General features: G+C 45.9%; 1 protein-coding gene, 1 long non-coding RNA gene and 1 pseudogene across 2 annotated transcripts; 1 reads left to right on the top strand and 2 right to left on the bottom strand.

Annotated features, from left to right (window-relative positions):
• Window positions 1-197,557: 197,557 nt before the first annotated feature.
• Window positions 197,558-556,857, bottom strand: LOC147692322 (sperm microtubule associated protein 1-like). The gene is made up of 3 exons (XM_086936775.1): window positions 556,621-556,857; window positions 388,615-388,714; window positions 197,558-197,866 (listed from the first exon to the last, which is right to left on the bottom strand). Exons 1-3 carry the CDS (start codon window positions 556,855-556,857, stop codon window positions 197,709-197,711), a joined length of 495 nt encoding a protein of 164 aa, XP_086792901.1. The 3' UTR covers window positions 197,558-197,708.
• Window positions 324,899-328,307, bottom strand: LOC147692324 (heterogeneous nuclear ribonucleoprotein A0-like; annotated as a pseudogene).
• On the top strand, window positions 487,352-492,828 carry LOC147692323 (uncharacterized). The gene is made up of 2 exons (XR_015300021.1): window positions 487,352-487,703; window positions 490,542-492,828. It is a non-coding gene; the product is annotated as an uncharacterized LOC147692323 (long non-coding RNA).
• Window positions 556,858-576,716: the final 19,859 nt, after the last annotated feature.

Below are 576,716 nucleotides of genomic sequence, written 5' to 3'. Positions count from 1 at the left end.
GCATCAGATTCTGCTTCCCTTTCAGCTTTCGCTTTTGCATGGAATACTACTATTTCTTTACGAATTTTTCTGTACATGCTCTCTATACAATTTTGTTTATCATGTTTTCCGTCTGAAATATTCTGGCTCCATGCAGTTAGTACCTTCATCTCTTCCTCATTTACACCAGGCCGGTCTCGTTCTCTTACAAAACAGTTTATGAGGAATCTTAATAGTAGGCTCTGAATGTCTACTTTCTGATACGCCATAGCCTCCTGAATACATTCCGGTCCCTCCCCTGTCTGAACAAAATGATATATCCTGTCTAGATGAACCTTCATTCCTGGAAGCAGAACTAAAAAGTCTGCAGCACGTCTTATACGTATTGAGGCTAATAACATGTAACCATCTTTGCCTGGTATGGGGTCATATCTACAATATGTGATAAGTTCTTTCGCTTTTTCACTGCTCATTGGTCTCGGAGTACGTTGCATGGCTATTTCTTTAGTATTTATTCGATGCGTTGGTGGCGGGGTCAGGAAACCTCCTGACGCACCTCCTGAAGCGACGCTTGAGCAGAATCTGTCGGTAGGGCCGTGTCAGGCCCAGAAGGAGTAGGCTGATTAATAGGGTTAATGGGGGGTGCAGGATGTGGTGGAGGACTCTGCCGTTGGGGATGACGGTCAGGGGGTGGAATGCGTGCCGGCGGAACATTGATATATTCGGGAGCTACATCATCTAAATAAGAGGAAAGGAAAATGTCTTCTGCGGTCTTGTGACGTAATTTAGTCGGGAGCAATGGAGGGGGCAGATCTTTCGGTACTTCCGGGGTCGCCTTGGGCAGGCCCTCGGCCAGGACTGGATACAATCCTGTCATAATAGCATTGCGACGTCTATCGTGTTGTTCTATTCTAACTCGTTCTCCTTCTTCTAGTAATTCATTTTCTTTGGCCTTTTCGGAATCCTCTTTACTTCTCTCTGCTTTTCTGAGTGCTTTCTCTGTGCGTCTATGCGATTCTTTACGCCATAATTCAATGGCATCTTTCTGTGACTGTCTGGCTTTCTTTTTCCATAATGCTTCTTCTACTCTTATGATGCACTCGGCATCCCATGTCCCTGTAACGGGCCATCTCTGATTCTCTGCTAAATCTTTGGTGTAGTCCACCCACAAGTCGAGAAATAATACAGCATCTAAGCCGTGTTTGTGGTACATAAAATATCCGGGAGTGTCCCTGGGTGGGATGGGAACAGCTTTCTCGAGTATCCCTTTTCTAGTTCCTATCTGTTTCAGTTTCGAAAACAGCGGCATGTTGAGCCGTGATGCTTGATACTTAATACTTACTCGTATTTGGACACAACTAATACAATAAACACAATAATGAAGATCGAACAATCACTCATACCACGACATTAAAACACATTTAAACATTTTGAAAACGAACAACAATAACTAGAAGAAAACTAGCTAACTGCATACTGGATATACTGCTAAACAGTACAGATACACCGCTAAACAGTGCAGACCGGGTCTGTGTACCCAAACCCGTCTTGACCAGGCACAAATTAATGCACCCGTCTAGATGCGTCCCCAGCAACGGTACTCACCGGGAAGCACGGAACGGAAGGCCTCGGAAACTCGACACTGGACTGGACCGGACTGGACTCGACTCGTGACGTAGGTACTTCGGAACTTCGGAACTGGTGGGCCTCTGAATACCTCGGACCTTGCTCTCTCAGCTAGGCTCTGGTCGGGATCCTCCGCACTCCTCACCGCCTCGTCTGGGTGTCGATCGCAGCCTCAGTCACCTCCGTTGGCCTGAGGGAGATACAGGAAATCCTGCGGGTACGCGTAGTTGTCCGTCCGGCTGTGGCAGGGGACCGGGCCTGCAACGCACCGCCGGCGCGTAAGGTGGGGGAGGGGTCCCTGTTCGGGCGCCAATTATGTGGTAAATTTAAATTACCTATACTTAATTTATGCGGTAAAGTTCAATAAGAATAACTCAGTCAAAAATTAAGAGGCAGAGTCCGTGGCATCTGAGTTTTGTAAGGGTTTTATTCTTTAAAAAGGAATTGGTTCGAACCAGGTATCATGTTCCATCACCACAAGGGTTCAGGAAGGGAATCACAATGCTTTATTGACAGAACATCATATATATAGTCAATGCATTACAGTAGTGATAGATGCAGAAGGCGTAACAGCTCAGAGAAGAGAGATAAGAACACATGTACGTAATAAAAAGGCGTAACAGAAGGCGTGCACAAGGGCGTACACGAAGGTGTGTGCTAGAAACGTCATAGAGAAGAGTCACAGGTGGGTGGATCCATAGGAGAATCCTGCAGAGTCAGCAGAAATACATGGCAGAGATGCGCGCGCAGCAGCATGACGTGTGATTGACGTGGAACTGGAGGGTGAAGGGGACTTGACATTTAGCCCTACATGAGGAGACCGAAGTCTGGGGTGTCAGAACAACCTAATCCCAAATCATATCTAATATCTTGTGTTTGAGGAACTGTATTATCTGGAAGGAAAGGTCTCTCGGGCAGAGGCTATTCTATACTGACTGCTAGTGCGTGTATAAGCGCCTATGTGTCTGCATGTAGTGCGGGACCATGGCCTACCACAGTAACAGGAGCTATGAATTACTTGCATGGAGACGGTGAAGCCGGGCCCTTTGCTCTGCAGCTGGGAGGATGTTTACCTAAACTACTAGACAGGAATGTATTTTCGAGGAGTGGAGCAGATAACTTGAAGGCTGAATACAGTCTTGGCAGGCAAGCAGGCCGAGCCAGGCACCGCCCGCCGCGCAGGGAGTAAGGCAGAGGTCATGGATACAGCAGGCCGCAGCTTTCATAGACAGAAGGCAGAGAAGGGCTCGATGGCAGAAATCAGGGCCTAACTCGCCAGAGCCAGGGAAACGTGAAAAGTGCACCATGTAAAGACGGTGGCAAGGCATACTTAGGAACGGAATATTCGACCCATTCATGGTGGATCTGAAAGATGACATGTTAACGTTGGACGCAAATGTATTTGCGTCTTCATAGCTGGTTGTGGAGGGAACATACATGTACTTGAAGCACGTACATGGAGCCGTTGGGGTCTACGATAGGGGACACAATTGACCATAAAAATTCATATTACCTCAACATATGAAAACATTATATCAAGGAGAAAGCTTACTAGGGAGTGTAAGTAGCGTCATATTATCAGCACACAATAACTTTTCAAAAAGAAGGTATATCAGGCCAGAATAACGACAAGCATCCGGACAGGGTGCTACAGAACTGAGACCCATAAAAAACATTTACATGACCAAAAGGATATCATGTCTTCCTCTTATTTGAGGCTGCTGCTGAAAGGTCCATTTCTTGGACCGGCGATGCTTCCAAGTGCTTTGCCAGGTCTTTCGGATTTGTGAAGAAATGTGCCTTGCCATTTCCAAAGATCCTGAACCTGCAAAGGAAAATTGAATGGCTCTCAATATGTCCCTTAGTAAAAGGAATCCCTTCCTCATATCCAGAGTGGTTTTTGAGTAGTCCTGCGCAAAAGTCTGCAAAATTATTGGCCTAGCAGTCGAGACTGACAACACCAATTTCTGTCTTGGTGGTTTAGCCATCTGTCTACCGAGAGGGAGGTCTGTCCATTGGGCTGGCAGAGTAATTCCCTTCTGATTTATATACCGCATAGAAAGGGATCAATCACCTGCCGCGTTTACCTCTCCTTTGGTGGTGGCGTGGTGGTATGCCGTCCGCCAAATTTATACATGTCCATCATTGGGGCAGGCTTGCAGCGGTGTTCTGTCGGAGTAAATATTTTGCAGATCCGTTTAGCGGTGGTATAGCCTTGCATCTAAAAGACGGACAGGTATGTCACACATCTGATAGTGATGTACTAATTTATCATACTTGCAGAGCACACTATAAAATACACCACATTCCATACCATGATCCTTTGCATTTCTCAGAAGGAAGCAACAGCAGCGAGGCTATTTTTGTGTGCTCTACTTTGCTTTCCCTGTGTAATTTTCGAAACTTACCCCATAGTTTGTTTCCTACTCTCACTTGATTTAATCTTTAAAACTATGTCTGGGAAAAGAAAGCCCAGGTTCACTAACACACAGAATTGACAATCATGGTGGATGATATAACTAGCTTAGAGCCACACTTGTTCGGTGTGCTTCATCAAAGTACAACTATTACTCAGAAAAAGTAAATGTGGGATAGAATTGTCTCAAGAGTGAATGCTGTATCTAACAGTAGGTGTTCACAGGAGGAAATCAGGAAGTTCTGTATTGATCTACAATGGAGGGTAAGATTCCTGGCTTTCAAATCCCACAGAGCAGCCCAGCAGACTGGTGGTGGTTCCCCCAGGCCTATGAAACTCTTGCCCTGGGAGAAAAAGGTATATGGGATCCTACACGCAGAAGGCTTCGCAGGAATCTCAGGTGGAGTGGAGACGGGTAAGTAGCACAGTATATTGGACAGCAAATATTTGTTTATGGAACTGTGCTATTTAATTTCCTAAAGTGTTTTTACCTATATATTTTATAGAAATGTAGACCAAGGTTTCTGATAGGTGTTTGTGGAGCCCACCTTTTTTTTTTACAAATATCTCAACATTCCTTAACCTCATTTACATTTTAGAAGGTTTTCAAAACAGCCATATATGTGTACTACATTCACACATTTATTGTACTGAGTTAACAAGTAACTATTGTGTGATAGTGGGTAAGTGTTATTTCCCTGCACATACATATCACTTGAAAAAATACACATTATTTTATTGGTATGCCCCTTGTACACATCATTAGTGGTCAAAACACTAATAGTTACTATTTATGTGTTAGAAAGTTGCTAGGTCATTGCATTACTGTAGGACTTTGCTGTCTCTGCAGGGTCATCCCCAAACCTGTTTGCCTTTACCCTCCCATTTTCTGAACCCGTTCTTTTTTGGCTCTTAGGACACTGTGCACTTTACCACTTCTAATCACTTCTAAAGTGCTTGTGCTCTCTCCTTAAAATGTGGGGAAATTTGTTTTCACCCAACTGGCAGATTCAATTTACTTGTAAGTCACTAGTAAAGTGGTAATACATGTAACCGGGCATGTAAAATATATTATACCAGTGGGACTGCAGCATTTATTGTGCCACCGACTTGAGAAGCCCTTTAAACATGTCTTAGGCCTGCCATTATAACATGAGATGCATTTGTAAACTGCCATTTTCATCTCACGATAACCTATATGGAGTCATTCTTCGGTGCAGTGCACAACAGCAGCTACCCGATCAGTGAGCAATGTCTACAGCTGCCATAATGCTTTCAAATAGATAAAATATATTTTTGTGATGTGTCACTCTCATAAAACTATATCTTGGTCTCATAAGACATCTCTTCATGTGTCACATTCTTCAAACAATCCATGTTCACACCCTTCCAAACATACATAGTTTAAGGAGAGTTACTTGTGTCTGTGGTGCCACACTCACAATGTGAATCCTTTGTACTTTGATGTGTACAATGGCACCTATTGTGTATTTAACAATCTGAAGTGTTTACATGTGGTAACTTTCCTGTACAATTTATGTCTCATGTCATATAAATGTCAAACGAATATGATGTCGTTTTCAAATATAAAATAACAAAGACAATATCTTGTAGAGTAAGGGAGCTCAACATGATAAAGGATTGGATCTCACTCTAGGCAGATAACTTACACATGTGATGTGCTAGATATACTGACCGTATTTCTTCATCATACTTATGATAAGTGGGCGATTCTGAGTCCAACTGAAGATGTGTAAATTGATCCTATAATCAAAGGTAAATTAAACACTCCTCTCACTTAGGATCCAATAAATGAGAATGCTTATCAATTCTGTGTTCAACATTCTGATTTAATAAATATGCATTCTGAATTTAAAAAGACTAATTCTTACCATTACACTTATACTGTTACACACAGATGCACAGATGTACTAACAATCATTATGTCATATCATATTGGAAGACCAGCTCCCGGAGCAGAAGGTCCTGGAACCACACCTCTGACAACCATACATACTCCTGCAGAAGCCTTCAGTGAGGAGACAGCTCCTGCTGGTCCTAATCTGAATGAGTAGTAGCTCAGTCAATGAGGTCTGTTTGGAGAGGCTGCTAGGGTGAGCCTCAATGTGCATACGACCCTTGTTGGGTCTGGCCCTCCGCAACAGCCAGTAGTCGTCACTGCTCCCTGTGGCCCAACATCACAATTGACATTTGCAGAGGGCACCCCAGTCCTGGCTCCTGTTTTGACAGCTACAACTCCATCATCTGCAGGTGAGCTAGGACCCAACTGGATGGTGCCAACTCTGATAAGGTCATAGGGCAGTGTGGCTAGGAAGAATCCACCATTTGGAGACCAGAGTGAGGCCACTGGTACCCATAGGTTTATGGAAACTGTGGGGCAAAATATTATTGGAGCAGCCATCTGGCATTAAGAACAAATGGGTCAGGTCATAGAGTTTCTAAGAGCAAATAAAGAGCTTACGGGTGACATTAAACAGTTGTAGAGGGAACATAATGACCTTGTACAGAGGGAAACAGCTGTCTTGTACTCCTTGTCTAGGGTGGTGCAGGATGAGATTAAGGACATGTGCAGGGTTATTCATGAGTTATCTACCCCTTTCTGTGCACTCATATCATCGGAAAAACATGCGCAGACCTCTTCGACAGAGAGGGAGACACTGCAACCCGAGGAGCAAGCTGCCATCACCTCTAACCCTGCAACTGTTGAGCCAACAGTAACACTGAGAAGGGCCCTATCATCCGGACCAGTGGGAGTATCACAGCAAACTCCCGCCAAGAGGTGCAGGTAGTTTTCTCCAGTGAAACTGCAACAGTGACTCTTGGGATAATTCTGTGAAAACGTTTGCATTTTGTCAATTATTTTTATTATTGACCTGTTCTCCAAATAACTGTGGCTGGACCCAAAAATATCTCTCACCCATTATTATATTAAATTCAGTGATAGATATGTAAAATCGTGTTTTTTTGGGAAAAAAGGGAAAACATGCTGCAGAAGAAAGCATCTGTTTTTTACTCTGCAAATAGTATCAATGACGGGTTGGTGGTACTACACTCACCATCTTCCCAGCTTTCATGACTAGACAAACTTTTGTCAGAAAACCAAACGTTTACACACAGTTTTGGCTTTTAGTGGGACATAGCCTATTTTTTCCTATTTTTTATGCTTTTAACCTCCTTCCGGTTAGTGGTAGAAATTGGTGTGAAACCAATTATAGATCCTGGAATACTATACATTTCTATAAGGTAGACCGAATTCTGAATTCAGCAAGCTGCCATTTGTGTTGATCCTTTAGGGTTTTCCTATTGAAACTAAGAGTTGAAATAAAAAGGCCATATGTGCCTACATTTTCAACTTTAACTTCTTCGAAGTATAGCAGATTTTTAAAAGCAATAATCGTTACATCTGCTGGACCCTTCTGTTTGTGGGGATATATAAGACTTGTAGGTTCACACAGAACCCGAGATACCCAGATCCAATACCTGAGCTGCACCTTCCAATGGTTTTTCATTGTGTATTGGGCATACCACAATTCATTTGGTAAAATATAAAGAGTGAAAAATAGGTATCAAGGAAACCTATCTATTATTATAATGGGAACAGCATATGAATTACAGAAGCAGTGGTTATTTTCACATCTCTGAAATTGAGCGGACCCATATTAGCATGTGAATTAGAGGGCATTTTTCAAAATGACTTCTTTTTTACACACTGTCTTTCATTTGGAAAGCTTAATTGCATAGAAAGTCAATTGGTAATAACACGTGTTTTACTATTCTGTATTTACCCAAGTCTCCCAATAAAAATGGCAGCTCACTTGGGTGGGTAGACCTCGTGCCCGCAACAGGAAACGGCCCAAAACGCAATATGGTCACATCACATTTTCCCAGTGAAATCTCACCTGTTTTTTGCAATGTGCCTAACTGTGGATTTTGGACCCTAGCTCAGCCGTCACCTAGGGAAAGCTAGCAAACCTTTACATTTTTTAAAACTAGACACCCAGAGGAAGCCTGGATGGTGTGATTTGTGTGGCTCTCCCCAGGTCTGTTACCTAGAATCCCTTGGAAACCTAAAATTTTAAAGACAAAAACATTTTTCTTACATTTCTGTGATAGAAAGTTCTGAAATCTGTGGGGAGCCACACATTTCCACTCACCCAGCATTCCCCCAAGATCTGTTTGTAGCCTACATATCAAGCGCCTTAACTATGCATGTTCGGTGAGCAATGGAGGTTTGTACTAGTCTTACCTGCTGGATCCGTCCTGCAGGGCATGGAAGATACACCGATCACCTTCTGTGAGAGTGGAAAGCTTGCTTGGCTAATGCCACACTGTACCTATTCTGAGAGGAGGCGAAGCTGTACGGCTGCTATCTATTTTATATGATTTCTGTGATTTGGAAAACTAGCAATGTTGCTACCCTAGCTTTAACTGTACTCTGGAAGAGGGAAGCGTCCACTGTTTCATAAAGTTTCATGTTCACTTCGTAAGGTTCACCTTGTAAGGTTCTTTACGAGATGCAGTTATACAAATGTTTTTCTACAGATTAACGGGATGGTATTGTACAGAGATGTAATTCTACAGCTGTTATTACAGCTGTAATATGGTGTTGTATGATGAAACTCCACATGCATTTAACCCACATGCCTTTAAAACACAGTCACTACCCCGAATGCAACATTACCATGCATTACTTTACCACCCAAGTCATTAAAATGAATTTCTTTAGGGAGTGCTATACTTTAGAATAGTGTTAATTAATATTTCAACTCCAATCTGTGCAACGGGAGGGAAGGTGTTGCACTTAAAAATCCAAATCCAGTCCAACAACCTATCCCCTACAGCAATTCGTTGAAATGACTTGCAAGTTAAGGTAACTCATGGTAATGTGGCAGCCAGGGTAGTGACTGCAATGGAAAGGCTGGTCATTGCTGAGACTGACGGGTAAAGGATGTTTCATGTAATATGGATGTAGATATTATTCAGTCAAACAACAAGAGAGTGTCAAAAAAGTAAATAAGCACAAAAACAGAGTAGAAATTCTTCCTATAGGATTCAAATTGGAAATCACTAGGAATTTTCTTAGAAGCCCTCACTCACCACCCTGGGTGATGACATGCTTCATCATCGGGCCCACCAGGAGAAGCCGAGTGCCTCCCTGGTGTGCTACAACGCTGGATTTTTTGTGACAGTGATGTGAAAAAATACGTGATGTTAAAATTGTCAAAGGACTGTACCATAAAGAAAAAATTTGTATTCAATGGTCAGCCTGACATGGTTAAAATATGTGTAGGGAAATGCGCCAGTTAATGTATTGGTTATTTCCAATTAAAGTGGGGTCGACATGTTTCAGCCCTTTATGTGTAGAATTACTGGGCTTTCTTCAGGACCATAGGTAGTGTACCTCGGCGGTGTGGGCGCGCTAAGGTCCACCCTACCAGAGGACGTGAAAGTTAAAAATGCAGTGTAAAAATTAGTGCAAGCAACAAACCATCAAGTTGTGGGATTTACCTTCGCTTTAGAGGAACCTGTATAGTCTGGAGATAAAAAAGAGACATACAAACCATGAAGACAAACATGGAGTTAGAGAGATCTGTCAGTGATGTTGTCTGGAAGACCACTCTCTGATTATAAGTGCTTTGGCTAGTCAAAAAAGACGTGACCGTTGTGCCATACATGCTACGTTTATGTCAGCAATTGATGCTTCAAGCATGCAATATGGCAAGAAGGAATGTCCGATTAAGTATCGGACTGTGGTAACTACACTTGTGGTTAGCGATCAATAGGCCAGACGGTGGGGGCCAGTGGGAGTGTGTGTACCACTCGAATACGAATTACTGTTGTTAGACCTGTCTGGCCTTTTGCGTAGCCCCTCCTATCCATTATTTATTTTGTCCCCTTTTTGCCCCTCATACCCCTTATATCTTTTTGGGTCCACTAGATTGTTATGGTGTTGGCCTGGGGGATAGATGTTCTTTTGCCCTCATGATTTTTCACCTCAGGCCTAGGTGCCTTTCATGACAGGAATTCACTTAGCTCAAAAAAATGGTGGCTACTAACTGCCACAACTGTCAGATCCCTATAATGCCCCATAGGTTAATAAGAGGCCTTCCAGAACCTTCCGGACCCTACTGGACCCTGTGTGGACAGGCTATATAAGGCCAGGGGTCAGGAAGCCATTTTGTGCAGTACAGGGAGTTGGAGGAGAGAGGCAGGGGTGTGAGGAGGAGGACGCACTGGAAGCAGTTAGTTTGTCTGAGTGATAGACAACCACTTCAGGAAGACGTTCCCCCTCTGGCCCCTGACCAAACCCTCCCATTAGACTTCACCTTCTGTGGGAATCGGCCAGGTTGTGGCGGTTGGCCCCCTGAGCCCTTTGACCCCCCTCCCCCATTGTCCTAGCTATTATCTAGGAGCTTGCTCCCTTCATTTCCCCTCGTGGACTTAACCTACCGGCATTTCCGTAGAGCCAACCGGAGCGAGGTACGACGCCCTGCGCCTCTGAGAAGTCGCTGAAGCGATGGGAGTGACGGCGTAGATATTGCTGAATTGGGCGCAGGAGTAAGTAAGCGCTGGACTCTGCGCAGGTCTCGCAGCGCGGCAGTGTGAGGAGAGAGCCGGCGAAAGGGCGTACTCCGCGCAGGCTCAGTAGCAGTGAAAGTGCAATCGAGCAAGTGAGGCGGCGCCTAGCGGGGACACTATTCACCCGCGCCTGCGCTGCCTCACGATCCAGCAGAGAGTAGCGCGTCCTGCACGGGTGACTGAAACCCCGGTCGCCTCAGTCCAGACTCAGCCCCTTGCTGGCACAGGCGCGGAGGGCCGTGTATTGAGTGAGGAACAGCTGCGAAGGTGGAGAGCTGGGGGATCTGTGTCAGCGTCACCCTCGGCCCCGATCCCAAGTAAGGTGGAGAAATAAGTGAGGAGTAAAGAGTGACTGGGGGAGTCAACCAAGAAGCTGGGAAGGAGTTCTTTTATGCCCCTAAATCGGGACTAACTGTTGGGACCCCCTCTCATTCTCTTGATATCTGGAGATCTCTGTGTTGGGCTCAGATAGGGCGAGGGAGAGCCGTGGATAAGCCTACTGGGTAACAGGCTCAGAGGGACAAGTGAATTAGTGATTCTCCAGGGTGCTGGTGAAGTGATATGCGCTAGTGGGGATACTAAACTTGAATGCTGGAGTAAGCTGTGGGATTCTTGTGCAGAGGAGGTGGGGAAGAAGAATCCGTGACTCCAACCAGGGTTTACCTTTGAATAAATGTTAACAGAGCTGTTTATGTAGTAGTTGAGAACTGAAATTCTGGGGGTTATTCACTGAATGTGAGGAAGGGGTCACACAGTGGGTGGAAAGGAAATCTCCCAGAGTCCTATGACCTTGATACTTCCAAAGCAATAGGCTGAATTTGGTAAAATATAAAAGTGTAAATGTTCTTTTGGTGTATCCAGGAAACCTCAGCTTGGGTGGACCATCTATCACTGTATAAAGTGCTATTAGTGTCTGTTAAGAAAGTGTTTCCTAAGGATAACTCAATATTGAAGGGTTAAACACTGCTGAACTGGGTTCTCCTAATACTGTTGGATTTATGGAAAGAACGGATCAAAATTGTACTGTGTATCTAATTGTAAACTACTGAGGGAGAGAAGTCAACAAAGAATATTTTTATAAAACAGCTCGTATTTTTACACAAAGATTGGTGTAGCGTCGTTTTTGAGTGGAATTGCTTGAAGTTACTGCTGGGTGGTATGCAACCTTTACACATGTGCCTCTATTAGTGACTGTCTTACCCTAGGCCAGGCTACCCTAGGTGACCTGACAACTTTAGGTCCAACAACTGTATATCACAAAACATACAAATTAAAAGAACATTCTCACTTGTAAATAAAAAGATCCACGCCCCATAAGTCTCGGGAGGGGGGTGGGGCGACAATGGCACACCCTGCGGAGGGACAGAGATATAGCAAAATGGTAAATATAGTAAACAAACACAGGGTACTTAGCTCTGTAGTAGTAGACAAGGATCGTTCTTACGCCCGCAACGCCCAGCACCCGCTCAGCACCTAGCGTCTCCTGCTACCGAACCTCGTGGATGGTCTCCGGCAGGTAGGAAAACTCTAAAGAAAGGAGCCGGTAGGCGTGGGGGCGTCGTCGAGAGAGCTTGGTCCAATCCCGGTTGGTGCCCAGAAAGAGGCTTGGAATGCAAGCCTCTTCCTTCAATTCAGTCATTGCGGTGTCAACCAATCACACCACTGCTTATCAGAACAAGGCTTGAGAAGCAATCGGGAGAGAAGTCCGATTGAAGCTTGGGCAGTAAGCGAGGCTTGGATTGCAAGCCAAGTGGAATTCACGAACTGGACACTTTATTTATCCCAGTTTAAGGACAAAATAAAGAAGGGTGTTGGAGGGGCACTAAATAGAATGCTCAGTACTTAGTGAAAACAACCCGCTAGATATTGTGTACATCAGACATTATGCAGAGTTGATCTGGGATAGAAAATAAATATAAAAGAGATAGAATGGCAAGAGGACCGAATAGGGACTTAATAAGTTGGTAATTTCATTAAATTTGCATTTTTAAGGACTTAGTGAAGACAAAAAGCACAATGATAGTAAAAAGGTTATAACCTTACTGTGCTTATGGCAAAGGGTTTTAACCAGTAGATGCCAGAGCACTGAAAAATCACAAAAAATGACAGTGATGTGAAAAAATACGTGATGTTAAAATTAGTCAAAGGACTGTACCATAAAGAAAAAATGTGTATTGAATGGTCAGCCTGACATGGTTAAAATATGTGTAGGGAAATGTGCCAATTAATGTATTGGTTATTTCCACTTAAGTGGGGTCGACATGTTTCAGTCCTTTATGTGTAGAATTACTGGGCTTTCTTCAGGACCATAGGTAGTGTATCTCGGCGGTGTGGGCGCGCTAAGGTCCACCCTACCAGAGGACGTGAAAGTTAAAAATGCAGTGTAAAAATTAGTGCAAGCAACAAACCATCAAGTTGTGGGATTTACCTTCGCTTTAGAGGAACATGTATAGTCTGGAGGTAAAAAAGAGACATACAAACAATGAAGACAAACATGGAGTTGGAGAGATCTATCAGTGATGTTGTCTAGAAGACCATTCTCTGATTATAAGTGCTTTGACTAGTCAAAAAAGACGTGACTGTTGTGCCATACATGCTACGTTTATGTCAGCAATTGATGCTTCAAGCATGCAATATGGCAAGAAGGAATGTCCGATTAAGTATCGGACTGTGGTAACTACACTCGTGGTTAGCGATCAATAGGCCAGACGGTGGGGGCCAGTGGGAGTGTGTGTACCACTTGAATACGAATTACTGTATATCACAAAACACACAAATTAAAAGAACATTCTCACTTGTAAATAAAAAGATCCACGCCCCATAGGTCTCGGGAGGGGGGTGGGGCGACAATGGCACACCCTGCGGAGGGACAGAGATATAGCTAAATGGTAAATATAGTAAACGAGCACAGGGTACTTAGCTCTGTAGTAGTAGACAAGGATCGTTCTTACGCCCGCAATGCCCAGCACCCGCTCAGCATCTAGCGTCTCCTGCTACCGGACCTCATGGATGGTCTCCGGCAGGTAGGAAAACGCGAAAGAAAGGAGCCGGTAGGCATGGGGGCGTCATCGAGAGAGCGTGGTCCAATCCCGGTTGGTGCCCAGAAAGAGGCTTGGAATGCAAGCCTCTTCCTCCATTTCAGTCATTGCGGTATCAACCAATCACACCACTGCTTATCAGTACGAGGCTTGAAAAGCAATCGGGAGAGAAGTCAGATTGAAGCCTGGGCAGTAAGCGAGGCTTGGATTGCAAGCCAAGTGGAATTCACGAACTGTAAACTTTATTTATCCCAGTTTGAGGACAAAATAAAGAAGGGGATAGAAAAAAAATATAAAAGAGATAGAATGGCAGAAGTCCCTATTCGGTCCTTCTGCCATTCTATCTCTTTTATATTTATTTTCTATCCCAGATCAACTCTGCATAACGTCTGATGTACACAACGTCTAGCGGGTTGTTTTCACTAAGTACTGAGCATTCTATTTAGAGCCCCTCCAACACCCTTTTTTATTTTGTCCTCAAACTGGGATAAATAAAGTTTCCAGTTCGTGAATTCCAGTTGGCTTGCAATCCAAGCCTCGCTTACTGCCCAAGCTTCAATCGGACTTCTCTCCTGATTGCGTCTCAAGCCTCGTTCTGATAAGCAGTGGTGTGGTTGGTTGACACCGCAATGACTGAACTGAAGGAAGAGGCTTGCATTCCAAGCCTCTTTCTGGGCACCAACCCAGATTGGACCGCGCTCTCTCGACGACGCCCCCACGCCTACCGGCTCCTTTCTTTAGCGTTTTCCTACCTGCCGGAGACCATCCACGAGGTCCGGTAGCAGGAGACGCTAGGTGCTGAGCGGGTGCTGGGCGTTGCGGGCGTAAGAACGATCCTTGTCTACTACTACAAAGCTAAGTACCCTGTGTTCGTTTACTATATTTACCATTTTGCTATATCTCTGTCCCTCCGCAGGGTGTGCCATTGTCGTCCCACCACCCTCCCGAGACCTATGGGGCGTGGATCTTTTTATTTACAAGTGAGAATGTTCTTTTAATTTGTGTGTTTTGTGATATACAGTAATTCGTATTCGAGTGGTACACACACTCCCACTGGCCCCCACCGTCTGGCCTATTGATCGCTAACCACGAGTGTAGTTACCACAGTCCGATACTTAATCGGACATTCCTTCTTGCCATATTGCATGCTTGAAGCATCAATTGCTGACATCAACGTAGCATGTATGGCACAACGGTCACGTCTTTTTTGACTAGCCAAAGCACTTATAATCAGAGAGTGGTCTTCCAGACAACATCACTGATAGATCTCTCTAACTCCATGTTTGTCTTCATTGTTTGTATGTCTCTTTTTTATCTCCAGACTATACAGGTTCCTCTAAAGCGAAGGTAAATCCCACAACTTGATGGTTTGTTGCTTGCACTAATTTTTACACTGCATTTTTAACTTTCACGTCCTCTGGTAGGGTGGACCTTAGCGCGCCCACACCGCCGAGGTACACTACCTATGGTCCTGAAGAAAGCCCAGTAATTCTACACATAAAGGGCTGAAACATGTCGACCCCACTTTAAGTGGAAATAACCAATACATTAAGTGGCACATTTCCCTACACATATTTTAACCTTGTCAGGCTGACCATTGAATAAAACATTTTTCTTTATGGTACAGTCCTTTGACAATTTTAACATCACGTATTTTTTCACATCACTGTCACAAAAAATCCAGCTCCGCAGTATTCTGGCGCTGTAGCACACCAGGGAAGCACTCGGCTTCTCCTGTTGGGCCCGATGAAGAAGCATGTCACCACCCAGGGTGGTGAGTGAGGGCTTCTAAGAAAATTCCTAGTGATTTCCAATTTGAATCCTATAGGAAGAATTTCTTCTCTGTTTTTGTGCTTATTTACTTTTTTGACACTCTCTTGTTGTGTGACTGAGATTGCCCGGGGGATTGAGGGTGTCCCTTTACCTCACTCTCATATTGTTACTACTGTAGATATTATTCTACAGAAGTTTGGTTGACATTGACTGTTCCTCTGTTTCTTAACACAGTTCACCCATAATTTATGTTCCTATTCACTGATTTGATCTTCAAATACAGTGATACTTGTTGACTCTTAACTTAATTGTTATAAGTACAAAATAAGTACAAATACACTTTTATGTGCACCTCTTAGGGCTTCATTCAACCTAATTGTAATTAGGTCACTCTTATGAGTTTACCTAATGACTACCCTGCCTCACTATATGTCCTCTACAGTTGTGTTCCTGCACCTCGAGGCTCCCACTGCTTCGCAGCTCTTCTCTGGTATTGGATGGGCAGGGAATGGGGCTTTATCTTATATTTTAGATTTTTTTGCTCTTCTATTTATATTCTTTACGTTCTCATCGTTTACCCTCAGGACATCGTTTCCTCTACCAAACAAGTGTATACCAAAAATATCTATCGAAAATGTTATTGCCAAAGCGCAGACATACACACTAACACAACAATTCAATACATTACCCCCATAACACTTTGGGCCAGATGTACGACCCTAATTTGCAAGCACGAATGGTTTGTGACCCGTTTGCGCATGCAAAATGGCCCAGGGCCATGCACAATTCGTAAATAGCAAGTCGCAATTTATTTGGGACTCGCTATTTAGGAATTGTGAGTCGTAATTAGGGAGGGGCGTTCCCTTCCTAATTGTGTCCGCAAATCAATGTATAAATGTTTTGTGCCCGCAATTGCGGTCGCAAAACACTCGCAAATTACCACCCTCTTCAAGAGGATGGTAATGCAGTCGCAATTTGGAAGGGATCCCCAGGGGGCCCCTTCCACTTTGTGACTGTCTCTAAAATAATTTTTTAAGGGAAGGCAGTGGTCCCAGGGACCACTACCTGCCCTTAAAAAATGGAACAAAAACGTTTCATTTTTTCTTTTTTAAATGCATCTCATTTTCCTTTTAGGCAAATGGGCTGCATTTAAAAAAAATAACTCCTTTATTTAAAAACAGTCCCAGACATGGTGGTCTGCTGAGCCCAGCAGGCCACCATACCTGGGAGGGCTTGTCATTCCCAATGCGCTCGCAAATTGCAAGAGGCTTATTAATATTAATGAGACTCGTAATTTCTGACCCCATTGGGCATGGCAAACAGTGTTAAACACACTGTTGTACATGACAAATTGCACCTCACAAATAACAACTCGCAAATGAGTCGCAATCTGCGAGGCGCAAGTTTGCTGGTCACTTTAATCCGGCAAAAATAAAAAAAATAGGTCTCCCTGAACCCACTCTGACCCCTAAAATCCCTGATAGAAACATCCATAAAGGAACAATAAAAATTAAGTCCCTAAACCTTAAGGGTCTTAACCATCCTGTAGAGAAGAACAAGCTTTGAAAATGCAATAGGTCTCGCATTTGTTTGAGTTAAAGCTATTTGGTATTATAAATGGCAATTTTTTTCCCTATGTGTTATGGAGTGTATGTATGTGGTGGGCAGTGGTATTATGTGGGTTGTATTGTATTAGTTGTGGTATTGTGTTGTGTGGATTTGTGTAGTAGAAATATGTGGCATTGTGTGCTGTGGAATTATGTGATAGTAATTGAATGTTGATATTAATTAAATAGTATTAAGTGCACTGGAATCATGTAGAGTGAGATTGTGTGTTGTGGAGTTTATTATGTGGAATGATATTGTGTGTTGCGGAGTGGCATGTTGTGAATTTGAATTATGTGGTGTGCTGTTAAATTTTGTGGCATGATGTGGCATGACATAGCATGATGTGGAAATCTGTGGTGTGGATTGGGGGTATGAGGCGTGGTGCAGAATTGTGCTGTGTATTCAAAATATGTTGTTTGGTGTGAAAATATGTGGTGTGTATTGAAAAAACGTGGAGTTGAATTGTGTCGCCTGGAACTGTGCGGCGTTGACTGAAATTATGCTTATTGGAATTACGTGTTATTGTGTGGATTACTGGTATGTGGCATAGATTGCATTTATGAGGGTTGTATTTATGTCGTATTGAGTAGAGTGTAAATATGTGGAGCGTAATTATGCAGTGATGAGTGGTATTAGGTAGAGTGTAATTATGTTGTGTGGTGTAGAATTGTTTAGCATTGAATTGTGTGTTGTGTGGGACAAAGTGGGATAGGTTTGGAGTGGAATTATGTGACATGTTGTAGGGTAGTATTATATGGTGTGGGATTATTTGCCATGTTGCAAAGTTTAATTTATTTTGTGCAATGCTAATAGGTCTCGTATTTGCGAGAGTTGGAACTATTGCCGTTGTAAATAACAATGTCTTTTACCCATGTGCTATGGAGTGAAGTGAATGTATGTGGTGTGGAGTGGAGTGGAATTATGTGTGCTATGTGGGTAGGATTGGAATTGTTGGTTGTGGAATTGCGTAGCGCGGAAATGTGTGGTGTGGATGTGAGTAGTGGAATTATGAGACAGGTGTGCAGTGGAATTATGTGGATAGTATGTATGTTGTTTTGAGTGTACTGGAAATATGTGGCATGGGATTGTATGTTGGAAAGACTGAAAGGGCTGGGACAGTGTTAGTGGAAAGGCAAACCCTGCTTGACGTGCAGCTAACTGCCACTGAGAAAGATGGAAAATTATTTCCCAAATATGCTTTTATCCGCCGTGAGGGTAACGGCCATCGGAGCCTTGCTGCTGGTCTCGCTTCACCATCGCGAAGGGCAAAGGACTGCCATTCCCAAAAGGCCCTCCCCCGGCGCAGGTGAACCACGTCACCCGAGGGCGCCGGAGGCCCTCATAATCATCAATGCTCTCCCGCAGCGCGGGACGCGCCATCTCTCTGCATCTTGCCGTGAGGGAAACGGCTTATAACTCACTCTCCTGCTCACTCCTCGCTGCCATGAGGATAACAGCCATCGGAGCCTTGCTGCTGGTCTCGTTTCACCATTGCGAAGGGCAAAGGACTGCAATTCCCAGAAGGCCCCCGCCCGGCGCAGGTGAACCCCGTCACCCAAGGGCGCCGGAGGCCCTCATAATCATTAAGGCTCTCCCGCAGCGCGTCATCGACCAGATTAGGCTGGGCTGGGCCACATCTCTTTCATCCACTATAACAGAAGGTACCTGTTCTTATTTATCATTTTGACTGTTAAGAAAGATGGCAAGAAGAAGTGGCCTTAAGGACAAGGTTTCGGGGGGGGCTGTCACAACCCTGGATCCCTATCTTACCAGAGCAGCATGTGTGGTATCTCACGAATCGAAATGACTGAAAGGCGTTTATCGCTGTGAACGAGGGAATTGCCAGTGCCCCCGAGATTATCATCTGGCTCCATTATTTTACCGTCCCCGCTTTGCAATTCGTCATCACCTGGCATTCCTTGTGATTTGATTCAACTCACTAGTGCTTCCCCTGTACCCAGCTTGGAAACAAGTGCCATGCCAGATGGAAGTATAGTGGCAATCTTGCAAGACGAATCCGAGGAGTTACTATCACCACCTCGGATTCAGAAATGCACTAGAGCCGGAGGCCTATCCGAGCTTGGGAAAGCTAAGCCTCAGAAACCATGAGTTGTTAGGCTCAAGACCCCAACAAAAAAATTAATACCAGTAGCTGTCAGTAATTCTATCTCTGCAAAGCCCCCTGCTCTTTCGGCTCAGAATTTGACATCTATATGGGCGGACATTACATTAAAAATTGATTTTGCTATGGCACCTTTACTGGAAAAACGTTGCCTTATTGAGAAGCGGATTACAAACTTGGAGACAAGTCAACACGATCCCACGGTTACCCCATCTACGGCTGTACTTTCTAGGCCACTGGTCTGTGATTCCCATACATGTCCCCAGAGTACAGATGTGCCGGGAGTAGTTGGGGCAGCTCTCACTAGCCCCCTGCCTCTAGTCATACAGCCGGGACATGATCAACCTAACATGCCTATGGCATTAGGTACTAATGTATCTACCACCAATCCTAACCCTTACCTACCCATAGACGTTGACAATTCCAGCCGCAAAGGGTCTAGTCCAGCAAAATCGAATGTCCCTCATAATCAATCCTAACAACCACTCTCTGTGACTCTTAACCCTCCACCAGCAGCTGCCCCACTGGCCTTAGTTCTGGCAAATGTACCTCCCCTCAGAAGAGAGCAGACTGAGACTACTACAAATTTAATGAACAAATGCCTCCACTGGTTTTCAAATAATACGAATATAACTGAAAAGGGGATACGTATGTTGGCCAACGAAATAATTATGGCAAGGAGATTGAACTGGGTTGGAAATCAAAAAAATTGTTTTATGGGGATTGTATTATTATAAACTTTGCTCATTTTGATGTATTGCCCATTTTGTTACTCAATCTCTATCCCCCCAGCATAGGAATTCTCGGATAATCCCCCTAATACTAGAGATTTTCTATGATAATTCCATGCCCCAAAGGCCTAGATTGAACTGGGACATCAACCCACAGCTTGGGCATGGAGGGAGGGGGTGCGTAACCCCAGTAATACCAGGGGGCATTCCTCTGGGCAACAGATTCGAGCCCTTATCATCTCTTGAAGAATGTGATTGACTACTAGCGGGTAATAGTTGTAGACCCTTATGGTACACAGTCGGTTTGCTCCCCAATAAAACAAAGTACTCATAAACTACCATGCTCAAGTAATATTGAGACCAGCATCCCATCTGAGTTAAATACAGAACCAACATCTGAAGTGCCGGTCCATGAGCAGGTGCCTAAATTGCAGTCAAAATGTTCGTTGAGTTCAACCAATAGAATTTTCACTGAGGCTGTTCCACTAGGGAGTGATAAAAATATACATAACCTTATAAAACTCTCACTATTATCATGGAACATTGCTGGTCTGAGTGCTAGGGCAAGTTTCCCCAATTGGCAACAATTTATAGAACTATATGATATATGTGGGGGCGCTAGAGGGCGCACAAACAGAATGGCCGCTTTACGGTGAGGCTCCTGTTCCCTGGATTAATTATCGTATAACTATCCTTCTAAACTTGATCGGAATCGGGCTGGAATGATTCGGACTTGAAGATAAAGTATATCCCCAGATTCTGTCCGATTTTGGAGGTGATTCAACAATCGGTGACACCCTGAGCGAGTGGAGAACTTTCCTCAAGGCCAGCGCTGGAACTGAAGGAGCTGGGGTGAGCGGCACATGCGCTGGGAAAGACCGGGGATCGCCACGAGGGAGTTAGGCCCCGAACGCTGCCCAAGTCGGGTGGCGGAGTTGTGCCTGCTACCTCTGGCGCGGAGGGAGAGCTGGCCCCCCTCGATATAGACATCGGACAGCAATACCTCGGGCAGGGGTAGAGCACTGTAATCAGGGATAGGCATAGAGAAACTGCGGACTGCTACAATTTACTACACCTGTGGCTGCACTGCAACGGTCCGGGCTGGAACGCAGGGACCGTATGTCAGCAGGACATGGGGTCGGATATCCTCATAAGTGTGGCACAGATAATAGCGCACTGAAAGCGACTGAAGCGGCGATGAGGTGCCCCTAACAGCCCTGGACTGCTTTGCGGGTGAAGAAGTGGCGCCAGTTTGGCGCAAGCTGTGGCTGTGAAACTTGAACTGTGCTGGGCCCAAGACATATCCTAGGACCTGGTACTGAGGCGACTAACAACCAACACATCACGGAGGTATGTTGCAGTGCGAAACAAGAGTTGGTGCTGGCTGGTGGAAATATGGACTGTGATCGGCCCCTTCAATATAAACTGCTCCTGTGCTGATATCTGGTTGCAGCACTGGACTGAGCAATTTGTTTGCATAGACGTTTGCCTGCACTGCATCTGGTGCTGCGTGTCATGCTGGTAGAATTTGTGGCATAGAGTCTGACCACTGTGGCGCAGAGCAAACGGCAGACCGAGATCCAGGGGGCCCCCCTGCTGTGGTGAGCTGCAGCGACATAGGATTGTGCGAACAGGCTCCTGAGAGCACTAGCTTACCCTGTGGCGGTGGATGGAGGCGAGATACACAGATCCCTGGAACACAACGGCGCCTGTACCACCCAGCTAACTCTGAACAATACCTTATTTGTGGACGGGCACGACGGGCACACGAGGAAGCCGGCGAGTGGATCTGCGGACCGACCGGAGTACTGTTGGGCACTAGTGGACTGGTGGAGAGTGGCGCAGGGCATTGCCGATGCCCTAGACTGGACCCCGTTGTATACCCAGCCCTGTGGGGACACTAGAAGGCGCTTTTGTGCAACCGCGTAAATAGGCGCCATCTGCTAGATCGCGGAACTGAAACGTGCCACAATACAACAGTAGGCCTACCAACAAGCAGATACTGGGGGACGAATAGCGTGCTGGATTAGGGAGTTCCGCAGTGCCCACTAGATGCTGGCACAATGGGGAAATTGGATCAACGCCAGCCGAAACTTACTTTTGACGCTGCCAAGAAAGGCCCAAAACCAAACTCGGAGGAACCTAATGCGAAGGGGGCAGACGCAGCGGGAAGTAGCTCGCCGCCCGTAGGTTCGGATATGCAGCAAATATTACAAGAAATGAGACAGGGGTTTGCCACAATAGTGGATAAAGTCGACCGAATGTCCTCCAGAATGGATGCGATGGTACACAAAATGGACCAACATGAGGAGTGGATTACAGAAGCCGAACGGCGCATATCGGAGAATGATGATACTACCGCCAGCCATACAACTCAGCTGGCCTGGATGGATAACTTGCTAAGGGTAATTGCTGCAAAGAATGAGGATTTGGAAGCCCGTAGTCGGCGCAATAACATCCGCGTTACGGGCATTCCGGAGTCCACAGACACGGGGCGAATGGAGGATTACATAGAAAAGCTACTCCTGACATCCATTGGAACTGAGGCTTTTTCTGCGCACCTCATCGTTGAACGCGCACATCGTACGCTGGGCCCAGTGCCAAAACCTGGGACTCCACCACGGCCCATTATTGCGCGTTTACTGAACTATCGCGATCGGGTTGTGGCCTTGAGAGCAGCCCGAACCAAACAAACTCTGACGTATAATGGGATATCTTTCTCCATCTTCCCGGACTTCACTCCGCTTGTCCAAGAGGAAAGGCACAAGTTCTTAGAGGTCAAGAAGAAACTAAGAGCCTGCCAAATCGATTACGCACTACTGTACCCTGCAAGGCTCTGTGTAACGCATCAAGGAAAACAAAGGTTCTTTACAAACCCGCAACAGGTGGAGGACTACCTAAAAGCCGTAAAAAGGGCGCAGAGAGGAGGAAATGATGGTGAAGCCACGCACCGGAGAAATGCACAAGAAGCAGGAGACGAATAGTGTGATGTGCAAACACCGTATGGATTGTTCGCCTGATACAGCTGCAAATTGTATGGACTCAAGTGGACTATAGAGACTGGGGACACTGTGCGCTCGATATGCTGTGTGGCCCACACCTGATCCAGTGGTAATGTATTCCAGGGACCACTGCCCCTCCACGGCCGACCCCGATGGTGGCACAGGTCCTACGGTTTGAGGAGGGAACAGTGGCTATGTGCTCCCTATGTGATTCCCCCCTATGGGTATACCCCAATGCTGCTAAATCTTCTTTGGGGGAGGGCAGGTGGAGTTGATTTGAAATGTGTTCATTGTGATGGAACTAAGTTTATAATGGGGGGAGGGATAGAGGGCGGGCAGATTGGTCTGGCAAGCTGGGGTTGCTTCAGTGGGTGGAGGGTGGGTTTAGGGGTGGATCTGGGATGGAGGGGGGACTAGTTGGGTTAGTTCATGACAGCGTAGTTGCACGTGCTGACATTGTACAAGATTCTTCTGGATGGGCAGAGGATGAGGTTCTGCAGTCTGGTTGGTATTATTTGCTTTTAGTGGTACCTCTTTGGCATGGGCGAGCCATCTTACAAATCTCCAGTGGTTTTGTCCTGAAATGTCAGGGGTCTTAATGACGCTCGTAGATGTAGGCAAGTGTTGGCGTATTTGGATCGGCATAGGGCACAGCTGGTGTTACTGCAAGAAACACACATTTCTCAGCAGACTAATCCCTCCTTTGCCAGCAGGTGGGCTGGTAGTAGATGTTTTTCTTCCTACTCCTCCTATGCTAGGGGTGTTGCAATATTGATCAAAAAAGCTGCCCCATTCACATCCTTTGGTCACCTGGCCGATGCAGACGGACATTATGTGATGCTGTGGGGAGGCTGGGGGATGGTATGGTAACCATTGTAAACTGCTATGCTCCCAACACTGACACCCCAGACTTCTTTACGCTGCTATGGTGTAAGATCCTTGACATAGGCTCCACACACGTAATTTGGGGTGGGGACTTCAATGTGGCACTCACACCTACACTGGACAGGGCGGATGGGCTGGCACACTATCACCCGAAACCTAGGGAAGCCCTCCAGGGTATAATCTAGGAAGGTTCCCTGGTAGATAGCTGGAGGCATAAGCATCCGACACAGCTGGAGGGCACACACTTTACATCGTACACAGGTACATGGGCACGTCTGAATTATTGCCTCTTAACGAGGGGACTAGCGGCCGGGGTGAAGGCTGCGAAGCACCTTGCTTGCACTTACTCTGATCACTGTCCTGTGTTGGTCAAATTGACGGTGTCTGGATTTGACTGCCCCAGGTCGCCCTGGCGGCTGCAGCCTACTGCTCTACTTGACACAGCATTTAGAGAAGAGCTGCGTACGGACATACAGGATTTCTTCCAATGCAACAAAGACACAGTTGATAGCGTAGAGATAGTTTGGGAGGCCTTTACGGTCACGGTGCATGGATGGTGCATAGCAAAGGGGTTCGGAGTGCTCCGCGATATTCAACGCACTATTAAAAGATTGGAGACGGACCTAAAAGACCTAGAGCACAGAATGTGGAGAGGGGAGGGGGCAGAGGTGCAAGCTGAGTTCCGGACTAAACTGTCGGAATATGAGGAGGAAGCACACCGGGAATCGAAACTCCGGAGTAAATATTGGACTGCTCGTAAATATGGGGAAGGTGAACTACCGGGAAAGACTTTATCTGGCATTATAAGGAATATACGGGGCGCAAACACTATAATTGTACTTTCTGATACTACTGGGGAAACTGCACGTATCATGGAAATACTCACTGAGCACTATAAGAGTTTGTACACTACACGAGGAAATGGTAGTATGGATCTTGATGGCTTCTTAGGTGATTTGGCCCTGTACTGGTTACGTGACGTGCACAGGCAGTTTCTGAGTGCTCCACTGGAGGTAGACGAGATTAGGGAAGCAATTATGTCCTTAAGCAATGGGAAAGCACCGGGACTAGACGGCCTACCGGCTGAATTCTACAAATGTTACATCAACATTATGGCTCCGGTGTTGCGCGAAGTATTTGAAGAATCCTTGGAAGTGGGCATTTTACCACGCTCCATGAGGGAAGTGGTGATCACTTCTCTTCTAAAACCGGGTAAAGATCCCAGGGACTGTGACTCTTACCACCCCCTGTCTCTGATAAACTGCGACTCTAAGTCCTGGCCAAGGTATTAGCTACAAGGTTGTCGTTGTTGATGACTCAAATAGTGTTACCGGATCAGTCGGGATTCGTCCCATCCAGACCAACTAGTCATAACCTCCGCACCCTGTTATCACTTACACAGACTGTATCACCGGAATTCCCGCTAGCTGCCGTTTTTCTGGACACCTCTAAGGGATTTGATTCTGTGGAGTGGCATTACCTCTTTACTGTGTTGCACAAAATGGGATTCCCGCCAGTATTTATTGCATGGGTCCAACTATTATATAATGAACCCACTGCGAAAATCCTTGTAAATGGCGGACTCTCGACCGCAGTATCTATAACCAGAGGCACACGTCAGGGGTGCCCACTCTCCCCCCTTCTCTTTGCCATTGCAATAGAACCTTTGGCTTTCAGGATACGGCAATTGCATGGTGACAGTGAATTCCGATGCCTCAAAGACAGATATCGATCTCGCTTTATGTGGATGACGTGACGTTGTACGTCACTGATCCGCAGAACAAATTAAACTCTTTTGAGGGAATTTGTGGTTTTTGGCGTATTGTCGGGCATCACAGTGAACTGGCGCAAATCGCAGATTTTTCCACTCACGTCGGCAGTGTCTGAGTTCCCACTAGATTACCCTATTGAATGGTGCCACTCCGATCTAAAATACCTGGGGATTCGAGTATCGAGAGACAAGGATGAGATGTTACGTAATAACTATGGCACAGCTGTGATTAAACTCAAGGACACCGTTACCCGCTGGCTTGCATTGCCGCTTTCCATGGCAGGTAGGGCTTCGCTAATCAAAATGGTTGTGTTGCATAGATTCTTATATCTCTTCTTTAATATACCATTTTATCCCGGAGCTTTCTTTTTCAAAACGATAAACTCTGAACTGATCAGTCTAGTCTGGGGTGGGAAGCAACCGAGGCTGCGGTGGGCGGTTATGGCACAACCGTATAGCAAAGGGGGCTTCGATATCCCTGATTTCGAAACATATTATCTCACTGCCCAGGCGCACTACCTCTACCATTGTGTTCAACCGACAAATTATATGCCACAAATAGCGGTGGAGGATTGGATTGTGCAGCCCCTACGGCAAACATTTGGTGTCGGGAATGTATAACAGCCTCCGTAATCACGCCCCAGCCGCACTGAGCTCATCCAGACAACACTGGAGTGAGGACCTAGGACAGGAAATAACGGATGACCAATGGGAGTATTGCTGTGAGATAACAGGACGCATTACATCCAGCTGTAGATTTAAGATCATACATTATACATTTCTACATAGAACATACTATACACCTTTTAGGAAATTTAGATTTAAGCTCTCTGACACAGATCGCTGTGAACGCTGCAAATGTCCGGGTGCCGGGTTTTATCATCTGGCGTGGGATTGCCCACAGATAGAGCAATACTGGGAACAGGTGCATACCGCCTTGGAGACTATGTTGGGTACGAGATTTGAGAGGAGCCCACTCACTATGCTTCTAGGTTACGCGGGAGATATACCTAAGGGTACCAGGAAATTCATTGATACTGTGTTGCAAACAAGCAATAACTTTATTCCGTTAAAGTTAATAACCATAAAAGCATACAGCATAAAAATTTCATTTACAATATAATATTTACACATAATTCCCTATCCAAATCAGGTTTCCTTGTGGACAAACAATAAAAATCAATCCATCAAAAGAGATTTAACAATTTAAAAACAATAAAAAGTGTAGAAGGTATGTAAAGCTAAAATTGATCTATAAAAAGAATACTCGACAACATCCGTTAGAATTCAAATTCATTAGATTTGGCAGCGTCAAGGAGTACTTCATACGGGAAAAAGTGACTGTGCTTTATGGACTATAATTAGGACGATATCCTGATCCTATCAGTTCAGCATGGGTAAGCCATAGAGTAAGTCATAACAGTTGAAGGTAGGAATCCTGTAACTACTCCGTAAGGGACCTCTCCCACCCTTCAAGTAGTTTTTCTCTACACTCCATCTTGGGGGTGGCAGATAAGCGATTCTGGGATAAAAATCGCACAGTTCCCTTGTCGCTATTGGCCCATCTCCTGTTTGTGGCTGCCGCCTACGAAGAAATGCGACGAGATCCTACCCACCCCACCCTTCTGACATTTAGGATACTACCATCAATATGTGGTGGAAGGGGTCTATTTTTGGTGAACCAAAATGATACCTTATTTTTAAGGTCCTGGTAGCCCTCAACTTTCCCGATTGTAAGCTCGGGCACTCCCGAAAGGACACACACAAAAGGAGCTGCCTCTGGAGGTAAATTTATACAATTAGTTTTTCTTTGCATATTGCTCTGATTGGCAGAAGACCCCTCAGAAGACGTGGCTACGTTAATCAGTCCTGCTCTAGGAGCAGAACTCGGTACATTTGGAGATTCTTTGATTACTTCCTTGGCTTTTAAAGCCAATAAACTAGTAGCGGCTGGTCGGTATTGGGCCGTTTTACTGGGCATATTGGGGGCAGCAAAGTTCTGAGTTTGGGTTTGCTGGTGCCCAGACATTCTATTTGTGGGCATGTTTGCCTTGAAGGATTTTTCTATCATTGTGACCTTTTCCCCTATTCTATTCGTCAGCGGGGATATTAAGGTTTTAACTAGTTCTTCATTCTGGGCTAGCAGTTCGTATAGTAAAATAGATACAGGAGTCTCCAATGTTGGACATGCCTTAAATAATTCTGGGGTGGTGACAATAACCCGTGGGGGACTTGCGTTTATTTTCTGCTGTTTCGCTAGCCTTCCCGTATCTTCCACTTCTTTTTCGCTTTCTGTTGGTAAGAGGGGCCTTGGGGGTTGCTATCGGATGATTGTTAACTTTGTCTATTATTGGGAGGTGGAGTTCCAGAGGACTTTTATTTAGTTGGTGTAATACTCTAAACTGGGGGCTTCTATTCTCCATGGGGCTTGCCAGAAAACCAGGTCGCTCCTTTTCCTATTCTATTGAGATGTACCTGGTGTTACAGATTTCATTTAGTTCCCTCATTAGGGAGGAGTTGGCTAAGTCTATTGGCATCATGGGGGATCGTATACTGGGTGAAATTTCTGTGGCAAGACTATGTTCTACTCTCACTATTGCCGATGATACCCTGGTTAGATAGTGGTCCAGAGTCCACTTGAGTGACTCGTTCTGAGACAAAATTTGTTTTACACCCCCTTTAGAAGACATGATGCTACGGACTATTGAGCAATACACAGTAAAAAAAAAATCAGGTGAGTATCTTAGTAACCAGTATTTTTGACCCTTTAAGGAAACCAAGTGAGTTCGAAGGTAGTCTCTAGGGGTGTATACATTGGGTCATGTCCTTTGATCCACAGAACCAAGAGAGGTTGCCCGACCCATCCTCCTCTGGCCTCGGATGGCCGCAGATGGCCCGCCCTTTGCCCGGGCTTAGCCCGGCGCCGTCCCGCGTGTGTCCTGCGTTGCGGGACACCGGATGTGGCTAAATAGTCCCGGTGGGGAGGGGCTGCCGCTCCTGCTCGCGGCTCCGTTTGCTGCTGGGACACCGAGTCCCGATGCCTGCTCCCACTGCAGGTATCCCCAGAGCCTCCTGGTGCGTTCTCCCAATGCAGGTATCCCCAGATCTGTTCACAGATACCCACGAAGCGTCTCCCGCGAAGCGTCTCCCGCGAAGCGTCTCCCGCGAAGCGGGAGGCGCGAGAAGCAAATGAAATCCCGGTGGGGAGGGTGGAGGGGCTGCCGCTCCTGCTCGCGGCTCCTTTTGCTGCTGGGACACCGAGTCCCGATGCCTGCTCTCACTGCAGGTATCCCCAGAGCCTCCTGGTGCGTTCTCCCAATGCAGGTATCCCCAGAGCTGTTCACAGATACCCACCAAGCGTCTCCCGCGAAGCGGGAGGAGCGAGAAGCAAATGAAGTCCCGGTGGGGAGGGGGGAGGGGCTGCCTCTCCTGCTCGCGGCTCCATTTGCTGCTGGGACACCGAGTCCTGATGCCTGCTTCCACTGCAGGTATCCCCAGAGCCTCCTGGTGCGTTCTCCCAATGCAGGTATCCCCAGAGCTGTTCACAGATACCCACGAAGTGTCTCCCGCGAAGCGGGAGGCACGAGAAGCAAATGAAGTCCCGGTGGGGAGGGGGGAGGGGCTGCCGCTCCTGCTCGCGGCTCCGTTTGCTGCTGGGACACCGAGTCCCGATGCCTGCTCCCACTGCAGGTATCCCCAGAGCCTCCTGGTGCGTTCTACCAATGCAGGTATCCCCAGAGCTGTTCACAGATACCCACGAAGCGTCTCCAAGATACTGTGTTATTGTTGGCTAAACGAGGAATTGCATGCAGATGGGGGAGGGGAAGGGCTCCAAAATTCAAGGAATGGTTGATTGATATGACGTACTGTCAGGAGCAGGTTGGCATATACGCTGAAACACAACCAATAGCCTCTAGGCCCAAAGACATATGGGGACCCCTACAGACATATCTGCTTTCACAGGAGCACACTGATACAGAAGATGCGGGTGGGGAGGAAGAGGATGGGACGATTCATGATTAACACTGAGATGTGCACGTTTAGCACTCCCTGCGTTTCAAACTGTAGACAGCTGCATGACTGTAACCTGTGGGGGTCTGTTGTTGGAGTGTGATGGACAAATCACCTATGTAATCTGTACCACTGCATGCTTTGATGTCAGGCTCCAGGTCACTGCCCAGACTGCTGCTGATAATGATATGCTATCGCCATGCTTATGTGCTCACACCTCTGCTCACAAGATGAGAATGTAACAGATGTTGTAATGAGATGTCTACGTGCTAATAATGCTGTCCTTTTGTAATGTTATTGCGCAAAAACTGAAAAAAATAAAGTTAAAAATATATATATATATGATATATGTCTCTTTCAGGAGACGTGGCAACTTACCCCAATGTATCACTTAGGCTACCTTAACTTTCATATAGTGGCTACAAAGCGAAGTAAGGGTCGCCTGGCAGGAGGACTCACTATTTGGGTACGGCAAGATCTTGGTTTCGAAATTCATCCCTTAGTAACCCAGAGTAATGATATTCTTGCGATACGCCTTATTGTGAGTCTTGCAATCAACATAGATATTTACAATGTATATGCTAGGGGTATGGTCAGGGGAAAAAGCTCAAATGTTTTAATGACTTTGGATGAACTACTTGATGGATATTCCCAGGACCCAATGGTCGTGGTTGCCGGAGATTTTAATACAACCTTCGAACCACTGGGTACCGGCGAATCTGATCTTGCAGGCGATGAGGATGAAAGGTGGGGTATTCCTAAGTTGAATTTACCTCCGGTGAACAAATAGACGGATGCAGCCATACAATTAAAGAAGCTCTGTTTAGAGAAAAGGCTAAGGGCAGCAAATGGGCTTACACCTTCGGACCTCCATGGAGCTCATACCTTCAATAATGGCTGCTTTAACAGCAGAATAGATTATTTGTTTGTCAATCTTAAATTTTGGCACTTCTTAAAGGATATGTTCATAGAGGAGTGTATGGAAAGTGATCACAACCCTCTATGCTCTACCTTTGAACTCCGGGGCCAGTTTAATGTAAGTAACCACGGAGAGAGAATCACCACTCTTGATTTGGTTTGCTCGAATGACATATGCCATTTGAAATGGGCAAAACTTGTCGAGAGTCCAGAAACATTGACTGCTATTCATGAAGATATGATTGGCACCCTAGCCAGTTTTGAGGATGGATTTCAAAACAATCCTGACTTCCGAGAGGAAATCACTGGAATTCATAACTTTTTTTTCTCTAGGCTACGCACCCATTTTGTTAGGCGCACGTCAAGAGCAAAAACTATTGCTCAGACGCAGACCTCTTGGTTCAATGAGGCTTGTAGAGCTTAAATTAAGGAATCCTGAGAGAGTCCGAGAGGCACAAAATAATCATAGGAGGATTCAGTTTTAGGCTAAAAAAGAGTATGGTGAGAATACTTGGCAGGACTTAGGAGTGGCATGTACAAATAGAGATACCAAACAGTTTTGGAAGCTCGTGAAATGGGGCAATGGGGGCCATCTGGAACGCCCACAGAACCATATTGACAAACATCAGTGGGTGGATTTCTCTAAACCTCAGTATGCCATTAAGGATGATAATGCGAGGGCATCTGAGGAATGTGAGTACATATTTTTTAGAGATGCACCCTTTTTACCGGTAGACACAGAGAGAGCGTTGGGAGCCGTAATGGAGGGCAGAGCTCCAGGTATTGACGGAATTCCCACTGATCTTTTTTTAAATGATGAATCTAACTGGGTCCAGTATATTACCATTCTGGTTAATGCCATTGTTCAAGGTGCTCCAGTCCCAATATCATGGAAAGGGGCTGAAATTGTACCCATTTTTAAAAAAGGGGACAAGTCGAGACTAGAAAATTACAGGCCTATAAGCTTGATAGATTGCTTACAAAAAGTTGTGGGCTGGATGGTTTTGAACATTGTCCAGGTGTGGATTGATGAGCACTCAATTTTGTCACCCTTCCAGGCGGGTTTTCGGTCAAAAATAAGTACAGTGGATCAGATTTTTCATTTTATAACGCTATATTGGCATACTGTGGTCCTGGGGAAAGGGTCACTTTACGTTGCTTTTGTTGACCTTAGGTCAGCTTTCAATCTAGTTCCTCGCAGTAAATTATGGCCATTTTTAAATGGCCATATTACCGATAAATATCGCTGACCTGCAAAGCTGGCCCCAAGATGATCGCTATCTCCTACTAGCTGTCGCTAACTGGTGTTAGCGACAGCTAGGTAATAGGGCGATAAAATTATCGCCGCTTTAGCGGGAAAAATTCATATTAGGTTGGAGGCCAGCTTGCTCCGAGTGCTCCACGCCTCTTGTTCCCTCCCCTAGGAGTTCCTTGGGCTAGTGTGTTACATATTTTGAGAAGAGACACAGTTCTATCTATCAGTGCTTTGTGAGATTGTAAAGGGGTAGGCAGCCAGAAGAAGTGCAGGGCTGTTTCAAAATCTGTTCTCAATGTCGGCACAATTTAAAAGTGACTGGCAGGTTAGCAACACGAGCGGCAAAAGTAATATGCCAGTGTCTTGTTATAACAAGAAGTGGCGTGCATTCGCTGCATTGATTTCTTAAGGATGTTGCAATGTATGCGTCCTCTGGGAGTACTAAATTTTAGTTTCACAATATTCCTTCACAGACAACTTTTTAATTCAACCAATAACCATTACACATTCAATCAAGAGGATCACTGTTAACACCAACGGTCCATGTATTGACACAGAAACCTACAACTGATGCATTGATATGCTGAGTTTATTACAAATGTAATACAAAATTAAAAACACATCATATAGGGAAAAGGGCAAAAAGCAATAAAATCGACAATTGATTGAATGTGTAATGGTTGTTGGTTGAATGAAAAAGTTGTCTGTGAAGGAATATTGTGAAACTAAAATTTAGTACTTCCAGAGGACGCTTATTTTAGAATTTCTTTTTGAATCCTACAGCCTGATTCATCAATCATATTTGCGCTCGCAAAGGGACAGATTCTGAGAATCTGGCCCTTTGCGAGTGCAATTTTGCATTTGGGATTCATCATCCCAAATGCAAAATTCGCTATTTAGAAAATCGCAATTTTGCGAGGAATAGCATTTAAGGAATCTCTATTAGAGATTCTTTAAATGCTATTCTTGAAACATTTTAAAATTGCGAATTTGCGATTTTCGGCCGCTATTTACCGCGAGGTCAAACCTCGTGGTAAATAGCGAAAACTTAGAAAAATGCTTTTAAAAGCATTTTTCTAAGTTGCATGTTACACACACACATGTCCTTTGGACATGTGTGTGCGCAACACCTGTTGACCTTTGGACACCCCTGGCACCCTTCAAATTGCTATCTTATTTGCGATTAGCAAATTGCTAATCGCAAATAAGGAATACTCCTCATTCATTCCTATGGGCCTTTTGGCCCGTAGGAATGAATGGGGAGTTATTCCTTATTTGCGATTAGCAATTTGCTAATCGCAAATAAGGAATCTGTAGGAATCGCATTTAATTTTGCGATTCCTACATGAATCCCGTTTTGCGAGTCTGTAGTAGCGATTCCTTATGAATCGCTATTTCAGACTCGCAAAACGGGTCTTTCATGAATCTGGCCGCTAGTCCTTTGGGTTCCAAAGGGTTCCTCTCTTTTTTAAAGAAATGTTGCAATGTATGGACATTAAAATAATCCACAAACCAATTTGGCAACACACTCTGTGTTTCGATAAACAGTAACCATGCATATTTTAAGCACACAAGCACAACATAAACAAGCATTTGCAATGCAATAGGTCTCGCATTTGCGAGAGTTTAGTTATTGGCATTATAAATGACAATGGCTTTTATTTATATGTTTTGAAAACCTGCAAGAGGTGCTTAAACATGCACTTTATACTTATAGTTGTTGCTCACGAGAAGCGAGGCTGGCAGTAACAATACCTTTTTACTGCCAGCCTTGCGTCTCTTAAGTATTTATGCACCCTTGCAGGTTTTCAAAACACACAAATAAAAGGCATTGTCATTTACAATGTCAATAGTTTAAACTCTCGTAAATGCTAGACCTATTTAAAAGAGAGTATTCTAGGTTTGTCAGTGAGCAGAGATTGGAGATGATGATCACAACATAGTTGGTAAGCTATCTATTGTACAACATGAGGCAAACTTTAGAACATCCAGAGCTATGATTCATAAAGTCCTTGTTCCTGCAGCCCTTTTATGCTGATTGCCATGTTTGTACTATCTGTAAACCAAATAAGTTTTATGTAGCTGGTCGTAAGTACAGGCTTTGTCCTTGCAAAACTTAACATTGTTGAAACCCAGAAGTCATTCTGTCTCAAAAGACTCCTTAAGGGTTACCCTGTACTTTTGATGTGTGTGGAAACAGGAGTTCTATCTGCATTGGAACGGACGTTTTGCAATAAAACAGACCTGACGTTTTCCTCTCCTCAAAAACTTCTCTGTTCGAAAAACGTGGCAAAGTGTATCTAGGGAAAACAGGCCAAAATGCCAAATAAAAAGCTGGGCAAACTCGTGTAGGAACACTGATTCCCAGGTTTATTCCCGTGACAAACTATCTCCTTAGGGACAATACGTTTTAATTACTCCGTCTCTAAGCAATGGTTCGCATCAGACACATCACATCAATGGCAGTGGGTTAATTAAAACATGCTGTGGTGAAAAAAAAACAGTTAACAAGCAAAATTAATAACAGCCCGTCCTTCACATACTGTAGGACATTCATATCCCTTATATTTTTATGGAGCGTCCCGCAGTGGTTACTGCCGATGCTGTTTACTTTTATTTTATCTCCTAAGGCCATTTTTCACATCTGTCAACATTATCGTATTGGAACCATTAATGAATATGATAAAGGAATGCATTACACTATACACGTTGACCTTCCGTTATTAAATGCACCCTCTTCTGCCATGAAAATATTATTTTTGCCGTCCTTTATCTCTGTAATTATCCTGTGTGCTTGTGTCTGTAGTTTCTTTTGTTCACGGACAAAACCCCAGTGGCATCTTAGTTGTTTTATTAAGCAGCGTACGCGTAGGCGTGTGCCTCCAATTCGCTTTATTCAGTGGCATTGTTCTGTTTATCATAAAAAAAAGTGAAAGAACGAAAAGAGAAAAAAAGGAAAGTTATACAACGTTTTCAATGCTAGAAGAGAAATGAAAGAGCACCGCACTAACCTAAATTATGATAAAGTGTCCTTAAAGTTGATGAAAATAGAGGTGGGTGACTGAGCCACCTCATTCATATCAAAATAAAGGCGGGGCTGCGGTACATGCACGTGGTCTCTGTTGGACTTGGCCCTTCTGGCAGGTTCACCCCTAATCTTTTTGCTTTTAATCTGTGATCTGTGTTGATGATTTTCTGGTCTCTGCGCACTTTTTCCCTGTGTCCCAGAGTAAAGTGCGTGCATGTAGTTAGGCTGGCCTGCTCTCCCATAGGGATACATGGGGAATGTCTGTGTCCCTGGTAGTTCCTGATGCGTGGGGAGTGCAGACTCGAATTTGGTATGTGCGAGCTCGTGAGAATGAATGCTTCGCAATGATGTATGTGGCATGAGTGTGTCTTGTGTAGAAATGCCACTTCTAGGACTTGGCATATTAATGTAAAATATGCCTGCGGTGTGATTGGCTGGAGCTGGCTGGTGAGCCTGGCTCCAGGAAGGCTGGATGGGTCTGCCCGGTGGTGAGTGTGAGATTAGCATGTTGATGGCTGGGGAGGAGTGCACTTGGTCCCTGATGGGGCTGGACTTTCCCCACACAATGCTGGCTCCACCCCCTGTGGTGCGACTAATGACCCTAGCCCTGCCAGTGAATGAAATGGGTGGTTGAGCTATCAAGGGTACTTCAAAACCAGCTGCGACTGGTTTCTCCCCCACCCTGCACCTACAGACAAAGGAATTTACAGTATAAGAAGGGGCTGTGTCCCCATACAATTTGTTGTGCTGTTGGATCCTAGCTGAGGGGGCTGCTGCTGTTGCTGGGGTCAGGAGGACCGCCACTTGGATTGTCTCCCTGCCTGGAGACCCAGTGTGCTGGCTCTGGGCCCAGCCTTGCCCCCCTGCCTGCCTAAGGACTTAGCTGGACTTTCTGGATGCCCTTAGCGCTAGGAGCGCTTTACTTCTGGCCCATAGCGTTGTGAGCGCTTTATTTGTTCCCGTTAGCGCTAAGAGCTCTTTATTGTCCCTGCTAAGCGCTGGGAGCGCTTTTCATTTTCATCTAGCGCTGGGAAGCGCTTTGGGTGCCAAGCCGGTGCCACCCGGCATTTGCCAGAAATTGCGGCGCATAGCGAGTGCCTACCTCGCTTTATAATTTAATTGGAAGCCAGTGCCCACCCGGCATTGCCCCGTTTTATTTAATTATTGGAAGCCGGTGCCCACCCGGCATTGCCCCTCAAGAGTCACCGCCGCAGCCTAGGAGTGTTGAAGCCGCTGCCTAGAGCGACCCGGAAGGAGCTGCCGCGTCATCGTCAGGCCGCGCTGGGATTGGCCCAGCCGGCCGAGCCTCCCGCCGCGTCATCAGGGAGGACCGAAGGAGCAGGAAGCAGCCTACCGTGCCCCAGAGGCTCCCAAGCGAAGGAAGAGCCCCGGGCAAGGAAGCCGAGCCACCGCCAGAACCCGGTGAGTGTGGCAGAAGGGAAGGGAGGGGCGCCAGGACACATTGTCGGTGTCCGACCCCCCGGGTAGCGCGATCTCGCACTCATTGCTAATTAGAAGCCGCGAGGGCTTCAAGGGGCATTACCATTATCTCGAGTCCCCCAGAGGGGGGGACTCCAAACAACGGCACCCCCAGTGTTCGCGGGTCCCCCATGAGGGGCCCCACCGCCCCAGACAGCCGCACCTTTGGCCTTGAGAGCCCGAGAGGCTCAGGGGGCATATCGTATGTTCTAGCCGCCCGAGCGGGGCTCCTACGTTGTTCAGGGCAATCCCGTTTTCGAGCCCGAGAGGCTCCACGCCCACAGTTAATTTACGAGCCTGCGAGGCTCGAGGAGGGCATTTCTTTATTTAGAGCCCAGAGAGGCTTTTGGGACACAGGCAGTTGGTCAGAGCCCCGTGGCTCCCACGCTGTGTTTCGCCCCACCGGTGTTCTTGAGCCCACGAGGCTCCAACGTTGGCATCACCTGATTTACAACTGTCCAGCACTTAGTGGACAGTTGCTAAGTTTAGGCTTTGTGTTCTTGGCTGCCTGCGCAGCCTTCCCTGACATTTGGACTCAGGGCATTCCAGCCCTTGCGAGGCCAGTTGGCCTGGGGCACAATTCTAGTGTTGTGCTATATGCACCCTGCGCATTGTAATTTACTTGTTTATGTGATTCCTGCACAAATGTTCTACCTGCACCTCTGAATGTGTTTTAATGCCTCATGTGCAATGTGTTTATGTTTTATCCCCTTTGCTAAAAGTGGCCTGCTTAGAGGATTGTTGATGTTATTACCTTTGCTAAAAGTGACCTGCTTAGGTGATTGTTAATGTTTTATCCCCTTTGCTAAATGTGACCTGCTTAGAGGATTGTTTATGTTTTATCCCCTTTGCTAAAAGGGACCTGCTTAGAGGATTGTTTATGTTATTACCTTTGCTAAATGTGACCTGCTTAGGTGATTGTTTAGGTTTCCTTCCCTTTGCTAAAAGTGACCTGCTTAGGTGATGGTTGTCCTTCTATAGGTCCTGATGATAAGGTCCTAGTTCCCTGCGTGATTTTCCTACAGTGTTTAGGGTTGCGTAGGAGGTATTTACTCTTTACCAGTGATTACTGGTTGTGTGCTACATTTACTATTTTAGTGCTACAGTCATTATATGTTGATGTGCTAAGTGTTATACCTACAAGTATTATTTCTAACAAGTGCCTACCCCTGACAGTGGTCCATGTGGCCCTGTCCTTATTCAGTGGCATTTTGTTTTGCATATAAAAAAAAATTGAAAGAAGGAAAGGAGAAAAAAAGGAAAGTTAAACAAATTTTTTAATGTCAGAAGAGAAATGAAAGAGCATCGCACTAAGCTAAATTATGATAAAGTGTTTTCAAAGTTAATAAAAAAAGAGGTGGGCAAGTCCCCTCATGCAGATCAAAATAAAGGCGGGGCCGCCGTTCTTACAGATTACGTGCAACATCATGATGTACTGAGCCAGAAGTGCGTTAGATGAGCAGCAGCAAGCCACCGAACTAGGCAAGACTTATTGAAACAAGCATTGGCATAGCCAATAGGTCTCGCCTTTGGGACCTAATAAGTATTTAGCCATGCAGCACATTATCCTGGGTGCTACAGCATCTACTTACTTCATCAGCTTTGCCCTGTGATGCAGCCAGTGTTCATTGCTGCTTTGTGGTGTAGGGGCAATTCAGATGGGCTTGTCTTCTAAACATGGTGGCGCTTCGGAGAGCTGCAATATGATGCTAGCCTCAGTGTTCGCTGGCTCAGTTGCCTGTGGGAGTGGTGCATGGCGCTGTGGATACGACGCCACGAAGCCAGCTGTCTGACCGAATACAACATGTTGGACTTATAAAAATCCAGCGCATCAGAGACTATTCATCATCGAAAGATTACGAGATACATATCAGGAAAGACGCTAATTGAAAAATCACAAGAACAATAATGATACAGAAATTGCAACAAATATATTAAGGAAGTGACTCATGTATATAATCATCGCGGGAAGAAACAGTAAAACCTTAATTCATTCCAGACAGCGATTTATCTGCCCTGAAGAAGTCCTTGTTGGACGAAACACGTAGGCACCGGCTACAGCTTTGTTTATATGAAGAAAGAACTCAGATTTTTGAAATAAATAAAGAATTTATTACTCGTCCACTGAAGACTCATGATTTACCGGGACTGGCTGAATGGAATATTGTGATACAACATTGTTTATCAAATATTGTTATGACTACATTGCATGGTAATAGATCATTCTTATTTTGCTAAAGAGTGCTGGACATTTTGGAGAATTGTGTTTGTTTGAGACTTTTTAGTCTTAGGGAGATCGAGGGGTTTTGTATCTCCAGTCCCTAGCACCTAAAATTTGCAGATATAAATTTGATACTAGTGGATAAGTGCAATCTTGTATAGCCTCAAACCCCTGTGCTCAGTGTGTATAAAACACCTTCTGTAAGTCTAATATCAGAGCCCTGGTCTGTTCTAGGGGACTGGGGCCATCGTACAGCTATCTAGTGAGGCTCTTGGTTACAGAGGTACAGTGTAGGCAGGTGCAGTTGGCATTGCACACCACGTGTCTGCAGCTGACAACCAGTTACTAACCCAATAATTTAAATCATTGCTTCAGGGCCCAGGATGGCCTTGCCATGCTACTAATAAGGAGCTCACCCTGACATTGAGGTATGTGTGAATGGATGTGCTGTCCTTGTTGTGTGCTCTCTAACTACTCAGTATTCACGCGTGTCTCAAAACAGTAAGGTCCCAGTGTTTTTTTACAAGACATAACAGTGGTAGTGTCAAACTGCACCCAAGTGCAGGTGCCCAAACAATCAAGTAATCACACAGAACAGTCAGTAGAGGTACCTTTAAAAGTGAAAGTGCTGTTTCATATGGCAGTGTGTCTATAAGAGGAACAACCATATGTTAACCACAAAACAACAGAGTCAACAACGTAAAAAACAACTCCATGTAGGGTTAAAATCTTACAGATATCGGACATGAACGGATTTCGAAATCTGAAAAAACAAGATACCAATTTGTGCGTTAAAATTATTGTGAACCTTGAATACCGAACACCTAGTGAGCAATCAGAACTTCGAGATCTTACCAGAAAACTGTTACTACGCTATCAAGCTCTGAAAGGAATTTAACGCTTGATTAATCTCTGATGTGCACTACAAAAGGCCTTTGTGTCTAAGTGAGAAGCAGCGAAGCTACCAAAACTCACCGGCGTGTGACATGCAAGTCGTCCAACATCATGTGACCTGGTGCTGACGTTGGTTTGTAACCGCGTCTTTTGCTATTTAAATATGCTACACGATCTGCGCAGGTGTGTCTAATTTAAACGAGGAGAAACTTTATTGATGTATTGTAATGTAACATCCTATAGGTGATCATGATAACAAGGCTGAGTAATACAACAGTGCCAAGAAGGTTGGTGCTGAATGCTCCAAATAACTTAATAACAAACCCTCTCAATGTGGAAAAAAAAGTGAAGTAAAATAGAGTCAAGAGAAACAAAGTGGGGCTAGTAATTTCTGGTCGATCAATGTAATCAGCACATCTAGGGAATGCTGTGAAACAACTTAAAAGTGACCAATAAGTGTGTCATAACTTCTAAATGCCCAGGATAGTCAAAATGAAGACTGGAGAGTGTCTCTAGAAAAAATATTACAGCGCGACAGAGCCAAAGTTCAAGGAGGCCGGCGTGTTTAAAGTTAGGAAAAAAAAGCTCCTAATCTAATATGGCGCTAAAGGCCAAAGTTGCCACACGCAGCTGTTTTCAAGCACACTCATGCTTGTGCTGGCCTCGGCCTTGCGGGAGCGAGCAGCAGTGGTGCGAGATCCATATGTTTCAAATTAGCATGCGTGCCGCAGCTTGCTCCTACAAGGTGGATGCCGCCACAAGCAAGAGTGTGTGCTTGAAAATGAGCAGAGCAACGGCTAAAGGCCCTCCTATGCAGCGAATGTGCCCTGCGTAGGTGAGACCTAAAAATCAACACAGTAGTCCCCAAAGGACAAAATACACACCTACATGGTAATGAAACTGTATTTGTCCGGTGCTCCAGAGCAGAAAACGGAAGTGACGTCTCGGGAGCGCCAACAAATGAGGATGCAGGAAAGAGGAGTGTCGCAAGAGTGAGCCTATGCGCGTGTTTTCTTACTTTATTCTGCAGTGGGCATGTGATGTTTATGAATTGTGTTTGGTATGGTGCCTTTTTAATCGTGTCAATATGAACTTTTATGGTGTTTTTTAAATACCGAATAAAGGATTATTGATTGATTGATTGATTGAGTGAGCCTATGCAAAGCAGCATGCAGGATTGAGGCGGGATTGCACTCAGTATAGTAAATACAATAGGTGCACTGATGCTCAACCTAAAAAAACAACCTATTACAATATAACATGCATAAAAGCAATTAGGGAGGAGAAGGCAACAGCAACTCATGACAGGGAGCAAAGAGAAGCTATTCAGAATACAAACAAGCTGCGAGGGTGGGAAGGTGTTGTTCTGAGAAGGCCAGGGAGATTAAGTGAACTGGGAGCAGCAGCGAGGACAGAGTGAAAGGCAAAGTAGTGCACTGAAGCAAAACATAAGGCCATAGTGAAAATAAAATGTCAACAAAGAGAGGGGGGGCAGGAGCTAGGTAATCGTCTAGTGCCCTTGCTCCAAACTAACCATGAATTCAACAAAAGGGGGGCACTGTTCCAGAGTGAGTGGTGCGAGAGGTCACGCACTCACTAAGGGGGAAAGAGAAGCGAGAGAGAGAGAGAAAGCGAGGGGATAGGGTGCTAGGTGAAAAAGTAGAGGGGTAACATTAGCCTTCAAAACGATCAGAGGGGGCTATACCCTTGAGTACTATAGGTACTACAGGCAGTCGTCAGGACGGGGCAGGTTTACTGGAGCCGACAACCGAGCATAGACCCCAGTAAGGTGCGGGCACCCTATGTCTCGAGCCTAGGGAGCACTGCTAGCTCCACTTTGGGTCACGATCAAGAGGGCATATGTGGACTATTTAGCCTCAGCCATTACCTATAGTACTCAAGGGTATTGGCCCTCTCGGATCGTTTTGAGGGCTAATGTTACCCCTCTACTTTTTCACCTTCGTGCACTACACCACTTTCACAGTTCTTTATGGTCCTGATGAAATGCCAGGGATCTTTCTGGCATGAAACATGTCAACCTTATAGTTACCTGGGCACATTACGCTTTTGTTGGTAACTCTGAACCTAAGGGTTTTTTACTCTGCCAAGGGTACCTCTCCATTAAAATTTCTCATGGTAACCCTTAGGCAGTTTTAACTCACTGCACTCACATTATCACCCTTCACGTAGGACTCTATCCACACACCCACATGCACCCAACAGCAGTTCTCTTAAAAGATCTCCGCTAAAGTGACCCTTCGGGGGATCTGTAGGGCATTGCATCGCCGGCCCGACGAGGAGCAACTGCCCAATGATGAAGCATGACATCCTTCGGGGTGTGTGAGGGCAACAAGAGACAAGATTTGTCTTTCCACTGGTTCCCAGACCTAGCACCCTATCCCTTCCCTTTCTCTCTCTCGCTTCTCTTTCCCCCTTAGTGAGTGCGTGACCTCTGGCACCACTCACTCTGGAACAGTGCCCCCCGCTTTTGTTGACTCCATAGTGAAAATATTCATGTAGCAGGGCCGGTCTCCAGGGCAGAGCAAGAGGAAGGACTACTACGTGTATTTACCAATGATAATCAAGCATTTCTAAAGGACAGTAAGAGGAACCAATGAAAAAGTGGAGGGTTTTTTGAAGCCCATATCCTAGATACCAAGTGTCTCTTCGCTTAGGTGAGACCTAAAAAAATACTTGATTTCTGCTAAAAACGTAATGAAAATAGGTAATACTGTAACTAAAACAATGCTAATTTAATGGGTTCAACATGCTCTTTGCTCACCAGCAACAAAGAAATAGAATAAGGGATTAATACTAATTGAGAAGAAAGCTGCAAACTCCAGAATGATGCCAATATAGTAGTCAGAGCGACTTAAACTTAATCTGGAATATTACTTTAGATAGGAGCTCCTCCAGTAAATACAAACCGAGTAAAACCCTTACCCAAATGAAATCTTTGTGTAAACTAAATCATCTAATTGATATGTGGTGCCTATTCTATCCTACAGGTAGGGAATTTGCATTCTATTCTCATCCTCAAAATTCTCTATCAAGAATCAACTACATATTAACAAACATTGCTCAAACCCCCAAAGGCTGTAACCCCACAATAGAGCCCATTATAATTTCAGACCATGACTGCACTCCATATACTTTAATATGACCAAATATGAGCTGAAAGCAAGATTTTGGAGACTGAACAAGAAGATAATATCTGACAAAACTATATTAGAGCTAATAAAATCTGTGATCAAAAATTTCTTCTACAAAAATAGCACAAATGATTGTCCCCCAGAAACACTTTGGCCACAAATAAAGGAGACAAAATCTATATAATGGCTAAAAGAAACAGACTCTCCAACCAAAAACTTGAAGAACTAAAAACAAATTCCATACCTCGAACATACATTCTTTACTTCTAGAGGTGGGACCTTCCTTCATGAACTAAAATGCAAGAAACATAAATATAATAAGATACTGAGCTCCCAAGCCCACACAGGTGACAAAAAAATCAAAGAGTAAAAATATATAGAACAAAATAATGGGGGTAGATCACTAGTGGACTATCTAAAATTTAAACGCAACTCCGACCCCTTCTGAGTAAAAAAGGACATTTTGGGCAAGATTCATTCAAGCACAGAAGATAAAGTTAAATGCTTCCCAGACCTCTACTTAAAATTATGCAACCCTGAGAATATATCTTCGATAGAAATGTGCCAGGAGTATCTGAAGGGAATATAATTAATCACCCATGATAATATGGAAAAACAAGACCGGATCAAAAAAATAGACTTTTCAGAAATGAGCCTAGCAATAAAATCACTAAGAGCATGAAAAGCATCAGGCTGTCATAGCTTAGCAGCCAGCTTCTATAAGACTTTTCAAAGCTTCTTACTAACTCATGTGGGAAATCTATTTAAGCACTTTGAAGAATCAGGTAAAACCGCCACATTAGCAGTCATACATAAAGAAGAGAAAGGCCCCCTTGAATCAAAAATGTATCACCACATATCCCTACTAAATGTGGAAAGTAGGATACCCACACCATCTGTGAGAGCAGACTGTGCTGAAGCTTTTTGGCCGCACCCCACTAACGGAAGCACAGGTGTGGCAGAGTGGCGGACGAGCGAGCGGGTTAGCGGGTTAGCGTGTGTGCGAGCCGTTCGGGAGTAGGAGAACAGAGAGCCGTGGAGCCGTGGGGTCTGCGGAGGCTGTGAAGGTCCCGCCGGGGTGATCCGCCTCGTTATTGGCTTCGGGGCTCTTCGGGGATCTGAGTGCTGAGGTCGGAGGCAGAGACGGAACGGTGCGGGCATTCACCGGTAAGTCGGTCCAGACAGTTATCAAGCGCAGACAGTTATCAAGCAATTGTGTCGAGTTTGAGACCGTGCCGGGGGTGTGGGTTGAGAGGTGCTGCCTGTCGCTTCTTTTGTTGCTGCGGGACGCTCCCTCTCTATCCCCCCACCATACTGTTCTCCGCTGTTGCCTGGTGCCGCGCGTTGTGAGCCCCTCCACCGCGAGTTCCCTGACCTCTCCTGGCCTCGCCCGTTAACCCTGTGTTGCTCCTGCTCTCTTTGGCACGCACCAGCTCGCTCCCTTCGTTCTTCCCGCAGTTCTTGCTCGCCTGCCAGGTGGCCAGCCCCGCTGCCCCCTCTGCCCATTGGTGAGTGAGCCTGGACCACAATTGTGCGGCCACGGGTTGACCCCCGGACAGGGCGTGAGGGGTTCAGTGTGTGAGGGCTGCGGCAGCAGGTGATCTGGGTGGGTGAGTACAGCTGAGTGGGGGGGTGTCTTTTGGCCTTTTGACCCAGCACCTGCACTCATTGTGGCGTGGGGCAAAAGCCAGGACACACCACAGAAATTTTTAATCTCTTTCTTCTTAAAGACAAGAGGAAGCCAGTTCCTCAACCACTCTGCTAACCAGCTTGCCAGCCAGCCAGCCATCTTGACAACCAGTCAGTTAGCCAGTCAGCCAGCCAACTAACCACCCTGCCACTGATCGTCGGACAACCTCTTGTTCTTTTGTGGGGACAGGACAATCTAAAACCATATCACCCTTGGCAGTGCTCCGTATTCGGAGCTTCGTATAGCACTAGTCTCACTTTTAGCAGCTGGAACCATGAGATCAGGAAAAGTAAGGAAGTTTGCAGTGGCCTCCAAACGGAGGAGATCTAAACAGCCCGTCTTGGAAGAGGAGCCCCTCCTAGGCAGTCAAAAACTGCCTAGAACTCCGCAAGATCCAGCAAAAGTGGCAAAATCACCATTGACCGATGGTAGGGACCTGCACAAAGACAGTATTACGGACAGGTCAAAAGCTTTAAAACCCTCAAGTTTGCTGAATTATTTTAAAAAAGATCCAACAAGGAGCAATTTGTCATTCCAGCGGCAGCCCCAGCCTTCTGAGGCAATGAGGCTTAGAGCCTCGGTTGAACCAGCTGAGCTAACTGCTTCCTCTCGGCATCTGACATCTTCCCAACCTTGGTCATTTGAAATTAAAAAGTCGGCCCAACTCTCAGGAGTCTACTTCTTTGGATCATCACTCAGTGATCAGCCCAGGGACCATGCGGGCGATGCAACTCTTAATCAAACTCTTAATGTCAACCACCAAGCTCAGCCGCCACTGGGTCAGTTGTCCACATTTCCAACAGTGGATACAGAAGTATCAGGCTATTTGCAACCCCAGTTGGTGGGCTCACAGTTTGAATTAAGCCCCCTCTCCGATTCAACACAGCAGCCAGAATTCCAACAAACACTCATAAAACAAAATTTGGTGGCGCCAATGGACCCCTTAAAGGTCATTCCGTACCAACTAACCCATGCGCAAATCCATGGGCATAGCACCAACGTATGCACAAATAATAGTCAACTGCCTGACTCACCTCAAACCTAACTTCTCTAAAGGAGCAGTCAGCTGCGCAAAGCTTCGAGCATATCTCATTTTCATCACCAGGAGCTATGTTGATATCGGGAAACAGCCTTAATAACGAAGCCTTAACAACTACTGACCTGAGCTACGAATCCAAAACAACGACCTTTCTGTGAACCACGACATCATTATCCACGAATAACACGAACAACGACTTTCCTAAACCACAAATAAAATGACCTTCTAACTGGCCAATAGATGGCACTATTGTTACGTGTTTTTTTGTTATTATTATTCATAACCATGGGAATCCCAAAAAGGAAAGATGGAGCCTGGTGCATTCGTCAAGCCTAACATAAAATAAAGCAAAATTAAGGAAAAGCCTTTCCCCAAGGGGTGACACTGATAGAGGAAAATACATTGAAATAAAAGCAGTACGTTGTACAAATTCGGCACCATCCCCACTGGACATAGAAATCTGGGGAACATAAGGAAAAAGCAAACAAACAAGAATTTTGTAAAATAATCTCCTTTAAGAAACGATTTAAATTTGTATACCCTGATGCACTGCCTGTAATCTCTCACAAGTGTTCATTAGTTATATATATGTATATAGAGTCCCTACAGAGAAAAAAAAAATCTCTGGCCCATGTCTCCTCAAAAAGAAATATATGCAACATATGTGTATTTTTTAAAAAACATGGGGCCTTTTTTATGAAGGCCTTGCGCCACCAGTGCGTCACTTTTTTCCATGTTAAAAGTGACGCACCGGCGGCGCAAGGCCTTCTTAAATAAGGCCCATGGTGTTGAAAGTCTCTGCTTTGCGCTTTTATAAAGACGATGGGGTATGTTAAAAGTTTCTCCTTGCATCGTGGTTGACAAAGGCTGTCAGCAAAATAAGACAACACCGGGGAGAGATAGGCTACAAAAAAAAAATAGGTGCGGGCATTTGAATTTCTGTCCTTTCTGTTTGCGAGCAAAAGGCTGCATTTGAGCTAGGATTTTAAATCACTTTAAAATAAAACAGATGTGAATTCTTTGCACAGCGTTCCTCTGTTCAAAGTGAAGTATCTGGTGTAATTGGATGGTTTCGTTTTTACATGAAATGTGAAAGGTATTTTAAGGAAATGAGCAAATAGAATAATTCTCGTTGTTTAGGAATTCGTTGTTAAGAATGTAGTGGTTGGGAAATGGTCGTGGTTTATCATTCGTGGTTTAGGAATTCGTGGTTAAAGTAGTAGTTGTTAAATCATACATCCGTTGATATCACCTCAAAAACAGCCAAAATCTCCTGACCCAAGCGAGCAGCTTTTAGCGGACCTATCCATCTTTTTCAAAAACACCAAAAACTCTCCTAATTTAACGCCTAATTCAACGCTTAATAATAAACCTTATAAAGAAGAGCACACCGTTAGTAGCGTTTGGCCACAACTCCTCCAGACTTTTGAACATACAGTCACTGCTTTAAATTACCACTCGGAAAAGCTGGAGGTTCAGGTTGATCTTTTAAACACTTTAGCGCTATTTACGTCAGGGATTGATAGCAAACTTGATAAATTAAATAATTTAATATTGGGGGCACAAGCGTCCACAAAGTTCATACAATCGGTTTGCTGTTGCTCCCCAATTATTGACTCTCTTTCTTCGCTCCCGGAGCTTCTATCTGGCATCATAAAGGAAGTTAAGTGTATGAAGGGAGGCAATCCACCAACAAAATCCAGCTTGCAATATCAAAATCAATCTGCCCTGTCCCAACACCCCGCCAACTCCTGGCCAATCATAAATGAAGAAACGGAGTCACCCGATGGAACAGCTCCCTGCACAACCCAACACAATGGGCAGGTGAATAGCGGGCAATCACAAATCTTGTCGATAAGCGCTGTTCAAACTGAACCGACGATTAAAAACAGTGGGGCTACGCGCGGGCGCATAGGCAGCCCGGATCATTCAGTCACAGGGCTGAAGGTCAGCTCAGTGTCTCTGAATGGGTCCATACTGGATGAACCATCTGTCCCCCCTCCACCGAGCAGTTAGAGAGAACGTAAACACCAGCGAAAAAACAGAAATAAAACAAAGGCACCCGTCTACACGGCACACCGGAAGCTCTTTCCCCTCTTTGAAAAAACTGCAATCAACAGGTCCTTAACTGAGACGTGTGCCCCGTCACCTGCGACGAATCCGCAAGAGGGAACGACAGGGTCCGCCATTCAACAGGGCGTGACGAGTGTCCCTGACTTAAGCGAACCAATTATGGAAATAGCAACAGATGAGCCCAGCACATCTATAGAAATTCCAAGGTTGAAAACCAACGAAACCAAGGAGGCTAAGCTAATGAGGCCGATGATGAACCAAGGAAAAATTAATCTAGCGTCGGCCCTAACACCGCCTGGAGCAGTCAGTGCTACACCAAGAATAATTTATAAAAAAACAATGTACAATAAACATGTAAACTTGCCTAGTCTCATACAAAAATCGTTGAAGACCTCTTATTGGGATACCCATCAGAAGCACGAATCAGATGCAGGCCAGCTACCCAATGAAATAAACATGTCTGAGCATGTGAATAAAAACGATACGCAACACCATCAGCTTCTACTGGTCCCGGAATACATATCAAAGGGCCGCCAAGACACCCTGAATAGATCAAACATACTAAAATTAGTGGTTGGTATTCCGGGGCTCGAAGGGTTGGTCTCAGAGGATATTGAATCTATAGAGTTCCTCCCTCCCAGAGGCACCCAGCCGTCTAAGGTAACCTTGGTGTCATTTAAGTCGGCCAGTTGGGTGGGAGCTTTCCTGGACCACAAGACCACTTTGCGAAATTGTGGTATTAGAGTTTATCCATACTCCATCCCTGGCTACCCTATTTCCTTGTTAACCCAATCGCCACTACTCCAACAAGCCACGAGTACAAGACCGGCTGCAAATGTCAGACCATATTCGATCTTAAAAAATGCATCAGGGCCATTGGATCACTTTAAAACTCTACAAACAGAGGTTCCTGATGCTGACCTTAGCCAAGGCTGGGGGTGGCTCCCAGCGATTCAGTCAACTAAATGTACAAAATGAATTCCAGTGGCAGGGCCTTTGTGCACGATAAACAATTCTTTGGGCGTGCCAACCCGGTCAGAAGCTTTTCCCATTACCGATGAACATCAAGGGCATGCTACATTCCCAATGTGCTCCTGGAACATCAGTGGGCTTCACCAAAAAATCGAGAACCAAGAAACTTTTTCTTTTCTATGTGAGCACACAGCAATAGCTCTGCAGGAAACCTGGGCAACTGACGGCCACCCTATTATTGGGTCTATTGAATTTTGGAATCCAGCCCTTAAGGATAGTCCCCATGGACATGCTAAAGGTGGCCTGTCAACCTACATATCCACCAATTTAAAAGGCACAATTAAACAACTACCCATCAAAGAAGACTGGATTTTAGGGGTTGAAATCAATCGGTGGCAAAATCTGCATTCACTACTTCTTTTAAATGTGTATATTAACCCAAACTCTCGCACCAAAAAAGTGCATCTGGCCCGCCTAATTGAAATCATGAGCAACATAGCCGCTGAGCACCCAAATTCAGATTGTATTGCTACGGGGGACTTCAACATCAATCTATTTCAGGGAAAAATAGCGGATACTGATGAGCTTTTTCTGTTTAACATCATTGAGGCCGTAACCCAAACTAGACCGCTTAATCAAGTCCGTAGCCAACTGGGAGAACTCTGCGTGTCGAGACTCCATAGTGCGGGCTACCTGGTAGTGAATGGAAGGTCTGTAGGTGACACTCCGCCAAATTGGTCCTGGTCAAATGGTAGCAAATATTCCCATCTGGACTACACCATCTGCAATGCTGATCTGCTTTACTACCTAGACACCTTAAGTATTCTTCCACGTACCGAGAGTGACCACAGGCCCCAGGTTATCTCTCTTAACACAAGGCCAGGGACTCATAAATCTGCACCTCCAACCTGTCAGGGAATATACACCAAAAATCTAAAGCGCCTGAAGTGGAGCGACGACCCCGCCCCAAAATTCTACAAGTGTGCATGGATTTCATAAAAGGTGGCAACAATCTAGGCGTCTCACCGTTTGCTACATAGACGATGCTTTGTTCCCACCTGACCAGCAGTTTTCCAGCTAAAACGCAGGTTCACATCCGATCCCAGTCTCGCAAGTTTGCAGCATCATTAAAAACAAAAACGCTTAAAAAGGCAAGAAACAATGCGCTACGGCAACTCGTCAAATTCCCCGGGAACAGTGAAATCCTAACTACATATCACAGAACCCAAAAGGCTTTTAGGTTGGCGATTAGCAAGGATAAGCGGTCATACAAAAACCAATTTTGGTGCAAACTGGTGTGGGAAAGTAATAGTAAAAACTCAAGGAAATTCTGGGCCCTAATTAATCATGCAAACTCGAGTTTTTCAAGCTTTGGAACTGCAAATATTCAAGAAGCAGAATGGGTAAAATACCTTACGGACCATTTTAAGTCACAAGCCCACTCAGACTCTGCAGGACATGGATCGCCAGGAGAAACGGGCACCAGCCTCGGAATTAATGGGTGTACCCCCATTGAGCCAACAAACTTGTCTGACGAGGCTTATCAGGTGCTCGAAGACAGGGTCATCATTGCAGTGACAAAGGTTAGACAAGATGGAGCACCCGGTCCCAACGGCCTCCCACAAAATCTGTTTAAATCGGATATAACCTTCTGGTCTGGATTGTTAACAAATCTTTTTAACTATGCACTGAGAACTGCAACAATCCCAGACTCGTGGCGGGGCGCAATAATTCACCCAATTTTTAAATCAGGTTCGCGTGCTGTCCCAAATAATTACAGACTTATAGCCCTTCTGGATATTGAGGCGAAACACTATGCAGGGCTCCTCTTGGAGGACTTGAGGCACTAGGCAAACAATCACAATCGGGTGCCAATGAACCAAACCGGGTTCAATGCCTACTCGGGACCATGCCTAACTTATTAGTGGTGTCATCCATTGTCAACAAAGCCCTTTTTACATCTAGGTTTGTGTTTTGTTGCTTTGTCGACTTCAAAGCCGCTTTCGATAGGGGCCCTAGGGAGGCCCTATGGGAAAAGCTGAGGAAGTGGGGGCTCCCTGATAAATTATTGAATGCAATTATCCAACTGCACTCACGCACCTGGGTTCGAGTGAAGTTAGGGTACGGCGCGCATCTCTCGCGAAAAATTTTGACAACGAGGGGCGTCAAGCAGGGATGCGTGCTGGCCCCTCTTCTTTTTAACTTGTTCATAGCTGATTTATCTAGCACCCTGGACAATGTAAATAGCCATCCGCCAAAGGTAGGAGGTATGGCATTAAGTAATCTTCTATATGCTGACGATTTGGTTCTGTTAAGCCTCACCAGGGTGGGGTTGCAAAGGCTTCTTGACACACTGCTGCAATATACGATGAAGAACCAATTAGAAGTCAACATGAAGAAAACCCAGGTTGTCCCGTTTGGGAAGAAGTGAGTTGCCGGCGGGAGATGGTCATTTACCAACATTGGCCTCGCCACAGGCATGTCGTATAAATATCTGGGGGTCCACCTTGACTCCAGGGGCAAACTCATAAAGCAGCGGGATGAGATTGCGGTCAAAGCAACAACGCTTGCGTTGTCATTGACTAAGCTTTCTAAAAACCTTTCAGGTCCCACTTTGTCACCCCTTCTGGAAGTACTGAAAGCGAAAACTGTCCCTACCCTGTTGTATGGTATAGGGATATTTAAGGGCAAATTGAACACTGCTCAAATCGGCACACAATTAAAATTTACAAAAGGGTTCTTCAGTTGCCATATTCTGCATCCGCTCCACAGATTAGATTAGAGATGGGGTTACTGAATTATGATGTTTCCAGTATTGGGGTTTTTCTTAATCTTTGCCACAAATTAAGACAATCTAACCCAGGCACACTGGAGTCCCTAGTCTGGCAAGAAATAACTGAGAAAAACCCAGGAGGAACATTTGGTCGTCTTTTTAAGGATTATATCCAACAAATGTCAGCAGATCCTCAATCCCAGCCAGCCTGCATTTAAGCTTGCAATCAATAAATGTGTAAGAACGCGATCACTCATTATTGACAAAGCACTGTTTTCAAAACGAAGTCACTCATGGGCAGTAATAAACTCCTACAATCGGCTAATCCCTGCCTCTTACCTCTCCAGCCCTTATTCACTGTACTTAAAACGCAGTTTTATAACTATTAGAATGGGTGACTGGCGATTTTTGCAAAATGTACCCCCCTGGCGTTGTACGGAGGAGGACATAATTTACAGAGGGTGTGGTGAAGCAGCAGAAACGCTACTGCATGTGGTTTGCATTTGCCCCGCCTTCGACCTCCAACGTAGGCTTAAGCTGAGGGGGGAATGGAATCGGCTGGGTGTTCGGACTGTAGGCAAGCCATTATTGCGGCACTGAACCCAGATAATACAGATTTAAATATAAGACTGACAAACTTGATTCAGTATGCATATCGCAATTTTAAACAAAAGTGGTCTACCACAGCCTTCTCCCTACCTATTTTAAATGAATTAACACATTTTAAAAATCTCAAACCACTAGGCAATTAGTGATAAGAATAGTTTAAATAGTATCTTGTGATCATGGTTTGTTTTATGTATGTAATCACAGCTCAGGGGAGCAGTTTTAATAATTCTTGTAACTAGGAAATCGAGGAGATGATTATTTATATTCTGGCTATGTATTTGACTGTTGTATTGTTTATAGTATTTGCAACAATATGAATCGGAAATTCCCTTTTAAAGATATTTTTTTTATATCTAAATAAAGACTTTTGATTTGATTTGATTTGATTTGGAATGTAGGATATACGCCAAAATCCTTGCAACAAGACTAGAAACAAATCCACCAAAATTGATACACCAATCACAAACTGGCTTTGTCAAGGACAGATTGGCATCAGATAACATAAGATTACTTTGTCATGTTTTTGAAAGAGCTAAAACATAAAACGACTACAGCTCTGGCAATGCCAAAAAAACCTTTGACAAAATATCAAGGACTTTCCTAAAATCTGTTCTAAGGAGATTTAATTTAGGGGATATTTACGAATGCATGGTGTTTGCCTGGTACTCTCAACGATCAGCTTGCATTAAGATTAATGGCTTTTTATCAGATAAAATACTATTATCTCAAGGCACTAGGCACGGTTTCCCACTGTTGTCTCTACTCTTTCTGCTTGAGATGGAAGATCTTAACCTCTCTGAAGGTGAAAAGTGTGACAGAGTACATCTAAATCGCACCCAAAAAATCTAATCTCACCACATACATGGATGATATCCTTTTTTTTGCAGGAAAATCAGATTCTGCAATAACCGCTATCCTAGCAGACATTGGAAGTTGTGAGAAAGTCTCAGACTGTTCCCTAATTCTTCTTAAGTGCAACATTTTACCATTTAATAATATACGTACCCTATCAATAATTTACAATACTAAATTACACTGGCAATCTAAACAACTAAAATAATTAGGCAATCAATGTACAATAAGTATTTTAGACATCAAACATAATCTCCAACAAACAACAACCTCTAAAGCAAAAAATCTCATAAACGCCTGGTCTCCCAAACTTATGACTTGGTGGGGCACAATCAAAGCCATTAAAATGATGTTAGCTCCACAAATAAATGTTGTGAGAAGTTGACCTGGTATATGATGATCACTAATTCTAGTGAGCACCTTGCACCAGTCCAAACGACCCTTATGGTGAATGGTTGTAAGTCAACCTTATAGACCAGCTATCCTAATGGTAGCATGGACAAAAGCAGTCTTAGGCTAAACTCAAGAGGGCATGTGAAGCCAGCTGTTTTACCATATGCAATCCTTTTAACATCAAATGAAAGGACACCACACAAGTTATATATTATAAAATATATGTATTTATTACTAGAATAATCCCCTATACTCTTTATGAGCACAAAAGCACACGTTAAGCAAAGAACTTCATATAACATACAAAAGTTGCACAGCTATGGATAGGCGGGATGGCCCGTCAAACCATATATTAAAAAAGTGGTATAAGTACCACGTCATGAACAATGGTAAGGCCTAGGGCCTTGGGAATCGCTGGGACTACACTGGACTAATGAAGGTTAGGACATAGGAGGCCCACAGGATGCGGGTGCAGTGTCTATAGGCAACCGCGTTTACCATACAAGTCAATGGTGCGTAAAAATTAGAAAGTTATAGGTTTGGGAGTCTTCCGACTGGACTAGAACTTAGCCACTTGAAACTAGGACACCAGGGATGTAAATCACTACAGGGGCACTGGAGTACCCTCATTACCTCACCCACAGGAAGCGGGTGCATAGGTGTCAAAGTGCGTCGGGTTTCTTTGTGGAGTTCTGTGGAGCCTGGAGGAAAAGATGCTATAGGCGACCAGGAGAGAAGAGTCCGGTTGGATCCAAGGGTGGATCGAAGATGTAGAGTACCTGAAAGCAGAGGGGACAGAGTCTAGGTCACCAGTCAGTGACCAGGATGGAACCAGGAAGGAACCAGGCGATGTTGGGTTGCAATCAGGTGATATTGAGTAGTTTGTCTCCGCTGCCATGTAGACCAGGAAGTATCAATGACAACCAGGAGTCAAACACGGGTTGTCCCACAAAGGCTCTCGCTGTCAGAAGGTGTCGGTTCTTGAATCAGAGTCAACAAGCCTTGGCAAATGCAACCCACGCAGAACTCAAAGATGGCTTCTGGATCGGACCAGCAAGGTTAGATCCGTGGCTCCTTTTCAGGGGAGCTAGGGCCAGTCTGGAGCAACCAGACCAGCAGTGTAAAGTTGAAGGTTTGTCATCACAGAGTCCACCAGCCAATGAGCAAGTGACCGGATAACGCATCAAGCAGGAAAAGTGCAAAAGGGCCCCACGCAGCACTCGGTGAGTGTGGAGAGGTGATCTTCGGGGCACCGGCTGCTCTGGGATGAGGCTTCTCAATCCCCAAAGCACAGCTTTGAGGGTGCCTCGGGAGCTGCACAGGAAGCACTTTGCTGGCTTTCCAAAATGGCCGGTCCCACGTTTCACGTCACCTCCACGGGTCTCAGCTTTGCTAGGACTGTGGATCGGGCTGTTGGAAGTCTGGGAGTCTAGGTCTTGTTGGTCTTTGTCGTTCGAGCTCTGGCGGGAGCAATGGCAAAGAAAACCTTTGAGCGCTGATGGTGCCTGCTTGCACAGGGTGGCCACTCCTTGACGACAAGGGAGATTCTTCAGTCTTCTACGTCGAGTAGGATGTCGAAGGGTCCAGACTTTTGTATCAAAGTTTCAGTCAGGATGATCTAATGTCTATGGGCACAGCTCCTACCTTTATTCCAAATCAAGGGGCTGGATCTCCTGCTAGGTCCCTCCTATGGGTGGGACCCAGGAAGGGGGTGGTTACACCTCTTTCCCTTTGTCCAGTTTCGGGCCAGAGCTGGGGCTGGAGTGCCCCAGCACCGGTTTGAACTGGGCTTTTCCTGGGACACCTTGTGCGCCCCAGGCAGTGTCTAGTTTCATTCAGCCCTCCCTGTCCTAATCCACTATCTCCTGTCTGGGGTGGTGTAACACCTCCCTGTGACAGGAAACCTTTTGTCCAGGCCTCCCCTGCCGGAGTTTCGGTCAGCAGCAGGAGGTCAGACTTGTGTCTGTGGCAGCAGCATCCATTTTGTGATGCTGAGTCTCTGGTTAGATTTAACTGCGTTTAAGGAAAGTAGCATATCTTCTCCCTCTAGAAGGGTGGAATGCTACCTCCGTCGCCAGGACTGGCGAGGGGGTAGTATTCCAAAGCATATGACACCTTACACAACATGTTTTGATAAAGCCAAAGCATGGATAGCATTTAACCGCGAGGTTCATAATGCACTTAAGAGTATATGGTATGGCAATATCCCAGAACAGCTATAAGGACATGGTTCCGAAAGCTGCAGACAGGCTCAGCTCCTGCTAGAGCACCATCTCACATAAAACCAAGCACTCTGCCTCCAGGATTGTTAAGGCCTGCCATAGGAGTGACTTATAGGTGTATATGTGTCCAGATATAGGTTTAGACATAGGTATACTATATCTAAGCAAGGGGTGATTACACCACCTTGCTCCAGCTGAGTGATCAGCCAGTTGTGTCATTTTGGATGGCCAGCCAGGAGTGGCAAAAGATATGCTGCAGCCCCTGGTAGGCCTTGGATGCACCTATGCCCTTGGCACCTATGGTACACTGTATAGGGGCTGACAAGGTGTCCAGTACCAATTTGGTTATGTACCTATAGTACATGTCTGTGAATTTAGAGAGAGAACAGCAGGCTGTGGGTCTGATTAGCAGGCCCACAGCCACATTAAGTCGAAAACCAGTGAAGCAAAAAGCAAGAAGTGGGGTGACCATAGGAAAGCAGACCCTACTCTCCTATAAATGTTATCACATTCAGGTTTCAACTACAACTTTCTACTCACTTTTATAAAAACATTTATTCTCAATTAACTAATCTTTGATTTTCTTAGGAGAAATAAAAAGCGAGAATATCACTTCACAATTTAAGAACAATCAAGTTCCAGGGAGGAACCAGTCTTCCAAATTTCTATAATTATCAACAAGCCTTTCTATGTAGACAGACATTATGGCAGGTTCAAAGATCAAGGCTTGACAAGCCACTATGGGTCTCAACTGAAGAATACCTCTTCAACTATACCCTTTGAAAGCTGTACCTACAATGAAAAACCTTAAAATAAAACACTCCAACAGTATCATAATGGACTCCATTTTAGCTCTGAGAATGCTTTGCAGTAAAATTAAGAAAATAATTCAAGTCTCTAAATATGCCTCCCTATGGGATAAACGAAAAAAATCTAAAATAATGGCACACCATCGATCTGGCTTACTAGGGCAAAGAAAGGTATCTAGGTGAAATAACACACCCTATGTTTTTTGCAGAACTACAAAATCTCAATAAACTTACAAACATAGACTTTTATAGTTTCCTAAAACTTAAAGCTGCAATAAACTAAGTAAACCTCACAGCTTGTATCTAATCCAATTACAAACAAAACTCCAACCAACCACATGCCATATTGAAATTCTCTAAACTACTCAATTCCAGAAAACATAGCACTATACATATCATAAAAATATTAAATACATAGAATGACCTTCGATCCCTCCATACTTCTGAACTACCAACTGAAATCATTTGGTTAGAAATCTGGGAATCTGCTACCAAAAACAGGATATCTCCTGTGCCTTCACATCGTAAACTGTGAACCTTACAGAGATTGCTTTGGACACCAAAATCATATTTAATATATTAATGTATTGTTTGGTTACCTAAAACGATTACAATCTATAGCAACATAGAAACAATTTAAATTTCATATTCAAAAACTTCACAACATTTAAAATTGATCAGTAACACAAATGCAACCAAACTAATCCAATAGAAGACAAGCATTGGCAATACCAATAGGTCTCGCCATATAGTGGAGCTTAGTGTGTAAATAGTAGTAAAGAGCAGTGTTAGTATAGAATGGTGTTGCATAGAGTATAGAGGTGTGTAGTATAGACAAGATTAGGGGGCATATTACCAAGGGCAAGTATCGCCGCTTTTTCGGCGAATTGTGCCGAGAAAGCGGCGATACGGCTAGAGCCCTATTAACAAGGGCATTTTAAAGCCTGGCCCACGCCCACTTTGCATGTCGGCGATAAACATCGCTAATGACATGCAAAGTGGCCGTTCCCACGTCCAACCACATGAAAAATGTGGTTGGAGATGGGAACACCCTATTACCAAGGCAAGCGTTGGGAGGAAAAGACCTGCGATAAACTTGTTTATCGCAGGTCTCCCAACGCCTGCTCTGACCAGGCGTTAGGCATTGATAACATGGGGTTGTGGATCATAAAGCTGAATCCACCCCCCCCATATTATCAATGCACACATTAGCGCATGAAAACAACGTTTGTTTTCATGCGCTAATGTGCCATATCGCCGACTATCGCCGGATTTCAATTCGCCTACCTGATGCGCATTAATAATTGCGCACTAAAACGGCGATGAAATCCGGCGATAGCCAGCAATACGGGAATGTGCGTTGTGCGTTTTCCAACGCACTCCTTGGTAATATGCCCCTATATTTTTATGTTTTTATCTGTTTTACACGCATAAAAATGAGCAAGAGAGTTAGGCGAATTGGGAAAAAGAGTGGAGAGAAAGTATGTAGAGTGGGTGGAGCAGGCAAAGGGAGAGAAATTGGAATAGTGAAGAGAAAGGAGAAGGTCAGAGAGAAGTAGTATGTGAGGTGAACAGCAAAAGGCAGGGAAGAGATGAAACAATGGTGCAAAGGGGTAGTGGTGAAAGAAGTTGAAGAGAGGAGGACTGAAAAGAAATAGAAGAGGTAGGCGAAATTAACATATGCGATTAGGGGCATGCACTGGAGGGTGCAGGGGGAGAATAGAGGTACAAAAAAAGGGGGGCCCTCACTGTAAATATGAAAAGTGACTGCTCAAAGAGGTTATTTAAGTGAAGTAGTGGGGCCTTTGGATGTATAAAGTTATTAGTCTATCCTGCAATATGCTTAATTTCAGTTTTACAGCTTCTGCTGAAGCGGACTATCCTCTTCCTCAAAACCGTGGCTATCGAGAGCAGCAGAAAGCCTTCGACGCACCTGTGCGCCTGCTGCTCAGTACCTGCTCCTCTCGGCCGAGTGCTCTACAAAAAATACATTCCAAATCATAATGAGTTTCAAAATATATTATTTGAGTGAAATACATTACAATCACAGCACCAGGAAAGTAGAGGCTATTTGACAGAGACCGACGCTAGCGTGCACAAATACAGATATGGCGACAGAAGAGCGTGTGCACAGACACTGCGACTAATGCAAGTGTGCACACTAACACAGACAAGACGGCAGCTGTAAGCACACAACCATGCAGATGCAAGCACACAGACACATTGACAGTTGCAAACCTACACTAAATGCACACAGCCGCTCTAATTCAGCACAAAGGAATGTAGAGAGCAGCACACACATGGAGACAAGTACACACCTACAGAGAAAGAAGGACAAACTAATTCATATGTAGACGCTGACAGTCACAGAGGAACATTTTTCATTAACCATCACACAAACAAAGTAAAGGAAAACACATCTCAGTTTTAAGAACAGACCCCAATTCTACCGTTGTATTTCTTATTAAATTCGAGCAACTGCAGTGCGCGACATCCCTCAACAGAAAACTGTAGGCATTGAAGGCAGCAGAAAAGTCTTGCTCCCATAGTGGAGGGCTATGCGGAATGGGGTGCAAATGGAACACTGCTAAATGGTGCACCCATTATGAACATGTTTTATGGAGGACCCCCGCCCCCCAATTGCAGTAATCTATTGAAACGCAGCCATAATGTGAAATACTCTCAATTTGGTGTATACACTTTCTCTCCTTGTGACCAGTAAGCAATTCACCAACTGTATTCCTGTAACTGTGTTTATAGCGCTCGCCAATTAAAGAGAAGTCGAAAGTCTGTTTAAAAACAAAAATGTATGCCATCTGAGAATGTTAAATATAACAATATAGGTGGGAAAGAGAGGCCGAAGCTTCTTGATATGTGTGCACGTGGGTCCTTTTCCCCACTTCGAAGGTGAAAGAACTTATAATAACGGACAGCCAGGGGTGAAAGAGCCTGTGGTGTTATAAGTGACCGCCCGGCATCACAATCCTTCGGTCCGAATTTAAAGTGACCCGCAACATGTGCTGTAAAGCATGTGCGGGGCATCGGAATACAGTGCTTTTAGGTCTCGCTGAAGCAATCCCGTAAGGGATGCTTTGGCGAGATTAAAGTAAGGCTTTTAAAAGTGCACCTAAAGGCGGATTGCCTACAGTGCATGTGAGCCGGGCGCATGTCATCGCACACCGTTTGTTATCAGCTTGTGAGCCTTGGCATCAGACTTCAAAGTAATCCGCTCCCCCGCCCCCCCCCCCCCCATCAGACTTCAAAGAAATCCGCTCCCCCGCCCCCTCGCCTCGCAATGCCGAGAGCTTCTTTCTTTGTGTTTTTACATGTTCCTCTCACTCGGGCTTTATTTCAAACTCTGTATACATTGTTAAACCACACACTGCAAAACAACGAAATTGCAACCTGGTGTTAAGTTCTTTTAGTTTTTGCAGTGCTATACTGAGCGACCTCTACCCAAAGATATTAGAGCATTTACATGAGCACCAGTAACCTCTTCCCAAGAGCTGCTGGTCATTTAGGTATTTGTGTTAAATGCAGCTTGAGATGACACAGGGGGCATCGTGATTTCCAGGGCGGGGAACGTCCCAGGCAGCTGTGCTCGACACTGTGCCCTGCTGTGCCTCTGATTACCCGACACCAGAATGTGTACAGCTGTGTGCAGCCTCTCGTCTGCAATGTACGCAGGACCACTTAACTGTAGTCTGATGCATAGAACATTATCCTCATGTGTTAAGAGCTCGCTGCATTCTAGGACTTGTAGTCCATAGTTCTCGTCTCTGACTATACATCTACAAATGTGAAGAATACAAAACAAAATACTGGCAGTGGATGACCTACTCACATGCACTCCTAGTTTCTAAGGTTACCACATGGTGCACGGTTACAGAGACAGCAAAAACTCAGCCCCAATCTTCCCTTTATCAATTCATTTCTCTGAGGTCAATGTAGTTTAGTTGACGAGACTTGAAATTTATTTTACCAAAACTCAGTACTGAAAATGTAGTGTCAAGAGCGTTCAAGTGTCCATGGTCAATGCTGTGTAGGTAATTCTATTCCATTATTTTTCTTTGCCCTCTGCAGCTGGGTGAGGTTTAGGCGGTAATTTCCCAGTGACATGCAGTAATTAAGTAACCCTCATTAAATCTGTCTTAGAAGGTTGCATATAGCGTTTTATAAGACAAGCGTACAACAAAGGTCAGTTTGGCTCAAATGACATGATCGAGCACCAAGACTACAAGTCACAGTGCATTAGGTAGTAAAATACAAAACATGGTCTGGAAACATCTTGTATCCCGGTGGCATAAAACCACCTGGTAATTCTACTAAAATAAGCATATTCCACTTTAATAGACAGCAACGCTGAGGCTTTGTTGCAAGTAGGTGTGTCTTTGCGCTAAACTTTTTTCTAAATGCCCTGTTCCTGCTGAAACGGAGCCCTGTTTGTGATTCGTGCCACAAACAGAGTTTTCTCGCTGTTTTTATAATATTACGATGGAGCTTAGCTCCTATATTGCTACTGAAATGTTCTACTGTACAGTGGGGTTTGCTTTTCGTGATAGAAAGCAGGGAGTGGGATTGTAGCAAGGAGCACAGAGGACCAGGCGAAGCGTCACCACCAGACCCACCTCCACCACCACCATCACGTCCACCACCACCACCACCACGTCTACCACCACCATGTCCACCACCACCATGTCCACCACCAACACCACCACATCCCCACCACCAGGTCCACCAACACCACGTACATCACCACCACGTCCACCACCACCACTACCACCACCACCACGTCCACCACCACCATGTCCACCACCACCACCACCACCACCATGTCCACCACCACATTCACCACCACCACCACCACATCCACCACCACCACCACGTCCACCACCACCACGTCCACCACCACCATGTCCACCACCACCACCATGTCCACCACCACCAAGGCCACCACCACCACCATGTCCACCACAAACACCACCACATTCACCACCACCACATCCACCACCACCACGTCCACCACCACCACTTCCATCTCCACCACGTCCACAACCACCATGTCCACAACCACTACCACATCCACCACCCCTATGTCCACCAAGACTATGTCCACCAACACCATGTCCACCACCACCATGTCCACCACCACCACCGCCACGTCCACAACCACCACCACTACCACGTCCACCACGAGGCCACTACCATGTCCACCACCACATTGTCCACAACCACCACCACATCCACCACCACTATGTTCACCACGACTACGTCCACCAACACCATGTCCACCACCACCACATCCACCACCACACCAACCTCCACCACCACCACGTCCACCACCACCATGTCCACCACATCCACCACCATGTCCACCACCACCATGTCCACCACCAAGGCCACCACCACGTCCACCACGAGGCCACTACCACGTCCACCACCACCACCTCTACCTCCACCACCACCACATCCACGACCACCACCACGTCCACCATCTCATTCACCACCAAGTACACCACTACATCCACCACCACCACCTCCACCACCACCACATCCACCACCGCCATGTCCATCACCACATCCACCTCCACCACCACCATGTCCACCACCACCACCACCACATTCACCACCACTACCACCACCACCACGTCCACCACCACCATGTCCACCACCACCACCACCATTTTCACCACCAACACCGCCACATCCACCACCACCACGAACACCACAACCATCCCACCACCACCACCACGTCCACCACCACCATGTCTATAACCACCACATCCACCACTACCACATCCACCACCACCACGTCTACCACCACCGCGTCCACCACCACCACATCCACCACCACCATGTCCACCACCACCAAATCCACCACCACCACGTCCACCACCACCACATCCACCACCACCGGGTCCACTACCACCGCGTCCACCATCACCGTGTCCACCACGTCCACCACCACCATGTCCACCACCAACACCACCACATCCACCACCACACCCATCACCACCACCACGTCCACAACCACCACTCCACCACCACCTCAAATACCACTCAGTGCCACATAATTACACGCTACATAATTACAGTGCACTCAATGCAACATACACTCCAAATATCACTCAGTGCCACATTACACGCCACATAATTACACTGCACTCAATACAACATACACTCCAAATACCACTCATTGTCACATATTTACAAGCCACATAATTACACTGCACTCAATGCAACATACACTCCTAATACCACTCAGTGCCACATAAGTACACACCACATAATTACACTGCACTCAATGCAACATACACTCCAAATACCACTCAGTGCCACATAATTACACGCAGCATGATTACACTGCAACCAATGCAACATACACTCCAAATACCACTCAGTGCCACATAATTACACGTCACATAATTACACTGCACTCAATGCAACATACACTCCAAATACCACTCAGTGCCACATAAGTGTACTGGGGATGCCCAGACGTGGGTCCCAGGCACTCCACACCACTGGAGTCAAGCTAGCCGGGCTGATGAGAGGTGTTACCTCGAAACCGGTCCGGTCCTCGGATGCTTGATTCCGTTCTGGGAAGGACATGGCTTTTGTAGTGAGGACTGGACTGTTCCCATGGGGCACAGGGTCAGAGCTGATTTGCATATCGCCATTGTCTAACCCAGGGTGGTGTGGAGTGCAAAAAAACGATGGATTAGGACCCAGATCTTTTGACTGGGTTGAATGTGTGACATTGATCCTCATTCGGTCCATCACCTGTTGTTTTTGCAAACTCGCTATAAGTGTACTGGGGATGCCCAGACGTGGGTCCCAGGCACTCCACACCACTGGAGTCAAGCTAGCCGGGCTGATGAGAGGTGTTACCTCGAAACCGGTCCGGTCCTCGGATGCTTGATTCCGTTCTGGGAAGGACATGGCTTTTGTAGTTCGGACTGGACTGTTCCCATGGGGCACAGGGTCAGAGCTGATTTGCATATCGCCATTGTCTAACCCAGGGTGGTGTGGAGTGCAAAAAAACGATGGATTAGGACCCAGATCTTTTGACTGGGTTGAATGTGTGACATTGATCCTCATTCGGTCCATCACCTGTTGTTTTTGCAAACTCGCTATAAGTGTACTGGGGATGCCCAGACGTGGGTCCCAGGCACTCCACACCACTGGAGTCAAGCTAGCCGGGCTGATGAGAGGTGTTACCTCGAAACCGGTCCGGTCCTCGGATGCTTGATTCCGTTCTGGGAAGGACATGGCTTTTGTAGTTCGGACTGGACTGTTCCCATGGGGCACAGGGTCAGAGCTGATTTGCATATCGCCATTGTCTAACCCAGGGTGGTGTGGAGTGCAAAAAAACGATGGATTAGGACCCAGATCTTTTGACTGGGTTGAATGTGTGACATTGATCCTCATTCGGTCCATCACCTGTTGTTTTTGCAAACTCGCTATAAGTGTACTGGGGATGCCCAGACGTGGGTCCCAGGCACTCCACACCACTGGAGTCAAGCTAGCCGGGCTGATGAGAGGTGTTACCTCGAAACCGGTCCGGTCCTCGGATGCTTGATTCCGTTCTGGGAAGGACATGGCTTTTGTAGTTCGGACTGGACTGTTCCCATGGGGCACAGGGTCAGAGCTGATTTGCATATCACCATTGTCTAACCCAGGGTGGTGTGGAGTGCAAAAAAACGATGGATTAGGACCCAGATCTTTTGACTGGGTTGAATGTGTGACATTGATCCTCATTCGGTCCATCACCTGTTGTTTTTGCAAACTCGCTATAAGTGTACTGGGGATGCCCAGACGTGGGTCCCAGGCACTCCACACCACTGGAGTCAAGCTAGCCGGGCTGATGAGAGGTGTTACCTCGAAACCGGTCCGGTCCTCGGATGCTTGATTCCGTTCTGGGAAGGACATGGCTTTTGTAGTGAGGACTGGACTGTTCCCATGGGGCACAGGGTCAGAGCTGATTTGCATATCGCCATTGTCTAACCCAGGGTGGTGTGGAGTGCAAAAAAACGATGGATTAGGACCCAGATCTTTTGACTGGGTTGAATGTGTGACATTGATCCTCATTCGGTCCATCACCTGTTGTTTTTGCAAACATGGTTATATACAACATAATTACACTGAACTCAATGCAGCATACACTAAAAATACCACTCAGTGCCACATAATTACACACAACATAATTACACTCTACTGAATGCAACACACTCCACAGAATACCACTCAGTGCCACATAATTATATGCTACATAATTACACTGCACTCAATGCAACATACACTCCAAACAATACCACTCAGTGCCACATAATTACACGCCACACAATTAATCAATCAATCAATCAATCATAACACTTGTATAGCGCACTACTCACCCGGAAGGGTCTCAAGGCGCTTGGGGGAGGGGGTAGAAGGTCAGGCGGTCGTTGAGGTACTTGGGGCCCAGGTCGTGGAGAGACTTGTGTGCGTGGGTGTGGAGCCTGAACGTGATCCTCTTGTTGACGGGGAGCCAGTGCAGGTCCCTCAGGTGGCCGGAGATGTGGCTGCGTCGGGGGATGTCCAGGATGAGTCGTGCGGAGGCGTTGTGGATGCGTTGGAGATTTTTCTGTAGCTTGGCTGTGGTTCCGGCGTAGAGGGTGTTTCCGTAGTCCAGTCGGATGGTGACGAGGGCCTGGGTGACCGTCTTCCTGGTTTCGGTTGGGTTCCATCAGAAGATCTTGCGAAGCATTCGTAGGGTGTGAAAGCATGATGAGGAGACAGCGTTGACTTGTCTGGTCATCGAGAGGGAGGAGTCCAGGATGAAGCCCAGGTTGCGTGCGTGGTCTGTTGGCTTGGGAGCAGTGCCCAGGGCTGGGGGGCACCAGGAGTCGTCCCAGGCGGAGGGCGCTGGTCCCAGGATGAGGACTTCCGTCTTGTCTGAGTTAAGTTTCAGGCGGCTGTCCTTCATCCACTCGGCGACGTCTTTCATCCCTTCGTGTAGGCTGGTTCTGGCGGTGTCGGGGTCTCTGGTGAGGGAGAGGATCAGCTGGGTGTCGTCGGCGTAGGAGATGATGTTGAGGATGTGTTGGCGTGCGATGGCGGCAAGAGGTCTCATGTAGATGTTGAAGAGGGTGGGGCTCAGTGATGAACCTTGCGGAACGCCGCAGATGACTTCGGTGGCCTCGGATCGAAACGGGGGGAGACGGACTCTCTGTGTTCTTCCGGCGAGGAAGGAGACGATCCACTACAGTGCCTTCTCTTGGATGCGGATGTTGCTGAGGCGCTGGATTAGGGTGCGGTGGCAGACAGTGTCGAACGCTGCGGAGAGGTCCGGGAGGATGAGTGCCGCTGTTTCTCCGTTGTCGAGCAGGGCTCGGATGTCGTCGGTGGCTGCGATGAGGGCGGTCTCGGTGCTGTGGTTGGCTCTGAAACCGGACTGCGAGGGGTCGAGGGATCCGTTTGTCTCGAGGAAGGCGGCAAGCTGTCTGTTGACGATCTTCTGGATGACTTTGGCAGGAAAAGGAAGGAGCGAGATGGGGCGGAAGTTTTTGAGGTCGGTGGGGTCCGCTTTGGGTTTCTTCAGTAGGACACTGAGCTCGGCGTGCTTCCAGCTCTCCGGGAAGGTGGCGGTGTTGAAGGAGGTGTTGATGATGTCTCAGAGTTGGGGTGCGATAGTGGAGTCGGCCTTGTTGTAAACGTGGTGGGGGCAGGGGTCAGTCGGAGATCCGGAGTGGATGGTGTTCATCGTGCGGGCTGTGTCTTTGGTGAATGTGTCTACTGAATACAACATACACTCCTCATAATACCACTCAGTGCCACATAATTACATGCAACATAATTACACTCTACTCAATGCAACATACACTCCAAATACCACTCAGTGTCACATAGTTACACGCCACATAATTACACTGCACTCAATGCAACATACACTCCAAATACCACTCAGTGCCACATAATTACACGCCACATAATTACACTGCACTCAATGCAACATACACTCCAAATACCACTCAGTGCCACATAATTACAAGCCACATAATTACACTCTACTGAATGTAAGTCACACTCCACACAATACCACTCAGTGCCACATAATTATATGCGACATATTTACACTGTGCTCAATGAAACATACACTCCAAATACCATTCAGTGCCACATAATTACACTCTACTGAATACAACACATACTCCACACAATACCACTCAGTGCCACATAATTATATGCTACATAATTATAATGCAACATACACTCCAAACAATACCACTCAGTGCCACATAATTACACGCCACACAATAACACTCTACTGAATACAACATACACTCCTCATAATACCACTCAGTGCCACATAATTATATGCTACATAATTACACTGCGCTCAACGCAACATTCACTCCAAAGACCACTCAGTGCCACATAATTACATGACACATAATTACACAGCACTCAATGCAACATACACTCCAAACAATGCCACTCAGTGCCACGTAATTACACGCCACACAATTACACTCTACTGAATACAACATACACTCCACACAATACCACTCAGTGCCACATAATTATATGCGACATATTTACACTGTGCTCAATGAAACATACACTCCAAATACCATTCAGTGCCACATAATTACACTCTACTGAATACAACACATACTCCACACAATACCACTCAGTGCCACATAATTATATGCTACATAATTATAATGCAACATACACTCCAAACAATACCACTCAGTGCCACATAATTACACGCCACACAATAACACTCTACTGAATACAACATACACTCCTCATAATACCACTCAGTGCCACATAATTCTATGCTACATAATTACACTGCGCTCAACGCAACATTCACTCCAAAGACCACTCAGTGCCACATAATTACATGACACATAATTACACAGCACTCAATGCAACATACACTCCAAACAATGCCACTCAGTGCCACGTAATTACACGCCACACAATTACACTCTACTGAATACAACATACACTCCTCATAATACCACTCAGTGCCACATAATTATATGCTACATAATTACACTGCGCTCAATGCAACATACACTCCAAATACCACTCAGTGCCACATAATTACACAACACATAATTACACTGCACTCAATGCAATATACACTCCAAACAATACCACTCAGTGCCACATAATTGCACGCCACACAATTACACTCTACTAAATACAACATACACTCCTCATAATACCACTCAGTGTCACGTAATTACACGCAACATAATTACACTGCACTCAATGCAACATACACTCCAAATACCAATCAGTGCCACATAATTATACATGATTTGCATATGGCCATGTCTGAACTGGGGTGGCAGAGTGGGCTAAAGAACGGTGATGGATAAAACCCAGATCAGTTGACTGGGGGTGAGGGCTTGTATTGTCAACGCTCCGTCCATCATTTCCTTTAGTTTTTCTTTGTTCGCCATAAGTTGGCAGGGTATGCTCAGACGTGAGTCCCTTGCTGATTTTGCCACTGGATTCAAGCAAGCCGGGCTGAAGACGGCTGAAATGCCAGAAACCGGTCCTCGGTAGCTTGTTCCCGGTCCAGGGAAGGCATGGCTTGGCAGTTTGGGCTGGACTGTTCCCATGAGGCACAGGGTCAGACTGATTTGCATATGGTCATGTCTGAACTGGGGTGGCAGAGTGGGCTAAAGAACGGTGATTGATTAAACCCAGATCAGTTGACTGTGGGTGAGTGCTTGTATTCTCAACGCTCCGTCCATCATTTCCTTTGGTTTTTCTTTGTTCGCCATAAGTTGGCAGGGTATGCTTAGACGTGAGTCCCTTGCTCATTTTGCCACTGGATTCAAGCAAGCCGTGCTGAAGACGACTGAAATGCCAGAAACCGGTCCTCGGTAGCTTGTTTCCGGTCCAGGGAAGGCATGGCTTGGCAGTTTGGGCTGGACTGTTCCCATGAGGCACAGGGTCAGACTGATTTGCATATGGCCATGTCGGAACTGGGGTGGCAGAGTGGGCTAAAGAACGGTGATGGATTAAAACCAGATCAGTTGACTGGGGGTGAGTATTTGTATTGTCAATGCTCCGTCCATCATTTCCTTTGGTTTTTCCTTTTTACATAATTATACGCCACATAATTACACTGCACTCAATGTAACATACACTCCAAATACAACTCAGTGCCACATAATTACACTCTACTGAATGGAAGACACACGCCCAAAAATAACACTCAGTGACACAGAATTATATGGTACATAATCACACTGCAGTCAATGCAACATACACTCCAAACAATACCACTCAGTCCAACATAATTACACACCACACAATTACACTCTATTGAATACAACATACACTCCACACAATCCCACTCGGTGCCACATAATTATATGCTACATAATTACACTGCGCTCAACGAAACATACACTCCAAATACCACTCAGTGCCACATAATTACACACCACATATTTACACTCTACTGAATACAACACACACTCCACACAATACCACTCAGTGCCACATAATTATATGCTAAATAATTACAATGCAACATTCACTCCAAACAATACCACTCAGTGCCAAATAATTACACGCCACACTATTACACTCTACTGAATACAACATAAAATCCTCATAATACCACTCAGTGCCAAATAATTATATGCTACATAATTACACTGCGCTCAACGCAACATACACTCCAAATACCACTCAGTGCCACATAATTATATGCTACATCTTTACACTGCGCTCAAGGCAACATACACTCCAAACACCACTCAGTGCCACATAATTACAGAACACATAATTTATCTATCTATCTATCTATCTATCTATCTATCTATCTATCTATCTATCTATCTATCTATCTATCTGTCTGTCTGTCTGTCTGTCTGTCTGTCTGTCTGTCTGTCTATCTATCTATCTATCTATCTATCTATCTATCGCCCTCACTCTACCTATCTATCACCCCTCACTCTATCAATCTATCTATCTATCGCTCTCACTCTATCTATTGCCCTCTATCTATCTGATAGATAGATAGATAGATAGAGGGCCATAGATAGAGTGAGAGCGATAGATAGATAGATTGATAGAGTGAGGGGTGATAGATAGGTAGAGTGAGGGCGATAGATAGAGTGAGGGCGATAGATAGATAGAGTGAGGGTGATAGATAGAGTGAGGGCGATAGATAGATAGATAGATTGATAGAGTGAGGGGCGATAAATAGAGTGAGGGGCGATAAATAGAGTGAGGGCGATAGACAGATAGAGTGAGGGCGATAGATAGATAGATAGATAGACAGACAGACAGACAGACAGACAGACAGACAGACAGACAGACAGACAGACAGACAGACAGATAGATAGATAGATAGATAGATAGATAGATAGATAGATAGATAGATAGATAGATAGATAGATAGATAGATAGATAGATAGATAGATAGAGTGAGGGCGATAGATAGATAGATTGAGGGTGATAGATAGAGTGAGGGCGATAGATAGATAGATAGATAGATAGATAGATAGATAGATAGATAGATAGATAGATTGATAGATAATCTATCTATCTATCTATCTATCTATCTATCTATCTATCTATCTTTCGCCCTCACTCTATCTATCGCCCTCACTCTATCTATCGCCCTCACTCTATCTATCTATCGCCCTCACTCGATCTATCTATCAACCTCACTCTATCTATCGCCTTCAATCTTTCTATCGCCATCTATCTATCTATCTATCTATCTGTCTGTCTGTCTGTCTGTCTGTCTGTCTGTCTGTCTGTCTGTCTGTCTGTCTGTCTGTCTATCTATCTATCTATCTATCTATCTATCTCCCTCACTCTATCTATCTATCGCCCTCACTCTATCTATCTGTCTATCTGTCTATCGCCCTCACTCTATCTGTCTATCTATCGCACTCACTCTATCTATCGCTGTCACTCTATCTATCTATCTATCTATCTATCTATCTATCTATCTATCTATCTATCTATCTATCTATCTATCTATCTATCTATCTATCTATCTATCTATCTATCTATCTATCTATCTCCCTCACTCTATCTATCTCCCTCACTCTATCTATCTATCAGTAGTGATTTAATGTGACTAGGTAACTATGTTGGGACACACACTGCGTCTTCCAAATGCAGTTATTTTACAGACCAAGAAATATCAACCTGAGGCAACCCAGTGCATTCTGGTATGGGTAGTTTATGCGCAGAGGGGAAAGCAGTTGTTGTTTAGACTTGCCTCCCTTTCTTACACAATTTATGAGCGTCGTCGCTTTGACTTTTAGACAGGAGCAATGGGAATTATAAAGTGGTCTATATATGGTGATCAGAAAGTGACTGCAGCTGAGCGTGATCGGCAAAGTAAAAAAAAACAAGCCACATTCTCAAGTACCTGTAGATTCACTGTGAGGTGTCATGAAGCGCCTGCAGTTACCAATGTGTCTTGTTCTCCGGCCCTTGTCGCATGTCATCCAAGTGCTCTGGAGGTGCGCAAGGGGAAAAAAAGGCTGCACACCTCACCTGCTGCGCTTGTAAGCCTTGATGGAGGAGAGGGGGCGGGAGGGACAATGACGCCTGCAGATTTATTTAGTTAACACAGCGCCTGCTTCGCACATTGCCCGTGCAGTGGGGGAAGGAGCGCATATTTGAGTGAAAGCGGGGGCCGCCTAAATACATTACAATCCATTCAGCCCAGCCAGCGCATTTCGTGCCCTTGGGACTTCATCAGGGCTAAAAAATGTAAATAAACAAATCACCAATGGTGTTTTGTATATACATAATTAAAAAATGACCCCTAGATCATTAACAGAAAAGCAACCATCCACACATACCCCACCGAGACTCCTTGCCTATGTACATACTAATATATTCTATTTGCTGAGTGACTTTACAATGACAATGTGACACATAATCTATTTGCAATGATAATCAAACATTAAAGTGAATTACATTTCCAGTTTAATTAAACAGTGACTGTGGTGTCCTGACCTCCCACCTAGTTCCATTATTCACTGGTGTTTGCCATCTATATAAAGATCAGGTATAGATATACTCCCTTAATATAAATCTCCAATTCAGGATCCATAGTAATGACACGAATTTGCTGGCTAAAAACACTGAGTGAGAGCTGGGTAACAACACTGTGAGGGGTGAGGTGACGGGTGTCTGAGTGAGGTTTGGATGGTGGCGCGGGCGGGGCGGGTCTGTTTGTTGCCAAGTGCAGCAGGCCAGGCAGGCTGGCTATGGTTCTCTTGAAGAAATGTTTTGGAGAACCTGTTGCGAGTGTTGATTTTTAAGTACGAGACTGTCTCACTGGTCAAAATGATCCCTATTAGATATAACGTTCTGTTTACAGAGGGTTCTGTTTGTGAGATTAGGGAACGTGAATGGCAAATGTACTTTGTAAAAGTTTCACAAAGTTACATTAGTCAACATTTGGGAGAAGAGTGACAGAACAATTAAATACCTAACCTGATTTCACGGTGCGCGCTTTTGTTTTTGTGTGTTTTTTCCCAGAACAAGGGCCATTCAGCTATGATTTTAGAAATGTTGCCTGAACTGTTGAGCTATGAAACATGCTGCACGCATATCAATGGACCCCAAATTTCAAACTTGGGGTTTCCCAATATTTAAATTCTGTTGTCCAAGGGAGGCAGGGGGAGATGTGGCTAAAGATCATAAGATGGCGGTGGCAGCCCCATGTTGTCCAGGCCTCCCTCCAGCCTGTGACTGAGGTGAGGTGATGGAATCTCCCTGCATGTGAGGAATAGCTGCCAAGGTTTCAGATTGGATGCTATGTGTGACATTTTCTTGAATTCATTGTAATTATGAGTGACATTTCAACGAATATGAGTGACACTTTTTCATGAGCAAAGTCTAGCAATGAAAACAAGAAAAATATATAAATTACAGAAATGAGACCCATTTGAGCAACAAGGACCTCTAAAACGAGTCACATCATAATTCACCATCTGTATTACTGAGCAGTGCGCCATGGTCCTGCATGCCACCCACTACCTGCGCTAAACCCTGCTTGTGTCACCATCACCCCACTCACAGTTTGTCACACAGAGCTACACTACAACTAGCTCTGCTGACTCTGATACTTGGCGCACTGAGAAGTTACGTTGGCAAGCACCACAGTGGCTCTCACAATCAATCACCTAACCCAGGTGTGAGCGGCTACTAACACTGCTTACAGTCAGTGAGAAGAAGACAGACTGCTATGTGATGTACAGTCAGTTCTCAGCGGTAACAGGGCAGACAGGTGGCAACTGAGAAGAAAATAATGCCTGTGGCACAAGAATGAACTGTCAAGGGTATTGCCAGCAGGGTAGGCAGATTATAACATTGTAGCACTGACTCCAGAGCTGAGCAGTCAGATCTCTTTAACTATTAACTTAAGGAGCCAGAGTGCTGCTGGCAACGCAAGTCTGTGGGAAGCAGCAAAGACCCGAGGCACATAATATGCTATAGGCACCGGTGGCGTGCGCTGGCATCACCGCGCAACCAGTTTCAGACTGGCATGAATAATAATGCGTGACAATGGATTTCAGTGCGGTGATGCCGATCACTACACTGAAATGCGTTAGTGTCACACCCCATGCGTGATACTTGGCAGGCATGATGTGGAGGAGTAGTAGGACACGGGAGAGAGGGTCAAGGAAGCGCGAAGAGAGTGTGCCTTAAAGAAGAGCAAAGGACCCCTTACCTTGAGCTGCGTGGTGCAGTACTGCAGTGCGTGGAAGGTGGACCTGTGCCTGGTGTCAAGAGCGCCACAGCATTTCACCACAACCAGCCCTCGTATATATCTAATGCATTTATTCTTCTAGCTTGGATGACGGGGGAGAGAGTGCTGGTAGAAAAAGGGAGGGGGCGGCATTTTTCAATTCTCGCCTAGGGCGGCAAAACACCTAGAAACGCCCTGCTCCTTCCTCCCTGATGTAATTATCTAGCCCAATAGTGACTCCACTCACCTGATCAATATCTCAGCATTGTATTACACCCGTTGTAGAGTCCGTTATTGTTCCATAATTCCTCAAGGATACAGCCTCGTACCATTAGACGACGTATCGGGTTACCATACCTATAGCAAAGGGATTAGGTTCAGTGTCCTCTTTTGAACCCAAAAAGAAACTTTAGTCTAATATTATCAAAGACCAACCCCACCTTTGTAGCTGACCCATAGCCAGAATACCATATCAAAGGCAAAAAGAACAACCATCACATCCCCTATTCTAATAATATATGGTTATTAATCTTTCAAGAAAAAAGAGTAGAATATAATCCACTGTGCACCAGAGCCCCAAGCAAAATAATACTTTCCATTCCCAAAAACCTTAAATACAAACACCTCTACAATATCCAGCCCAGGAGCTCAAACAATACACTCCCTTCCCCATGCTCACCTTCCTGAATTCTGTTCTGTGGTCCAATGTCCATTGAATCCACGCCTAACCTTGAAGGCCTCTATGTTTCATTCTTTATACCGGATTGTCACCCAATCACAGCCTTCTTTATAAATTTCAGTTTCTTCTCTGTTCCATTCATCAATTAACCAATCAGATTGCTAGTCTCCTCTAAGCCGCAATCCATGCATAAATTAGCGAGCGTCAACAGCCTGCTCCTCCATTCACCAAAAGGTAACAGTCAGTAACGCAAAGAGACAGGAAGAAACATAAAGTAATCTACCCTGGATCTCTAGAAGGAATAACTTATGGAAAAATACTTCAATCCCTTTAATCAAGCCTAAATCTCAAATCTAAGCTTGTTTATCTCACCCTTGAACACAGTCCACCTTCCCGCGGACCGGTCGGACCAGAGACGAAACCCCATCTTACAGTTGAGGCACACCTTCCTCAACCCTAGAAAAAGAATAAATAACCCTCGGACTGGCCAATCACTGACACGCCTGACCAGAGAGGAAACCCTGTGCTCCTGTAGGGCCCGGTATGCTCCAATCAGATGCAGTTATCCGTAACTACAACATTCTGTAATGGTGTCCTCCACCAGACATCCGGTCATCGGACCGTACATACTTACTCTGCCAATTCTGGCTCTCGTATTGCGCTTGCTCCCCCGACCAATCATCACACTGTCAAATCCCAGGTTTCCCTTCATCTATACACTTCCTAAAATCCATAAATCCCGAGAAAATCTCCCAGGGAGACCCATTGTTTCCAGCAAAGGCCATTTGACTGAACATCTTTTGGAATTTGTGGACATATTTTTAAAATCACTTGTGGTGAATTTACCTTCTTAAATCCGATACACCATGGATGTGTTAAGCAAATTGCAAGATGTAGTGTGGGATGAGATCGTGAGTTTTGTCACACTAGATGTAGCAGGAATGATCGAGGACAAAGAGCACTGAAACACTTTTTGAGAAATAAGACTGCTAATATACTGGAACACTCCCACATAATTTTGGAAATGAATGACTTGATCCTGAATATTTTCTTTTTGAGGTAGAGTGGTATCACCAGATTAGAGGAACAGCCATGGGGATCAAGATTTGCCTGATGCTCCAGAGCTCCGCCAATCATGGGATTCAACAAGAATATTTGTTGCTGTCTTGACATTTGTTACATCATTGTTTAAAATCAGCAAAGCCAAACTGTTAGAAACTAAAGTTCTTGAGTTTGGAGCAGAAGCCGACAACATTGAGGATGGCTTTGAAGATATAAGCAAAAAAGTTGGAGACAGTCTCATTAACCGGCGGGCTTATGCTGTGCAAATGTAGTGTCTTTTCAAAATCATGTTTTCTGTATCACATCACAGCAAAAAGAAAACTCTGTTACACATGATGACTGCTCAAGCAATCTATGACAAGTGCAAAAGTAGAGAGCTAATCACTTCAATGAATAGGTTTTGTCTATCAACAAGTTATATTGACATAGTACAGAGCAGGAACTTGTTAGCAGCTCATGCTGTAAAATCTTGTAAATCCGACAGCACACCACTTACAAGTCACTTTAACACGAAAGGATTTGCAATTGCTGCTCTTGATTTTGATTTTGAGACAGCTCTTCTATGTCTGGTACATCCAGCACACATGATACTGCCATGGTGCTTTTTAGAGACTGTACCAATGAAGTAGCTGCTGGAAAACAAACTTTGTCAGCTGTAGGCATAAACAAAAAAAGCTGCAAACTAATAGCCCAAATTCCTTGCTCACGTGTGCAAAATCACTAGAAGACATCAACACATCCCAGTCTACCAGAAAGTTTCAAAGTGGCTGAGGACATGAATCTTCTGCTTGATGCTGCGGTCTACACAGCTGAATTAACTTAATTTTTCATATCACTTATTCAGTGTGGACTGAAGGATGAAGTAAAGCTAGCTCCTCCATGGGCTAGAATTCATGCTCTGATCTCCAAGAATACTGTCCCACTGAAGAAGCTTGGGTGTTTATCAGTAATACCATCTCCAGTCAGAAACTACGCAACAGTATACACCGCTCTGAAAAAATTCCAAAATGTGTGTGCTCAGCTTGAAAAGCAGCCTATACTGCCAATTTTCTGCGATGAAGGTGTATTTCATATCATAGCTGACATATTTAAGAGCAATCCAGTAACATTTGATGATCTGTATTCAATGATGGGAGTTGTCGATATGGTAAAATTTGCTTTGCAGTGTGCAGGAAGTTCTCAGTGGATGTGGAATAGATGGTGCACTTATTGAGGCTGAAATCTTTGAAAGCAAAACTGTCCAGTCAGTATTGAGCAGAACTCATTATGTTAGTTCACTCATCATATCTGAGGCTATAAAAACATTGCGTTGGAATGCTTTCTGGAACAAGAAAGACAAATTATTTTTTGCATATCTTATCTCAGAAGTGAACAAGGCACCAGGTAAACCCATTGTATCAGGAATAGGGGTCCTGACTGAGTGACTATCACAGTTTGTGGATACATGCTTACAACCGTTTGTTTCCATCCTACCATCTCACATTAAGGACACAAAGCATGTACTGAATCTTATGAGCGATATGGTTTGGGATAAAAGCATGATACCAGCCACATTATATGTGGTATCATTGTATACCAATATCGGGACTGAGTTTGCGGTGTTGGCAATAACACACTATCTGAACAAAAGACCAGCTGGTCTACTCTGACACACAGAGAAGTTGCCTCAGATCACCAGACTAATACTGAACAATAACACCCTCTTATTCAAAGGGAAATGGTACTATCAGACAAGCGGGACTGCCATGGGATCCAAGTTCACTCCTTCTTATGCCAACCTTTTTAACAGTTGGGTTGAGGAGAAGCGGGTATGGGGACGTACAGGCGCACACTGGATAGAGCACATCCATTACCGGGGAAGGTTTATAGATAACATTCTAATGATATGGACAGCGACTGTGGATGAATTGCAGATGTCCAAAGAGTATCTGAATACCAACTCTTACAATATGCCTTTCACCATGAATTTTGATCATCAGACTATCCAGTTTCTAGATATTGAACTGTACACATGTGGCACCAAACTTATGAGTAAAATGTACAGAAAAGAGACTTCCTGTAACGCAATCTTACATGCTAGCAGCGCTCCCCCTAAACACCAGAAGGAAGCTATACCATTTGGAGGAATGGTAAGAGCTAGGAGGAACTGTAGCTCTGACAATGAGTATACAGATTGCCTAGTTGACATGAAAAAGAGATTTAAAATCAGGGGCTATGACAAAGATACCATCGACAAAGTATATAAAAGGGCAAAAACACTTTACAGAGAGAAGAGACTTACTCACAAACAGCATAGAAAGGATACAAAGATCTTATCAAACCAATATTCCCTTATGGCAGTAAAATTAGTAGCATTAACAAGGTCTTAAACTGTCACTGGCACCTTCTGAGAGGTGATAACCACATTGCACCATTTATCACCAAGAAAGTGGGGATGATATTCCGGAGAGACAAAAGAAACACTGAAAGGGATAGTCAGCCTGAACTACCCAGGCTGCAAAACCAGACTTAATTGATTGACACCACGAACATTAGGCTTCCACAAGTGTGGACATTCCTCAATATGTAGATTAAGCAAAGAGGTCACATCGTTTAAATATAACAACAGCATGACCTACCACATCTCCCACAAAATTACTTGCACTGAACGATTTGTGATTTATGTATTAATATGAAAGTGTGAGAAGATCTATGTAGGAAGTGCTATTTGAATGACCAAAGAGAGAATAATTGCACACCTTAGAGCAGTCAAACAAGGTGACCCGAGATACCCATTTGCCCTACACAAGTTAACATGCAACAAGCAAGACCAACTCAGAATGTTCCAATTTCATGGCGTAGAAGTTACACCACAAAATGAGAGGGGTAGAAATCGGTAACTCCAGTTGAGGCAGAAGGAGGCAATATGGATTGTGCGCCTAAGGGCGGTCGGCCTGGGACTTAACATTGACAGTGAGTTACACTACTTCCTGGGAGATTAGGAACACACCTGTTGTGGATGAATGAACAATACTGGAACATGCGGAACAGGCATGCAGCGGCAGGATTACTGCTGCGTCTTCTGGTATGCAGCCCTCAATTATGGAAATGTATGCCATCCGCATAACAGAATGGTTGGCCCGTGCAGCATGGCCCTTGTGAATTGGAACATACTGTATATGACGATCAGCAACAAATGTACTATGATGATGCCTTCTTGTATTTATTGAGATGTTACTTCTTGTATTGACTGGGATGTTACTTAACTTATGTAAGGCAGGACTTACTTGTAATAAGAACCTTTACCAATTGTAAAATGTAGTAATGTCAACAACCCAAGCATTCATGGACGACCCTCAAACCGTATGAAAATGATCCTGTACAATGCATTCTTTTACTGAACAGGATGTGCGCAATGTAAGGGGATGGCATGACATACCTGTAATAGGAGCCTCCAACAACTGTGAGACGAAATATGTGTATAACCCATTACTCTATGACCTACTCTCCACACTGCATGAATTAATGGTGATACTCTATTTTATAATACAATATAATACAAAATGTACCACCCGATTGATTGAATTTGATAACCAGGTCCAACCCGACACTGGGGAGGTAATACATTTAGAAACCAAACACTGAGCAGGAATACGTTTTATTCGAAGCTTTACCCACTAGATGGTCAATAGAATTTCAATGGATATAGCCTGTGACAATATGGACACCACCATTGACCTGGTAGAGTGATGTGACGCATTAATTTACTCGAGTATGGCGATTGTGATTGCCAATGTAAGGAAACTGTGCACATTACGCATCTTCACCCAAGCACTAATGCTGATTAGATTTGCAGGGAATTTTACCTTTTTCTTAAATAGGTTGCGCGGGGATGCCCTCGGGTCACCATGCGCTGTACAAATCGTTAAAATAAATACTGTATCATGTGTCACTGTTAAATTTAGCCAGTCTAATATGACCGCCATCCATGATGCCTATATGTGAAATTTAGCTGAGTTAATATGGGCACCAACCACAATACGGATTAGTGGCGACTGGAACTTGAATGACATTTACGTCACTCATATTGCGCTCTTAACTGTGTGTCACGATTCCCCCGACCGCTGGTAAATCACTGCCTGCTCTTTTCTATGGAATGGGTTGGGAAACTACATATCCCATGATCCCTTGCGCGGCGCGCTGCTATGACGCGGTGCGACTAAAGGAATTAATATGGCGTCTTACGGTGGACGCGCTGCCGATTATTCCTGCTTGCGAGGAGAGTGTCTTAGCGTGTATCCTGTTATCGAACTGAAGGTTTCTTGGTGATCGGCGGCGGTAAGCGTTGGTACGTTTGGTCTGGATCGTGGTTTACCGAGGTGGGGCTCAGGAAGCGCCCACTACGAGCGCTGTGCTTTAGCGCTATTGGCTGGTGGTTCTTGGATTACCCTGGTGGGGCTTAGGAAGCGCCTACATCTGAACGGTCCACATGTTTCTTGGCACCTGCTTTCTGGATTACCCTGGTGGGGCTTAGGAAACGCCCATATCGTGAACTGTCAACAAAGTCTCAGGTTTTCCGTTACGGAGTGGGGTGCTTGAGTGTGTGAATTACTTGGTTGGAAACTGGTGTTTGTGTATTAGCTTTACTAATACCTTCAGGGAGCGTCTTGCTCCGGTTCGTGCAGGACACCTGGGCTTAGGTGCCGCCAAACCAAACATTGCACAGTACTGACCCATTAGCGCTTACAGAGATGGATCTGTAAAGACGCTTTGTTTTTGCTTTATGCTGGGCTTATGATTTAGTACCTTTTGCTCATTTGATCAACAACCTGTTTAGGGAATGTATGCAACAACTTGGGGTTGACTCTTCCTGCAATTTCCCGGGAACATTCGTTTCATACATTTCCTCGGAGGAGGAACCTTGGGTTGTGATCTTCTGTCAATGAGAATTCTCATCCTTCCTTTTGTTCTGGGCAGTGTTGGGTTATCTTCATCCTACATCTGGGTAGGTGTCCTTCCAGTTTCTTTATCCATAAGGTTCAGCCCAAAGGAAGGGAGGGAACATGGGGGTTTTCTAATGTTCTCTTTATTCTATCTTCTAGCAGCAGAACCAGGGGATTTAGAAGCCGCCCTTTAAATTGTTCTTTTGTTCATACAGACCTGTAGGATTACAGGTGAGATAGCATGTGGTATAGTGATTAGCCTGTTTTCCAGCTTAGGGTTATAGGTGCACTTATCCCTTTCTTCTGTAATTACAGGTTGCGGTTCCAGTTGCCCAGCTGTTCCCCTCCGGACCTATCTTTTTCCCCCGCTTGATCTCCTTAACAGTCTGTGACGTTTTACTGTCAGACTTGGGATGATCTAGAGGTGGGCCCCCCTATAGCATCGATCCAATCCTGAGGAGCAACCACGACAGACCTGACACTGTGTATGAAATATAACAACCTAGGCAATAAATTCTTAACAATTGTGAAGTAAGAGACACAGAGAAAGAAAAAGAATTTATAATACCAAAAAATTCCAAGACAAGAAATGTATTTATACATTAAAAAAGGGGGAGAAAAAAATTCTATTGCAATCAAATAAAAAAGTACATTTCAATCAACACTGTAAAATACAATGAACAGAAAACAAATACAATTAAAAAAGAGACATAGATAAGTTCTCGACGCGCGTTTCGGCGACCAGCGCCTTCTTCTGGAGTAGCCACGTAATACCTATAAGATATAATGATATAAAATATATACTATTTTTATAAAATTGACAACGTTCTAGATAGTCTACAACACATAGAAGCAAAAAAATCTAGAAACTAATATTATATAAACTTTTCTTTGTGTCTCGAACAGGCCTACAACACATAGTATACAGGACAGATTTTCATAGTCAGCGAACATTCGAATTGATTTTAGGTCATTGCTCGTTAACTTATAAAAAGTTCATGAATATGGGACCTTTGGATAGGACAAGGGGAAGGGGGAGGAGAAAAGGATGGTGGCCAACTTTAACTAAGCAATAAAAGGTAAAGGGCACTCTATTACTTTGAGTATTGACAAACTCATTTCAAAAAAAGTATTGTCTTATTAATATATAGGTAGAGTTATTGTTAGACTCTATGATGGAATGTTGTCAAACAACCCCACAAATTTATATAAGTCGTAATAATAAATAATTTCTTGTTAGCTTAATACATGCAAAAATGAATATAATAAGTGCAGAACTTACATTTTTAAAAAAAATTAAAAAAGTGTCTTGATTTCGGTTAAATCCATATAGGATGTTTTGGTCATGAACTCCTGTGTAGTCAGGTCGGTAATATTCACTTTAGGTAACACATTTTCTGCAAAATATATATAAAAGAGGGTGAACCAAACCAACCTCAATATCGAATAATTCCATTCTTATTATTTCTACCCTATATGCTATTTATTATGGTTAATAAAGAAAGAGGGAAGAAAAAATTAATTATATGAGGGTGATTGTCTTCGTACTTTCACTAATTATAGTGTTATGGCATTGGAATAGCTATGTAACAGGTCTATCTATGGCATTGAGCTGGCTATATATTGGGTCTATTTTATACAGCTGCATTTTATATAGTGCTGCTTAACGCCTATTCAATAATACATTCTTTATGGGGACCAATGTCTACAGGCAGGTCAAAAATTGAGTAAATTTGATTTTAAATTAGGTCTAGTAATCACCTAGAGGGACCTATCTAAGAATGACATCGGGAAATTAAAAGAGATGCGCGATAAATCAGCTAGAAGGACCTATCTAGGAATTGCATAGAGAGGTCAAAGAATAAAATAGATTTGCATAATTACCTTTAGGATAATATACAAAATATTTCAATATCAAGAAGCAGTGACGATAATAATAGCGTAAACGTTACAGTCTGCAAGCTGCAAGTAAAATAATTGCATTCACTATATGTAATCAAGATGGGGTACAACAAATAAGAGTTCGTTATTCACAAGCAATTACCTGAAATACAATACAATGTGCTTTGCCTCCTGGTTGCCAAACTAGGTAAGTGGTAAACTGATAAGAAAAAGCAAAATGAATATTTAAAAAACGAAATACGATACGTTTTTCATTATCAGGAGATTTGAAAAATCTCCAAAAACAAGGTGTTTAGTTATAAGGTGTCTAAAATTTACCTTAGTTTTAAATTTGATGGCAGGATACCTCTAATAAGATATCCCAAGGTATGGGGCTCGGGTTCGATGCTCCCACTAAAAGATAAGTAAAAAATGCGGCATAATAAGGTATTGCGTTTAAAGATATGCTAATCGCAACTTTGTTGTATACAACATTCTCCCTAAATCAGCCCACACTCACCCTATTTTTTGTTAATGTGTAGCAAACCAGGGGCGGCACACAAGCAACTTAGTTTCGGGATACAAGCGGAGCAAACAAATGTTTCCTGCGCAAGCTATTTGAGCATTCAGGTAACGGTCAAAAGCATCTATTTCCAGAAACAACGATGTCAATAGGTATACAAAACCGGATTTGTGAAGGAGACAATACGTAAACAGTATTTGGATGTTATGGAATTAATTTGATATTTTCTTGTATTTAGAGGATATACCCGTTATTGCGATTTATTAATGTAGAACTTATTTACGTGTCCGACTGATTACTGAACAGGACCCGACCGAACAAACAATAATCGGTTCTGTTTCCACGTCATAACAAAAGAAACTGACAACAGACTGGATATCATATAGGCAATGGTCAAATAAATTCCAATTGTTCTATAGTTTCGATTCTATTCTATATAGCGAAGATATAACGTTACATACGAAGATTTATCAACCAGGGATCAAAAACGAAGTTATTTAGAATATTTATTAATTAGAAGGGGATCTTTTTACGAAAAATAAATCGACTTTGATATTTAAGATATTTTTCTGATCTCGATCTTATATAGTGCAACATTATTATTTAGGTTCAGCAAGTAAATATATATCTAAAATTGTATATATTTGTTATTTTTTGAAGATTACCAAAACTAATATTGAAGAGAAACTGAAAATTCTCAATTAACAAAAATGAAAACACAATGACTAAATAAATAGTCACTCATACTTCTCTGTTTGCTATGAAGGAATATCCTATTTTATGAAGTTACCTAAATGATAGTATTTATATTAAAAGATTAACAAATCGCGTTTTCCAATGGGATTTCACAGTTTAACCCGTTTTTAAATGTGTCAAAGATAAACATTCAAAAGACTTTGCGCTTTTTTCTAGTCTGCGTAACGCCTTTAGTCTCCGGTATGTGTATTTTTTCAAGTATTCTCCACTTGAAATCTTCAGGGCCATGATTATGTTCGACAAAATGTTTCACCAAAGCTGCCAACATTTTCTTTGTTTTTATTGCCTAACGATGCTCTGTTAGGCGTACTTGGATGGATCTAGAAGTTTCTCCTATATATCCAAGCGAGCATGGGCATTGGATAAAATAGATTACATTGGAGGTCTTACAGTTCCATAATTCTCTGGCTTTGGTCATATGTCCATTGTGACTAAACTGCTCACCTGGGATGATGTTATTGCAGGATTTGCTCATGGAAAATGTTATTGTACCTCTAATCGGTTGATTTGTGAGAATTGATTGTTGTACTAGATTCTGCTGATGCGAAGGATCTTCGAACCGCGAATGGACGATATGATCCTTAATGTTTTTATTGCGTCGGTGCGCAAAAAGAGGTTTAACTAATTTTTGGTCGGCAGAACAGTTGCTATTAAGGATGTGTTAGCTTGAATTAATAATCTGTTTGACTTTGGCATTAACTGTTGAATGTTTAGTAATGCAAACTATCTGCTGATTTTCTTTCACAGGTTTGACTTTAAGTAGGCAGCCTCAATCGTAATAGCGAGCCCTTTTATAGGAATCCCTCACCAGCCTTAACTGTGCTCATACCTGACACACATCGTCCATATACTAGTTGTCGACACTCGAGGCAGTCCGGATAATTAAAGGAACGAACACATTGACTTAAAGTAAGTGAGATTGTTTGGCTGATGTGGTTGGGCGGAATGTTATGTGAACGGTGGATATTTTCTGCCTAAACTTTGAGTTGCGCTGTCACCCGGTACACTAACGCTGTATGGTGCAGTTGGAAATGTACTAGCCATAGTATGATGTTTATGAGTAAAGTACATTGGACTAAGCTGTCAAGTTGTAAGGCTGACATTAACAGAGGTTCATGCCACAGATAATACCATATGAGGTGTACATTCATAGCCAGATTATGAGGTCACCTCCAGTTGAAACGAGGGGAAATTGCATAACTTGTTTATAACTTGTTCTTTAACGTGATAATACATGCCATTGATTAATTTTGCATAGAGGACAAGAATGTTAAGTTCGCACTGGCTCATGTTGGTAGGGGAGCAGAGTGGCATAACCAGTAATCACATATATGGTAATTACTGAGTGTTAGTTGCTTTACTGGGAATTTAATGTCAGATCATGCAGCATGAACAGACCTCTCTTCTGTTCACTCAATCTGTTAATTGGTATTGGCTTACGTGTGAAGGTTACCACATCAGAGCAGGGGATTTCCTGTTAGATGGAATTATATCATATATGAAGATTTCAGTTGGGTTAGATTATCTGTAATTAGGCATTTTATCTACAGATACTTCCACTTCTTATATATTATGAATTCAAGCACAGCGATTAAGAGCTGCAGGTAAGACTGTGCACTTTGGAACCACAGAACTTTGTATTACGTTTGGTAAATTCATATGGCAAAACATTGATAGCATTCACTCTGGGTTTAGTCTGACATGACAACCGCTGATAGAACATGACAACAACCAAAATATTGAGTTTGTTTGGAGAGACCGAGCGAGTATTGATTCACCTCACCTGACACAAAATACTCCAGTACTCTAGTACACCTAAAAACACAACACAATGGGATATAAGCTTGAGGTTTGATACAGAGTGTCTTTGAGTTAAAGATGCACCAAACACCAAATAAAACATCTTCTGTATTCTGAGAGCATGCAATCTAGGTTGTGGGCCTGTCACAACTCCTTGACTTTGTGAAATATGATTTCAATACTAGTTTTTAAATCTTAGAATATGATTTATCATAGAATCTTGCCCTGAGGAGGCCTGCTGTGACACCAACAGCTTGAGCGAAACACGTGTTGGCATAAGGGCTCTTAACACCAAAATCAAGGAATAAAAAGACTTTTGAAACCACGACCACAACTCATTTCTGTGTGCCTGGAGATTAGTAACAGCAAGGTACAGGGTGCGCTTCATTCAAAAGACATAATTCAAAGCCAGTCAATGCCCAATACACTCAGTTCAAAATCAGAAAACTGAGTTTGTCAAAGAATGTTAAGAAAAAGTATACTTTGCGAAGTACTGGGGAATTTTTTTTTACATGATAGCTCTAGTAAAATCTTGGTAAATGGTGATTGGAAGCTGCACAAGAAGACTGTGGAGTCACTGATGACAGTGTTTCGTGAATTTGATTGCATAAACTACCCAAGATATCGGTCTAGTATTTGGAAAGAGTGAAGAAGCTCAAGGTGAAAAAAACATACCTCTAATACGTCAACCCAGAGTTCGCCAGCCCCCAGAACCACAAGGGGATATAGGAAAGCACAATGTAAACGAGGCACAACCAACCAAGGTAAGGGTGCCAAAAAGTCTTCTGGGATTGTAACAGGAACAGACGACCATATAGGCAACACTAGTGTAGTAACACTAAATAATGTACAGCTTGAGAGCCTAGTGAACCTGTTTGTCGCTAAATTAGAAGGATCCATTAAACCACTATCAGATAGATTGGATAACCTTTGTAGAGAGGTTAAACGAATAGGGGGGTAATTTCAGCTCAAATGGAACTGTTAAAAAGCTGCATGGACACCCCGGGCAATCTGGTTGGTAACACAGTAACAGGTGAAGTGACCAAACCTATTGCCCAAAGTAGCGATGGGAGGCCTCAAATACAGAGTGCTGAACCACCAAGGCAAACTTCCAATGTAGAAAAAAGCAAGGCAGTTCCTGAATCAAGGGGGGAAACAGGACGCCGTAATATTCAGTGCAGTAGGGCTATTAACCTACCGCCTGACTGTGCGCCGTATGTGGCAGTCTTAACTAACGTCCTACCTGTAAACGAAAATATGCCCTCAAGTCAGTTAGAGACCCATAAATCGCTTAAAAATAAAACCATCTCATGGTTAAATCGGGAATGTGGGTTCCCAGTAGCACTTTCTGACCAGATCCTCACCACCAGAAGAGTTAACTGGATAGGTAAAACTATCAATGGGGATTGTGTCATCATATACTTTAAAAACCCACATTTCGCCACCACCTCCCTGATAAGAGCTACATCGTTACCCTATAAAGACCAGGGAATTATATTACGCCCTCTTGGCTATTTTTATAGCCATCTAATGTACCAAACCAATGATGAACCTAATAGAGATAGAGGCAGTAGTACTGACATATCTAGTAAATATGAGGTCCCAACTTTTAATAGGTTCCGATCCCTGAGCGGCCTAGATACAAATGATTGACTCGAACAGGATCACCTTGATATAGGTGAGGAGGCCATTCTCAGGAAGGTTGGGTCGGAGAAGGATAATTCTGGAAAGCCAGAGACCGAGTATGCATTTGAAAATAGTAACTATGATGGCAAGATTGGGGATAATTTAGGAGATTTGGCGGTGACGCATGTACTCGACTATAGCCTTGATGAGGAGGATGTTTTTGGGCCCACTAAAACTCAAAGAACTGAGGGGGGCGAACCAGGGGGGAGAGTTTATGGTCAGACGACTACCATGTCAAACAAAGGTAATCACTACCCGCTATGTTCCATCGCCAGCTGGAACATTGCAGGGTTAGCTGCTAAAGGAGATACCCTGGGATGGACAGAGTTTATTAAGTCGTACGACATTATCTGCCTCCAGGAAACCTGGTGTAAGGAAAGGGTTAGTTATACTGGCCATGTTTCTTTTAATTTGCCAGCGCTGGCATCGCTATCTGGAAGAGCTAAGGGAGGCCTTCTGACACTGGTTTCTGTAAACCTCCCTATAACTGTGGAAAGATACTTTACGGTTGGGGCCCATTCTCAGATCTTGTGGCTATACCAGAAACAGGCACGCAATATTATTTTAATACACTTTTATAATAATGTTTTTGATAGCACGAGGCACCAAGTTGTGAATGACTTGGAGGCCGCTTTAGATGAGTTAATTGTAGGGGCAAAAGTTGTTTTTGATTTTATTTGAGTGGGCGATTTTAACACTTCCATCTGCACTTTGTATACCCTGGGGGTATGTGGGGTTAAAAACAATTTTGAGGGGGGCGTGGCCAAGATGGCGTCGGAGTAAGACGTGCTTTTGAGTCGCTCCGGCGCCCGACCTGCTAAGCATTGTACAGCATCGCCTACGGGGCCTCGATCCGCTCCCGAACGACAACAGCAGTCCGTGGTGCTGGGCGGAGTGGTCTGGTGCTATCGGCGCCCTCCGGAGTGGTCGTCCGGCGCCATTCAGAGCTTTACAGCAACGGGCCTACTGAGCACCGCCCTTGCGTACAGACGAGCCCGCCTTGGAGCGCAGTGGGCCGGCGGCGGCTGGGCGGGGCTTCACGGAGCAGCGGACGCCCTCTGCCTTCTCAGCTTTCAGGCCCCCTTCGTTGCAACAGAACGTTGGTTTGGAGGTTCACCTCTTGCTTTGGTCGGCTGGGAAGCTCAACGGCCGACTACTTGGTGCAACTTGGCTGTCGCACGGCCCATCCACCGGGCCCGAGCGACCGGGAGACGGAGGGCTCAGTTGTGCACTGTGCCGAGTGACTGATTACGGCCTGGCTCTGCGAGTCCGGTCCGTCGACTTTGCTGCCACTCCCTGGCTCCTCGGCTGGGGAACCTTTCTCGAGCGTCCATTGCTGTGTGCAGGTGCTCTTCCCTGCAGCTCGGACGGCCTTGTGCCGCTACCCCGCCGCCATGTCGACCTTGCCCCGCAAAGGAAGGACAGTGAAGGAGGGGACCTCCAAGGCATCGCAACCGCCCAACTCCCCAGGGGCGAGTGGCTCGGCGAGACAATCGGATGAAGAGGCGCCGGCCACTAAGGCCTTCATGTCGGAGCTCTTTGCCTCGATCAAGGAGGACATCTCCGACCTGCGAGCCCAACTAGCTTCGGACCTCCGTGAAGTCCGGAGGGACGTGGACGGCATTGGTGAGCGAGTGGCCGTACTGGAAGACCATGACCTGAGTATGGCGAATGACGTCCGCCAGCTACAGCAAGATGTTCTTCGCCTTACGGACCAGAACTTGAATTTGCAAGCCTACGCCGAGGACCTGGAGAACCGCTCCAGGAGAAACAACATCCGGATCAGAGCGGTCCCCTGGGACGGTGAGGCTGGTGATTTGAGGGGCTACGTGCAGGCCCTCTTCCTCCAGGTGCTTGATGAGGAGGACGTTCTAGAGATTAAACTGGACAGGGTGCATCGAGTGGGCCTGCCCAGGCGAGGGGGCCCTCCTCCAGATATCCTGGCTTGTGTTCATGACTTTCAGATCAAGGAACGCATCCTCCGGAATGCCAGGGCCCCCTCCTCCTTGACCTTTCGAGACCATCGGCCACAGTTGTTCCAGGACTTGGCGGCGTCTACCCTTCAGAAACGGAGGGAGTTCCGGCCGGTGACTGCCTATCTGAGGGAACAGGGCATCTCTTACTCTTGGGGTCACCCTTTCCGAATCATCTTCCGGTGGCAGAACCGGCTGGTGCAAATCCGCTCCTTGAAGTCCGCGAGGGAGCTGTTGGGACTGGAGGAAGAGCCACCCTCACAGGCAGCACGATCCTCGCCTTCACGGCGCCGCCATCGCTCCTCGTCATGGCACAGAGTTGGGGCCTCCCCGGAGCGGCTGCGACCGGACCACTCCGCTCGCCTGCAGGAGAGAGGATCAGCAGTGGCGTCGGTGGCCTCGGCCACTCTTGCAGACTCTCAGCACTCCTCTGGAGCGGCTTGACCCCTGACTTCTTTCAAGGTTGGGCGCCGGAGCGCCTCTACTTCGACGGCCCTGGGGTACTATGGTACTTTTGGAGAAGACACCCCGGGCCTTGGCCCTGGGGGCCCCTGATCTGGTGCCCCCGTCCCGATACCAGTCTGATGCGGACCGTGTGACCTGTGGCCCATTGGAACTGCTGACTGTAATCTTCAGGTTGCGGGCCTTGTGCTCTGTTTTTTTGGTTTTTGGGCTGTTTGGGGGGGGTGGGCCAGTGGGTGCTTGGCAAGCGCTTGTAGTGGCAGTACAGTTTTGGTTGGGGCTGGGGTTTGGGGGGGTGGTGGTGGCGACCTGGTGTGTTAGCGGTATGGTGTATGTGATTACAACCCTGTTTATTCCCACGCTTCCTGAAATGCTCTGTTTGAGGGGTCCTTGGGCCCTGGTGCCTCTTTGGGCCTTTGACCGCGAGGTTCTGACTGGGCTGTGTGGCTGTTCGGACGTATGCATGGCGGGGCTTTCTAGTTTCCCGTTATGACTATTAGCATAGGTACATGGAATGTGAAGGGCCTCAACTCCCCGCAGAAGAGGCAGAAGTTATGGAAGTATATTGTGGACCACCACTTAGACGTGGTTGCCCTTCAGGAGACCCATCTGGCTAGGAAAGACGAACTGCGGCTCCGCCACAGACAGTTTCCTCTTATCTACAGGGCGTCTGCGGCCACGAAACATAGGGGAGTGGCCCTTCTATTCCGAGCTTCCCTGCATTTTCAGCCCCTGGGAATGAATGTTGATAAGGAGGGTCGCTGGCTGATGGTGAAGGGGGGGTTGCATGGCCGCCTCTGTACCTTTGTTGTAATGTATGCCCCGAATACGGGTCAAAATGGCTTTTTGCAAGGCTTGCTTGATAAGGTGGGGAATTTTGTGGAGGGACACTTGATCTTGCTGGGTGACTTTAATATGGTGTGGGACAGTGACATGGACGCTTCTGGAGCACGAAGGGCGGTCACTGGAGTCTTTTCGGAGGAAACTAAGCGTCAGTTGGGTGATATGGGATTGGTGGATGGTTGGCGCTTTGTCCATGCACAGGCTAGGGACTACACTTTTTTCTCTAATGTTCACCGCTCGTACTCTCGCATTGATTATGTCTTGGTGGGCCAAGCTCTCCGGGGTGATGTACAACTATCTAATATCTTTCCACTTTCTTTATCCGACCATAGCCTGGTGGTTCTGGGACTACACTGGGCCCCTGGGGGGGACGGTTGGCGCAAATGGTACTTCCCAGCAGCCCTGGCGAGGGATGACCTGTCCTGTAAGGCTTTACGTAAGGCAATCGGCGATTTCTTTCTTCTCAATCCCCCTTCGGACACCTCGGTGTACAACACCTGGGATGCGTGCAAGGCCTCCTTAAGGGGCACTTGTCTCGCTCTCAATGCGCGCCTGAACAAACTGCGACGCGAGGAGAGGGAGGCTCTTGAATCGGAACTTGCCACTCTGGAGCAGGCCCACAAAGCGAACCCCTCCAGGGTGACTTTACGGCCCCTAACGGCGGTGCGCGGGAAGCTGAGGGCCCATTATAATAACAGGGCGGAGTTCACTCTTCTGCGCCTGCGGCGTACCTCTTACTCCCAGGGCAACAAGATTGGGCGCCATCTTGCCCGGCAACTCCGTGACAAGCGCGAGCGGGAATACATTGGAGGGGTGCGTGATCGCACGGGCTTGTTTCAGCATAAGGATGCGGACAAGGCGGCCATCTTTGGGCGCTTCTACGCAGCACTCTACTCGAGTGATGCTCTCGACCCGGAGGCTCAGTCCAGATTCCTGGAGGGGCTCCCTCTCCCGAAGGTCTCCAATGAATGGAACAATTTGTTGTCCTCCCCCATCACTCAGGAGGAAGTCCTGGACGCTATCAAGGCCCTGAAGCTGCATAAGGCGCCTGGGCCTGACGGCTACACGGCCCTCTTCTATAAGACGTTCGCCTCGGAGATTTGTGACTACCTGGTCTCCCTCTTCAATGCTATGGCGACTGACGGTAGGACTACGGACTCCATGGCCGAAGCGCTGATCACCATAATCCCCAAACCGGGGAAGGACCCTTCCTCTTGTACGTCTTATCGCCCGATAGCGCTCCTCAACCTGGACGCTAAACTGTATTCCTCCATCTTGGCGGGCAGACTGCAGGACCTCATGCCGGCCTTGATCCATCCTGACCAATCTGGTTTCATCAAAGGTCGGCAGACTCATGACAATCTGCGCCGCGTGGTACATCTCATAGAAAAGGCGGAACGATTCCGCATACCTGCGGTGCTGGTAGGGCTGGATGCGGAGAAGGCCTTCGACCGCGTGGATTGGGGGTTCCTGCACCGGACGCTGGAGGCCTTCGGATTCTCGCCCGGTTTCATTCGCATGATTGAGGCCAATTATCGAGGTCCTACCTCCCGGGTTCTGGTCAACGGCCACAGATCCGAGAGTTTTAGCCATTCCAGGGGGACGCGCCAGGGATGTCCCCTCTCACCCCTCCTTTTCGCCCTCAGCATCGAACCCTTGGCATTGGCGGTACGGGAAAATGAGCGGATCTTGGGGCTTCCCTTTACAGGTGAACAACATAAGATCTCGCTCTTTGCCGACGACGTCCTCCTGTCCATACGCGACCCTGCTCAGTCCCTACCCCATGTCCTCTCAGTCCTCTCCGCCTACGAGGCTGTGGCAGGCTTTAAGGTTAACTTTGATAAGTCCTATATCTTGAATCTGACCCTGTCCCCAGGAGACGTGCAACAGACCCGGATGCTTACTACGCTTGCTTGGGCGTCCACGTCCCTGCTTTATTTGGGGGTGCGACTGACTTCCACCGTGGGAGCCCTGTTTCAGGCTAATTTTCCGCCGATATTGTCCTCAATCCGGGCTGAACTGGAACGGTGGAAGCCCAAATTCATCTCCTGGCTTGGCAGGATTCCCGCCCTCAAAATGGTTCTTCTTCCCAAACTCTTGTACCTCTTTCAGGCTTTGCCGATTCCGGTGGGGCTGGACTATTTCCGCCGATTGAAGACCGTGATGCTGAAATATGTGTGGCAGGGTGGCCGGGCCCGGCTTCCATTTGCGGTTCTTCGGCGCCCACGCTTAGATGGGGGGGTGGGTTTCCCGGACATGCAATTGTACTACAGAGCTGCGCAACTGAGAGTTCTGGTGGAGTGGTCCCAACAACGCTCGGAAAAACATTGGCTCCATATGGATCGGAGTGTGGCGGGCCGCTCCATATGGGATCTGGCATGGAAACCTAAGATGGACCGGCCCAGGAACGCATACATTAGCACCCCCACGAGCACGGTATTGAAGGTGTGGGACGTGGTGAGTGGCGATGACCGCTGGACCACATTTCCGTCCCCGTTCACCCCGATTCATTTTAACCCGGCCTTCCCCCCGGCCTTGACAGAGGGTCCTTTTGAGGCTTGGAGGGAGGGCGGCTGTAGAGCCCTCACCCATTTATTTCATGGCACTGAGCCCCTCACTTTCCACGACTGTATGAGGGATTACGGGGTGCTGCCAACGGAGCGATTTAGACATCTCCAGCTCCTCCACTGGGCGACGTCGCCCTCAGTGGTGGATGCCGCCACCAGGCCCTTGACGACTTTCGAATCTTTCCTTCTTCGCACCTCCACCATGAAGGGGGCGATCTCTTTCATATATAAGCTGCTATTGGACACTACTATATCTCCGAGACCGCGGTACCAGGACCATTGGGAGTCTACGTTGGGAAGGGACATATCAGCTTGTGAATGGCGGGGCCTGTGGCGGGACGTGTCGGCGCATAACCACTCCACTGATCTCAGGGAGGCCCATATGAAACTCATCTTTGATTGGTACCTGTATCCCTCTAAATTGCGACGCATATTTCCGACTGCTTCAGATAGGTGCTGGAGGGGCTGTGGAATGTTAGGGGATTTTAGCCATATCTGGTGGGACTGCCCCTCCATCAAGCCATTCTGGGCCGAGATTCTCTCGCACATGAGGGATATCTTGGGTTACCCAATCCCAGACTCCATGGCTTTTGTCCTTTTAGGCCTTAGGGACCCTCTGCTCGAGCATCAAACTAGGGCGGATAAGCGTATCATGTGGTTGTGTTTGGGTGCGGCTAAAATGACCTTGGCAGCCGCCTGGAAGGCTCCGTCTGCCCCTGCTGTCTCCTTGTGGCACGCCCGTTTGTGGCGCTTGCTGAGCATGGAACGTCTCTCTGACATTTTTCTGGGTAACTTTAAGAACTTTATGCACAACTGGGGCCCACTTGTACGATTTCTGTCCCGGGGCCTTCCTTCGGCAGTGTGTCCGTCAGCACTGCGATCCCTTCATCTTTTCCAGATCTGATTGTGGGAGTGACTGTGATGGATTGTGTGTTTGGTGTCGCCACCACTGGGGGGAGGTGAATGTTGGGGTGGGATGAGGGTGGGAGGGTAGTTGGGGACGTTCTCCTTTTTTGCGACTTACTTTACTCTTGGGATGAACATTACATCTTGCTTAGGGCTGGAGTTGCTCCCCCTCTCCAGGGACACTACCTCTATTGTTGGTACGCCTGGCTTAATGTGGACGCTATGATGGGTAGGCCTCCTACCCGTGCCTCTGTTGCTTGCCCGGTCCCTGGCGTCATGGTGTGGACTTTGGAGTTCAGCTGGCCTTGCTTAGCGGACGTTTCCTCTCCCCAATCATTGCTCCCCCTGTGTGGGGTTTGTGGCGGCATGTCGCCTGTTCTTCTTTCCTTCTCCTTTGCTCCTCTTGCTCTATACCCTTCCCCCCTTTCCGTTTCACCTTGCATACTACAAAATAAAAATTTTACAAAAAAAAAAAACAATTTTGAGGAAGAGGACCTGCACTTGCCGCAAAACCATTATGGGGAGTCATTGAATAACTTACTGGCGATCCATGACCTGGAAATCCTGGCCTATGCCAAGGATGAACGAGGTGATACAATCCCCACATTTACGGGAATAAATGCTAACACAGTGATTGATAATATATGTGTGTCATCTAATATTATCTCACTGTGTAAGGCTCCTAAGGTTGTTGATACCATTTTAAGCGACCACAATTGCATCATCATTGAAGCTACTATTTGGAAAGATAGGTCTCTACCAATTGTATGTTCTATAACGATTATTGAACCCCACAGACCCAATGGTGTAAGAATAAGATGGAAGGGTGTAGTGACCGGGTTTTTGGTTCTATTTCTGAGTGATGGTGACTTTAGCTTGCTGCCATCCTAGATCCCTATTCTTAGCTTGTTTTGTTCCTTTCCAGGCCTCCTTTCAGACCTAGAAGCATAAACTAGAGGATAGCCGCTTTATATGGTGATAGATCCCTTATTCCTGACTCTAATCCATCTATTGCCTATTGGCTTTGACATAATTATGTGTCCTTTCATCATTCTCAGACCTGAAGACCTATAGTAGAGGGTGGATCCTGTAGTTCTGACTTTATATTACCTATTGGTAGGGTTTGTGTATAGAGCTAAGTGTCTATTTCATCCTTTTCGGGCCTACAAGGCCCAGAACCAGAGAGACTCCATTTTGCTTTCTGCCTCTGCAGACTGAGATGCATGTAGGTCAAGTGTGATGTTTTAGTTATGAGGTGTTGTTCGCTCTTTGCAAACTAGAGAGAACCGTCTAGAGCTGAATCTTATCAAGAAATGTCCCTGGGCTCAAGTCTCTAGACGAAACAAGCAGTTGATCACTGTGAGGGTGTCTGGAGCAGGGAGCCTGGTACATCAATTTGGTGGGAGGAGGCTACTGGCTGGAACTTTCCACTAGGGGAGAGCATTCCATATTAGCGAAGTGCTGAGACTAGAGGCAGAGTGGTCAGATGGTTTTTGGAGTTGAAGAGAGCGGTCAGATGGATCTTGGAGCAGTCAGATGAATCTTGGAATGGTAGAAGGCAGATGGCTTTTGGAGCTGAAGAAAGCAGTCAGAAGCAGTTATTTGTCAGAAGGAGTTGTGATCAGTAGGAGTTGTGATCAGTTGGAGCAGGCAGTTAACAGCTGGAGTTTGGAGTGATACCTTTTGGAAGAGACTGAAGGTATATCGTGGATTAGTCTCTGGGAGCAGCTGGAGTGAGTTGGACATTGGAGCTGGAACAATCAGACAGAGTGAAGAAGCTAGTGGAGCGAACGGTTATCAGAGCGGCAGAAACTATATCATTAGACTGAAGTTGGAAGGTTAAGACAGTTCGTGGGAGAGAGGAATCCAGTGCAGAGTGATCGGCGCAGATGTGTGTCCAAGAGTGCAGGGGAGAATCTGAGATGAGCCAAGGCACAGACGAGAGAGGGACCCAGATGACAGCTAGAACAAAGACTTCATAATAATCAGGTGATATCTGTCCTGTTATATTAGTGCCCATATATATATATATATATATACATTAATCTTTTCCTTTATTTCCTAAGCTATATTCCCTACTGTATTGTTACGCTGATTAATCCCTTTTCTTTCAGCGGTGTGCAGTCCTGTTATAATTCATTATTCAGCTATATGTGGATGTGTTAGTAATAAAGCTTTATGTATTCTTTAGATGTGTCTATTCCCCTTTACTTTTCAGGCTATGCCTAGTTTGCTAGTTATTGTGATGCTATATTTTGCTATTGTGTAATAAAGGGACCCCAGTCCTTAGTGAACCATTGTGTAACTGTTATTTGTTTGGCAAAGTTAACCTTTCTTCTAGTCAGATGCTGTTATGTGGACAGATGCGTTTCCCGTCCGGGTAAGTGGTAACTGAGCAAGGGAGCAGGGAGCACTTATATCAGAGAATAACCTTTGCATATTGTAATTTGGCCATTCTTGTGTGAGAGGATTGAACTGTCTATCTACCACATAAAATATAATATTACATTCCCAGTAGATATTAGATATATATAGAGAAACTTGCCAACAGAGAGAGAGAGAGCTGAAGGTATTCATAGGACAGAGATTGAGTGGCATTAGTGAGAGCATTAATTGTGATCAATGTGTATACCCGCAGGATTGCGGCTTGTGAGAGATTGCAGCTAGAGAGAGTGGCAATAGTGAGAGCATTGATTGTGGTCAGTGTGTATCCGCACCAGATTGTGAAGGAAGTGAGAGCACCAGGAGGATACGGTGTGTAGTGAGATTGCTGCTAGAGAGAGTGGCATTAATGAGAGCATTGATTGTGGTCAATGTGTATACCTACAGGATTGTGGCTTGCGTGAGCACTGATTGAGGTCAGTGTGTAATGGTAAGTAATCAGAACTGCCCCCTTCACTATGAGTAGGAGGGTAGCATAGTCTGGGCCTTAGTTGCCGCGAGACTATAAGGTATGAGTGTGGTGTGGAATATGGAATTCCTTAGTAAATAGTGAGTATTCCTAGTAATCCAATAGATTTAGTGGTGTTTTTGATGATATGAGCTTGTATATTGCTAATTCCCCATCCCCAGGAAGTTACCTAGGTACCGTGGTAAGTAGGCTCTGGGGAGGGAGATGGTTACGTTTCGGCTGGATTGGTGGTGTCTTGGTGAGCTGGTGATATCTGGTCTGAAAATCCGGTTGTTACAAAGGGTCAAAAAGCTGATGCGGTACTAAAATCTATTGTCAAAGGATGTCTTGGAGAAATTAACGCTATCCTTGAGAGTGATCATGACGCCGCTGATACTGTAAGGGATTTTATAACTATTAATAATATTATTGACACTAAGTTTACTAAAACCGTCCCGGGAAAAGCAGTTTATAATAAAGGGTGGTTTGATCACGCATGTACCGCGTTGTTAACTGAACTAAAGCAGGCCTTGGCAGCCAGGCCGAGAGACAAGAACGTGGTAATCCAACTTAGGCATGACTATAAGCTAGCCGTTAAACAGAGGAAGGCTGAGTTACAGCAAGAGGCATGGGAAAAGTTGGCACAGGCTGCGGAAACCTCTAACTGTGCATTATTTTGGGCAAAAGTCAACTGCCCCTTCCTTAAAGACGATATTGCCCGAGAACTAACATCTAATGTCAATATGCCAACCTGGGTAACTCATTTCTCCACTATTTTTAACTCTGATAAACCGCATGGGGATAACGACGGATCTTGGCCCATAGTACCGCTGGATATCACCATTGCTGATGTCTTACAAGGTATTAGTGCAAGCAAAGGGGGAATGTATATAAAACCATTCCCGCGATGTGGGGGCCCGTGTTAGCTAAAGTATATAACGCTGCAGTGTGCAATGGAGTTCCACCGACTTGGGAGGAATCAATTATAATTCCGATCTATAAGAAAGGGATAAGGGGAGACCTTAAGAACTATCGCCCCATATCCCTATTAGATTCCGAAGTCAAAATTATGGGCAGGGTGTTACTGGTAAGGCTGGAAGAATGGGCAGAAGACAACGGTATCATGGCTAGCACCCAGTACGGTTTTACTAAAGGGCGTGGAACCCTGGACCAGTGTTTAAACCTAAAACTTCTCATCGGGAAGTATACACAGGCCAAAAAGGGCTCTCTCCACCTCTGCTTTGCAGACTTAAGTAGTTCCTTTGACCTGGTCGACCACTCGATTCTTTGGATGAAGTTGTTAGAAATGGGGGCACCAGAAAGTATTGTCTTTTTCCTAGCCCGGTTATATGATAACCTTCGCACTAGTGTACGATACAGTACAAATGGGGAGTGCACCCCAAAGTTTAAGGTTAGGCGTGGGATAAGACAAGGCTGTGTACTTGCCCCCCTGCTTTTCACCTTTTTATTAACGAGGTAGATTCAGTTTTAAAAGCAATTAGTGCTGATGCCCCAAAGGTTAATGGCCTAGATGTACCGGTATTGTTATATGCGGACGATGCCGTGTTACTGTCAAGGACCCCAATAGGGCTTCAACGTCTGATGAATAGGTTCTCAATTTTTATTAAGGATAGGAAATTACTTTTAAACAAAACTAAAATCTATACCATGACCTGTGGGATTGGTCGCAGGAGACCCCATACTTATTTTATTGATGGGCACAAGGTTCACTAGTTTGACAAATTTTGTTACTTGGGAATTACATTTGCAAAGGATTGTACATGGACACATAAAATTATCAATGTGCGGGCTAAGATGGCTAAAAGTGCCCATGGGGTATTCAAAATTGCGACTAAAATAGGGGATAGACGCATTAGGGACATGCTACAGATTTATCAATTGCGATGCCTGTCTATCGCCCTTTATGCTATGGGTACTCGTCTCCAACAGTAGCCTACAAGCTGAGGAAAATCTTTTTCTCAAAAAACTTTTGTGTCTACCCAACTCTGCCCCAAATGACTTAACCCACAGAGAGCTAGGGATCAATTATCACATGCATCCGGACCAGCCCCGCACCAGCACCCGCCAAGTCGAACACCAGCAGCACCCACCTCAAGTGCATCCTGCTCAACACCCGCTCCGTCCACAGACACGCCATCGAACTCTGGAACCTCCTAGACGCCACAGCCCCTGACGTTGCCTTCCTCACGGAGACCTGGATGAACGCCTCTTCAGCTCCCGACATCGCCATCGCCATCCCAGAGGGCTACAAGATCGTCCGGAGGGACCGAAACGCCAACCAGATGGGAGGAGGCATCGCCATCATCCACAGGAGCACCATCCGTCTCACGACCAGCACCGACAACACCCTGACCAGCGCCGAACACCTGCATTTCCAGATCCACACCAACCCGAACACCACCCTCAGAGGCACCCTGATCTACCGACCCCCTGGACCACGCACGCAATTCAGCGAGGACATCGCCGACTTCGTCAGCCCGCATGCCCTCCCCTCCGCTGACTACATCCTCCTGGGAGACCTCAACTTCCATCTGGAGAACAACAACGACCGCAACACCAGCACCCTGCTCGACAACCTCGCCAACCTGGGACTCAAGCAACTGGTGTCCACCCCCACCCACCTCGCCGGACACACACTCGACGCAGTCTTCTCATCCAGCACAGACATCGACTTCAGCCACGCCACAGAGCTTCAATGGACGGACCACAGCTGCGTCCACTTCACCTTCAAGAGAACGACGACCCACCATCACCAGCAACAGGCCGCCCGCAGAAGCTGGAACAAGATCACAGCAGACCAGCTCGCCACCTCCCTGAGCCAGCACCCTCCTGCCAGCTCAGCGAACCCCACCCAGGCCGCCAACAACCTCCGCCTGGGACGATTCCTGGTGGCCTCCCGCCCTGGGCACCGCACCCAAACCGACAGACCATGCACGAAACCTGGGCTTCATCCTGGACTCCTCCCTCTCCATGACCAGGCAAGTCAACAACGTCTCCTCGGCGTGCTTCAACATCCTACGCATGCTACGGAAGATCTTCCGGTGGATCCCCACAGAGACCAGGAAGACCGTCACCCAGGCCCTCGTCACCAGCCGACTGGACTACGGCAACGCCCTCTACGCCGGTACCACCGCCAAGCTCCAGAAGAGACTCCAGCGGATCCAAAACGCCTCAGCCAGACTCATCCTCGACATCCCACGAACCAGCCACATCTCCGGACATCTGAGAGACCTTCACTGGCTCCCCGTCAACAAGAGAATCACCTTCCGCCTCCTCACCCACGCACACAAAGCCCTACACGACCAAGGCCCGAGCTACCTCAACAGCCGAGTCAACTTCTACGCTCCCAAACGCCACCTCCGATCAGCCAACCACGCCCTCGCCGCCGTCCCCCGCATCCGAAGAGCGACTACAGGAGGAAGGTCCTTCTCCTACCTGGCCGCCAAGACCTGGAACTCCCTCCCGACCGACCTGCGCCTGACCCAAGACCACCTCTCCTTCAGGAAGAAGCTGAAGACCTGGCTGTTCGAGCAGTAGCGGCACCCCCCCCCCCCCCCCCCCCCCCCCCCAGCGCCTTGAGACCCTACGGGTATGTAGCGCGCTCTATAAGTGTCAATGATTGATTGATTGAATTATCTGTCAGATTTGATATCTTTAAGGCCGCTAATGTTATGGCGTTCGATTTGGCAGAAGGATGAGACAGCCCTGAATAGAACAGTTATCAATGACTGTCTCTCTGTTGATAATCACCTTAAGATCCCTTGGTTAGAATATACTATCTGTAGTTTCCAGGAAATTTTTGGTATTAACATTGTTGCTGACCGCTATTCTGCTACAGTATTGTCAAAACAGGAAATGAAGAATACATTCATGAATTACAGGGTAGAGAGACGGAAGAGTAGTACTGGCCAACTATCGACCTGTATGTTTTACAATAAATTCAGGGGTAACGAAGGCTATCAAATTTATCTAAGTCAAGTGACCAGAGCCTCAAATCGGTTTATCCTAACCAGGTTGAGGCTTGGGATTGTACACCAGTTGGTGGCCTTTCCGTCTCCTAAAAAACATCCAGTTGGCCCTTGCCCGTATGATGACACTTCAGAACAATGCACATTGCACTTTCTTTTGATATGCAACTTGTACAGAAATTTACGCATAGCCTTTCTAAAACCAATTTTTGTAAAATATGGAGTTCGCACTGTGCATGATTCTATGAAACTGCTTTTTAATATGCATCACCCCGATGTTTGCTTTTTTACTGCTACCTATGTATACATATCAATTCATGCAAGGAAAAGTATGATGTTTTTAATATATGTTCAAATGTAAATATTACCCTTGCAACTTTGCTATCTGTAAATATTAGTATGCTATTATCATGTGCTTTTATGGTCATTGTTTGATATGCACCGAATAAAGCTTTATGAAATGAAAATGAAAAAATTAAATGAAATGACTGACCTTGTGCAGCTTCACAACTTCGTGACCAAACAATATGTGGATAACGAACATACAGACACGTCTACTAGATGTCCTGGGACATGGATCAAAATTCTACGCAGAACTAAGGCAGGAGAGATATGCATTGAAAGAGAAAAAGCTGTTTGACATAATTACTAAAGTTTCTGCACTTTAATTGTCATAGAAAAGTTTGTCCAACCAGCCACTACAAAAACAATGTATAAAAACCACCTTCTGCAACCACATAGAGAGATGGATGTAGCAAAAGAAAGGGGTACATTTATAAAGGAGATTTTATTGCATGATCTTCTTCCAACAAACTCATTATTTGATGGATATGCTGCAATCAAACCAGTGAAGCACAAACTCATACAAGAGCTAAAAAAAAAAAACATTCACCTGAACACTTTAAATTCGAAAAGGTGTCCTCATTGAAAACTGTTGTTGTTGTGGACTATATGTCACAATTGCAAATGGTCAAGATTTCATCCATGTAAAACTTTGGAGAGGTTATTCAGACTGTTCTATAGATATCAAAGTTAGTGTGCACCTTGCGAGAACTGCATAATGTCTTAGACAGTTATCTTGAACTATCTGTCAAAGAATGTGAGATAATCAGACACATTTCTAACAAGTGGAACAATTGACCTGCCTGTATCCAAAATTTGACACCTATACCTGTGCAACTTGATAAATTCTGGTCGTCAACATCGAACAAGCTGATCTTGGAGATGTTAACTAATCAGATCATTGCTGATGCTTCAGTGAACATTGAATCCCCAAATATTTCAAGTGGAATGATTGTCAAGAGGAGTTGGTGCCTGCAGAGATATATTCAAAAGGTACAAACCATAATATTCAAGGCCTTAACAGCAGATTAGAGGAAGCTCACCGTCATGTACAATATGTTGAGTTGGCTGTTCGAAATGGTTACAATAGAGTCATTGTATTGTCAACGACACAGATGTCATTATTATGCTACTTAGATTTGTTGCAATGTTCATAAGTCAAGGATTGTCAGAGTTATGGATAGGTTATGGAACAGGCAAGAAAAGACACATCATCAACATAAATACTTTATTCGGTAGAACATGCCATCAAAGTATACATTAATACAACACACATGATTTACAGATAAAAGTTGAACAAACACAATTTGAAAAAGCAATGAAAAGCAGTAATCACATATCAAAGTGCATCGTAGATCCGTTTAAAATCCAGGCAAAATATTAAAATTAAGCTAAAAAATAAAACTAACTGTATCCCCTCTCCTCCCCAAGGCATGGCTATTTGTTACTGCTTGAAACTCCAGTCACCTGTAGATGCCTCATTTAAAAATGTCTCACACTGATACTAGACATTGAGAAGGAATCGGCTCACCGAGAACACAACAGGTTCTGGTGTATCTTTTCCCAGTAATTGCTGAGCCTTCCATTATTGTGTGACCCCCAATTTCAATCAAATTATTTAAGCCACTTATAATGGAGGTCCTGGTAACCGGGACATAAGATTACAATGTGATCTAGTGACCACAAATGCAATTCACAGACTGAACACGCTATAGAAGAGTGATTTTTATTCCAGCTGCTGATGAACACTCTCAAAGGCGAGCAGCCGTACCTGAATCCTCGGTAAAAGCATTTGGCACGAAGAGGGGGTTACAGAATCCAGGTGCTGCTCAAATTACGGTGTTCAGGAACCTCTCAGTCATATGACAGAAACTGTTCGACTTAAATTGTATCTGATATACAAGATACCAGTATGAAGCTTTCAGGGCCTTACCACTCACCTTTCAGATTTGTTCGGGGGTTTCCCAAAAAGTTAATAGCTTTAGATTCTTACCCCAGCTATAAATAAACATTAACCAGGAAACTTTTGAAGCATGATACTGCCTTATTAGATCACTTAAGCAGCCTCTATAATTGTGCAATTCTTGAGTCGGCCATATGCGTACCCAGAATAATAGTGGTTTCAGCTGCACAATATCAAAAACACACTTAATGCCTAAATCATTGCCAAATGGAAAGAGAGGTGTCCTAGTTGATACTGCCACCAAACCCTTAATAAAATTATTTTCTGCTACTGCAAGCTTCTGTATATCATTGTTTCCCCACACTTCTGCACAAAATAGTGCCACACTCAAGGCCTTAGCACAATAGGCCTCTAGGACTGGAGAAAATGATCAAGTGTATGTGGCTTTGTAAAATCATAAAATTGCTTTTGATCTATGTGAGAGAATAGGTGAGACTTTTTTCTATCTGTTGGCCCCACTTGAAATTATCAGACAGTGTAACCCCCAGATAATCAAAGCTAAAAACCCTACCAAGTTTTTTATTACCAGCTTTGATACTGCTTTGTGTTCCAATGTACCCCAATCTAGGCCTAGGTAGCTACACAACCTTTTACTTACATTTTTCCCACCTTGCTCTGCATAACGGTTCTAGCACTGACCTTTTACCCAGTTATGTGCTGAATAAATGTTGATCAATTTCTTGGTAATTAGCCTCACTTACTATGCATGAGGATTCTTAGAAAAGTCCCTGCACAGGACTTACATACTAGCATGAACATATACTGTGTAAAATGTCATGGTCATCTTCATCCTAGGGCGAAAGAATTACTTTGCATAAATGCAAAGGTATTGTCCTATGCTCATTTGTATACTAACAACACACCGATTATGTTAGAAACCTCAAGGCTATCTTTATGATATAAAACACCCATACCAACAGTAGGTAGGCAGAGCAGAAGCTTAAAGCTGACACAATATGCTAAGGTCCCGGCCTGCAGAAGCTCCAGCACGCTCTGGTCTGACATCCCTTGCGGATTTCCAACTCAAGACCATGAGGGGGTCCTTCGTTCTCTCCCATCAGGTAATAGGGTTGACTCTTTCCTAGGTGGTTCTTGGTTTTACACCCACATACATGTTAGGTACACTTAGGTAGGGTTTACATCTTAGGAGTATGCTTGATTACTGTCATGCATCTTTTTCTGTCTAATGATTGTCGCAGAAAACATGTTTTATACTAGAATGACGCTTGTTCAATAAATGCTTTTTGAAAACGTCCCCATTGTTTATTCTATTTATCTCTCTGAGACTAAGTAAGCACATTTGACTGAGACGTACATACGTTTTATAATGAGATAGTAAAGCTAAACAGTAATCTTACACAGTTTGTAATGCGAACACTTGCGATTCAACTTTAAAGTGTCACTCAAGCTGGTCAACTACAGAGAACAGTGACAAAAAATCACCCCACAAACTCTGAATGGGAAGAATGTTCACTAGACGTGGGCAAATGCTGTTTTGGATAGCACAGAAAATTGCACAGCTTGAGGCAATATTTCCACATACGAGCCCGCAAGAAAAACACAGAAAACTGACAATTTGTTTGCTAATGGGGATAGCTCCACCGATACAAGATTGCATCATTTGGGGGACAGTTTTCTATGCATTTTATACCTGAACTTATGGTATCCCCTCAATAGCAGTGATACTAGAAGTATTGAAATAAATACAAGATTAGTACAAGCCAGAGCCTGCCCTTGACTCGGGGATGAAATTGATTGGTAATTTTGCCCAGGTATCAACAATTATGTTAGCTAAAAAAAAAGGGGAGGCATCAGCGGTGGCTATACTTCAGCGCCTGAGGGAATGCACTCCTGCAGAACAGAAGCGAGAACTACTTAAGATTTTGGAAGATAACTATGCTTCTCTGGGTAGGGATAACTTGGGAGCTAGACCTGTGAAACCACAATTAACAGGTAATCCTGAAAAGGCTAACTCAAAGCAGGCACCCAATTCTTCTAAAAAGAAATGGGATAACAAACAATGAAATACTAATAAGCAGAATTAATCAAGATCACCGGGTGGATATCCTCAATAGGAGCCCTGTGATCGAAAATACAACCTTAAAAACCGTGAAATATATATATGGTGCATACCCAGAGAAGTTTAAAGTCCCTTTTGGGTGAACCTAACATATGGATATGATATTCTTTTGGCTGAAAAAGATTGGCCGGATAAGTTCTTCATCGAGTGCCCAAAGGGGGAAAATGTAATTTTACCAGCTTTCTCTGATCTTGTTCCAGAGTCATTTAAACATACATATGCACAGAAGTGTGCATTAGTGCTAGCTACCACACTTAATTTGAAAAGTTTTATATAGCCTTGGCTAGACCCGGAGGTATCAGAGTGCTTTACATGAGGATCAGCGAATTACAAGTTACAAAAGTTACATTAGCAAGTATAACATAGGAGAAAAACAGTGATTAAACAATAACATGAGTTTGTTAGCGCACAACAAACCACGAAAATGGGGCATGAAAGGCTAAGAGGGAAAGGCCAAAGGGAGACTTAAGGGGGGGCGCTGGGGGACCAGGAGAAGGAGAGCAAAGGAGTAGTCCAGTCAGGCAAGTCTGGGAGAGGGAGGCAGCCACGGGAACAAGGATGGAGAAGAGGGGGGAAAGAAACACAGCGGGGAGGCAGGAATGTCCAATGTCCAGCTGGGTAGGTGACGGCCATGGGGGTGAAACCAAAGCCAATCTCCTCTTTAGCTGCCTAAACAGCTCCACCGGACATCGACCATGTAGGTCGAACTCAGCATTTTGTACACTGTATGTGGATTCCGCCCAGGGGCGTCGTCACTTCCCCAGCCACTCCCCTCCTACAGTGGTAGTTTTTTTAATAGTATCATTCCCTGTCTTTCCAATGCTTAAGTCCATGGTGGCCATTTTGAAGTCAGGCTGCTCACAAGTAACATTTATTGAGTCATAAAAAGCAAGAAAACATGCCCCCAATTTTGAGGCATTTCTCTCCTCCTTCCAGCCTTTCAGAAGTGGAGGCACAGTGACCAGCCACAGCCTCCCTCTAGTGTCCATCCTGCAGATCTCGATATACGTCTCCAAGCACCACATGCTCTCAGAAGTGCTCTCAGTTCCACTGAGCCATGTCGCCAACACTGTGAGTGTCTCCCCCACTTTGCTATCTGCTTTTGGGAGGACACTAACCCTGCAAAACCACATCCGCACTTTCTTCACATACACTCCACACAGCCCGTCGTAAGCAGGGCTCGACTCAGCAATGGCTCTGAAGGATCATATAGGGCTCGGGGGCTCAGACAGTAGCCCCAGACAAGGAGAGGCAGCCACTGGGTGTTAGAAATGGGGTAGCCAATTCTACGGGGGTAGCATGGAGCAGAGCGGGCAGGCCAAACTCCTGAGGACATGTGTGAAGCATCCACGCAGTACGCCCAGTCGACACACCAGGCACACCACAAAAAGAGACACAACACCGGTTCTGGTTGGAAAAAGAATAACTCTTGTATTGGGTCCAACCTGCGAAAAGAAAACCACAGTAATCATAATGTTGCGCCAACTGGCGCCAGGGCAATATGTACCCGGGGATTTTTTACAGGGTAACTGAAAAGAACAAAAAGTAAGTAAGTCCATTAGCTCCAAGGCTGAAATAAAAGCAAGCGAATCAATTGACATGAAACATCAGCAATATAAACATGAGGGAAAGAAACACTAGGCATCAGCCTTTGGGCAGGTCAGCACGAAATAAAACATTAGGCGTGAAAACACATCATGCATGGCATCGGCCTAGAATTAATCATTAGGGGTAAGAACTCAGTATGACCTGCATTGGCGTCTCTGGCAAAAAGGAACAATAGGCGCATAACACATTAGGTAGAAACTATGCGTAGGCATATAACTCACTATACCTCATCAGCCCAAAGCATAAGAACAGAGAGGCATAACTTTAGAAGTAGCCCCATTACCCATAAAGGCAAGATAAACATAAGCAGAGGGACGTCTGGGCATCTTCCTCAGCACGGGTGCATCATTTAATAAATCAACCCTAGGCATGTGTTCCCTGCCGGTACACGGAATCAAACATCTATGGAGGGCAGGTCATTAGGCTCACTTGGACAGGTAAATCAGATAACTAAACACCTGTGGTTATACCTGCGATGGGGCTGACATGCCCATAGGCTAACTGGCAGGAACCCCGCTAGGTTATCAATCTGGGACATAAAACACCCTTGGCACGTGTCCGCCTAAGGATCCCCACTCAGAGGCATGTCGCGCACCAATCCCTCAGCCCAAGACCATCCACGTCTGGGACTCGGAAGTCCAAAATGCCTCCTGTTGCAGCTGCCCACTGTCCAGCGGGGCAGCTGTGTTCAATAAATCAGGCCGGGCAGCTCACCCCATGTCAGAGCCCCTCCTCTTGGGTGCAGCTGTGCGGGCAGATTCCCACGCTGGCTCCCACTGCGGGTCCTAGGAGCCTCAACAGTTGATTTACCCAGCCCCACTCACCGGCTCCTCATCTTGGTCTTGGGCAGGCCGAGGAGGCCCTTGCTCTCCTAGAGCTCCCCCCCCGCGATGTCCAGGCGGTCCCGTGTCTTTCGCGGCTTCTTCCTGCTTCTCAGCCGTCTCATTCTGCCCTCCTGCAGCCAGGGCCCACACAAGGGCTAGCGGTGGTCGCTGGGGAGGGGACCCACAACGTGGCCTCCTCCGGTCTTCACCCGGGCCCCCCCTCTTGGGACCCGGGGTTTCTGTTGACTGGCGCGACGCTCCGGACGGTTCCTGGGACTCAGTGCCAATCAAGCACAGAGGTGCGGCGCCAGCCACCAATCAGGGCGCGCCCTCCAATGGGTGTGGCGGCAACAACCAATCAGTGTGCGGTGGGCTGGGGGCGTGGACGGAGACATAGCCGGCGCCCCAGCCACATGATGCCACCCTTCTCGGCTTCACCAGGCCCAGCGCGGCAGTCCCAATAGCAAGCCCCAGGGTAATGTTTCCCACCTTCTGGGGGCGGGGTCCAGTCCAGCCCCACTATGGTGCTCTCCTCTGCTTCAGGGGTTTTTAGACGCAGCGCTTGCGTGGCGCATGGTCCCAGCAGCCTCCGGGACCTGGGATGGCACTCCTTCTTCAGGGGCCAGGGACCAGAGCAGCAGGCACTACTGGGCCAGGTCAGCAGTTTGTGGGAACTCATCAAAACAGGGCGGTAGGCTATCATCATCCTCCACTGTAGTGTGGCCCTCCTCCTACACAGCATCCTGAACTCCTGCAGTGGGGCTTCCACTTGCCCTGGGGACAGTGAGGGGTTCTAGATGGGTGCAGGGTCCAGCACACAGGCCCAAGTGGCGGTATCCCCTGGCAGCAGGTCCCCTCACGTTCCTGTCTCTGCTCTGTCTCGGCACATGGTGGCACATCCCCCTTATTTATATGCCCCTCTCCCCACCTTCCAGGCAGTGCCAGAGCCTTCTAGAATTCTCAGGGGAACTAGCTCTAACTGGCTCAGTGGGAGGACTAGAGCACCCTGGTTGCCAGGCTTTCCCTCCAAATGCTGGGATTGCTGGGTACCAAACATCTAGACCTCTAACCTACTGCAGTCAGGTGGCACAACACATAGCCATGGCATCCATTTTAAAAATTAGCAGGTCACCAGGGTACATTTTCTTGATGGGGGATTGACAAGTGCTCACACCATTGCATTACATTGTCATCGTAAACAGGGCATCTCATACCACATATGGCCTATACAGTTTATTTTCCATGGGGAAGACATCCTATCATAGGGGTGAAAAGAAAACATTTCGGGGGAAATTGGGCCAAGTCCAAAACGCGGTCTGAAAGGGTGCCCTCTTTCAGGTTGGCCATGCAGGACAAGCTCGGGGCCAGGATGGTGCACCCATTCAGACTTCGCAGTGGAAAAAAAATCTACGGGGCAAAGTACGGAAGCGTCCCTGCACTCACACTGCAGCTTTGTCGGTGGTACAACACTCGTGTGTTTCAGCGGTAGAAACTGGAAGGCACCGCGGGATGTTCGGGGGGAGGACCGGGGGACATCAAGCACAAAGGTCTGGTCCAGGGAGATAGATGGCGGCCGGCGGGGAGATTCGGCAAATCATCTCCTCTCTGCAGCGAGGCAGCTCGACCAAGGTAGCAGCCATGATGGCACCGTTCCACAGGCGCTCCATCGGGAGACTCAGAAGGTGAGTAGCAGACCCCAAAAATCGCTCGGGAGGGGAAGGACAATGCCGGAACACAGTCAGTTGATCCCCACAGGAGTGGGTGGCAGAAGGGGAGAGAAAATCCCGGGACAAGTGCCACAGGCAGCTCCCGTCCAGAGCTCCTCACCATCAAATCCCAGTTAAAACGACTCCTACACCACAGAGGCAGTACCCAATAACACATGACACAAAGAAGCAAGTCAGGAAGATCTTAGATCAACTTGAATACCAAGGTATGATTGAGAATTGCACCTTCCCCAATGAATAATCCTTTCTTTCATGCAATGAAACCCAACAATTCATACCTTCTAGTTTTAGACAACAGGCATTTAAACACATGCACAAAGACATTTGCAGTACAAAATGCACACTGTGCTGCATTAATGAATAACATTGTGTGTAAGAAATACAAAAAAACACTAGATATCTCAAATGGATTCTTCCGCTAAAATATAGAGCCTGAAAGCAGATATTTGATAGTATTTTCAGCACTCAGCTCTTAGCGCTAATTCTGTAGACTGCCCAAGGGTATAAGAATAGCCCTGGGTTGTTCTCAGCAAGGGTAACAGAGTTACTTCAAAATTGTGATGAGGAGGCATTGTCCTATTTAGATGATATTTATCTGACAGACAATGAGTTATTGGATCACCTGCACAAGGTGAACAACATGATTTTAGTTTAGTGCTGTGTGCTACAAATGTAACTTGAAAAAAATCAAAAATTGCTCACTTACTTAGCCTCTCAATCTGCAGTATCCATCTGATAATTTTTTCCCCAGAGCGCCAGGATACCCGTAGGGTGGCAGCCGCGCCATACAAGAGCAAAATACAATACAATACAATACAATACCTCAATGTCATATTTTTGGGATATCACTTATCAAGTGAAGGAAAAAGCCAGGCAGCTAATTTTTTGTAGAAAAATGTGTGTTTCTCCAGCCTCCAAATACTCTGAAAGGTTTACAATCCACTTTAGGATTCCTAAATTTTGGCAGAACATACATTCTGGATTACGCAGACAAGGTAGAAACTTTCTACAACTTAATTAAACCTGATTTTGCAGTTCAAAATTGGACACAAGAACATACAGAAATTCTTTGTTCCGTACAAGTTGACATGGTAGCTTCTAAACTCTTACAATCTTGTGTAAACACAATGAATTTGGTGATCTATGTAGTCGCGGGTCAGTCATGGTACACTAACCTTACCTTCAATGAAGGTGAAACGGTACCCATTGCATACAAATCTCATTTGTACACAAATGCTGAAATGCATTTTGCATCCACTGAAAAAATACTGACAGCAGGAGAAACTGCTGTAGTGAGAGAACAAGAACTAGCTCAGGGGAAACGCAATTTGTACGACTCCAGTACCAACCATAGTGGCTGGTACCGAAGCAACTGTTCCAAACGCAAAAGCTCTGCTTCCTCTATGGATACAATGGGCTAATTCTCTCAATGCAAGAGATGTAGACTACAAATTTGACTCTACATAAAAAACGCAAGCAGTCCTGCAGTAAGAAGAAGCATATCCTCTCCTGAATGAAATAATGCCTCTAGATCAGTATGGATACATAATGTACACTGATGGATGTGCCCAGCCTGCTGTAGGAAGTAAACAGGGCAGCATGTGCGCTTTTGAAAGGACATAAGAGGGACAGCAAGTTCCATCCTAGCAATACACAGATGCATTCTCTAGGAGACTGCACAGCACTGCTGACAGAACTAAAAGCCCTGATACTGGCACAAAAAATACGGATCGGAAATTACCCACACTCCTTGTGTGCGATTCATTTTACTGTGTCCAGTCATACAATGGATATCTTCACTACTGGGGACAGAATGGGTTTAACAATTTCAAAATGTGCACAATAAAGCACAAGCTGCTTTGGGAACAAGTGGCAGAGCTGAAAAAAGGCTTGCCATGGCTGATGTAATTCACACACTGAGTCATTAGCATGTTTGTGTGCTATTTAAGGGGATTCACTGGCTGATTAAGCCACCAAGGCAGCAGTGAGAACTGCTGCCATTTCTGCAATTACTCGTTCTTTTAGGAGAATAGACGCAATAACAGCTCAGCCGTGCCAAAACATTTTCCACTCAAGTACTCTTACTAGTTAGATGCACAAAATATTCGGTATGCTCAAATTCCGGGAGTCGGGGATAGAGTAATACCAAACATGGATCCCAGATTAGGTTTAATTCTAGCTGCACATGAGGTTCAGCACATGCAGGTATCGCTGCAACTGTTTCATTACTAAAGCAGCGGTATTGGTGGCCAGGTCGCACTAAACAGACCAAGGGTTATGTCCTTAAGTGTGACATCTGTGAGCAGATGAAGGTTTCCACTTTAGCACGTCCGCCGCAAACACCATTACTGATATCAGACAGACCTCTCGCATGTGTCTATTTGAAACAATGCGGCCTTCACAATCTGACGGGGCTTACAGGTACATCCTGGTGGCAGCGGATTCATGCTCTAGAGTCCTGTGAGTTTTGCCCCAGCGCTCGTCTGATGCCTGAACTGTGATAAAGGATTTGAGGGTCTTGTAGGGACATTAGCAATTAGCACATTACATTCTGACAGTGACCCTCCGTTTAGCTCACAGGCTTACAAAAGAGCCATGGGAACTTTGGGGGTTGCATTGCTGTACTTCTCTCCATGTCATCCCGAGGGAAATTCAATAGTAGAGAAGAAAAATGAGGACTTAAAGCAGTCCTTGATAGCTAGAGTATCAGGTTTGGGGAACAGTTGGGTCAATATGGGGTCCAGAGGGCACTAAACAACATGCCATGAAATTCTCTTGGCGGTCTTACTCCATATGAAGTCCTGTTCTGGACTTGAATGTGGACACCTGACCTTGACTGTGGCAGCACAGTGCAGATGAAAAACCATTTGACATCAATGATCGTTTGTCAGTTTTACAGGAACTCAATGAATGTCAGGCTTTACAAAGCAACGTCAAAGTAAAAAGTACCGCCACTGAAGAAGTGAAAGTTGTTTCCTGCAAGACCAGGCTGGGTCTTGAAGATTGGAGACCTGGTCAGAGAAAAGATTGTGGACAAAAATGAATTTGGGCTGTCTTACAGAGCGCCTTTACCTGTCCTGGCTGTTGTAGGAACAAAAACAGTATTTCTTCTGCCTCTTGCCGTCAAGAAAGAAAAATGATTAGTCTCAATTGATCTGATCAAACCGCACTATGTGGCCGATACTCAATAGTAGGCTGTGTGGGCTCCTGGGTAGCACCAGATCTCCTCTTGCTACCATACAGAAAGTTCAGACAGAAGGATTAATAACCTTTAAGGATTCTACTATACGAAGTGAAGGAGTTACCAACAATGGAATGGAACTTGTACCTGTTGAAATTAAACAGCAACAAACTACAATTGAAACATAGATTTCAATTTGGCCTAATACTGACACCTATGTGAATATGTCTCGACAGAAGACTTATGCCAGTTCCTCAAAACCTGCTGAGCTGCTAAAGATAGATCAAACTGCGTCTATCTATTTTATTGGTTATGATACTTTCTCTTTGGATCTAAGTGAACCTGAATTACTGCCACCACCTCTTTCAAACATACAGCAAATTTGCGATTTCTACCTTTGGCTGAAAAAGACTCACCTTATTTCTCTCCTGGCTACAGCTCTGGATTGCAACTAACCTATTGTTCCAAGTCCTTTGGATTGGTATAGTGAAGGTATTTTTCTTGCTCCTGAATGGACATTACCTCTCAGAACACTCTGCAGTACCACATGTGAACTTGGTCCTGAACCACATGCATCATCACATGCGAACAGAGAGACCTGCCCTTAGTGAACATTACAGCAGTTCTTGTTCCTGAAGGATTAGTTTGGGGCAGAGATTCATTTGATGTATTTGGCCTTAATTAACTTTTTAAAATACCACACTTATTTAATATGCCTTTAAGTGATATCATCACCTCCAGTACTTTCTCTGATGATTGGGATTTTGAAACTGTAAATACTATGCTATCTGATTTAGAACAATCTGCTGCATTTTCAATCAATGAATTGTATGAAGATACAGCTAATTTTGACACCATGTTTTGTTACCAACACGATGGTCATCATTTCTTGCACAAAGCAAGTATCCCACGTAAAATGTTCTCTTACCATCAATGAGAACATTGCCCAACACCACCAAAAGGTAGTTCAGCTACATTTGCACAAACGTATGCTTATTTTTCTGGTTTTGTAAATTGATACTTGTATAGCGCACTACTCACCCGCAAGGGTCTCAAGGCGCTTGTACGAATACCGCTGTGGAACCCATCTTGGCTTTCCCTGTGAGGCGTCCACTCCTGGGCACCCCCAAGGTGGAGGCCAGACATCCTTAGCGTTGTGGGGGCCGTTGTGGAGATTAAGCAAGCTATTGTCCAGATTTGCAGAGTGGGACTCCATAATTGGAATAGGCACCAAGGTGAGAATTATCAGGTCCTTGGAATTTTTGAGCCCAAGACCCGCCGAGGCGGGGAATTGAACGCTGGTCCCGGGCTAGACCTCTGCATCAGGGTCTGCTGCTCTAACCATTGAGCCACACTTCTCCACTTATAACAAATCAGACCCAACATCTTATTATTATAAGCTTGCAACTACAACTGCAAAGAAAAATATGCTCACTAACACGAAACAGAAATACTCTGCTTTCTTTATTACCCAGCTGACTCTACAGGGTTTCGACTTTTGAAGGACACTGTAGACACAAAATCTGTCTAGGGACTAAAGATTGGCAGGTTCAGGGAACTGAGGCCTTATTTAGAGCATGCCTCATACCACATCAAATGATCTTCCTGAACAGCACTGTGCAACAGACTTCATGGACTTGAACACACCTCGGATTCCCTCACACACTTTGAGGGATGGCAAAACTTTACACAACATAGTGAGGATACATTCGATGACATTCTACATGATGGTTTGTACAATTCAGCTGACCCCAATTGGAAGGGATTGTTGATTTGGCCTATCAACACAAATAGGTGTGAGTCACGATTCAGGGGTACTACCGAACGGTTTAGCAGCCACAAGCCTCACCAACGCTATGTACAATCTGAATACACAGGGATGGTGACATCTTACAGTGTTCGGAAGTTATGCCTAGGGTGGCTAGAACTTCAACACTGTCCCAGGTGAAACAAATACTTGTCCTTACTCTCAGATGACATGGATTTTAGGGATTTTTTGTTAGGGCCCCAGAAGCCATGTCAAAAGTGCTTCTTATACACTATTCACGAAGAGGTTTGGAAAATCTCGCAACAGGAGGCTGCTGAGAGATTGCATGAGATTGACAGGGTTAACCTAGAAAATGTTTGACAGTGGTCGACAATGTCATGACCACACTATAAGCTAGAATTTTTTCACAGGGTAACATTGTGTCTTCTGCTATAAATATAATGGAACAGGATTTGTCCATTCTACAACATGGACAATCGCAATTGTGATCTATTCTATTATTGAGGTGGACGCTGCAACCATTGCTTTCTGGTCATGTGCTCTGGCGCTACATCAACAGCATGACTCTGTTTTTGGTATACAATCTAATGTAAAGACAGATGCCAATGGCACGAAGAGATGCAAAATATGCAATGCTTCACTTTGAGAAATTGGACAAATAACCTTTCACCTTCCATAGAATGGTTAATCTATGGCTATATTACACTGCCAGTCATGACATTCCAATTCCAATGTGGTCTACAGTACCTGCAGGTAGGCAGGTATGAAGCATTGGGAGTGTATTATATACATAAGTACTGGGAATTACCATACAGATTGAGATGCAGGAATGGAGACACTGACGTTTTTCTCAGCGGTTCACACTGGGAACCTGCTTTAAGTGACTCTCTAGTTTGCAATGATATTTTGCTTCATGGAGCCTGTAATGCTTTGGTTGCGAATTTATCATGTCACTTGAAGGGTTCCCCAGCTGCTGTGATTCATCCAGTGATCGATCTGCTTTCAAATGGAAGCTATTTGATGCTGAATGATCAAGGTTGTTGTGTGATGGAACCAGGCATTGCATATCTAATCAAAGTAAGTTCCAGGGTTACTTGTTGTATGCAAGTATTTTTTCCACCGACCCACACAGTTAGGGAGGCGACACTATGGCCCTCATTGAATGTTTCCTTTATGCGGTTTTATTCTCTGAGCAGACTGAAAGCTATGCTTTTGCAGACGGATATGGCCTTAACCTCAGCCCGAGAGACTTTTGATCTCCAGGTTGCAAGGTCTTCATCTGAGATACAGGTGCTAGTCCGTACAAACTTCCCGCTCCATTTTGGGGAAATCGTACATAGTATCATAAACATGTCTGATAGAGAAGTATTGTGCACCTATTTAGAAGCATAGGTGCTGGTCTATTAACACCTTGGCTGCTAGGGGGTTTTCCCCTCCTGTGCTGCAGATCCTTATTTCCCATTGTTCATGACAAGGTCAGCTCGTCATAAGCACAGCGCAGGTAACACCCATGACGAGCTGACCTTGTCATTAGCATGGAAGGGGTTAAGTATGTTTCAGACAATCTTCTGAGTCATTGAAGCATTTATACACTCTATATTGGGAAGCATTTTTGGAGGGCTTCCGCTGGTCCTAATACTTGCAGTGGGTATCCTAGTTTTAAATTTCCTGCTTCGCAGTTCCTAAAGAGATGGAAAAGGCACTCCTGGTGCGACATTGCCGGGAACGCATAGTATTCAATCTGGGCACTCTTCGGCTTTGGGGGCTAAGCGAGCATTGGTTCCTATTGTTCAGACCAGTCTGGGTTGACTGCATCTTGCCTGTGCTCCGCTGCCTATTCAACAATACGAAAGTGTGTTGGAAATATGTTCCATAGGTTGCGCCACCGGATGTAGACATATTACTGGTCCCCTTAAAGGCCCACATACTACAGTGTCCTGAGCCACGTCAAGAAGACGGAAGCAGCAACAGGAGAGGTCTCTCGACAGACATGGAGAGGAGTAAGGAGGAAAGACCGCAAACCGAAGAGACAAGCAACGTAGGGACCGGATGAGCCCCCGACCCAGGAGGAGAAGTTGCAGAATGCCCAGAGGTGACAACAGGAGCCTACGAGGACCAGAGAGCCAGAGCACCAGGAGATGTGACGCAGAGATGCACTGCTGTCTAGTCAAGCCATCACAGTGGAGAGAAGGGCGGTGCAACTCTCTCTGCCAACGACCCTAGAGGTCCATGGCTCAAGGCAAGTACCCTTCTGGAACTTCCTCACACTGGGTAGGTGGAGGTCGGGGCATGAATAGAAGTTGACATTGTGGCATGGAGAGCATGCAACAGAGAAAAGCATGGTGAAGGTGAAGGGTTAGTGTGTGCACAGGAGCCATCCATAGACGCCTGACCATTTTTTTACTATTTATATTTTGAGGAACATATGCCAACCACCACCCTTCTTCTGACGGGACAAGACAAAAGCAAGAAAACACTGATCAGACCCAGGAACCCTGTAGAAAAGGAGCCACACTGGTGTACGGTGAAGAAACTGACACCACTAAGACTGTTTCTGCCCCATGTGAGGTGCAAAGGCACTGCTCCCCGGACTGTGTCCTACCATACTGTTATCTTTGAGCCATTAAATCCATGGTAATATCACTCCCCGTCTGAGCATCATACCCAACAGAGTGATCACAGCAAGCGACAGTGATGTTTCTTCTCCCACACAGAACAAATAAACGATTGGTTCTCCGTGTGATGAGAACAGTTCTGCCTTTTTCCAAAACAATTTCGAAAACATTGTGTTTTTTTGGTTTTTTTACTCCTGCACTCACTGAGCACCATGGCTTTTGATGTGCTCAGCTGGTCTAACAGTAAATTGACTATTTAGAGGACTTTTAGAGCTTCTTAAACTTTTAGCATAGTGTTTACAGATACCATGTTTTAGGTGTTTTACACTGGTTTTTATAATAATGTTTTTATGCTTTTTAGACAGGCATAGTATAGCATTTGTTGACCTTATCGTCCTTGGGATGAGGAGTGGGTGTTCTGTGCCCCAATGTATCCCAATCTAGGCCTAGGTAGCAACACAACCTTTTACCTACATTTGTCCTACCTTGCTCTGCATAATGGTTTTAGCAATGACCTTTTACTCAGGTATGTGCTGAATAAATGTCGATCCGTTTCTTGGAAACAAGCCTCATTCATTATGCATGAGGATTCTTAGAAAAGCCCCTGTAAGTAACAGCATGAACATATTTATGTAAAATGCCATGGTCATCTTCATCCTAGGGCGAAAGAACTACTTTGCATAAATGCAGGTATTGTTCTAGGCTTATTTGCATAATCATACTTACAACACATTGATTATGTAAGGAACCCTGAAACTATCTTTATATTGTAAAAGACCCATTCTAACACTAGGTAGGCAGAGAAGAAGTTTCAACCTGACAAGAAATGCTGAGTGTGAGAAGTTGGCCCGATATGCAGCGTTCGCTATTCTAGCGACCGCTATGTATCGTTCCAAACGACCCTTATGATGATTGGTTGTAAGTCAACCTAAAGACCAGCTATCCTAGTAGCGTGGATACGAGCAGTCTAAGGCTAAAGACTCGAGAGGGCGTGTTAAGCCAGCTGTTTACCACACATGTACCCCTTGAACACCAAGTGAAAGGACACCACACAAGTGTTATGAAAATAAACAGGATATTTATTAAGAATCACAACAGCCCTGTACTCGTTATGAGGACAGGGTACTAAGCACAAACCAAATCTCTTAGGAAAATACTTCAAGTGCACAATTAAAACAAGTGTCCGAGGACACGGAAAGTTTAAGGTCTCGGGCGGACCCGATAAGGCAAGTCGGAAGCGAGGGACTCGGGACCCTAGAGTAAAGAGGCTATGCAGGCACCGAAATGCCGAGTTACCTAGCCACGAGGGCTGCGGCTGCACAAGTCTTACAGGCGTCGGGGTCTTCGCTGACGAGCCAGGAGCCGGAAGAAAAGGAGTTGCTGGCCGGCGACCAGTGATGAATAGTTCGTAGAGATCCAAGCCTGGATCAGAGATTGATGATACCTGAAAGCAGAGGGGACCAAGTTCGTACTACTAGCCAGTAGTCAGAGGGTACCAGGAAGGCACCGGTTGGCCGTCACCTCGACCAGGTGAGTGGGCGACGCTAGGCTCTGCAGTCTCACGGACCAGGAGGCGTTGTCGGCGACCACGGTGGAGGTGCGAGCTGTCCCACGAAGGATGATGCTGTCGGCGTCGCTGGGCCCAGGATGGGGCAACAAGCCTTGGCAGATCTCAGGGCCACGTGGTGGGCCTAAGATGGCGTCTTGAGTGGACCAGGAGGGCCCGGGGTGCTTCTCGCAAAGATGGAAGCAAGGGCCAGTCTGGAGCAACCAGACCAGCAGTGTTGATTGTCGGATGTCGTCACAGAAGGGCACAAGCCAGCGGCTAGTGACCAGACAACGTGCTGAGCAGCGAGCAGGAGGGCCCCACGCAGATCGTGGAGATGCTGGGAGACTGCACTTCGGTGCTGGAGCGGCTCAGGGTCGGGGCTTCTCAGACCCCAGAGCACTCACCAGAGAATTGCTTCGATGGTCGTGCTGGTTAAGAAAGCGTGCAGGTTTTGATGATGGCCGGTCCCTCGAGGTCTCGTCGCACCCACAGATCACAGCTGAGCTGATGACGTGGGTAGAGGTCAGAGGTGCCAGGGAAGCCGGTTCTCGTCGAGCTGGGCCGTCGGATTCCTTGAGGAAGGACTTACAGCAAACCGCAGAGTTCTTAGATGGTGCCCGCTGATGCAGGGTGACTACTCCTTAGTCACAAGGGAGAAATCTTGAGAAGAGTCTCGAATGTCCTTTCATAGAAAGTAGTTCTTGATTCACAGATGATCTGATTTGGAAGGGTCCCCGCTCCGGCCTTTATTCTAAAGAAAGGGGTGGGTACATGACTAGGTCCTGCCCTAAGGGTGGGACCAGGAAGGGGGGTAGTTACACCCCTCTCCCCTGCCGGACTTTCCCCAGGCCAGGGCTGGCGCACCTGGAACTGGTTCTGACCGGCAGATGCGTAGTGAGCACCGGGGTGCCACTCCGCAGTCACCTTCTCGCAAAAGCCCTACCTACCCAGAATACACAAACCCTGTCTGGGACGGTGCGAACACCGCCCTCGACAGGAAACCCTTTGTCCAAGTGCTCCTCGCTGGAAGGACTCCCAGCAGCAGGAGGTCAGACTCGTGTCTGTGGTGGCAGCATCCATTTTGTGGAGCTGAGGCTTTAGTTAACTTTAACCGGGGTTCACAGTTACGTACATGTCGTGTCCCTCTAAAAGGGCGGAATGCTAACCTCGTCGCCAGAGTTGGTGAGAGGGCAGCATCCCGATTCGTATGACACCTTACTCGACATGTTTTGATAACGCGACACCGAAGTTACCGATGTGGTACGCGTTACCATGGAACAGCCATTGGGTCTTGGTTCCGCAAGCTGCAACCGGGCTCGGCTCGGGCCAGAGCCTAGTTCACACGAGCCCATGCACTCTGCCTTCAGGATTGTCAAGGCCTGCCATAGGAGTGACTGATAGGAACTCGGGTGTCCATTGTATGGTTAGATATAGGGCTACTATATCTAAAGCAAAGTGTGATTACACGACTTCGCCCCAGCTGTCATGCAGCCAGTTGTGTCAAATTTAGGAGGCCAGCCAGGGGTGGCATAATACATGCTGCAGCCCCTGGCGGCCCTGGGTACACCTATGCCCTGAGTTACAGGGTCTGATAAGGTGGCCCAGTACCAATTGGTAAATGCACCTAGGGTACATGTCGTAATTTAGAAAGAGGACAGCCAGGCTGTGGGTCTGATTAGCAGGCCCACAGCCAGAGAAAGTCGTAAACCAGTGAAACAAAAGCAAAAAATCTGGGTGATCATAGTATTGCAGACCCTACTCTCCTACATGACCCCCCCCCAAACGTCGGAACAATAAGCTAACCTTGACCAGGTGAGTCTTCTTGTTCTAAGTGGAAATATCTGGAGAGCCCATCGGCATTGCCATGATCAGTACCAGGTCTATGTTCCACTGTAAAGTCCATCCCCTGTAGGGAAATGGACCACCTTAGCAGTTTGGGGTTTTCACCCTTCATCTGATTTAGCCACAAGAGGGGCTTATGGTCGGTCTGAATCTTGAAGTGAGTGCCAAACAAGTATGGCCTCAGCTTCTTCAGGGCCCAAACCACAGCAAAGGCCTCCCTCTCAATAGCTGACCAATTCTTCTCTCTAGGGGTCAGCCTTCTGCTTATAAAAGCAATGGGCTGGTCTTGACCATCAAAATTCAGTTGAGAAAGAACAGCTCCCACACCCAACTCAGAAGCATCTGTTTGGACAATGAATGGTTTGGAGTAGTCCGGACTCTTGAGGATAGGCGCCGTGCACATGGCCTGCTTTAGGTCATCGAATGCTTTTTGACAGCTCGCTGTCCACTGAACCTTTTTTGGCATTTTCTTGCTTGTCAGTTCGTTTAATGGTGTCACGATGGAACCATAGTTCCTGACAAACTTCCGGTAGTATCCAGTCAGGCCCAAGAAAGCTCGAACCTGAGTCTGGGTGGTTGGAGGAGCCCAGTCCCTGATTGACTGTATCTTGCTCTCCAGTGGCTGAACCTGGCCTCCACCTACAAGGTGGCCCAGGTATACAACCTGTGTCTGCCCTATCTGGCACTTGGTGGCCTTGATAGTGAGGCCTGCCGCTTGCAGAGCCTCTAACACTTTCCGCAGGTGGACCAGGTGATCCTCCCAGGTGGAGCTAAAGACAGCGATATCGTCAAGATACGCCGCACAGAAGTCATCCAGCCCAGTAAGGACTTGATTCACCAACCTTTGGAAGGTGGCAGGTGCATTTTTCAGACCAAAGGGCATCACCACGAACTGATAATGCCCACCAGGGGTTGAAAATGCGGTCTTAGGCTTGGCGTCCTCAGCTAACCTGATTTGCCAATACCCAGCTGTCAGGTCGAACGTACTTAAGTAGTTGGCCGAAGCCAATCTATCGATAAGCTCGTCTGCCCTTGGTATTGGGTGGGCGTCAGTCTTAGTGACTGCATTGAGACCCCTGTAGTCTACGCAGAACCTCATCTCTTTCTTACCGCCCTGGGTGTGAGGTTTCGGCACTAGAACTACGGGACTAGCCCAAGGGCTGTCCGAGGGTTCAATGACTCCCAGCTCCAACATTTTCTGCACTTCACTCTTGATGCAGTCTCTAACGTGATCAGGCTGCCGGTAGATTTTACTCTTAACGGGCAAGCTGTCACCAGTGTCGACCTCATGGGTGCACCAATTGGTCTGACTGGGGGTTAGAGAAAACATATGTCTGAACGACTGAAGAACCTGTTTACAGTCGCTCTGTTGATGTTCGGAGAGGCTGCCACAAAAGACAACACCATCTACCGATCCATCGTCAGGATTCTGAGTGAGCAGGTCGGGGAGAGGGTCACTCTCCTCTTCCTGTCCCTCATCTAGGGCCATGAGCAAACTCATGTCCTTCCTGTCGACATACGCCTTGAGCCTGTTGACATGAAGCACCCTGTGGGGGCTCCGGGGAGTTCCCAGGTCGACCAGGTAGGTGACCTCTCCCTTTTTCTCCAGGATGGTGTAGGGCCCGGACCATTTGTCCTTGAGTGCTGCTGGGGCCACTGGCTCCAGCACCCACACCTTCTGTCCGGGCTGATAAACAGTCAAGACAGCCTTTTGGTCATGCCAAGCTTTTTGGAGTTCTTGGCTGGCCTTAAGGTTTTCAGATGCCTTCTTCATGTATTCAGCCATCCGCGAGCGGAGGCCAAGCACATAGTCCACTATGTTGGCTGCAGGCTTTTTGAGAGGTCTCTCCCATCCTTCCTTCACCAAACACAGGGGTCCTCTTACAGGATGTCCGTACAAAAGTTCAAAAGGGCTGTAGCCAACCCCCTTCTGTGGGACTTCTCTGTAGGCGAACAAGAGGCAGGGGATCAGGACGTCCCATCTACGCCGAAGCTTTTCCGGTAGTCCATGAATCATCCCTTTCAGGGTCCTGTTGAATCTCTCAACAAGCCCATTGCATTGTGGATGATAGGGTGTAGTGAACTTGTAGTTAACACCACATTCCTTCCACATAGCAGTCAAGTAGCTCGACATAAAGTTTGCACCTCTGTCGGAGACGACCTCCTTAGGGAAGCCCACTCTGGAGAATACTTCAACTAGGGCTCTTGCCACAACAGGTGCTGTAGTGGTCCTAAGGGGAATAGCTTCAGGATACCTGGTGGCATGTTCCACTACCACCAGTATAAACTTGTGCCCTGATGCTGTTGGTGGTTCCATGGGACCGACGATGTCGATCCCCACACGTTCAAAGGGCACCCCCACCACAGGCATTGGTATAAGGGGGGCCTTTGTCGTGCCACCTGACTTACCACTGGCTTGGCAAGTGACACAGGAGCGGCAAAACTCCTTAGTATCTTCGTTCATGTGAGGCCAGTGAAAGTGCGAGACAAGCCTGTCCCACGTTTTCGTCTGGCCTAAGTGACCTGCTAAGGGAATCTCGTGGGCCAAGGTAAGTAGGAAACCTCGCTGAGACAAGGGTACAACCAGCCTCCTGGTCATGCCAGGCTTGGGGTCTCTTGACTCAGTGTACAGGAGTCCGTCTTCCCAGTATACCTTGTGGGTACCTGTGGCGTTCCCAGCAGCCTCAGCAGCAGACTGCTGTCTGAGGGGTTCAAGAGAAGGGCAGTCTAACTGGTCCTTCCCCAGGTCTTCCCTTGAGGGTCCCCCTGAACCCAAGAATTCAACTTGATCAAGTTCGAACTCCCTAGGCTCAGTTTCCCTCAATTCTTGTAGGTCAGCCTCCTCTGAGACTTGATCCACGACCTGGGGCAAGGGGGAAGGCGCAGCCTTAACCCTACTGCTCTTTTTCTTGGGAGGTGTCTGGTCCGTTGTTCCAGGATCCAGCACCTGTTCAGTGGGGCATTTCCTGACCTGTGACCTGGTCACAGCGAACACATGTGCTGGCAAACCTAACATTTCCATGTGAGTCCGGTGCTCCACTTCTGACCATTGTGATGACTCCAAATCATTGCCCAACAAACAATCCACTGGGAGGACTGGACTAACTACAACCTTCTTTTGGCCAGTTACCCCTCCCCAGGAGAAAGCTACAATTGCCATACTGTGATTGGTAGTGACATTGCTTGCATTGGTCACCAGGAATTCTGTACCTGGCATGATCTGTCCAGGGTCCACAAAGTTAGGCGTCACCATGGTGACGCTGGCACAAGTGTCCCTATAGGCCTGAGCCATTTTTCCATTTATGAAAGGCGTCTGTCTGTATTTGCCCAAAGTATTGGGACTTATGTCAGGGGACACGTCCGCGTCCCCTGTACTGACAAGGACAGCCTGAGTGAGTGTGCCAACTAAGTTGTCACGCCCCTCAGAACCCAGGGTTAACCCTACTAAACCCTTGGGAGGCGCACTACCACTGCTGACTGTACTAGGGGGCACAGGTGCCTTAGGGGCTGCAGTGGCAGGAGTCTGCCCTCCTCCTTTCTTGGTGCACTCACTAAACCAGTGAGATTTACTTTTGCAGTACTGGCACCATCTTTTGGATTGGCCTTCTTTCTTCTTTTGGGGAGCCTGACCCCCACCCTCTTTGGGTTGTTGGGGACCTGTCGAAGACTTCTGGTCATTTTGTTCCCCCTTTGAATCTTTACCCTTCTGGTCTGCTTTCTTCTGACCACCTTGATTCTGGCCCTGGTTCTGTTTAACTCTCGTGCGAACCCATCTGTCTGCCTTCTTTCCCAATTCTTGGGGAGAGGTCAGATCCGAGTCGACAAGATGCTGATGCAACAACTGGTTCTGACAATTGTTTAAAATTTGCTCTCTCATCATCAAATTATACAATCCTTTGTAATCAGTAACCTTACTGCCCAGCAACCAGCCCTCAAAAGCCTTAGTGGCACAATCGACAAAGTCAGACCAATCTTGAGACTGCGTTTTCTGGGTATCCCTGAACAGCACCCTGTACTGCTCAGTGGTTAGGCCAAACCCTTCAACGAGTGTATTCTTCAAGACGTGGTAATTATTGGCATCCTCTACCCTTGTGGTGAGGAGCTTGTCTCTTCCTTTACCCTCAAAGGAGAGCCACAAGATAGCTGCCCACTGACTCTGGGGAACACCTTGCACAGTGCAGGCCCTCTCCAAAGCAGTAATCCATTTGTGGATGTCGTCTCCTTGTTTAAAGGGGGGCACTATCTTACCAAGGTGTTTCGTATCAAAACTCCTTTCCCTATTACTAGGTACAATGCTGCCACCAGTGGGGACTACCCCACTTAACTGTTGCTCTCTAGCAAAGGCAAGCCTCTCTTTGGCCAGGGCAAGTTCTTCCCTTTCAATCCTCAGATTAGCTGCCCTTTCCTTAGCTTCGTACACTCTCCTCTGAGGGGACGTCATCCCTCTTTGAGAAGAGTTGTGAGAGCCATTGGTTTGAAGGGATCTGCCAGAGTCTCTTGACAGAGATCGGGCTCGTCCATTCCCAATGTTAAGCGGACCTGACAGTAGCGCTGGGGGTCCCCCAGTACCACTATCATGTTTGCTTAAGTTGGACCTGCTTAGTCTAACGACTTCTACCTGTCCCTGATCTGCCTCATCCCCAGAGAGATCCTCATCCTCATCCTCCTCCACATTCTCATTCTCGGCTGCGAGGAGGATTAGGTCAGGGTCATCTCTGGTTCCCTCGAGGGGAGGCATGTCTCCTTCTGGATTAGAAGAGCTGGGACGGGTCTCAGCTTTTCTGGCATCATAAGTCTCCAAGAGACCAATCAGAAAGGACGTTGTGGGGTTAGACCCCTGCTTGATCTTCCTGGAGTGACACACTTGTCGTAACTCCTTGAAGCTCAGCACAGTATATCTCGAAGGGATGACCTGTGGAGGGTCAACTGACACAAGGGGAGACTCGGAGTTTCCTCCTTTGTCCGACATACTGTTTCTAGTGTGGTGTAAGTGATGCACCTACCTACACTATGTGTTTACCTACTGTTCCCTTGCTAAGAGTTGCAGCCAAGGTGTGCTAAGCCTTGAGGAGCTGCAACGGCTGGTTCAGTAGAACTCAGAGTATTCTAAGCTTTAGTTATATGTACTAACAGTACTTGTGTGATCTTTCAACAAGATATTCTTAGGATACGTGTGGTAAAACAACAGCAAGCTCAAATCCCAACCGCTGCTCACCAATGTGAGAAGTTGGCCCGATATGCAGCGTTCGCTATTCTAGCGACCGCTATGTATCGTTCCAAACGACCCTTATGATGATTGGTTGTAAGTCAACCTAAAGACCAGCTATCCTAGTAGCGTGGATACGAGCAGTCTAAGGCTAAAGACTCAAGAGGGCGTGTTAAGCCAGCTGTTTACCACACATGTACCCCTTGAACACCAAGTGAAAGGACACCACACAAGTGTTATGAAAATAAACAGGATATTTATTAAGAATCACAACAGCCCTGTACTCGTTATGAGGACAGGGTACTAAGCACAAACCAAATCTCTTAGGAAAATACTTCAATTGCACAATTAAAACAAGTGTCCGAGGACACGGAAAGTTTAAGGTCTCGGGCGGACCCGATAAGGCAAGTCGGAAGCGAGGGACTCGGGACCCTAGAGTAAAGAGGCTATGCAGGCACCGAAATGCCGAGTTACCTAGCCACGAGGGCTGCGGCTGCACAAGTCTTACAGGCGTCGGGGTCTTCGCTGACGAGCCAGGAGCCGGAAGAAAAGGAGTTGCTGGCCGGCGACCAGTGATGAATAGTTCGTAGAGATCCAAGCCTGGATCAGAGATTGATGATACCTGAAAGCAGAGGGGACCAAGTTCGTACTACTAGCCAGTAGTCAGAGGGTACCAGGAAGGCACCGGTTGGCCGTCACCTCGACCAGGTGAGTGGGCGACGCTAGGCTCTGCAGTCTCACGGACCAGGAGGCGTTGTCGGCGACCACGGTGGAGGTGCGAGCTGTCCCACGAAGGATGATGCTGTCGGCGTCGCTGGGCCCAGGATGGGGCAACAAGCCTTGGCAGATCTCAGGGCCACGTGGTGGGCCTAAGATGGCGTCTTGAGTGGACCAGGAGGGCCCGGGGTGCTTCTCGCAAAGATGGAAGCAAGGGCCAGTCTGGAGCAACCAGACCAGCAGTGTTGATTGTCGGATGTCGTCACAGAAGGGCACAAGCCAGCGGCTAGTGACCAGACAACGTGCTGAGCAGCGAGCAGAAGGGCCCCACGCAGATCGTGGAGATGCTGGGAGACTGCACTTCGGTGCTGGAGTGGCTCAGGGTCGGGGCTTCTCAGACCCCAGAGCACTCACCAGAGAATTGCTTCGATGGTCGTGCTGGTTAAGAAAGCGTGCAGGTTTTGATGATGGCCGGTCCCTCGAGGTCTCGTCGCACCCACAGATCACAGCTGAGCTGATGACGTGGGTAGAGGTCAGAGGTGCCAGGGAAGCCGGTTCTCGTCGAGCTGGGCCGTCGGATTCCTTGAGGAAGGACTTACAGCAAACCGCAGAGTTCTTAGATGGTGCCCGCTGATGCAGGGTGACTACTCCTTAGTCACAAGGGAGAAATCTTGAGAAGAGTCTCGAATGTCCTTTCGTAGAAAGTAGTTCTTGATTCAAAGATGATCTGATTTGGAAGGGTCCCCGCTCCGGCCTTTATTCTAAAGAAAGGGGTGGGTACATGACTAGGTCCTGCCCTAAGGGTGGGACCAGGAAGGGGGTAGTTACACCCCTCTCCCCTGCCGGACTTTCCCCAGGCCAGGGCTGGCGCCCCTGGAACTGGTTCTGACCGGCAGATGCGTAGTGAGCACCGGGGTGCCACTCCGCAGTCACCTTCTCGCAAAAGCCCTACCTACCCAGAATACACAAACCCTGTCTGGGACGGTGCGAACACCGCCCTCGACAGGAAACCCTTTGTCCAAGTGCTCCTCGCTGGAAGGACTCCCAGCAGCAGGAGGTCAGACTCGTGTCTGTGGTGGCAGCATCCATTTTGTGGAGCTGAGGCTTTAGTTAACTTTAACCGGGGTTCACAGTTACGTACATGTCGTGTCCCTCTAAAAGGGCGGAATGCTAACCTCGTCGCCAGAGTTGGTGAGAGGGCAGCATCCCGATTCGTATGACACCTTACTCGACATGTTTTGATAACGCGACACCGAAGTTACCGATGTGGTACGCGTTACCATGGAACAGCCATTGGGTCTTGGTTCCGCAAGCTGCAACCGGGCTCGGCTCGGGCCAGAGCCTAGTTCACACGAGCCCATGCACTCTGCCTTTAGGATTGTCAAGGCCTGCCATAGGAGTGACTGATAGGAACTCGGATGTCCATTGTATGGTTAGATATAGGGCTACTATATCTAAAGCAAAGTGTGATTACACGACTTCGCCCCAGCTGTCATGCAGCCAGTTGTGTCAAATTTAGGAGGCCAGCCAGGGGTGGCATAATACATGCTGCAGCCCCTGGCGGCCCTGGGTACACCTATGCCCTGAGTTACAGGGTCTGATAAGGTGGCCCAGTACCAATTGGTAAATGCACCTAGGGTACATGTCGTAATTTAGAAAGAGGACAGCCAGGCTGTGGGTCTGATTAGCAGGCCCACAGCCAGAGAAAGTCGTAAACCAGTGAAACAAAAGCAAAAAATCTGGGTGATCATAGGATTGCAGACCCTACTCTCCTACACTGAGGTCCTGGCCCGCTGAAGATCCAGCATGCAGTGGTCTGACATCCCTTGTGGGGTGTCCAACTCAAAACCAAGACGTGGTCCTTCGTTCTCTCCATCAAGTAATTGAGTTGGCTCTTTCCTAGAGGGTTCTTGGCTTTACACCACATACTTGCTAGGTACACTTAGTTAGGGTTTGTATCTTAGGAGTATGCTCAATTACTGCCATGTATTGATACGCCTGCATATATTTACTGTTTTAGCACTGTGGTAGAATTCTACTTTTTATTTACTCTGTCAGTATTTGTAATCTTATATATCTGTTTCTGTCTTATGATTTTTGCACCAAACATGTTTCCATACTAAAATGATCCTGGTTCAATAGATGCTTATTGAGACGTCTCCATCATTTATTCTGTATATCTCTCTGTGGCTAAGTAAGCACAATTGACTGTACTGTACGGAACAGTCTGAAGGCCAATTCAAGTAAGTCTGAGGTGCTATTCTTTGGTTGCGTCGCCGATCCGGAGTGGCAGCAATGGTGGCCGTCCGATATGAGTCCTCCTGCACAGTCTTCCTTGGTGGCTAAAAATCTGGGTGTCAAGCTGGACAACCAGCTGTCGCTGAGAATACATATTCTTGGTCTGGCTGGCACCTGCTATGGAATTTTGAAAATGCTCCGGAAATTCCTGCCCCTATTGTCTGAGGAGCACAGGCGGATTACTGTGCAGGCTCTTATTGGATCAAGGCTAGATTACGCCAATGCCCTCTTTCTCGGCCTCCCTGACTATCTGGTTCAGCGCCTACAGGTGGTGCAGAACTCCGCCGCCCGGGCTATTTTCGGCCTGCGAAGACGAGCTCGAGCTTCCGGGCTGCTACAGACGCTACATTGGCTGCCCATCCGGAAGCGGATTCAGTTCAAATCCCTGACGTTGATGCACAAAGCTTTGTTTGGATCAGGGGCCGGATATTTACGGCGGAGACTGACCTTCTATCGTCCAGTCCGCTCCTTGTGCTCGGAATCCCTTTTTACAGCGGTGGTTCCGCGGGTGAGGAAGGCCCGTGCGGGAGGGCGCTCTTTCAGCTGTAAAGCTCCCCAGCTGTGGAACTCGCTTCCTCTCTCGCTCCGCAGCACTGCCAATCTGCTCCAGTTCAGGAAGAGCCTGAAGACCTGGCTTTTTAATCTTTAGGCTGTTTTTACTGTTTTCTTTTCTGTTTCTGATTCTATTCCTGCTGTGTTGTGGTATTTTTACTCTGAGTTGCAGGTGGAAAGCGCCGGGACACTTCATTCGAGTAGCTGTGCGCTATACAAAAGCACCATAACATAACATAACTGTTTCCGCAATCCCTGAAGGATCAAGGGTTGTCATGTGCTAGTTGGTCTGAAGGCTAACATATCCTTTGGGGTGTCCGGAATCAGTCTGGACACCAATCCCTTACTTTATGTTGTTTAAAATGTGCAGATCCTATGTATTTTTAGCCACTACACAGCAATACTACTGCATCTAGAGGTTCCTGCATCAAAGAACATATGTTTAGTTTGAGAGCAAATCAGCTCTAGACCACTTGACTCACAAAAAGCCATGAATTTGTCCAGCAAAATTTGGAGGCCGTAGGTGTTTTTGAACCAAGCAGTGAGTCATCAGCAAAAAAGAAAATCTGTATTTTGTCTCCTTTCAAAGAACGGGAATCATTAACACATTGCCGTAGGACCGAAACTACATAATTTGTATATAGGGTGAACAGAGTGGCAGCAAGTACACACCCTTGCTGCACTGTATGCAGTATTGGGGTGTGATTGGTTATTACCCCCTTCTCTCCCTATCTGACGTGGGCATAATTTCTTTCATGTAGCTTGTGAGGTGGAACAGGATATGACCCCACTATTTCCCACCTTGCCATCCCCTAACCTAACAAGGCTACCTTGTTCGGGCAGGGAACAGCCTGGGAAGGGTTAAATTCATCCAGCCCTTTTCGCCCACAGGAAAGGGAACACCTCCCTTAAGACGCTCACCAATTCCGAGGGACCAGATGGCTTCGAGAGGCGGCAACTTTCACTGAAAAGGCGGAAGACGCCAACGAGAGTCCGTCCGTAACAGGAAGAGTCGAGGAGTGTAGCAGGGATTCTGCCCCTACACAGAACTGTGCATAGAGACTTGGAACGTCAGTGAATTAGGGTGTGCCAAAACTCACCTTAGTAGCCAAAATCCCCTACCAGACTAGCAATCAGTGTCTCATTGGTTCTTCCATAACCCCAATGATTAGACAACCCAGAACATGGAACTTAGAATACCTCAGGCAATGTGGAACACATGAACACTCTTTCGTTATACTCTCATTCCAGTCCAAAACATGGAGTAAAAGGAGACACGTGCAAGTTTGAAATATTTATTTCTAATGCCGTGTTCTCATGAGCAGTATCTTTGCTAATACAAGCAGACATATTATAAGCAACAAGATTATCAGCATAGTTACTATTCCAAAAACATCAAAGGGAGAAAGCATGTTACAATGCTAAATGAAACAGGTTTAGAATATACCTATATTTCACCCTCCCTTGCTAGTAGGTTATTTTATATCTACAGAAGGTCTCTTGGGATTACAAGGATGGCCCCATACCTCTTGTCCTAGCAGAAATGGATCACATCCGTTTCTGCACCAGCTCTCTGCATGCGAATGTTCTCCAAGTTTGTGTGATCATGCCTACGCAGTGCATTATTAAAAGCGCTAAAATCAGAGGTGGCCACAGCTGCATATATGTTATGTCTAGAACGTGCGCTGATCAGTTCGAACAACAACCACTGTGTTGAAATAACCTTGAAGGCCTCTGCACTCACTGTTCAGACAAAGCTTACCAAGTAAGGCTGCTAATATAGAAAAACATATTATTCTCGTGTGAAGCAAAACACTCTGCTAACTCTAAACATTTATAATAATATGTGCCGCGTGCAAAAAGGCGACAGAAAGGAAAAATGGCGTTTAAACTTCTAATAAGCTCCTGTCAACTTAACACAGTGTAAAGGCAAGGCTCATCCCCATGACACCCTCCCTTGGTTAAGAAAAAGGGGCAATTTTGGAAAGCAGAGTTCAAGAACGACAGTCAGAACCAAGTTCAAATTGCCACAGTGAAAAAACGGGAGCAAACTCCATAAATTGAAAGTACTTCAAATCATGCAATTTGTGCCACGGAAATATGGAAGCCAATAGGGCTGGGTGGAAAAAAATGAAATCGAGAAAAAAATTGTCCAAAAAAAATCTGATGTCCAACATGTGACCTCGGCCATGTAAGAGAGAGAGAAGCAATAACATATCTCACTCCAACAATGTATATGCAAAATATGTAGCCTCCAATATGAAGTCACTATCTTAATCTGAAAACAGTTCAGCCATCCAATTCAGCAAAGGAAAAGAACATACATGTTCCTCAATTACCGGAGCCTCTAGCACCATCAGAGGGCAACTCAGTGTTTCTTCAATGAAGCAGCGTGCGATGAAATCTTGCTTTGCTGCGAAAACATTCCAACGTCCCAGGACTCCATGCATCGCTGCAAAGGCCATAATCCCTCCACCAGAACAAAGCAATTCATGAGCAACTAAGGGGCTCATAAACTGATCATAATCGGCATTGGGAGACACCGTAATGCAGAGACACAAATCCAGGGCCCAGTCGAAATCGCAACTCAGGCAATGAAAGACAGGCTGGATGCATGTGAAAAAGGAAAATCGAAATGATAATCCATAAACTGCACTCAATGTAGCAAGAGGCAGCGCTCCATAATATTCAAGCATTCGGTTGCGGAGCAGCAACAGTCGTGATAGATCTTCTTGCAACAAAGGACGTGCATCCATAAAAATAAGCAAAACAACAGAAGTACGCCTGCAACTAAAGAGAGTATTAAGGGAAATCCACCATACAGTTCGAAAAAATTGAATGAAAAAATGCAGGGAATACACCAAATATAGTTTGAAAAGAAGTCACAAGGCCACTGCTAGCAACTTTAAAAAAGTGAGCCAGCCCTGAGGTGGAGGATGCATTAAAGATAGTGTGAATTAACTCACTGAAATGCAAGGGCAAATCCGTATTTAATAAAGCATGCACTTCTGTGCGGGTGTTTGCCACGTGAAGGACAAATGTTTCACAAGCAGATGTGAGGGTAACTTCTTTCTGAGACAATAGAGCTCTTATACGACTCATCTTGTTGAACTTTGCTTTCAAGGTCTGAATCGTCGGCCAGATGGAAACATCAAGCTTCCCATGCGGAGGAGGAAACATTAAATTTTTACAACAAACTACACGCTCACTGACCGTAACCACATAAGGAATTCCGGCTACCATCCCACAACAATCTTCATTATTTAAAAGTGAATAACTCCCTTTTGCCAGCAATGTGAATGTGGATTTGGCTCGTTCTGGTTACAAGAGCCATGTAATTGGATATTCCTACACATTAATGAGTGATCTGGGGCCAGATGTAGGTGGCCATTTACCGGCTGGTAACGGCCGATTGCGGCTGTTACCGACCGGTAAATGGGTTTTTGGGATGTAGGGGGGCAATTTTACCGAATCTGTAAATTTACCGAATCGGTAAATTTACCGATTCGGTAAAATACCGAATCGGTATTTTTACCGATTCGGTAACTTCTAGATGTAGGTGGGACTCTTCTGAGTCCCAAAGGCCTTCCAGAATCAGTATTTTACCACCCAATCCAATTGGGTGGTAAAATACCGAATCCAGGTGTGCATGCACATGTGTTATTGTTATTGTTATCTGAGGCTTGTATAGCGCCAAATCACCGTCAGGTCTCTAGGCGCTTCTGACAGAAGCAGTAACAGCAACTGAACCAGTGAACAGAAGTACAGATATGGCAAACTTTGATCAAATGGAAAAGAAGGCTTCCCTAAATAAAAGCGTTTTCAATGACTTCCTGAAGTGGAGAAGATTAATTTCTTTACAGAGGTACTCGGGTAATTTGTTCCATAACTGTGGGACTTGGGCAGAAAAGGTTCTCCCACCCTTGGTTGCCATTTTAAAACGCGGACAAACCAACAAATTGGGAGTCAGAGGACCTCAACACTCGGTTGGGTTTGTAAACCTCAAGCCGTTCCTTTATGTAGGCCGGCGCATGCCCATAGATTGCCTTATGGGCGATGCATAAGCTTTTGAATTCCACCCTTTGCTTTATGGGAAGCCAATGTAGCCTATGCAGTAGTGGGGAGGCGTGGGTCTGTCTAGGTAATCTAAATGTTAGTCGTGCTGCGTCGTTCAGAAGAACCTGCAGGCGGTTGATCAAATTTTTGGGCAGGCCAAAATAAAGTGCGTTCCCATAATCAATCCTTGGGATTATAGTAGCCGAAGCAATGGTTCGAAGCGTATTTAGGGAGAGTAGGGGAGCTAGCTTGCGCAACTGCCTAATTAAATTGGTGCAAGTTCTGACAACAGAAGATACTTGGCTAACCATTGTCAGCTCATGGTCGATCTTAATACCAAGACTTTTGACGTTAGGACATGGTTTCGGGGTGGGGCCAAGCTCTTGGGGCCAGAACAAATCACCCCAAGGCGAGGCAGCAAATGAGACTACTAGGACCTCCGTTTTTTCAGGATTTATTTTCAACAGATTTGCCGTCATCCAGCTCACCGTAAACCTGAGTATGTTCTGGGCCTGAGTCTGGGCAGATGAAGTGTTGTCGATACTCAGCAACAGCTGAGTATTATCTGCATAGTTAAAAATTCTGCAGCCCATGCTTGCCAGGGATTCTATCAGTGGTTGTAGATAAAGATTAAACAAGAGTGGTGACAATGCAGAGCCCTGCGGGACTCCACACTCTAGAACACCCACCTCAGATATACAATCCGCTAATTGAATCCTCTGGGTCCTCCCTCATAGAAAGGATTTTAGCCATTGGAATGCCAAGTCCTTTATCCCAAACGCAGCTAGTCTGTCCAGGAGCAGGGCATGGCTGACAGTATCAAATGCAGCTGAAAGATCTAAAAGTATCAGGGCACTTTTTTTACTGTCAGCCATGCCTCTAAGCTCATCTAGCACCGAGAGCATTTTTAACTCGGTGCTATGATGTGCACGGAATCCCGCTTGACGCTCCTGGAGTAGATGGTGTGACTCCATGAAGGAAGACAGCGATTTTAGCACATCCTGTTCTAGTATCTTGGACAGAAAAGGCAGCTGGGATATTGGCCTATAGTTTTTCAGAATAGCCGGGTCCACCCCCGGCTTTTTTATCAGCGGCTTGACACGTGCCTCTTTAAAGCTAGCTGGTAGAAGACCAGTATCTAGTGAGTTGTTTAAGAGTCAGGTGATATGGTCCTCTAAAACAGGAAATGCCAGACGAAAGATTTCAGGGGTACAGGGGTCTGCAGGAGAACCTGACTTGGTTGTATTCATAAGCTGCCCAAGAATTATAGAATCTATACCTGGAAACCTAGTGATGGTGGATCTTGGAGGGGCTTGAGGGACCTGTAATGCAAAAGAAATGTTACGAGTGTCCTTCCTAATGTCTGATAAAATAATAGCTTCTTTCTCAAGGAAGTAACATTGAAAGGTATTACAATCTATCGTTGTTTCAGCCTTTTCATCTTTCTTACTCAATTCTTTTAAAATTTTGAATGTTTCTTTCTGTACATTAGCAGCATTATTTATACGAGTTTCGTAGTACTCCCCTTTAGCTGACACAATACGTTTTTTATATGCATTCAGAGCGATTTTATACTGTTCTCGGTCTGTACTATCTTTTGTCTTCCTCCAACATCTCTCCAGATGATGAAGCTTTCTTTTATGATCTCTCAAAGGTGGGGTAAACCAAGGGGCCCCTTTGTCGGCACCCTTTATTTTCTGTACCTTTTCAGGGGCTATCTGATCGATAGCCTGTCTAAGGTTCGCCACTATGGTGTTATAGTCCTGGTCTAGATCGCCGTGGGGGACCATTAATTGTGTATATTTAGGAAAGGCGTCAATTAAAGCTTCTGAGTCCACTTTTTTCCATTGACGTACTTTTTTGGTTTTTAGAACTGGTTTGACCGGAACACTATTCATCGGAATATCACACTGAATTAGGTAGTGGTCGGACCAGATACAGGGTACAATGCTCGTTAGGACCACCTCTGAATCGGAAGTCCAAATTAGGTCATGGGTGTGACCTTTAATATGCGTTGGAACTTCCACAAGCTGTTCTAGACCTAGCGAGGTCATAGAGGTCTCTAGCTGATGGGTTGGCAGAGTGGTGTGGCTCACTGGTTAGAGGCAGCAGACCCGGAAGTAGAGGACGGCCCGGGAGAGGAGTTCAATTCCCGACACGGCAGGGTCATGAACCAGGGTCAGCGGACTCGATAATTCTAGCCTCAGTGCCTACTCTAACCAGGGATCAGACTCGGCAACTCTGGGCATTAGCTTGCCTCATCTCCACAACGGCCCCCCACAAACGCCGGGGATGCCTGGTTTCTCCTTGGAGATACCCAGGAGGGAAATCTCACAGGGAAAGCCAGGACGGGTTCCCCAGCGGTCTATAGCGCCAGGACGCCTCCGGGTAGCAGTGCGCTTTACAAGACACACACATTTACATTTACATCTTTCTCTGCGCTATCCCAATGGACATTAAAATCTCCTGTCACCAGGACTTTTTTATATCTAGTACAAATGTCAGAGATGATAGGGAAAAATAGTTCATTAAACACTGATGTGCATTGTGGTGGACGATAGATGGTAAGAACAATGAAGCATGTGGTGTTCAGGGTAATTTTTACTCCAAGTATGTCCGCTAAATTTATTGTTTCTGCTAATACTTTAACCACTGTTAGATGTTTTTTAAAAATAATTGCTACACCCCCAACTCGAGCATTATCCGAACGGGTATGCCAGGTAAGGGTGGGCGTAAAATCCGTTTCGCGGGCGAATTTGCGGATTTTCCGCGATTTCGCGATCCGCGAATCTCGCGAAATTGCGGTAAAATCCGCGAATCAGCGGGGACACATTTTCAGCCAAGCAAGGGTTACAGCAGCAGGTGCAAAAGTTGAACCTAATATCTTTGTAACCTTTTGCAAAAGGGTTACAAACAAATTAACTTCAACTTGGACACCTGCTGCTCATTGCTTCCTGGCGCCTCGTTGCCTACTTGCAACTATTCTCTGACCCTGCTCTGACCCTTGAAGCAGGGTCAGAGAATAGTTACAAGTAGGCAACGAGGCACCTGTCCAAGGAATTAAACCTCATCAGGAAGCACTTACAGATATAAAAAACAGGAAGAAGGGAGAGGATGGCAAATACACCCATTTTTAGTTGTCAGGAGGGGTTAAACTAAAAGAGACCTTTACAGCACAATTTTCATATGCATTTTGCTAAAAATAAAAAGCTGTATGTTCTGTAGGGGCAACTCAGGAATCTGGCCCTTCAGAGATCCGGCTTCTCTTTCTTTCTCTCGTTCTCTCTCTCCCTCTCTCTTTCTCTCTCTATCTATCTATCTATCTATCTATCTATCTATCTATCTATCTATCTATCTATCTCTCTCTCCCATAAACGACTGCATGGGTAACTTCGCTATGCAAGCGGCTCGCGTAGACGCAAAAATCCCCGCAAACACGCAAAAAACCCCGCGAACACGCAAAAAACCCGCGAACACGCAAAAAACCCAAAAATCCGCAAATTCGCACAAATTCGCGAATTTTGCGGATCGCGAATTCGCAAATCCGCAAATTCGCGGATCGCGAATTCGCAAAATTCGCCCATGCTTAATGCCAGGCAATGCCATATGCATTTGGGAGGGCGGCTATAATGTCAGGGGAGGAGTTATCGCCTAGCCACGTTTCAGTGAGAGTTAATATATCTATGGTCTCATCCTGAAGAAGAGTAAAAATTTCAAGGTGGTGTTTCTGAAGTGACCTTGTTTTCAGGCTGGCGAGCTTTAGTGAAGGCAAGTGAATAGAGGCCCTACCACTAGGGGATCGTAAAATGTTAATCTCCGTTAGTGTGGTCAGCGTCGTAGGATTTAAAGTCTGCCCACCTAGGTCTAATAAGAGTAAATCACTTGCAGAGTATGACAATCGCCTACCAGGGATCCTGGTCCCTGGGCCCGGTCGAGCGCAGACAGGCGCAGACGGGAGGACTCTGGCACGACTCCGGCGCAGGTCCGGTGCGTCCGCTGTACACGTCCGCTGCGCGGAGACATACCCGTCCTTTTTAAGCGCTGCTAGAGCGTGTCACCCGCCCGGCCCACACCCAATATGGCCGCCAGACCCGAGAACCAGCCCTCGGCGTCGATACTCGTCCGAGAGCGGTCCGGAGGCAAAGGGAGGGGCAAAGGGACACAAAGCGCAAGGGAGCACAAGGAAGTCTCTCAAAGCTTATTAAATCAAGAGTTAAAACACACAAAGTTTAAAAATGCACTAAAATGCTAAATAGGCACAGGATGCTAAATAGGCACAAAGTAAAGGGAAGAAACCTCCCGGCTTCCGCCTCAGGAGGGGAAAGTTGCTTCTGTCAGTAATTACTCACACGGGCTCACTAATCTCTGCACACCTATGCCATGTGACAGACAGACATGCCCTTAGGGCATGTCTGTGTGCCACATGGCACACATGCCTGTATTTGGGGTGCTAGAGGGTGTCAAAGTGACACCCCCTGCACCCTTGCTGGAATCGGTATTTACCGAATCGGTAAATACCGGTTCGGTAATGCCCATTGATTCCTATGGGCTTCAATGCCCATAGGAATCAATGGGCATTACCGAATCGGTATTAACAGAATCGGTAAATACCAAATCTCAACAATTCCGTATTTACCGATTCTGTAATACCTACATCCCCCACCCCTCTATTTTACAACTTCTTAAATACTGAATCTGTAAAATTCGGTATTTAAGAAGGGGTAAAATAAAATTACCTACATCTAGGCCCTGGTGTTGTAGTGCAATCCTCTCCATTCAAATAAACCTCTTTTACCTCCCTAAGGCACCTATAGGTAAATGGTAACGACCAAGCTTCATGAAGATAACCGGTGCCCAGAGGTTCATATCTGCCTATTGCGTAGTACTTCATACAGGCCTCGAACTTTGAAAGGGGAAAAGGTAAAGTTATTAATCCGTGGATAAGCCACATTGCAGAATTTGTTTCAGCCACTGAAAAAGGTAACGGTTCTAACTTTTCAATGTGTAACATAGAAAAAGTTGCATCTTTCATTGACATAAAACGTTGCTTTTCAGTCAAATTAAATGGGGCAAACAATGAGGAAGTATTCATGTAGTGCCAAGGCACTTTCCCTGATTTCAGTGTCTGCAAGGTCCAGGCAAATTGCATAATAGAACGCAATTGATTTTGACCATGGTACAAAACAGACACATCTTCTTGCACAATATCAACAACAGATGAAACAATATTATCCAATGTGTAAATGCGGGAAGAAAGCGTGTTAATGCGGTTATCTACAACGGCTAGCACTTTTTCTAAATTTGCTTGATCTATAGCTCTAATGCGGGAAGCAGCCTCAATTTGGGACAGTTTCCAAACTTTGTTGTAAATAGCATATGTCCATCTTTTAGGTCTGCCGGAAGCCGGGCCCTTGACAAAATCTTTTAGATCAACCTCATCAGTCAATTTAGATAAATGCCACTTAACTGATGCCAAAGTGGAATGTTTGAGACAACTCTGACACAATTTGCCTATAGAATAGGTAGTCACAGAATGGCCACTTTCAAAACGGGGATCCACTCTGACCTGTGTGTAGTCTTGAGCCAAACCCAGAAAACGACGCTGGCAAGAATCTGCACTTTTGTGCCACAGAAACCAACCCTTAGGATCCAAACTGGATATGTTAAAGGTAGAATTCAGTAACAGCTTCTGTAATTCTCCAATGGAAAAATCTGTATTATTATTCCAACCGGAGTATTCTTCTAATTCAGGAAAAGAAGGAGCATTTAATTTTTTAGTAGTAGCCAATCCAAAGCAAGTTGTTTGTGAAATTTTAGAATTCAAAAACAACATATGGTTTGAGATGAAGCATGCACGATGCAAAGCCTCTTTGCCTCGCACTTGCCAGCTTCTAGAACCCCAAACAGATTTAAGATCAATAGTATCTTTCCACAGCTCGTAGCCCCCAACAGCCAATTGGTCTAAAAAAGGACTTTGAGTACAATAATTTTGTGTGGGTAAGTCTAACCTTGGAAGTGGACTTTTCGGTCATTTTAAAATAAAATGCATTGGGATTTGACTGATTAAAATCAGTAAAATAAGTGAACCTCTTCAAAAGAGAAGTGGAACTGCCTTGTACAGGAGCTGGACAATGTTCCCATTGTGTAATAATTAACCATATTCCTCCTGGTGTTTGCCTTATGCAGGTAATGATAGCCAAAGTGTTGGTAACAAAACAAATCACCATAATATGTGGAATCTAAATACAAATCTTCAGCATCAAAGGCAGCATAATATTTCAAATCAGAAAACAAAGCTTCTACGGCCTGAACATCCCACTCATCAGAATGTATATTTTGTTTAATCACATCCCAATAGAAACCCTTAGGACATTTGGGACATTAATAACCTCTGTGGGTCCGTGAATTTGAAATCTAATAGCATCCCACTCAATCCCATCTAAGACGGGCCAAGCTGTGATGTTAACAAAAGCCAGGTCCCTCTTCAATCTGTGTGACGAGGAATGGGGAGCCAATGTTCCATTAATATGTCGAATGCATGTTCTCTCTTCAACATAATGTCCGTTGACAAGGCGGAAAAAATACACCACAAATCCAATAGACATGAACAAGTAAATTGAAAAAAGTACCAACCAAATGTAGGTCCAAGGAGGAATCAAAAAATGTTTGTTAAACCATGATGCAAAAACAGAAATCTTTGAAGGGGTCTTCGATGTGTGAGAGTCAGTGTCAAATGAAAATCTGGACTCCGTAGCCAACCAAGTTTGCAAATCAGGCCTCGATAAGTCAGTGGGGTAAGTATAGTCAGTCTCATCAAGGTGAGTATCAGGTGAAGAACTTAACAAAAGACTGGAAACTGCAGGCATATCAAGGGCAAGGTCAGGCCCGCGATTAGGAGCTGGGGCCAAAACAGAATTTCTCAAAATTGATGGACATGAGACCGCAGGTGTCATACTAAGAAGAATCGGCCACTCGGTGTAGTTTGACATTGTCAATGGAGATGTACCTTTTTTCTTTATGACCTGGAAGTTGTGGTAAAATGACTGTTTTTGTGCCCTTCATGCCAAGCACTGGAAATGGAGCTCGATATGAGGGACCAAATTCTTTCTTGTTTTCGATCTTTTCTCGAACTAGTTCTCCAACTTGGGGTAGCCAGCCAACTACCAGAATCTGCAACGCAGAATCAGATGTGGAGGGCCAGTGTTCCTTTGCAAGACTGTCTCTCGTCTCTTGTAGATTCTGTAAAACATGATAATGTTCATCTACGTCAAAGAAGGCATCAACCACCGCCTGGTCTAGACCGCCAAGGTCCGGGACGAACATTTTGATACCAAAAATCATTTTGTATGGGGTCCGCCCACCCAGAGACCTTCAAGGGAGATTATTAAGTGCATGTTGCACGCTATTGAGGTGGGCTAGCCAGTGCTTATAACTCTAGTTGTCAAAGACTGCTTTAAATCTTGGTTCATTCATTCCACAACACTATTACCCTCAGGTCTGTATGGAGACGAAAACTTGACTTGGACCCCCAACAAAGTCATGGCATCCTTATATGCCTTAGAGGTGAAAGCAGGACCCTGATCCGAATGGAAGGTGCCACAGGCAAAATCCCTACAAAGATACTCAAGTCTCCTATGACAGTTCGCGAATCAGCGCTGTGGTGCGGCCACACCCACGCAGAGCTTGTGCAAGAATCAACTGCAACTAAGATGTACTTATAAACAGTATCAGAGGAAAAAGGACCGCAGTGAACTAAATAAACACAACCAAGTGGTCTATTAGAAATGTACAACTGTGTCTGGGGCGGATGCATAGCAGTTGAAGGCTTAATCTGCTGGCAAATGTCACATTGAAGGACATAATCATGCGTCTGTTTGTACAGTTCCCGCCACCATAAACTTTGTTGTAACTGAGATACAGTAGCCGAATCGCCCGCAAGTGCAGACGCAACACCTTTGTGGGCAGCTGTAATCAGAGTGGACCTGCGGTCCGCGTTGGGAATCAATATTTCACCTACGTCCGGTATTTTCACATAGGGAACTTTATCAGGATTTAAGTGAGAAGAATACTTTGAAGGGAACCCTTTAGGATATTCACTTCCCTTCACAGTAGCGGCAACAGCCGCCAAGATGTCATCATCAATCTTACTTTTGGAACGTGTAACTGGTGCAACCAAATATGTAGATACGGCTGTTTTTGAGGCCTCATCGGCCAAACTATTGCCAACAGTGTGAACTCCTACGCGCTGATGGCCGAGAGTGTGAATTACATACACGAGTGGCAACTGCTCTTTAAGCTCAGCCACTCAAACCCAGATCATTTTATGTTTTATTGTGCTACCCTTGGAATCACGAAAATCATTCTGAACCCAAAAGAACAGGTTTTCATTGTAAGACTGGACACAGTAGTAAGAATCACTCACAATAAGAGTTGTCACACCAGGATCAGCGTACTCCAATGCAAGCATCAGAGCATGGAGCTCTGTCAATTGTGCGGTACAGTCCCCTAATGTCTGTGTATGCACGACATCGGACTTGAACTCATCATTCACTATGGTACCTACCACAATGGCGCAAGCCAAGACGTATGCGTGCTTAGACCCATGCGCAACTTTCGCTGAACCATCAGTGTAAATGATACAATGGAAATCCTCCGAAGGCCGCTAGTCAATGGCGCAGGATGAACAAACTCATACTGCAAAAACTCTTGTGACTGTAAGGAGGCATCAAAAATAAACGTGACATCCGGAGGAGACGTCAATGATGCTGCCCATTGTATCCACCGCAGGTGCAAAGCTTTAGAATTTGGTACACTGGCTTTCGTCACTGCCTCTAGGGCAGGATACGGGGTAACAACCGTTTTCTCTGCAACAGTGCACGTTCCTTAAAAATCGCCATTTGCACTGCTGTCAAAACTTTTTCCACAGTGGAAAACCGCATTTCAGCCGAAGTATACAAGTGTGAATTGTAAGCGATAGGTACTGTGTCACCTTCGTTAAAAGTAAGGTAAGTGAAACCCACCGCCCCAGGGATTATTCTTATCACCAGGTTGGTGTGGTTATCATGAGTCAATAAGAATTTAGATTCTAGAATATCAGCCTGCAAAGATTGCAAAATGACTGAATGTTCAGGCAGCCAGCATGATTTGGTAAAAGTAGGTTGTATCAAAGCATACAAAGGCTTGATACACTGGGCATATTCGGGAATGTAAGTACGCCCGAAATTCAAAAATCCCAGCAAGGACTGTAATTTTTTCAGAGTTGTAGGAGCGGGCAACTGTGCGCATTTCTCCAAGAAGTGAGGAGCCAATCCTCTACCTTCATTGTTGAGCTCGTAGCCCAGGAACAACTGTGTGTACTCTGCATTGTGAGACTTTGCAAAGTTGAATTTGTAACCGAAGTCCGCAAAGTAATCCAATACCAAACTGTACGAACCGTCAGGCTTGGTCACTGTAAAAAGTGGGTTATTCATCGGTGACACACAAGTTTCAATTACTCCTTGATATTCTAATTGTTCAAGGACTTCCGCAACTGAAGCCTTAGCTTCACGCCGGATGGGATACTGAGGTTGAGGCTGTGGCATAGACCGTAAGGGAATCTCGTGGTGTGGGGAAAATGTATCCCAACTACAATGCATACGGTACAGAGCCAGCACAAGGGCTTTAGCCCACTCTTCTGCAAAATTCTGTGCATGCTCCTTTGAGACCCTTTTTAGCGAACCTAGGGAGGATTACCTCCTCCCCTCTATGAGCTGCGAGAACAAAAGGTGGGGGCCAGTCTGCCTCCGCTAACAAAATGTCATAGGTAGTTGTAAGATTCTCCCAAAATATCCCTTTTATGGTACGTTGTATGTCATCTTCAATTAAAAGTACTATTTCATAAAGCCTATCAGGGGGAGCCACTCTGGTATCAGCTGTCTCTACAACAACATATCGGTCAGTCGCTGTCACCTTCAGTAGTCGGTGCAGGGCCTCTCGCACTATGGTTGATCAGGAACCTGAAATCTATCAGGCGACTTAATCATAGTGCTGTCGCGCAGATCATAAACGCGCTCAGTAGACACAGTTACTGGTGACGGGGGACAGGACTCCTGTTTCTGTTGCTGTTTCCCCTGTTTTTTATTTCTGTTCCAATTTTTCTTTGGAGCAGTGGGTTGAACGTCCGTTTCAGACTTCTCACCCTGAGTTTGTTTTTTATCTTTAGCAGAAATGGGCTTGACACCTAAACTATTGCGACCAATGGTTTTATAAGCCGCCGTAATAATTCTCAGTAACTGTCGGTGTTTGTCGGCATTGGGGACATCGCGTAAGGCATTAGCCACTTGAAACTTCAACACATCTCCCTTTTTATTAGAAAAGACGAGATCGGAAACTACGTCAAATGTGCCAACGAGTCTCTTTCCCGATTCAACCGCAGCCTCAGGTCCGTGTTCGTCCTGAACACACTTAATGACCGTTGGAAAAACAGCCATTGACGGAGTGCCGAAGCACCTCGTGTACACTGCCGCAAAAATCCTACCCCATGACTCGCAGTCACCGGCTTCTAGTACCAAGTTCTTGGGTAAACTAATCGTAAGAATCCTGTGTTTTTCTACGGGAGTCGTATTAGGAAAAACTGCTTCCAGCTAGTCAAATTTCTTGGCAAGCCAAAAAGGCATATCATCCTTATCTTGGGGACGCTTGCCCATTACTGCATTGACCATCACGGGACTAAGCTTCATTCCACTCGGTCCAGCTGGAAGGGCCGCAATACCAGGCGCACGCCCTGGAAATTGTGGGTAATATATTGAACTAGGGCCCGAATAACACTAATAGAAGAGTCATACAGGGTCCGTAATTCAGCAACGGGGACTTGCCCCGCACGAGGATGCGGGGTGAATCTAGCCAAAACAGGCCAAGAAGCGCCTGGAATGGACAAAGGACCCAATCTAATCGCTGTTACACTGTGGGGAAGGGCGCCATTAAACCAAACACAGTGCTGCCATGCAGAAATCGGAATCTCCTGTGTCCTATAAGGGACATATTCCCCAGGCACGGCAGTCTGAGTGTAAGTGTTAAACACCTGAGTAGCCGCATCTGCTGCTGGAAACGTCACCCATGAGCAGAAAATCTCAAACCGATAAGCAACCTCAGCACTCACCCCCAAAATAACTGCCATGCCTTCCCAACCAACGTTATAAGCTTGCAAATGATTGCGGACCGCAATGCGACTATGTTGCGGTATATCAGCCTTAGCCATAGTGACAAGGAGAAAAAAAGATACAATGTAAAACAAAGTAGCACAACTTGGTAGTAATTCAAAAGGAAACCATTTTAAAAGATTCAAGCTTGAAAAGACCTATGTAACTATAGGTAGGTTTGTCCAACACTACTGTTATCCGGAAACCATAGTGAAGGGGCTAAGGACTGATAGAAGGACTACTCAGATGCCATGTAATAAGACCACCAACGTTGGGCGCCATGTAGCAGGGATTCTGCTCCTACACAGAACTTTGCATAGAGACTTGGAACCTCAGTGAATTAAGGTGTGCCAAAACTCACCTTAGTAGCCAAAATCCCCTACCAGACTAGCAATCAGTGTCTCATTGGTTCTTCCATAACCCCAATGATTAGACAACCCAGAACATGGAACTTAGAATACCTCTGGAGTGTGGAGTGTGGAGAAGCGTGGCTCAGTGGTTAGAGGCGGCAGACCCGGAAGCTGAGATCGGCCGTGGACCAGGGTTCGATTCCCCGCCTCGGCGGGTCTCGGGCTCACAATTCCACGGAGTCGACAATTCTCGCTTCGGTGCCTACTCGACTCACGGGGTCACACTCTGCGACTCTGGGCAATAGCTTGCTTAATCTCCACTACGGCCCCTCGCGGCGGGATGCCTGGCTTTCACCTTGTGGATACCTGGCCGGGGTATCTCACAGGGGAATACCAGGACGGGTTCCCTAAGCAAGCGCCTTGAGACCCCTGGGTTAAAGTGTTGCGCTATATAAATCGAAACACATTTACATTTACATTTACACTCTGACAATGTGGAACACATGAACACTCTTTCGTTATACTCTCATACCAGTCCAAAACATGGAGTAAAAGGAGACACGTGCAAGTTTGAAATATTGATTTCTAATGCCGTGTTCTCATACGCAGTATCTTTGCTAATACAAGCAGACATATTATAAGCAACAAGATTATCAGCATAGTTACTATTCCATAAAATATAAAGGGAGAAAGCATGTTACAATGCTAAATGAAACAGGTTTAGAATATACCTATATTTCACCCTCCCTTGCTAGTAGGTTATTTTATATCTACAGAAGGTCTCTTTTAAGCATGGGCGGAAAATCCGTTTCGCTCGCGGATTTTGCGGATTTTCGGTAAATGCGCAATCCGCGAACGCTCGCGAATTTACCGAAAATCCGCAAATTCGCACACAGCGGATTTTTTTTCTTGGTGATACAATTTTGCGGTGCGCGGCGTTTACTTACCGTCATTCAGCGTTTGCCGAGTTGTTTTTCTCGATATTTTGCGAGTGCTGCGCCATTTTGGATCTTGCTGCGGGATCCCGCGGGAATTTGGCGAGCGCGATTACGTAATCGCGGCTTGCCAACTTGCACAGCGAGAGTTTGTCAACGCGAGTACGCCGTGATCACGTATCGCGGGACTTCGCAATTGCGACCTTGTAGATGCGGCGAGCAGCAACAATCTAGCACTCGCGAAAATACAAAATTTGCAATTCTGCACAAGAAATCCACCAGCAAGCAGCATAAACCTTCTGGAAATGATGATTTTTATCTGAATAACTCCTCAGGTTGACATTTGCCTGCACTTTTTTTGCGAGGAGTCCATTTTGGGGGGGGGGAGGAAGGAAGTGCCCCACAGTCTTCAACTTCCTGTTCCTGTCCAGCAGGCTCCTCCCAGTGCTTTGTCCATCTCCTGGTCACTTTTCCTTTGGATCTGGAGCTGGAAGGATTACTTTTTGTGGATGCTGCTGGATATTTGGATTTGAGGCCTTTTTGACTTTCTTTGGATCACTTTTGGATTAGAAATTTCACAAGTAAGTTTGTTTGGGGCATTACAGTTGCTGCAACTACAATTTTGGAATTTTCGATTTTTGGGCTGTTTTGGGGCCTTTTGCCCAGGGGTACTCAGTGGTGGGTGGTCTTTCTGTGGGGTGTCTTGAATTTAAACATCATGGAGGGGCTGGATGGCTTGGGATTGTGCTGATTTTTCAGTGATTTTCGTTTTTTTGGGCTGTACTTGTGGCCTTTTTACCAGGGGTAGTGAGTGTTGCATGGGCCTAGTCTTTCTGTGGGGTGTCTTGAATTTAAACATCATGGAGGGCATGGATGGAATGGGATTGTGCTGATTTTTCAGTGATTTTCGTTTTTTTGGGCTGTACTTGTGGCCTTTTCACCAGGGGTAGTGAGTGTTGCATGGGCCAAGTCTTTCTGTGGGGTGTCTTGAATTTAAACATCATGGAGGGCATGGATGGAATGGGATTGTGCTGATTTTTCTGTGTTTTTCGATTTTTTGGGGTGTTAGTGGGGACAGGCCATGTGGGTGGGGGTCATTTTGAGTGCTGCTACAGGCCCTGGCCATGTGCTGGGAGGGAGGGGGGCATTTTGAATGCTGGCAGTGTTCTCAGGTCTGCAACCATTTTGCCTAGCTTTCAATCTTTATGCCCAGGGGTACTCAGTGGTGGGTGGACTGAGTCTTTCTGTGGGGTGTCTTGAATTTAAACATCATGGAGGGGCTGGATGGCTTGGGATTGTGCTGATTTTTCAGTGATTTTCGTTTTTTGGGCTGTACTTGTGGCCTTTTCACCAGGGGTAGTGAGTGTTGCATGAGCCTAGTCTTTCCATGTGCTGGGAGGGAGGGGGCCATTTTGAATGCTGGCAGTGTTCTCAGGTCTGCAACCATTTTGCCTAGCTTTCAACCTTTATGCCCAGGGGTACTCAGTGGTGGGTTGGACTGAGTCTTTCTGTGGGGTGTCTTGAATTTAAACATCATGGAGGGGCTGGATGGCTTGGGATTGTGCTGATTTTTCAGTGATTTTCGTTTTTTTGGGCTGTACTTGTGGCCTTTTCACCGGGGGTAGTGAGTGTTGCATGGGCCTAGTCTTTCTGTGGGGTGTCTTGAATTTAAACATCATGGATGGCATGGATGGAATGGGATTGTGCTGATTTTTCAGTGATTTTCGTTTTTTTGGGCTGTACTTGTGGCCTTTTCACCAGGGGTAGTGAGTGTTGCATGGGCCTAGTCTTTCTGTGGGGTGTCTTGAATTTAAACATCATGGAGGGCATGGATGGAATGGGATTGTGCTGATTTTTCTGTGTTTTGTGTCTGTGGTCTGTGTACAGGCCCTGGCCATGTGCTGGGAGGGAGGGGGCCATTTTGAATGCAGGCAGTGCTCTTAGGTCTGCAACCATTTTGCCTAGCTTTCAACCTTTATGCCCAGGGGTACTGAGTGGTGCATAGGCCTAGTCTTTCTGTGGGGTGTCTTGAATTTAAACATCATGGAGGGCTTGGGATTGTGCTGATTTTTCTGTGATTTTCGTTTTTTGGGCTGTTGTTGTGGCCCTTTTCACCAGGGGTAGTGAGTGGTGCATGTGCCTAGTCTTTCTGTGGGGTGTCTTGAATTTAAACATCATGGAGGGCATGGGATTGTGCTGATTTTTCTGTGTTTTTTTGATTTTTTTGGGGTGTATAACTGAACTGATGTTCCTCTGTCTTCCATTGCTTTTAGGTGCACAAGACTCAAGAGAACCACCAGTGCCAGGAAGAAGTCCTGCAGCGGTACTGTGCGCAGCATAACGTCACGCGACGTCACGTCTGGCCACAGGCAACTCTGCAACTCGTGCAACTGCGGCCTGCTGTTCTGACCTGCTCTGAAGAAGATGGCCCCCAAAAAAGTTCCCCGTAGCTCCTCTAGCAAGAAAGTTGCCAGTAAGGAGCAGAAGAAGCAAGTTACCAAGGAGACTGGTGTACCGCCCGCCACGTTTTTTGGGAGTAAAAAAAAAAGTATGCCTGCAGCAGCAGCGGAATCTGCTGGGGACCAAGCTGGGAGCAGCACCCCCGCTCCATTGTAGTATGTGTAGAGAGGGGTCCCCGCAAGGAGGAAGTGTTATGTATACCATACACTAGAACTTATTACTTTATCAGTTCTATGGACAAAAAGTCAAAATTACTCAGTAGAGGTATTGTAGTTTATTTACCAATACCCAGTATCATACATTTAACAATACATTCATAATTCATTTTTAGGAAAGCCCCAAAAGTCGGGGGAGAGGAGGGAAGGGAAGTGAGGGAAGGGGTGTGCTCAAGGCAGGGTAAAGTCAAAAAGAATAAGCGTGATTACAATGGATATAATCGTGAATGATAAACATATGAATCAAAACAAATTTGACACAATCGCCTGAAAAATCAAGGCATTCAGTAAAGAGTTAATGCAAAAAAGACCTTCAGCGGTCACACATAAGCATTAGTATAATTTAGAGGACTAATGCCGGAGGTCTTTGTTGGTAGAAAAGAGCCGTCGACGTTTCGACCCCTGGCCGTAGGCTAAGTTAGGTCCTTTAACGGGGTCTTCATCAGGACAGAAGGGACGAGGGGGGGAAGGGGCAGTAGTATCTGTGAAGTTAAAAAACTAGATCAGAGCACTATTAATGAAGCCATCATTCATGTACACAGAGTTAACGCGATTTACCATGGGCTTAGGGCCAAAACAGCCTCTAAGTGTGGAAGAAATTATAGTCAGAACAGCCAAAATCTTGTTCATACTCATGTGATATAAATTCACTAGAACACAGAGGGAGGAAAAATTAATAACTACCAGATTGTCAAAAGGACTTGTCAGAGATAATAAAACACACTCACTTAATTGGTCTACCAATCAGCCGATTGGTGAGAATTCCTAGTGTCAACCCAAACTGTAGTCGACTATTGGGTGAGATTTTGGGAACACGTGGTTTCAGTGAACTGCAAGTGGAACGTTGCAATTAGTGATAAATCTACAAAATTGGCCATTACCCCTGGAGGCTTGTAGACTTACTTAAAGGAAGAGGATAAGTGACCCTATTCGTCACCACGGATCTGTATCTTGGGCGCTTTCTTCTTCTTCAAGCTCTCATTACTATAGAAGAGAAATGCAAAGATTGCAACGGGCCACATGAATGTAAACCCCGCCATGATGCCACGAGGGTGAAAAAACGCCTATTTACATACCATGAATGATCGTCTGTGACACGCCTTATGTTGTCATCGGGATGTACAAGAGAGTCAGGATTAATCAAGATTCCGAACGGTTTCAGAAATAGGGACGTCTATCGCCTGTGCATGGGAAATTTCAAAGGTGTCCATTTAAAAACCAGTCAATGATTTAAAACGGCGTTAATGGTAAAAGATAAAGCCACACTTACACGCCGTAGCACTAATCCGTGCAGCAGCACCTTACTCCGGGTAATTTAGCAGGGTAGATGCTGAGGTCGTGTTTGTAAGATTATAGCGGGAAAACTCCGTCCTACGGAAAATTAAAGGAGACGGGTTTTAGAGTCAGACATGACCCTGCATAGATCGGTGCATATCCAGTTGTGGAACGCACAGTGGTTCACGTAGGGCGTAGATTACCTGTGGGAGCTGGAGCTTGCCACCGCCGTCTGTGTACATCCCGCGGAACTCCGCAAGCCTGCTTCGCGGAGTTTGGGGGAGGAGTCTACAGGTAAGCGACTTCAGGGACATAGAAGAGTTACTTCTAAAAGTTGCGCAATCGGAAAATTTGTTGTTTAAAGAAAGACAGGCTCATAAGGTTTGCGCAATCAAGAATTGCTTGTTTACCAACAGAATTTGCTTGTTTTTAAAAAAAAGAGATAATATCATAATCACTCGCGCACCTCTGCAACACGAGGGCGTAGGCGAGCAAGACCAAAACTTTCTTCAAAACATTCAGCAAAACCTTGTGTTATTACATTCGGATAGATCTGTGACTTGGGGGTAATTGGCAAATCGTCTTATGCATATGCATACATCGTCAGTCTGTTAATGGAAAAAAATAGTTAAACAGGTGACATTCAATGTTTTTAACTACTGATTCATGCACTTCTCAGACATGAGAGTGTAGATGAGTCAGTTACTACATTTTAGAAACACATGTCTCCCACAAAATTGCAAAACATTCTGGGAGGGCTAAATGTGAGACATGGAGAGCATGTGACTATATGTATCCATGAGTGGTTTAACTAATGGAGAACATGTGACTATATGTGTTCATGAGTGGTTTAACCAAGTGCAGCTAACTGTGCCAAACTGCTATCTTGTTCGTTTAGGCCATTTTTTATGGAGTCCAGAAGGGACATCCATTTGGATTCCCGTGTGTTGAGGGCTACCTGAAGGTTGCCACCTCTGGTGCCCAAAGATACTTTTTCAACCACCCACCATTTAAGGTCAGGCACCACATGACCAGCCTTCAACCAATGATCTACTAGAGGGGCACCTAATACCTTGCAACGCAGCCTACTGCAGTGTGACGAAATGCGGGCTTTGAACTTCTGTTGTGTTTGTCCCACGTATATATAATCACATGGGCATTTGATGATGTAGATCACACTACAGGAGTTACAGTTCGTGTGATGTCTCAATGTATATGTCCGTCCGCCATGAGTAAATGCCTTGGTTTGAACAGTAGTGTCACAAGCAGTACAGTTACCGCATCGGAAATGACCCAACAAGGGAGGTATATTCCATAATGTTGTTATAGTAGGATGACTATCTGGTTCCAGATAGGAATGGACCACCATGTCACGTATGCTTTTCGCTTTCTTGAATGAATGAAGCGGAAGATTTGTTTGTCTTATCTCATCTGCCACCAGATGCCAATTTTTATTAATGACCTGTTTCACCTCATTACCTCTAGTAGATCATTGGTTGAAGGCTGGTCATGTGGTGCCTGACCTTAAATGGTGGGTGGTTGAAAAAGTATCTTTGGGCACCAGAGGTGGCAACCTTCAGGTAGCCCTCAACACACGGGAATCCAAATGGATGTCCCTTCTGGACTCCATAAAAAATGGCCTAAACGAACAAGATAGCAGTTTGGCACAGTTAGCTGCACTTGGTTAAACCACTCATGAACACATATAGTCACATGTTCTCCATTAGTTAAACCACTCATGGATACATATAGTCACATGCTCTCCATGTCTCACATTTAGCCCTCCCAGAATGTTTTGCAATTTTGTGGGAGACATGTGTTTCTAAAATGTAGTAACTGACTCATCTACACTCTCATGTCTGAGAAGTGCATGAATCAGTAGTTAAAAACATTGAATGTCACCTGTTTAACTATTTTTTTCCATTAACAGACTGACGATGTATGCATATGCATAAGACGATTTGCCAATTACCCCCAAGTCACAGATCTATCCGAATGTAATAACACAAGGTTTTGCTGAATGTTTTGAAGAAAGTTTTGGTCTTGCTCGCCTACGCCCTCGTGTTGCAGAGGTGCGCGAGTGATTATGATATTATCTCTTTTTTTTAAAAACAAGCAATTTCTGTTGGTAAACAAGCAATTCTTGATTGCGCAAACCTTATGAGCCTGTCTTTCTTTAAACAACAAATTTTCCGATTGCGCAACTTTTAGAAGTAACTCTTCTATGTCCCTGAAGTCGCTTACCTGTAGACTCCTCCCCCAAACTCCGCGAAGCAGGCTTGCGGAGTTCCGCGGGATGTACACAGACGGCGGTGGCAAGCTCCAGCTCCCACAGGTAATCTACGCCCTACGTGAACCACTGTGCGTTCCACAACTGGATATGCACCGATCTATGCAGGGTCATGTCTGACTCTAAAACCCGTCTCCTTTAATTTTCCGTAGGACGGAGTTTTCCCGCTATAATCTTACAAACACGACCTCAGCATCTACCCTGCTAAATTACCCGGAGTAAGGTGCTGCTGCACGGATTAGTGCTACGGCGTGTAAGTGTGGCTTTATCTTTTACCATTAACGCCGTTTTAAATCATTGACTGGTTTTTAAATGGACACCTTTGAAATTTCCCATGCACAGGCGATAGACGTCCCTATTTCTGAAACCGTTCGGAATCTTGATTAATCCTGACCCTCTTGTACATCCCGATGACAACATAAGGCGTGTCACAGACGATCATTCATGGTATGTAAATAGGCGTTTTTTCACCCTCGTGGCATCATGGCGGGGTTTACATTCATGTGGCCCGTTGCAATCTTTGCATTTCTCTTCTATAGTAATGAGAGCTTGAAGAAGAAGAAAGCGCCCAAGATACAGATCCGTGGTGACGAATAGGGTCACTTATCCTCTTCCTTTAAGTAAGTCTACAAGCCTCCAGGGGTAATTATCAACGCCAATTTTGTAGATTTATCACTAATTGCAACGTTCCACTTGCAGTTCACTGAAACCACGTGTTCCCAAAATCTCACCCAATAGTCGACTACAGTTTGGGTTGACACTAGGAATTCTCACCAATCGGCTGATTGGTAGACCAATTAAGTGAGTGTGTTTTATTATCTCTGACAAGTCCTTTTGACAATCTGGTAGTTATTAATTTTTCCTCCCTCTGTGTTCTAGTGAATTTATATCACATGAGTATGAACAAGATTTTGGCTGTTCTGACTATAATTTCTTCCACACTTAGAGGCTGTTTTGGCCCTAAGCCCATGGTAAATCGCGTTAACTCTGTGTACATGAATGATGGCTTCATTAATAGTGCTCTGATCTAGTTTTTTAACTTCACAGATACTACTGCCCCTTCCCCCCCCTCGTCCCTTCTGTCCTGATGAAGACCCCGTTAAAGGACCTAACTTAGCCTACGGCCAGGGGTCGAAACGTCGACGGCTCTTTTCTACCAACAAAGACCTCCGGCATTAGTCCTCTAAATTATACTAATGCTTATGTGTGACCGCTGAAGGTCTTTTTTGCATTAACTCTTTACTGAATGCCTTGATTTTTCAGGCGATTGTGTCAAATTTGTTTTGATTCATATGTTTATCATTCACGATTATATCCATTGTAATCATGCTTATTCTTTTTGACTTTACCCTGCCTTGAGCACACCCCTTCCCTCACTTCCCTTCCCTCCTCTCCCCCGACTTTTGGGGCTTTCCTAAAAATGAATTATGAATGTATTGTTAAATGTATGATACTGGGTATTGGTAAATAAACTACAATACCTCTACTGAGTAATTTTGACTTTTTGTCCATAGAACTGATAAAGTAATAAGTTCTAGTGTATGGTATACATAACACTTCCTCCTTGCGGGGACCCCTCTCTACACATACTACATAGCGCCCAGGTCCCCGCGACTGCATGGGTTCAACCCCCCTTTTGTGTAACGCCCCCGCTCCATTGGGCTCAGTGCCACCACCACCACCATGCCAACTTAAGTCCAAGCCCTTGAGTGCTGCAGAGGCACTTAGTCTAGTTGTTCAATCACCATCGACCAGTGATGTTGGCTCATCGCAAGAAAGTAGCAGCAATGTCCCTGAATCAACACAGGTTGTTGTAACTAATCTGACGAGTGTTGAACAACCACAGCCGCAACAACAACCACATGTGCAAGTACAAGCCCAAGTACATGTGGAAGGAGAGGCAGCGCAAGGAGATGCGCAAGCAGAGGTGCATGGAGGGTCACAAGTGCCCACAATAGTTGTTCCTCCCGAAGTAGGGGCACATCAGGAAATCGACAATCAAGGCGAGGTATCATTTGAGGAAGCCACTCCTCCTGATGATCATTCATTGTCTTCCACACCCCTAGCAAGGAAGAGATCAAGGGTGAGGTCTACATCTTTTTCAAGCCCACCTCCTTCTGATGATACGGATCACAAATGGGAATCAGCACCACTGCCGTCTGAGAGTGAGGCACACCATGATCTGACAAAGGTACTTAAGCGTAAAAGGAAGGTCGTCGAAAAACTCATAGTTATGGAGCGTGATGAGGCTCTACAAGAAGTGGCGGATACTGCTGCTGATGAAGGCTCTCACGATGACGAACCAGTCATCATAAAGGTCACTGCAGCCCCAGCGGGCATGCAGCAAAAAGACATTTTGACCCTAGCCCGAGAAGCTGCTGAGCGTGATGATGTTGTCGACGAGGAGGCAATGGAAGAAACACCACAATCATAGGAGTTAACTAGTACACCAACACCTACCGCTTCCATATTTCTTACTCGCCGGAAGGGACCTCCATCCATCTCGACCTTAATTAGTGGTGGTGAAAGTGCAAAACGTACTGAAGTTCGGTAATCCACATCCTCCACTTCATCTGCCATTAGCAGCAGGACTACCACCACCAGTATCGCCGCCTCCTCCGGCCCCCAAATACATTTCAAGTCCGCAGTTTGGGACTTCTTTAGTGTTTGCCCAAAAAAGGAAAACTTCGCCATTTGTAGCATTTGTAAGGTTGCAGTTAGTCGTGGTAAGTTTGGTACCAACTATGGTACCGGAGGCCTGAGAGGTCATCTTAAGAGACAGCACACTGTCCAATGGTTTGCGCACCTACAGGCGATCAAGGAAGCCCGAATTGCACGAAATGAAAACGTTGATGTTTCATCTGATGATGACGAGGAGGAAGAAGATGTGTCAAACACTTCACTTACACCCAGTACCCCTGTCAGCAGCACATCCCATGTGAGCCACACTAAGAGTGTAAGGGTGGGCGTAAAATCCGTTTCACGGGTGAATTTGCGGATTTTCCGCGATTTCGCGATCCGCGAATCTCGCGAAATCGCGGTAAAATCCACGAATCAGCGGGGACGAATTTTCAGCCAAGCAAGGGTTACAGCAGCAGGTGCAAAAGTTGAACCTAATATCTTTGTAACCTTTTACAAAAGGGTTACAAACAAATTAACTTCAACTTGGACACCTGCTGCTAATTGCTTCCTGGCGCCTCGTTGCCTACTTGCAACTATTCTCTGACCCTGCTCTGACCCTTGAAGCAGGGTCAGAAAATAGTTACAAGAAGGCAACGAGGCACCTGTCCAAGGAATTAAACCTCATCAGGAAGCACTTACAGATATAAAAAACAGGAAGAAGGGAGAGGATGGCAAATACACCCATTTTGAGTTGTCAGGAGGGGTTAAACTAAAAGAGACCTTTACAGCACAATTTTCATATGCATTTTGCTAAAAATAAAAAGCTGTATGTTCTGTAGGGGCAACTCAGGAATCTGGCCCTTCAGAGATCCGGCCTCTCTTTCTTTCTCTCGTTCTCTCTCTCCCTCTCTCTCTCTTTCTATCTATCTATCTATCTATCTATCTCTCTCTCCCTCTCCCATAAACGACTGCATGGGTAACTTCGCTATGCAAGCGGCTCGCGAAGACGCAAAAATCCCCGCGAAGACGCAAAAAACCCAGCGAACACGCAAAAAACCCCGCAAACACGCAAAAAAACAAAAATCCGCACAAATTCGCGAATTTTGCGGATCGCGAATTCGCAAATCCGCAAATTCGCGAATCGCGAATTCGCAAAATTCGCCCATGCTTATAAGAGTGTGGGAGAGAGTGAGACACCAATGCGAAAAAGTTCATCAGCGAGCGTAACTGGGTCGAAGAAATCATCATCATCATCCCGTAAATGCTTGGTCCAGGGCAACATTAAAAAGATGTTGTTTACAGAAGCGCAATATGAACGCAACCACCCACTGACGCGTCTGTATAACACTAAGCTGGCTAAATTGCTAGCTCTGGACCTTCTCCCTTTTTCTTTTGTAGAAGGGGTTGGTTTTCTAGAATTAGTGGCAGCGTCCTGCCCTAAATGGAAGGTTCCTAGCCGGTTCTATTTTGCCAGAGTTGTGGTTCCAGCACTACATGAAGATGTGCTGGAGGTGATTGGGGCAGCTTTGCAGAAGAGTGCTGTTCACACTATACATCTGACAACAGACATGTGGACCAGTGGCGCAGGCGCTGATTACATGTGCATCACTGCACACTGGGTCTCTTTTTCAGGGGTTAAAGCAAAGCTAAACGCAGGTGTTTACCCGGACCAAGTTTTTAAAGCTGCTCGGAAACATGCAACACTAGCCATGTTTGGCTTAAAGAAACGTCACACAGCACAAAACATTTTGGATGAGTTTAACACAAGGTCCTTCACTGGCTGTCCCCAAAAAAACGCCAGGTTGGTTATGTTTCCACGGATAATGGCGCCAATGTAGTTAAGGCCATGGAGAAGGGTCACTATTTCAGAGTGCCGTGTTTGGCGCACTGTATAAACCTGGTTGTTAAAAAATTCTTGAGTGATAAAGACAGTCAAGCGTAGGAGGTAGTGGAGACCTGCCGAAAAATGTGCAACCATTTCAGCCATTCTTTTAAGGCCCGGAAGCATCTGAGGAGCCTGCTACATGAACGTCGAATGCCAGTGAAAGCACTCATCCAGGAGGTGGCAACACGTTGGAACTCAACCTTCTACATGCTTGAGCGTCTGTATGAGCAGTATACGGTCCTCGATCACTATTTCTTCACAGTGGGTACAGCTCACAAGGACCTGAGGATGAATGCGGCGCAATGGGAAATAGTTAAAAGCCTGACACACATGCTTCGTCCTTTTGAGGTCTTCACGCGTGCAGTCAGCAAGGAGGACTGTCATTTGGGAAAAGCTATCCCATTGTTGTACATGCTGGAGCACCAACTGAAGGCGGTGTCTTCTGTGTTTCAAAAAAATGAAAAAAACCAAGACCCTTTTGTTTTGGCGGAGAAATTATTAGAGCGCCTACAAGGTGATGAACGTCTTAAAAAGATCCACTCAGAACAGCATTACATTTGTACTACTATTCTGGATCCACGCTACAAAAAGGCGCTGGCAGGCCGAGCATTCTTTCCTTTTGCTGATGAAGATGTTACAAAGTACAAACGTTGGCTAGCCTTGTCAGCCAAGAGGTTTGAAAGAGAACGGCAGCTCATTGAAGAAAAAGGCAGTACATCAGCATCAGCATCAGCAGGCCATCCCCAGTCAAAACAATCCACTTCTGCACCTGTGGCTGTGGCACAAGTGACCTCTCAGCCGTTAAAGACACCGGCAACCGGATCATCTGCACCAGACACAACAGTAACATTGGATGCTGAAGAGGATTGGCTAACTTGGCTTGGGTATGGTTCTCAAAAGGTCACAGCAAAAGCTAAGCAAAGTGGAGGAACCTTGGAGGAGGACCTTGAGTCGATGGTGCAGGACTATCTGAATGACTCAACAGAGGTCTATGTTGATGCTGACCCATTGGCGTATTGGCATGTGAAAAAAGAATTGTGGCGACAGCTCTCCAACCTGGCTTTAAACTACTTGTCTTGCCCACTCGCAAGCGTGTCTTCTGAACGTGTTTTCAGTGCTGCTGGTGGCATTGTAACTCCCAAACTGAGCCGCCTCTCGCCCAAAAATGTGGAGAGGTTAACAATGATCAAGATGAATCAGCACCTCATACCACCAGATTACAGAGTACGAGAAAGCACGCCGGATGAAGACGAGGTGAACAGCAACATAGATGAGGGAATTTCTTCTCTGTTAGGTGACACTGAGCGCACCCTGCCTGAATTCGCAGAGTATGATGAGGAAGCCTTATTCTTATTCATGGACCCTGACACCGAGCCCTGAAAATGAGACAATGAATCAATAACTTTCTTTTTCGTCCTTATTCACTTCTATTCCTGTGTGTCTGTCTTTCTTTGTTGTGCACAGTTAATATAATTCAAACTTTAATCACCTAATCACAAAAACAAGCCCATCAGCAGAACTGTCTTTACTTGTTTGCTTATTGATTTGAAGGTGCCGCAGTCTGCATTCCTCAGGTTCACAAGTTCAGAAGAACATGCTCCTCTATCCTCCTCCTCCAGACTCCTATTTCCATAAAAGCAGAGGGCTGGATTACGCCCAATGAAGAAAGACTCAGCACTTGTGGGGGTGTTCTACTTCTTTGCGGGTGAGTTGACGGCTCTGGGGCCATTGCTGGGAAGCTCTAATACCGGATAAAAGTGGTTTGGACCAAATCGGAGGCGGAATTTTTTTTGTGTTTTTGCTGACTTGCTTGCCTTTGAGGTGCTCTTTGGGGGGGTTCCGGGTGTTTGTGGGTGAGTTTTGGGGTCTGGGAGCACTGCTGGGACAGTCTAATCTTGATTGCATTTGCTTTTCAGGAAATCTGTGCTGGAAAACGGGAGTTATGGCCTAGCTGCACAGTGCGTTTGGACCAAAGGCCGAGAAATATTGTAAGTATGAGATTTTCCTTTTGGGCTGTTTGGGGGTGTTGTGCTTTTTGGCGGGTGGGTTGGCGGGTCTTGGAGCATTCCTGGGAAGGTCTAATACCGGATAGAAGTGGTTGGGACAAAATCCACGCTGATTTTTTTTTGCTATTTCTGACTTTTTGCTCAATGTAGCATTTTCGGGGGCCTGTTTGGGGGGCTTCCTGGTGTTTGTGGGTGGGTTTCGGGGTCTGGGAGCACTGCTGGCTATGGATACTTTAGTTTGCAAGAGGTTTGAAGGAAATCCATGGTGGCAGAGGGGAGTTAGGGCCTAGCTGCAGAGCGCGCGCGGAGTGATTTGGGAAATTGGCAAAAAAATTACTGTCCCCATTTTTGTACTTTTGCTTTTTGGCTATTTGGGGGTCTTCTACTCATTTTCTCCTGGGTTGACGGCTATGGGGCCATTGCTGGGAAGCTCTAAGACCGGATAAAAGTGGTTTGGACCAAATCGGAGGCGGAAATTATTTTGTGTTTTTGCTGACTTGCTTGCCTTTGAGGTGCTCTTTGAGGGGGGTTCCGGGTGTTTGTGGGTGAGTTTTGGGGTCTGGGAGCACTGCTGGGACAGTCTAATCTTGATTGCATTTGCTTTTCAGGAAATCCGTGCTGGAAAACTGGAGTTATGGCCTAGCTGCACAGCGCGTTTGGACCGAAGGCAGAGAAATATTGTAAGTATGAGATTTTCCTTTTGGGCTGTTTGGGGGTGTTGTGCTTTTTGGCGGGTGGGTTGGCAGGTCTTGGGGCATTCCTGGGAAGGTCTAATACTGGATAGAAGTGGTTGGGACAAAATCCATAAGGAAAAGCCTTTTGGCACTTTTTGTAGCTTAGGGTTTGTTAGGGTTAGCCCTAGCAGCAGGATTGCATGTGTTTCGGGGTGTTCTAGACTTTTTGCAACTGAGTTCTGGGGCCTTAGAGCACTCGTGAGAATGTGTCATTTTGGTTGCAAGTCATTTGAAGAAAATCCATGGTGGGAAAGGGGGGATTTGGCATAGTTAAAGAAAGCCTCTGCCACTATTCTTAACTTAGGGCTCGTTAGGGTTAGCAGTATTTCTATTGCATGTGTTTGGGTGGGGGGGTTTTCGAGTCTTGGAGCGATGCTGGCTATGGATACTTTTGCTTGCTTGCAAGTGGTTTGAATACAATCCACGGTGGGTAAGGGGGTATTTGGGCCTACTTTTACTTTCGAAGTACGTTTTGTCACCAGTTTTCTGCTAGGCCTCGTTTTTTGAGATCTGATTGGGGGTCTTCTACATTTTTGCGACTGGCTTTAGTAAGGGTCTGGGTGGGAGCACCGCTGGGAAGGTCTAATTTTGTTCTAAAACACAGTTTACAGTACACCTAGCTTGAGGGGAAAGATCCGCTAAATTAATTTGCCCATACTTATTTTTCCTTCAAAAGGTGACTCAGACAGAGTACGCACTTTCAAAAATGTTGTACTGTTTATTAGGAAAATCAAAGTGTGACTTTTTGCACTACACAGCGTACATACCTTATATTTTTTTTATCAGTGCTGTTTTTCATTCAATAATTACAGGCCGGGTTTTAGTCTGTGCAATGGGGAAAAAAGGATGGAGTCAGGCTTCACATTAGCGAGCCGCTATTCAGCATCCGCCAGGCAGGCGGTGGACAGGGTGTCTTCTGGTCACCAACATTGATGGACGAAGCGTCAGCTGGAATGGAGGGGTGCCGCTAATAAGAGGAATTGTTTGCTGCATGCAACTTACTTACCAAATTCAACAGGAGGACAACTACAACAACATACAGACAGATACAGTATCCATTCTTTTCTTCTATGAGTGTGACTGCATTTCTTGGATCTCTCTCTGCTTCTAAATTGATCCCTACAGCCATTCTTTAAGTTCTACTTTGGCTATTTTTCAAACCTAATTTAATGTAGCCCTGTACTGTCGCATTCTGTCATTCACGGTTGTCGAAAGTACTACTTACTTTTCAGTAACAATGCATTCAGTAGTGCATGCACTTCCTTTATGTCACGTAAAAGATTTATGGTTAGCTTTGTACCCAAAAATTTCTTTATGTTCAATTATTGTTTGTCCATGCTGTGCTTTTTTTTTCTCTCAACAAAACCTACCCAAAAAGAAACCCCCATTCCCATCCATTTTACAAACCCTAACCCTCTTCCCCCGGGCTGTGTGGTTTTGCTTGATGTGTGACTAAATGACATCAATAATTCCACACACTTGCTGGGGAGGATAAGGTCATAGCAACAGGCTGGTTAAGGAATCCGAGGATATATTCTAGACTTAATCAGCTTCAGTACTATTTCTTGTAGTAGTAGCCAATTTCAAAGAAATCCTACACAAGTACAAGGTATACTATCAATAGTTTACCATTTGTTAGGCTACATTGTGGCACTGTTCTAGTCTAGTGTACTGTCACCTGCTATATTCTCTATCATACCGTTGTAATGCTACAGTAAGGACAAACCAGGTTTCATTTTCTTTTTTTCCATAGCCATGCAACTGCCACTGTGTCACACCACTAGTACCACCGCAATGAGGAGGAAATTTCATCCGCCCTGGATTGCCAACCTTAATCGCCATTTCACGTGGAGCCAACCCTGGGCCTAGCCCTACTTTCAAACACAAATTACAGGTAAGATAAGCGTTTGGTTGGAGGTAGTATAATGGAGTATTAGGAGAGACGAGAGATTGACGGTAGTACTACTAAAGTCCTAGGACTATTCAGGAAAACAAACTTACTGTTAAACCCCCACCCACCAGACTCAAAAGCAGTAAAAAACAGGTATGGTCAGATAAAGTTTCAAAAAGTATATTTTTATAGCCCTAACAAAATAATCTCCCGCAAGACCCTCCCTAACCCCAACGATTGTCCTTCAAAAGTCCCCCAAAAACCCAACTCCCAATACCCACCCCCCAAAAGTCTCTAAAAAAGGGGCAAGGGACACTACGGCAGGGTGCTGTTGACTTTAGCAGCCAGGGCATCATGCTCCTTGCGGAGGGTGGCATGTTCGAAGCGGAGGCCCTCCACCAAGTTCTTATAGCTTAGGACCTCCTGCTCCAGGTAGGACAGTCTGAGGCATAAGCGGCGCCGGCGTGCCTTGCAAATCCTGTGGGGGGCAGCTGCTGTCTTTGCTGCTCGGCGGTGGCGTTTGGCTTTGGTAGCCCGGCTCCGTACCGCTGGAGCACTGCGCTGGCTGGCAGCCCGCACGGAGGAGTATGCAGCTGTCCCAGTGGATGTTGTTGTAGTACCAGACTGCGTCTCCTCCTCCTCCAGGGCCACCAGCCGCCGATATTCAGCGACAGTGGCATCCAGCCTCCGTTGCCGGGCCATTCGAGCCAGCTCCCTCCTCCTTGATGGTCTCTTGGATTTGGAAGGAGCAACTATATGAAGAAAGAAAGACATAGTCTGTAACCAATGCTCCTTAAGATTAACACAAAATGATTGAGCAGAAAGTTGTGTCACAGTACAAGTAGCAAATTGAAAGCACAGTACATAACTATTGAGGTTAGTATCTATGTAACCTCCGACTTCTTCATCCTTGCTCTAACATTAGTGGGAGTTTAAGGAACAAATTCTACGAGCACTATGGACTTCCATTACAGTCGTCTATGACAGTACACCAGTCTTATTCTTATTCTTCTCTCTTGTTTAGGAAAATTGGTACGTTATCTTATGCAAGCCGGCATAATGCCAGCGCAGTGAACTTGCACCCGAGAAAAACAGACGCACACCATGGTGAGTGAGACAGACTTGCGTTACTGTACCGGTCCAGTACATGCAGGTGGTGAAGCTCTTACTTTTCTATTACGGGTGCCACTGAGAATACTCTGTTAAAAGGGCTACTGCTTAATAAATTTAGCTTTCACCCTATAGTGCAAATGAGTATTAGAAAAGGAAAATGAAGAAGCTAAATAATCTGATTATCTATCACTTCAAATGGGATGTATTTGATGACATATGGGATGACTTTAGGTGCTTTGCTTATTATTGAGTGAACAGTGATACACCCACACATGAATGATGTACTACTGCTAAACTAAAGTTATTAAGAGAGGTAGGGAGTGTCCACCGTAATAACCGGATATATGCTGTGCTTGCAGTTGCAATACAAACTACTGCTACTATTCATGGTAGTATTTGGACAAAATTACAACTTCTTTTCCTTGCCTTTCCTACACTGGAACAGATGTGCGGGTGCGGTGTTACATGCTCTTCAAAGTAACACTTAGTTCATCCAGTGACCGTCTACTCTCTCTAGATACACATATGCTATCTAAGAGTCAGATAGTACCATGAATGATCCAGGCATCCATCCATTCAAAGTATATGCACACATACAGTTTCTGTTTCACCCACCCAGGCTGTTCTCCTTCCACCCATCCTTGCTTCATCATTCACCCAGCCATGCACCATACCATATTCTTTCCTTCCCAGCCACCTCGGGGACCAAGCAAACACATATCATTCTTCTTTGCCAGTCAACATTACATTTCTCGTCCTTCCACACTTACTTACACCCTTCTTTCGCTTTTCGTTCATCCCATCCATCAAGTTCATCTCAGATCTGATTGGGATTCTTCTCGCCAAAAACTTCACAGCTAAGTCGAAGTACATTTAGAGGAGGCTACTACCTGGTTTATTTATAATACACCCGTGCAGAAAGCACACTCTGCAGTCTTCAATCTCAATAAGTAAGGAATATATAGCTTACCTCTGCCCGCCACCACCGTGTTATCCCTCACAGAATTGTCCGGCACTTCCACCGCCTCCTCCCCAGAGTTGTCCTCGTCCAATGCCGCCACCACCTCCGGCTGGCCCCGCCTCCAGATGTTCCACCTACAAAGTACATTTAATAATGTTAGAATGCACCACTCACTACTATATAATATTTGGTCTAGGAGGAAGAAAGAAATGTAAAAAAAACAGTATACAATTTAATAATTTGTGACTGTCTACTCTAAAGTAAAAATTTCCCTTTTTCCAGGGAAGGCTGTTGTCTTGCTGCACTTTTTGGCACAACTGATGAATGCTTGCTTTTTATTTTTAACACGCACCACTTTTTCTCCTAACAGACAGAAGCTTGACTTCTAAGAACACGAACAGGATCAAGTTCAAACCAGGTGAGAGCTAGGCTCGACCACAAGAAATGTGTCCAATTAATCATCAGCACTAAGCACTTTTCCATTTTCAGTTAAACGTTTACTTTTATGACAAACTTGATTTTAATAAATGTGTTTACTTTTAATAAAGCTTTTAAACTTAAATAGACTCTGTGGTTTTTGGTCCTCCAGACTAGAGTGGATGAGCTAAAGGTTTTGCAATTTTTGCAAGCATGAGTCCGTGCCTCTGACATCATTGGGGATCAATCATCGGTGACTTTGGGAGCTAAATGACTCTGCCACACTATCTAGTCAGTAAGGAGATTGGGGGTTCAACTACAAAGTCTGTTATCACTGAGGTATATGGAAAGTCTAACAGCACCTATTATAATTGATAAGCTAAGCAATGCATTATTTAGTGTCCATAGTTCTGTTTGTGTAGATTTGTCCCTGCAACAGTAGTAGAATGGATTGTCCTCCTATCCAAACCAAAAGTAAAGTAGTATCTTATTCTTTCTTGGTGGTCATTCATCTTTTTATTGTTGGCAATTGTCAAAGCATAAACATTTAGAAGACTTGAAAAGACATTATGGACAATCCCAGAGGACTGCACTCAGTGCATAGAGCTATTGCTGACTAGAATGGGAGTCCAATGGAATTGCCAAATGTGCAATCTTAGTTAGCTACACAGACAGACTAATAAGAATAATCTAGTAATACCACACGTAGTCGAGGCAGGATAAGAATTTAGATCCAGTCTACAAGAAGATCAAAGACGATTTAGAAAAAATCGAATGAGGAACGCTCGGAAAAAATAAGTACTCTATATTAAAATTAAAACTTACTGGGGCCAGCAAAGGAGCCCTCGCCTGCCCGATCCTGGCCTGCATCCTGAACAGCACCCTCCTCCTCCTCCTGTGTCCTCCTCTTGTCCCTGGGGGGAGCTGATGTACAACATGAAAGAAAGAAAAACAGAAAACATGGATGATATTTGTCAACCAAATCAAACATTTCAAAAGAACTAACAAAATATTTTGGCGAAATAGCAAATAGACAACTATTCCACGGGATATATTATTGACCAATCTCATGTGGTCTACTACGTTATTAGTATTTCTTGATTGGCGGACCGTCGAATTGGAAACTTCTTATGTAACTCACTAAACAAAGTACTAAAAGGTTTGCCTAGGATTGGCAGGCAGCAGTCCGCAGCACGCGAAGTGACAGACAAAGTCCATTGTGATTGCAGATCAGCGACAACACTAAAGTTTCCTACTACATTAACCAGTCATTAAAATACTCAAACTATCAATCCACCACCACTATTTCTTCTTATCGCCATGTGTACAAAGGAAGGACTGGACTTGAGTCTGTAGGGGCTGATTTAGAAGCCCCTTGCGGCTCTTTTGCTCCATTGTTGCGTGACTTTTGTGACGCAGCGGCAGCACAAAAGAGGCGCAATGGTGCGGCGTATATTAACAACGTGACGCATATGGGAGATGCATCACGTTGTAAAGCCCTGCGCCATCAGGGGGCGTTCCGGCGCAAGGGAGGGCGTTCCTGCGCAGGAACGCATCCTAAAAGTGGCTGAGGGGAATCTACAAGATTTCAATAACTCACTTTAACGACAATGATGCGTGACTCAAACCCTGCGCCTGCTTGAAGCAGACGTACGGCTTGACGCAGCATTGGGGAGATAGGGCACCCCAGAGCATTGATGGAGCTGCGCCATCGTTGCGACGCAACTCCAGCAATGCGCCGCCTTTACGGCACAGATGCGTAACGCTTTGGTGACGTTTTGGGCCGATGGTGCGCTGCATTGTAAATACGGCGCACCATGGGTGATGGTGGCGTGGCGCACAATTACTGGCGCATCCCTGCTACTTTGCAGGGATGCGCCGGTAATTAAAAATCTGAACCTTAGTGTGTAGCATTACGCAGTTCTTTAAACTACACTCATACATAATTTCACAGGCCAATGAAATGAACACAAAATCGAAAACAAATAAGCATAGTAGCAACACTACTGAGAAGGAGAGCAGTGCACCTGAAATGCACAGAAGATTTTGAAATATAATTTACCTACAATATAATGAGCAGCATTATTGCTCTTGGTAAAAAACAAAAATTTGCAATATAATAACACACAGCAGGAGAAAACAGAGTAGTAAAGAAATAGATACTACTACTCATCAAGCCCGGGGATCTCAAGGCCAAGCAGGTCGAGCAGATCTCGTTCACGGTCCAGGACATCCGTCCAGCGGTGGGTGGCCTGGTTGTAGGTGCGCCAGACCCGAGAGTGGTGGTACATGGCCCGGCACACCTTCTCCCACTGCTTCCGGCGCTCCCGGATCCCGTACCCGACACCGATCCTGCCGCCTGCCATGATGGTCCTGGGGAGGCGGCGCTGAACATTAAAAATGAGTGCGGCCACCTCCTCCGGGCTAAAGATCTCCCAGGGTACGACCTGCTCCCCCCTCAAACGCCCGCACGGGAGCCGGGCACGGGGTGCGGGACCCTTCCCCTTCTCTGGATGCTTCCCGGCTCCCTTCACCATGGTCTGGGCGGAAAGGAATAAAGAAAATAGAATAGGGAAAAGAAGAAAAGAAAAGAGTTTAAAAAAGTAGTTTAAAATTAACCAAAAGTAGCAGTAAACACAAAAATATAGGGCTAGAAAAATAGAGGGATAGATAATAAGTGAAATAGATTAAAAAAAACTTCAAACAAGCAAAGGATGGCAGAGATTTAGAGAGGATACAAAAAGCATGCCCAGAACCATTGCAATGAATGAGAAACAAGATGGCCGCGCCCGTTCACGACCGCGCGGGTAAGTTCGCGCGAGATTTTCCTCGCGAACACTCGTGAAATTGTACTGGCGAGCCGCACACTTTGCGAGATTACACTTCGCGCCCGGAAACGGAAATACGTCATGCAAACAAGATGACCGCGCCCTTGAATGACCGCGAGGGTAACTTCGCGCCTTGCGCTACAAGCGGCTCGCGAAAATGCACAAAACCTTGCGAGCTAACATGCCGCAAAAAAACAAATCGCATATTCGCACGAATTTGCGGCTTCCGAATCCGAACTCGCGCGTGTTCGCGCCCCGCGAATCCCGCAAAATTGCAGAAAAACGAGTTTTGCAAAACTGAAAGCACTCGGCAGGTGCAAGAGTTCAAACTCATCATTAGTAACCATTCCCTGTAGTGCTTCCTGACTGGGGCCCCTCCAGAGTTCAGTTGCTAGTTGCAACAATTGTATGACCCTGCTCTGACCCTCACAGCAGGCTCATAGAATAGCTACAAGTAGGCCACAAAGGTCCTGGAAAAAAAAATTGCACTGCAACAGAAAGCAAATTACTGATAAGGAAGCAGGGCCCAGACCTTGAATTTTAAAGCAGTGACACATTAATAAACTTACCCCAAATTAATTCATGTCAGTTGAAGCAGGGCAGGTGTGCTTGCTTTTCCCCCCCATAATCTCCAGTGATGATGAACCAGAGGGTGGCATTGATGTAACAGAGGGTGGCATGGGTGAAACAGAGGGTGGCAGTGGTGAAACAGAGAGTGCTGGGAACCTGTGATGATGAACCAGACGTAGAAACAACATAGTCGCGACCGTTGCGAGCCAACAAGTAAGTTCGCGATTGCGAACTGGTACCAAACCCTTGCGAACTGGCAAAAAACCTTGCGAGCACAAAAAAAAAGTCCACAAATTTGCGAGAATTCGCGGATTTTGCGGATTGCGAGTTCGCAAATTCGCGAATGCCAAATTCGCAAAATTCGCCCATGCTTAGTCTCTTTGGATTACAAGGATGGCCCCATACCTCTGGTCCTAGCAGAAATGGATCATATTAGTGTCTGTACCAGCTCTCTGCATGCAAATGTTCTCCAAGTGTGTGTGATTATGCCTACGCAGTGCATTATTAAACGCACCAAAATCAGAGGTTGCCACAGCTACACATATGTTATGTCTAGAACTTGCGCTGATCAGTCCGAACAACAACCACTGTGTTGAAATAACCTTGAAGGCCTCGGCACGCACTGTTCAGACAAAGCTTACCAAGCAAGGCTGCTACTATAGAAAAACATATTATTCTTGTGTGAAGCAAAACACTCTGCTAACTCTAAACATTTATAATAATGTGTGCTGTGTGCAAAAAGGCGACAGAAAGGAAAAATGGTGTTTAAACTTCTAATAATCTCCTGTCAATTTAACACAGTGTAAAGGCAAGGCTCATCCCCATGACAGTGAAGACCAGCGAAGCAGACGAGGAGGACCACCGGAGACCGGGAAGAGAAGCAGACGTGGAGAGAAGCAGCGCTGAATGGGAGGAGTGGTCCGAAGAGTGGTGGACAGCCCCGGAGGACACGTTCACACCACCGTAGCTCAGGAGCGCTGGAGCCACCACGATGCGTGGAACTGGGCAGGGGAAAGCACAGGGAAGGGAGGCAGGAGGTGGGAGGCGGGAGGCGAGTCGAAGGGACTCCGGGGGCACGGGTAACGTAAAAGAGCACGTCATTTTCCCCGATCCCTCACTAGCCACATTTCATCAATCTATGGCCTGCCTAACAAAAGCCTCACAAATCTTCTGTCACATCCCACGCCCCTCTTTTACTTATACTTCACTTGATAGCTTATTTCATTGGGGGTTGTGTGCTTACAAGTATTTACTAATCTCCTGAAAAGAAGGAGACCGAGGACATATAGACCAGGAGGCTGGCCACGAGACGGGCTTTCGTATTTTTTTTTCCGTCTTCCCTTTCCGTTCACTCCCCCCCTTTATCCTCCCTACGGTGGTGGAACGTGAGACTCTCATGTTAGAGATCAGTGAGAGACATTTACACTGACCGCCCTCTCTTCTTTCTTTCATACTCGGGGATTGTACCACCTCATCGCCCATGAGGAGAGGAAGAACCACCAACAACATCAAAGAAGCTGAAGACACTCTTATCCTCGCCCTCACCCTCACCCTCCTGAACTTGTGGACCATTGTTTTTTTTGTGGTTATTTACAATAAATGACGCCACCATTCACCCTCACGTAAGACCTCCTAGCTTTATTTTCTGCCCTTCCCTCTCACACCGCTTTAGGATAATATTAATAAGGTCACTGGGGGCACACATATTGAATAAAACGCTCCAAATATCGCCGGGGATCAAGTCAAATGCTGCTCGGAGATCAACAAAAGCTACATAAAGCTTCTGTTTAAACAGCAAAACATACTTTCAGTAAAGAATAGCAAACCTGAACACCTGCTCTAAAGTACCTGTTTTAGCCCGGAACCCCACATGTGGGTGTGACAGAATCTGCTCTTTTAATAATCCAGTCTTGTCAAATCACTAGGACTTGTTTTGAAAAAGCTGATAGGCCTATAGTTAACTGAGCAGCATGTGTCCCCCTTTTTAAACACAGGAATTATTTCCGCTCCTCTCCAGGTGTCTAGGATCCCCCCCCCTGCAATTTCAATTGCATTTGACAAAAGATTCACATAGCCCGGAGCTGGGGTTTTGAATTGTAAAGATCCCCAGGATTGCAATCAGGACGTGGTGCTTTTGGGACTTAGGCTACTGATAGTGGAAAGGGTGGGTCTCCTCCAGGCTAAAGAAGGTTTCGGTACATAGCCTGGGAACCTGTTCTGCACAATCAGTACTAAAGACCCACTTGCCATCAGACAAGCATACAACTCAAGACTATCTTCAGAATTTAACACAGAAAAATTATCCTCCCATTTGTCAGGGGGATGTGATAATGCCTTGGGGTATGGTCGCCTACTGTTCCTATGTGTAATGATTGACCAAAATGTGTTATTGTCGCCTACTTTGGGGGATCTTGCCAGCTATTGTCCTCCCATACAAGCTTGACTTTATCTAGTGTTGCCTTATACCTTTTCCCACAGTTGCATCCCCTGACCGCACTTTTCACCAACTGCTTGGCCTGCTTGCATTCTTTTGAGAACTACTTAGGGTCCTTCCTATGGTTTTCAGACTTTCTCTTTAATTCCATATAAAAATAGCCTCCAATTTGCCAAAAAAACTTCTGGTGGATACTTAGAATGGTAAGGAGATCCATGATACTATTTTCAATCACAGACATAAAATGTACAAACCGTTGGTAGATCTGTGTGTGTGTTTTATGGTCTGTGGTGACACTAGGCCGAGAGACTCTGTGGCAGTTATTGGCTATGATGGTTTCAGGAGCCACAACAAGACTAAATGAGGATGATCTGTTGAACTCTTCTCCTGATAGAATAGTGATCAAAGGAGTATGGTCACTATCAATGGAGTTTTTAACCTTCATGCCCCTAAGAAGTGACAATAACTTAATATCAAGAACATAATCAATATTACTGCTCTGACCGCCTCTCTTGAATATAGCTGTTCGATTAGTGTCAAAATGAGTTCTCCCATTGCTGCCCTCAGATTCCACCCTACCAATATATAAGCAACTTGCATAGCTGTATTGGGAAAAAGATGCTGTGAGCTACCTATCAGACTAGAGAACCCCCAATACTCATCCTCTTCCCCTGTTACCAGTCTAGTAGAAGGCAAAGGCTCAAAGAAGTGTTAAAATCAACTGCTACAATAATTTTAACTCTCTGCTGAGGATGGAGCCTTACGGCTTGAGTGGTCAACCTCAAAGCTGGGGAACCGGGTTCGAGTCTCGGCAACGACGCTAAAACATCCTGTGATTCTGGGCAAATCACTTAATCACCCCGTGCCCAACAAAAATGAATGTGTTCTTATGTAACAAAACTAATGCTCTTGTAAAGCGCTTCGATACCCGATTTCTTGGGCCTAGATCGTACTATATAAAACTCTAAAAAGAAAAAAAAGCTTATGAGAGCAAGCAATATCATTTTTACTAAAATAAGACTGCCCATTAACCGCCCTGAATTTAGAGGAGAAATTGCTAACACTGCTGCAAGTGACAAAACCATCCGGGGAAACATTAAGTTGAGGCCCAGGTTTCCTGAAGCAGGCATACATAGTGCATTCCTACAAAAGAAGCATCACTCCGGCTGTCGCTTTTGTTAGAGGCAGGGCACAAGTCCTAAAAAAAGAAGTGGGGGTACTAACCTAGTTAATCAGTATGCAAGTGGCAATGTGGCGCATTGCATCGCGGCGCGTGACATCACAGGAACTGGCCCCACAAGAAATGACATCAGATCTTAAGCCCTCACATATATGTTTAGCAGGTGTATCTTGACTACTTTTGAGCAAATTTCAAGTATACTTTCAAACCCTCCTGATTTAGGCTGAAGATTCACACTTTTGTACGCTATACATAAAACAATGTTACCTTTTGTCAGCATTAAGCTTTCTCTAGCCATAGTGCTTTAAATGAAATAGTGATATTTAAATTATTACAACTCCTTCTCAGCGGTAGTAAGCGCTATATGAATGCTACTTATTTTGTGCAAATACTGGGAAAGATCAACACATCTGATGTTCTTACAGTGAATGCATATCTCCTAAACAGAACCTGAACAAAGTGAAAAGATGCCTTAAGTTTGTGTGAGCCTTTATTTCCCCTCTGCTGCATTTGCATCAGGTGTGTGGCTCTTGACTGCTGCCAGCCAGGAGACTCCTACAAAAGGAGGCCTGATGACCATAGAGATTGGGCCTTTGTTATGGGCCCAGCAGGAGTCAGAAATAAGAGAGCCCCGTCCCTGCCTGCACATTGTTGTGCATTGAAAGGAGATAACAATGTGCAGGCGCTGCTGAAAGTGTCAAGTGTTTGGAAATTACACCTGGACGTATTCAGCATCTTTTTCAGTGGGGCCCAACTTCTTAGCAGGTTGAACGGCGTCCACCCTGTCAAAAAAGAGCGGGGACGCTGTCCAAAACTGGCCCCCAGGGGTCCAAAACCGCCCCCCACCCTTCCGGTCCCCTGGGAAAATGACAGGTTCCCGCTACAGCCAGTTCGGCCCTGCTGCTACCTTGTTCACGACCCAGTAAATCTAATTACTAAAGGTTTGAGGCCTCTTTATTGACACAATCAACTTGGGTATCATGAGTTGACACACCATGAGGATAAGAAGAATCAGGTTGCCGCTTTAAGTTGGTGTGTGCAGCTCTTGGATGCACAGAGGGAGTTAATTTTACTCAAGACAGGTTGGCAGCTGATGTTTGACAAGTACGGAGTTCAGATTACATTAGTTCTTCTGCCAGAGACTCGTCAGCGAGTTTCACTTTGATAAAGTCCAATGAAGATGAAGATTTCTGACCGAATCTCTCTGCATACTCAATATCCAACCTAAGAACAGATAAACAACCCTTCTTTGAGTCTAAACCAGTGCACATCCTTATTAAATAATGAATCAGTATCCTCATAGGCCTTTCGATCTAGCTTCGGAACAAATTTCAGAAAAACAGACCTTCTTTGACTAGAGGAAACGTTTGTCTGGTGATGCCGGGCCTGGCAAAAAATGCTGTTGGAATCCCTCTGCACAAGGGGAAACAAATTCATCAGGATTCTCTCAGCGTGTTGTTAGGATGGCATCGGCATCAGGAATTGCATACATTCTGTGTTTGCATTAACAAAGGCATGTGTTAGAATCATTCTAAACTGCCTAGATGAGCTGTCAAGTGTCCACACGACAGTATTCCATATGGGCGCTGTAATGTTGCAAAGCTGGTGGAAGCCACCAGGCCTTCCACTGTGTAAGGGGTGGTCCCGGTGGAACCCCCTTTAACCGTACTACATGATGGGCCAACCCGGCGTACGCAGGGAGAAGGTAACATGAATAAATATATAGCCCAGGGCTCTGGGCGTGGCTCAGTTAAGATCTTGCCACCACCTCTAACATGTCTCCAGGTCTCAGTTTGTTAGTGGCCGCCGTCGCCCTTTCTAGGAGTACCCCTGCAGCGCATCCATAGTGCCAATATCGGCCCAGACCCCATCCCGCTCACAAAAACTTCCCAAATAACAGACACAACACAATGTTTTTGTTGGAGAAAGTTGTTGCAGTTTTATTTGCATAAACATTATGCCAACATGTTGGGTTATCTTATGGGCAATCCAGGGTCAGGCTGCCCCTCGCGACCTGCCCACCCGATGAGCCATCAACCCCCCTGTGGTGTTAGCCGCGGGGGCATTTGTCAATATTGGGGGGGAAGGTCTAACCCCCTCCCCCGGCGGACCACCAGTCCAACCCTTACTCATACCCCTTCCCCAACGGGGGGCTGAGCGTTGCAGGCAACCCCCGGTTGCTCATGTCCACAACTGCCCGAAGGACTAACGGGGCGCAGTCACTCCTCCAGGATCCCACCGAGGATCTCCCAGGGGATAATTTGCTCTCGCACACTTACTGTGCTCCTGTAGAGGGTACCCTTCTGTACCTTCCTGGTTGGATCTCCCTGTAACTCCGCCTGCAACACAAAGAAAATTGGTATTAGGTAACTACCCCACCCCCACGGCTGCCCGATAGCCGGGTTAGCGGTAGGGAGGGAAAACAGGAAAACAGCGACCGGGCAGCAACACTCGCCAGAGGACCGGGGGGGGGGGGAGGGGGAGAGGACCGTCTATAGGCCGATCCGGGGTCAAAGAGGGCGCCAGGCCCGCGACCCCGGGTCATATAGCCTCAGCCCCTGACCCCTCTCCGGCCGGACGTGACATCACTGGGGGGGGGGGCGCTCCCAGTCCCCGACACTAGACCGCTCTTTGGGTCTGTGCCATCCTGTGGCACTAAGGGTGGCCGCCCTCTTAGGTGGCCCACTTCGGGGGCCCGGGGCAGCCTGGCATAGTGCCAATATCGGCCCAGACCCCATCCCGCTCACAACAACTTCCCAAATAATAGACACAACACAATGTTTTTGTTGGAGAAAGTTGTTGCAGTTTTATTTGCATAAACATTATGCCAACATGTTGGGTTATCTTACAGGCCATCCAGGGTCAGGCCGCCCCTCGCGACCTGCCCACCTGATGAGCCATCAACCCCCCTGTGGTGTTAGCCGCGGGGGCGTTTGTCAATTTTTTTTTTTTTTTTTTCTTTGTCCTCATATATGCCACCAGAATTCGTATGCTCTAGATGGGTCTCACTGTTGCCTCTTATACTGTTGTTTTTGAGTACACCCTGGAAACAGTATCATAGCAGACAGAGATGTCCCAGAGGTAGGCTGCTTTCCTTATCCTACTCCTCCAGGCCTATTTTAGGCACCCTAGGCCTGGTGGAGGACAGGACCGACACAACCTCTGGCATAATCACAGGACCGCTCACCTATTTATCCAGACCACCAATTTAGACCAGACATTCTCAGTATTCTCACTACGGCCAGCCAGATCCATTTTACATACTTCCATAATATATTTCAGACATACCGCAAATCTAGGAGGAGACGCTGACTTCCACTCCATGCAAATTTGTCTCCTTGCAATGGCCACTATATAAAAGATGAACTGAGTATCCAAACTATTGATTTTATAATCTTTCAATAGACCAAAGAAGACAAGTCTGCGAGAGCAAATAATAGTTATTGAAAGTACATCACCCAAAAAATCCATTATCGCTTTCCAATAGTCTTGAATAACTGGACATTCCAAAAAGATATGAATATCATCTGCTGCGTTATGGTTACATCGGGGGCAATAATAGTTATTTCGTGTAATCTTGTACAGTTTGGCCGGAGTCCAATAGACTCTATAAGCCGTAAACAGGTGGTTGCGTCTTAAATTGGCTGGTTTAATTAGCCTCTGTAAAAGAGAAAAATAATCTAACCATGCTTTACTGACTTCTTCAGGGGGATCAGATATACAACTTCCCCATAACTTTATTACCTCCAAGTGCAATTTGCTCTCCTCTGCTTTAATCATCAAGTTGTACCAAAATGAAAGTTCTTTTACCCATTTCCCCCCTCTGCCAATTGCATCAAGAATGTCTGTATCTTTCTCCCTTTGCATATTTTGACTAGACCACCAGGCAGATAATTGATAGTATTTGAACCTAGTCAACTGGCCGTCGGTAAGTTGTACTAAAGAGTTCCAATTCACTAGGCCCGAATCTGCCCAGAGATCTCCCCATTTTTTTAACCCAGCTGTTTTCAGAGGTTGTGACAGTTGATCCTGTAGGCATTGAGGTGTACCAGGAGAATCCCATATTGGGGTGTGTGTGTGATAGTAAGGGATATCAAATGTCTTCCTGATAAACCCCCAATTTTTTAATGCAGTCTGTAAGATTTTGAGGCGGATTTAAAAAAAAAAATTCTGGTCTCCAAACTTAAATATAAAGTAATCGTGGTCATAAGGTAAATCAATTAATAGAGCTTGAAACAGGCGGCCCTGTGATGATGCATCTAACTTATTTGCAAGAAGCCTAAAAATTTTAAAATGAAATGCATGACAGTATGACAATAGATCAGGGAGGGCTAGCCCTCCTATTTTTAAGCCCCTCCTCAATTTCTTCCATGCAATTCTTGTTGACTTACAGGCCCATATAAAAGATCCGATTTTACCCTGTAAGGTATTAATGTCTTTCAGTGAGAATGATAAAGGGATACAGTTGAATAGAAAGGTCAATTTTGGAAGGATTGTCATTTTAATGAGGTTGACCCGACCATATATATTCAAAGGCAAATTCCCCCATCTTATTAAAGTTTTATTAATATCTTTAACCGCCATTTGTCAGCTGAGTGATGTAATATCTTTTAATGATTGGGTTAAGTAAATTCCCAGGTACCTCATTTTCAGTTTTGCGCCCAATATGTGAGTGTTGTTATTCCATTCCATGATCTCCGTTTTCTCCTTATTAATCTGGTACCCTGACAGTTTTCCAAATTCTTCCGATAAAAGGAATAGCCTCGGTATTGCTACTGAGTGATCAGAAGTATATAAAAGAAGGTCATCTGCGTACAACGCCACTTTCAGGGACAAATTGCCGAGCTGGAATGGTTGAATTATATTGTCCTCTCTAATTCCACAAACAAAAGGCTCCATATAAACGTCAAACAAAAGGGGAGATAAAGGGCAGCCCTGCCTAGTACCTCGGGATATGTCAAACCACTCAGATAAAATTCCATTAACTAAAACCTTTGCCTTTGGATTGTTATATAATGATCTAACCGCCTCTATAAAGATTAGAGGGAACCCAAATGCCGTCATTGTGGCCCATAGTAACTTCCAATTGACCTGATCGAAGGCCTTAGCTGCATCTATGGCGACCAGGGCCAGCAGGAGATTTTTAGCGTTAGCATAGTCAATGGCCCCTATTACTTGAAATGTTAATTCATTTAACTGTTTCCCTGGGATAAAGCCTCTCTGGTCAGGGTGAATTATAGATTTTATGACCTTCGATAGTCTAGTGGCTAAGATACCGGAGTAGATCTTCATATCTGTGTTTACCAGTGAGATGGGTCTGTAAGATTCTATTCTTTTTAAATCTTTATTTGGTTTTGGTATTAGCGTTATAGTGGCTTCTGCCCATGAGGGAGGTGTAGAATAGCCATGGATTAATAAAAGGTTGAAGAGTTCCCTTAATGGAGATATTAATTGATCTTTGTTGTCCAAATAAATCTCCGCTGGCAACCCATCTGAACCTGCAGCTTTCCCTCGTTTCATTTTCTTCAATTGACCCAGAATTTCCCCTTCTGTGATCTCACTTTCCAAGTATACTTTATCCGTTTCGGACATTTGCGGCAAATGTTTTGTTATCAGCCAGGATTCTAAATCCTCCCCCTTAGGATCTTTATCTTCCGTGTAGAGACTTCTCATAAAGGACCTTGCTTCTTCTCTAATCTCTGCGTCTGTTTCCATCAATTCTCCTGTCTGCCTTTGTAATAGGGCTTTGATGTTATTTCTCGTTCTCTCTTCTCTAGCTTTCCAGGCTAGGAGGGCTCCACATTTTCCTCCATACTCAAAATTTTTTAGTCTACTAGACTCGCATTTTTCTTTAAGAATTGTCTCATCTGAAATTTTTAACTGAAGCTGTAAATCAATAAGTTCCTTCTCTAGCAAATGGGCTCTACTGGAGTTCGTTAGAATTGCATTTTGTAATTCAAGATCCTTTCTTGTTATTGCTGCCAAATCTTCCCTTCTTTTTATTTTTATACTCTTTCGCTTATGATTCATTAAAGAGCTCAAGACTCCCCTCAAGTAGGCCTTATAGGTTTCCCATACTACCTGGGGGGAGGAAGATCCTGAATTTGTTATGAAGAATTCTAATGTTTTATCTTTAACTTCTACATTTATTTGATTATCTAGTAAAAGTGATCTCTCCAGTGTCCACCTTGGTTTTAGAGGAGTTATATTCAATTCAATTACCATTTCCAGAACAACGTGGTCCGATAAACCTGTAGGCGTAAAGGAAAGGTAGTTGATATCCTTGAGAAGATGTTGATCGACTAAAAAATGATCTATTCTAGAATAGTTCTTATATTTTTTATTATAAAAAGTGAAGCCTAATTGAGTTCTATACTTTTTTCTCCAGACATCTACTAGTATAAAGTCTTTCATTAAAGCATCCAAAGTGGCAAGTGATTTTAAGGGAGCATGGTATTTAGCCTTAGAGGTTCGATCTAATTTTTGGTCAAAGACCAAATTAAAATCACCACCTAAGATTAAAGGGCCAGTTGTCGCAAGTAATGCTAATTCAAGTTTGGACAGCGGAACCGGATTGTCCTCATTTGGACCGTAGTACACTGCGATTGTATAGGGGATGTTTTGAATATGTACTTTTGCCGCTAACCATCTTCCCGATTGATCTGTCTCAAAACTTCTCAAACTTATCCCTCTGTTTGCTCGAATTATGATAGAAACTCCCCTTGTGACTCCTGATTGCCTAGAGCTAATTATGTCTTGAACCCACCTTGACTTCTTAAAGAGAGAATTACATAATGCTGCCTCTAAATGTGTTTCTTGTAACATTATGATTTGAGCGTCTGAATTTTTTAAAAATTCACAAATTCTATTCTGTTTTGTTTTTTCCCCTATACCATTAATATTCCATGACAGGACCTTAAGCTTATATGGATTAATCATGAGTCTAGTGTCCGCTCGTACCCATCCATATCTTTATACAACAAGCGTTTGTTTATATATGAGGATTTTTTATTTTTCCCCCTAGCTCCCCCCACCCAGTGAACCCCTCCCCCCTGAGGAACCCCCCCCAACATACCTGGCGATGACTTCGCCTTTCGGAGCAACCAGGTGGTGCCCGTGACCAGTTAACTGTATTCTAGCGAGACAAAATAAATCACAAATAAATCCTCGTGTCCCCCTGTTTTATCATACAGTATATTTATACAATGATTTACCTTCTCAAATTCCCCCCAACCATTCCCCTCTTTTTTTTTTTTTTTTTTGTTTTTATTATTTTCTTCCTTCCTTAAAGTAATCACCAGATCTGCCCGGTACTATTCCTCCTGCTCGCTTCTCATTCGGTCTAAAAGATTATCAACCTCTTCTGGCTGTGTGAAGCTATAGGTCTTATTCTTCCACATAATCCTGAGCATAGCCGGGAATCTCATCTGAACATGTGCTCCCAGTGACCTCAGATCCGGCATTCTAGTGCCCAGCTCCCATTGTCTTTGTGCGGTTCTTGCACCAATATCAGACCTGATAAGATAAGGGCTGGACTTGTAGCGGAAATCTGTTTTTGAAAGGGATCTCCCTAGGATAAGCTCCTTGACACTGTATGTTTGGAAGTTTACTAGTATTTTCCTAGGTACTTTCCTATCTGTACATCTCTTGTAAGGGTCTCTATGTACCCTTTGGATTTCTGCCTCCTACTCTATATCCGGGCGGTCTTTTAAAACACCATCTCTCAGGAGTTTACAGACAAATCCCTTCAAGTCCTCCAACTCTTCCCCTTCTAGTTTTTTTAAGATCTTTAAGTTATTTCTCCGTGCTTGAGTCTCCAGCCGCTCAATGTCCATAACCAATGATCTATTCTGGGCTTTAAGATGTTCTATGTCCTTTTGATTTCCATGTACCGTTTTGTTCAGGGCAGCTGCTTCTGTTTCAAGGTTCCCTGTACGTAGAGTGACCTCCTCTAACTTGGATTCTAACACATCAAATCTGTCCTGTATTGTTTTTTGGTTAGTTTCCGATATCTCAAATTTCGACATCATATGACCTCTCAAGGATCGAAAAAGTTCCCCTAACCGGTCACTCTCACGCTCGCTTGAGTCCTCAGACCTTCTCCTTATTCCAGAAATTATTTGAGCAGAATCTGAATGATTATCTTTACTTGCATCCTTTCTCCTTGTCCCCTCTTCTAACTCCTTAGAACTACTTTGTGCAGGTTTGGCCGTTCCAGACTGACTCTTGGGTCTAGTGTCTTGCTTTCCTCGCACTTTATGTACTGGGGGTGCTTTATTTAGATTAGCTGAAGCCCCTAATGCAGGAGGTGCCTTTGCACTTTCAGTCTCAGGAAGATTTAGCTGAACCTTGCTCTGCCCGGAGCTCTCTGAACTCAGCGTTTCTGTTCCCTCATCAGCATTTTCCATGTTTCCCAAATTTTCTAAAGCCCCGTAATGGTTTTTAAGGGTATAGTACCAATGTTGTCCTCCAACTGCACAGAGGAACGCCTAGCCTGATCTAGGACCTTAAAAAAAGATTTAAGGGATGGGGTACTTTTCACCACTTGGCTCTCGTGGGATACTCCTTTAAGTTTTTTTAACTAAAGTAGTCTTTTTCTTTTTACTTTTGCAGGGGGTTAATGGCATAGGTCACTCCCTCTCTTCAAATTCTAGAGCCCCTTTCTCTTTTAATTCTACCCTAGATCTCAGTTGGTACCTGTTTCTTCTTATTGGGAGGATATTTCCTTGTTTTACAGGGTTTGAACTTATCTCGACATTAACAGACTCGATTGTCTCAGGTATAACAGCTTCCGTAAACTTTTGCCCTACCGGCTCAATACATTTCAACAAAGCCGGCTCTTGTACTGGAACTTCACTGTTCTTGTAAGCTGGAAGGCCAAACTGCGTTTGATTCATGCAACCCCACCTCCCAGTGGTAAATCCGTGAGTCGCTACCACTTAACTCCCCTTCTCTCCACACCTTACCACAAGAGAGTAAAGCTCCTTTCTCTCAGACACCGTTTTGTTGGGCTGTTGCTTAAATGCATGTGTCGCCAGACCTCCAAGTTTAAGTTTAAATAATACGGAGCGAAATCTGCTCCATAAGCACCGTCGGCGTTCTTCCAGCGTGAATACTGGATACTGGTGAGCGCAGGTCCGTGAAGGTCCTAGCGCCGTCTTTTATAAGTGATCAAGCCAGCCGAAGCTTCGAGGGAAAGGGAAAGCAGAGCGGGTTGTAAATATCTGACTCTGAAGGAAACTCTAGTTTTTTGGTGTCTTAATAATACGTTTTTTAGCTGGAGCCTCTGCTAGTATTTTTCTCCAAATAACCCTGCCTTGCAGAGATAAACAGGGGACTTGCTATTATTCCCCCTTTGCTCTCCACCTTACCGTAGATGTGTTGCATTCCAAGTAAAGCATTCTTAATTTCATTGCACGCTGATCTCTGAAGCAGAGTTGAGATACGTGCAGAAAAGCGTGCAAAAAGCGTGACCTAGCCCGCAGGCTCCGCCGGCGTTCTCCCGGTGAAAGTGTTACCCCTCACATCGAGCATCGAGCGGGTCTGAGTCCGGGTCCGGGTGTGCGCTGGTCCTAACGCCGCCTGCTGCAAACCTCGCTCAGGCGGCCATTAACCTCGGGAAGGAGAAAACAGAGGAGCCGACTTAGTCTGGCGTTGGCAACTACGGGGGATAATGCATCTACCACTCACCTAAACATGGGGAAGCTCGCGTCCTCTCGCTACTACATCGCATTCGTTTCAGTCATCGGAGAACACCTCGGTGCTGCCACGACCGGCTCTCAGCCCGCCGCCATGTTCCTCGTGGGCGTGGTCTCCCCTCCCCGGCGTTTGTCAATTTTGGGGGGGAAGATCTAACCCCCTTCCCCCGGCAGACCTCCAGTCCTTGCCTTACTTATGCCCCTCCCCCTATGGGGGTGGGGGGCTGAGCGTCGCAGGCAACCCTCGGTTGCTCAGGTCCACAACCGCCCGAAGGACTAACGGGGCGCCGTCACTCCTCCAGGATCCCACCGAGGATTAATTTGCTCTCGCACCCTTACTGTGCTCCTGTAGAGGGTACCCTTCTGTACCTTCCTGCGTTGGATCACCCTGTAACTCCACCCCAGCGCCCCCCCACCTTCTGGTGTTCTTTCCTTACAACCTGCTGCTACTAGTGATTCCGCTAAATCTAGCAAGTAGAGGGCATCCCCACTTCTGATAGGTGTATACTATCAGTGTCAAAGCACCCTGTGCATTCTGCATGTAGCAACCATTGTCTTATAATACCAAATCCACGTTGCTTGGTGCATTTGCGCATAGCGCTGTTGACCCGCCTGAGAGAGGTCTCTATCGCCTCCCCTGATCTTGCACCCCGCCACTAACGCCTCGGGGTAGTTTCGGTCCACCATAACTCACCAGTCCCCAGCAAGAGCTCAATTTGCACAAAAGTGCTCCTCATCATGTGCAGCAGGCCCCTGCGCCCCAGGCAGATGTATACACATTGTTCAATATGTACACCAACCAAATTCTTCAAACACTGCAACCATGATTACAACGACTCCAGGTCGCACAAACCTGGCACATCAGAATTGAGGCCTGTGCCTAAGCCTGCCTCTTAAGGACGTATGTCATTCTTGTAGCAACTTGACTCTCAACGCCCCACTTGTTTTATGTGTTTCACTGGCAAGCCTGCTTGGAAAGCTGTGGTTGATGCCCCTATTCTAAAGGCGTGGCTGCAAAAGCACTTGCCCTGGACCTCGTTGCTTGCGAATTCCAAACACACCTCCATTATGCGCTGTACTTGGTATTTGGTCACAGGGTCCCATCAGCATGTATCAGGAGGCCCCTCGCCTGGGGGTGCGCAGCGCCAGGTGTCTCACCACTAAGCGCACTGGGCAGTACTTGGCCATCCAACCAGTTTAAAATATAACTCTTCTTGCCCCTTCCTGGTCCGTTATAGATCTCCTCAACCTTGGAGTCCGGACCTCGCCTGTCAGGACAGCATCCCGTCTGCACACGGCTACTCCTGATGTGTCCTGTTTGGGACTCGCCACTAGCTCCCCCATTCTAAGCACACCATGGAAAGTCAGCGCAAAAGTTGCTGAAAGGAAAGCTGCTTCAAAAGCGGAGTGAGTGGCCCTCTAGACCCGGTGACCTTCAGCCTGTTCCTCCGGAGGCCTCCCTCTGCCCAAACAAGGACATGTCCTTTCCCCCTCTGGACAGCTGTGCTGTCCAGCAACCAAATTACCCTATCAGTTCTGCCGCTGCACAGGACTGTGAACTGTATCAGAAAAGCCTCTGACCCTCTCAACTATTCCTGCAAACTATGCTTAGGAGGTGTCCCTATTAGTGCTCCATCCCCTCCATTTCAGCACTGTCAAGGCCAATCGCACCCTCCTGTGAATGGCTCACAAGCGCACCCTGCACAAAGCACTGCCTATCTCTGTGTAGCCCATAACCTATGCATTTATTCCAGACAGCGTATCAGTGTTCTGTAGAAACGTAGTTTGCTTGACTCCCGAGTGCGCATTGTTCTGTCCCGATATGAGTATTCTCTACTCCGTCTCCGGCTGCCAAGCTGCCGACCTTGCCCGCCCCAACCCTGGGCGAACTAAAGGACCCTATACTGCTATCCATAAGAGCAGCTGCTGTTGCTAATGATGGACCCCTACAGAACTGTCTAACTAGATGCTGTCCCGTATCATTTACATATGGTGCAGCACCCCTGGGCCCATCACATCAACTTATGGGGCAAGCCTGAGCTGGCTACCCCAGGTCCATGCTGCACACGCCTTACTCTAAGGAGCTCTACCCAATGGAGCATACGTCCACCAGAACTGACCCATTTGTATCCCCACAGCAGAGTGTCAAAGAAGCGAACAAGGCCCTCTCACTGTTAAAAGCATGCCCTGGGCCACAGCAAATGTCCCTCATGATCCTGGCAGGCCCTAGCTGTGCTGACGGAAGTCCAGGATTGACAAACCATAGCCCCTGACCCCTGGACAGGCCCTCTACCCTGCTGTGCGCAAACCCTATAGTGTGACAGAAGTGCTGGCTTTCAGATAATTCTGGAGAAGACCCCTGTGCCCCCCCTACTGAAAACCATACCAGTCTTCTTCCCATCTACCCTTGTGGTTACCCCTCCTGTCACCTATGAGCTGAGGCCGGCAGTTGCATGAGGTACTTGAGCACAACTGGGGCTGATGTGGAATGGGGGCATGGTAATTGCTCGACTGCTACACTTAACACTGCTTTTACTCGTCCCTGCAAGAAGTCAGAACCGGGTTGTCACCTTGCCCCCCAAAAGCACTTAACCAGGAAAAGCATACAGGCTCCAAGCCCGGATCTCCTGTGGCCATTTCTGCTTCCGTTCCCACCTGACCTTCTCAGAGTGGTGCCTGTGTACTTGCTCTGATTGTCCTGAAATTAAAAAACAGGTTACACTCCAATCCTGGACGTGCTGACCCAGAAACCCGCATTCCCCTCTTGCACATGGGATGCATGATATACCTAGGTACAACAGTCGTTTCAAAGAAAACGCCTTTTTTTTTTTTGGTTTGCTTTTTTGTCACCGGGAATGCATAATTTACCCACACTTTGCCACTGCTTACAAAGAGAACACCCCAATTATTGCCCAGTAAAACAACAAATTGCCCAGCCACATCAGTTGTTATTCCGAGAGATAGCATCAAGTATTGCACAGGGGCTACCTACTATGCCCAGACTCACCAGTTCATTACCCATGCATACTACCATGGGGTGTAACCTACGCGCCCCACAACAGGGACAGTAATGACACCTAGGGAAAACCAGGGAATCCAATACCCTAGCACCCTGCCCACAGTGTGCTATGGCCCTTCTACTTGTTGATAGTTCGGGTGGGCCACAGTATTAGTCGGGCGGTTCTCCAGCACTGATCCTACATTTGAGACATAAACATCCATTAGAAGCCACACCCCCCCCCCATCTACCAAATGGGTTCTCTGCAATGCGACAAGGGCCATAAATACCCCCACGCTACCAAGGCTAAGCCTGTATGTCAGTTACGAGAACTGGTTTGCTAACTCGATCGCCAGGATCAGAGGCCCTTTCTTGTACACCAGTTGCTGTACAAGGAACACATTTCATTATTGCACCTGGGATGCATGATATACCCACCCCTCAGTTGTGTAAAAGAAAAGTATTTCCATTTCTCACCGATCTTGCATGATTTGGCAACAGCCTCCCCTGCTTCGTACAGAACACCCCAATTATTTCCAGTAAGTCAACTAATAGCCCAGGCTCCTCCGATGTTTTACAAGAGAAAACACCCAATTATTGCACAGCAGCTACCTGCAAAGCTCCAAATCACCCGTTGACTACGAATGTCATACTTCCATGGGGTGTAACCTGTGTGCCCCACAACCAGGTTAGTCCTGACACCTGTGGAGAACCTGGGTGTCCTGGACCCTAGCACACTGCCCCCAGTGTGCTATGACCCTTATATCTGTTGACAGTTCAGGTGGCACCCCATGTTTGTAGGGCGTTTCTCCAGCGTGGTTCCTGCATTTGAGAGACATAAAACATCCATTAGAAGCCCTGTCCCCCCTCCATATAGCAATATGGATACTCTGCAATAAGACAGGGCCATCAAAGCCCTCCCACGCCACCGAGGCCAAGCCTGTTTGTCAGTTTCGCAAACTATTTAGCCCACAATCCATTCACGAAAGGAGTTAGGTAGGGACAAACTTGCGTCCCTCCAGCGCCTGCTGCAGAGGTGTAGTGTCTTGAAACTAAGTCAAATATCCACATGCTAAGTCTGCTAATGACCCATGCACTTGGTGGTGTGTGATTTAGAGTCACCTCTTAACTCGTCTCCTTACTATTCTCCTCAGAAACACCTCCACCTCCCAGGCCTTCAAAAGCAACCTCAAAGTTCTCCTCCTTCAAAGACACTTCCAACTTTAATATATGGCCATACTATTACCTGAAGGACTACCTTTTATTAAAGAGAAAATATTCCCCTTGACTATGGAAGTGTCTTTCCAGTGTGTACTAGTGGTTTGTGAGTCTGCCCTATAATGCAGTATTATCCTTCAGCCTGAACTTTGTACTCTATTGTAGCATGCACACGTCACTTTCTTCTAGCCACACACTGTTTGCTAACTCCTACATTGTGTTTGCTTCAGATACTTGCACGAGTGCCACCATTGTCCACGTGACGTTCGTTCTTGTGTTTGAGTGTCTGCCATGTATTGCAGTATTTCAACTCTACTTGTACTTTGTACACTTGCGTGACATGGACACATATTACTTTTACCTGTTACTTTTACCTCCTATAATGTTTGCTTTTTTGTCACCGGGAATGCATGATTTACCCACACTTTGCCACTGCTTACAAAGAGAACACCCCAATTATTGCCGAGTACAACAACAAATTGCCCAGCCGCATCAGTTCTTATTCCAAGAGATAGCATCAAGTATTGCACAGGGGCTACCTACTATGCCCAGACTCACCAGTTCATTACCCATGCATACTACCATGGGGTGTAACCTACGCGCCCCACAACAGGGACAGTGATGACACTGAGGGAAAACCAGGGAATCCAATACCCTAGCACCCTGCCCACAGTCTGCTATGGCCCTTCTACTTGTTGATAGTTCGGGTGGACCACAGTATTAGTCGGGCGGTTCTCCAGCGCTGATCCTGCATTTGAGACATAAACATCCATTAGAAGCCACACCCCCCCATCTACCAAATGGGTTCTCTGCAATGCGACAGGGGCCATAAATACCCCCATGCTACCAAGGCTAAGCCTGCATGTCAGTTACGAGAACTGGTTTGCTAACTCGATCGCCAGGATCAGAGGCCCTTTCTTGTACACCAGTTGCTGTACAAGGAACACATTTCATTATTGCACCTGGGATGCATGATATACCCACCCCTCAGTTGTGTAAAAGAAAAGCATTTCCATTTCTCACCGGTCTTGCATGATTTGGCCACAGTCTCCCCTGCTTCGTACAGAACACCCCAATTATTCCCAGTAAGTCAACTAATAGCCCAGGCTCCTCCGATGTTTTACAAGAGAAAGCACCCAATTATTGCACAGCAGCTACCTGCAAAGCGCCGATTCACCCGTTGACTACGAATGTCATACTTCCATGGGGTGTAATCTGTGTGCCCCACAACCAGGCCAGTCCTGACACCTATGGAGAACCTGGGTGTCCTGGACCCTAGCACACTGCCCCCAGTGTGCTATGACCCTTATACCTGTTAACAGTTCAGGTGGCACCCCATGTGCGTAGGGCGTATCTCCAGCGTGCTTCCTGCATTTGAGAGACATAACACATCTATTAGAAGCCCTGTCCCCCCCTCCATATAGCAATATGGATACTCTGCAATAAGACAGGGCCATCAAAGCCCTCCCACGCCACCGAGGCCAAGCCTGTTTGTCAGTTACACGAACTATTTAGCCCACAATACATTCACGAAAGGAGTTAGGTAGGCACAAACTGGCGTCCCTCAAGCGCCTGCTGCAGAGGTGTAGTGTCTTGAAACTAAGTCAAATATCCACATGCTAAGTCTGCTAATGACCCATGCACTTGGTGGTGTGTGATTTAGAGTCACCTCTTAACTCGTCTCCTTACTATTCTCCTCAGAAACACCTCCACCTCCCAGGCCTTCAAAACCGACCTCAAAGTTCTCCCCCTTCAAAGACACTTCCAACTTTAATATATGGCCATACTATTACCTGAAGGACTACCTTTTATTAAAGAGAAAATATTCCCCTTGACTATGGAAGTGTCTCTCCAGTGTGTACTTGTGGTTTGTGAGTCTGCTCTATAATGCAGTATTATCCTTCAGCCTGAGCTTTGTACTCTATTGTAGCATGCACACATCACTTTCTTCTAGCCACACACTGTTTGCTAACTCCTACATTGTGTTTGCTTCAGATACTTGCACAAGTGCCACCATTGTCCACGTGACGTTCGTTCTTGTGTTTGAGTGTCTGCCATGTATTGGAGTATTTCGACTCTACTTGTACTTTGTACACTTCCGTGACATGGACACATATTACTTTTACCTGTTACTTTTACCTCCTGTAATGCACCGATTGCTACCTCTTGTATTGTTTTGCTCAAGATAGTCACGTTGCATCACGTAACTTAGTGTTTGCTAGTGTACTGTGTTCACTTATAGTGCTCCCATGTATCAGTTCTGTTCTTATTGTGAAGCGCTATGGCACTGTAAAATACGTCCAGGAAATTAAACGTGCGCGAAAAGGCAGTCCCATGATTACCTATTGGAGTGCTCTTTCCGGCCTTAACAACGTTCCATCCACAAACACTGCATTGCCCTGATCAGGGCTAAATAGCCCGCAAACCTGAAATCTGCAATGTCCTTTTAGCAGTCCTACTTCGCCCTATCGCTAACAGTGTGCTCAAACGGCCTCGTGTATAAAGCAAAAGAAAATCATATCTTTAAATCTAAACGTAATGTAATGTAATGTATAGGCATTTATATAGCGCACTACTTACCCGGAGGGTCCCAAGGCGCTTCGACTGCTGCGAAACCCTTCCTGGCTTCCCTGAGAGATGGTCCCTTAATGGGTATCTCCAGGGTGAGACCAGGCATCCCCGGCGGTCTGGTGGGGCCGTTAGTGAAGATGAGGCAAGCTAATGCCCAGAGTTGCCGAGTGTGATCGCTGAACAGAGTGGGCACCGAGGCGAGAGAATTATCGAGTCCGCTGACCCTGGTCCAGAAACCTGCCGCGCCGGGAATCAAACCCTGGTCCCGAGCCGTCCTCTGCTCTCGGGTCTGCCGCCTCTAACCAGTGAGCCACACTACTTCACTAATTAAACATGTTATTCGAACTGCGCGCTGCGTCTAAGCTCACACACGTGCCCAGCTAGACTCGAGCTCGCAACCAAAACAATGCCAAACGGTATAAATGGCGGCAGCGGCGGTAAATAAGTTGACTGTGTGACAACTGATACATGCGTGCACCCTCAAGTTCTCATGCTGGAAAATTCAATCCGATGTGCATGGCACCCTGCTTATCCGTAGTGGCCGAAGAGCATACACCACCCGCCAGGAAATAACCGCAACTCCTCTCATCAGCGGTCGTCCCATGCGTGCCTGGCCTGAGAACCCCTAAATGCCCTCTCGATCCCAACTCTACTTTCCTGCCTTTAGTTCCATGTGGAGCATGTGGTGCCTGGCAAAACAAGGCCTAGACTACGGGCAAAGGGGACTAAAACACCAACCAGGAGCCCCACGGTGGTCATAGTCCGAGTTCTAGACCGAGCCACGGAGACACTGACTGACTGGCAGCACTGACCTCTTCGCCTAGTTGTAAGGCACTGCTTTAAAATTCCACATTTGTAAAGCGCAAAATTATCACACTCAAGGGCATTTGGTCTCCTCTCCTGCTGAAACTGGCGAAGGGTCAGTTTGTCCGGCTTCCTTTGTGTCCATCTCCTCTTCAGTTTCCACTCCTGTCTCTGCCTTGTCTTCGTCGTTTGCAGCTGACGGCTTGGCTCTTGAGCGGTTGACTTTGGAGTCTTTGGGTTGTTCATCGGTGGTGGCTCGTGACATCTAGTTGTCTCGCCGCCCTTCGACCCTTAAGTGCTATGGCCGCCATTGGGGTTCTTTTGTTTCTTGGTGTTCTTCTCATGGGGTGGATCCTGTACTGGGGGTTCCTACTTCTGTGTTGGAGTTTCTCCGGGATGGTTTTTCGAAAGGCCTTTCCCCTTCCACGTTTTCTGCTCAGTGAGCGGCGGTTCGTGCTTGTCGGGGTCCTGGGGCCTCCTTGGAGGGTGTTGCTCCTTTGGTTAGTCGGCTTCTTCGGAGCTTTCAGCTTCGTCGCCGGTTTCTCCTGTTCTCATTCCTTCTTGGGATTTGCCTACTGTTTTGCAAGGTCTACAGTTGCCCCCTTTTGTGCCTATGATGGAGGCAGATTTGTTGTGGCTGTCCGCTAAGGTGGCTTTCCTGTTGGCCATTACCTCCGCTCGCAGGTTGGGTGAGTTGGGTGCCTTGCTCGTTTCGTTTCCCTATTTTCAGTTCCTCCCGGATCGGGTCATTTTGCGGCTTGATCCGGCTTTTCTGCCTAAGGTTTCTTCGAGTTTTCATTTGCAGCAGGAGGTGATTCTTCCTGATTTGCCTGCTGAGGGGGATTCCCTTGTCCCCCCTTCTTTGGATGTTCGCAGGGATCTCCAGATTTACGTCCAACGTTCCCTAGGGTTCCGGAGTTCTCCTGCCCTGTTTGTCTCCTGTGGGGGTGTGGCTAAAGGGAAGAAGGGTTCCACTTCCACGATCAGTCGGTGGGTCCGTTTGGCGGTCTGTCAATCTTACAAGTCTTTGGATTTGCCTCCTCCGTCTCACGTACAGGGTCGGTCGACGCGTTCTGTGTCTGCTTCCTGGGCTGAGGCGGCGGGGGTCTCTATCCAGGAGATTTGTAGGGCGGCCACCTGGCAGTCTCATCACACATTTGTGCGACATTATCGGCTTGATGTTTTACATGCCTCTGCTGACAGTTTTTCTGTTGGCGTCTTGAACGCTGTTGTTCATTGATCTTTTATTGATTAAAGTTTTGTACTCTGCATGGATCCCTGGTCTCCTACGTGTTTTCTTTATTGGTTCTCTGCTTGTGAGTTCCTCACGTTGTTAGGACTGGGACGGGGAGGACCCATGAGGGGGTAATGTCTTATTACTTACCGGTAATCTTCATTACCCCGATTAGGGTCCTCCCCGTCCCAGTCCTCTTCCCTCCCACCCTCCCGCTGTGTTTGTGTCGGAGTCTTGTTGATAACAGGCATGGCGGTAGGTGGGCGGGGCTTATGTAGTATAGAAATACTAGCGTTGTGATTGGCTGGGTGGAGGCAGGACTGCCTCACGTTGTTAGGACTGGGACGGGGAGGACCCTAATCGGGGTAATGAAGATTACCGGTAAGTAATAAGACATTCCTGATTGGACATTGCAGCGTCAGATACCCAATATTTTCTATCACTAATTACACATTTCAGGCACCGTGCAGCGCCAATGTGGGAACGCAGACCCAGAATAAAAGTCTCTCATGGCTCACAAACAGAGATGGGTAAAGCTACTGTGAAAAGACTAATTGAGCTTAACATAGTGCACAAATAAAATACACAAATCAACGCATGAAGAACCCCCATCGCAACACTGAAAGGCTAAACCCTGCACTATAACAAGCAAACACATGTGGCTTTGTCCTTTAGTCTTTGAAATATGGACCCGATCCCGAGCCCCCGAGCGTGGGCACTGGCGTCCTTGGTGCTGACATGTTCACATGAATGCCACTTTTGTTGGAGCACTCTTTTTACTCTACCCGCCCCAGCCCTCCTGTCAAAGATAGGTGCCAGAAACCCATTGTCATGAAATGGTGAGGCTGCTGCGTGTTTGCTTCTGGCGGCGGCTAAATCCAAAGGCACATAACGCATGTGTCAGAAGCAGGCCAGATGTGCCACCTTCATCTGTTCAAACTCTCCTAAGATCTCCGTGTCCTCTTAAAAACATGTGCAGCTTAAACCCTTTAATTAGAAAGTAAAAAACAGAAAACAAACTCTATGTTCCAGATTACAGGCCTTGCTCTGCTTCATTCAGACTTGACAAAGTTTCAACAACAGCGTTAAGACCCTGCATAAATAAACACAAAAACCCGACCACGTAGTACCAGCATTCATTGCGACTGGTACCAAGACCTGGGGATACACAAAAGTAGGTTGCTTGGAGGTGTAGAGGGAACCTCGTGCACATGAGATGAGAGACACGTGGAAAGTGTTGTGTGGAGCGACCAGTCATTACATCTAGGCGCCTGACCTTTGTTGTTGCAATTTGCCATGCAATCAATCAAGAAATTTATATAGCGTGCTACTCACCCAGAGGGTCTCAAGGTGCTTGGGGGAGGGGGGTCTGCTACTGCTCGAACAGCCAGGTCTCGAGTTGCTTCCTGAAGGAGAGGTGGTCTTGGGTCTGACGGAGGTGGATGGGGAGGGAGTTCCATGTCTTGGCTGCCAGGTAGGAGAAGGATCTTCCTCCCATGGTGGCTCTTCGGATGCGTGGAACGGCGGCGAGAGCGTGGCTGGCCGATCGAAGCTGGCGGGTGGGAGTGTAGAAGGTCAGGCGGTTGTTGAGGTACCTGGGGCCCAGGTCGTGGAGAGCCTTGTGTGCGTGGGTGAGGAGTCGGAACGTGATTCTCTTGTTGACGGGGAGCCAGTGCAGGTCTCTCAGGTGTCCGGAGATGTGGCGTGACGGGGGATGTCCAGGATGAGTCGTGCGGAGGCGTTCTGGATGCGTTGGAGTCTCTTCTGTAGTTTGGCTGTGATTCCTATGTAGAGGGTGTTTCCGTAGTCCAGTCGGCTGGTGACGAGTGCCTGGGTGACCGTCTTCCTGGTTTCGGTGGTGATCCATCGGAAGATCTTATGGAGCATGCGTAGGATGTTGAAGCATGAAGATGAGACGGCGTTGACTTGTCTGGTCATCGAGAGGGAGGAGTCCAGGATGAAGCCCAGGTTGCGTGCGTGGTCCGTTGGTTTGGGTGCACTGCCCAGGGCGGGGGGCCACCAGGAGTCATCCCAGGCGGAGGAAGATGGTCCCAGGATGAGGACTTCCGTTTTGTCTGAGTTCAGTTTCAGGCAGCTGTTCTTCATCCACTCGGCTACGTCTTTCATCCCTTCATGAAGGTTGGTTCTGGCGGTGGCTGGGCCGTTGGTGAGGGAGAGGATCAGCTGAGTGTCGTCGGCATAGGAGATGATGTTGAGGTTGTGTTGGCGTGTGATGGCCGCGAGGGGACTCATGTAGATGTTGAAGAGGGCGGGGCTGAGCGACAATCCTTGTGGTACGCCACAGATGACTTCGGTGGCCTTGGATCTGAACGGGGGGAGGCGGACTCTCTGAGTTCTTCCGGCGAGGAACGAGTTGATCCATTCCAGAGCCTTCTCTTGGATTCCGATGTTGCTGAGGCATTGTACTAGGGTGCGGTGGCAGACAGTGTCGAACGCTGCGGAGAGGTCCAGGAGGATGAGGGCAGCTGTTTCCCCATTGTCGAGCAGGGCTCGGATGTCATCAGTGGCTGCGATGAGGGCGGTCTCGGTGCTGTGGTTGGCTCGGAAGCCGGACTGCGAGGGGTCGAGGGATCCAGTCGTCTCGAGAAAGGCGGCAAGCTGTCGGTTGACGGTCTTCTCAGTGACTTTGGCAGGACAAGGGAGGAGCGAGATGGGGCGGTAGTTCTTGAGGTCGGTGGGGTCTGCCGATGGTTTCTTCAGGAGGGCGCTGAGTTCAGCATGCTTCCAGCTCTCCGGGAAGGTGGCGGTGTTGAAGGAGCAGGTGATGACGTCTCGGACTTGGGGTGCGATGACAGAGGCGGCCTTGTTGAAGACGTGGTGGGGGCATGGGTCGGTTGGTGATCCGGAGTGGATGGTGTTCATTGTGTGGATGGTCTCTTCGGTGCTGATCGGGGTCCAGGCACGGAGGGTGGTGGTGGGGGGCACCGGTTCGGTGGTTGGGTGCGTGGGCTGAGTGCCAAAGCTGTTGTGTATGTCGGCGATCTTGCTGTGGAAGAACGAGGCGAGTGAGTCGCAGAGTTCTTGCGAGGGGGAGATGTCGTAGGTTCCGGTGCTGGGGTTGGAGAGCTCTTTGACGATGCTGAAGAGTTCCTTGCTGTTGTGTGAGTTGTTGTCTAGTCGTTCCTTGAATGCTGTCTTCTTGGTGGTGTGGATCAGCTGGTGGTGTTTGCGGGTGGCGTGCTTGAGGGCAGTCATGTTGTCCGTAGTCGGGTCTTTGCGCCAGGCTTTCTCGAGGGTGCGGCAGTTCTTCTTGGAGTTCTTGAGATCGTCGTTGAACCAGGAAGCCTTCTTGCTGCCGGGCCTGCTAGGATGGTTTTTCTGGGGTGCGAGGTCGTCAGCGCAGTTGGTGATCCACTGGTTGAGGCTGTCGGCTGCTTGGTTGGGGTCCGTTGATCTGGCGGGAGGATTCAGGTTCAGGGATGTGGAGAGCTGGTCGGAGGTGATCTTGTTCCAGCTTCTATGGGGAACCTGTTGCAGGTGGCGGCGTGTCGTGGTCCTTCTGAAGCTGAAGTGGACGCAGCTGTGGTCTATCCAGTGGAGTCCGGTGGAGTGGCTGAAGGCGATGTCCTTGCTGGAGGAGAAGACGGGGTCAAGCGTGTGTCCGGCGCAGTGGGTGGGGAAAGAGACGGCCAATCACGCACAACCACGACGGTCACTGATACTATGACGGGGGAGAGGGGAAGAACAGGGGTCTACTGGGGGGAGTGAAGCAAGGAGGAACCGGGCACAGCGAGCCGCTCGGGGCTCATCAGTAAAGTCCCATCCTTGGGGGAGGTGCCGAAAGTGGAGGGTGGAGAGCTGCATCCCAAAACCCCACTTAGGAGGTAATTGTCCCTGAATTCCGTGCAGCACATCGACAGACACAGAAGCAACACCCCGCAAACTTTCCTCCTCCACCACCAACTGGACCGAAGCTGGGGCAGCCCACTACCCTCCCTCCTCGATGGAAAGATCCAGAATAGACCGAGCTCTGCTCCCAGCTCATGAAGACGACTCATCCCACCTCCCCCACCCCCACCACGAGTATCCTACACACCGCCCACCAAGGCTGCCCACACAGCCCCGACGCACGCAGACGGGCTCAGTAAACAAACAGCACTCACCATGTGACCCGACGAGAAAGCCCAACGCGACACTGGACGAGCCCAACAACAGCAACCGGGCAGCAACACTCGCCCGAGGACCAGGGGGGGGTAGAGGACCGTCCATGTGCTGATCCGGGGTCAAAGAGGGCACCGGGTCCGCGACCCCGGGTCATATAGCCTCGGCCCCCGACCCCTCCCCGGCCGAACGTGACATCACTGTGGGGACCCTCCTAGTCCACGACACTAGACCCCTTTTTGGGTCTGTGCCATCCTGAGGCACTAAGGGTGGCCGCTCTCTTAGGTGGCCCCCTTCGGTGGCCCAGGGCAGCCTGGCAGTGTCCTTGGCCCGGTGCGCTCCAGCCGCGTGTCTGGTGACCCCTGCACCAGCAACCAGTGCCAGCCCTCCTGTCCGCAGCGCATGACCGTTTGCCTTTCTCCTGGCCTGGGCTCTCCACTCCGTTCTGACCATCGTGCGCGTTCACATGCGGTCTCTGCCTCTGACCCCACATGGCGCTGCGGCGCTCTACAGGGCGAGTGCACTGGCGAACATCGTGCACCGCCATTAACACCCGGTAAGAGTGTCTACGTGGCCCCACTGCCTCGCCAATGCCCTGCCGGCCTACGCCAGTCCTGCGCTGTGAGCGACGCAAGTCACGCTGCGTGGCCCACCAGCCGCCGCCTCTGTTCATGTGGTGCCCTGGCCCCCTGTGCCTCTGCCTTACCAGCACCTGCATCAAGGGCCGAAGCCTGACCACAGCTGCCTACACCCCTACAGATGTAGCTTCTATTACCTGCAGTGCGCTCCCATCCGCCAAGCTTCTGGGGTGTCCACTCCTCGCCTGGCGCACCTCCTGACCCCGCCACCACATCTGTCCACTGGCAGTTTGCGAGGGTGTCACCTTGTTTGCAGCTACCTACCTTCTTGCCTGCATGGCGCCTGTTCCACCGCTGGAGCCATTTGCCGTCACGGGGCCTCCGCCCTCCCAGGCAGCGCGCTGGAAAGCGTGGGTAGAGAGCCTGGAAATGAACATTGATGCCGCAGACATCCCGGCCCAACGGAGGAGGCCTATGCTCCATCACCTGGGTGGGGCGAACATTCATAAAATCACCAAGGCAGGGCGCGAAGCAGGGCCCGCGAGGAACTGCGCCACGATGCACAACGCCATTACAGCCCACTTTGAGCCCTATGCCAACCCAGACTATGGACGTTTCCTCCTCCACCAAGAGCGGCAACAGCTGGAGGAGTCTGTAGACGTCTTCTACGGAAGACTGAAGGAGCTGGAGAGCACCTGCACCCTCCCTGATGTGGATGATGAACTTTGGGCACAATTCATTCAAGGCTGCACCTCTTCCAAGCTGCGGTAACGTAATCTGCAGTAGCACAACATGCCAATGAGGGACATCCTGACATTAGGGCGCTCTAAAGAACTGTCCAAAGCCCGAAAGCCCTCATGGAGCTCAAGCCCACCGTTGCAGTCAAGGAAGAACCAGTCTACACCATTCGCACCAACGCCCGAGAAACCAAGCCTAAGTCCAGCAAGTCATCCCCATACGCCTCCAAACAAGGCCCAAGGAATCACCTGTGTGGGTGGTGTGGCGGCCCGTAACCCCATGACGGTGCCTGCCCGGCCCAAGGAAAGTCCTGCAGTGCGCGCGGGAAAATTAAATCACTTTGCCAAAGTGTGCCACTCAACGCCAAGAAGGAAATCGAAAGGCCTGCAACGCCATGTTAGAGCCCTCGAGCCTCTCCCGGACAGCTCTGCGAGCAGCGACATGGACGAAGACGAAGCGACAACAGTCCACGTAATAGGAATACTGGATGCACTCTCAGCCACCCTGCATGCGGCACCCATGTGCACGATAGGGGTGCAGGAACACTCAGTAGTAGCGGTAATTGACACAGGCGACACCATCAACCTCATGACTGCCATCATCTATCGGAGCCTTCCCAACCCGCCAGCCCCCTGCAACACCAAAGTCAAGTGTACGCGTTTGGCACCCACTCTCCACTCAAACTATGTGGTGTGTTCCAGGCGAATCTCTCTCATGACCACACACACCAGCGGTCCAAAGACTATGTATCGCAAGGGTCAGGGTTCTTACTCAGCTGTCGCACTGCGCAAGATCTTAACCTCATCCAGGTCGCCTTCACTGTGCATGCTCACAACTTCGACCGCCTGCTGAGCGAGTTTACACCTCTCTCGAGGGAATTGGATGCCTGAAAGGCCTGGCTGTCCAGCTGCATATCGACAAGTCTGTAGCCCCTATAGCCCTCAGACACAGGATTGGCTTTCACCTCCATCCAAAGGTGGAAGTGGAGCTCCGTCTCTTAGACAATGCTGGGATTATTGAACGAGTGCAAGGTCCCACTCTGTGGGTGTCCCCATAGTTGTTGCGAAGAAACCGAAACAGCCAGATGCAGTCCACATCTGCGTGTACATGAGGGTCCCAAACCTCGCCATAAAATGAGAACACCACCTGACGCCCATGGTAGACGACATTATCGATAAGCTCGCGGGGGCCCAAATGGTTCTCAAAGATGGACCTTCGCTCAGGGTCCCACCAGGTCCCCTTGTACCCTGACTCTCGTCCGATCACCACGTTCTCCACCCACACCGGACTCTGGTGCCCACCCGCCTCAACATTGGAATCTCGAGCGCAGCTGAGCTGTTCCAGAACATCACACTGCCTACCTCACTGCTGGGGGTGTTTTCTACTGCAACCTAGGTCCCCCCCTTTCTTTTCATCCGGTCCTGAGGAAGACCCATAGCTGAGGTGTTGATCCTCCCTCTACTGCACCAGGGTTGAAACGTCAACGATCCCCCCCCCCCATCTGGGGCCTGCACCCTTGTTGCCCCCTCCCATTGACTATCTGCACAGATGCTGTGACACTGTGATAGATGACTACAGTATATTATGCGAAAAGATTTCTTTTGGGGCAGGCCCTCAATTTTGGTAAGAGAATTGTACCTTAGCTTAATACAAATTATTGGATTCTCTTTTCCCTTTTTCTCACTTGAGCACTTACATTTGCACTTCTTCTTACTGCACCTGGCAGTAACTCCCATCTTTTACTGTCTCTATTTATGTATATATAATGAAAATAAATTGCAAACTATGTTGCCCCAGATAACTCAGTTTTCAGAATTACTTTGGGTACTGTAATTATACATGCATTTGGCTTTTTGTGTGTTTTTCTCCTTTTCATTTACAGGATTGAATCCCGTACAAAAACGAAAAGTATTTCATTTAATGTTTTTGATTAAGTTATGTCTAGGACCACTTTGTTTTCTATATCGCTTGATACCCAGGTCCTTTGACTTTCACTGGGTTTGACTCCATTTTTTCAATGTTTGGGAGTAGAATCACATTAGGGGTTAATGAATGTTCACGTTCGGGCAACTGGGTCATGTTGGGAGGTAGGCTCGCCTTGGGCAAAACACGTTCTAACGGCTGGATCTCAATTTCAGCTGGTAACATTTTCTTTGTAGTGGAATTGTCAATTCCATGTGTGATTCTCCGAGTACCTCTTTTAAACATAGCAGGCAACCTCGGCACAATATCAACAGTTTGAGATGTGGTTGTGCTTAGTATAGTCTCAACTTCTTTAATTAGATTATGAATATCAATAAAAGTGCAGCTATTTCCGGCTGCAAGGCTGCAAGGCTAGCGGGGAAGGACTCATTAGCTGGTATTTTCTTTATTTCTTCAAGTTGGCCTAAGTCAGTTCTTATCCCTTGCGCTTTCCCGTGATTCTGCCCTCCAACACTAGGAGAGTCAACAGCAATCCAGCATCAATTATCCCCTCAGCAATAACACAATGATGTCCCTTTCACCTACACTTGGTAGCAGTATGGAGTATGCTGGCTCAGATGACTGGGATGTGGCCAAGCCAAGCCTCTTCCAGGCTCACATTCTGCAATTGTGCCTCCTAGTGCTTAAAATGCTGTATCCTGAGTCCCCACGAGCGCTTTGGCTTACTAGGGGAAGGAGACCCAGAAAGGCGTTTCTGGAATGCAGGAAAGCACTCCAGCGTGGCTTTTCAGTAATACAGCATAGAGCTCCAGCGCGGACTCGGGAAACACCTGTAAGGAGATCCAGCGGGGAAGCAGGCAGGAACAGCAAAGTGTTGGCATCAATCTGAAGCGCTGAACCGGCGGGAACCGCTGTGGTTTATGCAGTTTCCCCCGGAAGCGCTGGGGACACATTGGCGGTTTCAGGTCGTAAGCTAGACCGTAACTCGCCAGCCAACCGGAAGAGGAGCACTAATTCCCGCATGCGCGCAAGAGGTAAACACTCTGTGGATATTTGGAAGGTCAGACCCCGGGAACCATGACACAGGAGACCTCAAAACGTCTCCTCCTGGTGGCCACACTACAGGATTGCAAAGGCACTTTTCAGCATGCTACGGGAGGCACCGCCCTCAGGGCTCAGTCTGCAATTATGCCTCCTAGCACTTGGAATGTTGAATTCTGGAGTACTCATGGATGCAGTGGCTCACTAGGGGTAGGTACCCAAAACGCCTCATCTTGGTGTCCCATACTTAATCCTGCTTCATATCATATTCTGTACAAGAAACTTTACCCAGAGATGCCCCGAGTTCATATCATATTCTGTACAAGAAACGTGACCCAGAGATGCCCAGAGTTCTTACCAAGGCACATATTCTTACGCGTGATGACACTATGACCAAAATTGGAACAAAGCTTGGAGCTTTAACTGCTGAACCTGTAAAGTTTCTAAATGGACTTGCTGAGACAGAAGAATGTGATTTTAAAGACGTAGAAAAAAACCTTGTGTGTCTGTGGAAAATTAGTTCTGACTGTCACACATTCAATGGTCTTCGGTACAGTGAGTTTAAGAGATCAGCCCTGTTAAGTGACCTTCCACTGACGTCATATTCTGTGCGTGGACACATTAAAGGAGTGTTCTACTTGATTAAAAGTTGTGAATATATTTTGGATCAGGCATATGAAGAAAAAAATCCACTTGAATTTGGTTTGGAAGATATTTATTGCCTGCTAAAATCGACGAAATTTCTTTAAAGCTTCTACCCACAGAACTTGCACATACATGTACTTGCAAAACCTGTCCTACAAAATGATGTCCCTGTCGATATGCTCTTCTCAAATGCTGAACATTCGGCAAATTTACTATTCAAATCATAAACTATGTTTGGTGTGTACATAAAAGGATTACAAACCATTATTATTTGTTTCATTTCTATATATGTCTCTTTTTCCTCTGTTATAGACGGTATATTGGAAATTGGTGGATGGGCTGCTCTGAGGAGTTTTTTTCTCGCTCTATAAGACTACTTGATCCCCAAAACCTATGTTTTTACACCAAAATGAAGTATATAGGTCTTATGGTTCCTGAAATATTACATCATCACTGCAACACATCAGTCATTTTAAAAAATGTAATCCCGAAAAATTTGACCTGGATCAGCAATGTCTTCCCAAGCTAAATTACTTCTCTAGTGATCCAAAAACACAAATCAAAAATTACAATCTCTGGACAACAATTTTTTTACGAAGATATATCAGGGGGCCGGGATTACGAGATCTAAAAAGAAATTAATTAGTACATTTAAGCATAAACGCCAGAGCATTCCAGACATCTGATTAAAATGGAAAAACAGCTTTATTGCATATCTTGTCTAAATGTTGTAATCCACCAGCAGGATTATTATAAACAAGAATGAAAATGCCTGCGGGCTGTGAAGGTCTATGTTCAGCTACTGGGCTGAGCTGAAGATAGATCGGTTGGCACGCCTTAGTACAGTGGGAAAGGCGTCCCTATACCAAATGGTGAAGGCTTCTTACGTAGTGGTGTGGTGTTCCTCCGGTAGCCATATCGCCCGTTGTATCCAGTGATAGGACGAACTTCTGACAGGAAATAGCTGTGGCCAGACATCTGCTCAAGTGAATGCCCTGTTGAGACATGATTGTGCAGAGATAGTTATGTACAGGCCTTTTCACACTAGGCATAGTCGTGTATTCATCAAAATGCCTGGTGTAGCAGAAATAACATCCCACACCCTTTGACGTTAATGACATCACAGGATGCGACATTATAAAATCTATGACCCTGAATCTCAGAGGAATTGATGTTACATTACTTTAACCCTGAGGCCTTCATGATAATTGACATAGTTAAACTTCCATAACAACGGCATGATCAAAATAACAGAAGAACACAGACAAACATCTATTTTAGATACCACATCATCTAAGTATTGGTGTGATCTTTGAAATTTGGTGGGGCGTATTTCTTGCCAGAAATTCTAGCGAACAAGTGAAGCAAATGAAGCAGCCCTCTTCTAGTGGTGTCCATATGGGTCTTCTCCCGTCAAGAAAAGTTGGGGTCAAATATTGCATTTTAAAGCACAACTTTTACATAACTTTGCTAATAATCCATAGGCTCTGAAAGGGCAATCCTTAAATGGTGAAGTCCCTTTATGGTTTGCCAAGCCTATAAACCCTGACCCTCCCCAATAGTTGATCCCACTTTTTTCAAAATGTGCTATGTGTGCCCGCAGATGTCAAAGAAAAATACCCCCAATATTCTAGGGTAAGCATTTTGTAACTGATGTTGCTTATGACAAAAATGACATTCAATATGCCCATGCCAGAATGTTACTAATAATGTCATGTGTATACTATGAGTAATCTTTTTCCTCAAAACTACCACCAGTACATCAGTGCCAATATATTGTCAATTTCTCACAGATGCCTGTCATAAGAAGAATTGCCTCCAGTATTTACAGTTCCAGTATTTTGCTATGGAAGCCTCTATAAGCCAAAAAATGCCTTCAATATATCAGTGCCAATGGCAGACTCGCAAGCATGGAACCACACTCACTTATATTTGTTCACACTCATTCATTCTCACTCTTTAGCACTCACACATTCTCACTTACTCATTTCTGCTTCTCATTCACACTCTTACTCATTCTTACTCTGAATCAGACTACACTTACTCATTCACACTCACTTGCACTCACTCTTACTCTCCCTCACACAATCTCACTGACTTTCATTCATTCGTAGTCACTCTCACTTGCATTCACTCACATTCACTCTTACTCTCACTCATACCTTCCCAGTCACACAAACTTACATTCACTTTCACTCTTACTCAATCTACAGTATTCTCACTGACCATGACTCATTCTTTCTTACTTAGTTACACTCATTCACTTGTCACTCAGTTCAGTTCAGTAAATCTTTATTTCGAAGAATAAAAATTCCTCATAAAAGCACATTACATAAAATTTGAAAAGATTTCATTACATTTCATTCCTGAACTTTTCATGTTAAAAACAATAATAGAGAAGAGAGGATATGATTCACGGGGCAGGTATGATTTTACAACACTAATTCATTTCTTGTATTCCTCAATGTTACTGCTACTTTTAAAAAGCTTAAAATGGCACATAGGGTGTGGGGATCAGTGGCTTTCTGTAAAAACAACAATGCAGTTCTTGCTTGGCGGAATTTCTGTTTCTTTAAAATGTCTACCAAAAACAATCGTCTGGGGTTACTATAAAATGAACATAAAAGTACAAAATGAAGGGTGTCCTGCGGAGACCTATTGTCGCAGCCGCAGGCACCCTTCTACTCAATTGATACGGTAAAACCAGCAGGGTAAGCTAAAATATTTGGTAACCAATTGAGCCTAAAACAGCACATTAAAAACCGATCATTTTGGCTATACATAAGAAACAGATATGATTTCATTCCCCCTCCATTTCTTACAAGGTCATAGGCTGCTAGTGATTTCTTTGCCAGGCCACAACTTCTTCTGTCAGCGACAAATTTTTCTAAAAGCAATTTTTTTACCTTCATTTTACAACTATTTACAATCAAGGAGGGATCATTAAAAAGCTGGCCCTGGTCAATACTTGTTAAAGAGTTTTTCACATATTTCAGCCAGGGGATTTGTAGGGCCTTGTCTCTTTGTAAGCAGTCTGTAATTATTTCCCTGGTCAGAGCTGCCTCCGGGTTAGTCCAAGTTCTCATCCATGCCATAATTGGCCTTAGTTTAACAATATCAGAAATATATGGCATCCCCAATTCATCATGGGCAATTTCAGCAGGGATGGTTTGCGGGACTTTTAAGATTCTCCGAAAGAATTTATCTTCATGCTGTTGAAGTTGCTTACAGTCCCTAAAGCCCCATATCTCAGCACCATACAGGGCCTTAGTTGTACTGATTGAGGCATATAATGCCATTATCTGTTCTGGGCACCAGCGTCCCAATCTACCGGCAAAGCTCAAAATAGCCCCAATTGAGGACACAAGCTTGGTGCAATGGGCCTCAAGCAGGTGATTAAATAGCATGTCCCCGTCCATTAGCAGCCGTAAGTAGGGGAAGGTCTTTACTTTGCCCAGAGTCTGTGACCCAATTTTGAACACGCTCTTGTTGGTAGGTTTTTTACCGGCCACCATGACAAAGGATTTTGTTAGGTTGACAGACAAGTCCAAGTCCCCCATGAACTTAACGAATCCGTCCACCAGAAGTTGCAAAGCCCTTGGGGTCCTGGCCAGCATTATCTCGTCATCCGCGTACAATAGTACTGGGACATGGCGCGGTCCTACTTTGGGGGAATCAACTTCTAGGGCGATGAGGGCACTCTCTAGGGCATTAATGTAAAGGGAGAAAAGAAAAGGGGCTAATATGCACCCTTGTCTTACTCCCCCTGAACATAAAAATTGATCAGTTCGCCCGCCCTCTGGACTGAAACGAACCTTGGCCGTGGTGTTCCAGTGCAGCTCTTTCAGGATATTGATCAGCCCCTCTTCTATCCCTAGGTTATGCATCATGGTCCATAGTTTAGACCTATTGACATTGTCAAAGGCTGCGGCTAGGTCCATGAATGCCATATAGACCGTGCCCCTGCCTGCTTTCGTGTACTTGGTTGTCAAAAGATACAAATTTAGGCACTGGTCACTTGTCGATCTACCCTCCCTAAACCCGTATTGTATTTCTGCCAAGATATGATGTTCCGCCGTCCACTCCATAAGCCTGTTCAAAATCACTCGCACCATAATTTTAGCTGAAACATCAATGAGCGAGATCGGCCTATAGCACTTAGGGTCATCCCTGGACCCTTTTTTAAATATGGGTACAATCAGTGCCATGGACCAAGAGCCTGGTAGGCCAGATTTGATGGCTGCATTTAGCACCCTTGTTAAAATTGGTGCCCATAGATCTATATTATTTCTTTATAGATCCGGTGGGGTACCATCCGGACCAGGGGCCTTGTTTGGGGTCAACCCACTAATTGCATTTGTTATCTCCCCTAGCGAGAAAGTTATTTTATCACTCCGCGTACCCTGCCATTCGCCCTCCTGAATTGCTAGGTGTGATTTGTTGTATAACCCTTGGAAGTGGTTGACCCATTCCTCTGGGAGGATGTTATTACTAATCACCGGGGCAGAATTCTCGTTAAAACAGGGCCGATTTACAATTTTCCAGAATTCTGCAAAATCCCTGTTTTCTCCCGCCTCTCTAAGGTCTGCCCACACTTCTGCTTGAAGCAGCTTCTTCCGCTCTTTTACTTTGGTTCTGTATTTTAATCTACAAGTGGCCATGTCTGTCTTATTCCTTGGTTTAACTTTAAGACAGGCTTTTAGATCCCTTAATGCTTTGGAGCAGCTCTCATCGAACCAGCGTGGGTTCTTCTGCTCTTTCCTCAGGCCTTTGACTTCCAGCATTTTATCCACTATGCTTGTAAGGGTTATGAAGGATTCCGTTAATTCTGGACCTTCTTTTAGGGGGTCCAGACAGTCTCCTATCTCTTTTCTTCCATTTTGGACAAGAGATTTATAAAACTCTTGAGAGTCTACCCTTGCCCACTTAAGTCGCCTTCCCTGATCTGTTGTTTGGAGGCTAATTTCCCCCCCCCCCCCTCTTTGGGTTTGCCCGCCCCACAGGTGTGTCTTATTTCCAGAACGAGAGGGTTATGGTCACTAAAGGGGCTCCATTTAGTTTTAGCCATCACAATTCTATTTTTAGCAAAGGAGGATATTAGTATGTAGTCTATTATGGTAGAACTCCCTCTGCCTTTGAAGGTTGGCATGTCCCCTCTACCTCTGGGGTTATTAGGTCCATCGTATGTGCTAATGAGTGGGCTTCTATCATTGCATTTAATTGTGTGCCCTCCTGATTATGTTCCCAATGAGGCTCCTCATTAAAGGGGCAAGCGTCCCAAAATGGATGGTCCTGAAGCAGAACTGGGCAGAGGTGACAATTAAAGTCGCCCAGTACTATTGTCATTGGAACCCGCCCCCCCCTTCTTTAGCTCAGCCTCATGTGTAAGTTTTTCATCTAATTCACTGAGAGCGCCATTTTTTCCATCTATGGGTCCAGGATTATAAAAGTTGAAAAACTGCACCCTCAACTCTCTACTCTGGAATATAGCGGATTGCAGGGTGAATGATGTCCAGGATGGCACAGTCCATTTACCTTCTAATGTTAGATCGACATAGAGCGCCAACCCTCCTCTCGCTCTACCCGGCCTGTCTTTTTGTGCGGGCACAAAAAAGCACTTATAGCCCTCTATTTGGTATGAAGCCGCACTGACTGCCCATGTCTCCTGAAATGCCAGGATATGAAATCCCTGGATCTCATTCCTCCATTCAGGGTTATAAAATTTACCTGCTAAACCCGCTACATTCCATGTCAGAATATTCACTTTTCGTGTCTGTGCTTCCCCACTATTCGCAATCCCTATGACATGATTTGGATCAATTATTGTTTCGTTGCCAGCCCTCCCTATTTCTATTGCTTCATTGTTTGGGGTTTCTGCCATGTTTAGGGTGGCTTCATTTTCCTCCACCCCCTCCCCTCTTACCAGTGTTACAATCTTTTCTCCCTTAACCTTCTCTACTTCCCTCAGTCATTCATTTTCATCCATGTATTGTAAGGGGCTGTATCTATTTGTCCATTGGGGACCTCCCTGGTATGCTACATTTTGCATGCCGTACTCCATGGGCCTAGGATCGTATCCCTCTATGAATCTATTTCTCCCCATGAAGTGAAAGTTTGGTTGGCGTGTCATCAATTTCCTCGGGTAAAAATATGCTAAAGGCATGGTCCTTATAGTGCTAGTGGTGTTTCTGTTGTCATTGGTTAGTATATACTCCACAAGATTCGGATCCCTGAAGTTGGCGATGAGACAATTCCCCTCTATTTCTTTCTTTCTGGTTCCCACCCACTGTGCTCTCCTTAAGTTTAAAATCTCCCCCCCTCTTCCTCCCTTTAAGGGTCTATGAATATTTAACCAGGTTGAAATCTTTTGTTTTAATTCTGTGAAAGTTTCTCTCTGCCCTCGTCCTAGCCCTGGGACCCCTGTGAAGATAACGACAAAAGGGCTTGCTTCCGGGGGTAGGTTTACACATGGGAGTGGGCCTTGTGCTCTAGTATTTTGCTCGGTAAAATGATGTTGATTTTTTGCCTGATATGAGGTGCCGATGTTGTCTGTCTGCCTTGGCCCTCCCACGCCCTGTCTTTGAATGATATTTCTGTCCGAGTTTCCATGTGTATTAGCACTCCCACCCCGTTCTGCTATTGCCCCATCAGTCGCAGCATGCACCTGAGCAATGGTGCATTGATCATAGCTAACACAGTTATTGGATGGTGCTGGTCGTTGGGCTGGAATGTTATTTGTTGAAGTCCCTTTACCATTTTGTGTTGTTGTTGGGGCTTCCCTTGCCTTGCCCTGTCTTTGCAATTCACTAGCTATTTTGTCTATCTTACTCACTAGTGGTTTGATTAAACTAGTTATAAATGTCTCCAGATGCTTTTGTAGCTCTAGAATTATAGGGTCAAGCCACCTCGGAGGAAGTGGGGCGGCTTTAGATTCTATTATTAGGACTTCCTCCTCTATATCTTTCGACTTGTTGCATTTGTTGTTCTTTTTCTTAGCCCTTGTTTGTCTGATTTTGTGTTGACGTTTTTTGGAGGGTGGTTTAGGTGTTATGCTTGTATCTATATTTATAGGTGCTTGGTCCTCCGCTACTAGTTGTGCACATGGGATAGTGTCTAGTGAGTTTTCACGGGTCCCTTCAGGTGATCTATCACCTTGGATTGCATCCTCAGTTTGATTTGGTGTCAATGGCAGGGAAGTTAAAGTCATTGATATACGTCTCTCCGCGCGCTCAATATCCCCTGCGACCTTTCGTAGCATTAGGTCAATGACCGTTGGAGTGGCTTTATGGGTGGGTGCTTCACCAAGCCCTACGTCAGGATTTTTTGGTTTAAGAGGTGATCCAGCTTTACTCTTCGCCGAGCGAGTTTTGGGTTTAGTCGCCATAGTTTTACAAATAGCTATATTAGTAATTTAAGCCCTCTTGCTATTTTGTGTTGCACAGTTCGCACAGTTCGAAGCAGGGTAATTAGAACAAATGCAATGTTCTGTCCGTTTTCCCAGAATGCAATTATTACAATTCCATATCCAGTCTGTTACAGTACCATTCAGCAAAGCCACGGGGGTGGCCCGTCCCGTCCCTGGACCACAGACGGCCCGCCCTCTGCCCGGGCTCAGCCCGGTGACGCCCGCGCGCGTCACTCACTCTTAGTTATTCCACTCACACTCATTATCACACACACTCTCTAACACTCTCTCATGTTCATTCTTATTCTTTCTTAACCACCCCCTCTTATTCATTTGCAGTTAGTCTTAATTTAGCTCACTCATTGCTAATAAACTCTGACTCATATTCACTTACTGACCTACAACCTCACTCACTCTCCCTCACTATTTGTCATTGACTCTCTCTAAATTTCACTCCTAAATGTTCACTCAGATATACACATATGCACACTTTCACACTCACACAAACACACTCTGACCTGCAAGTACACAAACAACAGGCATTTAACCCCTTCGATGCTCATAACGGAATGGTTCCGTCATGAGCATCGGTGACCCTGTGCTCATGACGGAACCATTCTGTCATGATGCCAGGGGCATGAAATCCCTCTGCTGCACACAGCAGAGGGATTTCCTTTTCTCCCCTGTGACCTTGGAAGCTGTGAAGAGCTTCCCCAGCTCCCGAGGCCCGCTCCCTGTTTCTGTTCAATGACGATCAGTGCGCACGTCGCGCTGTCGTCATTGAACACATACAGAAACTGAAATGAGCCTTAAGGCTCATTTCAGTTTCACTTTCTACTTGCTCAGGGGGCTATCTCAGCCCCCTGAGCACGTATCATTGGAAAGGGGAAAATCTTCCCTTTCCAATGGTACCCCTACCCAGTGGATCCCTGCTTGTGGGTCACCCCAGTAGGGCGGTCCCCAAGCAGGGATCCGCCCACTAGACACCAGGGAGGGGGGCGCGGCCCCTTGGGCAAGGGTCTTCACTCCCCCCATAAAGAAACTACTATTATTGAGTCTTTCTGCCCCCCTGGGGGGCAGATGGGGCAGTAGCCCCCAATCTGCACCCTCAAAAGGCAGAAAGCCCACTATACGCCAGGGATTTTTTTGGGGCACTTTTTTTAGGGTGGGGCTGCCCGAAACGGGTGCACCAAAGCCCCCACCCCACCAGCACCATTACAGCCTTTCTGCACCCCCCGGGGGGGCAGATGGGGGCAGTAGCCCCCAATTTGCCCCCCGGGGGGGCAGAAAGCCCACTATACACCAGGGATTTTTTGTGTGCACATTTTGTAGGGTGGGGGCTGCCCGAAACGGGCAAGCCAATGCCCCCACCACCATTTCAGCTTTTGCCCCCCCTGGGGGGCAGATGGAGGTAGTAGTCCCCAATCTTCACCCCCGGAGGGGCAAAAAGCCCACTTGACGCCAGGGATATTTTGGGGCATATCTGAATTAGGGCGGGGGCTGCCCAAAATGAGCATGCCAATGCCCCTACCCCTCCCCCACAAAAATGACAGCCTTTCTGCCCCACCTGGGGGGGGGGGCATTAACCGCCAATCTGCCCCCCCCCCCCCGGGAGGGCAAAAAGCCCAGTAGAAGCCAGGGATTTATTGGGCAAATTTTAATTAGGCTGGGGGCATTATCATGCCCGTTGTGGGCAGCCCCCATCCTAATTAAAATTTGCCCAAAAACTCCCTGGCGTCTAGTGGACTTTCTGCCCCCCGGGGGGCACATGGGGGCATGAAGCCCCAATCTGGCCCGCCAGGGGGGGGGGGCAAAAAGCCCACTAGACGCCAGGGATTTTTGGGGGGCAAATTTGAAATAGGGTGGGGCTGCCCAAAATGGGCATGCCCGTGCCCCACCCCATCCCCCGCAACAATAACAGCCTTCCTGTCCCCCCTAAGGCCACTAGACACCAGGGATTTATTTTGGCAAATTTTTATTAGGGTGGGGGCATTGGCATGCCCGTTTTGGGCAGACCCCACCCTATTTAAAATTTGACCAAAAAACTCCCCGGTGTCTAGTGGACTTTCTGACTCCCCTGGGGGGAAGATGGGGCCATTACCCCCCAATCTGCCCCGCCGGGGGGGGAGGGGGCAAATAGCCCACTAGACACCAGGGATTTTTTTTGGGCAAATTTGAATTTGGAAGGGCTGCCCAAAATGGACATGCCCATGCCCCCACCCCATCCCCCGCAACAATTACAGCCTTTCTGCCCCCCCCCTGGGGGCAGATGGGGCAGTAGCCCCCAATATGCCCCCTCAGGGGGAGGCAAAAAGCCCACTAGACACCAGGGATTTTTTAGGCACATTTTGATTTGGGTGTGGCATAGGCATGCACGTTTTGGGCAGACCCCACCCTAATTAAAATTTGCACCAAAAACTCCCTGGCATCTAGTGGACCTTCTGCCCCACCAGGGGGGCAGATGGGGGCATTACCCCCAATCTGCTCTGCCGGGGGGGGGGGGCAAAAAGCCCACTAGATGCCAGGGATTTTTTGGGGGAAATTTGAAATGGGGTAGGGCTGCCCAAAACGGGCATGCCCATGCCCCCACCCCGTCCCCAGCAACAATTACAGCCTTCCTGCCCCCTTGGGGGGCAGATGGGGCAGTAGCCCTCAATCTGCCACCACGGGGGGGGGCAAAAAGCCCACTAGATGCCAGGGATTTTTTGGGGGGCATATTTGAATTTGGATGGGCCGCCCAAAATGGGCATGCCCATGCCCCCACCCCCTCACCCACAAAAATTACATCCTTCCTGCCCCTCCGGGGGACAGATGGGGCAGCATCCCCCAATCTGCCCTGCACGGGGGGGCAAAAAGTCCACTAGGCACCAGGGATTTTTTTGGGAATTTTTTTATTATGGTGTAGCATTTGCATGCCTGTTTTGGGCAGACCTCACCCTAATTAAAATTTGCACTAAAAAAACTCCCTGGCATCTAGTGGACTTTCTGCCCCACCTGGGGTGCGGATGGGGGCATTACACCCCAATCTACCCTGCCGGGAGGGGGAAAAATGCCCATTAGACCCCAGGGATTTTTTAGGTCAAATTTGAATTTGGGTGTGGCTGCCCAAAACGGGCTTGCCCATGCCCCCACCCCCTTCCCTGCAAAAATGTCAGTTTTCCTGCCCCCCCTGGGGGCAAATGGGGCAGTAGCCCCCAATCTGCCCTCCCCTGGGGGGGGGGGGGGGGCAAAAAGCCCACTAGACACAACAGATTTTTTTGGGCACATTTTTATTAGGGTGGGGTTTGCCCAAAACGGGTATGCCAATGCCCCCACTCTGATAAAAATTAAAATGTGCTCAAAAAAATCCCTGGCATCTAGACGGCTTTCTGCCCCCTGGGGGGGCAGATGGGGGCATTAGCCCCCAATCTGCCTTCCTGTGGGGGAAAAAACCCACTAGACACCAGGGATTTTTTTGGGCAAATTTTTATTAGGGTGGGGGCTGCCCAAAACGGGCATGCCAATGCCCCCACACCCCACCCGCAACAATTACAGCCTTTCTGCCCCCCTGGAGGGAATATGGGGGCAGTAGCCCCCAATCTGCCTCCTCTGGGGGGGGCAAAAAGCCCACTTGACACAAATAATTACGCTGGCTTTTTTATGTGCGGAGGTGGGGACTGCCGAGAATGGGCATACCAATGCCCCCACCCCTAAGAAAAATAGCCACAGTGTTTCTGCCCCCCTTGGGGGCATATCGGGGCAACCCTACCCCCGAAACCCCCCCCCCCCCCCCAGTCTGGCAGAAAGCTGACTAGGCACGGATTTGTTTTTAGCAATATGCCTACCTGTGGATTTTGGGCCCTAGCTCAGCTGGCACATAGGGAAACCTAGCAAACCTGTACAATTTTGAAAACTGTGCACAAAGGCAAATCCAGAATGGAGTGACTTGACTGGCTCTCACCAGGTTCTGTTACCCAGAATCCCTTGCAAACCTAAAAATGTGTCCAAAAAAATAACATTTCCTCACATTTCTGTGTTAGAAAGTTCTGGAATCTGCGTGGATCCACAAAATTCCACCCACCCCATGTTCCCCAAAGCCTTCCAAGAAAAATGGTACCCCACTTGTGTGGACAGGCCTAGTGCCCGCGACAGGCAAGGGCCAAAAACCTATTGAGGCGACATCAAAATTACCTAACACAAAACAACCTGGTTTTGCAAAGGGGGAGTTCCATGAGTTTTTGGCCCCGTGCTCGACAGCCATCTAGGGAAACCTACCAAGCTCACACATTTCTGAAAAGTAGACACCCAGGGGCTTCCAAGGAGGTATGGCTTGGGTGGATCCCAGAATCCCTTTCAAACCTCAATTTAACTGAAAAAATCAGCTTTTTCACACATTTTTGTGTGGGAAAGTGTGGCATCACCGGGCACACACAAATTTCCTACCACCCAGCGTTCCCCCAGGTCTCCCAATAAAAATGGTGCCTCACTTGTGTGGGAGGCGCAAGTACCCGCGACAGGCAAGGGCCCAAAACGTAGTGAGGCGACATCAAAATTGCCTATCTCAAAACCACCTACTTTTGCAAGGGGGGACACCTGGGTTTTTGGCCCCGTGCTCGACGGCCATGTAGGAAAACCTACCAACCCACACATTTCTAAAAAGTAGACACCCGGGGGCTTCCAAGGAGGTATGGCTTGCATGGATCCCCTAACGTCTGGGGGCGTGGCTTGGAAGCCGATGGAGCTGGACGTGTGAGCGCCGAACTCCGCTTCCATACCCGTGTGATCCTGTAATTACTTGGCTCCCTGGATGGCCCGCGATCGCTGTGTGGCTGTGGGGGGGCGCAGACCTGCCCGGGTTCCTGATTCTAGACTGCCGTCCCGAGTGCTGCAGGATTTTGGCAGGACTCGCCTCAGGACGGTCCAAAATGGCTGTGGAATGGCCGGAGAACAAAGGACATTGCCTGCGGAGTATTCCTAACAGTGGGCCTGGCCGGGGCTGCCAGCCGGGGATGAGGGGAGAGAGCCAGCAGCACTGAGAAGCGGAGGCCTGATGGAGGGGGGGCCTGCTGCGGAGCGCGGGGACCCTGGCGGCCCGAGAGCCTGACCGGCGGGTTGGATGGGGATTGCCCCTATGCAGGAAGGGGAACCCACCATTTCTCCTGGCTACTCTGGAGCTGATAGAGCAGAGTGAAGGGAGACCCAGCCCGGGCGCACCATGGACAGGGAAGCTACACAAGGGCTGGATTAGGTGATTCGGCCCAATTAAGACGCCCAGATGTTGCAGGAGCAGGGGAGCGAGCATGGACATCCCATTAGCTGTGGCGACATGAGACAGTAGGAGTAATGGTCTGCTGACCGACAGTGGCGGAATAAGTTGCGTGGTGTACTGAGACCGTGAATAGAGACCCTACGGTGTGGGAATTTTTGGCTTGTTGTTGTATCATTTCTGCCGACGTGAAGAGCCCGGCCTGGCTTGGGGGCTTGAGGAACGCTGGTATTACATTGGGGAATATGGACAGTGCGTGATCCCCCACTCATCGGCCCACGCTTCAGTCCTTCCACCATGGGGAAGCCAAGTGGGAAACCAGGGGCAGGTCAACAACCACCGGACGAGTAGCCCAGATTGCACACTGATACGGAAGAAGCGGGTCCGTCTCAAGACCCTGGGATGCAAAAACAGTTCGATAGATACTAGCAGCGATTGCGGACTCACGCACGGCCCTGCAGCAGGACATTGCGCAGGTGGCAACGGGGCTGGGACTTCTGCGAACTGACCACTCCAAGTTGGTTGATAGAGTGAAACAAATGCGCTGCTGGAGGTGATGCCGGTCCATAAGGAATTAAACAGCAAAATGGCGGACCCACTAGGGCGCATAAAAGTCTTGGAAAAGAGATCAAAAGGCATTCAATATGCGTTATTGTTCCCAGCAAGGTTAAAGATAATGCTGGATGTAGCTACGAAGTTTTATGACACTCCGGAAGACGCTTGGACGTGGCTTGAGACTTACAGAGCTGGAAAGGACCGTAATGAAAGGCGCAGCGATGAGTCGGGTGGAGGCCTCCCAGGGCGGCAATCGCGATGCCTCCAACATAGGCGACAAGACCGATGGAGGCCTTCCCACACAGAATGCACTGGAAAGGCAGGAGGCACTTGATGCGGTGCTGGCTCTGTCGGGCGCACCAGTGCTGCAGTCTCCGGAGGGCACAGACATGGACAATGGCGGGGCTCAATCGGAGGCCGAGGTATCGGAGGCGGAGAGCATTAAATTGCCACAGGTCACTCCGGCGACGGCGGACGGACTCTTGGATGAGTAATGGTCCAATCCACAATGTTGGGTGGGCAAATCTGGGGCCAGGGATGGAGACTCATTTGCAAGCATTGTGTTAAAGTAGAGTGGATGCTGGGCGGAGACCTGGGGGTTGTTGTCTGGGTGGTTGGGCTGGGGTGGGCCGTAGACTCCGCAAACTGCACCTGAATTCTCCTGGCACAGTGCGGGGGTTCCTGGGGGGCTAGCTGTTATTGTTGGAGGGGTGAGAGCGGTGATAGCTCAGTTTGCAGGGGTCACCCATTGGCTAAAATTCCCCCCCATAGCCCATAAGGCATGCCTACAGTGACTACTGATAGGCTTAGATGTGATCCACGAGTTGAAAAGGTTTGGATGGGGGCTAGCAATGTTGTTCTAGGTCCTGTTCTTGGGGGGAGGGGGGTAGTTGGGGTATGGGGGAGGATGGGAAATGTTAATGGTCGGTGTGTTCTTATCTTTGCGAGGGGAGGAGGGCCGATTGTGGTATGACAATGGGGGCAGCACCTGATTTGCGTTGCATCACATGGAATGTACGGGGTCTCCACACCATGTCACGCCGACACAAGATACATGCATATTTAGTTAGGAGAGGGGTACACGTAGCGTTGCTTCAGGAAACGCACCTGACTAAGGCAGAGGGACTGGCACTGCAGCGCAGGTGGAGAGGGCAGGTATTCAGCACCTCATATTCGGCATTTGCAAGGGGGGCACTGATCTGGATCAGGGTGGACGTCCCATTTCAGGTGCTCAGGCAAACAATTGACTCTGAGGGAAGATTCGTAGCAGTCGAAGGGCATCTGTATGGTAGAGAGGTAGCGTTTTGCAGTATTTATGCGCCGAATGTGGACCAGGCACGTTTCCTAGACAGGATTTCAGGAGTGTTAGCGCAATATTTGGCAGGCCCGATAGTGCTAGGCGGGGACTTTAACTCGATATCAGATCCCTTGCGGGATAGATTGCACCCCCCCCTTGCTAGACTCCCCGGTTAATAAAAATATAGGCGAGACTGGCAGACTAGATGGAGCATGGTGGATGTATGGAGGGTACAGCACCCGCAGGATAGGGATTATTCTTATTTCTCGTCGCTGCACGAGCTCCTTGTCCGGATGGATGCGGTATTGTGTTCACCGCAGGTTGCGGCTACTGTAACTAATTCAGAGTACCTTACTAGGACACTATCCGACCATAACCCTTTGATGGTTACCATGCACTGGACAAGGGAGAGGTCGGACGTTCCGACTTGGAGATTACGCCCAGAAACATTAGAGGATCCGGTGTTCCGAAGAGAAGTGGGTGAAGGGATTCTGCATTAATTTGCTGAAAATTCGGGCACGGCTTCCTCCAGAGCAGTAGAGTGGGACTCCTTTAAGGTGGTGTTAAGAGGAATTTGTATAAGCAAATATGCGGGGATACTGAAAACATTGCTACAGGATGTGGAAAGGGCAGAGCTAATATTGAGACTGGCAGAGCAAAGGCGACCAGAGAGACCGGAAATGCAGGCTGAAGTGACAGAAGCTAAGGAAGCTGTGGCAGTGGAGGTAGAGAGGCTGCGCTGCTTTGACTATAGGAGTTACCTTGCAAAGACCCATGCAGAGGGAGACAAGGCGGGCACCTTGCTGGCATGGCTGGCCAACCCGACGCCGCGGGGGTCACCAATATTGGCATTGGCAGCAGAGACTGGGGGAGTAGTATACCCGCAGAAAGAGATACTGACTAAGTTCCAGAATTACTGTGAGACATTATATGGGAGTAAACTGGAGGCAGGAGAGGAGGAAATGGATTCCTTATTGGGGACTCTGCAGCTCCCGCAGTTGGAGGAGGAGCAGGGAACTTATCTGGGCAGAGCTATAACAATTGGGGAGATCCCGAGCGTGGTTAAGGGCATGGCCCGTAATAAGACACCAGGGGTTGATGGGTTGCCAATAGAGTTTTATTTACATTATATAGATTTATTGGCACCCAAATTACTGGAAGTTTATGGAGATGCCCGAGACATAGGGCACTTGCCGCTGTCCATGAGGCAGGCCCTGCTTGTTCCACTGCTGAAGCCGGGGCGGGAGGGCACGGATACGGCTGCATACCGGCCATTATTGATGCTGTCCACGGATTACAAGATTATCAGTAGGATCCTGGCTATGGGCTTGATGCAGCATATGACCAGTTTAATACATGAGGACCAAGCAGGCTTTATTCCAACTAGAAATACCACCACGAATATATGGAGGTTGGTAAGAGTTATGGGGGCAGCCCGCATCACAACACCTATGGCGGCAATATTGTCGGTAGACGTGGAAAGTGCTTTTGATAGCATGGAATGCCCGTTCTTTTACTGGACAATGAGGTGTTTTGGACTGGGAAACGCCTTTTTGGGCTGGACAACAGTGCTATATACATCTGCGCTGGCCTGAGTGAAAGTGGGAAAGATGATATCGCCCGGGTATGCAGTGGCGAGCGGGACTCGGCAGGGTTGCCCATTGTCCCCGCTGCTGCTTGCAAGGCGATAGAACCACTAGCGATATGCGCCCGGCTGGGACAGTGGTATAATGGCTTACTATATAGGGTGGAGCTACAATACATCTCGCTATATGCGGATGACTTGTTAATGATCCTGGCGGATGACGGGAGAGCGCTAGTGGGAGCAACGAGATTGTTGGTAGATTTTTGTCGTATGTCCGGGTTAAAGGTGAATTGGTCCAAGACTTGCCTGGTCCCAGTAATGGCAGGGAGAGCAGCACCGGAGATACCACGGGCCATACGATGGGAACCATCCTGCCTAAACTATCTAGGGGTACAGGTCTACCACGAAGCAGATGATAATCTGGATGGCAACGTAGGGAGGTGTATACGTGCACTGAAAGGGAGCATAGCGTTCTGGAGTACTCTGTCGGCTCTGTTGAAGATGGTAGCCCTCCCTAGGCTGTTGTATTTATTTAGAACATTACCAGTGTGGGTTCCTGGCTCATTATTCAAGGTAATGCAGTCCATTGAGGTGGGGTTCCTATGGGGAACCGGAAGACGCAGAGTAGCGCTGAAGACAATGATGAGGCCGAGGGCAGAAAGAGGGCTGGTGGTTCCGGATCTGGAGCTCTATTACCTAGCGGCGCAGCTTCAGCTCCTTACACAAGCGGTGGCAAAGGAATTTAGGGGCATATAGCGGCACATCCTATCCTTCATAGGTCTACAGCAATGGTTAGATCTCAAGGATCTCTCCATAGAGGAAAAGACATTAAGACTGTGCTGGAATCGGAGTCACCGGTGTGTAGGTGTCTCCCACACTTATGCCACTGAAATCCCTTTGGGGATGATTACGGCATTGCCTCACGGGGAGACTGGTCATTATTGCAGGATTGGGGGCAAGCTGGGATTTAGGTGCTCGGTGATCTCTATGAAGACGGTGTAATGCTTTCGCATCAGGCATGACCTCCCCAGGGGTGGATTTCTGATGCATGCAGTGCTGTGATTTTCAGAGCGGGCGCTTAGAAGTGGTGGTGCCTTGCTACTACGGAGTACGGCTGCGCCCCCCCCCCCCCCCCCGGAGCTGCTACCATTGGCAGCCTCTGCCCACTACAATGGGTTGTGTGTCCAGAAAGAAGGGCTTTGAGGTGCTGTGCCTAGATGAGCCGAAACGACACGGAGGACGAAGATGCAGATACTGAGAGACGGGGAACGGGTCAGCCTAGGGACCCTACCCTGGGCGAAATTATGCAGGCCATTATCACCTTGCGGGAAGCGCTTGAGAAAAGGATGGACGCCATCGGAACGGACATCACCCTACTGAAAGATGATCATCGGAAGCTCAAGGAGAGGGTGGCGACCCATGAGTCCAATATGAAGGGCATCCCTGATGATGTAACAACCTTGCGACGCTCTTTAAATGAGGTAACGCACAGAGTCAAAGCCCTCGAAGCACGAGTGGACAGTGAAGGGCGCTCGCGGCGCAACAATCTCCGTATAGTGGGGGTTCTGGAGCACGAGGAGGGTCCTGATGCGGTCCGGTTTTTGTAGGACTGGTTACGGACAGACGTGGCACCGGAGGGCCTTTCCCATTTTATGCATTGGAGCGGGCACATAGGGTCCCAGCTCGCCCTCCTAAACCTGGCGCTCCACCCCGACCAATGGTGGCGAGACTGCTACATTACCGCGACTGGGACTTTATCTTGCAGAGGGCTCAGGAACAACAGAACCTGCAAATAGGAAACAGTAGGGTGTTGATATTAAGCATTACACCAGAGAGGTTCAACGTCAACGGTCCTCCTTTCTATCCATCAAGAGGAAGCTGCCTCAACTCAATTTCACCAACGCCATGCCCTTCCCGGCACATCTGCGGGTGACAGCGGACGAGGAGACCCACTTTTTTCTTACCCCACAGGCGGCGTGGGACTGGTTGGAGTGGAGCAGTGGTGCAGCAGCGAGCAACCCACGGGCGATCTCGCCTCGGGAGCGACAGGCGACTAATCCTCCTCCGAGGAGCCCCACTTCCCCGGTGGCTCAGTGACATGAGCGAGACAATGCGGTGCGTGCTGTGGCGGCCATCAGTCAAGGAGCGGCCAGCCCGACGAGTATTGATACCGGCACGACGAAGAGCGGAACAGGGAGCCCGGGATCTGGCAGCTCCCAGGGTCTCTCAGACATGGAGATGTTGAATGTCACCCCACAGACAGCTGATGGAATATTTGGGTGATGGGGCTGTAGATGTTATGCGGGATGTACGCTGCAGGGGTTGTTACGTTACCTGATCCTGGGGGTCACTCAGAAGTGGGGCAGCGCGACTGATGATGACTTCTCAGGAATGCCGGGATTTCAACTGGCTATACGGGTTCTTCTCAAGGGGAGGTGGCTGGGGGGGGGGGGGGGGGAGTTCTGGGGGCTTTGTGAGTGAGCCATGAGTTACCTCCTAGTTGCAGTTATGGCTTTGAGCAGTTTTGTTTTGTGTTCTTGTGTGCCTGTCCTGGGGAGTGGGAGTTGGGGGACGTTTATGAGTTGGGTGGGATGGGAGAGGGTCAGACATGTTGCTAGGGGGGGTTTAGGCAAGTGTGTGCATGCATCAGATCCATGGGCACCTCCATAGGCCTTAAAGTTATGACTTGGAATGTACGGGGGATGCATACTATGTGTCGGCAACACAAAATACATGCCTACTTAGGGGGAGTGCAAATCTCATTACTTCAGCAAACTCACTTGACGAAAGCGGAGGGGGTGGCGCTACAACGCCGCTGGAGAGGGCAGGTCTTTCACACCACTTACTCTGCTTATGCCAGGGGAACATTGGTTTGGGTGAGAGCAGGCGTACCATTTCAATGTGTGAGGCAGATGATTGACCCCGAGGGCAGGTTTACTGTGGTCAGGGTGCAACTAGATGGGCGGGACATTACCCTGGGAAGCATATATATGCCCCCAATGTCGATCAGCCCACCTTTTCCACGCAGCTCTCGCAGAAATTGGCAGGGGTACTAACGGGCCCTGTGCTACTAGGGGGGGGATTTTAATTGTGTGACGGACGTGGACCTGGACCGCTCCCATCCACCACTCCTTGACGCCCTACCCGTAAAATAGCAGAAGTCTGGCGGGACTGGCAGCAGAGTTGGGGGCTTACAGATATCTGGAGGACCCATCATCCCAGAGAGCGGGACTACTCTTACTTTTCCGCAGTCCATGAACTGCATGTCAGGCAGGATGCGGTTTTGTGCTCCCCTGACGTTCATATACTGATTACGATGAGTGAATATCTGACTAGGACGACCTCTTATCACAACCCCCTATTGGTGGCCTTGAACTAGGTTCGGGTTAGGACGGTGATTCCTTATCGGCGTCTCGGGCCAGAGGCCTTTGAAGATCAGGTCTTCCGAATCACCATAGGAACTGCTTAGAGGATTATTTCCAACACAACATGGGCACCTCTTCCAGTCTGCACAATGAGTGGGATGCGTTCAAAGCGGTGATACCCGGGTAGTGCATTGGACAGGCAGTGGGAATTTGCAGAACTCTACTGAGTGAGGTACAGCGGGCAGAGCAACGGCTTCAGGAGAAGGAAAGGGATAGACTGGGACGGGAGGACATACAAGAGGGGATTCTGAGGGCGAAGGAAGAGCTGGCTACACAAGTGAAGAAGCTGAGGTGCTTCGATTACAGGGCCTATATGTTGCGGGCGCACGCAGATTCCATAAGTCAGGGGCGCTCCTAGACTGGCTAGTGAATTCTGCCCGCAGGGGTAAGCCGATCCTCGAAATACAAGACGAGAGGGGGACGACCCACTTTGGACAGCAGGCCATTAACACACAGTTCCCACATTACTATTCCACCCTTTATTGTAGCGCGCTGGACCCCAGGGAACTGGAAGAAGGGGATTTTCTAGTTATAGAATTGCCTCAGATTGAAGAGGAAGAGGCAGAAAGCCTGGGCCGACCGGTAGAATTGGGTGAGGTCCGGGGAGCCCTCAAAAGCATGGCTAAGAACAAAACCCCAGGCACTGACGGACTGCCATCAGAGTTTTACGTCACTTATATCGACATGCTGGCCCCGTAGCTGGTGTCTTTCTATAACCGATCGAAACAGATGGGATATCTGCCCACCTCGACAAGGGAGGCAGTGATTGTGCCGCTCCTCAAGCTGGGGAAACCGGAGTGGGACCACGAACAGCGTATCGCCCCATGGCGATGTTAAATATTGATTATAAGGTCCTGAGTGCTATTTTGGCCAATCGCCTGATGGTGCACATGACGACTCTGGTGCACGGAGACCAGTCTGTCCGGAACACGGCAATGAATATTTGGAGGCTATGTCAGCTGCTGCATGCGGGATTGCAAACAAAACAGGTGATGGACCGAATGTGGATCAATGTCACACATTCACCCCAGTCCAAAGATCTGGGCCCAAATCCATCGTTTTTTTACACTCCACACCACCCTGGGTTAGACAATGGCGATATGCAAATCAGCTCTGACCCTGTGCCCCATGGGAACAGTCCAGTCCGAACTTCAAAAGCCATGTCCACTCCACACCACTGGAGTCAAGCTAGCCGGGCTGATGAGAGGTGTTACCTCGAAACCGGTCCGGTCCTCGGATGCTTGATTCCGTTCTGGGAAGGACATGGCTTTTGTAGTTCGGACTGGACTGTTCCCATGGGGCACAGGGTCAGAGCTGATTTGCATATCGCCATTGTCTAACCCAGGGTGGTGTGGAGTGCAAAAAAACGATGGATTTGGGCCCAGATCTTTGGACTGGGTTGAATGTGTGACATTGATCCACATTCGGTCCATCACCTGTTTTGTTTGCAATACCGCTATAAGTGCGCTGGGGATGCTCAGACGTGGGTCCCAGGCACTCCACACCACTGGTGTCAAGCTAGCCGGGCTGATGAGAGGTGTTACCTCGAAACCGGTCCGGTCCTCGGATGCTTGATTCCGTTCTGGGAAGGACATGGCTTTTGTAGTTCGGACTGGACTGTTCCCATGGGGCACAGGGTCAGAGCTGATTTGCATATCGCCATTGTCTAACCCAGGGTGGTGTGGAGTGCAAAAAACCCATGGATTTGGGCCCAGATCTTTGGACTGGGTTGAATGTGTGACATTGATCCACATTCGGTCCATCACCTGTTTTGTTTGCGGGACGAGTGGCACTACTAAAAATGATAACCCTCCCTCGGTTACTTTATTATTTTGTTACTCTGCCGCTTTGGATACCGGGGAAGTGCTTCGTTCAACTCAACTCCATGGTCTCGACTTTTCTATGGGGTTCAGGGAGGCGTAGAGTGGCACTGCCTACCATGATGCGCACGAGGCAGGAAGGGGGCTTTGCAGTGCCTGATTTTGAGGCTTACTACCATGCGGCCCAGTTCCAGTGGTTCACTCAACGGATGGCAGGGAAACTAGGTCTGGAGATAGATCAGAGAGGCCGGTACATAGAGTTACGCCACCTGATTCGGATTCTCCTATGCCTTCGGTGCAAGAGAGGGCGGTGACCAGAGAGTCCTGGGTCCTGAGGCTATGTTGGAATAGGGCCCTACGACGCAATAAAGGGAGTCCGGCATATTCGCCCGAGATTCCGATATGGTTCTGCATGGAACTCCCTCACAGAGGGGATTTTCAGCGGCTACATGAATGGGGGAGTTCGGGATCTCCACCGTTGGGGATCTATACGAAGATGGTACACTTCTACCATTTCAAGATCTCATGGACAGGCACGAACTGCCTGCTCAGGACTTTCTTATACACGCGGCCGTGACGGCTGCTTTGCGCAAACATTGAAAGAAAGGATTAGAGGAACCACGGGTCTTCTTTCCTTGCCAATATGTGGTCACCTCCGCGGGTAGGGTCAAGGCGGTCACGTGCTTGTATCGAAGACTGACGCAGGCATTGAGGACTCCACTAGAGGGATTGCGCGCTAAGTGGGAGGTTGACCTGGGAAAACCTATAGAGCCTAAACCTTGGGAAATGCTGATGGAACGGGCATGGAAGTGCTCCCGAAACGCAAGATTCCAGCTCTTCCAATTCTACGTGTTTCATCTGGCGTACCTCACTCCTTCCAAACTTATTGAGTTATTCAGATCCCACGCTGCCTGCCCGCGAAGCAGACTGGAGGACGCAGCGTTCATGCACATGTTCTGGGATTGTCCACTGCTCCAAGGATACTGGGGAGAGATAATGGCCAAATTGACAGAGGTAACGGAGAGGGACCTGCAAAGTACTCCACATTGTGTGCCTGTTGCACTGGTTTCCCCACACTGCCTGCAACAAAACCACCAGCAGGTTCCTGGATTTGGGGTTGGCCCTGGCCAAGCGCAAAATCACTAGCCATTGGAAGGCGGCCACAGCCCCCAGTGAGGCGCGCTGGCTCAGAGACTTTATTAAGTGGGCAGACTGCGAGGGGACCCTCCGGCTCCAACTAGCATGGAGAACTGACAATGACAAATTATGGGAAACAGCGAGAGCCTGGGTGGCGCTGAAAGATCTGCTTAAGGACCCGACTGACGATGAGGACTGATCCTTCCAGCCTTACACACCCCCTTGGCTACATGGGACCTTAGCCACAGATAGTGGGGTGAGCAAGTGGGTGGAGAGGTCACTTAAGTGGACGCATCCTCCCGGTTAGGACATGGGCTACTGCCATGGGAATCAATTGGAGTGTGCGGAATACATTCTGAGTAATATGCATGATGTTAGGGAAGTTGCATGTCTGAGGGGAGGAGGGAGGTGGGGCCGGGAGAAGAGGAGGGGCCCAGGGAGGAGGGGATTGAGTTGAGGGGGGGTTGATTTGCCTGTTGCCTGATCCGATGAATGGATGTCAACAGTGCTTGTATGAGTGTGTAGCAATCCAATTGAACCCCACGGGGGTATGCCGCATGGCAACTAAGTTCTGATTCTCGACCCCTGTAAAGGCCGTACTCCGCACGCTGAAAGTGCAGATGGGGTAGAATAACCAATATGAGGCGAGGCAATGTTATGTTGTGTCCACAATTGTCGATTGGGCTTTGTAGTTTTGCTGTATATTACACGATCACATGTATGAGACGTATGATCTCAGTATGGCAAAATTAATAAAATCTGTTTAAAAAAAAATGGTGGCAGGCAGTCAAATCACCCCACCCTGAATTCCCCTGGGTGTCTAGTTTTAAAAAAAAATGTATGATTTGCTAAGTTTCCCTGGGTGCCGGCAGAGCTAGGGTTCAAAAACGACACCTACACACTTCCAAAAAAAGGGTAAATTTTCATTGTGAAAATGTGGTGTGTTCACGTTGGGTTTTGAGCCATTTCCGGTTGTGGGCATTATGCCTACCCACACAAGTGAGGTACCATTTTTATTGGGAGACTTGGGTAATTCATATTTGTAAAGCAACTGTTATTACCTGTTGAGTTTTGATGCATTTCTGCCTTCCAAGTGAAAAACATTGTGTAAAAAAGAAGTCATTTTGAAAAATAACCAATAGGTCTCATGCTAGTATGGGTATTCACAATTTTGAAAATGTGCAAATATGTACTGTTTCTAAACTCTATAATTTGTACCCATTTCAGAAATACATAAGTGTCTTTCATACCGATTTTTACATGTATACATTTTCGCACAATAATTGCTATATACCCGGTATATAATAAAAAGCCATTGCAAATTGCTACTCGTTTTTTGACTCTGGGTTCGTCTGCTTCTTGGTGAACCTACAAGTCCTATATATCCCCACAACTAGGAAGGTCCAGTGGATGTAACAGTATATTGCTTTCAAAGAGCTGTCATAATTACAAGAAGTTAAAGGTGAAAACGTTGACAGAAAAGGCTGTTTTTTCCAACTAATTTTCAATTTTTCCATTATTTAACTGTTAGTTTCTATGAAGAAACGTTGATGGATCTTCACAAATGACCCCTTTCTAAATTCAAAATGTTGTCTACTTTTCTAAAATGTATAGCTTTCCAGGATCCATTATTGCTTTTATACTCATTTTTACCATTAACTGGAAGGAGGTTAAAAGCACTAAAAATAGCAAAAATAGGCTATGTCCCAGAAAAATGCCAAAACTGTGTAAACATTTTTAGTTCTCTGACAAAAGACTGTCATTCCCTAAAAGCAGGGAAAATGGTGAGTTCAGCCCCACAAACCTTTTTTTGATAACATTTGCAGGGAAAACCCCAGAGGTTTTCATTTGTAGCCCGTTTTTCCCATTTTTCTGAAAAAAACAAAGATTTTACTGTATTTTGGCTAATTTCTGGGACCCGTCCAAGGGAATCCACAAACCCTGGGTACCTTTAGAATCCCCATGATGTTGGAAGAAAAAGACGCAAAATTGGCGTGATACCTTATGTGGTCAAAATGTTACAGGGACCTAAGCGCACACTACCCCAAATAGCCAAAAAAAGGCTTAGCATAGGAGGGGAAAAGGCCTAGCAGTGAAGGGGTAAAAATCATTGTTTAACCTACCTCAGTTGCCAGTGCAGGTATTATTCCAGATCCTGGTGCTCCTTTTTAGGTCAAAACCTACCTCACAGCACAGCTGTCTGGTTCTCTAATACCCTTTTGGGGACATTCTGAAAGCTTCCCTGGGAATGCATTCCGCCCATTGCTTACCATTAGCTTTGTGTTTTGTAACTTGCTTTCTACTTGCTGGTTTTAATTGTTTTAGGTTGTCCAGCTTGAGTTCACCAGTCCTGTGGAGCATAGCCTATTTACTGTATTCTACTACAAGAGCTCACTATCTTAAACAGGCTTTTAAATATTTTTATTATCTTGTCATATTTGCTGTACATTCAAAGACTGAGGTCATATGTGAGCCTCTGTTTTGTTAGGGAGCTTGATTCTTAAGTTTCTGTCCCTGACTTCAAAGGGATAGGATTTATGTTACAATTTTGATTTGAAAGCTAAGGCTTATTTCTAGCACACAACAACATTTAAATATATGTCAATAAACTGTGCAGATATTTCAGAATATATCAGAATTGGGAAAGCATAAATGAAGAACATTGTTTTGCAATTCTGAAGTGTGATAAGAACAAATATTATAATATGATCAAAACAAATCAATACACAAGGTGATGACATTTCCACACATTATCGTTTGTGCGCTGTATACTTTTATCAGTGAAATGTATGTCTCTGCAAACGTAATGGTCATTTTGATTGAAAATGTGTTGTCTGTAATGACAGCGCTCTACCACACCATGCATACTCCACACTAAGCCACTCCACTTTACACCACTCCAATCTACAATACTCCACTCCACTTTATGACGCTCCACTCGATGCCACTCTACAACATGCCATTCTACCACACTCCGCAACACACCACTCCACTCTAAGACACTCAACAATACTCCACACCATGCCACTCCACTACGCCACACTACACCACTCTACTCTCTGCAACTGCACTCTACGCCTCTTCACTCTATGACATGCAACTCCACTCTACTCTATGGCGTGCCACTAGACGCCCCTCCACTCGAACGAACCCTAAAACATGCTACTTCACCCTACTCCATGACACTCCACTCCACTCTGCAGCACGCCACTCCACTACGCCACTCTACGACATGCCCTTCCACCAGTAGTGGCTCCTGGAGGGAGTGCTGTGGGGCGGGGGTAGTAAACTCCGGCTAACGGCCAACTGGAGTAATGTAAATAAATAAATAAATAAAACAAATTTCATTGCACACGCTGAAACGCCAAATTGCGATGCAGCGCACGCAATGAAATTAGTTTTATTTATTTATTTATTTACATTACTCCGGTTGGCTGTGAGCTGGAGTTTACTACCAACCCACCCTGCCCCTCCACCCCCCGCCTCACCGCCCCACAGCACTCCCTCCAGGAGCTGCTACTGCCTTCCACTCTAAGCCACAACACTCTACACCACAATACCCTACGCCACAACACTCTATGCAACAACTCTCTACACCACTCTATTTCAATTTACACCACTCTACGCCACTCTACTTCACCCTATGCCACTCTACTCCACTCTATGCCACTCCTCTATGACATTTACTCCACTCTATATGACTCCCCTCCACTCTACTCCAGCACACTGCACTCCACTCTATGGCACTTTGCTCCACTCTACGCCACTCTATTGTCATGTAGTTCCTGCAAATCTATATAGTATCTGGATGTATAGCAAAATAACCTAAGTGATTGCTGTCCAGACTGATTCCAGATACCCTCAAAGGATATGTTAGTCTGTAAACCAGCTAGCTTACAGTGCCACTACAAGCCCCACAACCTTGCCAAGAACCAAAAAGTTTCTGGCAACTATCGAACATGACAACCCTGACCCCTCAAGAATCGTGGAAACAATGTAGTACTTTTCGCTCTGTCACTCATGCTCACTCATTCTCAGAGAGATCTACAGAATAAACAGTGGGGAAAAGCATTTATTCAGCCAGCATCATTCAAGTATAAAATACGTATGCTGCAACAATAATTAGACAGAAACAAATATATACGATTACGAACACCAACAGAGTAAACAAGAGATATAATTCTACCATGGTGCTAAAACAATGAGTATATGCAGACAGATAGATACATGGTAGTAATCTTGAGTACTCCTAAGATGCAAACCCTAACTAAATGTACCTAACATGTATGTAGGTGTATAACCAAGAATTACACAATGAAAGAGCCAACCCCATTACCTTATGTGAGAGAAAGAAGAACCCCGTCTTGGGTCATGAGTTGGACACCCTGCAAGGGATGTCAGACCACTGTGTGCTGTACTTTCTGACTGAAGGTACTTCAGCGTCTTGTGTTAGCATGGAAGCTTCTCCTCTGGTTTGCCCAGCGAAGATGTGGTACTTCTATTCCGAAAGGTACCCTCAGGGGTTCTACCTAGATGAGTCATGTTACTGTGGGCATGTTGGCCAAGGATGACGATAGCGGTGATCTTCATACAGAGTTATTATGTGTAATATGGTAATCCTGCTGTGATACTAAGAATCCTCATGTATAATAAATTAGGCTTGCTTTAGGAGAAAACCACAAAACATTTATTCGGCACCTAACTAGGTAAAATGTAGGCGCCTGAACCGTTATGTAAGGCAAGGTAGAACAAATGTAAGTAAAAGGTTGTGCAACTACCTAGGCCTATTTTGGGGTACATTGGGGTTCATGACACTATGACACTTTACTCTATGGCACTCCGCTCTTTGCCCCTCCACTGCACCCACTCTACGCCCCTCCATGTTACGACACTCTACTCCACTCTCTACCACTTCATTCTACAACCCTCTACTCCATTCTATGCCACTCTATGCTACTCCTTCTGTGCCACTTTACTTAACTTCACTCTATGACATACAACGCTACTCTACTTGATTCTACTCTATGACAATGTACTCCACTTTATGGCACTCCACAATACTCTACTCCACTCTATGCCACTCCATGTCCTCACTCTATGATACTCTGCTCAATAACACTGTACTCAACAGCACTGTACTCGACGGCACCGTATGCCACTCCACTCTATGACAATCTACTCCACTCAAAGATTTACTCAACAACCCCCTACTCAACTCTACACAACTCCCTCTTTACTAATCCTTGACACTTTACTCTTCTCTACGCCACTCCACTCTATTCCACTCTATTCTACTCTATTCTACTCCATTCTACAACACTGTACTCCTTCTAAGCCATTCGATTCTATGACTCCACTCTATGCCCCTTCCCTCTGCAACACTCTGCTCCCTCCACAACACTCAATGCCACTCCACTCTATGCCACTTCATAACACTATGCCCTTCCACTCTACGTCTTTTCACTCTACTCCTCTCTTCTCCCTCCACTCCATGCCACTCTCTGATACTCAACTCTATGCCTTACTATGCTACTCCACACCACTCCACTTCATGCAAAACCATGACACTCTATGGAACTTGATTCAACTCTACTTTACACAACACTCTAATCCACTCCACCCAACTCCGTCTATGCCACTTTACTTCACTCTGCCTCTTCACTCCGCTCCACTTTCTCTACTCCACTACATTCTACTCTACTAAACTGTACTCCACTCTATGCCACTCCACTGTATGACACTCTGAGACCCTCCACAATACTCTACTCCACCCTATTCCCCTTCATTTTATGAAACTCTACTCCACTTTCTCCATGACACACTACAACACTCTATGCCACGCCACTCTACTTGACTCTATGCCATCAACTTTACAACACTTCTTCACTCTATGCCCTTCCCTCTTTGCAATCTACTCTACTCCCTTCACAACACCTTATACCACTCCACTCCATTTTAAAACACCCCACTTTTACTCTACACCACTCCATGGCACTCCACTCTACTCCACTGTGCACCACTATGACGCTCTACACCACTCCACAACACTCTATGCCACTTTATTCCCCTCTACTTTACAACACTCTACGCAACTCCTTCTATGCCATGCCACTTTATTCCACTCTATGTCTCTTCATGCCACTCTTCTCTACTTCACTTCATTACACTTGACGGCACTGTACTCCACTGTATGCACTCCACTGTATCCCATTCTGACACTTCATAATACTGTACTCCTTCAATGACACTCCATTCACACACTACACCACTCTGCTCTATTCTACTCTACTCCAGTCTATGCCACTCCATGCCATGCCACTCTGACAATCTACTACACGCTATGCCACAACACTCTACTCCACTGTATGCAGCTCCCTCTACACCACTCCATATCACTATACTCTACACAACTCCAATTGACTCCACTCTATGCCAAACTACTCTACAACACTACTTCACTCTACCACACTCTATCAACTTTACAGCAATCTACACCACTCTATGCCCTCCACTCTACACCCTTCATGATACTGCACAACACTTTATACCTCTCCATTCTATGCCACAACACTCCACTCTACGCCACTCCATGATACTCTATGCCACTCCATGAAATTACACTCTACTCTACGCCACTCCGACACTATAGGCCACTCCACAACACTATGCCACTCCATGCCACTCCACTCTATGGCACTCTACTCCATGCCACCCTCATCTATGCGACTAACATTTAGCCATGCTAAACAGCAGCCATGCTGGTGTACAACATGGCAAAAACACATTGGAAAAGCCAAAAGCTCTTGCATACGTGAGACCCATTGGCTTTGCCAATGCTTGTTTTAAAACATTGTTAGGAATGGGGGTCTCTAGTTGACAGGTTTGTACCCTGTCCAAGTAAGGGCCCTTCCTTCTAGTCGGGTAAGGGGATAACAGTTCTAAAACAACCCTTGCTCACTATCTTGGTAGCTTGGCACGAGCAGTCAGGCTTATCTGAGAGGTAATGTGTAAAGCATTTGAACATAACACACAGTAAGACAGTGAGAACACTACAAAAGGACACCACACCAGTTTTAGAAAAATAGCCAATATTTATCTGTGTAAAACAAGACTAAAACGATAGAAATCCAACAAACAGTAATAAAGATAAGAATACTGCAAGAATAGACTCAAAATGCAGTTTCTTGAAGTCAATAGCTCTGTCCAGGGCTATCACGGCGTTGCGAACAAACAAATCCAACAGTTCAGGCTGACCGCAAGGTTGAGGGCCAGGTTAAGTTGTAGGGAAGTCCTGCAAACAGTACCTTGGAAATGCAGGGCATCGTGGACCTGGCGATTAGCTCTCAAGAGGCATCGGCGGCGACTGTAGGCATTGGTCCTGGAGGTTGAGGCGGGAGTCATTCAACCCTTAAATTCACACGTGTTGTGGATTGAACTGAATGAGGTTGAACTCAGGAGCACTGGCGCCAATGCCATCAGGGATGAGATGCGAAGCAGGATGGTGCGAAGTGCTGTGCCCACAGGTCACAGTGCAGGCAGTGGCTTGGTGATGGCTTTTGGCCACATCAGTGAGACCAGGGCTGCAGTGTGAAGAAAGGCAATGCGATGTGCTGTGCTGTGACCATAGGTCACAGGGCAGGCAGCAGCATTGTAGTTGGTGAACAGGGAACAAGCTCTAATTCAAGCCCTTGGAGAAACTCAGGAAATAAGCTGAAGAAAGTTCGGTCCAGTCCTTTTACTGCCCAAGGCAGCAGCAGCAACTGTAGGCCAACTCAACAAAGCAAAACACAGCAAAGGGGCAGAACTCCTCCTGGCAGCTCTTCCAGCTCTCCTTGGCAAGTCCAGTCATCCAAAGGAGTTCAAACGTTCTGGGGGTTTAGGTCTAAAATGTATTTCGCTTTTCCTCTTTGAAGTCTTTGTTTAGAACTTCTCTCTGGCTCAGCACAACCAGTTCTGTACTCCTTGGAGCAACCACAGTACAAGGGGTGAAGAGAGCATTGTGCAGAGCGGCCACATCCTATTTAGGTGTCAGTGACAACTACTCCCACCACTCTAGCCTAAAATGGCCCATTAGCATACGCATGGCACACCTCTGCTCCCTTTGTGTGAGTGTATTGAGTGAATGCACAATCCAGACCCTGTCAATCTTAAACCAGACGTGGATTCCACAGGTAGGCAGAGGCAACCAGGATGGTTAAGTGAGAACATGCCTACTTTCTAAAAAAGTGGTCTTTTGAAACACACAATTTTAAAACCAGCTTTACTAAAAGATATGTTATTAAATTCTGAGCTGAGGGAACCTAAGCTCCAGTTCTCTATCTTTTCCCAAATTGAAAGTTACACTTGTAAAATGTTACAAGGCAGCTCCAATGATCACCTATGGGAAAGACAGCATTTCAATAGTGGTAAACAAAATACATAGTATTTCACCATCAGGGCATGTAAAATACACCTGCACATGCCAAACCTTTCACACACACTGCACCCTGCCCATGGGGCTACCTAGGACCTACCTTAGGATTGACTTATATGTAATAAAAGGGAAGGGTTAGGCCTGGCAAGTGGGCGCACTTGTCAGGTTGACGTGGCTGTTAAAGCAGCATGTGTAGAAACTGCAGTGGCAGTTGAGACACCTTTGAAAGTCTGCTTGTGTGGGTGCACAACCAGTGCTGCAGTCCCACTAGTGGTACAAAAGGGGGTGGTAATGGACGGAGCATGCTCAGACGTGAGTCCCTTGCTCACGTTGCCACTGGATTCAAGCAAGCCGGGCTGAAGACGGCTGGAATGCCAGAAACCGGTCCTCAGAAGCTTGTTTCCGGTCCAGGGAAGGCATGGCTTGGCAGTTCGGGCTGAACTGTTCCCATGAGGCACAGGGTCAGACTGATTTGCATATAGCCATGTCTGAACTGGGGTGGCAGAGTGGGCTAAAGAACGGTGATGGATTAAACCCAGATCTTTTGACTGGGTGTAAGTGTTTGATTGATTCAGATGCTCCGTCCATCACCACCCGCTTTTGTACCGCTTTTGGCCACCATAAGTGTGGCAGGGTATGCTCAGACGTGAGTCCCTTGCTCACTTTGCCACTGGATTCAAGCAAGCTGGGCTGAAGACGGCTGGAATGCCAGAAACCAGTCCTCTGAAGCTTGTTTCCGGTCCAGGGAAGACATGGCTTGGCAGTTCGGGCTGGACTGTTCCCATGAGGCACAGGGTCAGACTGATTTGCATATAGCCATGACTGAACTGGGGTGGCAGAGTAGGCTAAAGAGCGGTGATGGATTAAACCCAGATCTTTTGACTGGGTGTGAGTGTTTGATTGATTCAGATGCTCCGTCCATCACCACCCCCTTTTGTACCCCAGTAGTAAGAGAGATCATTGATAGGTTGCTTGGCTGTGCTACCCTTAGAGTCAAACTCCGAAAGGGTTGTACTTGGCCGAGTTTGCAGAGTCTTAGTAGGACAGACTCCAGGATAAAAGTGGTAAATTACCTCAAACAACACATTTGAGGCCCAGTAGCCCTGGTCTACCCTGTGCCTTCGGCACAGGGTCTGGCACAATTCTAACCAGAAACCTGAAAAGATTAATGATTCAGATAGTTCCAAAAACAAGGCACAACTTATGGAAATGCAGAAAAACGTATACCCCAGTGGTGAAAAATAAACACACATACAATATGAATGGACCGCATAAAGGAGAAGCTAGACAAACAGGAATCCTGAATTTACCTGATAAATGGAGACTTGCTGGCATTGAAGACAACATTGCAACTCAGAGCAACAATCTCTTGTGATATACAGTGTGCTGGAAGGAGTTAATGGCAAGAATGAAGACTTGAAAGCCTGATCTAGGTGGAATAATACCAGAATCATGGGTATCCTTGAATCAACAATAAAGACCTATCTGGAAGATATGCTGATTGAACTCTCTGGAATGACAAACTTAGCCCACTTTCTAAATACAAAGACTTAGATACCATACTCTGCTAGGACAGGTAAAAGTGTAAACTACAATATAGTGGGATGGTGGTATTCATTTACACAGACTTCACAACAATAATCCTGTAAGCAGAAAGATCATCCAAAAGGAACTAAATGAAAATGTATCAGCTTCACTATCCCCAACAAAGTAAAAGCCAATATGTTCAGTGACCTGCAGTCAGCTTTGAACTTCATAAAAACTCACACTAGTGGAGAGGCTGGTGCTCACATGGGTGTTTCAGCTAATGAATTTTGCAAATCGGCACAAACTTACTTTGGCAGCAGAGCACCACAGACATTGGGATTCTGCAGGGCATAGCACTTCTGACGCTTGGATTTCCACAGGCTGTTGGTCCCCCCCACGCGGCCGCCGAGCGGGGGGACCACAGCCCCCACAATCCTTTGCATGTTGGCTCCGCTCCTTCCCGCCCACTGACGCACCCGGAAGGCGCAGAATAGAGCAGAGCTTCATCCGCGTCGCGGGATGCGCGTGGGCGGTGCCGGGCTAAGCCCGGGCAAAGGCGGGCCCTCTGTGGCCCTCAGAGGCCAGAGGAGGCTGGGCTGGGCCCGCCCCCCTTCGTGTTGCTCCCTATAACTGTACAAGGTGACTTTTTGACTTTACTTTCTCCTGGCATCTGGTTTTCTATTCTGGCACACGTCTATATCTTGTGCCTGTACAATACATCTTACTTAAGGGGGGCTTTGTATACTACACCCATAGCCGTGCTACGGAATTATAAGATGAATAAGTCTAAACATACTCCAATGTCGACTAGATCTACATCAAGGAAAAAGACGCTAGTTACCACCCCACTCCCAAGTCTCACCGCAATTGACAGAATGCTCAAAAAAACCATTGGCGTCGTGGTCAACGCGATTGAGAGTACAGAGAGGCACCTCTCCTTACCCCCAAGTATGTGCCTATCCAACCAGTCAACCCAAATGACCACGAATGTTAACACTTCTAATACTACAGTGCACTCCCAGGACTCTATCCTTATGCAATCATACGCAGGCTTCCCAAACATTTACAGCAATCAGATAATCCCATTAGATCAAACCTTGCCACATGACTTTGATAACAGGGAAAGCAGGCTGTCAATGACCCCTAGCATGCCGACAAATGAAGAACCGCCTATCCTCATTAATGAGTTGGACGAAGAAGAAGGGAGTGCTGTTTGCATCCCTAATGAAGTCTGTATACCATCGGATAAAGGGAGCCCCCGAGATGAATGTCCGAAGGAGAATGGGTTCACAGGCAACTTGTCATCTGGAAGAACCATGAGGGCTGCCAGTAAAATCATGGCAAAATCGAAGGTTGTATGGCATAAATCCAGACACAGGCAGAGGAGAAGTATGACCCATACACAGAGGATCACCAATAGGGCACCTAAACCCACCACACCGGTACACATTCAAAATATCGAGTTGTAAATATCGACCTACCAAAATATCGTGTTAGAAATTTCGAAGGTATAGAATATCGATGTCAAGAATATCGTTGGACAGAATATCGACCCTAAGGTAAGTAATATCGAAATTATTTATATCGATGTAAGTAATATCGAAGTTAGTAATATCGATAGCATATATATCGATGTCACTAATTTCGATGACACTAATATCGATATTCGTATTTTTTTTTTGTTTTTTATTATGTATGTGTTATATGTGTTACTTAAGTATTCAAAATAAATAATATTATATGTGTATTAATTTTATATATTAATACATTTATTTATAAGCAAATTATATGTTTTAGTACCGGAGCGGGTAGTGGGTTTATAGGGGAATAGGGTGGGAAGTAATTTAATTATGTTTAATTAAATATTAATTAGTAGGAGTTATAAAATAATTTTAATTAATTGATAATTAATTTTAATTAATTGGAAATACATTTTAATTAATTGATAAATATGTTCTGTAGCGGGTTGTGGGTTTATAGGGGAATAGGGTGGGAAGTAATTTAATTATGTTTAAATAATTATTAATTAGTAGGAGTTATAAATAAATTTTCATTAATTGCTAATTAAATTCAATTAATTGGAAATTAATTTTAATTAATTGATTAATTGATAAATATGTTTTGTAGCGGGTTGTGGGTTTATAGGGGAATAGGGTGGGAAGTAATTTAATTATGTTTAATTAATTATTAATTAGTAGGAGTTATAAATTAATTTTAATTAATTGCTAAATAATTTTAATTAATTGGAAATTAATTTTAATTAATTGATAAATATGTTCTGTAGCGGGTTGTGGGGTTATAGGGGAATAGGGTGGAAAGTAATTTAATTATGTTTAATTAATTATTAATTAGTAGGAGTTATACATTATTTTCATTAATTGCTAATTAATTAATCTGAAATAAAATTTAATTAATTGATTGATTGATAAATATGTTTTGTAGCGGGTTGTGGGTTTATTGGGGAATAGGGTGGGAAGTAATTTAATTATGTTTAATTATTTATTAATTAGTTGGAATTATAAATTAATTTGAAATAATTGCTAATTAATTTTAATTAATTGGCTATTAATTTTAATTAATTGGTAAATAATTTTCATTAATTCATAAATAGATAAATGTGTTCTGTTGCGGGTAGTGGGTTAATAGGGGAATATGGTGGGAAGTAATTTAAATGTAATTAAGTAATAATGTATTTAAATTAATTGTTTTGTCAATTATATAATTCATAATTGATTATTAATTGGTCATTAAATAATATACATTGGTATTTTTTAATATTTAATATGGGCTAAATATATTTTGATAATCATGTCTTTAATAATTATGTATAGGTATTGTGTATAGTTTATATTTATTTAATAGTTTAAATTTTAATTACTAAAAAAAGGTTTTATTTATAAGTATCTTATTTTAACCCCTACACTTCTCCAACACTTTCCCTACTGTTGCACTCTCTGGAGTGGGAATAGTAATTTTTACCCCTACGCTATCCAACGCTTTCCCTACTGTTGCACTCTCTGGAGTGGGAATAGTAATTTTTATCCCTACGCTGTCCAACGCTTTCCCTACTGTTGCAATCTCTGGAGTTGGAATAGTAATTGTTACCCCTACGCTATCCAACACTTTCCCTGCTGTTGCACTCTCTGGAGTGGGAATAGTAATTTTTACTCCTACGCTATCCAACGTTTTCCCTACTGTTGCACTCTCTGGAGTGGGAATAGTAATTTTTACCCCTACGCTACCCAACACTTTCCCTACTGTTGCACTCTCTGGAGTGGGAATAGTAAATTGTACCCCTACGCTATCCAACGCTTTCCCTACTGTTGCACTCTCTGGAGTGGGAATAGTAATTTTTACCCCTACGCTATCCAACGCTTTCCCTACTGTTGCACTCTCTGGACTGGGAATAGTAAATTGTACCCCTACGCTATCCAACGCTTTCCCTACTGTTGCACTCTCTGGATTTGGAATAGTAATTGTTACCCCTACGCTATCCAACACTTTCCCTACTGTTGCACTCTCTGGAGTGGGAATAGTAATTGTTACCCCTACGCTATCCAACACTTTCCCTACTGTTGCACTCTCTGGAGTGGGAATAGTATTTTTACTCCTACGCTATCCAACGCTTTCCCTACTGTTGCACTCTCTGGAGTGGGAATAGTCATTTTTACTCCTACGCTATCCAACGCTTTCCCTACTGTTGCACTCTCTGGAGTGGGAATAGTAATTTTTACCCCTACGCTATCCAACACTTTCCCTACTGTTGCACTATCTGGAGTGGGAATAGTCATTTTTACCCCTACGCTATCCAACGCTTTCCCTACTGTTGCACTCTCTGGAGTGGGAATAGTAAATTTTACCCATACGCTATCCAACGCTTTCCCTACTGTTGCACTCTCTGGAGCTGGAATAGTAATTGTTACCCCTACGCTATCCAACACTTTCCCTACTGTTGCACTCTCTGGAGTGGGAATAGTAATTGTTACCCCTACGCGATCCAACACTTTCCCTATTGTTGCACTCTCTGTAGTGGGAATAGTAATTTTTACTCCTACGCTATCCAACGCTTTCCCTACTGTTGCACTCTCAGGAGTGGGAATAGTAATTTTTACCCCTACGCTATCCAACGCTTTCCCTACTGTTGCACTCTCTGGAGTGGGAATAGTAATTTATACTCCTACGCTATCCAACGCTTTCCCTACAGTTGCACTCTCTGGAGTGGGAATAGTAATTATTACCCTTACGCTATCCAACGTTTTAAATAATTAATGTTATAAATATTAAAAGAATATTTAATTATTCATATTTTTTACATTTTATTTATTTTATTGTTTTATGTTTGTAAATGTATTAGTAAATTAGAATATATTTTATTAAATTATAAATTAGTAAAATAATTATTACTATTTATTGTTCAATACATATATATTTACTGTATATATTAAATTAATTTATTATTATTAAATATGTATTATTTATTAATTTTAAATATTATTAGATACTTTTAACTATGTACATTTTATTTATTAGTGTTATTTACTTTATTTTACATTTATATTTTAAAAGAAAAAAAACGATATTTTTAACATCTATATTATTTTTTCGATAATAATGTACTTACCATGTTGTAGATAGGATGTCGATATTCTTGCACTCAATATTTTTGACTCAATATTCCTGTTGGTCGATATTTTGTAGGTCGATATTTTGTCAGTGATCCCACCACACCTATAGCCCAAAACCAGACAGCTGACATCCAGGGAGCCACAGGGCAAGACACTATTGAATTAGTAAATCAGGCCTGTGATAAACATATTTGTGTGAAGTCTCTACTGGAAAAAATGGAACAATTAATGAGGTCCCTTATGCTCCCCTTACATGAAAGGGTAAAAATGTTAGGGGAAAAACTGGAGAACCTAGAAGTAGCACAACAGCAACATAATGAAACGATGATACAATTAATCAAATCACACAAACCACAGCTTCCACAAAAGTTTAACGATAAACCATTGAACCAGATAAACAAAAAAAAACGAGAAGCTACATCAGTTACATGCAAGTCACCTAAGCAAATACAGACCCTGACACCTTCAGATTAAAGTCTCAAGGAGTCGGGGGCGGAGCTAGCCGGCGTCGATGGAAGACGTCTGAGAGCGGAGCTCTCTGCCATTGCCCCATTAAAATCCTGAAAATAATCCTTTACGGCGGAGCCTAAAAGCTACCAGACGGGGTGTCCACCTGTTGAACCCGGCGGAGTTGTTTGCAGAATCCTCTGGTCCGACACGGGGACCGGTAACTCAGGAGCTGCAAAAAACGGAACTCAGGTGGGGTGAGACGATGCTGCCGATCTCATAAAAGTTTGCAGCGTTGCTCAGGGCCTGGCCGTAACGGCGAGAGAGGCTGGGCAGGCATTACTCCCCAGACCCCGAAGCCCAGGGCTCACGGAACACCTGCAACCGGCATAGTGGAGGGAGGCAGGGTTGCACAGGGAGTGTCGAGCTGGCTCCTGCCCTGGAAAACTAGGACACAGTACTGGCCTCACAACGGATGTTCACAGTGGAAGTGCCCCCTCTGTTCCTCGCCGTGGGGGCCTGATTGCGACGTACTTGCACAACCACTTGAATGAGAAGCAGGTGTGTGAAGCCTGGAGTGGGAGCAAGCCCTTGAGAGGCCACAGTAGATAGCTACCGGAGCAGTATGAGAGTGGGGTGTCCGGGCCTTCTCGATTGACAACTGCCCCTCCCCCCACTGCCGCCATCTTGAGGAACAGTGACGAGGCGGTAGGCCGGCCGCCATACAGCGCTCGACTGCGGTGCAGCCTCTTGGATGCGACGGCTATAGCCCTGACCCGGTGCTGGGGTGGGGGTGTACCCAGATACGGCACGTCCCTGAGAATGCACAGCCACGCTTAGTGAGGTAGCTGGGCCGTTAGGTGGGCCCGAGAACACTGTGAAAATTATAATAACGATACCCCCTGGGGACGGCAGGTGCGCTGTCCAGTGGGGCGATTGGGAGCTCCAGCGCGGACATACCTGGTCTGTCACGACACTTGCACCAGCCTTGCTGAAAAAAAGCCCTGATCTGAACTGGGGGGAGGTCGGCTTGGAGACTCTGTTGTCCGGACAGGTGCAGCAGACAAAACTTGGGCTGTGCAACTGTGTACTATCTGGGAGCTGAGGGTGCATGATACCCGGAAAACTGAGTAACACCGAAGGTTCTACTATAACTATCAGGGAGGGCGCAGCAGAGTGAGGTCCACGTTGGTACAAGGGAGCTGAAGCGCACAGGCCGGATAATTGGAGTGCCCGATCGGAATTTGATACGACTCTGCTACCGTGAAACTAGCGCAGTTAATGTCCAGCAGATCCACCATGGTTAAGGGTGACAGGACTCAGACCAAACTGTCATTCGATCAACGTAGAGCGAAGGGGCCTGACACTCAGGCACTAGAAGCATCCCCGCGGCGTGCAACACCTGAAAGCTCATGTGCGCAGATATTAGAGAAATGCTGGTGTCCATAGAAAAAGGTCTGCAAGACAGTATGGCATCAATGGGTACCAAAATCGTCGCGCTCACGTACCGCATGGATCGCATGTCGGAGAGCGTGGATAAACATGTCGAGCGCCTTGACATGGCGGAGAGGAGACTCACGGAGGCGGAGGAAGCGCAAACAGAGTGGGATAAAGACCGCAAACAATTCAGCAGACTGCTACAGGTCATTCAGGACAAGTCAGAGGACTAGGAAGCACGCTTGAGGCGCTCGAACATTCGCATAACAGGTGTGGCAGAGACAACGCAAACCAGCAGGATGGAGCTATTTGTAGAAAAACTCTTACTTACACTTTTGGGGGAGGATATTTTCTCTCCGATGTTCATTGTGGAAAGGGCTCACCGTACGCTGGGGCCTCGTCCAAAATCGGGTGCGCCTGCAAGGCCAATAATAGCAAAACTGTTGAATTACAGAGACAGAGACATGGCCCTGCGGGTGGCAAGAGAGAAAGGGAAACTGCAATTTGAAGGAATGGATATATCCCAATACCCAGACTTCACTGCAAAAGTCCAAGAGGAAAGACGGCATTTTGCTCCATACAAGAAGCAACTACGTGAACTAGGCCTGGATTACGCGATGCTGTACCCGGCGAAACTCCAGATCAACAGGCAGGGCCACTCACACTTCTTCACCGACCCAAGGGAACTGCAGAAATCCTTGAAGGAATGGTCCAAGGAACGAAGGAACAGCCCGAAAACCCAAACTGGAGATTTGGCGGATACTTCACTTTTGGATGAGCAGGAATAATCGGGCTGCGGGGGCCCGGCCTTCCTAACTGTTACATGGCCTGAGAACGGTTTTGGGGCTGGGAGTGGGACATGCTCCTGCATTGATTCTGGAGAGTCGGGATGCGCTGACATAAGCAGACTGTACGGCCCCGCGAGAAAAAAACTGTGAAGAGAATGCTGGGTGAGATCCTCCGATTATATATATGTTAATTGGCAAAAGTATTAATGGTTTTCTTGCTACATTGATGATTGCAGAGTACTCACTAGGGCTGTTTCATGTCACATCTTGCTATTGATGTGGGTATCACTGGGAGAGACTTCTTTTATACTTTCCTGCTCCTTATTTTGGACTTGGTTGATAGCATGTAGAGCGGGTCGTAAGCAATGGTACCCTCCACAAATGTATTATAAAGCAAATAGTACTTGATCTTTGAGAGTGCAGAGCGGTTAATGGCAAAAGTGGGGAGCTACCCATTGGACAACTGCAGAGCAAAGATAGTGGCTCACGCTGACAGACACTCTGGGGGTAATGGTGCAGGGGCAAGCTCGTAAAGCAAAATGTCGATCTGTGGTTATTTGCTTTTCCTGGTAACCTCTGCCCTAGCGCTATTGGCTCAAAAGGCTCCCAAGGGGACTAGTTTGGGGACTGTTAAGAGAGTTTATTGTGAAGGGATGATGGGGGGAGGGATTGGGATCTGTCTGACCAGGTTGGGGGTGGTCGGCTGTGGGTGGGGGGGAATGTTAATGGGGAAAAGTTACAGTTTTGAAAAGGGGAGTGTACACGTCACGATATGCAGCGTATCTTCTGGTCTTAATCTCTATGCCCTGACTAAGCACTATGGAGACCGACAGCGTATGGCGCACGTCACACTAAGCAGCATATCTTCTGGTCTTAATCTCTATGCCCTGACTAAGCACTATGGGGAACGACAGCGTATGGTACCCTGGAAATGGAAAATTCTGTCTGAAGAACATAGGGCTCTGCAGCAGGGATGACAGACCCCAGGGTAATGAATGTAGAAGGTGGCCCTGAAGCTCTGAGAACGTTGACATGGAATGTGAGGGGGCTGAATGATTATCGCAAACTGAGAAAAGTGCTAAATTATTTATACAGACACCACGTTGATCTTGCCCTCATACAAGAAACTCACCTCCCCCTTACGAGTAGAATGCTTTCTGCTAAAGGCTTAGAAGGTAACAGTATAGCGGCAAAGTTTACTACACACTCCAGAGGGGTGGTCACATGGGTCAATCCCCGATCCAAATTAAAATTAACGCTGATGGAAGCGGACTCGGAAGGCCGCTACTTAATCACCAGATGCGTAGGTAAAGGCCACGAACTAGTGGTAGTTAATGTATATGGTCCCAACTATGATAACCCCGAATTCTACGCCACCCTAGCTGCCCATTGTAGGCCTCACGTGGACTCTAGAATGTTATGGGGGGGCGACTTAAATTTTATATTTAATCCGGACATAGACCGATCATCAGGATCAGCCCGCCGCCCAGCGGCTGCTGCCTTGCACATGCAAGCAGAACTGATTAAATTAGACCTGGTAGATGTTTGGAGACATGAACACCCTGGGAAAGGGGGATATACACATTACTCGGCATATCATGATGTACACACCAGAATTGATCATTGGCTAATATCTCAATCGATGCTCAATGCTATTAAGGGATGTGTGATATTGCCGCGTACTCTTTCGGACCACTCTCCTCTCCTTTTGATACTAGACACACCGGTTAGGAGAATTCCTCCATTTACATGGCGGTTCCCACCATACTCATTATTGGATGAGGTATTCAGGGGAGAATTGGCTGAGGACATAGACACTTTCTTCGAAAATAACTTGGGTTCCGTTGACAGTTTCCAGACGGTGTGGGACACGTTCAAAGCATACATTCGGGGTATGGCAATGGCTAAGCACTCTAGTGTACTTAAGTCCATAAGGCAAAGACTTAAGCACTTGGAATCGCAATTATTGGACCTAGAGAAGCAACACTGGAACTCCTCTGACCCCGACATCGAAGCCCAGATCAAAACTTTGGTCTATGAATTCAATGAGGAGGCTATAGGGAAGTACAGCATATGGGCAAGTATGCCACGGCACGCACATATGGAGAGGGGGAGCGTCCTGGCTCATTGCTAGCTAGAATAATTCGTAATAACAGGCGGTCCCTGGTAATTGACGAACTGGTCACATCAGCAGGGGAGGTGAACACCGGAGAGATGGAGATTCTCGAAGAGTTTAGGGATTACTATGCTGGGCTTTATACATCCAAATCTTCCCAGATAGAAGAGGAAATAGATGACTAACTCAGCTACATTAAAATGCCCTTTCTTTCCAACTCCCAGAGGGAATTTCTGATGATGCCTGTGCAAAAGGATGAGATTCTGGAGGCGCTGGAGGGAATGCGATCTGGCAGTGCTCCAGGGGCAGATGGGCTGACGGTGGCCTTTTACAAGGCATTTAAGGATAAGCTTATTCTCCATTTGATGACCCTCTTCGATGACATCTGTGAGGAGGGTAGTATGCCTGGTTCTATGAGAGAGGCCCTACTCGTCACCATACTAAAGCCGGGCAAACCTCCTAACGTGTGTGGATCTTATAGACCACTTTCCCTGATTAATGTGGACACCAAGTTATATGCCAAGGTCCTAGCTACGCTTCTGGCGTTGCTCGTCCCGGAACTAGTTGCCCCGGAACAGGCGGGGTTCATACCGGCTAGAAACCTCACATATAACATTCGAACCATACTAGGTACCATGCAACATATGCGCCAAGAAAATAAAGCCTTAGCGATTTTCCTCGACATGGAGAAGGCTTTCGACTCCGTGGAGTGGCCCTTCATGCTGAGGGTACTGAGGAAATTGGGATTGGGTGAACCCTTTTTGCAGATGCTGGGAGCATTATATTATAGGCCCACAGCAAGACTGAGAATAGGAGATCACGTCACGGATGCATTTGAAGTCAGTAGAGGAACAAGGCAAGGCTGCCCCCTTTCACCCCTCTTATATGCTTTGGTAGCGGAACCCTTGGCTTGCGCAATTCGGGAATACCATAGTTTTGAGGGTATTAATTTCCCCACCTATAAGATTGGTATATCTACGTATGCAGATGACACCCTACTGTATGTTCGTGACCCGGAGGCGAACCTCTCATCAGTGCTGAGAGAAGTGGTTAAATTTGGGGCCCTGTTAGGACTGAAGGTGAACTGGAACAAGTCTGTGGCGTTCCCGTTAACACCTGTTACCCTGCCATTTGAAGTGGAATATCCTTTGCAGTGGACAACTGACTCAATTAGATATTTGGGATCCAGCTACACACGGATCCGGACGTACTAGTTCGAGAGAACTATGGGGTTGCAATACACCAAACTGGTTGAGGATGTGGATAAGTGGTGCGGGCTTCCCTTATCCCTAATGGGAAGGATAGCCATCATGAAGATGGTGGTTTTGCCGAGATTCCAGTTCTTATTCAATAACATTCCAGTGGTACTGTCCAAGGCCTTTTTCAAACAATTGACTCAAATCATTATTAAGCTGGCTTGGGGAGGTAAACAACCTAGAGTTCAGTGGAAGATTCTAACGCTCCCATACGAGCTGGGGGGGGCTGGGAGCCCCTGACCTGCAAAGATATTACAGAGTGGCGCAGGCGGCTCATGTGCATACATGGATACATGGAAGCTCTGCTGTCCCACATGTGATCTTAGAACAATTGTTTGCAGAACCGCTCCCCTTGCCTGCCATTGTTTTCCAACAAGTAGACCGCAGCGTAGGTAGACTGGACTCTCTAAAAGCCACGAATCATGCCTGGAATGCGCTGATGCGAGCGCAGGACTGCGAGCTGCTGTTTTCCCTGCTAATGAAGATAGAGTTGGCGGTCTGGCTTGCCCCAATGACAGAGAAAGGAGTAACAAATGCACTGTATAAGCTAGGTATCACAAAGATGGAAGACTTATTTCTGGACGGGGTAGTGAAAACCTGGGACCAGATCAGCCAGGCGCAGCCCGACTGCACGTTATTGCAGCGCTTCCAGTTCCATCGGGTACATAGTGCGCTGTTAGAATTGCTAGGCCCAGACTTGGCAGAACCCCCGGATATCCCGGAGCTTACGTACGTCATTAAAACGGAGACGTCGTCTAAACGGATTACACATATTATTAAAATCGGGAATCAGCACAGGAAGCATCAATACTCCAAGGCAAGGACAGAATGGCAGCCCGACCTCCAAATCCCAATCACTGATGAGCTGTGGGAATACTGTTGTGCTCGCACTAGGAAGCTGTCGCTAAATGGACGACATAGATTGATACACTTTAAATATTTGCAGCGTGTTTATTACACGCCAGAGAGGCTACATAGGTATGGACTTAGGCAAATGGCGGAGTGTGAACGCTGTCACTTCCCAGTGGCAGACTTCATGCATATGGCTTGGCAATACCCTGGAGTATCTAAGTTTTGGAAGGAGGTGTTTCAGGAGCTGAGCCTGATACTGGAAACAGAGATACCAGCCAGCCCATCGCTGGCCCTGCTGGGATATTCCAAGACATTTCCAGCGACACTGCGGTGCCTGGCAGACATAGCCCTGCTAACAGCTAAGAGAGTGGTGGCGACATGTTGGATGAGGGGACCGCTCCTAACTAAGAAGCGGTGAGCTAGTGATATGCTGTATTGCAACACACAATCGGAAACGTATAGCGAATTGCTCCCCCCGAAGAGTCGCCCAAGAATTTCTGGGGGTTATATAGAGCTTATTTGAATGCAGGGGATAACGAGGAAACTAACCAGAATCTAACACAGGGTGAGGACCTTGACATACAGGACTTGGGTGAGGGGGACACTGGGTATGACTAGGTCCTTACAGATTTCCAGTAGGGAGGGCAGCTGGGACATGAGACGGGACGAATGTCTGCATAAATTGAGTGTTGGGGCGGGTTGTTCTGACTTAGCTAACATACGAAGGGGTTCCCTAATGGGGATTAGAATGGTATTGCAAGGTTGAATCGGGCTTGAATGTAGGATTTGACCGGACAGTCGGTAGGAAGAGCTGTGTGAAGTCGAGTGTCCGTGGAGTGGGGCGAGAGGATGAGCTGCTGGCGTGCTGTGGGTGGTGGGGGGGGGGGAGGGGGTTGGTTGGGGTTAGAGTTTATGATTGAAACGTCCAAAGCACTGCAACAGGTCTAAAGCCTACTTGGGACAATACAACAATTGTAAACCGACACATATACGATCGATACGCAGGCGGGGGTAGGGGAAAAGGTGCAACGTTAGCATAGAATGTGTTTGCGGAGACGCTACTACGAAACTTTATTGATACGCCGCCAGACCTCCGAGTTGTCGGCTAAATGGTTGTGTATGATACGACTGGGCGGCTAAGCCGAGTGGCAAAGTCCCGCTACCAAACGCTGTGTAGTAGGCTGTATAATCTGTGAAATGCCTGATAAGTAAATAAAGGTTTTTGAAAACTTAAAAAAAAAAGTCTCAAGGAGTCTCGAAAAAAGCAAGACGACAATAGGGATGTATTGCCCCCTCCCGAAGTAAAGTCCAGGGAAGCAGCAGCAGAAAATATAAATGGGACGGACGGGAGTGAGTGGGAAGCAAAGGGCACGATACACACTGTTAACAAAAGCCAGCCACAGCAACCCAAAAGATCAAGACCTGTAAATACGAACATGCGCACCGATTTGCCCCCTGAATCCCACCCTTACACTGTGGTCATGATAGATGTACCAACACTAGGAGAGGGGAAATCGGAAAATTATAGTGAATTGAAAAATAAAGTTAGCCATTGGCTAACTAGACACAGGCCAATTCCCTCACACCTAAATGGCCAAATACTTCACGTCAGAAGGGTAGACTGAGCAGGTCAGAGAAATAAGGCCCTAGAAGGCGATTGCATCATTATAAATTTTAAAGACAGGCGTGTGGCAAACTATATTAGAGGTTGGAGGGACGGCGATTTAGAAAGCAGGATTCAAACTGTCGCACTCAGCTACTTTTACCCACCAACTCCCACGACCCAAAAAAATATGTTTCAACATCATACAAAGGAAAATAGGTTTTATGATTACCATGACAACCAACCAATGATGCACGATAACCCGTACCTAAATTATACCTATGTAAACAGGTACCACGACTACTATGACAATCAATATAGGGTTCCCATATTTAATCGATTCAACGCCTTTCACTCTCAGGGAGACCTAGAGGGTGTGGATTGACTCCATGTAAAGACCCCGTTCACTGTCACTAACAATTTTACTGAACCACGAGGTGGGACAGTAAACAGGGAACAGATGAAAGTAGTCCAGGTTTCTTTAGCTGCAGTAAGGGATACATCAAACTCATTTATAGCTGATATAGCCAGGGTAACTGACGTGGCTGAGACTCATCGAGGGCAACTAGCGGTAGCTAATGTCCCCCTGAATTATAGCGGCCCTAAGAAAGTTCATCCAGAAACAATCTGTGAATCTACTCAAGTGTCAAAAACCATCCAGAGAGACGACACTGAGTTAAACACACTCACAGGGGATAGCACTGGAGTTAGTCCTGTGGCTCCCCCAGAAAAATCCTTAGGTGCATGTGTGAAGGCCCCCACCGAACCAATGACACCTAGATTCAATGTAATCTCCTGGAACATGGCTGGTTTAGCAAGTAAAATTAGTGACCCGACCTGGGTAGCCTTTGTAAAATCTTTTGCAGTGGTATGTCTTCAAGAGACATGGTTGGTTGGGAAGAATGTATTTATATAAGGATACAAAAGCTTCTTTGTACCAGCAGAGCCATCACGTAGCGGTAGAGCTAAAGGGGGTTTGGCTGTGTTTATCAATCTAGCGTTGGTTTGCACAGTCAAAAGATGTTCCTTCTGTAATACCGATATTCAAGTGCTGTTGGTTAAGAAAGGGAAAGACTCACTAACCCTGATTAACTTTTATAACGCCGTAAATTATAATGGCGAGTGTAGACTTGTGGATTTGGGTAACTTCCTTAGGAACAAATTGGAGACCCTCCTTCACCATATACTCATTGTAGGAGACTTCAACACACACCCCTGTGGGAATCCAGGGGTTACTGTAATAGGCTCACTGGGCTGCCACAGACAGAGAGGTTTCCATTTCGATCACACACGGAGGGGTAACTTGTTGAATGACCTTCTGAATGAATTTAATTTAACCCCGGCCATGTCTATGGTGGCAACCACACCCTTCATGACGTGCCTACTTACAAAGGTATCCAAGGGAGATCCTACATTGACCACATACTTTTTTCTGGTGACCTAGACACCTCTATTTTGGACTTTAAAATTCAGGAGAACCAACATAGCGATCACAACCCAGTTTGTATTCAAGTGGGTTGTGTGATTCTTGAACTGCGTAAGAAGAGGTTAGATGGTGGTGTCCTAAAGTGTACTGACGGTAAACGTTTAAAGTGGGCAACGGTAGACCCGAGCCACTTATACGATTCAATTAATAGTACATCTCAACACCCGCTCGGTCCACAGGCACGCCATTGACCTCTGGAATCTACTAGACACCATCTCTCCGGACGTTGCCTTCCTAACAGAAACATGGATGAACGCCACATCAGCCCCTGACATCACCATTGCCATCCCGGAAGGCTATAAGATCATTCGCAAGGACCGTACCAGACACACAGGAGGAGGCATCGCTATCGTCCATAAGAAATGCATCCGCATCTCAACCAGCTCAGACGTCAATCTCGCCAACTCTGAACACCTTCACTTCCAGATCCACACCGACCCCAAGACCACACTCAGAGGCACCCTCCTTTACAGGCCACCAGGACCCCGCTCACAATTTAGTGAAGACATCACGGACTTCATCACTCCACACGCGCTCCCCTCCGAGAATTACATCCTTCTGGGAGACCTCAACTTTCACCTTGAAAAGAACAACGACCGCAACACAACCACCCTTTTGGACAACCTCGCCAACCTCGGACTTAAACAACTTGTCACTTCCCCCACCCACATCGCAGGTCACACACTCGACCCTATCTTCACCTCCAGCAAACATGTCTCCTTCAGCCACACCACAGCTCTCCTTTGGACTGACCACAGCAGCGTTCACTTTACCTACAACAAGCCCATATCCAACAACCACCCCCAACCCACTCTGCAAAGAAACTGGAACAAAATCACCATCGACCAGATCTCCTCATCGCTTCTTCAAAACCCCCTAGCCCACTCCTCAAACCCAGACCAAGCAGCCACCAACCTCACCCAATGGTTATCCAACAGCGCCGACATCCTAGCACCACTGAAAAAACGACAAATCAAACTAGGCAGCAAGAAGGCCTCCTGGTTCAACGAGGATCTTAAGAAATCCAAGAAACTCTGTCGCTCCCTTGAGAAGGCCTGGAAAAAAGACCCAACCACCAGCAGCAAGGACGCCTTCAAAAACGCCACCCGCATACACCACCAACTGATCCGGACTGCCAAGAAAGCCGCTTTCAAGGACCGACTAGATAACAACGCCCACAACAGCAAGGAATTATTCAACATCGTCAAGGAATTTACCAACCCCTCAGCCAACTCCAACAACATCACCCCCTCTCAAGCCCTCTGTGACTCCCTAGCCTCATTCTTCCACAACAAAATTGCAGACATCCACAACAGCTTCGACAACCGACCCAAAGACCAACCCACCCAACCCCCTGTAGGACCCCCACCCCCCCTGAATATCCTCAATGACTGGAAGCCAATCTCCACTGAGGACACCATCCGTCTGATGAACTCTATCCACTCAGGATCCCCCACAGACCCATGCCCTCACCACATCTTCAACAGAGCAGACTCCATCATAGCACCACACCTTCGAGACGTCATCAACTGCTCCCTCAACTCCGCAACCTTCCCGGAAAGCTGGAAACACGCCGAACTAAGCGCCCTTCTGAAAAAACCCACAGCGGACCCCACCGAACTCAAAAACTACCGCCCGATCTCACTCCTTCCATTCCCGGCCAAAGTCATCGAGAAAGCGGTCAACAACCAACTCGCCGCATTCCTCGAAACCAACAAATCCCTCGACTCCTCACAATCCGGCTTCCGAGCCAAGCACAGCACTGAAACCGCCCTCATCGCAGCAACAGACGACATTCGAACTCTACTGGACAATGGAGACACAGTCGCCCTCATCCTCCTCGACCTCTCCGCAGCCTTTGACACGGTCTGTCATAGCACCCTTTTACAACGCCTCAGAAACGTCGGAATCCAAGGAACAGCACTGGAATGGATCACCTCGTTCCTCACCGGAAGAACCCAGAGAGTCCGCCTTCCACCATTCAAGTCCGAGGCCACTGAAGTCATCTGCGGCGTACCACAAGGATCTTCACTCAGCCCCACCCTCTTCAACGTATACATGAGCCCCCTCGCGGTCATCGCACGCCAACACAACCTCAACATCATCTTCTACGCCGACGACACTCAACTGATCCTATCACTCACCAGAGACCCTAACACTGCCAAAACCAACCTGCATGAAGGAATGAAAGAAGTAGCCGAATGGATGAAGCACAGCCGTTTGAAACTGAACTCAGACAAAACAGAAGTCCTCATCCTAGGCACCTCCCCCTCCACCTGGGATAACTCTTGGTGGCCAGAGGCCCTTGGAAAAGCACCCATCCAGACGGACCACGCACGGAACCTGGGCGTCATCCTGGATTCCTCACTCTCGATGAACAGACAAGTCAACGCCGTTTCTTCATCTTGCTTCAACATTCTTCGCATGCTCAAAAAAACATTTCGCTGGATCCCCACCGAAACTAGAAAAACAGTCACCCACGCTCTGGTCACGAGCCGACTTGACTACGGAAACACCCTCTACGCCGGTACCACCGCAAAACTCCAGAAAAAACTCCAATGCATCCAGAACGCTTCAGCCAGGCTCATATTAGACATCCCGCGCAAAGAACACATCTCCTGTCACCTGAAAAGCCTCCACTGGCTCCCCGTCAATAAGAGGATTACCTTCCGGCTCCTAACCCACGCACACAAAGCACTCTACGAAATCGGACCCGAATGCCTCAACACACTACTGTCCTTCAACACCCCCCCCCGCCAGCTACGATCCTCCAACCAGGCCCTTGCCACTGTACCTCGCATCAACAAAACCACCATGGGAGGTAGATCCTTCTCCTACCTGGCAGCTAAAACCTGGAACTCACTTCCCACTCACCTTCGCCTTACTCAGAACCACCTAGCATTCAGAAAGCAACTTAAAACGTGGATATTTGACAAGTAAGTCCCCACCCTTCTTCAAGCGCCTTGAGACCCTCTGGGTATGTAGCGCGCTATATAAACTTATTGACTTGACTTGACTTGACTGAGTTGTCCCTTTGTGTGTCTGCGGCATCTTTGCCCAAGGAGATTCTGTCTGCTTTTGATGGCATTGTATCAAAAGTCGGGGCAATGTTAACCGTGCCCTCCAAGGGGCCGTCCCGTAATGGCCCGAAATGGTTTGATCACTCTTGCTCCAAGACAAGTCGTGACCTAAAGGTGGCACTAAAGGCCAGGGCCAGAGACCCTGCACGAATTAGGTCTTCACGCATTTGTTACAAGAAGGCCCTAGTTAAACGCAAACTAGAAGTGAAGGCCTCTATTTGTGAAAACTTGCTAGATCCCGAAATCCTTGGAAATAGTGCAAAGTTTTGGGAAATTATAAATAAACCTCTTTTTGAACCAACAGGTAACTCCGCTGTAGGTACTAACATATCAGAAGCTCTATTTTTAACAGTACATTACCACAAGCAGAATTTAAAAATAGTGTTTTAGAAGACAACCCTCTGTGCTTTTCTATTAGTGAGGTTGAAAAGGGAATCAAGGGCCTAACAAGTAATAAAGCCCCAGGGCCCGACGGCTTGCCCCCGGACCTTTTTAAGTCATGTGTATCATTATGGGCACCTGTCCGTACTGCTGTGCTTAACGCAGCCGTTGTATCTGGATGCCCCAGGTCGTGGGGCATCTCCACGATAGTTCCCGTGTTTAAGAAAGGGGACTGTAACAGCACGGCCTGCTACAGACCAATATCTTTAATTGATTCTGTGGTCAAAGTAGCGGGGGGGTAATATTGAATAGATTAACAACCTGGGCTGAAGAGCACAATATAAACTCCCTGATCCAATACGGCTTTAGACCTGGCCACTCCACGATCTCACAGTGTCTTAATCTGTACATGGTTCTGGGAAAATACACCCTGGCACGTCAAGGCATAATACAAATGGCTTTTATGGGCCTCTCATCAGCCTTCGACTGTGTTAACCGGACCAAGCTATGGGAGGCCATGGGTCACATGGGCGTTGAGCAAAATTTAGTTAATTTGCTGGCAGATTTGCACCAGGATACGAAGACCAATGTACATTACTCCCAAGAGCTAAAGGTAGCAAGAGATTTTGGAGTGCATCGGGGAGTCCGACAGGGCTGTATTTTAGCTCCGTTTCTTTTTAACTTATACATCAATAACTTGGAAGAGAATCTTTTAAATGCTGGAGCAGATTACCCCTATGTTGGACGTAAAGGATTACCTGTCCTACTTTATGCGGACAACGCCGTTTTGCTGGCAAGGACTGCAAAAGGGCTTCAATCGTTACTTAACTCCTTTTACAGCTTCATGAAATCCCGAGACCTTGCAATCAACATGACAAAATCTTTTGTAAGGAATGTAGGGAAGGGCTCCAAAAAGACACCCTCATTTTATGTTAATGGGGAGAAGATCCCTACCACAAAAACCTTTTCATATCTGGGTGTTCTGTTTGATTATCAGTTGAAATGGGGTCCTGCAGTTCAGAAGAAAAGGGGGGGAGCTAACTCAGGCTAACACAGCCATTTTTAGCTTTGCAAGGAAAATGAGCAGTCGCCCAATTTCTGCACTGCTAAAAATGTACCTGGCAAAGAGTGTGGCGATAGCCGGTTATAGGAGCGAGCTTTGGGGGCACACGATAACTAACGACCTGGCGGTAGCTGATAACAACTTCCTGAAACAGATGTTGGGGGTCCCAAGGGGAACGGCCAATTTTATAGTGCACGAAGAACTAGGCGCCCCCTTTTAAGTGATACCATAGTGCTACGACCCTTAACCTGATGGTTAAACTGTTGGCTAAACAAAGATCTGCCACTTAATCACCAACTTCAGAGAGAATCGTTATCCTGGGACAATATGCATAAAATCCCGTGGCTTAAATACCTGAAAGACCGTTTCTCAGAAATGGGCCGCCCTGAGCTTTTTCTAAGACCAGAGTCTATTAGCAGTTCTGATGTTACATTTGAGAGGGAAACCTTCTCCCTCTCTCGGTATTTGTATCAAGAGGAGGTGGAATTGAACAAAAGCAGCGTTCGCAAATATGTCGTAATAAAATCTACACCAAGTATGAAACCGTATCTGTCTTGGCTAAAGTCGGGCTTTGACCGATTTCTGTTAACTAGGTTCCGTCTAGACCTTTCCCACTTACTGCTTGCTGCTCCTAAGGGGAGCCACCGAGGCCAAGTGCTACCGCCCTGCGGCTGCGACAATGTGTCTCCACAGGACCTGGTGCACTTCCTATTTATTTGTCCTTATTAAGACATACCTCGGAGACTCTATTTAAAACCCCATCTGAAAAAAATGAATTTTACACAGGTTAGACCTGCACTTTGTTATTTACAGCTGCTAACCCAAGATTGCACTTTATTTGTAACCAGTTTTTTTTAATTAGCAATAAAATTTAGAAATAGCAGGGAGGGATAACTGTTTTAACCTGTTTTTAACACTGTAATGCATATGAAGAATTGTTATTTTTAATCCTGGAAGTGATTTTTAGTCTGTATTAATCCATTTTTAAAATCCTGTTTATTGAATTGTGCTTTTATGGTTGTTTGCTCGAATAACCGAATAAATATCTTTGAACTTGAACTAATGAAACAAACATTATTTGTGAAAATAAATGAGGTTATGTCGGTTGGATTGTAAAGCATCATATTGCTGAACCTTGAAATAACAAATGCGTGCTTGCATTATTACTGTTACTTTTCAGTTAGTGACCTCTTGTGCCAACAGCTAGGGGCCATACCTGTCAAAGTTTTCAATGTTGGACTAAACTCCCTGACTTTCCGTTGTGCCTTTGTATAGAGTCTTAGCCTCTAGGGCAATATTCAGATGTTTCTGTTTATTTTAATCAGTTCCAAGCTATGTTATCGCCAAAACGCTTTTCTTCCTAAAGACATTGCTCTGAAGCCTGGGTGTTGTTGCATATCCCAATATGTATAAACAAATGAGAGAGTAAGGGAATCTATTCACAAGAGTGAACGGAGAGTACTCCTAGTCCCCTGGACTGAATATCTACAAAAAACATGAGAGGAGTACCACCAAGAGGAGCTCAAAGAGCGATATGAGTGGGATGATTACAAAAGAAAAAGAAGAAAATCCTTCTTTTGTTTAAAAACCCCTCACTCACCAACCTGGTTGGTGACATGCTTCATCATTGAAGTCCACCCTGATAGCCGAGTGCCATCAGGGTGTGCTTCGACACCTGAACTACAGTGGAGCTGGTATTTGTGTAAATGGTGCAGAAAAAATAATGTTAAAAAATGTCCTGGTATAACTTATGTGAAAATAATTTAACTTTAAAGCTACTGGACAATAATAAAATGGTGTGCAGATGCAAGTAAGGTTATTATGACCGTGTGTATCTATATGTGATAGTTCTACATGTTTCAACCCGTGGATGGAAACTACCGGGTTTTCTTCAGGACCAAAGGAAAATGGGTGGTCAGTGCACACTAACGCGCTGCCAGTCCTAGATTCCTACAACCTACTGACAAAAATCTGTAGTAGGAAGTGAGAAAAAAGAGCAAAAAAGACCTGTGGAAGGAAGACAAGAAACAGTCACAAATAAACTCGTTACGTGCCTGTAACGTAGTGTAGTGCTGACTCTCACATGTCTGCTCCCTCCATGTGCATCCCATTCAGAACCTATACGAACTGACGGTGTACTGTAAGACTTCCAATGGATAATACCAATTTATGATGGTGCTTACATATAATGGGCTAACATATATTAAGACAAAGCCCTTAGTGGCTTGCACTGACATACCTATCAATATAGCATGCTCGGTGAACAAATGATAGTTATTTAATCGGTCTCACACACTCATCGTGTATTGGTGCGTGACTCGATTCATCTCACTGACATTAGCGTGAGTTTTAATGAAGTGCAGCGTATTTTTAAACCCTTCAAACATTCATAACATACAAAACGAACACACATAAAAAGACCGTTAAAGACAGGGCTTACTCCTGTTCTGGGTCTTAAGGCTTCACGAGGTGGAGGGATGGTTGGCCTCTGTCAGGGACATATTCTGTTGGGGGAGGGAAGGGGACGGGATTAGGACTCGTCGGGTGCCGAGTTGGGAAACCAAATAAAATACGGGGTTTCCGCATGACGGCAAACACACCAATTCGGTGTAATAGTTACTCACAGTTTCACAGAGTTAGTTTTGGCCAGATACCTAATCGCCTCTCCATGCCGTCCCGCAATGAGACAGTGCCGGACGGCCGGCGGATCTTGTAAACTGCACTCAGCTTCCGGGGTGGGCGGAGCTACGTGCACGCGTGATGACGCAGTGCCTGGTTCCGCCTCAGTCTTGGCTACGGGGAGTACCTGTGGGCAAAAAGGCTGTGGTTGTGTATGTGCTAGTTGCTAGGCAACGTATAAGCACACTGTAGCGGACGTGGGCTTGCGTGGCGCAGGAGGGAGAGGCAACAGACGTGTTTTAGTCAAAGGGAGTTTTAATGTCTCCCACAAGAAATCGGTACAAGTCTTTCTATGGGTGACAGGTCTCCTTGGGGAACGGCTCCGGGTGCTTTTCCGGCTTCGGGGCAAGGCAGTCTCGGTCCGACGAAAGCCGTCCGGGCTTCGGCGGGGTCGGCAGTCCACGGTGTCCGTCTTTGCTGTCGGCACTCGGCACTCCGGACCCAGAAAGGACAAAACAAAAGAAAGCAGTATGTGAGTTCAGCGTCCTATGCAGAACCACTTCGGGAAAGGGAGTGAGGGGGTGCACCAACCCGTGAATAGCCTACAGGTATTATAGACGGGACGGGGTGTGCTCAGGTAAAGGGGGAGGTTCTGGACCAACGGATATCAGCTACATTTCCAGGGGGTCGCCCCTTCTTCCAACCCAGCCCCTGAGTTTGCTACGCACCTGGGCTAGCCACACACCTCCCCCGGGTGAGTGGCTGGGCGGCTCATGGTGACGTGGGCCTCCAGGCGTCTCCTCTTTCCTCAGACTCTCGCCTTCGGGCTCCGGCTCCACCGGTCCTTTCGTCGCCGTCTTTCCTCCGCTCTCTTCTCTACGCTCTCCTTCTTCCTCTCCACACCGGGTGTACAAGCACACACGGTTTACCATCGCTTCCGTATTTGAAGGGAACGCCTCTTCCCGGTCTCCCGCCCACTCCGACTCCGGGTCTGATTTAAAGGGCCACTCATCCTCACTCTCCATGCGTGGGCCCATCCCGCCTTCGTACTCCAGGTAGTCCGACTGCTGCTGTGGGAGACAATAGGAGGAGTGACAGATAGGTCGCACAGTGTCCCAGTGTTCGGCACATAGTCCTCCACAGTAACGGGTCGAGGCGGCCGGGACGCCCCGTTACATTCCTCCCCCCCTGGACGCTCACGTTCGGGGAGCGGATGTCTCGAGAGGTAGTCGGCCCCTACGTTCTCGGAGCCCCTCCTATGCCGCACGGAAAAGGTATACGGCTGCAGGGATAGGAACCACCGCATCACCCTAGCGTTGTTGGACTTGTTCCGCGCCATCCAGAGCAAGGGGGCGTGGTCCGTGTGTAGGGTAAACGGGTGCCCCTCCAAGTAGTAGGCAAGCTTCTCAACGGCCCATTTGACGGCCAGGCATTCCTTCTCAATAGTGGCATATTTGAATTCGCGGGGGAACAACTTGCGACTCACATACAGGATAGGGTGATCGTGTCCATCGGGTCCCGTCTGGGACAGAACAGCCCTGATACCGTAGTCCGAGGCGTCGGTGTGCAGCGTGAAAGGCCGGGTGAAGTCAGGAGAGGTTAGGACAGGGGTTGAGGTGATGGCGCGCTTGAGGCTTTGAAAGGCTATGCATGTCTCCTGTGGAACAATGGGCGTGCTGGACTTCCCCGGGTGTCGCAATGCATCGGAGAGGGGGGCGGCGCTGTTTGCAAATTGTGGGATGAAGCGCCGGTAATACCCCACCAGCCCCAGGAACGCTCTCAGCTCTTTGCGGTTCACAGGGAAGGGAGTTTCAGCTATAGCCCGTATTTTCTCTATCTGTGGCTCAATGAGCCCATGGCCCAGGACGTATCCGAGATATTTCACCTTCTGAAAGGCGACTTTAGATTTCTTGGCGTTTACCGTTAAGCCGGCCTTTTCCAGGGCATTGAATACCTCGTGTAGATGGTGGAGGTGAGCGGGCCATGAAGGACTATGGACGACGATGTCGTCCAAATACGCTGAAGCAAAAGGTGACACCTCCTTCAGCACAGTGTTCATAAGGCGTTGGAAGGTGGCAGGGGCTCCATGGAGGCCGAAAGGGAGGACGGTGAACTCGAAGTGAACCTCGCTTGTGCTGAACGCTGTTTTTCTCCTGTCGGCCTTCCGGAGGTGTACCTGCCAGTAGCCCTTGGTGAGGTCCAGGGTGGTGATGAATTGTGCATCCCCTAACCTCTCTATCAATTCGTCCACTCGCGGGATGGGGTACGCGTCAAAGGTGGATATGTCATTCAGGGCCCTAAAGTCCATACAAAACCTTCGGGACCTGTCTGGTTTAGGGATCATGACGATCGGACTGGACCAATTGCTTTGTGAAGGGTGGATGACTCCTAGTTCCAACGTGTCTTCCACTTCCTTTTTGATGGCCAGACGTCGGGAGGCAGGTACTCGGTAGGGCTTGATCTTGACGGTTTTGCCAGGGATAGTATCGATACAATGTTCCGCCAAGGAGGTTCTCCCCGGGCTATTGGAAAAAAGGGCATTGTGTTTTTGGAGTACTTCCTGTAAGTCCTTTTGCTGTTGGTGGGACAACTCATCGTTGACCACTAGGTGTTCTCGGGTGGAGGGGTCTGCTACAACTGTGGTCAACTGCACTCCGGTGGGTGGTGGACCCAACCATTTCTTCAGCAAGTTGATGTGATATACCTGCGTTTTGTTGGGTCCTAACCTGAGCCTGTAACTGGTTTTTCCTATGGTTTCGATGACTCTATGCGGACCCACCCATTCGGCTCGGAATTTCTGAGTCGAAGATGGAAGGAGTATTAGCGCCCAGTCATCTATCCTTAGTTGTCTCCACTTCTTGCCTTTATCGTAGGATGTTTTCTCTCTCCGCTGGCTTTCGGCTAAGTGGACAAAAGCCAGATCCCTTAGCTTACCCAGCGAGGATTTCAGGCTCTGGGCATATTCAAGGGTGTGCGCGGTCTACTCCGGTATTTCGTTTTCCCATGCGTCTTTGGTCATTTCGATCAGAGACCGTGGCTGCCTGCCGTAGAGAAGTTCAAACTACGACACCGTCATACTGCTTTGTCGTTGTCCTCTGATAACGTAAAGAGCGAGGGGCAGGATATGGTCCCACTCAGCCCCACTGACCTCTAGCATTTTCCGGAGGGTTGTTTTGAGTGTACGGTTATACCGCCCCACGAGCCCATCCGTCTGAGGATGGTACACGGAAGTACGTTTCTGATGTATGTCTAGGGTTTTACATACTTCCTTCATCAGTTTGGACACAAAGGGCGTGCCTTGGTCAGTGAGGATTTCTTTCGGGAATCCCACTCTGCTGAACAACTCTATCATTCTTTCCCTACCTGTTTGGTGGTAGCTGCAGTCAGCGGAAAGGCCTCTGGAAACGGGTGGCGTAATCGACCATCACCAGCATATGTTGGTATCCTTTTCTGATCTTGGGTACGGGTCCTATGAGGTCCATCCCCACTTTCTCGAAAGGCTTCCCTATGATAGGCAGTGGTTGTAAGGGGACTGCCTGGGGTTTGGACATGTTCATCTTCTGGCAAGTGCTGCATTCCCTGCAATAAACCGAGGTGTCTTTGTGGATGCCCGGCCAATAGAAATGTCTAAGGATGTTTTGGGTGGTCTTTTCGGTGCCCGTATGGCCGGCTATCAGGTGGCTGTGGGCAAAGAACAGGACTTGGTTGCGAAAGGACACAGGCACCAACAGTTGGTTTTCTTCCTCAAGACTGCCTTGTCTGTACAGGAGGTCACGCAGGATTATGAACCGAGGATATAGTTTGGGGTTCTATCCTTGTCCCTGGTGGGCTTACTCCCAGGTGTTCAACAGGGTGGGGTCGTTGGATTGGGCAAAGCGGAAACTTCTGTCTAACACCCAAGGGTCAGGAGAGAGCATGGTGGGGCAGGTGTCTCGGGGTAGGGTCTTCTCGGGTGCGTCTCTCCCGGTCTGCTCTATGCTTTTCTTAAACATGGACAGAAGGTGCGGGTTATCCGTTCCTATGATCAGGTCTTCGGGCAGCGAAGACAACACCCCCACCCTTACCGTCTGGGTTTCTCCTGTCCTGAGTCCTAAGGGAATGTTCGCTAACGGGTAGGGCCGTACGTCACCATGCACGCACCTGATGTTGACCATTTGCCTGGGCACGTACTGAGACAGGATAACGTGTTTGGCCTGTACCACTGACTGTCTACACCCCGAGTCTAACAAGGCAGGTAACATGGTCCCGTTCACTCTGACACTAACTCTGAAGGAGCCTCCCATCTCGGCAGAGAAGAGGACGGATCTCGGGAGGTATCCCACCTCCATCGGTTCTTCTGGCGTTCTTCGTTTGGGACAGTGACGGGCGATGTACCCCAGTTGCCGCAATCGAAACATTGTGGTCCGTTTCCTCCGGGGTTCTCTGGCCTCCAGGGTCTCGGCCGAGGGGGTGACGGGGTGGCTTCTTTTCCTGTTTGGGTGCCTGTTTGTTTGGCTTTTCGGGCTCCCAGCCGGGGTATCTAGGCTGGGCCCGGGCGAATGTGGCGGCCATGTCTATGGCCTGAGCGGTCGTCAAATTGTGGTGCTGTCGTAGCCACCTTTGGGTGGCGTAGGGAAGGGCTTCTAAATATTGTTCCAGGTAAATGCGGTCCATTATTTCCTCCTGCGTGCTACTAGATTGGGTTAGCCATTTATCAGCAGCCATTCGTAAGCGGACGAACAGGGTCTTGGGATTTTCTCCGGGGGTGCCCCTCTCTTTTCGGAACCTCAACCGATAGGCTTCGGCATCGAGTCCGAGGTGATCCAATATTATTCATTTCACTTCAGCATACGGGGTGTCCCCGGTGGGGTTTGCTACCTGGTAGGCCGCTTGGGCCTCTCCCACCAGTAGAGGGGCTAGGAAGAACGGCCATTTACCCAAGGGCCACCCACAGGCTCTGGCTGCCCTCTCGAAATTGAGCAGGAAGGAATCCGGGTCCTCCCCTGGTTGATACTTCTGTAGGGCTATGGCTGCGGAGCCATGGGGTATGTATCTGTCCATGCTGCCGTCCCGAGGGGGGGGGGGGGGGGGGGCCACCCAGGGCTGCGGGTCTCTGCTTGCCAATGCTTCTTTTAACAAGTTCTGGTTGGCTTGGGCGGAGCTAAGCTGCTGTTCGGCTATCCAGGTTTCAGGTTTTAAAGTCTTTATTTTGATTTTTTAGATCATAAAAGACAATTAAAAACACAATAAAAATTAAACATACATAATGATATAATATATATAATTGAAGAAATTTGATTAAAAAAAACTCTCGTAGTTATGGTTTAACAATTTCATATGTTTCAAATCGTTACAGTACTAATATCAGAATTAAACAATATGATATAATAAAGACCTAATACAAATAAAACCTGTTTAAAAATTTGAGATACAGGGACAGAATCAGGAAACCGGAAATGAGTTCAAAGTGCCTGCAGGTATCTTAATCTAATCAACCATGACCACCCCAAGAATTTGGCAACGGCCAACACTACCACCTCTGAGGTATTAGCTCGAAGCGCCCAAATAGCTTCTGCGCTCCCTCTGACTTTAAGAAGGCGGCAAATAGGCCCTAACCATTTACTTCTTGGGGCATGATATGCCGGGCATGCAAATAAGAGATGACCCACACTCTCCTTATGTGCGGGACACCATGGACACAAGTCACTCACTCGGTTAGACCAGTTCCTAGTAAATGATCTTAAAGGCAAAGTACCTACTCGGAACTGGTGGTAAAGCTTCTTGTCTAGGGGCTTAGTTATGGTATCCCAATAATTCTCTAGGAGAGGGTCCAGTTTATGGCGCAGGAACATTCCTGTTAAACTAGCACAATCTGAATCAGTAACAAGCCCTTTGCGAACAGAGGCCCAGTAAAGTGCTTTATATTCCTGTTTTGAAGGAAAACTGGTATGTATCGGCGAAGACCATAACAGATTAAGGCCCATCGCATCCAAGATCAATTTTACTTCACGCAACCAAGATATGCTGCTAGACCCCCAGATGGATCTAACTTCCTCAAGTTCTCTAGCAAAGAGGCTTAAGTCGGGGGAGGTCCAGATGCGTCTCCACATAGCTACTAGTCTGTATCTAGCCATTTCGTTGATTGGGTTACAACCCATATCCAGACATAGAGGTTTAATTGGGGAAGATTGTGGGAGACCTACTAGTTTCCGCATAAATTTATTCTGAACCTTCACCAGTGTTGAAAGATCCATATATCCCCAGAGGTCTGCCCCGTACAATATAGCAGAGCTTACCTTGGTAGTATAGATCTTAAGTGCGGGTTTGATGCGTTTTGTTAAGGACCTGTAAAGGACAACCTGTAAGGCGAGCAGATTTTAAATGCAGTGTGTCAACCTGTGGTTTCCAGCGGAGGTGGTGATCCAGGATTACGCCTAGGTAGGTCATAACCTCAACTTGTTCTAGACCCACTCCGTTCAGGATCACTGAGCTCTTAATGGGACGGCTTTTGATCAGAACCATCAATTTAGTTTTACTTACATTAATTTTAAGATTGTTGGCAGTACAAAACTCCTCAAATCGGGTCAATGCAACCTGTAAACCCCCACGAGTCTTTGAGAGGAGCAAAGTATCATCTGCGAAGATGAGCATGGGGAACTTTGTCCCTCCCAAGGAGGGTGGATCGGTAGGGGTGTTTGCAAAAAATTTGACCACCTGGTCAATGAACAATAAAAAGAGTGTAGGTGCCAGTACACAACCCTGACGGACGCCACGAGTTACGGGGAAGCAATCCGTCACCTGCCCTTGACCTCCCCACCTCACCCTAGCAAAGTTCTCCTCATGTAATCTAACAATCATGTCCAGTAGTTCCAGTGGCAGACCCAGATCTCTAAGAACGGTCCAGAGTTTGGGCCTTGGCACAAGGTCAAAGGCTGACTTCAGATCAATGAACGCGGCATAGATCGTTCCGCCGCCCAGCAGCACCACCTTCCAGTAAATCAGACAAAATCTGAAAACCTGGTCGATGGTGCTGGTTCCTGATCTGAAGCCAGCCTGTAGGGGGGACAGGATATTCTCCAACTCCATCCATCCCTGAACTCTAGCTAGGACCATCCTAGCAGTGACCCTTTGAAGCGAATCTATTAAACTTATGGGACGGTAATTTCCCGGATCTGAACGATCCCCTTTTTTAAAAATAGGGAGGATCTCCGCCCCCTTCCAGGACACAGGGATCCTACCACCCATTGCAATAGCATTCGCTACCTTAGTTATGTATGGAACCCAAAGTTGAGGATTGACCTTAAATAAGTCGGCCGGGATGCAATCCATCCCTGGTGCCTTCCCTTTTAGGACCTGGCGGAGCGCAAACTCGGTTTCCAGTGGCGTAAATTTTAGCTCTTGATTAGGAGTGAGGGTAATGACGCTCCTGGGCAAAGCTATGTCGGTTTCTAAGTCAGAGTCCGTAAACTGAGAAGCATAGAAATCAACCCATGTTTCTGCGGGTATATGATTAACTGGGACTTGGGAATCTGGATTTCTTCCCCACTTTACAGTTTCCCAAAACTTAATCTGGTTAGTAGAATTACATGCATCCAGTAGGTCGGACCAGAATAGATCATCCCACTCCTTTTTTGCCTGCCACTGGGTTCTTTTATACATTAAGCGTGCCTCCTTAATGTCCCTAGATACCCTCGATTTCACTGCTTTAATTAAGCGTCCATGAGCCTCCCTACAGTTTTTATCATACCATTTTTTCCTAGGGCCGTGTACCTTGGTAGTGCCTTTCGTTGATGGAATCGTCAGAAGGACCTTAAGATGGGCAAAGCACCGTTCGTGAAGGTCACAAATTTGGTTGCAAGCAACCCTGCTATGGTCAAGGGACGAGATATCAGTCAAGGTCGATGAAACTACCTCCGTTATACTATCAAGAAGGGTTGGGTTCTCTACAACCCTGGACCATCTAAGCCTTCTTCTGTTGTTTGTTAGTGCCACATCCCCAGTTACATGATCAGGAGAGGCGGGCCTACCAAGGCCTTCTGGGAGTCTCATGCTAAGTGATAAGAGGTTATGGTCGCTTTCAGGCGCGGGACACTACTTCCATATCGATCAAAAGTGACCAATATTCCATTTTTAACAGGATGTAATCTATCCGGCTGTTTCTTACCCCATTATCAAAAGTGGATTTGTCAGCTTTATCAAAGGCTGTGCGACCGTTGGTTGCCCTTAGCCCCCAGTTTAGACACAGCCCCATCCAATGTATGGCTGTCTCTGAGCTTCTTTTAATAGTATCCAGAGAAAGCATTGGGATGTTCCAGACTGCATCCTCTGCGAACCCCAAGTACTCTTCTGCAGCATAAAGCGGCTCGAAGGTACAATTGAGGTCCCCTGCTAGAACGAGTAACTTATCTCTCCCTACCCCTTCGAGGTATGAATCTAGCACATCTAGGATACCGGGACAGCGCCCACCTGGTTGACCACGTGCATAGATGTTAATGATTACAATATCCTGACAATTTTCTTTACTTAGCCTAATTCCCAAGAGGTCCGGGTTATCCACACAGATTTCCATTGGTCGGTAACCTATGGACTGTTTGACCGAAATCACTAACCCCCCCTTATTACCCCTTATCGCAGGTTTGAAAAAATTTAGGAACCCAACCCTATGAATAGGATCAGGGGCCCAACTTTCCTGAAATAAAAGAATATCGAAGGTGTCAATATAGTCCAACCAATCCTCTGAGTCCATACGACCCCTCAACCCTGCCACATTCCATGATGCTAATTTAAATGTTGTAACCTGGCTGTATGTTGTAGGACTATCCCCACCATTGTGATCCACTCCCAAGGATGCTACTACACTCAGATGTAAACCTACCACCATGCCATCCTTCTGTTGCGGGTGTTCAGAGGCCACCACCAGCTCCCTCTCGGTTCTAGATTCCCCCTGAGTATGCACTTCGGTACCAACTCCATCTACCCCATCTAATTGGTTGCCCAAGGCCTTCCCATTACCACTTCCTGTATGGAGTCAATCAATACACTCCAGGCCAGAGAGGGGTTCATAACGATTAAACAATAATGGGTACTGCAAAAAAGGAGATATTCTATCAATCTGATGTCCTCTAGCTGGTGTCCTTTGGAAGGTATGGCTAGGGGGAAATACACAGGATCGTCTCGGATAAAAATTCCCCAGACCTAAGGTCTGCACATCTCCCAACCTCCCAAACCTTGCTTCCCTGCGCAGAAAATCTACCACCCAGGGATCCTTAAAGGATATAATGATACAATCCCCTTCTAAGTCCTTAGTGCAGTGTCCTACCCATTCAACTCTTCTCACAAACAATATTTCTGTCAAAGAGGAAGGGGGAAGTGGGCGGTTTTTATTCAGCCAGAATACAACCTTATTTCGGAGATCCCCATGTGATTCATTTGAACCCTCTCTAAGAGGGGCAACACCTGTTAAAATAATCGTATATGGTGTTGCTTCTATAGGTAAATCTGTACATGGGGGTATCCTTTTGCTGGCTTTTACAGAAGGAATAGGATGATTAGGAGGATTGATGGGTTTGCTCCCTCTCGTACATTTAGTTAATTTGGCCTGAGACAATACACTTGGAGCGTTCTTTTTTGCAATATCCTGGGGTCCAGTAGCCACGTGGGAAGCGGGGCTGTTCGACTGGTCTTGATGGTTAGATTTAAAGTGGGCCTTTTTTGGGACCTGGTGCAGGGAAGCTGATGCAGTCATGCGATCATTGTTCCCAGAACTCCCCCCTACCAGTGAACCCTTGTTTTTATTTGGACCAGGGTTAGGTGTTATGCCTACAATTGTTGACGAAGTGGTATTACCTATGGTCACATTTTTCTTTCCCTTGGGATTACTCGAGGAAGAACTAGGGTACCCTAATACACTTTGGGAATTTACCAACTTGTTTAAGAGACCAGTATTGGTGTTAACTGTAGAATCGAGTGCGTCTAGTTTGGAGGTCATCAGGCGCGTTCTTTCTAGTACAGGAAGCAAAAGAGTTTTAAACAAGGCTTCCATTTTGACCAACAAACTGTCGTCACTACTATAACAAGTGGGGCATGGGTCCGAGGGGCCAAAATGGGTATGTGATCTGTCCTTGAACTAACTTGTGCCTCTTGTACTGCGACATAACCGTTAGGCTAAAACTGCGCAGCCCGAAAACCTTGACACAGCCTGGACCCGCCCGCCAGTCTCCAGCAGCCGACCGCACGTGATTCTAACTACAGCGGGCTGCCTGGAGGAGACCGGCGAGGGGCTGGAAACTACAATACCCAGCAGCCCTCACTGGGGTCCAGCGTCATCAGCGAGCGCCAGGTGGCGCTTTAAATTGCCAACGAACCCGTCTCGCGGGACGCCGGGCGAAGCCCGGGCAAAGGGCGGGCCCTCTGTGGCCCTCAGGGGACTGAAGTGGACGGGACGGGCCACCCCCTTAACTCCTCCTTATAAGACATCCTGTAATAAGGTAACCCGTTTACTAGATACACGGTACACAGTTATATGTTTACATCTTAAGGATGACCAAAGTTAAGAAAACTCCGATGGCAACGAGATCCACAACAAGATTAAATTCTGTGAGCACACCACTACCTACCATAACTGCCATGGATCTTATGTTACAAAAAACTATTAGCGTAGTGGCGGACGCCATCCAGGACACAGAGAGAAGACTTTCTTTGACCCCAGATTTGTGTTTTCCAAATCTGTCCTTGCACACTACCGAAAACATACATATTTTGGATGCCACAATTAACTCTCAGGAATTATTATTAATGCAGTCGTTTACAGATTTGCCAGGGTCGCATATTAAGGACAATACCCCGAAACCCCTGTTTACATGCCCCGCAGGGAACACCATGGAGAGTAGTCCTCTGGTGTCGACTAGCCATGGTAGCAACATAAGCTGCCTGCACACATCGTCTTTAGATCTAGAGGTTCAACTAGCGGAGGGCCAAATACTTGCTACTCAACTGGCCCCGGCGATAATTCATGAACCAACAAGTAAAACTCAGCACCATAAGAAAAAACGAAAGACAAAACACCTGTTGAGAAAAACCCACTGCCCAATAGTCAAACCGAAACATTCAATTAAAGACATGTGGCAACAACCATAATTGGGACTCCTTTGACACCTACCCAAGACACGGATACATCCCGAAATGAGAAGAATAATATTGAGAGTATTTCGGTTAAAGATCAGACAAGGCAAATAGATCAGATATCCACAATGAAAATATCCCTCCTGAGGGAAATAGAATCTATGGTCAAATCTCTCTTACAGCCCATCAGTAAACGAGTTATCAACATAGAGAAGGCTCTAGGAAAATTCGAGAGAGCACAAAATGAAGTATCCTCTAGCATTCTTAAAATGCTAAAAACGCCTAATTCAACTTCTATCTTTGTTCCAGCAAGAACAACCCTCAAAGCTAATAACACTAAAATCGCGAAAACCACTAGTGCTACAACAAATAGTACTGTCAAACAGACATCGCCTCAGCGACAGGGAACTCCAGCTATAACCAACCCAGTAATAACCACACAAGTAGTGTCCAACCCACCGCAGGTAGTAGCTACACCTGTGAATAACACACAAATCATACAGGTATATGACGAAACTGATGATAGTGAATGGGCTGCTGAGGGTCACTCTCCAGAATTAGTTATAGCAAATGTGGAGTCATTGAGGCACCCCACATTACTAACGGCGAATATTCCCACTAAGACAGCAGGGACAAATCAACCTAAACCGACGATAGCAAAAAGACCTATCCATATAAACCTTCCACCTGAATCTAATGCATACACAATTGTCATGATTGGGGTCCCCAAACTGGCTGATAACAGGGGGGAGACCTATGCGGAACTAAAAAACAAGGTCATGCAATGGCTAACCACACACAGGCCACTTCCCTCTCATATAAATGGGTGCATTTCTCATGTGAAGAGAGTAGATTGGGTGGGCTCAAGATTTAAATCAACAGAGGGAGACTATTGTAGTCAATTTTAAAGACAGACGAGTGGCGAAATTCATCGTTAACTGGAGGAGTCCTTCGACAAATAGCCTGATCCGCACGATGGGTTTAAGCTATTTCTACCCCTATAATACAAACGGGCAAAGTAAAAATCCCCAACCTTATCATGGCCACGAGGGGTCTTTGGAGCCTCAAGCCCATCTTCAATCATGGGCACCCCCTTTCGCTCCTAGTCAGGGGACGCCCTTAGACTTTGAACAACAAAGACATGCACAATTCTGGGAAGGTAGATCATATAACCACCCTCCTCAAACAATGTATGAGAGAACGGAACCCGCACAACATACATATAAACGAGATCATGTATATCCCTACCTGTTTCAAAATCAATTTGAGGTTCCAACATCAAATAGATATGATGCCCTGTACTCCTATGACTATTTGGACGAGGTGGATTGACTGACATCTGTCCTGCCCCCTAGTATTTTATCTGACCTGTCAAATTGCATGGAACAAACTAACATAATAAGTACTGATAAACCAACAAGTACCTTAGTCCTCCCAAGAGTGGCACCAGTTATCAATACAATAGAGCCCGTAACACCTTTCCTTGAGAATTTCTCCTCACAAATTGCACCTACTCTCCCCACTCTCGAAGTAGGTAGCTCTTCTTCTACTATAGCCCATAACCTGCTACATAGCACTAGAAATCAACCAGCAGCTGTAACAAGTCGATTTAATCAAAACCCATACCCGTTTCCTAACACGACTCAAGAGCTACCGAATGATCACGAAATATTTAACACCATAAAAATCTTGTCGTGGAACATTGCAGGACTGGCCGCAAAAGTAAATGATCAGACGTGGATGACATTTATTAGGAAATTTGCTATACTGTGTTTTCAGGAAACATGGCTCACAGATAATAATGTCTTCATTGAGGGGTTCCAGAGTTTCTTTGTTCCAGCAACTCCATCGCCCAGTGGCAGATCAAAGGGGGGCTTGGCAACATTCATCAGCCTCTCCCTCATCTCCCAGGTCAAAACCAAACAATTGGAAAACAGGAACATTCAGGTCCTGGAGCTTAGGAAGGGTAAAAAAGCACTAACCTTGGTCAATTTTTATAATTCAGTAACATCATCAGGAGAGTGCAACATCATCAAGCTCCACAATTACTTGCGAGACGACTTGGTAAAATTGCCACGGAATAAAATAATCATTGGTGATGTTAACGCACATATCTGTGGAAATCCGACCGAGACAACCTTGGACTCTTTGGGATGTGGGAAAAGGTCAGGTCTTCATTTTGTTCACTGTCCGCGAGGTACCAATGTGAATAATTTAATAGATGACCTGAACCTGAGCGTCGCTATGTCCTTGAAAGATGACTCCTTTATTTTTGAAGTACCAACCTATAAAGGCTCTGAGCACGGCTCTTTCATAGACCATATTCTTCTCTCTGTTGATCTGGCAAATTTAGCTTTAAATTTCAAAATACACGAAAGCATCTTTAGTTACCACAATCCAATCTCAGTTGAACTAGGAGAGGGTATTTTTAAACTACGGAAAAATTATAAAGACACGGGTGCTTTAAAGCTGATCAGCGGAAATCGCCGTTTGAAATGGTCCATGATAAACAGCGATACTCTGTATAAGTCTGTTAAAACGAGTTGCAAACAGGAACTCAATCTTTGTGTCTCTGAGTCCACACCACCTGAAACTATGTTATCTGCTTTTGCTGTTGTAGTTCAAAGGATCGACCAACTGCTATCTGTTCCAATAAAGGCCCAACTGTTTATCAGCCAAGATGGTTTGACCACGCTTGTTCGGCAGCTAGTCGAAATTTGAAAATGGCTCTCAAGAAAAAGCCAAGGGATTCCGCACATATCAAAATCTTGCGATCTGAATATAAATCAACATTGGCATCCCGCAAAAAGGACATAAAAGCAAATATCTGGGAGTCTTTGCTTGACCCATCAACTCTGAGTAACAGCTCCAAGTTCTGGAGCATAATTAACAAGCCGATGTTTGATGACCCTAATGCTGCCAGCCTTGGAACTAATATACCTGAGAATGAGTGGGTTTCCCATTTTAGCTTAATCTTCAAGAGCGATGATCCTCAGACGATACAAGAAACTAAATTTCCAGAAGAAGCACCCCTGCAATTCACAGTTAAAGAAGGCGAAAAGGGGATCCGTAGCTTAACCAGTAATAAGGCCCCAGACGGCCTTCCCCCAGATTTATTTAAATCAAACATCTCACTTTGGGCCCCAATCCTCACCGCGGTTGTCAATGCTGGTGTTGTATTCGGGAGCCCAAAGTCCTGGGGGGCCTCAACTATAGTACCCGTTTATAAGAAGGGTGACAGAAGCAATGCAGCATGTTACAGGCCCATCTCCTTGATAAACTCAGTCGCCAAAGTAGTGGGAGGAACAATTTTAAATAGGCTGACCACGTGAGCTAAAAATAACAACGTAATGTCACCCGTTCAATACGGGTTCAGACCAGGGCACTCAACAATAACTCAATGCCTGAATCTATACTTAATCAGTGGCAAGTACACTTTGGCCAGAAATGGAACTTTATATATGGCCTTTATGGACCTTTCATCGGCCTTTGATTGTGTTGATAGAAATAGACTCTGGGACGTCCTATTAAAAATGGGGGTTGAGAAGAATCTGATTAACTTTTTAGCCGACCTCCATAGTGACACGCGAGCAAATGTTCGCTATACCAAAGACCTGAAAGTTACTAGAGATTTCAAGATAAATCGGGGGGTTAGGCAGGGCTGTATTTTAGCGCCATTTCTTTTTAATTTATATATTAATGGTCTTGAGGAGCACCTTTTAAAAACAAAAATTGATTATCCACACATAGGGAGAAAGGGCGTACCTGTTCTGCTTTATGCAGACGACGCCGTCCTTATCTCCAGAACTGCAAAGGGCCTCCAAATATTACTTGACTCTTTCTTCCTATTTATGAAATCACGGGGCCTGAGCATCAACAATACTAAATCATTTGTTATGAAGTTAGGATCTGGTTAAAAAAAGTCTTATCCCTTCTCTGTCAATGGGGAAAAAATACCAATAACAAAGACTTTTTCATACCTCGGTATATTGCTTGACCACAAACTCACATGGGGTCCTGCAGTAAGAAAGAAGAAGGGAGAAACAGCAAGGACTAATGCCGCAATAACTAATTTTGCGCGTAAAATGGGAAATACACCAGTGGCTGCTCTGATGAAACTGTACCAAGCTAAAAGCACCGCTGTGGCCTGTTACGGGAGTGAACTTTGGGGCTTTGTCCCTGTGGGCGACCTTGTAACAACTGAAAACAATTTCCTAAAACAAGTATTATGTCTACCTAAAGGCACAGCCAATTTTTCTATTCACGAGGAATTGGGTATGCCTTACCTAGGGGACAAGATTGCTGTAAACCCCTTGTTGTGTTGGTTAAACTGCTGGTTGAACGATGAAATACCATTTACCCAAAATATCCTTCTCGAAGCACTCAACTGGGAAGGGAAATTTAAGATACCCTGGTTAAAATATATCAGAAACTGCCTTCATGATCTGGGTCGGTTGGAACTTTTCCTAGCACCACAGCAAGTATCCAAACATGACGTAATTTATGTGAAGGACACTTTCCTGTTGAATCGACAGCTTGCTAGGGAAGAGTTAGAGCTCAAAAAAGGTAGTGTGAGGAGGCATGTCTTAACAAAATCGTGTTTGCAAATTGAACCCTACCTATCCTGGCCCATCTCTAGATATGAGCCTTTCCTGCTGTCCAGATTTCGCTTTGACTTATTTCACTTGATGCTAGCTGTGCCTAGTGGGGCCCACAGGGGACAAGTGTTGCCAGCTTGCGGCTGCGACAGTAAGTCTCCGCAAGATCTGGCTCACTTTTTATTCATATGCTCCTATTACATGATACCACGAAAAATGTTTTTAAAACCCCTTTTTAAACAATTGAACTTTGTGCAAATAAGGCCTGCATTACTCTATCTCCAAATGCTGCACTGTGAAAGCACCTTGTTTTTATGTAACTTCCTAAAAACAGCCCTGAAATTTAGATAAAGTATGGAAGGTTAACCGCTATTTGAATCATTCCTCCCCCGGAAATATGTTTTAGATAAAACAGTATATTTATATTTGCTTTAGAAATTATATGCTCTCCTGTGATCTCTTGCTCTTGATGAAATGTCTTTTTAACATTTTTATTTTTTTATTTTTATTTTTTTATTTTTTTTATTCAAGAAGCTTATAGAGCGCACGGCTACCTCCAGCGGGGGTGTCCCGGCGCTAAGACTACTTGTTTATCACAGAGGGGGTTGCCAAGTTCATGAAAATCTGTCACATGAGCAGGTCTGCAAGAGCTTTGCTGGCTAGTGCTTGGAAAACAGCCATGTTTTCAGTTTGCGACGGAAGACTTGTTCGGATTCGGAAAACCTGAGATCCAAGGGTAGACTGTTCCAAAGCTTAGCGGCCGTCACGGTAAAAGTTCTACCACCAGTACGCGTGAGTCTGAATCGAGGGACAATCATCAGGCGTAGACTATTAGATCTCAAATGCCTTACTGAAGAGGCTATCTTAAGCCTTTTGCTCAGATAGCCGGGGCCAGTGCCATTAATTGCCCTAAAGGCAAGGATCAGAACCTTAAAGTCAATGCGACGGGCTATTGGAAGCCAATGAAGTTTCTCACGGTAAGCTCTGACCGAGTTGCGGGGGGGGATGTTGCCAATAAGCCTTGCAGCCGCGTTTTGTATAGTTTGAAGTCGATCAATGAGATATTGGGGGGCACCGGCATAGAGGCTGTTGGCATAGTCAAGGTGTGCCGTGATAAGTGCCTGGACCACTGTTTTACGGGAAGACTGGGGGAGATAGGGAAAGATCTTCCTGATCATGCGCAGTTTATTGAAACAAGCCGCCGCTACTTTATTGACCTGGGTTTTTCCGGACAAGGTGTTATCAAATATGAAGCCCAGGTTACAGGCTGATTGCACTGGTATAGGAGGCGGGTCAAGAATGGTAGGCTACCAAAGAGTTGTAGGGGGAGTGGTTTTCTGGCTGAAAAAGAGGACCTCTGTTTTTTCAGTATTGAGGGCGAGATGGTTAGCAGCCATCCAGGTGCAAATGTTGCCAAGGCAGTTTCGAAAGTTGGAAAAGAGGGAGTCAGAATGGTCTCTAAATGAAAAAACAAGCTGAGTATCATCAGCATAAGAGACCACCCTGACTCCTGAAGACTCAACTACCTTGGCAAGAGGGGCCAAATAAACATTGAACAATAAAGGGCTCAAAGCTGAGCCCTGGGGCACGCCACACAGGAGGGGTTTGTCTTCGGATTGGAATGGATGTAACAGTACCCTTTGGGTCCGTCCGGACAAGAAGGATTTGAGCCAAGCTAGGACAGTGCCCTCAATCCCCAGCTGTTGTAGTCGAGATATAAGAATGACATGGGAAACCGTGTCAAATGCAGCGGATAGGTCGAGGAGGACCAACATGGCCTCCTCACCCCTATCCACTGATTCCCTGATTGTCTCTGAAACTTCCAGCAACGCTGTCTCGGTACTGTAACCGGTTCGAAACCCAGATTGAGAGTCATGTAACAGTTTATTTGTTTCCAAGAACTGGGCCAGTTGTTTCTGAACAACTTTCTCCAATACCTTAGCTGGCTTGGGCAGGAGCGAGATGGGTCGGTAACTGCAAAATTGGGAGGGATCAGCGTTGGGTTTCTTAAGGATAGGAAGAAGCCTAGCATGTTTCCAAGCCGAAGGAAAATGTCCCTGGGTCAGGGAGGAGTTCCAGATGGAGAGGAGGGGATTAATTAAAACTGGGGCAAGATTGCCCATCACTTTAGCAGGAACAGGGTCTATGGGTGAGCCAGACTTGACTTGTTGAAGTAGTGATAGGGCAGAATCAAATGATAATTCGCTAAAGGAATTAAAGGAGCATTGAGTGAAGTGAGAAGAATCTGGAATTGGGTTGGGCGAGACAGAGACAAATGAGGAGGCAAGTTTTGTAATTTTGTCCTGAAAAAAATCAGAGAGACCATTGCAAACATTGTCATGTTTATATATGTTTTTTTATTGTACTTTTATGACTGCATTGCATACAGTCGAATAAAGGAATTTTGAATTTGAATTTGGGTATGTGATTTGCTCGGTAGATCATTCAGGACTGGGACAGAATGTATAATGGAGACGGCATCATGAATTGGGGCAGTGGGAGGATCTGGGGCATTTGTTTTTTCAATCTTATTAACACCCCCCCTCTGATGACCCTTACGTATTTTTCTTTTCCGTGATGTTTTTCTCTGGGAATCCTCCATCCCTGAGGGATCCGACAGAGATTGGCTGGCCAGGAGCAGACTGACCTCATCCCCACTGGTTTGTGTGTTGTGGAAGCTAGAGTCACTCTCTACAGTCCTAGTCGGAGGTAGGCCTTCACCCTGTGCTTCACGATGCACATCAGCCACTATTTCAATAAGATGGTGACTCGTATTCGGTGGTTGGACGTCAGGGCTGGGTATTGTAGCTAGCCTTCCCATGGAGGATCGTTTTTCGTTTAGCAAATCTAGGGAAAGCCTTTTTTCAACCATAGCTATCTCTTTTTCTAGGATTCCTGTGGCCCTAGTAATAAAGGCGTCTAAGGGGCCAGAGACTACCCCGTTTGCTGTTTGTAACTGTACATTACGTTCTTTTCCTGAAAGTAGAGGCATGTTTGATTGACACACAACCCGTGTAATACAATATAATCACAACAATAAATATCCACTCGAGCCTCTCCTGTCCCTTGGCCAGTTGCTCTATCACGGTTTCCATCTTCCAGCTACAGACGGTGCCTATGCCCGCATTCTCCACCACTGTAGCGTGCGCGGGCTTGCGTGGCGCAGGAGGGAGAGGCAACAGACGTGTTTTAGTCAAAGGGGGTTTTAATGTCTCCTACAAGAAATCGGTACAAGTCTTTCTTTGGGTGACAGGTCTCCTTGGGGAATGTCTCCGGGTGCTTTTCCGGCTTCGGGGCAAGGCAGTCTCAGTCCGACGATAGCCGTCCGGGCTTCGGCGGGGTCGGCAGTCCACGGTGTCCATCTTTGCTGTCGGCACTCGGCACTCCGGACCCAGAAAGGACAAAACAAAAGAAAGCAGTACGTGAGTTCAGCGTCCTATGCAGAACCACTTAGGGAAAGGGAGTGAGGGGGTGCACCAACCCGTGAATAGCCTACAGGTATTATAGACGGGACGGGTGTGCTCAGGTGAAGGGGGGGTTCTGGACCACCGGATATCAGCTACTTTTCCAGGGGGTCGCCCCTTCTTCCAACCCAGCCCGTGAGTTTGCTATGCACCTGGGCTAGCCACACACCTGCCCCGGGTGAGTGGCTGGGCAGCTCGTGGTGACGTGGGCCTCCAGGCGTCTCCTCTTTCCTCGGACTCTCGCCTTCGGGCTCCGGCTCCTCTGGTCCTCTCGTCGCCGTCTTTCCTCCGCTCTCTTCTCTACGCTCTCCTTCTTCCTCTCCACACCGGGTGTACAAGCACACACGGTTTACCATCGCTTCCGTATTTGAAGGGAACGCCTCTTCCCGGTCTCCCGCCCACTCCGACTCCGGGTCTGATTTAAAGGGCCAGTCATCCTCACTCTCCATGCGTGGGCCCATCCCGCCTTCGTACTCCAGGTAGTCCGACTGCTGCTGTGGGAGACAAGAAGAGGAGGGGGGAGTGACAGATAGGTCGTACAGTGTCCCAGTGTTCGGCACATAGTCCTCCACAGTAACGGGTCGAGGCGGCCGGGACGCCTCGTTACACACACCGAGGAGACTAAGACAAAGGGCGCTCGGCAGAGAGTGTTCTGCTGTAGCGCAGGCAGTGTCTACGCTAATGGATGATTAGCGAGGGCGAGAAAATGAAACAAAGAGGCAGAGAGTCTCTATAGCTGTAATACAAGCAGTGTCTATGCTAATGACTGGTTAGCACTGTAAAAGCCAAAGGTTGTTTAAAAGACACGAGTGTGATTGGGAAGGCAGAAGGTAGTTCTGCTGAGGTCAGGGCAGGATAAGCACAATTGTAAGATGTGCACATGAGAACAAAGACAGAATGCCGGTGTTCCTCAGATTAAGTCAAAATTAGGTCAAAAAAAGCACAGTGCAGGAGAAAAGTCTGCTTGACACCGGATCTCGTGTTGGTGTCAGTAAAGAGCCTGTTTAGAGGACGCTCGCCCAGGGAATATTGTCATTCAATCCTGTTACATGAGTGGACAATCTGTAGATCCATCTCTGTTCCTTTTCATACAAGCGTTTCTGCAGGTTGGGTCCTTCGCCAACCTGTTCAATAACTGTCCACATCATATCGTTAGACGTATGGTTGTTTTCAAGGAAATGGTCAGTGAGTCTTGTTGCACTTTTTCTGCAGCGGATGGTGCTGCGATGTTCTCAGATTTTCTGCTTTATCTTTCTGGTTGTCATTCCTATATACAATTTCTTGCAGGTGCACTCAATTAGGTAAACCACGTTGCAGCTATTACAATTAGTGTGGGATTGTTGTCTCCACACCTTACCCGCCTCAATGTCAAGTGTTTTTGTGTTCCTTGTTAAATGGCACACGCTGCAGTTGCCATAGCGGTAGTGTCCAGTTACTTCCGGTAGGCCCCAAGCTTTTGTGATTGAATTGCTTTCAGTTGCATTTTTTTTATTTTGGCCTGGAATTTACCAATGTGTCTTTTAGACTGTGAGATTTTTTGAAAGAAAACAGTGGTTTCTCCCAATGAAGGTTGCCAGTATTCAGGATAGACCAATGTTTATTTACACTCCTAGTCACTTGGTTGGAGATGGCATTAAAAGTAGTTACACATGTGAGTGGAGTTGTGTTTTCAGAAGGCGGTTTGATCTCCAGAAGGGCTTCCCTCGGCTGGTTTCTGGCTCTCTTTTGACATTTGTTGACGATTTTTGTTGGATACCCTCGTGCCACCAGTTTTTCTGTTAGGTCAAAGCTTGTTTCTTATATTCCGTCACCTTACTACAGTTGCGCCGTAGTCTTAAAAACTTGCCCGTAGGGGAGATTTTCCCTTAGGGGGCGGGGGTGGAAGCTCTCAAACCTAAGCAAATTGTTTTTGGCGGTAGGTTTGTAGTGAGTCATGGTCTCCAGGTGGTCATTTTCTTTGGTGATGACAACGTCGAGGAACACTATCTTTTCATTGTCAAAACAGTTGGTGAATTTCAAATTCTGATCACAGGTGTTGATCCAGATGATGAATTCAGTTAGCAGGTTGAGAGGTCCTTGCCAGATTGCAAGGACATCGTCGATGTAACGTTTTCAAAATGTTATGTTGTCCAGGAACGGGTTCTGGTCGTTCAGGATGAACTTCTGTTCGAAATCATAAACATATAAACCTGCCACGCTTGGAGCAAAAACGCTTCCCATGGATGTACCTCCTTTTTGCAAATAGAGGGAGCCCTCGAATTCAAAATAGTTGCGTTTCAATGCCAGTTTTGCACACTCAAGTACAAAAGCTCTGGGTGTGTTGAATGTCCAATTCGTATTGTTCCGAGTATTTTCCAGGACTGATATTGTGTCATCTTGAGGTATACTTGTGTACAGGCTTTCTATGTCAAAACTAAGTAGCATAGTGTTTTCATCCACAACAATGTCCTGTAGCAAATTAAGCAGACTCTTAGTATCCTGTAAATAGGTTGGAGTGGATTGGACAATTGTTTTTAGAAAGAAGTCGCAAAATCTGGACAGGGATTCCAGCAGGGAGCCAATCCCGGAAACAATGGGACGTCCTGGTGGTGGTAGCCTCCCTTTGTGCATTTTGGGCAAAATATAGAAGTACGGGGTTTTGCCCTCTGTGTTAAAGAGGTAATCAGCCTCCTGTTTTGATATTCTGCCTGACATTTCTGCGGTTTCAACTAGTTGTTTTATCTCTGATTTGAGTTCCAGCGTAGGGTCTGATTCCAGGCTCTGGTAGTTCTTTGTATCATTCAGTAGTCGTAGACACTCCTCCCGGTGTGCGCTTTTGTCCATTACCACTAGTCCACCGCCTTTATCGGCGGGTTTGATTATAATGGTGTCACAGGCATGAAGATCTGACAGTGCCGTATTCTCTGCTCAACTCATATTTTGGAATTGTGATGTGGCGTTCATCTCCACATCGTTGTATATAGCCTGTTCAAGAGTGATGAGCTCCACTGGAATTGTGTGAGGAGGCGGGGTGAAGGTGGATTTGTTCTTAATCCGCTCTCATTCTGAATTTTAGTTTCTATGGGAGTTCCTTGTTTCTCAAAAAAAGCTTTCAGTCTTAATTTTCTAAAAAAGCCGGCCAGTTCGCAGTGTAGTTCAAACTTGTCCAAACGAGCTGTTGGGACAAAACCCAAACCTTTGTTCAGGACATTCTCCTCTGTTCTTGATAGGGGTCTGGTAGAAAGGTTTGTCACTAAGTTCTCGCATTGCTTGTTCCCGCCTTGCTCCTGGTCTGGCCGCTCACTGGGTCGTCTTCCTCCCAGTGCACCTGATTCATTGATCTTCTTCTTCCTTTTCCCCGCCTGCCCCTGGCTAAAAAAGGAGGCCGAAATTGGTTTTGTTGAAAGGGAGGTGGTTGGAAGTGTGGTTGGAAAGGTGGTTGCCATCCGTACATAGGGAAATGATGCGGTTGATTATAAGGGCCTTGGAACACTGGTAGGTTGAATTGTGGCCAGTGATTCTGGGTTCTATATCCGCCTCTTTGTTTTTGTTTCATACTACCCGAGCTGGATCCATTGCTGCTGTTGGAAGAATTGCTCGAAGCATCAGAATCTGATGTCGGTTTAGCTGGTGGAATGAAGACTGGGTCAGAGTATGGGTAGGTTTTTACAAAGGAGAAACGTTTGAGGTCTTTTGAAACTTCGTGACCTTCTGTTGCGTAAGGCTGTCTCTATACTCATTTATCTCTTAGTTTATTTCATCCAGTTTCTTCTTATATCCTGAAATGCTGGTTTTTATGTGGGTTTCTGTTTTTTGGATTTCAATTAGAATAGTCTCTGATAGTCTTAGAGCTGTTTTGAGGATTAGCATGATCCAATCATGTGTACAGTGCCATGCAATTAGTGCCCAATCTTTTCTGAAGACCAGGTCATCAAGAAAAACGCGAGGCGCATTCGTTGCCAGGAGGCCCTTAGGGGCCATGTTGTTCGTCACATATTCTTTTAAGATGGTTCCGTGCAATATTATCCTTATCCTGTTTCTCTTCATTTCAGATAGTTTCTCCCAGTCACTCGTCTGTGAGATGGTTTGTGCAATGCTTGCGTCAGCGAACCCAGAGATGTCGCCCATGATGGCATCAATTTCACCCGCAATGGCACCCGTGGGAGTTCTAATCCCGTCCCCTTCCCTCCCCCAACAGAATATGTCCCTGACAGAGGCCAACCATCCCTCCACCCCGTGAAACCTTAAGACCCAGAACAGGAGTAAGCCCTGTCTTTAACGGTCTTTTTATGTGTGTTCGTTTTGTATGTTATGAATGTTTGAAGGCTTTAAAAATGTGCTGCACTTCGTTAAAACTCACGCTAATGTCAGTGAGATGAATCGAGTCACGCACCAATACACGATGAGTGTGTGAGACCGATTAAATAACTATCATTTGTTCACCGAGCATGCTATATTGATAGGTATGCCAGTGCAAGCCACTAAGGGCTTTGTCTTAATATATGTTAGCCCATTATATGTAAGCACTATCATAAATTGGTATTATCCATTGGGAGTCTTACGGTACACCGTCAGTTCGTATAGGTTCTGAATGGCATGCACATGGAGCGAGCAGGCACGTGAGAGTCAGCACTACACTACATTACAGGCACGTAACAAGTTTATTTGTGACTGTTTCCTTTCTTCCTTCCACAGGTCTTTTTTGCTCTTTTTTCTCACTTCCTACTACAGATTTTTGTCAGTAGGTTGTAGGAATCTAGGACTGGCAGCGCGTTAGTGTGCACTGACCACCCATTTTCCTTTGGTCCTGAATAAGCATGGGCGAATTTTGCGAATCTGCGGTTCGTGAATTTTGCGAATTTGCGAACTCGCAATCCGCAAAATCCGTGAATTCTCACGAATTTGCGGATTTTTTTTGTGTTTGCAAGGGTTTCTGCCAGTTCGCGAGGATTTTGTACCAGTTCGCGATTGCGAACTTACTTGTCGGCACGCAACGGTCACGACTATGTTGTTTCTACGTCTGGTTCATCATCACAGGTTCACAGCACCCTCTGTTTCAACACTGCCACCCTCTGTTTCACCCATGCCACCCTCTGGTACATCAATGCCACCCTCTGGTTCATCATCATCACTGTAGATTATGGGGGATAAAGCAAGCACACCTGCCCTGTTTCAACTGACATGAATTAATTTGGGGTTGATTTATTAATGTGTCACTGTTTTAAAATTCTAGTCTGGCACCTGCTTCCTTATTTGTAATTTGCTTTCTGTTGCAGTGCAATTTTTTTTCCAGGACCTTTGTGACCTACTTGTAGCTATTCTATGATCCGGCTGTGAGGGTCAGAGCAGGGTCATACAATTGTTGCAACTAGCAACTGAACTCTGGAGGGGCCCAGTCAGGAAGCACTACAGGGAGTGGTTACTAATGATGAATTTGAACTTTTGCACCTGCTGCTGAGTGCTTTCAGTTTAGCAAAACTCGTTTTTCTGCAGAACAGCAAATGTAATGCCCCAAACAAACTTACTTGTGAAAGTTTATTTCTAATCCAAAAGTGATCCAAAGAAAGTCAAAAGGCCTCAAATCCAAAAAAGGGAAGGCAAATATCAACCTGAGGAGTTATTCTGATAAAAATCATCATTTTCTGAAGGTCTATGCTGCTTGCTAGTGGATTTCTTGTGCAGAATTGCAAATTTAGTAATTTCGCGAGTGCGAGATTGTTGCTGCCCGCCGCACCTACATGTTCGCAATTGCGAACTTACACCGCACGCCGCAAAATTGTATCACCAAGAAAAAAAAATCCGCTGCGTGCGAATTTGCGGATTTTCGGTAAATTCGCGAGCGTTCGCAGATCGCGGATTTTGCGGATTTTCGGTAAATTTGCGATCTGCGAACGCTCGCAAATTTACCGAAAATCTGCAAATTCGCACGCAGCGGATTTTTTTTTCTTGGTGATACAATTTTGCGGCGTGCGGTGTAAGTTCGCAATTGTGAACATGTAGGTGCGGCGGGCAGCAACAATCTCGCACTCGCAAAATTACAAAATCCGCGAGCGTAACGGATTTTCCGCCCACCCTTAGTCCTGAAGAAAACCCGGTAGTTTCCATCCACGGGTTGAAACATGTAGACCTATCACAAATAGATACACACGGTCATAATAACCTTACTTGTATCTGCACACCATTTTAATATTGTCCAGTAGCTTTAGAAATAAAATTATTTTCACATAAGTTATACCAGGAAATTTTTTACATTATTTTTTCTGCACCATTTACACAAATACCAGGTCCACTGTAGTTCAGGTGTCGAAGCACACCCTGATGGCACTCGGCTGTCAGGGTGGACCCAATGATGAAGCATGTCACCAACCAGGTTGGTGAGTGAGGGGTTTATAAACAAAAGAAGGATTTTCTTCTTTTCCTTTTGTAATCATCCCACTCAGATCGCTCTTTGAGCTCCTCTTGGTGGTACTCCTCTCATGTTTTTTGTACATATCCCAATATCCCAAGCATACAAACAGTGAGTGATAGGAGGGCTAGCTGGGTTCTGGGAGAAGAAGAATACTGTTATTGCATTGTGATGTAGTGTTTTTTTATAGAGGTGCACATTCAATTCTTTCCTAAATTGGAGCAGTGGTGAAGTGATCCGGATCAATACAGAGACGTTATTCCTTATTCTGGGTACATAGATGATGAAGGCCTGCTGCCTTGTTATCTTTTTTACACTTCTTAGTCTCCAATTTAATGGGGTCCTGGCTGCAGATGTGCCAAGAGTCATCAGAGGTGGTGAGCTTGTCTGCCAGATAAGACGGGATGAAGGCGTGATGGCTATATAAATAATGTAGATGCTTTTGAAGATGCTGCTGTCCAGCAAGGTGAGCCAGTGGAGTACCATCAGGCTCTGTATGAGAAGTGCTGCAACATGTAAGATGCCTTTAATGGGGTGCCAGTTTAGAGCATAGGAGTCCATTGAAAAGGGTGTTACAATGATCCAGATGCGAGAGGACAAGGGCTTGAACAGTAGTTCTTCAGGCACTTTTTGGAGGCAACATTTTCCCTTATTTTTTTAAAAAGAGAGCTGGTAACAGGGCATCTTTTTTTTGGCAATGTGTTGCTTGAAAGTTGATTCAAAAGGGGGGTGGTGATGGACAGAGTATCTGAATTAAGCAGAACACTCCTACCCAGTCAACAGATCAGGGCTTGATCCATCACCGTTTTTTAGCTCACTGCACCATCCTAGTTCAGTACCTGGCTACATGCAAATTAGTCTGACCCTGGCCCAGTGCATCATGGGAACAGGGCAGACCAAACTACCAAGCCAATTCTTTTACTGGAAAGGACCAAGCTTCCGGGGACTGGTTTCTGGCATTGCAGCCGTCTTCGGCCCGGCTTGCTTGAATCCTGATGGTGCAGTGAGCAAGGGACTCATGTCTGAGCATACACTTCCACACTCGTAGTGGCCAAAACGATTCAAAAAGGGGGTGGTGATGGACAGAGTATCTGAATTAAGCAGAACACTCCTACCCAGTCAACAGATCAGGGCTTGATCCATCACAGTTTTTTAGCTCACTGCACCATCCCAGTTCAGAACCTGGCTACATGCAAATTAGTCTGACCCTGGCCCAGTGCATCATGGGAACAGGGCAGACCAAACTACCAAGCCAATTCTTTTACTGGAAAGGACCAAGCTTCCGGGGACCGGATTCTGGCATTGCAGCCGTCTTCGGCCTGGCTTGCTTGAATCCTGATGGTGCAGTGAGCAAGGGACTCATGTCTGAGCATACCCTTCCACACTCGTAGTGGCCAAAACGATTCAAAAAGGGGGTGGTGATGGACAGAGTATCTGAATTAAGCAGAACACTCCTACCCAGTCAACAGATCATGGCTTGATCCATCACCGTTTTTTAGCTCACTGCACCATCCCAGTTCAGAACCTGGCTACATGCAAATTAGTCTGACCCTGGCCCAGTGCATCATGGGAACAGGGCAGACCAAACTACCAAGCCAATTCTTTTACTGGAAAGGACCAAGCTTCCGGGGACCAGTTTCTGGCATTGCAGCCGTCTTCGGCCCGGCATGCTTGAATCCTGATGGTGCAGTGAGCAAGGGACTCATGTCTGAGCATACCCTTCCACACTCGTAGTGGCCAAAACGATTCAGGAAGGGGGTGGTGATGGACAGAGTATCTGAATTAAGCAGAACACTCCTACCCAGTCAACAGATCAGGGCTTGATCCATCATCGTTTTTTAGCTCACTGCACCATCCCAGTTCAGAACCTGGCTACATGCAAATTAGTCTGACCCTGGCCCAGTGCATCATGGGAACAGGGCAGACCAAACTACCAAGCCAATTCTTTTACTGGAAAGGACCAAGCTTCCGGGGACCGGTTTCTGGCATTGCAGCCGTCTTCGGCCCGGCTTGCTTGAATCCTGATGGTGCAGTGAGCAAGGGACTCATGTCTGAGCATACCCTTCCACACTCGTAGTGGCCAAAATGATTCAAAAAGGGGGTGGTGATGGACAGAGTTTCTGAATTAAGCAGAACACTCCTACCCAGTCAACATATCAGGGCTTGATCCATTACCGTTTTTTAGCTCACTGCACCATCCCAGTTCAGAACCTGGCTACATGCAAATTAGTCTGACCCTGGCTCAGTGTATCATGGGAACAGGGCAGACAAAACTACCAAGCCAATTCTATTACTGGAAAGGACCAAGCTTCCGGGGACCGGTTTCTGGCATTGCAGCCATCTTCGGCCCCGCTTGCTTGAATCCTCATGGTGCAGTGAGCAAGGGACTCATGTCTGAGCATACCCTTCCACACTCGTAGTGGCCAAAACGATTCAAAAAGGGAGTGGTGATGGACAGAGTATCTGAATTAAGCAGAACACTCCTACCCAGTCAACAGATCAGGGCTTGATCCATCACCGTTTTTTAGCTCACTGCACCATCCCAGTTCAGAACCTGGCTACATGCAAATTAGTCTGACCCTGGCCCAGTGCATCATGGGAACAGGGCAGACCAAACTACCAAGCCAATTCTAATACTGGAAAGGACCAAGCTTCCGGGGACCGGTTTCTGGCATTGCAGCCGTCTTTGGCCCGGCTTGCTTGAATCCTGATGGTGCAGTGAGCAAGGGATTCATGTCTGAGCATACACTTCCACACTCGTAGTGGCCAAAACGATTCAAAAAGGGGGTGGTGATGGACAGAGTATCTGAAATAAGCAGAACACTCCTACCCAGTCAACAGATCAGGGCTTGATCCATCACCGTTTTTTAGCTCACTGCACCATCCCAGTTCAGAACCTGGCTACATGAAAATTAGTCTGACCCAGGCCCAGTGCATCATGGGAACAGGGCAGACCAAACTACCAAGCCAATTCTTTTACTGGAAAGGACCAAGCTTCCGGGGACCGGTTTCTGGCATTGCAGCCGTCTTTGGCCCGGCTTGCTTGAATCCTGATGGTGCAGTGAGCAAGGGACTCATGTCTGAGCATACCCTTCCACACTCGTAGTGGCCAAAACAATTCAAAAAAGGGGTGGTGATGGACAGAGTATCTGAATTAAGCAGAAAACTCCTACCCAGTCAACAGATATCAGGGCTTGATCCATCACCGTTTTTTAGCTCACTGCACCATCCCAGTTCAGAACCTGGCTACATGCAAATTAGTCTGACCCTGGCCCAGTGCATCATGGGAACAGGGCAGACCAAACTACCAAGCCAATTCTTTTACTGAAAAGGACCAAGCTTCCGGGGACCGGTTTCTGGCATTGCAGCCGTCTTCGGCCCGGCTTGCTTGAATCCTGATGGTGCAGTGAGCAAGGGACTCATGTCTGAGCATACCCTTCCGCACTCGTAGTGGCAAAAACGATTCAAAAAGGGGGTGGTGATGGACAGAGTATCTGAATTAAGCAGAACACTCCTACCCAGTCAACAGATCAGGGCTTGATCCATCACCGTTTTTTAGCTCACTGCACCATCCCAGTTCAGAACCTGGCTACATGCAAATTAGTCTGACCCTGGCCCAGTGCATCATGGGAACAGGGCAGATAAACTATCAAGCCAATTCTATTACTGGAAAGGACCAAGCTTCCGGGGACCGGTTTCTGGCATTGCAGCCGTCTTCAGCCCGGCTTGCTTGAATCCTGATGGTGCAGTGAGCAAGTGACTCATGTCTGAGCATACCCTTCCACACTCGTAGTGGCCAAAACGATTCAAAAAGGGGGTGGTGATGGACAGAGTATATTAATTAAGCAGAACACTCCTACCCAATCAACAGATCAGGGCTCGATCCATCACCGTTTTTTAGCTCACTGCACCATCCCAGTTCAGAACCTGGCTACATGCAAATTAGTCTGACCCTGGCCCAGTGCATCATGGGAACAGGGCAGACCAAACTACCTAGCCAATTCTTTTACTGGAAAGGACCAAGCTTCCGGGGACCGGTTTCTGGCATTGCAGCCGTCTTTGGCCCGGCTTGCTTGAATCCTGATGGTGCAGTGAGCAAGGGACTCATGTCTGAGCATACCCTTCCACACTCGTAGTGGCCAAAACGATTCAAAAAGGGGGTGGTGATGGACAGAGTATCTGAATTAAGCAGAACACTCCTACCCAGTCAACAGATCAGGGCTTGATCCATCACCGTTTTTGAGCTCACTGCACCATCCCAGTTCAGAACCTGGCTACATGCAAATTAGTCTGACCCTGGCCCAGTGCACCTTGGGAACAGGGCAGACCAAACTACAAAGCCAATTCTATTACTGGAAAGGACCAAGCTTCCGGGGACCGGTTTCTGGCATTGCAGCCGTCTTCGGCCCGGCTTGCTTGAATCCTGATGGTGCAGTGAGCAAGGGACTCATGTCTAAGCATACCCTTCCACACTCGTAGTGGCCAAAACGATTAAAAAAGGGGGTGGTGATGGACAGAGTATCTGAATAAAGCAGAACACTCCTACCCAGTCAACAGATCAGGGCTTGATCCATCACCGTTTTTTAGCTCACTGCACCATCCCAGTTCAGAACCTGGCTACATGCAAATTAGTCTGACCCTGGCCCAGTGAATCATGGGAACGGGGCAGACCAAACTACCAAGCCAATTCTTTTACTGGAAAGGACCAAGCTTCCGGGGACCGGTTTCTGACATTGCAGCCGTCTTCGGCCCGGCTTGCTTGAATCCTGATGGTGCAGTGAGCAAGGGACTCATGTCTGAGCATACCCTTCCACCCTCGTAGTGGCCAAAACGATTCAAAAAGGAGGTGGTGATGGACAGAGTATCTGAATTAAGCAGAACACTCCTACCCAGTCAACAGATCAGGGCTTGATCCATCACCGTTTTTTAGCTCACTGCACCATCCCAGTTCAGAACCTGGCTACATGCAAATTAGTCTGACCCTGGCCCAGTGCATCATGGGAACAGGGCAGACCAAACTATCAAGCCAATTCTATTACTGGAAAGGACCAAGCTTCCGGGGACCGGTTTCTGGCATTGCAGCCGTCTTCCACCCGGCTTGCTTGAATCCTGATGGTGCAGTGAGCAAGGGACTCATGTCTGAAAGTTGGGTTCATATATTTGACACAAGTTTGTACTACTTCATGCATGTTGTTCTTGGCAAATAAGAAAAAAATCATATCTTGGTTGGGTTGAGCTTTAAGTTGGTGCTGGAATCTGATGAGGTACCGGCGGTGTTTGAGACAATGGGGGCATATTTATAAGAAGCTAGTTCCGCCGCAGCACTTTTGTTTTTGTTGCAGCTGTTGCGCAATCAGTGCTCCACACTGCTCCATATTTACAAACTGACGCATTAAGCCAAATGCATCAGCTTGTAGAGGCCTGAATCACATTATACCTGTGCCACATATAATGCATGCAGGGTAGGCGTTCTCATGTTAAAAGCCACGTAGAACTGACACAGTGAAATTTACAACTTTTCACTCGATCACTTTATGACTTGACTGCATCAAAACCCCTACACCTTCAAAAACCAGGTGCAAGGATTGACGCAAGACTTTTGACATGGGACAGGTCTCTGTTTTCCGACACATTGTTGGAGTTGTGTCCATCATACGACCAAATCCAGCAACGAGCCTCTTTAGCACCAACAGGTGCGTCAGAATTTGACACATCTGTGAATCTTTGCACCATGGAGCACAATATTGTAAATACAACGCATCCATTGCGTCATTAGGGTATTTGCGGCAGCCACAACAAATCTGACGCATCAATGTGGATGCGTCAGTTCTTGTAAATATGCCCCTGGATGACAGGAGCAGCAGAGACCTTCAAGTAGAGTGGTGTATTAATGGCATATTTGTGAAATGTGATACAACTATCTGTGAGTAGAGCCCACAGAAGTTCCATGTAGAAGTTGAAGATGACAGATGATAGAATGGAATCCTGGAGACTCTGCAAGTCATAGGGGAACTTTTAGGACCTGGTGGGGTGCCCATGTAAACAAACTGGCTTTGACCTTCTTTGTTACTATGTGATGGGCTTTTTCATTAAATCATTCTTGTCCTCTGACTCCCAACCTAATCTTGGGCAGTTCGGTTACAAATGTTCACTCTCATTTCTCTCTCTTGTCATAAGAGTCTGGCAGACCCTTGACAATTATGTTGGCCTTAATAGATTGTCTTTGATGAAAGCAACCTGTGATGAGACGCCTATGATTTTGCATTGATTAAATCTGTGGTGCAATGCCATGGCCCTCACCACTGTGGTCACTGCAGCATGCATCCTACCTATTGTATGGATGTTAAACAACTATTATCAGATTGACCATCACACAAGCACTCCTCATCAGCAGGCTGGACTGTGGCAACATTGTCTATGCCAGAATCTCCAAAGAACTCCTACACAGACTCCAGACCATCCAGAATACAGCTGCAAGACTCCTACTCGACCTTCCATGCTGCACCAACATCTTACCGCACCTCAGGAAGCTTCACTGGCTCCTCTTTCACAAGCACTGCGTATTTACACTTCTCATGCACACATATAAAGCTCTACATAACACAGAACGAGAATCGCCGAACAGCCGCAATACTTTCACAAACCCACCAGACACCAATGCTCTACATCACTCTAACTTGCATTTATTCTGCCCATCTGCAAACGCAAAACTGGAAGTTGCTCATCCTCCTAAACCACAACTAAAACACATGGAACAACCCTCCTCAACACATCTGAGACCCCTTCTCCCTTATTGAGTTCTGCAAGAAGCTGAAGGCCTGGCTCTTCCCATACGCACCATGGGACCACACACCTACACACCTTTCCCTAGCACCTGGTTATCCTCATGGGTCAATAGTGCGCTATACAAATCATCATAACATTGATATTTTATTGAACCAACCATGAACTTCAAAACAGAGCTTTGGGCACTGCCACTCTTTCTTTTTCAAGTTAAGCACTGGGTGGCGAGGTGCACTGTAGAGGACTGAGGTTCTGAGTGTGGGGAGAAGTGTTGCTGGAAAATTGCTGAATATAGTTTTGTTGACTTTGCACGACATATTGGTCCTCATCTGCATCTAACCGATTTGTCGTTGGGGCCCTTTGTTTACCCCTGCCACCTGCCCAGACTACTTCGTGTAAGTGACTAGATTGATCACTCATGATTGACGCACATTCAGGCAGAGCGAAGTGCGGTTTACTAACCCTAATTTCCAACACACTCCCTCTACAAGTAAGGATGGTTGGCTTCCAGAATAACCATTTTCATTTTCTTCTACTGGAGTTTATTAACGAAGGACCCGAGCTCTTAATTAATTTTTATAATAATGAAATTGGGAGAAATATGAAGCTAGTGGTAGACGAATTAAACACCGAACTAGATAAAATACATTCCCTAAAAAATAAAGGCCCACCAAACATCATCATCTGGGTGGGGGATTTTAATGCTCACCTCTATAAATATACAGAGGCTAAGGTATGTGGGCTTGAAGACTTTCAGGGTAACCCTCTTCCCCATTTTACCCATAATAACTAAGGTGACAGACTTAATAGACTCCTATGTACGAGAAATATGGGTATAATTAACAACATAAAGATAGGTCTTACAGGAAAAACATTCAGGTGGACAGAATATGAGTCTACGATTGACTTCATTTTAGTTTCCGCCACAATAAGTGGAAGAGTCGCCCATATAGACACCACTTTCACATGTTACAATAACCATGCAATTCTACTTAGCAACTTAACTATCCTCTGCAAGCTGAATAAACGCCAACAGGCAGTACCTAACATCCTGCTAACCAGGAAAAATGGGTACCAACTAAAGTGGGTGCAGGTTGAGAGACAGAATCTGGCACCTGTACTTATAGCACAAGCAAGGAACGACATTGTATCCTGTTTTGCCGAGGAGTCTTCTCCAGCATTATTAGTCTCACATTTTAGAGCTCTCATAGCAAAACTAAAAGAGGCACTGACTCGTCCCAAGTCAGCAAAATGGTCAACCAGATCGAGGATGGTTCCATTCTCCATGTTCGACAGCTGGAAAAGCCCTTGTTAATGCACAAGAAAGCTCCCCTAGGGATTCAGCATAGATAAGGCAGTTACGCAGAGACTATAAGTCCACTAGAAGTAAAAGAGGGAAGAACCTCAGGGAGAAAGCCTTGGCCAACCTTCAGCAAGCAACTAGCTTAGGCAGCAGCAGTGACTTTTGGAAAGTCCTAAACGCACCCTATTTCAAAGACCCAAAAGATCCTTTCCTGGATGTACACGTAAGTGAAGACACATGGGCGGGATATTTTGAAAGCATTTTGAGGTCCAATAACCAGCCTGTTCCTCTCCCCATCGAAACAGAACTTCATCCCCAAGGCACCCTCAAATTTACCCTTCGCAAGGTCAGAAAAGGGATGGCAGCCTGGGTCCCAGGGAAGGCACCGGAGCTGATGGGTTGCCGATAGACCTCTTTCAGGACAATTACGACCTGTGGGCCCCCCTATTAACGAATGTTTCTAACAGCATAGCGATCGAGGGCCCCCCACCGTCTTGGAAGCAGAGTGTAATAATCCTAATTTACAAGAAAGGGGATAGGGGCAGCCCAAAGAACTTTAGACCGATCTCCTTGCTGGATACTACGGCCATGCTCAAGGGTCGGCTTTTACTATCTAGACTGGGGAATGGGCCCAAGAACACAATATTATGATACAGGCCCAATACGGTTTCCAGAGGGGGAAGGGGACATTGAGCAATGCCTCAACCTCTCACTTTTCATAGATAAATACACCAAATTAAAAGGCAGGAAGATTTATAGGGCCTTTATGGACCTGTCTGCAGCCTTCGACTGTGTGTCCCATCTGAAGCTGTGGCCTATGATGGAGGGGATGGGGATTGACCCGCTGATAATTTGTTTTATTCGGCCGCTATACACCATATATACGACAATGTTACTGCCTGCTTCCAGAATGGCATAAATGGGGAATGTAAATGATCATTTAAGATCGAGAGAGGAGTCATACAGGCATGCGTTTTCGCCCCGTTTCTTTTTTCCATCTATACAAACAGCGTGGAGGCGGCCCTGACTGGCTAAACCTCTAGACGTGCCTACATTTGACAATACATTTGACAATACATTTGACAATTAGCATACGCTGACGACACAGTCTTAATTGCCAGGACGGGGGTAGCCCTCCAAAGCCTAATAACATCATATGCCTCATTTATGGCCTTACTAGATCTAGGAGTGAATGAAACAAAATCATTCATCATTATAGCAGGAGCAGGCAAGGGAACAAAACCACCTTATTTTAACCTTGACTCAAAGAAAATTGAAGTCAGTCAGTCAGTCAAAAATCTTTATTTCGATAAATTAATATCAAAAAAAGGCACGGTACAACAGAATACATACAATTACATTAAAAACAAAATATACGTTATACAATATTAAAAATATACATCTTTAGATTTAAAAACCACATATCACAGTTTACTAAAAGACAAAACAAATAGAGCAAAAGATCTTTAAAATCATCACTAAGTTCATAAAAAGCTATGTCATAAAATGTTTGAAAATCATCGTGCCGCCGTCAACCTAGTTCCTGATATATAGTAATATTTAACTACTAAAGTGCAAGGTGCAAAGCTTTACAAGAATGTGGCCAATCTCTCATTCTCCATGAGTCTTTTCTTGGTGCGCACCGCACACACCAAGTAATTGGCTACATGAAAGACAGTGCTAGGGTGATTTAACAGCTGCAAATAGAGAAGTGCTGGTCTGACTTGCAGAAACCCTGCCTTTTTTAAGATTGGCACAAGATACTTCCTCCTTTCCACTATAAAGTGTCCACAGAACATGGTGAAATGTATAGTATCTTGTAAAGAAAAGCTATCACAAGAACAAGGTGGAGGTTCATCAGATTTACACCAAGTTGTGTACTGACCTAATATCAGGTGAATCATATTTAGGTGGAAACGAGTTAATAAAAACCTATGAAAGGGGCGGTTAACCAGAGTAAGATAGAATTCAGGGCCTGGAGGGGTTGCAACCAAAAGGTGTGCTCTAACCAAGGGTTTTGTCAGCTCCTTTTCCTCTCTTAATAGGGACAGCCTCATGAGCATGTCACTTTTGATTCTAACAATATCAGTCCGGCATATAGACTCCGGTGAGAAAAAGAGGTTAGGTCGTCCCAAAGCACTAAAACCATTTTTAACGTAGGTTAACCACTTGATTTTGTTGGCGTTGTCAAGTAAAAGACAGTCCTTCAAAATGGCCTGGTTTAAGGATAATTCATTATTAAGCCAGATTTTAAGCCACATAGTTAAAGGGGCCACTCGAATTTTGTCTGTTACGAAATCGGCCCCCAGTTCAGAATGAACAGAATAAGATGGTGTAGACTGAGGTACAGACAGGACTGATCTAAGAAATTTGTTTTCAGAAGCCTGAAGACAGTCTATCGATCCATATCCCCATAAGGAACAGCCATAGGTTGCAACCGACACACACTTAGCGTTGTAGATAGTCATAAGGGCTGGGACTGGCCTAGCCCCCAGCCTTCTGCTGAAACTCAAAATGGCAGAAGATGTTCTTACTAGGGCACTATTTCTGTTTCTTATTTGGGGGCCCCAACTCCCCTTATCTTCAAACATGACTCCTAAATACGGGAATGTCGATACTCTTTGCATTTCTGCTTTACTACAATAGAAAGTTTTAACTTTCTTGCAGCGTGAGCCTTTACCCACCATCATAATTTGTGACTTTTTGGCATTTATTTTAAGATCTAATGAAGTCATAAAAAAGCCAAAGGCGTCTAGTAACCGCTGAAGTCCCAGCCCTGTGCGGGACAAAAGCACCGCATCATCCGCGTACAGGAGGACAGGAACACAAGTCTCCCCTATACGCTGTATGTCCGGTGTTGCAGTCTTTAACTCAGATTCAAGGGCATTGATATAAACTGTAAAGAGCAGGGGTGCCAAAATGCACCCCTGTCTCACCCCTCTTTTGGACTTAAAACGACTAGTACGTCGCCCCCCCGAATCAACCCTGACGGAGGCCTGGAGGTCTGAGTGGAGATCGACTAGAAGGTTTACAAGTGCCCGATCAAGACCCAAATCGGCAAGGATGTGCCACAATTTAGTACGGTTCACGAGGTCAAAGGCCGAAGATAAGTCCATGAACCCTAAGAATAACGACCCATCTTTTGCCCTGGTGTATTTGTCCACTAACATCTGTAGATTAAGGCACTGGTCCATGGTGCCCCGTTTAGTTCTAAAACCGTACTGCAGGTTGGATAAGACCCCTCTATCGTCAAGCCATGCCTGGAGTCTAAGTAGGATGACCCTGCCCATAATTTTTACTGATGAATCAATAAGAGATATCGGGCGGTAACATGCTGGGTCTACCCTACTTCCCTTCTTAAAGACGGGAATAATTACAGACTCCTTCCAGGAAGCTGGAATACTGTGTCTAGTTATGGCATTAAAAACACCGCACAACACCCTCGACCAAAGCTTTGGGTCCGTTTTAAAGAAGTCAGCAGGGACTCCATCCGGCCCTGGGGCCTTGTTTTTTAAGGTCTGATCAATGGCCTTTTCCACTTCAGAGGCCTCAAAAACAACACCCTGCACCTCCTCAGAAAAAGAGAGATCGTCTGACAGATCATCAACTAAATTGCTCGAATATATTACCTCAAAATGATCGATCCAATCACCATCCGGAATATTTAATTCAAGGGAAGCTTGATCCTTATCTGAAAAGTAGGGCTGATTGACTACCCTCCAAAAGTCAGCACTATTTTTAACAATCTCAGGGTCAGACAGTTGTGACCAGGCGGATTCCCTGATCTCCTTCTTCCTATTTTCTAAGGCTTTTTTATATAAGGATCTTAATGTAGTTATTAGTGGACGGTCTTTAGGGACAGCTTTAAGGGCCTTAAGCAGAACAGTGTGAGCTCTTGAACATGCATGATCAAACCATTTCTTCTCCCTAGGCTTAGACTTTTTTTTCTTATTTGTCAGGCTGGTGTCAATGGTTTTACAGATATTACCAAAGGCAGACATTACTTGGAGATTTGATGCCCTTATATCCAAACATGTTAACACATCATTTTCAGTGCTATCAAGGACGGCGTGAAGAACGTCCTCGGGGACAACGGAAGACCACTTCAGTCTGCGACCCTGGTCCTTTAACACCACATCTTGACTTCTATTCCCACCTAACCCGGACTGATTCAAAAAGACAGTTGACAACACCTCCACTACTACAGGGTTATGGTCGCTAAATACTGAGACCATTGTACCATAGTGAACCACCCTCTCTAAAATCTGACAAGACATAAATATATAGTCAATTACAGTACCGTTGCCATTACCTTTAAAGGTAGGAGTTCCACTGCCAAATTCCCCACAACTAGATTCATACAGATTCCAAGCGTTCAGATAAGATTCAAGGGTCTCCCCCCAAGTAGAGTGCTCAAAGTGTGTTAATAATGAGTGCGGATGCCCTTCTTCTGGGGGACCTGTGCATGACTGATTGCAGGGATGAATATTAAAATCACCTAAAAGAATAACTTCAAACTCTTTTACCTTGGTTCTATAGACTGACAAGAAAGATTCAATGATATCCAAGTTCTGCCTGGTATCATCATTAGGACTAGAATTATAAAACTTAATAAACAAAATATTTGAAAAAGAGGGAGGATTAAATTCAACAATCAAACAGTTTTGGGAACCAGAATTGTGTTGTGTTAACACCCCTTTTAAAGACAATTTAAACAAGATTAACAAGCCCCCTCTTGGTCTACCTGCCCCACCTCTAGTAGCAGGTACGGAAAAATGGGTGTAACCATCCAAAGAAAAACTGTTCATTAAGTCCCAGGTTTCCTGGAATGCAAGAATGTCGAAGGTCTTCAGTAGTTTAATCCATTCATCAATCCCTACCTTGGCCCTAATTCCGGCAATGTTCCAAGTCATTATTCAACAATGTTCACTTGAGGAGCCCTCGTTGGAAGACAGTCAATCATTTTCACTTAGAGATGATAGAGGGACAAACCGGTTAAACAAGGGCAAAATTGGAAGTGATTGTGGGTTAGGCCTGCACAAATTGTAGCAATATGAGTCCATATTCACAAGCGGTTGGTGTTCTTGGGGCATCCCAGGAAAAAAGGCCTGCCTATTTGAGGGGTAGGCAGGAGTATGATGACTAACATAGGAATTAGGAGTAGGGGTCATGCTCAGATGGTTATAAAAGTACCCCAACGGGCGCACACTTATATTATCCTCGGTGACCGGTAAGGAGGCCGCCCTTAACAATACAGTTGCGACGTGCTGCGGATGTCTTAAATTTACGATAACACAGTCGCCCCTGCATGATTTTCTTGAGGTGCCAATCCAGTCAACCCTGCGCACTGACACTATGTCATTACAGAAAGCGACGGGAAACCCACAGTATTTATTTAGCCAAGCAATTACTTTATTGCCTAGAGAACTGGTCAACTCTTCCCAGGCTTCAAAAGAGTTTGGGTCTACTGTCGGGACATTTGTTAGGACCACTGTGTATGGTGTACACTCAGGTGGTAAATTAACTACGGGTTTTTTCCTCCCCGCTAACCCCCCCAAGTTATTGTCGCCTGTCTTATTAGCAACTGTTTTCTTCTGTAGGGTAGGAGCTATGGTATCAGGCTTTGACAGAGGTAGAGCAGAGCTTACAGAGGTAACAGGTGGCCCTGTGGGTGTACCTTTGACCCCCTTGCTGCTATTTGAACCAGAGGCCGCTGCCGTAGCAGCTATACCAGGTCCAATGATCTGGGGCGATTTAGTCCGTGACAAATGTGTGGACAAGAGGCACCCAAGTCTAGAAACCTCCTTTGAGACTTGGTCTAATTTGTGATCAACCCCCTTCCTGTTCGCTACAGCGCCCTCAGGGGTCTCACTCTGATTTACATTTATGCTGTTTTTAGTAGTTACTTGAGCTGGAGGGGATAAGAGTGTGCTTAATCTGGCTACCTCTTTTGTCACCGTATCTACTTTTACCATTAGGGGTTTAATCATTAACTCCAATTTAGTGGTCAACATGTCTGCAAATTGCTGAAGATGGTCACTATTAACAACATCGTTACCCCCTCAATACTATTATCATTCGTTTCCTCCACCCGAACATGCTGAGAGGTTGCAATTTTCTTCATTTTACGTTGCCCCCCTCGCTTATTAATCAGTCTTCTACAAGCCCTAACTGGAAGGTAGTGAAGTAGTGTGGCTCACTGGTTAGAGGCGGCAGACCCGAGAGCAGAGGACGGCCCGGGACCAGGGTTCGATTCCCGGCGCGGCAGGTTTCTGGACCAGGGTCAGCGGACTCGATAATTCTCTCGCCTTGGTGCCCACTCTGATCAGCGATCACACTCGGCAACTCTGGGCATTAGCTTGCCTCATCTTCACTAACGGCCCCACCAGACCGCCGGGGATGCCTGGTCTCACCCTGGAGATACCCATTAAGGGACCATCTCTCAGGGAAGCCAGGAAGGGTTTCGCAGCGGTCGAAGCGCCTTGGGACCCTACGGGTAAGTAGTGCTCTATATAAATGCCTATACATTTACATACATTACATACAAGGCGGGTCAAGGATGGAACAGTAATGGAAGGAGATGACAATACATCATTACTAACAGGGATATCCGCCGAAGTAGAAGCAGTGTCAGAATCTGACACTACAAGGGGAGAACAAATAGGGCTCCCTCATTCACATTCTCAGTGTTATCTAAGACAAGAGGGTCGGCTGTAGGCGAGTCTAATCTGGCTGAGCGACAAACGTCGATCAGAATTAATCTTTGTGACCATCTTAACCATATAATTATCCAACGTCCCGACTAAGGCAGGAGTTTTACCAGAGCGCAATTTTGCCATTTAATCGGTAGACGGAGTCAATATACAGATAGAATAAACAAGGTGTTAGGCACTCACTACTAGATGATTGAGTCCAAGGTCCAAACTGCCAGGGGTCGTGGCCCTGCCCTGCCTCTACCTGCCCCGGACGGCCACACACGGCCCCACCCTTGTCCCGGGCTTCTACCGGCGCCGCCCGCGAGCGTCCCGCGATGCGGGAGGTGGGTCCGATCTTTAAATGCCACCGGGTGCAAAGGGGGCGTGTTCGAGTGTGGTTGCAGGGGTTTGTGGGCACTGTGGTCTCCCCACACAGCGGCCGCACCTGTGATGGTTGTAGGCAGCGGCGGCGGGGGAGACAGCTCACGTAGATCACCCGGTCCCAGCAGAAAGGCAAGCAGCGTCAATTCACTGCGAGTGAGCTCTCCTTAGCGTCGGCAAACAGGGTTCCCGCTCTATGATGCAATTCAGGGCTCCCGCTCTGCCGCAGGTGGGTCCGATCTTTAAACGCCACCGGGCGCAAAGGGGGCGTGTCCGAGTGTGGTTGCAAGGGTTTGTGGGCACTGTGGTCTCCCCGCACAGTGGCCGCACCTGTGATGGTTGTAGGCAGCGGCGGCGGGGGAGACAGCTCACGGAGATCACCCGGTCCCAGCAGAAAGGCAAGCAGCGTCAATTCACCGTGAGTGAGCTCTCCTTAGCATCGGCAAACAGGGTTCCCGCTCTATGATGCAATTCAGGGCTCCCGCTCTGCCGCAGGTGGGTCCGATCTTTAAATGCCACCGGGCGCAAAGGGGGTGTGTCCGAGTGTGGTTGCAGGGGTTTGTGGGCACTGTGGTCTCCCCGCACAGCGGCCGCACCTGTGATGGTTGTAGGCAGCGGCGGCGTGGGAGACAGCTCACTGAGATCACCCGGTCCCAGCAGAAAGGCAAGCAGCGTCAATTCACCGCGAGTGAGCTCTCCTTAGCGTCGGCAAACAGGGTTACCGCTCTATGATGCAATTCAGGGCTTAAAAATCGTGTGGCGCTTCCCCATTCTTTCTCCATTTATATTTTACATCTCGAATTAGGGCTACCTTACATGGTAGATTCCATTAGATTGGTGCCAATCTTGTTATGGCTCTCCATTTGGCGCAGGACCACAGTCAATCAAACGCAGAGCATAATTGGAGGTTGCCTGAAGCTGGATCATTATAATAAGAGTGGTTGGCTTAGATATTTGGAGGCAAAACTGAGGGCAATTGGACTGGGAGAACTATTCCGGAATCTGACATCTTGCAGGGGGGTTTCCAAACAGAAAGTAACTGAGGCATTTCTGCAGAGGGCTAATTTCGCCCATAGGGAAAAGAATCACCAACAAAAAGAATGTCGCCAAGATCAGGGGAAGATTTTCATACCTATCCAGCATCACAATCCCACAGCATAGATACATTCTATTGCACTTCCCTTTGAACCTAATTACTCTGCTGTTAGGGTTCCCAGAGAAGAAATTCAAACCCTCAGGTTTGATCCCGTGCCCATGTGACAAACACTCGTCCCAGCCTGGTTTACATCTTATCCTTGTCCTGCAAGTTTTATCAAAGTGAAAGAGAAGCTTTTATTCTCCCAATTTTAAGGACGCAACATTTTTCCCAATGTAGGGTGGCACTGTACTTTTTAAAGGCTCTCCCTGATCCCTTTGTTTGTTTCTCAGTAGCCCCCTTTCTGTGGGCTTGCATAAAAAGGAGAAAGATGCAAGGCGGCTTGTGGATTTAATGAACTATTGTAAAAATGAAGCCAAGACAGATACATGAGCTGACCTTGATTTAATGACAACCAAAGTAAATTAAGATTTTAAACGTTTATATATAATTGTCTGTACTGTCTATTCAATGACTTTGTGATGAAATGGTTCTCTTATGATATTTTCAAAAGAGATCGAATAAAGATTTTATTGATTGATTGACGCACTGCAGAGGTCCAAATTCAATTTATGACCTTGAATATTCATGAACTGAACCAAACGCAAAAGGTTAAAAATGTGTTACTATAGGGATACAGTCTTAGCCTTGTGTTTCTCTCCACAAGCCCGACCATTACAGTGAATGAATGAACATTTTGCGTGGAAATAGATTATATGTCCAAACTTTGCTTCTTGATATGCTACAAGGGAAGGGTGGCTACCATGGTCCATATGGACAGAACTTCAGGCTCACTGGAACAGAATCTCTCGCAGAGAGAGGCTATGTCTCAATATAAGGTGCCCTGCGTGGTGAACACCGGGTCGGTATAGAAAGGTAGGGCGTTGGGCATTGAGCAATGGCCCACTGCCTGAGGTCCAGTTGTAAGCATTTTATTTTTGCTCTGGACAATGCATGGTATTATATCTAAATCATTTAAACTTTGCGGCAGACCCATTGTCTTGCAAAGAATGATGTGTACTGTGTGCCTGTGCTGAGGGGTAATCAGAGGGGACTGAAAGTCTGCCTAGAGCCGAGCTGTGTGTTCAACATCTTTATCTAGGAAGGCTTTGAGGGGACGAACTCTCTGAAGTGTCCAAGGCCTCTTTTTTTGTTTAGTAGGTCTCGACTAAGTAGCGCATGCGCTGTCTCATTGAGAAATGCAGTATATACTTTAGTGGGGGAGTCCCCGCCTCCGTTTTTCTATTTGTTTTTCAGTGTGTCTCTCAAAATGTCCTACTTGCTATTGGGTAAGAGTGTTTTATGTCCCTCCTTTTTCCCAGTTGGGCACGCCTATGGCTATTGGCCCCTTTACTGGTGTTAGTGCATTTTATTGCGTGTGTTTTTTTTCGTGGATCTCTTTTTTTAAATGTGCCTTCCTGATCGTAACCTGGACTTTCGCCATCAGAAGCATCGTGGGATAGGCGGGCTTCGGGAGACACCTAGCACCCACTCGGCCTGAGATGCGCTGGTAACATGCAGTGCAAGCAGGAGCCTTTTACAGGCATTCTGAGGCACGCATTCTGGAGTGCAGGCAGTGGCGTAGGGCGAGCTCACTGCCCGTGTAGAGGGAAGCGACGACGCTTATGCACGGTTTCTCATGACTTTAAACGGCATTTCAGGTATCATTTCTCTTCAAGTCTGCAGTGGGGAACGAGTCCTCCTAGCGCTCACTCGGCCTGAGAAGAGCTATCGGCAGGCTGCCACGTGGGCAGGAGTGAGCTGCCTGTAACAGGCACTCTGAGGCATGCATTCTGGAGTGCGGGCAGCGGCGTAGGGCGAGCTCACTGCTTATGGAGAGGAAAGCAACGGTGGGCGGCCGACAGCGCTTCTGCGCGGTTTCTCATGACTTTAAATGGCATCTCAGGTATCACTTCTCTTCAAGCCTGCAGTGAGGAAGGAGTCCTCCCAATGTTCAGCGTGACTGGGGGTGAATGTTTTGCCATTGTGCAACATTCCGTCCATCATCTTGTGTGTTTTGCTGTTCACCCTATGTGGGAAGGGTATGCCCAGACGTGGGTCCCGTGCTCACTAAGCGACTGGAGTCAAGTTATCCTGGCTGTAGACTGCTGATAGCCAGAAGCCTGTCCTAGGATGCTTGATTCCGGTCCAGGGAAGACATGGCTTGGCATTTCAGGCTGGACTGTTCCCATGAGGCCCAGGGTCAAGACTGATTTGCATATGGCCATGTCTGAACTGGGGTGACTTGGTGAGCAAAATAACGATGGATTAAACCCATATCTGTGACTGGTGGTGAATGTTTTGCCATTGTGCAACATTCCGTCCATCATCTTGTGTGTTTTGCTGTTCACTGTAAGCCCTTTTCTGACCTTTCATGATTTTGCCTTTCCCCGCATTGGTATTGCCCAGAACCCAGAGAGTTCTGAGTCTTTTTTCATAAACACAGTGAAACTGAGTCTATTTCCCACTGCCTTTGCTAGCTTGGAGACATGTGATTGTTTGGGCTTGTGTGTCATTGACACGTAGTAGTATGTAATGTTCACTTTCCCCTTGTCCATGCAGTGATATTGTAGGATTAAATGTGAATCTATTTGTCTTTTTATTACTCCCTTATCGTAGTTTCATAACCTTGCCTGTTGTGCAAACGTTTTTTTACTCTTTCAGAGGTTCCAAGGGTACTCCTTATTTAGACGTCACACTTTGTGGGTTTTATTGTCTGTGAAGAGCGGGAGATTCCCCCTCCTCCCGTCTGGTTTTTAGAAAGGCAATACCCACGCCCGACGTTCTCTGGACCCCCTAATGTAAACAAAGGCAACGCACTAATAAATTGCCAAGGCTACCGGGGAGCCACATAGAGGACCCTCCAACAGGGCGGTCGCCTTAGTGCCAGAGGAAGGCACACTAGTCAGCACACTAGTGCCCCTGGTCTAGGGACCAGGGGGTAAGTCGGCCGTGTCACTTCCGGCCGTGGTGGGGGAGGTCAAGGGTACAAATACTTTGACCCGCCCACAGTGCAGCCACTTGTCTGCTGCCCATCTCACTGTTTAGGCGTGTCCGCTGGTCTGGTCCGGGAGCTGCAAGATATTGCGGCGTGTGCCCCCTCTTGTCGCCCCACTGGGAGTGACACCAGGTTAACCTCGCCTGGCGGGGGTTTAGTTTCCCGGACCTTAGACAGCCTAATATGCCCTGTGGCATGGCACTCTCTGCAAACAAAGAGTCCTCATGCCGTCGGGTCGGACTCCTCCGGTTTAATGTTGGAGGAGTGGCGGCTAGTCAGCCCACGCAGAGCAGTTGCAAGACACCCCCCCTTTGAGGCAGTTCTCTCGGGATTACTCCCCACCCATTTAACAGTCACCCTTCCGTGACCATCTGTTCCCTGACTGCCCGCAACAGGTTCCCGGGGTCTGAGGGGCTCGGAGATGGGTATCTATTCGGGTACGCGCTGAGAGGGGGCGAGTTGGAGTCAACTTCCGGCCCATTTGGAGTGACTCCGCACTCTGTAGGCTTACTGGGCAGCCACAAGGCCAGGGGGCTTCACCATGTGGTAATTCCGGAGACCACCCCGCCCCCCCCCCCATTTTCTTTTTTTGCATCAGCGGAGCCAGGAGCTCGGCGGGGGGGCATCCAAGGCAAGCCCCTAGTACTTAACAAGGCATGGGCCCGGCAGCGGGGTGTCCCACATTGGCCTGGATGCGTAGTGTCCATTTCAGGTGCTCTCTGTGACTATCAAGGGCCGTTGGGTCGGGGCGGAAAAGCGAGTGGTGGACCCCTGCCCTTACACACTGTGTCTGCCCGAGGCCACCCGGTGGCCATAAGGAGGGCGGGCCCTTAGTCACAGAGGGCTGCCCCCGCCCCCCCTCGGTTGTGGCCAGTCTCTCCTCCCCAGGGCAGGCGTTGCCCGGCAGGAGGTAGGCGGGTCGCTGACGCACATCCGGGGTGGCTAGGCGTGGCCAGGGGGTATATCTCTCCACAGCGCCATTGCGCAGGCCTCTTTGCTGCTCCGGACGTCGCGCTGCATCTTTGGGACACTCTTTTGTCCTCGTCTTTCTGGCCTAGGTGGTCGTGCCGAGGAGCTGCCGCGATATTAAGACGTCGGGTCCCTAGTCTGTCTCGTGTACGTGGTGAGTGGCGGGGCATCCCCAGCCTCCTCCCGTCGTCCCCCATACCTTGGGGACATGGAGGGAGCGGCCCGGTATTGTACGGTCTTTGTGGTTAAATGTGGACCGTTTTTAGTTTCATTGGCACTGGAGGCAATTGGGTGCCCGTCCTGATCTCCCATGCTGTGGAGCAATAGAGAGTGTTTTGGCAGAGGGAACAGAGCGGTTTGGTAGGGGCACTAGTGTCCTCGGCGGTTGCAGCAAGACTGGCAGATTAAAATTGTTGAAATGGCCTATACGACGGTAGGGCGGAGCAAGCACTTTCGGTGTTCGCTAGTTTGTAAAATAGGTGTGTTTCGGCATCCATTCTGTGATTTCGAGCGGATCGCTTGTGCACATGGCTTTGGGTTAAGTAAGGCTATTTCTGGAGCTGCTACCGTTGCTTACGTAAGCTGGATACTTGCAGTCGGGGGAAGTTAGAGAATACAGCACACTGTGTGGTATTATGCGACCTAGTGCCTGGCCAGGTAGTATTTACGGATGAACGTTGTAGAGGCACCCGGCTGTTATTTGTAATATATGGTATGTTTACAGCGGATCAGTGGGCGTTGCTTTTGCTTTTCAGTATTGCCCGCCTTGCACACAGCTCAAAAAACGGACCTCCGAGGCGTGTATCTCCACGTGTCCAATTCTTAAGTGTATGATTTTATAGGGTGATCACGTTAGCTATGCCCCAGTGTGAGGTTGTTTTTGCACCAAGTGTGCGCTTTTATGTGTCAGTTGTGCGAAGATGGAATTTGAAAGTTTGGAAGGGACGACTGGGCGAGTGGGGTGTAGAGTACCTGTAGAAGCCGTTTCTACGTCTTAGAGCAGTGAACATCCGGGTGCTTTCAGCCAGCGCCGCGAAAGGGATCCCCACATTGATAATAGTATGAGGGAAGCATTGGCACTTTCCATATTGTCACAAGTGTTATAATTGTAAGCTTGTGTCCCCATATCGAGCACGGTGTGTGGACTCAGCACGTGAGCCTCTTGCTAACAGCCTTTGAATGTGTATACTGTGCATGACATTAGGAGTGCATTGATGAAAATGCTCTGTTGCCACAAAACGAGGTGTTTTATTCTATTTTAACAAGTGGCATGGCATTTGCAGCAGGATTGATAAGCCTATTCCGTGCGCAATTGTGTTGATGGGGCCCATATTTACAAAGGGTGTATATTATCATTGGGCCTTGGTATCTCGATGCCCAATTGAGGGTCTTGTTCATTTTAATTCGTGGCATTGCATATTTCAGCGCGATGGATAAGCCTATTACGTGCGCAAATTTGTTGATTGTGACCGTATTTATCAATGGTGTATATTATCATTGGGCCATAATACCTCGAGGCCCAATCGTGTGACTGATTCAATTTTACACGTGGCATTAGATATTGTAGCGCGAGGGTTCAGCCTATTACGTGCGTAAATTTGAGGTTTGTGACCGTATTTACAATTGGAGTATAGTATCATTGGGCCATAGTACCTCGAGGCCCAATCGTGTGACTTATTCTATTTTAACGCGTTGCATTGCATTTTCAGCGCGATGGGTAAGCCTATTCCATGCGCAATTTAGTTTATGGCGCTCCTATTTACAAAGGGGGTATAGTATCATTGGGCCATAGTATCTTTAGGCCCAATCGAGTGACTTGTGCATTTTAACACGTGACATTGTTAATTTCAGCACGATCGGTAAGTCTATTGCGTGCGCAAATTTGTTGATTGAGTCCGTATTTATAAATGGTGTATAGTATCATTGGGCCATAGTACCTCGAGGCCCAATTGAGTGACTCATTCATATGTACACGTGGTATTGCATTTTCAGCGCGATGGGTTAGCCTAATCCATGCGCAATTGTGTTGATGGTGTCCGTTTTACAAAAGTGTATAGTATCTTTGGACAATAGTATCTCGAGGCCCAATCGAGTGACTTATTCCATTTGAACACGTGTCAACGCATATTTCAGCGACAAGGGTAAGCCATTACGGGTGCAAATTTGTTGGTTTGTGTATAGTATCATGGGGCCATAGTATCTCTAGGCCCAATCAAGTGATTTATTCATTTTATACGTGGCTTTGCATATTTCAGCACGAAGGGTAAGCCGATCACGTGCGCAATTTGATTACTAGCGTCCTTATGTAAATATGGTGAGGAGTATCATTAGGCCATAGTATCTCGAGGCCCGTGGCGTGTTATTGGTTGGGCAACTACGCATTCACGTTCAGGTCCTCGGGCAGATCTGTGTTTAGGTGCGTTCTGCGTCAAAGATTGATCCCTTGCTATCTCAGCAGGTCTGCGGTAGAAGATGCGCTAGGCATCAAGACAGGAGCAATCCTTGTAGCTACAATTATATAATGATATGAGTTTATGTGTAGGGAGGGGTGTAGTGTTAAGTGATGCTTGCTTACGGCTCAGATCTGTAAGGACTAACAGATGTTGCGATTGTAAAAATGTATCACGTGTCCGGTTTCACGAGGACGAAGTTATGTAGAATGAGTTATAGCTCTACTTATAAATTTTAGGTTGCCTCGGTTACCGTAATGCAGGGTTAATCTGCGTAATTACATGTCGCAGGAAAGGAGTTCGTTATGCGAGGTTCAACTGCGCATTTACAGGTTTGTTGGACACGGGTACCTTCCAGTTGTGGCGTTCCACATCGACTGGCAGTTTACACTGTGGCACTTCGGGGCCGATGCGTGTCCTTGGCGTCTGTCCCTCCTTGCATTCGAGACACTAGGGCGCTAACGAAGGCACACCCAGAAATGCATTCGCCGCCATCAGAAATTTGACAGGGTGAATAAAGGCTTCCTTTCCTGTTCTCCTCTGGGCTTCCGCTTCTTCTTTTGGTTGGAGCACTTCTGGACATAATTTTTGCGGTTGCCAGTAACGCACTTTGGAAGTCCCTGCCACACTTGGGATCGGGATTTCAACTGGAACTCTGCCTCGCGGCACTTCGTTGTTTCAGTTATGGAATTGTCTGGTTCACGCCACCCGCACTGAATGAGAAGAGCAGTGGAGGTATTGTACCTCTCTCGTGGGCATTCTGCATCCGTAGTTCAGTCCCTGCACTATTGACTTCTGGTGCAGGAGGCTGTGACAGTTTGAGGGAACCCGAGGCGAGCCTGATTGAACTTGGGGAACATTCTTTTTTCCCCATGGAACACTCCCCGGTACGCTCGGCGGGGCGCGTACCGGGCGCTCCCCCCGCGCAAATAAAAAAAAAATAGTTTTGCCCCGCGGGGCCCTTTTATAGCCCCCACATCAAACCTAGGGGGTCAGGGGGGGTCTACTCTGCCCCCTTATGGTCATTTCTCCCTTTGTTTTTGCCACCTCTTGTGTCTCGCTCCGGACTGCTTCGAATGTTTACAGACACCCGAGAGCCAATCAGCTTTCCGTGCGCACCTCGCGTGGCGCACCGGGAGCGCGCCCCGGTGTGCGTACCGGGGCGCTGCCATAGATATATATATATTTTTGAACCTAAATTACTCAAAAACCACTGGAGCACATTTCTTGAGACATAGCAAAGGCACATCGGGCTACCAGTCCCTACAATTTTGCCAAGTTTGGTGGAAATCCATTCAGCCGTTCGTGCTAAAAGTGAGGTCGACCGCCCTATGGAAATTAACATGGGGAAAACACGTTTTGGGACCCCCCTTTTATCTCGGCCCCCACTTGACGAATCCCCCCCAAACTTTCAAGGAAGGACCGGAGCTTCGCGAGGCAAATTGAGGAAATTTTCAGGCAGATTCGTCAACCGGCGCCAAAGTTATTCACAATAGAATTTTGAGATTTTGCATTGAAAAAAATCCTAACTATAACTACCTACTGGCGACCGCCAGTAGGTAATATATATATAAATATAAATATAAATAACAACACCTGAGAACATCGGTTCCTTGGATCAGGAGAATGTAACTGTTGTAAATCTCACAGGAAAACAACTAACAGATCAGGAAACCGAAGTCCTCAGTCTAGGATTAACCTTCTGCCCGAACAATGAACTGGAGTATACTCAAACAAAGATTGACTTGTTTTGCTTTACAAGGAAACTAAAACTCCATAAATATTTCAAACTGCGTCCCCACACTCAAGATTCTAATAAAAAAGGAACAAGAATAACGGCAACAGATGCCTTAAGCAGCAGAGACTTACCAATGGTGGAGACTCTTGAAGATCTAGAAAGAGAAGAACCCCTAGATATAGATCACTTGGACACTGCCCAAAGAGCAGAGCTGCAGGGAATCGAACAAGAAAGGGAGGAAAGTGGTTTTAAACCCCCTTCTGTGTTTGTTCCTCAGTCCCCGTGGGATGCTGTGGATGTGTTTAGCGAAGCAATGAACAATGACCTTATGCAATATCGGAAGTCACAACATCACAGATCAGCAGAATATTGCCTTAATGAATCTAATGAAAGATAAGAACATTGTGGTGAAACCTTCAGATAAAGGTGGAAACGTTGTTTTAATGAGTAGGGACTATTATAGGAATGAGCACTGAGGCAGCTCTCGGACGAGAAGTTCTATATGAAATGTACCAATGATGTGTATCAACAGAGCATCAAAGAATATGACATTCTCATCAAAAAATGGTACGATCTTCAGATGCTGGGAAAAGATGAACACCTATTCCTACGCAACAACTGTCCTATGACCCCCACCTTTTACCACCTCCCTAAACTGCACAAAAGTAGAGACAGTCCACCAGGACGTCCGATTATCTCCTCTATTGGCAGCCTAACAGAGAACATGTTGCGCTTTGTAGACAACATCCTTTTCCCTTTGGTGCTGAATCTGAAGTCCTACATCAGGGACACAAAGGACTTTTTGATGAAAATACAAGATCTAGAATGGGACACAGGGTACTTGCTTTTGGTGCTGGCCATTACAAGCTTATACACATGTATCGAACATCAGCATGGCCTGAAAGCAATTAGACATGCTCTCGAACAGCGTCAAATGCGATTCGCAAGACACAATATGATGATACTAGAATTTGTTGAGTTCTGTCTAACTCATAATATATTCCTGTTTGAAGAGCAACTGTATTTACAGAAGTCAGGGACGGCGATGGGCACCTGCTTTGCCCCCAGCTATGCGAACTTGTTCGTAGGCTGGTGGGAGGAGCAGGTGCCCAGGAGCTGCATGGTTGGACAGGATATGGGCACTACCGTGTGTTGGCATCGTTACATCGAGGATCTTTTCATCGTTTGGAACGGTAGCATTGAAACAGCAACAGAGTACATCAAGGTACTAAACAACAATAGCCTCAACTTACACTTTTCGGGCTCGATTAGTCCGGTGGCAGCGGAGTATCTAGACCTGAAGGTGTTTGTTGAGGGAGAGAATCTATACACGAGTCTATTTAGAAAGGAGACTGCTGGCAACTCTACACTTTTTGCCAGCTGCAGCCATCCCCCACAACTCATCAACAGTATTCCCTACGGAGAGCTCTTGAGACTCCGTAGGAACTGTTCTAGAGACTCAGATTTCGAGGCGGCTGCCTTGGAATGTATTTCCCACTTTAAGATCAGGGGATATGGCGAAGATCTATTGCAAAGAACGCTCAAAAGAGTTAGAAAGATCCCAAGAGGTACCCTGTTCACTGCCAAACCAATGATGGCTGGCCGTGAGAAGGATACAACCACTAACAAAGGCAAATTTAGAATGATCACACCCTATTCAGCCGGGGCTAATGATTTGAGAAGAATGCTTAAAAAAAACTGGCATATTCTACAAACCGATACTGTACTTAAAGAGGATCTACCTCCTAACCCACTGCTAACATTTAGTAAAGCCAGGTCGGTGGGTGATATGCTCGTTACTAGCCACCTAGAAAAACCGTTGCCCAGAATCAACACCTTAAGGGACCAAAAAGGGTTTTACCCTTGCGGTAGGTGCAAAGCGTGTGTGGGCAGTAAGAGGGTTCTCTCGTACACAATACCGGATACAGGAAAGAACATTTGTATCAAAAAATTCATCACCTGTAGTACGCAGTATGCGGTTTACTGTTTGCACTGCCCATGTGACCTTCGCTACATCGGCAGCACAATCAAAGAGTTAAAACTAAGACTATTGGAACACCTCAGGGCCATCGACAAAGCTGACCCTAGTTACCCAGTGGCCCGCCACTTCGCTGAAGTACATGGACGGGATCGTCAAAAACTACAATACTTTAGCCTTGACACTGTACCTCCGAATGTAAGAGGCGGAGACCGCTTGAGACGGCTTCGTAGACTAGAATCAAGATTCATCATAGATCTTTCTACGAAGCATCCAAGGGGCCTGAACAGCGGGGAGGAGATGGCGTTCCATCTGGGTAAATAAAGATCATATCACTAGGGTAGCACAGTATCAATCTAGCCCACGTTGATTACATCTGATTACATCTAATTACATTTATTTACCTATTTACTTATCTGTATGTAATGGTGATCATGAAGTCTGCCAATGGTTCTTTAGATGTGTAATGTGACTTAAGATATATATTTTTTCTTATGAATTAATGAAATTGACTCGTGTACCGAGACAAGTATTTTACCTTGCTGTATTTGCTTTATGAGCAGTACATTGGATCATGTGGTATACTAGCCAAAATGATTTCTGCGGTGTCACTTGGTTGCTGCTAATCGTTACTTTCAAAATATCAACAATACTGTCTTGAAAGTATTTTGTACATAGGATCAAATATGCAAGGGAATATAAAAATGAATTATTGTAGTAATTTTGGATTATTACCCTGATATGCACTTTTTGAAGGACCAATCTTGAGATATGGTTGTACAATCCGGTACGAAATAGGATATGTATGGTTGCATTTATTTGCACATAGATGGATTTTCACAATGATGAACTGCGATAGAGGACCTCAGCCGATCCACGGCTTGATTTTTCTGTTTTGTTTATGTCTTAAACATCTTTAGATGCCATTTATACCCACTGCTTGTATGAATTTGCCCATCGATGGCCTCAATTATACACCTTGTCAATACCTTAAGGATGCATTTGTACCATCCTAAGATGGCGCCTAGAGTGACCACAGTGGGGTTGTCCTCTGTCCGTTTCTAAGACTTGAAAAATGCTTTATCAATTCATTGTGATGTGTACACTGATGTTATTCACACTGACGAAGGCAGCACGCCGAAACGCATCTGTGTAGAGCGCCTGCAGAATAAAATCTTGCATGGTTGAAAGGACTCCTCGAGTGCTGTTTGTTTTCTTCTCTTGTGAAGAGAAATTGGAGCGACAACTCGCCTTGGTCACGGGTGAGTAGTAAACAGAAAGGTGAACATTAAATAAAGTTTTCAAAACTTCAAGTGTAAACATAAACAATGGACTCAGTGCTCAAAGTAAAAACACAGCGGCCATCTTGGCATGGTCATTTGTTCATGATAATCTGCCTGATCGACAGACACATATATCAATACGCCTGAATGGTTCTTGCAATCATCTGACCTGGCGCCTTTAGCAAATCTCGCTATATTATCAGTGTGTCACTTAACACACCACAGTAACTTAAGCAAGATCCCAAGTGGGAAAAATTAAATTTAAACAAGATCCCAAGTGGGTAAAATAAATGAAAACCTCCATGCTGTCATAGTTAATCATAGAACGACAACAAACATACATATATGAGGAAGGCGCATGATATTTAGGAGCTCATAGGTGACCCTCTAAACCGGCTTACATAGTCCCAAGTGGGAAATGAATTTGCTCGCAATAACCCATGGGGAACATAGATGCGAATTTTGTCACATATCTACAAAAACAGTCATGTTCAAATTAAATTTCTTTTTCAAATTTCAAATTAATTATGTCACCATATATATATTGTGATACCCAGTCTTTGAATCCCAAGTGGGAAAAATTGAGCATGACCCATGGAGTAATCAATTCTTCTGACCGGTCTATTCTCCACAGCTATGTGTCACCTATGAAAAACAAGAACGGCACATCAGAGCTACTAATGCCAATTTCAAGCGGCCATAAAATACTTGTGTCTATTACGAAACAATTATACTGTGAAGTGATTAAAACCATTCGAATCTTTGCTAGGAGTTCGACATAACAAACAATGCAATATACATAGCTGAACTTCAATGCAGGCAGCATACTCTACACTTTACTCTCCCAAATACCATTTAAGTTCTTCTTCAGAATTCAAACCTCCTGGGATCTAAGAATGATGCTGTTCTGTCTCGAAAATAATTTTTTCATCTTTAATGAGACATACTTTAGACAGCGCCAGGGGACGGCGATGGGAACTTGTTTTGCTCCCAGTTTTGCGAATTTATTCATGGCAAACTGGGAGCAACAGGTGGCAGAAACCAGCATTTTGTACCGCAGCCATGTTAAGACCTGGCTGCGTTACATTGATGATCTTTTCATCATCTGGGATGGTCCGGAAATACTGGCAGAAGACTTCATCCGTGAGTTGAATTGCAATGATCTTTATCTCACTTTTGATGGTAAGATCAGTAGCTGTGCGATGGAGTTTCTGGATTTAAAAATTGAGGTGGCGAAGAACAAACTCGTCACTAAGCTATACCGCAAAGCGACGGCGGGCAACACCTTGCTCCACGCTGACAGCAGCCACCCGAAGTCACTCATACGCAGTATCCCCTTTGGGGAGTTTCTCCGGGCTCGGAGAAACTGTAGTAGAGATGAGGATTTTGTAAAAGAAGGTGACATAATGAAGGAACGTTTCAAAGAGCGAGGCTACAACCCACAGGTCATTCAAGCAGCTTTCTTAAAGGCTAGGAATATTAGTCATGACTCTTTACTGGTACCCAAGACCGACATACCTGAGGAGCAGGAAATTATCAGGTTTATCTCTACTTACCACGCAAGCTCGTGGCAGGTACAGAAAAGCCTCAAGAAAAACTGGAACGTGTTACTCACTGAACAGACACTCAAAGAAGTTCTAGGTAGCAACCCTAGTATCACCTATCGGAAGGCTGATTCTCTCAAGGACAAGCTGAGCAAGAATGAGATCAAGACCATACCTAGGAAGACCCAGGAAATAAAGGGCTTTTTCACTTGTTTAAAATGTAAAGCTTGCAAGTTTAGCAATAACGTCAAATCAGTCTACTATCCCATAGAAGACAGAGAGAAACCAATCACTCAACATCTTAACTGCCTCTCTGATCATGTCATATACGTATTGGTGTGTCCATGTGCCAAAAAGTATGTAGGGAGCACCATGTTCCCTGCAAAAAAACGGATTCTTGAACACATGAGGGCGATGGATAATAAGGACCAGAGTTCGCCAGTCGCCCGGCACTTTGAAGAAAAACATAAAAGCAATCGCAATCTTTTAAAGTTTTTTGTGATTGACAAGATTCCAGGCATGAGAAGGGGAGGTGACAGAATCCGTAGGTTGCGTCAGTTGGAGAGTAAATATATTCTTGACCTCGATACACGGATCCCAGGAGGTTTGAATTCTGAAGAAGAACTTAAATGGTATTTGGGAGAGTAAAGTGTAGAGTATGCTGCCTGCATTGAAGTTCAGCTATGTATATTGCATTGTTTGTTATGTCGAACTCCTAGCAAAGATTCGAATGGTTTTAATCACTTCACAGTATAATTGTTTCGTAATAGACACAAGTATTTTATGGCCGCTTGAAATTGGCATTAGTAGCTCTGATGTGCCGTTCTTGTTTTTCATAGGTGACACATAGCTGTGGAGAATAGACCGGTCAGAAGAATTGATTACTCCATGGGTCATGCTCAATTTTTCCCACTTGGGATTCAAAGACTGGGTATCACAATATATATATGGTGACATAATTAATTTGAAATTTGAAAAAGAAATTTAATTTGTACATGACTGTTTTTGTAGATATGTGACAAAATTCGCATCTATGTTCCCCATGGGTTATTGCGAGCAAATTCATTTCCCACATGGGACTATGTAAGCCGGTTTAGAGGGTCACCTATGAGCTCCTAAATATCATGCGCCTTCCTCATATATGTATGTTTGTTGTCGTTCTATGATTAACTATGACAGCATGGAGGTTTTCATTTATTTTACCCACTTGGGATCTTGTTTAAATTTAATTTTTCCCACTTGGGATCTTGCTTAAGTTACTGTGGTGTGTTAAGTGACACACTGATAATATAGCGAGATTTGCTAAAGGCGCCAGGTCAGATGATTGCAAGAACCATTCAGGCGTATTGATATATGTGTCTGTCGATCAGGCAGATTATCATGAACAAATGACCATGCCAAGATGGCCGCTGTGTTTTTACTTTGAGCACTGAGTCCGTTGTTTATGTTTACACTTGAAGTTTTGAAAACTTTATTTAATGTTCACCTTTCTGTTTACTACTCACCCGTGACCAAGGCGAGTTGTCGCTGAAACGCGTTGGGGGTTTAGTTCTATGAACTGTGTTCCATGCTGGAATAAAAGAATACACTTACAAACTTTGCTGGATGGCCTAATTTAATGGTGAATATTGCTTGGAGGTCGAGTGCATTTTCACGTTTGTCAGCGTGTGGTGAAGGAGAATACAAACAGGGTGCCTTTGACCCTGGTTTGCACCGCAGTCCGAGGGTCCCGGTTTCTCAAAGGATGTGAACTGGTATATATATATATATATATATATATATATATATATATATATATATATATATATATATATATATATATATATATATATATATATATATATACCTACTGGCTATCGCCAGTAGGTATATATAGTTAGAATTTTTTCCCTATGGGACTTTTGAAAATTCTATGTCTAATAACTTTGGCGTTTGTGGACGGAATCGGCTGAAATTTTCAGGAAAATGGCACATTTTGTTTCTGAGCAGCCCCTGAAAATTTGGTGGGGTTTCGTCAAGGGGGGGCTGAGAAAAAAGGGGGGTCCCAAAACGCGTTTTTCCCATTCATTTTTCCATAGGGCGGTTGGACTCACTTTTAGCTCGAACGGCTGAATGGATTTGCACGAAACTTGGCAAAATTGTAGGGACTGTTAGCCCGATGTGCCTTTGCTAGGTCTCAATATATGTGCTCCAGTAGTTTTTGAGAAATTAACGTTCAAAACAAGATATATATCTGTAACAGCGCTCTGGGCAGCGATCCGGTCCGCTTACTTTTCGCTTATCGGAACTTTGCGCGCAGAAAGCTGATTGGCTCTCCGGTGTCTGTCAACATTCTAAACAGTCCGGAGCGGACGCCATCTTGTCTCTCGGTAGGATCGAGAGAGAAGAAGAGGTGGAAAACGAAGGGGGAATTTAATGAAAGGGGGCAAGGTATCCCCCTCTTGACCCCCTAGGAATGTTGTTGGGGTTATTAAAGGGTCCCGTGGGGAAAATAAAAAAAAAAAGATTTTTCACGGTAGAAGCGCGGCCGCGAACTGGTAGCGAAACGGGAATTCGCCATTTTGTGCTTCGTAAATTAAATTACTAGTTATAAGTGGGTGCGGGAGACGTATCCTAATCCCCTATGTTTCCTGAGGGTGGGTGAGGAGGCTGATATATGTTGATACATCTCTTCCAGCGGCTGTGCGTGAGCTTTTTTTTTTTTTTGCTGCGTGACAGTCCGGAGCGGCCGCCATCTTGTCTCTCGGTAGGATCGAGAGAGAAGAAAAGGTGAAAAACTAAGGGGGAATTTAATGAAAGGGGGCAAGGTATCCCCCTCTTGACCCCCTAGGAATGTTGTTGGGGTTATTAAAGGGTCCCGTGGGGAAAATAAAAAAAAAATGATTTTTCACGGTAGAAGCGCTTCACGGGCCGCGAACTGGGCCGCAAACTGGTAGCGAAACGGGAATTCGCCATTTTGTGCTTCGTTAATTAAAGTACTAGGTATAAGGGGGTGCGGGAGACATATCCTAATCCCCTATGTTTCCTGAGGGTGGCTGAGGAGGCTGATATATGTTGATACATCTCTTCCAGCGGCTGCGCCATCTTGCCTTTTTTCGAATGCCACAATTTTGTCGTGCACGGCAGCCATTTTAGATGCCAGGCTGGTTCCAGGCTATCACCTAACCCTGCGGATGTAGTTTATGGCCCCAGCTGTAGAGAATTCAGACATGCCAATCCTCCTGATTCAGGCGTGTGAGTACTGATTTCAGTGCTAGTCTCCCGCCTCCCGATTTCTGCAAGCAAAAACCCGGGGGCATATTACGAACAACTAGCGATAATTTTTGTCTCTAACTTGTTTAGAGACAAAAATTATCGCCGCACATCGGCGATTTTTATCGCAGATAAACCTTGCTATTATCGCAGAAAAGTCAGCGATATTCATGTATTATCGACCTAATGCTCTTAGCCATGTTATCCACCTCCCATTGGATAACATGGCTAAGAACTGCTCAGGGCAGGTGTTAGATTTTGGAGATATTCGCGCTTAGCGCGAATATCTCCAAAAGTTGGTAATAGAAGGTAGCGATGTTAGGGACTGTTTCCAGTCGCTAACATCTTGGCACGCCACTTTGCATGTCATTAGTGATAAGTATCACTGACATGCAAAGCGGGGCCCAAGATGGTCGCTATCTCCTTTTAGCTGTCACTAACTGGTGTTAGCGACAGCTTGATAATAGGGAAATAATTTTATCTCCGCTTTCATGGTTTTTAAAGCCAAAAAAGCGGAGATAAACCCCCTTGATAATATGCCCCACGATTCCTTGGGGGTTTCAGCTGACAGGGCTTGGTATTGTGTTACATGGTAATTTTTCCATGAAACGTCAGAGGGTCGATGCAGGGGTTCTAGAAGAGGTGATAAACCATTTAAGCCTCATGAACAAGCGCATGGTCTTTTAAAGATTTGTGAAGTACTCGGGGCGGCGGTGTGTGTGTGCCCTCTTTCAGGAGCGGGCGGGGGGGCACTGCCAGCAACTTGCCAGGTCAGGTAGTGTTCAACACGTGCATCACCCTTTCTCTGCCTGCTATTGCGCTCCATGCTTCGGAAAGGTAAGAAAAAGAACGTGCATTTGAGTTTGAAATGTCCGATCCTGCAGCAGCACACTTCCAAAGCCCACACATGACAATAACCCGATTCAAGGCCCCATTCACCCGTTTTTAAAAAAATAGATAACACTCCAACAAAGTAAGGTTATAAAACTTTATTAACTACTAACTTTAACAAACGGAACAAAAACTAAAAACATTTAAACATTTCTCAACACAAAAAGCAACAATGGTTAGAAGCTGTCTTTTGTGCGAATAGTCCCAAGGCAGCACAACGTGCAGAGTTCTGGACGGCACCCAGGTGATGTCGCCTGGGTGCCGCACTGGTTTAGGGATCCTACAATGCTGCTCCAAAAATTGGCGTGGGGCGTCCCGGGTGGGGCGGGGGGAGGCCTCGTCAGTAGCGGTCTGTTGTGCGAATAGTCCCAAGGCAGCACAACGTGCAGAGTTCTGGACGGCACCCAGGTGATGTCGCCTGGGTGCCGCACTGGTTTAGGGATCCTACAATGCAGCACAGAAAAACAGCGTGGGGCGTCCCGGGTGGTGCGGGGGGAGGCCTCGTCAGTAGCGGTTTGTGTCCAGTGTCACATGGCTGACACAACATGTACGACAGGCACCCAGGTGATGTCCAGTAAACTGCCGCACTGGTTTTGGTATCCTACAATGCTGCTCCGAAAATTGGCGTGCGGCGGCTCGGGGGGGGGCGTGGGGGAGCCGGCGTGAACGGGCCTCCCCAGGTGGCGGCCATCTAGCTGAGTTGCGCTCGCTCTTGCGGCCACAGCGTCTCGCTCACCATGTTGTTGAGTTGCTCCCACTCTTGCAGTGCAGCGATAGGCGGCTGCCACATGGCTCTTAAAATGGCGGACAGCTCCTCGGTTTTAGGCCTGGTCCACTGAAATGGCCCTGGGACACTTTGGAACTCGGACGCTTGCCTGCTAGGGCTTGGGCTCCATTCTCGAAAAGCGTCCGCTCAGCCGTGAAGATTGTATAAAAGTCTTGGGGGCCCCCGACTCCCGCAGGCTTCCGGTGGGGAGCGGCTGCCATGATTGCTCGCGGAATGACCACGACGGAGCCACGAGATGGTGGTGCTCTCATGCTGACGCCAGCTTCAGTCTGAATGATCCAGAAACAAGGTGGGGCTTTCATCGTTTGGGAAAAAAAAATGTTCTAAACCAATGAAAAGTGTTATTTTTAGGTCATATGACCAAGCCTTCCATCTTTAGGAAACCAAAAGTAAAATGAACCAATGAAAAGTTTTATAAACAAGTCACATGACCTGTTATGCGACATAGGGCTACAAAAAGCGTAGAAAATCCGTTGGCACGTGAGGCGGCGTCAGTAGCGGACCGATGTGCGAATAGGCCGAAGGCAGCACAACGGGCCGAGATCCGGATGGTACCGAGGTGGTGTCCAGCAAATTGCCGCACTGGTGTGGCCATCCTACAATGCTGCGCCGAAAGACGGCGTGTCCAGCTGAATTGCGGTCACTGTTGCGGTACAGTGACTCGAACGTGCCGAGATCCGGATGGCACCGAGGTGGTGTCCAGCAAATTGCCGCACTGGTGTGGCCATCCTACAATGCTGCGCCGAAAGACGGCGTGTTCAGCTGAGTTCCGGTCACTCTTCCGGCACAGTGACTCGAACGCGCTGAGATCCGGATGGCACCGAGGTGGTGTCCAGCAAGTGGCTGCACTGGTGTGGCCATCCTACAATGCTGCGCCGAAAGTCGGCGTGGGGTGCCCCGTTGGCTTATGAGGTGATGTCAGTAGTGGACTGATGTGTGAATAGGTCGGAACCAGCACAAGGCGCCAAGATCCGAATGGCAAGTCCTGGATGTTGAGTGCCTCAGTTGAGATTTCTGAGGAGTGCTTGTAGGACTGTCTGAAGCTTATTTGCACCTGCTGCAGCTTCACTAGGTCCGGCGGAACTTTTTGCCTTTTCCTTTCTGCTTCTTTTCCTACAATGCGTTTCATCTGAAGACACGACCAGGTCCCTGAATGTGTGCAGGGGGACGCTATTGATTGAATGAACGCGCCGAGATCTGGATGGCACCGAGGTGGTGTCCAGCAAATTGCCACACTGGTGTGGCCATCCTACAATGCTGCGCCGAAAGTCGGCGTGGGGTGCCCCGTTGGTTTATGAGGTGATGTCAGTAGTGGACCGATGTGTGAATAGGTCGGAACCAGCACAAGGCGCCCTGCACTGTTGAGCCTTTTTCAATGCCTGTTTTTTGTTGTTTCCCCTCCATCAAAAACAAAACAAAAATACAAGGCGCCAAGATCCGAATGGCAAGTCCTGGATGTTGAGTGCCTCAGTTGAGAGTTCTGAGCAGTGCTTGTAAGACTGTCTGAAGCTTATTTGCACCTGCTGCAGCTTCACTAGGTCCGGCGGAACTTTTTTCCTTTTCCTTTCAGCTTCTTTTCCTACAATGCGTTTCATCTGAAGACACGACCAGGTCCCTGAATGTGTGCAGGGGGACGCTATTGATTGAATGAAAATGGCGGCTTGACACAAAGCTGACTCAAGCGTTACTGTTGGTGCTATACAGACAAAAATTGGTTTTCAGTTTGTACATTCTTCAGGTTTTTTTTTTCCATCCAAGTCTGATTGAGAGTTTGTAGAAAAATGGCTTCAGATTTTCCACATACTACTCTTCAACATTCTTCCTAAATGTAACAATGTGAAACTCACTAGGAGAACGGCTGTTTCTGTTTCCTTTCAAAATGCTGCCACCAATATTTTCTGAATGGAAGACACCATCTTGTAGCATAAAGGGCCGAAAGGGGTTCTGGTCTGGCCGATGGTTGGTGGAGACATTTTGACTATATCTTGGACCTGCCCGGCCTCGCCCAAAATGGCGCCGGTATAAATGGGACTCGTAACTCTTTGCCCGCAAATGTATATCTAGAAAATGTTATTGTAAGTGGCCCTGTCGTATTTTAATTACAAAATGTACGTCCACCGATTCCGCAACTGTTAGACACCTTTGTTCTTGTCACCTAATGGCCCGCTCGTTACGTTCTTCTACAGTGTAAATGTCTCCTCATCATATACGATTTCAGTTTGCTCCGTGGCCGGCCCACGTGGTTATAGGCCCGTATTTGTATACTGACATTTTCACAATAAAGGTTTTTAAAACAAAACACGGTAGTAGTATTTTCATTTGTAAAGTTTTTACTTTTAGTGACTGTTTTCGAATCAGTAAAAGGCAAGTGAAATAAAGCAGTCCAATTACATGACGGATAAAAGGTATAATATGTAGGAACGCAGTAAAGATAAATGGTCAAGGGCAGTTGTGTTTTTCATGTCTGCAACATAAAGTGATCGATAAGAATCTGATAATCAGGCGTATCGGCGACTAAGACAGCAGGCCGAATCTCTTTTACTCAACGGCTCCGTCATGGAAGGAAGAAACGCCCTTTTTCTCGAAAAAGGAATATATTTTACTTGCAAGACAGTTGTAAATTTTCCGGGAAAGTACATTAGCCTGGAATATTATAACATATGTTTGAAAAAAAAATATTGTTCGAAAATAATAAAAAGCGTAATTTTTAGGTCATATGACCAAGCTTTTCATCATTAAATTAACAAAAGTAAAATGAACCAATGAAAAGTTTTATTAACAAGTCACATGACCTGTTATGCTTACGTTACGCGCTGCGCGCCGCGCCTCGGATCACTTCCGGGTGCGCTAACGCGGCGTGTCATAAAACGCATTACGCGACAACGTAGGTCAAGAATATAGTCTAAATGTCTCCACCAACCAGCGTTCAGAACACAACCCCTTTCAGCAGTCCAAAAAGTTCTGTTAAATGACAACAGAGGGGACAGGCAACAAGAACCATCAGTCAAAGAGGGGAGGGCAAGTTCTTCTCTTCCGGGTCATGTTGGGGCGCTACCGGAACTGATCGAATTGGTAGTCTACAGTGTTTCTGGATGTTTCAGACTAAAGCTGGCGTCAGCATGAGACCACTACCATCTCGTAGCTCCGTCGTGGCCATTCCACGAGCAATCATGGCAGCCGCTCCCCACCAGAAGCCTGCGGGAGTCGGAGGCCCCCAAGACTTTTGTAGAATCTTCACGGCTGAGGGGACGCTTTTCGAGAATGGGACCCAAGCCCTAGCAGACAAGCGTCCGAGTTCCAAGGTGTCCCAGGGCCATTTTAGTGGACCAGGCCCAAAACCGAAGAGCCGGCCGCCATTTTGAGAGTCCTGTGGCAGCCGCCTATCGCTGCACCGCAAGAGCGGGCGCATCTCAACTACATGGTGAGCGAGACGCTGTAGTCGCAAGAGCGGGCGGTAAACAGCTGAATGGCGGAAGAGGCACAGTGTAGCAAAAGCGGGCGGAATGGCAACTAAAACGATAAAGGGGCGCCCCACTACAGCTTGTCTTCAGGTCAAACGGATTGTGGGACAAGGTCCAGAATTGAAGAGTCATCAAAAGGCAAAAAGTTCCGCCGGACCCCGGGAGCCGGCCGCCTATGTCGGGGGCGATCTCAGGCTACACCAGTGCTATAAGACTTGGGGAGGGTGTCGGAGCCAAGCGTCTTCTCCGAGTCCATGGCCATCACACCGCCCCTCAGGGGCCTCCGTCAAGCTGTTTAGGAAGGTAACATATCACATTGTTTTCTAATGCAGTCAGGTCCACAAACGACACTCACTTACTTTGAGAATAGTGAAGCTGCAGTAGGTGGAAATAAGCTTCAGACAGTGTTACAAGCACTGCTCAGAACTCATAACTATGGCACCCAACATCCAGAACTTATGCTATTTGAGAATGGTAGTGACATCGAAGCATCTCAGGGACCAAAACCATTAACGTACTTTCACGTATGAAAATCTTACTTGGGGAGGGGGCAGGAGCGAAGCGCCCCCTCCCAGTCAGCGCCACCACACCGTATGTTGAAAATCTGAAGCCATCGTTCTACAAAGTCAACCAAACTTGGATTGAAAAATCTAGAAAAATGTACAAACTGAAAACCAGTTTTGGTCTGCATAGCATCAGTAACAACGCTTGAGTCAGCTTTGTGTCAAGCCGCCATTTTGATTCAACAAAGCACAGGCATTGAAAAAGGCTGAAATTCAGAACTCTAAACTATGGCACCCAACATCCAGGAGCTTGCTATCCGGATCTTGGAGCCTTGTGCTGTTTTCGATCTATTCACACATCGGTCCACTACTGACATCATCTTATAAACCAACGTTATGTAAATAGTTTTTTAATAAAATGTTTTACCCTGTTTCTTTGCTGGTGTGTTGTCTATATTTTTAATATTTGCATAGGGTTTGTCGTTATTTTGTGCGGGATGGGTGATGGAGCCGAGCTGTCTCGCAGCCCTCGTGGTGTGGAGCTCAGTTCATCTCACTATTTTCGTATTTCTCAAGAAGGGTTGTTCCTAATATTTCTATTTTAGCGAGGTCAAAAAGAGATCCAATTAGTGGCCTACTGATTTTGCTCGATTACTTTTATTTTTTTACACGATTTTTCACTATCTGCAAAGACTAAACAGAGTATTGCGACTTTGTGCTTGTTTGTAAATAGAGAATGATCCAAAGAGAACCAATTCTAAAACAGTAAATGCTTGGACAACAATCAATCAAATGGAGAGACAAGGAGGCACGACGGATTACAACGGGGGTAAAGGCCTGCGTTAACTACCCTTCAGTATCTGCAAAGAGAGAGTACTACTAAGGCAAAAGAGGGGAGGGAGGGGGGTGCAGCGTTCAAAGCACATCAGCGTGCATAAATACGAAAATGTTTTTATCTATCACGTACTTGACATTTTAAAGCTTTTCATATTTGCTATTAAAAAACCAATGAAATTCACAGAAAAAACCATAGGTTATAGTGGATATATAGTTAGGAATTTGCATTTACAAAACCTTGAAAATTCAATGAAAAAACCATAGGTTATAGGCCATATATAGTTAGGAATTAGCATTTACAAAACCTTATTTTACTCGCATAAAACCATTGAAATTCCATATATAGTTAGAAGCGCTAACTATATATCGCGCACCCGCAATCCACTGCTGATGATGTCACATATTACATCATTCATGACATGGTCAGTGACATCACTGATGACATCACTGATGATATCTCAAATGACATCACTGATGACAACTCAAATGATATCAATGATGACATCTCAAATGACATCACTGATGACATCACTGATGACAACTCAAATGACATCACTGATGACATCTCATTTGTCATCACTGATCACATCACTCATGTGATAATACAATGAACCTCTTCAGACTCTAATATAACCTTACATACACTCAGTATAAACAGACACTCACAGACTGTCAGTCATCCATGGAGTTACTCACACACCTAGTCAGTCATGCAAAGAATCAATCACACCTCCATTTCCTCAACTATACAGTTATACACATCTTACTTATTCAAACATATAATAACACGTATTTACTCTCTTATATAATCCCTGATACAAGCTCACAGTGATCGATACAGCCACTCACACATTCACTGGCTCTTATGTTCAGTTATTTATATATCTCAACTCTCACATGTATTGTGTTTTACATACGTACTTACTTGCACATGTAGCAATGAGAAATCCATTCACTCACCAACACACCCATGCACAGTCAACCGCCCATATAGCTGTTTCCACATGCACTCTTGAACTCATACTCCTAGTGAATCAACTGCTTACACATCTATGCACAGAGTCACGCACCTCCCAGCCACCCACACACACACTCAGCCTCCCATTCAAATACTTGGGCAACCAATCAATAACCCATATGGCCACTCTTATAGCTACTGATCAACACATGCAGCAGCTTACACAACAACAAACATACTGATGCACGAATTAAGACAGTTTAGTCACTAACCCATGTACTCAGTGAGACACATTTAATCACTCACTCATACAGTCAGTCATGCACCTACTAAATTCTTCATCCAGACACTTATACATCCACTCATTCTTCAATATGTGAAACATATTTAAACTTTACAGACACATACAATCACTGGATGTTGTGATCAGTGATGTCATCAGTGATGTCATTTGAGATGTCATCAGTGATGTCATCAGTGATGTCACTGACCATGTCATGAATGATGTAATATGTGACATCATCAGCAGTGGATCGCGGGTGCGCGATATATAGTTAGCGCTTCTAACTATATATGGAATTTCAATGGTTTTATGCGAGTAAAATAAGGTTTTGTAAATGCTAATTCCTAACTATATATGGCCTATAACCTATGGTTTTTTCATTGAATATATATATATATATATATATATATATATATATATATATATATATATATATATATATATATATATATATATATATATATATATATATATATATATATATCCAGAAGTGCTCCAACCAAAAGAAGAAGCGGAAGCCCAGAAGAGAACAGGAAAGGAAGCCTTTATTCACCCGGTTAAATTTCTGATGGCGGCGAATGCATTTCGGCGTGTGCCTTCGTCAGCGCCCAACACCAGCATGACTTATCAGTATAGTTCCTCCCTGCTTCCCTTTGCATGGTGAACACAAGTTCGCCCCTCCCCCATGTTAATACAGCTCAACAGGTGCAGTCCATTCTCCATTCTCTGGACCACAACTCCCAGGGTGCCTTGTTATACAGGCAGCCAAGGACGGTGAGTAGGATCTTGTGGGGGGTTATGTTGAAAATGCCGAAGGACCCCGTAAAGCAGGGTGAGATGTCATTTCCAATTGTCCCAAGTTCAATCAGGCTCCTCTCGGGTCCCCTCAAACTGCCACAGCCTCCTGCACCAGAAGTCAATAGTGCAGGGACTGAACTGCGGATGCAGAATGCCCACGAGAGAGGTACAATACCTCCGCTGCTCTTCTCATTCAGTGCGGGTGGCGTGAACCGGACAATTCCATAACTGAAACAACGAAGTGCCGCGAGGCAGAGTTCTAGTTGAAATCCCGATCCCAAGCATGGCAGGGACTTCCAAAGTGCGTTACTGGCAACCGCAAAAATTATGTCCAGAAGTGCTCCAACCAAAAGAAGAAGCGGAAGCCCAGAGGAAAACAGGAAAGGAAGCCTTTATTTAACCGGTCAAATTTCTGATGGCGGCGAATGCATTTCTGCGTGTGCCTTCGTTAGCGCCCAACACCAGCATGACTTATCAGTATAGTTCCTCCCTGCTTCCATTTGCATGGTGAACACGAGTTTGCCCCTCCCCCATGTTAATACAGCTCAACAGGTGCAATCCGTTCTCCATTCTCCGGACCACAACTCCCAGGGTGCCTTGTTATACAGGCAGCCCAGGACGGTGTTCTGACCGACTTTTTCGACCCTTTCTTGAGGGAAGGTGATTGGAGGTGACTTTAGTCTGCTATCATTCTAATAGAAGGATTAGAACCGTAAATAGAGCCTATTCACAAGGCGTTTGACACAATCCCGTACCCTTTTTCTTAGATCAGGGCTTATAAATCTATGTTAAGGGATAGATTCATTAGTATTAGTGATAATCCGTCCTTTTATAAGAGTGCTAGTATACTTTCCATGGAGTTATACTTATTTCGGGCCTTGTAGGCCTCAAACGGGAGAGACTCCATCTTTCTTTCTGCCCCGGTAGCTTGAGATGCTTCTAGGTCAAATGTAATGTTTTAGTTACGAGGTGTTGTTCGCTTGGAGAGAACCAGCTCAGGCTGGCCCTTATCGAAAGACTGTATTTTTCTCCGTGTCGAAGACATAGCATCAGGCCGGCCGGCTGAGAACGTGTCCTTGGTACGGGGAGGTACAAGAATTTGGTGGGCGGCAGGTTACTAGCCGTAACTTTCCATGAAGGGACAAGCTTCCATATTAGTGAAAGCATGAGGCAGTGAGTCAGTCAGTCTGTAGGCGGCAGCTAGTCGTTAGCATCAATGCAATTAATTCTTTCAAGGCAGACAGTCGCCATTTTGAAGTCCGAGAAAGACCGAGAAGCTGATACTCTCTTAGAAAGATTGAAGTTATTTTAGTTGGAGAAGCTGGAGAGCTTTGACATTAAGATCAGAGCATACAGAGTGAAGCAGTTTGTTGAGGGAACGAATACCAGAGTGGTAGGAACTGAGTTATAAGATCGAAGCTGAGAAGTGAAGACAGTCCGTGATTGAGAGGAGAGAGGAGTAGTGCAGAACAGCCAGAGAGAAAGCAGCTGATAAGAGGAAGGTTCCAGTGACTTGGAGGGAAGCGAAGGAGACAGAGCATAGCAGTGCAGACGTGTATCCGTGACTGCAGAGGTGTGACCCTAAGACGAGCCAAGGCACAGACGAGAAGGGAACCCAGATGACTGCTGAGTCCAGACTTCATATTAATAAGGTGACGTCGACCCTTTCTTATTAGCGTGCACACACATTCTAACCTTTCATTTTCCTTTTCAGGCTATATGTTATAGTATAGTATTATATTGTTATTGTTGATATTGTGATAATAAAGATACCCCAGTTCCTAGTGAACCAGTGTGTATGTCCTACTCTCGTACAGTAAAGTTAGCCTTTCTTCTAGTCGGATGCTGTTATACGAACAGATGCTACCCCCGTTCAGGTAAATGGTAACTGAATAATGAGGGAGAGAGGAGCCCTTGAAATAGAGAATAAGTTGTACACCGTGTAATTCGGCCATTCTTGTGTGATCCATAATATTGTAGTATTGTATCTCTAGTGGATAGTGAGAGATTCCCCACCATGAAAAGTTAATGGTATTCATAGGAAAGTGATCGTCGTTGTAAGGCGGCGTTAATGAGAGCACCAGGGGGGAAACTGGTGTGTATACCCACAGGATTGTGGCTTGAATGAGAAAGAGAGAGAGCACCAGGGGGGAAACTGGTGTGTATACCCACAGGATTGTGGCTTGCGAGAGCACTGGTTGCAGTCAGTGTGTAATGGTAAGTAATCAGAACTGCCCTAGGGTGGATTAGTCTGGGCCTGTGTGGCCGCGAGACTATATTGTATGAATGTGGTATTTTAGAAGATCTAAGCATGTATATAGCTAATTCCCCATCCTTGGGTAGGAAACATAGATACCTGTTGTAAATAGGTCCTAAGGAGGGACGTGGTTACGTTTCGGCTGGGTTAGTGGTGTTTTGGTGAGCTGATTCAATCTGGTCTGAAAATCCGGTCATTACAGACGGTGAGTAGGATCTTGTGGGGGGTTATGTTAAAAATGCCGAAGGAACCCGTAAAGCAGGGTGAGATGTCATTTCCAATTGTCCCAAGTTCAATCAGGCTCCCCTCGGGTCCCCTCAAACTGCCACAGCCTCCCGAACCAGAAGTCAATGGTGCAGGGACTGAACTGCGGATGCAGAATGCCCACGAGAGAGGTACAATACCTCCACTGCTCTTCTCATTCAGTGCGGGTGGCGTGAACCGGACAATTCCATAACTGAAACAACAAAGTGCCGCGCGGCAGAGTTCCAGTTTAAATCCGGATCCCAAGCGTGGCAGTGACTTCCAAAGTGCGTTACTGGCAACCGCACAAATTATGTCCAGAAGTGCTCCAACCAAAAGAAGAAGCTGATGCCCAGAGGAGAACAGGAAAGGAAGTCTTTATTCACCCGGTCAAATTTCTGATGGCGGCGAATGCATTTCGGCGTGTGCCTTCGTCAGCGCCCAACACCAGCATGACTTATCAGTATAGTTCCTCCCTGCTTCCATTTGCATGGTGAACACGAGTTCGCCCCTCCCCCAAGTTAATACAGTTCAACAGGTGCAGTCCATTCTTCATTCTCCGGACCACAACTCCCAGGGTGCCTTGTTATACAGGCAGCCCAGGACGGTGAGTAGGATCTTGTGGGGGGTTATTTTGAAAATGCCGAAGGAACCCGTAAAGCAGGGTGAGATGTCATTTCCAATTGTCCCAAGTTCAATCAGGCTCCCCTCGGGTCCCCTCAAACTGCCACAGCCTCCCGAACCAGAAGTCAATAGTGCAGGGACTGAACTGCGGATGCAGAATGCCCACAAGAGAGGTACAATACCTCCACTGCTCTTCTCATTCAGTGCGGGTGGCGTGAACCGGACAATTCCATAACTGAAACAACGAAGTGCCTTGAGGCAGAGTTCCAGTTTAAATCTCGATCCCAAGCGTGGCAGGGACTTCCAAAGTGCGTTACTGGCAACCGCACAAATTATGTCCAGAAGTGCTCCAACCAAAAGAAGAAGCGGAAGCCCAGAGGAGAACAGGAAAGGAAGCCTTTATTCACCCGGTCAAATTTCTGATGGCGGCAAATGCATTTCGGCGTGTGCCTTCGTCAGCGCCCAACACCAGCATGACTTATCAATATAGTTCCTCCCTGCTTCCATTTGCATGGTGAACACAAGTTCGCCCCTCCCCCATGTTAACACAGCTCAACAGGTGCAGTCCGTTCTCCATTCTCCGGACCACAGCTCCCAGGGTGCCTTGTTATACAGGCAGCCCAGGACGGTGAGTAGGATCTTGTGGGGGGTTATGTTGAAAATGCCGAAGGAACCCGTAAAGCAGGGTGAGATGTCATTTCCAATTGTCCCAAGTTCAATCAGGCTCCCCTCGGGTCCCCTCAAACTGCCACAGCCTCCCGAACCAGAAGTCAATAGTGCAGGGACTGAACTGCGGATGCAGAATGCCCACGAGAGAGGTGCAATACCTATACCTATACCTATATATATATTACCTACTAGTTAGGACCTAGTTTCCATAGGAAATCACCAACATTCTATTGGGAATAACTTTGGCGGCGGTTGATGAATCTTCGCGAATTTCTCAAGAAGATGGCCCACTCTGCTCCGCCTCCTTCCCTGAAAGTTTTGGGTGGATTTGTCAAATGGGGGCTGAGAAAAAAGGGGGGTACCAAAATGTGTTTTCCCCATGTTATTTTCCATAGGACGATTAGACACGGCTACAGCCCGAACTGCTGAACGGAATTACAAGAAATTTGGCAAAATGGTAGAGTCTGATTCGCAGATCACGCTTGTGCTGAAATGGTGTAAATGCCTTCAGTAGTTCCTGAGAAAATCAAAAGAAAAAATATATATACATGAGCGCACACTGCGCAAGCACCGTGCGCGTACGGTGCGCGTATCAGGTGTGTGCGAGCGGAATTCTGATTTGCTGTTAGACGTCTGTCAACATTCTAATCGGTTGAAACCAGGAAGTCTTGCCCTCCATTTTTGTGTCTCGGAGGCAGAAGAGAGCCAAAAACAAAAGTGGAGAACGTGCAAAGGGGCAGGGTAGAGACTCCCTGATTCCCTAGGCCTTCTCAGGGGGTCCTTGAAGGACCCCGAAAGCCAAAGGTGCACTCACCCGTACGCGCACGGTGCACGAACGTCAGCAAAAAAAAGACAAAAAACTACAGTTAAATAACAAATTTGAGTGTTTAGATGTTGGTTGGCTCTAAAAAGAGCTGTTTTGTTCATTGAGTGTTTCTTGTACCTATAAGTAAGTACCGATGCAGAGTCTAAAGTTCAAGAGGAAGACTCTGTTCCCCTCATCTGTTAAATGTACACCGTCTCCCCTATAAATGGCTTGCATGTTGTAACGCAAGATGTTTTGGTATATAGAACCCATACCATAATCTCTGAGGAAAGCAGAAACAGACTTATTCACATGTTTCTTGCTTTCTCAATCTGCGTACAATATTGGTTGGACCAGTTCCATTTTTGCCTTTGGCATATATTAGAAAATACAAAGGCAGTTTGTGGGAAAAGTGACATCAATTGCCCAAAGCTGTCCTTTAAAAGCATTTCCAGACCTACCCCAGTCAAAGTGCTTAGGTCATTGCCACCACAGTGCACAATTATGAGGTCAAGGTGTGGGAGATGTAAAAAGGATTTTACCAATGGCATCAATTGGTGACATCTCAATCCTCTCTGGCCAATCCACATAATATCCACATTTGGTAAATCAAGGTTGAGAAAGCATCTATTTGCTGCATACCTTTCACTCCAGAAAATATAGCTGGGTCCTACAATCCACACTTTGAGCATCTTGAAAGGAGATCTGGTTGTACTCATATGGGCTCTGGAAATGAAATGGCAGTTTGAAAAGTAGGAGTTTAGCAAAAAATGTAGATCAGATTCAGTGCACTTGAAAAAAAAGAAATGATTGGTGGTTTCTGAAAATTCAACATTGAAAACTAGGGTGCATGCTACTGTTTTTATTAAAAGGAGTAATGCTAATTGTTGAGAAAAAGTCATTGAAAGGAACATTTCACAGGATAAGCTGGTATATTGAGAAGTTAAACACCCTTGCTGGTTTGGTTTGTGGATGAACTTTTCACCTGTGTGTTCAGTTAGGTGTTCTATGGAGTGTTACCATAGTAACAGGCAGAGAGAGCAGTGGGAAAAGGTTGAACATTATGTGAGTTTGAAAGTGTTGAAATGTAGAACCAATTAAAATGTTACTTTGGTTTTGAATTTGTGTGGGAAGAAATTTCATTGGTTATCTACATGAATATGTGTGGAAAATGAGAGGGACGCAATGCCATTCCATGGTTCTAGTGACTGGTGCACAGTTCAGAGATTCTGCTTAAGAAAATCTGGTGTGTGATTGGCACTGTTCTAAATCTACAAAAGCATTTTTAAAGGTGAGTTGTTAATTTGTAAGGGGATCTATGTTGTGCACTTTAAGTTAATAAGAAAAATGTGTTAGTCTGATTCTGAATTTGTCTGCTTTGGGAAAAACATTGTCATAGGAGCATTTGGTATGTTAGTGTGTTTGAGGAGATATTTTTTTGAAGTACAGTGCAGTTGTGAAAAATGTAGAGTGTGCACATGAAGTGGTCTAACCACTTACACACTTGTATATCAGGGTTAGAACTCTCAGATAGTCTCTTTGCAGTCTAGTAAGCATTCTGGGTGTGCTGCACAAATGCCATAGAAAACCTTTCAGTAGCAGATAGTAATCATTTCAGTGAATTGCAAGGGATATTTTGATTTGTCTAGAATCCCAATGTGAGTCAGTATTCATTTCAGAAAATTGTGGCAGAATAATTTGCTTAGTTGATGTGTTTAAAAATATGGTAATACATGTACTCATGAAGTGAGTCAGGCTTTAGGACATGTAGTGCTAGAAAGTCCTATGCAGTATGTGTGTCAAGCCTCCTAATTCCCAAATAGTCTCCATGCTCTGTAGTAAAGATCCTGGGTGTGCTGTAGAAATGCCATAGCAACTCTCTGTGTAGCATGTAGTAATCATTTCAGTGAATTGCAAGGGATATTTTTATTTTTGTAGACTCAGAATGTGAGTCAGTGTGTTTTTGGGAATATTGTGACAGAATCACTTGCTCGGTGCATGTGTTTGCAGACATGGGAATACATGTACTCATGAAGTGAGTTAGACTTTAGGACATGTAGTGCTTTATATTCCTAGCCCTTGAATGATACAATACACTGCCCAAACATAACTACACTGCTCTAAACTCAGAAATACCAGTCCCACTATGACCCCCTACACTGGCCTAACACCACTGCACTGTCCTAAACCTTGAAACACCATCCCTAGCAAAACTTGCTAAACTCTTTCAACACTACCGCACCGCTCTAAACCCTGAAACACCATTCTCAGCGAATGCCCCTATAATGTTGAAACACCACTGCACTGCCCTAAACCCTAAAACAGCACTCTCTGCATGATCTCCTATACTACTCGAACACTGCTGCTGTACCTTAAACTTACTTATGGAGTGAACTAGACTTTACAACATATAGTGCTTCTAACTGCTATGTAGTATGCTAGTAGTGGTCTATAATTGTAAAAAAAAAAAATGTACCTGGTTTTTTTTCTTCACAACAGATTTTAATTATCTACAGAAAGAAAAAACATCATGCCTTCAGTAAAGAAAAACATATAAACAGGCTTACTTTTCCAAGAATTTATCTAAACAACAATGTGTGGAGAAAAAGAAGAAAGCTCCTGGTAAGACAACAAAGGATTTTATAAGGAAAACAACACAAACTAAAAAAAGTGTGGAGAATCTGGAAAAAGAATTATCTGTAACTACAAAGAAAAAACAGACAAAAAAGAAAAAAGGATGGAAAGCTATGTGGTAAAGAAATTGTGTATAGTAAAAGACGAAAAAATCAGTTTGTTGAAATTCGCAAGCGAATGTTTTATAAGAGTTGTTTTAAATTTATTAAAAAATATAAAGAATTGTAAAGAAAAACAGCTTTTTATAAGAAAAAGAAACATATTGACACAAATGTTGAGAAGGCTTTTGAATTAAAAAAGAAGTTGTTTATTTTAGTAATCAATAGAATTCGAACACTAGATAAGCTAATAATCAATCTTATGACGGACAAAAGTAAGTGGAAAAGACTAATTGTAATGTTCTTTCTGGAGAATGGAAACATAGTTCAAGTTATGAGACGTTTTTTAATGAAGAGAGTTACCTACAGATAAATGATTTGTTGCATGCAGTTGACACCAGTGGTTGAGCTTATGAGGGTAAGAATGGTTGTCTGATTGAAAAAGAGAAAATTGTCCCTAGAAATGCAGAAGAGGGGTTAGCTGATGAAGTTTTAGGTAGACGTACTAAGGGTCCAGTGTACACTTGGAATTGTAGTAGTATTTGTAGTGTACGGCAGGATTCAATTGATTTTTTTCACATTTTTTTACATAAGTATACTAAGAAAAGTGTTAAACAAAAGATTAAGATGTTGCAAGAATTAGACCCTTGCGGAGTGAGAGAAAAAACGGGTTTGGAAGGTCATTCTCTGGCTTGTCTTTCTAAAAAAGTATGTCAGAGTGTTTTTTCACCATTTTAGGATGTTAGCAGTGCATCATACTCAAGTGAGGAAATTAGTGAGAAGGTTGTATTATGCAAAAAGTCCAGCACTTAAGCTAAAACAGTTAAACAGTGCTCTTTTGCATGGATCTGTATTAGATGTAATCAACATTTGTGAAGAAATTGAGGTTAGTTACTTTGGTCCTGAAGAAGACAGTACAGAAACTGACACATTAATAGGAGGAAATGTGGAAGAAAATGTACAGAATTCTAGTACAGAAAATTTTGAGCAAGAAATTACAAGGTTTAAGGTAATTTCAGGTGAAAGGCCAAACTTTCCTTGTATTTGTTGTAGACAAATTAATTATAAAAATCAGACCAGGTTAGTTGATCTATATTTAAAAAGTGAAAAGGAGAATAATAATCAGTGGAAGGAATTTGCAACTTATTTGTTGGTAGAGAATTGTTTTGATTTGGGTTCTGATCAACGTATTTGTAAATATTGTTATAATAAATTAAATGAAAACAAAATGCCCGCTAGAGCTGTACATAATAATCTTGAGTTGGTAAATATTCCTTCTGAACTGATGGATTTAAATACTCATGAGTAATTTCTTATTCAATGTGTGCATCCATTTCGGGCTATTGTTCTATGAAGCCTAAGACAGGGAAATTGCCTCCTTCAGATTTACAGAGAGGATTAAAGGGAAGAGTTGTATATTTGCCTCTATATTTAAAGAAAAATATTGAAACAATTGGTGTAGAAAATGTGGAAGAGGAACCTCTAGTTATTCTAGTTAATGGCGTTCCTACGAAGAGTAAGAAAATCTGGCAAGAATTAGTGGATGTTAGGAAAGTGAAAAAGGCAACATTGTATTTGGTAAAAAATAATCAATACTATAAAAATGTATATGTAGGAGAAGAGGAAACAACTGTAGAAGAGGACAGTAATTTGTCAACTGGACAAATTGAAAAAGTGGATGTGTCCAGAACCGAAGAAATTTATGAACATTATAGTGTGCATCCACTTCACTATAAAGAAGTGATGGGGAATACTATTGAGTTATTCCAAATGAAAGAAGCGAAAGGAAGTTCCATTAGTGTATGGGAAGAAAGCTTGGAAGCTCGTTGTTTTCCTCAGTAATTTCCAACAGGCAAAGGTGGACGATATGATGACCGACCTGTGCAGATTACTGCATCTGAATACCGGACATCAAGATTATGAGCAGAAGATCCAAGGTTTCGCCAATGTATTCCATAATTGTTTCATCTTCTGTTTGAGAGTGACTTGTCTGGACTTTCTTATGCAGTGAACCATATACTAAAAAGTGGAGTACATCTGCAAAATGTTTCGGCAAAGGACTTTATGGATAAAGTCCAACAGAAAGATACTGCTTTGGAATCTCAGCTAATTAATCTCATGGCATGTCAGCGTGGCTAATGAGTATTGGTACCGTCATCATGGGGAATTGAAATGTATGCTAAGAAACTTAGGAACTCCTACATGGTTCCTTACTCTAAGCTGTGCTGAGTATGCTTGGGAAGATTTACTTCAATTTCTTCGAGAGTTAAATGCAAACATAGAAAATATAGAATACAAGACACCTGGAAAACTGTGCTCTTTGGATCCAGTTAATGTATGCAGGTATTTCAATCATAGATTTGAAGCTATGATGTCTTTTATCACAAACAAAAAAAATCCTCCTCTTGGAGAGGTTCTGGATTTCTTTTGGAGAAAGGAGTATCAAGCTAGAGGTGCTCCTCACACACATATGCTGCTATGGATCAAAGATGCCCCCAAATTTGGAACAGATTCAGATGATACAGTGATGAGTTTTATTGAACAATATTCTACATGTGCTGTACCAAAAAGTACAGAACAAAAGAATTTAAGACATCAAGTCTTACAGTTTCAAACCCATTGTTGTGGAAAATACTGTTGTCGAAAGTACAAATCTAAGGATAAGTTCTACACAAAATGTCGTTTCGGATTTCCACGTCCAGTAATATCAAAAGGAAGAGTGAACAATTTTATGTCATCTTTGCGACATACTGTTGCAAGAAAATCACTGAAAAATACCTACAACTTAAGAAGAAATGAAGAGTCAAAATACATAAATGACCACCGCTGCCGACGCCGCAAGCCTCCTCCTTAGGCACGGCCTTCTTCACCTCCACGCGGTGGCCATTGATGGGGTGGAATTTGACCACCGCGGCCTTGTCGGCGCCATAGTGGTTCTGGAAGTGGACGAAGCAGAAGCCCCGCTTGCGGCCAGACTGTTTGTTGGCGATGATCTCCACCTTCTCCACGCCACCGAACTGCGAGAAGTGCTCGAGCAGGCCGTCTTCCGTGATCTCCTCCTTTAGGCCCCCGATGAACAGCTTCTTTACCTTGGCGTGGGCGCCGGGCTTCACAGAGTCCTCCCGGGACACTGCCCGTTTCAGATCCATGTTGCTGCCGTCTACCACGTGAGGAGGGGCACCATGGCAGCTGAGTAGGTAAAAAGCCGAAACAGCGTGACCGCTTGGTCTGAGGGTTCACCACCACCACATAGTCTGTAAGCTCGCCGAAGCTCTCGAAGTGCTCCCGCAGGCCCGCCTCGGTGGTCTGGACATTGAGCCCGCCGATGAACAGTTTACAGAGCTGCGAGTTATCCATGCTGCCGCCGACGATGAAAGGTGGTGGTGGCAGAGGGAACCACGGCGGCCGAGGAGGCGGCGGCATGAGGGACATCAACAGCCTTTCCGGGGGTGTTGGGAGCAAGGGTTTCGGCTATGGTGGTAGCTACAGCAGCGGTGGCAGCGGCTACGGTAGCGGAGGCGGCTATGGCGGTAGCAGTGGTGGAGGCTACGGTGGTGGCTCCTACGGCAGCAGTGGTGGCTCATATGGGGACCAGAGCAGAGGCGGCTACAGTAATGGCTTCAGTAGCTACAGCCAGCAGCACCAGTCCTCGGATGGGCCCATGAAGAGCATGAGCAGCCTGGGGGATGGCGGCGGGGCTGGTGCTGGGGGCAGCTGGGGCCGCAGCAGTGCCAGTGGACCTTACAGGGGGGGGCTATGGCGCCAGCAGTGGAGGTGGTGGTGGCGGCTCCTACGGGGGTAGCTTGTATGGTGGTGGCGGCAGGAGCTACGGGGCAGGCTACTAGCCACTAGGCCCTGGGGCGCAGTTACTGTGCTAAGCTGGACTCAGTCACATGCCTTTGTGTTACAGTCATGATGGACTATATTTTTTATTATTCCTGGACCTTTGTCGCTTTTATACTGCAAGAAAAACAGGACTCCCTTTTGTTTTCCTGCCAGCGGCCTGCCCCTTTCAGTGGGGCTCCCCACCAATGGACAGACTGTTCGACTCAACTGAACTCTGTAAAAGTCTTCATTCACTTTTATGTTTTAATAAAAGATTGTTTTTATGAAAAAAAAGAAAAAAATACATAAATGACTATAACCCAGTCATTTTGTCCATGTGGAATGCTAACATGGATATTCAATATGTTGCCGCCAACTCCATTGCTGTGGCTCGATATGTAACGTCATACATTACTAAATCTGAAAAGACGGAACTAAAGGAAATGTGGGAAGAAATTTCTCATGAAAAGAGCCTAAGTAAGAAATTGTACAGCTACAGTTTGAAGATGTTTTCTCATCGAGGAATTGGAGCATATGAATGTTCAGATCACTTATCATCTGCAAGTCTATACTCCATATCTACACCAATCATTTGGGTGAGTTTAGGTCTTGCTAGAACACGAAACCGAGTTTTGAAATCTGTACAAGAAATTGAGTATTTAGCAGAGAGAGAACCAGACAGTACAGATATTTTGAAGACAAATAGTTGGATACATACTATTCAAATAGAAGTAATCATCTTGAGAACGTTTTTGTCTCTATGAAGTACTGCAAAGCTATACTTTTAAGAGGAATATTACAGAAGACATCAATAAATGAGTATATGCTGTGATTGGATCTGAAGGATGTTTTGTGAAACAAAGAAAAGGACATTTGATTAATCACCGAAAACTGAGTTGCGAAACTCCTGACAAAAGGGAATTTTACTATTTAGCTCTTTTGCAACTTTTTAAGCCATGGCGTACAGAATTGGAACTACTTGGAGATTTTCACAGTTATGAAGATTCATTCAACGCAACAAAAAATACTATAGAATGTCCTGTTTTTACTAATTATCTGAAAATGTTGAACGACGAAATACAGAAAGAAGCTACAATTGAAGCAGAGATTGCTAGAGACAGTTCTCAAGACAAAGTTCTGCTTCGTTGAGTCAGGATCCACTAGAAGAACCAATTATCAAAAATTAAGCAGCAACTGCCATGGATGAGGTGGAAAGAGCAATGCAACAAGCTCAAGAGGTTGTAATAAACTTAGAAGAATTGGAAAAACAATTAAATGTTGAGCAAACACAAATATATGATCAAGTGACAGAGCAGATTGAGCATGGTTTATATCATGAGAAAAAAGAGTGCTCATGTACGTCATTTAAACCTGTCAGACTGTACGTGAGCAGAGAAGCAGGAACTGGAAAAAGTTTTCTAATTAAAGGAATTGCAACTTATCTACAGAAAATAACTGAGTCGTCACTCTCTTGTGTTGTTACTGCTCCAACTGGGCTGGCAGCACATAACATTTAAGGGATTACTTTACATCGTTTATTGATGCTGCCAGTAGAGCATGAAAATAAATTAGAATACCACAAGCTATCTGGAGAAGCTTGTTGTGAAGTTTCTAGAGTCTTGAAAAAAATGAAACTTCTCATTATTGATGAGGTAAGCATGGTATCAAATTTAATGCTTGCCTGTGTGCATTTAAGAATGCAACAAGTCCTTAAAACAGAGTATGATGTGTTATTTGGAGGCAAACACGTCATAATTTTTTGAGATCTACTGCAACTAACTCCTGTGAAAGGACAACCGGTATTTAAAACAGTTACACATGAAGACACCAGAAAGTGCCTGGGAAGCATAGGAAATGTTAATATTTGGTCATATTTCGAATATACACAACTCATTACAAATATGCGACAGGCAAAGGATGCTGATTATAAAAGTATTCTTGAAGATATAAGAATTGGAAAAGTGAGTGAACATGGCAAAGAAGCTTTACAGGCATGATTACTTTCAAATATGTTTCCAAACGAAAATATTGTTCCAGAGAATATAAATAGAAAAAATTGCAGAAAAGAAATCAGTGATATGCTTGATGCCAACTCTGCAAGAATGTTCAATACTCAATGAAAAAATGTTAGAGAACGATTGGCAGAGTGGGCTAAAGAACGGTGATGGATTAAACCCAGATCAGTTGACTGGGGGTGAGTGCTTGTATTGTCAACGCTCCGTCCATCATTTCCTTTGGTTTTTCCTTGTTCGCCATAAGTTGGCAGGGTATGCTCAGACGTGAGTCCCTTGCTCACTTTGCCACTGGATTCAAGCAAGCCGGGCTGAAGACGTCTGAAATGCCAGAAACCGGTCCTCAGTAGCTTGTTTCCGGTCCAGGGAAGGCATGGCTTGGCAGTTCGGGTTGGACTGTTCCCATGAGGCACAGGGTCAGACTGATTTGCATATGGCCATGTCTGAACTGGGATGGCAGAGTGGGCTAAAGAACGGTGATGGATTAAACCCAGATCAGTTGACTGGGGGTGAGTACTTGTATTGTCAATGCTCCGTCCATCATTTCCTTTGGTTTTTCTTTGTTCGCCATAAGTTGGCAGGGTATGCTCAGACGTGAGTCCCTTGCTCACTTTGCCACTGGATTCAAGCAAGCCGGGCTGAAGACGGCTGAAATGCCAGAAACCGGTCCTCGGTAGCTTGTTTCCGGTCCAGGGAAGGCATGGCTTGGCAGTTCGGGCTGGACTGTTCCCATGAGGCACAGGGTCAGGCTGGTTTGCATATGACCATGTCTGAACTGGGGTGGCAGAGTGGGCTAAAGAACGATGATGGATTAAAGCGAGATCAGTTGACTGGGGGTGAGTGCTTGTATTGTCGATGCTCCGTCCATCATTTCCTTTGGTTTTTCATTTAAGAATGCAACAAGTCCTTAAAACAGCGTATGATGTGTTATTTGGAGGCAAACACGTCATAGTTTTTGGAGATCTACTGCAACTAACTCCTTTGAATGGACAACCGGTTTTTAAAACAGTTACACATGAAGACACCAGAAAGTGCCTGGGAAGCATAGGAAATGTTAATATTTGGTCATATTTCGAATATACAGAACTCATTAGAAATATGCGACAGGCAAAGGATGCTGATTATAAAAGTATTCTTGAAGATATAAGAATTGGAAAAGTGAGTGAACAATGCAAAGAAGCTTTACAGGCACGATTACTTTCAAATTTGTTTCCAAACGAAAAGATTGTTCCAGAGAATATATATAGAAAAATAACAGAAAAGAAATCAGTGATATGCTTGATGCCAACTCTGCAAGAATGTTCAATATTCAATGAAAATTTTTTAAAGAACGATTGGAAGAGTGGGCGAAAGAACGGTGATGGATTAAACCCAGATCAGTTGACTGGGGGTGAGTGCTTGTATTGTCAACGCTCTGTCCATCATTTCCTTTGGTTTTTCTTTGTTCGCCATAAGTTGGCAGGGTATGCTCAGACGTGAGTCCCTTGCGCACTTTGCCACTGGATTCAAGCAAGCCGGGCTGAAGACGGCTGAAATGCCAGAAACCAGTCCTCGATAGCTTGTTTCCGGTCCAGGGAAGGCATGGCTTGGCAGTTCGGGCTGAACTGTTCCCATGAGGCACAGGGTCAGACTGATTTGCATATGGCCATGTCTGAACTGGGGTGGCAGAGTGGGCTAAAGAACGGTGATGGATTAAACCCAGATCAGTTGACTGGGGGTGAGTGCTTGTATTGTCAACGCTCCGTCCATCATTTCCTTTGGTTTTTCTTTGTTCGCCATAAGTTGGCAGGGTATGCTCAGACGTGAGTCCCTTGCTCACTTTGCCACTGGATTCAAGCAAGCCGGGCTGAAGACGGCTGAAATGCCAGAAACCAGTCCTCGGTAGCTTGTTTACGGTCCAGGGAAGGCATGGCTTGGCAGTTCGGGCTGGACTGTTCCCATGAGGCACAGGGTCAGGCTGGTTTGCATATGGCCATGTCTGAACTGGGGTGGCAGAGTGGGCTAAAGAACGATGATGGATTAAAGCCAGAGCAGTTGACTGGGGGTGAGTGCTTGTATTGTCAATGCTCCGTCCATCATTTCCTTTGGTTTTTCATTTAAGAATACAACAAGTCCTTAAAACAGAGTATGATGTGTTATTTGGAGGCAAACACGTCATAGTTTTTGGAGATCTACTGCAACTAACTCCTGTGAAAGGACAACCGGTATTTAAAACAGTTACACATGAAGACACCAGAAAGTGCCTGGGAAGCATAGGAAATGTTAATATTTGGTCATATATTGCGAATATACAGAACTCATTAGAAATATGCGACAGGCAAAGGATGCTGATTATAAAAGTATTCTTGAAGATATAAGAATTGGAAAAGTGAGTGAACATTGCAAAGAAGATTTACAGGCACGATTACTTTCAAATTTGTTTCCAAACGAAAATATTGTTCCAGAGAATATATATAGAAAAATAACAGAAAAGAAATCAGTGATATGCTTGATGCCAACTCTGCAAGAATGTTCAATATTCAATGAAAAAATGTTGAAGAACGATTGGCAGAGTGGGCTAAAGAACGGTAATGGATTAAACCCAGATCAGTTGACTGGGGGTGAGTGCTTGTATTGTCAACGCTCCGTCCATCATTTCCTTTGGTTTTTCTTTGTTCGCCATAAGTTGGCAGGGTATGCTCAGACGTGAGTCCCTTGCTCACTTTGCCACTGGATTCAAGCAAGCCGGGCTGAAGACGGCTGAAATGCCTGAAACCGGTCCTCGGTAGCTTGTTTCCGGTCCAGGGAAGGCATGGCTTGGCAGTTCGGGCTGGACTGTTCCCATGAGGCACAGGGTCAGGCTGATTTGCATATGGCCATGTCTGAACTGGGGTGGCAGAGTGGGCTAAAGAATGATGATGGATTAAAGCCAGATCAGTTGACTGGGGGTGATTGCTTGTATTGTCAATGCTCCGTCCATCATTTCCTTTGGTTTTTCATTTAAGAATGCAACAAGTCCTTAAAACAGAGTATGATGTGTTATTTGGAGGCAAACACGTCATAGTTTTTGGAGATCTACTGTAACTAACTCCTTTGAAAGGACAACCGGTATTTAAAACAGTTACACATGAAGACACCAGAAAGTGCCTGGGAAGCATAGGAAATGTTAATATTTGGTCATATTTCGAATATACAGAACTCGTTACAAATATGCGACAGGCAAAGGATGCTGATTATAAAAGTATTCTTGAAGATATAAGAATTGGAAAAGTGAGTGAACATGGCAAAGAAGCTTTACAGGCACGATTACTTTCAAATTTGTTTCCAAACGAAAATATTGTTCCAGAGAATATATATAGAAAAATTGCAGAAAATAAATCAGTGATATGCTTGATGCCAACTCTGCAAGAATGTTCAATATTCAATGAAAAAATGTTAAAGTTAGAAAATCAAGAAATTATAAAACTGGAAGCTATTGATAGAATAGAGCATGAAGGAGCTACTATTATTTTGTCAGAAAAGTTGAAGTTAAAATTGGATTCTTTAGAGAAATCAATATCTAAAACTGCTGGTTTAGAAAAGAATCTATATGCATGTATAAATTGTCGGATAATTTTACGACTTAATTTACATGTGGAAAGAGGTTTCGTAAATGGAGCAATGGGTAATGTTGTTGATTTTGTTAATTACCCAAATGGAGATGACATTGAATTTTTGAAAATCAAATTTGATGAAATTGAAGAAGTACAACAATTGAGTCGTTGTTCAGCTCGATTTTTGCTTGTAAAAGATTTATATGTCAGTTTCCTGTTTGTTTGGCATATGCGGTGACTATTCATAAATCTCAAGGTTTAAGTGTAGATAGTGCGTTGGGGAATATTGAAAGTACTGTGTTTTAAGAGGGTATGGCATATGTTGCTTTATCTCGAGTCAGAACTTTATCTGGATTATACTTGATTGATTTTGATGAGACAAAGATTAGTGCAGATGTAAATTTTGTAAAAGAGTATAATAGGTTAAGAAGAGAACATGCTCCCAATTTACCTCAATATCCTTTATTTGAAAAGTGTGTGTTAGGTCGAAAAAGAAGATATGAGAAAAATTGTTGCGAGGTTATAGAGAAAAGAAAAAAACTAGATGAACCAGTGATAGTAAGTAAAAAGAAAAAGGATACTATTGAAGAGGTTGTTGGTTTTCTGTTTGAAAACAGTTCTGGTGTCAACTGCTATGCTAATGTAGTTGTTAATGTTGTTTTTTTTCTTGAAACTTTACAACAACAAATTGTTGAAAATCGAGACAAAAGATTTTGTTGTTTGTTGAATTCTGTGTTTGAGAAATGTAGTAGTGATAATTAAAATAGAAAATGTTTCTGATATTCGAAATGTTTTAGACATTTGTTCTGGTTTAAATCAATTTTCAAAGAATATTCAGCAAGATTGTCAGGAATTTCTAATGTATATGCTTGTTGTATTGCAAGATGAAGGTATAGATATTGAAAATCTTTTTGGCCTTTCTTATAAATGGCAACATGACTGTGACAATTGTTAGTTTTCAAGTAGTACTAAAATAGACACTGAAAGATTTATATATTTGACTTTACCAGACTGCAAATCAGTGTCTTTTAATCATCTAGTTAGAGAAGCAAAGTAAAACATGGTCTATACCCAAAGTAACTCACAAATGTTATCAACATTATTTACACAAAGATATGGACAGTATGTAATTTTAATGCTGCAACGATGCAGACCTGATGGAAGAACACTGACAACTTTAATAAAACATTTTGTGGCTTCTCAACTATCAATATCAGGAAGAACTTTTGTAACTGTAGCAATTATTTTCCATGATGGTCCTTCTACAACATCAGGACATTACACAGCTTATTTAAAATGTACAAAAGGCTGGACTCATTGTAATGATACTCAATTGATTTTTAAACAACGTTTGCTTTGATAAGTGACTGTATGTATGAGTGATTCTATGGGTGAATGAGTGAATGTGTGTGTAGACCTAGGAATCAGTGAGTGCGTATGTAGTAATTGGTATTGGTATGTCAATGGTTTCAAGAATGGTAGTCTGTATTTAACACTGGGTGTATCAAAGGTTATATTAGAGTGTGAGGAGGTGCATCGTATTATCACATGAATGATATCATCAGTGATGTGATCAGTGATGTCAAATGAGATGTCATCAGTGATGCCATCAGTGATGTCATTTGAGATGTCATCAGTGATGTCATCCGTGATGTCACTGACCATGTCATGAATGAGGTAATATGTGACATCATCAGCAGTGGATAGCTGGTGTGCAAAATATAGTTAGTACAACTAAATATATAGGAGCAATTTCAATGTTTTTTTAAATGCTAATTCCTAACTATATAAGGCCTGAAACCTATGGTTTTTTAAGTGAATTTGCAAGGTTTTTAAAACGCTAATTCCTAACTATATAAGGCCTGAAACCTATGGTTTTTTAAGTGAATTTGCAATGTTTTTAAAATGCTAATTCCTAACTATATAAGGCCTGAAACCTATGGTTTTTTAAGTGAATTTGCAAGGTTTTTTAAATGCTAATTCCTAACTATATAAGGCTTGAAACGTATGTTTTTTTTTGTGAATTTGCAAGGTTTTTTAAATGCTAATTCCTAACTATATCAGGCGTGAAACCTATATGTTTGTACATAACTTTATTTAGAGTGTATAAAAAAGAAGTAATAATGTTTTGTTACTTTGTGATTGTTGGAGATGTCCTATATTTACGTAAGAAATTGCTATTCGAAAAAAGCATTTAAGATATGTTTTTTTCAAATTTTTACATTATTAATGAAAATGTTGAATGGGTTTTTTAAAGACAATCTTATTGATTGTCTTTTTTTTTGCCCACTGTTATATGATGAGTACTATTGAACTCACTGTTTTCAGTGAAATTCAATATATTCTGAGAACAGCAAAATAAGATACATAACATATTGTACAGATTATTTTGTATTATGAAATATATTTTATAACTCAATTTTTTCTTCTCTTCCACAGATACTATATTTATAAAAAATGTATTATTAACTTGTCATTACTTATAAGGTAAGTATGACAAACAAAAAATACTTTTTCATCACTCTCTTACTTCTCTTTCCCTCTTTCCCTTTCTTCACTCTCTCCCTTACTCCCCTTCCTTTACTCGTCTTACTCCCCTTCCCTCACTCTCCTTACTCCCCTTCATTCACCTTTATACTCCTTCTCCCACCATTAGTAACCTTCCCTCACCCTCACTCACCTTCTCCTGCTCCCTCTTTCACCTCTCTGTCCCTCACTTCTCTTTCCTTTCTTCCTCCATCACTACCTTTGTCTTGCTCTATCTCTCACTCTCTTCTCACTCCCCCTCACTCTCTTTCCTTCACACCATCCCTCACTCATCTTCACTCACCCCCTTCTCTCACTCCCTAACTCCCTTTCGCTCACTCCCCTTCCTTTATTCCCTCCCTCACTCCCCTTTCCTCTATCCATCTCTAAGTCTCTTCCTCTGTCTCAGTCACTTTAACTGGCTCACTCCGTCACAGTCCCTCACTCTCCCTCTCTTACTCTCTCTCACTGTCTCCCTCTCTCTCCACCACGCTTCCTTTCCTTTCCTCTATCTTTCAATAAATCCTACTCTCTCACTCACTCCTTTTTCCTCTTTCTTAAAATGCTTCTTTTCCCTCATTCCCCTTCCCTCACCCTCATATACCTTCCCTCACTGTCACTGCCCTTCATTCAATCTCACTCCTCTTCCCCCACTTCATGTTCTCCTCTCTATGCCTCACTCCCATTCCCTTTCTCCTGCTCCCATTCCCTCACTCCCCCTCATTCTCTTTCCCTCACTCCATCCGTCAGTCCCCTTCCCTCACTCCCCTTTCCTCACTCACTTTTGCTTACTCCCCTTCCTTTACTCCCCCACTCCCATTCACTCCATTTCTCTCTCCCTATCTCCTTCTGTCTCACTCAGTCTAACCGCCTCACTCCCTCTCAGTCACTCGCTCTCCCTCTCTTTCTCTCTCACTCTCTCCCTCTCTCTCCCTCACCGTTCCTCTCTTTCCCTTCCTGTTTCCTTCACTCCTACTTTATCCCTCAGTCCCCTTTCCTCTCTCTTAATCTCCTTTCTTCTATCTCATTCCCCTTTCGTCACCCTCATACCCCTTCTGTCACTGTTACTGCCTTTCACTCACCCTCACTACTTTTCCCTCACTCCCCTTCCCTCACTCCCCTTCCTTCACTCCTCTTTCCTCACTACCTCACTCCATCTCACTCCTCTTCGTTCACTCCCTCCCTCACTGTTTTACCCTACATGCTTCTCTCCCTGTCTCCCTCTGTCTCACTCACTCTAACTGCTTCACTCCCTCTCAGTCCCTTGCTCTCCCTCTCTCTCTCACTCTCTCAATCTCTCTCCCTTACCCTTAATCTCCTTTCGTCTCTCTTTCTACCACTCCTCCTCTCTCCCTCACTCACTTTCCCTCTCGCTTAATTTTCTTCCTTCTCCCTCATTCCCCTTCCCTCACCCTCATACCCCTTCCCTAACTGTCACTGCCCTTCACTCACCATCACTACCCTTCCCCCACTCCACTTCCTCCTGTCTGTATGCCCTTCACTCACCGTCACTACCCTTCCCCCACTCCACTTCCTCCTGTCTGTATTTCACACCCCTTCCCTTTCCAGCTCCCTTTCCCTCACTCCCCCTCACTCTCCTTCCCTCACTCCGTTCCTTACTCCCCTTCCCTCACTCCCCTTCCCTAACTCCCTCCATCCCCTCACTCCCCTTCTCTCTCCCTCACTCCCATTCTCTCACTTTCCCTTACCTCCCTTTTCTCATCCTCATACCCCTTCCCTCACTGTCACTCCACTTCCCTTACCTTCACTCACCTTACCCTGCTCTACTTTCCCCTCTCTGTCCCTTACTCCCCTTCCCTGTCTCCGTCCCCCGCTCCACATCAGTGATGTCATTTGAGATGTCATCAGTGATGTCACTGACCATGTCATAAATGTAATATGTATTCAAGCAGAAAAGGGGAATGAGGCTGCTAGGGCCGCACCGAGGGTCAAGTTCCTACTGTTTTTGTAATATGGGTGCAAATGGTCTGGGATACAGTCCCCTAGATCCCAACATAAAACAAAAAAGCATTTGTTTTATACATCAAAATTCCACAAGTTGACCATGCACACCAAAAACAATGTAATGAACACAATATTAGTGCTTAGTTGACATTTGTTTTGTAACAAAGAAGATATCCAATAGTTCTCCCAAGAAAGTTCCAAGTCAATTTTCTTCTTTATTCTTTCTTTTATTATTCAAAATTTGCAGATAAAAACAATAGCCAACGCGTTTCGTCCGAAACCGGACTTCTTCAGGGCTTAACTCAATGTATCTTTATACAACGCGTCCCATCCGTCTTGATAGTTGTATATTCAATGGGGTTTTTAAGTATATTGTTGGCGAATTATGCAAATTTATACCATCCGTTCGTTATATATTCAGCAGACCAGACGACCGCACACGTATGAGACGGCGACGCCGGATATATGGCATATACTCTATTTTTCTTCCTTCTGACTGAAATATAACGAACGGATGGTATAAATTTGCATAATTCGCCAACAATATACTTAAAAACCCCATTGAATATACAACTATCAAGACGGATGGGACGCGTTGTATAAAGATACATTGAGTTAAGCCCTGAAGAAGTCCGGTTTCGGACGAAACGCGTTGGCTATTGTTTTTATCTGCAAATTTTGAATAATAAAAGAAAAAATAAAGAAGAAAATTGACTTGGAACTTTCTTGGGAGAACTATTGGATATCTTCTTTGTTACAAAACAAATGTCAACTAAGCACTAATATTGTGTTCATTACATTGTTTTTGGTGTACATGGTCAACTTGTGGAATTATAAATGTAATATGTGACATCATCAGCAGTGGTCTGCGGGCGCGCGAGTTATAGTGAGTACAACTAACTATAACGGGGGAATTTCAATGGTTTTGTATGAGTAAAATGTCCAGCTAACTATAACTGGTGTGAAACCTATGGTTTTTTCAGTGAATATATATATGTAGTACTCTGTACTTCGCTCTTGGTAGCTGATTCAACACCCACCGTAAACATGTACAGGCCTGCACCTCAGGATTCTGATGCAGAATAATTTATTACAGCTTCTCTGCCGCCATAACGTTTCGGCTTCGAAGAGCCTTGCTCACATGACAACATGATAATATTCACCACCCACATTTAAAGTGACAGTGCAAAGGAACTGAATGATCATGTGACATGAATATAGAAGAAATACTAAAATGCCGCTATATATATAGTACAAGCAATAGAAGTTATATACACCCTTACTCATATAATTTAAATGTTCTCCAACAAGAGATACGTAAAATTCATACATTGTGCAAAATTACAGAATTCGTGCAAAATATGCAATTTAGTGCAAAATATCGCTACAAGCTGCCAAAGGGAGCAATTAAATGTCTCATGTGTACAACACACATCATAATGCTAAAATCCAAATATAATAAAATAGCAGCGCATAAATACTGGGATAAATCCAACATACTAATTAAATGCCTGTCGAGTCATAGTAAAATAACGACATCACATTTAAACAATTTAATTTTGTTACTGTAATGTGTATGTGTACCCCTCAAACTAGCATTCATCATAACAGAACAATCCTGTCGAATTCTATGCTGTTTACCAATGTTGCTTTTGATTAGTATAATAATCCTGGGATAAATCCCGTAGTTTTAACATATAGCGGTCTTCCTCATAAACAGTAAAATGCCTTATTGTCACGATCAAATAGACCCTAAAATAAATGTGCAAAACTAGTGCTGATAAAGTACTCAAACAAATTGTGCAAAATATTTTATAACTGCAAATCTCACTTACATGGGTAGACTGAGCACAGCCATTTTCCTCCATCATGTCTAGAACTATTAAATATTAATAGGACTACATACATGGAAAACAAACATTGTTGATATAAATAATAATCTCATCATGTTACTATGAGTGGGAAACTCATGTAAATAACTTCTATTTTGCAAAGCTAGCATGGGGTTCATATAGGAATCACAATTTTAGTATAGAGGCAACCATGGAGAGTTAAACACCGATGCTCTAATTCAGAGGTTTTATCTCAAAAGATGACTCCAGGAAACTAATACACATTTGTTACCATATCTCTTATTGACACTAAACAGCAAAATGTACTTTCCCATATTAAAACAATAAATAATTATCAAAAAGTTAAGACCACTAAAGGATCCTAACTACTAAGATAAAAAAAATCACTGTATAAAAATGTTCAAGAAGGGCCTGATTATTGGTATAGACTAGTGTATAAGTCTTCTGTTAAATTCAGGCCCCCGGGCTGTTTAGTGTCTAACTGGAGTATATATTTAGTTTCCAGTTTGCGTAGTTTAGATTCCCTGTTGCCACACTGCCTACTGTCGCTAACGGCATCAATAAAATAATACTTAAGTCCTTTGCAATCGCTCTGATGGAATTCTCTGAAATGCCTGGCTACAGGATATGTATTATCTTGATTAACAATAGCCCTTAAATGTTGTAAGATACGTTTGTGAACTGCATGTTTTGTGCTTCCTACGTATGTGAGTGAGCAAGGACATTGCAGGACATAGATGGCATATTCAGTTTTGCACGTAAGTACTTTGCTTATCCAGTGTTCCTTATTGCTGAATCCATCAGTAAAGGTCTTTTTATTGATGCCATGGGTGCAAGATTTACAAATCTTGCAGTTAAAAAACCACTGTTGGTTTGAAGCCAGGTTGTCTTCTCAATACCCTCTGGGTTGGTATTAACCAGCCTATCCCTCACAGAGGGCGCCCGACTAAAGGTAATGGAGGCTTTCTTGGCTAGTGTTGAGCCTATGAAAGGGTCACTAAGAATAGTTGGCAAGTTCTGATTGATAATATGACGCAGCTCTTTATGTTGCCTATTATAACCAGATATGATCCTGAAAGTATCAATTCGAGTTATTGGCTGACCATTGGTTTCTATACCATCAGATGTGGCAGACACAGAAGATATTGTAGTGGTATCATATTTGTCATAAATCTTGTCTATTGACCTGCATTGATCTGGTTATAGCTGCATTGATGACCCGTTCGGTGTATCCCCTTTCTAAAAACCTGTTTTGCTGGCTTCCTGAGCTAAGTGCAGATCATTGTCATTGCTGCAAATCCTTCTCAGGTGCAGCATCTCACCAAAGGTTATACTTGTGATCAAATAAATAGGGTGCACACTGCCTGCATGAAGGATGGTATTGCCAGCCGTGGCCTTCCTAAATAATTGTGTCTCTAATTTGTTGTGATGGACATATACCTCTGTGTTGAGGAAGGTCACACTGGTCTAGCTAATGGTTGCAGTGAATTTCAGATTTTGCTCATTGTTGTTAATCATAGATATAAATTCTACTGCTTCCTCTCGATCACCCCTCCACACAACATAAAGGTCATCAATAAACCGGTACCATGCTACCACTTTTGTGTCAAAGACTGCCTCATGTTTGGCACTGAGGACCAGTTCCTCCCCTATATATATATATATATATATATATATTCACTGAAAAAACCATAGGTTATAGACCATATATAGTTAGGAATTCACATTTACAAAACCTTATTTTACTCACACAAAACCATTGAAATTCCATATATAGTTAGTTGCACTAACTATATATCGCGCACCCGCAATCCACTGCTGATGATGTCACATATTACATCCTTCATGACATGGTCAGTGACATCACTGATGACATCACTGATGACATCTCAAATGACATCACTGATGACATCTCAAATGACATCACTGATGACATCACTGATGACATCTCATTTGACATTACTGATCACATCACTGATGATATCATTCATGTGATAATACGAAGAACCTCTTCAGACTCTAATATAACCTTAGATACAATCAGTGTAAACAGACACTCACAGACTGTCACTCATCCATGGAGTTACTCACACACCTAGTCAGTCATGCAAAGAATCAATCACACCTCCATGTCCTCAACTATACAGTTATACAAACTTTACTTATTCAAACATATACTAACACATATTTACTCTCTTATACAATCCCTGATACAAGTTCACAATGATTCATACAGCCACTCACACATTCACTGGCTCTTATGCACAGTTATTTATATATGTCAACTCTCACATGTACTGTGTTTTACATATGTACTTACTTTGACATGTAGCACTGAGATATCCATTCACTCACCAATACACTCATGCACACAGTCAACCGCCCATACAGCTGTTTCCACATGCTTTTTTGAAACCATACATCTAGTGAATCAACTGCTCACACATCTATGCACAGAGTCATACACCTCCCAGCCACCCACACACACACTCAGTCTCCCATACAAATACTTGGGCAACCAATCAATAACCCATATAGTTACTCATATAGCTACTTATCAACACATGCAACAGTTTACAGAACAACAGACATAATGATGCACAAATTAAGACAGTTTAGTCACTAACCCATGCACTCAGTGAGACACATTTAATCACTCACTCATACAGTCAGTCATGCACCTACTAAATCCTTCTTCCAGACACTTATACATCCACTCATTCTTCAATATGTAAGACATATTTTAACTTTACAGAAACATACAGTCACTGGATGTTGTCATCAGTGATGTCATCAGTGATGTAATTTGAGATGTCATCAGTGATGTCATCAGTGATGTCACTGACCATGTCATGAATGATGTAATATGTGACATCATCAGCAGTGGATTGCGGGTGCGCGATATATAGTTAGTGCAACTAACTATATATGGAATTTCAATGGTTTTGTGTGAGTAAAATAAGGTTTTGTAAATGCGAATTCCTAACTATATATGGTCTATAACCTATGGTTTTTTCAGTGAATTTTCAAGGTTTTGTAAATGCTAATTCCTAACTATATATGGTCTATAACCTATGGTTTTTTCAGTGAATTTTCAAGGTTTTGTAAATGCTAATTCCTAACTATATATGGTCTATAACCTATGGTTTTTTCAGTGAATATATATATATACATACATATATAAACATATATCATCTGTATATCTATATAAATACAAACATAAATGCATGCATACATATACTTATATGCATACAGATGCATGTTATTTACATGAAAGTTGAAAAAACACTAATAAAAGCAAAGCTAAAAAGCCACCTCATTACAAACAGAATGGCTTTAACTTAAACGAGGGCGAGATCTATTGCATTTTCAATGCTTGTTTACTTTGGTTCCATCAAGAAGGCATTCAGATGTGTCACACATTTTCCATAAATTCTGAATGTTAGCACTCTAGTTGCACATTAGATCACTGTAGTAAAGCTACTGCTCACCAGGGGCGTCTGCTGCTGGTATTCAAAGTGCATGTTTCAGTCTGCATGTCAGAATTTTTTTAATGAAATAGAAGAGGATTTGAGAAGTCACTCAAAATGATCCCTAATTTTTCTTTCTGAAGCACTAATCATACTTTCTATGGCAAAATTAACCCCCTCATGTTGTTCCTTTTTAAATTGAGTGTTTTCAGACTTACCACTTCATTCCAATCAAGATGGCTTCTGGTGTGCCATACTTTTGTCATAAGCAAGACTGTTAGCGCTCTAGTTGTTCTTTAGAACACTCTGGGACATTCTGTCATTGGGCTATACTTGGGGTACATCTGGGTGATATTTTGGGCTACATTTAGGCTCTTTTGTCTCTGGTGGCCATCTTGGGAGACTGTATGTCAGAATTTTTTAATGAAATTGAAGAGGGTTTGAGAAGTCACTCAAAATGTGCCCTAATTTTTCTTTCTGCAGCACTAATCATAATTCATATGGCAAAATATACCCCCTCATTTTGTTCCTTTTTAAATTAAATGTTTTAAGAGTTACCACTTTATTCCAATCAAGATGGCTTCAGGTGTGCCATACCTTTGTAATAAGTAGGACTGTTAGCGCTCTAGTTGTTCTTTAGAACACTCTGGGACATTCTGTCATTGGGCTATACTTGGGCTACATCTGGGTGATATTTGGGCTACATTTGGGCTCTTTTGTCTCTGGTGGCCATTTTGGGAGACTGCATGTCAGAATTTTTTTAATGAAATAGAAGAGGATTTGAAAAGTCAATCAAAATGTGCCCTAATTTTTCTTTCTGCAGCACTAATAATACCTTCTATTGCATAATATACCCCCTCATTTTGTTCCTTTTTAAATTAAATGTTTTAAGAGTTACCACTTTATTCCCATCACGATGGCTCCAGGTGTGCTATACCTTTGTAATAAGTAGGACTGTTAGCGCTCTAGTTGTTCTTTAGAACACTCTGGGACATTCTGTCATTGGGCTATACTTGGGCTACATCTGGGTGATATTTGGGCTGCATTTGGGCTCTTTTGTCTCTGGTGGCCATTTTGGGAGACTGCATGTCAGAATGTTTTAATGAAATAGAAAAGGATTTGAGAAGTCACTCAAAATGTGCCCTAATTTTTCATTCTGCAGCACTAATCATACTTTCTATGGCAAAATATACCCCCTCATGTTGTTTCTTTTTAAATTAAATGTTTTAAGAGTTTCCACTTTATTCCAATCAAGATGGCTTCAGGTGTGCCATACCTTTGTAATAAGTAGGACTGTTAGCGCTCTAGTTGTTCTTTAGAACACTCTGGGACATTCTGTCATTGGGCTATACTTGGGCTACATCTGGGTGATATTTGGGCTACATTTGGGCTCTTTTTGTCTCTGGTGGCCATTTTGGGAGACTGCATGTCAGAATGTTTTAATGAAATAGAAAAGGATTTGAGAAGTCACTCAAAATGTGCCCTAATTTTTCATTCTGCAGCACTAATCATACTTTCTATGGCAAAATATACCCCCTCATGTTGTTTCTTTTTAAATTAAATGTTTTAAGAGTTACCACTTTATTCCAATCAAGATGGCTTCAGGTGTGCCATACCTTTGTAATAAGTAGGACTGTTAGCGCTCTAGTTGTTCTTTAGAACACTCTAGGAGGCTGCAGTAGAACACAAAGGAATCAACTGACAGTCTCTGTCCTTGTTGGATGTACATGTTTTACTGAGAATGTCAGACTTCATTTTCACATGACTGAGAAAGATAATGTGAATTTACAGAAAATATGCTTTCAGTTTAGCTTATAGATCCCCTTCCAAACCACTGTGGGAAAATCATGAGATATTAGTTTTCTTTCAAACAATATTCATGATATCACAGCAGAAGGTTTTTTCACATGGTAAAATCACCTTAGAACCCACAAAAATTCCTAAAACGAGTATGGTACCATCAACAAATGATTTATAATGTAACTAAAGTCCTAAAACCCTCTATTAACTACAATGCTTTTTAATGAGGTGCTATCATGTATATTGGTCCCAAGATGGCTGCCAACACTTCTTGGATGAAGTGCTGACAGCCAATCAGATCAGATGTGTGGTTAGGCTCCGCCCAGATATATATCTTTTTTTGAACCTAAATTACTCAAAATCCACTGGAGCACATATATTGAGACCTAGCAAAGGCACATCGGGCTAACAGTCCCTACAATTTTGCCAAGTTTCGTGCAAATCCATTCAGCAGTTCGAGCTAAAAGTGAGGCCAACCGCCCTATGGAAATTAACATGGGAAATTTAAATATCTGCAAATCCATAGTTGGGCTGGTAAAGCTGAAACTATCGTGGGACTTCAGAATGAATTGGAAGAGAAGATCCACTCAAGCCAAGTGTATAAAAAAGAAGTAGGACTCTGGTACTGGTCAATATTGGAGACGACGGATGGTCAGTTTATACTGCCAGAAACGCTGTGGAGTGATTGCTTGCCGGACATCGCATCTGACACTCAATGGCAAGTAACTATGGCTATGTTGTATAAAGTTGTCAAACCCGCAAATTTAAGGCGAAATCATCTTTTTACACTCCACAGAGCGTATTGGTCTCCATATAGACTTTCAAAGTTCAAGCCTGGAGGGCTGGTGGAATGCCCAAAGTGCAGAAGTCCCAATGAGAAAGATATACACATGTTCGTGGAGTGTCCAAATATTAAAGAGTTTTGGGAGGAAGTAAGTAGCTGTTTATCCCAAGCTATCGACCAGACTGTCAAGGTAAGCCCTGAACTTATTATAACTGGAAGGTTGAATTTGCAGATAAAAAGCATAGATGATAAAGCTAAACTTGTATTTTATGGGATACTCTTGGCCCGCAGAGAGATATGTAAACTTTGGGTCTCCTCTTTATCTCCCGGGATTTTAGACTGGTTGCGAGCTATGAGATTCACAGCTAAAATGGATACTCTGGGTCCGACAAAAGTTAAATCCAAATTTTGGACATTATTTTTGGTACACTTTGGGTGATGAGTGTTTCTTTTAGAGTAAAGGGATAGGTGGATTTGTAAGTAATTTCAGTCCAATGATTAAGGTCTTGGCCTATCTCGCCGGCGGTGCTTTTTCAACGTGACGGTGGAGTTCATCCATGTACCAACCTCCTACAAAGGGTGGCATATATAAAGAGGCGGTCATGGACTGACACTACTAGTGAGGTTGTTAATGGTCCCGGTATATGAGATAAAAATCCCATAGGCGGTATCGTTTGGTTAGAAATGGGTGGCGTAAAGGCTAATGAGGACAAAAAAAAAAAAAAAAAAAAAAAAAAGGCACATCGGGCTAACAGTCCCTACAATTTTGCCAAGTTTCGTGCAAATCCATTCAGCAGTTCGAGCTAAAAGTGAGGCCAACCGCCCTATGGAAATTAACATGGGAAAAACGCGTTTTGGGACCCCCCTTTTTTCTCGCCCCCCCCCCTTGATGAAACCCCCCCAAATTGTCAGGGGCTGGTCAGAAACAAAATGTTCAATTTTCCTGAAAATTTCAGCCAATTCCGTCCACAAACGCCAAAGTTATTAAACATAGAATTTTCAAAAATCCCATAGAGAAAAAATCCTAACTATATATACCTACTGGCGACCGCCAGTAGGTAATATATATATATATATATATATATATATATATATATATATATATATATATATATATATATATATATATATATATATATATATATATATATATATATATATATATATATATATATATATATATATATATATTACCTACTGGCGATAGCCAGTAGGTATATGTAGTTAGGATTTTTTCTCTATGGGACTTTTGAAAATTCTATGTCCAAAAACGTTGGCGTTTGTGGACGGAATCGGCTGAAATTTTCAGGAAAATGGCACATTTTGTTTCTGAGCAGTCCCTGAAAATTTGGGGGGTTTTGTCAAGGGGCGGCCGAGAAAAAAGGGGGGTCCCAAAACGCATTTTTCCCTTTCATTTTTCCATAGGGCGTTTGGCCTCACTTTTAGCTCGAACGGCTGAATGGATTTGCACGAAACTTGGCAAAATTGTAGGGACTGTTAGCCCGATGTGCCTTTGCTGGGTCTCAATATATGTTCTCCAGTGGATTTTGAGAAATTAACGTTTTAAAAAACAGATATATCTGTGACAGCGTCCCGGGTAGCGATCCGGTTCGCGTACTTTTCGCGTTACGGAACTTTGCGAAGCGAAGCTGATTGGCTCTCTGGTGTCTCTCAACATTCTAAACAGTCCGGAACGGCCGCCATCTTGTCTCTCGGTAGGATCGAGAGACAAGAGGAGGAGAAAAACGAAGGGGGAATTTAATGAAAGGGGGCAAGGTAGACCCTTCTTGACCCCCTAGGAATGATGTTGGGGTTATTAAAGGGTCCCGTGGGGCAAATAAAAAAAATTTGATTTTTTGCGGTAGAAGTGCTTTCCGGTTCGCGAACCGGGTCGCGAAACGGGAATTCGCCATTTTGTGTTTCGTTTTAAATAAATTACAAGATGGAGGAAGAACAATGTGAGAAATGGGTATAAGGGGGTACGGGAGACGTATCCTGACCCCCTATGTTTTCTGAGGGTGGCTGAGGATGCTCATATATGTTGATACATGTCTTCCAGCGGCTGCACGTGAGCGTTTTTTTTTTTTTGCTGCGTGACGTCTGTTAACGTTCGATTCAAAGGAAATCAGGAAGTGTTGACCGCCATTTTGACACTGCGAGTAAATATATTGTTAAAAATAATTGTTATAAATTAATCCGTATTGATAAACATTGTCTGCGCCATCTTTCCTTTTTTCCAATGCCACACTTTTGTCGTGCACGGCAGCCATTTTAGATGCCTTGACCAGACCCACTCTCTGCACGCCGCCGATCCTCAGCATGGCTCCCCACCCTCGCAAGCATCTCCCCCATGCACTGGTCACCCCGCTCTCTCTCTCATGCATGGGCCATTAAGTCACCATTTTTCCGTACTTTAATCGACGTTCCGAAGTGACCTGCAGAAAAGAGGGAAAAAGAAGGGGCGGGGGCAGCGTTTAAAACACATCAGCGCGCATAAACCCGAAAAGGCTTTTACTTACTACATACTCGGCCTATCTCCACAGGATGCAGTCCCTACCATCTCGGCGTTTAAGCCCAGGGGGGACCGGTAATGTGGGAGAGATAATTATCGGAGGCCTGTGGATAGCATAGGTCGCCCAAGTGTGGCATTACGGATCGTGTGCAGGGGAGGGTCAAATCAAAGAGCAGTCGGTGTAAAGTGGGGGCGAGCTCGTGCTCTCCTTTGAGGAAGAGAGATAACCTACAGTGGTACGGGGTCGTTTTCGTTCGTACTAGGGGGGCCAGGTGACATTCCTTTGGGGTGGCTTAGGGGCATTTAAAACAACTTCCCTGATACAGGTAGCATATAAAGTAGAGGCTAAATACCAGGATCTTTATCGATTGCTTTATGCTGTACAAAAATGAAAAACACATACAACAAACCTGAACCATTCATATTTGCAATGTTTCTGCGTACTATACTTTTTAACCCTTAACTAATCGAGCTGCTTCATTTCACCTGCTTTTTTTTTTTTTTTTTTTATATCGGAAACAGTGGCCATTTATTCGAAACTTACCAATCTACGCGTTACAACTACGTTTGCTTTTTCAAAAACCTTTAATAAAAATGTTGGTGCACAAATACGGGCCTACAACCCCGTGGGCCGGTCACGGAGCAGGCTGGAACTGTAAATGGGGGGGGGTATTTATTTGTGGAAGACATAACAGAGTCAGTGGTCGTTGATTTCATAGTAAAAAGTGCGACAAGTGCAACAAAATCATATCGATAATTCATTGTGAGCAAGTACCAAAAGTGTCGACAATTCGAACCTTCAATAAATACAGTAATCAATGATGCATTAGAACTTAATATCAATTCATTGTCCGAACGTGTAATCAGGACCCGTCCCATGTCAATTCATTGTTCGAACGTGTAATCAATACCCATCCCGGATCAATACATTGTCCGAACATATAATCAGTCTTATCCCATATCAATTCATGTGCTAAAAACTGCATACAAATCTCATGATATCAAGGCTGATCAATCGGGGCACAACAAGGAGTTGAGAGTTTCATTTGTACCGGCGCCATTTTGGGTGAGGTCAGGAAGGTCCAAGTATAGCCAAAATGTCTCCACCAACTCGTGGTTGGACCGGGACCTCTTTCGGCAGTCCAAAAGTTTTCGTTGAAGGGTAGCAGAGGGGACTGGCGACATGAACCATCAGTCAAAGTGGGGTGGGAGGCAACAATCTCTCCTACCGGGTCATACTGGTGTCCCACCGGAACTGATCAAGTTGGTAGTCTTGCAGGATTTTGGTCATTTCAAGACTGAGGCCGGCGCCGGCATGAGCGCGCCGACGTCCCACGGCTACGTCGTGGTCGTTACGTGGGTGATCATGGCAGTCATTCCCCATCGGGGGTGTCTGCGGGGGTCGGGGGCCCCCGTGGCTCTTATAGAATCTTCAAAGTCGAGGAGAACGTTTCTGGACGCAGGACTTATTTTCTAGCTGAACTCAGAAGCGCCGTTGCACCGCAACAGTGGACGAGACCCCCGCTGGGTGAGCGGAGCATCATTGCCTCGCAATAGTGGACGAGACCTTTTGTTGGGTAAGTGGAGCGTTGGGGGTGCAGCTGAGGGGCCCCCACCTAGGGGGGTGGGAGAGGCTCGTTCGCGCTGCCTCTCCCTCCCAGCGCACCCCACGCCGACACCTGGCGTTGATATCCGTGATGTCCGGACCAGGCGATAAGAGGGGGGGGGTCGGAGGCAGAGGCAAGACATCCCCCCCCGTGGCCTGCAGGGAGCCGCTTCAGGACCGAACGGGGAGCTCATACCAAGCCGGGGCCAGACCAGGAGATACGAGGGGAGGGGGGGGTCGGTGGCATGTGCAAGACATCCCCCCCCCCGTTGTCGCAGCCATTATTGAAGAAAGAAGGAGGATGGGACAAGGGATCCCGTCGGCCTCGGCTCCTCTCCTGGCCCACCTTACGCGACGACCTCCCCGGCCGACGGCTGCCAGCAGGACCCGCCCTACACGTGCCGAAGGCCTCGTCTTCCGGATGGGCGTAGCCGCGAACCTGTTGCACTTCGGGAGTTTCCGGAATGGGGGTAGGTAGCTGCTGATTTGTATCTATTTCATGTTACCGTTATTGGGCGTGGCGGGCGGTGGGACAGACATACTTGGAGCAGTGGGGGGGTGGCGGAGCCTAGCTACCTCGTGGCTGCCGTAACGTCAAGCTTGGCTTCTCTCACCACTTTCATGTTTCTTATTTCTAGCGAAGTCAAAAACTCATCAGTGGCCTACTGATTTTGTTCGATTTCTTTCCCTTCCTTTTCAAGTGTGTTTCATGCTAAAGTTTCTGTTTAACAGGATACAGTGATTACTTCGTATTTTACATATGTCTTCTTTATTAGGGGTACCCTCCGGTTGAGCCAGATGATGTACCTCTAATAAATGGTCCGGGTGGAACTAGTTTATCAATCAGTGGGGAGTAGATGGGCATGACAGATTACAACGGGGGACAAAGGTCCGCATTACCCACCCTTCACTACTTGCAAAGACTAGACAGAATATTTCTATTCCACGTTATTTGCAAACAGAGAATACCTCGAAAGAACTATTCCTTGAACAATAAATGTCCAGCCAATCAATCAATCAGTGGGGAGAAAAACAGGCATGACGGATTACAACGGGGGACAAAAGTCCGCATTACCTATCCTTCACTATCTGCAAAGGGAGACAGAATATTCCTATTCTTCTCTGTTTGTAGACAGGGAATATCTCAAAGAGCAATAGTCGATAAAAAATTAGTAGGATTATAACACTTTAATAACTTATAAATATATACATCGCAACAAAAACAGTAAACACCTTAAAACATTTTTTATTAAAACAGAAGCAACAATGACAACTAACAGTAGTGATATCCTGGGCGGGTGATGGAACTGGGATTGTTAATGGAAAAACATCTACAGAGAAAGCTATTGGTGAATTATACTTCTCCGGAAATTTAAAACTCACAAATGTTTCATTTGTGTAATCGTTTCATAAACATGTACATTAAAAAACTAAATACGCTCCACTGTTTTAGAAAATCTTTACAGCTTGCTAGATCACCCTTTAAAGTTACAACTACGAAAACCTACTTACTTAAGCTGTTGAATTCGGCTTCAAATGTAAAGCATAAGTTCAAGCTAGCATATCATATGTCTAAAAGGTTTAACATAATTGATATGCAAATTTAAATACTACCCTTTCTTAATGGTGACACCTTATCTCTCCTATATCCCACAATTTCCATGAGCAAAGCAAAAGAAATTCTGAGGCCCTGAAGAAATAAGGCTTACTGTGGGGTTCAACTCAATCTGGTGTTTGGGAGATTCCATGTTTTAGGGTGATATTCTGTGACAGGGTGCAGGCACCAGAAGAATTTTAGCCTAGTTCATCACATTGGAGAATGAGGGTCTGGGTAAATATCTAATCTGGTGAAGAACCATCCCTTCTTTAAACCCCATGGTGACCAACTATAGTTGCCATAAGAAAATAAAAGTCTTGGGTTATTTATGGAAGGGAATACTTTTTGTTTCTTATAATTTTTAAAAGAAAAGAGGAGGGGGGGGCAGCGTTCAAAGCACATCAGCGTGCATAAATACGAAAATGTTTTTACCTACCACGTACTTGACATTTTACAGCTTTTCATATTTGCTATTAAAAAACCATTGAAATTCACTGAAAAAACCATAGGTTATAGACCATATATAGTTAGGAATTAGCATTTACAAAACCTTAATTTACTCGCACAAAACCATTGAAATTCGCATATATAGTTAGTTGCGCTAACTATATATCGCGCACCCGCAATCCACTGCTGATGATGTCACATATTACATCATTCATGACATGGTCAGTGACATCACTGATGACATCATCCAGTGACTGTATGTTTCTGTAAAGTTAAAATATGTCTTACATATTGAAGAATGAGTGGATGTATAAGTGTCTGGATGAAGGATTTAGTAGGTGCATGACTGACTGTATGAGAGAGTGATTAAATGTGTCTCACTGAGTGCATGGGTTAGTGAGTAAACTGTCTTAATTTGTGCATCATTATGTCTGTTGTTCTGTAAACTGCTGCTTGTGTTGATCAGTAGCTTTATGATTAAGTATATGGGTTATTGATTGGTTGCCCAAGTATTTGTATGGGAGACTGAGTGTGTGTGTGGGTGGCTGGGAGGTGTGTGACTCTGTGCATAGATGTGTGAGCAGTTGATTCACTAGATGTATGGGTTCAAAAGTGCATGTGGAAACAGCTGTATGGGTGGTTGACTGTGTGCATGCGTGTATTGGTGAGTGAATGGATATCTCAGTGCTACATGTCAAAGTAAGTACATATGTAAAACACAGTACATGTGAGAGTTGACATATATAAATAACTGTGCATAAGAGCCAGTGAATGTGTGAGTGGCTGTATGGATCATTGTGAACTTGTATCAGTGATTGTATAAGAGAGTAAATATGTGTTAGAATATGTTTCAATAAGTAAGGTGTGTATAACTGTATAGTTGAGGAAATGGAGGTGTGATTGATTCAGTGCATGACTGACTAGGTGTGTGAGTAACTCCATGGATGAGTGATAGTCTGTGAGTGTCTGTTTACTCTGAATGTATCTAAGGTTATATTAGAGTCTAAAGAGGTTGATCGTATTATCACATGATTGATGTCATCAGTGATGTCATCAGTGATGTCATTTGGGTTGTCATCAGTGATGTCATCCGTGATGTCACTGACCATGTCATGAATGATGTAATATGTGACATCATCAGCAGTGGGTTGCGGGTGCGCGATATATAGTTAGCGCAACTAACTATATATGCGAATTTCAATGGTTTTGTGCGAGTAAATTAAGGTTTTGTAAATGCTAATTCCTAACTATATATGGTCTATAACCTATGGTTTTTTCAGTGAATATATATATATATATATATATATATTCACTTAAAAACCATTGGTTTCAGGCCCTATATAGTTAAGGCATTAGCATTTAAAAATCAATTGAAATTGCTCCTATATAGTTAGTTGTAATAACTATATTTCGCGCACCCGCAATCCACTGCTGATGATGTCACATATTACATCATTCATGACATGGTCAGTGCCATCACTGATGACATCACTGATGCCATCTCAAATGACATCACTGATGAAATCACTGATGACATCTCATTTGACATCACTGATGACATCACTGATGACATCATCCAGTGACTGTGTGTTTCTGTAAAGTTTAAATATGTCTTACATATTGAAGAATGAGTGGATGTATAAGTGTCTGCATGAAGGATTTAGTAGGTGCATGACTGACTGTATGAGTGAGTGATTAAATGTGTCTTACTAAATGCATGGGTTAGTGACTAAACTGTCTGAATGTGTGCATCATTATGTCTGTTTTTGTGTAAGATGTTGGGTTGATCAGTAGCTATATGAGTGGCTATATGGGTTATTGATTGGTTGCCCAATATTTGAATGGGAGACTGAGTGTGTGTGTGTGTGGCTGGGAGGTGTGTGACTCTGTGCATAGATGTGTGAGCAGTTGTGTCACTAGGTGTATGAGTTCAAGAGTGCATGTGGAAACAGCTATATGGGCGGTTGACTGTGTGCATGGGTGTGTTGGTGAGTGAATGGATATCTCAGTGCTACATGTCCAAGTAAGTACATATGTAAAACACAGCGCATGTGAGAGTTGGCATATATAAATGACTATACATGAGAGCTAGTGAATGTGCGAGTGGCAGTATGGATCATTGTGTACTTGTATCAGTGATTGTATTAGAGACTAAGTATGTGTTAGTATATGTTTGAATAAGTAAGGTGTTGTGTGCATAACTGTATAGTTGAGGAAATGGAAGTGTGATTGATTCTTTGCATGACTGACTAGGTGTGTGAGTAACTCCATGGATGAGTGGCAGTGTGTGAGTGTCTGGATAGGTGTATAAGTGCATATGATAGTGTTGTATTGATAAGTGACTGTATGTATGAGTGATTCTATGGGTGAATGAGTGAATGTGTGTGTAGACCTAGGAATCAGTGAGTGCGTATGTAGTAACTGGTATTGGTATGTCAATGGTTTCAAGAATGGTAGTCTGTATTTAACACTGGGTGTATCAAAGGTTATATTAGAGTGTGAGGAGGTGCATCGTATTATCACATGAGTGATATCATCAGTGATGTGATCAGTGATGTCAAATGAGATGTCATCAGTGATGACATTTGAGATGTCATCAGTGATGTGACTGACCATGTCATGAATGAGGTAATATGTGACATATTCAGCAGTGGATAGCTGGTGCGCAAAATATAGTTAGTACAACTAACTATATAGGAGCAATTTCAATGTTTTTTTTAAATGCTAATTCCTAACTATATAAGGCCTGAAACCTATGGTTTTTTAAGTGAATTTGCAAGGTTTTTAAAATGCTAAAACCTAACTATATAAGGCCTGAAACCTATGGTTTTTTAAGTGAATTTGCAATGTTTTTTAAATGCTAATTCCTAACTATATAAGGCCTGAAACCTATGGTTTTTTAAGTGAATTTGTAAGGTTTTTTAAATGCTAATTCCTAACTATATAAGGCTTGAAACGTATGTTTTTTTTAGTGAATTTGCAAGGTTTTTTAAATGCTAATTCCTAACTATATCAGGCGTGAAACCTATATTTTTTTTCAATAAATTTCAAAGGTTTTGTAAATGCTAATTCTATTAGCGGATAACGTTTATATATGTTATTATCCTTCTGGGACCACCTGAGCAGCCATCTTGGAGAAGTGAGGCACAAGAGAGCACAAAACAAGAGTGGAAAACGTATAAAGGGGGCAGGGTTGAGACCCCCTTATCCCCTAGCCCTTCTCAGGGGGTCCCAGAAAGAGCACCAAGTGCAAAAAAAATGTTTTTTTAAATCGCGGAGTACGCGCACGGTACGCGTACGGTGCGCGTACCCCCCATTTTTTTTTGGGTTTTTTTTTTTGCCCTTGGGGGTCCTTATGGGTTTGGTGTAATTCCATTCAGCAGTTTGGGCTGTAGCCGTGTCTAAAGGTCCCTATGGAAATTAACATGGGGAAAACACATTTTGGGACCCCCCTTTCGGCCCCCGCTTGATGAATCCCCCCGAAACTCTCAGGAAAGGAGCGGAGCGGAGCTGGCCAAAATTCTTGAAAATTACACACAGATTCCTCAATCGGCGCCAACGTTATTCCCAATAGAATGTTGAGTGCATATAGATATATAATTTGCTCAAATTCAATTTTCTCAACAACTACTGGAGGGATTTTCACCAAACATAGCAAAGGCACATCTGCATACCAGGCCATACCATTTTGCCAAGTTTGGTGTAATTCCATTCAGCCGTTCGGGCTGTAGCCGTGTCTAAACGTCCCTATGGAAATTAACATGGGGAAAACACGTTTTGGGACCCCCCTTTTTACTCAGGCCCCGCTTGACGGATCCCCCCGAAACTTTCAGGGAAGGAGCGGAGTGGAGCGAAGCAATTTTAAGGAAAGTTACATGCAGATTCCTCAATCGGCGCCAAAGTTATTCCCAATAGAATGTTGGGGATTTCCTATAGTAACTAGGCCTTAACTATATATACCTACTGTTTCTATAGCTAGCACGAACTGTGTATGTAAATGGTGGAGAGCTGATGGATTGTTGTGTGAGCAAGGGATCAAAAGCTTCCGAAACGCGTAACAGCAATAAAGCTACACTGTGTACTATTCTGATTCTGAGCGTGCGTTTTAACTTGGAAGTTATTGGAAATTGAATAGCTGGCGGGGCTCTGCCAGTGCAACGCGCCACCAGACTACGGGAGGTTCCCCCGTAAACGAGCCGTGGAGAAGGAGTATATATATAATTTGTAACAGTGTTGTGGTTATCTTTCATTCAGGCACTATGTCTTGATGTATCTGACACGTGTTTTACATTTCATGTTGCTGGCACGTATCTGCTCCTTCTGGTTTTTTTTGGCACACAACACTGATTCTGGCACTTTGCCATTATATTTGCAATTTGCTTGTTTTTGTGCTATTACTCCAGCATTGGACTAATATTAAGTCTGTTTTTTGAGCTATTTTTGCCAATGTCATTGTTTCCATGTTTTCAAACTGCAACGTGTCAGAGCTTTGTATTTATACCTATTACCACAAATTGTTATTAGTTGTTCATTTCGCCACTATCATCTTAATGATACCCAGCAATGATTAATGCTTTATCATCTAAATTTTTCATGTTCGAATTTCAATGCTCATGTCGCTGTATTTTCAATAATAATTTTTTTTGCACTGTTCTTTCATTTCTCTTTTCTGGGCGTGTTCCCCCAATTAAACCCCTCCCTGTGTTGTGTATATATACTTTTATTTTTTTCTGAGTGCTTGTATGTGAACAAGCTCCCTTGCGGAGCGAAACGCGTCATTCTATAATAAAACGTTTTTCCTGCATACTCACTCGAGTTGGATCGTTTGTGAGCCTCTCCGACTGTTGGATGTGGCGTTCTGAGGTCTGCACCCTGCCGTTGCCTGTCATCCATTGACGGGTTGGGAATTCTTCTTCATATATATATATATATATATATATATATATATATATATATATGTATATATATATATACATATATCACGTTAAGTTCCCAGCACCATTTCCAGCGCAAATGGTGAAACAGACACTTTCCTTGACTTCCAAGTTGCAAGTAATTATTTATTGAATTTTTGAGTGAACTGCATGTGCACAAAAGACAATATATATATATATATATATATTACCTACTGGCGGTCATCAGTAGGTAGTTATAGTTAGGACCTAGGGGTTCATTAGGATGGCGGACGGAAGTGCCTCCGCAGCCCCGGAGCATGCGGAACATGGCTATTCTCCGTCCGCCCGTCGCGGACACTCCATCCACCAGATCAGGATAGGAAATATGGGCCAAAATCCGTCCGCGGCGGTAGATCACGGTCCGCCGCACAACCACACCCAACCACGCGGCGGACGTAACCTATCCAGAGACTCCGCCGTACGGACTGACGTCTAGGACCGTCCTCCAAATCAAGATGGCGGAAAATACCCATAAAAGCGCTGCGGAAAAACAACCTGCCTGAACACTGCGGATGCCCCACAGCGACCATACCCACCACGAGCCGCTCGCCGACATGGACCCTGCACTACACGCTTACCCGATACTCTTCGCGATCCACCACGTCCTAGTCTTGGCCCACCATCGAGGAAGACGCAGGTAGGCAACAAACCATTCGCTGCCTGGAGAGGAGTACCTGCAAGGGCCGTGACGTAGGGAGGGGGGAGTGACATGTACCGGAAACCACTGATTCGTGTGGAGGGCAGCACCTGCAAGGGTCGTGACCTAGGTAGGGGGGAGTGACATGTATCTGAACCCACTGCCTTGAAGTAAATACAAATACACACCAGCATCACACACGCAAGAATGACTCCGACAACCCACGACACATGATTGACAAGTTTATTTACACATAATCGGGGTAACATCACAGTCTAGGCTCGAGCATGGGCAGTGTGGACACCAGAGCAGGTACATCAGAGGGCATACAGCAGTATCAGAACAGCAACAGGGCAGTGTGGACACCAGAGCAGGTACATCAGAGGGCATACAGCAGTATCTGAACAGCAACAGGGCAGTGTGGACACCAGAGCAGGTACATCAGAGGGCATACATCAGTATCAGAACAGCAACAGGGCAGTGTGGACACCAGAGCAGGTACATCAGAGGGCAGTACATGAGAGGGGCTAAGTGCACCAACAGTGCATGGCAAGGCACAGGTCCATCAGAGGCAGTACATGAGAGGGGCTAAGTGCACCAACAGTCCATGGCAAGGCACAGGTCCATCAGAGGCAGTACATGAGAGGGGCTAAGTGCACCAACAGTCCATGGCAAGGCACAGGTCCATCAGAGGCAGTACATGAGAGGGGCTAAGTGCACCAACAGTGCATGGCAAGGCACAGGTCCATCAGAGGCAGTACATGAGAGGGGCTAAGTGCACCAACAGTCCATGGCAAGGCACAGGTCCATCAGAGGCAGTACATCAGAGGAGCCAAGTGCACCAACAGTCCATGGCAAGGCACAGGTCCATCAGAGGCAGTACATCAGAGGGCATACAGCAGTATCAGAACAGCGACAGGGCAGTGTGGACACCAGAGCAGGTACATCAGAGGGCATACAGCAGTATCAGAACAGCAACAGGGCAGTGTGGACACCAGAGCAGGTACATCAGAGGGCGTACAGCAGTATCTGAACAGCAACAGGGCAGTGTGGACACCAGAGCAGGTACATCAGAGGGCGTACATCAGTATCAGAACAGCAACAGGGCAGTGTGGACACCAGAGCAGGTACATCAGAGGGCAGTACATGAGAGGGGCTAAATGCACCAACAGTGCATGGCAAGGCACAGGTCCATCAGATGCAGTACATGAGAGGGGCTAAGTGCACCAACAGTCCATGGCAAGGCACAGGTCCATCAGAGGCAGTACATGAGAGGGGCTAAGTGCACCAACAGTCCATGGCAAGGCACATGTCCATCAGAGGCAGTACATGAGAGGGGCTAAGTGCACCAACAGTCCATGGCAAGGCACAGGTCCATCAGAGGCAGTACATGAGAGGGGCTAAGTGCACCAACAGTGCATGGCAAGGCACATGTCCATCAGAGGCAGAACATGAGAGGGGCTAAGTGCACCAACAGTCCATGGCAAGGCACAGGTCCATCAGAGGCGGTACATCAGAGGGGCCAAGTGCACCAACAGTCCATGGCAAGGCACAGGTCCATCAGATGCAGTACATCAGAGGGCATACAGCAGTATCAGAACAGAAACAGGGCAGTGTGGACACCAGAGCAGGTAAATCAGAGGGCATACAGCAGTATCTGAACAGCAACAGGGCAGTGTGGACACCAGAGCAGATACATCAGAGGGCATACAGCAGTATCAGAACAGCAACAGGGCAGTGTGGACACCAGAGCAGGTACATCAGAGGGCATACAGCAGTATCTGAACAGCAACAGGGCAGTGTGGACACCAGAGCAGGTACATCAGAGGGCATACAGCAGTATCAGAACAGCAACAGGGCAGTGTGGACACCAGAGCAGGTACATCAGAGGCAGCACATGAGAGGGCACAATGCAGTATCTGAACAGCAACAGGGCAGTGTGGACACCAGAGCAGGTACATCAGAGGGCAGTACATGAGAGGGGCTTAAGTGCACCAACAGTCCATGGCAAGGCACAGGTCCATCAGAGGCAGTACATGAGAGGGGCTAAGTGCACCAACAGTCCATGGCAAGGCACAGGTTCATCAGAGGCAGTACATGAGAGGGGCTAAGTGCACCAACAGTCCATGGCAAGGCACAGGTCCATCAGAGGCAGTACATGAGAGGGGCTAAGTGCACCAACAGTCCAAGGCAAGGCACAGGTCCATCAGAGGCAGTACATCAGAGGGCATACAGCAGTATCAGAACAGCAACAGGGCAGTGTGGACACCAGAGCAGGTACATCAGAGGCAGCACATGAGAGGGCACAATGCAGTATCTGAACAGCAACAGGGCAGTGTGGACACCAGAGCAGGTACATCAGAGGCAGCACATGAGAGGGCACAATGCAGTATCTGAACAGCAGTGTGGACACCAGAGCAGGTACATCACAGGGCAGTACATGAGAGGGGCTAAGTGCACCAACAGTCCATGGCAAGGCACAGGTCCATCAGAGGCAGTACATGAGAGGGGCTAAGTGCACCAACAGTCCATGGCAAGGCACAGGTCCATCAGAGGCAGTACATGAGAGGGGCTAAGTGCACCAACAGTCCATGGCAAGGCACAGGTCCATCAGAGGCAGTACATGAGAGGGGCTAAGTGCACCAACAGTCCAAGGCAAGGCACAGGTCCATCGGAGGCAGTACATGAGAGGGGCCAAGTGTACCAACAGTCCATGACAAGGCACAGGTCCATCAGAGGCAGTACATCAGAGGGCATACGGCAGTATCTGAACAGCAACAGGGCAGTGTGGACACCAGAGCAGGTACATCAGAGGGCATACATCAGTATCAGAACAGCAACAGGGCAGTGTGGACACCAGAGCAGGTACATCAGAGGCAGTACATCAGAGGGCACAATGCAGTATCTGAGGCACCACAAGTACGAATCACTATTAACCCGTACCAAGGTCCACAGCAGTGGAAGACTGTTTACAATGGACAATGTACACACCATGTCCAATGACATGTGAGTGAAGACAACAGCACCTTACATCACACTATCAGGTGGATTGCGTGAAGTACCCGCATCGGACAGACTGGCAGCACCAGAAACCGGAGTGTGACACACAGCCACAGATGTAGTGACTGGCACGTGAGCCACAGACCCAGACACACTGCCAGCACCTGATACAGGAGTCTGAGAAACAGCCACAGCCTGAGTGACTGACACATGCGCCACAGACCCAGATACACTGCCAGCACCTGATACATGAGTGTGAGACACAGCCACAGCCCGAGTGACTGACACATGCGCCACAGACCCAGATACACTGCCAGCACCTGATACAGGAGTTTGAGACACAGCCACAGCCCGAGTGACTGACACATGGGCCATAGACCCAGATACACTGCCAGCACCTGATACAGGAGTGTGAGACACAGCCACAGCCCGAGTGACTGACACATGGGCCATAGACCCAGATACACTGCCAGCACCTGATACAGGATAGGGCTCAACTGATACAGTGCCACTACATGATGCATGACAGCAAACAACAGACACAGTGCCACTACCTGACACATGCGAGTCAACTGCAGCGGCGCCACTGGGACCACTGAAATGATGAGCCACAGGGCTGTATGGTCCAGGAGGCAGGGTGGATAGTTGCAATTGGCCGACATCGGGTTGGGCATGTGTCAATGCTGTGTGTCTACGTTTCTTGGGGACATGTGACTGCACCCTGGACAGGACAGGACTGGCAAGTGGGCCGGACTGAGAAGAAATATCACCCACCATGGGAGGTGCATCTGCTGGCGGGGGAATGCACTCTGGGGACGTGCTGGAGCCTGCTTGTCGTTTGCTGTGTGGCTGCCTTCTGGCCTCTGCAACATGTGTCATGGGGGATGCTACTACAGGGTCCACCTGCATCCGCTCCTTACGGGCCCTGATGGGAGTGGAGGTAAGGGGTGACTCCACTGCGGAGACATCTGTATTCCGTTTCCCAGAAAACAGCAGCCTCAGTTCATCAAGGGGTGATGTATGCCTGTCCTTGACAGCGCCACTGTCCATGGGAGATGCCTTGGCCCTTGGATGTTCCATTTCCGTAGGAGGAATGTTGTCTGTGGACTTTCCCTGTTCCCTGGATGGTGCCCTGTTCCAGGCAGCAGACTTGTCGTCTGTGGTGTACATATCCCCAGGACACACCTTCTCCCTGTGTGTGTCCCTGCCCCTGGGAGTGTCCGTGCTCTTCTTAGGTGCGTTTGTCTTGTGACTGTCCTTGTCCCTGCCCTTGGTAGAAGCTCCTTCCTTCCTAGTCTCCCTGCCCTTGGGAGTGGGTCCTTCCTTCCTAGTCTCCCTGCCCTTGGGAGTGGCTCCTTCCTTCCTAGTCTCCCTGCCCTTGGGAGTGGGTCCTTCCTTCCTAGTCTCCCTGCCCTTGGCAGTGGGTCCTTCCTTCCTAGTCTCCCTGCCCTTGGGAGTGGGTCCTTCCTTCAAAGTCTCCCTGCCCTTGGGAGTGTCTCCTTCCTTCCTAGTCTCCCTGCCCTTGGGAGTGGGTCCTTCCTTCATAGTCTCACTGCCCTTGGGAGTGTCTCCTTCCTTCCTAGTCTCCCTGCCCTTGGGAGTGGCTCCTTCCTTCATAGTCTCCCTGCCCTTGGGAGTGGGTCCTTCCTTCCTAGTCTCCCTGCCCTTGGGAGTGGGTCCTTCCTTCCTAGTCTCCCTGCCCTTGGGAGTGGGTCCTTCCTTCCTAGTCTCCCTGCCCTTGGGAGTGTCTCCTTCCTTCCTAGTCTCCCTGCCCTTGGGAGTGTCTCCTTCCTTCCTAGTCTCCCTGGCCCTGGGAGTGTCCCAGCTCTCATGAGATGCCTTCGTCTTCTGACTATCCTTGTCCAAGGTAGTGTCAATGGAACTGGGAGTAAGGCTTGCCTTGGGAGTACCTTGTGTGTGGGATGCCTGTGCAGCATGTGTAGCCATTACACCCAACCCCTCTTTTGGATCACGTGTGTGTACTCCACTGTATCTGACGTTGTGTTTGTGAACAGATTTAGCTGACCTAGGGGATGGTGTCTGAGCCCTCCGTGCCTTGACGTGCTGGCTGACGCTGCTTCTAGTGCAATAACCTGTATTAGAGTCCTGGTCAGAATATTCACTCCCCCCTGAGACATCCAGTGTTGTAGATTGTGGAACAGAAGTAGCACCCAGTCCATGCGACTGTACAATGGCAGAAGACACACTGTTAGCCAATGACTGCACTGTCCTGTGTAGACCAGCCAGATGGCCATGCATACCTTCCATGAAAGCCACCACCTGCCCCAACTTCCTATCGTGGTCTTGGCAAGCATTTATCATATTCGTCTGCCCCACACACAGCTGTCGCAGCAGATCAACAGCCTCTGCACAAACAGCATTTTGGCTCACGGAGGCTGGGGCAGCGGTGCCGACACCGAACGCCACTCTGCTCCCCCTACTCCTGCGTGCACGAACAGTACATGGTGCAGTTGGCGGCAGGGTGGGCCCTGTGTGCTGTGTCCCGACCGAAGGTGTTGATTGCCCACTCCCAGTCTGTGACAACAGTGCTGACTCACCAACACTGTCGGAAGATGATGACGATGTTGTCTCCACATGCGAATCCTCCGGGACGGTCCTGTCCCCCTCTCCGGCGCTGGCCCCTTCTGTGTAAGTCTGCGTGTGCGCGACGTCTGATCGAGATGCACTGCCTTCAATCATCTCCTCCGTCTGTGGCTGAGTGCCCTCTGCCAAAGCTGAAATGCACAGGAAATGGGTGTAAGTCATGGGCACACTCACGTACAGTACTGCTACGGAATCCCTAATGCCATTGATGACAATGTACATCAATCCCCCAACCTGCACACGGGCCACCCCTACAAGTCATCCTCACAGAAAATAAGTGGCGTTGGCCGTGCTACATGTACAGCATGCGGACAGGGCATGAGCAACTACATCTGCACACCAGTCTTGCCATGGGGTGACGGAGCACTACAGCATGTGCATCAACACTCAACTGCTTAGCGAGTGGCGTCTCAACATGCCGCACCGGGAAGTGACATTTAACTGCGCCAATGTCACCAACATGCCATTGCAACTAGACACACGATACACGGAAGTCACTAATGTGTCTGGGCAACAATACATGCATTGCACTCACAAGCAACATACACTGACAGTATGCTTACCGCCACGTTGCTGTTCATCCACATGCAACCGCTCGGACAGGTCAGGATGCATCACAGCTATGATACGGTGCATGAGAGGGGTCATTGAGCGTCGGGCCAGACGTGCCGTTCTTGGAATCATCCCTAGTGTCACTTCCGCTACATTCTTGCTCAGCCTGGAAATGTCGTCCCAGCGTTTGAGGCAGTGTGTATGTCGTCTATTGGTCACCCCCACTGCTCGTACATCACGTGCAATGCTCCTCCACACGTCCTTGCGAAGGTGCAGCTTGACCTACCATGATGGGAGACAAAAGGGTGCAAGTCAGTGGACAGTTGGCCAGTCACACAGATAGTGGCAACACGTTTCTCTCAGCAGCCAGGCACATTTCGACTCATGTGTTGGTCCCACATCACACCGCCAAGATTCCAGAGCCCAGGTGTCATGGAACACCTCATGCACACCAACTTGTCCCCCACTACACTTACCACCTGTCCGGGTGCGCCGTACAGGCGTCCGTAGTTGCGGAGCACACCGTCCACGAGGGCATCCAGCTCCGCGGCGGTGAAGGGATGAGACCGGATCTCTTTGACTCTCGACATGGCAAGGTCACGGAGTATGGCACTAGAGCGGCAGTCGGTGGTCAGCTCCACAGCAGCAGGTGGAGGTGATGGTCACAGGCAGCAGTCGGTGGTCAGCTCCACAGCAGCAGGTGGAGGTGATGGTCACAGGCAGCAGTCGGTGGTCAGCTCCGCAGCAGCAGGTGGAGGTGATGGTCACAGGCAGCAGTCAGTGGTCAGCTCCGCAGCAGCAGGTGGAGGTGATGGTCACAGGCAGCAGTCGGTGGTCAGCTCCGCAGCAGCAGGTGGAGGTGATGGTCACAGGCAGCAGTCGGTGGTCATCGTAGAATGTGTGCTTTTGCACATAACACATATATAGGGCCCTGTGGCCATGTCAGTGGCATACGGCGCCAGCCATTGGTCAGCCCTGGAAGCGTGTTTGGAAATGGGCCAATGACTGGCTCTGGTGTTGCGGTGCACAGCATACAGTACATTCTATTGGGCACACGCGGCCCTTGTTCACACCTTCCATTGGCTGCATGTGCACAGACCGTCACGCTCACACACCGGCAAGTGCATGTGGAAGGTTCCGGGACGGATGCTTCATTTGCAACAATGTTCTATCACTGGCGCCACCATGGCGGGGCACATATTCGGCGGGGGAGGTGCAGGCCAACACATCCATAAGCTGATGTCAATGCACATGGCAGGTCATGACCTCCCTTACAGTGACATTGCATCATCCAGCCTACACCGGCCGGCCCAGCCCTGCCCAGGACCGCCGTGCCGGCCATGTCAACTACCGCCGTTTCAGGCCCCGTCCACTACCGCCGTGCCAGGCCCTGCCCAGGACCGCCGTGCCGGCCATGTCAACCACCGCCGTTTCAGGCCCCGTCCACTACCGCCGTGCCAGGCCCTGCCCAGGACCGCCGTGCCGGCCATGTCAACCACCGCCATTTCAGGCCCCGTCCACTACCGCCGTGCCAGGCCCTGCCCAGGACCGCCGTGCCGGCCATGTCAACTACCGCCGTGCCAGGCCCCGTCCACTACCGCCGTGCCAGGCCCTGCCCAGGACCGCCGTGCCGGCCATGTCAACCACCGCCGTTTCAGGCCCCGTCCACTACCGCCGTGCCCTGGCGGGGCCTGGCACGGCGGTGGTTGACATGGCTGGCACGGCGGTCCTGGGCAGGGCCTGGCACGGCGGTAGTGGACGGGGCCTGAAACGGCGGTAGTTGACATGGCCGGCACGGCGGTCCTGGGCAGGGCCTGGCACGGCGGTAGTGGACGGGGCCTGAAACGGCGGTGGTTGACATGGCCGGCACGGCGGTCCTGGGCAGGGCCTGGCACGGCGGTAGTGGACGGGGCCTGAAACGGCGGTAGTTGACATGGCCGGCACGGCGGTCCTGGGTAGGGCTGGGCCGGCCGGTGTAGGCTGGATGATGCAATGTCACTGTAAGGGGGGTCATGACCTGCCATGTGCATTGACATCAGCTTATGGATGTGTTGGCCTGCACCTCCCCCGCCGAATACATGCCCCGCCATGGTGGCGCCAGTGATTGAACATTGTTGCAAGTGAAGCATCCGTCCCGGAGTCTAGCACATGCACTTGCCGGTGTGTGAGCGTGACGGACCGTGCACATGCAGACAATGGGAATGTTGAACGCGGGCCTCGTATGCCCAGACGTAAACAGCGGAAGCAGTGCACCGCCATGGCGGGGTCAATGATTGCATCTTTGCTGACGATGCACCTTGTTCCATTGTCTGCAGCTGCCTGATGACGGTTGTGTGCATGATTGCGTGACTCCACATGTCATGCTCTATCCCATGTGTGTCCATACCATGGCCATCGGTGTGCCACAAATGTCCATCACATGTGCATGTCGACATCGGGTATTTCCCTACACAAGTTTTTCGTACCTCACATCTAGACAGTAGATCCCGGATGTATTGGCACATTGTGATTCAGTTGTCAGTGAGTGGTATATGTGAGATATTGACTATGGTGGTGGTTCACTTGTGTTCAGTGCATGTGTGTTGCCTATTGTGTCACCATGCATGTGATGTCCGTATGGCCACCATTATTGGTGTTGCCATTGGTGCATCATGAAATGGTGTGTGTGTGTATCTTTTCGTTTGTGTGCATGCACTTGCATGTGTGTATGTGATGTTGCGCCTACACATGTGGGTCATGTCACATGTCTTGTTGGCAGTAATGTTGAGGTGAGACAAAGTACATTGCACATTTTGCAACACATCATGTTGCTAGTGGCTGCACATTGTTGCTATGTCAATCCATGTTGTAGTGACAATCAGAGATGTCACACATATGACAATTATACACTGCATATTACATGTTGGTAGAGTTCGTTGACATGTGAGTGAGTTGCACAGACATGCGTTGTATGTGAATTGACTTCCATTCCATCTACTCCCACACAGGAGGGATCCAAATGTCCATCGCCCATACACTGTGCTGGAGGATATGGTAGACGAGGAGGTGATCAGGAAATACAGGCTGGATCGACGTCGATTGATGGAGCTTGTGAACCAATCCTCACCTGCAGCCGCGAAGAACCTATCCAGGTTCCATTACACCCACGCAAAAGGTGATGGCGGCACTCCATTTTTTTGCAACAGGCACATTTCAGTACACAGTTGGACATGCCGGGGGAATGTCACAGGCCATGTTCAGCACGGTACTTCGGGATGTACTGACAGCCATGATGCTGTACAAGCATGACTACATTCATTTCCCACAGGCGGCAGAGTTGGCAGCGGTCAAAGCAGACTTCTATGCACTGGGTCGCATACCACACGTTGTGGGTTCCATTGATGGCACGCATATCGCGATCATTCCACCACGGGCACGTGAGCAGGTGTTTAGGAATCGGAAGCACTTCCATTCCATCAACGTGCAGGTGGTGTGCCAGGCCGACAACATAATCTCTCAAGATTTCCAGGCTCTGCACATGACGCCCACATCATGCGGAGCAGCATTGTCCCCCAACTGATGGCAAATCTGCGTCCGGCACAAGCGTGGCTTGTTGGTGAGTATGCTGTGGTGACAGGAGTGATATCTGTGTGGCATGGTGTGCCCACCAATTCAGGTTGTGATGTTTCTCTCTCTCTCTCTTCCACCAACACAGGCGACTCGGCTTACCCAAACAGGCCTTGGCTGCTGAGTCCCATACGCAATCCAACTACAGCGGGAGAAATGCGATACAATGATGCCCATGGAAGGACACGTCGAGTGGTAGAACAAACATTTGGCCTGCTTAAGTCTAGGTTTCGGTGCCTGGATAAGACTGGAGGGGCCCTGCCTTACTCACCAGGCAAAGTATGCAGGATCGTGATTGCCTGCTGCATGCTCCACAACCTGGCTGTGCGCAATGACATTGAACTGCTCTTGGACCCTGATGAACAGCAAGTTCCTCGCCCTCCCGACCCACCCATGTCGACTGATGAGGATAGTGGTGAGGAGGAAGGTGTGGACCAGAGGCGCCAGCTCATTGATCGCTACTTCCCTTGATTGTGAGTGTGCTCCTCTTGTTTATTTATTTATTTATTTTATTTTGAAAGTTTTATATAGCGCGAACAAGATCTTCGCAGATATCAGAGCGCTTTACAGAGGAGGGGAGCATGTATACGCAGATACATCAATCATGTTAAAGGTACATTGAAGTGATATCATAAAACAATCAAGTAAGTCAATTTCAGAGTCAAAAAATAAAAATACAAAGGGTTCGAACAAGTAGTACAGATGAGTATCGAGTCTTTGTAGTTTTTCCCCAGTAGTGGTTCAAGTGTATTTAGCCATGAGGATCGCTTTTACTTCTTTCTTGAAAAGTATGGTAGAGGCACGTGTGCTGCTTGTGTATGCCCTGTGTAGGTTTGCTGGTCTTGTGTCATTGTGGTGTGCATCATCTATGTGTTCTGCAATGTGATGTATGCATGTGTGTGTGTGTGTGTTCATTTATTAGTACATGCACGTCTCCATGATGTGTGTAGTCTCATCCATTCCTGTTGTGATGCGTGTGGTTTGTTGAATGTTGCACTGCAGTGTGTTGTGATGAGTGTGATCATGTTTCCTGACGTGTCTTTGCGGTTTCTATGTTTCCCTAGGTCACTCCCCTGCGGCATGATTCTGTACCAGTTCGATCCCTGAACCTGGTAACGTCTGTTTCTGATGCAATCATGTGAATAAACATGGAGGCAACACATCATTGAGTGAGTAAGTGGTATTTATTTACAGATTGTGCATAGGTGTAGGTGCATATTTACAAATGAGTGAAGGGGTGGGGGAGTGAGAGTTAAAGGTTATGGCAGATGAAATGTCCGTGCTGACACCACATAGGGTGGTGTCTGCCTAGTGCAGCAGGCCTGTGCCAGGTGGGACCGGATAGTGGGCAGGGTGAATGGCAGGCTCAGGTACTGTAACAGTCATTGTCGGCTCCTCTTGGAGCGTGTGGAAGGAACTTCCACGCTGCTCTCGCCCACTTCCAGCCTCGGACGGCCCCTCCGTCTTTGTGTCGAGACGGAGTCAGCTGGGGGCGCAGGCTGATCAGGTACCAAATCCGCCGCCAGGGGCGCAGGTGGCGGTGGGGGTGGCGGTGGTGGTGGCGTTGTTTGAGGGGGTGTGGGGAGGGTGGTGTTGGCGGATATCCATGGCATCCACATGGTATTAATCATGGTAAATATGTCCACTAGTTGGCCAAGCCGCCTCTCAATGGCCCCCAACATTGCAGTGTTCTCAACAAAGTCCTGGTGGGCCCGGTCTGCCTGTGCCTGGCCACGTTGATAGGTTTCCTCGACCCTGGCTAGTGCTTCCAGTGACTGTTGCACGGCATTGGTTGTGTTTGTTTCCTCATGGCGTCTTTGTGCTGTGCTCCTGCCTGCCGGATCTGGCCTTGCATCTCTGCTTTGCCTCACACTCTCCCTGCGTGGCTGGGATGGCGCTGGCCCGGCGTTGGGCGGTGGGTTGAGCAGGGTGGCAGGGGCAGAAGTGGTGGTAGTAGTGGTGGTGGTGGAGGTGGTGCTGGTGCTGGCTGTGCAGGTCACAGTGGCCGGTGTTGTGGGAATGGCAGAGGCCGTAGTAGTTGGTGCAGGTGTGACCTGGGAGCCAGATGTCCCTGGCTGCCTGCTTGTGCCGGCACCATCCTCAGCCCCGGAGGTGGCTGGCCAATCGTCCCCTGAGACTTCTGAGTGTGGCGAGTCTGGAGGCCGGGTGTTGATTCCAGCTGTCTGATTACGATCACCTGCAAAACCAAAATGTGAGGATGAGTCATGTGGCCATTACGTGTTATTTTCATTTTGTTGACAATTCAGTCGGCACTGGCACTCACCCCACCCACCACCACCGCCCTCCCTATGGACATGGGGGCCTGTTGGGAGTTGTAGTGCCGTCCCCTCACACACCCCACCCACCACCACCGCCATCCCTATGGACATGGGGGCCTGTTGGGAGTTGCACTAGTGACCTCTCACACACCCCACCCACTACCACCGCCATCCCTATGGACATGGGGGCCTGTTGGGAGTTGCACTAGTGACCTCTCACACACCCCACCCACCACCACCGCCATCCCTATGGACATGGGGGCCTGTGGGGAGTTGCACTAGTGACCTCTCACACACCCCACCCACCACCACCGCCATCCCTATGGACATGGGGGCCTGTGGGGAGTTGGACTAGTGACCTCTCACACACCCCACCCACCACCACCGCCATCCCTATGGACATGGGGGCCTGTGGGGAGTTGGACTAGTGACCTCTCACACACCCCACCCACCACCACCGCCATCCCTATGGACATGGGGGCCTGTTGGGAGTTGTAGTGCCGTCCCCTCACACACCCCACCCACCACCACCACCATCTCTATGGACATGGGGGCCTGTGGGGAGTTGGACTAGTGACCTCTCACACACCCCACCCACCACCACAGCCATCCCTATGGACATGGGGGCCTGTTGGGAGTTGTAGTGCCGTCCCCTCACACACCCCACCCACCACCACCGCCATCCCTATGGACATGGGGGCCTGTTGGGAGTTGCACTAGTGACCTCTCACACACCTCACCCACCACCACCGCCATCCCTATGGACATGGGGGCCTGTGGGGAGTTGTAGTGCCGTCCCCTCACACACCCCACCCACCACCACCGCCATCCCTATGGACATGGGGGCCTGTGGGAAGTTGCACTAGTGACCTCTCACACACCCCACCCACCACCACCGCCATCCCTATGGACATGGGGGCATGTGGGGAGTTGCACTAGTGACCTCTCACACACCCCACCCACCACCACCGCCATCCCTATGGACATGGGGGCCTGTGGGGAGTTGGACTAGTGACCTCTCACACACCCCACCCACCACCACCGCCATCCCTATGGACATGGGGGCCTGTGGGGAGTTGTAGTGCCGTCCCCTCACACACCCCACCCACCACCACCGCCATCCCTATGGACATGGGGGCCTGTGGGGAGTTGCACTAGTAACCTCTCACACACCCCACCCACCACCACCGCCATCCCTATGGACATGGGGGCCTGTGGGGAGTTGGACTAGTGACCTCTCACACACCCCACCCACCACCACCGCCATCCCTATGGACACGGGGGCCAGTTGGGAGTTGTAGTGCCGTCCCCTCACACACCCCACCCACCACCACCGCCATCCCTATGGACATGGGGGCCTGTGGGGAGTTGTAGTGCCGTCCCCTCACACACCCCACCCACCACCACCGCCATCCCCATGGACATGGGGGCCTGTTGGGAGTTGTAGTGCTGTCCCCTCACACACCCCACCCACCACCACCGCCATCCCTATGGACATGGGGGCCTGTGGGGAGTTGCACTAGTGACCTCTCACACACCCCACCCACCACCACCGCCATCCCTATGGACATGGGGGCCTGTTGGGAGTTGCACTAGTGACCTCTCACACACCCCACCCACCACCACCGCCATCCCTATGGACATGGGGGCCTGTGGGGAGTTGGACTAGTGACCTCTCACACACCCCACCCACCACCACCGCCATTCCGATGCACATGGGGGCCTATTGGAGTGGTTTAGACGTTGGTGAGTATATGGACTGCATGCATGGGTTGGGGTCTGGGAGATGTGTCTTCAGAGTTATGTGAGGCACACCATGTTGTTGTGCTTGTGGTGCTTGGTTGGTACTTACCAGCCTCTTCTCCCTCATCAAGTCCATCAAGGCTCTCAGGGTGCAGGATGGTCAGCACCTTGTCCTCCCACTCGGTGTACGGTAAGGGCTCCGGGGGGGTTCCACCGCCTGTGTGATTAGCCCGGAGATAGTTCTTGGCTCGGATGGATTTCACTCGGGTCTTGAGGTCATGCCACCGCCTCTGAATCTCCTGCTTCGTCCTCGGGACGGTCCCGGAAGCATTCACCCTGGTGACTATCCGGTCCCACATGCTGTTTTTCCTGGCTATGCTGGTCTGCTGCACTAGGGCCCCGAATAAGTGGGGTTCTACACGTATTATCTCATCTACCATAACCTTTAACTCGGTGTCAGTGAATTTGGTTTTTTTTTTTGGTGCCATGATGTGTGGTGCTCGGGGTGTGGGTTTGAGTGAATAGGGAGGTGCAGGTGTGTGGTGTGTAGGAATGGTGTGGTGGGTCTTTGTGTAGTGGGTGTGGGTTATGTGTATGATATCTGTGTTTGCTGTAAGTTAAGTGGTGTCTCCTGCTAGCAGCTATGCTGTGATGCAGAGGATTTCTGGAGTGGGTGGGAGTTATTTTATAGTCTGTGTCTTGGCCCTGTCTGAATGGTTATTGGCAGTCACGTGCTAGGTGGGTGTGTTTCCAGGTGTGCATTATGTGGTTCTTGGGGGTGGGTCATTGTGTCTTGTGATTGGTTTAGATGTTTCAGGTGGGTGGTTGTTCTTTTTCCTGTGTTTGGTGATAACTTCCGTCGCAATGTATGGCATTGGTTTGACTGTAGGGATGTTGTTTGTGTTGGCCTTCCGCTGTGGAGCACGGTCTCTCGTAGCATTGGTACCGCAGTGGACGTGGATCGCGGTGGCTACCGGGGTACTTGCGGAGTTATCCTAATTGCGGACACGGACAGTACGCAGGTATCGCGGGGGAAGTGGATGTTTTCGCGGTCATGTGCGTACGCGGCGGTCGGTGTTCTTTCGGTTCCGTCTGCCTGCCGCGGGCTCAGGTGTACTTCGACCGCCGCGGACGGGGATTGGTGTGCTCCGTCCGCCGCGATTGGCGTTTCTATCATATTTTATCCTAATCGCTATTGCGGTTTTTCCGCGGACAGGTCCGGAGAATCTTGCCACCTTCCTCGGCGGACGGAACAGGTTTCCGTCCGCGATCCTAATCGACCCCCTAATTTCTATAGGAAATCCACAAAATTCTTTTCCCAATAACTTTGGTGCAGATTGACGAATCTTCGCAACAGTTTCAAAACTCGTGGGCCGCTCCGGTCCGCTCCTATCATGATAGTTTGGGGGTGATTCGTCAAGCGGGGCCGAGAAAAAAGGGGGTCCCAAAACGTGTTTTCCCCATGCAATTTCCCATAGGCACCCTTAGCCGCAGCTACAGCCCGAACTGCTGCACGGAATTACCCAAATTTGGCAAGAAGGTAGGCCTTGGTCCAGAGCCGTGCATTTTTGTTAAATGGTGTAAATCCGTTCAGTAGTTGCTGAGAAAATCAAAAGTAAAATCACATATATATCTATGGCTGCGCAGGATCCGTGCACCCTTCCGATGACAAGCTGTATGCTAATTGGCTGTCAACATTCCAAACCAAGAGTTGGCAGCTATCTTTTGCCTCGGTAGAACGAGGCACCTGAAAGCAGAGCAAAAAACATGAAAAACGCGAAAAGGGGGAAGGGTAGAAACACCCTGACCCCCTAGGCCTGCTTAGGGGGTCCCACAAGGACCCAGAGGGCCCCAAAAATTTTTTTTTGTTTTTAGAAATCGGCAAAATCCACCCAGGGTGTTCGGATCCTGCTGATAAAAAAAAACAGAGCGCGGGCTCCGGTGCTTCGTTGCTAATTAGCCCCCGGTGGGGCCAAGTCCCATAGGCATGCTAAAAAAAAGTGCGGGGTGCCCAATCCCCCCACACTGCCCTGGGGACCGCCACCCACTGGGGCAAAGCATGAATAATTGCGGGGGCATACAGCCCCCACGTAGCTCCGGGGACCGTCACCCCTTTATAGTGGAAGGTTGGGGGGCCTCTACGGCCCCCCAAGCCCCTAGTACTGCCACCCCCGGGGCTTGAATTATTTGTGATTGTGGGGGCACCCTGCCCCCCGCAGCCCCGGGGACCGCCACACACAGGATTTTTTTCAACAAAATACCCTGTGTGTGGGGCGCAAGCCCCCCACATGCCCCAGGGACCACCACTTCCCCGGGGCTCTAAATATTTAAACTAGGGGGGCCGTGATGGACCACCCGGCCCCGGGGACCACCACCCCCGGGGCTTTGTAGATTGTGCGAGGGGGGCACACAGTCCCCTTCCTAGAGCCTTGCCATGGCCCTGGGGACTGCCACCTCCCAGGGCCGGCTCCTGCAGTGCCCTGGGATGCCCACCCCCAGGACACTGTAGTTTGCTTTGGCAGGGCGGGAACCTGCTCTCTCTTTCAAAATTCAAACCAGATTGCTTTTCCACATGGGGAGCTGCATCTTAGCAGCTTCCCATGCGGAAAAGCAATGCCGGCTCCCGAAGGACACGGGGAGCTGGCGGAACCGTGGGGGAATTGGGGACACCACACGCTCCCCAACGGAGAGGGCCAGCCCTGGGGGATGGGTCCCCTGTGCTACAAGTGTCCCGGAAGGGGGGCCACGCGGAGCCCTCCGCAAAAGTAAAATAAAAAAAATTGAAAGGCCGGCCCCGGGGGATGGGGTCCCTGGGGCCATAAGTGGCCAGAGAAGGGGTGCAAGGCAGCCCCCCTCTAAAACAATAAAAATAAAAAGGCCATGCCCCGGGGATAAGGTCCTAGGGAGGGGGACCATGCGGCCCCCTTCACATTTTTTTTTTTTATTAGGAGGCAGACCCTGGGGGATGGGGTCCCCAGGGCCAAAAAAATAGAAAATGAAGAGGGGCTACACAGTCCCCCTTTCTAAAAAAAAAAGATCTGCCTCGCGCTGGAGACCGCAACCCCTCCTTTCATCACTTTGCAAACGTGGCCCCTGGCGCATTTGTAGATGGAGAACAAATTCCCCTTGAATACTGGGGGTCCCTGGGGGCCAACTAGCCCACCAGGAACCTCCAGTATGCACCAGGGGGCTGTGTTGCAGAGAGGTGTTCTGAGGCCACGCCCCTTTTTACATCTCTCTGCAAAGCAGCACTGTGGCGCTTAGTGGAGGTAGCTGGTGGGCGAGTTGCACCCCAGGGACCCTCAAGATTCAAGGGGAGTTCGTCCCCCAACTTAAAACGCGCCATGGGGCATGTTTGCACAGTGGTGAAGGGAGGAGGTGGGGCCTGAGTTGACATATGTTCAAACACACCCTTTGGCTTGGTTTAAGTTGGGGAATTAATTCCTTGTCAATCCTGAGGGTCCGTGGGGGCAACTAGCCCACCAGGTGCTGCCAGTAAGCACCACTGCGCTGCGTTGCAGAAAGGTGGTGCAGGCTGTGCCCCTTTTATTACACCTCTCTGCAGTTGCGCTTACTGGACATACCTAGTGGGCTAATTTGCCCCTAGGGACCCTGAGGATTCAAGGGGACTTAATCACCCAACTTAAAACGGCCACAGGGCGTGTTTACACAGTGGCGAAGGGAGAGGATGGGGCCTGAGGTGAAGTGTGCACACACGCCCTATGGCACATTTTAAGTAGGGGAAATAATTCCCCTTCAATCCTGAGGGACCCGGTGGGCTAACTAGCCCACCAGGTGCTTCCAGCAAGTGCCACTGTACTGCGTTGTAGAGAGGTGGTCCAGGCCTTTCCACTTTTTACACCTCTCTGCAACACAGCTCTGTCGCGCTTACTGGAGGTACCTAGTGGGCTAGTTGGACCCTAGGGACCCACAGGATTCAAAGGAACTTAATCTCCCAAGTTAAAATGGCCACAGGACGTGTTTACACAGTGGTGAAGGGAGGGGACAGGGCCAGAGGTGACGTACGCAAACACGCCCTGTGGTTCGTTTTAAGTTGGGGAAATAATTCCCCTTCAATCTTGAGGGCTCGGGGGGCCAACTAGCCCACCAGGTGCTTCCAGTAAGCACCACTGCCATGTGTTGCAGAGAGGTGTCTAGGCCATGCCCCTTTTTACACCTCTCTGCAAGGCACCTATGTGTCGCTTACAGGAGGTATCTAGTGGGCTAGTTGGACTGTAGGGAACCTCAGGATTCAAGGGGACTTAATCTCCCAACTTAAAACGGCCACAGGCCATGTTTACACCGTGGGGAAGGGAGGGGAGGGGGCCTGAGGTGACGTGTGCTAACACGCCCTGTGGCACATTTTAAATTGGGGAAATAATTCCCCATTCAATCCTGAGGGACCCTGGGGGACAACTAGTCCACCAGGAGCTTCCTGTAAGCGCCACTGCGCTGCGTTGCAGAGAGGTGGTCTAGGCCGTGCCCCGTTTTTACATCTCTCTGCAACACTGCTTTGTGGTGCTTACTGCAGGTACCTAGTGGGCTGACTGGACCCTAGGGACCCTCAGGATTCAAGGGGACTTAATCTTCCAACTTATAACGGGCACAGGGCGCGTATCACAGTGGGGAAGGGAGGAGACAGGTCATGAGATGACGTGTGCAAACACGCCTTGTGGCGCGTTTTAAGAGGTAGTTTTAATCGCCCTGCCCTAATATATACTAGGGGCTTACAGAGGAGGTCATGCTAATCACAGGGAGACCCCAACGCATAGTGTTCCTTAGTGTATGTAAGTGTTTTCACTGTATTCTAAGTGTCTTTTAACATAGCACTGGCTCTAGGACTGGTTAGTCAGAGTCAGTTACCACCAGTAACCCTCTGAAAAAGTTGTGGGTACAGGATGATTTTGCAACAAGGCTTCTTTCTGCTCTTCTGTTTGTTCTTTCTGCATGTTATCCTTCTTTCTGCACTTTACTTCCTCTTTGAGGACTTCTGCTGCTTCTTTTTGCATTTCTTTTTTTTCTTTCTGTACGTTTTTTCTTCTTTCTTTACATGCCCTATCTCTGTAGGCATAGTTAGAAATTAGCATTCAAAAAACCTTTGAAATTCACAAAAAAAACCATAGGTTTCAGGCACGTTATAGTTAGGAATTAGCATTTAAAAAACCTTAGAAATTCACTGAAAAAAACACAAATTTCAGGGGCGTTATAGTTAGCTGGACATTTCACTCGTACAAAACCATTAAGATTCCCCGTTATAGTTAGTTCAGCTAACTATAACTAGCATGCCCGCAATGCACTGCTGATGACGTCACATATTACATCACTCATGACATGGTCAGTGACGTCACTCATGACATCACTGATGACATCTCAAATTATATCACTGATGACATCACTGATGACATCATCCTTGTGATATAGTGGCAGACCTCCTCTCACCCTAATATAACCTTTGATACACACATTCAAAAATAGAAAGTAGAATTTTCAAATAAATGTACATACCAATGCCAGTTACAACAACCTATGCAGTATTTCCAAGATATACGTACACATCCACTCATTCACCAACAGTTCTATACAGTCACTCATACATGTACTCACTCATCATATGTACTCATACACCTACACATCCTATTACACACCGCCACTCATTCATAGAGTTACTCACACACATAGTCACTCATGCTAATAAAGGATCAAACATCCATTTACTTGCATATACAGTTATACACACACCACTACACTTACTTCTACATAAATGTATACATACTTACTCTCTTAAACAATTACTTATTGAAACACATACTTATTTATACAGGAAATCTTCCAATCTCTCACATATACTCACTTATATATGCGAATACTCACATATACTAGTTTAAAACGTATGTAGTTACTCATAAAGACACTATTGAGACAGCCATTCACGCAGTAACACACCCATACACACACTCATCCACCATAGTCCTGCACACATTCTGTCTTCAACACATACAAACAGAGAGTCACTCATTTATGCATCTATGCGCTAAGTAATATCCCCCACCGAACGATACAGACACTCAGACACTCATACTGATACTCAAAAAACCAACTAATAACCCATATAGACATTCATGTAGCTACTCACCAAAGCATGCAGCCACTTATACACAAAGTGAGAGACTAATACAGATATTTACTTATTTAAACATTACTCGCTAACCCATGTATTCACTAAGATACACTTAATCAGTCACTTATATAATCAATTTTACAAAAAAAACATCCATTTAGACACTTATTTACCCATTTATTCTTCCAACGACCTTGAGATATACATAATACATATATAAAAAATATTTAATTTTCAGAAAGACACACATTCACTGGATGATGTCATCAGTGATGTCATTTGAAATGTCATCAGTGATGTCATGAGTGATATCAATGACCATGTCATGAGTGATGTAATATGCGACGTCATCAGCAGTGCATTGGGGGCCCGAGTATAGTTAGCTGAACTAACTATAACGGGGGAATTTCAATGGTTTTGTACGAGTGAAATGTCCAGCTAACTATAACGTCCTTGAAACCTATGGTTTTTTCAGTGAATTTCTAAGGTTTTTTAAATGCTAATTCCTAACTATAACGTGCCTGAAACCTATGTTTTTTTCAGTGAATATATATATATATATAGCTACCTACGAGCCACCTTGGCAGTCGAACTCTTGGCGGGTGCTTCCGTGGCGGGGGTGCTACCGCCTTTGTTCCACAACAACTACTTCATGTTGCAGAGCACTCTCGTGGTAATTATTTGACTTTCTCATGCAAATGCATTTCGGCATCGGCCTTCATCAGTGCATAAAATCAAATTAAATGAGCACAGCTTTGTGGTTTTTAAATCCTTCACATGGTTTTTATTGGTGGGACTGTGAACCAATCACTGAACGGCAACTCCAGCATCAGGAATATCTATGAAAAACGTGAAGGCATCAATGTCCCACAATGCATTGTAAATATATATATTAGAGCTGCTAGTTTAGGAATTGATACATTTAAAAACGGTTTTAGAAGTCACTGCCGAATTAAAACTGGTAATTAAGTATTGATTTTTAAAAAACAGAAGGTGTTTTAGGAATACTGTGTTAACTTACTGTGTTCACTTCTGGCACTTAGTCACTTTTGTACTCACCGTGCATATCACTACCAGGGTGTGCTGGTGTACTCGTCTATATTTAAGGATACGCGATGCAAGCGCGCAGCCGGCGCTCGCGAGGATGGTGCGCCAAATGCAAGGCCGTCCGCGCCTCTCCGTTCACCGGTCGTGCTCAGCGCCAGCTTTGCTGCATCTCTCACCACCCGCTGCACCTACTCCAGGGACGAGCTGGTTTTATTGATGCAGAGAAGCATATGGCATTAGAAATGAGGGTAGAGAACTGTGGTAAAACTCCCCTCAAAGAAGGTATGTTAAATGGCCTTAATTGTGGGTTGGTTAATATGAGGCCTCTTATTTAGCATTATTCTGAGATTCACTTACTATTGGATTCCAGAACCTGGATATCCTGTTTCTCACAGAAACCTGAGCATGTTTAGATGGGGAAGTGGAACTAGACCTGGCCTGCCCTCCAGCTTTTAAAATATTTCACAAACCAAGGGTAGGTGGGAGAGATGGGGAGGTTGGGATTATATTTAATGAGACCTGGAACCTCGCCCACTGTGTGTGGAGCAAGTCCTGGGGTTTGAGCTACTCAGGTTTTCACTTAAGAATAATGGGGGTGCTTTGTGCTCCAGTATACTCTGTTATAGACCTCTGGGAGGTGCTGCCCCCGCTACCAAGAACTGATTGAGGTGATATATCATCTTTCACACTCCCATTCCAAATTAATGATCCTGGGAGATTTTAATCTTTGGGAGAATGGCAACCTAGACACAGCTCTTAAAGAGTTGTCCCAGCATGCAAGAATACTAATCTACAGCAACTGGTGCTACGTCCCACCCATTAGGGAGGTCATGTGTTGGACCTTATATTTGCCAGGGAAAGGGATGTAGCTGTGAAAGAGATACTCCCATTGTGTTGGACAGACCACTTCCTGGTTCTTTTCTCCCTATGGCTAACCGTCCCTAATAAACAAACCTCCCACCCAGTTAACACTCGTATGGTTAGGGAATGGTCTAACATCTTGAAGAACTCCCACGGCTTGTGGATAGTAGTGGCTTTGACACTAATAGCTTAGTTGATGAAAATTATCTGCATTTATGCAATCAGATTACTAATTCACTAGATAGGCTGGCACCAAGAGGCAGTACTCCTAAGGTAACATTGCTCACGGAATGCATGATGCCTCCGGAGTCTTTCCAGGTTCCATCACAAGAGGAGTTTAACATAATTGCAGCCAGTATCTCTTCAGGCTCCCCCCTGGACCAACTCCCTCATAAGATGTAGAAGGTGCTCAGTACTGAGCCTTTCCCATATCTCTATCAAATTTGCACACAATCTCTAATTAGTGGCACAGTACCTGAGTTCTGGAAAAAGGCAGTTGTATGTCCCCTATTAAAGAAGGCTATGTTGGACCCTCAGTGCCCTTCTAATTACAGACCTATCTCCCTGTCATTTGAGATGTCATGAGTGATGTCACTGACCATGTCATGAGTGATGTAATGTGACTTCATCAGCAGTGCATTGCGGGGCGCGATTCATAGTTAGCTGAACTAACTATTACGGGGGAATTTCGCTGGCTTTGTATGAGTGAACTCTCCAAATAACTATAACTTTCCCTAAAACCTATGGTTTTTTCAGTGAATATATATATATATATATATATATATATATATATATATATATATATATATATATATATATATATATATATATATATATATATATATATATATATATATATTCAATTCAAAATATCTTTATTTCGGTAAAACTTTACCATAAAAGACGTTTGTAATATACATTAAAAAACTGGTTCATAAAAAATGTTTTATACAGCAGATTGTAAAAATTTGTTAAAAGCATCTCTTGCAGGATTCCCTGTGTAATGAAAATCAAGTCAAAGCCCTGAGACATTTCCTTATTATAGTCCAGAGAGCACCCAAGTACTTGGCCATAGCAAACACAATATGGTCCGATAGATCAGTTTTTAAGACTCTGAAGGCGGCCAGACACCTCACAAGACCCAAATTCCTGCATAGGGGAGCAATCCAGTACCTTCGGATCCCTCGGTAGACAGGGCAAAGAAAAAGGATGTGTAGTTCAGTTTCATCCGAGATTCTGCATGCTGGACAAATACTGCTTGCATCGTCACTCCATTTAGATGTAAGAGTTCTAATGGGAAGGGACCCATGTCTCCACTGTAGGTATAGTTTCCTCAATATGGAAGGATAAATTTTATCCAGTGTTGGTTCCATATTATAATTGGCCTTGTGGGACAAAAAGGAAACTGTCAGAGTCCCGAGATTTTGATGGCTGAGTAGCAATGACAGTTTGCTATCACGGTAAGACCTGACTAGTTCCTTTTTGGAGAGGAGATGGCACGTGTTCACAGGATCAGACCACATTGTTGAGAGACCCAAGGCCTCCAATTCCAGTTTGATGGAATTAAGCCATTTAATTTTACCTGCGCCTGGAATAGCAAGGACCTCTTGGAGTCCTTCTCTGTAGCTGGCCAATTCTGGAGTTATCCATAGTCTACGCCAGAAGGCCAATGGGCGAAGGGCCAAATCCTCGTCGAGCGGGCAAAGTCCTAGGTCCATCCTGAGGGGGACAAGGGGAGTGCTCGGTGGTAGCCCAACAAGATTCCGGATGAATTTATTTTCCACCTTCAAGAGCGTTGATGTTTGAGCGTGGCCCCAAAGTTCAGATCCATAGATAACGGCCCCCTTGACCTGGGATTTGTAAATCTGTATTGGAGGGCCGATGGGCCTAATTGAGGATTTATTGTTTGCCAAGAGTTTCATAATACCCCCCGAGTGTTGGGTCAGTTTAAGTGCTGCCTTCTCCAGGTGTGTGTTCCAAGTGAGTTTATCGTTTAGCACAATGCCCAGATATTCGAAGGTTTTCACTATTTCGAGCCTGATGTGTGCAATGCTTGGACTGAAATGGAATTTCTGCGGGGGGTTGAGGACCATGAATTTCGTTTTGATGGCGTTAATCTCTAATCCATGGGCCTCACAGAAGTCCACAAAGCCGTCGAGGATGTGCTGGATGCCCGTTGCCGACTTTGATAGTAACAGTGTGTCGTCGGCAAACATGATGGCTGGCACCCTTTCAGCGGCTAGTTTTGGGGCGTCAGAATTGGGTACCCCCGCTAGGTGGGAGATTACCCCGTTGACATAGAGGCAAAACAGGGTTGGTGCAAGCACACAACCCTGCCTTACCCCCCTGCCAACGGGGAACCTCTCGGATATTGCACCCATCCTACCACATCTGACCTGGGCAAAGTTAGTGCTATGAAGGCGGATTATCATTTTCAAGAGGCCTTCAGGAACCCCCAGTTTAGCGAGGACCTCCCACAGCTTATTCCTAGGGACCAGGTTGAACGCTGCCCTCAGGTCCACGAATACAGTGTAGAGGCTGCCACCCTCCAACTGCACCGTTTTCCAATGAATGAGGACAAGACGGAAGACCTGGTCGATGGTGGAGACCTTCTCCCTAAAGCCTGCTTGAAAGGGGATGAGGATGTTAAAATCCCCGATCCACTTGTGTAAGCGGTTTAACAATAGCTTGGAAAAGAGTTTTTGGGATACATCGATCAAGCTTATTGGCCTGTAGTTGGTCGGGAGGAGGGGGGACCCCTTTTTAAAAATTGGAACTATTTCGGCCCCCGGCCAGGTCGAAGGAATTGGCATGCCTTTCAGAATTGAATTGAATAACACCCCAAGATAGGGAGCCCAGATTTTAGGATCGTGTTTGTAAAGGTCGCCTGGGAGCCTATCCAGGCCCGGCGCCTTGCCAGCAGGCACGGACGTGATTGCCATAGTGATTTCCTCTATACTAAAACCATCCATGTCAATTACACTATTGTTGGTGGAGTGGTGCACTTCTGCAGGTGCGTTCGTCACCTGGTCACTGCTATGTGGTTCGTATAAGTTTTTGAAATGTTCCTCCCATACAGTTGGTGCTATGTTGGCCTCAACTGCTGCAGATGGTTCAGCCGAGCCATGCCTAACGATCTGCCAGAAAGTCCGTGAATCTCGGCATGCAAGGGCGGCTGTTGTTTTAGACCAGTTCCCCTCGTCCCAGTCTGTTTTTGCTGTATGGAGGGCTGATTTGTAAGCTAAGCGTCTCTCCCGGATAATGTTTGAAGTGTCTCGTGCTTTGAGTGATTTCAGTAGTCTAGCTTTTGCTTCCCTACAAGAGGCATTGAACCAGGTGGCTCTTCTCTGCTTGGACTTGTGGGGCCTGGCCACTGGGTTCAGCACCTCTGCAAGGTTAGTGCATAGTTGGGAGTGGATGTTACCGAGTTCAGACAATTGTGCCGACTTGCATGGGGGGAAAGTGGGTACCCCTAAACTACCTGTATGATTCATTTCAGATTCACTAACTGTGTGGTGCATGCAACGCTCTACTTTTTCCAGGGCGGGGACGACTAGTGCATAGAGTTTCTCAATGTTACAATGGTTCTCCAGCAGTTTGGCCCATTTAATTCTGCGCCTATTGCTGGATAACACAAGGTCACACTGTGATGGAGGATTGTTGTCGACCTTGTCTATTTGCCGGCCATGGATCTCAAATTTTAGTGAGAGCAAGTTGTGGTCGCTATCAAGTCTGGGGATAACTCGAAAGTCTTTCACTTTGCTCCAGTCCTTAGTTGGAACCATAATGTAATCAATTCGTGACTCGTAGCCCGACCTGTTAAAGGTATTTTTAGGCGGAATGTCACCTTTAATCCGGCCATTGCAAGCCCTTAGCGAGTGACTAAGCGTGAGGGACATTATTTGGGTGGCGAGTGGGGACCATGCCCTGTTCACTGGATCTGTCAGGGTGGGAATATTCCACAACTCATCCTCTTCGCTAGATATACCCACCAGGTAATCAGGGAGTGGTTCATATTGCTGATTAAAATCTCCACCTACAATTAGAGGGGAGCAGAAGTTATGTATGTCAAGGAACTGAGCTAGATCCTCCACTGGTCCCGAGGTTGCTGCAACCCCCACTGGTCTTGAATATATGTTAATCAATATGACCTTCCCTCCGCATGGCCATTCAAGGGAGACACACTGGAAGTCACACAAATTGGTTTCCAGGTGTGTGGCCCTACATCCCAAGTGGGACCCAACCCAGATCGAGAGTCCTCCTGAAGGTCGGCCCTTTCCTCCCCATTTTGCTTCAATGTCAAAGATAGCGAAACCCTGCTGGGAGTTTTTTCCTCTTGCCCATGTCTCTTGTAGGAGACATACATCGTAGCCCTCCAAGAGATCCCCCCAATCGGGCGTATCTACTTTATTGAGTAGCCCAGCCACATTCCAAGAAAGAATGGAGATTACACCCGGGGCCTCTGGTGTACTGCTGATGTCTGCTATCTGGGAAATGTCATGTGCTAAGGGTTTACCGGATTGATTAGGTGGAAAGACGTCCAGAGGAACGCTATTTAGTTTGAGGCTGTGTGATATGGGGGGGCTATCTTTAGTCCTCATATGGGGATCAGTATTTAATGACTTTGATGGGCGGGTGTCGTGCCAACCTGGCCCTACACTAAATTTGTGAGCCTTTGCGTGATTTAGTGTTGGTGAAAGAGTTCGGCCACCACTGTGTGCGTTTGATGCAATATGGGTTGGTAGATCACCCATTAAAAAGGATTGAGAGCTTTTTAGGGTGGGTGATGGAGGTGCGATGGTTGGCAGATGTGGAAGTCAATCCACTTCTTCAAGACACCCGTATCTATTAGAGATCGGTGCCCCGTTCCAACCACCGGGTGCATCTGCCCAAAAGTTGCTTTGCCCTCCCCATGTGTGGTTCCTCTCTGGGATCCTTCTCCAATTTCCCCCCTGGGATGAGTGGAGGCGGGGTGGATAGAAAAAGTGAGGGGTATAGCTATTATTGTTGAGGTTGTGCTATGGTTGATCCAGGAATAAATGGCCTGTGCAGTGTTTTGATCCTCGAAGGATACAATCACACAATCGCCACTGGTGGACTTTTGAGTAGTGCCTACCCAGGGTACCCTCCGCACCATAATGATTTTACTCCTTAGGTGGTTGGGTATTGGTTTGTTGACGTCAAACCAGTGGATCACCTTGTTCTTTAAGGAGGCAAAGTTTTCCTGCTGGTTATATGTCAATTCAGTTACCCCGGTCAACACTACAACGTAGGAACTAACCTCAGGGGGGAGATCTACATAACCCCTTGAGCGTATGTAACTGGTACTAGCTCTCTGCGATGCTTGGTGGTTAGAATTCTGGCCATTTTGTCTCGAATTGGGCTGATCTGTCAAGGGTAGTACCCTTTGGCCAGGTGTGACTGATGGGGGTGGCGGAATAGTTTCCGCCGCCAATTGGGTAGTGGTCCTCATAGCCCTATTTGTAGGATTGTGAGTGTTTACCTTAGTTCGAGGTTTAGGAATTGGTATGGCCTTGGGGGTAACAATGGGACTGGCAGATGAAGAAGTTACAACAAGGTGGTGAGGCAGAGTAGCATTGGTAATTCCTGTGGGCTTGGCCTTAGTAGGCGCTTGCAAGTTCACAACAGCTTGGGTCACAGGGGCAGATGGTACTGTGGGAGGCGGAGTTCCATGTGAATATGTTGGTTTAGCATTCTGCATGGTGATAGTGGCCAAATTTAAAATGCTTTTTTCTATTTCCATAAGCTGAGTTTCTATGTGTGTAAATCTCACTTCTAGAGGGGAAAGAAGTTTTTTAAGTGTTTCCCAGACGACAGACAGAAACTCAACGTCCTTTCCTTTAATAGTGCAGAGCGGAGTTCCAGCAGTGTCACTTTCTATAGTGAGGTCATTATTTTCTTGGATGACAACTGTATGCGGAGGAATGTTTGCTGGGCCCGTTTCCAAGGGATGTTTGGAAGGGGAGCAGGGGGAGGTGCCTTAGTTGGTAGCTGGGCCTTGGCTATTTTGGCCTTTTTCCTTGAATATGCTGAGGTGTGGTTACGCTTCCTTTTGTTGTGTGGGCCATTTTGTGAAATGGGAGAATTACCCCCTTTTGGTAGCGTAACGTAGTCAATTGTAGCCTTGGGGGATGAGCCCACCTCGGTTTCCTTCTTTTGCTCGGCAATTGCACCCGAGTGAAATTGTGGGGAAAGAGTGGATTTTGATGAAGATCCCCCCTGTACCAAGGGTATACTGTCCACTTGCGGTTGATGAATATCGGCATTTATGACGATCAGAGAGGGAGCAGTGCAAAGCGTGCACTCTGGTGTTTTAGCCCATGCAATGGGCCCAAGGGAGGATTTTTTAGCGGCGGTTAGCTCGACAGACAGTCTTCTAGCAGCTTCAAGTTCTATAGAGACCCTGTGTTGCATCTTAGTTATTTCATTGTCAATTGCAGTGTGGGTCCTAGTGATAAAATCATCCAAGGTACCATTCTTCAATTTGGATTTGGCCGCTCTGTCTCTAAACTCGCGGGTTGCCATAGTAGACTCAGAATAAAGTGCCTGCAAGGAGAACGTAGGCAGTAGAGTGATTAAATCAAATGGGGTGGCCCAGTCCAGTCTCTACCTGCCTCTAACGGCCTAAAACGGCCCGCTCTTTGCCCGGTCTTCGCCCCGGGGTGCGTCCCGCGGTGCGGTGTGAGCCCTTCTTAATTTATACTGGAATGTTGGGGGCGTGGCCGCCGGGGGAAGAGGCACCAGCTGTGAGAAGCAAGGGCTGCTGGTCCTCGCAGTCCCCCGGTAGGCTCGCCACTCTGTTGAGCCCCGCTGTGCTCGACCTGGGAGCAAGATAGGCTTTCCACCGACTGTGGACGCTCACACCAGGGAGAACGGGGTCGGGCAGGAGCTGAGCGGCACCCGCAAAGCGGGTGTCGCGAAAAGTGGCCTCTGAGTTGCGTGCAGGCAGCAGGAAATCCTCACGGACAGCGTTGAAGGTATGGCCAGGAACACCCACTGTGTGTGCAAGACTCGGCTCTGATAATGCCGAAGGCTGGGGGCGTGGCCGCCGGGGGAAGAGGCACCAGCTGTGAGAAGCAAGGGCTGCTGGTCCTGGCAGTCCCCCGGTAGGCTCGCCGCTCTGTTGAGCCCCGCTGTGCTCGACCTGGGAGCGAGCTAGGCTTTCCACCGACTGTGGACGCTCACACCAGGGAGAACGGGGTCGGGCAGGAGTTGAGCGGCACCCGCAAAGCGGGTGTCGCGAAAAGTGGCCTCTGAATTGCCTGCAGGCAGCAGGAAATGCTCACGGACAGCGTTGAAGGTATGGCCAGGAACACCCACTGTGTGTGCAAGACTCGGCTCTGATAATGCCGAAGGCTGGGGGCGTGGCCGCCGGGGGAAGAGGCACCAGCTGTGAGAAGCAAGGGCTGCTGGTCCTCGCAGTCCCCCGGTAGGCTCGCCGCTCTGTTGAGCCCCGCTGTGCTCGACCTGGGAGCGAGATAGGCTTTCCACCGACTGTGGACGCTCACACCAGGGAGAACGGGGTCGGGCAGGAGCTGAGCGGCACCCGCAAAGCGGGTGTCGCGAAAAGTGGCCTCTGAGTTGCGTGCAGGCAGCAGGAAATCCTCACGGACAGCGTTGAAGGTATGGCCAGGAACATATATATCCATCCTCTGTAGGATATCTTTAACCAGCAAATCTTTGCAGAACAGCACAAAGGTGAGTTTAGCACCCACCATTGATCTATTGGATTAAAATCTTAATAGCATCCAAACATATCTCTTTCATGCACTTCTTTGACATTACGTGGAACTAGACTGCTAGAGATTTCAGTACTAGACAGGCAGGGAGATGAGAGAAAAATATTTGTTTTTAAACTGTCACCCACTGAAATTTAACAACATTTAAAACATGAGAAAACGCTGACCAGAATTCATACCAAATTGAAATTGAAAACAGGAAAGCCTATTTCTGATGAACAAGAGCAAAGACAATAGCCTTCTGTGATCCATGTTCTGGTCAAAGCATAAGTTTTATTATATTTCTTTGGTTATCCAGTGCTTTAAAAACTGAATATAGGAACAGGGGAAAAAAGAACATTTACCCTCGAACTTTGAAGATCTTGTTGCAATGCACAGTATCACAAAAAAGAATAAGGGAAAGGGGTCAAGACTTTTCAATGAACTAAGTTAAAGCAAAGCCAACATTGATTAAGCTCTGTTTTGTGTTCTTGTCTCATTTTTGGGTGCCTACTGAGTTTCCTTCTGCCAGTCACCAAAGGCTCCCTTGCTCACAATGCTTCCTACCTGCTCCTATCCAGTTTCTTCTGTTCAGGTACTTCTGACTTGGTCCAAACATGTGGAAGTAGTCCACCAACCAGCCACCAATAGATGTGCCACCACGGTTCTGTGCAAAAGAAAGGCAAGAATAAGGCAACCCAGGTAATTTTTGATCTCTATTAGTCTTAGTAAGGACAGTAGAGGCAGCTCATATGTTCACCTTTCTGAGCTACCATTCTGTTCTGAATATTTGTGGTTAAGTTGTGGGCTGCAGAACTAAGACACAGGCTTGTATAAAAATCAAGGGTTTCAGAAGGCTTTTTAACATAGCTAGAGAGGCAGTTAACCATAAATGAAGGAACAGATTGTACCATTGTAGTGGTCTTTAATGAATACATACGTTTTCTCCTTTCAGCTTTTGACTCGTGTACAATTTTCTTGCAATTCTATGGGTAAGCACTTTTTTGCCATTTCATTGTCATTATGTCATTGTTTGTACATTTAAGTTGTAGACTTTTCCCTTACCCTAGATTAGGCCGGGTGTGACATTCTGCTTTGCTCGTGCAGTTTGTGGAGTTTTTCCCTCTCTGTATACAATGCAGAGGTCCAAAAAACTCGCTCGCACTCCCCAATGTTTAGTTGGAAAGTGCGAGTGAGGAAAATCTTCCTCCAGACCGACTCGGAGTGAGATTTCTCAACATGGGTAGTCACGGATGGTGCTATCGCTCGAGTTGACAAACCTTCTGTTTGTGTTGAGGAAGCTGCTGATTAAGTAGAACTTCAGCTCAAGCAGAAGAAAGGAGCAAGGCTCTCTTGAGCTGCATGTGGTGGCACTAAATATCAGTGCAAATTGCGTAATGCAATGCACTCTGAAGCTTGTGGATCCCTGCACGGTGAAGTTTTTTGGTCACTTAGCGAAGTTCCGCGTAGCGTAACTCTGAACTCTGCCCAGCTCTACCCTATATATGTTTTGGAGCCTTTATTGCACAAAAATACGTTGTATACAAACCCATACATGAGAGGGAACCCTAAAATATGGAAAATGTTTCTTGCTCACTTGTGAATTACGTATTTCATCATCATAATGATAGCCTCTAAAATCACTCTGCAGCCATTTAACATTGTCCGGGTTAGTAGTATTATGCAGCATAAAGGCCTAAATTATGTGACTACGTGATCTGAATTATGTGACAAAAAAAGAAATTATCCAGCGCATTCTGTAGCAGTATTATTTTAATCCATTTGGGTTAGGTATTATTTTCATCCATTTGGGTTAGAAGTAAGTATTTTGGTGAAATCTGAATTTTTTTCAAATTATGTTGCAAATGCAGTAAGTCGATAGCCTTGTTCTGGCCATGAAACCAATCCCGTCCGCCACAATCGAGGGGATGATCTGTCAAGCAAGGTCTGTAAAAAGACAGGGTGTCCCAAAATCGAATTTCCCCATGCATTTTCCATAGACCTCTTTATGCAGCACTACCGCAGAAACTGTTGAAGCGAATTACCCAAAATCTGCACTAGATCTTAGTCTCTTGTACCCAATTTAGTGGCTTTTTCCCATTGGGCCAACACTCCTGAAGGAGCAAGACTCCTACGGGAGCAAGCTTTCTGATTGGCTTACTGCAACATTTGAGAAAATGTTGCAGGCAGCCATTACAGGATTTGTGGGCACATGTAACAATGTAGGCAATAGCGATTATTAAGTTTTTGCAATTATGGAATTGCCTATGCATGTAGGTTTCCCTAAAATATTAGTGATTCCTACATATTCCATAATTGCTAATAGTAAATTGCAAAAAAAGCTTTCTTGCCTCCACTGGTATATTAAGGTCTAATATTGGCTCAAAGCGGGCAACATCTTTTACTTCTAAAAAAGGCTACAGATAGTGTGCCCGTCTTGGGGCAAGAATAAAGTTGGGCCCTTCTATACTCTTCATAATGGACCTTCATTTGTTTCCTTGTGGTTTGGAGGCAGGCACGATCTGGATCAGCTCAACAGTCACCCAAGCCCATATTGATCAGTAAAGATTTGATATGGGCAAACCAAAAGAGTTTAACTGCACCCTGAACTGACATAACGTCAAGTAACTCCTCCCTATATGACAAAAGTTCAGGAGTAGACCATAGGCGACGCCAATACAATAAAGGTCTAAAACTCGACATATCAGCAACCACCATTAATCCTGTGTCTAATTGCAACGGGATCAGTAGGGTTCTCATTGGTAATCTAAACAGCTGTCTAAGGTATTGATTTTCTACCTTTAATAGGGAACCTAGTTTGGAATGTCCCATAACTCTGCGCCATATAGTGCGCCTCCTCGGGCTTGGGCCTTATAGATTTCTAGTGCTGGGCTGACTGCTCTCTTGCTCGATCTACTGAAAACCTTCATTATGCCGCCTGTTGATTGCACTAATTTTAAAATCGACTTGGTGATGTGAGCCCCCCAATCCAGATTTTCAGTAATGGTAAGGCCTAGGTAGATAAAGGATGAGACTCTTTCCAGGGGTTTCCCATTTAGTAGAGGGTTTGGGCGAGTACTTTGGGGCTTTTAAACGCCATAAATTTAGTTTTCTGTAAGTTTATTTCTAAGCCTCTTTCCTTACAGAACAACTCGAATTTATCCAACCCCTCTGTATCCCCATGGGAGATTTAGGTACCAAAAGAGTGTCATCAGCAAACATCATTGCTGAAATTCGGCGCGATGCTAACTTAGGGGCATTAAGTTATTTTTCTGTTGCCAAGGCATCAATCAGCCCGTTGATGTAGAGACTAAATAACGTGGGCGTTAGCATGCATCCCAGGTATTGGAGCTGTAAGTTTTCCATCCCTTCCGTATCTTATTTGTGCATAATTATCTTCATGCAATCTCTTAAGAAGTTGGATCAAATACGCAGGGGCCCCCATATCATTAAGAACCGACCATAGCTTTTCCCGTGGCACCAGATTGAATGCCGACCTCAGGTCTACAAAAATTAAATATAGACTACCCCCATGTAGGCAAACAGTCTTCCAATACAAGAGCTGTAGTCTTAGTACTTGGTCCAGGGTCGATAACTTTTCCCTGAACCCTGCCTGGAGGGGGGACAGTACCCCTTTTTCTTCCATCCAGGATTGTAGCCTGGCCAGCAAGACACGCACGAATCATTTTTGGGAAATATCTATTAAGCTAATAGGTCTGTAATTAATTGGTAAGAGTGGGGAACCTTTTTTATATATCGGAATTGTCTCCGCGCCCAGCCAACTGGAGGGTATCTTCATGCCTTGCATTATGGCATTAAAAAGGACACAAAATACTGAATCCAGATGGCTGGTTCGCTCCTATATACGTTCCCGGGGATCTTATCCAAACCTGGGGCTTTACCCGGTGCTATTTTTAACATTTTTAAATTTATAACCCAACTTCCTTGCCAACAGATGCAAAATTACTACAAGCCATCAAACGTCCCAGTGTACCAGAAAGTTTGAGTCACAAACTACGTAACACTATACACAGTTCTAAAAAATTCCAAAATGTGTGTGCTCAGGTTGAAGACCAACTTATCCAGCCAATTTTCTGCGATTAAGGTTTTTTCTCTATTGTAGGTGACATTTTTATGAGCAATCCAGCAGTATTTGATTACCTTTATCCAATGGTGGGCGTTTTCCACATGACAAAAGTTGTGTTGTGGCATGCAGAAAGTTATCTCAGCGGATGTGGCATAGACGATACCCTTATTAATGGACCATCGTGAAACTGTTGCTCAGCATGAGCTTGTGGGGGTGCAGAGCAGGAAAATCGATGGAGAAATATTGTGGGACATAAATATCGCCGCAAAAATATTGTGGGGAAGAAATATCAACAACAAAAATATAGTTGATAAGAATATCGACTGACAGGTAAGTAATATCGATTACAAAAATATTGTTGTAATGAATATTGTTTATAAAAATATAGTTGACAAAAATATTGATTTATTAATACTGTTATGTATTTTAGTGTTTTTAATGAGAATTGTTTGTCCTTTATTATATGTTTTGGAATTTTACTAGTTATTAATTTATTTTAAGTTTAATTCTGCGTTTTTAGTTCTGTAGGGGGTTGTGGGTTTATAGGGGAATAGGGTGGGAAGTAATTTAATTATATAGATTTAAATAATAATTTATAGTAGTTAATTCTGTGTTTTTAAATTACAATTTTGCGTATTTAGTTCCGTAGCGGGTTGTGGGTTTATAGGGTCATAGGGTGGGAAGTAATTTAATTATATACAATGCATTGAATAATTAATGTGTTAATTAATTAATTAATTAATAATAGTTTAATAATGAGTTAATTAATTTCAATTAGTCAATTAATAATTAATAATTTTAATTTCTTCATTAATTTTAGGTGTGTGTTGTGGTGTTTATATGTGCAAATGGTGTGAAGGGCGGTAAGTAATTAATTTTTTATTGATTAGTTATTAAACATTTTTGAATTAATTACCATTAGTTAATTTGTAGTTATTAATTGTATTTGTGTAAATAATTTAGGTGTGTTTTGTGGTGTTTATATGTGCAAATGGTGTGACAGGTGGTAAGTAATTAATTTTTATTGCTTAGTTAATAAATAATAATACATTAATTGACATTATTTAATTAGTAATTATTAAATACAATTGTGTAATTAATTATAGGTGTGTGTTGTGGATATTATAGTGATAACTAATTTGTAAAATAATTATTTTTTATTATCTTTGTTAATAATAATTAGGCTGTGGGGTTTTAGGTTGAAACCTATCATAACTAATAAACCCCCACTGAAAGAGAAATAGCCCTCACCAGTGAAAACATATAAACAATGAAAAAACACCTGAACAACCACAAACTAAATGCCATTAGAAGAAGGAAAAAAGAGAATGAAAGAGTATTTTTTTCTTCCTGAAGGGGCCAATACAATGTAACTTTGTTATACAAGCTAGCAGTAAGAAAGACTGGGCTAACATTATTCTGCTTGAGTTTTGTTGTTTAGGGAATATTGTTTCTTCTTCTTTTTGCTTATTTCAGTTTTGTGGTCTTTAGTCGAAAGATACAGGGTTTAGAAGTATGTTTTAGGTCTTATTTAATTATTTTCTAAACTGTAGAGAATCAGGAAATATCAAAATCATATTTGATATTTTGGCTGCGTTTGATTCTTTCACTGAAAGGTAAAATGGCTGGTTTCATAAGAATCTTTCCTAATATGTGTCATCATATTTACCCACAGAGAATGGATAAAACCCCTTAATACATCAGCCCCCAGTTTCTAGTGGGTCAGTATTGATAGTAGGTGAATTGCCAATGCCTCAGGCTTTAACCCCTTCACTGCGGCGGCTATTCCGCCGCAGTGCTAAGGGGGCGGGGCAGCCGCGCGGCGGAACCGTGCTGGTGACGGAACCGCTCCGTCACCAGCGTCGGTTGCGCTGTGCTTATGACGGAGCGGTTCCGTCATGGCCCCGCCCGCTCAATAGAACGCTCAGCGCAGGCGCGGAATTCGCGCTGCGCATGAGCGGCGGCAGGGCCATGACGGAACCGCTCCGTCATCAGCACAGCGCCACCGCAGCTGATGACGGAGCGGTCCCATCATCAGCACTTAAGGGGTTAAACATTCAATGCAAGGTAAAGTGACAAGTATATGTAAAAAGAACGCTATCATCAAGCATCTGGGATAGTGGTGAAAATATTACACCAGACTTTTGGAAAACATGGAACACAGTGTCACTTGGATTGCTCTTCAAAAAAGGTTCATTCGAAGTTCAACAAAGATTGGAGTGATATTGTTTTTATTTGCAGTGATTCAGCTACGCATATGAAAAGCGTGTGTGATGACTTGTCTAAATTGATACCTGAGCTGAAGTGATTCCCTATAAGAGATCCTTGCCACTTGTTAGATGGTATGCGGAAAGCATCTTAATAATCTTCAGAGTTAATGAGGGTTAATATTGACTTTTTAGTCCATTCTGGTGCATTGTTTTCTTATACACAGGAACTGAAATGTAAATATTTATAATTTCATGCTTTGTGTGGCATCAACTAAAGAATCATCCCAACTGTGTCCCTTAGCTGATGGTACTAACTCCAAGGGGCTATGAAAGCTATATTATACATGTGGCAACCAATTACAGAATTTGAGAGAGTGATGATGCCAAAGGCATGAAATGTGAGGATCTTTGGTCGCAAATTGATCGTGATGTGAAAAAAAGTACACTGTACTGCATTCTTAGATTTTTACAGGAAACATAACTGCTGCAGTGGACATAATAAAAAAACTAGAGTGAAAAAACCCTTGTCTGCCAAGTGTTCAGCATAATTGGTGTAGATGTGAAACATCTCCTTGACACCTTTAGTGACTTTGGCACTGTAACATGTTCCATGTTAGAGTGCTTGCCACTTGGTAAACAAAGCAATGATGAAAAGCAATTCAGGAACATTTATTTTTGCAATTTATGAGAAATGGAGTGTAATGATTTATAGAAATGTTCCTTCACCACCAATGGCATTTGAACTCAATGAAACCTCACTGTGATACTCTGTACAAGTTCTACATCCCTTCAGTAAAGGGTAATTTCCTCCTTAGTTTCAAAAGTGCTGCTTCATTTTTTACCTCTTCAATAAATCTGAGGGCTGAAGCGCCCAGCTCAATGCAAATGTTGCAGAACCTGCCCTGAGAGTTGCAATCTTCAAGTGCACCAGTATTGGCATGGAAAACTATGTCAGTGGCCAGAGTTAAAAAATTGTGTACTGGCTGTTTTGACATTGCCCGTCCCAAGTGCCAATGTTGATAGGGCCTTTTCACAGAAGTTTACATGGGAAAGAAAAAGCGAGCATGCATGACCAAAGACTCACTGAAGACCTATTGTATGGTGTACTACAATAAGTTTAATTTGCAAAAATGTATTTGGACCTCATATACACTCTACGTACACTGTCTATATACCATGTGCTATCAGTGCAGAAAGCAAGTAATAATAAAAGCAAAACGTTCCATAAACACCGGAAATCACTTTTTCTGTTGTTTTTAGTGGCGAGAAAATGTGTAACCACTGATAACAAATGTTTTTTAAAGGTATTGAAAACACTGAAAAAATCCCACCAGAATTTACCAAAACTAGAAACTGAAAATAGGAAAACCTAATAATAATATATGTAAATTTATATATAAATTATGTTAATATTGGAAATTAAATGTAATAAAAATGTTGATGGTTTTGTTTTTTATTGTTTTGGGATCCAGCGCTTTCTCTACTGTTGCACAAACTGGAGTGGGAATAGTAATGTTTACCCATCCGCTATCCAACGCTTTCCCTACTATTTCACTTACTGGATTGGGGATAGTAATTTTTACCCCTGAGCTATCCAACGCTTTCCCTATTGTTGCACTCATTGGAGTGGGAATAGTAATTTTTACCCCTACGCTATCCAGAGCTTTCCCTACTGCTGCACTCACTTGAGTGGGAATAGTAAATGTTACCCCTCCGCTATCCAGCGCTTTCCCTACTGTTGCACTCATTGGAGTGTTGTATTTCTATCTAGGACCCTAATTCGATATTCCTGATTCATGCCCTTATGTGGTTATAATAAATAGTATCCTTATAAAGGTATAAGAATCATATCCATATTTAGTAATAGCCCATGCAGTCCAAAGCACCGCAAGGCTACTCCCATCGACTCCTAGAAGGCACAGCGCGTTCTTTACACAAACCAAGCCTCCAGCAGCCCGGGAACCCCCCCCTGCTCTTGTTTTGATTTGCACAAGAACTCCAGGAGTCCAGAAAGAACTGTTAGTTCTTAGTGATGTCTTATGTCCAACCTTACGTCAAACCCGGCACCTTTCAGGTATAAATATACATATACCAACATTGCCTTAAGCAAAAACACGGTGGTGTGGAGCAGAGCGGTTATCTACTTATCCGAAGCCCAGCTGATACGAGAGCCGAAGGAGCCTGCCCCTCCCCTTTGACGAGCTGGATAAGCTGCCTTTTCTTACGCCGAGAAATCCAGCTCCGGTGTTCCCAAGTTACCCTCGCGGGTTGCTGGGAGATCGAGTCCCGAGAAGCGAGATACAAGACCTCCTTCATTATGTAACCAAGGTACGTAGCTGATTAAAACCTTTAGAGAGAATTCCTGATTTCGATACTTGGCAAAAACCCAACTTAACTTAAAAACTACAACTTACTTACTCCTTCCCACGTATTAGGCTTAGGTCAGGTACACTGGGGTAGGCGTATCTTAGAAGCACCAGTTGAGTTTGTTAGTCAATGTTTTTATGAATGTATATATTTTATCCATTTTAAAGTATCATATGGCTAAGAAACCATATCAATGCTTTTACAGTATTATTTCATAATACTACTTTTACTGTACGCACTTTACTTTATGATAAGTATTGCAATTGTGGCAATTCATTTCTCTTGCATGAGAAAGAAGACTGCTCAAGAAAATAACACCTTTTATTAAAAACACCAGTGTTTATGCGGTTGTCAGAAACTAATAACTTCTTGTCTAAATCAGGGAAGTTTACTCCTCCCTATTCATTCGAGAAAGTTGCTAGTGACCTCTGAGCTAGCTGGCAAAACTAATTAAGTCTAACATAGTCAGTAGAGACCTAGATGACTTCAGTCCTACGTCTACACTGCTTTTTATGTTATTCCAATGCGCAGAGCCTATTGGGAATATAGGAACTACACTACATGGCGCCCAACGTTTGGTAAGGCGACAATCTAACGCAAGACACTAGAGTAACGCAGTCGTGCTTTTCACACAGACCCCTTTTTCCCGTAAAAAACTCCAATAGACGTCGGGAGTGGGTGAAAGGTTAATATCCGCCGGAACTTAGTAGGATGAGAATCCTATGTATTAGTTTTTGGTTTAGTCAACGTTGAAGGATACAGTATTCCAAAATAGTGTGCACCTAATCTTTGTTTCCTTGAAACTTGATCTGCAACAAAAAGCTTTCAGTCAGTAAAAATGTCAGAAAGTGACGAAGAAAGGGAAAGAGTTAGACTAGCAGCTCAACTCATAGCGGATGACACACTTGTCCAAGACAACGACCCGGATGCAATACTCATCCCGGTAAATATAAGAAAAACCATAACTATAAAACTTATAGAAAATGGATTAACATCAAGAGGTGGTACAGTCATATTTGTGGTAGAGGCACATGAGAAGTATTCTATACCTGGATAAACTTTCCAGCAGCACATCCTGTAACACATGAGTTCCACTACTACAAACTAGCGGAAGCTCCAGATGAATACTCTCCTTTCGAGGAAGTTGAGATTCCACTAACATACCAAGAGGACCTGCTCTTATTTAAAGGTGCCCTAAAACATCAAAATCACATCACCAGGCTCGGTCCACTAGGTAGACCAGGAGCCACGTGGCCGGTTCTAGCCAGCTACTCAACACACCCAGACATTGAAACAATGTTGAGTGAGCAACTTCTGGTTAAACTAAATGAATTAACAAAGGCATATAGAGAATTAGTTCAATTGGCAAGGGACGATATAAAGTACCTCCAAAAATTGAAGGAGGCAGATATAACAGACCAACCTTTTGAGCTTGCTAAAATAATTGAGAAATCCTATGATGAATTAGGCAGAGATAGTTTAGGTGGTAAACTAGTAAAACCACAACTAACTGAAAATCCTGAAAAAACATTTATTGAAAACAACCTTAATTCTCCAAAAAAGAGTTGGGATGGTAATAAACAAACCACTCCCAGAGAAAAAATATTCCATTCCAGAGGAAGGTCTCCACAACGGAGAGAAAGATCTCCTGGCCGAGGAGGCAAGTCTCCCCAAAGGGAACCCTCGGAAAAAAGATATAATCTTAGAGATAGGGATAAAATAAGAAAACCTGACAGATATCAAGATATTGATACACGTCCCTCTCGATCCTTCTCACTCAATCCTTCTCGATCTTCCTCACAGAAATCACAGAAATCGGAAAGAAGAGGGCGGTCAGAACACAAGGAAGAGCACGTCAAGTCCAAAGACAAAGACAAAGAACCTGCTCATCAAAGTAAAAAATCACAATTTCCCAGAAAGAAGGTAGCAAGTATTAAAATTAAACATGCCAAGGATTCTGAGGACACAACTGAAAAACTGAGAGTGGGCCCAGACAATGCTAGACAGCGTAGCAGAAGTGACCATAGCTCGCAAGATCCTGATGAATCTTCTGGAGACAGTGGACACGAATGAATACATTCAGGTGGAAACTGCAGACACACGAGTTAGTGTGCCCCATAAACTATATGAAATAACATTGCGTAAAGAGGGAGATAAAACTAGGAAAATAAAAGGTCTCTTTTGGGGGAATCTTTCGAAAGGCTATAACATCCTGTTAGCTGAAAAAGACTGGCCACCAGAGTTTGTCAGGGAGTGCCCTCATGGCGATGAAATGATTATGCCAGCCTTCTCAAATCATATTCCAATTCATAAAAAATACACGTTCGCAAGAAAATGGGCAGTGGCCCAAGCCCCTGCATTATACAAAAATCATGTAGGATGGGTTGAGGACTCACCTCTCCACAAAATCCAGTTAAAAAATCAACCTACTGCACAAAGGCAGTACCCAGTTAAACAAGAAGCTACAAAGCAAGTCAGGGAGATCTTAGATCAAATGAATATCAAGGGGTGATTGAAACATGCACCTCACAAATGAACAATCCTCTGTTTTCTGTCTCCAAGCCAGACGATTCATATTGCCTAGTTTTGGACTACAGACATTTAAACTCCTTTTGCAATACTTTTGCAGTACAAAACTCTCACAGTGCAGCACTAATGAACAACGTCGTGTGCAAAAAATATAAAACAACATTAGATATTTCTAATGGATTCTTCTGTCAAAACATTGCACCTGAAAGCGGGCATTTGACCGCTTTCTCAATAATGGGGTCGAAAAAACAATTTTGCCGGCTCCCACACGGATTCAAGAATAGCCCAGGATTATTCTCAGCAAGGGTAACAGAATTACTACAAATATATGATGATGAAGCATTATCATATGTCGATGACATCTATCTTACAGACGAAGACCTGGAGACTCACTTAAAAAGAGTGAACACCATAATTCTTGGATTCGCATCAGAGGGTTACAAATTCAACTTTAAAAAGTCAAGAATTGCCCACCTAATAGTCCTATTTTTAGGATATGAATTATCAAGTGAAGGCAAAGGCCTGGCAGACAACTTCTTAGAGAAGATTGCAGTACTCCAAGCACCAAAAACTCTGAAAAATTTACAATCAATACTAGGCTTTCAGTAGAACATACATTCTAAATTATGCAGAGAGGGTTAATCCTCTCTATGAATTAATAAAACCTGATTTTAAACCAATACATTGGACTCAAAAACACACAGAAATTTTGAGATCATTACAGACAGACATGTTAATAGGCATGGGCGTAAAATCCGTTCCGCTCGCGGATTTTGCGGATTTTCGGTAAATCCGCAATCCGCGAGATTCGCGGATTTCCCGCAAAATCCGCATATCCGCGCGCTGCGGATTTTTTGCTTGTGTTCGCACTGCTCGCGGCCCGCGGCGCTGGCAGCAACAATCTCGCACTCGCGAAATTACAAAAAAAAATAAAAATGGCAGAGGAGTGAAGGAAGGAAGTGGCCCAGTCTCCAACTTCCTGTTCCTGTCCAGCAAGTTCCTCCCATTGGGGAGGGGTGAAGGAAGTGCCCCAGTCTCCAACTTCCTGTTCCTGTTTCCTTTCCTGGCCATTTTGGATTCGATCTTGACTGGGAAGGATTACTTTTTGTGGATGTGCTGGATATTTGGATTTAAGGCCTTTTGGATTCAAAATTTGATTTCACAAGTAAGTTGATAAGTTGATGTTGTTTGTGGTGATTTTTGTGTGTGTTTTTCGACTTTTGGGGTGGTGTTGGGGGCTGGCTATGTTGGTGGTGGGCCAGTTGTATTACTTTTGGATTCGAAATTTGATTTCACAAATAAGTTGATAAGTTGATTTTCTTTGTGGTGATTTTTGTGTGTGTTTTCCGACTTTTGGGGTGGTTTTGGTGATTTAGAGGGTATTTTGCCGCGTTCGCGTCGTGAAGCAACAATCTCGCACTCGCTAAATTGCAAAAAGTGCAATTCTGCACCAGAAAACCACCAGCAGGCAGCATAAACCTTCTGAAACTTGATGGATGGCATTGGATTGTGGTGATTTGTGTTGTCTTTTTTGACTTTTTGGAGAAGGGGTTGGGGGCTGGCTATGTTGGGTGGGGCCATTTTGAGGCATGGTCCTCCTGGCCATGTGGATGGGGGTCAAGCGGCCATTTTGAAGGCAGGCAGTGAGCTTTGTGCCATAGGCCTGCACCCATTTTTACTTGCTTTCACCCCTTGTGCCCAGGTTGAATCAGTGGTACATGAAACTACAAGCCTCTCTGTGGGCTCTCTTGGATCAATGTTGAATTCCTGTTTCCCAAAAATGTAGCAATTCTTATTTTTGATATTTCCATATTGTGGTGTGCACGTGTGTATTCGAAATTTGATTTCACAAGTAAGTTGATAAGTTGATTTTCTTTGTGGTGATTTTTGTGTGTGTTTTCTGGCTTTTGCGGTTGTTTTGGTGATTTAGCGGGTGTTTTGCTGCGTTCGCGTCGTGAAGCAACAATCTCGCACTCGCTAAATTGCAAAAAGTGCAATTCTGCACCAGAAAACCACCAGCAGGCAGCATAAACCTTCTGAAACTTGATGGATGGCATTGGATTGTGGTGATTTGTGTTGTCTTTTTTGACTTTTTGGAGTAGGGGTTGGGGGCTGGCTATGTTGGGTGGGGCCATTTTGAGGCATGGTCCTCCTGGCCATGTGGATGGGGGTCAAGCGGCCATTTTGAAGGCAGGCAGTGAGCTTTGTGCCATAGGCCTGCACCCATTTTTCCTTGCTTTCACCCCTTGTGCCCAGGTTGAGTCAGTGGTACATGAAACTACAAGCCTCTCTGTGGGCTCTCTTGGATCAATGTTGAATTCCTGTTTCCCAAAAATGTAGCAATTCTTATTTTTGATATTTCCATATTGTGGTGTGCATGTGTGTGTTCGAAATTTGATTTCACAAGTAAGTTGATAAGTTGATTTTCTTTGTGGTGATTTTTGTGTGTGTTTTCCGACTTTTACGGTTGTTTTGGTGATTTAGCGGGTGTTTTGCCGCGTTCGCGTCGTGAAGCAACAATCTCGCACTCGCTAAATTGCAAAAAGTGCAATTCTGCACCAGAAAACCACCAGCAGGCAGCATAAACCTTCTGAAACTTGATGGATGGCATTGGATTGTGGTGATTTGTGTTGTCTTTTTTGACTTTTTGAAGTAGGGGTTGGGGGCTGGCTATGTTGGGTGGGGCCATTTTGAGGCATGGTCCTCCTGGCCATGTGGATGGGGGTCAAGCGGCCATTTTGAAGGCAGGCAGTGAGCTTTGTGCCATAGGCCTGCACCCATTTTTCCTTGCTTTCACCCCTTGTGCACAGGTTGAGTCAGTGGTACATGAAACTACAAGCCTCTCTGTGGGCTCTCTTGGATCAATGTTAAATTCCTGTTTCCCAAAAATGTAGCAATTCTTATTTTTGATATTTCCATATTGTGGTGTGCACGTGTGTATTCGAAATTTGATTTCACAAGTAAGTTGATAAGTTGATTTTCTTTGTGGTGATTTTTGTGTGTGTTTTCCGACTTTTGCGGTTGTTTTGGTGATTTAGCGGGTGTTTTGCCGCATTCGCGTCGTGAAGCAACAATCTCGCACTCGCTAAATTGCAAAAAGTGCAATTCTGCACCAGAAAACCACCAGCAGGCAGCATAAACCTTCTGAAACTTGATGGATGGCATTGGATTGTGGTGATTTGTGTTGTCTTTTTTGACTTTTTGGAGTAGGGGTTGGGGGCTGGCTATGTTGGGTGGGGCCATTTTGAGGCATGGTCCTCCTGGCCATGTGGATGGGGGTCAAGCGGCCATTTTGAAGGCAGGCAGTGAGCTTTGTGCCATAGGCCTGCACCCATTTTTCCTTGCTTTCACCCCTTGTGCCCAGGTTGAGTCAGTGGTACATGAAACTACAAGCCTCTCTGTGGGCTCTCTTGGATCAATGTTGAATTCCTGTTTCCCAAAAATGTAGCAATTCTTATTTTTGATATTTCCATATTGTGGTGTGCACGTGTGTATTCATAAATGCCTACTTGCAAACTATTAATTGAAGCGCCACATATGCAACATATATTTAACTGATGTTCCTCTGTCTTCGTTTGCTTTTAGGTGCACAAAGTCAAGAACTCCGCATCATCGTTGAGCATCAGTGCCAGGAAGAAGTCCTGCTGCGGCCTGCTGTTCCGACATCTGAAGAAGAATCAGAAGATGGGTCCGAAAAGAGGTGCCCGTAGCTCCTCTTGCAAGAAAGATGTCTCTACTAAGGAGAAGAAGAAGCAAGTGGCACCACTTACCAAGGAGTCTGGTGCCTCGACCACTAAATTTATGTGGAAAAAAGAACCAAAGTCCACCATGAGTGCTGCATAGGTAGCCTGTTTATTGGTTCAATCACCAACGACCAGTGATGTTGGCTCAAGTACTATTCAACAACCAAAGCCGCAACAACAACTGCATGAGCTAACAGTACAAGCACAAGTACATGCGCAAGGAGCTGTCCGAGAAGGAGCTGTCCGAGAAGGAGCTGTCCGAGAAGGGGAAGGCCGAGAAGGGGAAGGCCGAGAAGGGGAAGGCCGAGAAGGGGAAGGCCGAGAAGGGGAAGGCCAAGAAGGAGAAGGCCGAGAAGGAGAAGGCCGAGAAGGAGAAGGCCGAGAAGGAGAAGGCCAAGAAGGAGAAGGCCGAGAAGGAGAAGGCCGAGAAGGAGAAGGCCGAGAAGGAGAGGTCCATGGAGAGTTGCAAGTAGAGGTCAGTGAAGAGGGCCATGTAGCGGCGCATGGAGCGGAGCAAGTGGCCACAATGGTTGTTCTTCCCGAAGTCGGGGCACAGGAGGAAATTGACTTTGGACCCGGGGTATCAAGTCAGGAAGGCGAAGCCACTCCTCCTGATGATTCATTTTCTCCCAGCTCCCCAGCAAGGAAAAGATCAAGGAGGGTGTGTAGAAGTTCCTCTTCAAGCCCCGCTCCCTCAGATGATCTGGATCAAGATTGGCAACCATCTCCGACGTCTGAGAGGGAGGCACACCATGAGCTGAGAAAGGTATCAAATGTTAAAAGGAAGGGCCCCGGAAAGCTCATACTTATGGATCCGAACGTCGGACTTGATGAAGTGGTGCATTCTGATGTTGATGAACAGGATAACAGCAATGACCTAGTCATCACACACGTCATTCCAGCCACACCGGCCATGCAGCAGACAGACATTTATACCCTATCCCGACGTCATGCTGAGCGTGACCCTGGCGATGTGGCACTGGTAGCACCACCAACGCAGTCATGTAGTACAAGTTCACCAAAACCTACAGCTCCCATATTTTCTCCCCAGAGGGGAACTCCATCCAGCTCGACTCCCTCAAGTAGGGTTGCTGCAATAATTGCACAACCCAGTAGATGTCTGCAAGGCTCATCCACCACTGCTTCATCTGGCATTGGCAGAATCATCACCTCGTGCGGCAAAACCAGAAGTTTCCAGTCCCCAGTTTGGAACTATTTTAGTGTCCATGCAAAGCATGATAACCTAGCCGTTTGTTCCATTTGTACGACTACAGTTAGCCGCGGTAAGATTGGTACCAATTATGGTACCGGAGGCCAGATAGGTCATCTTGAAAGAAGGCACGCTGTAGAATGGTTTGCGCACCTAGCAAACATCGAGGCAAAGGAATCCCAAAGGGCAAGTGGCCAAAATAAACCCGTACTAGGTGTTTCATCTGAAGATGACGGGGAGGTAGAAGAAGCGTCAGACATTTATCCGGGCGCACCCAGTACCCCTGGCAGCACCACACCCTCTGGAACACGTAGGAGGCACACTGAGAGTCTGGGAGACACACCAATGCGGAAAATGTCAACACTGAGCAGAAGTGGGTCGAAGAAGGCATCAGCATCATCCATTAAACTTGTCCAGCGCAGCATTACAGACATGTTCTCCTCAGATGTGCCATTTCAACGCAACCACCCAATTGTGCGCCTGTATAACACTAAGCTGGCTAAAATGCTAGCGGTGGACCTTCTCCCTTTTTCGTTTGTCGAAGGTGTGGGTTTTCTTGAACTCGTGGCAACACTGGCCCCTAAATGGAAGGTTCCTAGCCGGTTCTATTTTGCCAGGGTTGCTGTTCCAGCACTACATAAAGAGGTGCTTGAGTTAGTTGGGGCAGCTTTGCAGAAGAGTGCTGTTCACACTATACACCTGACAACAGACATGTGGACAAGTTGCCAAGCCCTTGAGTACATGTGCATCACTGCACACTGGGTCTCTTTTTCAGGGGTTGCAAAACGGATAAATGCAGGTGGTGACTTGGTCGACATTTTTAAGGGTGCTCGTAAACATGCAACATTAGCCATGTTTGGCATGGAGAAAACTCATACTGCAGACAACATTTTGCATGACTTTAACAAAAAGGTCTTGCAATGGCTGCCCAAAAGAAATTGCAAGGTTGGTTATGTTTCTACTGATAATGGCAGCAATGTAGTTAAGGCCATGGCGGACGGTGACTATTTCAGAGTGCCGTGTTTGGCGCACTGTATGAACCTTGTCGTGCAAAAGTTCTTGAAAAAAGAACCTGCAGTCGACAAAATACTGACCATCTGCAGAAGAATATGCACACATTTCAACCATTCTTTTAAGGCCCGGAAGGAGCTGAGGCGCCAGCAAAATGTACGTAGAATGCCAGTGAAAGCACTTATCCAGGAGGTGGCAACACGTTGGAACTCAACCTTCTACATGCTTGAGCGTCTGCATGAGCTGTTTCCAGTAGTCAATGAGTATTTCTACAACCTGGGTGGTGATACGACAGAAATGATGCTAGCGGTGGAGCAATGGCAGCTAGTTAAAAGCCTGACAGACATGCTTCGTCCTTTTGAGGTCTTCACGCGTGAAGTCAGCAGGGAGGACTGTTCTTTGAGCAAAGCTATCCCATTGTTGCTGAAGCTCGAGCACCAAGTCAAGGTGGTGTCTTCAGAATTAAAGGATGTGGGAAAGAATGAAGCATATGAGTTGGCGCAGAGATTATTACAACGCCTAGTTAGCAATAAACGGCTTGTAAATATCAAGAAACAACAGCACTACATTTGTGCTACTATTCTGGATCCACGTTACAGAAAGCCATTGTTAGGAAAAGTATTAATTCCTTTTGAAACTTCAGATGTTACAGAGTACAAAGGTTGGCTAGATCGGTCAGCCATTCGTTTTGAAAGAGAGAGGAAGGAAACTGTAGGAGAAGACAGTACTAGTGAATCAGCAGGCCAACAGGCGTCGGATAAAAGCACTTCTGTGCCTGTGGCAGAAGTGAGTGTCTTTTCCTCTGAGCCGTTAACCACACCAGCAACCGTATCATCTGCACCAGGCACAGGCGATATGTCTGAAGAGGATTGGCTAAGTCAGCTAGGGTTTGCTTGTCCCAGAAAGGACACAGAAGTGCAAAGTACAGGAATGCGGGAGAACATTGTTTCAATGGTGCAGGCCTACCTGGATGACTCAACAGCGGTCAATATTACTGAGGACCCATTGGCGTATTGGCATGGGAAAAGAAACATATGGCGAGAGCTCACCAACCTGGCTATCAATTACTTGTCTTGCCCACTCGCAAGTGTGTCTTCAGAACGTGTTTTTAGTTCTGCTGGTGGCATTGTGACTTCCAAAAGGTCCCGCCTCTTGCCCGCAAATGTGGAGCGGCTCACCATGATAAAGATGAACCAGCACTTCATACCACCAGATTACAAAGTACGAGAATGCACGCAGGAAGAAGAGGACACCGACCTACCTGAGGAAAGTTCTCCTCAGTTACCACAAGTACTACCGACTGAATTTGCAGAGTATGAGGACGAGTTCATTTTCCCTGACACCGAGTTCTGAAAATGAGTCAATGATTCATTAACTTTATTTTTAGTTCGACTCCTTATTCACTTTTATTCCTGTGTGTCTGTCTTTCTTTGTTCACCAAGTGCTTGATCCCATTCACAACAAAACTGTAATCACCCAATCAAAGAACAAGCCCATCAGCAGAACTGTCTTGCCGCAGCATTCATCAGGTTCACAAGTTAGTTGCCAAGAACTCAGTCCTGGTCGTCTATCCTCCTCCTCCAGACTCATTCTATCCATTTCCCGTAATGCTGATGCCTGGATTCCGCACAATGAAGAAACTTACGTTGACGAGTCCCCTAAAGAGGTACTGGAAGTAGTGAGTTCTGCTGCAGAACGCTTTAGGACACTGTGAATTCCAGGTGGAGACAACCCTCAACAAACACAAATTACAGGTAAGATAAGCGTTTGGATGGGAGGTTGTATAATGGAGTATTAGGAGGAGAGGCGAGAGAGTGACAGTGGTACTACTAGTAAACTCCTAGGACTCTTGATTTAGGAAACTCTGTGACAGGCATTTAACTTTGGAAAACATTTGGCCAACTACAGGTTGCTTTTGCTTTGCAGAAAATCCACGCCGGGAAACTCCAGTTGGGGCCCTGCTGCAGAACGCTTTAGGACACTGTGAATTCCGGGTGGAGACAGCACTCAAACACAAATTACAGGTAAGATAAGCGTTTGGATGGGAGGTAGTATAATGGAGTATTAGGAGGACAGGCGAGAGAGTGACAGTGGTACTTCTAGTAAACTCCTAGGACTCTTGATTTAGGAAACTCTGTGACAGGCATTTAACTTTGGAAAACATTTGGCCAACTACAGGTTGCTTTTGCTTTGCAGAAAATCCACGCCGGGAAACTCCAGTTGGGGCCCTGCTGCAGAACGCTTTAGGACACTGTGAATTCCAGGTGGAGACAGCCCTCAACAAACACAAATTACAAGTAAGATAAGCGTTTGGATGGGAGGTTGTATAATGGAGTATTAGGAGGAGAGGCGAGAGAGTGACAGTGGTACTACTAGTAAACTCCTAGGATTCTTGATTTAGGAAACTCTGTGACAGGCATTTAACTTTGGAAAACATTTGGCCAACTACAGGTTGCTTTTGCTTTGCAGAAAATCCACGCCGGGAAACTCCAGTTGGGGCCCTGCTGCAGAACGCTTTAGGACACTGTGAATTCCAGGTGGAGACAGCACTCAAACACAAATTACAGGTAAGATAAGCGTTTGGATGGGAGGTAGTATAATGGAGTATTAGGAGGACAGGCGAGAGAGTGACAGTGGTACTACTAGTAAACTCCTAGGACTCTTGATTTAGGAAACTCTGTGACAGGCATTTAACTTTGGAAAACATTTGGCCAACTACAGGTTGCTTTTGCTTTGCAGAAAATCCACGCCGGGAAACTCCAGTTGGGGCCCTGCTGCAGAACGCTTTAGGACACTGTGAATTCCAGGTGGAGACAGCCCTCAACAAACACAAATTACAGGTAAGATAAGCGTTTGGATGGGAGGTAGTATAATGGAGTATTAGGAGGACAGGCGAGAGAGTGACAGTGGTACTACTAGTAAACTCCTAGGACTCTTGATTTAGGAAACTCTGTGACAGGCATTTAACTTTGGAAAACATTTGGCCAACTACAGGTTGCTTTTGCTTTGCAGAAAATCCACGCCGGGAAACTCCAGTTGGGGCCCTGCTGCAGAACGCTTTAGGACACTGTGAATTCCAGATGGAGACAGCTCTCAACAAACACAAATTACAGGTAAGATAAGCATTTGGATGAGAGGTAGTATAATGGAGTATTAGGAGGAGAGGCGAGAGAGTGACAGTGGTACTACTAGTAAACTCCTAGGACTCTTGATTTAGGAAACTCTGTGACAGGCATTTAACTTTGGAAAACATTTGGCCAACTACAGGTTGCTTTTGCTTTGCAGAAAATCCACGCCGGGAAACTCCAGTTGGGGCCCTGCTGCAGAACGCTTTAGGACACTGTGAATTCCAGGTGGAGACAGCCCACAACAAACACAAATTACAGGTAAGATAAGCGTTTGGATGGGAGGTAGTATAATGGAGTATTAGGAGGACAGGCGAGAGAGTGACAGTGGTACTACTAGTAAACTCCTAGGACTCTTGATTTAGGAAACTCTGTGACAGGCATTTAACTTTGGAAAACATTTGGCCAACTACAGGTTGCTTTTGCTTTGCAGAAAATCCACGCCGGGAAACTCCAGTTGGGGCCCTGCTGCAGAACGCTTTAGGACACTGTGAATTCCAGGTGGAGACAGCCCTCAACAAACACAAATTACAGGTAAGATAAGCGTTTGGATGGGAGGTAGAATAATGGAGTGTTAGGAGGAGAGGCGAGAGAGTGACAGTGGTACTACTAGTAAACTCCTAGGACTCTTGATTTAGGAAACTCTGTGACAGGCATTTAACTTTGGAAAACATTTGGCCAACTACAGGTTGCTTTTGCTTTGCAGAAAATCCACGCCGGGAAACTCCAGTTGGGGCCCTGCTGCAGAACGCTTTAGGACACTGTGATTTCCAGGTGGAGACAGCCCTCAACAAACACAAATTACAGGTAAGATAAGCGTTTGGATGGGAGGTAGTATAATGGAGTATTAGGAGGACAGGCGAGAGAGTGACAGTGGTACTACTAGTAAACTCCTAGGACTCTTGATTTAGGAAACTCTGTGACAGGCATTTAACTTTGGAAAACATTTGGCCAATTACAGGTGAATCAACACGATGACAGTGTTCAGTAAAACAAACTTACTGCAAAACCACCACCCACCAGGCTCAAAAGTAGTAAAAAACAGCTATGCTCAGATAAAGTTTGAAAAAGTATATTTTTATATCCCTAACAAAATAAACTTCCGCAAGACCCTCCCTAACCCCAACAAATAAATAGTCCATCAAAAGTCCCCAAAAACCCCAACTCCCAATTCCCACCCCCCAAAAGTCTCTAAAAAAGGGGCAAGGGACACTCTACGGATGCAGGTTGTTGAATTTGGCCTCCAGGGCATCAAACTTCTCCTGGATGATGGCTTGATCTAAACGGAGGCCCTCCACCAGATTATGATACTCCTTCCATCTCTGGACCTCCGCCTCTAGGTTGGACACTCTGCGGAGTGCAAGGCGCAAGCGAGCCTTTACAGTACTGTGAGGAGGTGCAGCCTTTGCTGCTCGGCGGTGGCGCCTTCCAGCACGGCTCCGGTTGGCTGGAGCACTGCGCTTACCGGCAGAACGTGGGGTCACGGAGGAGGATGCAGAAGATGTTACACTGGAGTGCGTGTCGTCCCCCTCCATTTCCACCAGCCGGCGATATTGCGCAACAGTGGCATCCAGCCTCCGTTGCCGGGCAAGTACAGCCCGCATACTCCTGCTCGGTTTCGATGTTTTGGTATTACCAACTATAAGAAGAAAGAAAAACATAATCTGTAACAAATGCTCTTTAAGAATATGATTAACACAAAATGATTCAGCAGGAAGTTGTGTCACAGTACAACTAGCAACTAGCCAGCGCAGTATAAAACTATTGAGGCCAGTATCATGGGCGTCCGCATGGAGGGGCAAGGGGGGGCGCTTGAATCACCATTTCCCTTCCCACCACAACTCACTTGTATCCTTGGTTTGGTGCTCTTTCATATGAAAGATATCTGGCAGAAGTGAGTGACTTTTCCTCTGAGCCGTTAACCACACCAGCAACCGTATCATCTGCACCAGGCCCAGGCGATATGTCTCTATCTCTCTCTCTGTCTCCCTCTACCTCGCTGTCTCTGTCTCTGTCTCCCTCCCTCACCCTCCCTCTGGCTCCCTCCCTCTCTCTCTCCTTCTGTCTTCCTCTCTCTCTGCCTCTATCTGTCTGTCGGTCCCAGCCTGCTGTAATTACCATATTGTAATTTGTCACTGGTCCAGCACTGGATACACATCATATGCTATCTAAGAGTCAGATAGTACCATGATCCAGCTTACCTGTACTCCACACCACCGCTGCCTGCTTCCTCACAGTCTGATTGTCCACTTGCGCCGCATCCTCCCCAGAGTCGCCCTCAGACTCCGAGTCGATGACGATCACGTCCGAGCTGGCCCCGCCACCAGCTGTTCCACCTAAAAAATATATTTAAGACTGTTAGATTACACCACTCACTAGTATTTGGTCTAGGAATGAAGAAGTTTGAAAACAGAAAAAATAATTGACTGTCTACTCTAGTCTAAAGTAAAAATGTCCCTCCTTCCAGGGAAGGCTGTTGTCTTGCTGCACTTTTTTGTCACAATTGATGAATGCTTGCTTAATTTTAACACACATCTTTTTTCTCTGAACAGACAGACGCTGGACTTCTACGGACAAGAGCAACCAACTAAACCAGGTGAAAGCTCGGCTCGACCACAAGACATGTGTTCCATTACTCATCAACTCAGCACCAAGCACTTTTCTTTTTCCAGCTAACTTTATTTTAATATATGTGTTTACTTTTACTTTTTTTAATAAAGCTTTTAAACTTGAATAGACTCTGTGGTTTTTGGTCCTCCAAGCTAGAGTGACTGAGCGAAAGGTTTTGTAATTTTTGCAAGGAGGAGTCCGTGCCGCTGACACTACCAAGTTTATACTATAGTATACAGTGTGCCAAACACGCCACTCTGAAATATTATTACTCTGGTCTTTGGTGTCCATAGTAAGGTTTGTGGAGAATTGTCCCTGCAACAGTAGTATTATTGATTTAGCTCCTATCTAAACACTGTTTCGAAAAATTTAAATTAGGAACGCTTGGACAACAATAGGTCCTCTATATTTAAATGAAAACTTACTGGGGCCAGCAAAGGAGCACTCGCCGCCCTGGCCTGCATCATCCTCCTCCTTTGGAGCCACTGCATCCGCTGTTTCTGTCCGCTTGCCCCTGGGCGGACCTGACGTACAACATGAAAGAAAGAACAGAAAAAATTGATGATTGCTGCTTGTCGATGTCCTTGTCAACCAAATCAAACATTTAGAAAGAACAAGAACCAACTATTTTAGCCAAAAAGAGGGCTACAAAGGAAGGACTGCACCTGAGCCTCTACTCAGTCATTTAGGACAATGATGAGTCACTGAAACCCTGCGCCTGCATGAAGCAGGCTTACGGCTTGACGCAGCATTGCTGGAGCTGCGCCATCGTTGCAACGCAACTCCATCAATGAGCCGCCTTTACGGCACCGATGCGTAACGCTTCGGTGACGTTTTGGCACCATGGCGTGCCGCATTGAAAATACGGCGCACCATGGGTGGTGCTGGCGTGCCTCACACTTTGCAGGGATGCACAGGTAATTGCTAATCTGACACTTAGGGGCATACTTACGAGTTCTGGGCTGCACACCTCCAGAGGTGCACCAGAACAAAATGCGTAACTCAAAACTAACCTTGCGTCACGGCAGATGCGCCGCAATTACAATGCGGCAAACCCTGGCGCAAGGGTAGGCAGATGCGTGATGCATCTCGTGACAAAAGAGGGGCGCATCTCTAGAGTTGCGTCGCAGGCGCGATGCAACTATAGCAATGCTCAGGGATACCCAATACTCAACATACCGCATCAGTCCTTACGCCTGCTTCAAGCAAGCAGGCATAAAGAATTGACGTAGCAGCGTCGCGGAAGTGCCTGCGTTAAATCTTGTAGATTTCACGCAGGCACTTTTGCGAGGCGCACATCTGCCTGACCGCCACCCCCCCCTCCCCTGCGTGAGAACGCACCCATTGTGGCGCAGGCCCAGGTCTTAACGTGGCGCATCTCCTTAGAAGCATCACGTTGTACATGACTCGCAGGGATGCGCCACGTTTACGTCGCTGTGCGTCAGGTAAGGCAGCGTAAACGTGGCGCAAGGGGCTTGTAAATCTGCCCCTTTGTGTCTAGCATTACGCAGTTCTGTAAAGTACACTCATACATTACTCAGCCCAATTAAATGAACACAAAATAGAAAACAAATAAGCAGTGGCACCGCCACAGAGAAAGAGAGCAGTGCACCTGAAATGCACAGAAGATTTTGAAATATTAATTTAGCTCTCCTATCAATGTAATCAGCAGCATTATTGCTCTTTGTAAAAAAGTTAAAGCAAACATTTGCAATATTAACACACAGAGCAGGAGAAAAAACAGAGTAGTGAGTGATGAAAAAATTGCTACTACTACTCACCAAGCCCGGGGACCTCCACTCCCAGCAGATCGAGCAGGTCGTGCTCCCGCTCCAGAATATCGGTCCAGCGGTGGGTCACCTGATTATAGGTGCGCTGGACCCCCGTGATCTTAAAAAGGGCCCGGCACACCTGCCCCCACCGCTTCCGACGCTCCTGGCTGTTGGTATAACCGGCAGCAATCCTGCCGCCTGCTGCGATGGTCCTCGGGAGACGGCGCTGCACAAAATAAACGAGTGTGCCCACCTCCTCAGGGCTGAAGATCTCCCTGGGCACCACCATTTCCGCCCTCAAGCGGCCACACGGGAGCCGGGCACGGGCTGCGGTGCCCGGCTTGGGCAGCTTGACAGCTGTCTTCACCATGTTCTGGGCAGGTAAGGAGATAAAATGAAAAAGAATAGGAGTAGAGAAGAAGGAAATAAAAGTTTAAAAAGTACTTGAAAAGTAAACAAAAGTAGCCTAAAACACAAAAATATAGACCTAAAAAACAAGAGGGATAGAAAAAAAGTTTAATAGATCAAAAACAAAATAAAATAAGCAAAGGATGGCAGAGATATACAGAGGATAGAAACACCATGCCCAGACACATAGGAATGAATGAAAAACAAGATGGCGGCCGATCACGTGAGCGTAAGTAGGTTCTCACGCGATTTCTCTCGCGAACTCGTGCGAACTTGTATTCGCAAGGCGCTCATCTCGCGAGACTACACATAGCGGGCGGAAACGGAAATACGTCACGCAAACAAAATGGCGGCGCCCGTAAACCTTGGGGTAACTCGCACGAGTTCGCGGCTTACACGATCGATTTCGCACGACGCCGCGCCTCGCGAATAGTGCGAAATTACCAAAAAACGAGTTTTGCAAAAGGAAAAGCTATGAGCAGGTGCAAAAGTTCAACCTCATCATTTGTAACCATTCCCTGTAGTGCTTCCTGAAGGGGCCCTCCAGAATTCGGTTAGGTTCCTGTTAAAAATAAATTACATTGCAACAAACAGGAAAAGGAAAGGAAAGGGAGCAGACAAGCAGGTGCCAGCCTTCATTAATGTCAGTTGGGGCAGGGCAGGTGTTGTTGTAATTTAATTATGCAAAACTTAAGGCACTTAGCAGGTGTGCTTTGCTTTGCCACAATAATGTACACTCACTGGTCAACCAGAGGGTGCTGTGATGACACCGAGGGTGGCATGGGTGTGACAGCCAGAGGGTGGCATGGGTGAACCAGAGTGCCAGTGTTGACAGAGGATGGCAGTGCTTTGTTTGCCCCAATAATGTACACTGGTGAACCAGAGGGTGCTGTGATGACACAGAGGGTGACATGGGTGAGCCAGAGGGTGGCATGGGTGAACAAAGAGAGTGCCAGTGGTGACAGAGGGTGGCAGTGATGAAGAAAGGCTTGCAAACAGGCTGGGCACGTAGAAACAACAAGTTCGCAAAACTGGCGACCTGACAAGTAAGTTCGCAATTTGCGAAATTGCACAAAACCCTCGCGAACTTGCAGAAACCCGTGCGAACACCCCAAAAAAAAAATCCGCAAAATCCGCGAGGATTCGCGGATTTTGCGGATTTTCGCAATCCGCAAATCCGCAAATCCGCGGATTGCGAATCCGCAAAATCCGCCCATGCCTACATGTTAACTAAAACAAAACTGCAAACACGCAAAAATGTACGCAACCTTCTAATCCGAGTCATCCCAGGAAGATGCGGATTCACGTACCTGACCTCTAATGAGGGAGAAACAGTACCTATAGCTTACAAATCACATTTGTACACTCAGGGTGAAATTAAATTCAGTTCTACAGATAAAATTCTGACAGCAGTTCAAACTGCTGTAGCAAATGAAAGAGCCCTGGCACAAGGTAAACGAATAATAATCGTTATACCAGTACTTGCCCTAGAAGCAGTAACAAGGGCAAGCATTCCGAATGCTAAAGCTCTACATCCGAGATGGATACAATGGGTTAATTCTCTTGCTGCAACAGACGTAGTATACAAATTTGATCCTAATTTAAAAACACAAGAATTCCTCCAATATGAATACGAGTGTTCTCTGCCGACCAAAATCCTGCCTCTGGAACATTACGGCTGTATAATATATACAGACGGATCAGCACAACCCGCAGTTGGGGGTAAACAAGCTTATAGTGCTGCCTGCGCGATCGTTAAAGGTCATTGGCACGAAGGAAAATATCGACCACTGGTCACTAAACCCCAATCTCAAGGAGATTGTACAGCTCAGCGAGCTGAACTTCTGGCATTTAAGATGGCGCTTGAAAATACAGATCACGAATTCCCCACACTAATAGTGTGTGATTCATATTACTGCGTTCAATCTTGCAATGAATATTTGCAGAACTGGGTTCAGAACGGCTTCAAAGATGCAAAAGGTGGCACAATCAAGTGTAAAACGCTTTGGGAACAAATAGTTCTTTTACAGAAAGAACTACAAAGGACTCACGTGATACATACACTGAGTCATCAACATGATGGCGTTCACGTTGCGGGGAATTCATTGGCTGATGAAGCCGCGAAGGCAGCTGTGCAAACAGCTTCCGTAGCTGCTATCACCCAGGCAAAAACAAAAATAGACAGCGATATAATGCAAGCTGTCAGTGCTTCAGTAAAAGATGATAAAAAAACACTCCCGAAAGGCTATCCAGTAAAATATTCATACATAACAGATGCAAATAATGTTCCATTTGCTCGAATCCCTGGAGTGGGGGATAGGGCAATTCCAAACATGGAACATAGATTAGGACTTATTTTAGCGGCACACAAAGGGCTAGCTTCTGCACATGCTTGTATTTCCGCCACAACAGCGTTATTAAAACAGAGATATTGGTGGCCACGAATGAGAAAACAAACTAAGACCTATGTTCTAGAATGTGAAATATGCCAAAGAATGAAAGTATCAACGGTAAAACGACCAGCGCAGACGCCCCTTCTAATCTCAGATAAACCATTGGCGTTTGTTTACCTGGACCACTGAGGTCCCTTACAAAGGGATGGCAACTACAAATATATCATGGTCGCAGTGGATTCCTGCACGAGATTCATTTGGATGTGGCCCCAGTGCTCAGCTGATGCCAGAATTGTTATAAAAGATTTGCGAGGCTTTATCTACTCATACGCAAATGGCATGCTACATTCTGACCAGGGTCCTGCGTTTAGCTCTCGAGCTTACAAAGAGGCCATGACCAGCATGGGCATTGCATTGCGGTACTCTTCTCCCTTCCATCCTGAGGGAAATGCGGTAGTGGAAAGAAAAAACCGTGACATAAAGCAATCTATAACGGCGAGGTTATTAAGTTCGGGTGATGGGTGGGTCAAACATTTAATAAGTGTCCAACGTAGTCTTAATAACATGCCAAGAAATTCTCTAAAAGGTATAAGTCCGTAAGAACTTTTGTTTGGTACTAGAATGATTATCCAGGTTCAGTGGTAGAAGAAAAAACTTTTGATATCATAGATCGTTTGGCGGTTTTACTGGACTTGAATGAAACAAGAAAAAGTCTAAGTAACACAAAGTTTAAGCCAACAACCACTGAAGAACCACCTGTCCCAGCAAGACCTGTCTGGATTCCAAAGCTTGGGGATCTGGTCAGAGAGAAGATCACGGTGAAGAAGGAATTTGGGCCTTCTTACAGAAAAGCAGTACCTTTCTTAGCTGTCAGCGGAACAAGATCAGTAGTACTACCGCCACTTGCTAGTAAAAAGGAAAACAGAATTGTTTCCATCGACCTGGTGAAACCACAATCATGTGGCCGATTATAAGTAGTAGGCCCAGTGGGCTCCCAAGAAATAGCAGAAGACCAAACTTTGCTACAATATAAGAGGTTCAAACTGAGAGACTAATCACATTCAATAAATCAACAGTAAATAAAAAAGGACTATGCAGCAAAGCCATGGAGCTTGTGCCTCTTGAAACCCAAATTGCAACAATTCATAATGATACCAGTCTTTTGCACACGGAGGCATCCTTGAACAGGCGGCGTTTCACAACTCTGACAAGCCCACATCTCGCCGCACCCGCTTCGCGGGTGCCGCTTTGTCCAGGAGTGCGTGGGGCATCATCACCAGAAGGAGAGGAGCGGTAAGGCGGGTCTGGGCGTGAGGCTTCTGCGGGGCTGCGAGCGTGCGGGGACTCCAACAACCAGGAGTCCCTGCGAGACCGATAACCAGCATCCGGTCCGCTCTCCCTGCTGGCCCGCCCCCCGCCCACCTGAGGATCGTAAAAGCACCCCTCACCTTCCCTCGCTGGGACACCAGTCTTTTGCACACGGAGGCATCCTTGAACAGGCGGCATTTCACAACTCTGACAAGCCCACATCTCGCCGCACCCGCTTCGCGGGTGCCGCTTCGCAGGTGCCTCTTCGTCCAGGAGTGCGTGGGGCATCATCACCAGAAGGAGAGGAGTGGTATGGCGGGTCTGGGCGTGAGGCTTCGGCGGGGCTGCGAGCGTGTGGGGACTCCAACAACCAGGAGTCCCTGCGAGACCGATAACCAGCATCCGGTCCGCTCTCCCTGCTGGCCCGCCCCTCGCCCACCTGAGGATCATAAAAGCACCCCTCACCTTCCCTAGTTGGGACACCAGTCTTTTGCACACGGAGGCATCCTTGAACAGGCGGCGTGTCACAACTCTGACAAGCCCACATCTCGCCGCACCCGCGTCGCGGGTGCCGCTTCGTCCAGGAGTGCGTGGGGCATCATCACCAGAAGGAGAGGAGCGGTAAGGCGGGTCTGGGCGTGAGGCTTTGGCGGGGCTGCGAGCGTGCGGGGACTCCAACAACCAGGAGTCCCTGCGAGACCGATAACCAGCATCCGGTCCGCTCTCCCTGCTGGCCTGCCCCCCGCCCTACACGCCCCCTATATCACAGCCTCAGACTCCCGCAGCGTGGGACGCAGCTCGGGGCGAAGACCGGTCAAAGAGCGGGCCGTTTGAGGCCGTTCGAGGTCCAAGAGGTCTGGTCTGGACCCCCCCCTTTCGCCCCTTGCTCCGCCACATGTACTGCTCATATAGCTCCATTCTATTGTTTATGTGGGTTGCCTACCTTTACTAGATATGTGCACTCGGGCAAGTCGTAGTAGGGCTGCTAAGGGGGGGTTGCAACAAAACGGCCCTATGGATGACTTTATTACATGCACAAATCTTGCTATAGATAAGGAAATCACCAAATTGCAAACTCGTGTCTCTTTAGATCTGGCTGCTGCTAGAAGATTGTCGCAGGACATTGCCAATTCTAAAAAATCCTCTTTGGGTCACATAGCATCTGCTATAACTCCGGAGCGCCTGGTCAATCCGCGCTGCGTAATTACCCAGGCGGACGTCCATTACACTCCAGTTCCACTCGCCCCACCTCCATCCTTGGGTCACACAATCCAGCTCGAAAGTCAGATTCCACCCGTGGCTATCCTTGACCAGCAAACCACTATTAAACCCCTTACCCTGGTAACACCCGATATATTTGAGTGCAATGTTTCCAAAGGTAAAATACACAAAAGGAAACGCAACTCCAGGTCAGCATACTCACGCAAGAAGGCTAAAATTGCCGGAGTACATCAACTTAATGTTGGCAGTTTTTCTGTGACTAACGCTACAGGAGGGTGTGCTTCTTTGCCACAGGTACTCCGAGGGAAAGATAGAGATGGTGCAGTTCCTGCAACCACCAATGATAACACAATTGCAGAGGAAGTTTGATCAAAATCAGAGGGCCAGGAAGGGGGGGATGGGGAGTTTATAGGTATAGTTTGGGAAACCCTAAAAAAGCTCCTTTCTCCCTTGGATCTAAGACTATCTTGCATTGAGAATAATTTGCTAGAGATGGAAAAGAGTATTATAGCTTTGGCCACTCTTGGCTTGCGAGGTCTAGAAAACCAAGGTCTTTTAGAGAAAGACTTAGCCCCACAGACTTCACAACTTCCCCCCCCAGCACCTGTTACAACACGGCCAGTTCCCAAACCACGTACCATGGGAGTCGAACGCAAAACCTCTGACCCTCCACCTAGGGCGCCCAAGCTCCCCACTCCCCAAGCCCCCATACACACTAACGCTGGTGCTCCTTCAAGGCCGAATGCTAGCAAAGTTGTCCACCGAACCACCCAGGGCCCACATAATAAGAGCAACTTTCGAGGGGGTTACATCGATCTTCCCCCAGAGGCCAATGATTACGTGGTGGTGCTGACGGGTGTGCCTGAGATTGAGAATGACCACCATGAAAACCATTGGTCCCTGAAGAACAAGGTCATGCACTGGCTTAACGTGAATAGACCGATTCCAAATGGTCTGAGAAGTAGAGTTTTAATGGTCCGAAGAGTTCCCTGGGTGGGTCCTTCACGGAAATCTAGCCCTGGTGAATGCATAGTGGTAACATTTGAGGATCCATATACGGCCCACCACATTTGCTCATGTCCCATTGATGGTGAAGGCTCACCTAGTGTACCCAGGCCACTGACTTTCTTTTACCCTCCGCGCACTACACATACTCTTGGGGGCGATTGGTCCTTGGTACACCATCAGTCTCGGAGGGGGTATTTAAACAAAGAGCAAGATCTATCTAGACGCTGGCTCGGGGCACCAACCTCGAACAGGTTTGGTTGTCTCGAAGAAGTTGATTGACTCCTTAGGCAAGCTCTTTCTCCACCGCATACAAAGGCTTCCTTATCCCTCGGGGTCTCTGACTCCTTATCCCTGATAACCGAACCTGATGGTACCAACTCCGCTTCATTTGCCCAACAAACGGCACATGCCTTGATAGCACGGGGAGCGTCGAACTCCTTAAATAATCTTAGAAACCATGCAATCGTGCATGAGATAGTTGCGCCCCCTATGGCCCCCATGTTACTCCACCAGCTTGCCCTGCCTGATGGCAAACGACCTACCGTCGCCAGGGCAAACATCCGAACCCAGAACGAGGCCTCTCAATTACCAAATAGAGTTGATGTAGTGGCGTCAGGGTTGGAGCCTGACCCCCTTGTCTCTGTTATATTGCCCAGGCAGAGAACCACAGGAAACACACAGCTGAAGATCTTAAGTTGGAATGTGGCAGGGCTTGCACGCAATTTCAACAATCCAGATTGGAATTCCTTTGTGGATCCCTTCGGTATTTGTCTTTTGCAAGAAACATGGTGCTTGGAACCTCGCCACAGGGTAGGTTACACAACCTACTTTGTTCCTGCATCCCAATCTCAGGGCAGTAAAGGTCGCCCGTCCGGCGGCCTTCTCATTTGGGTCAGTATTGCATTGGGTTTAACCATAAGGCATAAAATTACACAATCTCCTGATCTCCAGAGAATAACATTACAGTGCCATGGGGGTAGGAAGTTAGAAGTGTTCAACCTTTACTTAAGGGGGGCTAGGGGAGGGGCCTCAACGCTATCCCCAACAGGATTGGAAGATGAACTTGGATCCTGTAACATCGATTCCTTTGTTGTCCTAGCAGGAGACTTTAACTGCTGCTTCGAACCTGTAGCCAGTGAGGACATTTTAGACACCTGGGAAGATGATGCTAGGAGAGGCATTCCCATGCTCTCTATAGACCCAATCCAAAAATGGACTCAGAGTGCCATAGATATTAACTCATTCTGTATGGAACACGACCTTAGAGCAACTAATGGTCGTTCCAAGTCAGACCCCAGGGGAGCGCACACTTACAACAGGGTGGGACATACTTCCAGAATTGATTACATTTTGCTGAATTACAAACTATGGCCGTTCCACCTAGACACGGAAGTCCTATCGACTTCCGATAGCGACCATAACCCTTTGGCCCTAACCCTTACCCCCCCCGTGGCAAGTCAGGAACCCAATTAAGTCCCCACTTACATGGAAATCATCCCATGAAATCGTTACCTCGAACTGTGGTAGGCGATTAAAGTGGGCTAAGGCTGCCGCGGACGTGGGAAGGATGGCTCAAGCTAAGACCATAATGACAGCTGTGAAGTTGCGCCTAGACACAACGGAAAATACTAATCATGCTGTCCTTGCGGCCTTTACAGAAACCATCTCAGCTCTAAGCGAGCTGTTCATAATCCCACAAAATAGGGCAAGGGCCACAAACAGAGTCGCAACTAAGGCAAGAGACAAATGGTACTCTTCGGAATGCCGTGCTGCCAAAGGGGAACTAATTCTAGCCGTGAATTCAAAAGACCCAGGCAAAATTAGACTTGCTAGGAAAAGCTATAAAAAAGCTTTATCCTTGGCAAGGGAAGCACATGAATCCAACTTCTGGAGAGAGTTAATGGATGCGAGTTCTAAAAAGGACTCGAAGGGTTTCTGGGATCTGCTGAGAGCTAGGGACAAGCCTGTCGATTCACAATTGACCTGCAACATCACAGGGGAGGCTTGGTTTGCCCATTTTTCTAAGCTTTACTCCATCTCAACAGGTACATTACAATCGAACATGGGTCTCTTGCATAGAGCGCCGGTTGCCATTATAACCAACGATTACCCCTTTACTGCTAAGGAAATTGAAGGGGCAATCAGGTGCCTTGTTGCTAATAAGGCTGCAGGCTCAGATGGCATCCCAGGTGATCTGTTACGGGTCAATACAGATGTATGGAGTAGACTTATTGCCTCACTACTGAATGAGGCTGTGATGGGAGGCTGCTTTCCTGACTCCTGGAGGGGTGCAGAGGTCGTCCCGATCTTTAAGAAAGGCTGTCGGGACGACCCTGCTAACTATCGTCCAATTAATTTGCTCGATTCCACCCAAAAGGTAGCGGGCAAAGTAGTCTTAGGCAGGATCTCGCACTGGGCTGAAGAAAACCAGGTACTGTCAGACTTCCAGGCTGGTTTTAGATCAGGAACTGGCACCATTGAACAGACATTTCGCCTATTAATGCTATATTGGAAAGTGGTCGTATTGGGCAAGGGCAGTCTGTATCTCGCATTCATAGATTTACGGACTGCCTTTGACCTGGTCCCACGTGACCAACTGTGGAATGTCTTAGAGGGTTTGGGTATCCCTCCGTACCTGTTGGGTTTGCTTATTAAGTTTCACGAAAGCAACTTTGCACAGATCAGGTGGGGAGACCAGGGGCAAAAAACATCGGCATTCCTGTAGATAGGGGTGTCCGCCAGGGTTGTGTGCTAGCCCCCACCCTGTTCTCTCTTTACGTTAACGGGGTGGTGGAGCATCTTCTTCAACATCCAGCAGATGCACCCTCCCTGGCTGGCAGAAAAATGCCTACCCTCCTATTTGCAGATGACACCCTCCTGATCTCAAAAACCCCGATAGGCCTCCAAACGTTGCTTTCTAGCTTCAAGGACTTTTGTGACTCAAAGGGCCTTGTCATCAATGTAAGCAAAACCAAATTCCTTGTCCTAATCCCCCTAGGAAAACTGTCATCCCTCCTACCTTAGACTCAGTCCCACTCGAAAGGGTAAAGGAGTTTGATTATTTAGGCATCCGACTCTGTGACTCCATGAATTGGAAGGCCCACCACCAAAAAGTCTTTTTGACTCATAAGAGGGTTACAGGGGCCCTGCTAAAAGAACAACGTGCCTCGTCCCTTAAACCCATTGGGGCGACATTAGACATCTATAGGGCAAGGGTGGTGAGTGCGGCGTTGTATGGTTCGGAATTGTGGGGTGTACAGAAAGTTGACACATTGACACACCTCGAAAACAATTTCCATAAAGATCTCATGAAGTTACCACACAGCACCCCTACACTCCCACTCCTACTTGATGCAGGTACACGCCCAATAAGCGAGCAAGCCAGGCTACGCCCCCTCTTATTGTGGGCTCGAATATGGAATGTACCAGAACTGTCCAGTTATGCCGAAGCACTAAGAGAACTCCTTTCATTACCCGGCTGGCACAAGGTCGGTTGGCTCAGGGAAGTTAAGCGGCTTCTCTGTGAACTGGGCCTTGGAGACGCCTGGGTAAATAGAACAGCCCCACCTAAACAGATGCTAAAGAAATTATATTGGTTATGGGTGGCTAACGGGAGAATGAGCAATTCCAAATTATGCAGATCTGTTGTAGAGTTTTTGTTAATTAAGGAGCTCCCCTCTAGAGAACCTTATCTGGACCTGATCCTTAATCCGGGGGATAGGTCACTGTATTTCAAATTCAGGGTGGGAGTTCTACCTTTAGGGCAGTTAACAGCAAGTTGGAAACCACCGCTGCGAACAACACCGTATTGCCCTTTCTGTGAGACAAGGGTTGAGTCTATTGCCCATCTAATGTTTGAGTGTTTGGCCTATGCAGCCCCTCGGTCCAGATGGCTGAAACCATTATGTAGGAGCCTTGGTACTAGATCGCACCTGGAGGCTTTACGGATATTACGATCTGATGCTCGCCCTCTGTTCGCCTGCTGCCTGGCAAAATTCTTGGGTTGGGTATGGCGGATAAGATCCGTGAGGAAATTGCTTCTCCAGTAATGCGATTTGCTCGATTCAGTCCCTAGCCATGTTTACACTTTTCGAGCAAATGAACTCGTTTTAAGGTTATTTTATTGCTGTGTATAAGGAATTGTAGAAATGACAAAATGTTAATGTTATTAGAGGGATGAATCGTCAATTTGTATCGTATTTTTATCCATTTTTGTATTGTAATGCTTTTATGATATGATAAATATATCGAAATAAAGCTATTCAATCATAATGATACACCAGTCTACAATGATGTGGCTTCAGACTGCACAAACGTAACAAAAGAAAATGCAAAGATCAATGGAAATCCGGTAGCAATCCCACCAAATGACAGAACAGCATCTGGCTATTTTATCAACTTTGATGACTTTTCCGATGATCCAAGTGAACATGGAGACAAGCCAGCAACAAAAACTTTCAAAGGAAAAATAACCAAGCTTTTTTACCAATTTAAAGAGACATATCTTATTTCACCATGGATTGAATTTTGTAATGTATTAGGTGTACTTTTCCTCCTGCTTTGGCTCATTATGGTTTTATGCTTGGGTAAATTCATTGATGGAAAATACAGTACAAAGCAAACAGCAAGTCAGAACATTAACTTGGTCCTAAAGTCTCACAGATCCTCACACATCGAGAAAAGAGAACTATCATCAGTGAACATCACAGCCAATCCAATACCTGGGGGTATAGCATGGGACAGAACTGACTATGAAATTTATGGCCTGATTGAGCTTTTGAAGTAGCCACATCAGTTTAAGGTTTCCTTAAGTGACTTTGTGATACCAAGTTCTTTTTCTGATGATTGGGACTTTGAAAATATTAATATTATGATGTCCGATTTAGTAATGTCAGCTACATTTACAGAACATGATTATTTACAGGGTTCATCAAATTATGAAAAACTACACTGTTACAATCACTATGGTCATCACTATTTGCATAAATCTGCGCAACTTAGAAATGTGTTTACTTATAATCAATGGGAACATTGTCCAACACCTCCGAAAGGAAGTTCAAGAACATTTTTTGAGAAATTTCCATACTTCTCAAGGTTTAACAACAGGGATCCAGAAACGTTTTATTTTAAAATGTTAAATAAGACGATTGAAAACAACGTTGACAAATACTAAATTGATTTATTCTGAAAAATGTTATGACAAAATGTCTACATTTGGTTTTGAATTTTGGAAAAATAACATTGAAACAAAAACCATGTGAGGAACAAAAGACTGGCAAGTACAAGGTCTAGAACCATTATTTAGAGCCTGCATGATCCCAGAACAAATAATTTTCCTGAATGATACCATTCAACAAACTACTTGTCTTGGTTTAGCAAAGATAAAAGACTTAAATAAACAGTCTATTCCAATGCCTATACCTGATAGTGATAGCTCTACAGATGTGGAAATAGGCGTATCCCATATTTTTCACCAAAACAAAACAAATCCTGATTGGAAAAAATGGTTGATCTGGCCCACAGACACAAATAACTGTCAAGATAGATTCCTGAATAAAAAACAGGGGTGCAAACTGACTAGACCAGACCCAAGATATACCCAGAGACAACATCCAGGGATAGTTACAACATACAGTGTAGGGAAATTATGCCTTGAGTGGCTACAGAGATCCACACTGGCTGAATTAAGCAACACTTGACTTTACTTAAAGAAGGTGCTGACTTGCAAGATTTCATACTGGGACCTCGCAAACAGTGTCAAAAACGTTTCATAGAGGCCGGTATGTACGCTGCATACAACAAAGCTTGGAAAGTAATGCAAATTGAAACAGCAGAAAAAATACGAGAAATTGATCGTATAAATTTGGAAAAATCACTTTCTGTAGTGGACAATGGGTTAACGACTCTGTCTTCCAGAATATATTTACTGGACAGTATTGTATCTTCTGCCTTTGATATAATAGAGCAAGACTTGCTAATGTTACAACATGGTCAGTCCCAATTGCGTTCTATTGTACAGCTAGGCTGAACGTTGCAAAACCTACGTTCAGGCTACGTGCCATGGCGTCTAATCAACATAACGTCATTATTTTCTATCTTTAACCTTACTGATAAACAAATCAGTTTGGCACAAAAAGAAGCAGACTATACGATTCTGAGCATTGAAAAACTTGAGAGATTACCACTGACAATGTCAGAGAGACCTGTCATTGAATGGATAATACATGGAATGATTACAATTCCGATTACAACTTTCCAGTTTAAATATTGCCAAGAATATATACCAGCAGGCCAGTATGAAAGGTTGGGTAAAGGATACATCAAATCAACCTGGGATTTACCTTACACACACAAATGTTATAGTGAGGGGAAAAAAGAGGTATTCCTTAGTGGTAATAATTGTAAAAAATCACTAAGCGGTACACTTCTGTGTCAAGGTATTAACTTGCATGGAGCCTGCGAAGGGTCTTCAAATAACCTTTCTTGTCATCTGCAAGGCACTCCTGCAACACGGACAGAACCGTTCTTCAGACAGCTTTCCAACGGTAGCTACGTTATAATAACTGACCACAGCTGTTGTGGAATGGTGCCAGGAGAATGCTATCTCGTAACTGTTACCTCCAGGGTTGTTTGCTGTATGCAAGTATTGTATCCAAACAGCAATCCAGACATAGAGGCGGCAATATGGCCTTATGTGAATATCTCTTCTATTCAAATTGATACTTTAAGCAGAATGAAGTCTATTCTTTTACAGACGACTGTGCCGTTGACCTCATCCAAAGAAACGTATGATCAGCAGCAGAGATACAAACACTTTAATCGACAAATTGCCCCGTGCATTTCGTAGACATGTTAAGTCAAATTTTAAACGTGTCTGACACCAGTGGCATCACACATGTATTTAAGAAAAAAATTTCGGGACTGTTAACACCGTTTGAAACAGTTCTAGGCATCTTCCCGAATTTTGTCCATTCTGTCTTTGGCGGCCAACCTTTAATTTTGGGACTCGTAGCAGGAATTTTATTTTTGTTCCTTCTGCTCCGATATGGCAAGCCAAGCCACAGACAAGACTCCAGCAACGATGGAAGAAACGATCCTAGCAATACGCTACCGAGACAAAATCGCTAAAGTCCTCGGATTAGCCCGGCTAACAGATCTGAGTGCAACTTGGTTTCTTTCATTCAGACCAATCTGGCAAGATTGCATCTTACCTGTGCTTCGATGTCTGCTATGCGGAGAAGAATGCGTGTTGGACGTCTGTCTTACACTACCATCAGCAGTACCAATGGATATCGACACTTTGCTAGGTCCGGTAACGACCCATGCAACGTGTTGTTCCCAGCGGCTACCTATTCTGATGACGGCATTCGATGAGACTTCACCATTACGAGTAGGTGGCGGTGAAGTACGAGAGGAAAGCAGCACCAAACAGGTACAACCTTCTGTGAGCATTGCTGATCCAAACATCGATGATAGCAATCACGCAGAGAACTGCACAGTTTCAGTATTTTCAAACTTGGTCGAACTTTCACCTGATGCCGTAGACCAATTTTTTGCAAGCATGTCTGATATGATGTTCTCCCCTGAACAACAGGAATGACTTTTAAAACAACAAGCACACAGCGTTCCCTGAACTCTGAATTTGGCCTTCAGTTCTGTTAAACAAAGCAACTGAAAACTTTTGGAACTAATATTTTTTCCCCCTAAAAACGAAATTATTTTTCTTTCAAATCCAAAATATTTACCATTTTTTCCGGCACATGGTACTTTGCTTAAAGTAGAACTATTCTTAGAGAACAAAGCTTCTATTTTTAGAGACATTAGAGACAATATTTTACCTCAGCCTCTCGCACATGTACAATATCATATAAATATGTGATGAAATGGTCTCGACCTTCTCTTCTGTGTACAGAGCCATTTCATGTGTAATTTTCATTTGTAATTTTCGCAATTCATTCAACTGATATATATGCATCATCATAAAGCTTTATTCGAGTTGCATACTCATAAAAGCATAACATACATTTTAAAACGTCACAATTGATAATTAAATTACATTCATTCAAAAACATTTTATAAAACAGTTGTGCAAGCTTAACCAATATTAAAATTAGCACACTATTTAAAACAGTTATCAAATCTGATTTGTGAGAAGGGCTCTCCGCCTAATGGACCAGGCCCACCCTAGATATTTAGCTATACCCATAACAATAGGCTCTTCAGTGGTGGTGCAGATAATTCTCTTTGCCTCAACAGCACTGGTTGTCCCGAGGTTCTTTCAAACTGGAGCTAACCAGACCCTTCTTGGAGTGGCGTAGGCATCACAAGCAAATAGGAAGTGACCCACACTTTCATTGGCTGCACCACATACTGGGCAGCACAAGGTATTCCAGCTCTTCCACCTGCCTGTTAAATGTCTCAGGGGGAGGGAGCCGGATCTTAACTGGAAAAACAACTTCCTGTCCGTGGGGACGGTTGTGCTGTCCCAATACTGTTCTAACACGGGACACATTTTAATTTCCAGAAAACGACCACCCATTGAATCGGATTTTGCTCCCCTCCAGAGCCTACCATCTATCCACTCCCAATATAAAGTTTTAAGGGTACTTTTACTTGGGAAAACTTCCCCCGCAGAATTATCCCAAAGGTTGGAAAGACCCAGTTCGCCTAGCATGACCCTTAAGTTTTTCAGCCATGATATTTTATGAAAGATGTCAATTTTAATTATTGCCAGAAACCCATCCGCATAATGCTTAATCTCGGGAGTAGACCAGAGTCGTCTCCAATATAGGATAGGACGCAATCGAGCTCGATCGCTAACAGTTCTTCTCCCAAGGTCAAGGCTGAGCGGGATTAGTGGGGTACTCTGGGGGAGTCCCGTAATTCCCCTAAGAAACTTGTTCTCTGCTATCTGTAGGGAAGTAAGCTTTTCAAAACCCCACAGTTCTGCCCCATAAAGGGCCGACCCTATTGCCTTAGCGTCGTATACAGCAAAGACAGGTTTTATGGGCTTTGTTTTTGATCTTTTGTGCTCCACCCGTAGGGCCCCCGAAATTTGCTGGTGTTTCAGAACCGCTTTTTCTATGTGGTGGGACCAGCCCTGACTAGTTGCTATTTGTACTCCTAGATAGGTGAACTCCCTACCTACCTCCAGCTCGATGTTATTCATGTGTATCCTAGGGCGAGGTTTACACACTCGGGAGAAAGCCATCAGCTTGGTCTTGCCTACGTTAACTTCGAGACCATGCTCCAGGCAGAACTCATCAAAAATATCCAAGGCACGCTGTAACCCAGCGGGGGTCTTAGACATTATTAACGTATCGTCAGCGAACATCAGGATCGGAACCCTGAGGCCCGCTAACGAAGGAGCATCCACACTGGCATCCAGCATCCTACCAACTATCCCATTAATATATAGTGTAAAAAGCAAGGGTGCCATTGCACAACCTTGGCGAACCCCTCGTTCTACTGGAAAGTCGTTAGAAGATTGGCCATTCAACCCCCACTGTACTTTGGCAAAATTGCTCTCGTGTAGCCTCATAATTAAGGTGAGCAGTTCTGCTGGAATACCTATCGTCTTTAAAACTGCCCAGAGCTCACTTCTTGGAACTAAATCAAAGGCAGCCCGCAAGTCGACAAAAGCGACATACAGGCTGCCCTTGCCAAGAAGTACCGTCCCCCACCGCAACATAGTAAAACGAAGCACCTGGTCGACGGTGCTAGTGGCCCTCCGGAAGCCTGCCTGGAAAGGGGAAAGGGAATTATTCTTATCCACCCATTCCATAAGTTTGTTTACCACCATCTTCCCGATCACTTTTTGGATAGTGGCAATCAAACTTATTGGCCTATAATTTGCCGGAAGGGATCGATCTCCTTTTTTTATAGATCGGTATAATAATGGCTCCCTTCCATTGATCTGGGACGAGCGCACCTTTTGCGATGGCATTCCCCAATAGGAACACATACCTGACCCACCTATTTTTATAGTTTTTAAAAACATCCGAGGGTATCCCGTCTAAACCAGGGGCCCTACCCCCTTGTGCTGAACATATTGCTAGTTCAACTTCTTTGGCGGAAAACAGATTGTCTTAGGGAAATACGGCTGGAATTGCTTCCCCCGCCACCATCTCCTTTGTCTCTGCATATTGAGGCCTAAAATAGTTCACCCAAGCAGACTCTGCAACATTATTATCTGGTTTGTTTTGGATACCACCTCTACCCCACTTCACTAACTTCCAGAAGAGCCTGGAGTCCTTGGCTCCAGAGGCCTCCTTTAAATCATCCCAATACTTCTCATCCCACATTTTTTTTGCCAGGGAGATGCTTAAATTGTATTGCTTCCTTGCTACTTTAATTGCAGCCCTATCCCTGTTTTTAATGGCATTACCCAGGGTTAATCTAGGTACCCTACACTGTTGATTGAACCATCTAGCTGGTTTAGGGGGTGCTGAACGTTTTCCCTTACTTGCTCTCATAAAATGGGGTTTTAAAAGAGCAAAGAGATTGTTATAGACATCAGTAATTGCCCTGGATCCTGGGACTATGGAAGTTGCTAATTCCATGGAGGCCAGAGCATTATCCACCTCAGAACCAATGAAATCCATAGATGCTGCATTCTCCAAGACACATGGCCATTTCGATCTGCGCATATCATTTGCCATGTCCGGGAGCAAACCGTCGCTTGCCTGGGAATTGGAATGGGCAGAGTTCCACCATGTGTGGGTCACACAAAGGGGGTTGTGATCACTTTCTATCCTGTCCTTGATTTCCATGTCACAAACCCCCTGCCAGAGATTAAGACTACATATAACGTAATCTATCCTACTTCTATTGTGACCATTATCAAATGTACACACACCCTCCTTATCTCCCTTTGTTCTCCCATTCAGGGCTCTCATCCCGTGTTCCAAACACATAGCATTTAGGAGAAGTATATCCTTCGTCCAGCGTTTGACGGAGGCTAGGTTTAAAGAAGGGACTCCCCATAGATTATCTTCCTCCTGCCCCAAGGGGTCTTCAGTACTATCTAGGGGTTCAAAAGTCCTATTCAAATCCCCAGCTATTATTACTCGATTTCCAAGGGACTTGGTTTGCAAAAAGGTGGATAAGGCCTCTAGAGTAGGGAAACTCCCGGTGTTAGTACCTCTAGCATAGATGTTATACAAATCTTTCACACCCCACCTTACTGAAGAAATTCGCAGCATTAAAATATCTCTGCAACCCAAATCCCACATTTTCATAGTAGCATCCAAGCTCTGCCTAATCCAAACTGTGAGGCCTCCCATGGGTCTACCCCTAGGGCCTCTACTTGCTGGGATTGAGAAATTCAAATAACCTGGAAGATAGATAGGGTCACATGCCCATGTCTCCTGTAGAATACACAATTCAAACCCATTAATAAAATCGATCCATTATTGTGACATCAACTTGCTCCCCAGTCCTGCAATGATCAAAGATGTGAAATTCCCTACAACAGGTCCTTCCCCACATACTGTTCTTATGGAGGTGGATATAGGGGGGTTCACAGGGCTACCATCCTGTTCTCCCCAATTTTGGTCATTAACCCTAGTGTATTGCTCCACTCCTAGAGAGTCAGTGGTACATAATGCATGCAGTTCCCCACTCCCCAGATTTTGCACTAACTCCCCAATAGGTGCCTCCTCAAGGACAATCTTTTCACCAACATTTGCTTCAAGTAACACAACATTAATATTTGATTCAGGGACGTCAAGGTTCCAACATGAGTTCCAACAAAATGTACCTCCCCAGCTATTCCAATAGTCAAAATTTGGTCAGCAATCCCAACCCAAACATTGCATACCTTCCAAAGAGTTATAATTTGGGCCATTGCATGGGTTTGCCATTGCAATAGAGTGATGGATGGGGCAACCCCTACCAACGAAAAATTATTAGAGCAGCTTGAGTTCCTAGGCAAACCTACTTGAACACAGGTTTGCCTTGGGTAAAAAAACATAAGGTCCACAATGCCAATTCCGCCACTGCTTGTACCCCAGCCCTGCCTCGTTATCCAGCCAGCCACCCTGGGATCTTGAAAATTGATAACAATACAATCCCCCCCCAAGTTTTTGGGAGTATGGCCAATCCAGTCAATCCTCCTTACCCCTATTATCAACCCATCCACTTCCCCCGGTAGTGGTCTGTTTACCCTTAACCAGTGCATTACCTTGTTTTTAAGCATCTGGAAGGTTTCTCTTCGACCAACCAAAAGAGGTGGCACGTTGGTAAGGACCGCGACGTAGGGATAGGAATCCGGGGTAAGATTCATAGGGGGTATCTTTTGAGGAGGCTTCATTGGAAGGAGTAATGGTTGTGTAATAGCTGGAACAATGGGACACGATATAGGGATATTTAATGTTGGCTTAGAATTAGTGGGTGCAATATTACTTAACCTGGAATCATTATTGCCCACTGCTCCAACATTATAGTGGGGTTTAGGAATACTTGGTAGAGGCTAAAGGTTGTTAGGAACAGAAGTAATACCTTGCGGACATTCTTTATTCTTGCCCTTGGGCAATGGGTCTGAGACCTTAGTTGTTTTTTTCCCTGTACTAGTGCCCGGACAGGCTAACACTACAGGGTTAGTCAATTGACTTGGACCTTTTTTCTGGGACCCATTTGTAGTTCTGCCTGCCAGGGATTTTATTTCTATAATAGGCAGATTTTTTTCCTTTCCATTGGTTTCCTGAGACTTGCTACTCTCATTTAACCTAGGTTGTGATTTGATTAACAATTTCGTAGAGAAAAACTTGTCAAAGGTGGCCTGCTCAAAATGATCCAGACGACTAATTATCTTATTGACTTGATCCTCTATAGGTGCCAAAAGAGACCTTATTCGCTTTTCCAGCTCAGGTATCAGTAGATGTGTCGAAGGAGCGTTCACAACCAGCCCCTTCCCCAGGGAGTCATTAGTGGTAAGGCTTGAACTCGCTACAAGAACAGTTCCCCCCTCATTTAATGGGTCACCACTTTCACTAACCCCACTAAGCTCCTTTTGGGTGGACAGGAGGTTTTTTGCAACTTTCCTAACTTTAGTTGGGAGTTTAGAGGAATGACATTTCCTCAGAGCAATACTCCTCTTTCTTTTCGCGCATGGTTTTACGTTAAGCGCTCTGGTGGACACGCTAGTTTCAGCTATACAGATTGGAAAATCAATAGGCTGTACAGATGGGGTTATAGACAAAGTGGAGATCTCCGAACCCAAATTCGAACCGCCGTCGGTCTCCAGTACTAGAGGAGATACATTAAGTACATCAGACACAACGGGCAGGGTTGTGGATGACAGAGGGGTGACTAATGCCGGGAAGACTTGCGGTAAACGTTTGTCCGCGGAATTCTTAAGAAGCTCAATAGACAGCCTACGCTCGGCACGTTTCTCAGCTAGAGAAATTTCCTTATCAATATCTTGGGTAACACGGTTGAAAAATTTGTCTAGAGGACCAAGGATGGTTAATACACCCTCTGCCTGGGAGGAGACCAGGCTAGTGCTAGTGCTATTGTGTGTTACAGACATTTTTTACAGTCCCCCTCAACAACACAATATGTACGTTATCACAATATGACACAGATCAAAATAAATAGGTATGGTCCACAATACTAACGAAGACGATTACTTAACCATAAACGTCAATGAGGTGGCCCAGCCCGGCCTCCTTCGGCCCCTGACGGCCACAGACGGCCCACCCTTTGCCCGGGCTTAACCCGGTCGCTCCCGCGTTGCGGTGAGCGTTGTTACAGTTATAGGAAGGGTTGTTCACTGTGGGCGGGGCTTTCAGGTAGAGCGGGCCAGGTGTAGACTATTGGTCGGGCAGCGACTCCTGGTACTTGGAGTCCCTGCAGTCGCTCGCAGCCATGCAGCTCTTCCCCTTTGCGCCCAGGACACAGACCAGTCTCTCCCAACAGTCCTCACCCGCGAAGCGGGACCCGCGCAGCGGGTCCTGCGAGGAGTGGCGTTTCAGGCAGCAACAAAGTTCCAGGGCAGGAATCAACAGGCAAAGTCCTTGCTGGCTAAAGGGCAATCCAGATAAACAGAGCGTCCCACCAGAGCGGGATAGAGGTAGGATTTTAAAAGGTCCGTTCACTGGGGGCGGGGCTTGCAGGGAGAGCGGGCCAGGTGTAGACTATTGGCCGGGCAGGGACTCCTGGTACTTGGAGTCCCTGCAGTCGCACGCAGCCCTGCAGCTCATCCCCTTTGCGCCCAAGACACAGACCATTCTCTCCCAACAGTCCTCAGCCATGCAGCGGGTCCTGCGAGGAGTGGCGTTTCAGGCAGCAACAAAGTTCCAGGGCAGGAATCCACAGGCAAAGTCCTTGCTGGCTAAAGGGCAATCCAGATAAACAGAGCGTCCCACCAGAGCGGGAAAGAGGTAGGATTTTAAAAGGTCCGTTCACTGGGTGCGGGGCTTGCAGGGAGAGCGGGCCAGGTGTAGACTATTGGCCGGGCAGGGACTCCTGGTACTTGGAGTCCCTGTAGTCGCTCGCAGCCCTGCAGCTCTTCCCCTTTGCGCCCAGGACACAGACCAGTCTCTCCCAACAGTCCTCACCCGCGAAGCGGGACCCGCGCAGCGGGTCCTGCGAGGAGTGGCGTTTCAGGCAGCAACAAAGTTCCAGGCCAGGAATCCACAGGCAAAGTCCTTGCTGGCTAAAGGGCAATCCAGATAAACAGAGCGTCCCACCAGAGCGGGAAAGAGGTAGGATTTTAAAAGGTCCGTTCACTGGGGGCGGGGCTTGCAGGGAGAGCGGGCCAGGTGTAGACTATTGGCCGGGCAGGGACTCCTGGTACTTGGAGTCCCTGCAGTCGCTCGCAGCCCTGCAGCTCTTCCCCTTTGCGCCCAGGACACAGACCAGTCTCTCCCAACAGTCCTCACCCGCGAAGCGGGACCCACGCAGCGGGTCCTGCGAGGAGTGGCGTTTCAGGCAGCAACAAAGTTCCAGGGCAGGAATCCACAGGCAAAGTCCTTGCTGGCTAAAGGGCAATCCAGATAAACAGAGCGTCCCACCAGAGCGGGAAAGAGGTAGGATTTTAAAAGGTTCGTTCACTGGGGGCGGGGCTTGCAGGGAGAGCAGGCCAGGTGTAGACTATTGGCCGGGCAGGGACTCCTGTTACTTGGAGTCCCTGCAGTCGCTCGCAGCCCTGCAGCTCTTCCCCTTTGCGCCCAGGACACAGACCAGTCTCTCCCAACAGTCCTCACCCGCGAAGCGGGACCCGCGCAGCGGGTCCTGCGAGGAGTGGCGTTTCAGGCAGCAACAAAGTTCCAGGGCAGGAATCCACAGGCAAAGTCCTTGCTGGCTAAAGGGCAATCCAGATAAACAGAGCGTCCCACCAGAGCGGGAAAGAGGTAGGATTTTAAAAGGTCCGTTCACTGGGGTGGGGCTTGCAGGGAGAGCGGGCCAGGTGTAGACTATTGGCCGGCCAGGGACTCCTGGTACTTGGAGTCCCTGCAGTCGCTCGCAGCCCTGCAGCTCTTCCCCTTTGCGCCCAGGACACAGACCAGTCTCTCCCAACAGTCCTCACCCGTGAAGCGGGACCCGCGCAGCGGGTCCTGCGAGGAGTGGCGTTTCAGGCAACAAAGTTCCAGGGCAGGAATCCACAGGCAAAGTCCTTGCTGGCTGGCTGGCTAAAGGGCAATCCATTTAAACAGAGCGATATATATGCATTTAACTGATTGATACCTTTGCTTGAAAAAAAAAATGTACAGTACCAGATACTCATTTTTCGTGTATAATCCATACACCATTTCAGATGCAAATATGTATTTTGGGGTGGGTTGGAAAACACACATGCATCATATGTTTAATATTGCTTATTTTTAGTAATGATGGAGATTAATACGTGGAGTGGGTGTTGTATTTCTATCTAGGACCCTAATTCGATATTCCCGATTCATGCCCTTATGTGGTTATAATAAATAGTATCCTTATAAAGGCATAAGAATCATATCCATATTTAGTAATAGCCCATGCAGTCCAAAGCACGGCAAGGCTACTCCCATAGACTCCTAGAAAGCACAATGCGTTCTTTACACAAACCAAGCCTCCAGCAGCCCGGGAATCCCCCCTGCTCTTGTTTTGATTTGCACAAGAACTCCTGGAGTCCAGAAAGAACTGTTAGTTCTTAGTGACGTCTTTTGTCCAATCTTACGTCAAACCCGGCACCTTTCAGGTATAAATATACCAACGTTGCTTTAAGCAAACACACGGTGGTGTGGAGCAGAGCAGTTATCTACTTATCCGAAGCCCAGCTGATGCGAGAGCCGAAGGAACCTGCCCCTCCCCTTTGACGCGCTGGAGAAGATGCCTTTTCCCACGCCGAGAAATCCAGCTCCAGTGTTCCCAAGTTACCCTCGCGGGTTGCTGGGAGATCGAGTCCTGAGAAGCGAGATACAAGACCTCCTTCATTCTATAACCAAGGTACGGAGCTGATTAAAACCTTAGAGAGAATTCTTGATTTCTTGATTTCGATACTTGGCAAAAACCCAACTTAACTTAAAAACTGCAACTTACTTACTCCTTCCCACGTATTAGGCTTAGTTCAGGTACACTGGAGTAGGCGTATCTTAGAAGCACCAGTTGAGTTTGTTAGTCAATGTTTTTATGTATGTATATATTTTATTCATTTTAAAGTATCATATGGCTAAGAAACCATATCAATGCTTTTACAGTATTATTTCATAATACTACTTTTACTGTACGCACTTTACTTTATAAGTATTGAAATTGTGGCAATTCATTTCTCTTGCATGAGAAAGAAGACTGCTCAATAAAATAACACCTTTTATTGAAAACGCCTGTCTCTCTATTTCTCTGCACTCTGGTGAAACTAAGCATGCACGATTGACTGAGTGAAATAGCTGCCTATTGTTTTCACAAGACTCTAGAGATACACTCTTTATTCTTGGGGAGCAAAGTTGTCATGTTTATGCGGTTGTCAGAAACTAATCCTCCCTATTCATTCGAGAACGTTTCTAGTGACCTCTGAGCTAGCTAGCAAAACTAATTAAGTCTAACATAGTCAGTAGAGACCTAGATGACCTCAGTCCTACGTCTATACTGCTGTTTATGTTAGTCCAATGCGCAGAGCCTATTGGGAATATAGGAACTACACTACAGGAGTGGGAATAGTAATTTTTACCCCTACGCTATCCAGCGCTTTCTCTACTGTTGCACTCACTGGAGTGAGAAAAGTAATTTTTACACCCTTCAATGTTTTAACTAGTAATGTTTTTATTTTGTGATTAAATGTATGTTTTTTTAAATAGTTTAATGTGTTAATTAAATATTGAACATTTTATTTTATTTTAAATTATTTATATATGTGTTTATTTTATTGTTATATAATTTAAAACGTTTATCATCATCATCATCATATAATACTTTATTCGATTAATTAAAATCATAAAAGCAATTACAGTACATTATTCCAAGATTAAAAAACAATTTGAACCAATTCATCATCATAAATGTACAATTAAGAATGACTAAATAACATCATACACAGCAGAATAAAATAATGGCTAAAAATGGAATAAAATAGGATCACACCTCTGAGACATTCTCCATCGATCTTTTGGACTTAATACGCATAGCTGCAACCAAGAAGCAGGCAACTCCGAATAAGTTTATCAATTAAATAAAGATAATAGTCAATAAAATGTATTTAAGTAAATATATGTATATGTACACATTTTTGTGTTCATATTTATTAAATTAAGTTTATTTGTTATAATTATTTCAAATATATATTACATTTAATTGATTTTGTTAATAATATTAATATTATTTAATCAATTTAATTTAAGCTATGTTATTTTTTAAAGCCAATATTTTATACATCTATATTTTTTACATCGATATTTTTGAGTCAATATTATAGTAATTACCTGCTTATGTATAGGGAGTCGATATTTTTGTAATCGATATTTTTAAATCGATTTTTTTTTCATCAATATTTTTCACATCGATATTTAAACATGGAACCCTTGTGGGAAAGAGAGAGGAACATTTTAATAAACATGTTGAGAGCCTTCTTCATTTCATGCAGAAGCAAGGAAACCCCTTTGAAATGACTGAGCCTGTGCGACACCATAACTTCGTGGACAAACAATATTAGGATAACGGTGTAAATACACGTCTATTAGATGTGCTGGAACATGGATCGAAACTCTATGCAGAGCTGAAACTGGAAAGATTTGCATTGAAAGAGAAGAAGCTATTTTACATCGTCACTAAAGCTACATTTCTCTGCTTTCATTGCCATATTAAGAGTTTTGTCCAACCAGCCACTACTAATCAGGTCACTAAATAACAACTTTCACAAGCAAATAGAGAGATGGATGTAGCAAAAAAAAGGGGTTCATTATCAAGGACATTCTGTTGCATGATCTTCTTCAACAAACGCATCATTTGGTGGAGATGCTGCAACCAATATAAATAAACAAACAGAATCCACTCCTCGTGTTAGGGGTGTATCCTCCACAGTTTGGGGAACACCCTTCTTGGATGCTGCAACTAAACCAGTGAAGCACAAACTCGTACAAGAACTATAAAAAAAACTTTCACCTGAAATTTTTCATTTAACAAAGATGTCCTCATTGAAAACTGCTGCTGTTGTGGACTATATAAAAAAACACAAGGTGATGGACGGAATGTTGCACAATGGTAAAACATTCACCCCCAGTCACAGATCTGGGTTTAATCCATCGTTATTTTGCTCACCAAGCCACCCCAGTTCAGACATGGCCATATGTTTTTTTTATGTTGCACAATGGGAATGGTCAAGATTTAATCCATGTAAAACTTCGAAGAGGTCGTTCAGACTGTTCTACAGAAATCAAAATCACTGTACACCTTGCAAGAACTGCACATTGTCTTTGACAGTTATTTGAAAAATTCAACACCTATACCGGTCCAACTTGATAAATTCTGTTCATCAACATAAAACAAGATGAACTTGAAGATGTTAACTTGCTAAAACAGTGCTGATGCTTCAGTGAACACTGAATATCCAATTATTTCAAGTGGAATGATTGCCAATGAATGGAATGATTGCCAAACTCGTACAAGAACTCGAAAAAGAACTTTCACCTGAAGTTTTTCATTTAACAAATGTGTCCTCATTGAAAACTGCTGCTGTTGTGGACTATATAAAAAAACACACAAGGTGATGGACGGAAGGTTGCACAATGGCAAAACATTCACCCCCAGTCACAGATCTGGGTTTCATCCATCGTTATTTTGCTCTCCAAGCCACCCCAGTTCAGACATGGCCATATGTTTTTTTTATGGTGCACAATGGGAATGGTCAAGATTTAATCCATGAAAAACTTCGAAGAGGTCGTTCAGACTATTCTACAGAAATCAAAATCACTGTACACCTTGCAAGAACTGCAGATTGTCTTTGACAGTTATTTGAAAATTTCAACACCTATACCGGTGCAACTTGATAAATTCTGTTCATCAACATAAAACAAGATGAACTTGAAGATGTTAACTTGCTAAAACATTGCTGATGCTTCAGTGAACACTGAATATCCAAATATTTCAAGTGGAATGATTGCCAATGAGGAGTTTGTGCCTGCACAGATGTATTCAAAAGGTACGGGCCATATTGTTCAAGAACATAAAAGCAAATTAGAGGAAGCTAGCCTTCGTGTTGTGCCACATGTTGGGTGGGATGTTCAAAATTATTCCAATTGATGCATTGAAGTAACAAATGACACAGATAATATTGTGCTACTTAGATTTGTTGCAATGTTCAGAAGTTAAGGATTGTCAGAGTTATGGATACGTTATAGAATAGGTGAGAAATGACACTTAATCCCGCTTTATATTCTGTACAAGAAACTTGATCCAGAGATGCCCAGTGTTCTTATCACGGCACACATTCGTACAGGTGAGGACACTATGAGAAAAATTGGAACAAAGCTTGGAGCTTTAACTTCTGGACCTGTGAAGTTTCTAAATGGATTTGATGACAGAAAAAGAATGTGATATTAAAGATGTAGAAAAATACCTTGTGTGTGTGTGGCAAATGAGATTTGACTGGCACCCATTTGCCAATATTCGGTACAGTGAGTTCAAAAGATCAATCCCTCTAAGTGACCTTCCAACAATGTCATATTCTGTACATAGACACATTAAAAGAGGATTCTACTTGATCAAAAGATCTGTAAATGTTTTGGATCATGATTATGTAGAGAAAGTTCTGTGTGAATTTATTTGGAAAGATATTGATGGGATGCTAAACCTCATATACATTTCTAAAACCTCTACCCACAGAACCTACACATACATGTACTTGCAAAACCTGTGCTACCAAAAAAGGCCTGTTGTTATGCTCTTCTTAAATGTTCAACATTCTGCAAATGTATCGCAAGCGATTGCCAAAACAAAGAAATAAAGTGCACTATGAAAATGTGTCTAAAACAGGAGTGATAAGCATTCATTTTTTCATATTCAGATCATAAACATTGTTGGGTATTTATATATATTTATATATATATATATATATATATATATATATATATATATATATATATATATATATATATATATATATATATATATATATATATATATATATATATATATTCACTGAAAAAACCATAGGTTATAGACCATATATAGTTAGGGATTAGCATTTACAAAACCTTATTTTACTCGCACAAAACCATTGAAATTTGCGTATATAGTTAGTTGCACTAACTATATATCGCGCACCCGCAATCCACTGCTGATGATGTCACATATTACATCATTCATGACATGGTCAGTGACATCACTGATGACATCATCCAGTGACTGTGTGTTTCTGTAAAGTCAAAATATGTCTTATATATTGAAGAATGAGTGGATGTATAAGTGTCTGGATAAAGGATTTAGTAGGTGCATGACTGACTGTGTGAGTGAGTGATTAAATGTGTCTCACTGAGTGCATGGGTTAGTGACTAAACTGTCTTAATTTGTGCATCGTTATGTCTGTTGTTCTGTAAACTGCTGCATGTGTTGATCAGTAGCTTTATGATTAAGTATATGGGTTATTGATTGGTTGCCCAAGTATTTGTATGGGAGACTGAGTGTGTGTGTGGGTGGCTGGGAGGTGTATGACTCTGTGCATAGATGTGTGAGCAGTTGATTCACTAGATGTATGGGTTCAAAAGTGCATGTGGAAACAGCTGTATGGGCGGTTGACTGTGTGCATGAGTGTATTGGTGAGTGAATGGATATCTCAGTGCTACATGTCAAAGTAAGTACATATGTAAAACACAGTACATGTGAGAGTTGACATATATAAATAACTGTGCATAAGAGCCAGTGAATGTGTGAGTGGCTGTATGGATCATTGTGAACTTTAATCAAGGATCGTATAAAAGAGTACATATGTGTTATTATATGTTTGAATAAGTAAGGTGTGTATAACTGTATAGTTGAGGAAATGGAGGTGTGATTTATTCTTTGCATGACTGACTAGGTGTGTGAGTAACTCAATGGATGAGTGACAGTCTGTGAGTGTCTGTTTACACTGAGTGTATGTAAGGTTATATTAGAGCCTGAAGAGGTTCAACGTATTATCACATGAATGATATCATCAGTGATATGATCAGTAATGTCAAATGAGATGTCATCAGTGATGTCATCAGTGATGTCATTTGAGATGTCATCAGTGATGTCACTGACCATGTCATGAATGATGTAATATGTGACATCATCAGCAGTGGATTGCGGGTGCGCGATATATAGTTAGTGCAACTAACTATATATGCGAATTTTAATGGTTTTGTGCGAGTAAAATAAGGTTTTGTAAATGCTAATCCCTAACTATATATGGTCTATAACCTATGTTTTTTTCAGTGAATTTTTAAGGTTTTGTAAATGCTAATGCCTAACTATATATGGTCCATAACCTATGGTTTTTTCAGTGAATTTCAATGGTTTTTTAATAGCAAATATCAAAAGCTGTAAAATGTATTCTTATTTTAATGCAAAAATATATTTTATATGTTTGTAATATAATTTTTTTATTTATATATTTATTTTTAATATTTTTTTTTGTTTCGCTACCGGTCTGCGCACCGGGTAGCTTCCCGTTAGCTCAATTTGGTTCCGCGACCCGGTCGGCGAACCGGTAAACGTTCCGTTAGCGCAAGTACCGCGTTAGAAAGCAACATCGTGACGTGTCGCGTAATCGCAACGTATCGCGTTACTGCGTAATGCGTCTTATGACTCGCCGCGTTAGCGCACCCGGAAGCGCTCTGGAACAGGAACCAAAGCGTGAAACGCAGAGCCCCGGAAATGATCCGAGGCGCGGCGCGGAGCGCGTAACGTAAGCATAACAGGTCATGTGACTAGTTTATAAAACTTTTCATAGGTTCATTTTACTTTTAGTTTCCTAATGATGGAAGGCTTGGTCATATGACTTAAAATTAACACTTTTTATTAGTTTAGAACATTTTTTTTCCCAAATGATGAAAGTCCCACCTTTTTTCCTCACTCTGACTTTCATTTTTATGAGAGAAAGACCTGTTTTTGCTTGTTCAGTCATGGCATCTGTAGTAGCTGCAGCTGGTGGACCCCCAGCACCACCACCACCTCCAAGGAAGAGAGGACCACCTCCTCAGGTCATCCTCCAACAAGAGGAGGAAGAAGAGGAAGAAGAGGAACAGGAGCAAGGGACAAGGGTTTTTTTAAAATAACAGCCAAGGAGGTCCCATATAAAAGAAAATTTAATTTGGCAATTTTTTTCATTTCCTCCACATCAAAAAAAGGTAAATGCCCGGTACGTTACCTGCCTCATCTGCCACGATCAACTGTCCAGAGGAACCGAAAAAAAATATAGTTATGGTAATTATACCATGCATCGCCATATGGAGAGGTGGCACCCGATAAATTACAGTGCTGCCCAAATACGAGATTTGGTGGATAACCCCCGACCTGCCAGTACATCCACCAATGAAGTGGCAGTGACGGAATCAGAGGCAAGGGAAACGGTCCCAAATCTACAGAAGAACTTTGGGCAAATGAAATTAACATGTTTAACTTGCGGCAAATTAATTTCCTGTGGAGAGAGGAGTGTAACTCTAATCAATAGAGCTTATGAACATCATCAATGTACAAAACGTCCCAGAAACTAAATTTTCTTTTTTTTTTGTTGCTCCTGTTGAGCCCTTTCTAATGAATCATTTTTGTTCCCCCCCCAAAAAAACACAAAAAAAATATAAAACAAAAATAATAAAAAAAAGTTATTTTCAGAACTACCTTCCCTTTATGAAAAATTGCTAGAATGTTTAGCACTCTAGCAACCTCTATTTCTTTTGATTCGCTTCCCGGTTCGCGCGCCAGTACACGAACCGGAAGCGAACTAAAATTTTTATTTTTTTTTAAAAAAAGAAGAGTAAGTAAACAGAGAGTAATGTTAAAAGAAAGACAAATAGAGGTAGTAACACGCAGTTACTGTTGAAAGAGGGACTGAGGAAAGGAGTGGAGAGAGTAGTATAAGTAAGTAATAGAAAAAGAAATGAGGGAAGTAGCAAAGCAGGAAACTGAAGGTTAAAGAAATGAAGCAGTGGAACTAATAAAAGTTAAATTTGATAGAGATGTAACGTAAAGAGTACTAAACACTTACCTTATAATTGTCATTAATTTAGTCAATTGTCATTTTTATACTTTTAATCTGTGTAAGAAAGAACAAAATTTTTTAAATTAATAGAAGGTAGTAAAAAAAGAGTGAGCATGAGACAAGATGAATACATATTATAAATCACAATTCAAAGTACAAAATTAATTATACATATTTAATTGTTTATTTTTGCTATTCTCAGAATATATCAAATTTCACTGAAAACAGTGAGTTGAAGGTATTCATCATATAACAGCGGGGAAAAAAAACACAATAAAAATGATTGTGTTTAAAAAAACCAAATAATATAACTAATCAGAAATCAGAACTCCTCAAAAGTAACTTACTTTCTATGACGTCAAAGGATGTCCTATGAACAGCTTATACTCTGTTGTGCTGTTACTATTTTCTGCCCGCCACTTTCTGAAAGATAAACTCCATCGATTTAAGAAAAATGAGACATACAAAGCAATTTAAAACAGCACACTAAATTACAGCAACACCTAGAATCATTATAGTCCAGTTACCTACCCTAAATTCTCACTTCAGAAAATAAGTCAAAAGGCAACATTGCTTCATACTCAATTGGTAATGTTTGCTGAAAGACTAGCCTTTTTTTATTTCAAATAAGCAGTGTAATATCCTGATGTTGTCAAAGGACCATCTTAATATATAATAGCTGCAGTTACAAATGTTCTTCCTGAAATCGATGACTGTGTAGCCAAAACATTTTTAATTAGACTTAACAACTTTTTTTCATCCAGTTTATGTAGTTTAAATTGTAAAATGACATTTCACCCATAAGTTTCCATGAATAATATGGACAGCATTGCAGACTTACATTTCCTCTACTCCTTGTTTTGATCTGCTGCTTGAATTAGGTTATAAACACAAACAGTTTTCGCTCTGTACTACACTTATCCACAAGGCCATATAGAGTAGGAGCCATTAGAACCTCTTGAAATTCCTCAGAACAAATTCCAAGATTCCTTTCCTAAAATTTTGGTTGTAAGAACACCAGGTAAGAATTTTGAAGGTGGAAAGGCAATCTTTTTTTGAAAGTTAAAACAGAATCATTGCTGAATGACCAGCCGTTTCCAGATTTTAAATAAGCTGTGTAATGTCCTGAAGTAGTTGAAGGACCGTCATGATATATAATTGCTGTAGTTACAAAAGTCCTTCCTGATATTGACAACTGTGAAGCCACAAAATTATTAATTAAAGTTGTCAATTTAGTTCCATCAGGCCTACATCGTTGGAACATTAAAATGACATACTGGCCATAACTTCGTAAAATTAACGTGGACAGCATTGCAGACTTACATTGGCTACACTCCATGTTTTGATCGGCTGCCTTTACTAGCTTATTGAAGGATACTGATTTACTGTCGGGCAAAGTTAAATATATAAATCTTTCTGAGTCTACACTAGTAGTACTTGATAGCCTACAGTTCTCGCAATCATGCTGCCATTGATAAGAAAGGCCAAACAGATAATCTACATCTACACCTTCATCTTGCAATACATCAAGCATATACATTAAAAACTCCTGACAATCCTGCTGAATATTTTGAGAGAATTGTGTTTGACCTGAACATTCGTCTAACAGATAACGAATTTCAGACACACTTTCTACTCTTGTTCTATCAGCGCTACATTTCTCTAACACAGAATTCAACAAACAGCATAAACTTTGTTCCGAATTGATCACAATCTGTTCTTTTAAAGTCTCTAGTGAAAAGAGAACATTAACCACTACATTAGCATAGCAGTTGACACCAGAACTATTTTCAAATTGAAAACCAACAACATCTTCAACAGAATTCATTTTATTTCTGCTTACAATTTTCAGTTCATCGACTTTTGGTCTTTTTGCTACAACCTCCCTACTATTACTGATATCTCTTCGTTTCCGGCCTACCACACGTTTCTCAAACAAAGGATATTGAGGCAAATGTGGCGCATACTCTCTTCTTAACCTATTGTATTCCTTAACACAATCTAGATCCGCACAAATGTTTGTGACATCACAGTCAATCAAGTACAATCCCGATAAAGTTCTGACTCGTGACAATGCTACATAAGCCATACCCTCTTTGAACACAGAACTGCCAATATTCACTAAAGCAGTGACTACACTTAAACCTTGCGAATTATGAATTGTCACCGCATATGCCAAGCAAACAGGAAACTGCTTACGGCAAACATATAAGTCTTTTACAAGCAAAAACCTAGCTGTGCCACGACCAATTAGCTGTACTTCCTCAATGCCATCAAATTTAATTTTTAAAAATTCAATTCCATCTCTACTTCTGTATTTCTCGAAATCAACAACATTACCCATTGATCCATTTACCAGACCTCTTTCAACATGTACATTTCTTCTCAAAATGATACGGCAATTTAAGCACACATTCAGAGTCTTTTCAAAACCCGCAGTTTTAGATATAGTCTTCTCTAATGAATCCAATTTAGATTTCAAATTCTCAGACAAAACAATTGTTGCACCCATATGCTCTATTCTGTCAATAGCTTCCAGTTTCATAATCTCTTGGTTTTCTAAATTCAACATTTTGTTATTGAAGATGGAACATTCTGCAAGAGTTGGCATCAAACATATTCCAGATTTTTTCTCAGTAATTTTCTGAAAAATATCCTCTGGCAGAACGTCTTTTTCTGGATACAAATTTGACAGTAATCATGCATGTAAAGCTTCTTTCCCACGCTCAGTCACTTTCCCGATTCTAACATCTTGTAGAATATTCTTGTAATCTTCATCCTTGGCCTGACGCATATTTTCACGCAGCTCAGCATAATTGAAGTTTAACCATATGTTAATGTTGCCAATGCTCCCTAGGCACTTCCTGGTATCTTCATGCGTAAGCAGTTTAAACACTGGTTGTCCTTTCACTGGTGTCAGCTGCAGAAGATCACCGAAAACAATGATGTGTTTGCCACCGAATAACACATCATACTCTGTTTTAAGAACTTCCTGCATTCTCAAATGCACAAAGGCAAGCATGACATTGGAAACAATGCTTAATTCGTCAATGATAAGAAGTTTAATCTTCTTCAGAACTCTAGATACTTCACAACAAGCATCCCCAGATAACTTGTGGTATTGTAATTTGTTATCATGCTCCACTGGCAGCATCAGTAGCTGATGCAAAGTAATCCCTTTAATGTTATGTGCTGCCAGTCCATTTGGAGCGGTGACAACACAAGACAGCGATGACTCAGTCCTTTTCTGCAGATAACATGAAATTGCTTTAATGAGGAAACTTTTTCCAGTTCCTGCTTCTCCACTCACGTACAGTCGGACAGGCTTCAACGACGTACATGAGCACTCTTTCTTCTCATGACTTAATCCATGATCAATTTGGTTGGTAACTTCATCATACATTTTTCTCTGCTCAACGTTGAGTTGTCTTTCCAAATCTTCTAAGTTAACCGCATCCTTCTGAGCATGTGCCATGGCTCTTTCCACTTCAATCATAGCAGTGGCAGCTTCATTTTCGATAACTGGTTCTCCTAGTGGATCCTGACTCAATGAAACAGAACTCTGACTGTCCTGAGAACCGTCTCTAGCAATCTCAGCTGCAATTGTTGCTTCCTGCTCGATTTCTGCATTCAACATTTCTAGATATTTTAGAAAAACAGGACATTCTATGGACTCCTTGGCTGCATTAAAAGAGTCTTCGTAACAGAGGAAATCTCCAAGCAGTTCCTCTTCTGCACGCCAAGGCTTGAAAAGTTGCAAAAGAGCTAAATAGAAAAACTCTTTTCTTTCTGGAGATTCGCAATTCAATTTTCGATGATTTACCAAATGACATTTTCTTTGCTTGACCAGACATCCCTCACTTCCAATTACAGCATACACTCCTTTATCAATATCTTCTTTGATGTTCCTCTTGAAAATGTAATTTTGTAGAACATCATACAGACAAACATTCTCCAGGTGACTGCTTCTATTTGGATAATATGTATCCAACATGTTGGTATTCAAAATATCTGTACTGCTTGGCTCCTTCTCCGCCAAATACTCAATTTCCCGTACAGGTTTCAGAACTCGATTACGCGTTGCAGCAAGACCAAGACTCGCCCAAATGATACTCCTAGATTTTGCATAGAGACTTGCTGAAGATAACCGGTCAGAACATTCGTAAGCTCCGATTTCTCGATGCGACAACATCTTCAGACTGAAACTGTACAACTTCTTACTGAGGCTCTTTTCATGAGAAATATCCTCCCACATATCCTTCAGTTCTGTCTTTTCTTTTTTGGTGATGTAAGACGTAACATACCGAGCCACAGCCATACAGTTGTCAGCCACAAACTGTATATCCATGTTAGCATTCCACATGGACAAAATCACTGGGCTGTAGTCGTTAATGTACTTGGACTCTTCGTTTCTTTTCAAATTGTATGTGTTTTTGGGTGATTTCCTCGTCACATTATGTTGCAGCAAAGACATCAAATTGTTCACTCTTCCTTTAGATATCACCGACCGTGGAAATGCAAAACGACATTTGGTGTAGTACTTGTCCTTGTTTCTGAATTTACGACGACAGTACTTTCCACAACGATGGCATTGAAACCGTAAAACTTGTTCTCTTAGACTTTTATCTTCGTTTGTCTTTGGAACAGCACATGTAGCATACTGTTCTATGAAACTCATCACTAAGTCATCCGGATCTGTTCCAAAGTTGGGTGCATCTTTGATCCATAGCAGCATATGTATATGAGGAGCACCTCTTGCTTGATACTCCTTTCTCCAGAAGAAATCCAACACCTCTCCAAGAGGTGGATTTTTCTTGTTCGTGATGAAAGACATCATAGCTTCAAATCTATGATTGAAGTATCTGCATACATTCACTGGATCCAAAGAGCACAGTTCTCCGGGTGTCTTGAATTCGATATTTTCAATGTTTCCATTTGCCTCTCGTAGAAATTCAAGTAAGTCTTCCCAGCCATACTCAGCACAGCTGAGAGTGAGGAACCATGTGGGAGTTCCTAAGTTCCTCAGCATACATTTTAAGTCACCATGACGGCGGTACCAATACTCATTAGTACCACGCTGACAAGCCATGAGATTAATCAGGTGAGAATCCAAAATACTGTCTTGCACATTGACTTTATCCATAAAGTCCCTTGCCGAGATATTTCGCAGTTGTACACCACTTTTCAAGATGTGGTTCACTGCAGAAGACAATCCAGAGAGATCACTTTCAAACAGTAGATGAAATAAATAGGGAATGCATTGACGAAACCTAGGATCTTCTGCATACAATCGTAAAGTCCGGTATTCTGAAGCAGGAATTTGAACAGGTCGCTCATCATATCGTCCTCCTCGACCTGTGGGAAATAACTGTGGGAAACACCGAGCTTCCAAACTTTCCTCCCAAACACTAAAGGGACTCCCTTTGGCTTGTTTCATTTGAAACAACTCAATAGCATTCCCCATGACTTCCTTGGAATGCAAAGGATGAACACTATAATGTTCATATATTTCTTCATTTTTAGAGGCTTCTACTTTCTCAATTTGTCCAGCACACAAATCGCTGTCCTCTTCTTCACTTTCTTCCTCTTCTGCAACACATACATTCTTGTAGTACTCATTGTTTTTTATCAAATACAATGTTGCCTTTTTGACTTTCCTAACATCCACTAAATCTTGCCAGATTTTCTTACTCTTTGTCGGAACCCCATTAACTATGATAACCAGAGAATCCTCTTCCACTTTCTCTACTCCAATTGTATTAATGTTTTTCTTCAAATCTAAAGGCAAATAAACAACTCTTCCCTTTAATCCTCTCTGTAAATCTGATGGAGGCAATTTCCCTGTTTTTGGCTCCATTCGTACAATAGCCTGGAAGGGATGGACACTTTGAATCAAAATAGATTCATAAGTATTTAAATCCTTCAATTCAGAAGGAATGTCAACCAATTCCAGATTATTATAAACCGCTCTAGCAGGCATCTGGTTTTGGTTTAATTTGTTATAACAATAAGTACACATACGTTGCTTCGCTCCCAAATTAAAACAATTTTCAACCATCAAGTATGTGGCAAAATCCTTCCATTCACTATTGTTTTCCATATCACTTTTTGCATATAAATCCACTAACTTAGTCTGATTCTTATAATAAGTCCGTCGACAACACATACAAGTGAAATTAGGCCTCTCACTTGATTTCACCATAAACGTGGAAATTTCCTTGTGAAACTTATGTTTACTGAAAATCTGTACACTCTCTTCCACATTACCTTCTTCTAGTGGGTCAATTTCAACATTGTTCTCTTTACCAGCAAAGTAACAGAACTCAATTTCTTGACAAATAATCTTCACATCTACTTCAGAACCATGCAAAAGAGCACTGCTTAATTGTTTAAGCATAATTGCTGGACTCTTTGCATAATACAACATTCTAACTAATTTCCTCACTTTATTATGATGCACTGCTAGCATCCTGAAATGATGAAAAACACTCTGGCATACTCTCCTGGAAAGACAAGCCAGTGAATGACCATGCAAACCTGTCACTTGTCTCACTCTACAAGGATCTAATTCTTGCAACAACTTTATTTTTTGTTTTAAACTTTTCTTATTAAATGTCCGTACAAATTCACAAAGCAAATTGATGGAATCCTGTCGCACACTGCAAATAGAACTACGCTTCCAGGTGTACACTGGTCCCTTAGGATGTCTCCCTAAAACCTCATCACTTAACACCTCTTCTGCATCTGCAGACACAAGTTTTTCTTTTTCAACCGGACGACCATCTTTTACCTCATATGCTCGACCATTGCTGTCAACTGCATGCACCAAATCATTGTCCTGAAAATAACTCTCCTCATTAAAAAGTGCCTCACTATTTGAATTATGCATCCATTCTTCTGAGATAACTTCACAAAAATTACTTCGATTAACTACTCTCTTCCATCTACTATTTGATTTGAAAACATAAATTACCTTGTTTAGTTTCCTAATTCTATTAATTACCAAAATAAATAACTTTCGCTTAATTTCGAAAGCCTGATCAATAATTTTCTCTACATTTTTCTTTTTCTTATAAAATGCCACTTTCTATTGGCCTTTCTTAAATTGTTTTAGCAAATTGATAATTACCCTGTTGCGGAACATTCACCTACGAATGTCCCTGAATGTATTTTCCCTTCTACTGCCATGCACAGAGTTATCTCCTGCTCTAGCAGAAACTTTTTTGACGGGCCTTTCCTTTCCATTTAAATTGGCTCTCTTTTTCTGGACTACAACTTGTTCTGTAGTTATACTTTTGTTTCTACAAATGTTTCTAAGGAATGATTTCGTTCTCTTACCCGGAGCTTTCTTCGTGCGTTGACGTGATTTTAATGTAGAGGACTGCTGCAAGCATTTAGTAATCTGCTGTCTTTGACGTTTCGTAGCCTTTCGGATTCTATCCTTAGACAGCATTGTCTAATTTCTAAATAATCTGCAGTTGAATCTGTGGTAAAATATAATAAAAAATGTTATTAACCACTATTACCAAACAGTAAATCAATAACAGTAAGGATTTGATTCAGCAATGCCATAAAGATGATTCAGTGAAATCTTCTTAATTTTACTGTGATAGTTTTACAGGGCTTTCATGCAAATGACTGCCCACCCTGCAACAAAAAGCCCACATGAAACTTGACCCACATTAAATTGTGTACTTACCTGCAATAATCCATATGCCAGTGTTTAGGTCCCTCCACCCTGCCCCTCCCCGCCTCCCTGCCCCACCGTAACTCCCTCCACGACCCGCAGCTGCTATCTTGCAACATGGTGCATCTTGAAAATCTCTCCTGCATTATAAAAGTGACGCAACAGCAGCACAAAATAGGCGCACAGCCATCATAAATCTGCCCCTAACACTTTAAATGATGGATTCAGGATGACGATAAGGTGTGGACTATCTAGAAGTTTGTTTAATTTGAGACCTACTCAGGGTTGCAGATGAAATTTAGGCTTGTTGAAGAGTACAGAGGTGATAATACATGTGCAGGCCTACCAATGAAGTGAATCATGTCCACTGCACTCTTGAACAAAGGTCAGACCTCCTCTATCTCCCTGAACACGCCTAAACCCAGAGGCGCAACTAGAGCCACATTTCGGGGGGGGGGCTAAGAAAAAATTTCGGGGGGTCTGAACTTTAATCAGTAGGCAGAGTGGAGCGCACATTTAACAATCACATCACCTGTATTTCTTCAGCTTAGTTATCTCATTGTGCAGATGTAGTCTACGTCCTATGTAGAAGCACACCCTATCAATACTTAAATTACCCAAGCACACATGGGAGCGTATTTACAAGGACCTTGTTCCAGGGGAAATGTCTTAAATTAAAATTGAAAAAATTACATCAAAGGGACTCAAAGGCATTGTAAATATGCCCCAAACAACCTATGAAACACTAGCAGTACATATCAAGAAACCCAATTGATTTCAAAAAACGTTTTTAAACCTTTTATGTAAAACAATTATATACCTACATTCATGGGGAACGGACTTAAAATGCCCTAATACACATGAAAACGTTTTTTTAAGGTCCTTGCACCTTTTTTTCAATCACTTTTAACTATGTAACTCAAACAATCAAAATCAAAATTTGCCAAGCACACATGGGGCCATATTTATAAGGACCTTGCACCACGGGGAAAGTGACTACAAATGACCAAACACACATGGGGACGTATTTACAAGGCCCTTGAACCAGGGGGAAGTGACTTGAAAAGGCTAAGCACACATAGGGGTGTATTTACAAGGCCCTTGCACCACTTATGCATCACTTTTAACATGTACACTGTGGAGCACCATGGGGCAATAACAACACAGATGCATCATGCATCTGTTCCGCAAAAGCGACGCATTGCAGGAGTCACATCGCAAATAAAAAGATTCTCATGAATTTTAAAAGCATTCCTTTTCCTTGAAAACGATTTTCTGATCATAATTTGAAAACACAGCACAGCTCCTATGTACAACTACACATTGTCAGTACTAATACTTTACATTATCTGCAATTACAATTGGTAAAAGAATGCAAAATCTTCTTTGAAAACATAATACAAACACTTGACTCAAAACATCATTTTAAATGCACAGTTGGCTTTCTTATTTTCTCAAAAAAGCATACTAGTCTCTATCTAAAATAAAGAAACGATAACTCACCTTAACAAATGCTTTTTGAATTTCAAAACAGTCTCAGAAACACACCAATTTTTCTTTAGCAGAACAAAAGGTATGCACTCCAGAGGCTGGAACCAACAAAGGCACTGAAATGCTGATATTCATCACACATATCTCTCATGTCAGCCAATCAAAACTCTTCCCTCACTATTTTCAAATCAACACCCTTCCCCCCTCTGCCCTTTCTGCCCTTTTTCCATAGCAACTACCGCCTGCCAGACCTCTCATGTTTACAAGTTCACACAACAATGTTTCAAATGAACCTGCTAATCCACTGCAATCTTTCATAACATCATTTTTTATTAACCATTCAAATTACATCTTTCAAAGAACGCATCCATGCACCCTAACTTTCTGTTTTCAGCAATGGAAATCCACCAATCACTGCTAATGAATCATTAGCACTCAAACTCCACAGTTTTTTTTCTTTACAAACTCCACTGTTTCAACTGCCATTTCATTCCCACACTTCATCTGACTGCAGCAGAACCTTCTCTCGCCATGTTTTCTGTCTGGATTCTAGGACATAGTTACATTCACTGGGCTCACAGGTATGCTGATAACAGAAATTTACACAACCTCAATTTACAAAATGTGGAAATCAAATGGATTGGCCAAAGAGGATTGAAATGTCACCAATTGTCAAAGTCAAAGTCAAAAAGCTTTATTTCGATAAAAACAATTATCATAAAAGCAGCTCAATAGATTGGATATTACAAGTAAAAGAAGTGATAAGAAGATTTTTGTCTGTGTACAAAAACCTTTTAAAATAAGACAGTGGATTCAGAAATAACATTTGTACAACCATAAGCTAGCCAATTAATTGATTCATTTATACGAGTTTCCTAATCAAGAGGAAATGGCAGTTCATTCAGTTAAGAGATTTTTTAAAAAAAAGAATTAAACAGTTAGTTTTAGCTTTTTGGTTCGAATAGCCCAGGCCCATGATAGGAATTTGGCTAGGGCACAAGCATAGGGTACACTACTGTCAGATATGAGTATCCTAATTGCCACATCATGACTCCTAGTCCCCAACTGGCGGCATAGATTTTTGAGCCAGACCCTCCTTGGGGTAGCGTACTCGCTGCACTCGAACATGAAATGAGCCAGTGATTCCGGTTTGGCAAGACAAACTGGGCATAACTCAGACATTTCCGTATGGGATTTCCATCTTGCAGTGAAGGAATTAAGTGGAAGGGTTCCCACTCTGAACCTGAAGTACAAGGCCCTGTCAAAGGGTTTTCCGATTGCATCAAGATACAGCTCCCGTCTAGGGCAATCTTTAAACCTCAAAAAATCCTCTGTTAGCCTGCCCAAGGTGGTGCTGGAATTTCTTTGTGTACCAATCCAGTCCCAGTAAAGCTTTTTGAGAACTTGTTTCGGGGGTGAGGTTCTATTCAGCCATGATTCAACTTGTCCCAACTTGGTTAGTAAGCTCTTCATGTCTTTTAGCCATTTAATTTTATGCCAACTTGGCAAAGACATGATTTCTTCAAGGCCTCTGGCATATCCACTTAGTTCTTCCACTCGCCAGATGCGTGCCCATAGTAGTAATGGACGAAATTTTGCAATGTCGTCAATCTGGGGACAGCCTAGGTCCAACATTAAAGGAAGTGTAGGGGTGCCTTGTGGGAGGGACATAATTGCTCTACAGAATTTATTTTCAGATCTCTGCAGGGCATCAGTGGTGGATGAGCCCCAAAGTTCAGCCCCATAAAGGGCAGAGCTAACACCTTTAGCTGAATAAATCTCAAGGACTGTGGCTATAGGCCTTGTTGAACTGGATCGTTGCTCTTTCAAAAGGGCTCCTGTAATCCTTTTGTGACTCAACAGCATTTTGTCTAGATGTGGCGTCCAGTCCATTTTGTGCGATAGGCGTATGCCAAGGTAGTCGAAGACCTTTACCCTTTCTAGTACTCAGCGTTCAGGATAGGAGAACGCACATGTTGCTTCGGTGGATTCAGCACAAGGTATTTCGTTTTATTTGTGTTTATTACCAGGCCTCGTTCGGTGCAAAAGGATTGAAAGTTATCCAAAAGTCTCTGGAGTCCCATTGGGGATTTGGAAATTAGCAGCGTATCATCCGCGAAGAGGAGGGTTGGTATACGTTCACCCGCCAGGGATGGTTCGTCAGAAGGATGTTTAAGGAGATGCTCAACCACCCCATTGATGTAAAGAGAGAAAAGGGTGGGAGCCAGAACACATCCCTGACGGACACCTCTCTCAACCGGAATGCTACCCGTTTTCTCCCCTCCAGGGCCCCACCTGACTTGGGCAAAGCTACCTTGATGCAACCTAACTAGTAGGGACAGCCAATAATGGGGCAGCCCCATGTCAGCGAGTACTTTCCATAGTGATTCCCTAGGTACAAGGTCAAAGGCAGTCTTTAAGTCGATGAACGCGAGATAAAGACTGCCCTTGCCTATAACCACCACCTTCCAGTATACCATCATGAGCCTGAAGGCTTGCTCTATCGTCCCAGTACCCACTCTGAATCCTGCCTGAAAGTCAGAAAGAATTTTGTTTTCTTCTACCCAATTCAAAATTCTAACTAACAGGACTTTACCGACAACTTTTTGGCCAATATCTAACAAGCTGATCGGTCTATAGTTAGATGGATCATCCATTGATCCTTTCTTGTAAATAGGGACCACCTCAGCCCCTTTCCATGACGAGGGAATAGGGGCACCTTTGCAAATAGCAACAAGGAGGGAATTAATCAATTTACCCCATTTTGCACTATCGGACTTAAGGAGGTCACCAGGAATGCCATCGGGACAAGCCGCTTTTTGTGGAATAATAGTGTTTATGGCATATTCCACTTCCTTGATCGTAAAATCAAGGTCAGTGTGGCTGATTACGTAATTTGGAGTGAGCGAAGGTAGAGCCACCCCTCCCTCGCCCAAAACATCATGACAGGTATAAAGTTTAGAAAAATGATCTACCCACGCCTGGCTTGGGATATTACAAGTTAACAGATCGCTATCTGGTCTATTGCGAGCTCTTATGGTATCCCAGAACCATTTTGAGTCTTTTTTCAAGCTAGCTTCTTTGAGAGTTGACCAGTAAGCTTCTTCCCACTCCCTTCTCGCTAGCCCCAGAACTTTTTTGTGTTCTCGCCTAGCCGCTTGTATTAATAGTGGGGACTTTCCTTTGACTGCCTCAATTAGTCGTGTTTTGGCTTTCCTGCATGATGCAGAGTACCAATCGTGTCTCCCTCTGGTTTTACTTTGGGGCATGGCTTTCCCTGCAGTCCCTTTTACCCAAAAACGTCCCCTATTGTTTTTACGGCTACTTCATAGATAGGTGTTACCCCATCTGCTGCCATAGAACTGATTTCCTCTAGTGAGCCTTTAAGCACTTTTTCGATAGTGGAGAGTTTATCGACATTACTCAAGATTTTGTTCCACTTAAGGCGTCTTCCACAAGAGGAAACAGTGACTTCCTGTGGACAGTTCGGTGGTACTAACGACACTCCAGAGGACCAAGGATTCATTAAGGATAAAGAAAGTGAGTTATGGTCGCTCTCTATGGTTGAGATAATGACCATATCAATAACCGAACTCCAAAGTCCCCGGTCCAACAGAATATAGTCAATCCTCGAGGAATGACCAACTCTGTTGAATGTTGGGGCACCCATCTGATCGGAAGATGTGCGGCCATTAGCTGCTCTTAGTCCGAACTCTAGAGTCAATGCATTGAGCTGTATTGCACTACGAGTCCAGCGTTTAATAGGAGGGATAGAAAGCATGGGAATGCCCCACCTACTGTCCTCTTTCCTCTTCTCCTAGATCAGGTATTCCTTCTAGGGGGAGTGGCGCGTATGTGCAGTTAAAATCTCCTGCTATTATGGTGTGGTCAGGTGCTCTATGATCCCCAAGTTGGGCCTCAAGCTCAGATATTATGGGTGAAATACACCCATTTTTGGAACCTCTAGCATAGACATCATAGAGATCTACTGTTAGTCCGCCACGATGACCAGATAGAGAAATGCCAAGAATATCTGGGTTACCTGTCCGCTTAATGGTTATTCGACAATTGAGCGAAACGCTTACCCAAATGATAAGCCCCCCTGATGGACGCCCCTTCCTTTGCTTAGGTTTTACGACTGGTGCAAAGATGGTAACAAACCCAACACGATACAATGGCTCAGTGCTCCAGGTCTCCTGGAATACACAGATCTTGTGGGCTTCAATCAGGGCGTTCCACTCAGGCAAACCCAGTTTCCTGGTAATCCCCGCAAGGTTCCAGCTAAGAATTTTTATCCCACCATGTGATAGATTACCTCCAATGATGGTAGTAGTTTTGGGGTTAGGTGGATCTACGCAATCCCTAGTTGGAGCATGGGATGGTGGTATAACAGGTGCCACTGTTGGAGATTCGAGGCAAGTAAGGTTAGGGTTGGCTAAGAGCATATCCTCCATATCCCTGTTGGTAACAAGGTTTAGAGCTGGAGCTTCCATGAGGTTGAGTCAATCAACCTCATCTAACACACAGAATCTATTTCTTATCTTATCTTATCTTATCAAAGTTTTATAAAGCGCTCGCACACCCAATGGTTTCATGGCGCTGACCAGCAGGGGAACTAACTTACAAGAGGCCATAAGCACTAGGCCGCGACCTGGGTGAACAGCCATGTTTTTAAAAGCTTCCTAAATGGAAGAAGGGCAGTGCATGAACGAAGCTCCAGGGGGAGAGAGTTCCATAGCTTGGGAGCGAGGGTGGCAAACCTGCGGCCTCCCTTGCGCAGCAGCTTGTAGCGAGGGACAGTCAGGAGGATTTGGGATGCAGAGCGAAAGTTGCGGGAGGGGTTGTACCTAGGAAGAAGTTTTTGAATAAACTGTGGGCCAGAGTTGTGAAGGGATTTGAAAATCATGCAGGCTGATTTGAAACTGACGCGGTGTTGAATCGGAAGCCAATGGAGCTGCCTCAGAAGCGATCTGGCGGACTGCCATCGGGGATGGTGATAAATCAGTCTCGCTGCCTGGTTTTGTGCCAACTGTAGACGTTTGCTGAGGGTGACAGGCAGACCAAGATAGATGGCATTGGCGTAGTCTAAGTGAGACAACACCAATGCTCTTACAACCTGCGTCAGAGCAGATCGAGTGAGCATCCGACTGATCTTCTTTATTTTCCGTAGTTGAAAGAAGCAGGTGGACACAACGGAATTGACCTGAGGTTTTAAGGAGAGCTCGTCATCGATCACTACCCCCAGGCTTTTGACTGATCTAGACGGCGCAGGTGGGGACCCCAGATTAGATGGCCAGTATTGGGGGCCCCAGAAACGGTGACTGTCGCCGAACAGGACCAGTTCCGTTTTTCCCGGGTTCAGCTTGAGTTGATTCACATCCATCCACCGGCAAATGTGGAGCATGGTGTTTTGAAATTGGTGGATTGAATCAGGGGAGTTATCAATTGTGAAAGTGAGCTGCAGATCATCTGCGTAGTTAAAGGTAGTGACTTTAAATGAATGAAGGGACTGAAGCAGAGGAAGCATGTAAATGTTGAACAATAACGGTGACAGGGAAGAGCCCTGGGGAACTCCACAGGTAGTGTGGAGTTTGTGGGAGGAGAAAGGGGGGAGTCCGACCGCTTGGGTGCGGTCGCAAAGAAATGATCTGAGCCAGTCTGGGGCACGGCCGCAGATGCCCACCGATCTGACACGGTCGAGGAGGATGTTATGGTCGACCGTGTCAAACGCGGCCGACAAGTCTAGCAGGACCAGCGCTTGAGGTATTCCCAAGTCAGCACTGAAGCGTAGGGAGTCCAAGACCGCTACGATAACTGACTCAGTTGAATGGGCTGGTCGAAAACTGGCCTGTGACGGATGTAACACACCTGACTGTTCAATGAATAGTGAGAGGTGGGAGGTAACGTGCGCTTCCAGTACCTTGGCCAAATACGAAAGCAGGGAGATGGGTCTGTAATTCGAAAGGGTATTGGGGTCAGCTCCTGGCTTTTTCAGGAGAGGCAGTAGGACTGCATCCTTAAACGATTCCGGTACAATCCCTTGGAGCAGAGAGGTGTTGAGAAGACTCAAAGCCGGAGTGGGGGCAGCGGTAAAAACCGTCTTTAGTATGTGAGGGGGGCAGCAATCATGTGGGGAGCCTGATTTTACCCTATTTAAAAGGGATGCAAAGGTGGTAGTGTCCAAAAGAGGAAAGCAGTCCAAAACTGGATGGTTAGGTGGATGGGCCAGGACAGGCAAGTCCGGGACAATGGCAGGAATGCTGGATTTGATTAAGGCAATTTTATCCAAGAAATATTGATTTAAGGTGTTACAGAATTCTTGACTGGCGGCGGGTTTACTCTCAGTTCTGCCGGGGTTCGAGAGTTTTTTAACAATGGAAAAGATCTCCTTAGGGCTATTGTTTGATTGCTCAATTAAATTGCAGAAGAACTTGGATTTGGCAGACAGGATAGCTTTCATATAGTCTGCGCGGGCAGTCAGGTAGCTGGCCCTGTCAGGGGAATTATAGGTTCTCCTCCATGCACGCTCTTTTTGCCAAACAAAGAGCTTTTTTTCCCTCAGATCCGGTGAGAACCATTTATGGGCTTTGGAATGCCGAATGGTGTTGCATTTAGTCAATGGGGCGTGGGTGTCGCTAGCAGCCTTGAGCCAGTTAAAGACATCTGACTCGGCAGAATTGAGGTTCAAGTTTTGGGCTGGTTGCGACTCAATTAGACTTTCCAAGAAAGCAGGGGTGTCTAAAGTGCCCCATTTCCTGATTAGTCCCTGTTCAGTGACTGCCTTAGTTGAGGGATCAGAAATGGAGATGTTGAACTGGATCAGAAAATGATCTGACCAGATGCACGGCGAAACAGTGGGGGGAGAGATGTCAACGTGAGTGCTCCAGGCTTGGTCCAGAGTATGCCCTCCAACATGGGTCGCGTCATTGATATGAGGCAGAAAATTGAGTCCAGCAAGAAGCTCCATGAGCTCCGTGGCTGCAGGGCCTCCCTTCGTACAATTGAGCCAGTAATTAAAGTCGCCAATGAGCAGTATATTGGAGTAGTCAGTGACCAAGGAGGACAATTGATCACATAAGGAGAAAGGGAAAGAAGGCATGTTTTGGGGGGGTCTGTATAGCAATATGCATACAAGAGGTCCCGAGCTGGATTCTAGCTTAACGACCAGGTTTTCAACTTCGGTAAAATCAAGCGGTGCCATCTTAAAGAAGGTAAGATCCTTATTAATAATCGCGGCGACTCCCCCACCTGCTTTCCCTGTTGCACGGTCTGCCTGGAGGATGTAATAATTGTCGGGTAAGGCAGCTAGAACATCAGGGGATGAGCCGGTGTTGAGCCACGTTTCCGTTAGGAAAAAGATGTCCGGTTTATGATCAGTGAGAAAAAGGAAAATGTCCAGGTGATGTTTGGGGAGTGACCTCGTGTTCAGATAGGCAATGTTAAGGTGTCGAGTAGTGGTAGGAGTAGGCTTCGGAGATAAGAATTGGTGACACTGGGGGGACGAAGATGGGTGAGTGCTGGTTGAGGGGAGAGAAATACCTGATGAGTTCAGCATCCCTTGGGTTGCCAGGGGTAGACAGCAGGCAGACCCGCGGAGACTCAGCAAGTTTTCAGAGGAGTAGGCGATGCGGACAGCGGATGGCCTGGGCCCTGGGCCCGTCCCGGCGCGGACGGGCGCAGACGGGCTTGCCTTAGGCGCGCCTTCGGCGCGCCAGCGGCGCGCCCGCTGCGCGCGCCCGCTGCGCGCGCCCGCTGCGCGCATCCGCTGCGCGGCCGGGGGGGGGGGGGGGGGGGCACATTATATACAGTCAGGCGAGCGAGTTACCAAAGAACTACAGCGCCGACCCTGGGCTACTCCCAAGATGGCTGCTGCCCTCCCAGTCCCTATCCCTGTCACAGCGTTCAATCGGCTGCAGCGAGGGAGAGACAGTAAGAGAGAGGGAAAGTCGGGGATGGCGGGCAGATTCCGAGAAATAGAGGCGCAGTGCAGATAATGTGCAATAACACTGTTAGAGCGGTAAAATGCGGATAAGTCCGCCGAAATACAAAAACAAAGTTAAAATGTACAGCAGTAGTTTTTAAAACATAGAACAAGCAGTGACACACAAATGCTCCCGGCTTTCCGCCTCAGGAGTGAAGAAAGTAGCCTGCTAGTCTATTTGGATGAGCAAACTGTGAAAACAAGGGATCGAAGGGAGGGGGCAAACCTTGCCACGGCTGTTGCCACTGATAGTTAGCAGGTTGTTTGGGCTGAAGGGGTTGCTGATTCTAGGACATAGTTACATTCACTGGGCTCACAGGTATGCTGATAACAGAAATTTACACAACCTCAATTTACAAAATGTGGAAATCAAATGGATTGGCCAAAGAGGATTGAAATGTCACCAATTGATACCATTGGTGAAAACCTTTTTACATTTGCCAAACCCTGACCTCATAATAGTGCATTGTGGAGGAAATGATTTGGGCACTTTGACTGGGGTAGGTCTGGAAATGCTCTTAAAGGACACCTTTGAGCAATTGATGGCACTTTTTCCTCAAACTGCCTTGGTATATTCCAATATATGCCACAGACAAAAATGGAGGTGGTCCAATCAATTTTGTCCACAAATTGAGAAATCGAGGAAGCATGTAAATAAGTCTGTTTCAGCTTACATGAGAGACCATGGAATGGGCTGCATCTACAACGATAACTTGCGTTACTACATGCAAGATATCTACAGAGGAGATGGCGTGCACTTCTCAGATGAGGGGAACAGAGTTTTCATACAAAATTTAAGACTGTGTATTGGTACCTACTTATAAGTACCTAGAACTTACACAGAACCCAAAAGCTCTTTTCAGAGCTACCTTAACTTTAATTACTCTTTTGAAATTTCGAATGTACCTTTTTTCACTAATTTTCACTTATGTTCGCTTCCCGGTTCGCTACCCGGTTCGCGTACCGGCAGCTAACAGCGCGAAAAATTCAATTTTTTTTCCCGACATCTATGAGCCTCCTCAGCCACCCTCAGAAAACCTAGGGGGTCAGGATACGTCTACCGTGCCCCCTTATACCCATTCTGAACATTATTTACCCTCCATCTTGTATCTCAATTCTACAGAAACACAAAATGGAGGACTCCCGTAACACTGCAGGTTCGCGTACCGGGACACGCACTGGCAAGCACTTGCTCAAAAAAAGTGGGAAAGTAATTTACAGAAAAACCACTGGAGACACTTTCCCCAAATATATATTAGCTCATACTACATACCAATCCCTACCATTTTCACAAATTTGGTTGGAATTCCATTTAGCCATTTAGCATGTAGACCTCTCTAAATTCCCTGAGGTAAATTACTTCACAAAACACATATGAAGTGTTGGAATTGACAACCAATTAAAATGTTACTTTCATTTTCTACTATTATATCATGACATTTGATTGGTTATGTACCTGAATATATATAAAGAAAGAGAGAGAAACACAGCCATTTTGACTACTACTTCCTGAAGTACATTTCAAGAGCATTTTCACTGACAAATTAAACTTCTTTTTGAAAGGTAAGAAGTTATTTTAAAAATTTGAAATGAGAACTATGTTATGGTAATTTGTGAAAACGTTTTCAGATAGTTATATACTGCCCCTCTGTAAGAGTTAGAGATTGAGATAGGCTTCTCTGTTATAATTATGGATTGAGTTAGGCTTCTATGGTATATTTATGAATTTACTTAGTCTTCATCACAGGCACTTTGTAATAGTTCTACTTCCTGCCTGAATCCATACAGTGCCCAAAGATAACTTCACTGTTAAAAACTCACAAGTACCTGCCTAAACTTTAATTCAACAGTAACCTATCTCTACTGATATATTTTTATTTTTTATGCAATTTACAGCAAGAAAATGGAAGCACAACAGAAAGAAAATAATATTTCCTTTCAAATAAATATTGAAAACAATCCAAATGAAGAAAAGGATGAAAATGACTTTTTGGATGACACATTAGACGAAGAATTAATTGAATGTGTAGAAGAATATGAATCATGGAATGAAAAGGAGGACATACCTGATGAATTGATGTTACAAATTCTTTAAGATTTTGAAAAATCTGAACAATAAATTTAAATTTTAAAATTAAAAATTGTTTGAGACATTATTCTTTTTTATATGTAAATTATGAAATAGTACCAAAATAGATATAATATAAAGTGAGACTTAAAATATACTGTACAACTTTTTTTGTGTTACATAGTAAGTTTGCTCATAGTTACTTCCTTTCTCCAACTATATTATCTCCAATGTGTATTTAACATCTCTTTATCATCTCCTGCCTCCATATTGTTTCGGCTTTCCAGACAGACTATGGTATGAATTCCATATACCACAATAACTTCTGAAACAACTTGCAAGATATCTACAAAGGAGACGGCGTTTATTTCTTTTTAGACTCTGCATTGGTACCTACATGTTGCTACGTAAATAAAAATAAACAAAAAAAAACAACAAAACGAACAATCAATAAACATACAATATTTAAAAAGTCTATCATTCTTGTTTCCTTATAGTACGCTCCCTGGACCACTTTCCGGTGCGCGTACCGGGCGCACCCCACGCAAAAAAAAACAATTTATTTTATTTATTTATTTTATTTTTTTGCCCTTTTAAAGCCTCCACATCAAACCTAGGGGGTCAGGGAGGATCTACTATGCCCCCTTATGGTCATTTGCCCCTTCATTTTGGCCTCCTCTTGTCTCTCGATCCTACCGAGAGACAAGATGGCGGCCGCTCCGGACTGTTTAGAATGTTGACAGACACCGGAAAGCCAATCAGCTTCGCTTCGCAAAGTTCCGTTACGCGAAAAGTACGCGAACCGGAGCGCTACCCGGGACGCTGTCACAGATATATCTGTTTTTTAAAACGTTAATTTCTCAAAATCCACTGGAGCACATATATTGAGACCCAGCAAAGGCACATCGGGCTAACAGTCCCTACAATTTTGCCAACTTTCGTGCAAATCTATTCAGCCGTTCGGGCTGCTCAGAAACAAAATGTGCCATTTCCCTGAAAATGTCAGCCGATTCCGTCCACAAACGCCAAAGTTATTAGACATAGAATTTTCAAAAGTCCCATAGAGAAAAAATCCTAACTATATATACCTACTGGCGACCGCCAGTAGGTAATATATATATATATATATATATATATATATATATATAAGAACCATTATTATGTGTTTCATTTCTGCATATGCCTCTACTCCCTCTATTATAGCCACCATTTTGGAAAATAGTGAATGGATTGGTCTGAAGAGTTATTTCTATCTCTATAGGACTACTTGACCCCCAAAAGCTATGTTTTGACACCAAAATGAAGTATGGAGATATCATGTTTCCTGAAAAATTGCATCATTACTGCAACACATCTTCTATGTTTTAAAAATGTTGTCCAGAAAAAAATCGGCCCTGATCAGCAATGTCTACACAAGCTAAATTAGTTCTCTAATGACTCAAAACACAAATAAAAAATGTAAAATATACCCAGAGCCAACAACTAAGCTACACCGTAAAATGTTATTTCATTGTGTACTTAGTATATTCCAATTGATTTGGTGAAATATGTAGAATTGCAAAGAGGTATCAAGTGAACTTACGTACTTTTGATATGGGAAAAAGATATGGACTTTAGGAGCAGTGGCTATTTGTACATCTCTGAATTTGTTGTACCCGTACAAGCTTAAAATCTAGAGGGTATTTTTCTAAATGTCTTCTTTTTTACACACTGGCTTACATTTGGAAGGCACAAATGTTGTGAAATTCAATTGGTAATTGCAAATAGCCTACTATCCTATGCTCCCACATGCCTTCTGATAAAAATGGTACCTACCTTTCCTGTGATGGGAAATAGACCAAAATTCCTTTTCCTCACAGTTCTGTGATTGAAAAGTTCTGGAATCTGTGGGGAGCCACAAACCTTCTTCCCTAGCTCAGCCAGCCCCTAGGGAAACCTAGAAAACCTGTAATTTTTTTTAAATTAAACACATAGGTGAAACCCGAATGGAGTGACTTATGTGGATCTAACTAGACAGACCCTCCAGGATATCGCGATTTCGCGATTCCGCGATTTGCCGCGAAATCTGCACTTTTGTAAAAATGCAGCGATTTTTATAAAAGTGCCCGCGAAATCGGCACTTTTGTAAAAATTGCGGGATTTTTACAAAAGTGCCGGTGAAATCTACACATCCAGACCCCTTTCAAGGGGGTGGGGCGGGTCTGCGGAGGGGTGTAGACAGGCAGTGGGAAGAACTATCAATGTCAATGTGTAAACCATCCTAGAATTGGAGTATCCTCAGCCAATCCTAGTGCGCTCAACAAAAATCGGCGTGCTCATTAGCTAGTAAATCCGCACGTGGTTTGGGTATTTTGTTCGAGCCAATGTTCCCCCTTCCCTCCCCCCTCCCCCCCACGCCCCCCTTTAGATTGTCCCTCCATTCTCCGGGCACTGGGCTCAAACAGCTGCGAGTACTCTGCGCGTAGGTAAAGCATTTTCTCTCATTTCAGCCTACGTGTACAAACCACGCTGAGACACTGACATCGCCAGAACAAACCCTCTGCAGCCTGGGGTCAGGCTAGCACCATCTGTGTATTTGTAGGATGCTAGCACACAGTTGGACCCCTTGGGGTAACATGGGTGGAGGGGGGGGAATACGTTCTTGCAGTCTCGTTCAAACCTTTGCTCTCCCACAGCTCTGCTTGCGCCTAGGACGGTGAATGGCTGGCAAGTAACAGTTTGTTGCGTCTGTTGTGGACTTTCATGTAAAGTTATCTGCTGGGGAAAGAAAGTAGAAAGGTGCTGCCCCTGCAGTCTTATCAAGTCAGTAGGCTGAATGTATAGGCGTCTGGTGCACAGGATTAGCCATTTGTTTTGAAAAAAACTTTGTCTAGGGCTGCTAACTTACAAAGAGAACTTTCAGGGTGCATCCTATTTATTCATGCGTTTTTATACAGCCCAGACATAATTACCCAGAGGTGCCCGAGCACTTTACAATAGAGTGAAGAACATTACCTGAGAGATTAAGACGAGTAACAGGGTAATAGATGACAATACTTATAGCTACTTTGGATACACAAACACACACACCACAAACACACCAGGGACCAACACACACAGACCACATACACACCAGGGACCAACACACACAGACCACAGACTCACCAGGAACCAACACACACAGACCACAAACACAAAAAACGAAGATATCTGTGTTTGTTGTAGGAAAAACCGGCGAATAAAATGCAGCTAAATTGCCGCTAAATGTCCATATTTGTGCCGCTAAATTTCCATTTTTGTGCCGCTAAATTTGCTAATCCATGCCGCTATATCCTGGGGGGTCTGGACTGTTTTACCAAGAATCCTTTGAAAACCTCAAACGTTTTACTGAAAAAACACATGTTCCTCATATTTCTGTGATGGAAAGTTCTGCCATCTGCCATCTGTGGGGGCCGCACACTTCCTTCCACCCAGCATTCTCCTATGTCTTCCGATAACTTGTGAGGGTAGGCCCTTTTGCCTGTGACAGGAAACATTTTTCCAATCAAAGCGGATCCCTTTTTTGTAAAGTGGGTAGCTGTGACTTTTTGGGCCCTAGCTCAGCCGTCACCAAGGAAAACCTAGCAAACCTGCATATTTTCAAAACTGGACACCTGGGTGGAATCCAGGGTAAGTGACTTGCATGGCTCTCACTAGGTTATTTCACCAGAATCCCTTCCAAAGCACAAGCTTTGACTAAAAAAACACATTTTCCTGGGCTAGACCTACCCTGTTAATTCCTGCCATGCAGTGGGCTTTCAACACCCCAAAGGACACATTGGGGCAAACCACATGTCTGCCCTTTGGGAGTGAGGGGCAAAATGACTGATTAGTCCCCTTTTGGGGGTGGGGGAGCACAAGCTCTTGTCTAAGGGTACGCTCCCTCATGTCCCTGGGGCCTAGTGGGTAGATCCCTGCTTGCAAATCACTTTCCAGTGGTGATCCCCAAGCAGGGATCTACTGGGCAGAGGTACCATTGGAAACTGAAGATTTTCCCCATTCCAGCGATACCTCTCGTAAATGCGAACAGTGCTCGGGCTGAGATATGCCCCTTAACACTGATGTAGTGAAAGAAAAACAAGCCCATTGGATCATTTTAACCCGTTCAGCACGGCGCAAATTCCTGCGCTGTGCTGAACGTTCCATTGGGCCTATGGAGCCATGACGGAACGGATCCGTCATGAGCGTCGGTTGGCCTGTGCTCATGACGGAACCGTTCCGTCATGAGCATGGAAGAGGTTAATTTCTCTTTTCTGTAAGGACGTCAGCGTGCGCTATGTATGGAAGTCTACATGTTGACTTCCATACATGATGAAAGCACTAAAGCGGTGACTGTTTGGGGTCAGGTTGCAGAAGCGCGCAAACCTGTGTGCATTATAGACTAGAATAGGCAGATGGTAGGTGTTGACAGAGTAGATCAGAGGTTGGAACCGTATGCCGCTCTTCGTAAGTCTTACATTTGGTACAAGAAGTTGGCTATCCATCGTTTCCACTTGGCAACCTTTAATGCTTTTGTTGTGTTCCAGCAATCTTGTCCTCAGTCAAAGATGACTTTTGTAAAGTTTCAGGAGTCTGTAATAGGCAGCCTTGTTTTGGTGGCAAGTGTTCCTAGATACCTCTCCTAAATGCGAACAGTGCTCGGGCTGAGATATACCCCCTTAACACTGATGTAGTGAAAGAAAAACAAGCCCATTGGATCATTCTAATTTCTCTTTTCTGTAAGGACGTCAGCGTGCGCTATGCGCTGATAATCATTGCAAACAAAAAAACACTCAGGCTGCTCGGGAAGCTAGTTTAAAATAAATAAAGGGCTTTCTCTGGAGCTATGGCTATTATTTATCACCCCATTGTCGGTCAATGGCCGACAGATGCACTAGGGAGGTAGTGGGGGTGTCGGTCATTGGCCGACACTCGCCTAAAGGGGTTAAGAATAACATGCCACATGTAAATGTGTTTTCTGCACATTTTTCATGGTTAAACTGGTTCTTCTTAATGTAGGCCTGCATTTCAATAGGTGTTCATGTTAGTTGATTATTTGTCTTGTAAAACACAGACATTTATTTTTTGCTAAAAAGCTGAAACAAAATTGAATATGTTCATTGTTTATTTTTCTACTTACTCATGCAATCAATGATCAATCAATGAAAACTTTATTGTATAGTTAATTAAAAACATTACGAAAATAGAAATGTGATAATATGCTAAAAACACAGAAAATTTACACTAATGTGAGAATAATACAATTTAAAAATGGAGGTTAAACAAGTGTCTTTCTAGGGTAAGGAATAACAGTTCCAAGTTCAAGATTTTGCCAATGTTCTTTGCTTTTTATCAAAATATTCAATAAATTTGATTGATCTACAGATTAATTGAGAGTCTGTGGTACATAATGTTTGTATAATCGCAGACCTACAGGTACGTATTCCAAACTGCTTGAACTTGGCTTTTAACCAATTCCGACATTCCTGTATGAGAGCCGGGCAGATGCAATCAGGTGGATAAAGTCTTGTTTTGCTGCACCACATAGCCCGCACCCTTCACTTTCTTGGGACTTCCACTTAGGATGCTCGGCATTAGTTGGCAGACTACCCAACCTTATATTAAGGTATTTGCGTTTGATTTAAGGCGAAAAGGCCAGGTCCAGGAAGTGCGCTGGCACTAGTTTTTTGTAAGATTGGATAGTCATCCAGGCATGTGACCGGAGACTGAAAGCTATTTTGTCGTCCAACAATGAATGTTTAATGGCTGCCTTCCTGACCACCTGTTTAAATGAAGGTACTTGAAGCTTGGATTCCCAGAGTCCAGCCAGATTTGTTGATTCCATTGACATTTTAAGGTACTTGGCTAAGTTTGAGTTTGGACATTTAATGATGGTTTCCCACATAGCACAATGGATCATGATCTCTTGGTGCATCCAGACATTGTACCAGAATTTTATGGTCTCATACTTCCTCAGCATCACTTGAGATTTCAGGCCAAGTTCCAGTCTTACCTGGGCCGGGGATGCTTTACTTGGTAGCGCGAAGACACGCTTATAAATTTTCATTTGCACTTTATCCAATATTTGTGCACTCTTGCCATGGTGCAATACGCTCCCGTAAGCTATCGTTGGAATTAGTTTCGCTTTCATTATTGTTAACAGTGGCGAGACCAAAGGACCTTTAAGTTCGGTGGCTAAGCTCATAAAGGCGTGCATTAGGGCAGTGCCCTTCGTTTCCATGCTGTTGAATTGTGCCTGGAAATTAAGAAGCTTATCGAACAGTATCCCGAGATACTTGTAACTTCCAACCGCTTCCAATTTGACATTGTCTATTGTGAAGGTTGTTGGAAGTTTTTGGCGTCGGGTTATGACCATGGTTTTTGTTTTTGCGCTATTTATTTCTATCATTTTCTGTTGTGTGTAGCGGGTCAGCTTACACGAAGCGTGCCCAGCCGAGGAGGATGGGCGTTGATCAGATCAAGGTTTGGTGTTAAGTCGGCCATGAATAAATTGAACAGGTGGGGAGCCAAAACACAACCTTGCTTCAACCCATCAAAGGTGTGTATCTTCCTGGTTAGCCTTTACCCATTATTGATTCTTACCTGCATCCAGGTGTTGCTATACAGGTCGATGATCGGCATTAGGATTGACTCCGGCAGACCCTGCTTCTTCAATTTGGCCCATAACAAATTCCTATTACCACGGTCGAAGGTCGCTTTAAAGTCGACAAAACAGGTATATAGTTCCCGGTGGTTAAGTAGACTGCTTTCGCCAATCAGGCACAGCGCCATTGCATTAGCCATTGTACCAGTTCCGCAACGAAACCCTGTCTGATTTAACGGGATCTTGCTGTTCATGTCCGACCACTGTGTTAGATCGGCTAGCACCAAGGATGCATAGTATTTTGCCTCTGCATCAATCAGGGCAATTAAGCGGTAATTTGTTGGATTTTTGCGATCTCCGCCTTTATAGATGGGGTTGATGATGGCACCTCTCCAACTTTCTGGGACCCGACCAGAGTTGCTAATTGACCCGAATAGTAGGTTAAATTTGCATGCCAAGAATTCAGGGTCCTCTTTATAGATCGCCTGCGGGATGCCATTTGGCCCCGGATCACTCTCTTGCTTGCCTTTCTTAATAATAGAACATATTCGGGGAACGTCAGCTGACCACATTGATTGGTCCAAACCCTCCACGCTATTGGACGTGACACTGGGACTGGAAAGAGGTTTGCTTTTCTTGACCTTCTGTCTTTTAGTTTCGGGTACCATTATAGTCATCATGGCCTGGAGTTCCACTGGTTTTACCGCAAATGTGTCGACTATATGTTGGACCCAGACCTTTTCCGGGACACATGTCATGCTTGTGGGTTGTGCTGCTCTGTTGATTGAGTTGATTTGCATCCAGAACGCCCTGGAGTCTGCTTTCTTAGTATTAAGCATCAATTTGGCCCAGAAGTCATTGTATTTGTTCCTTTTTTCCATCCATACTAACTTTTTGTATTCTTTCCTAATCAACCAAACTTCTTGCCAAGTGCTTAGCTTTGTCCTTGAACCTTGTGCCCATCTTGTGAGCTTTTGAAGATGTTTCTTCATGGCTAGAGTAGTTATTGAGAATTTGGTTTTGATCGTGGGACTGCTCTGCATCCTGGCCTTGCTGCTTGATTTTGGCAATCTTTCCAGGAAGTTAGCCCAGGTTTCTGAACAAAGATCATTCTCTGCCGTAACCATTTGTAATATGTTCTTGGCGTCCAACGCTATTTGGGGTAGTGTTTTGCTTGTCCACTTAAGCAGCTTCAAGTTGAAGGTTGATAATTGTCTTGGTATTTTTTGAGCCTTTGTATACCTAGAGGAGCTTAGTTTTGCATATGTTGCATAGAATGATCACTATCTAAAGTGCTGATTATTTGGAATATTTTGACTAGGCTCAATAGGGGCAATGTTATTAATGTGTAGTTCAGAGTTGAGTTTGTGTTGTGACATATGTATGTAGCAGCAGGGGGTTTATCGTGGATCGATCTTCCATTTAATACTCGTAGACCGAGTCGTTCCAGGTCCCAAAACAGTTGCTTACCCCCTTGGTCTGTCCACAAGGGTGATATAATCTCCTGGGGTTCGACATTCCACATTTCATTTGCCACTGAGATATTGTCCTCTTCCTCTGATTGATGCGAAAGATTTGAGTTGAAGTCACCCGTAACAATAATCTCTCAGCTTGGGTGGTCGAGGCGGATGGAAGTTACAGCATTAACTACACGTTGGAACAGTTATTTTTTTTGCTGTTTTTTCAGGTGGGCGTATATGTTGATTAGGACGATTGTACTTGCCACGCATTTAATTGTGCTCTCCAGCTTGATGATTTGCATATCCGTTGCTGAGGCAGGCATTTGCGAGACATTGATCTTTAGTAAGGTGGAAACATAAATAGATGGATCTCCCCTTGCGCGGCCATAGCGCTGAGTGCGTGTCTCGTTTTCATGGAAACATAATCTTCCTGGTACATCGATTGGCTCAGTTGACCAAGTTTCCTTACTCATGCAGAAAAAATGTTTTATACTTTGACATTGTTCTGGAATTTTTTGAGTGATTGAAAGCCTGTCAGCCCCACCTCCCAGTGCGAGCCAGCTGTATATTTTATCTTCTAGTAGAAGGTCACCGATGGAGCCTGCTCTTGAGAATATTGTATATTTTAATGAGACTGGAACTATGGCCCAGATGCATGAAGCTAAAAACCGCTCGCAAAGGGGCAGATTCTCAGAATCTGCCCCTTTGCGACCAGTATTTTTGCATTTGGGATGCATCATCTAGCTAGACTTCCAGTTGGTGTAGTGAGACAAGAGGCTGCTGGGCGGCTGCCTGAGGCTGGAAGGCTTGTCGATGAAAGTTCTGACCTTTGGGTTGCCCCAGGCATGGTGCAGCCAGCATTGCCTGAATTTACTGGTGTTCCAGTGTGTAGGGTGAACACTGAAAACTTTTTGCCAATTGATTTTTTCAAGTTGTTTATGGATGATGTGTTTTTGGCAGAGATTGTAGAGCAGACTAATTTGTATGCAGAACAGTTCTTGAGGGAGAACAGTGCCAGCCTTAAGCCCCAAGCTAGAGCTACCCGGCAAATTTGGAGGAGATGAAAACGTTTTTGGGTTTAACTTTTTTGATGGGCTTGCTTAGGAAACCATCAATGGCTTCATATTGGTCTACTAGTCCCTTGATGGCAACAGCTGTATTTCCGGCAGCCATGATTCATGATAGGTATTTGCTTCTGCTTCGGATGATGCATTTTGTTGACAATGGTTTAGCGTTGCCACGAGATCACCCTGATTGTGACTGTCTTTTCAAGATTCGGCCTGTCATTGATCATTTTGTTGATCAATTTCCTGAGATCTTTGCTCCTGGGAAAGAAATTGCAGTGGATGAGTCTTTGGTGTTGTTCAAGAGCCGCTTGGTATTTAGGCAATACATTCCTAGTAAGAGGGCACGCTATGGAATTAAGCTTTATATGCTGTGTGACAGTCGGACTGGATATGTCTCTAATTTCAGGGTGTACACCGGTAAGGAATCCCGGATTAACCCCCCTGGTTGTCCATCGACTTTTGGAGTGACTGAGAAAATTGTGTGGGAACTTGGTAGAGGATTTTTTAACAAAGGCCATCATTTATATGTGGATAACTTCTACACTGGTGTGCGGTTGTTCAGGGAATTGGCCAAAGTGGACACTGTTGCTTGTGGCACAATCCGCTCTAACCGTAAAGGTTTCCAAAAGAACTTGTTTGTCAAAAGCTTGCTCGGGGACAGTGCAGTGCATTGCGTTGTGAGGAGCTTTTAGCTGTGAAGTTTTCAGACAGGAGAGATGTCTACATGTTGACTTCCATACATGATGAAAGCACTGAAGCAGTGACTGTTTGGGGTCAGGTTGCAGAAGCGTGCAAACCTTTGTGCATTATAGACTATAATAGGCACATGGTTGGTGTTGACAGAGTAGATCAGAGGTTGGAACCGTAGGCTGCTCTTCGTAAGTCTTACATTTGGTACAAGAAGTTGGCTATCCATGATTTCCACTTGGCAACCTTTAATGCTTTTGTTGTGTTCCAGCAATCTTGTCCTCAGTCAAAGATGACTTTTGTAAAGTTTCAGGAGTCTGTAATAGGCAGCCTTGTTTTAGTGGAACAGGCAAGTGTTCCTAGAGTTGGAGTGGTGGAGGATGTTGCCAGATTGAAAGATCGCCACTTTCCTGATCAAATTCCACCTACAACATCAAAAGACTATCCCAGTCGGAGATGTAGAGTCTGTTGGCAAAGAGGTTTGCAGAAGGAGGTTCATATGTACTGCCCCGACTGTATTAACCCTGGGCTGTGTGTACCTGCTTGTTTTAGAATGTAGCACACACAAAAGAATTTTTGGGAGCATCCATGAGTGGTAAAGTGAACAGGCTGGTCTCTATTCTTTTTTTTTTATATATATTTTATTTATTGGTATTTCAAGTAAAACAACAAGGGGCACACGATGCCCAACATTTTGGTATTAATGTTTCATACATCTGAACTGTATTACAACACTCCATCTCCACTATACTATTACACTGTAGACACATCACGCCACAAACACCATACTTAGGGGCTCATTAGGATCACGGACGGACTTGCGTCCGTCCGCGGCCCCAGAGTAGGAGGGAACCTCTGCATGGCCTGCGGAGGTCCCTCCTGTGCAATTAGGATGTGACCGCCACCCTGGCGGTCACATCCTCTATTTTTACCATTGCGGCGGCTGCAGCTTCAAGCTGCACCCGCCGCAATGGTAAAAATGCACACATTGCATTTGTGTGCAGAAAGCGGCAGGCACCGTGCACACAAATGCTGTGGGGTACCATAGGTACCCCCCATGTGCACCCCATCCCCCTTCACCTAGGGGGCCCTCAATGGGCCCCCGCAGTGAACTTACACATGCTTTTCCACGGCGGAAAAGCCGCCGCGGAAAAGCATGTTTTTGAGCCCATCCTAATCTGGCTGACGGTGTCTGAGAGACACTGTCACCATATTAGTGCTTTTCCGCCGCGGTTGTAAGCCAACCGCGGCGGAAAAGCAGGATCCACCAGCCATCCTAATGTGGCGGTGGGTCTTTGGTGGGTCCGCAGAGGAATTTCTGCATCCTCCGGGCCGGCGGTGGCTTCCACCGGCCCGGAGGATGCGGAAATTCCTCCATCCTAATGAGCCCCTAATTCTTCGATTTTACTCTGACTGTTCATCCAAAGTCGTTAAATAGTCCACCAGATAATGCCAGTAGTCCTTAGGTCGTGCATATGGGGGCAATTCTTCTTCGTACAGTTTGAGATTGTCCTTGCAATATATCATATAATTTATCCATTGCTTCACTCTTGGCGGTTTCCTACCCCCCCAACAGACAGCAACATTCCGCTTTGCCAATAGTAGCGCCAGTACACAGAATTTGCGTTTTCTCGCTTTAACATTGTGCAGTATATTCAGCAGACATGTCTGTATGGTACACTGAATCACAATTCCCACCATCTTACTCAGCAGTTCAGTCACCTCCAACCAAAAAAAGAGCCCCCTCCCTGCAATAACATGCCATGTGAATGAAATTAGCATCATCTGTTCCACATCTCTGGTACCGTGCATCCTCGCGTAACCCATATGTGTGTAGTCTTTGGGGCGTGTTGTATGTCTGGTGCAGGTATCTGATGTGTATCAGCTTTAAATTTCCATTCAGTGGCAATATGCCAGTGATCGTGCCAGCCGTGCACCACTCCACCTCTGTTAGCGGCGCCTCCAGACACGCATTCCATTTTTGTATCGTTTTGTCCGCGGTATCACCTATTTCAGCTTGCAACGAAGCGTACAGTCTAGACACTAAGTGTTTCGAATTAGCTGATGTGATGAGCAATTGCAGTGTCAGTAACGTGTCCGGTTCTGTAGGGTAAGTTGGATAGTATGTTTTCAACGCTCGCTGTAGTCTATAGTATGTAAATTTAAATAATGACGTTTGGTTGTGTATATATTTCAACTCTTCTAGTTTCTTGATTGTCTCCCCCTGATACAGATCACCTATGGTGTCAATTCCCACTTGTTTGAGCAGATCCATTCCCACTGCCTCTTGTGTGACTGAAAGAGCCGAGTGATGATGCAGTGGGAACTCTGGCACGTACATCGGTTGTTTACCCACCCTCTTCACTATCTCTTGCCATGCTTTCGTCGTGGTATCCACTGTATTGATGTCTTTTTTATGTAGTGCCGGTCGCGTGTGTGATATTATTGCGTTCAGTGGTATCGGGAGGGCGTCTCCCTCTTCCACCGCCACATGTGTGATGTATGGAGTGGGGTGAAACCAGTAGTGCGCATATTGTGCCTGTGCACATAGGTAATATAGGAGGAAATCACGCACCTTAAACCCTCCTTTGTCATACGGTAATGTTAGCATATGAAGGTTTATTCTAGCTGTTTTACCCGCCCATATCAGTTTTAAGGTGACCGTTCTTATCTCCTGGAACACTGGTGCTGGTGGCTTTATGGGGATGTTAGTAAAGAGATAAAGTAGTTTTGGTAGCAGTACCATTTTCACTATGGCAATTCTGTCCGCCATAGACAGCGGCAATTGTATCCACCGATCTATTTTCTGTTCCAACACACTCAGCACTCTGCCCTAATTTGTTCGGATCACCACTTCTGGATCTCTATGGAACCAGACACCCAGGTATCGCACTGGGTCTGTTTGCCAGTCCAGAGGGTAGTCTAGTTGGAAAGGTAATGTACTATCAGTTAGGGGCATTATTGTAGATTTCGTTCAGTTAATGTTCAACCCAGAGTGATATCCAAATTTAACAAATTCTCTTAATAGCGGATTTAGGTTTTCTTTCGGGTCCTTGACATAGAGTAAAAACATCATCTGCATACAGCGAGATGTGTAGTGGTCTTTGGGGGAACTGTAACGCTGAGTGTTTGTATTCTTGCCTTATTTTACATGCTAACCGTTCTATAGCTATGGCGAACAACAGGGGCGATAGTGGGCATCCCTGATGTGTGCCTTTTTCTATGTTTATTGGTTCAGAAATATATTTGTTGACCCTGATCCTCGCCACGGGTTTAGTATAGAGTAACGCAATCCATTGCAGAAATAATGGTGGGAAACCCATTCTTCGCAATATTGTGTGTAGGTATGTCCAGGCAATGGTGTCAAATGCCTTTGCAGCGTTTAACTATACTGCTGCTGCTTTCGTCTCTGGGGATAGGTAGTGTGCCAATGCAAACAGAGTCCTCGTATTATGGGACGTGGATCTCGCGGGAATAAACCCTGCCTGATCCGGCAGTACCAGTCTCGTCATTAAGACTTGTAATCTCGTTGCCAACAGTTTAGACAGTATTTTTGGAATCAAGGTTAATTAGGGAGAGTGGCCTGTAGGAGTCACATGCCTCCGGGTCTTTTTCTGGTTTTAATAATGCGATAATCATTGCCTCTCTCAGGGAGGCTGGCAGCTCACCTTTTTCATACGCGTCTCCTAACATATCCACTATATGTGGGGCTAATAAATCCACATAGGCTTTATAAAATTCAGCAGTGAATCTGTCAGGACCCGGCGCCTTTCCATTCAGTAGTGATTTTATCGCCTCTGTCACTTCCTCCTCTGTTACCGGATGTGAGAGGTATTGTCTTTGTGTGTCTGACAACCATGCCAACGCTATTGTATCGCAATATTCATCTATTTCGTCAGCCCAGCAGTTTTGTCTGATTGGTACAATGTGCCATAGGTGTGTCGGAATGCTTCTAGTATGCCTCTAGTATCGTGTCTCCTCACCCCATGTTGGTCCCTTATCGCTTCTACTACTGGAGGTGGTTTCTGCCCACATATTTTAGCTGCCAGTGTCGCACCTGGCCTTCCCGTCTCACCATAGTCTCTTGCTACTTGCCGTTTATGTATGTATGTTAGCTCTTCATCTGCTTGTTTTTGATATTTTGTTAGTTCGAGCCTAATTTTACCCAGTATAGCCGGATTTTGTGACTCAGTGTATTCTAACTCCAGTTTTCTAATGTCAGCTTCTGTCTTCCTCAGTTGCTGCCATAAGCCCTTTAAAATGCCCGCATTAGTGCTGATACAGACCCCTCTTATTGTGGCCTTGAAGGCTTCCCACAACAACCCCGCGTCTTTCGTCGTAGGTTTGTTATTTTCAAAATAGTCAGCTATTTCTTTACCAATTGTGTTACGATAACATTCGTCCTTCAGGGCTTTTCCATTGAATCGCCAGCTAAACGGGGGGGGGGCACATAAACAGGCAGTTTTATCGTTAATAACACAGAGTTATGATCGGATAGTGTCCTTGGGAGGTGTTCTATTTCTTCTACCCATTGCACCACTTCGTGTGACCCAATCCAGTAATCTATTCCAGACCAGCTAATAAAGGCCGCTGTTGTGTGGGTAGCTTCCCGTTTGTTGGGATTCTTTATTCGCCACAAGTCTATTAGATGTTTGTCTAGCATTATTTCTTTTAGCACGTGTAGTGCTCTCCTATGTGTCTCTGTCGACGTTCTGCAGTGGTCAATCTCATCATCTAGTGCCATGTTGAAGTCACCCCCCCACAATATCGGATTGTCAGGAAGGTCCGTTAACTTAGCCCATACTGACGTGTAAAATTGTGGATCATCCACATTTTGGAGCATATACATTCAGGAGGTGGACTCTATGTCCTCTTAATATTCCTGTCACTATGACATATCTCCCTTCATTATCAGTATAGGTGTGTTCCATTTAGAATCGCAACCCTCGACGTATCAATATCATTACTCCCCTAGAGTAGGAGGAATATGCAGCGCTATAGGAGGCTTCTGCCCATCGGCATCCAATGTGTGTGCTTGCTCTAGGGTCTACGTGCTTCTCTTGGAAGTATGCTACGTCTACGTGTAACCTTGTTAGATAAGCCAACACTTGCCTGATTTTTTTAGGGTTGTTGAGCCCCCGTACGTTCCAGATTAGCAGTTTTAATCTACTCAGTTGTGCGTTCATCAGTTTGTCTTAACGGGTTTATTGTCCTCTCCCGGGTGTTACAAACAGTCACGGTTTCATTGCGCGTCCTAGCTTGTCTACATAGTATACAATGCAGTGTATGTCTCTTATGAAGTCTGGCAGTGTTTCTCTAACACAGTTCTGTAATCCAACAATCCCCAACATTCCCCTTCCACCCCCGCCCACTTCAGCACCCCAATTATGCCAAAGACATACCCCGAACGTAACAAAAATTAACAATGTGCCAACATGGGGGGACACCCCGTGTGGGGGTCCGCTGGGGTCACACGACTCCATCCAACATAATGGATGTGGCCGGAGGGGTGTCCATAGTGTACGTGTAACAGTACAATCTATACATTTCTCCCTTTTCTCGTAGTTGCTTCCTATATTTAGGTACGTTTTTGACGCCTTCCTGTCTTCCATGCGACACAGCACCATCCACCCAGCACCTCACCCCCTTCTCTCCATCAATACTCCTCAACCTGATAGGGAGTAGATTTGCAGACCTCCTTTTACATATTTTTAGAGTGATCTCATACATTACTCAGCAACTGTTGTGACATGGTGTTATACTATTCCAGTGTTCACCTTGTAGCTTGTGCATTGCGTACTTTATCTGTCTTAGCTTCACAAGCACAAAGTTTATCAACCCAGCAGATAATCGAACAGTAGTGTCCCACTCCCTCCCTCGTACATCTCACCAACAGTTAGCCATCACATATCATATGTACTTGCTGGATCAAATAGAATAACATTAGTAGCTAACGTCTGTGATTGTAACGCAGCTCCTCCAACTGTGTGTTAAATAACTTGTCTTATACATACATGAGACCATCAACATATGTTCAACCTAGGCATTATTTTTGATCTACAGTAGAAGCAAGTGTCAAATGAAATGAGTTATCTGGGTGAAGAACGTTCTGCTACATGTAAGTCATGGGTATGAAGTCTGTGCGAGCAGTGTCCGCCACATGGTGGATGGTCACATCTCCCACTTTCTTACCACTTGGCGTCTGACATTTTTCCCCGCATCAATCAGAGTCACGATTTTGTTCTTGTCGCCGCTGTTCCCGTCTGCGCTGCCCCAGTCGTTTAATGTAGTTGTTCGCTTCTTTGGGAGTTTGGCATATGATCGATTTACCATCTTTGGTTATTTTCAATCGTGCTGGGTATAGCATTGCATATAGAACTTCCATCTCTCTTAGTTTCTGTTTTGCCGATGCAAATTCTTTTTACGCCATCTGCACATTTAAGGTGAAGTCCAGGTAAAATTGAAGCTTGTTACCTTGATGTTCAATCTCTTGTTTCTCTCTTGCCATCTTCAATATTACATCCCTATCTCGATAGTTGAGCAGACGCGCTACTATCGGGCGAGGCTGGGCACCCGGTTTCGGTTTTGTCGCGAGTGTTCTGTGCGCCCGCTCAACAATAAACACAGTCGACAGGTGTTCAGAGCCAAAGATCGATCGCAGCAAATCCTCCACGTATGTCTCCATCTTCCCCGTGTTGGTCGACTCCGGGACACCTGCTACTATGCACACATTATTGCGGCGGGATCTCTCTTCCAACTCCTCAGACTTGTTTCGGATTACCTCCAGTACTCTGTCCATCTCGGAGCATTTCTGTGTCGTCGCATGTGATTCATCTTCTACCGCAGATAGCCTTGTCTCTGCTTCTTCCAATCTCTCCCCATGTCTGTCGAGCTTCGCAGCCATATTATCCACTCTCTGTGTGATGGAATCCAGTTTGCTATGCACGTCTTGCAAACTCTTGTGGATAGCTCTCAGGGTGCTTTCCATTGTATTTTGCGACTCTGCGCTTGTGTCCATCTCTGCATCCGCTGGTGCCGTGGCTCCTTTAATGGCTTTTTTGTTGTCGAACGGCAGTTTGGTCTGAACTTTGTCTGGTTTGCCCATGGCGCTTGACCATTACACAACGGCCGTCTACGAGTCTGCACACTCCACACGACCCACACCAGGCAGCGCCGCTTGCTGTACCTCTCGTCTTCGAACGTGCACACACTGTGTATTTCGTCTGGGTCCAACACTCCGCAAGACAGATGCTGGGATTGCGTGTCGGTGTTGTACACTAGTTCCGCTCCCGAGCTATTAGGGCGGCCGGTCTTCTCGGTCCCTTAAGTTTACGGGGCCGCCATGTTAAATTCTGGCCGTCCACACCGGCTCCGACTACAACAGTCAAAATCTGGGTCACCAGTGCGCGGTGCAGGAAACCTTTCACAGCAATCAGTTCCTTTCACATTCCGATCCCGTTTTTTGTCGTTTTTCGTGATTAGTCACACCAAATTTTCGCTATTTTCACCCGTTATTGAGCTCCGGCCGGCGGAGCTGTCTCAAAAGGCGGCCATTCCGCAGTGCGCCCTCTAGCGCCCCAGGCTGGTCTCTATTGTTTAAAACTTATTGTTCCGTTTCAAAGTTGGCATTTGTGTAGTGTATTTAGATTTAGTTGTTGTGTTAGTAGATTTGTATCAATATGCAATTTGTTTTTGTTTTTTATTTGTATTGAAAAAAAACTGAAGTATGATGTTGGTTTGCGTGTAGTGTCCATTGTCTGATAGTGTGCATGGTTTGGTGCTTGGCTGGCGGTGTCTGTGGACTGGTGCTTGGCTGGCGGTGTCTGTGAACTGGTGCTTGGCTGGCGGTGTGCGTGGTCTGGTGCTTGGTTGGCGGTGTGCGTGGTCTTGCGCCTGCCTGGTGTTGTGTTGGGATTAGTGCTTGGCTGGTGGTGTGCCTGGGCTGGAGCTTGTGCTGTAAAAACACGGGTTAACCCAATAAGTCGCTGGAACCTGGGTGAATAATTGATACAAACAGGATGGTCCCAGATACTAGAACGAATAAATCATAACTAAATAGCTTGAATTAATACAAAAAATGATAACAACATTGTTTTTATTCACAACGTGTACCATAAAAATCATTCATAAAATAAGTTCATAATTGATCACATTTTATACCCCTAAAGAAATGGACAGGGAAGGGTAGTGTTGGGATAGTGAAGGTACTGAATGGGTAATATAACAGTGGTCACTATGACCTCAATAAACCAGAAATAACGATTAATTAACACACTGGAAAGTACAATTCATTATTTAATTAAAACACACTCATGCCTCAAAGAAACAGAATCACAAATGATAAATCGGGAAAGAGGCTGAACATAGGAAGAAGTGTCTGCTGGAGCTTCTCTGGCGGTGTGTGTGGAGTGGCGCTTGCCTGGTGGTGTGTGTGGACTGGTGTGTGGCTGGTGGTGTGTGTGGTCTTGTGTTTGGTTGGTGGTGTGCGTGGTCTTGCGCTTGCCTGGTGGTGTGTTTGGATTGGTGCTTGGCTGGTGGTGTGCCTGGACTGGTGCTTGGCTGGTCGTGCGTGTGCAGTGGTGCTGTCCTTGCAGTGTGTGTGGACTGGTGCTTGGCTGGCGGTGTGCGTGGGCTGGTGCTTGGCTGGCGGTATGTGTGGTCTGGTGCTTGGCTGGTGGTGTGCGTGGACTGGTGCTTGGCTTTCGGTGTGTGGGAAGTGACTTAATGCTGGTTACTACACACAGTGCTAGCTGAGTGCCACTCCATGTAATCCATGACTTTGTGTAGTTGCTGTGTCAGGAATGTGTGCATGTGAAAGTGATGGGCCCTTGATTGGCGTTGTCTGCTGGTGGAAGTGTAGTAATGTGATGGGTCCACGGCTGGTGGTATGAATGTTTTGTATGTGTCACATGTATGAAAGGTGTATGAATGGCCTGTAAAGAGGTTGGTGCCTTGTCGTGGCTTTACAGTTCACAAGCTTTGAGTCAATGGTTCTGTTTCTTGTCCTTTCGATTATTAACAGTGTATTTCATTTTTTGTGAAATCACTTGCTAATACAATGGTATATACTGAACCATCACTCACCCTCATGCCAAATCCAACCAGTATGTATGTGTGTGTGTTTGAAAACTTGATATCTGTGTATTTATTTATTTATTTTTTTGAAGCAGAATGCACCTTGTCACTTTTTTTGTAAATGTTGTGATGTGTAGATTTTGTGCCTGGTGGTCTGAATGGTCTTCTGTGTGTCTGGTATGAAAGGTGTATGAATGGCCTGTAAAGCGGTTGGTGCCTTGAAGTGGCTTTACAGCTCACGAGCTGCCAGTCATTGGTTCAGTTTTTTTGTCCATGTAATTGACAGTGCATTTCATTTTTGTGAAATCTCTTGTTAATTAAATTATATATACTGAACCATGTTATGTTATGTTATAATGTTTATATAGCACATGGCTACCCCATCAACAGGGCGTCCTGGCGCTTGCGGACATGCCTAATTACAGGACGGCCAGAATGGAGGCGACAGAGTGCCAGATCACAGGGGAACCCTAAACAGAAGAAAACAGCCAGGTTTTGATGTGTTTTCGAAAGAGTATATGGTTAGTAGTAGTACGCACTCTTAAAGGGATAGAGTTCCAGAGTTTCGGGGCCGGATACCTGAATAACCTGCCCCCGGTTCTGCACCTTCGGATCTTGATGGTACAGGCAAGAGAGAGGTCCGCAGAGCGGAGAGCACGCAACGGGACATAGAAGGAGCAGAGTCGCTGCAGGATTTGAGGGCCAAGGCAATAGAGAATTTTATGAATGAGACAAAGGGTTTTAAATTGAATGCGTTGGTTGACAGGCAGCCAGTGCAATCTACGCAGAAACTGGGAGGTATGGCAACGTTTCGGCAGTCCGAACAGAATGCGGGCAGCAGTGTTCCGAGCCCTTTGCAGTCTGTTAGTGACTGTCAAGTTGGAACCAAGCATAAGGGCATTGCAATAGTCTAGATGGGATAAGACCATAGCTTGGACGATTGTCTGACGGATAGAGGGTTCAAGGAAGCCAAGAATGGGTTTAAGAGAACGTAGGCGGCCGTAGCAAGTGCCAGCCACTCTTTTGGCATGGGATTCAAGGGTAAGTGAGTTGTCTATAATCAAACCCAAATTTTTAACTTCCTTCTAGGAGGCGGGCCCAATTTAGGGGGCCACCAATGCTCATCCCACTTCTGAGTGTCACTGCCAATAAGGAGAACCTCGGTTTTAGATGAATTCAGTTGGAGGCAGTTCGCCAGCTGGAAATGGCCAAGATGTCTTCTTGAAATTTGGCTTGGTCCCCCACGGTGTCATTAGAGAAGGTAAAGATCAATTGCGTGTCGTCCGCATAGGAAATTAATTTGATGTTACGTTCCCTGGCCAGCATGGCCAAGGAGCGGACATACAGTTAAACAACGTGGGGCTGAGGGCGGAACCCTGTCGGACACCGCAGTCCAAGTGGAATCTGCTGGATGAGTTCGGCAGAGCATGGACCTGGAATTAACGGTCAGATAGAAATGACACGATCCAATCCAGAGCTCCGTCTCCGACTCCTATCTCCCACAGTCTCCTAGAAGGATCCCGTGGGAGACCGTGTCGAACGCCGCACTCAAATCCAGCAGGACCACAGCTGGGGTGCTACCCATGTCTTGTGTCATCCTTAGCTGTTCCATAACGGCCAGTAGGGCCGATTCCGTGCTATGATTGGCGCGGAATCCGTTCTGGGATTCTTCCCAAATCCCATTAATCTCCAAAAAACCTGTCAAGATGGAATTCACGTATGCTTCCGCCACATTAGCCAAGTACGGAAGCAAGGAAATAGGTCGGAAACTTTCTGGCTTAGAAGGGTCCAGGGTGGAAAAGTTAAAGGACCGCAGAATGGAACCTAGGTACAAAAAAAGAATGGAAAGAAGGAGAGAAGGAAAGAAAGGGAAAAATAATGGGATGGAAAGAAAAGAATTACACTTGGAAAAAGGGATAGCAGGAAGAAACACAGACATAATAATGGGAAGAGAGAAGGAAAGAAAAGCTAAAAATAGAATGAAATATTGGAAAGAAGAATTGCGAGATGGGTACAAGGTCGGTGGAAGGAAAGAAAATAAAGAACTTGCAAATGGAAGGAACTCAAGAAGAGAGATAAGAGAAGGGCAAAGGAAGCTCAGGAGATGATAAAAAGTGAGGAAGGAACAAGAATGTGAGAATGGGACTACGGAAGGAAAGATGGAAAGCAGGAGGACATATGTAAATCTAAGGAAGGACTTAGATCTCAAAAGACACCTGAAAGAAGAATGGCTAGAAGAAAAGAAAAATGAAAAAATGGAATGAGAGGCGAATAAAAATAGAGGAAATAAATTAGTTGGAAAAAAGGTGGAGAGAAAAAGGAAAGAATAAATCAAAGAAAGAAAGAAGTAAATGCTGGTAATTGTGCAGTTTTTGGCCACGTTATTTTCAAATCAAACTGTAAAATGCATCATTCTGAAGCGTTTTCCTTTGGCCAGCAATGCCTACTATCTCCTTTATTAGAAAGGGCCGGAATCGATGACTTTGCTAGGACATTTCGTTCCATGCGGCTCAAAGTTTCTTTTGAGATTTTTTTAGCACAAAAGAAAATAAACATCTGGATCATTAATAAGCACAGAGTATGTGCATATATATGTACCGAAATATCTCGAAGTCTCAACTAAGGGCCATATATCCAGCTATATTTTTCCTGCAACGCTTGGAATAAATGAAAAATGTATACTCAGATTTAAAAGAGAACAAATTAATTACCAATTTGTAACAGATCAGGCATCACTATACAAAGGTAAGAGAGGAAAGAGGCTCCTTCTCCAAGGAGGCATCATAGCTGATGATTAGTATTAATATGGTGGGCAAGCAGATCAGCTCAAGCTATGCAATGAGGGAGACGATAAAAATAGTCGCATCCTGAGGTACTCAGCGAAACAAAGGAATTCCAAATACAAACAAAAATAGGAGTGTGGACCATTAGGCAATATGTAATTTGTTCATGGGATGTTGTTACTGTGCTCTCCTGTATCCAATATTTGTGCCAGGGGGGACTTATTGCCTCAAGAGTCTTAGAAAAGACAATTTAGAGACCACCAGAGTGGGTGGTCAACCCACCTCTGTGTGTACCAATTCAGATCTGGGCCGTTCATAGTGTAATGTAAAAAAAAGTGCTCTGTTGTTGGTTGCAAGATTAAAGCATTAGAAACGTTAATGGTGGATATCACTCTCTGACAGAAAAATTGGAGAGAGGAACAGGACCATATCAAATGTAATATGTTCACATGTTCAGCAATCGGATGTGCGTTGCGTGTTAAATTGGCCATGCAAAACCTTTGGGGGAGGGGTGGGGTTCAGTTGCCAATCGTGTAATACTTTAAAGAAACTGAATTTCAGTTTTGCCTCTCGCTGGCCACAGTCGTGCTCTACAAGTAGCTCAGTCCTATGTGAGTTTGATTGTTCCTTTCAGAGTTTTTTTGGGCATTTTTCCTGTAAGGAGGTTAGACAAGGATGGGAGTGAAGTTATTTGAGCAGTTGTGTGCCACCCAGTGTTGATCCCCGTATAAGAGCCCAATCCTTTAAAATATTTATTCACTATAGAGGGGTGAAAGGGTCAGCCAGTGGTAATAGAGCTTGTTGCAGACTGTGTCTCAACTGGGTGCATCTCAATTTTTGTTGGGGCTCAAACTGGATTCATCCAGAATTACTGCTAAGGAATTCAAATCCGATACTTGCGGCAGTTCTAATACTGTAAGGATTCCCTTATCCGATCAGTCCGTCCAGTCAGATTCAGATTCAAAATCTTGATTCAGTTTAAAACAAGTAAACCATAAAAAACAATGAACACATACTAAAATGATTAAGATCCCAAAATGACAAATTAAGATCAATATAGCAATATTCAACACAGTAAATCCATCTGAAAGTGGTGCTAAAATCAATACAGAAGTGTAAACACCCTTTAAGCGCATTCTATCAGTTTAAAATCATTTGATTTACTTACATTGCACAATTTAAAAGACAATCCACATAACTAATTCTAAGATCAGGCTGTTGTAAATTAAACAGCGATAGTGTTAAGCATTAGCTAAAGACATGATATCGTAATTCACTTGTTGCGTTTTCCCGCTCAATCTCTTTATACGGGCAGACTCCATTTTGTTTTCTGTCCTCCATTTTGTTTGCTACATATTGCCATGTGCTCGCCATGTGATGAGTCCTACCTCTTTACTAGTCACCCTTGGAGTCTGCCCAGCAACAGTCTATAAATAACCCTTTGTGCGTCTAGCGCATGCTCAGTAGAAGTCACATCTGTCTTTGATTAGCATAGATAGGAATGTGCATTTCCGCGGGCTTCAAGAACCGTTAACTCCACCCATGTATTGATCATGTTCAGAAATGTCCATATATGGTTGAAAATCATGTTCTGAGTTGTACCGGCCTACTTATGAGACCCTTCTTTGTGTATAAAAGGGGACTGTGTACTCGAGGTCTTTGTGCTACCTTGTACAATACTGTAGAGTGTTGTGTGGGCTGTAGTACTACCTTTTTAAGGTTTATTAAACTATGTTTTTGTATTTTCAGTTTCCGTGCCAAATTCTTTGTGTAGTCTGAGGACTTTGTGCACAGAAGGGCGAACCCTTTGCACTCGCAGGCCTTGCTGAGGCCTGTATTCATCAATTGACGCCCGACACGTGGGGCTCATCGGCGACTCGGATGCTCGAAGGATTGAAACCTTGCCGGTGACGTGATCACTGCCAGCGGCGTCTTTAGTCCTGGCATCCTGAGGTATTCTTCCTTCCTTTCCGATCTGACCATCTGGGTGGCGCCGGACCTCGACTGAGATCTCTTCTGTCGGTTTGCCATGCAGTGGCCATTTGGGCGAATTTGGAACTTGCCAGTTGGAATCTGGATGCTCTGGGTTGGTTAGAGCCGTTTTACGGTACTTGCTGCGAGCTTTTGGAAACCTGGGTTGGCAAGGCAGTTTTAGAATACGCTTGCTGTGGCTATTTGGTTTTGTGGGACTAGTCATATTTGGTTTTGGATTTGGGATATATGCGTTGCAACACATATAGGCAGGCAATGTGGAGATATTTCTCCTGCTCTTTGGATTTGAGCGGCGCAACGTGTTAAGTGCCATTTTTTATAATATTGCATATTTTGCACTCTTTTTTGACATGCCTGTTTTTAGCGCACTCCGTAAGTGGTGCTGCTGTTTTGGAAGTGACCGGTTAAGACTTGAGGAATCACAGCCGGCTCCCCCGCAGGGGACACCGAATAGGGATATATATGTGAAATTTGGTCTTTCCCCTATAATGTACAGCACATTTTGGAGAAAATACACCAAAAAGGATCCTGAGTTTCGTTGGCCTCTGTATGGATCGTTTGATTTGCGAAAAATTGAGTATGTGGAGCAGTGAATGTGTATGCGACGAGTGAGGCAAGATATGTTTGAATGTGTGCGTATGTGGGTGAAAGAAGTGCGTGAGCGCGAGAAACGTGAGAAAGCGCTGTTTGAGAAGGAACAACTAAAGAGTGAACGTGAGAGAGCGCAAGAGTTGAAAAGGCGTGAAACAAAGGAATTAGAAGAGAAACAGGAAAAGGAACGTAGATTGCAGATATCTGGCCAGTATGCTGTTCGGCAGCCTCTTTATCCTGTCCTTAATAAACCTGATGATTTTTCGTTATTAGATCGCTCTCCGCCTCCGTACGCTGGTCCATCTGCTCCGAGAGGGGGTCTTGGATTGCCCCAAGACAAGGTAGACACGCGGTCTCTGTTATCGAACGATCGTATGGCTGACCTTCGGAAGATTGCTTACCAAATAATCAAGGCTACTGTTTCTCTTCCTGAGTAAATGCAGTCTCTTGAAGGATGGCAGGATAGGGAGAAATTATATTTTACTGAAACTCTTTCTGATGAAGTGATTGCATCTTTTCGGAAATATTCCGATGTTTTTGAACCTGATGATGTGGTACATGATTCTAAAGAATTGCGTAAAGTCTTCTTCCTCTTTCTCAGGTCACGATGCGATTCGACGGCTGTTTGCGTTGCGGGATGAGATGTTGTTATGGCAGGGTTTTTGGCTTTATTTAGCAGTGATAATAGATCATTATTCTTGCTCGCATCTAGTATAGGCCTTCTTAGCCTGTGTTGGCCCTTTTAAACCCTTTTTCCAGACCTAGAAGAGGATAGCTGCTTAATATGCCTTTATTCTTGACTTTAACCTGTCTATTGCCTATTGGCTTTGACATATTAGACATATTGGTATGGTTCATGTAGGTATTCTGACAGAGCTAAGGAGCATTTCACCCCTTTCAGGCCTAAAGCTAGAGAGACTCCATCTTGATGGAAGCAGAGAGGCTTTCTAGGGCGAAGGCAATGTTTTCACTTAAGGCTGTTGTGCTGGAGGGAAAATCCAGTTAGGACTGCTTCTTATCCGAGAAATGTGTTTTTCTCTTGGGCCCAGACGTAACAAGCAGATGGCCACTGCGGTTGCGTGAAAGCCTGGGAGCTGGCACAGGAATTCGGTAGGAGACAGCCCTCCTGTGGAAATTTCCATGAGGGGAGAGGAATCCATAATAGCGAGCTACAGGAGAGGAGGAGTGTTCAGTTCAGTTTTGGAAGTCATTGCAGCGTGGTGTGCAGTTCAGCGTGGTGCTCAAAACAACTTGGAGCACAGGACTGCTGGGAGCCCAGAACAACTTGGAGCTCTGAATAGCTTGCAGAGAGAGAGAGGATGTCTGCTAGGAGCTGCAGAATAGAGTGCAGTTCTTGAATGGAGAAAGAAGGCAGACGATTGCTGAAGATGAGGAGAGAGAAAAGCAGTGCAGAGAGCATCAAAGAAGGCTGTCAGCTGGAGCAACTGAACCAGAGGCGTGGTGATGTGGTGAAGGAGGGAGAGACAGAGAGAGCCCTAATCCCACCAGAGGCAGAGAGAGAAATCTTCCTTCTAATAGGTGAGGTAGTCTGAATTAGTTACATTTACACTCTACACTTAATCTTTTCCCTTTTTAGCGGAGTGTTCCTGTTATGTGTAATCCTTCTCTTTCAAGCGGTGTGTTCTACCTATAGTCTTTGTTAGATGTGCATTAATGTTTATATTACTGTAATAAACCCCCCCCAGTTTATAACTAACTGGTGTGTAGTCCCTATTCTTGTTCACTAAAGGTAAACGGCGCTTCTAGGTAATTGCCAGGTGCATGAATGGATGAGTAATCCCAATCAGGTGAGTGGTGATCACATAAATAGGGAGTGAGTGAACCTTTGATGCCAAGAGCAGGTAATACATAATAATCTGGACCCACACTCAAAGTTATTATTGTAGTTTCATCCCGAGTAGACAGCTGAGATAATATCCCAATATATATATATATATGTATAGGTGTTCATAGGAATGTGGTCGTCGTTGATATGCGGCGTTAATGAGAACGGCGGGAGGGATACTGCCGTGTAAAGCCACCGGATTGTGGTATAAGACTAAATGAGAGCGACAGGGGGGACACTGTCGTGGATGTTTCGCAGGATCGCGAACGCTTTGGAAAAGGAGAGCACTGGGGCTGCAGACCCACGTGTGTAGACGCACCAGATTGTGTGTCAGATCTGCCCTAGGGTAGAACGGTCTGGGTCAGGGTGGCCGCGAGACCAACTGATGTGAATAAGTGTAGTGTAGGGTATGGATATCCCTAGTAATCAGTGAGTATTCTTAGTATCCCTATAGATTTAGTGGTGTTCTTAATAATATGAGCTTGTATATTGCGAGTTCCCTATCCTCAGGTAGGTACCAGGTGCCTGGATATAGAGGAGTCCTGAGGACGGAAGGTGAGTACGTTTTGGCTGGGTCACAGGGGCCCCTGGGGGCTGATCCCATCTAAACAGAAAATCCAGCCATTACATTTTGGCGTAGTCGGACAGTTTACGAAGCCTGTGTGCCTGGCCATGTGTTTAGAGAGTTGCCCATGTGTTCTGAGGGAGTGCCCTGAATGCTAGTTCCATCTGGCTTAATGTTGCAGTTTATGTAGCCTGTTAGACCTATTGGCTTGAACAGTTGCAGCGTGAGGAGATTGTATTTCATCATGGCATTTGGTTTATTCAGGGTGGAAGGAATGGTTTTCATCTTGGTGTTTAAACTGTCAGAGTTGAAGGATGGCATTACATGAGAAAGCCAGTTACATCTATGTGATGGTCCAATTGTATAAATGTGTGTAAAAAATGCTTTTAAATTGCCCATTCAATTGCTTGCTGCATCTGCTTATGCTGTGCAATGTGAAATGTGTTCATTGTTCTATGATCTGTGGAGTTATGTGAATATAGCTCCTTGTGAATAGCGCCATATTTTTGTGATTTGTGAGGTGCAGGTTCTCATGTTGATCTGTTGTGTTCCTTGTGCATTGCGCCTTGGAAATGTTGTTTGTGAAAGGCTTGTCTTGTAAATATGGCTTGTAAATAGCGCCATGTGGTCATGGCTTGGACAGGGCATGTTATCATTACGTTTGGCAGGAGAGAGCTGGATCTTTCTCGGGTGCTTGGGGATAACGTTTTTGAAAATATGTACGTGTCATTTGTAAACGTGAAGAAATGTGCTAATGATTTTCCCATGTATAAATGGACGTTGGGGAAATGTTTCCATTTGAGCTGCCAAAGGGTTAATATCTTGAGTTGAGGTGGCAGCCTTTATTTTTTACATGCTGTCAACATGCATGGTTATCTGACCTGACTATAAAAGTCAGTGAATTATTTTAAGGATTTTTGATGGTTTGATTTTGACTTTTTTTTTGATTCCTTGGTCAGCCTACGTGCTTTGTCAGTTTCTTGACGGAAAGGTAACATCTTGTGTTTTGAGAAGGGTTCTGTTCATTTCACATTCCTTTTGAAATGCGTCTACGAATTTGTGTGGGTTCACCTTGGAAACTGAAGTGCTTATAAATCAACCAGTGAATTACGGAGAAAGCTGTTCTTTTAAACTGAGTGAAATGTTGATAATATAGCCCGTTAGAGTGCACGCTACGAGCTGTTTTCATTAATTATTTCTGTGAGGGGTTTCCATCTAGACAGGAATGTGCTGCTTTAAAAATAATAAATCTTGCCCGACTGTGCATGGTAACATGTGCTTTTAATTAGTGACTGGCAACTATTTGCCTTTGAAATGAAAATGTTAAAATGTAAATGTATGTTTTTATAAATGTGACCTTAAATACAATATTGAAATGTATTTGCATTTTTATGCTGTTTTACAAATTATTTCTCTTTGACAAATGGACCTTTTTTAATTGGCAATGCACTGTAACAGAATTGTTTTTGTTAAACTCGAGCTTCTCTTAGTTACAAAATAAGGCAGGAGAGATTTGTTTTTTGACCTTGGCAAGACCAGCTGGTCTGCGCAGACGAACTTTTTTTTCATTCTGCAGGTTTCGATCACGTCCCAGTGTGTTATGATTGGCTACAGTCCAATTTTCTTCCGCGCACGGCTTGTTTATTTAAGGGCGGGGTGGCCTGCTCTTCAGATTCTGACCTGGGAAAATGGGAGGCTTGCAGTGCCCTGCTGATGCTGTCATAATTTGGCGGTACTCCAAATTCTTTTTTTTTCACACTGTAGCATGTCTCTTGCCCAGAAGGGTGAGACTGACTTAGTTAGGATTAGGGTATGTTAGGCCCCACTCAATGTTACTAAAAGTTAAATTTTGAATGTTTTAATTAATTAGGATATTTCCTTTTCAATAATGAAAGGCACCCGGGGTGCTTTTTAAATGGAAAATTTTATTTTACAAGAATAATGATACTGGTTCTCTTGTTTCTAGGATGGCTGCAGTTGGGGTGCGTGCGTGCGTCTGCCCACTCCCTTTATTTGTTTTAGCTTTTTATTTTCATGTTATTATTTTAGTTTATTGTTTTGGATGATGGAACCAGACCAGACCAGACCAGACCAGACCGGGTGATGGATGGCCCCATTGGAGGAAGTGTCCAGGATGCAGGGTGGTGGCCTACACTGAAGAATTTGGACATTAAATAATCCCTTGGACAATCAGGCCCCACTTTTAAAGCAAAAAAACGTGTCACCTATTATGACTAAGTTATTTAATTCCCTGGCCTGCAATTTCACTACAAGCAGGCCCCACTTTTAAAAGAATATGTCACCTATTATAGTTTTTCCAAATGAAGGACTTTTTTCAATGATGGTGCGCACTTGTGTTTCACCGTGCGATTTAAAATGTTTTATGATTATGTATTAATGTTTGCCCAGACCTTGCAATTGTATTTTTCAGATTTCACTTTAAATTGACAAATGTCAGCAGGTAGGCCTCATTTAGGCCTATTGTTATTTTCATCTCACATATTAGCACCTACACCAATAGTTTCATGAGTCATCATTAGCTTAAGTTGCCTATAGTACGTAAGGCTCATTTAGGCCCTTTCTTGTTCTCTCATTAGAAGTTGAAACACATTTTAGTTTTTATGTTCACAACTGTAGGTAGGCCTCATTTAGCCTTAAGTTGTCCGAAGTAGGCCCATTTAGGCCCCTTGCTGTTTTCATTCAACACATAAGTCCCTACATCACTAGATTTCACCAGTTATCATTAGAAGTTGAGGAACATTTAGTTTGAGGATGCTTTGGTTAGTTTCTGTTGTTATCAGATCCAATCTCAGATATGTTTCAGCATTCGAGTCAAGGGTGCTTTGATTTGTTTTTAGGTTTCTATTCCCTACAATTGAGTTTCAGGTAGAATTTTCTTGAGTTGTCATTGTTTTTAGGGAGTTTTTTAGGTTTTGATTTGTTGATAGATTGTGTTGATGTTTGTTTATTTAGATGTTATTGTTTGTCAGATGTTCGCAAGATAAGGATCTAAGGGTGGATGGCAGAGTTTTTTGGGCTTTATTTAGCAGTGATATAGATCTTAATCTTGCTCACATCTAGGATAGGTATTTTTAGCCTATGTTGGATAGATTGTGTTGATGTTTCTTTAGATGGTTGTTGTTGTTTACAAGATGCTCGCAAGATAAGGATCTAGGGTGCAATGTTATGGCAGGGTTTTTGGCTTTATTTAGCAGTGATAATAGATCATTATTCTTGCTCGCATCTAGTATAGGCCTTCTTAGCCTGTGTTGGCCCTTTTAAACCCTTTTTCCAGACCTAGAAGAGGATAGCTGCTTAATATGCCTTTATTCTTGACTTTAACCTGTCTATTGCCTATTGGCTTTGACATATTAGACATATTGGTATGGTTCATGTAGGTATTCTGACAGAGCTAAGGAGCATTTCACCCCTTTCAGGCCTAAAGCTAGAGAGACTCCATCTTGATGGAAGCAGAGAGGCTTTCTAGGGCGAAGGCAATGTTTTCACTTAAGGCTGTTGTGCTGGAGGGAAAATCCAGTTAGGACTGCTTCTTATCCGAGAAATGTGTTTTTCTCTTGGGCCCAGACGTAACAAGCAGATGGCCACTGCGGTTGCGTGAAAGCCTGGGAGCTGGCACAGGAATTCGGTAGGAGACAGCCCTCCTGTGGAAATTTCCATGAGGGGAGAGGAATCCATAATAGCGAGCTACAGGAGAGGAGGAGTGTTCAGTTCAGTTTTGGAAGTCATTGCAGCGTGGTGTGCAGTTCAGCGTGGTGCTCAAAACAACTTGGAGCACAGGACTGCTGGGAGCCCAGAACAACTTGGAGCTCTGAATAGCTTGCAGAGAGAGAGAGGATGTCTGCTAGGAGCTGCAGAATAGAGTGCAGTTCTTGAATGGAGAAAGAAGGCAGACGATTGCTGAAGATGAGGAGAGAGAAAAGCAGTGCAGAGAGCATCAAAGAAGGCTGTCAGCTGGAGCAACTGAACCAGAGGCGTGGTGATGTGGTGAAGGAGGGAGAGACAGAGAGAGCCCTAATCCCACCAGAGGCAGAGAGAGAAATCTTCCTTCTAATAGGTGAGGTAGTCTGAATTAGTTACATTTACACTCTACACTTAATCTTTTCCCTTTTTAGCGGAGTGTTCCTGTTATGTGTAATCCTTCTCTTTCAAGCGGTGTGTTCTACCTATAGTCTTTGTTAGATGTGCATTAATGTTTATATTACTGTAATAAACCCCCCCCAGTTTATAACTAACTGGTGTGTAGTCCCTATTCTTGTTCACTAAAGGTAAACGGCGCTTCTAGGTAATTGCCAGGTGCATGAATGGATGAGTAATCCCAATCAGGTGAGTGGTGATCACATAAATAGGGAGTGAGTGAACCTTTGATGCCAAGAGCAGGTAATACATAATAATCTGGACCCACACTCAAAGTTATTATTGTAGTTTCATCCCGAGTAGACAGCTGAGATAATATCCCAATATATATATATATATGTATAGGTGTTCATAGGAATGTGGTCGTCGTTGATATGCGGCGTTAATGAGAACGGCGGGAGGGATACTGCCGTGTAAAGCCACCGGATTGTGGTATAAGACTAAATGAGAGCGACAGGGGGGACACTGTCGTGGATGTTTCGCAGGATCGCGAACGCTTTGGAAAAGGAGAGCACTGGGGCTGCAGACCCACGTGTGTAGACGCACCAGATTGTGTGTCAGATCTGCCCTAGGGTAGAACGGTCTGGGTCAGGGTGGCCGCGAGACCAACTGATGTGAATAAGTGTAGTGTAGGGTATGGATATCCCTAGTAATCAGTGAGTATTCTTAGTATCCCTATAGATTTAGTGGTGTTCTTAATAATATGAGCTTGTATATTGCGAGTTCCCTATCCTCAGGTAGGTACCAGGTGCCTGGATATAGAGGAGTCCTGAGGACGGAAGGTGAGTACGTTTTGGCTGGGTCACAGGGGCCCCTGGGGGCTGATCCCATCTAAACAGAAAATCCAGCCATTACAGATGTTACGGCTACGGGACGAAGCGCGGAAAAAGAAAGCGGATGAGGAGCAAAAGAATCCAAGTGGCGGCGGGAAGCAGTCATCTATCTTTCATTCAGATAAGATTGAGCCAGTGCATGTTAGGCCTATGCGAGAGGCAGCACCTTTGTATGTTCCTCCTAAAGGAGCGGGTACTAGTTCAGATAAATCTTCTCCTGATGCTAGAGGGTATTTCATTTATAATTCGGTTTATACTCCTTGGAATAGAGCGGATGTTATGGCATTAAAAGCTCCATTACCTGATCCACGAAAGAATCCTGACGCCTTTTATGAGGAAGTTGAGGGGGCTCTAAACTCTTGCACTATGACATTACCTGATATTGATTTATTTTTTGGGCTTATATTACCCCCCGACATGTGGCGATCTGTGCGGAAAGTAGATGATCTTGTTACTTTTAAGGCAAAGTGGGAGGATCTCGAGGATGAGGATAGAAACAGGAAACCTGCGCAAAAAACACCCCAGTCGATTTTAAATCTTCCTGGTGCTATTTTGGCTAAATTAAAAACGATGATTCCCCCTAAAAAGATTGATTGGACTATGTTAGCGTCGTGTAAGCAGAAAGTAGATGAATCAGTGTCAGATTTCTTTACGCGATTTGAGGAAACCTTTCATGATTTCAGCGGCCAGTCGCTATGGACGACACGGGCCGACATCTTTTGTTGACAAGTATGTTTCAAATTTATTGCCAGGAGTGGCAGCTCGGATAAAAGCAAGTGAAAGCTCTTGGACGACTTCATCTCCGGCATCCCTCCTGATGATGGCTCAGTATTATGAGCGTCAGGAATTAGAAGCAAAGGGTAATGAAGAGAAGAAGTGTAAGGATTTGAAAACGAAAGTCATGTTAGCACAAGTGTATGGACCGCCCCATAGAGGTACCGATAGATGAAGTCGAGGATCTTATGGTTCTTCCTTTGCTCGTACAGATTTAGCTAGGGATCAATGTGCGTATTGCAAGCAGATGGGCCGTTGGTCTAAGGAGTGTCCACTGTTGCACGCGCAGCGGCAAGGGCGTGGTCAAGGATCAATAAGAAATAGAGGGGGCTTTTCAGGCCCCAGGGGCAATATGAATGATTGTGCTAGGTTCGATTCCAATATGCGACCGCAAGCTGGGTCTAATGTTTTTGATCGTCGGAATCAATGCCAAATATCTGAGTACGAACGCCCTGAATGTCATGACTCACAGTATGTATAGGATTGTGTAGGATGGGGTAAGGAATCAGTTGAAGTGCCAGTTGATCAGAGGGGTCCTTATGTTACAGCACATGTTTTGAGTTCTACTGATCGGTTTCTGGTTGATACAGGAGCTACTCGTAGTGCTTTGTCTAAACAATTGGTTCCGAGGGCTCCCCTGTCTGGCTTAACAATTACATCCATAGGGTTCTCTTAGCCCACTATCACAACCTCTTGCACTTCATGTAGATAAGTTTGTTGCACCATGTCCATTCTTGCTTTCCCCAAACACGCCTGATAATATTGAGGGTCGGGATATACTCAAGCACTTTAGAGCTACAATACGTTGCTCCCCTGAAGGAGTGCGTGTTATTTTGAACGACAACTATCCGACAATGGAGAGGGTGTGTACGATTAAAGAAGATACTGCATTGGCCTCTTTACCTCGTACCTTGTGGGCTACTTCAGATACTGATGTGGGACAGATGGTCATTCCCCCCGGTGCACATCAGTGTAAAGGAGGGAGCTGTGTTGCCATGCCTACCTCAATATTGTATTTCACAGGAGGGGAAGGAGGCACCCACACAGATCGTGCAGGATCTCATTAAAGTGGGGGTAGTGGAAGAGGTTCCATACAATGTGTGTAACAGTCCTATCCTACCAATTTTGAGGAAAGACACTGATACTAGGGTCTATCGATTTATTATCGATCTACGGGAGGTGAATAAGATAGTGATACCTCAACACCCAGTGGTTTCTGACATTACGACACTTCTTACTCTGGTTCCACCAACTGCAACCACGTTCTCTGGTATAGACTTGAAGAACGCCTTCTTGTCGATCCCTATTCATCCTGATAGCCGATATCTTTTCGGCTTCACTTTGAATAATCAATCGTATAGATTTTGCAGCGTTCATCAAGGCTATACTGAGAGTCCTAGCATTTATAGTCAAGCGTTGAAACGACAATTGGATTCTTTTGTTCTACCTGAAGGTGTGGCACTTATACAATATGTCGATGACATCTTGTTGGCGGCCGATACCCCTGACCAATGTGAAAAGTGAACACTGTCTTTGCTTGCTTTTCCGGCATAGCATAATTACAAAGTATCGAAGAAGAAATTTCAATATTGTAGACCAAAGGTAACCTACTTAGGTCACCTTTTGTCTAAGGAGGGACGCACACTTACACCAGATCGTATTCAAGCAATTTTGGACACACCAGTACCTTCTACACAGAAGGATGTTCGAGCATTCTTGGGTCTCACTTCATTTTGCAGACAGTGGATACTCGGTTTTTCGCACATAGTTAAACCACTGTTAGCGCTTTTGACAAAGGACACTCCAGTTCCCCTTCCCTGGACAAATGAGTGTGAGAATGCTTTCCAGCAATTACGACAGGCCCTTTGTTCAGCACCAGTGTTAGGCACCCCAGATTACATGAAGCCTTTTACATTGTACTTACATGAGAGAGATGGATGCGCATTATCCGTGTTAGTACAGATGCACGGTGATAAATAACGCCCTTGCGCATACTTCTCGGCAGTGCTTGACCCTGTTGCTCGAGCGTTACCTGGTTGTTTTCGCTCTGTTGCAGCGACACCTGTGTCAATACACCAGAGTGAGGGGATTGTGTTATCTCATAAGTTGTTGGTGTTGGTCCCCCATGCTGTTGATGCTGTTTTGAATCAGACAAAGACGCAGCACTTAACTAGTGCTCGTCTAACAGGATATGAGCTAACACTGTTGGCTCCTCATATTACACTAAAGAGATGTGCAACACTTAACCCAGCCACGTTGTTGCCATTTCCGGTGACTCAGCCTGAGGCTCAAGAAGCGCATGACTGTGTCTTTGTGACTGAGGAACAGACAAAGGGTCGTATTGATTTGCAGGACACGCCCTTTAAAGATGTGGATGGAGAGCTGTGGGTGTATGGGTCTTGCCTGAAGTTAACAGATGGTACTACCTCAGCAGCATATGCAATTACTACGCTACACACAATAGTGGAGACAGCACGCATACTGCAGAAATCCGCTCAAGCAGCAGAACTGATAGCGTTGACACGAGCATGTGAGCTTAGTGCAGGATTATGCGTGAATGTTTATACAGACAGCCGCTATGCTTTCGGAGTAGCGCACGATTTTGGCCTGCTCTGGAAGGAAAGGGGCTTTCTGACATCACATGGAGCATAGATAATGTACGGAGAGTTAGTACATAACCTGCATTGACCTATCCAAAGAAGATAGCTATAGTGAAATGCAGTGCACACAAGAAAGTGACAGATAAAATCGGAGAAGGAAATGCTTTTGTAGATCGAGTAGCACATGAAACTGCGATGCAGCCTGGCTCCACTTCTATGTGCGTTGTGAAGTCACAAGCTGAGCGGTGGCACGATGCTAGGAAGGAAGTGCTAGAGATACAGAGGACCGCTTCTGATAAAGAGCTGGAGAAATGGTCTAAGGAAGGAGAGTTGGATGATGAAGGTTGTTGGAGAAGTAAACAAATGGATAAGTGGAAGTTACCCACAGCCTTTGTACAACCTATGGTTCAGATGGCACATGGGCTAGCACATGTTGGAGCTTCGGCAATTGTGAAATTGCTTACGCAAGTTTGGGAGCATCCAGAGATTGCTAGCACGGCTAAAAGAGAAGTACAGACCTGCATGATTTTTCTAAAGTACAATCCAGGTAAAGGGACACGAACTCCAGCAGGAGGATTTGCAACACCTACTGCACCTTTTGAAGTATTGCAAATGGATTATATTCAGCTGGAACGCTGTAATAATCTGAAATATGTTTTAGTTGTGGTTTGTGCATTCAGTAAATGGATTGAGGCATACCCTACGAAAGACAATACTGCAATTACTACGGCAAAGGTGTTATTGAAGGAATTCTTTCCTCGATACGGTGTTTGTAGATTGTTGTGGAGTGACAATGGGCCTCATTTTATAGCGGACGCTGTTAATTATGTCTTGAAAGGATTGGGAATCACATAAAAATTTCATGCAGTGTTCCACCCGCAGTCAGCAGGATTGGTGGAAAAGTACAATGGTACTCTGAAGCTTAAAATCGCAAAGATACAGGCTTCCACTTCTTTGACTTGGCCAGTCGCCCTGCCTTTGGCATTATTGTCTATCAGATCAGTACCACATTCTCGGACGGGCCTTACGCCCTATGAGATCATGTTCAGGCGTCCCATGAATATATGGGGAGTGCCCAAGCCAAGCTCAGAGTATGATGTACCTTGTGTTTTAATTAATGACTATTTGGCACAATTAACTGACAGTTTGGTTTCCATTCATCAACAGGTTCAAGAAGCACTCCCTGACTGGTCCACAGGCGAGGGCCATAATCTCCGGCCCGAGGATTTCGTCCTCGTGAAGTCATTTGAGAGGTCGAGCAGTCTGGAACCGAGGTGGTGCGGTCCCGAGCAGTTTCTCCTTGCCACGAGAACAGCTGTCCGAGTCACCAATCGGAGAAACTGGATTCATTCCGTGCATTGCCGGAAGGTGCAACCCGGACTGGTGGAGCCTGCTGTATTGACCGACCATTGAGAAATCCTGACTGCGGAGAGAGGCCGTGCTGTGGTACCTGACGAATCTGAGGAGTTCTTCCCGGACCCGACCGCCCCTGGAGAGAAGAGATACAGTCTACGACCAAGGAAAGAGCCTGCAGTTGTGTGATAAGTTGTCAGAACGGTCCCTAGGTCAGTTAAACGGAGAGCCGATGAGGCAAGAGGGGGGATCAGCCCTGCATTAGTGTAGCGATACCCGTCTTGGCCCGCTGGTAAAGAAAACAACGGCTGCCTAGGGGGAAGAGTTCTGACAACACTTTAGTTTCAGGAAGATACTGTTTGTACATTTGTTCGGATGGAGAAGAAGAAGATTTTCTGTGCTGTAGGGTTCATTGCTGTTCTAGCAGCTGTTGCTACAATCACATGGTTTGTCGAGGATGAAATTCCTGCCCGTGAGCTGTATGTTGTTTCCACTCCAGTCCCAGATGAGCATTTCTTTTATACACTTCCATATCAAGAGTTGAAGCATCGACAGTCGTATTTGAATAAAACTTTCATTCATATGCTGCACCATACCCATGTAGCTACTAATGCCACAAACTGTTGGATATGTGGGATGATGCCAGCACATCAGAAGACGGGGGGAACACCGTTCATACCTCTCCCTTTCTCTCATAATGGCTCTTGTCGAGCGGGGTACACTTTGCTTTTTGCTACGAGGAAGCCAACCGTGGGCAAACTGCTTTTCAGACTGAATAAAAAATGTCATCAGGACAAAGAAGGCTATCCACAAGCCAACGGAACTATATGGGAGTGGGAAGAATATCGACCGGACAATGATTCAACGCCCTATATTTTTACGAACACTAGAGACATTGTTGGCAGTGAGACATTTGGGATTTCAGTGGCCCAAGCACAAGCAGATTTATGTGTACAGAGTGTAGGTTATATCCCTGTAGGTGTTAGTGATTGTATTATCATGTTGAATATTGATGGTCTGAATAATATCTCATTTCTTGCTTCTCATAACAATTACTTTGTATGTGGTAATAGAGGTTATTACTGATTACCAGCTGGATTGTGTGGAGTATGTTATGTATCATTTTTATTACCACCTGTATTCCTGGCACCTGCATCGTATCATAAAGATGTGAAATTATTGAATAATGTGACTGTAAACAGATACAAACGGACTTTGTCTATTGATGATATAGACCAGACTGACACTAGTCTGCAACAGTATATAGATTTCAATTTAGGGTTATTTTTCTTTGTTGGAGCTGCTCTGAATAGTAGAAAGATACGGCGATTGACGAGAGTAGTAGAAGCCGCAACGAATCAAACTGCAGCAGCTCTTGGCAATCTCACTGTAGAGTTACAAATTACTAGAATTGTTGCGTTACGAATGGTTCTGGATGTGATGTTAGCAGATAGAGGTGGTGCTTGTAGAATTATTGGAAGTAGCTGTTACGTGTTTATTCCTGACCATACTCCTTCTGTGTGCAAAGCAAGTAATAAATTACATAAGATCGCAGCTGATATACATGTCGAATATGGAACCTGGACCTTTTCGAGTTGGTTCTGGACACTGATTTCCACATGGGGTTGGAAAGTTCTCACTGGTCTCTGTATAATTATTGCAATTATTTTTACATGTTGTGTATGCATTCAATGTAGTTCAATGATACGTTCTTAATGTATTTCATTTTGTGTACCTAATAAAACAGCTGTTCCTGAGGCTACCTACCAGAAAAGTATAACTAGAGAGGTAGCTGAAATGATGAGCATCGACATTAACAATGAGTATTTAGATTATCCCGGAAAACGGAATGTCTTCAGCTAATGCTGAAAGGGTCGTCTGTTGTAAATAAAACAGCGATAGTGTTAAGCATTAGCTAAAGACATGATATTGTAATTCACTTGATGCGTTTTCCCGCTCATTCTCTTTATACGGGCAGACTCCATTTTGTTTTCTGTCCTCCATTTTGTTTGCTACATATTGCCATGTGCTTGCCATGTGATGAGTCCTACCTCTTTACTAGTCACCCTTGGAGTCTGCCCAGCAACAGTCTATAAATAACCCTTCATGCGTCTAGCGCATGCTCAGTAGAAGTCACATCTGTCTTTGATTAGCGTAGATAGGAATGTGCATTTCCGCGGGCTTCAAGCACCGTTAACTCCACCCATGTATTGATCATGTTCAGAAATGTCCATATATGGTTGTAAATCATGTTCTGAGTTGTACCCGCCTACTTATGAGCCCCTTCTTTGTGTATAAAAGGGGACTGTGTACTCGAGTTCTTTGTGCTACCTTGTACAATACTGTAGAGTGTTGTGTGGGCTGTAGTACCACCTTTAAAGGTTTATTAAACTATGTTTTTGTATTTTCAGTTTCCGTGCCAAATTGTTTGTGTAGTCTGAGGACTTCGTGCACAGAAGGGCAAATCCTTTGCACTCGCAGGCCTTGATGAGGCCTGTATTCATCAAGGCACCATCTACATATGCAACAAAGCGGGCCTGGCACGTCTAAAAATTACATTGCAGCCAGCAGAGATGTGGAATTCCTCTAGCTCTACGCCCAGGACATATTGTTAGGGGTCAAGGGCAACACGTTTTTATGGGTATTTTGTCCTTGGGACAAGTAGGCCCAAACCCTTTGGCTGCTAGTTTGCAGTACCACATTATGGATCAGGGAAGGGCACTGCCTGCAGTTAAGGTAATATGCTTGTTCATATGTTAATGCAGTTCACACTTGTATTTATGGTTCAGTAATGCAAAGCCTTTATTATTAGGGTGAGCGCTCTTCGTAAATGTTGTAAGCTCTGACTGCACTACCTACATTGGTTCCTGTATAAATGTGTACACATGTTTGCAAAGTTTAGCAATATGAGGCTATGTATAATGCTCCCAGAATGCTCTCTGATTTGATGCAAATATTTGCTGAAGCTTGACAGCAAGTTGATGACACTGTTGATAAAAAAATGAAAGCAGGAAAAAACATTTTGCTAAACTACTGTAGAATTTCAGGTACCATTTTTTGCAGCATCATTTAGTAACATGTGTTGATGCATGCTAGTATTTCCCAAAAATATTCAGAATGAAAAATCAGTGCAACCAGTTTCAATAAGATTATGGGAAACACAAATAAACAAGCACTGGCAAATCCAATAGGTCTAAAATTGGTGGTCCGCTTTTTAGTTTTGTCAATGTGTGACTTGTTTTGGCATGGTTTTTGTAAAACCTTATTGGTGTGGGAGCTGCCGGGCCCTCATCATTATAACAAACACTGGCAAAAGCAAAAATTGTTTTTGGTCTCAAAAAGCACCCACTGCCACAATAGTTACTGGCACTGAACAAAAACTACTTTGTGTGTTGATATGCTCCTTGTGAAAGAGCAGAATGTGGTCACTCACAGTGAAGCCAGCCGATACAGAGAGAGAGAGACATAATTTTAATAAACACAAAAGGTTATGGTCAATGCCAGACGAAATTAGGGGCCCATTTATTAAAGAAAGTTTGGAAAGTGCACCCATGAAATATGTCCTTGCATTAAGTGCAGCTATACAGCTTTCATGAATTCCCAAAAATGTACAGAAGTAGGACAAGAAATAGTACTCCTAGAAAATATTTCTGAACTGCATTTTAGCATGATCAACTATGCATGTGTAGATTTGCTCATGTGAAAATCTGAGTGTTTGTAAGTTCACTTTCCCTCCAACCACGTTTTTCCCAACTCTGGAAGAAGGTTTATGTCTGCTATTGTCAGGAGAACATTTCCAACATTTCTCAGTATGGGAAAAGATTAGAGAAAAGTTGTTGAAAACCCTTAAAACATGCAAATTAGTAGGTTTGCGCAGACTCACAAGTGCATTCTAACCATGGAACTATTGCTTACCACTACCTCCATCCCCAGTATGTAGACCTGTAGAAATGTGGCAACATAAGGAGATTGCAAGTATTCTATACTACTATGGTATGAGCCCTGGCAAGTCAGAGAGGCTATATTGGAGCTCTTATATAATGAGATTGCTGCCAATGTTTGTTGCTGTACTACATGGCACCAAAGGGACAAGTGGATGTTGTTATAGGACAAGTAGATTTATGAGGAAACCTGCCCTATGGACAAGTAGATATTTTATGAAAGTCCGCACCCCTGCAGCCAGGATGGGTTTCAAAAAGCATTTATGTATAGACAGATAAAAAGGAAATATAAAGGCAAAGTGCATTGTATTTTTAGCTTAGCGACCATCGCAATTGTTTAGTAATAGCTCATGTTTCATAAAGTGAATCTTTGCCTGTTAACCCCTTCCATGCTCATGACGAGCTCAGCTCGTCATGAGGCACAGTTGAGCCGTGCTGATGACGAGCTGAGCTCGTCATGACACCAGCAAAATGGCAATTTCCAGCACAGGGGAAAAATAACCACAGCAGCGATGTGGTTAAGGAAAAACGCTTTAAATGTACTGTTATGAAAATAGTGGATACAACTGTCTCTAAATGTAAATATTGTATTAACAGATTTTTACTTTGAAAAACCAGACTTTGTTTGAAAAGTAATACAAACTATGATGAAGAACTGAAAAGAACAAATTGTAATGTAAATAGGTATGCAGCACTAACTGTAAAGCCTCTTCTCCTACTTCACATCCCTCTGGCATGTCAATTTGATCACTTGGAACTATACTGGTCTGCTCTATTTTAATTTAACTAATTGATTTTTTGAACTCTTTCTGGTTGATAGCCAAACTAACCACACTCTTGCTTTATATACAAACTTCCACAACACTTATGTATTAAAAAATCACATAGGTGAATGCTCTTCCTTTGCTTGGTATTCACCTTTTCTTATGTTTTAAACTTGTCACTGAGGCTCTTTCCTACACTGATCACCAATCAGAAAACTTCACTTTAGAATGAAATTGGTGCTTTTTGTCTCACTCCAATCATTTTCCTTTCCATTTTTCACTCACTGGTATTGGGGTCAAAGGTCAGTTTTCAGGCCACTCGTTTCACACATGTACCTCTGATCTTTTACAGCCTTGAAAAAGCCCTGGCGCGAATCGCCACAGGGGGCGAAACACGTGTCGGCTGTTCATGTTTTTTACCTAAATAAATAAAGAGCATCTTTCTATACAAAATGGACTTTTGATTCAAACTATATGAGCAAGGATTCAGCCTAATGATATAAAGAACTACTGCTAACACACTCACTATCCCCCTAAAGAGCATTGTCAGGGAGTATCTAATTCATCATTCGTCCATGGGGACACCTAACTGATGAATTAGGGAAACCTGAAACGAATAAGCAGGAAACAGGGGGGCATATTATCAAGGGGGTTTATCTCTGCTTTTTTGGCTTTAAAAGCCAAGAAAGCGGAGATAAAATCATCTCCCTATTACCTAGCTGTCGCTAACACCAGTTAGCGACAGCTAGTAGGAGATAGCGACCATCTTGGGCCCCACTTTGCATGTCAGTGATATTTATCACTAATGACATGCAAAGTGGGCGTGCCAAGATGTTAGCGACTGAAAACAGTCGCTAACATCGCTATCTCCTATTACCAACTTTTGGAGATATTCGCGCTAAGCGCGAATATCTCCAAAAGCTAACACCTGCCCTGAGCAGTTCTTAGCCATGTTATCCAATGTGAGGTGGATAACATGGCTAAGAGCATTAGCTCGGTAATGCATGAATATTGCTGACTTTTCAGCGATATTCATGCATTGCGGCGATTTTTATCGCATTTGCGATAAACCTTGGTAATACCAAGGTTTATTTGCGGTAAAAATCGCCGCAGCTCAGCGGTAAATTTTTCACGCTAACCAAGCAATAGCGATAATTATCGCTATTGCTTGGTAATATGCCCCACTGTTTGTTAGAGAGCCCATAGTTGAGATAAGGCTCCAATGTGAGCAAAGAGTGGGCCAAAACATAGGATCTCCAGGAAGACATATTCAAAGCTCTAGGTTCTCTAGCTTTAGATTTTAATGACAGAAGTTCCTTCCTAACTAAAAATAATGTCAACCTTAGTTATATTTGCAAGGTGGCGGAACTGATCCCGAGATAAGGGAATTTCTTGAGCTTGATGAGCATATTACCTTTAATGTAATTCGCTCTACTTTTGGTGTTATTATGGCCAAATACCACGATGTGAGACTCAGTATAATTTGTAATGAGATTGCAGCTCTCCATGAAATGGACAAAACTGCTGAAGAGTCGCTGTAATCCCACAACAGTTCTCGGAAGCAGGACTGTGTCATCAGCATAAAGTAAAACCGGCAAAGAACGTCGCATCACCCTAGGTAAATCATGCCCCTCCATGCAAAGGACCTTGTCCAGCTGCACCCAGCGGAGACAGAGTTTGCTTATTATTCTCCCACTCACCATGTCTATAGAGGACTAGATCGATTTCTTAGCACCACAGGGCAGGCGTTAAATGTTAGGGGCATGCAATATCAGGTCCGGTTCCTCTCTGATCATGCCCCTGTACTTTTCGAATGCGATATGAGTAGACATCGCCCGCTGTTCCTGCTATGAACGCTCTGCACGGAGAGTGTAGGTGATGTGGCAACATAGGTGCTTCCCACTGTAATGCTGGTGGATTGTTTACAGAGTAAAGCAAACATTTAGACTCACTCTGGGTCTGCCCATGCATTGTTTACGTGAGCTGTCAAGTGTTTATGAAGCATGGTTGCTGTATTGTGGTCCCAATGCACAAATCACTCTATGTCAATTCCACAGAAGACAGATGTGTTTCTTGGATCAAGGTCAATTCCAGGTTCTTGCAGATGATGTTGATGACCCGCAAGGAGGTGTTTTTTAAAATCATAGATTAGATTACCTGTGTGAGGGAAGTGTTTTATGATATGTTGTGGTTGTGTGACCTCATTGTGTAATAAAGGCACAATTCAATATCAGATCCAGTGAGGTTTGTTGGTGAAACCTTAGCTCAGTCCTGTGTAGCTGTGGCTCAGAGCAGTCCAGCTCAATCAAAGGAAAAACTATAAAGCATTAAGAAGTGCCAAAACAGTTGAAAAAAGAAAATGCAATACAATAAAAATATGTCACTGATTTGTAAAAAGAGGTTGTATTTTTATCTCTAAAAAACACCTCAGTGACAAATGTACACCCGAGGATTCCAGAAATTTGAATATTGTTTTTTTAAAAATAACTGCTTTTCGTGGGTTGTAAAATGATAGATTAGATCACCTGTGTGAGGGAAGTGGTTTATGATATGTTGAGGTTGTGTGACCTCATGGTGTAATAAAGGAACAATTCAATATCAGATCCAGTGAGGTTTGTTGGTTAACCTTAGCTCAGTCCTGTGTAGCTGTGGCTCGGAGCAGTCCAGCTCAATCAAAGGAACAACTCTAGAGCATTAGGAAGTGCCAAAACAGTTGAAAAAAGAAAATGCAATACAATAAAAAACTGTCACTGATTTGTAAAAAGAGGTTGTATTTTTATCTCTAAAAAGACACCTCAGTGACAAATGTGCACTGGAGAATTCCAGAAATTTTAATATTGATTTTTAAAAATCACTGCTTTTCAATCAATTCAATAAATCATTTAAATTTACTGTGACTTGCAGTTTAGGATTAGCCACAAAAGTAACTTGAAAATTATTATACAGGCTCTCTTGTAGGGTCTAATTCTGATAGGGAGTCAGTCATCTGGTCCAGTCAGTATTAGTTGAACAGTTACCTTGAAGTTTAAGCTGTCTCCAGTCCAGTTCAGGTCCTATGGGCGACTCGCCAGAGAAGTCGATGGAGTGGTCCTAAGCAAGGGATGCAGGATGCTAAAGATGCTTAAAGATGCTGAGCCAGTGTCAAAAACGTCAAATCAAACTAGGCAGCAAAAACGCCTCCTGGTTCAACGATGATCTTAAGAAATCGAAGAAACTCTGTCGCTCCCTCGAGAAGGCCTGGAAAAAATACCCTAACAACAGCACCAAGGACGCCTTCAAAAACGCCACCCGCATTAACCACCAACTGATCCGGACTGCCAAGAAAGCTGCATTCAAAGACAGACTAGACAACAACGCCCACAACAGCAAGGAATTATTCAACATCGTCAAAGAGTTTACCAACCCCTCAGCCAACTCCAACGACATCACCCCCTCTCAAGCCCTCTGCGACTCCCTAGCTTCGTTCTTCCACAACAAAATCGCAGACATCCACAACAGCTTCGACAACCAATCCGGAGACCAACCCATTCAACCTTCTGCCGCACCTGCACCCCCTTGAACATCCTTAACAACTGGAACCCAATCTCCACTGAGGACACCATCCGCCTGATGAACTCCATCCACTCAGGATCCCCCACAGACCCATGCTCTCACCACATCTTCAACAAAGCAGACTCCATCATAGCACCAAACCTCCGAGACGTCATCAACTGCTCCCTCAACTCCGCCACCTTCCCGGAAAGCTGGAAACACGCCGAACTCAGCGCCCTTCTGAAAAAGCCCACAGCTGACCCCACCGAACTCAAAAACTACCGCCCCATCTCGCTCCTTCCATTCCCGGCCAAAGTCATCGAGAAAGCTGTCAACAACCAGCTCGCCGCCTTCCTCGAAACCAACAAATCCCTCGACGCCTCACAGTCCGGCTTCCGAGCCAAACACAGCACCGAGACCGCCCTCATCGCAGCAACAGACGACATTCGAACTCTACTGGACAATGGAGACACAGTCGCCCTCATCCTCCTCGACCTCTCCGCAGCCTTCGACACAGTCTGCCATAGCACCCTTCTACAGCGCCTCAGAAACATCGGAATCCAAGGAAAAGCACTGGAATGGATCACCTCGTTCCTCACCGGAAGAACCCAGAGAGTCCGCCTCCCACCATTCAAGTCAGAGGCCACTGAAGTCATCTGCGGCGTACCACAAGGATCCTCACTCAGCCCCACCCTCTTCAACGTATACATGAGCCCCCTCGCAGCCATCGCACGCCAACACAACCTCAACATCATCTCCTACGCTGATGACACCCAACTTATCCTCTCACTCACTAAAGACCCTAACACCGCCAAAACCAACCTACATGAAGGAATGAAAGAAGTAGCCGAGTGGATGAAGCATAGCCGTCTGAAACTGAACTCAGACAAAACGGAAGTCCTTATCTTAGGAACCTCCCCCTCCGCCTGGGATGACTCTTGGTGGCCAGAGGCCCTTGGAAAAGCACCCATCCCGGCGGACCACGCACGGAACCTGGGCGTCATCCTAGACTCCTCACTCTCGATGACCAGACAGGTCAGCGCCGTCTCATCATCTTGCTTCAACATTCTGCGCATGCTCAAAAAAACATTTCGCTGGATCCCCACCGAAACCAGAAAAACGGTCACCCATGCACTGGTTACAAGCCGCCTGGACTATGGAAACACCCTATACGCCGGTACCACCGCAAAACTCCAGAAAAAACTCCAACGCATCCAGAACGCATCAGCCAGACTCATACTAGACATCCCGCATAAAGACCACATCTCCAGTCACCTGAAAAAACGTCACTGGCTCCCCGTCAATAAGAGGATTACTTTCCGAATCCTAACCCACGCACACAAAGCACTTTACGGACTTGGACCTGACTGCCTCAACACACGACTTTCCTTCTACACCCCCCCCCCCGCCAGCTACGATCCTCCAACCAAGCCCTTGCTACCGTACCTCGCATCAATAAAACCACCATGGGAGGTAGATCCTTCTCCTACCTGGCAGCTAAAACCTGGAACTCACTCCCCACTCACCTTCGTCTCACTCAGAACCACCTACCATTCAGAAAGCAACTTAAAACTTGGATATTTGACAAGTAATTCCCCACCCTTCCCCAAGCGCCTTGAGACCCTCTGGGTATGTAGCGCGCTATATAAATCAACTTGACTTGACTTGACTTGACTTGACTTCCTGTGGTCACCCCTTGGTCCACAAGCACAATGGGATGACTCTGGCCTCAGGGGTCAGTGTCTCACAAAGTCATGGTGAAGTCCAGCACAAAAACAGTTGCCTTTGGTCCACTGGTCTCTGGTTAAGAAAAACCAGCACTTCCCCTTAACTGGCAGTAACTCCTATGTGGGCGACCAAACTGTACACCGACGGTTCTCCCTTGTTCAGCAGACTCAGACTTTTGGGGGTCAGGACTCAGTTCCTCAGGCTGCACCTCAGCGTCCAGCAGCGGTCATGCTTCTTGTAACTCAGCTCTCAGAGGAACATACTTTTCAGCTTTTATAGCTTTGTGGCAGTAACGGAGCCAGCCAACTGACTCTCAGAGTTACCTTCTCTGTCTTAAGCATGGGACATCTTTTATTCAAGCGGTACACTACAGGCACAGTCCTTTCTGTGCTAGCCCAAGATGCAGAAGGTGCATTCCAACCTTGGTCCAGCCTCTGTTTTGCTGGGTCAGGGAACAGCATGTCAGTCCTTCGGTACTACCTCCATTTTAGATGTGATCCGAGGTCTGGGAGTCAGGGGTGCCATTTGTATGCCTACTGCAATCCTAGGGGTTTATGGCGACTAGCCAATGGGTTTACCAGGTCCCATCCAGCCTGATGATGACTATCTGCAAAGTGTGGCATCTGGCTTGCCCAGAATGCACTATGCTGCCGTCTCCCAGCATGGCAGAACCCTCTTATTGGTGTATGGAGTTCCCTATCCCAACCCAGAGGTGTGGCTAGGTAGCCATACCTCTGGGTTGGGATAGGAAACTCCACACACCCTCAGAAAAAATGTTTGACAACAGCTTCTACATCTCTGTACAAGATGCCAGCTTGTCTGCTAAAACATAGGAGTAGCCCCTTTCCCGTGTGACTAAAATGTGTCATTCAAAGGAGGTTTCACTCTCTTGGGCTCACACTCAATCATCCTGACAAGAGGAGGTCAAACCTCTACTCTCAGCAGATCCTTTGTTTCCCTTCCTGAGAGTCATGCACACCTCTCTCAAGGGGTAGAAGGTTGTCTCAAAGTCAGCAACTTATGTGCAACCATAAACAGCTGCTGTACAACTTTGGGCACCAAAGTGGCAACGTGCAGCTGTTACATTAAATTTGATGTGAGCAGGTTTAAGTCAGGTTTAATGCAATAACTTATTTGATACCGTGTATTACCATATTTGGTAGTCCCATTTGGAATTTAGGACTGGTGAGTTGCGAGTGTGTAGCCCCAAACTCGTCAAAGGCACTACGAGTCTTTTCACAGTAAAAACGACAATGCAGGGTTTTTACTGTCAGGAGAAGTGAATGTTAATAAAATATATATACATCTTTTTAATATAATGCACCCTGTCTTTAGTGTTCAGTAGGCCTGCTTTATTGATGGTGTATGCATATAAAAAATGAAGCTTTGGGTTTGTCATTGGTTTGATAGATTGTAATTTTCCTGCTAATGATGTTGTGAATATGTTAGCCTAATGTGTCTAAACCAATATGCAGTTACAGCCCATTATTCATGTGCTGCAACCCACTGAGCTATTTTTGTAATATGCAAGCTTCATTTGGATAGAATTGTTTCTGTAATGGTTATGCTTTTGTCTTATTTTTGCCTTCTAAGTTAGAAGACTTGCTGTAGTACACTGCCTTCTATCTGTTAGGTTCCCATTATTGATATTTTTGTATACTTTCCTATAATAGACAGATTTCTAATGCTGACATTTGCTCTGCAGCTCCAATGTCTCATGGTACAGTTTTCCCCCCTCCCTTATGAGCAGAAAGTCCCTGTTTCAGCATTTCTTTCCTCAGAGCTTCGGCTCTGTGGCCTTGAGGCGAAGATAACAGCGTTGCCTTCGCAGGTGCAGATGCCTCATGTATGAGTTCATTGTTCTCCCTCTGCTGAGCCCAGTACTTTTCCAGTCTGGGCGTGGTTTTACTCTGCCATGCTATGTGATAATGTATTGCTGTGATGAGAGGGGTCAGTCCTCTTGATGCACTCCCTGGGGTGTAGACCTGACAGGGCCCATCTGCAGATGAATATTATGGCCAAATAAATATATGTCTAATTCTTCTCCACTGCCTGGCTGGCTTATTATTGTTTAATGATAGAATGAGTGAGGTAAGTCGCTCAGGTGGATTTGAGCCACTCTTATCAGGTTTAACCTCTTCCATACTAATGATGAGCCCAGCTCGTCATGAGTCACAGTGGAGCTGTGCTCATGACGAGCTGGGCTCGTCATAACGGCCACGGTCAGCCCACGCGCGATTAATTCCCTGCCTGTGCGTGCGAATTAATCAGTGGACGGGGTCGTGACGAGCACAGCTCGTCATGGGCACAGCTCCACTGTGACTCATGACGAGCTGGGCTCGTCATGAGCACCGCAGCGCCTCCCCCCAGCACCGTGGGGGAATTACTCCAGCAGCGAAGGGGCTAAATGGCAAAGTTGACTCTTAGTTTAAAAAGCACTCTCTAGTCTACAATGGTAGGCTGGGAGCCATGCTTTGGTTTGTCAAACTCGTGGCGGCACAATAAGTGCGGGTACAGGACGGCAGAGTCAGCACAAGTGGTGCGGGAGGCAAAGGAGCTACAGAGAGGGCCCCCTCCCCCAGACTCCCTGTTATCCGTGGAAGCGCAGAACACAGTGCGCGGAGGAACAAGACAGACCTCAAACAAGTAAAAAGACTAATATGTCATTTTGAAACACGTATATCACATGGACCTGAAGAAAGCCCACCGACAATTAAGGCAACTAGGGCTGAAACTAGTAGACCTTTTTATTTCACGAAAATTGATAGCGTGATAACCTTAATAATTCTCTTGACGCATATCTACCAAATTTTCACCATTTAACTCGAATCCGGAACAATAAATCTTCACTCTGGCTGTCCGAGTTATTTTAATTTCACCTTCACCACCTATCACTGGTCACTACTGATTTTTAACCTTGGGATATCACCTCCTGGCGGAGGTTGCATACCAACTTACCCAGTGATTATGCAGACTCAAGAGTGTTACAGCGGAGAACCAAGATATACCGCTACCAGAAACAACATCAACTCGCGTGCATGAGGGTTTTTTACCAAGGGACATGCAAGCAACCTGAAAACCCAGGTTAGCAGGACAAGTGATCCACCCCCCATTAACTGATTTATGAGAAGGCACAATAAGTGCTGCAGTCCACAATGGACACTTACCATACAGGCCGTAGGTGCCCTTTTTTACTGTATACTAGGGACTTATAAGTAAGTTAACTTATGCCATCTGTGGGTTTACCAATTAGGCATACAGTTTTAGGGGTCAGAACACTGGTACTGAGGACTGTTTCACAGGACTCAGTGCACCTTTAGAGTCGCAAAACCAGGAGCATCAGAACACCACTTGGGGATGATCATGCAAAAAGTGGCATTTCTTTACAATATGGCCATCTGAGTTCCGGTATTGTTCGCCACTCTGAGTACTTATAATGATAAATGGTCTCAACTAGGATGAATGTAATCTGACTGCCTCAAACTTTTAATCGGTGTTAATGTGTCTTTCCCCGGTCAGATATATATACCTTTGTCAAAAGTTGGGCATCCGAAGAAGGTTTTTCTCAAGTTTCAAACTTTGGGAAGATGCCTGAGTTGTTGACCATTGACAAGCTGGTGAGTAACATGGCCCTCTCCTGAAACATTTTTACTTCTCTAAGAATTGTGTTTTAGATGTGCCCCTTCCTTATCTATAGCTGGGTCTGATTGTTGTGTTGTAATTTCTGAACATGTGCGATTGTTCACACTTGAAAAGCAGTCGATCTCTTCCCCATGTTCTGTGTCTGCCAACAGACACCATAAGAGGTGTAGACCCCAAACAGGTGCACTGTGCTTTTTCACTCATCCCCAAACTCAAGCTGTGTGAAAAACCTGCACATCACCCAACCTGGGAGAATTGATGGAAAGCCAAAACATGGGCCTGATGCTACCCTTGCCTTTTGTTTGTGCCAAAGTTCCCATGTAGTGTGACACACACAGAGGTTGACCAATATTTGAGCTGGCTTCACAGGAACAGAGAGTTTTTGTGGGATTGGAAGGAGTTAAATACCAACGGACATTTTATTTTGGTTGAGGAGCTACCCTTAACCCAGGTCAGAAATTGGGTAGGAGTGTTCTTTCTTCCCATATCAGGGCCATCCTCTTCAGTCTACTTTCAAGGCGAGGCGATAGCTCCCATTAGGGTAGTAGCTCATCTATCTTCTTCAGTGGGGGAAGGGCCTGGGGCATCTCAATCCCATCAAAAATTTGGAAACAAACTGTCCCATGTGTTTGGGGTCGAGTGTGACCAATCTACTGTATTGCTTGAAGGCTTACAAAAGCCTTTGTAATAGGAATGTACAGACTCTTTGGGTTCCTGGGTTGTTTGGTCTATTTTAACCCAATTGATATCTTGTGGGGTTATTTTGGACTGCAACCATGTAATCACTTGTTCGTACTTTTTCATAACCAGGGGTGAAGGACCGTGAGTTACAGGACCCCTCTCTGGCTCAGCAGCAGGCCAATCAATAACAATTTTGCAAGCACACCATAAGTCACTAGGAACCATAATTTCAAACAACGTATTCAGATAGATCAATCCACAGCACATTAGAGAACTTGACAAAGTGATCGACTTGCTTGTACCATTCAGCAGCCTTCTCCCTCAATCTAGGAAAATCATTGTGAATGCTCATACCATCCACTAAGCGATACAAAAGGGGATGATGGATGGAGCGTTTGAGCAAATCAAACGCTCACCCCCAGTCAACTGATCTGGGTTTAATCCATCACCATTCTTTAGCTCACTCAGCCACCCCAGTTCAGACATGGCCATATGCAAATCAGTCTGACCCTGTGCCTCATGGGAACAGTCCAGCCCGAACTGCCAAGCCATGTCTTCCCTGGACCAGAAACAAGCATCCTGGGACCGGTTTCGGATTCATAATCCTCATCAGCCAGGCTATCTTGAATCCAGTGCCAAGTGAGCAAGGGACTCACGTCTGAGCATACCCTGCCAACTTAGGGCGAACAAAGCGATACAAAAGGGGATTATGGACGGAGCGTTTGAGCAAATCAAACACTCACCCACAGTCAACTGATCTGGGTTTAATCCATCACCATTCTTTAGCTCACTCAGCCACCCCAGTTCAGACATGGCCATATGCAAATCAGTGAAAAGGTAAAAATGCCTTCAAGGGGATTTGTTTTATACGTATTTAGTAACTTAAATTAGCTTTAGAAGGATGAATTAATGATCCTTATTGAAAACCAATCAGATGCTGTTTAACTTGTAATTGAATATAAACACTCTGTTTTATCAGGACACAACATACAAACAAAGACACAAGGTGTATTAGAAAAATATAGTTTTATCAAAAAATCATTAGAATAAGTGACTTCATATACAGATGAGTGAACAACAAAAATTAGGCCTGTGGGTACACACATAAGTAAATTAATACGTGACTCAACAGAACCTAAAAAACACCTATCCCAAAGCACATTGAATAAAACAAGACAGGGATAAGATGTACGGTCGACGTTTCGGTTTCCTAAGAGTTAATTGTAGAAACCATCCTCAGGAAGTTGTCAATTGTGATCTGTATAGAGGTATTGTAATCTGGAAATAAAAAATATTTACAGTTACAAGTCTACACTAACTATATTCATTACACCTTGGTGACAAGACAGAAATACTAACGACATTTAAAATACAATGACATGGTGATCTTATACAACATAGAGAACATTGTGAACCTAGAGTTCATTTTTTTAAACAGGGAAATTTTCCTATTGACATATGTACATGTTTTTTCACTTAAGCAAAGCCTTGTTTAAATCAAAGGGTTATTTCCACACTTGGTCATTAAACCGCGAGTCATTAAGTTGACATACACAAGATTCATGATGCTGTAACTTTGTTGCTTTTACTTATTCAAAAGAGAACATTGTAAACCTGGAGTTTCATTTTTTTAGAAGAGACATTTCACTATTGACATATGTACATGTTATTTAACTTGAGCAAAACCTTGTTTCAATCAAAGGGTTTTTTCACATTTGGTCATTGAACCGCGAGTCATTGAGTTGACATACACAAAATTCATGATACTTAAACTTTGTTGCTTTTACTTATTCAAAATAGACAGCTTTAGAAATTATGTATTTTTCAAAATCCTATACATCATCAAAGTCTATAAATACCTGATTGTGCCAATTTAGAGACTCATAGTCATTCATATTTCATTTATAGTCTAAATATTTCAGTTTACAACATAGGCAAGAGTAAAAAAACTGTGTAATAATGAATTTATAATAGACAATTTCTTTTGGTTATCATGCGGATGTTATATGAAACCATATTGGGTCCATATCAATTAACAGTAGCCTCACTATCACTGTAGGACTGTGATGGCATGAGAAGTGATAGGGTCTAGTATCGCAATGAAAAAGTTCCTGAGCCTGGGTATCAAGAATAGTATATAGGGTGGCTCAGTTTAAATTCAAATAAAGCTGACAGTAGTTTACCTACTCGGTATATTCTGCACCTTCTTTGCATTAAATACGTGTTGTAGGTTGCACTTTGTTAAATGTAGCTTGTTGAAGTATATCTTCACCTGATTGACTGAAACATAAATGATCAGAGATATTTAAACCGCCGAATACTAAGGCTGGTCAAAGTGCCTATCATATGATTAAATAACATACCTGTGAATCATTAATGTCTTAAATAAAGTCTTGACTACAAATGAGAATCCAATCTACTAAGGATATAAGTAAAGTCGTGTCCGATCTTCACACATATAAAACGTGAATTTCAGGGCAGATATTCAAAAGCCATAGGACGGTAGTCTAAAAGATAGTAAATGGTATCAGCGCGTCAGTGTCTCAGCGAACCAAGAAAGCAATAATCTACAGCGTGATGTGCGGTTATAACCTTACGTAGTCAAAGCGGCAGTGGCAGAATGCAGTGCACTTTTCTATGAGCCAACTGTAAACGTAGAGCGAAGTCGGAGCTAGTCTTGCCGCGTGAGGAACATTAATTTCAGGGCAGATATTTACCAAGTCACGTGGCAATAGTCTAGGGAATACCGATGAGTACATTTTAAAAATTGCATCTGGCCCTTCCCTACTAGGGAATAAAGGCCCAGTCACCAATATACCTTATGAGTCAGATCTAAACCAACTTGAAAGGCTCAAAAAGAAACTTGTACGCACGGATTTACATGCAAAATTTCTAACGGACTGTCTTAATGCCAACATCATTCCGGCAGGTCTACAAATACGCAACATCCCAATTATCTTTGTAGACGACGAAGAATTCAAAATTGGATTCAGCTTCTCCGCCAACAGGTGCTCACGCACCTGGATGTTGTTGAGTATAGAAACAGCTCTTCGCCAAATCCAAAAGTTGACAAAAGAAATTGAATCTTTAGAAAAAAAGATCTCTGGTGATAGCACCATTACCAATAGCAAACTTCACCCAATATGGTTTCATATAACATCCGCATGATAACCAAAAGAAATTGTCTATTATAAATTCATTATTACACAGTTTTTTACTCTTGTCTATGTTGTAAACTGAAATATTTAGACTATAAATGAAATATGAATGACTATGAGTCTCTAAATTGGCACAATCAGGTATTTATAGACTTTGATGAAGCATAGGATTTTGAAAAATACATAATTTCTAAAGCTGTCTCTTTTGAATAAGTAGAAGCAACAAAGTTTAAGTATCATGAATTTTCTGTATGTCAACTCAATGACTCGCGGTTCAATGACCAAATGTGAAATAACCCTTTGATTGAAACAAGGTTTTGCTCAAGTTAAATAACATGTACATATGTCAATAGTGAAATGTCTCTTCTAAAAAAATGAAACTCCAGGTTTACAATGTTCTCTTTTGAATAAGTAAAAGCAACAAAGTTACAGCATCATGAATCTTGTGTATGCCAACTTAATGACTCGCGGTTTAATAACCAAGTGTGGAAATAACCCTTTGATTTAAACAAGGCTTTGCTTAAGTGAAAAAACATGTACATATGTCAATAGGAAAATGTCCCTCTTTAAAAAAATGAACTCTAGGTTCACAATGTTCTCTATGTTGTATAAGATCACCATGCCATTGTATTTTAAACGTCGTTAGTATTTCTGTCTTGTCACCAAGGTGTAATGAATATAGTTAGTGTAGACTTGTAACTGTAAATATTTTTTATTTCCAGATTACAATACCTCTATACAGATCACGATTGACAACAGTCCTGAGGATGGTTTCTACAATTAACTCTTAGGAAACTGAAACGTCGACCGTACATCTTATCCCTGTCTTGTTTTATTCAATGTGCTTTGGGATAGGTGTTTTTTAGGTTCTGTTGAGTCACGTATTAATTTACTTATGTGTGTACCCACAGGCCTAATTTTTGTTTGTTCACTCATCTGTATATGAAGTCACTTATTCTAATGATTATTTGATAAAACTATATTTTTCTAATACACCTTGTGTCATTGTTTGGATGTTGTGTCCTGATAAAACAGAGTGTTTATATTCAATTACAAGTTAAACAGCATCTGATTGGTTTTCAATAAGGATCATTAATTCATCCTTCTAAAGCTAATTTAAGTTACTAAATACGTATAAAACAAATCCCCTTGAAGGCATTTTTACCTTTTCACTTTAATTACCCAAGCCCTCAAGGGTATTTTCGGGTCGCTCACCTCTTGTAAATCATTTGCAAATCAGGCTGACCCTGTGCCTCATTAGAACAGTCTAGCCCGAACTGCTAAGCCATGTCTTCCCTGGACCGGAAACAAGAATCCTGGGACCGGTTTCAGATTCATAATCCTCATCAGCCAGGCCATCTTGAATCCAGTGGCCAAGTGAGCAAGGGACTCACGTCTGAGCATACCCTGCCAATTTAGGGCGAACAAAGCGATACAAAAGGGGATTATGGACGGACCGTTTGAGCAAATCAAACACTCACCCACAGTCAACTGATCTGGGTTTAATCCATCACCATTCTTTAGCTCACTCAGCCACCCCAGTTCAGACATGGCCATATGCAAATCAGGCTGACCCTGTGCCTCATTAGAACAGTCTAGCCCGAACTGCTAAGCCATGTCTTCCCTGGACCAGAAACAAGAATCGTGGGACCGGTTTCAGATTCATAATCCTCATCAGCCAGGCTATCTTGAATCCAGTGGCCAAGTGAGCAAGGGACTCACGTCTGAGCATACCCTGCTAACTTAGGACGAGCAAAGCGATACAAAAGGGGATGATGGACAGAGCGTTTGAGCAAATCAAACACTCACCCTCAGTCAACTGATCTGGGTTTATTCCATCACCATTATTTAGCTCAATCGGCCACCCCAGTTCAGACATGGCCATATGCAAATCAGTCTGACCCTGTTCCTCATGGGAACAGTCCAGCCGGAACTGCCAAGCCATGTCTTCCGTGGACCGGAAACAAGCATCCTGGGACCGGTTTCGGATTCATAATCCTCATCAGCCAGGCTATCTTGAATCCAGTGGCCAAGTGAGCAAGGGACTCATTTCTGAGCATACCCTGCCAACTTAGGGCGAACAAAGCGATGCAAAAGGGGATGATGGACGGAGCGTTTGAGCAAATCAAACTTTCCCCCCCAGTCAACTGATCTGGGTTTAATCCATCACCATTCTTTAGCTCACTCAGCCACCCCAGTTCAGATATGGCCATATGCAAATCAGTCTGACCCTGTGCCTCATGGGAACAGTCCAGCCCGAACTGCCAAGCCATGTCTTCCCTGGACCGGAAACAAGTATCCTGGGACCGGTTTCGGATTCATAATCCTCATCAGCCAGGCTATCTTGAATCCAGTGGCCAAGTGAGCAAGGGACTCACGTCTGAGCATACCCTGCTAACTTATGGCGAACAAAGAGATACAAAAGGGGATGATGGACGGAGCGTTTGAGCAAATCTAACACTCACCCCCAGTCAACTGATCTGGGTTTAATCAATCACCATTCTTTAGCTCACTCAGCCACCCCAGTTCAGACATGGCCATATGCACATAAGTCTGACCCTGTGCCTCATGGGAACAGTCCAGCCCGAACTGCCAAGCCATGTCTTCCCTGGACCGGAAACAAGCATCCTGGGACTGGTTTCGGATTCATAATCCTCATCAGACAGGCTATCTTGAATCCAGCGGCCAAGTGAGCAAGGGAGTCACTTCTGAGCATACCCTGCCAACTTAGGGCAAACAAAGCGATACAAAAGGGGATGATGGACGGAGCTTTTGAGCAAATCAAACATTCACCCCCAGTCAACTGATCTGGATTTAATCCATCACCATTCTTTAGCTCACTTAGCCACCCCAGTTCAGACATGGCCATATGCAAATCAGTCTGACCCTGTAACTCATGGTAACAGTCCAGCCTAAACTGCCAAGCCATGTCTTCCCTGGACCAAAAACAAGCATCCTGGGACCGGTTTCGGATTCAAAATCCTCATCAGCCAGGCTATCTTGAATCCTGTGGCCAAGTGAGCAAGGGACTCACGTCTGAGCATACCCTTCCAACTTAGGGCGAACAAAGCAATACAAAAGGGGATGATGGACGGAGCGTTTGAGCAAATCAAACACTCACCCCAGTCAACTGATCTGGGTTTAATCCTTCACCATTCTTTAGCTCACTCAGCCACCCATGAGGGAAGCTTGTTTCCGGTCCAGGGAAGGCATGGCTTGGCAGTTCGGGCTGGTTTATTCCCATGAGGCACAGGGTCAGACTGATGTGCATATGGCCATGTCTGAACTGGGGTGGCAGAGTGGGCTAATGAACCGTGATGGATTAAACCCAGATCTGTTGACTGGGTGTGAGTTTTTGATTGGTTCGGATGCTCCGTCCATCACCACCCACTTTTGTACCGCATACCCTCCACTAGGCACCTCTTGCAGTAGATAAGCCACAACACCTGATGTTCCCCCTCCTGGAGGTGGCATTTCTCCCATCACCTACCTAACACTTTTCTTCTTCGACCACCTTTTCTCCCATTTATCAGTTATGCTCCAAGCGCGTATCCCTATCATCATCTCTTGAATGTGTGTGTTTCAGGCCTGTTACTCTCCTCTCTTTAAATTCCTGGTCACTGTAGTTCAACCTATGATTTCCCTGCAGCATCTTTGTTCTAGACAGATCTACATCATATTTCTGAGCCAATTACAACAATTTCTCATGTGCTCATCTCGCCTTGAGGGTGACATCCTTTGCAACAAACAATAACTTGTCTGGCTGGCAGGCCTCTTGAGGTGCCGGGTTTTTAGGAACCCGGTGGTGCCAGGGGATAACACCCGAAGATCACTGAGTTCTCCCTGTTCCGGACCACAGAAACACAGAGTCTTCTAGGTGAAGTCAGAGATCGAGTTTTATTGGCTGCAACCAAGTAACAAGTGTCCTAGAAGTACAACAGCACGGGATGTAGATTCTCAGGAGACTGTTCGTTTTTACAGAACCAGCCTTCTCCTTTTATACAAAATATTACACTTCAGGCAAGAATTCTTTGTTTTATGATGCAACCATATACATATTTGTTCAACAAAAGAAAAAGCACAGTCATGACGGCCAGCCTATAATTTCGTGTGTACAGTTAGTGATAGATTACCCAGCTCGGTCCAGAACTACCATCAGATATCGATGAAACCCCAATAAACTCGGGCACCTCCTCATCTTAAAACTGGCCATAAACAAGGGACATGGACAGGTGTATGTGTGTGGATAACATGGTTTGTATGTAGTGAATGGCTTATGGCATGTTGTGCCTTGATGCTATCTTACTCGGCCACTGGGCGAGGGACTGCCCGAACAGGTTTAGCTGGAGGCAGTGGAGTCAGCTCGGCCAGGTCATGGGGAAGTCAGCTAAGGTGGACGTGTCCTTTCAGATCAAGCTTGGCCTTAATCAATTGACTATATGAGGGCAAGCCATAAGATGGATGCCGTTCACAAAATGGAGTCCGAGGGTTCAGGACGGAAACCACGATTTAGCGGTGACGGCATCACTCTATTACGAAGCAAATGCAGGGGGATAATGTCCTAATCATTACCGGTCTGCCGATACCAAATTCGTCATGGTACGATGATGTTTTGTAACACGAGTGTTGGGCCTCGGTACCATATTACAGCAGGGTCCAGAATTTCAGAACCACAGACCCTCCTTTTGCCCTCATATTAGGCAATAACTCATGCTAATCTGAGTCCAAATCTGTATTCAGGAAGTCATTGAGATGCTGCTGTAACATCATTCTGTTGCTCAATTTGTCCCTTGACACAGGCTTCCTTACACATGATGTAGCACAGAGGCCACATATTGCAGGAGCGCACTGCACAAACAGGCAGAACATAAACAAAATGGCTAAGATCATCCCAATGAATATCAGAGTTTTCCATCCCCAGGCAGAGATCAGTTCCCAGAACCACCCTAGCAGGGACCAATCCCCTTTATCCACATGAAGGGAATCAGAGATTTTGTGCAGTTTGGAGATGGCCTGGTACACTGTCGGAGCATTATCAAGGATGAAAATGCAACAACTGGATTGGATCACTCTACATACACCACCACGGTCTGCAAGTATGACATCTAGGGCAACCCTGTTCTGAAGAGTCATAAGTCGGTCCGACTGGAGCTCAGCGGTCAAGTTGGTAAGGCCACCAGCCGTTTCGGTCACGGCGGTTTCAACTACCCTCGTCAACTGGCGAATGTTCCTGCTGTTCACCATAGGGTCACAAAACGGCAGAAAACCCTTTGCGAAGTCCCCAAACTCTTGACCCGCAGTGTCGTCTTTACTCACGACACCCCTAACTGTCCTTGTCCAATGGTAATCTGCCTCGGCCGTATTGGTGGGTGGCAGCAGAAAAGAGATAAAACATGTGCCCGAGAAGTCAGGGGGCAACCATGTATACGCTCTATCGTGGCAGACGAAGTAAGTGCCCTTAGCTGCTAGCAATGAAGGGGAGGTCTGAGACGAGAAAACGTAAGTTTCAGTGCAGACACTCTTTCCCAACTGAGCTCTAGGGTTTTTGCCATTTCCCTGCAGACATAGGTGACCTTGGTGGGGTACTATCCAGACTGGGGAGGATTTCTTTGCTTTCAGACTCTCAGCCAAAGAGGTTCCCTATTGCGTTATATTCCATCTGCTGTAAGGCATCAATTCATCTCTGGGGATCGTTTTGTATGTGTCGACATCCCTACTCATATTCCTAATTCCCACCACTAGCGCCTTGTTGCTTGAGTTTTTCCCTGGAACATACGGTTCGAGGGCGAACAGGAACATTGCTCTAAATGCCCACAGAGAACCATGGTAACCAAATGGCAAGACAAAATACGGGATACCCCTATCTGTCGTGTGTGGCATAAGTCCACATACCCAACAGTTGGTGGTGTTAATTACAGATTGGTGCTGGTGTAGGATCTGGATGAATGAATTATTTGCAAATTCTAATCTTCTGGCAGACTCGTGTTCAGGCAGAGGGTGGAAAGAATGTGGGGAGACAGTAGGAGGAGGTGTGGGCTGAGTGTTGAGTACAAAGGTAACTCGAAAAATGAACAGAGCATAGCCAACTAAAAACATTATTATGCTACACAACATTAAAATGCATATTACTAAAAATCGTTTTCTTGCCATCACAGCGCAAACTCTCTTTTCAAAGTTCGTAGATCTAACGCGTCTCTCTACCCTTGGAAACTCCATCCTCTAGTTGCTGCCCGCGGTGGGAGATTGATTCTTCTAAGGAGTGCTTTCTGTTCAGCCCAGGGTAATTCCCTTAGACCAAATAGAACCGTTGACCTAAACGTCTCCAGCTGCACTCCCCAGACTGTCAACCGCGACCCTAGCAGCAGAACCGGATGGCGGTTCGAAAATCAAAAATGAGCAAGTTCCCTGGGTGAGAGAGCTGCAAAACCAAAAATAGTTCTTGGGGGGGGGGGGGGGGGGGGGAAGTAAAATCTTATTAGTTTACTTTTATTAGTCCGTTTTTCTTGGCCTCAGATTATACCGTTGTTTTCCAGGTACGGTGTTGTCTTCAAACAAAGTTTCAGGTTCGGTAGTGTCCAACTGCATTGACGGTGGCACAAATCCTTGTAGAACTCGGTCGCTCTCCTTTTCCGTACCAGTTCCTTTCAAACGTGCATCACTGAAAGGCACGAAGCGGGGTACAGACTCAGTCTCTGAGTCAGCAATTCCCTCCTGGACCCATCGGTCATATGGAAGGGGCAGCGGGACCCGTTGGCAATGGGCGCCGTGCACCCAATGTTTTTTCCCATGGACACGTACTGCAGAGCGGGTAGTCAGTAGGACTTGAAAGGGTCCGGTCCAACGAGGCTCCTCATTCTTGGTTCGCCTGAAGTTCCGCACTAGGATCCAGGAACCAGGTTGAATGGCATGGCCTGGATCATCAGACGCTGGCGGAGAGGAGCTGTGGACCTGTTGGTGTAAAACACGCAATTTAGTTGTCAATTCGTGCAAATAATCAAGCAGTACAGGGTGCTCTATCTCGCTGAGTTTCTTGGGCCTTGGCACGCCCCATATATTAGCTGGGCGGCCGAACACTATCTCGTGTGGGCTAAGTCCCAGTCTAGAATGGACAGTCGTTCTGGTAGATAGGAGTGCTAAAGGCAGGGCGTCAGGCCATTTAAGACCTGTGCTGGCTTGTATCTTGGCCAATTTTAGTTTTAACGTGCCGTTATAGCACTCTACTAATCCGGCTGATTGGGGGTGATTTGCGGCGTGGAACTTCTGGTGTATGCCTAGACATTCACACACTCTCTTCATCACTCGTCCCACGAATTCACTTCCATTATCACTCCAGACAACTCTAGGCATTCCATACCTAGGTAAGAATTCTTTGACCAGGGCTTTGGCAGTTGACAAGGCAGTGTTGTCCTTAAGGGGATACGCTTCCACCCACCTGGAGAAGGCGCAAACAACAACAAGCAGGTATTTCAGATTGTTGCACCTCTCCATGTGGATGAAATCGAGCTGCAAAACCTCGAACGGATGCGTTGGAGGCGCAAAGTGACCAGCTGGGGTTGGAGTTCCCTTGCCGGGATTGTACTTCAAACACACCATACAGTTCTTGACCAAATTCTCTGCACATTTTGGGATACCACTATTCTGACATACTGGGGCCAACAACTTACAGATTCCTTTCACACTGATGTGAGCCATCCCATGAGCCATCGTCACCACTGCAAGTACATATGCATTGGGTAACAGCCATCTTTGATGCTCAGACAATTCGACCCAACAACCATTCGCATCCAATCTACCCTTGCTTTCTCTCCATTCATTCACCTCTTTCTCAGTCGCCTCGGACTGTATGGACTTCACACTTTCAATAGTGTCCTCACACATATCTACATCAGCAATCCATCTCGCAGGACCCACAACGTACATTCGAATCATTGTGTTCCTTGCAGTCTCTTTTGCAACTTCATCTGCAAATGCATTCCCACGACCAACATCGTCTTGAATTTTTCTGTGTGCACTGCATTTCACAATCGCAACTTGTAGTGGCAAGGTCAGTGACTCGAGAAGCTCGTTAACTAGCTGACCATGCTGTATCTTTGCACCATGCGACGTCAGGAACCCACGTTCACGCCACAATCGTCCGAAACAGTGAGCCCCACCAAAGGCGTATTGGCTATCAGTATACACATTCACTCGCTTTCCTTTTGCCAACACACACGCTCTTGTAAGTGCAATTAACTCGGCTGCTTGCGCAGAAATATGGGGAATACGCGCAGTCTCTACAATCGTGTGCAATGTTGTCACCGCATATGCTGCAGTCGTATCACCATTTGGCAACTTGAAGCATGAACCATCCCCCCACAAAGCATCATTACATTCAGGAAGGGGAGTGTCCAATAAGTCTACTCTCCCTTTTGTCTCTTCTTCTGTCCTAAAACAGCAATCATGTTTTTCGACCTCATCTGTCTCTGCTGGAATGGGCAATAACGTGGCTAGGTTGAGTGTATCGCACCTCTTTATGTGAATGTGACTCGCTAATAGTGTCAGTTCATAACTTGACAGTCGAGCACTAGTTAAATGCTGTGTCTTCGTTCTATTCAGCAAAATGTCTACTGCATGTGGGACCATAACGATCAGAGTGTTATTCATGACTAACCCAGCAGACTGTCGAATACAGACAGCTGCTGCAGCAGTGGCCCTCAAGCAACTTGGTAATGCCTTAGCTACAGGATCTAGAGTCGCGGAAAAGTACGCGCATGGACGCTGTTTGTCCCCAAAGGATTGTGTCAGGACTGATAATGCGCAACCTTCCTTCTCATGGACGTATAATGTAAAAGGCTTACTGTAGTCGGGGTTACCCAACACAGGAGCCGAACACAATGCATCACGCAACTCGTGAAAACTCTTCTGACAATCTTCAGACCAAGGCACAGGATTGGGTGTATCCTTACAGATTAGTGCCAGCAAAGGTTTGGCTAACAATGAGAAATTTGGTATCCATTGCCTGCAATATGATGTAATGCCCAAGAAAGCACGCACTTCTCTCTGTGTCCTCAGGACACCCAATTTTGTAATTGCCTGTATTTTCTCGGGGGTCAGTCTCCTTCCCTCCTTCGATAAGATGTGACCTAAGTAAGTCACTTCTTGTCGACAAAACTGCAGTTTTGAAAGAGAAACTTTGTGCTTCATGTCACATAAATGACGCAACAACGACAATGTGGCTTCCTTGCAAATCTCTTCAGTATCTGCAGCGATCAGCAGATCATCTACGTACTGAATGAGAGTCGCATCATCAGGTAGAACAATCGTGTCAAGTTGTGATTTCAGAGCCTGACTGAATATCGATGGACTCTCACAGTAGCCCTGAGGAGCGCGTTTGAAGCGGAAGCTTCGTCCTCCTAAATTGAAGCCAGAAATATCTCTGCTCTCCTCAGCGATCGGGATGCTGAAGAAGGCGTTCTTCAAATCAATCACCGAGAACCAAGTGGCTGAAGCTGGAACCATAGTCAATAGGGCAGTAATATCGGGAACAACTGGAAATTGTGGCACAACAATCTTGTTCACTTCTCTGAGATCAATCACAAATCTGTACACAGGTGGCTGTGAAGGATCAGTACGCTTTAAAACAGGCAAAATAGGACTGTTACAAATGTTACCCGTTGTCTCTTCAATGACATCTTTCTCAATCAGATCGTAAATGATCGCTAACAATGCCTTTTCACATTCGCTAGATATCTTGTATTGGTGAATACTTGGCAACCTAACATTGGCTCGCAATGTTATGACATATGGCGCTATCTCCAAAAGACCCACGTCGTTAGAACCAGTTGCCCAAAGTATATCTGGAAGAGATGACAATTCAGTTGGAATATTCTCCTTTGACAAATACATTGGGGAAATCACTTTCTTACCTAGTGTGAGTTGTACTCCCGAAGGAGAATAGTACAAAGTCGCATATAATCTCTTTAACAAATGCAAACCTAACAAGTTTTCGCCACAACCTGTTGTAAGAATGAGGGGTGCTTCTAATTCATATGGGCCAACAGAAAGGGGCATAGGACTAGAAATCGGGTTTCTAACCGGGCGCCAGAAAAACCTACTGAGACGTTCGTTTCGCCAGACAAAGGTGCGCCAGGAAGTTTTGAGTGCATAATAGAACTTTTTGTAGCGCCAGTATCCAGAAGAAAAGGTTCTAATACTCCTGATGTAATCACCTCAACATAAGGTCCATTCTGATCTACTGGAACTTAAACAACTCCCTCTCTTTGTCCATGGCTGTCCTAACAATTATTATCCTCATTCTCATTTTCTGCGTAATAGTCATCAGCATAGTACTGAGCTGACCTGGAGGACGCATTATTCTGTTGGTCAAAGCTGTTCATGGAATTCTGAGGCGGGAAAGAAGTATTATTCTGGGGGAAATTTCCACGGCCCCTACCCCTAGGAGCCTGTTGTACACCTCTACCTCTTGTTCCAGAAACACCATTTAAACGTCGCAATAAAGCTGGACAATTATTCTTGAAATGACCCTCTTCCTTGCAATACGCACACTGATTCGGACCATACGGTAAACGCTGTTTAGAAGACTCGTGTCTTTGTGAGTTTCTCGAAAACTGCTGTTGTTGCTGATAATCAGGCTGACTAGCTGTGCGAGGCGGATAGGCTTGCTGGAGAAGGACTTTAGTTTTCAAATCTTTTGTCTTTTTGTCTGCCTTATCTAGTTCGTCTTTGCGTCTATTTTCGTAGTACTGGGCTGTGGCTAAAATCTGCGCTGTCGTGGAAACAGCCCAAGCACTCTCTGAATCTTTCAGTTTATTACATAGTTCAGGAAGCAGATTATGTACGAACTTGTCTACAAACAATCTCTGGCCACCCTCGGTAGCCATATCCTGACCACTATGATCGATGAAAGTCTCTTCGAATCTCGTGAAAAAGTCAGACACATTCTCATCTTTCTTCTGTTTGCACGCAGATAACTTATCCCAATTTACACGTAATTCAGGCATTAAAGTCTTCATATAGGTAATAATTCTACCAGGAAGTTCAGCTACTAGAGGCTCAGGCTTAGCGCCACCAACTTGTCTAGCATCAGCAGCAGTGATATTAGCCCATGTGTCACCTAGTTCTTGATCATGATCTGTATGACGAATCTTACTCCATAAGGGTTGTGGAACAACATTCCCGAACTACATCTGCTAAGTTCATTATACATGAGCTGGCAGTCTGTGATAACTCCTTATAATACCCTGCAGGATTTTTACGGGGATCAGGCAATGTCTGTTTGAGTGCTAAAACTTCAGATCTTTTCCAGGGGACATGTACCCATACACGCTGGAAATGTGCTAGAATTGGTGGATTTGCATTCGCATCACCTTCCCTCCAAACTGGGGGAACCTCTCTCATGGGGTACTGTCGCGCCTTTTTCCTACCTGACATGTCATCCTCATACAATGATCTAGAGACGTTTCCCTTACTCCTATAAGACAACAACAAATCTATCGCTCGTTCAACATCGGCACCTACAATCATGCCTTCGTAGAACTTGAAACGCATACAGAATAATTCCTTCATTTTGCGTTTTGGATCATTCGTCTCCAAATCTTCGCAAAGATATACACACATTTCTTCGAATACATATCTCTGAGTGGGTGCGTCCCATTGACGGAAAACTTCCATAACAGACTGAACATCATACTTTACAGTATCAGTAACCCATTTTCGTGCTAACTCATTCAGCACTTCTCTTTCCTGATAATCAGGCAGTTGACTACGCAACTGTCTACGTCCTGTTTTAGGGGTCGTCTTAGGTGACCCAAAGAAAGGTGATAACAGACCAGTGACAGTACTTGCCACTCTCTGTCGAACAGAAGGAGAAGCTTGCGTAGAGGCAGACGTGCCAGAAAAGACAAGCTGATGTAAAGAGGAAGTCGAGGCAATGGCAGAGGAAGTTGAGGCAGTAGCAGAAGTAGTATCATGATAAACAGTTGGAGCAGTAGGCAAAGTCGCAGAAACCGTTGATGGAGTATGTAGCAAAGGCAGCGGCCCTTGAGAGGGCTGCGCCGGAGAAGTAGGAACCAGCTGAAGAGGAGCTGGTGCTTGTGTAAGAACTGGAGTTCGTGCACTGGGGCGCGGTATAATAAAGCGCTTCGGGGGTGTGATAGCATCTAGTGCATATGGGGGTGGTGAACTCAGTAAATGGATCATTAATGGATCTGTCTCTGATGTCTTTTTTGAACCTTGTCCTTCATGTGGCAACATCGGGTAGCATTTATCTACTGCTAACTTCTTGCTTCTGAGCATTTGTTCATTTTCTTGCTCTTCCTCATTGTCCCTGTATGCAACGGCGGCTTGCACCATTGACATACCTCTTTTATTATGGCTGAGATACCCGCCACCCCCTCTCAACACAATCCCCAAAAGGAGGGAAACCGGAAACAGTTCTTGAAGTTTTTGGATGTGGGGAGGGAGTGACCCTCCCCGGCCGTATTTATTAAAACAAAAATTAAACATTAAACGTTTCATGTTATGTACAATTTCATTATCACATTGCGATGTTTGGCTAACCTTAACATATTCTCTAATACAGAGGTTCTCCTAGCCGAACTAGCATCCTACAAAACATTCTCTAGAAACACTGAAATTGTACATCCTAACGTTTAAGGGCCAACGGCAAGGTCATAACCGGTGTCAAGATCCCTAACCAGACTTACCCCTCCCACTTGGGAGGGGCGACAGCACAGAGGCTTACCTCAAGTGCAACTACTAACAATTTCCCTTGACTTGACGGGGGCACTTAAGACTCGACGCCATTTAAAGGTCGTTCGAAGACTTGTGTGTGGTATCTAGAAGGTATCGTGGACCTCCCCCCACCCCACACAACTTACCGCATCTGCCGTCGCAGATGACACTGGCCCCGGGAAATTCCCCAGGAGGGGGCTGTAACCCCTCCTACAAAGGAAGGGGCCTTGACCGCCTTTCCTTTACTTCCGGCGACCCGCCCTTAGACGGGACCGCCTCCCCACTGAGGGGCCAATGGCCACCTCTCCCGAGCGCTCCCATCCGTGTTGGGTGACGCCCACTCATAGGGATCTACCAATTAGTGCTCACCGATCATGACCTTACCGCCTACCAAAAATAAATACGACAATTTTTATTTAAACCTATGAAACATTGGTCGCTACGACCGAAAGAACATGCAAAAAATGCAACTCTACATCAGATCATTTTAATCGTAACCACCTACACGATATTCACCATACTTTATTATGATCAACAACAAACTGATACTTTCACAGCCTGTAAACGGAATGAAAAACAAACTTATAGATTCACTTTATTGCACAACAACTTGCTGTCCTCAGGGGCTGGTGGGTGGGTCAAAATTGGCTCTTCGTTCTGTCCCGAGCTCACGTGTAGCGAGGAGGTGCAGCTTCGGAGCACAAGAACAAGAGGACGTCTTCTGGTCTTGCGTCTCTTTTTATCCGTCTTCAGGGCGGGCGAGAACCCGCCCCTGCCGGCCCCTAGGGCGGGGCTGGCTACGTCGGTGTCTAGGCCAGCCCACTCTAGGGCGGGAAAGGGCGCGCCCCGGCTACGCCGCTTCGGGCATACCAGCCGAGACGCGCCTCCCGCCCAAAAATGGCTTCCCGGGGGGATCGAGGCACTCCGCCATACGTTCGGGGGGACCGAATGGTCGCCCCTTTCCATATGGCTGAGATACCCGCCACCCCCTCTCAACACAATCCCCAAAAGGAGGGAAACCGGAAACAGTTCTTGAAGTTTTTGGATGTGGGGAGGGAGTGACCCTCCCCGGCCGTATTTATTAAAACAAAAATTAAACATTAAACGTTTCATGTTATGTACAATTTCATTATCACATTGCGATGTTTGGCTAACCTTAACATATTCTCTAATACAGAGGTTCTCCTAGCCGAACTAGCATCCTACAAAACATTCTCTAGAAACACTGAAATTGTACATCCTAACGTTTAAGGGCCAACGGCAAGGTCATAACCGGTGTCAAGATCCCTAACCAGACTTACCCCTCCCACTTGGGAGGGGCGACAGCACAGAGGCTTACCTCAAGTGCAACTACTAACAATTTCCCTTGACTTGACGGGGGCACTTAAGACTCGACGCCATTTAAAGGTCGTTCGAAGACTTGTGTGTGGTATCTAGAAGGTATCGTGGACCTCCCCCCACCCCACACAACTTACCGCATCTGCCGTCGCAGATGACACTGGCCCCGGGAAATTCCCCAGGAGGGGGCTGTAACCCCTCCTACAAAGGAAGGGGCCTTGACCGCCTTTCCTTTACTTCCGGCGACCCGCCCTTAGACGGGACCGCCTCCCCACTGAGGGGCCAATGGCCACCTCTCCCGAGCGCTCCCATCCGTGTTGGGTGACGCCCACTCATAGGGATCTACCAATTAGTGCTCACCGATCATGACCTTACCGCCACAGGTCCGGATAGTTGACCGGCTATCCGGACCCCCCACAAAACTCCTACCTAAAGGTCATGTTTTAATGATTTTAACCAAGCTAGGAAGTCTCCTATGAGTAACTCATTCCCAACCCTCGACAAATGCACCCCATCCTCCAAATACATACTGTCATCATTAATACAACTATGCGAGATCGAATGCAATGTCTTGGAACGGAACAACCTACTCACTTTGTTATTCAATTTTCTAACGGAATGATTCAAAGCAGGGATCGAGATAGCCCCCCGCCACACTTTTCGTGGGATCATATGAGACCACGCAATTATGCACCCCGGAACTCTCCTTGCTAACCAACTTACCGTGGAAAGCATAGCCTCCAGGAGAAGTCGTCTACCGGTGGTGACCAAATCATTGCCCCCCAAATGCACTATGACTATGGACGGCGGTGACCTCATCCGCTCTAGCAAACCCTCAAAAAACTTCTGAAACTGGTCAATACAGAGACCGCCCCTTCCGTAGAAGGACACTCTGTACCCGTATTCCCCAGGTACGTGAATCATGTCACCTGCTTTGAATACGTCTGCGGCCCGTCTCACGTATGAGTGGCCCACGACCCACACCTCCTTCCTCACAGCTGGTGACGTGCGACCGCTGGCCTGGTGTTGGGTCGACTGCACAGTCCGCCCTGCCGCGTAGGCTTGCGCAACTGAAAACAAACAAAAGACAAGAAGCGTGAGTACATGATTACAGCCTCACAACATGTGCAATCGCACGTACCTCTTATAACAATTGGAGGACCAGCGCCCCATACGTTTCACTTGTTCTACATTAAGACCCCTGGCTGTAGCTTCAGTGGCAGCCCCTATTCGAAAGGAATGGGTCCCAAATTCGCCCGGGTCCAAGCCCGCTGCGGCAATGGCCATTGCAAGCACCCGCTGAAACTGAAACCTCGTCAGCGGGGTGGCGTCTGCATGCCTCAACAATGTCCCCCCCCAAGATGCCACCCTTCGTGCTAGGTAATCTTCTAAGCACTGTACCGGACACATGGATGACTCGGGGTTCCTGCGAATGATCGTGCAGTCCCCTCTCCCATCCTGGTCAGTCTTGGACCTGAGAAAGGAGACAATCATCGCATCACCCCTGATCTGAACATGTTCCCTGCACAAGCCCCCCGTCACATCCTGTTTGTTCCTTGCAACTAGCTCACTAACTCTCATAGCCCCGTGAAATGCCAGCGTAAATGCAGTCCGGAACAAACAGGTCTCGAACGGGGACGAGCATGTGTTAGGGAGTGTGGTCAGTAACTGGGACAACCTGTCTAGACCTATCGGTCGTCTTACGTCTACTCTGCGACCCTCTAGACGTTGCCACCCACGCAGCGCTTTCTGTACCGTGAAAGACGCTGTTGGGTCCAGGATGCCATGGGCCCTGGCAACAAAGGAAATGGCGGCACGATGCCTTTGGGCCGTAGCCACCGATTTCCCAGCCCTACGTAAGGACATCAGAAAAAGTACTACCAACTCTTCCTGACCCCAAAGTCCCCCTCTCTCTGCCCCCAAAAAGGCTAAATAGGCCTGGAACGCCCCTTCATATGCCTTCCTTGTCCTGGGTGCTAGACTCTCTCCCACGAGGTGACGAAGTTCGGGGCACCGAGAGACCAGAGAGCTTCGGGGAAGGGTGCCGGCTCCGGGTCCGCTGAAGGAAGGAAACCCGAGAAAGCCTGCATGTGAAAACGAGACAGTGCATCAGCAGCCTGATTCATCACCCCTGGGACATGTTTTGCTCTGAATACCACGTTCAGTTGCATACACAGTAAGACAATTTCTTTGAGCAGCCTCAAAATCAATTTACAACGGGCTGCCTGACTATTGATGCATTCTACCACGGTCATATTGTCGGACCAGAACACAACAGAATGATCTCTGAACCCTTCTGGCCAGGTTCTCAGGGCCACCAGAATGGGAAATAATTCAAGGAAAGCGATGTTACTTGTCAGCCCCTTCTCGTGCCACCATAGGGGCCACTTTTGTGCCGACCATTTTGTGCCGAAGATGGCGCCAAAACCTACGCTTCCTGCTGAATCTGTCCATAGCCCAAGCTCATCGGAGGACATGGCTGGCTTGTTCCAGACGACTCGGCCATTGAAGTCCGCCAAGAATGCTAACCAAATCCGCATGTCCTGGCGGACCTCAGCCGATAACCTTGTGCGATGATGACCCTCCTTTAGGCCAACCATCGCTTGGGCAATTGAGCGGGAAAAGGGGCGAGCCATTGGTATCACCCTCAAGGCAAAGTTCAACTTTCCCACTAACTGTTGCAACTGATGCAGTGTAACTTTGGATGCATTTAAACATACTTGGAGGGCTGCCCTGAATTTCGACACTTTGCTAGCTGGTAAACGGAAGCACCCCTCCCTTGAGTCCAACTCGATCCCCAGAAACTCGAGGCAAGTCGTGGGACCCATAGTTTTACCCGGTGCCAATGGCACGCCGAGATGACCCATTAACACACAGAATTCGTCTAAGGCCTGGGCACATTCGGGACTACCGGCGGAGCCAAGGAACAGAAAGTCGTCAAGGTAGTGCATTACATTTCGGAAACCCGTTGTCTTAGTGAACACCCATTGCAGGAAAGTACTGAATTGCTCAAAGTAAGCACATGATATAGAGCATCCCATTGGCATACACCTATCCATGTAAAATGACCCCTGGAACCCGAATCCCAGAAGACGCTGATCGTCTGGGTGTACCGGGAGCAACCGGAACGCTGACTCGATATCAGATTTCGCCATCAACGTCCCGTGCCCCAGGCGATTCAAGATGGCTACCGCCTCATCAAAAGATGCGTATCGCACCGAACAAACTTCTGGATCAATTGCGTCGTTCACCGAAAGACCTTGTGGAGCAGACAGATTATGGATCAAACGAAACTCACCCGGGTCCTTCTTGGGGACCACCCCTAACGGAGAACAAACGAAATCCGGTACCGGGGGTTCACTAAACGGGCCGGCGACCCGTCCCCGGCTAACCTCTTTCTGAATTTTTTCTTGCACTACCGATGTATGTTGTAAAACGGAAAGTTGATTTTTGCACGTCCCTACACCCCGAAAGTCCCCTACCGGGATGCGGAAACCATGTGTAAAACCGTTCCGTAGCACCCCGGCAGAAGTACGATCCGGGTATTCGCTGAGCCAGGGAATCATTGCCAAGGTATCAATCGGGGTTGGTAAAGGCGCCCCTCGGCCTAGCTTAGACCTGTTTGGCGCCTCCCTTACCCCCATTCTCACCCGTTCTGGCTCTGCACGATGACTCAGGATGGGACGACCCACACGTACTACACTCATGTTTGAATTTACACGATCCCGGAGGCCTGGTACATTTCCCCTTGTTGAAATTAAAACAGAAACCCTTTCTCCCTGTATTGCCTGCGGGCCTCGACTGGTCGTCGGTGCTCGTACTCGGTCGAAAGGGCGTCCCCACATTTTGGCGGGAGTAATCAACAACATTGCTCCCGACCAATGGCATTCTTAACATTCCCGATTCTTTCATTTTGTCCCATGTTAAAGAATCGTAACAGTCCCAAGTCAAACTCTTGTTATGTTCCTTTTCTTTCCTGAACAGATTGTCATAACAAAACCAATGGTAACCTTGATACGCTGTCGAGTAACCCATAATTCGTGATTGGTAAACGGGAAACTCAGGGAGCAACTCGGGCCTACGTTCCCCCAAAATCGATGTGAAAATACCCCATGCATTGCCCCAGTTGCCAATGTTCTCATTTACCTTAAAGGCGGCCATTTTTGCGCGCCAAACACTCGGATGCATTAAGTCCTTCTGACTTTTCACATGCTCCACATCATAATGATCAACAAGCAGGGAAAAAATATTCACGTACTCTCCCGCCCAGATCTTTTCCTTTATAGCTAAAGGCACATGTTGTCCCAATCTCTCTCTACGAGAGGGTGCTGACTCGTCCCTTGCAATCGGCAATGGCCGCTTACCTGAACCGGACGCAGCTTCTGCCGCTTGCGGCTTGTCTATCCCCGCCAACGGCGCAGCCACTCTAGCTGCCTCTTTCTTCTCACGAAGCCCTTTTATCAGCGCCTGTGCCTCGGCAGCCGTGGCGCCATCACCACTATCCCCCAACCATGCTGCTAGCTGTGCTGCCAGCTCGGGGGGCATGTCTTCCTTGGATGTCGGGGTGACGACAACGGGGATTGGATTCCCCTCCATCGGTACTGGGGTCGGCGCCTCGAGAGGGGCAGAGGGAACCGGGACGTCCCCACCGGCTGGAACCTTTCTCGGCCTCTTAGGTCTCCCTCCAGCCGGCGGAGGGCCCGAACCCTCCTCCCCATCTCGCTCCGCCAACCGTTTCTTTATGTCGGACATATCCTTAAAGAGGGCCCGAACCATCTGCTCAGTCGTCATTCTTTTTGCGCCTTTCTTGGGCATCTCTCCGACGAAGTATCTAGAAGACAAAGAAAAAGATCAAAAACGCTCAAAATTGGCTCTTCGTTCTGTCCCGAGCTCACGTGTAGCGAGGAGGTGCAGCTTCGGAGCACAAGAACAAGAGGACGTCTTCTGGTCTTGCGTCTCTTTTTATCCGTCTTCAGGGCGGGCGAGAACCCGCCCCTGCCGGCCCCTAGGGCGGGGCTGGCTACGTCGGTGTCTAGGCCAGCCCACTCTAGGGCGGGAAAGGGCGCGCCCCGGCTACGCCGCTTCGGGCATACCAGCCGAGACGCGCCTCCCGCCCAAAAATGGCTTCCCGGGGGGATCGAGGCACTCCGCCATACGTTCGGGGGGACCGAATGGTCGCCCCTTTCCATTTTCTTAGCTAATTTTATTTCTTTCTGTTTGGCTTCTTTGCGCCACAAGCGAAAGGAGTCAAACATCGCCGGCCGGGCTTTCTTCTTAAAAAGTTTGACCTCGAGATTATCTAAAATTCCTGCGTCAAAGCTACCATATTGGGGCCACTTTAAAACACCATCCTTTCTGGTGTATTTTATCCATACCTCATTATATGTGATAGGACCTACTCCATGCTTTATATAGAGCTCATATGTTGGAGTTCCAATCGGAGGAACCAGGCTAAAATCCTCTAATCGGGAGTCCTTACTACAACCAAGTCAAAACAAGTTTCCAAGTCTGCTAAGACCAGGCAGCTTCGCTCACTAGTCTAGCTTCAAACTTCAAAGGGTTATCGAATACGATATTTTCGTGAATACACGACTGCCTTGGTTTTGGCGCTTGCAAGTTCCAAACAAGGTGTATCTCAAGGATACCAAAACTAAGAATCAAACTAAGGACTGGGAGACGCTCCACTTATACTTAACTGAAGTATTGATGATCGATGACGTCACTAGAAGACTCGTCTATCGTTTCGCTCTACCAAGGATCACTGGGTCCAAAACAGGGCGATAGTCTGGGCAGCAGTCCTTCGTAGCCGTCGGGACGCGGGGAACCTCGCAGCAAAGACCTTCGGAACCACGTCGACTTACAGGGGTCGCTGAAGTGGCTGGCCGTCCTCTGGAATTTTCACACAAAGCTCCTCACGAACATCTGGCTTGGACCGATACCGCTTGATACCGCCCCGAGTTGGGCGCCAACTGAGGTGCCGGGTTTTTAGGAACCCGGTGGTGCCAGGGGATAACACCCGAAGACCTCTGAGTTCTCCCTGTTCCGGACCACAGAAACACAGAGTCTTCTAGGTGAAGTCAGAGATCGAGTTTTATTGGCTGCAACCAAGTAACAAGTGTCCTAGAAGTACAACAGCACGGGATGTAGATTCTCAGGAGACTGTTCGTTTTTACAGAACCAGCCTTCTCCTTTTATACAAAATATTACACTTCAGGCAAGAATTCTTTGTTTTATGATGCAACCATATACATATTTGTTCAACAAAAGAAAAAGCACAGTCATGACGGCCAGCCTATAATTTCATGTGTAGAGTTAGTGATAGATTACCCAGCTCGGCCCAGAACTACCATCAGATATCGATGAAACCCCAATAAACTCGGGCACCTCCTCATCGTAAAACTGGCCATAAACAAGGGACATGGACAGGTGTATGTGTGTGGATAACATGGTTTGTATGTAGTGAATATTTATGCCATGTTGTGCCTTGATGCTATCTTACTCGGCCACTGGGCGAGGGACTGCCCGAACAGGTTTAGCTGGAGGCAGTGGAGTCAGCTCGGCCAGGTCATGGGGAAGTCAGCTAAGGTGGACGTGTCCTTTCAGATCAAGCTTGGCCTTAATCAATTGACTATATGAGGGCAAGCCATAAGATGGATGCCGTTCACAAAATGGAGTCCGAGGGTTCAGGATGGAAACCACGATTTAGGGGTGACGGCATCACTCTATTACGAAGCAAATGCAGGGGGATAATGTCCTAATCATTACCGGTCTGCCGATACCAAATTCGTCATGGTACGATGATGTTTTGTAACACGAGTGTTGGGCATCGGTACCGTATTACAGCAGGGTCCAGAATTTCAGAACCACACTCTATGCCCTCCAAAGGCAAGTTTCCACTAATTACTTCATCCACCTCAGCCTTCAACCTCACCACATCCAACAGCTTTGCCCTTACCACACCCTTGATTGTACCTTGAATCAACGTGCTATTCTATCTTTCCCTATTGGTATTACGGTCTCTAAACCAATTGTCTAAATCTGTAGGGCCTAGGACATGCTGCTTTCCAGAGCTTCCCTGACTTGCACTTGTTCTGGTGTTACCCCCATTGGTCCCCTCACTGCAGCTCAACACATCCTGAAATCATAGTTCGAGCTTGCTATGGATACGGATCATATGGTACTAAAACCAATAGGTATTTTCAATCGATCTGCAGTCACTGACAAGGGGGTACTAGATTCCACAGGCACCAAGGACAGACCGTTTAAGTTTGTGGTCCCGCTTCCTCCTAATCTGCTTTTGTCCTCCAACCCTGACTGGTGCTGACAAGGGATTCCCAATGAGTTTGGGTTGTACACAGAGACTACAGTCCCGCCAGCAGCAGCGCCTTCATGGACTACACCCGGGTCCCCTCTCCTGGGACCCGGGACTTCAACGGGGAGCCCAGACGGCTTCCCCCCAGGCCGGGGGAGGTGGAAATGGAGCCTGCGAGGCTCCGACTCAGCAGGCCCCTCCCACAGGGAGGCGCGGGTGCCTGTCTCCCGTCTTCTGCTCTTCGGCGCTCTCTCCCCAGCTACGAAGTGCGGGGTAGGCTCACGCCTTTGTTTTAAAACAAAGTAGAGTCCACCCACGGGGTAGGCAACCACTTTCACCAGCAGTATGCGGGGTAGGCTCCCGCTAGTAGTTTAACCATGCCGGACAACGCGGAATGGGTACCCGCTATCTTTAAGCGCATAAATGCAGGGTGGGGACTTGCGAAGTCAGTGAAGGGCGGGGAAGGGTCCCACAGTATTGAAAGGCAGGCAAGACAAGGCAAAACACGGGGTGGGCACTAGCAAAATACAGGCAAAATGCAGGATGGGCTCCCTCTTTTTTAAATAAGCATCAAACTTGGCAAAGCGTGGCAGGCTCCACGCTCCTTCTTCCTCATAGTGCAGGCCATTAACATAAAGCCTCAGGGACAAGCAATAGTGTTCGTCTTCTCCTGGCACATTAAAGGTAGCGCTCTGGCAGCACAGCACTGTAGGCGTCAGCTCCTCTCTTCTCCTGGGCAGACCACATGCTCAGAGGGGGCAAGACAGCAGGTAGCTGGAAGTAAGGTATAGCCATCATCAGGTGCTGGGCTTAGGAAGGCAGGAGAGCAGGCAGGCAATACTGGGAAAGATCCACAGGCAGTGGGCACTCATCAAGCCAGGACAGCAGTTCCTAGGAACAGTCAACCCCGTAACGTGGCACTCCTCCTGGCACAGCAGTCTTCACTAAAGTAAAGGGCACTCAATGGTGCTGTGGACAGTAAAGGGGTACAGATGGGCACAGGGGCCAGCACACAGGCCCTTGCGGCGGAGGCACAGCCTGTAGTGCAAAGCCATGCCTCAGCATTACAAGACTTGATCAACAGGGTTCACGCTGTGGAAGACCGAGCGGAGGACATGGAAGGGTGCTCCCGGTGCAACAACGTCCGGATGGTCGGTCTGCCGGAGGGAGAAGAAGGGAACGACCCTGAGCATTACACAGAGACATGGCTGAGGACACTTATGCCGCCTGCGACGTTGTCCCCGTTCTTTGTGGTGGAGAGGGCACACAGGGTGCCGGCACAGGCTCAGCGGCCCGGGACTCGGCCCCGCCCGTTTCTTTTCAAACTCCTCAACTATCGTGACCGGGACATGGTACTCCACGAAACTAAGAAAATGAGTGACCTCAAAGAGGGTAACAGCCATGTGATGTTCTTTCCGGACTACACAGCAACAGTACAGAAGAGATGAGGCTCGTACCTGGCAGTGAAGAAACAGCTACGGGAACTGGAGTTGCCTTACTCACTGCTGTTTCCCTCTTGCCTGCGGGTGGTTACTAAGGAGGGCACAAGCTTCTTTGAGGCCCCATCTGAAGTCTGGGACTGGCTGGAAGAGACAGGGCAGTGGTTGGGGACGAGACCTGCGGGCCCGGAAGAGGGCGGATGGCAAGAGCAGCGCTCCAGGAGGCAGAGGAGGAAGAGGGGAATACGGCGAGGAGCATGCCTGGGACAGGCTGCACCCAGCCCAGAGAAGATGCGGCAGGAGCGTCAGGAAGCACTTGAGGCGGTTGAGACACTGGGGGCGGTGAATGCTGCTGGCTGCTCGGACTACCGGCAACAGAGTGAACTGGACGCGAGTGGCTCGTCCTCATCATCCACTGTGATGTCGGACAACATTGGCCTACCCGTGGTGACGCCCAAGACAGCCGACTACATAATGTGACTGGATGCAGGCCTGTGATGGACAGATGTGATCCCTGTGTTCAACATAATTTTTGCTGTATCTTTTACGTGCCTGCTGCAGCGCACTGCCAAAATAAGTTACTGGCTCCAATAGCTGGCGCATACTTGGGAGTAGGCATCGCTCGCACAATGCAGGCGCGTCTCCAAGCCTTAGATTAGGGGATGTTCAGCATCTGGCGCCTATGGTGGCCTCTGTAGGTGGCTCTCGCCAGCTCTGCACGATTCTCAGATTATTTCTTCCCAAACGCTTCTCAGAAGCCCAGTGGCCCTAGGAAAAGGAGCACCCTGATTCAACTGTTGGCTGCACGCTTCACCGCATACACTTTGCGTTGCGGACACGTCACATTAAGAGGTAGATCCATTACCTAGTTTGGACGTATGCCCCGTTGGGAACTCGCCCACTCTGGTACACTGTTAGTTCTGGTTTCTACGTTTCAGAAGCGGCACTCAGAGTTTTCCCCCGAGAGTCCGTCCCTCGACCCTGCATGGCACCCCACCGGCACCCCAGGGCGGCTGCTCTACAACCCCGTGTATGGCGTGCACTAACATCATGACCTGGAACATCCACGGCATGCACACCCCGTCGCGCCGCTAATTTGTCTTCTCCTATTTGCAGCGTCATAAGGTGAGGTTCGCGCTCCTGCAGGAGACACACATGTCCCAGGTAGAACTGGATCGACGCCGTAGACGCTGGAGAGGGCAGGTCTATGGTACAACATACTCAGCGCGTTCACGCGGCACTATGATTTGGGTGAGGGCAGGTGTCCCATTTACATGTGAAGATAATCAGGTGGACCCGGAGGGGAGATACTCCTTCGCACGGGGGAGGCTAAATGGACAGGAGGTCCTGCTGGGATCCATATATGCCCCTAATACGGATCAGCCCGCTTTCCTGGCAAACTTAAACCATATCCTTCATTAGTATATGGGCCTCCCTTGGCTGCTGGGCGGGGACTTCAACATGGTTCTTGACACACACTTAAACCGTTCCTTCACACCCCTTCGTGTGGCGACAGCAACATCGACGGCGCAGGCTCTACGGGACTGGCTATCGCACTGGGGAATACATGATCTTTGGCGCGTGCAGCACCCTACAGACAAAACATACTAATACTACTTGCCAGTCCATGACCTCCATGTCCGCTTGGACCGTATAATAGGCTCCCAGTCCCTGCTCCCGCTCCTGGCTACATCAGAATACCTAGGTAGAACACACTCAGATCACACCCCCTTATGGTTCCAACTTAGCTGGGAGGCGGGCCGACCCCCGGTTCCCACATGGCGGCTACAGCTAGCCGCGCTGGAGGACACCGAGTTTAGATCCTCGCTGGCCACGGCCATCCTAGCTTATTTTGAGGAGAACGCGTAGACGGCAAGCGATACCATGGTGAAATGGGATGCACACAAAGCGACTATTCATGGGAATTGCATAGGTGCCACATGAAACATCCGTGCAACAGTGTCCGCTTCCCTGACTCGAATAGAGACTGACCTCCTGCGCTACAAGGGGGAGGGAGAGGGGACTGGTAGGCACTCGACCAAGCTCGGTGACCTCCGCGGGGAACAGGCGGTACTTATTGAAAGGCTGAGATGTCACAATTATACGACGCATACGGCCAAGACGCATGCCAAGGCAGATAGAGCTGGCCGCCTATTGGCCTGGCTGGTGCAAAAGACGGACCGCAGCACCCCAATCGGGCCCATCCGCACAGGGGGAGGGGCAGTGGTATATACGCAGCGTGAAATACATCTGGCGCTGACTGGCCACTACCGGGAACTTTATAGCGCCTGAGGTACTGGCCATGGACATATACTGGCTGAGTTCCTGGATTTGGTTTTGCGGCCCACAATCACTGAGAGTCAGAAAACAGTGGTCAATGCCCCGCTTACTGTAGAGGAAGTGGGAGACGCGATCCAGGCACAATCGACTGGGAAATCCCCGGGGCCCGACGTCCTGCCAGCAGAATACTACAAAGCGAACAGGGAAATCCTAGCGCCCCAGCTTCTTCAGCTGTACAAGGCGGCGATAGACCCGGGTCAGTTCCCACCATCTTTGCAAGAGGCATTTCTAGTGTCCCTGCCTAAATCCTACAGAGACCCTACGGCCTTGGGCTCCTACCGCCCGCTGGCAATGCTTAACACCGACTACAAAATCTTCGCCAAAATCCTTGCAGAGCGCCTGGCACCAGCGGTCTCACACTTAGTCCACCCGAATCAATATGAGTTTGTGCCAGCACGATCCACATCCCTGAACCTCAGGAGATATTTCAGGGTAGCGGCGGAGGTGACGAGGACCTGGTTTAGAGCAGGGTGCCTGGTGCTGGACCTGGAAAAGGCCTTTGACTGCCTTGAGTGGGGCTACCTATCGTCGGTACTAGAGAAGTACGAGATGGACGTAAACTTCCTGCAGATGGTGGAACTGTTGTACCGGAACCCTGTGGTTCACGTCCAGCTGGGGCCATATATTTCGGAGGCAGCTCTTCGTGCTGGCCATGGAGCCCCTGGCTGAGGCCATGAGACAGACCCTAGCAGATGGCATCCCCCTAGGTGACGGCATTCACCAGGTGTCACTATACGCTGACGACCTGTTGGTATTCATCAGGGATGTGGGCCACATACCGGAGCTGCTGGCCCACCTGTTGAGCCACTTTGCTGGTCTCTCGGGGCTCCGAGTAAACGCAGGCAAGTCCTACCTCTATGCATTCAGCAGCGAGGTAGGCAATCCAGAATATCACCTTCATAGCACGCAAGTCGAATGGAGAGCAGACACGTTTAAGTATCTGGGGATTCAGATCTACCGTCAGCCGGCAGACCTGTTTGACGGGAACTTGGTACAAGCGGTAACAGCTCTCAAGACCCAGATCGGCTTTTGGTCCACGCTCCTCCTGATGCCCACAGGCAGAGTGGCCTTTGCGAAAATGGTCATGCTCCCTCGCCTTTTGTACCATTTTGCTAATCTGCCCTTGCTAATACCTGCTTCCTTTTTTTCCATGCTTAACAAGGTCCTGCGCGACTTCATTTGGGGTGCATCCCGGCATCGCCTGGCGCTTGGGCAACTGTTCCTACCCACAGACAGAAGTGGATTAGCCGTTCCCTGCCTTGAGCATTATTTTCTGGCGGCGCAGTTACAATGGATTGCCTGCTGGTTAGCGGACAGGAGGAGAGAGGACACTGCCACGAGTGAGCCCCCCTACACCTTGGAGCAGATCACCGCACTCTTCCATCCACTAGCGGCACCGGCGCGTCCCACTCCGTTATTGTTGGCGAATGCTTCCGCAGGGCACTACTACTCACGAGAACGGTGCTCCCCTACGCACCTGCGGTGCAGCTGGAAGACTCGCCGGGAGGTGAGGGGGTCCTCACGCGTCACATGCTGGAGCAATGGCAGGAAGCGGACGTTCAGACATTTGGCGACTTATATAGAGATGGAGCACTGATACCCTACGAGACACTGGTCGCTGACGATGGGCTTCCCCCCGGGGTGTTCCTAATTAATCGCTCAGTCACAGCTCGCATTGCGGCTAAGTGTGGAGATATTGCAGCGGAGCATACGCAGCACTTGACCGTGCAATATATACGTATCATGGGTAGTGGTAGGCATCTAATTAAGTGGTTCGCTGCATCCTTAAGGGCGCACACGGCACTGGATCTGGCCCTACTTTGCGGTAAATGGGAGCAGGACCCAGGGCGAGCGCTAGCCGATAAGGAGTGGGAGAAAATCCTTAAAAGTCCGGTGCGTATCCCCAGAAATATGCGCTTCCGCCAAATCCAAGTCTACATAATTCACAGGGCCTATCTTACTCCCCACTTAATAAATAAATACTTCCACAGGGCCGACGCGTCCTGTTCCAGATGTGGTGACGTGAATGCAGATCTTCTCCATCTTTTGTGGCACTGTCCAGGGCTAGGCACTTACTGGAGAGACATTAGCGAGCTACTAACGCGGTGCACCGGCCGCACCATTCCTTGTAACCGGCCTGAATACCTCTTACATTATTTTAAGTGGTCACCCAAAGACAAGGTATTGTCCCGTTTCCAGGACCTGGGGATGGTAGTGGCAGCACGCCTCCTCACAGGGAGGTGGAAGGCGAGCGACTACCTAGCGTGCGGGCATGGATTCTGTCCCTCCAGGCGTGGGCTTGGGCGGAATGGACTGCCATAAGGTGGGAGGAAACAGTAGGGCTCCGTAGAAAGCCTATGGCAGAGCACTGGGAACACATGCTTAATGCCCTACAAGCAGCAGGAAGCACCGTGGGTGAGAGGGTGGCAGGGGACTAGGCAGGCATACTGGGCGACTGGTGGGGTCCAAAGCGGGCAACACACCTGACGCTTAGGCTGGTGCACAACACAAAGCTGCGGCGAGAGAGCAGTGGAAGCTGGAGGCATGCACGCTTGGGAGGGAAGAGCGGGGGAGGGGGGCGGGGGGGTAGTCCGGTGGCCGGGAAGGGGAGGGGGTCGAAATGTAATGTATCTCTATGACAATGCCGCAGTTTGTTGTTCCTATTTGTTGCAAATGAATTTTTGCAGTTGTTCTATATATATAAAGTTCATCTCTGTACACAAGGCTGGAGCGCATAGGCTCCCTCATGCTATCAATGTGCTCAGTCGCATACGCTAAACTCTTTGATATCTATGTGTAACGTTGCAGCGCCTCACGGACATGTTACTCAGCTCGTGTACCGACAATTTGACACAGTTGAAGAGCTGTAATGGTTGCAATGCCACACTTGCTGTAATGTCTAAATATATAAATGCCAATAAACAGATTTGACAAAAAAAAAGAACAGTGAATTATTAACTGTTGTCAAAGAATTGCATGCACACTGCAAAGTATAGGTTAGATTAATGTTGCAAAAGGGCTCATTTAGGTAGAAATCAATTCTTATTATTAAAGAGAACTCCCAATTATGGTGTTCCATTTTCAATTCTGAAGTTGTGCTTCACCAGACTAAGCAGTCTGAAACTAAACTGCCTACCCATATGGATGACATGTCACTCCAACACCTTGTAGTACTCTGTGCCTGGCTTATGTAACATTTCCTAAGCTCTGATTTACATACATATGATTGATTGTGGGTGGGGCAATTGGAGGAAGTGGGTGGGGCTGGGGATAGAGGGCGGGGTCCCCTTTAAACATTTGAGCACCTAGAATTTTACAAATTGTAAGCACTGCTTAGGATACTAACTTCTCTGTTGTCACTAACATCACTCTTCCATCAGTGTGCAGCCCTGAGTGAGGTTCTATTGTTCTAGACACTTGGCAACTTCACTTTTATCATGGTTGTGGGCTGGAGACAGCTCTAGACATTTTCTCTTTTGACACTCTGGACTATACCATCTAGATCCATTTACAGATGCGAATCAGCATCACGGGCATAGTGCTAAAAATTGGTTCACCTTGGTCCTTAAAAATCATTACAGTTTTGTCTCTTTACCAATTCAGTCATTTGAGTGTCAACGACTAATGTTGGACTCAAGATGATCTATGACTGTGTGCCATGCTCTCCAACATATATATGAAGCCCCTGACTAAGCTGAATACATTGTTTTGGTGGTTTATTCTGTCTAACAATGATGATATAAAGTAGCCGATCGTTTCGACACACAGGCCACAGCTCTATTTTCCATGTGAGAGGTTGCTTTTCAACCATTACACAGTTTATGATCCATAACTGCCTTCCATTGAATGTAAACAAGCTAGAGCTAATGTTTGTTGCCAAATATCTTCTGACCCTCCTACATAGGTCAACCACCAATCTTGGTCTCTAAAGACCAATCCTTTAGGAAGGCATTAAAACTTTTTTCTTTTGCTTATGGTCGGCCATTTGCACTTACCCCACCCCAATTCAGATAAAGTGACTGAGTCAATAAAGGAGAGATCCCTAATGCCAGAAAGCTCTAATAAAGACATAATTTGCTGAGGTCAAATAGTGTTGTACAATAATTTGAAGCCATGATAATGTCCCATTATGCTGAAGATTATTGTTCCATGTGAGGGCACATTACTATGTTTGAACATTGCGTCTACTGAGTGCATAGTATTACTCTGGTCCATATCCCCTGACCTTGTGACTTGAGAACTAGGACTGTGTTTGGAAGAGTGGCTCAGTGTTAAGATGGCTAAAGTATGAATAATAAAAATGTTCCTGCAGTCTAATTAGTATTCCGGCATGTCATAACTTATATTTTTGGGGAATGCAAAGTGTTTTTAAGCTCCAGATGGGCACTTGATCCGGGGACTGTTGAAACATCATTGTACCAGAGATACAGTGAATTTTACCCACATACATGCTTAAAATGCACACATAGAGCTTCTGATTCAAAAGGTCTTAGTCAGATCCTCCATACTGTAGATGGAAGGAGCATATCTCATTTTGGGAGAGAAGTGTCCTCTGCATGGTAAAGATGTGTACCCCTGCCTCGAGTCCCCCTCCGTACTGTTGTCTGGATCCCTAATGCTGACTTTTTGTCAAAGGTGAACACATCATTAATGTCGCTAGGATTGCTTTCTTGTTGGATCCGGAGGGGTGTTCCAGGAAGCTGGCTCTCTATATAGTGCACGAAAACGAAGTACACTGTATAGAGAGTCCAAGCTGACCCAGATAAATACACAGAAATTAAAGTCGATAATACTAACGCTCTATTTGTGGTAGTGTGGGCAAGCTGTTAGGCTAATCAGAGGGTAGTAATTAGCATGTGTTGTACTCAAAGAGACAATAAATAATGCACATACTCAAGAAAAAATCTGAGACCAATTTACTATAATAACACAGTTTTTTATATAATTTTTCCACCACAAACTTCATTCTACAGTAAGTACTTTTCAAAATAATAACTTTTCAAGTTCGCAAAATAAATCACTTTTGTGCACATTTACACAAGATTGAAGTCAATGGAAGAAAATAGAAAAATGCATATGAATTTATGCCATTGGATTTTGAGATTCACCTTCGGGTTTTAGATTGGTAGCAAGACCAGGTCCAATGTTCCACTAGCGGATTCTCAGAAGCGTCCCGGACTCAGACGGGAGCGGGGTGCTGAGGTTGTTGGTAGGTAGTGAGCTATGAAGAAGGGGGCCACCTGAAAACACACAGCACAAGGAGGCTTAAATGTATGTCAGAGGGATCCCTCGTGAGGGAGCAGGTCTCAAGGGCCTCAGAACCACAGGAGCACAGCTGGTTTGCCGTTATCCAGGCTGGGAGAGCTGGGTGCAGAGCAGGTAGGTCAGACCTGGAGGTGTGCATCAAGATGTCCTCGCGGACAGGGGCAGGCAGGTAGCAGTGACGATACCAGGACACCTGGGCCACACACAAGGTGGGTCTCAAGGGTACTGACATCCCTTAATGGGTGCTTGCTTCCTGGGCAGTTGGAGTCCGAATGGACTCTTAGTCTCAGTGTAGGTTGCAGGGGGTTCGGTATCCCAGTTATTGGTACAGAACGACTCCGGTAGGTCTTGCTATCTTCACAGTTTGTGGGGGGATGGATCTGATCCACATGAGCTGCTGTACCTCATTTCAGTAGGATGCTGCAACGGAGTTGCCAGGGAGCAGCAAGTCAGTAAACCAGACTCTGCATGTTCGGTGCCTGGGGTTCTACAGACGAGTAGTTCCTTTACTCCACAGTTGTTCTCTGGTAACTAGTGAATAATTGGTGTACTTTGGGGTTCTTGGAGCCCACATAGCAGCAGGATGAGACAGCACACCACAATTGTCGAGTCCTGGAAGCCACAGGCAAGGTTTTGTGTCAAACTTTCTGCAGCAGGTCTTCTGTTCCCGGGTCACCAGATCTTCTTTGCCCGTATCTTCTTTGTGTTCATCGAATCTAAAGATCAGGGTCCAGGAGTGCTACCTAAATACTCAATTTAGGGGCGTTAAGGGGGGTGACAGGTAGTAGCCAATGGGCTACCTACCTTTAGGGTGTCTACATCCTCTAAGTGACCACTTCCAATGGGAAGAGGTACTACCCTAGACCTGATAGGTTAAATCCTGCCATCACAGATGGAGGAATTGGAAATGTCGGGCTCTCATCACCTGCCCCACCTTAGGGGTTATGCTGGCTGAATGGGGGCAGGCCTCCTAATCTAACTAATTTTCTCGCCTGTCCTTCCACCATATGTGGAGCAGGACACAGGGTTTGGCATCCTCTACTAACCTAAGCTGCCTGGGTTGCATTTCAAAGGCAGCAACGCCTTTGAAATTTCCTGCCCTGGAAAGCTATCCTGGCCTTCCGACCAGAACAAACTTTGTTCCTGTCATCTGAGAGTACTCCCTCTCACCCCATGAGGTCAGAAACATATCTGGTGATGACAGGCTGGCTAAAACTAGTCAGAGATCACACCAGTGCTTGGTAGGTTTTCAGGGGACACTCTAAGGTGTCTGTGTGCATTTATTAATACATTTAACACTGGCATCAGTGAGGATTTATCGAGTTGATATGTTTGGTCCCAAACATCTTAGGGTACAGTGAAGCCATCATGGAGCTAGGAAACTTATGGTGACAAGTATCCAGCCCATGTACTCATTATGGCTTCCCTTTGCACTTACAATATCCAAGAATGGACTTAGATATTATAGGGTCACACATGGGATATAGTGCGCCCTGTCCCCGGGCTGTAAGGCCTGCATTAGGGGTGACTTACCTATACCTCATGCAGTATATGTGGCCATGGCACACAGGGGTGTGTGCCATGTTGAGTCTTCAATTTTCTCTGCACCAACTGACGCAGCCTGCAATGGCAGTTTTCTTATTCTTGGTGAGGGTCCCAATGCCCTGGATAGTGGTTCCATTTTCTCTGGACTTATAGGGGTTGCTGCAGTTGTGCCAATCGTGGTACAGTTTTAGGAAAGAGATCTAGCACTGTTGACCTGGTTAGCATGGACCCAGTGCATTTCCAAATCGAAATAACATAATGCACCAGGCAAAAAGTGGGGGACTAACAATGTCAAAAGAGGCACTTTTCTACAGCCATCCTCAGTGGTAGAAGGCTACCGCCTTGACCAGGAGTTAAGCAGCATAAGTGTGGTGGTTGCAGTCTACCGTGTAGTGATTAGTGGTAGTAAACAGGACCTTTTTACCCTGTGACACTTAAGTGAGGCCTACAGGATCGGTCATCTTTTAAAAGTGTGATGCTGTGTGCTCAATTCACTCTTGCCCTACATCAGGTATGTGTGGAGTGCTACATACTGCAGATGTAGTGACTCTGTGTGGTTGTATGTGTGCCTGGAAAGGGTACAGTACAGGGATATAGGAGTACCATATAGAACATGTGAGATGGGTTCATGTGCTGAGTGCATGCATGCCCGTGAGGAATACATGACATAACATATTTAGCGCTGTGCAGTGTGTGCACATACTATAAATGAAGGGCAAAGTGTCATGTAGGAAGCACATGGTGAGTTTTTATGTTGGCAGTGTGTTTGTTTTAAAATAGCAAACACTGATGGAATATAGAAAAGCTTCAGTACTGAACAGTTCGCTCAGACTGAGTGTGTGTGCAGAATACATGTATTTATATGAGGGCACAATACATTGAGGTATTAGTGCTGAACCGTAAGTGCCCTGTGAATGTACACTGAGTAACTATGCCTGCAATGGTGCAGTATATGAAGGACCCTGGGTTATATTTTGGGAAGCCCAGACCTACCTGGTGAAGTCATGAGGAGGAAAGGAATCCCCCAAACCAATTTGTGTATTGCTGCATTCCTGTGAGATGAGAGGGGCACACACTGAAGGGAAAATTAAAATTCTCCTTTAAACTTCAAAGGACTCTACTTTCATTCAATGACAGATCAAACGGAAGGGGCCAGGACACATCTTAGGAAGAGAGATGAGGCTGATAAAGTAATCATAAAGAGTAGGGCTGGGGGTCTGGAATTAACATTGAACTATGTTCAGTCTCATAGAATGTGCTGCGGGACAATCAGCTTTGGAGTCTTGCCAGCTGTGGCAGACATCCATTATGAGGAAAAGAAGAAAGAGAGAAGAGTCCACTTTAAAAAAAAAGCAGAACCCAACATAAAACCTCAAAGACTAAGACCTTAAATTACATTTAGTGTCTAGTAAAGAGCTATAAGGAGAGGTTGAGCTCCCAAATATCTGTCATCTGCCAAGCAGTCAAACATGCTGTGAGAGAAGGGGAAGCTCAGCAAGACTTCCGTCTGTGACCAGGGCTGGGGACCAAGGCCTGCTCTTCTCCCTGCTGACTGAGGGGACTATTCCCAGGACACCAAGATCACCTGGCCTGGAGCAACATATCCTGCTTGCTTGCTAAGACCATTGTGCCCTGTAAGGGAGAGGAGAGTGTTGGAGGGAACAGGGTACAGACTCATCTATCCATCTATCTGTCCACCTTTTCACTCATTCATCTCTCCATCTACCCTTTCACTTATCCATCAATCCATGTGTTGTGCCACCCTTTCACTCATTCATCCATCCACTTCTTCACTCATCCTCACACTCTTCCACCCATGCGCTCATCCATCCATTTTCCTTTCACTCAACTATCCATCCACTCATTCATCCATCCTCTACTTCACTCATCTATCAATCCAGTCACCCTCCCTTTTTTGCTCATCCATCCTTTCATCAACCCAATCTCCATTTCACTCATCCACCCATTCACTCTTTCATCCATTTATCTATCCATGCTCCCTTTCACTTATCCGTCCTTTCATTCATCCACCTACCTTTCACTCATCCATCCTTTTGCCATCCATCTATCAATCCTTTCACTCTATCCCTCCTTCCAATCCTTCCATAAGCACATCCTACCTTTCACTCTTATCATCCAACCATCCATCTTCCCTTATACTCAGCCATCCATCCATCCATCCTCTCATAGTCCATCCATCCACCCTTCCTTTCACTCATCCATCCATCTTTTCTCTCATCATCTATCCACCCCTTCACTCATCCATTCATCCTTTCATCCATCCACCCTCCTTTTCATTTATCCACCCATCCATTCTTTCACTCATCCATTTAACCACCATCCCTTTCACTCATCCATTTAACCACCATCCCTTTTACTCATCCATTCATTACTTCACTCATCCTTCCTTACATCCACTCTTTCACTCAGTCATCCTTCCTTTACTCATCCATGTATCCTTTCACTCACCCATTCATCCACCCTTCACTCATAAATCCCTCCATCCTTTCCTCACTCATTCAATTGTGTCTGCCAAGTTGCAGACAGAAAAGGCCCATCAAGGACTTTACCCTACTGTAGCTGCTAAAGATTGCAGTTCAAAACGCCACAGCTCCATCCTTTCACTCATCCATCTACTCACCCTTGCATTATGTCTCTCTATCCACCCTTTCACTCCACCCATCCATCCACCCTTTCCCTCTTCCATTCATCCTTTCTCATCACCCATCCATCCTTTCTCATCATCCATCCGTGCTTTCATTTATCCATTCATCTGTTCACCATCCCTTTCATTCATCAGTCTGTTCTTTCACTTATGCATCCATCCACCCTCTCATCCATCCACCTTCCCATTGACTAATCCATCCCTTCTTTTACTCATCAATCCTTCCATCATTCTGTACTCTCTCTCATTCATCCAACCATGCATCTACCCATCCACCCTTTCATTCACTCTTCCACCCTTTTACCCACTCCCATCCATGCGTCCTTTCACTCACTCACCCCCCCACCCTTTCATGTTATTTATGAGACTTTGTCTGCTGAGTTGCAGACAGAACAGACCCATCAAGAACTCCACCCCACTGTAGCTATTAAAGTGGGGAGTTAACGACGCCCCTGCTCACCGTTTTTGTGTCCTAGCAGACACAGGCAAGGGTTAAATTGTAAAGTCTACACTAAACACCCACCCACCACTGATGTTACGAGGCACGTGACATCAGTCAATTAAAGGAGCCGAGCGCACGTGCTCGTGGCTCACTAACCCACTACTGATCCAGTGTCCGTGTCGCAATCATTTCGAGCATGTGGGCCTAGGGCCCCAACACAACAATGGCGACGAGGAGTGGTGGCTGTGTCCACGCGTGCCACAACCATTTTCGTCGTGGGTGAAAGGGTAGAGAACAGCAGGGCGACATCGTGCCCCCTCCCCTCACACAGAATCGGCGCCAGCCTGCCGTGTGGCCTGCGGGGCGTGTGCCTTGCCCCGGGCCTCGACGTCCACGACTAGCCGACCGGTGCCCACCGAGTCGGCCGCAGCAGCAGGGACCCCCACCGGAGCGGAGTGCTGGCAGCGGGGGCCAAGAGTGTATATGGCCCCCATCCCCCCTGCTCGCACGAGGACCGCGTCAGGCAGACAGGGAGAGCGCAGAAAATGTGAAAAAATCGCCGGCGAACAGCAAGGTGCCCCATCTCCGGTGTCCCAGGCGGCAGAATGACTGCAAGTGGACATCCCTGCTCCTCCATACCCCTCATCGTCCTGCACGCCTGCTGCAACCGAGGAGGAAAGAATTGGCAGCAAGCACAGAGGCACAGTACCCGCAGGTCAGAGCCGGGAAGGAAGAGAGACAACTGAAGCACACACTGGTGTCCCACTACCCCCACAGTGCACAAGGAAAAGAAATAGAACTTACCTCTAGGAAGCAGTGACTCCAGCCCCCTCCTCTCCTGCACACTACATGGCAACAGGTCCTGCAAGCCCGGGACTCCAAGCACAACAACAGGAAAGAAGGAGTCACCAAGAAGAGGAGGCTGCTGCTGAAGGAAGACCAGCAGCCTACACTGCCATCTAGTGGACACTGGGGAGAATTGCACCACAAGAAGCACGAAGAAACAAACAAGCCCAAGACAGCACAAGGGAAAGCCTACAAGGGAGAACAAACCTGCAGCGATGCGGACGGAGACCCATCATCACTGGTGAGGTGAAGCCTGGGCGCCACAGGTGCTCACCACAACCGCCGGAGAGAAAACAACCTCACGCTGGACGGCGAGGGAGAGTCAAGACGTCTACCGCAAGCAGCAAGATTCAAAGGCAACCAAAGAAAGAGCGCAAGTGTACCCCGGACGCGGACAGTACAGGACAGCGCCTAACAGAAAGGAAGCCACACCCAAAGCACCAGAAGACATGCGAGGCAAGTACCCAAGTGTGAAGAAGAAAAGTGCGACGCGCAAGTGGAAGAGCGACAACGCCAAAGAATCTAATGAACCGCAAGGAACAAAGCTACAATGAAGATGTATCACGACGGTACCAAGTGAAGCCAGAACTTGCCACTGCAATGCACACTGACGTGCAACGGAAGAGTAACGCAAAGTTACCCCGCAGCCAAAAGGAGGCGAAGCAACCAAGCATGGTCAACGCCCCAAGAAGCTAAAGAGCCTCACCGGAAGCGCGCACGAGAAGTGCATCCACCGGCGAAGGTCCATGGAGAGGTGAAGTTAACCCTCCGGAAGAAAAGGCAGAGCACACGCAGAGCGCAGGTGAAACTGCGCCAACGCAAAAAGCACTGCAGAAGCGCATGGCGATCCCAATGATCGCGGATAGCGAGAAGAATCACGAAGAGGAAGCTGTCCACCCCATCTGGTAGCAAAGACGATTGCCCAAGAAGAAAAGGATGATCTGACAAGCCAGAGAGGCGCCCAAACAAAAGCCGATCACCCAAAATGGTTGCCAGAGAAGAAATTCTGCCAAGTCATGATGAATATGTCCTGCTAGAAGACGTCCGTGAACTGGGAGATCAGGAGAATGTCCAAAAGAAGACCCGGAGAGACGGACGCAACACTCACAAGAAAAGAAGTAATAGGAGGCAAGAGAGAAGATCGTAATGACCGGTCCAGTCACCGAAGAGTGGAGAGAAGACAGTGTCCTAAAGACAGGACAAGACCAGACGGAAACAGGCAGAGTGCACGCTGCTTGAAGAAGCCTGGTCAGCAAGACAAAGAAAGAAAGGTGACCGCACCGTGTCGCGAAAAGGAAAGGGAGAAGAGTGGCACGATGCCACGAAGAAAAGAACTGAAGTAAGAAGTCATGTGGCACGACGCCTTCATCAACAACTTTTGGAAAAGGTGAAGAGAGGTGTAACAAGTCCACACACCTACAAGAAGAAGAAGAGGTGACACACCACAACATTGTGTACAGTGACCCGCACGTCCAGGAGAACACTGATAGCACCAAGAACAGAACAGGCACCTATTCACAAGACCCCTATGGCCCGTGGACCATTGGCAACACCCACCTTTGGGATCGAGTGAAAGTCTGGAAGCGGAGGAAGCTCAGATGGCCTGAATAAGGAGAACTGACCATTCCACACCAGCCCGTGGAGATCCAAGGGGCAAAGGCCTCAGGGACACCGGAGGCAGAGGGTCCCGACACGAGAGATGAATCCATCGCCGTCTAACCTGCACGTCCCAGGAAGAAGAGAAACTTGTGCGCAAAGGCAGGAGTCAACAACTACCCTCCAGGTGGAGCTACGGACTTTGAGAGGTAGTACCCCCATCGCCTCCTCCATTCACACGCAGACTGTGGAGTTGGAGCAACGCTGTGGAATAATACCCGGCCCAGTGGAAACCTGATGTAAAGGGCCTCCGGTACATCTCGTGGCAGGAGAACACCCGAGAGAGAGGCGTCCTAGTGAGAAGAATGTCCTTCAGACACTCCATCTTTGCAATGTGAAGCCAAGCTGCTGACAGTGAAGAAACCAACTGACCAGCGGAAGACAACATCATCCCAGTCTAACATCTTTTCATCCTGTTGACGTCATCCTCAAAAACAACACCTCAGTGGACTGACCAACACACTTCCACGGCGCAAGTCCACAAGCGCACTCCCACCAAGAACCAAGACGTCAAGCCAAGAAGAACTACAGTTTCAGCAGCAATTTCCATCGTCGTCATCAAGCAAGCAGCTGAAGAGACTCAATGTAAATTTGTAATTATTGTACATTTGTGTATTTCCTCTCACAGAGTCGGACTTTTGTCTTTCCTTAATTTTTATTACATTTTGGGCGGAATGTTGTGTCCTAGCAGACACAGGCAAGGGTTAAATTGTAACGCCTACACTAAACACCCACCCACCACTGATGTCACGAGGCACGTGACATCAGTCAATAAAAGGAGCCGAGCGCACGTGGTGGCTCACTAACCCACTACTGATCCAGTGTCCGTGTCGCAATCATTTTGAGCATGTGGGCCTAGGACCCCAACACAACAACCGTCATACAGTCAGCTCTCACTGGATTTCATGCAGCCACCAGGATGTGCTTGACTTCTCTCCTCCTGAACAGTCTCTCCTCCTGCAGAGCCAAGCAGACTCCTTCCATCTTTCAGTGCAAGCAGATGGATACAGACTTCAGGTGATATCCCTTCAAATTTGGGGCACCAGCTGTAAGGCAGATACCAGTCCTGACTGCACAGCTGTTCTTTTTGTACTCTGCAGAGCACCTCCTTGCATAATCTTAAAGGAATTGGAACTAGAAGAAAGTTGGTGGTCTAGGTCCAACATTTATACATGACTTTCAGATAGGGGATGTGGGTCCACTCCCATAAGCAGTAGAACTTATCTAGGGTGTTTGATATTTTAAGAACTTTAGTGTGGAGCCCTTTGTGAAGAGTGATGCTTCTCACAGCTGGTAGCAGTGCAGCGTTCTCTTACCTGGAGCACCCACAACAGAGGCACACAGAGATGTTGTGTGAGTGTATATGGCTTCCATCAGGTCACTGAATGAACAATCAAGGACAAGCAAAATGACAGGTCTCGCCTAGATGTTTCCATACCTTTGTCAACAAAGATTGCAGTCCCACCCTTCACCACTGCCAACCACCAAATGACCGTTCTCAGGAAAGCTAATCAGAAGCTCATTGCTAAACTAAAAGAATCATGGAATATCTAAAGGAGTCCTGTCTCAACTACACTGATGTCAGTCTCTAGGTCACACCTCTCCAGCTAATGGAATAGGAGCAATACATTTGCAGTCTTTGGGAGAACAGTCCTGACCCTTTATCTTGTGCGAAGCCAGGCCAGGGAAATCCAAAACAGGTCGCACTAGCGTCCATTACTCAGACTCACTCATACACACTTATCTGCACCAATGTGTTCCAGGCACTACGCAAGTATACCCACTCAAAATGCACAAGGTATGTAAGCACAGTGGTGTAGGCATACGCATAAGAGTCAAACTTTACACAAGTGGGCCATTGGTATTCACTCCTAGGGCCAGATAAAAGCGTCTTGTCACACCACTGATTCCTTTTAAAATCACAGTATGCTGGCACAACTACTTTATTTACTATACCCATGAGAGAAAAAGTAGTCCACTACTCACAATGACACGCATGCATAGTGCACCTATGCAGGATGCGGGACAGGTCCGGAACTTGACATAGTCAGTGTTGAGCCTTGGCATTTGCACGCATGCTTAGATTAGCATGATGTCAAGGTCAAAATAAAAGCCAGGATACCAGATACACATGTAGCTGAGAACTCATTGCAGAGGAACACACCCATAGAGCATGCAGGGCATGGGCGTAACGTAAGCCCCTGCAGTGCGGGAGGGGGGGGGGCAATTGATGAGGGGACCCTCAACCCTTCAAGAGGAAACCCCTTTCAGGCCAGGGCCAAAAATACCTATGGAATATTGGAGGCTGGGGGAACCCTCATCACATCATGTGGGTGGACATCAGTTTCCGTTACTCCACCAAAATAAACATTCTTGTCCCAACAATGACATTAGGGTTGTCACCTGCTGTTGAAATCTGTGACCCTAATTTTCATAGTGGGTTTCCATCTTGCTACCAGTGTCTAGGCCTGCATTTTTAAAACAATGAAGTTTGCACTATTGCCAATGTCTGAGTCCTCCATTTTGGTGAAAAGATTCTGATCTGCTGCCAATGCGGTGAGAGGCAACCATAGCTTCAGACACCCGTGTGGCACCAATGTGGCCCGTCCCTCCTTCCTGGCAGGAGCACACATGCGTATCCGGATAGGAGTTGTGTGTATGCAGGACAGCAGGAGCCCTGAAGGAACCATGACATGAGACATTGCCATACTGCCACAGCTCCAGGATCCTGGCTCTGCACATAAAACTGCACTGCGCCTGGAGAGAGTCATTAGGATCTCTGCTACAGCTCGCAAAGAAGTGGCTGGGAGCCATCTCATCCCAGTAGTGACAGGCAGGCAGTCTTGAGGTTTTCAGTCAAGCCATTGGGCTGCCAGAAGAGTATGCCACCAGAGCACCAACCCCAGCCCTCATAAACCAAGTATTATTTGTACTTCCTCCCAACGTGCTTCGATGCGGCATCATGTCTATGTCAGTTTGTTTGGTTAAAATGCAATTGAAATAAGGCTGATGGAATATCAGTCACATTTGTGAGATGGTACCTATCCGCTAAACTCTACATTGGGCCCAAAGTCCCTTTGGACCCCATTAAAACATGGTAGCACTCGTTCTTTAATCCAGAATAATCTAGACAAAGACAGAAAGCAGTGTTTGCAAATCACTTGTTTCCTTCAACATTTGATGCCCGGCCAGAAACGCTCTCTATCCTACTGCCCCCATTATATTCCCTTTTCTTTTGAGTCTGGGCTTCTTAGACTGGTCCTCTGACCCATTCACCTGCTCACCCAAAACCCATCCCCCATTACCTGCTCTGTTCTTCCGAGAAGCTCTCTCACGAAGGGTTTCCTGAAGTAATCGACCAGGTAGGGATCCCGCTGGCTGTTGTAGGGGGGGAGGCCAGACCAAAGTTTGGGCTGCCTCTTTTCGTAGCCACTTCCATGGGTGCCCACTGCTACCCCGTCCAGTATGAACTCCCTTTCCTTCCTCTGTTGCAAAAGGTTGGCCTTCTTAGGATAGCTACTCAGGTCAGCAGTCCGGGACATAGTTTATCCAAGCAAGGGGGCGAGCACCCATATGCTGGGATCCCTGCAGCCCCCTGACTCAGGCCAGAAGCATTGTTAGGTGACGGGTGACAGATACAATGTCATTTAACATTTCATCCACTTCCCCGCTATAAATTGAACCCACAGCTTATAGGGATAACTAACATCCCTCCACCAGCAAGGGAGCAGATCATTAATAGCTCAAATTAAACAATTAAACAGTACACCCGTGCCCAAATGAACAAATTGAAAACACGGGAATTCAGCCACCACTCAGAAAAAGTCCGAAAGATTTACAAATCATTCATAATTGAAAAGTCCAAAGTAAATTCAGCGTACTGTATATGGATATACTTCCCGCCATGCCAAAATACGAATACTAAACATCCCACAGATATACGACGCCGCTGTAAAACTCTAGCTGAGGCAGTGAAGTGAAACCCCTCTCGGGTCCAAAGGCCCACGTGGCCATTGCTCTGTGTTTCCAACAAGGAATGGATACGTTTTTTAACCATATGGGGGTAGGTACACCTAAAGGGTGCACTACATGCTTGCATCGAAGAAGTGCTGCAAATGACAGGTGTGCTACTTATGCTAACAGTACTCTTTTTACCGACCTTGGAACACTAACACCCCAGTGCGCTCACCAGAATCCTACCAGCGGCTGTGGCTGCAAGGGCCTGCTGGCAGCAGCTGTTTATACAGGACAACTGTCTTACCAGACTTCTTGAAAGCCAAATGAGCCACGATTCTATGCCTACTTTTGGACCAATGCTCAGTGGGAGGCGTCGCAAATATGTCAAACATATGAGGAGTCGATCTCCTGGGGCATTTAGCCATCAGGTGGCTGCATATAAAGATGCTTAAGAAAATCCCCTAACTTCATGCTCACCAATTAGGAATCGCCAGGGGCAGCATCTTCTGGCTTGCGATTTGGCTCACGTGGCATTGCCTCATGAAGACGTGAGCAGGAAGAAAAAGTTATTTGAAAAAAAACACTAAGAACCAGTTTCTGTTCCTGGCCTTGCCTCAATAACTCATGTAAGCAAATTGGAGTCAGTTGACAGGCTATGGTTGGGAAAAGATGGGAAGCTTTCGACGTCACTGGAATAACTAAAAGGTGCTTAATGTCACTCCCGCTGACATCGGCCATTTGGTGAATGAAGTCCCTGGTGAGGATCCGGGAGTCCTGTCTGTAGATGCCGCTCTCTTAGAACAGTCAGTCTTTGTTGCTTTCCTCCTGTCGCTAGGCGCCCAAGGTTCTTTCTTGGAACACAGAGGGCAATGTTAGACCCTCCCTGCATGCTCCTTGGCAGGTACTTTCTACTTCTGCATACTCAAAAAGAATTTGAACTGTGTCACAAAGCTGTACATATTTTTTATCCTGAAAATAAGGGCAGTATTAAAGCAATTTTGGTCTACTGTGATAACGACTGTAATGCAATGATAAATGTTTAAATGAAAACAGATGTGAATACTGTTCGTTAAATTAAATAGTCTTTTCATACAATACATCATAGGGAATGTTAACAAATAGAAGCTCTAAGAATTCAGACACAGCAGTCTGTTCTCTCTCTTTCACATACCCCTTTCTTCTCTCTCTTTCTCACACACACACACGCACTCTGTTGCTGTGCTGCAAATGAAAATAATAATAACAAAAATGATGGCAATTACAACAACAAAAAACAACGAAAAAACAATAATAATAAAAACAACTATTATTAGTATTATTGGACATTCTTTCCTCTTGGACATTCTTTTCTCTTAATTCGGACAATTTTGAAATGATCCAGCAAGAAACGAATTCCAAATGGATGTGAGTTTATTATTTTCCCATCACATCCTGCCATCAACTAGCAGGCTTGAGATCCAAGTGGCAACTGCTGTCTTCCAATATCACCCCGAGAACATTCTACTCACACTGTCCACCCAACGTTCCATGCCCAAGGCTCCGCATATTTGTCATGGATTTGTATTCATTCGGTCTTTTGAAAAATCAATTCAGTAACACACATGTCGCTGCCAAATGGGAGTCTATCTCAATCAGAATATAAATAAGTGTCCCTTGTAACCCACTCTTTGGTCTGGCCCACACAGCTTTAACTTTTCCAAACAATCTTGCCATCAACTCTTCAAAAACTACAATAAGGTGTCTAAGGAGAGAGTGAACTTCGAGTTAGCCTCTTCCAGCCATTTTGTCATCTATGTTTCTTGGTTTTCCATTGCTTGGATGGGCATCGTTTTCTCCAAATAGAAACAAGACAGCAGGATATGAATCAAAACAGAAGACCAACCAGAGTTGCTATTGTATTTAATGCATTATTGTATTGCTGCTATTGTATGGTATGCTATTCTATATGATCAACAGTTACCCTTAAAAATGCAATGCAAAAATGGTAGCATTCTCATAGATTACTGATGCGTTGCTTTCTCAACTGAGAAAAACAAAAGTAATTTATTCTACCACAGGCATGTTTCCAAAAATCTACAGATGGTAATCACCTGCTTGTGTTACCCAAGTGCCTGGAAATGAAAGCATTATGCTTGTAAACAAAGTCAACAGGTCTGGCTTTAACGTGAAAGAATGTGCACACACTAGCCCAAATCATGCTTGCATTTGGATACCACATTAATGCAAGACCTTCTGTGTAGAAAGCTGCATCTCTAAATGGTGCACTAAAATGAAGTACACTGTGCAGAGAGTCCAGAGAGTCCCAGATTGGTTTACAGAGGCAAAAATAGATCATACTAATGCTCTATTTGGGGCAGTGTGATCGAGCAGTTAGGCTTATCAGAGGGTCGTGCTAAGCATTTGTTGTACTCGCAGAGGCAATAAATGAGACACACTCAATAATAAATCCCACACCAATTTACAAAAATAACATGGATTTTTATATCATTTTTAAGACCAAGAAATGTGTTCACAGGGAAGTACTTTTTTTGTTATTAATGTTCAAAGTTTGGAAAATAGCTCACTGTTGTGCGCAATTACGCACATTGAAAGTCTATGGGGAAAAACACAAAAATGCATATAAAATCATATAGTCGGTTCTGGGATGTCACCTTCAAGGTTTAGGGTAGCAGCGGGCAAAGGTCCAATGTTCCAACAGGGGATCGTCGGTAGCGACACAGATTCGGCCTAGAGCAGAGTGATGAGGTTTTCGGTAGCTAGTGTGCTATGAAGAAGGAGGCCACCTCAAAACAGGCTTCGCAAGGGGACTTGCAAGTAAGTTCGGGGAATACCAAATTAGGATTTGGGTTGCAAGGGCTTCAGAGGCACAGGAGCACAGCTGGTTCATCAGTATAAAGGCCAAGTGGGCTGCGTGAAGAGCAGATACATCAGCCGGGCTTTGTGCATCAAGATGGTCTTCACGGTCAGCGGCAGGAAGATTGCACGGACGATTTGCGGACAGCTTGGCTACTCACAAAGTGGGTCTCAGGGGTCTCGCCATCTCTTGAGGGATGCTTGCTTCCTGAGCAGTTGGAGTTCGGTTTGGACTCTTTGTTTCTGTGTCGGTTGCAGGTGGTGTGGTACCTCGGGTACTGCTACGGCACTACTCAAGTAGGTCCTGGTGTCCTCTTACTTGATGGGATGACAGATCCGACCTTCAGAGCTGGTGTACTTCTTGCTTTGGTGCTGCTTCCGAGTCTCTGGGGAGAAGCAAAGCAGTAAACCGGAGCCTGCAGGTTCAGGGCCTGCAGACAGCAGGTGAGCAGTGCCTCTACTCTAAGGGAGTTCCTGGCAATTGGCGAAGGGCTGGGGGTGCTCTTGGGTTCTTCGAGGTCACAGCGCAGTACGAGACAGCATACCATGATGGTCGGATCCTTGGACACCGCAGGTAGGAAGTTGTGTCTAAATTCTGCAGCAGATATTCTGTTCTCAGGTTAGCCACTCTTCTTTGTCTGTTGTTTTCTTTAGTCAATCGAATCTAAAGTTCAGGGTTAAGGGCCTTACAGGGGGAGAAAGGTAGTAGCCAATGGGCTACCTACCTTTAGGGTGTCTACACACTCTGTGTGACCACTTCTTTTGGGGAATGGGCCCAACCCTGACCCTAATTAGCCAATCCCACCTTAGGGGTGTGCTGGCTGAATGGGGACCCACCTCTTAATGTAGCTAATTTTCCCAACTATCCTCCAGCCAAATGTGAAGCAGGAGAGTGGGGTTGATATACTCCACTATCTGGAGATGCCTGTTGGACCTAGATTTACCAAGTCACCTAGGGTAGCCTGGCCTAGAGTAAGACAGTCAGATCCTGGAAGCACAAGTGTAAAGGTTGCGCACTACCCTGTAGTAACTTAATGCACTTCCACACAAAAACGACACTACACCAATGTTTTGGAAAAATATGGATTGATTTATAAAAATAGTTTCGTTTCACTTTATCTTTTTACACCATTGTTTCTCCTTATACTTCTTTCCACATTTAAGGTTTGAATTCACATTGCAAGGTCATTCTATATTTTCTTTCCAACACTTACATAAAAGTTCCACATATACTTTTACCCAGCCTAAAGAAGATACAGCTAGACAGGCTTACTGGCAGGTAATATGCTACTGGAATTTCCCAAAGGACCTTCACCTTGACGAAAAAGGTTCTCTACCACCTTTTCCTTAGGCAAATGACACACACCTTGAATCTTCTAGAAAATAACAGATATCATTCTCTCTATCATCCAGATTGACCCATAAATTCACTTCTCCTAGAGGAACTCGGCATGAGAAGGTTCCGTTTTCATCTGTACATTTCCCCCTTCAGGACGCCTGCTCAATTCTGCCCGAGGCTCCCCCTGGACGTTTCAATCGAATGCCCAGTTAGTGTCTGGCAGATGTGCCTTTGTTTTGACAGGGGTTTTGGCAAAATTCTTGTCCCCTACTTCTCCTCCACTTTCCAGTTCAGAATACTGTCAATCGTCTACTTCCCACCGGTTCCTTTCCAGTCTACTCAGCACTTTACACTTTCTAGGGGTCAGCGCTGTAAGCTTAGAATGGAGCCAGGCTCCGCTAGGCACTCACCACAGCACTCCTCGACGGACGGCTCTCTGACCGGGTGTGGGCCCACGGAGCAGCTGCCGATGCCGGGACCTCCCGCACTTCTCACCGCAGCGCTCCCACAGGGTCAAAGGCCACTCGGCGCCGTTCGATGCACTCCTCTCAATTCAGCACCAACGAACTTACGCACTACTCCGCGTCGACGAGGCGCCGCTTCCGATGCCCTCTCACACGGCGGCTGGGCCTGCGCACTGCACGTTGGGGAGACACTGCTCCTGACGCTCACCCACAGCTACTGGGCCTGCGCTCTGCACATTGAGGAGACACTTCTCCTGACGCTCTTCTCCGGGCGGCTTCCTCCTCGCTGCTCTCACTCGCCGACGATCCCGCCTCCTCTGTTCAGCTTCCTCGGACGTCGCTCCACCTTCCTCTGTTACCCACAGGGGAACTCAGTGCCAGGCAGGGCGCTCACAAGCTCACTGGATCCCTGCACAGGGAGACCTCAACGAGTGACCAGTCAGCTTCTGACAGAGAGATGGAGTTGATTTGAGCTCCGCCACTTCCAGGTATGGTCCTGCAGAACTGGGGGTTTCTCGTCCCCTCAATGGCGACACCTCAGACACAAACACCTGGGCCCATTACCTTAGGATTACTAAGGGGTTGTTCAGGAGTTTCCAGATGGGATCTTTTACGGCAGGGGTCGGTCAGCACTAGGTGGGGATGGGTCAGTACAGGAGAACGGCTGGCCCGCAAGTCAATCCTACTCCCTGTAAGCACTATCCTCCACCTAAGAATTGCCTCTCTCCACACCAGTCCCACCCCATGAAAACACTTGGTACCAACAACATGGCTGCCCAGCATTCCGCCTTATATAGGCTGACCCTAAAAGGTCCAGAAGGGACCAGAAGGTTCTGGAATGCTCCTATTCTATCCTATGGGTCAAGTCTAAGCAGTGGCAGTTATGGCAGTTGTTGACCACCATTTTGTGAGCCTGGATAGTTTTTAGTCAGGAAGGGCACCTAAGCCCAGAGATAAAAGACCATGAGGGCAGAGAACACCCAACCCCTAGGACAACACTGCAAAAGGTTAAGTGGACATAAAAAGATAAAAAGGGGAATGAGGGGCAAAAAGGGGACAAAATAAATAATTAATAGGAGGGGCTACGCAAAAGGCCCGACAGGTCTAACACGCGTCCCCCCCCAGCTGAAAGTGGGGAGAGCTACCCAACCCCTTGGGAGTCCTCATCACTAAGGCGGAAATACCTAGAGAGACCGTCAGCATTGGCGTGGTCCACTCCAGGCCGATGTTCCACCCGGAAGTCCATTCCCTGTAGGGAAATGGACCATCTCAACAACTTGGTATTTTCCCCCTTCATTTGCATTAGCCAACGAAGGGGTCGGTGGTCAGTCTGAACCAGGAAGTGCGAGCCAAACAGGTATGGCCGCAACTTCTTCAGAGCCCACACCACCGCAAAAGCTTCCCTCTCAATTGCACTCCACTTCTGTTCCCGGGGAAGCAGTCTCCTGGATAGGAAAACTACAGGCTGATCCAGACCCTCTTCATTGAGTTGCGATACCACTGCCCCAATGCCATGATCTGATGCATCTGTCTGGACAATGAACTCCTTGGAGAAGTCTGGGGCCCTCAGGACCGGTGCTGCACACATTGCCTGCTTCAATTTTTCAAATGCTTGCTGACAAGCCTCTGTCCAAACTACCCGTCGAGGTTGTTTCTTTGAGGTAAGCTCTGTGAGGGGCGCTACAATAGTGCCATACCCCTTCACAAAGCGACTGTAGTAACCTGTGAGGCCCAGGAAAGCTCGGACCTCAGTCTGGATCTTGGGGGGTTCCCAGGCCATGATTGCCTCAATCTTTGCCTGGAGGGGCTGCACTGTTCCCCTACCCACCAAGTGGCCTAGGTACACAACCGACCCATGCCCAATCTGACATTTGCTGGCCTTGATTGTCAAGCCAGCTTGCTTCAGGGCCTGGAGAACTGCTTGCAAATGTTGCAAATGGTCCTCCCAACTGCTGCTGAAGACAGCAATGTCATCCAGGAAAGCAGTGGAGAAACCCTCCATTCCGGAGACGACCTGATGCACCAGCCGCTGAAAAGTGGCAGGTGCATTCTTGAGCCCAAAGGGCATCACACAAAATTGGAAGTGTCACTCAGGCGTGGAGAAGGCTGACCTTTCCTTTGCTCCATCTGTCAGGGAGATCTGCCAGTACCCTGAAGTGAGGTCAAAGGTACTCAAGTATTGGGCAGCTCCCAGCCGGTCAATTAATTCATCCGCCCTAGGGATCGGAGGAGCATCAGTTTTGGTAACTGAGTTCAGTCCCCGGTAATCCACACAGAACCTCAGTTCTGGAGTGGTGCCTGGTGGAGCTGCTTTTGGCACTAGAACCACCGGACTGGACCAGAGGCTTCTGGAAGGTTCTATAACTCCTAGCTCCAGTATCTTGGTAACCTCACCATGGATGCTAGCCTTCACCTTCTCGGACAGCCGGTAGGTCTTTGACTTCACTGGTGGGCTGTCCCCTGTGTCCACATCATGGGTACACAGGTGAGTCCTTTCCGGGACAAGGGAGAACAACGTAGAGTACTGTTCCAGTATCTGGTGGCAGTCCTCCCGCTGTTCAGGAGTTAGAGATGGGGAGAGAATCACTCCCTCCACCGACCCATCCTTTTCCTGAGATGAGAACAAGTCTGGGAGAGGTTCGCTTTCCGCTTCCTCTCCCCCATCAGTCACCATCATCAAGATGACCTCGGGCCTCTCATGGAGGGGTTTGAAGCGGTTAGCATGTAGCACCCATAGGGGCTGTCGAGGGGTCTTAAGGTCCACCAGGTATGTGGCCTTACCCTTCTTTTCTAACACCTCAAAGGGGCCTGTCCAGCGATCCTGGAGGGCACTTAGCTCTCCAGGCTCCATCACCCACACTTTCTGGCCAGGCTCCAACTCCACCTTGTGAGCGTTGTGGTCATACCACTCCTTCATTACTGCCTGGCTGGCCTCCAAGTTGTCAGAAGCTTGCTTCTACAACTTCGCCATTTGGCTCCTGAAGGCCAGCATGTAGCTCACCACATCCTGGGGGGTTTCCTGGGAGACTTTTCCCATCCATCCTTCACCAGGCTGAGAGGACCGCGTACAGGGTGCCCATACAGAAGCTCAAAGGGGCTGAAGCCCACTCCCTTCTGTGGCACTTCCCTGTAGGAGAATAGCAAACAGGGTAGGAGGACGTCCAATTTCCTCCACAGGCTTTCAGGCAGACTTCTGATCATGCCCTTCAAGGTCTTGTTGAACCTTTCTACCAGTCCATTTGACTGAGGGTGATAAGGAGTGGTGAACCGGTAGGTCACTCCACACTCCTTCCACATTGCCCGCATGTATGCTGACATGAAGTTGGTCCCCCTGTCGGACACAACTTCCTTGGGGAAACCCACTCGGGTAAAGATCCCCATCAGGGCCCTAGCCACTACAGGTGCAGTGACAGTCCTCAGAGGAATTGCCTCTGGGTACCGTGTGGCATGATCCACCAGAACCAGGATAAACCTGTGACCAGCCGTTGTTGGTGGATCCAATGGCCCCACAATGTCGATGCCCACCCTTTCAAAGGGGGTGCTAACGACAGGAAGTGGTTCCAGGGGAGCTTCTAGCTTCACCCCTGTTTTCCCACTGGCTTGGCAGGATACACATGTCCGACAGTAGGTGTCAGACGCCACTTTCATCTGAGGCCAGTAAAAGTGGGGGACAAGCCGAGCAAAGGTCTTGTCCTGACCTAAGTGTCCTGCCAAGGGTATTTCATGAGCCAATTCCAACAGAAAGGCTCAGTACCGTTGCGGGACTACCAAGGCCCTTGACGAACCAGGTAAGGGTACCTTGGGTTCACTGTAGAGGAGACCGTCCTCCCAGTAAATGTGGTAGTGTCCCGCAACGTTCCCTGCTGCCTGGGCTTCGGCCTGTCGCCTCAGTCCCTCAAGGGTAGGGCACTCGTTCTGGCCCTTACAGAACTCCTCCCTGGTAGGCCCTCCCTCCACATGCCACTCAGCAGGGATGGGTAGGTCCTCCAGGGAGACTACTTCCCCCTCCATGGACTCCTGGTCCACTACCGCAGGTGGCCGATCTGTCACATGGGGTGTGGAAGGCGAAGCAGGCTTCTCCCGTCTTCGGGTCTGTCCCTTTTTGGCAGCGGGTTGGGCCATTGTTCCAGGCTCCAACCCGGGCGAACTCCCTCTCCGGGCAGTCGCAGACCTTGTGCTTACACAGACCCAGTCAGGTGTACCCAGCATCTCTGAATGCGTCCGGTATTCCACCTCTCTCCAAGCATTGTGCTCCATGTCATTCCCCAGCAGACAATCAACTGGCACGGCAGGGCTTACGGCAACTCGAAGTGAACCTGCAACCCCTTCCCACTCAAAGGGAACCTCGGCCACAGGGTAGTGGCCCATTCTGTCGTCAGCCATCGCGGCGGGGTGGAGTACATTGGGAATCACCTGCTCTGGAGACATCAGTTGACTTCTCACCATAGTCATACTGGCTCCTGTATCTCTCAGAGCCTCCCCTCTCTGGCCATTGATGGTGATCCATTGGTTGGTTGATTGCTTTATTTCGATATGCATATATCATAAAAGCATTACAAAGAATAAACAGCATATCGTAAATGTGACTGTACATTCGGAATAAAAAGGATAAAAACACAATTGATCAGAATAAATTAGCTAAGACAGAATTAAATTGATAAAGACAGTCTTTTTAGTCGAATCAACCAAGCCCATTTTAAAAACTTGGAAACGGCACAGACAATGGGAGGAGCTGTATTAGTTAATAGAATCCGGAGGGCGACGGAATGCTGGCGAGTACCCAGTTCTCTGCAAATTGGTTTAAGCCATCTTGATCTAGGGCGTCCATAGTCCGGACATTCGAAGAGAAAATGTGACACAGTTTCAGGTTTGCCAGGACATAGGGCGCAATAGCGTGATGCTGGCTGGGACTTATTCCACCTGGAGCAAAGGTCGGCCTGGGGTAGGGTTCCTAATCGGAATTTAATATACAGAGACCGGTCCATGGCGATGGTGATTAAATCCATATAGGGCTCGAAGGCTGCAACGTCTTTTGTTATCAAAAATGCTGCGGTGGCATTGCAGTGTTGCTGATTGCTGATGCGCTTCGAGGAGACCCGTTCCCAGTATAGTTTTTTTAGGGACTCCTTTGGGGGGGCTGAGTGGCTGCGCCAGCAAGACTCCAAACCTAGGTCCCCTAGCAGATGTTTGATGTCCCTGAGCCATTTGATCTTCTGCCAGCCATCAGAGCGCATCACCTCTGCTAACCCGTCAGCGTAGGATTTTAACTCCGGAGCCCTCCACAAGCGAGCCCAGAGCAAGAGAGGGCGAAGGCGAGCCTGGTCCCTAATTGCTTTGCAGCCTACATCCATTAAGACCGGGACTGTCGGAGTACTCATCGGGATGGCAAGGAGATCTTTGATGAATTTATTCTCGGCCTTGCTCAGAGACTCCATATTACCTAGGCCCCACAGTTCGGCTCCATAGAGTGACACAGATACAGCTCGGGCTTTATAAATGTCTATTAATGGGGCAATGGTATCAGAAAAGAAGGGTTTACCCAATAAAGTCACTGGGACCTGGGTATCTAGCGTTAAGAAGAAGGGGTCCCAGCAGGGAAGACGTATAAATAGAGACAATTTGAATAAAGTAAATGAAAGTAAATGCATCTATAATGTTTTATTCACATTATAGGGAAAGGTAATCAAAACCAAACAATTTACAGTTGTATCAGTGCCCCTGAGGGTAAGGTGGACGTGCAATTGTGAGGGTAGTGTAGGGAGGGATAGTGACAGTAAAAACACGTATTATTCAAACATTCATATGAGTTCAATGTCGAATAGACAGCATAAAGATCATGAATCAACACAAAAGTTCACAGTACACATGCCCCAAGGTCCATACTATGCTGGAATTATGGGTAGGAGGAGGCTGTGTTTAGAGGTAAGGAAGTCGACGTTTCGACCCAGGGAGAGCAGGAATCAGTGAAATCCTTGCAGGTGGGTCTTCATCAGGACGAGAGGGGGGCGGTGGGGGAAACAACCTAAATATAAATTTAAATGGATGTATTGGGTCAGTTTGGTATTATCAGGAATTGTATATTTGGTTTTGATTACCTTTCCCTATAATGTGAATAAAACATTATAGATGCATTTACTTTCATTTACTTTATTCAAATTGTCTCTATTTATACGTCTTCCCTGCTGGGACCCCTTCTTCTTAACGATAATAATAATATTAATGGGGCAACACATTGTTTAGTTGAATTTCTGTACTCCTTAAGGAGGGTCCCCCCCACCCTTTTATGACCGACTTTCATTTTGTTGATGTGGGCGGACCAGCTCATTGCATCACTTAAGCCGATTCCCAGGTAGTCGAATTCTGCCACTCTTTCAAGGGGGGTGGAGTTCATAATAGGGGGACGGCCAAGTTTACGAGGGGGGTGCATGACTAGATACTTTGTTTTGTCCACATTGATGACTAATCCTCTGATAGTGCAAAAATCCTGGAAGCGGTTCAGGAGTTTCTGGAGGCCTTGGGGGGTTTTCGAAATGAGGAGGGTGTCGTCGGCGAACAGCAATGTTGGAATTTTTACGCCTCCCAAGGTGGGGGCGTCTGCTGGTTCGCCGAGCAGGTGCTCTACCACCCCATTGATGTAGAGGGAGATTAGGGTGGGAGCCAGAACACAGCCCTGCCGCACTCCCCTCTCGACCCGGATCTTTTCGGTCTTTTCCCCATTCATCCCCCATATAACCTGGGCATAGGTGGAATTATGCAATTTAATGAGACGGTTTAAGATGTAGGGGGGCATCCCTAGGCCATACAACACCCTCCAGAGTTCCTCCCTAGGAACCAGGTCAAAGGCAGTCTTCAGATCTATAAAGGCCAGGTAAAGACTGCCTTTGCCTAGCTCCACCACCTTCCAGTACAATAACAAGAGCCTGAACACTTGTTCAATGGTTCCGGTTCCTGAACGAAACCCAGCTTGCATATCAGACAGAATGTGGTTGTCGTCCACCCATTGTGAAATCCTCCCCAAAATTGCTTTCCCCGCCAATTTCTGACTCGAGTCTATTAGGCTTATGGGCCTATAATTCCCAGTTAAGTCCCTACAACCCTTTTTGAGAATTGGGACTACCTCGGCCCCTTTCCAGGAGTCGGGCACAGATCCTCCCTCAATGATGGCATTAAGAAGGGCCGATATCAGTACCCCCCATTCTTCTGGGTAGGCTCGGAGGATGTCTCCAGGGAGACCGTCCGGGCCAGCTGCTTTTAATGGTACCAGAGTTTTAATCATATTTGTGACTTCCTGTTCAGAGAACAAATCCAGGTCTCTATCTAGAGTGTATGGCGGAAGGATGAAGGGATCGTTAAGTGGGCCTTCAATGGCAGAATAGAGTGTTTGAAAGTGGGTAAACCATGTCTGGGCATTAATGCTGCAGGTCCTCAGTGTATCATCGGGACGATTCCTATTTCCCACCAAGTCCCAAAAGCCTTTAGCATCTTTCCCTTGACTAGCAGCCAAAAGGTCCTGCCATTAATTGTCCTCCCACTTCTTCTTAGCATTTTTTTGGCAGAGGGAGTAGTGCCTTCTTGCCACCCTGGTCCTAGCGGGTATTTTGGATTTGACTGCTTCAATGAGGAGTGACTTCGCCTCCCTGCACTTCTGGTTAAACCAGCCCTGTTTAGACCGTATACGAGGTTTCCTCCTGTTTGTACTAGCTGGGACTACAAAAAGGTCACTCATGGCCTGGGTTAGGGTACAGCACCTAATAGTCACCTCCAACAACCCATCCTCGTGGGAGTCAAGGTTATCTAGAGCTGTGGTAAGAAGCTGCCTTATGGCGGAAGTTTTCTCCTCTGAGAGCGACAGCTTCGCCCACTTTAGTCTTCGTCCACAGTTGGAGACTACTGACAAATCCGGGGCGAGATTGCAAGCGGTTCCACTCCCAGTGCCAGTTAACCACCTATGGGACAATGTGAGCGAGAGGAGATTGTGGTCACTCTCCACAGAAGGTAAAATCACCATGTCGTTTACCATGCTCCACAAGTTTACGTCAAGAAGAAAATAATCAATTCTTGACGTATGTCCAGGCCTGTTGTAAGTATGGGCTCCTGCTTTATCAGAGCCAGTCCTGCCGTTAGCGGCCCTCAGACCAAACTCCATCATTATGGAGTTAATCTGAAGGGCCACTTCTGTCCACTTTTTAATTGGACTGAGTTCTAGGGCTGGTATCCCCCACCTATTATCATGTTCCTCTTGATCTTGTAAAATTTCAGGGCAAAGGGGCTCAAAGGTGCAATTAAAATCACCCGCCACCAGAGTGCAGTGCTTGTGTGGTGACGAACGAAGCAGGGCTTCCAGGCAGGCTATAACTGGGGATTCTCTGCCCCCCTTCGTACCTCGGGCATAAATGTTGTAAATGTTTAAAATAACTCGTCCCTTGGGGTTTTTCAGGGAAATGTTGAGGAGGTCCGGGCATTTGGTATCCCGCTCCACCACCCTGCAATTAAGTTCAGAAGCCACTCAGATGAGGAGGCCGCCTGAAGGGCGACCCCTACCAGATTCTGAGTGGACGGCTGGTAAATGGTGGGTAGAGTATCCTGCCTTGTGTAAGGGCTCCTTGCTCCAGGTTTCCTGAAACAGGCATATGGAGTATTGCTCCACAAGCGAGTTCCAGTCGGGCAAAGCCAGCTTTCTCTCGAGGCCTGCTACGTTCCAGCTGAGAACCCTAATAGGTGGGTCCGCCACAGCCGCAATGCTACAGGTCTCGACAGGAGCAAATAAGTCCACAACACCCACGGTTGGGGAACCAACTGAAGTTTCAAGTGGCGCCCTCACCTCCCCTAGTTCCCCTATAGTCTCCACAGTAACCTGATCTTCTGGTATGGTCGGAGGGGTATAATTATTGGCAGATGGGGGGGACTGGACGCCGGGACTCCAAGTCACCAGAGCCTTCTCAGAAGCGTTAAGAAGTCAGCAGCCCCAGAGGCCCCAGTTCGATAGTGGTGGAACTGTATGCGACTGCGCTACAGTTGTTCCCGGGAAAAATTGGCCATAGACATTGTTTTGGGGAAGGGACCCTGGATGGATGATGGGGGTAATCGGGGCCGACCGCGGGTAGAAAAATGATAAATCAACTGCATCAACTCCGGGGCCGGCCACGGGTCGCCCTTGGCAGCATATTGTGGGCAGCTCTTGTGTCTTGGAAATTAACCACCACACAGTCACCCTCAAAAGGTTTTTTCCCGTGTCCGATCCAGCCCACCCTACGTATGCCAAGAATCAGGCCATCCACGCCCAATGGAAGGGGTCTATTGGTTTTCAGCCAGTGGATGACCTTATTCTTTAGCGCCTGGTGAGTTTCCTGCTGGGAGTCTTTTAGGGGGGGAACTTTAATAAGGACAACAACATATGGGTGGCACTCAGGGGGGAGGTTGACTGGGGGGCACTTACGTGTTGGTTTCAGTGGAATGGCCACTGGGGAGGGATTTTTAGGAGGAGAGGTGGTAGGTTTAGCCTTAGGGGTTATGGCTACTCCACTGGCTTTAGCAGGTGGAGCGGCCAGGGGTTTAGAGTTTGGACCAGTCCCTCCCTTCTGTTGCTTCTTATGTGCAGGATTTGGCACAGATATTATCACTGCTGGGGCGGGAGTAGCATGCACCTGAGCAGCGTGAGTAGAAACACCAGGCCTTGCCTGCTTTGCACCGGCCTGGGGAGCTGGTGTTGAAGCATTCCTGATAGCTAGTGACTTAGCAGGCAGTGTCAGCTGGTCTCCCAGTGGTTGGCTCGCAGAAACCCCTTTTCCAGCATTCCTGTCTGTGTTGTCCTCACTAGGCTTTGGCTGTAGTTTAAACAAGGTTTTCAGGGAGAAAAAATTGTCCCTGGTAACCTGTTCAAATCTGTCAAGCCTATTCCCCAGACTCTTGACTTGGTCTATGAGCGGTACCAGCAGAGACTTTACCAGTTTCTCGAGGGGCTCAAATAAAGGGCCCTCGTTTGCTGGGAGAAGTGATGCCGGGACCAAGGGGAGAGGCTGCAGGGTGTTGGCTGCGAGCTGTGGGGGGTGGGGTTCCCAGGTGGTTTAGGCCCTCCGGAATCTGAGTGTGTAGGACCCCTTTGGGGCTGGGTCCTAGGACGCTTATAAAGTGTGGAGTAACAACCCTTCCGAATACTGGTCGCCCTTTTCCTTTTCCTGTGCTCCCGGGTCAATCGTGTCTGGGACGATGGTTTTAGGCCGGGTGTCGGAATGTTAGAACCGGATTGAGACTTGAGGCCGGGAGAGCTGGCTAAGGGATGAGCGGGGCGGGACATTGATACAATAGTGCTGAGACTGTTGGGCAGAGGATCAGATACCAGACTTTCTATCCTATCAATTCCTGCCTCTAGCGCTAGAATATGTGGCTCCCCAGAGGGGGTCCCAGGCAGTGGTGCGGTGGGAATGGAGGAGATTGGGGACAAAACATGTGCCACAGCTCCCAGGGAAGAGCGTTTGGAAGGAAGGAAGTCTTGTGAGAGGCGACGTTCCGTCATTGCAATCTCCTTTTCAATGACGGCAGCCACCCTGGTAATAAATTTGTCCATTGTGCCGATCATCGTAGTGCCCCCTGGGGCACTTTCTCCGCCGCCCCATTAAAGCTTTACCAGAGCGGTTTGACATGATGGCCTCGGGACCCACAGATCAACTCCAAGGTCTTGGTCCGGAGGCGATGGATGTGAGGTGGGAGGACCAGCTCAGCCTCTGACAGCCCCTGACTGCCACAGACTGCCCGCCCTTTGCTCGGGCTTCGCTCGGCGTCCCGCTCGATCCATTGCCCATACTTGGTAGTATTTGGGGGCACCTGGATCTTAGGAGCCATCTCCCGATCTCCCAGGGACACTAAGGTGATAACCCGCCCACCCACCCCCTTATCTAAGGGCAACTCCTCCTCAAGCGCTACACTAGCTACCCCCGGGGCTTTTTCTCCGGTGGGAGGGGGTGGTCTCTTTGGGCATTTGACATCTCCTTTATAATGTCCCACACCACCACACTCGAAGCAGTGGACAACCCTTGGCTGCTGGCTCTGGCCAGGATGAGGGTTTCTGGGTGGGTTAGCCTTAGGGGTGAAACCTGTTCACTTTCCCTGGAAATTGTTTTGGGGACCTTTAGAGAACTCCCGCTTTTTATCTCCCCCCTCCTTCTTCTGAGGGGCGCCCTGTCCGGCCCTTTGGGAATCCCCTCCAGTCCCCTTTGAGGACACCCGGGTACTTGCCCAGATGTCCGCCTCCTCAGCAAGCTTCCGGGGGTTGGACAGCTTGCTGTCCACCAGGTGTTGGCGCAGCTCGAGAAAACACCTTGCGAGTAGGTGCTCTCTGAGAAAAAGGTCATACAATCCCTCATAATCCTTTACCTCGCTGCCCTGCACCCAGCCCTCCAATGCCTTCCTCGCATCGTCCAGGAAATCCACCCAGTTCTGGGTGCTTAACTTGTGGCTCCCCCTGAACTTTTGGCGATACTTTTCCGGGGTTAGCCCAAACTTTCTGATCAGTGCTAACTTCATGGTGGGGTAGTTGGTCTGCTCCTCCGGTTCTAAGGCTAACAAGGTTTCCCGACCAGTAGGAGGCATGTATTTGTACAACCCACCCCCCCCCCCCCCCCAGTGTTTCTCCTGGATCCCATGGGCTCTTAAGGAGACCTCATAGGCAGCCAGCCATTTGGCTATATCATACCCCTGACTATAGCTGGCAACTATGTCCTTAGGCAGGTAGGGTCTGGACTCCCTGGTTGGTTCTCTGGTTTCGCTGCCACCATTTGGAGTAGGAGAGGGTCCTAATTGTAGGGCCTGGAGCTCTAGCTCTTTTAGTTTAAACTCATGAGCCATCCTCCGTTCTTCCCTCTCCTGTTTTAGCCTGGCCAACTCCCACTTCAGTTGCCTTTTTTCCCTCCTGTCTGTGAGTTCCGCTTCAGTCAAGCTTCCTCCGGGGACACTACTGCCCCTCCTAGAGTAAGTCATTGGTCCTGGGAGTAGGTTTCCCACCTCAGGATGGAATAATCCCTCTACCTCTATGACCGTGTCCTGGTCTGTCCCCTCATCCTCCTCCTTCCCTTCCCTGTGTGCTTCCACCCAAGCCCTCAAACTGGTCTGGAGTTCCCCCATCTTGGCACCACGCTTAAAGAACACTCCCATTTGTTGACAAAAGTCCTTAAGCTGGGCCACAGAATAAGTGTCCAGTTCTTCCAATGCAAATTCCATTCTGCTAAAGGCAATTTAGGGACAAGCACACACAAAGAGTAGTTTTACAAGGGACAATCTGAAGCTACCTCCATCCCACCACCAGGAATGATTTTGGAAAAAGCAAAAGTAAAAATTAGGAAGTCCGCCAGGAGAAAACTCTTGGTGTAGGTCAGTGGATTACACTTAGTTACTGCAGAGTAGTCGCAACCACAGTTCTCCTCCCACCGCTGCCACCAATATGTTGGACCTACATTTACCAAGTCACCTAGGGTAGCCTGGCCTAGAGTAAGACAGTCAGATCCTGGAAGCACAAGTGTAAAGGTTGCGCACTACCCTGTAGTGACTTAGTGCACTTCCACACAAAAACGACACTACACCAATGTTTTGGAAAAATATGGATTGATTTATAAAAATAGTTTCGTTTCACTTTATCTGTTTACATCATTGTTTCTCCTTATACTTCTTTCCACATTTAAGGTTTGAATTCACATTGCAAGGTCATTCTATATTTTCTTTCCAACACTTACATAAAAGTTCCGCATATACTTTTACCCAGCATAAAGAAGATACAGCTAGACAGGCTTACTGGCAGGTAAAATGCTACTGGAATTTCCCAAAGGACCTTCACCTTGACGAAAAGGTTCTCTACCACCTTTTCCTTAGGCAAATGACACAGACCTTGAATCTTCTAGAAAATAACAGATATCATTCTCTCTATCATCCAGATTGAACCATATATTCACTTCTCCTAGAGGAACTCGGCATGAGAAGGTTCCGCTTTCATCTGTACATTTCCCCCTTCAGGACGCCTGCTCAATTCTGCCCGAGGCTCCCCCTGTACGTTTCAATCAAATGCACAGTTAGTGTCTTGCAGATGTGCCTTTGTTTTGATAGGGTTTTTGGCAAAATTCTTGTCCCCTACTTCTCCTCCACTTTCCAGTTCAGAATACTGTCAATCGTCTACTCCCCACCGGTTCCTTTCCAGTCTACTCAGCACTTTACACTTTCTGGGGGTCAGCGCTGTAAGCTTAGAATGGAGCCAGGCTCCGCTAGGCACTCACCACAGCACTCCTCGACGGACGGCTCTCTGACCGGGTGTGGGCCCACGGAGCAGCCGCCGATGCCGGGACTGCCCCGCACTTCTCACCTCAGCGCTCCCACAGGGTCAAAGGCCACTCGGCGCCATCCGATGTACTCCTCTCAATTCAGCACCAACGAACCTGCGCACTACTCCGCATCGACGAGGCGCCGCTTCCGATGCCCTCTCACATGGCGGCTGGGCCTGCGCACTGCACATTGGGGAGACACTGCTCCTGACGCTCACCCACAGCTACTGGGCCTGCGCTCTGCACGTTGAGGAGACACTTCTCCTGAAGCTCTTCTCCGGGCGGCTTCCTCCTCGCTGCTCACACTCGCCGACGATCCCTCCTCCTCTGTTCAGCTTCCTCGGACGTTGCTCCACCTTCCTCTGTTACCCACAGGGGAGCTCAGCGCCAGGCAGGGGGCTCACGAGCTCAGTGGATCCCTGCACAGGGAGACCTCAACGAGTGACCAGTCAGCTTCTGACAGAGAGATGGGGTTGATTTGTGCTCCGCCACTTCCAGGTATGGTCCTGCATAATTGGGGGTTTCTCGTCCCCTCAATGGCGACACCTCAGACACAAACACCTGGGCCCATTACCTTAGGATTACTAAGGGGTTGTTCAGGAGTTTCCAGATGGGATCTTTTACGGCAGGGGTCGGTCAGCACTAGGTGGGGATGGGTCAGTACAGGAGAACGACTGGCCCGCAAGTCAATCCTACTCCCTGTAAGCACTATCCTCCACCTCGGAATTGCCTCTCTTCACACCAGTCCCACCCCATGAAAACACTGGGTAACAACAACATGGCTGCCCAGCATTCCGCCTTATATAGGCTGACCCTCAAAGGTCCAGAAGGGACCAGAAGGTTCTGGAATGCTCCTATTCTATCCTATGGGTCAAGTCTAAGCAGTGGCAGTTATGGCAGTTGTTGACCACCATTTTGTGAGCCTGGATAGTTTTTAGTCAGGAAGGGCACCTAAGCCCAGAGATAAAAGACCATGAGGGCAGAGAACACCCAACCCCTAGCACAACACCGCAAAAGGTTAAGTGGGCATACAAAGATAAAAAGGGTATGAGGGGCGAAAAGGGGACAAAATAAATATTTAATAGGAGGGGCTACGCAAAAGGCCAGACAGGTCTAACACCTGTGTTACATTTCAAAGGCGGCATCGCCTTTGAAGCTTCCCACCTTGGAAGGCCATCCCAGCCTGGTGGAGGTGGAAAGCAGCAGATCAGGCTTTGTTACCAGCCTCTGAGAGCACAGGCTTGCACCCCATGAGGTCAGAAACAAGTCTGGTGGTGGCAGGCTAGCTAAGGCTAGTCAGAGACTAAACAAGGGTTTGGGAGGTTTTCAGGGGACCCTCTAAGGTGTCCTCTGTGTGCATTTATGCATTTATTAATAAATCCAACACTGACATCAGTGAGGATGTTTTAAGACAAGATGTTCGGTATCAAACATCTTAAGGTGTAGTGAAGCCATCATGGAGCTGGGGAACTTGTACTGACAAGTAT

Source organism: Lissotriton vulgaris, chromosome 9 (genome assembly GCF_964263255.1).
Source record: "Lissotriton vulgaris chromosome 9, aLisVul1.2, whole genome shotgun sequence".
In the NCBI taxonomy this organism is placed as follows: Eukaryota; Metazoa; Chordata; class Amphibia; order Caudata; family Salamandridae; genus Lissotriton; species Lissotriton vulgaris.
This window is presented reverse-complemented; position numbering and strand designations above follow the sequence as displayed.

Bases quoted from the DNA above. Each gene is read 5' to 3' on its own strand.
- LOC147692322 (XM_086936775.1), bottom strand. From the start codon at position 556,857: ATGTCCCGGACTGCTGACCTGAGTAGCTATCCTAAGAAGGCCAACCTT. The intron at 388,715-556,620 runs GTAATGGGGGAT...TCTTTTGCACAG, and splicing joins TTCTCGGAAGAACAGAGCAG to AACCGTGGTGGCACATCTAT. The intron at 197,867-388,614 runs GTAGGAAGCATT...ATGTCTCAACAG, and splicing joins AAGAAACTGGATAGGAGCAG to GGCATTCACTTGAGCAGATG.